Source organism: Mytilus trossulus, chromosome 7 (assembly GCF_036588685.1).
Source record: "Mytilus trossulus isolate FHL-02 chromosome 7, PNRI_Mtr1.1.1.hap1, whole genome shotgun sequence".
In the NCBI taxonomy this organism is placed as follows: Eukaryota; Metazoa; Mollusca; class Bivalvia; order Mytilida; family Mytilidae; genus Mytilus; species Mytilus trossulus.
Genome location: NC_086379.1, coordinates 74,519,803 through 75,096,518, shown reverse-complemented (window position 1 = coordinate 75,096,518; position 576,716 = coordinate 74,519,803). Strand labels below are relative to the sequence as shown.

At 32.4% G+C, this 576,716-nt stretch overlaps 12 protein-coding genes and 4 long non-coding RNA genes across 25 annotated transcripts in view; 12 read left to right on the top strand and 4 right to left on the bottom strand.

Moving 5' to 3' along the window:
- LOC134725815 (uncharacterized) overlaps window positions 1–16,415 on the top strand; it is a 17,236-nt gene extending 821 nt beyond the window's left edge. For 3 of the 5 annotated variants that reach the window (XM_063589984.1, XM_063589985.1, XM_063589986.1), the window contains exons 2-7: window positions 3,530–3,581; window positions 4,197–4,706; window positions 5,049–5,196; window positions 12,855–13,068; window positions 14,102–14,163; window positions 14,946–16,415. In XM_063589984.1, the coding sequence (XP_063446054.1) occupies window positions 4,223–4,706; window positions 5,049–5,196; window positions 12,855–13,068; window positions 14,102–14,161 (906 nt within the window). In that variant the 5' untranslated portion in view covers window positions 3,530–3,581; window positions 4,197–4,222 and the 3' untranslated portion in view covers window positions 14,162–14,163; window positions 14,946–16,415. Of the gene's footprint in view, window positions 1–3,049; window positions 3,072–3,131; window positions 3,242–3,529; window positions 3,582–4,196; window positions 4,707–5,048; window positions 5,197–12,854; window positions 13,069–14,101; window positions 14,164–14,945 lie in introns of those variants that run through there. The other 2 variants (XM_063589987.1, XM_063589988.1) reach the window with 2 other exon arrangements.
- Window positions 16,416–27,448: 11,033 nt separating this feature from the next.
- Window positions 27,449–70,500, top strand: LOC134725814 (small G protein signaling modulator 3 homolog). Of its 4 annotated transcripts, none has more exons than XM_063589980.1 (21): window positions 27,449–27,650; window positions 28,703–28,875; window positions 29,154–29,220; window positions 29,663–29,793; window positions 34,511–34,705; window positions 35,319–35,453; window positions 36,054–36,170; window positions 36,595–36,673; window positions 37,403–37,548; window positions 42,779–42,874; window positions 45,205–45,333; window positions 47,193–47,381; window positions 49,146–49,301; window positions 49,694–49,857; window positions 50,333–50,426; window positions 60,455–60,469; window positions 60,535–60,590; window positions 60,985–61,033; window positions 61,415–61,500; window positions 62,098–62,220; window positions 69,145–70,500. In XM_063589980.1, the coding sequence occupies exons 1-21, from the start codon at window positions 27,584–27,586 to the stop codon at window positions 69,278–69,280; spliced, it is 2,403 nt and encodes an 800-aa protein (XP_063446050.1). In that variant the 5' UTR covers window positions 27,449–27,583; the 3' UTR covers window positions 69,281–70,500. The 4 variants fall into 4 exon arrangements, with proteins under 4 accessions (XP_063446050.1, XP_063446051.1, XP_063446049.1 ...); XM_063589981.1 differs by having other exon boundaries at window positions 67,176–69,307; XM_063589979.1 differs by lacking the exon at window positions 60,455–60,469 and having other exon boundaries at window positions 60,520–60,590.
- Window positions 38,859–41,462, top strand: LOC134725813 (uncharacterized). Its single transcript, XR_010108605.1, has 3 exons — window positions 38,859–39,406; window positions 40,161–40,229; window positions 40,993–41,462. It is a non-coding gene; the product is annotated as an uncharacterized LOC134725813 (long non-coding RNA).
- A 9,309-nt stretch (window positions 70,501–79,809) lies between the features above and the next one.
- LOC134725812 (uncharacterized) lies at window positions 79,810–82,189 on the top strand. Its single transcript, XM_063589978.1, has 2 exons — window positions 79,810–79,998; window positions 81,479–82,189. Exons 1-2 carry the CDS (start codon window positions 79,947–79,949, stop codon window positions 81,886–81,888), a joined length of 462 nt encoding a protein of 153 aa, XP_063446048.1. The 5' UTR covers window positions 79,810–79,946; the 3' UTR covers window positions 81,889–82,189.
- A 14,499-nt stretch (window positions 82,190–96,688) lies between these two features.
- LOC134725811 (5-phosphohydroxy-L-lysine phospho-lyase-like) lies at window positions 96,689–117,175 on the bottom strand. Its single transcript, XM_063589977.1, has 11 exons — window positions 117,031–117,175; window positions 111,965–112,083; window positions 110,015–110,174; window positions 109,066–109,140; window positions 108,216–108,315; window positions 107,586–107,794; window positions 104,296–104,390; window positions 102,947–103,071; window positions 101,428–101,582; window positions 100,409–100,498; window positions 96,689–99,409 (listed from the first exon to the last, which is right to left on the bottom strand). The coding sequence occupies exons 1-11, from the start codon at window positions 117,081–117,083 to the stop codon at window positions 99,091–99,093; spliced, it is 1,500 nt and encodes a 499-aa protein (XP_063446047.1). The 5' UTR covers window positions 117,084–117,175; the 3' UTR covers window positions 96,689–99,090.
- Window positions 117,176–123,029: 5,854 nt separating this feature from the next.
- Window positions 123,030–127,775, bottom strand: LOC134727260 (uncharacterized). Its single transcript, XM_063591638.1, has 3 exons — window positions 127,629–127,775; window positions 124,894–125,278; window positions 123,030–123,775 (listed from the first exon to the last, which is right to left on the bottom strand). The coding sequence occupies exons 1-3, from the start codon at window positions 127,761–127,763 to the stop codon at window positions 123,447–123,449; spliced, it is 849 nt and encodes a 282-aa protein (XP_063447708.1). The 5' UTR covers window positions 127,764–127,775; the 3' UTR covers window positions 123,030–123,446.
- Window positions 127,776–131,664: 3,889 nt separating this feature from the next.
- On the top strand, window positions 131,665–146,132 carry LOC134725810 (D-beta-hydroxybutyrate dehydrogenase, mitochondrial-like). The gene is made up of 6 exons (XM_063589976.1): window positions 131,665–131,975; window positions 133,179–133,385; window positions 134,724–134,876; window positions 140,599–140,792; window positions 141,034–141,273; window positions 145,884–146,132. Exons 1-6 carry the CDS (start codon window positions 131,765–131,767, stop codon window positions 145,965–145,967), a joined length of 1,089 nt encoding a protein of 362 aa, XP_063446046.1. The 5' UTR covers window positions 131,665–131,764; the 3' UTR covers window positions 145,968–146,132.
- A 3,719-nt stretch (window positions 146,133–149,851) lies between these two features.
- On the top strand, window positions 149,852–238,493 carry LOC134725806 (uncharacterized). 2 transcript variants are annotated; one of them, XM_063589973.1, is made up of 76 exons: window positions 149,852–150,186; window positions 154,814–154,841; window positions 158,867–158,960; window positions 161,308–161,408; window positions 162,054–162,284; window positions 162,724–162,735; window positions 166,011–166,106; window positions 167,123–167,256; window positions 167,629–167,836; window positions 168,136–168,299; window positions 169,076–169,316; window positions 169,787–169,965; window positions 170,321–170,495; window positions 170,865–171,053; window positions 171,392–171,565; window positions 171,876–172,058; window positions 172,349–172,519; window positions 173,194–173,310; window positions 173,904–174,098; window positions 174,723–174,905; window positions 175,764–175,973; window positions 178,650–178,847; window positions 179,117–179,308; window positions 180,169–180,408; window positions 181,437–181,697; window positions 183,502–183,708; window positions 184,493–184,710; window positions 185,091–185,334; window positions 188,919–189,080; window positions 189,818–189,976; window positions 191,173–191,343; window positions 191,838–191,924; window positions 192,818–192,931; window positions 196,320–196,452; window positions 198,623–198,756; window positions 199,175–199,378; window positions 199,885–200,127; window positions 200,851–200,933; window positions 201,961–202,156; window positions 203,619–203,861; window positions 204,410–204,543; window positions 206,424–206,620; window positions 207,463–207,587; window positions 208,506–208,628; window positions 209,586–209,726; window positions 210,405–210,570; window positions 211,384–211,623; window positions 211,989–212,263; window positions 212,767–212,898; window positions 213,344–213,439; window positions 214,316–214,522; window positions 214,996–215,260; window positions 215,474–215,561; window positions 216,425–216,521; window positions 216,780–216,941; window positions 217,367–217,528; window positions 217,831–217,992; window positions 219,715–219,876; window positions 220,176–220,340; window positions 221,085–221,246; window positions 222,116–222,283; window positions 222,761–222,922; window positions 223,804–223,971; window positions 225,249–225,404; window positions 226,267–226,425; window positions 227,017–227,175; window positions 227,800–228,000; window positions 228,529–228,693; window positions 229,315–229,476; window positions 229,918–230,079; window positions 230,665–230,787; window positions 231,607–231,711; window positions 233,045–233,153; window positions 233,693–233,937; window positions 234,614–234,655; window positions 236,765–238,493. In XM_063589973.1, the coding sequence occupies exons 1-76, from the start codon at window positions 150,124–150,126 to the stop codon at window positions 236,797–236,799; spliced, it is 12,219 nt and encodes a 4,072-aa protein (XP_063446043.1). In that variant the 5' UTR covers window positions 149,852–150,123; the 3' UTR covers window positions 236,800–238,493. The 2 variants fall into 2 exon arrangements, with proteins under 2 accessions (XP_063446043.1, XP_063446044.1); XM_063589974.1 differs by lacking the exon at window positions 234,614–234,655 and having other exon boundaries at window positions 149,853–150,186.
- Window positions 238,494–259,620: 21,127 nt separating this feature from the next.
- LOC134725804 (uncharacterized) lies at window positions 259,621–404,962 on the top strand. Of its 2 annotated transcripts, XM_063589972.1 has the most exons (76): window positions 259,623–259,862; window positions 264,001–264,028; window positions 267,017–267,104; window positions 269,196–269,296; window positions 274,254–274,484; window positions 274,824–274,919; window positions 276,011–276,144; window positions 276,726–276,933; window positions 277,325–277,467; window positions 278,344–278,584; window positions 279,231–279,409; window positions 286,161–286,347; window positions 287,137–287,322; window positions 287,650–287,823; window positions 288,188–288,370; window positions 289,192–289,362; window positions 292,782–292,901; window positions 296,767–296,964; window positions 297,322–297,504; window positions 298,380–298,528; window positions 300,139–300,292; window positions 301,068–301,274; window positions 301,734–301,934; window positions 316,278–316,487; window positions 317,244–317,489; window positions 318,659–318,910; window positions 324,842–325,057; window positions 326,608–326,822; window positions 327,366–327,603; window positions 329,301–329,459; window positions 329,774–329,932; window positions 340,216–340,386; window positions 341,503–341,586; window positions 347,971–348,084; window positions 348,645–348,777; window positions 349,265–349,398; window positions 349,908–350,111; window positions 351,195–351,449; window positions 352,394–352,479; window positions 352,837–353,032; window positions 353,376–353,618; window positions 356,392–356,519; window positions 357,020–357,216; window positions 357,812–357,936; window positions 358,493–358,615; window positions 359,196–359,336; window positions 362,572–362,737; window positions 364,227–364,463; window positions 367,250–367,521; window positions 368,092–368,229; window positions 368,793–368,888; window positions 369,728–369,934; window positions 370,711–370,975; window positions 371,422–371,518; window positions 372,323–372,419; window positions 373,061–373,222; window positions 373,477–373,638; window positions 374,811–374,966; window positions 375,214–375,375; window positions 380,662–380,826; window positions 381,187–381,348; window positions 381,576–381,743; window positions 382,134–382,295; window positions 383,227–383,394; window positions 384,183–384,338; window positions 388,953–389,111; window positions 390,130–390,312; window positions 390,776–390,949; window positions 391,493–391,657; window positions 392,622–392,783; window positions 395,015–395,176; window positions 395,873–395,995; window positions 397,603–397,707; window positions 398,038–398,143; window positions 401,149–401,453; window positions 403,950–404,962. In XM_063589972.1, exons 1-76 carry the CDS (start codon window positions 259,806–259,808, stop codon window positions 404,000–404,002), a joined length of 12,543 nt encoding a protein of 4,180 aa, XP_063446042.1. In that variant the 5' UTR covers window positions 259,623–259,805; the 3' UTR covers window positions 404,003–404,962. The 2 variants fall into 2 exon arrangements, 1 of the variants encoding a protein (XP_063446042.1); XR_010108602.1 differs by lacking the exons at window positions 395,015–395,176; window positions 395,873–395,995; window positions 397,603–397,707; ... (1 more) ...; window positions 401,149–401,453; window positions 403,950–404,962 and having other exon boundaries at window positions 259,621–259,862; window positions 391,493–391,889.
- On the bottom strand, window positions 302,681–305,748 carry LOC134725808 (uncharacterized). Its single transcript, XR_010108604.1, has 3 exons — window positions 305,670–305,748; window positions 304,000–304,127; window positions 302,681–303,254 (listed from the first exon to the last, which is right to left on the bottom strand). It is a non-coding gene; the product is annotated as an uncharacterized LOC134725808 (long non-coding RNA).
- LOC134725807 (uncharacterized) lies at window positions 305,904–314,664 on the top strand. The gene is made up of 4 exons (XR_010108603.1): window positions 305,904–306,103; window positions 309,102–309,237; window positions 313,447–313,517; window positions 314,449–314,664. It is a non-coding gene; the product is annotated as an uncharacterized LOC134725807 (long non-coding RNA).
- Window positions 404,963–425,656: 20,694 nt separating the features above from the next.
- LOC134725803 (zinc finger protein Noc-like) lies at window positions 425,657–427,921 on the top strand. Its single transcript, XM_063589971.1, has 2 exons — window positions 425,657–425,902; window positions 426,280–427,921. The coding sequence occupies exons 1-2, from the start codon at window positions 425,822–425,824 to the stop codon at window positions 427,714–427,716; spliced, it is 1,518 nt and encodes a 505-aa protein (XP_063446041.1). The 5' UTR covers window positions 425,657–425,821; the 3' UTR covers window positions 427,717–427,921.
- A 1,886-nt stretch (window positions 427,922–429,807) lies between these two features.
- Window positions 429,808–441,600, top strand: LOC134727259 (uncharacterized). Its single transcript, XR_010108744.1, has 3 exons — window positions 429,808–429,890; window positions 436,116–436,178; window positions 441,371–441,600. It is a non-coding gene; the product is annotated as an uncharacterized LOC134727259 (long non-coding RNA).
- Window positions 441,601–459,644: 18,044 nt separating this feature from the next.
- LOC134726670 (uncharacterized) lies at window positions 459,645–469,417 on the top strand. The gene is made up of 11 exons (XM_063591082.1): window positions 459,645–459,750; window positions 460,593–460,754; window positions 461,046–461,152; window positions 462,274–462,604; window positions 463,244–463,407; window positions 463,696–463,847; window positions 464,615–464,701; window positions 465,715–466,082; window positions 466,827–466,945; window positions 467,337–467,511; window positions 469,109–469,417. Exons 1-11 carry the CDS (start codon window positions 459,645–459,647, stop codon window positions 469,348–469,350), a joined length of 2,013 nt encoding a protein of 670 aa, XP_063447152.1. The 3' UTR covers window positions 469,351–469,417.
- Window positions 469,418–472,919: 3,502 nt separating this feature from the next.
- LOC134727258 (uncharacterized) lies at window positions 472,920–484,327 on the bottom strand. Its single transcript, XM_063591636.1, has 11 exons — window positions 483,957–484,327; window positions 483,157–483,246; window positions 482,055–482,151; window positions 480,584–480,666; window positions 479,351–479,473; window positions 478,230–478,280; window positions 476,361–476,458; window positions 475,520–475,659; window positions 474,454–474,566; window positions 473,960–474,111; window positions 472,920–473,142 (listed from the first exon to the last, which is right to left on the bottom strand). The coding sequence occupies exons 2-11, from the start codon at window positions 483,243–483,245 to the stop codon at window positions 472,934–472,936; spliced, it is 1,155 nt and encodes a 384-aa protein (XP_063447706.1). The 5' UTR covers window position 483,246; window positions 483,957–484,327; the 3' UTR covers window positions 472,920–472,933.
- Window positions 484,328–551,214: 66,887 nt separating this feature from the next.
- On the top strand, window positions 551,215–553,843 carry LOC134725802 (zinc finger protein Noc-like). Its single transcript, XM_063589970.1, has 2 exons — window positions 551,215–551,602; window positions 551,852–553,843. Exons 1-2 carry the CDS (start codon window positions 551,537–551,539, stop codon window positions 553,319–553,321), a joined length of 1,536 nt encoding a protein of 511 aa, XP_063446040.1. The 5' UTR covers window positions 551,215–551,536; the 3' UTR covers window positions 553,322–553,843.
- The last annotated feature ends 22,873 nt before the right edge of the window (window positions 553,844–576,716 follow it).

The window sequence follows — 576,716 nt, the reverse complement described above, 5'->3', positions numbered from 1 at the left end:
GGTCCACAAATATTCACCTTGTGGTTAAAGTTTTTGAAATTTTAATAACTTTCTTAAACTATACTGGATTTCTACCAAACTTGGACAGAAGCTTGTACAATTTGTAAGTATAAAATGCCATATTTTCCGTATTTTACTTATAAATGACTTAGGTTGTTTTTTTGTTTTTTTTTTGGGGGGGGGAAACATTACATTCACTCTGTGGTTAAAGTTTTTAGAATTTTAATGACTTTCTTAAACTACATGTATCCTTGGTTTGTACCAAACTTGGCCGGAAGCTTGTTTATGATCATAAGATAGTATCCAAAAGTAAATTTTGTAAAAAAATAAATCCATTTTTTCCGTATTTTACTATTTAATGGACTTAGATTGTCTTCCAGTTAACATTACATACAGTCTGCTGTTAAAGTTTTCAAAACATTTATTAGATTCATTAACTATCCTAGATTTTTTACCAAACTTGGACAGAAGCTTCTTACAATCAAAAGATAGTATCAAGAGGAATATTTTTATTGATTTTTTTCCTCATTTTTGTTGAGCCTGCGATTTGCAGCAAAAGTAGGCGAGACACTGTGTTCTGGGGAACCCTTACAAATTTTTTGTAAAACAATTATAATCAAATGATTTGTAATTGCATGACCTGCACATCATTAACAACATTTTAACATTTTTAGCTGCCTGGTCTTATGCATATCTACTACTGAAAATGGGACTTGGTTATAATTGCAATAATTTAAACTCACATTTTGAAATTTGTTATTGGAATTAATCAGATGTTGGCTCTGGGCTCTTTTCTGCTCTTTGGTCGTTTGTTGTCTCCCTTTGACACATTCACAATTTCCATTCTCAATTTTACTTTCAGCAATCTTGACTTTACATGTATGATGGTGGCCAGTACTTATTGCGGGATGTTAGAAAACCATAATATTTGTTTGTGGTTTTTTTTTCATTTTTTTATAGGGTTATTTTAGATTGCAATGGGAAGGGGATTTACTTGTATAGTCTGATCATGCTGATTGAATGTTTTATTCAATTAAATTAAGTCATTGTAAGTGTGGTATCGTAAAATGTTTAATATGTGTTGTAAGCTTATATAACTTGTCAAAATGTGCTTAATTGTATGGATAATGTTATCTTATTATTGACAGGAATAATAAGTATCAACAGTGAATTTGCATTAGGGATGGGTTGCATAATAAATTTAGTATTCTTTCAAGCATCAATTTAAATACATTGTAGAATAGACTTTTAAACTTACCTGAAGCTTAAAATTGATGCTTTAAAATTCATTTAGAATAATTATGAAGTGTAAATTTTCATACGCTTTCCATGATGAAAGGATTTAAAAACCTTTTTTATTTTTTATTTTTTTTAATGATTAGTGAAAAATATAAATATAAGCAGGGATCTCCATGGATGAAAAGTGAAAGATGGAGGAACTTTGTCCATGACAAAATCCCGCGTCTACGGCATGGCGTGATCAAAACATTTTATACCTTCATTTCCATGTAAGGAATGGTGAGCAGGCTGATATATATTGCTTATTCTATTTATTTCAACATAAATTAAAAAATATTTTCATTTATTGTCAATTATAACAATTATAATGCCAAGCCTGCATTGGTCTCCTTAAGTCTAGAATGATGTGCTATCCTTGGGTTTCCCAAGTTGTTTTCTTGCTATTTTTGTAATTGATTAGTGCTTAAAAATCAGTTCAATATTATTTTTTTTTCACTGTCAAAGTCAGAACCGGAATCCTCGATTTGCAACATCAAATACCAGAAGTTTTGTACTCGTTTTGTAATATGCTGAAGAAAATATTTTATGGGTAAATGTTTTCAACTTATTTTAATGCCCCACCTACGATAGTAGAGTAGTCTGTGGGTCTGTTCTTTCGACCATCCATCCGTTCGTCCCGCTTTAGGTTAAAGTTTTTGGTCACAGTAATTTTTGATGAAGCTAAATTCCAATCAATTTGAAACTTGGTACACTTGTTGCTTATGATATGATCTTTCTTATTTTAATGCCAAATTATATTTTTCACAGTCCATTGAAGATGCATAATGATAGTGCGAGCGGGGCATCCGTGTACTTTGGACACATTCTTGTTTTTTAATGACTAGATAGCTTATTTCATAGTACATAAACATGTACTATGCAACATTCATCTTTCAATTCTGAATGTAAACGGGAAAACTATCAATTTGATTCATTTTGAATTACGGAATGAATTCAGAATTATGATACGAAATTTCTTCAGATATTATCAAGTTGCAGTTAATAATTGTTTATTTACTTTAATGTTAACTCTTTCCTCCACAATGACGCCTTTTGATGCCACCCCCTTTACTCCATAATGACGCATTAGTATTTAGTTTATTAACTATAAGCAACATTTTAAAAAAAACTGATTGACGTTTTATTTTGTTTGCATTTTATTAAACAAACAATTAATTTATTAATTTTAATTTTATCAAACAATAAATTTATTTATTAATTGATATTTTATAATTATTTATTTTGGTTTTGTTTATTTGCTTTATAGTCATATGTTTCAAGGAAGTAACTTTTGCACATTGAAGGTATCACAGTCAGATCTTGTACATTCAATAAAATGTTGATATTGATATTGTTTTTCTAATTATTAGCCTGCAAATTGATGTTTTTTACATTATTTAATAATTTGCCGATGAATCAGTTATATGGTAAGTAACATCTGTTTTGCCTGCTGAGGAACATAGCTATGGTACATCGCTGTAACATTGAAGGTGATTATATAGATTAATATCATTGAGACAAACTGATCTCAAACGAGAAAGTGAGTCACTTTGATAACAGAGTATTTTATCGGTAACAAGTTTTTTTTCTGGAAATATGAAAATCAATGTAATTACTACATTCAGGTAAGTGGGTCTTAATGTCCAGGTGATTATAGGTGAACTTAAGTAACAGGTGTAAAATGTTGTTGTGTCTGATGTCCTGCAGGGCCAGATAATATCAGGTTAATTAATAACAATTGTTAGGGTAACAAATAAGTGTTGATACTATAGTGCATGTCAGGTAGTTTGAGGGTAAGATAGAGTATATTTTGGCTGTGTTTCATCTTTCTATGTTTTGTCTGGTCAATTGTGATGTTATTTCTCTATGAATTATAATACACAAACAAGCTGTTGTATGTGAAGTGAGGAAAACTGCTGATGTTGACTAAATCAATCAAAACAAAGTGTACAATAGTATGAAGGTGTGTTAGATGTACTTTTATTGCTTCGTCCTGTAGTTATGGAATTTGACACCAGAGACACTGATACCTGCTAATACAGGTATATGGCAGTGTTATTCTATTCTAAGTGTTTAATTCATTATTTATAGATAGATACAAGTATATCAATATAGATAGGGTTACAACTGTTTAAGTTTCTATAATCACCAGTAATTGTTTCCATTTAGAATATTTCACTGAGTAATATTAATCAGTCCAGTAGAGAATGACCATTCCCTGGGATAACATTGAAGAATTTATCTTTTTCAGGATCAGTTTAGAAACAGCTGCACAAATCCACTAATTGTTTACCTGATAACAAGTAAGTAGATCCTACAACAAAACTGCCAGTCATTCATAGTGATTTACTGCTTTGTTGGAAATATTGAAAAGTTTCTCTTAAAAGGTTTGCTATATGCATCTTCTTCAGAATTTTTTGTAATGTTTATGGATTTTTATTATTTCTATGATCATGATGATGAAGTTTTGAAACAATTTTGAATGAATTCAGATCATGCAGATACCATAATTACACAATCTTTGGTAAAGTAAATATTGTCTAGGAAAATAAAAGTTGAACATCATTATATTTTATCAGGTTGATTGTCTATCAGTTAAACTTGAGCTACATGTATCTTCCAGACATTATCATTATACGTTGTTTGTTTGGAAAATGATGGGTAACAAAATTAACATTTCATGTTTCTGTCTATTTTATAGAATGCAACTGCTTTGTGATGTGGATAAAGTCTATAAAATAATCATTAAATGTTCAAATCTTATGACCGTACAATGTGTTCTTGCACAAAATTCTGTTATCTAGTTCATTTTTAAATCATATCTTTTCTGTAAACCAAACCTATAAACATTTATATATTACAGATTCTCTACAAATCAGTTCTAAAGAAATGCAGAATTATGTTCTTATATTTTTCAGAGCAACAAATGTAGATTAAAAAACAGATGGGTGCATGCTATTCTAAAAGTGGCCATGAAGCTTCACTCTCACCAAAACAGAAGTCACCACATAAAAAACAGAACAATGGGTTGGCAATAAAAATAGAATATTCACCGGTCAAACCACACGAAGATGACAGACTATCGGCAAATGTTGACAATAACTTTAACCATGACAACAAGTCAACTGATGGTCAGTTGACCATAACCGAAGAAGAAAATGAAAAAGACATTGATTTTAATGAAATAGTAAAGAATATTCCACTTATAGACAAAGACATTGATGATCTTAAACATGGACTAGGTGTTGCTACTTCTGACAGTGGGATAGAGAGCCTCTCTCCCAATGAAGTAGAGTCACATGTAGAAGCAACATCAAGTCAACCATTAAATACAAGTCATTCACACAAAAAGAAAGTTGATCATATTTTGGAGGACAAAGAAAGCTCAAATTGTACTTGTGGTGCACAAAATAGGTCATTTAATTATGGTGAGTTTAAAAGTTCTAAAAGAAATTCTGATTTATTTAATTTAAAACCAAGTTTAAAGAAAATTGGACACAAGTCAGATAAGAAATTTCGACTGTCATGGAAGTCTTCAGGCAGTTTATTTTGGACTAGTTCATTTGGTAGTAGCTTGGACCGTTGTCATAGTGAGGCTTCAGATCTCTTTATGTTCGATGAACTAAGCATTCGTGCACCATTAGCAACTTTTGATTCTGTTGATTTTCTTGGAAGTACTACCAAATTACGTCGTGATAACAGTAAAACTAACAGTTACATAAGTTATGATTCTGAAACTTTTACTTTTAAATTTGATTTTTCCGCATTAGACGCACAGAGGGTAAAATGTGAGACAGCACCAACAACTCCGGATAAGGATGAGAAAAAAGTGATTAGACGACAGGATAGTCGCACCAGTACTGTTAGTTGTGAAAATGTTTTACTGGATATGTCAAAACGATCTTCTCGTGAAATCAGGTAAGACAGGATACAGGTAAAACAAGGCTTCAAATCCCTGCTTCTTTCATGATCAGGATATAATGGCAGGTTCTGAAATATTAAAGCACAAATATATACAAGAATAGGATATAAATCATTGTTACTCTAGTCTTACAAAATGTATTAACTCAATAACTTTTCTTGAAAACAATTAACTTGGATTAAATCATTAGATACTTTTAAAACTTTCTATCTATTGGGCGTATTTTAGCATCCTACACAGGAACATGATCTTGAATGTCTGACGGACAGAATACCTTGTAAAAATAGCTACAGATAAATGATAGATTATGTGTAGTAGGCATTTACTACAAAGAGACATTAACATATATATAGGATACTGCTAACCTAGTGCACAGAATTCTTAACATTGCATGCATTGCATGGAAGTCTTTCATCACAAACTAATTGTATCTTGTAATTAATCTTCTGTAGACAGACTATTAATTCCTATACAGTGTCCTTGGGACATGGTCTTCGTTATTATAGGTCTAAAGTATTATTATTAATTTTCCATTTTGTTACCGCTATTGATTTAATAAGTCTATTGACCAATAAGTCATTAATATATATTCCCTGACCATGATAAGCTGATATCGATAAACTGAATAATATAAATTAAACATAAGCTGAAGGCGTTCTTCTTGTTTTTCTTGTCAAAAATCCACTTTGGAAACTTAATGTCTCTGTCTTTAATACTGATCCTTTTGGGTTGACATGGTTGTGTAAGTTCTACCACAAAGACACTGGGAAATAGTGCACATGATTCTTGATCTTAAAAATTGTTGACTGACTCGAATTTAGGTGTTCATGGATCCATCAGAATTATTTTACAAATCTCTTATTAATGTTAATTAGACAACACAATAATACATGTATATGTACTAAAGCACATACATGTGCATCTATTATAGGTGTTTTGTTGAATAAACACCATGTCTGATATAAAAGAAGCAAACTCTATTATAATGAAAGGTTCAGGAGCAAAGAGAATTCCAATATGCAAACCCAATTTACAAAAAAAGATTTAGGTCGACATGACCCAATTTTTTTAAACTCTGATTGAAGTTTGAAGGGTTAGCATTATATTTTTTTTTTCCAATTATTCAACATAATGTAGGTCAATTTGACCCTTTTAAACAAAAAAAGTGATCAAAACTTAATCTTGTGAGTAGTTTTTGTGCTATAATTTTCAGAATTCCTTCATTATAACCTTATCAACATTTTGTTGTGTGGTAACAGCATGAGTGTTATTGTCATTTTGTGTGTTGCATTATTTGTGTATTGATTTCAGATATTATTCTAGGAATGTTATATAAAGTCAGGATAAAATGTTAAATATGAAAATTAAAATAATTACTTACTCATGTATGATGTATAAATGTTTAGAAATTACATTATAGCTGGAATGTTGAATAATCTCATCAATGTATTCAATGGAAATTTGATGCAGTATTTTTTTATAGCTGAAAAATTTGTATTTTACATGACAAACTATTTTTCTATAATGAATGACACCATTACTGGCATAAGTGAACTTTTTTAGCAGGTTCATTACCCGTTGTGTAAAGAACTTTTGTATCTGATAGTTATCAGGCTTTAAAGTAAAGTTTTATCGGTGAATGCAAAATTATCTTTAATACTTGTGTGTAGTGTAAAGGGTGAACAGTTTTCAGATATAAACATTTGTAAACCAAAAGTGTAAATTTGAATCATTGAAATAATTTTGTTTTAGTCTTTTTGGAAAGATGATTATTATATTTTTGGAAAAATATTACACCAACATGGAAACGCAACACCGTAAAAAATATCATCACTCCATTTGGAAAAATGCAGTGTTCTTTTGACTGCGTTTTATGGTCCAATTATTGTGAACAACCATTCTGACTTAATTATACAGCTTTAATATGATAGTTGTACACCACCAACAGTGCTAATACAGAAACTAATCTATTTATTCCATTTCAAAGGAAACAACCTATGGTTTCCATTATAAACATGATTATTTAACATTCAAATTCTCTGCTAGATGTCTTCTAACTGTAACCTGGATTCTGCATATGTTATGATTTAATCTGCAAGGTTATGAATGCTTGACACAATTATGCTTACCTATTGCATGTTTGAGGGCAACCATTAAGACAGGAATGTTTTGTAGCTTTTCATGTTGTACAAATGTAGCTTGATTTGTTTTAAATGCATTGATAGAATTATTTACTTGTGGTTAAAGTTGCTTAGGCAGTATGCAACAGTTGCTTTTGGCACTTTCTCGAAGAGTTAGTGCAAGCAGTTATCAAAGCCTTTTAACATGATTTTATTCCTTGCCTCAGTATGATGTTTGTGTTTCGTAGGCTAGGCCATAGTATATTATTACAAATGTTCTTCAATCTAGTCTGTGTTTCGTAGGCTAGTAGGCCATAGTATATTATTACAAATGTTCTTCAATCTAGTCTGTGTGTTTCGTAGGCTAGTAGGCCATAGTATATTATTACAAATGTTCTTCAATCTAGTCTGTGTTTCGTAGGCTAGGCCATAGTATATTATTACAAATGTTCTTCAATCTAGTCTGTGTTTCGTAGGCTAGTAGGCCATAGTATATTATTACAAATGTTCTTCAATCTAGTCTGTGTGTTTCGTAGGCTAGTAGGCCATAGTATATTATTACAAATGTTCTTCAATCTAGTCTGTGTTTCGTAGGCTAGGCCATAGTATATTATTACAAATGTTCTTCAATCTAGTCTGTGTTTCGTAGGCTAGTAGGCCATAGTATATTATTACAAATGTTCTTCAATCTAGTCTGTGTGTTTCGTAGGCTAGGCCATGTTCATCAATCAAGTCTGTTTAATCAATTTCTTAGGATCTTTGATGGTGTATAAATCATATCGCATACTATTTCTATCCTTTCTACACAGAATAATACTGTTTAACAAAATTTTATTCTAGTAAGAATTACATTTTAAAATTTGTATGTTCCTTCCTTCCATATTATATAGAGTCAGAAGATACCACAGGGATAATCAAAGTTCATAGGTCAAAGAAAACAACAATACATGTGGCAAAAAATGAAAATTATATATCTCTGCCTACAATACACTACATACAAATTAAAAAATTAAGTACTTGAACTTGACCAAAAGTCCAGGCTGACCCTGGTTTTACTGTGATGTTTCTATGCAATGAACAACTTCAAACATTATATCTTGATTTTGTGTCAAACTGTATATTAAATGTATTGCATTTGAGTACTCAGATGTTAAGATTAATATATAACCAGCAGACAAAGATTATATCAATTGACATATTTTAAAAATTGTAAAACAGCAGTAACTGATTCAAAAGTATACTGTGGATAGTAATTATTGGTTGGATAACAATATTTTCCTTGATTTGGTGAGTTCAAGTGAACCATGAATTAAAATGTTCTGCTAATTACAAATTGTTCATAGGATTATATGCAGACTTTGGCATAACCATGAAATTTACAAGTTTGCATCAATCCACAAAAATTGGTACCCACGAATGTCTTCTGATAGGCTTACGTTGTTTTGTTTATCAGATCATAGACATAATTGTGTCATGTGACGTAATCAACATTTTTTCATGGTTTACTCCGGTTTAAAATAGAATTTAGAAATGAATCAACAGTATATAATTTTCAATCTTAAAAAACTGATTAAATGAAACAAAACTTTTTGTTGGCAAAATGCTAAATATATTTAAACACTGTATGACTAAAGTCTCAATCTATATTGCATGCTCATAAATATGTTAGTGAATATTTTAGAAGAAATGGTATGATATTTCACTATAAATTTTTGAAAACGTAAAGTTCTATTAGAACAATATCCTGTCCTGAATAAAAGTTGAATACATCTGCATGATGTATAGATTAATTAATAAAAAAAAACCTGATCTGTACTGTTAAGGCAGTAACCTGAATAGTATATTGATTTCATGTTTAAACACTGTTTGCTGTGTCTTACATCAAGGATCGAATGACCGATAATGTTAAACATTATATCAACCTATTAGGACATCTTTCATCGGGACAATATGCACATTGAGAATGAAGTATAAAACTCATCAGCTTCCTTTTTATATTCCCTCTGCCATACAGAGAGTCTAGCAATGTTGTAATACTATTACATCTAGCTATGTACAGTTTGAGTGTAGCATTAGATAATTAGTTGATAAGGATTTATAGTTGATTAAATATAATGGATGTTTGTTTCATGTTTCACTATAATAATTAAGCCATGTAGAAACAAGATTAATTTATTGTCCAATTATGGGTCCAAGAAAGTCATAAACAAAAATTGATGTATTTGTAATTATTTGCCAACATCTTCATCATTTAATAGTGTTAATTTTTGATAATTACATTTCTAAAGATTTTTTTTATAATTCTCTTTGCTGTATCACTTTTTCTTACTGTTCATGCTGGCAGTTCAAAATTTGAATGAAAACTGCAATTTGTTCCTATATCACATTCAAAGATGTTTAATCATAGTGCAACCTATTTTATGAGTCATATCTGATTTGATCAAATTGAAGTGCAGCAATTTAAGCCTCATTACATTTACTATCATGACAGATGTATTAAAAGGATGCTGTAATTATTCTCCTATCACAAACATGATCAGCACTTGGGTTTAAAGTTTGACCTTGATTTTAGTTTGATTACTATATGACCTTGCTTTCAGTTTCAGGAGATTAACTATGTAAGTAAAGACATGCTGGTTTGGAGCCTGGTTCCTTGTTATTATGAGAATGTAGTTAAGACTTGTTTTTCATATAATGAATGTTTCATGTAGCAAATGCTGGTTCCATTAAACAAATTAACATGTACCCTGTTAGATCAATTATTTAAATAGTACGAAACCTGCTTGTTTTAAATGTTGTTAGGTGTATGAGTTTTATTTCCCATTAGAATATGCCAATAGGATATGTAGGAATTAATACATTGTACATTAAAATGATAGGAGGATTTTCCAAAGAATTGACTGCTATTATATCCAACAATTATACCTGTATTTTTGTATATCTGGGTTATCAAGTTGTATTGTATGATTATGAATAAGATGAGACCCTTGATATCTATCGATCAACCAGACAGCAACCCAATTACAAAAAAAAATTAAAAATAAAGTTATTGTTTGGGTCATTGTATGGTCACCAACAAAAACAATGACATGTAACAAGTAACCATTATCAAACTCATTAATGGACAAAAAGTACTAAGATATAAATATCTAGTAGAGTTTTCTGATTAGGGACAGGCAAAACATGTGGCACAGATAAAAGTTCCTTACACCAATTCCATCATGCATTAATGTTTGCACCTACTATATCTGTGCTAATTATTTTCTTCCACAAATTTATTGAATACCCTTGATGATTTGGATAAGACTTCTGAGATGATATACATAAATAAACTTTATTTATGCATCTTTTAGTTCCTTGATAATTTTACAAAGTGTTCATAGAGAGAAAACCAAATAACCTATATTTTATACATCTGTTTGGATCATTTATATAGATAATATGCAACAAATAGAAAAGCATGTCTATTTCAACGCATGAAAGATTCCCCATACTCTTTTTTTTATCATTGGTAATATCTATTTCTGTGAATCCAACAATGTGTTTTTAAAAAATTTTGAAGGATTGTAGTTGGTTAGAAAATTGAATTGATCCTGTTTGTTGAGTGAAGTTTAGTATGTATTGCATCAAAATAGAAGGAACAATTTGCTACATTTTCTATTTGTATTGTTTCATGATAAAAGGGAAAAAAATGAAATATTTTCTATTGATATGCTACAATGTATAAGGAAAATGAATGTATAAAAACTAAATCAATATTATAGAAAACTATTCATGCACTTTTTTATGATTTTTTTTCTTTTTCCTGTTTATTTATGCTTTTTTAAGGAAGTTACATTATACTTCTACTTTTAATCATTATGATTAAAATGAGATAATGGGAATATACTGACAGAGACTTTGAAAATAAGTCAAACATCAATTTTGTAATACAAGACAACCTTGATTTAATATTATTTTAGTTAAAAACATATTTGTGAAGGTTAAATTCTGTAAAGAGCAAGTAAATTCATTGTGAATTCAAAATAATAAGTTTATTATTTCTTGATAAATTAACTATACGATTGGTCTCCCAACAAAATAATAGCACTCGAACTTGGATAATTTTGCAGTTAATGCAGTAGAAAAATGGTAGAAGCCATTCCATTTGTTTCTCAATTACACACATAGGCTCTCATAAGTCTCTAGGAATTTTTAAAAATCAATTGTCCATTACTGTGGGCCAGATGATGGTTATAAATTAATATCTTAACTTTTTCCTAAGGTTAAATTGTCTTGAAATTCTGGACTTAACCTTCTATAAACAGATATAAGAAGATGTGGTATGTGTGCCAAAGAGAACCTTCCATCCAAGGCTAAATTTCTTGAAAGTAAACCATTATACGTCAAAGTACAGCCTTAATACAGAGTCTTGGTTCGCACCAAACAGAAAGCTATAAAGGGCACTATTCTATTATCATAGTATGGAGTAGAATTTCATAATTATATTTTATGTTTAATGTAACTAATAATGCCAACTTTGCAAAAAAATAGACCATAGATGAAACAAAACCAATATTGATCTTGGTTTGAATAAACTAACTTAGTTGACCCCTTAGAAATTTAGTCAAAGGACCATGCATGTGCTCCTAATAATGCTAAATAGCCACTACCATTACTGTGCACTGAAAATTATAGCTGTTGCTGTGACAATAAAGCTTAAATAAAATCAAGACAGCAGCAAGTTTTTAGATTGATAGAAGTCATACTCTGTATAAAATGATAAGCTTCAATATACTTTATTTTTCATAGGTCCCAATATTTGTAGATTGAGGAAATGAAAAAAATAGAAGATTTGGTATGATTGACAATAGGACATTTTTCCCAGATATGAAATGACGTAAAAGTTAACAACTATTGGTCACTGTACAGCATTCAACAATGAGCAAAGCCCATACTGTATAACTCCTCAATTGATTGTATTTTGATGGATAATTGATTTAAAGGTTTTGTTAAAATTTTCATGTGAGACTAAAGCAAGTTATACTTTTTTATGCCCCATTTTATGGGCATTATGTTTTCTGGTCTGTGCGTCCGTCCGTCTGTCCCGCTTCATGTTGAAGTTCTTGGTTAAAGTTTTTGGTAAAGGTAGTTTTTTATGAAGTAATACCTTGAAACTTAGTAAACATGTTCCCTATGATATGATCTTTCTAATTTTAATGCCAAATTAGAGATTTTATTCCATTTTCATGGTCCACTGAACATAGATAATGATTTGCAGATGGGGCATCCATGTACTTGGGACACATTCTTGTTTAACACTAAAATTAGTATTTCAGCCTATTACCAACAAAATCTTCAAAAATTTGTACCCCATGAATAATAATCAATTTTAGGTTTATATGTGATGAACTGATGGCAGTCTTTATACCAATATCTAAAGGGAAAAAATCGAATCTAAATAGTAGTATACTAATAGACTTTTTGGAAAGTGATTGGCCATCAAGCATAACATCAGTAATCATATATATTTAAACAATCTTTGACTATTGTAGACATTTTGATTCTGAGGCTAGTTTAGACCTACCTTCAGCTTTCCAAAGTTTGCAGGATGTTAAGACAATGCAGATGGATGGCAAGGAAGTGGTTGTAATAGATGCTGAACTTTACTCACAAGTATTAGAGGAACTGGCAACATTAAAATATAAATTAAGTCAGCTGACTGACCTTATACAGTTACAGTCCATCAGTGGAGACGATCAGTCAGAGGTAAGATACAAAAAAACAAAACTAAAGCTCGGCATAGGGTAAGAGGTCAGGTGACAGCATGAACAAAAGCTTAATATTTTAGAAGGTGGAAGACTTGAATGCTTCATATTTTGTATATAGAAGCCTTGCTTATGAAGTTTATGTTCTGTCATATCACTTGTATGTCCATTGTCCTTGACATCATAGTTCAGTGACTTAGTGACTTGTTGAAAACAAAAATTAAGATGTTTTGTACTTTTAATTTCTCTCTTATTATGTGTAATAAGATAATTACATTTAGTATATGCTTACCTTGCAAGATAAGACAGTTTTTATCTGATCTAGAACTCATTTCAAGGATCAGTGAACAAGGTTAAGTTTTTGTGGTCTAGTTCATATCTCAGATATAAAAAGCAATGGGTCTACTATATTTGGTGTATGCAATGATTGTAAGTTGTATATGTCTGCCTGGTAGGTATCAGCTAACCTTGACCTCATTTCCATGCTCATTGGTCAACGTAAGGTTTTCATGGTTTTAGTTTGTTGCTTAGATACTATAAGGAATATGTAAACTGACATAATACATCTGACCTTGACCTCATTTTCATAGTTCATTGGGAATTAATCAATGTTAAGTTTTCCTGCTTTAAGTTTATTTATAAAAAACATAAACAAAAATTCAACTATATTTGGTGTATGGAATGAGTATAAAATGTACATGTATGACTTAAAAACCTAGTTATTTTAAATCTCTAGGCCCCGTTCATATACTGCATGTTTCTATGGAAATATATTATGTAATGTAAATCATTTTGTCATTATAACTTACAATCTGTGCTGGTCTCAAAAGTCGCATGTGCACAAAATAAGATGTTTACTTATGTTTCTTTTTAAATGTGGCTAATACACATCATCAATATAAAAAAAAAAAGTTGTATGAATGCCAATGAGGCTTCTATCCAATTACAGCAACCAGAGGAAAAGGATATGAACACTTACGGGTCGATACTGTAGTTGAGATGTATGTACAATAATAACTAATCTTTAATTTCAGTTTAATGAGTCGCTGAATTCACCAAGAGTAAGAACATCATTGAACTTCAGTAAATCCTGACGGTAAGATAACATAAGTTGATATTGACAAAGGTTTTTTTAATGTTTTTTTATATATTTATATGACTAAATACACTGTTATTTAATTCCAAGAAATTATACATTTTAATTTGTTTGTTTGATAATCAAACTTTATTCCAATGAAAATGAAAATTCCTGAATTCATGTATATTCGAATCTTAACGAAGACACATATTCATTCTGAGAAGTCTGTTTCCCAACATTTTCTTCACTGAAACTTTTTACCCTTTCTGCTAATGATCATTTGGAAACCATTTTAAAATAAAATATAGCTCATCATTTGGCATACTTGTTGCTGAAATGCCAAATAAGTTCCCTTCATCTAAAGAAAAATATCTTTCAAATAAATTGTTGACAATTTTTTTTATTTTCATCAATAAGAATTGGTTTTACATCTCTATCACATAAGATATAACAGTTTGTTATTCTTCATAGTTGAATTTTAAACCATTTAAAAGGAAACTTTGTGTTGTAAATTTAAAATTATGATAAGTAGGATAATGACATATCATATTGAAATGAGTGGTAAAATATGTTAACCGCAAAGTTTGACTTAAAATGATATAAAGAGTGTAAGACAGATATGGTGATATCATAGTAGTTACGCATGACTAAATGAAAATATTAGCGTAATTGACAATGAAAAGAGTAGTCTTTGAAGTGTAAATATCATATTACGTAAAATCTTCAACACATTTTATGGACCTTTTTTCTACTGAAATTATTTTGTGGTATTTATCATTACAAAACTGTTATCTTTTCAGAAAATTTTCCAGAGTAAAATGAAATCATTCCAGGAGAGAATTGTTTCATAAAGATCACTGTACATAGACCATGATATACAGACTCCATCCAGATTACATATGTCTCATTGTATATACGGCATTGTATAATCTATTTTGTGTAATTTATTTGTAGTTAGAACAAGAGAGTGATACAGTTTGTATTTTATTCAAGTTCATTTTATTTATATTGAGTAATTTTATACTCATGGAAGTTTTTGTGATTTGTAATGATCTCTTATAGGGATAAAGATAGGATTGATTCCAGGGGGAAATATATTTTTATCATAGAAAAACAAAACATTCAGAGCTTTTAGAAATGAAAACATTTGATTGATGTGTACTTCTTTACAACTACTTATGTTCACATGTTATGTATATGAAAAGATTATTTTTGTACTTGAATTTGTATCAGTTTAATAATTGTGACTCACTGTACTCTTGAATAATTGTTTATAAAAACAATATCTTTTTGTGAACAAGTACACAAACAGCATTGTTTACATTCAGCGCACATTTTAGGACAGTACAATTATTCAATAATTGATCATGTGGTAAGGGGAGAGTAGTATTCATAAAGTGTTCGTTTTTACAACGACACAACTATAATGAATCTCTGGTTTTAGCCTGGTATAATTTTTTTAACAAATCATGTATATGTACTGATTTCCTTCTTACAGTACAAGTCTATGTATGTTCTTTTTAAAGCACCACTTGTCATTCTTATAGGAAAAGAAAAGATGTAAATTTTGTTGTTTTATGGATTCTAATGCAAGCAGCTACTGAAAAAGTGTTTTTTTTAGTTTTCAAATTTAATTTATGCATAATTTCTAAATGTTATTGTAAAAAGATACAGTTTGGTTTAATATTTAATACTTTATTTTATCAGCTTAAGAATCAGTGGGACATGTTAGTAATAGAACATTGGTTTTTTTTCGTTATTTAGTTATAGGTAATTATTCCTTCTGCATATATCATTTAAGGAGCACATTAAAAGCTTTATCTTATATTTATTTGAACTTTTTGGATTTTCATATAAGTAAATATAACGGACAAACTGTTTCCCTGTCTATACAGAGCAAGGGATTCAAGAATATTTACATCACATAATTATGGCATAAGGGTGGTTATAGAATGAAAAATTCTAAACAGCTTACATGTATCTAAACTTGCCATTAAGTTTGCATTGACAGGGAACACAAACACAATCTGTTTTATTTTAGAATTGCTTCCCTTTGCCAAATATTCCTGTAATTTGAAAAATTAGCTAGTGCATTAATTGAAGTATATCTGCAAGATCATGGCAATGTGAACTTGACAAAAAGTGTAAGAATGAACTAGGTGTAAGAAATTTGGTGCACATCTTGTATAACTACTGCAATTTATTTTTGTTGATTGTTGATCATTCTACCTCTTTTGTTTGTCTAGGTGCTTGTTTTTAGTTGCTTTAAATTTACTTTTTTTCCATTACATAATAAATATTGCCAACATACCAGCAGAAAGAGCATCATAATTATATGCTTTTGTCTATTCTAGTGAGTTTTCTTAAACAAATCTCAACCCTCTTATAAAATCTATTTCAAGACTTATTATGAAGGTTAAAGTTCTTGATACATTTCTTGTTATCTGGAATTTCTTTGAAAAGCTTTCAATCCCATGAAAAAATACAAAAAGGGTACATATATTATTGCAGATTTTGTTTTTTATAGAGGTAGGCCAACATTTGAAACTCATTTTTATCTTGTCTGTGACAAACATTGGTATGGCTTGACATCAATTGGCGTACCAGTAGTCAACATTTAGTTTCAGTATGGGTTAATGTTTTTATCTTGTCTGTGACAAACATTGCTATGGCTTGACATCTATTGGCGTACCAGTAGTCAACATTTAGTTTCAGTATGGGTTAAAGTTTTTATAAGACATCAATAACTGTGTCAAACAGTACTGGAATTTTACAAAACTAAGACAAAAAATTAAAATTATTAAATACCTTTGATAACAAGAATTTAAAACAAAATTTAAGACGTTTTGAATTTAAACGTAGTAGGTGAATATAGTTTCTTTTTAATTTTGGTTGTCTTTTAACAGAAAGTGTAAATATCTTTGATTTTAATCATTATCACCTAACATTAAACAGTATTAATCAATATGTTCATAAAAGAATGGGACCATTTAATAAACACAATAAATTTCTGATATTTATTCTGCAGTGCAGTTTTTAAACAATTAATGATTTTCATAAAACATTTTGATACATTGAAAATATACAGCTGCACAATTTATAAACATTTTATTTGTTAACTTTTTATTCTGTTTTAGATGGCATCTACAAATCTCATTTATCTTTAGCAGCACATTTTAAGAGATTTTAGCATACTTTTTTTACCATTATTTTCTTTTACATTTTCAAACCACTTTAAACAAATTTAGACTTTTTCCAACTTAGGAATACATAAGGGTATTTGTTTTGGTTGTGTTTAGATTTTGAGCAATTCATAACTTAGTATTATTGTTGTGTGTTTATTTGCTCATTTATTTATTTTGAAAAATGTATACCATTATTAGTTCATATGCCTGAATATCCCGGTATTTCATTTGTGTACATTAATAAAATGAATGCATATTTTGTAAGAATGGGAGTGACTGCATATTTTGGCATGATGCATTGAAACTGTTCTTACTTTACTATAGAATGAAGTTAATTGACAGTTTTGTACCCCATTCTAGATCTGGTGCTTTCTTATAACTTACAAATGACAAATTGTGCATTCGTTCATATCATATATACAGAAAAATGAGGTAAAAAGGCATTTAATAAGTTTGATACGTAAGAAATTATTGAATGTCATAGATGATGTATTATTTTTAAAATTATGGGGAATTTCACTGCTGGGATTTTGTATTTTTCTAAGAATATTCTTTTACTGTTTATATTATGTTTTTAGTTATACTTGTATGTTCAATGTTTGTTGTCTTGATGTGCTTTCGTCCTGGTTTCGTGCTTACAAAATGTTTATGCATGGATAGATGTTGTAACCAATAAGTTAAGAAAAAGCTAAATCAAAATCAAACTGAAAATGTTAAAGTAATCAGTTATAGCATTACATAAAACATATCATTTGAATTATACTTCCTTGTTCAGAAATGTTTATTTCAATACAATCCAAATGTGTACACATTGTGTAAAACATTTATATACCTTATCTACATTTTGGGTCAAAGATTGCATTAGATGCAATTGAAACCCTTATGTCACAGGCTTGATGGACATATTTCTACGCCTCACCTCTTAAAGATAGACTGCAAACAACTTATTTCAGTGAGGTAAACATTCTTTAGAACATATCTATGCCCATGCCAATCAATTTATGACTGATATAAACACAGGTATTCAAGTGTATTTGTCAAGGAAACTGCTGTACTGAAAATACAGAATTTGTGCATGATGTACAGATTTGTGTGTTCTAAAAATAGGTTCAACAACAATTTTGGAAAAGAAAGTTAGCTGTTATTAAAAAAAAAAATCCCTCCATTGCTTAAAACAATACAATGTTTTTATTTTAAGTAAAACAATCATTAGCCTTTTTAGGAGTTCAATAACTTTTTATTTTATTCTATAATTTATAAAAATATATAGATAAATTATGATTTGGATTTATTTTTGGTTTAGTAAGTGATTTCTTCTTATGATTTGTAATCTTCAATTTTTAGCCAGCCACAGCCTATTATTCAGAATTGCTAGTTTCATGAGGCATAAATCACAACCTTCAGAGTTAAAGTCACTTTTTGACTGCCACAATCTTTTTTACGGAAAGTAGATTGCAACCTTAGAATAATTGAAATGATTTTAATATGTGTTCAGGCTACACAATGCTGTTGCATCAAGATCAAACATTGAATATATTTGTATAGATAGTGAAATTTTACTCACAAACCCCAATACAGTTATAGTAATGATTCAAAAGTGTCAAATAAATAGAAGTGTTTTCAGATATCAATATCGAAGTGCACTGGTCTCTGGGGAAAATATTGTTTATCTTTTATGTTAGTGCTAGTTTAAAGGATCTTAAAGACAGTCTTAAATAAATGTCTTCTTTCTTCAAGATGTTGCGAAATAGACTTGAGAATATTTCTTATGTTAATTTATAGAACCTAAGTCTTCCAAAGTTTACAGTTTGAATTTTCTTTTGTTAAGAAGTTTGTTTAGCAAACAAATCTGTATTGGGGTTTGGCAAATTATGATGCATATGATGCAATTTATTTAGACTACAAAATATCTTATGTGCTGCTCAGTCTTATTCTGTCAAACAAGGGAAGGAATTTCCTACTTTTTATTAACATAAGATTGTATTGTCTTTCACACAGAATCATAAGATTTTATCAAAGAGTTTATTGTCATTCATCCATAATCACATCATTTTAATCATGATTTTATTGTTTCACAAGCACATTCACCTCATTTAAACATGATCATGATTTATTGTTATACATGCAGAATCATATAATATAATCATGATTTTATTGTGAACAAGGTGGACAGTGTAATGCTTCAGATGTCAAGTATTTTTAAAGAAATAAAACGTTTTGAATAATAATGGTTTATCTGTTGCTGTTTAAAATGCCTTTCAATATACTAGAATACCATATAGTAAACTAAAATTGTCCTTGACCATACAAAATTTTTAAACAATTCAAACCAGAAAAAAACAGTCTTATTTAGGATTTAACAAAAAAGGAAACAACAAATATAAAAAGACAGCAATAAAGAATTGTTGCAGGTGTTAACATGTAAGAGTGCTCAAATCTCTCTCGACTCTCTTAAAATAATTTGGAAATGGCATGAATCATTGGAATGGCATGAATCATTGGAATGGCACAAAGATAAATGAACAACTAAATGAAAGACAAACAAAGTACTAAGAAAAACACATGGGACATCAAATGTATGGTGACACTGATTACACAAACATGACAAAAGCAGTAATCCTATTTTATAAGAAAGCATGAATATGGTTAAAAATTATGAGATTTCTTATATCCCAAACTAAATTGATATTATAATACTAGTAAGTGTGTAATAAGTACACAGCTATGTCTGGTCAGGGTGATATTAAAGCTTGTGTATTGTGTAGGGAGAGTTTCATGCTCTCAAATTTTTAAGGGGTCAATAGGTCAGGCTGAGACAAAATACTGTCTATTTCCAACATACCCTGATTTTCCAGTGTCAATAAAAATCTTTTTCGTTATTTAGTTTGCACTGTTTTTTTCGTCCATATTTACTGGTTGTAGTTGGATGTCCTTCAGCCATTTGATGATTCCCATATGAGCAAGGAGCCTGTGGAATGTGACCTGTTATCCGTCTTTGTTGAAATCTCTGTATTTAAGGCTTCATTTAGAACTTCTGTTTTTGGTTCAATTGACATCATTCATATTTCATGATACCACCTGAGACTAGACTCTGTGTCAACGAATCAAGTGATAATATCTCCTTATGTTCTGATTTGGCATCTTGTATTCTTAAATCTTTAAATGCATTTTCGGTTATGTTGACGCTTGAATCAAAATGCTGTATCGTGTGACCAAATGAACTATAAGTCTGATCTTACAGTCTTAACCTAGGTCCCCCTCGAACTATATCAGATTCACCGACGGTAACCACAGCATTGTCTTCTGAAAGTATGGCAACCAATTCATGTGATTGGTTATCGTTCATATTCACCTTGAGAGGTACTGATTCCAAAACATATAGGTGGTTAAAAGTTTGTCATGGTGTAAAATGTTTGTTGTCTTTCGAACATCGATTTCCTATAAAACTACACAAAGACGTTTGTTTTCCACATTAAGTCTCTTCCATTGAGGTTGGAGATTTGGGCTTTCCTACTCTCTTTGCCGTGTCCATATGATAATCGTACACAAGGTTTCTTGTTTCAAACGTATGTTCATGTTTTCTTAGATCATGTAGTCCTTTCTGGTGTTCTGATGATTTTTTAAGTACTTTCTGACAAATTTGGGACACTTTTGTATAGAAATAGAAAATCTGTCAAAGTAGTATTTGGTTTCTCTTGCACTAACATAATGTCAAAGAAACAGAACTTTGTTTTAAAACTATTACAGCTTAGTACATGTGATGGGTATGAGTCTGAGACCATGATCTCTAAGTCTTTGAAATATCGAGTAAGGTGGCTTATATGAATTTCAAAATCTCGACTGGATAGTATTTCATAGTCAAGATAGATAAGGACCAATTCCTACTGAAGACCTCGCAGGACTTTTTATATAACCAGTTAATAAAATGTTCGTAATGCTCCATATAGCTCAAACGGCATGCGAGTGTATTCAAACAGTCCGTAACTAGTTGTGAAAGCCTATTTGATGATGCACACTTACTCCTGCTAAGGTGTCCAACTATTCTTCGTAAAGGATACAAGTCTTTGATTATTACTGCATTGATTTTCCTATAGTCAATACACCTCCGTCCAGAGACAAAGATGAAATATTGATTAAGGTGGCTTATATGAATTTCAAAATCTCGACTGGGTAGTATTTCATAGTCAAGGTAGATAAGAACCAATTTCTACTGAAGACCTCGCAGGACTTTTTATATAACCAGTTAATAAAATGTTCTTGATGCTCCATGTAGCTCAAACGGCATGCGAGTGTATTCAAACAGTCCGTAACTAGTTGTGAAAGCTTATTTGATGATGCACACTTACTCCTGCTAAGGTGTCCAACTATTCTTCGTAAAGGATACAAGTCTTTGATTGTTACTGCATTGATTTTCCTAACGTCAATACACATCCGCCCAGAGACAAAGAGGCCATGAAATATCTATCAACTCTTCCTGATAAGTATGTTGTTGTTCCTGCGGACAAAGCTTCAAATAATATTGTCTGTGTATGTAAATCGTATTACTACGAATGTCTTGTAAAAGAATTGGGTATAAAGGAGCACTCAGGTAATCCCACACACAAAGACATATCATTTTGACAAGGAGAAGATTTGAGCAAAGCATAAGTCCTCTATGGCTTCTATAAACACTACATTGCACACCAAATCGGAGGACTTACCTTGTTTGTATTGAATACCAAAGCTTCATAAAATTCCGTACAAACAACTGTACATTGCTGGCTCATCTTCATGTTCCAATAAAGAATTGTCCATTAGATTGACTAAAATTCTGTCCGCAGTGAAAGAGGGTCTTCAGAAATACTGTGAAACTGTTTACTCGCGCAGTGAAAGAGGGTCTTCGGAAATACTGTGAAACTGTTTACTCGCGTAGTGGTATTAACCATATGTGGTTTCTTAAAAATTCTAAAGAACTTCTAGACAATTTTAAATCTCGGTCTTTTTCTGAAATTTGTTCCATCAAAACTTTTGATTTTTCAACCCTGTATACCACCATTCCCCATGTGAAATTGAAAAATCGCCTAAAAGAAATAATCCACAATGCCTTTCAACATAAAAATGGTAGCATACGCTATAAATTTATTACTTTGGGATTTCATAAGGTATATTTCGTTAATAGTGACAAACAAAAAGTTAAAAAATGCTACACAGAAAAAAAAGTGGTCAGTATGCTGGAGTTTCTTATCGACAACATACTTGTTGAGTTTGGAGGTAGACTTTTTCAACAAAATGTCGACATTCCTATGGGAACAAACTGTGCGCCTCTTCTTGCCGACCTCTTCTTACTTTCATATGAATCGGAGTTCCTCCAGAAACTTGTAAAACACAAGAGAATCAAAGAAGCCAGATTATTTAATTTCACTTTCAGATATACTGATGATGTTCTTTCCATAAACAATCCGAACTTTTCCGATTGGGTTCCATTAATATATCCCCCAGAACTAGAGATTAAAGAAACAATAGACACGGCTTCCTCCGTCTCATTTTTAGACTTATATCTCGAATTTGACTTACACAGTCATCTCAGTACTAGAATCTATGACAAACGAGACGATTTTAATTTTGAAATTATAAATTTTCCCCACCTGAGTAGTAATATACCAACTTCTATTTATTGTGTCTGTTTATTTAACGCATCAATGTAAATATAACGGAATTTTATGAGACTGTCATTAAAGTGAGAGGATTAGTGCTATTGAACCAGGTTTAATCCACCATTTTCTACATTTGAAAATGCCTGTACCAAGTCAGGAATATGACAGTTTTTGTCCATTCGTTTTTGATTCGTTTTGTTATTTGATTTCGTCATGTGATTATGGACTTTCCGAATTGATTTTCCTCTAAGTTCAGTATTTTTGTGATTTTACTTTTTCCTTACAATAACAACTTAAGCTGGCGATTCAGAGTGAGACGGTACAAGTATTTCACCTGGAGCAGTTTATTATTAAGTGCGCTTTTTTTTTTGCTTTGAAATCCTAGCAGAGAACTTTCAAGTGACTGACAAAATTGCTTAGTTTCGCCAGTCTTTATTTGATGCTGGATACCAAAAAAACCCAACAAAAATCTTAATCATTCTTAGCAAAGTTGTGTTTTATTTCCTTTAAACGTCTTGCAACCTCCTGTTTCTGGTGAGATGTAAGAATAAATCCATAGAAGGTTCTTAATATTCTGGCAAACATTCTATATAATCGCATCGTATCAATTGGTGGATATTCTCCGTCTGCATGCGATACTGGAATGGTGCTACATAGAAATCGAACGTTCACAATTGGGAAATTGAAATCATCATTTAGTGTCGCATTTTTTTTCAACCGATGTCAATTTATAGATTTAAGTCAAGATATGAGGCAGACATAACTGTATCAGTAGTATCCTTTATCTCTAGTTCGATAGGGATAGATGAATTCATCATAGTTACAAAATTTTGAATTATTTAGTGAGAGAACATCATATTCACAGCGGAAAATAAAGTTAAACGATATTGCTAACTTCTTTTCTTCTTTTCTTTCTTCCTACGAAGTTTTTGGGTGGATTCAGCCTCATAAGAATAAAGGAAAAGGTCGGCAAGAAAAGGAACACATACATTGTCTCATTGGCAATCATACCACATCTTCTTTTTTATACAGTAAGTTCCTATGCATATACGATCATATACAAATTCACCGGACGGTTTGTTGAAAAACACGTCAACCAAACGTAACAAATATGTTGTCAATCAGAAATCAATATCTTGATAATATCAGTTTCAGAGAAATTTGTGTTTGAATCAAAGTGAGTTTTTTTTTACAAAGTAGGATGTTACCCTCCCTTACCCTACGATGGTCATTCTTTTTTTTTTATGAAACAAAGCAATACCAACTATTTCAGTTTTCAGTTTTTGGAATGAGGAATACTTTTGTAAAGTGTAGAATAGTTAACTATTTTAAGACTATTGCAAGACGAAAAAGTCCTAGATTGTATATACACTAAAAGATCTTTGGAATGCTTTAGCATCCACATCTGATTCACGTCACCTCTAGATTTGGCAGTTTCACACTAACTTTGAAGCCCGGCTTTGATTGCTGATAAAACTGATGTTTATAATTGAGAAAGAGATTGCGTGAAGTACTTGTAAGACCCAGCAATATGCTGTTGTTTGTAAGGGCACTTATGTAGTTTATGTATCCAATACAGTGATGGACGACCCAGTTCTTCGTCTTTGCTTAAAAGTCAACGGAACATATAACAGACGCATGTGTATCAAAAAATTCCTCTTTAGAAAGTATCGTTGAGTATATGTTGAGTTTCCAAGTGAATTGTCCATACCTATTACAGTTATATCAAGCAGTTTCTTTTTAAGGTTATTTATAAACAAAACGATGTTGTTTGGACTTTTTCTGCGAAACAATAACATACAATTATGTGTCATGAAGATGGGACAAATTTGGCTCTTTAAAGATTGGCGTATAATAGGTATTGATAGACCCATCCCGTTTCTTAATTGTGATTTGTATCAACTACCTGATAGTCTTAATCCATTCGGAAAGATCGAGTATCTATATCTCTTCTTTTTCGCGTTTAACCCATTGCCCGGAATAATCCACTTCTTTATTAAACAGCTAGAGCATTACCAACTCTTTCAATTTGTCATTTAGTTTGAAATATCTACCTTTTTTATGAGACAACGCAATACAAACCCTTTAAAGGTTTCTTTTAGTTTGGAATGGGGAATATCTATGTTGACCATTCTTTTTTATGAACCAAGGATTTGTATTGTTAGCTATACAAATCTTTAGCAAAACCAACTCTTTCAACATATTTGTTACGTTCGGAGGACGTGTTTTTTTCAAAAACTGTCGGCATTCCAATGGGCACAAATTGTGCCCCTCTTCCTGCCGACCTTGTTTCTTTATTATTAAGAGGTTGATTTCATACAGGAACATCTTAGGACGAAAGATAAGAAAATAGCAAAATCCTTTAACTCTACTTCCCGCTATATAGATGCTGTTCTTTCACTAAATAATTCAAAACTTGATGACTATGTTGAACGCATCTATCCTATCGAACTAGAGATAAAGGATACTACAGATACAGTTAAGTCGGCCCAATATCTTGACTTACAACTAGAAATTGACAATGAGGGTCGGTTGAAAACGAAACTTTACGACAAAAGAGATGATTTCAGCTTTCCAATTGTGATATTTCCATTTCTATAAGTAGCATCATTCCAGCAGCACCTTCTTCATACGGGGTATAAATCGCCCAATTGATACGATATACCCGTGCTTACATTTCCTATCGATTTTTTTAATAAAGGGTTGCTGCTCAAAAGGAAGCTATTCAGTAAACCAAGAGTTCCAACTGGTGAGGTTGAAATCAAACCTTCGTAAATTTTACGGACTCCATCACGTTTTGGTTTGACCATTATTGAATAACCGTTTCACAAATGATATCGGATATGTTTTTTTATGTCGTAACTTCAATCCCCTTCCCTTTCATGAATGTGACCTACCGAATTAGGTTTACCGGATTTATCACATAAGCAGTACGACGGGTGCCAACTGAGTCAGTGGAGCATCTGCTTATCCTTTCCGGAGCACCTGATATCACCCCTAGTTTTTGATGGGGTTCGAGTTGCTTGTTCTTCAGTTTTCTGAATTGTGTCACGTTTACTATTGTTTGTCTCTTTGTCTTTTTCATTTTTAGCCATGGAGTTGTCAGTTTATTTCCGATTTATGAGTTTCAGTGAGTGTCCCTCTGGTATCTTTCGTCCCTCTTTTCAAAATTTATTTTAGTTTGGAATGGGAATAATGCAATACCGACAACTCTTTCAAGTTGTCTTTTGGTTTGGAATCACAGTCACTTAATTTGTCTCAGAAAAAAAAATCAATAAGGTATATATGGGTCATATATATATATATACAGATCTAACATTGTTGGGTTGATGTTTAGACGAGTTGTATATACATTATGTACACAGCCATGTATCACCATCATTGATGGCGATCCGATGGATACATCTGTTGTAGGGTTGTCACTGACTCAGACGTACTTATGAATATAATTATTTTCTGTGACTGTATCTTACATTAATTTGTAGGATCCTTTACTATAGATAATTTAGCTGATCTGTAACAATAACATCTTCATGCCTTATATATCATGTACTGTAGTACGCCGCTAGATTAAAACTGACGTGGAAAGGTAACATATGGCCACCGAAAGCTCTTTTTTTGAGAGCCCAGGTGGTCGTGTGGTCTAGCGGGACGGCTGCAGTGCAGGCGATTTGGTGTCACGATATCACAGTAGCATGGGTTCGAATCCCGGCGAGGGAAGAACCAAAAATTTGCGAAAGCAAGTTTACAGATCTAACATTGTTGGGTTGATGTTTAGACGAGTTGTATATATAGTTTTAAAAGCAGCATTGTCTAGCGCTTTCATCCATCTTGGGACTTTTCAATATATATATATAGGATATTTTTGTTCTGACTGACAAGTGCCTGTGTTTGGAATGGCGGGAATAAAGCAATACCGTAACTCTTTCACTACTCTATTCATATTTTATTTTGGAATTTGGAATAAAGCAATACCAACTCTTTCAATTTGTCTTTTAGTTTGGAAAGGCAGAACATAGAAAAACAAGTACCAACCCCTTTAATTTGTCTATGTTTAGTACCACAGAATGATGAGTTCTAGATGACAGCCTAAATTTCTGTTGTGTTGCCCAGAAATATAATTCAGATAGGTATGTTTGCTTTCATTTCCACCTGATTGACAACCCAGATCCCATAAAATGAATTGTAATACGTGTCTTCTTTAATTACAAGGGGGTCGACATTACTGGTAATGGTGGGTTGTAGTCAATATGTCTCTAAAACATTGGTGCTCCTATTAGTTGGAGTTCTATTGTGGCTAAGAGGAGAAAAGGGAAGCGGTAAATTGTTAGGAATCTAGTTCTTTCATAAAGATATATATTTAAACTAACAATCGGTTTTTTTCTTCTTGTAAGGATAAAATAAATCTTTGTAGAATTTTATAAGGTGCTTGAAGTTCAAGGAAGTACATCATTTTGAAAGATTTTGGTTTCCGTTCCATATCAATTTCACTTCCGGTTTTAGATTAGTCCGCATGTAAACAAAACAACTGTGCACGTCAGAACCTCAGATAATCAATAATAATGAATGAAAATGTAGATTAACATCCCACACGTCGTGTCAGAAAAGCAAAACATCAGTATGGAATATGCAAAATCTGTTTTTGGTGGTTGGAATCAGGACGGATACAGTAGTAAAGCCACTGAAGGTAAAAAGAAATGGCAAAAAAGGTTAAAAAATGCAGTAGTCTAGGCATGGTCTTATCATGTCTATCACCTTTTGATTCTTTTCTACGCGTCTAACTCTCAATAAAATAACAAACAAACTGCGCTTTATTTATGTATGAACTGATATATGAAAAAATGTATTCGCCATGTTTACACACAAGTAACTTGCATGAAAGAAAACCCTGATACATGTGTGTTATGTAGCTATAGGAGTAAAATATATTCAGCATTGCTTACAATAACTTGGCTATATTCTTCTTCTTCTTTCAATAAAGAATCAGACTCTTCTTGAGTGTAAAATGACTCTTGCTCGTAAAATCATGAGGCTTTCAAAACAGGACAAAACCAGCAGTAACTATTTACAGTAATTATTGTTTACAAATTAAAACTATATACGTCTGGGATGTACAGAGTTCTAGGTGTGAGAAGCTCCTGTCAAGGTCTCTGGCAGGATGGTAAGTCTGGCCTTGAACTCTTCTAATGTAGCTGCTGTTTTGGCTTTTTCTCGTAGTGTGTTCCATTCTCTGGATGATTTTGAATCAGGGTCCATTCGCGCCCAATCATGTTCACGCCCACTCACATTCGCCCCCTTTAGCATTTGCACCCTACACGTTTGCACCCAAAGTCTGTTGGCACTCTACACGTTCACGCCCAAATATACTATGAATTATACAAATCGTACATTGTACCTACAGTGTACATATCTTTTTTTTGTAAAAAATAAAAATGATCGAGTCTAAGTTTTATTGGTTGTGTGTTTTATACTTTGTAAACGAGTCAGTGTTCTGAGAGTCATAGTTTAAAAAACAAGATAGCTAATAAGGCTAAAAATAAAACATAGGGTTAGAATGCAAGTTTTGTCTATTATCTTGAAAACAACTTATAAAAAGAGAAAAATTGACAAGGGCAGAATGTGTGTAATGTAATCACAGTGACTGTGTTTAACTCCAAGACCACAAGAGTTTAATTTTTACAATATCGTCTTGTGTATACAAAACCTTGCACAAATAATATTAACATGATTTTATTATAGTTGAAACCTTGTCAGAAGATGAAGATGATATTGCACAACAATCTGGACATATTGGCATGTCACTAAGTCACACAACTAGTCCCCAGGGATTTGTACCTACACCTGGAGGACCTTTCTCAGCACTTACCCCATCCATGTGGCCAGAAGATATACTTACAAAACTTAGTAATCAGGTATGATGACATCCCTTAGAGACTAACATAGCACCCCTTAACATTTTGTATACTACACTTTCTTAGGATTTCTACATGTAAATTTAATCCATATTGTATACCCTGTATTACTCCTACATTGTATTTTTTTTTCAATTTACATTTTGAAAACAGTCTTGGTCTAATATTTATTTAAAACATCAATCACTTTGCTTAACCTTTATTATTTCTATGGAATTTGTAAATTCTTTAAAATCAAGAAATATCATCTAAAGATAAGTTTTAATTTATTTTTGCAGCCAGAAGACCCGAATGGAGAATTGGACTATAGATATGATGAGTTTGGGTTTAAAGTAGAAGAAGAAGGTATGAATAAATTGTTTAACAGTTATGCATGTTGTATTTGATAAGAATACACAGGGGTAAAATAATTTTTGCTAAAACAACATGTATAAAAAGAATTAAAAAAAAATGGCATTTTAAAATTCACTTTGCAGTCTGTCTTATTTCAAGCATTTGAGTAGGTGCTTACATGTAAAATAAGTGATTAGTTGTTTCCATTTGTTAAAAAAATAAATCTGTCAGTGATTGTTTAATTTCTGAAAATGGTCTCAGCACCATTGGCTATTTCCTGGTGTTTACTTTTTCATAGTGGAGTACACCATTGATCCTTAGATATCTAAGAATTTAATTTGTTTAGATGGGACTTTATCTTTGATATTTTTTTTTATTAAGAATGAAGATCTGTTTAAAATACAGTAAATCAGACGGTGTATCTAAAGTGTTGTGTATCTTTGAACTTTTTCAGATGGACCAGAAGAAAATTCCAGTAAATTATTGAGTACTCCATTTGTTGAAGACCCCCAACACAGATTAAAATGGACAGCTTACTTAGAATTTACACATAATAATGAAGTGGGAGACTTGACATGGGACAAGGTATTATTCTATTGCCATCAGGGAATTCCTTTCCAAATAAATTTTTATACGACCGCAAATTTTGAAAAAATTTTTGTCGTATATTGCTATCACGTTGTCGTCGTCGTCGTCCGAATACTTTTAGTTTTCGCACTCTAACTTTAGTAAAAGTGAATAGAAATCTATGAAATTTTACCACAAGGTTTATGACCATAAAAGGAAGGCTGGTATTGATTTTGGGAGTTTTGGTCCCAACATTTTAGGAATAAGGGGCCAAAAAGGGCCCAAATAAGCATTTTCTTGGTTTTCGCACTATAACTTTAGTTTAAGTTAATAGAAATCTATGAAATTTTGACACAAGGTTTATGACCACAAAAGAAAGGTTGGGATTGATTTTGGGAGTTTTGGTTTTAACAGTTTAGGAATTAGGGGCCAAAAAAGGGCCCAAATAAGCATTATTCTTGTTTTTTATACGACCGCAAATTTTGAAAAAAATTTCGTCGTATATTGCTATCACGTTGGCGTCGTCGTCGTCGTCGTCGTCGTCGTCGTCCGAATACTTTTAGTTTTCGCACTCTAACTTAAGTAAAAGTGAATAGAAATCTATGAAATTTTAACACAAGGTTTATGACCATAAAAGGAAGGCTGGTATTGATTTTGGGAGTTTTGGTCCCAACATTTTAGGAATTAGGGGCCAAAAAGGGCCCAAATAAGCATTTTCTTGGTTTTCGCACTATAACTTTAGTTTAAGTTAATAGAAATCTATGAAATTTTGACACAAGCTTTATGACCACAAAAGAAAGGTTGGGATTGATTTTGGGAGTTTTGGTTTCAACAGTTTAGGAATTAGGGGCCAAAAAAGGGCCCAAATAAGCATTATTCTTGGTTTTCGCACTACAACTTTAGTTAAAGTAAATAGAAATCAATGAAATTTAAACACAATGTTTATGACCACAAAAGGAAGGTTGGTATTGATTTTGAGAGTTTTGGTCCCAACAGTTAAGGAAAAAGGGGCCCAAAGGGTCCAAAATTAAACTTTGTTTGATTTCATCAAAATTGAATAGTTGGGGTTCTTTAATATGCCGAATCTAACTGTGTATGTAGGTTCTTAATTTTCGGTCCCGTTTTCAAATTGGTCTACATTAAGGTCCAAAGGGTCCAAAATTAAACTTAGTTTGATTTTAACAAAAATTGAAACCTTGGGGTTCTTTGATATGCTGAATCTAAAAATGTACTTAGATTTTTGATTATTGGCCCAGTTTATTAAGTTGGCCCAAATCGGGGTCCAAAATTAAACATTGTTTGATTTCATCAAAAATTGAATAATTGGGGTTCTTTGATATGCCAAATCTAACTGTGTATGTAGATTCTTAATTTTTGGTCCAGTTTTAAAATTGGTCTAAATTAAAGTGCAAAGGGTCCAAAATTAAACTAAGTTTGATTTTAACAAAAATTAAATTCTTGTGCCTCTTTGATATGCTGAATCTAAACATGTACTTAGATTTTTGATTATGGGCCCAGTTTTCAAGTTGGTCCAAATCAGGATCTAAAATTATTATATTAAGTATTGTGCAATAGCAAGTCTTTTCAATTGCACAGTATTGTGCAATGGCAAGAAATATCTAATTTCACAATATTGTGAAATAGCAAATTTTTTTTTAATTAAGAGTTATCTTTCTTTGTCCAGTATAGTAAGCAAGAAATATCTGCAAGAATTTTTTTTAATTGGAGTTATCTTTCTTTGTCCAGAATCAACTTAAATCTTTGTTATATACAATATACAATGTATATTCACTTTTTACTACCAACTGATAAATTTAAATAATCTTTACCATTCAGTGATAACAAGCAGTCTTTTTACATCTTAATATTTTATGATGTATTTAAATGAGTAGTAATTGTTGCAAACTTCATTAGAATATTTTAATTGAAATTAGTTTTGGAATAAGGGAAAGGGGGATGTGATTAAAAAATTGGGTTCAATTTTTATACGACCGCAAATTTTGAAAAAATTTTCGTCGTATATTGCTATCACGTTGGCGTCGTCGTCGTCGTCGTCGTCCGAATACTTTTAGTTTTCGCACTCTAACTTTAGTAAAAGTGAATAGAAATCTATGAAATTTTAACACAAGGTTTATGACCATAAAAGGAAGGTTGGTATTGATTTTGGGAGTTTTGGTCCCAACATTTTAGGAATAAGGGGCCAAAAAGGGCCCAAATAAGCATTTTCTTGGTTTTCGCACTATAACTTTAGTTTAAGTTAATAGAAATCTATGAAATTTTGACACAAGGTTGATGACCACAAAAGAAAGGTTGGGATTGATTTTGGGAGTTTTGGTTTTAACAGTTTAGGAATTAGGGGCCAAAAAAGGGCCCAAATAAGCATTTTTCTTGGTTTTCGCACCATAACGTTAGTATAAGTAAATAGAAATCAATGAAATTTAAACACAAGGTTAATGACCATAAAAGGAAAGTTGGTATTGATTTTGGGAGTTTTGGTCCCAATAGTTTAGGAAAAAGGGGCCCAAAGGGTTTAAAATTAAACTTTGTTTGATTTCATCAAAATTGAATAATTGGGGTTCTTTGATATGCCGAATCTAACTGTGTATGTAGATTCTTAACTTGTGGTCCCATTTTCAAATTGGTCTACATTAAGGTCCAAAGGGTCCAAAATTAAACTTAGTTTGATTTTAACAAAAATTGAATCCTTTGAGTTCTTTGATATGCTGAATCTAAAAATGAACTTAGATTTTTTATTATTGGCCCAGTTTTCAAGTTGGCCCAAATCGGGGTCCAAATTAAACTTTTTTGATTTCATCTAAAATTGAATAAATAGGGTTCTTTGATATGCCAAATCTAACTGTGTATGTAGATTCTTCATTTTTGGTCCCGTTTTCAAATTGGCCTACATTAAGGTCCAAAGAGTCCAAAATTAAACTAAGTTTGATTTTAACAAAAATTAAATATTTGGGCCTCTTTGATATGCTGAATCTAAACATGTACTTAGATTTTTGATTATGGGCCCAGTTTTCAAGTTGGTCCAAATCAGGATCTAAAATTATTATATTAAGTATTGTGGAATAGCAAGTCTTTTCAATTGCACAGTATTGTGCAATGGCAAGAAATATCTAATTTCACAATATTGTGAAATAGCAAATTTTTTTTTAATTAGAGTTATCTTTCTTTGTCCATAATAGTAAGCAAGAAATATCTTATTGCAAGAAATTTTTTTAATTGGAGTTATCTTTCTTTGTCCAGAATCAACTTAAATCTTTGTTATATACAATATACAATGTATATTCACTTTTTACTACCAACTGATAAATTTAAATAATCTTTACCATTCAGTGATAACAAGCAGTTTTTTTACATTTTATTTACAGTTTATTTTATGATGTATTTAAATGAGTAGTTATTGTTGCAAACTCCATTAGAATATTTTAATTGAGATTAGTTTTGGAATAAGGGAAAGGGGGATGTGATTAAAAAATTGGGTTCAATTTTTCTCATTTGAAATTTCATAAATAAAAAGAAAATTTCTTCAAACATTATTTTGAGAGGATTAATATTGAACAGCATAGTGAATTGCTCTAAGAGAAAACAAAAATTTTAAGTTCATTAGAACACATTCATTCTGTGTCAGAAACCTATGCTGTGTCAACTATTTAATCACAATCCAAATTAAGAGCTGAATCCAGCTTGAATGTTGTGTCCATACTTGCCCCAACCGTTCAGGGTTCAACCTCTGCGGTCGTATAAAGCTACGCCCTGCGAAGCATCTGGTTCTCATTTGAAATTTCATAAATAAAAAGAAAATTTCTTCAAACATTTTTTTGAGAGGATTAATATTCAACAGCAAAGTGAATTGCTCTAAGAGAAAACAAAAAAATTAAGTTCATTTGAATACATTCATTCTGTGTCAGAAACCTATCCTGTGTCAACTATTTAATCACAATCCAAATTTAGAGCGGAATCCAGCTTGAATGTTGTGTCCATACTTGCCCCAACCGTTCAGGGTTCAACCTCTGCGGTCGTATAAAGCTACGCCCTGCGGAGCATCTGGTTAAGTGCTAGTCTAGTTTCTTGAAACATTTTTCTGAGCATGCTTTTGTATCCATGATAACATTAAAACAAACGCAAAAGCTTGATATAAATCTAAATTATATCGTTGTAAAAATGTATTGTGTATATCATAAGAATGTGAAAAAAGAGTTGAAGATTTCTTTTTAAATTTTTTATGGTTTTAAAAGCTTTGATGTTGTGCACATTTTTAGTATGAAGCACTTCTGGGCTTCATACAATTTTATGTCCAGATAAAATTCTTTATCTAAAAAGAATTAAATGTTTGATTGAAATAAAAAAAAAACATGCCAGTAGCAGGTTTTACGATATTGTCTGGAAATGTTTTTGGATGCCCTTAGAAAATGCTGAAAACTGACCATATACATTGTTCAAAGATATTTCAGTGGCTGATCTAGAAATTTTATATGTGGGGGGAAGCTGGCTGCCTAAGAGCGGGCCCAATCCCATCACGCTTTAGTGATTCCCTATATAAATTTTTCTCTAAAAAGGGGGGGGGGGGGGTTTGGCCCCATAAATCCGCCTCTGTATTTTTTATTTGCACCAGAACACTATTTGTTTAAAATTAAACACTTTGTAATTATGAAATTAAACCAACTGAATCATCAAGTAATTACTAATTTTATCCATAAGTAAGTGTTGATTGTTTTTAACACAGGTTGAATCAAGATTACCAAGATCGGATAAACTGAAGAGCATGGTTAGGTTGGGTATCCCCCACTCATTACGACCACAGATTTGGATGAGACTTTCTGGAGCCCAGGAGAAGAAAGAAAAATCAGATCTTTCATATAAAGATATTGTCAAAGCTAGTTCTAATGACCATTTGATGACATCAAAACAAATTGAAAAGGTATAATACAAATCACAGCCATGTCTTTATTTTTACAAGGACGCTTTTAGAATACAATATTGTTTATTATTGTGTATTTCCCAGCTATCAAAGAATTAAGTGTTTTTTTTCTGTACTGAAATAGAAATGAGAAGTATTATTGCCAATGAGACGATGCACAAATGAAATCTTTATATTTATATATAAGCTGCATCAGATTAAAAATGACTTTATGCAAATGAATACCAATACATCATTTAACTCATTTTTGATTGAAAAAAAAAATCTTATTTAAAATCTGTGATTTTTTTAAATCTAAGTTTTTATAAGAACCCTACAACAGTTACGAACAGTAACAACACAGAATAACATTCATCTTCTATTTCGTATTTGAATGTTTCAAAATCAATCAAAGTCTTACACATGTACAAAATGTATATGTGCACTTGCATTAGATCATTTCTATCCAAGGCAGCTCATACATTGCCATATTTAGAAAAATACCGAGCAACATCAGATCATCAATGGTTGTGTTTATTTATTCAATATTTTTGTCATTAAGGGATTATGAAATGTGTGGTAGATCCTGATAATCTCTATTTAATTAATAATGAATGTTACATTTGATTTTCAGGACTTGCTGAGAACAATGCCCAGTAATGCCTGTTTCTGTAACATACATGGTACAGGGATACCTAGGTTAAGAAGAGTGTTGCGTGGACTAGCATGGTTATACCCAGATATTGGGTACTGTCAAGGGACTGGAGTGGTAAGTTGTAACACCCTGTTCAAAAAGAGGGAATTTATTATGTTTTTCTCTCTTTCTATTTGTAAAAAGTACTTTTTACTCATCAACTTAAATTAAAGGATTCTTCATATGAGCTTTATCTAGTTTTTCAAAAAAATCTGTTACATTTTCATTTCTTCTGATGTTTTATGTCCTATTTGCAGAAAATCATTAAGCATAGGTATAGTAAGCAAAAAACAGCTTACAGTACATTTTTTTTATGCTAGCATAGATATATATTCAGGCATTGGATACTTTGGAGAAACTGAAGTATTTTGTTGACTTGAATTATTCTGTTTCTAATTGTAAAGAATATTATCATTGCCCTCTTATATAGAGATATATAGGTATTACTATCTGGCCTTGGGCACCATAAACTATTTGTATAAAGCTTTTATTTTTCAGAAGGTGAAAGACCTATATGCTTCATACCGTTTATGAAAATACCTTATGTTACAAAGTTTCTGTCTGTTGTAGCCTTGTAGGTACATTGTCCTTGATCTCATTTTCATGGTTCTTTCTTTTATAGTGAACCAAAATCTAACGTTATTACTACATTAATCAATATGCTTTGTTTTGTAGATTGCAGCCTCTCTGTTACTGTTTATGGAAGAAGAGGATGCATTTTGGATGATGTGTTCAATCATAGAAGATTTGTTACCTGCATCATATTATTCACATACCTTGATTGGTATACAGGTATGTATAATATAACATTCCATTATTGATATATGGATAAGCATCTGTTTATCTGAGCATTGGTAATCCATGGAACGTCAATTGGTTAGTCAATGTCATTCATCATAAAATGACAAATCTTTATTACAAACTTATGGAATTGAATTTTGAATTTAAGTACATTGCATATATGCATTTAAATGGAGTGTTACAGCAACCAATATGATGATGGCATGCCTTGTACGATTGCATTTTCAATGATTCTTAATGAATCTAAAGTCACAAGTTTCATTCTTATTCTAATAAGAAGTATGGCCAAGAATGAGAAGCTTGGTGTATTTATAAGAGGATCTTGTATTGTAAATTTGTGACTTCCTTTTATTGCCTGAATGTTTGTTATCACTATAAAGCTAACCATTAATTGCTAACGATACTTTATTTTCAGGCTGATCAGAAAGTTTTGAGGCAGATACTTATAAACTACTTACCCGATTTAGACTTAGTCCTCAAAGAACATGACATTGGTAAATATAATCATCAACTGAAAGGATTTAATAAGACTCCATGCTAATTCGAATTATTTTTGAGACAGCTGGTTATTGTAGATCTATACTTCATTTTGAAGTACTAATCAGACCATTTCTTCATTTCCTTAAATATTTAATCTTCCCTTTATTTTTTACTTCGTTTCTAGGTATTTTCCTGCTTCAGTAATTATGTATTGTCTACTATCTATGCAATTGTAATTTTGATTACAATATTTCAAGTACTGAATGTTCATTGTGCATGTGCTAGATTTAGATATAATCAAACCTTGATAAATCTAAGCGACATAACATAACTATTTGCCATATATGATAACAGTCATTGTGTGTTTTTCAGTGAAAATATTTGTATGTTTAATGTTCAAAATTGGGTACTTGAATATATGCCAGTATTTCAAAACTAAAAACACAGTTATTCCTAATGCTCCCTTACTTTGAAGTTCAACAAATTTAGGGTTTTATTATTTTCCAATTTTTATCGAGCACTTAAAATTTACTTAAAGTTAATACCTTTTTTTACCAAGTTTGACTCATCTGAGTAAAAAATTGATTTTACAAATGAGAGATTTTATCAGGAGTTTATACCTTGACTTAACCTAGTTTTTAACACAACCAAGTTCCACCCTAAATAAGTTGGTTTGAATGTATTTAGGAAATAACAATTGCTTGCAGTGTATGATGTATACTAACCAGCATGTTACATTTCAGAGTTATCATTAATCAGTTTGCATTGGTTTCTAACCCTGTTTGCCAGTGTGGTACATATGAAAGTTTTACTCAGGATCTGGGATATGTTCTTTAATGAAGGATCTACAATTGTCTTTCAAATGACAATGGGCATGTTGAAAATGAAGGTAATAATAGCATGTAAGAATAAAGTATCTCTGCATGGTCTACTGGTAGCATTTTAGCTTCCAAGTTTGGAAGGTTGTGTTATCAAAAATATGCAAGGTTTTACCAGCTCTTTAAAGTGGGGTTTTTCCTGCATCTCTGCAAAACACATCACACTTGGGAGTAAGTCTTTTTGGTATTGTAGAGTCATTATATTACCATAGGTGGTATGTCTTCCCTCAGACTTACCCTGTGAACTAATACATTTAAAATATGATGGATGGCTGTTTCATGTCCAATGTTAGATTTAATGTACTCTCAGGAAAAGAACTTGTCAATGTCGTATGAATATGAACCCAGAACACAACAGAATTATTAACATGCTAGTTCACAAGGTAACAGGAAAACATGATACACTAACTTAACATTCTAACTCTTATTTCTTTATTCTGCATGCTAAATGCAGATGCAGCAAATGCCAATTTTAACTGCTGGTTTGACCTCGGTGTCGGTTTGATGCTACAACCTCCCACATTTAAGGCCTGGGCTACTTGGTTTGATCCTACAATGTACGACCACCCACATTTGAGGCCTGGGCTACTCAGTTTATCCTACGACCACCCACATTTGAGGCCTGGGCTACTTGGTTTGATCCTACGACCATCCACATTTGAGGCCTGGGCTACTTGGTTTGATCTTACGACCACCCTCATTTGAGGCCTGGGCTACTCGGTTTGATCTTACGACCACCCTCATTTGAGGCCTGGGCTACTCGGTTTGATCCTACGACCATCCACATTTGAGGCCTGGGCTACTTGGTTTGATCCTACAACCGCCCACATTTGAGGCCTGGGCTACTCAGTTTATCCTACGACCACCCACATTTGAGGCCTGAACTACTTGGTTTGATCCTATGACCACCCTATTTGAGGCCTGGGCTACTTGGTTTGATCCTACAACCACCCTATTTGAGGCCTGGGCTACTTGGTTTGATCCTACGTCCACCCACATTTAAGGCATGGCTACTCGGTTGGATCCTATGTCCACCCACATTTGAGGCCTGGGCTACTCGGTTTGATCCTACGATCACCCACATTTGAGGCCTGGGCTACTCGGTTTGATCCTACGACCACCCACATTTAAGGCCTGGGCTACTTGGTTTGATCCTACGACCACCCTCATTTGAGGCCTGGGCTACTGGGTTTGATCCTGCGACCACCCACATTTGAGGCCTTGGCTACTTGGTTTGATCCTACGACCACCCACATTTGAGGCCTGGGCTACTTGGTTTGATCCTACGACCACCCACATTTGAGGCCTGGGCTACTCGGTTTGATACTTGGGACAACATCCCTAATGCGCCTTGAAATGAGGAACTCAAAAGTCACGTGTAAAGAAAAAATCTCTGTGTAGTGATATTGGACATGTTTCTATTTTTAACAAATGACTGAACTTAATTATTTGTGGTGATTAAGAAAGTAGAGGAACATAGAATAAATGTGTAAAAACTATGGAGCTATTGAATGTGTTCAAAGTATTAAATTTTCAAAGAACTTATTGTGTTAAAAAGGGGATATTTTACCACAAGGAGCCGCATCACAAAAGGATGTTCGGGGTTTGCTAATTTACGGAAAAAGTAATCTCACTTCGTACCCCGAAAATTTAACCACATATGTGAAAATGTCACAGCTTCGAAACGAGCTATCATACATATCCAAGTTTACGATATGGACTGAGCTACAGGAAAAAACGTTACCATTATCGCCTATGGAAAAACAATTAAAGATATTGAGCCAATTTACAAAAAGATAAATCAGAAGTTTCCAGAGTGATCTATGGATGATTTCACCTTGTACCCCCGGGAAAATTGTGAAAATGATGGTAAGTATTTTTTTATTTATACCTAGATATGCCAGATGATTTCAGATAACCATTATAGATAAATACCAGCAGATACTCAATGAATTTTTCGCTTTTAGAAAGCATTGCAGGCACGGGGCTGAACACTTTTTTTAGGCACAATTCTAACTTTGTTTACACCCCCGAGAGATCCGAAAGGAATTTGTTTATGAATTGAAAAAGGCATGAACTAACATAATAGTTTTATCTGTAAGTAAACATGACACAATACAGTCTTTGTTATGTAATTATCACTCCGGTTTACAGGAATAACTGATAATCAAGGGAGATAACACACTCCATACGAGTAAAGTGAAATACATCATCATCATGTGCTTTTATCCAATAATTTGACCCATGGTCAGTCAGTAGATATCATATGCAGTTAATAAACAGACAAACATGTACATGTATTAAAGAAATCATGAATTATTATTTGTAATGCACACTAGCAAATCACAAGATATTGTCTTTTCTCAGTGAAAAAGGGGGAGGGTCAACAAACCTTTCGAAAACAATATTGCTGCACCTTTTCAACTATTAAGCTAGTTAGCTACCACTCGTTGCTTCTAATATAAAAGATTTAAATGAAGGTTGATAAGCAAAAAGGGAGAAGCATTTTTCTTTCTTTGCGATAAAACGTTCAAGAATTTGATTTTTGCTCTCTCAATAATACTTAATATGTATTTAAACCAAATAATAACACAGCCTGAGTAATTTTTTTGTCTTATTTCAGTTCCAGACATATCATTACTTTTTAACCTGAGATGACAAACTAGAGGTTTTTAAAGGTCCTGAATAACTGGTAAGCATTTTGTTTTATTTGGCAAGCTCTAAATTGTTTATTTATGGTATTTATGCAATTCAAATTACAGTCGGTATGTTAAAAATATACTGATATGAAAACTGTTGCTATGGTCTTGGCATTAAATGAAAATGCTTGGTTACTGATCTTTTCGACTCCATATTTTAAGTTAAACCTTGCGGCAACTGTTCCTCATGTAACACTGCAAACTATAATTAGCATTATTTTGATATGTCGTTATTTAATGACGCCATATTACGTGTGATGTCACAACGTTTCCTTTAAAACCTCATGCCGATATCTCACTGATAAAAGATTTTCACTGAAATACATGTAAAAAACATTTTTTCTCAAATACAATTATGTGAAAGAACAAGTTTTGAAAATTTGCACTTCATTGCACTCTAATTATATGATTCAAATGACTTTTACAGTAGTTTATAGTGGTTTCTACAGTATAAAATACCAGGTTTCCACTGGCTGGAATAATTAAGTATTTTGGTGTTTTTTTTATGAAATCTTCATTTTTGCATAATTTCTCTGTCAAAATGCACTTTTAGGCACCAGAAAATTTTATTGAATGCTTTAACAGGGTCTGTGTGTTGTAATTTAAGGTTACATTCAGATGTTTTGTCCTTCTTTTGACTAGTGAAGGTATACTGTAAGAAATTAATTATGCATACACTTTGTATTCAAAATAAATAAATATAGCGATAAAAGTGTCATTGCCTTATAGTGCTGAAACAACTTTATTTTTTTTCAGAAATGGACAAAAATACACAGATTTATTCAGAATGTCATACCGATGAAGATCACATAAAAATATTTGGAAAAATCAGAACTATGGATTGCAATATGGGACAACATCCCTAATGCGCCTTGAAATGAGGAACTCAAAAGTCACGTGTAAAGAAAAAATCTCTGTGTAGTGATATTGGACATGTTTCTATTTTTAACAAATGACTGAACTTAATTATTTGTGGTGATTAAGAAAGTAGAGGAACATAGAATAAATGTGTAAAAACTATGGAGCTATTGAATGTGTTCAAAGTATTAAATTTTCAAAGAACTTATTGTGTTAAAAAGGGGATATTTTACCACAAGGAGCCGCATCACAAAAGGATGTTCGGGGTTTGCTAATTTACGGAAAAAGTAATCTCACTTCGTACCCCGAAAATTTAACCACATATGTGAAAATGTCACAGCTTCGAAACGAGCTATCATACTTATCCAAGTTTACGATATGGACTGAGCTACAGGAAAAAACGTTACCATTATCGCCTATGGAAAAACAATTAAAGATATTGAGCCACTTGGACCATCCACATTTGAGGCCTGGGCTACTCGGTTTGATCCTACGACCACCCACATTTGAGGCCTGGGCTACTCGGTTTGATCCTACAACCACCCACATTTGAGGCCTGGGCTACTCGGTTTGATCCTACGACCACCCACATTTGAGGCCTGGGCTACTCGGTTTGATCCTACGACCACCCACATTTGAGGTCTGGGCTACTGGGTTTGATCCTATGACCACCCACATTTGAGGCCTGGGCTACTCGGTTTGATACTTGGACCATCCACATTTGAGGCCTGGGCTACTCAGTTTGATCCTACGACCACCCACATTTGAGGCCTGGGCTACTCGGTTTGATCCTACGACCACCCACATTTGAGGCCTGGGCTACTCGGTTTGATCCTATGACCACCCACATTTGAGGCCTGGGCTACTCGGTTTGATCCTACGACCACCCACATTTGAGGCCTGGGCTACTCGGTTTGATCCTACGACCACCCTCATTTGAGGCCTGGGCTACTCCGTTTGATCCTATGACCACCCACATTTGAGGTCTGGGCTACTGGGTTTGATCCTACGACCACCCACATTTGAGGCCTGGGCTACTTGGTTTGATCCTATGACCACCCACATTTGAGGCCTGGGCTACTTGGTTTGATCCTATGACCACCCACATTTGAGGCCTGGGCTACTTGGTTTGATCCTATGACCACCCACTTTTGAGGCCTGGGCTACTTGGTTTGATCCTATGACCACCCACATTTGAGGCCTGGGCTACTTGGTTTGATCCTATGACCACCCACATTTGAGGCATATTTAAAGTATAATGATATTAATTTTGATGTTCTGAACTTTTTTGATGCTGTATTTTAAGAAGTCATCAATTAACCAATCTCTTCATAATAAATCAATTAACATTGAATATGAATCAACTTAAAAATACCTAAAGTCTATAAGTAAGTAGCTTGTATATCCCAAAGTTGAATCAGTAAATAGCATCTATAATATCCCAACAGTGAGACAGATAGCATCATGAATAATATACCCTTAGTGAATCAGTAAACAGCATGTATGAAATTCCCACTGTTGGTCAGTTAACATGTGTCATTTTCAATAATTATAAACAGCATGAATAGTATCCTATCAGTGAATCAGGTAACATCATGTATAATATACCCTCAGTGAATCAGTAAACAATATGTCTAATATATCCACTATTTTTTACCTAATGGTTGTTTTTTTTTCTGTCCAGGAAACAGAATTGAAGTCTTTAGATAACTCAGCCCAGATATTTAATTCTCTGTCAGATGTACCTGGTGATGTCCAAGATGTGGATGAACTAATAGAGGTATGTAACCAAAATGTTTATAAGATAGAAGGTCATTGTGTGTTTTATCATTAACCCACTAGTGATATTTTTGTTTTTTTGGTGCAATTTAAGTTGCTGTTTTTAGCTCACCTGTCCCGAAGGGACAAGTGAGCTTATGCCATCACTTGGCGTCCGTCGTCTGTCGTCGTAAACTATTTCAAGAATCTTCTCCTCTGAAACTACTGGGCCAAATACTTTCAAACTTTAACTGAATGTTCCTTAGGGTATCTAATTTATAAATTGTATCCGAAGTTTTGATCTATCAACAAACATGGTCGCTATTGCTAAAAATAGAACATAGGGGTCAAATGCAGTTTTTGGCTTATAACTCAAAAACCAAAGCATTTAGAGCAAATCTGACATTGGGTAATATTGTTTATCAGGTCAAGATCTATCTGCCCTGAAATTTTCAGATGAATCAGACAACCTGTTGTTGGGTTGCTGCCCCTGAATTGGTAATTTTAAGGAAATTTTGCTGTTTTTGGTTATTATCTTGAATATTATTATAGATAGAGATAAACTGTAAACAGGAATAATGTTCAGCAAAGTAAGAGTTACAAATAAGTCAACATGACGGAAATGGTCAGTTGACCCCTTTAGGAGTTATTGCCCTTTATAGTCAATTTTTAACCATTTTTCGTAAATCTTAGTAATCTTTTACAAAAATCTTCTCCTCTGAAACTACTGGGCAAAATACTTCCAAACTTTAACTGAATGTTCCTTAGGGTATCTAGTTTGTAAATTGTATCCGAAGTTATGATCTATCAACAAACATGGTCGCCATTGCTAAAAATAGAACATAGGGGTCAAATGCAGTTTTTGGCTTATAACTCAAAAACCAAAGCATTTAGAGCAAATCTGACCAGGAGTTATATTGTTTATCAGGTCAAGATCTATCTGCCCTGAAATTTTCAGATGAATCAGACAACCTGTTGTTGGGTTGCTGCCCCTGAATTGGTAATTTTAAGGAAATTTTGCTGTTTTTGGTTATTATCTTGAATATTATTATAGATACAGATAAACTGTAAACAGCAATAATGTTCAGCAAAGTAAGATTTACAAATAAGTCAACATGACGGAAATGGTCAGTTGACCCCTTTAGGAGTTATTGCCCTTTATAAACAATTTTTAACCATTTTTGGTAAATCTTAGAAATCTTTTACAAAATTCTTCTCCTATGAAACTACTGGGCCAAATACTTCCAAACTTAAACTGAATGTTCCTTAGGGTATCTAGTTTGTAAATTGTATCTGAAGTTATAATCTATCTACAAACATGGTTGCCATTGCTAAAAATAGAACATATGGTTCAAATGCAGTCTTCAAAGCATTTAGAGCAAATCTGACATTGGGTAATATTGTTTATCAGGTCAAGATCTATCTGCCCTGAAATTTTCAGATGAATCAGACAACCTGTTGTTGGGTTGCTGCCCCTGAATTGATAATTTTAAGGAAATTTTGCTGTTTTTGTTTATTATCTTGAATATAATTATAGATAGAAATAAACTGTAAACAGCAATAATGTTCAGCAAAGTAAGATCTTCAATTAAGTCAATTTGACCAAAATTGTCAATTGACCCCTTAAGGAGTTATTGCCCTTTAAAGACTTTTTTTCACAATTTGTTCATCATGTTGACTTACTTTAAAAAATCTTCTCCTTTGAAACTGCTGTATCAATTTCTAGCCATACTTAGGCTAAATGAGTTTCAGAGTATCTAGTATAAATTTTATATTTTATTTCCTTGTATGTCAAGAAACATAGCTACTATGGCTAAAATAGAACATAGGAGAAAATGATTATTTTTTTTGGCTTTTGAAGAAAATAGGACGATCCAAAAAACATTTTAATAAATTGATAAGCCAAAATAATCATTGATGAGAGATTTAACCAAAAGAATTAAGGTGAGCGATTCAGGCTCTTGAGAGCCTCTTGTTTTATTTTCCCTTTGATATCTTCTGTGTTTCTGTTATCAAGAGTTGATAGAAATCCAAAATTGATCAAGATAAAACGAAAACAAAAAATTTAAAATCATATAAATGTCGTTTCAATATTTAAGTACCTGTATTTTTATGCCCCTGCCATAGCTGAGGGGGCATTAAGTTTTACCATTGTACCTCCATACGTCCCAGAGTGGGTTTCTGTTCTCTAACTTTAAATTGCCTCAACAAAATGTTATGAAACTTATACACAACACTTATTACCACTTATTACAGATCAAGTTTGAATTTGGACACATTCCTTGTTTATTATAATTTAATTTGCATTATTCATATTAGTAAGAAATATTTCATTTGATTGTAATTTTACAGATTGCCTTCAGAATCAGTGGGTCTTTGACAGATGTTGTGATAGAATCTCATAGAAGAAAACATTTAGCTTACTTAATGGCTGACCAAGGTGCTATTGTTAGCCCCCAATCAAATAATTTACCAAAACAGGTGAGGTTTTAATTTGATTTTGATTGGTCACTTATTGAACAGTGCTAATTATTCTCTATCTGTTGCATTGTATTTAAGATTGTTTGTTCACATATAAGGTTGTATTAGAAGTAGATGAGATATCTGTATAAATTTTACCAGAATGTATATACATTTATGATCTCACAAAATTGTACATGTATAACAAAAAGATATATGACCATGTAATTATGCTTCAGCGATGGTTTGAGCAAATATTTGATTCCTATTTTACGAAAATTTCTTTTGATCTTACTGACTAATAATTTCCTTTCTCAGCATAATACAGTGATACGAAAGATTATCGCAAAAAACTAATGGAGCATGTGTTGTCATAGGAAAAATAGTGATAAATATAGCAAGCATTTGAAATGTGGCAGACCTTTGGATATCAGAAATATTTGAATAGATATGGTAAAATGAGTTTTTATCAAATTGCATTTTGAAATTTATTCTATAAATAGATCCTTACTATTTACAGGCTGAATTATTTGTCTGTTTTAAAAGCTGTCAGACTGTAAGTGGCAGAGTCCATAGGATAATAACCTGCAGTATTTTTTTGGGGTCTCACCAATGATTATTCTTTGGTTTATTTTTTTGCGGTCTCACCAATGATTATTCTTTGGTTTATTTTTTTGTGGTCTCACCAACGATTATTCTTTGGTTTTTATACGACCGCAAAATTTGAAAAAAATTTCGTCGTATATTGCTATCACGTTGTTTTTTTTGTGGTCTCACCAATGATTATTCTTTGGTTTATTTTTTTGCGGTCTCACCAATGATTATTCTTTGGTTTATTTTTTTGCGGTCTCACCAATGATTATTCTTTGGTTTATTTTTTTGCGGTCTCACCAATGACCATTCTTTGGGTTATTTGTTGGCAGTCTCACCAATGACTATTCTTTGGTTTATTTGTTGGCAGTCTCACCAATGATTATTCTTTGGTTTATTTTTTTGCGGTCTCACCAATGATTATTCTTTGTTTTATTTTTTTGCGATCTCACCAACGATTATTCTTTGGTTTATTTTTTTGCGGTCTCACCAATGATTTTTCTTTGGTTTTTTGTTGGCAGGTGCCTTATAAAGTGGGTTTTTATAATCCAAGCTTGCAATTTTGTCTGTTAAACCTGTAATATAATTATATAAATTTCACTGATCTATTTGTATGCCCCACCTACGATAACAACCTACGATAGTAGAGGAGCATGATGTTTCCTGGTCTGTGCGTCTGTCTGTCTGTCCCGCTTCAGGTTGAAGTTTTTGGTCAAGATAGTTTTTGATGAAGTTGAAGTCCAATCGACTTGAAACTTAGTATGATATGATCTTTCTAATTTTAATGCCAAATTAGAGTTTTTACCCAAATTTCAAGGTCCACTTAACATAGAAAATGATTGTGCGAGTGGGACATCAGGGTACTATGGACACATTATTCTTTTCATCTAAATTTCAGTAACCCATGTTAAATTATATACTTATGTTATGTGATCGTTATGTTTGAAAAATAGTCTTGTGTAAGTTTTGAAGAGAAATGAGTTGCAAGGTAATAGGGCAAGTTTTTTTCTAGATAAAAAGTAGTCCTTGTCCAAATGAAAAAAAAATATTGTCTGTGTTTCTGTTTTCATTTGGACATTTAGGCCACACGTTTTTCCTATTATTTGTTTAATATGTATAATCAAGAAAACTTGATAATTTTTATTTATTTATACATTGGTAAATGATTTGTGTTTTATAAATTTTTAACCCGTTTCCTAAGGTTTAATTGAGGAAAAGACATATTTGTCTATATTTGATATTTTATGAATAATATTGAAACGACATACTAATTTTTCTCATTTTTACAGCAATTGAATAAAAGGCATTTGAGGAGATCACGGTCTTTAGTGTCAACATTACTTTGGGGTGATCAAGAAGATGATGATTTTGGAAAAGCCAAGAATATAAAACAGACAGAGTTACTTGTAGATCTTAGAGAAGCTATACTGCAAATAGCAAGACACTTCCAGTCACTGGATCCCAAAAACAATAAAGTGGTAAGTAACCAAAGAGAAGCTTTGGGACAAAAAGAGAGACTTTTCCCGCTTCTTGATCAATAATAAAATTTTAAGTTACTGAAGAGTAGCTATATAACAAAATATGGAGACTTTCAGTCCTTTATTCCTAAAAATAATAAAAAAGTAAGTTACCAAAAAAATAGGTGTATATAAAAAATAGCAAAAAATATTTTTTTTTTCAAATTTATGTTGTCTCCTTTGACCGTATTCAAGGATGCTCCTCTTAGACAAACTTAAGATGACTTAAAATGTTATCAATGTCGCTTAGGTTCTATATAACTCAGGGGCGGATTCAGGATTTCTAGTAATAGGGGGGGGGCAAATTTTTCTAAATCGCCGAATGGAGCGAGGCTAAAAAAATTTGGAGGGTTTTTTAGGTAAAAATATTGAAATATTCTTCTAAAGGGGTGAAATGTAGATATCTCGAAGTATAATGTGGTAAAATTAGTGAAAAAATTCAAGTTTCAAGCTGAAACCGCCATAGTCCGCACATGACAACATTCTACAGATAGACCGGTGGACAGACGGACGTAAAGCGAGACGCGACAGATCACAATTGCTCACCTGACCAAAATATTTTTCAAACCAAAATTTCTACTTTTACCAGCAATTTTTAATTGTCCTTTCATACTATCTGTTTTTCACTTTTTTGACTATCCGAGGTCGTGCCACAAACATCTAACATCAGAATAAGATGCATTTATATTTATTTTCTTGGGATCTCAAGCATAAAGTAATGCGGTACATAATTAGGCTAAACATTTAGGTTGCAAGTGAGAAATAAATATAGACACAGAGAAACAAATTAATACACTAACCTTTCACTTGAAACAGTTTTTCTATCTTTGATTACAGATAGTATAAAAGAATCTCATCTGCCGACTGTTTTCTTGACCGTGTCATGATGAAATTGTGAAAGTGTGTAAGGGATGTTTTGGAACTTCGATTATCAAACAAATTGATTATAAAAACTGCAAATACATTTGTTTTTACTTTGACTGCTTAAAACCTATTATATGTGTCATCAAACGAAGCTCCGCGTTTGACACCTTCCTTTGAAATTATTTATAGAACTGTAACCGGAGAGCACTAATTTCATTACAAAATAGCTTGTCTCCACCGGGACTCGAACCCTGGACCTCTGTGTTACAAGGCAGCGCTCTAACCGACTGAGCTAAAGAAGTACTTCCTTAGCTCAACCACTTACGGCTGACTAAGTATCTACTAAGTTTTCTAAGGGAAGCAATCCCGCCACAGATCTTTAAATAAGCGTAGACGGTCAGTTGATTAGTAATCACGTTGATTTTGTTAAACTGACTGTTTTATATACTCATGATACTTTGAACATTAAAAAGATTGAATGGTCTTTTCTGAATCTTAAATGTGTTGAATTCAACCCAAGCTTTGCAAATTTAAGGGGGGCGCACGCCCGCCACGCCCCCGCCTAAATCTGCCCCTGTAACTAGTAGATTGTAGTCCATTTTAAGAGCAATAAAATACAATAACAATAACAAGACATTTCCAGTCTTTAATGCTGAAAAGAAAAAGAGGAATAATTTTCTCCAGAGATTTTATATTACAAATAACTAGAAATCTATTTCAAAATTGAGAAATAAGAAATATAGTTTTAATAGATGTATTCACAGCAAAATCAAGTAAAGTCAAAGAACAAAACATATTTTGGTATAATGATTAGGTTTATTAAGATCACTGACTTTTTATGAAACATTGTTATTTTGTTAGAACCTGATAGCTGACTATACAATGGAGAGTCATGCCAAGGATCTGGAGAATTATGTAAATGTGGCAAGAAACAAACGAAGAAGAGCTAAAGCATTGTTAGACTTTGAAAGACATGATGATGATGAGTTAGGTTTCAGAAAGAATGATATAATTACAGTAAGTTTCATTTGTAATGGTGTTTAAATTCACATGGTAATATATAATGTATTATTATTGCAAAACTTTTTAGAAAAGATTTAATAGAAGTGCAAAAATATTTCCTTATTTTTTTTAAGTTTCAAAACAAATATATTGCAAGACAAATGTTAATAGTTCAGAAACGTTAATTTGCAAGGGATAGCTGAGAACAAAATAAACTTTCCAATATATTGATTCAAATTCTGAAAAAGAGATAGATTCCTGATTACAGATATAGTTAAAGTAACAAGAACTTCCTCAAACAGTCTAACCTCTGTATTAGTGTAAATAGTAGTGATTAGTCAATTTGGATACAGTTGTTCATGTGTGTCATTGGTTGAAATGATAATGTAATTGATATTTCATTATAGATAATCTCTCAGAAAGATGAACATTGTTGGGTAGGGGAACTAAACGGTCTCCGTGGATGGTTCCCTGCCAAGTTTGTAGAAGTTTTAGATGAGAGAAGTAAACATTATTCCTCAGCAGGGGACGACAGTGTAACAGAAACTATAACTGATCTTGTCAGAGGAAGGTAAGTGTATAGTATTAATAAAATAGTTTTCATACTAAGTAAACTATCAAATCTCACATCCTAGATAACATAGATATTGTATACTGGTACCCAAAACTGGTTTTTGAATAAAGGACCAAAAAAAATGACTATAAAAATTGTATGAACATGTAGAATATTATTTTAGTTCAACAAATAGAATAACTATACATTTATAACAAATTGATGCTTACATTACCAGGACTTTTATTATTTCTTTCAAAGAAGGGAGATAACTCTGTTGTGCTTAAAATTATTTGAGCTTATCTGTAGTTACTCACCACTATCATAACAGTTTAAAATGTCAACTCACTAAACTTTATTCAAATTTCAAAAAGGGCTTTATTGGAAACATGAATCTTGAAGTTAGAATTAAAGAGTAAACTTGTTTTCATAGGTCTATTGCAAGAGATAGATAAATTTGCAACTTGTAATCATGTTATGAATATTTTTGTAGTTTGTGTCCAGCACTAAAGCAAGTATTTGACCATGGATTAAAGAGATCCAACTTGCTTGGTTCTACATGTCATCCATGGCTCTTCTTAGAGGAGGTGAGTATTTATATGGAAAACAAAGTAATTTATATTGTGAATTTGTTTTGGAGGGACCAAGTGTTGACTTTAATATTCAATATTAGTTAACCCATGCAAGTGTACATCTGTTTAAAAGTGAGGGATGTATAACAATGTAGTCAAATTTGGTCGGAAGGGAGAGATTGAGTTCTTTGCCTTCTTTAGTGATACATTGTAGTGCCATGCTTCTTTTCATGATTTAGAAATCGTGTCAACAACTGTTTAATAGGTTCATAGGTGGCCTGTTGCAAGGTTAACTTTCTGCCCATTTCCAAATACCTTTTTTTCAAGATCAACTTTGCAGACCTTTCTTTTTTTGATTTATTGTTATTTGTTCATGGCTTGCATATGAATTATGTGCATTGTTGATTATTTGTTATACTGAAAAAGAAAAGTATTGAAATTACTTGTCAATTTCTCAAGAGTTATCTGCCTTGGTACATGTATACTGTAAAAATAATTTCTCTATATTTTTTTATGAAATTAAACTTTACACTATTGCTTTAATCCAAAAGCATCTTTGAAACTGGCAATGTTTAGTCACAGTGGATCTGAGGGCATGAAAGTAGTCTTTTATTTTAAGACTGATGTTTGTCATTTTTGCCTGTTTTAATTTTTTGAATGTGTTGTCATCAATACTTATTGAAATATCAAGACAATAGCAGTTAATAGATGTCAGCATTTTCTTATATTGAACAAGATTGCAAAGAAGTGATATTAAACAATTGTGCAATGTGAAACATCAATTTGAGTTTTTAATCTGATCTATTTTTATGGTCCGCATACAAAACAGGGAGATCAGTTTCTGCTTGGTTTGCCATACTTAAACATAGACTCAGCCAGTTTATACCAGTTTGTTAATTTACAAAGCCCTAAAACTTTACAGAATTGATCAAGTTTGCATAGATTTCTCTTCAAGGCATGAAGTTGTGCATCAGCTATTTTGAATTTATGATTCAAGTGATTTTCCATACAAACCTGGACTTACTAATTTCTATGTAAATCATTTTGTTAATGCACGTAGTACAAGTTCTTGAAAATTTTGAGACTGAGTTCAATCTATTTTGCACAGATTTTACTACATAATTTGATGACTACAAATTTTATTAAACCTGAATTTACAAAGTTATTGATTTGGAGATGTACAGCTGGTAGGCTGCACCAAATAGTGTCTTCATTAACTCATGAACCAATCAGAACCATTCAACCAAAGCTTTTCAAATGTTAATATGTTGTTAGTGATGACAAAATGGAGGTCAAGTTCAATATTGACTATTTTCACTGTTATTGTTCAGCAGTTATGGTTCTTGAGAGATTGAAAAATGATGTTTCTTTTCGTGTCCATTTTTTAACTTGTGAAATGTTCCACCAAAGCTTTCCAAATTATAGTTTGCTATTACGTCATGATGACAAAATGGAGGTCAAGTTCAATATTGTAAGTTTGATATGAGTGACTTTAGGATTACCTTACCAAAACATGAACATAGCCTTAGTGCTCATTGCCTACTATTTTGGAGAAGACAAACAACACATACGCATCTGAGATGGAAGGCAAGCACAATTTCATAAAGTCAACAAAAAAGGCTTACATGTTTGGTTTAATTGTATTTACCTAGCTATCAGGAATTTTAGTTTTTGTCTTTGGAGTTTTGGTGAAAGTTAATATTGGAGATAATCATAAAACTGCAGATTCTGAATTCCTATAGAGTAAATGATAATTAAAAAGTTTCCAAAAATTTTGGAAAGAAAGAAAGAAATGAAAATATTTCTCATGATCTTGTGTGTATTATCCCTGTTTGGATTTTAATTGAATTTTTATTGGAAGATATGTCGAAGATATGGCTAAAACCTTACAACAATTTGCCTAATTAGTACTAACTAGAACACACCCGTGATATCGCGGGTCCGTGACTGAATTAAAGTATATAACTATGCGCAAGACTTATTTTTGTATTAGTATTGTCATCTGATAAAGTCATGCCGATTATAAGATAGTTATCACAGTTTTCTCTGCTTTCAAATCTTTCTGTTTGAACCCGTCTAACTGGAACTTATCAATTATTGGTAATATTAATTATTTGAAAAACAAAAGGTCCTGAGATGGAGTTTTTTTTTAATCAACCGCATTGTCCTATATTACTTTAGTTATAAATAAAGTTGAATTCTTTGATTCGCTGTTTTACGTCATGCCCGCTAACAAATTGAAAACTGTACCTATACGCCTTATTTTTAGTATTCGTATTGTTATCTTATAAAGTCTTACTGATTAAAATACTACAATAGGTAACAATTTAACAATTTAGTAGTGTCAACCCTGTGATTATGACCCGTGTATATAGCATATCCTGAATACACTGTTTGGTGGAGCGCCTGTCAAATGCGGAGCGTACAGATAAGGTAATAGGTAACAGATGAATATACTATTGGTATCGGTATCGGACTCGACCCGGAACTTCTTAATTATTGGCAATATTAATTACGTGGAAAACAAAAGGGCCTTGAGTGGTGTAATTTTTAATCTACACCTTTGTACTATATTAGTTATATATAAAGTTGAATTCTTTGAATCGTCGTTTTTACGTGATGACGGCTGACAAATTGGACCTCGTAATTTTAGTATTATAGATGTTTTGATAAGGTACCAGTAATGATCTTCTAAGGGTTTTGCTACTGGTCTCATCAGTTTATTCAAACAAAATCTTTAGAATTCTAAATAGGTCAAACTATCCTATTTTCATAACAAAGTTGACTTTCTCACTAAGATACATTTTAAAAAAATTCTATCTTGGAATGATAGATTATCATTTGACATGTAATAACTTAAATAAGCTATATCATGATTATGCCACACCTGATAATTATTATCATTATCTGTGCTTACATAACGGATCATCTGAGAGAGAGAGAGAGAGAGAGTTTTAGATCATCAGTCCACATGTAATAAGGTATAAGATAATACCACACCATATGCATTATTATCATTATCTGTGCTTACATAACGGATCATCTGATAAATGACATGCTAAAAGTAGTAGAAATTGTTTGTAATGACCTGATACTGTATCAACATGTGACAATAGCATTATTTATTCCCAGATAAATGTAAAATATTTTACAAATAATTAAGTGATAAACACCAGATTTAGATCAGGGTCATATATAGGTTTAAATGTCAAAACAGGGGTATTTCAAAATAATTGTTATTGTCAACAAAGGGTCAACTGACCACAAAAATAAGTAAACACCTCTTGAATACCATTTTATAATTAATTCACATTTTACTACAGTAATAATGATATAATCTAGATAGTGGACTGCAGTACTATAGATTTAAGTATTGTTTACTACTAAGATAACTCAGTATGTGGACCTGGGATTCCCCTAGTTAATTTCGAGGTATCTTTTTTAATGCCAGATTTATGGACATTACGTTTTCTGGTCTGTTCGTTATTCTGTCCCACTTCAGGTTAAAAATTTTGGTCAATTTAGTTTTTGGTGAAGTTGAGGTCCAATCAATTTGAAACTTAGTACACATGTTTCTTATGATATGATATTTCTAATTTTAATGCCAAATTAGAAACTTTCCCCCATTTTCATGGTCCACTGAACATAGAAGATGATAGTGCGGATGGGGAATCCATGCACTGGGGACATATTCTTGTTTGTAAATTTTTACCTCCACCTCAAAAGAAGGAAGATCCAGGATCTGCTTCTGCTGGAATAGTTTTTTTCACATCTAAAATGGTGTAATTAGTTGAGCTACTGCTACATTTGGGTTTTAAGTTGGAATTGCAGGTTTGCTTGACTCCAATCTTAATTGGCTAGGATTTTCAGTTTTCTTGCACCGAACTTAAGTGATTCTTTCCAGGCACCTATTCAAACTGACAACCACAAAAAAGCACAATAGTGCCAATCAATTAATCAATCATACCTAAAAGTAAACTACCTGGTATGTCAACAGGTCACACAATAACCTTACCCCTTATATGTTGAGGGTATAGGAGCCTTCTTACACGAGGTTCTTACAATGTATAATATGACTACATTTTACAATGAATGAGATCTAGATCTTGTTTCTATTTTTCAAACCCAATTTTTACTAAAATTGTTAATTTTGAATGATTATTTAAAATAGATGCAACTGCAGTGCCAATGTCCTATTCTAGCTTTTAGATTGATAAAGCAAAGTTGACCTTAGACTAAATGTGTTTCAAGTTTTATTAGGTCCTAGGCTTTTGTTCATGTTAAACATTTTATATCGTCCAACACTAAGTTTCTCAGTAATATATTTCTGGAAATTATAATCTGTACTGTAAGTTTATATTACAAAAGTACAATTCATATTTATAGTACAAGTATTAAAGGTTTAATAGGTTATCGTTCTCAATGTAAGCACACATATTAATAGATTATAATGCCATTATAATTAATAAATCAGTGAATGACCTCAACATTTGATTAAACACCAGGGTCACATTCACTGTATAATTAGTGTAAAATTAAAATATTAATTTCTGTTTAAGTGGTGGATCAGAAAGGGGGAGGGGGGTGGGGGTCAGCCCAAAAGGGAGGTTCCAAATATATGTCCCCATTCTATGCATTAATTGTCCAAAAGGGGGATTCTTATCTATTTCTTTTATTTATATTTTGTTAAAGTATATGTATATTGTGCTGTATAAGTCAAACTTTAAATACTTTCAATACATTACACATTGACATTGTGCAAATGTTGAGAGATTAAATATGAATGCATGTGCTATGCAGCGCTTTTACTTCTGAAAGTTTCAATCAGAGTTCTGCCTATATCTATAAAGAAGATTTCTGCCAATTTCTATAAAGAAGATTTCTGCCAATTTCTATAAAACAGATTCCTTGCAATTTCTGTAAAACAGGTTCCTGCCAATTTCTTTAAAACAGATTCCTGCCAATTTCTACAAGAACGTGATTATTTTAAATACTTTCATTCACAATTTACAGTACAATCCAATAAATATATTCTCAGTAGATCAAAATTGATCATTAGTAAAATCTGCTTCCATCTTGGTATAAAATTGTGCGCCAGAATTCAAAGTATATGGATAATTTTCAATTACTATATTGAACATTCTCTATGAATCTTGTCATAATTTGACATTTACATTAAATAAATTTGTTTGCATTACTTTACCCTCAAAGGTTGAATAAAGAAATTTGAATGTTTTTAAAATGTGTTTTCCTTTCTAGATGTTAGCTTATAAATGTTTTTGTCGAGCCTGCAACTTTTGTTGCAGAAAGCTCGACATAGGGATAGTGATCCGGCGGCGGCGGTGTTAGCTGACTTCTTAAAAGCTTTATATTTTAGTAGGTAGAAGACCTGGATGCTTCATACTGTGTATATAGATGCCTCATGTTACGAACTTTCCGTCAGTCACATGTCCAATGTCCTTGACCTCATTTTCATGGTTCAGTGACTACTTGAAAAAAAAGTTAAGATTTTTTGTAATGTTAAATTCTCTCTTATTATATGTAATTGGATAACTATATTTGGTATGTGCGTACCTTGCAAGGTCCTTATGCCTGTCAGACAGTTTTCACTTGACCTCGACCTCATTTCATGGATCAGTGAACAAGGTTAAGTTTTCGTGGTCAAGTCCATATTTCAGATACTATAAGCAATAGGTCTAGTATATTCGGTGTATGGAAGGACTGTAAGGTGTACATGTCCAACTGGCAGGTGTCATCTGACCTTGACCTCATTTTCATGGTTCAGTGGTTATAGTAAAGTTTTTGTGTTTTGGTATGTTTTTCTTATACTATATGCAATAGGTCTACTATAATTGGTGTATGGAATGATTGTAAGGTGTACATGTCTAGCTGACAGGTGTCATCTGACCTTGACCTCATTTTCATGGTTCAGTGGTCAAAGTTAAGTTTTTTAGTTTTGGTCTATTTTTCTAATACTTTATGCATAAGGTCAACTATATTTGGTGTATGCAAATATTTTATGATCTATATGTAGGTTACGCAGGTTTTATTTGACCTTGACCTCATTTTCACGGTCCATTGCTAAGTTTTAAGTGTTTGTGTTTTGGTCTGTTTTTCTTTATTTATAAGCAATAAGTCAACTATATTTGTTGTATTGAAGAATTGTTAGCTGTACATGTCTGCCTGGCATGGTTCTTCTGACCTTGACCTCATTTTCATGGTTCATTGATCAATGTTTCATTTTCTTGGTTAATGTTGAGTTTATGTGGCTTTATATTTAGGTCTATAAAGATAGTATCAAGGATTAGTAAAGAAGGCGAGACATTTCAGTGTGTGCACTCTTGTTTACTGGATTGCACCCATATTCAATATGTTGTCACATATTAGTAGAATTTTGAGAAAAGTGGTTGGAGGCTTAAGCAAATACTACATAAGACATTGCAACCTTTCTTTGCTAAATGGTCACTTTGTTATAAAGGGAAAACTCCTCTTGATTATGAGGTCACTAAATCCAAGGGGGAGGTCAAAATTGCCAATAAAAGACTGAAATTTGTGCACAAAAATGTCTTTCCAGATACTAATCAAATAGGATTGCTACCTTATTTTGATATATGGTCCCATGCAATGATAAAGAAATTTCTATTGGTTATTAAGTCAACCAATTATGAAATTGAAGGATAGAAGATAAAATATATTGAAAGTTGTCTTAAAGACATGTGGAAAAATTAAAAAAGAACCAATATTACTTCCTCAAATCGTAACCACAAAGATTAATATCCTTAAGTTTACAGAAGAAAATGATGTCATTATGAGCTTTTGCCTTCCATGTAGGGTATGGGGTATGTGAGTGCATTTATTCATACCGTGTTTTTTTTGGTCTATATAAACTGGAATACTAAAGGCAATTTCATCAACATTTTCTGAATGTTTGCAAAATCTTTAGTAGTTCTACAAGATTAACAAAATCTTTAATTGCCCTAAGTATAATGAAATTTTGTCAATATCAGTTATAATGACAAGTAGTCCTTTTACAATTCTTACTTGCCACAGACATTGCCATTCATGGTGTAGCTTAACATGTATTTTTTTTAATTCTATTTTAAAAACTTTACTACAAGTATTCTCTGTTTATACTCAGCCTATTTGTCAGTTTTGATATGTTTCATTAGGTATTTGAATGAAAATCTATAAAAAGTTGTGAGGAAAAAATTACTAGTGGTTTAAAATGAAATCAACTAAAATACTTGTTTCACCTTAAGAACAATGTTATTTTGTTATTCAGATAAAAAAATGTTCATCTTTTTTAAGAACAAACATCAAAAGACTTTTTTAAATGAACAAGAAATAGTTTTCAAGACAAGGTGAGGGATAACCCAGTGTATACTGGCTCATTGTTGAAAATGGGTCACCCTTTTGTTTTACTGGGTTATTCAATTTTGGAGCATGAAATATCAGTGCCACCATAATACCTGATTTAATTCTGTTTTCTATACCAAATAATGCTGATGGTAAACTATAAATTGACGATCAATAAAACTTGGTCAAGTTTCAACCCAAATTATCGACTTCCTGCTACAAATTAAAAAAACTAGCTGACTCAGTATTTTTTTTATTCAGTTTGATAGATTAAATCTGTTTGGATTATCTTATGATAGGACAGTGCAGTATAATTCTGTTAAGATATAATTCTGTCAGCGACCTTGAATTTGATAAGATTATAAACAATTAGTTTCCTAAAATACAATATACATTGTCCTTGATGTTCCTTGACCTTATGGTTAAATCCCTGGCTGAACAGGTGAAAAATACATTTAACCAAGGTTAAATACCATTTAATGATTAAAGGCATTAACTGCAATTTTACATGCCAAGTTTTAACCTATAGTTATATACATGTTTTAGAAGATGTTAAATGACTGTTCTTGTCATGGTTTTGTACCTACCTCTATATGATCAATATTGTGGAGTACATTTCGTAATACATATTTTAATACATGCTTGAGGAATTATTTTATATTCAGAGCCTATGTAGCTATATAGATATAAGAAGATGTGCCAATGAGACATATCTCGTCCAAGTCACAATTTGTAAAAGTAAACCAACTTGTTTACTTGTTTAATAAAATGTCAGTCCAGAGGAAGCATCCATACATGTAAATGTTAACTGGCTTTAACACAGTTTGAACCATGAATGGAGCCACAAAATACCAAAGTTATCTTAATGTATAATTACTGCTCAGTATGTAAGTGAAATTCAAGTTATACTTGATAAAGCAGTTACAATATTAGGCATCCAAAGATTTATATTGCTTCCTTTTTTCATCTTTTTTTTTTAAAAAGTGTACAGAAATTGGAAGCTGAGAGTAGCTTTTTCCTGCATACACATGACCATTTCTACTTATCCTTGGTTAAAAACATGCATTTTTTCAATGGGATATCTACATGAACTGATGAAAAGAAACCTTAACTTAAGGTTACATCAATTAAATATCGGTGAAATTAATGAAGTGACCTCAATATAATAGATGATTGGCCACACAATTTGGATATGAACAAACCAGATGATGGATATACAAGAATGAGACAGCAACCCTACAAAACACAACTGAAACAAGGAAACAAACATATTACATTTCAAGATCAAAGTTCTAGGTTATACTCAGTATGCAGTTTAAACATGAGTTGTTTTCAGATTATGTATAAGTCTTTCTTACTGAAAGCTGATATAGTTACAGTTAAAAGACATGACCAATTAAATATTGTATGTTAAAGAAGCCAATGGAATTCATTAATATGAAAATATGAATGGCATAAACCTATAATAAAATGGATATTAAATGGTTTTAATGTTGTTTTCACATTGGTACCAATTAACCCAGATAACAAAGACATTGAATGAACAAAATAAGGTTAATAAAAGTAAGATGGTATTTCTAATTAGTTACAGGTTGGTTCTAGAGGTTGGTTTGCCATAGAATAATTTTTCTGATCATTTCTGCAAACAGTTTCTCCATAGGATAACTACCTATGGTGGCCTTGATAATATAAAAAACACTTATGATTTGTATGGGTACCTGGTAATTAAAAGTAGATATATAAACATACTACCAGTTTGATTATTTTATATTGATGTACTGATACTTTATCAATTTAATGGTACACAAGAATGCTTTAATGATATATTTCAGGTGCACATGTACTTTTTTTTTATCTAATTTCAAACAGGATATATATTTATATAAAAGAATTGTAATTTGGCAAACTTGTTTAACATGAAATAAAATTTGGCAGCTCAAGGATGTTTTATCTTGTTATTTGAACCTATAAATTGGACAGAGGTAACAGGAATGTTGCTATAAATGGTCCATGCTTTCCTAGTAAGCTGTTTGAAAACTTAACTTTTCAAATATTACTTGATTTTTAATATAAAATTAATTAGAAAGATGTCCTTATTTTAATCTGGAAATAAACTGAATACACCAAGGTCTTCGTTTAGTCAGAAATTTAACTTGAAAATTTTATATTTGAAGTGATCCTTATTTCATTATATCAAATGCTGATATTCCTACCCAAAAAGTTAGACCAAAAATTTGCTTGGGTCAAAATCAGAAAAAAGTGCAAGTCCATAGCCAGGTTGTTGAGATTATTAAGGGTCATGATGCTCTAACTTAATTAACAAAACATTGACCTAAAACAACTGTTTAAGATAGTTTGAAATAATAATATATTTTGTTGAAAAGGGCACATTCTTAATAAATAGAACCCCTCTTTTGGCTTTAGGGTGTGATGTGTCCATGTAGGAATAACTAGGATTACATATATTTGCAGTCTATGACTGTATATATAGCTATCCTAGGAACTTCTTTATATGTAGGGGTTTAGCTCATGTCTTATTTCCATGAAGATATTTTGGCCCTGCACCTTTAGTTAGAAGTTAACATATTAAAAGTTTTTCCATTTCAACATGCATATGCATTACACTACGGTATCTAAATTTCATACAGGTAAGAAATAACTCTGTACATGGACTATCATATTTCCAGGCTGCAACAAGAGAGGTTGAGAAAGATTTCCCTCTGATCTATAATGATTTTATTTCTTTTTCCAGGCTGCAACGAGAGAGGTTGAGAAAGATTTCCAGTCAGTTTACTCCAGATTAGTACTATGTAAAACATACAGGTAAATGGATATTCTGAATAAAATTATAGTTGCTCTTTGAGACCTTGTGTATTTTCTTAAAAATTAAAACATTTGCATTTCCTAGTATTTTAGAGGAGATTTTTATTCTTTCTGAATTAGCTTACATAATTATATTAGGTTGATTCTTGATTTTATTTTTTTATTAATTTACTTTGAGTAAAGCATTTACCTTTTAAGGTATCTCCCCAATACTGCTAAAAAAAGTTACTCGCAAAACTCAATAGGCATATTGAGCAAGTTGGATCTGGTAATAATGAAAATGCCTTATTCCTTAAAGACAATATGAATTTATTTTATTAATTAACCATTGATTACCTAAAACAAGTGATAAATCAGATGACATATTTGTAAAACTTGAGCTTTTACATTACAGATTGGATGCTGACGGAAAAGTCTTAACACCAGAAGAGATTTTGTACAGAGTAAGTATTTCACCCATTGTATTGGATTATTTAGGAAAACAGTAAACTGTCAGTAATACTTAACCCCCAAGAAACACACAATTGCTGATATTAAAAATCTTTTAGAAAACCTCCTTTTTAAAGCTCAATGTTTCATATCTACACTGACTTCAAGATGAAGAACAGCAACTTGTACCATTTTCTCTATTTTGAGCACAAATAATTTCTAAAATTAAATATCTGTGTCACACCTTTTTCATACAAAAGTTATAATATACTTGATCATAGTCTAATGACCATAATACATTGAATACATGGACACAGAAAAAAAAGTTGTAGAATTTAAGTAAAGTTTGCGGTACTATTGAGACAGGACATATTTTCACCATTGTATGATTTCAGGCTGTACAAGCAGTGAATGTATCTCATGATGCTTGTCATGCACAGATGGACGTCAAATTTAGGTCACTGGTTTGTTGTGGACTAAAGTAAGTTTAGCTAAAAATTAGGACCAGGAATATATTGGCCATAACATATGCATTTTGGTCAACTTTGAAAACTTTTGCATCAAATTTTGTTTACCAAGATAAAATTTGGAAGTAAAACAATCAAACAAAAATGAAATAGTTTTAATATTTATTGTTAGATAAAGATTAATTATGTTAATGGAACCAAACAGTCTAAAATCAGAAAAATGTGCTCAAACAATAGCCTTAATAGGGCATATTCCAGATTGCCTATATTAATTGCCCATTAAATTCAGTTTCATAGTTTCATCTTGCATCCTTCTAAAAAAAAAAATAAAAAAAAATAAAAAAATTAACCTCATTCATTTTATACATTATCATTCAGAAATTTATATACACAGAAGATATTGAAATAGACTTTTGTATATTCATTAATTTTCATTTTATACTCATTTTAGTAGAATTTGTGGGTAAAGTCACTATATAAAGCAATCTACTACATGTAAATTTCCTTCACACAGCCTAATTAGTTGAAAGAACAGAATTAAAAAATGAAATTTAAGTTTTGCTTCAAACACACATGTAAAAAGTCTAGCAATATTTCCAATTTATTTCCAGTGAACAGGTCCTACACCTTTGGTTAGAAACATTGTGTTCCTGTGTTGATATCGTTGAAAAGTGGTATCATCCTTGGTCATTTATGAGAAGTCCAGGATGGGTCCAGATCAAGTGTGAATTAAGGTAAGTCTGGTTTCCTGTCGATTAAACTGGTTCCATGTTCCTGCATGGTTGTTAGATGTTGTAGTTGATGTTGTTTGCCTGTTTGGTTTTAGGTGCATGTAACAAAACAGAAAAAAAAAATCTTTATTTTTTTTAACATAAGTAAAATTATTTGCAGTAATTTAAAAGAAAAAAACATTATGAAAAACGTAAATAATTAATAAGGTTTTATCATGTAATTTGATTATCTTTGCTTTGTTTTACAGTGTTTTTGATAAGTAATTAATAAAAGAGACATAAGTGAAGACAGTTATGATGTAGAATAATCGTGACATAATTACTGTGTTGTAATGTTATTCTGACATCATTTTGGCTTCAGCAAGCATCACGAGGTAGCATCATGAGAACAGATCACGTGCCATGTATCATGCTGTGACACACTTATGAATTATTATAACTAGAAGGCATATTTCTGGTGATCTTAATGAATTCAGCTGCTGTTGATTGTTAGTTTTTGTATTATTTTTATTTACCTATACAATACTTTTCATTTGAAATTTTTGATGACAGTCCAAATTAAATAACCAAATTCCTTTGAAATGCTATGATCATTTGATGAAATCATATCTGCTCTTCGAGTTTATCAAACAATATATAATATTCAAATTGTATTACTAACCCAATTTGTTTTACTTTCTGGATGTCTTTTCAAGTCAATTAATGCACAGTATCATCAATTTTTTGTTCATGATAAGTTATTACAATTTTGGTATGTTGCATTTGGTTAAGATGTAAGGTCAGCTAAATTGGGTCATCTTTTCTGTCTTTAGGTAAAAATTGTAGGTCCCATTTCATTGCAAAAAATATTTTGCAACTTAAGGGGAGAAAAGTTGCTTGGTTTACTTGTGGTGATGGTTTTTATATGCCTGTTTATGGGACGTATTATGGTATACTGTTGTTTTATTTTGTGAAAAGAATACTTTTTTCACTGGAATTCACTGTAATACTGGACAGAAGTTAACTTCATTCTTGCCAAGTATTTCTTTACTTGAAACAAAGATAAATTCTGCAAATTTCTTATTTAACAAGTAATAGTTAGGGGAGGGGATGGTGATATTCCCCCTCTTCAGGCAGTGTTAATTATTAACCTAATACTATTTTAGTGTGGTTATTTTATATATTGCCTTGAAACAAGAGCTCTTGATGCTTTAACCATTCCCTCAACATATCTAACAAAAACATTTCACATTTAGTTCCTAGACTTCAGACTAATTGTTCTTTATATTCTATAAGACAAACTAAGATATTGAATTTGACTCACTGCAACAGATGTATTGTTAAGTGAGTAGGAGTTATAATATAAAGAGTACACATGGTTTGTATTGTAGGCTTCTGTCACAGTTTGCATTTAATTTATCAAGAAACTGGGAACTTGGAATAAAAAAGAAAGCCAAGAAAGATGTTTCTGATTCAGTGCAGGATATACTGATAAAGCATCATCTCTTCAGCTGGGAAATTTAATTGTTTAATATGTATGATTTGTACTGTAGAATATGGAACAGTCCTCACTTTGCAGGCCATTCTATAGTTAAGCAACAATGCTCATTATTGCCAGAAATACAGTTTGTTGATGTTCAATGAATAGGTTTCTGTGTAAAAATAATAACTTTTGAAAAGAAAATAGCAAGGTTTTAAAAAACAATGGATCCGGCCTCTGAAAAATTATACTTAAGTTTGTTTTATCAGATAAACTTTGACAGTAGTTCTGTTGGCCTTAACACTAATAGAGATTATTTATAGTTTTTATACGACCGCAAATTTTGAAAAAATTTTCGTCGTATATTGCTATCACGTTGGCGTCGTCGTCGTCGTCGTCGTCCGAATACTTCTAGTTTTCGCACTCTAACTTTAGTAAAAGTGAATAGAAATCTATGAAATTTTAACACAAGGTTTATGACCATAAAAGAAAGGTTAGTATTGAATTTGGGAGTTTTGGTCCCAACATTTTAGGAATTAGGGGCCAAAAAGGGCCCAAATAAGCATTTTCTTGGTTTTCGCACTATAACTTTAGTTTAAGTTAATAGAAATCTATGAAAGGAGTAGGTCCGGTAAGAGCCCTTTTTGGCCCCAAAATATAGCAGTTTTACAAAATTGTTAAAATGTAAACTTTTAGTTATCTATTGGATAGTAGAATGGTTCTGCTACATAAATATTGACTGTTTTTTGGCAATACAATGCACATATATTGAGTACTAGCACCATTAAGTCATGCTAAATTACTGAAATCATCAAAATTCAAGCATTTTAGTTAAATATTCGACGGTTTCCGTGTAAAACGAAAGTGGCCGCATTCGTGTTCATCCAAAATATTAAAATGGAAGTTGTATTTAATGATAATACATGACATATATAAAGATTGAGGATGAACACGGATGCGGCCACTTTCATTTTTGACAAAACACCTCTGAAAAGTGACGTTTTTTTGCATATTTGGTAGATTTTTCTTATTTTAGCTTGAATCGGATCGTTTTTTAAGACTTAATGAGTTAAAATCTTTAACAAAAAATAACTGAAACAAATGAAATAGACACTTAAGTGTTTAAAAAGTGGTCAAAATCTTTCGTCAGATGAAACTGAAATTTGAGGCCAAAATCGGTCCTTACCGGACCTACTCCTTTTGACACAAGGTTGATGACCACAAAAGAAAGGTTGGGATTGATTTTGGGAGTTTTGGGTTCAACAGTTTAGGTATTAGGGGCCAAAAAAGGGCCCAAATAAGCATTATTCTTGGTTTTCGCACAATAACTTTAGTTTAAGTAAATAGAAATCAATGAAATTTAAACATAATGTTTATGACCACAAAAGGAAGATTGGTATTGATTTTGGGAGTTTAGGTCCCAACAGTTTAGGAATTAGGGGCCAAAAAGGGACCCAAATAAGCATTTTTCTTGGTTTTCGCACCATAACGTTAGTATAAGTAAATAGAAATCTATGAAATTTAAACACAAGGTTAATGACCATAAAAGGAAGGTTGGTATTGATTTTGGGAGTTTTGGTCCCATCAGTTTAGGAAAAAGGGGCCCAAAGGGTCCAAAATTAAACTTTGTTTGATTTCATCAAAATTGAATAATTCGGGTTCTTTGATATGCCGAATCTAACTGTGTATGTAGATTCTTAACTTTTGTTCATGTTTTCAAATTGGTCTACATTAAGGTCTAAAGGGTCCAAAATTAAACTTAGTTTGATTTTGACAAAAAATGAATCAGTTGGGTTTTTTGATATGTTGAATCTAAAAATGTACTTAGATTCTTGATTATTGGCCCAGTTTTCAATTTGGTCCAAATCTGGGTCCAAAATTAAACTTTTTTGATTTCATCAAAAATTGAATAAATGGGTTCTTTGATATGCCAAATCTAACTGTGTATGTAGATTCTTCATTTTTGGTCCCGTTTTCAAATTGGCCTACATTCAGGTCCAAAGGGTCCAAAATTAAACTAAGTTTGATTTTAACAAAAATTAAATTCTTGGGCCTCTTTGATATGCTGAATCTAAACATGTACTTAGATTTTTGATTATGGGCCCAGTTTTCAAGTTGGTCCAAATCAGGATCTATAATTATTATATTAAGTATTGTGCAATAGCAAGTCTTTTCAATTGCACAGTATTGTGCAATGGCAAGAAATATCTAATTTCACAATATTGTGAAATAGCAAATTTTTTTTTAATTAGAGTTATCTTTCTTTGTCCAAAATAGTTTTTTTTACATCTTAATATTTTATGATGTATTTAAATGAGTAGTTATTGTTGCAAACTCCATTAGAATATTTTAATTGAGATTAGTTTTGGAATAAGGGAAAGGGGGATGTGATTAAAAAATTGCGTTAAATTTTTCTCATTTGAAATTTCATAAATAAAAAGAAAATTTCTTCAAACATTTTTTTGAGAGGATTAATATTGAACAGCATAGTGAATTGCTCTAAGAGAAAACAAAAATTTTAAGTTCATTAGAACACATTCATTCTGTGTCAGAAACCTATGCTGTGTCAACTATTTAATCACAATCCAAATTTAGAGCTGGATCCAGCTTGAATGTTGTGTCCATACTTGCCCCAACCGTTCAGGGTTCAACCTCTGCGGTCGTATAAAGCTACGCCCTGTGAAGCATCTGGTTTTAAATCATATGATGGCCCCCTGAAGCCAAATCTACTTGACATATAAATTAAAAGTGCATTGTCTAATTATACCAAGTTAGATTGATTTTGCTGCCAAATAATATTCACAGCACAATTTGTATGAAGAGGTAATTGTTTTTTCTGTTTTGTTTATTTATCCTTGGTTTATGTTGTTATGTTATATATGTTGTATTTATTTTCTTTTTTATGTTTTGAGACGTGCAAAAAGGTTATAGGTATTAATTTAGAAAAAACCTGAATGTTGTAATATGTTTATCCATCCACAACCGCATGCAATAGTATATGTGTTTATATATATATATTTTTTTTAAATGTTATAGAATTTAAATGGTACTTCACATGTAATTCTAATTATTACATATCTTAAAAGATTTGTTGTATGAATCACATAGTAGTTTTTTGCATGAAGATTGAATTCATTTCAACATTTATTAAAGCCACTTTGTAAGTTCCTGAAAAACCTTACTTTAAGCTCAATGCAAACAAGGGAATATAGTTCCATTTTCTTTATGAAATGTTTATTTACATAATTTGTATACTGAATTTTACTGTGAATAGATTTGTTATTGTATCAGAACCCATAAAGTAATTGTGAGAATTGTTTGGTAAGAGCAAAAGTTTGTTAAAAAAAAGTCACACATTGACATATATTTCATTACGTATTTACTTGAACTTTTATGAGTTCTCAGTCAGTATAACTTCATTTGTATCTTCTTTTTAAACATTTGTATATATAAACTCCTGCTCAATTGTTGTTGTGAGTAACATGTGTTTTTGTTACAGACTGTTGTCACAGTTACCATTCAGCCTCAGTTTGGAGAAAGAAATCCCACAATTCTCTACTCCACATGTCAAACAACTCAGATCAGGAGTTAGGGATATGCTAATAAAACATCATTTGTTCAGTTGGGATTTATAGAAATGGAATTTAAGGGGGGTGGACATAGTATTGTAGCTTTAATTGACATTATGAAGAAATTGTTAAATGTAAAGCTTTATACTGTGAGACGGTTAATTCCAGTTTTCTTGTATTAATGTTTTACCAAATTATATTTACGCCTAAAACTGGTCTTTTTTATATTATTGAATTAAACACTTATTTTCAAAGGAATTAAGCGCTTACAGCAATTGATATTTTCACTGTTAAGTTAAAATCTGTTTAAGGCCCCACACTCCCAAGTGTTGAGGGCATATAGTATTACCCATACCCATCTTTTGTCATTCCGGTGATCTGAAATCAAAAAGTTGTCCAAAGGTGTTTTTTTTTCCATTAAGTATTGGTTCTTGTATAATGATTGCAGATCCAGTTCACTGGATGTTTGTGGAATTACTGCTCTTAGATTTATAAAATTGGACTTGTCAGGACTTTTTTTGTAAAGCCTTCAAATCAGGAGCAGTTTTTAATGTACATTAGTATATATTGATGTCTTACAGGTTGAGAAACATTTGGTCAGGTTGACAGACTTTTTCAGGAAAATTTTATTTTGAATTTTATATGTGATCATCATTTTCTGTTCCAGTTTTGTCTCAACTAAAACATAATAAAGTTCTCAGTTTCTCAGTTCTCAGCATATAAGCCACCCTATAAATCCTTGAATGTATTATTGTCAGTTTATGTCCCTGGATTATGTAACTTTTCATATGAAATTCTAAAAATGCTCATTTAACAGTTAGGTTTCAGGCAGGGGCATTCTTCTTGTATCAACATATCTAGTTTCTACATTTATGTATTGTTGAATGAAATCCATGTTGTCAGTGTAGCTTTACTGTATTAAAGTATATTGTGCTTTGAATGAAGATGGTAGAGTCTGTTTCTATGCATTGCAGGTAGCTTCGGTATTTACATGGAAATAACTTTGTTAAAGGTTTTATTGTGTGTATTATTTTCTTTTTTTGTTCGGGATTATTTTACTCAAGGTTGTGAGGTTGTATGTTATCTCCCTTATTCAATATGATGGATAACAATGTTATGCCTTTTTGTCTATAGTTGTTATGTTTGCAACCTTAGTTAAATTGTTTATTTAGTGTAAAATAAAAGAAATTAACATGTTTTACAAACTTGGAATATTTGTGGAGTCCAAAGTTGTTGTTTTTTAATTCACTACATGTAAGGAAATGAGGCAGTAATATGATAAAGTTTTGTGATGGCTTTAAGTGTTGTTTATTTGTTCCCTATATATTGTACAATTGTATCATACTTTGCATAATAATTCAGATCCAATCTGATTAAAATACAATTCTGTGTCCAAGGATCTGACAACACTGTGTTCTACTTTCTGTTCTGATATTTATTGCATCAACCAATGAAATTTCTCCTTACAAAATTTTGAAGGATAAAAATAGAGAATTCCAAAACCGAAAGTAGAACAGAGCCAAGTCCTTGTGATCAAACCCAGAATGTATTTTAATCACATGAGATCTACATATTTATAGTACATAGGTACTAAGGTGGTGTAACTACATACCTACTTAATCATAGTATTTTGTAAGAACTCAGTATATATTATGTAAACTATGCACTACTACATGGAATAGTATCAACATTATGATTGGAATAACAGCTATTTTGTATTTTGGCAAAAATAATAATTTAGAACAGAATTTCCAACAGTTTTAGTAATTGGAATAATTTATTTATACTTGTGATATATAATGTAGTTAAAGCCAAATTGTATTGACCAAATAGAAAACAAATGTCCAAAATGAACATCAGCATGTTATTGTAATATTTATCCTATTTTATATTTTCCAGGTTATTATCCCAGTTTTCCTTCAATCTATCAATGGACTGGGAAATCCCCAAACAAACAATTACAACTTTCAAACCTTTCAAGGATGGTGTAAAAGATATGTTAGTTAAACATCACTTGTTTAGTTGGGATTTATAGATTACTAGATACAATCATTACATTATCCTAGTTGTCAAATTCATTAAAACATTTTTCTTTTCTCTCTTTCATAACAAAAATTCATAGTTAACTATACTTTAATGGTAGAAGTTGATTGTTAAAGACGTGTGGAAAGTAACTCATCAGAATGTTGTTTGACTTGTTAGCCAAAATGTTGTAAATGGCAGCATTAATTTAAATTCACAATGAAATACTCCTACATGTACTGTCTCTTCTATATTATAAGTAGTCAGATTATTCTTCAATGTGTTTATATGACTTAAAATTATACATTGTACCTAAGATTATCTGTACCCTCCCTGATCTAGAGCCTCTAAGCTTAAAACATGCTGTCATTTTTGTCCTTGAGGATGTTCTAAAAGTGTTACCAAAGTTCCTTATCATTAGTATGCATGGTAATTTATTGATCTGTGATAAAAGAGAGCTCTTCATTCCTCCTCCCCCTTAATAGTTACTTATCACACATTCCATGGTATATAAACTGCTTCCCAAAACATTCCATTCATTCATTTTTAGCTCACCTGGCCCGAAGGGCCAAGTGAGCTTTTCTCATCACTTGGCGTCCGTCGTCCGTCGTCGTCCGTCGTCGTCCGTCGTCGTCGTCGTCGTCCGTCGTCGTTAACTTTTACAAAAATCTTCTCCTCTGAAACTACTGGGCCAAATCAAACCAAACTTGGCCACAATCATCATTGGGGTATCTAGTTTAAAAAATGTGTGGCGTGACCCGGTCAACCAACCAAGATGGCCGCCACGGCTAAAAATAGAACATAGGGGTAAAATGCAGTTTTTGGCTTATAACTCAAAAACCAAAGCATTTAGAGCAAATCTGACATGGGGTAAAAATGTTTATCAGGTCAAGATCTATCTGCCCTGAAATTTTCAGATGAATCGGTCAATCGATTGTTGGGTTGCTGCCCCTGAATTGGTAATTTTGAAGAAATTTTGCTGTTTTTGGTTATTATCTTGAATATTATTATAGTTAGAGATAAACTGTAAACAGCAATAATGTTCAGCAAAGTAAGATCTACAAATAAGTCAACATGACCAAAATGGTCAGTTGACCCGTTTAGGAGTTATTGCCCTTTATAGTCAATTTTTAACCATTTTTCGTTAATTAAAGTAATCTTTTGCAAAAATCTTCTCCTCTGAAACTACTTGGTTAAATTAATCCAAACTTGGCCACAATCATCTTTGGGGTATCTAGTTTAAAAAATGTGTGGCGTGACCTGGTCAACCAACCAAGATGGCCGCCACGGCAAAAATAGACCAAAGGGGTAAAATGCAGTTTTTGGCTTATAACTCAAAAACCAAAGCATTTTGAGGAAATCTGACATGGGATAAAAATGTTTATCAGGTCAAGATCTATCTGCTCTAAAATTTTCAGATGAATCGGTCAATCGGTTGTTGGGTTGCTGCCCCTGAATTGGTAATTTTGAGGAAATTTTGCTGTTTTTGGTTATTATCTTGAATATTATTATAGATAGAGATAAACTGTAAACAGCAATAATGTTCAGTAATGTAAGATCTACAAATAAGTCAACATGACCAAAATGGTCAGTTGACCCGTTTAGGAGTTATTGCCCTTTATAGTCAATTTTTAACCATTTTTGGTAAATTAAAGTAATCTTTTACAAAAATCTTCTCCTCTGAAACTACTTGGCCAAATTAATCCAAACTTGGCCACAATCATCTTTGGGGTATCTAGTTTAAAAAATGTGTGGCGTGACCTGGTCAACCAACCAAGATGGCCGCCACCCCTAAAAATAGAACATAGGGGTAAAATGCAGTTTTTGGCTTATAACTCAAAAACCAAAGCATTTTGAGGAAATCTGACATGGGATAAAAATGTTTATCAGGTCAAGAACTATCTGCCCTGAAATTTTCAGATGAATCGGTCAATCGGTTGTTGGGTTGCTGCCCCTGAATTGGTAATTTTGAGGAAATTTTGCTGTTTTTGGTTATTATCTTGAATATTATTATAGATAGAGATAAACTGTAAACAGCAATAATGTTCAGTAAAGTAAGATCTACAAATAAGTCAACATGACCAAAATGGTCAGTTGACCCGTTTAGGAGTTATTGCCCTTTATAGTCAATTTTTAACCATTTTTGGTAAATTAAAGTAATCTTTTACAAAAATCTTCTCCTCTGAAACTACTTGGCCAAATTAATCCAAACTTGGCCACAATCATCTTTGGGGTATCTAGTTTAAAAAATGTGTGGCGTGACCTGGTCAACCAACCAAGATGGCCGCCACCCCTAAAAATAGAACATAGGGGTAAAATGCAGTTTTTGGCTTATAACTCAAAAACCAAAGCATTTTGAGGAAATCGGACATGGGATAAAAATGTTTATCAGGTCAAGAACTATCTGCCCTGAAATTTTCAGATGAATCGGTCAATCGGTTGTTGGGTTGCTGCCTCTGAATTGGTAATTTTGAGGAAATTTTGCTGTTTTTGGTTATTATCTTGAATATTATTATAGATAGAGATAAATTGTAAATAGCAATAATGTTCAGCAAAGTAAGATCTACAAATAAGGCAACATGACCAAAAATGGTCAGTTGACCCCTTTAGGAGTTATTGCCCTTTATAGTCAATCTTTAACCATTTTTCATAAATCTAAGTAATCTTTTACAAAATCTCCACTGAAACTATAGCTACTAGGCCACAATCATCTTTGGGGTATCTAGTTTGAAAAATGTGTCCGATGACCTGGCCATTCAACCAAGATGGCCGCCACGGCTAAAAATAGAACATAGGGGTAAAATGCAGTTTTTTGCTTATAACTATGAAACCAAAGCATCTAGAGCAAATCTGACAAGAAGTTAAATTGTTAATCAAGTCAATATCTATCTGCCCTGAATTTTTCAGATGAATTGGACAACTGGTTGTTGGGTTGCTGCCCTCCAATTGGTAATTTTTAAAGAAATTTTGCCGTTTTTGGTTATCTTGAATACTTTTATAGATAGCGATAAACTGTAAACAGCAATAATGTTCAGCAAAGTAAGATCTACAAATGAGTCAACATGACCTAAATGGTCAATTGACCCCTTAAGGAGTTATTGCCCTTTATAGTCAATTTTTAACAATTTTCATTATGTTGGTAAATTTATGTAAATTTTTACCAAATATAGTTCTCTGTTACTAATGGGCAAAGTTCATGATAGATATAATTGTAAGAAGCAAAATCGTTCAGTAAAGTAAGAACTTCAAACACATCACCATCACCAAAATACAATTTTGTCATGAATCCATTTGTGTCCTTTGTTTAATATGCACATAGACCAAGGTGAGCGACACAGGCTCTTTAGAGCCTCTAGTTTTTATCTCATATTGTATTATTAGTGACATCCTCAATACAATAAAAAATTGTCAATAATGAAATGTTGGTTGACCTTGGTCATTTGATAATCATTGGTTAAAGTTATTTTGGGGAAAAAATCTCTTTTGCTGTAGAAAATGAATCCATCAGTGTAAAGATATTTTAATGATTTAACACCATTTGAAAATAGTAAAATCATTTGACCTACATTTCATGATTAAGTGATCATAGCTAAAAATTACCTATATTTGCATGATTGCTTGATCTTTATCTAATTGTAAGTTATCCGAATAGTCAGTCATGTAGTAAGAGGGCTAAATCGTTGTGGTTTATTTAACAGCTTTTTTATTTAATAGTGCATTTATCTACACACAGTACATATTCACTGTATATAAACGTAAAGGATGCACAATGCACACACTAATTATAGTAGATTAAGTTATTTCTATACAATAGGTAATACACTTGTACTAAGATTATGGTAGTTTCTTTTCAATATAATTATACAAACATATAATGATAGAAAGTGAAAGCAAAACTGGATTATAGACTTATGGCTGTCTTTTCTGTGAGCAAAATTTATAAGTGTTAAGACAAAAAAAGTGTTTTACTAGATGGTTTTCTCATTACTCTCTTATTTTTTTAATTCAAGCCCTGGTTTAATTTCCTAGATTTGACACATATTGTTTATAGCAAACAAGAGACTTTCAATATTTTTTGTAGTAATGATGTATAAAAAAAATAACTTGGCACTCTATCATACTACAAAATGCTATGTATTATAATTGGCTTTTAATGTTATTTTGTGGGACATAAATCATTTATTTTAAACTGGTACACTTAATATTATTTTGTGTTTATGAAATCTGTAAGACTGTGATATATGTAAACATTTGAAATTTGATTTCTTTTCTGTTTTATTTGGTTATGATTTAAACTAGAGTAGTTGTAATGGAGATTAATGTGTCCAATGTTTTACAAAATGAACATGTTTCCTTATTATGTCTGTTTTTGGATAAGGGGTGTGGACAGCTAAACTAAAAAGGGGACTCTCCAGTGGTTTTTTTTCCATAGTTTATGGAGTGAAGATTGGGGATAATATTACTCTTCCCCCTTAACTGAAAGGTGCTATAATTGCAATATTTTCCATTGTTTTAGGGGATTGGGTTATGGACTCGAATTGTTTCAATCATTTCTGAGATTGGAATATTTTAACACTTTCATCTGGACTGATAGGTCCTCTAATGGCATTATTTTCCATTGTCTTTGAAGTGGGGGGTTTGAATATTATAACACTTGCTACTGCACTGATGGGTACTCTAAAGGCATTATTTGACAAAGTTTTTTTCTCCTAATTTATTGTTTATTGATTCCAAGTTTTCATTTAGTTTAGATTATTACTATTGGAAATACTTGAGTAGCCATGATGTCACAAAACCATATAGTTATACAAACAATGTATTGTTATACAATGAAACTTAAAGGAAAGAAAATAATAATCAACCATGAAATTTGGTTGATTTTCAAAAATAAAAACCAAGTGCTGGTTGAAAATACACCACATCAACTATATGTATGAAATGTTCCTCTCTTATAAATATGTATGTGGTTTCTAAATATCCTCAGCGTTTCTTTATGTAAAATTGCACAGACTCTTTGTAAATGTATTGGCATTATAGGGTAAATAGTCCTAACATTTTTTTTGTGCAATATAGTTATTATATTTACAATACAACCTGATATATTCTAAGAAATCCTGTAACTAGTGCAATATTGCTGAAAAGTTGTCAAGAAATCCAGATAGTTGTTAAAATGTTTCTTATTTTATTGATATTTATTGTAAAAAGCAAGAAATTTATGAAATGTTGTAAAAACTGTTATCATGATAACAACAGTATTACAGCCTATTAGATCTTTGTTGTAATCATGATCAGTGCAATTTCATTGTTATTAATAAATATATTTACATTTATTCTGAGTTAGATATTTATCATGCCACAGTTAAAAACATTAGGATAAAACCTGAATGTTGAATATAAATCACATCTTCAATGAGAAGACACAAGAACAAAAACAAAACAAAGGTATGAGAACAAAAGCATTTAGAGGTTCTTAAGAGCATTGCATCACTCACCTGATTCTACTTGGCTTTTTGAAATCCTGCAAAATAAGATTAAAATCATAACAGAATCTTATAAATATTGAGGTCAAATTTGGTTTGATATTGTAATCAAAAGCAGAAGACTTTTGCCAAGTTTACAGAAATTACCAATAAATTCATTGAAATTGTAGAAAATGGCTTTATAGGGACAATAACTCCAATAAGATCTCAATTGGCAATTATGGTCATGTTGACTTATAATTGTGAAGATCCTCTTTCCTTGATATTTTTGCAGTTTACAGTTTCTAAATCTGTAAAGATACACGTATTGTAATCAACACCTCATAAGGAACATTTATGTCATGTTTGGTTTAATTACATTCAGTGCTCCTCTAGAAGAAGCATTTGTATGGATTTCCAGTAGGGTCTAATGTTAAACTAAGTCCCCTGCTGGTGGCCATCTTTGATGAGTTTTCGGTTTCAAAGTTACAACACTAGGTCAACACCTCATTAGGAACATTCATTCTATGTTTGGTTCATTCTATAAAGCGGTTCTCTAGCAGAAAACATATGCATGTATTGTCCATAGGGTTCGTTGTTGAACTAAGTTCCCAGCTGGCAGGCATCTTGAATGATTGTTTGGCAACAAAGTCACAACACTTGGCAAGCACCTCATTCAGAACATTCAAGCCATGGTGTGTTTCATTCCATTCAGTGGTTTTCTAAGAGAAAACATTTGTATGTAAACTAAATCCCAACTGGCTGCCATTTTGAATGATGGATCGGCTTCAAAGTAACAACACTTGGTCAGCATTCAGTGGTTCTCAAAAAGAAGACATTTGTATGTATTGTCTATAGAGTCCTATGTTAAATGAAAACCACCGCTGGTGGTTATCTTGAAAGATGGATTAGCTACAAAGTAACATCACTTGATCAGCACCTCAGAATGAAAATTTGTCATGTTTGGTTTCATTTCATTGAGTGTTTTTCCCTCAACCCTGATGAATATTTTATTTTGGATCAGACTCCAAAAAACTGGTGTTTTATATGGAACAAATTTTAAAACAAAGACTTAAAAGTTGAATCTCTTATGCATATTGTTTAAATTCCTGTCAAATGATGTTACTAATTATGTTTTGCAATTTACGTCTTCAATCATGTTTAAATACCATATAGATTTTTTTTTGTTCACGTCTAAAATATGCACTGTCTTTATGATAGGAACATAGAAAGTATTTCATTTGTAACTGAATAATCTGCAGGACCGGTGCTCTCATGTTGCTAGAAATTTTTTTAGCTAGCTAGGGTCCCTATCCAAAGATTTCCATTAAATCCATTACCAGTGACATATGGGAACTTCGTTGACACATTACAGCAGTCTGGTTCAGTAAAAGCCTAGCCAGATGATATCAGAGTCCTTCTGGAATTACTCATTGAACAAGATTAGCATTGGCAGAGTCTTGGCAGATTTTCCCATTTGTTTGGCAACTATAATGCTTTTGTATGGGGACACAAGGCTGGAAACCCCCGCTTTATTAAATTAGTTGCATGTGTAATTGGAACTCCCATCCCCCACCCTGTTTAAAGATGGCTGAATCCGCGCCTGATTCGAAGTCCTAACTTAAAAAAACAACATTTAGATCTTCAAAATGGATTTTAAGTTCACATGACTTTGAATATGTAAACAGCTAACGGTAAAGTTTATTACGTGCCTGACATGTCCCTGAACCAAACATTCTTACCAATTTCAAATCGATTTACCTTGGGCGTAACCTATTATATCATATTTTCTGCAGTTTAGCGTTTCACGTCTTACGTAAATAAAATGTAACAAAGAAAACAATTTAAACTGTGTTGTGTGATTAAATGATTCTCCTAAATGTTATTATACTTAAAGTCAGGTTAATCTTTTATAATTAATTCTCTGACGCAAGTCCTGTACATGCAAAGTTTCATTTCATCACGTAAATCCACATTTTAGCCAGAAATAACAGCATTTGAAAGTCATGTTCTTGGATACTCATCAGCTATCCTATTCGTGATATCGATATAAAATATAAGGTCTTAGCCTAAAACTTTGTCTTGTTTTTCTTGTTATGCACTCATCGGGTGTTGCTGGAGGGAAATATGAACTTATAGACAAATGTATTGCTAGCCAATTATCAATTAAGAAAGAATGCAAGCCACAATGACGATACCTCAATGACGATATAGCAACCTAATACAATTACCAAAATCAAAAAGCATGGAAATCTAACTTCCAAAATTCACGATTTTGGATAAGTAACAACACATTAGATGATATTATGCTGTTAAAAGAGAATGACAGTTGTTTACTAACTTCCTTCAAAGGAGGTAGTAGACATTAAAGGGATAATAAAAAAAAAACGATGCAACAATGCCATGGCAAAAAACAGCCATTTTTCACACTTAAAAAGCAACGAAAAGTCAAACAACAGTCTACAGAACACTACATATATAGGAACCCAAAGATCGAGCAAAACAAACTTCACAATACACCGGGGGTGATCTTCGGTGCTCCATAATGGAAAGAAAAATCTGTAGCTTCCGCTAAAATGGCAAGCAAAATTTCAGAGAAAAAGAATGGATTGTGGCAGCGACAGACTTTTAAAATACGCCTGGTTAGAGTGACACATTTTCTTATGAACTAGTACGTTTAAAATCTGACCTCAGCGTGTCAGTCTGGTACTACATACGTGACAGGATGGACTATCATATAACATCAGCATGAACTGTGGCATTCTAGTATGCATGCAAATAGCATGAAACTTTTACACCAACCCACCTACCCATTCATTAATTTCGATAGAAATCAAATTACATTACAAGATCAAACTTTGGCATGGGCGGATCAAGCCCCCCCCCCCTTTTCGTATGAAACAATTGGTTGGTTATATAGGGAACGGTGACCAACCACTAGACTTGAGCGCCCCACCCCCACTTAAAGACAGTCAGCGCCCCCGTTTATGAAAAGTTCTGTATCCACCACTGTTTGGTTGTTATAACATACTTAGCCGAATTTTCTTCGTATCAACATGACTTGTTTACAAACATTATATTAACCGACTTGTTGAAGCTATCCGGGGTCGTTATCTTCCTTTGTGACAGTTTCTATTTTCGGGTTATAAATGCACTTTTATTATGTCATAAATAAACTAACCCGTAAAAATAGTCAGTTAACGTATAGTTTAAATGTATTAGGTTAAAGCCTCAAAACAATGCATGTATACCTATATTTTACTGTCGATGAGTCAGTGACTGAACAAATTATTTTGATTTTCAAACTAAATAATGTATTGTTGTTTGTATATCACGTTCAGTGGCAAATATCTCCTGTATATTGGCACGAAATTGTCTACCTGTTATACCATCAATCGATTCACATCAGTGATGGTACACATAATTTTCTATAAGGGGGCGGGGGGGGGGGGGTATCTGATTGCTAAGAAGGGGTTTACTCAGGGGCGGATCCAGCCATTTCAAAGGGGGAGTTCCAGACCCAGGACAAAAGGGGGGTTCCAACTATATGTCCCCATTCAATGTATTGATCGTCCAAAAATAAAGGCGGGTTCCCTCCCCTGGATCCGCCACTGCCACTCCATCCATGCATCAGTGATTCCCTATATAATCCGCCTCTATCATCTTCCCATTATTTTACCACTACATTTTCAGAATAAGATTAACAAAACTATTATGATACACACACATAGAAGACAAGTATTACAATCCCAAAAATGAAGAAAAAAAATGCAAGTGTCATCGTCGTAGAATATAGTTCGTTTGCATAGATATAGCATTGTGCACATACCATCATTGCAGAGAAACATGGTAACTAGTATTCTCGTACCTACTCTTGTTTTTATGCCAATTAATGGTTGAAAATCAGAATTATAAACATTTCAACATACAATGTAGTATTTATAGAATGCAGTTATTATATGCCAGCATAGTAGAGTTCACATTGACATGACATCATAGTAGAAGACATTTATGTTCATTACTAACGTAGTTGAAGACGGTTATTTACAAACCAAAATACTGCTGAGTAACACAGCTGTTCAAACGACAAGTCGGGAGAAAGACGGTTATTCTAATATATACCAGTATACATGTATTTTAAAGGAACTAGTTTTTGCTACCGAGCCATTGATGAACCACTTATTTTTTCTTCTTTATGTTTAAAGAAAACAGTACTCAAAGAATATTATACCGTCTGAAAACTCCCAATAGATTTCTTTGAGCCTAACAACAGGGTCGGATCCAGCCATTTTCAAAAGGGTGAGGTCCCAAACAAGGATACAAGGGGGGTTTCAACCATATATGTCACCATTTTATAGCCAGTCAAGGTAGTTAAAACCCTCCATATTTATATCTATATGTCACCATTCCAATGCATTAATCATTTAAGAAAAAGGGGGTTCTAACACCCGGAACCCACCTCTGGATCCGCCACTGCAACACGTTATAAAAAAGATTATTCGATTAATCTTGGACTTGGTTAACAGGTATCTGTATACTGTTTTCTCCAAAGTGGCATCGAAATACTGCAGTCTTCTTGTGGATCAGTTGGAATTATAAATAAATGTGTTTTTGTTTGGGCATTTAGATTTTGATACTATTTAACCCTTATCTAGTGAATATCTGCCTTTCCCAACATACGCTTGGTGCATTGACATTGGCATTTTAATTTTTAATTTTTTTTCCGGAGGGGGGGGGGGGGGTTATGAAAATATCAAGAGTTTCAATTGAAATCTAGTTATCACTTACTTAATGGACTTTAATCCTCTTGGATATCTATTATGTTTGATATATCGTGTGGATAAGAGAAAGAACACATTTCATAAGAGAAATTTCTAATATAAAATAAAAAGGGGGTCCTTGCATCAAGCGCATGTGTTGTAATACACCATAACAATAGTATGGTATGCGGATATTTACCCTGGGGTATTTATTTCCTGTTTATGAATTTAAATTAACGTAAGTTTCGTGATAAGGTTATATCGTCCTATACATGGGGTGATATTGATGAACAGTACATACAAAAACATAACACCCGGCCATTTGATTGGCAGATGACGTGTGGAACACGGCCCATTAACAAGTAGTATAAATAACTTTGTAATCTATTTAAGACAACATTTACGGACGATTAGAAGTTCTTTACACACCTGTCTTAAATCAGCTGATTCTATAGTAAAAATGAATCTGTTCTACAGTGGAGTTATATATACCTGTATCTTAGCTATTTCAGGTAAGAATAATATACTATCCAGTTTTTGGGGGGTTGCGACGCCTTATCAAATGATCTAAGATGTTTTAAACTTTTAATGCCTTATGACGCTCACTTAATTAAATATGTCAAATATATCGTGCTTGACGTTTAAATTATTATTTTTTTTTAATTTCGGAATGATAATAATTATGAGACAACCTGATAACAAAACAGCAAGTTGCTATTAACTAGAAACACAATCATAACTTAAGATTTGAAGCAGCTTCGATTATGAAAGAATAACACTAGAACTTAAATATATAAATTTTGCACTTCTGCAACTCCGAAATAACGCTCACTAAAAACAAGTCTGACACTGACCAGGGGCGGATCGAGTCATCTTCAAAAAGGGGATGGGTATTCAAATCATATGCATTGATCGTCTCAAAAAAGAAGGGTTCCTACCCGGACCCACTCCCCCTTGACCACCACTGCTGTAAAGTCGCAAGGGTTCTTAATGAATATGTTTCTTGGTAGGAAATAGTGTGCCATTGAATGGTATGCTTTATTGATGCAGAGCTGTCATATATCAGCGCATGCAAGTTGATATATATACGTATTCTAATGGTAAACTGCATTAAAAAAAAAACGGAAAATATTATGTCTCCTGACAATTTTTACTGGTATTTGGTCATGTCAACGAAAATTTATATAACAGCCTTTTTTGTAAGTATGGACTATCTATCAGACTAAACACCAAGTGCTTACAAGTGAAATATTTGTCCAGAAGGATGAAATTAGTAATTAAAAAATAGGACATGAACTAGGGTGGTCATTAATAGTGTGATCTATCTCATTACCAGTGAGTGCAACAAGGGTACATATATCATTACTGATCTTCTTATAACAATTGACTTTTTGAAAGTACGAACATGCCAATATATTGTGTTTTAAAGCTATATACGAATATTTATTGTTTTTTTTAATTCTTTTTGGGTTACTTTCATTCTTCAAACGATGTAAAATAATGATTAGTTTGAATTAATGGTATTCCATGACCTACTCTGTGACCCGTTTTAATACTAGAATTAAATAGCTTTTAAATAGGTATATCAGACACCTCGCACAATAGGTATTCTGTTATTATGTCCTTGTAAGTTACTATTTTAGAGTTTAACATGACTCATCACATTATTCGCCTCTTATAGCTTGTATTTTTAACTTTAATGGGAAATTCGTGCATATATCATCTTATTTAAATACAATTAAATAGTTTATTCTATTAACTTGACTCATGACCTGCGGTAACAGTTTCGTCATGCAAAGAAATACGAGTGCCGCTAACATAAAGATTTGTAACGAAGTGTTAAGCGTCACTCAAAAAATCCGTACGAAAAAAAGAGTGGGTCACAATTGATCAAGATCTTCCATTATTCCTTTAACGATGTTTTAGAATGAAATTGATTCTGTGAGTTTGAAAAGTCATCATTTATTCATGTTTTGTTTTATATATTTTCAGTACAAGCCGTCGTTCCACGCCACTTACTCATGCGTGCAAGAATGAGCAGGACTCAGAGTCCACAAACGTCTATAAAGTCACGTGTAGATAGGGCACTTGCTTTGTTCAAGCCATCAGGAGTCGGATGTTGTAAGCTTGGGGAGAAAACAGCAAAGAAGAAGCTTTCTTGTCACATTCATGACCCGTCTAGAAAGAAGAATATGATACAAAGGATTAACTCTGCGTATACGAGTTCTAGATTGCTTGTCGGGAAGGCAGAGAAATGTGGGGATAGATACGGTAAACCATTTGAAAAGTGTTGTAACTATAGGGAAGACTTTTACAGAGATATGCATAGATGTAAAATAAACTTCTCTGATAGAGATGATCGCCGAAAATGCAAAACCTTAGTCAGAGACAAGTACACTTGATTTATATAAGGAGCTTCTTAGCGAGAATCTGATATGGAACACTTCGGCCAATAGTCAGCTACGAGGACATGATTTCCGAATGAGGCTGCTACTGCCAAACAGGACAAACCTTGATCATGCTGCCTTCCGGTCTCCAAAGAGACAGAAGAGACGATCACAAACGGTTATGAACGAACATTCCAAAATGAACAATTGTTATAGATTTACTTAGAAGTAACATTTGTCATGGATGATATATAATGTATTGTTAACATTTTTGTTTGAGTTATGTAAAATTTGGAAGATTAAAAGATGTTTAAGATTTTTTATAACTTGCTTGATTTGTTTATATCACAGTACTTCCAACTTTTCGTCGTCTTTTACGAATTAAGAGATGACTTTGATTTTCCCAGACAAATTTTCAACTTCTGTAGCAAAGTTCCAGCATTTTTGTAAATTAGAAAAACAAGTGTGAATGGAAATGGGAAATGTGTCAAAGAGACAACAACCCGACCGTAGAAAAAAACAACAGCAGAAGGTCACCAACAGGTCTTCAATGTAGCGAGAAATTCCCGCACCCGGAGGCATCCTTCAGCTGGCCCCTAAACAAATATATACTAGTTCCGTATTCTTCTTCACATCTTGCATCTGATGCATCATTCCAGGCTGAGTTTTCCTAACGGGGTTTATCTTGGTTTCATTTTTCAAAACTACAGTCCTGTAATTCCTTGTTTGTTCATGACTATCACCGGAAGTGTCTTATCTGTTTTTTTAGTCCACTACCGTCAAAGTCTGTCCTGTCCGTCTGTCTGTCTATCTGTCTGTCAGTCCGACAAATCAGTTTTCAAGCTTTTTTTTCATTCTTGAAGATACTGATTTGAAATTTGGTGTATTAATTGTTTTATCAAGACAAGTTACTGGCGATGTTGAATTTTCACGATTTTACCTTTTTTTTCTTGTTCAGTTAAAGAATCAAATTTCAAATTTTTGATGAAATACTTTATAATTACTAGATTTCTGTTCAAAGAGAAATAACTAATTTTTGATAAAGATTTTTTTTGTTTTTATGATAAATGGCATTTTTCTGTGGTAAATTGTTTGAAGAAATTAGTGATAGGTGTGTTTGTTATTTTATTTAGTTACACCATGCCAAATTAGAATAGATCATGTTAGAATTTCGTTCCATGCATGATTACAATGAATTTTTAACCTGTATGGTACTATGTATTACCATACAATACTCATAGAAAACTTGTTGTAATGCGAATATTACCGGAATGCGAGACAAACGATTATCTGGCCGCAACGTCGGTAGTTCTTTGCATAAGCTTTATATGTCTGAAGGTAGATGGAAAATGTGAACTTCTTATCGTGTACACAAATACATAATGACATATGTCCATTGTCCTTGACCTCATGTTCAGTAACTGCTAAAAAAGTATTAAACTCGTCAGGTTTTTTTTTTCAATAATGAGTACTATGTTAAATATAGTTGGTATACAGAATTATACCAAGGTATACATATTCACCGGACAGGATTCACTTGACCTTGACCTCATTTCATAGATCAGTGACCAACGTTGATGTTTTGTGATGTAAGTTTCTGAGCTACTTTATGCAATTGGGCATATGTATGGATACATATGTATTTGATGTATGGAATGATTGTTAGGTACTATGTATGTCCAAGTAATAAGATTCATCGGACATTGACCTCGATGTTATGGTTCATTGGTCAATTGTGTTTGTAACTTTTTCTGTTTCTATGATAGTCATAGTTATGATCAGTAGGTTAATTCGGTGCATGCAACTAGCGTAATGCCCGTTTAGCAGGGTTTGTGTGACCTTTAACTCGTTTTCATGGTTCGATGTCATATGTCAACTTTGTTTGATGTTTCATGGAATGATTTTTAAGGTGTACATGTATACATAAAATGAAGATGTGGAATATCCTTCTAGGGTTTATCTGACATTGTCTTCGTATGCATGATTCATTGATCAAGGTTATTATGTTTTTTGGTAACATCCGTTTTCTATAAACATTAGATCAACCGATATTTGGTGAGTGTACATGTATTCTGGTCGGGTATTCCTATGACTTTATGGATCATGTAAGCTTTTTAATAGCCTCGGACTAGCGTTAGTATCGAACCCTGCGCGACTTGGCCTCATTTTTATTGACCTTGATCATGTTAAGTTCATGTAATATCCGCATTAAAACCTTGACCTTGTAGACATTCAATATAAAATTCGATCACTCTGATTTCTCTTTGGAACACTTTAATTCACTCCGTTCTTTATGGTTCGTGTTGCTCAATTGTTTGGTTTTTCAACTCAGAAATTGATCGAAACCTAATTTTGATATTTATAACTAGCATACGTAGTTATTGCAGTTGGTTTATTTTGGGAAAATCTGTATCAGGTAATCGTGACGGCTTATGTTTGGAAATCTAAATATATAAAAACAATTTAAAAAAAAGCCATAAAGCGACCAAAATCAGTATTGCTTGAGGTAGTTTTAACCTAAGTTTCAAGCAATTTCATAAATATTTTTTACTATGGGCGTTCGGAGTTGAAGGATCGTATTTTGACAGAAAATTGCATGTAATTGTAACTATAATTACATCTTTCAAGGACGCGACAGGTATAAAGTAAGAGATTTAAGAACAGCAAAAAATCAAACACATATAAACGATGCATAATACAGTAACAGTAATTAATTGTACATTGTTTGATACAAAAAGATGGATTTTCCAGAAACAAACACACTTTGTAATGCTAATATACATTATTATGATTGCTAGTTATGGAGCTTTTGCAAATAGTCTTCTCAAATATTTGTTAAATCGGCAAAATGTATGAACACACCAACAACAGAAATGTTACCGGTAGTCAGTCTATATTCTGACCCGTCCAGTTTGAATGCGGACATTTGATCCTATTCTAGTGACATGCTCTCTGCATCTTAAGAACCCTTGCAACGGGTAATTTGCATGGAAACAATGCATTTTTAATTATTTTTACTAGTTATTTCTCCTCTTCCTGAATATGCAGGAGATACTGGTCACTGGACATTAAGCAAGCAACAATCAGTAAACATTTATGCTGACAATAGGTAAAAAGTTTTAAAAAAAAACATTCCAACAAATATAATGACTTGATATCAATTACTATTGTATACAGGGATGGACAATAGTAAACTTTACTATCATTTACAGGGATGGACAATAGTAAACTTTACTATCATTTACAGGGATGGACAATAGTAAACACAAAGTCCAAACTATAACTCTCCTCTATAGTTAAGAAAACAATTGTCAAGAGTTGTGATAATGATAATGACCACAGGTGTGTTATCATGTTAAATCGAGGTTAAAGTTATGATAACTAATAAATAATCGCATATTTCAATAATGACTTCAGCTGAAATCTAAATCTGGTATGTAAAAAAAAATATTTAGATAAGCCATGATATAGATCAATCTTTAAAATAGTTATACTATATACATATTGCTAGTTCAAATATATGCGGCAAACTTTACATGTCTATGTAATTTAAGTCAAAGCACATTTGGATGAAAAAAGGGTTTTTCTTAACAAAAAGGCTTGACTTCTGAATTAATCTTAATTTCAATTTGAAATTGTTTTTTCTTTTCATTGTTTAAGGTAAACATCTCTAAAGGAATAGGGCTAATTTCCCCTGTATTGATTCACTCAAATGATAAAAATTTTATAGTGGTCAAATATTCACTATAAATTGAATTTTACAGTCTATATACTTGAAACAGTATTACCGAATTTTTCATATTACCATAAAATCGGAAAGTAACTCAGTGCTATACATGTTGATGTTAAGATAGTCATTTTGAAACAAAATTGCTAATTTTACATGTTTTGTCAAATTTGGCATCGATGGAAATTGCAAATAAGTAACAGTGGCGGATCCAGCTATTTGAAAAAGGGGGGGTCCAACTACATGTCCCCATTCAAATGCATTGATCGTTCAAAAAAGAGGGGTTCCAACCCCCGGACCCCCCTCCCCTGGATCCGCCACTGAGAAATGTGTATCCGAAAGACAATATATCAAAGTTTTATTTCCAACTTAATTTTGGTGTGGGTCAAGGGTGCTCTTGGATAGAGTATTGAAATTAATACTCAAAATTTGACAAGTCTCTCAAAACTTCGGTTTTGGGGATTCTTCATGCGTTCTTTATTTGATATACTGTTTACACTATTAAGTATACATATTTGGCTGTTAAATGGCTATTAAAAATAATTGAGATAATTTTGGAATGAACCCTCTTGTTGCATTAGTATGCGTTGTGATGGACACATGCTACTTGTAGTACTTACTGGAGAATCACCCAAATGTGTAAAATAATTTAAACTTATTACTATTTAACAGGGATGGACAATCTTCCTTAAGAAAATAGTTGTCAAGTGATATGATAATGATGATTGTTAAAAAACTGTACAATCATTCTAGCGCGTCTATTTGATCCCAGAATGATTGGAACGATATAGATTTTAACCTTTAAACGAATTCTTTTGACACACCTCCACACAGTTACAAAATAACAACTTTTATAGTCCACATTCTAAACTATATTTTTGTACGTTTACAATGCATGTTTAACATAATTTCCTGCGATTTGCATACTCGTTATAATTATGGTTTATTTGATTATGAGTAAAACCGATTAATTTAACCAAAGTGTATGTAGCAGATAACTAATTTATTTCCAACATATATTTCCGTATTGGCGTAGAGTATTCAAAATATTAATGATATTGAAATAAGTAAAAAAACTTATCATATACTTGTATAAAATATTACTAAAATTTTACAGTTCAATAACATTTGAAAATATCAAAAGGCTATGAAAGGATTACTTGGTTTATTGACCAGATTCCTAAGAATTGCCATAGCGGGCTGATAAAGGTACCTTTATTGACTGCTTCCGGAATGTTATCACATGCCTTTCCGTTAATTTCCGTGACGTTTATCACATGCAACTTCGTGCATTTCCGGAAATTTGATTGAAAACGACAACAGAACGAGGAAAACGGCAAGTGATAAAATAGTTGAGGAGCAAAAATAAGTTGACATGTTTTGAAAGACATATTAAATGAGGTGACAATATGATTGAAGAACATGATAATTGTTGTGACAAAACAAATAAAATGCTTGTTATATCAATAAAAAAATTAAAGTAAAGAATTTGTTTTGGTTGTCTGTAAATATTTTCTGAAATTGCAAAGACAAACAAAATTAAATTTTAATAGTTCTTGTCTGTATATCTTCTGCTGAAGTATATGATAAAAAGATAATTACATGTCATTTTTCATATCAGACCCTTTATCGGCCCTCGTTCGTGATATCAGCCCTCGAGCCTGCGGCTCTTGGGCTGATATCACAACCTTTGGCCGATAAAGGGTTTGATATGAAAAATGCCATGTAATAATCTATACTTATAATACAATGAGAAAAAAAAATCCAAAACATCCACTATTAAAATTACCTAGAAATATTTGAGGTAATATGCGTAAAAAGTTGTCTTATGTTGTGCTGTCGTGACTATGTTCCAGGTTGAGGTCTCGCACCTTTTTTACAGGTTCAATTCCCCCTCCCACATCTTACATTTTCAAGTGCCGGTACCAAGTCAGCAGCATGTAGTTCAGGCAGTGGATGTGGTTGTTTTGTTCCTATAGCTGTCATATTTTTCTTTCGTTTATTGTTTTAGCATAAAATATGAGTTTTGCTCATTGTTGAAGTTCCTACGTTGACATGTAGTTGCTTGTAACCACGTCCCTTGGTCTCTAATGGACCTATCTCCTTGTGCTTTTTAATGCAACTGATTTTGTTGGATTGTATGGTTATATTGTCCATTTTTTACAATGCTTCGGCATATAGTAGCAAGATAATTTATTTTTTCTCAATATTGGCCTCATCATGTTGTTCGTATTTAGTTGTGATTTGTTTGTAAAGAAATCTGACATTCTAAACACACATTTCATTATGAAAGTTTCATTTTTTCGAGTAAATTAAATCATAACGAAAGAATAATAACATGTTTTCATTGATGTCCCTTGTCACAGTATTATCAATATCAATTTTGACTAAGCTTATTAAAAGCATTATTTTAAAATAACAATTTAACTGAAAAAATATAATAACTGTTAAACTTAATCCAATGTATTTCGTCATTATTTAGAGTTAAATCCTACAACATAGCAACCCTAAGGTGCGTCGTCTCTCTATTGCATTGCTATTAGCTGTGGTTAATGTAGTATAAAGGAATGAAAGGATCGGAACATGTATGGCGTAGACAGCTCCCGTCTGGTGATTGGGTGTACACATCGTTCGATAATATCCCTTTTTTATTACAAATATATTCTCCTTTTATAGCAAATTAAACACCATTTTACAGTCTAAGAACGATAACTATACCGGTAATAGACCTTCAAAATAGTAAGCGAACAATTTTACAACTGACAAAAATGAATATAATATATTTTCTTATATCCTTTCTTTGGTTTTCTATGGATACAGTAGTTGGCAATAGACAGCATGAAACGAAGAGAAAGTTTCCAAGTAAGTAATATCACAAATAATAAACTAAAATGGGGAAAATCGGTTTAAAATATGACGAACCAAAAATCACGAACACATAATGTTATATTTTATGTACAGCAAAATCGTCTTCCTATTTTACCACATTTTGACACCTGTTCGTATATTGAACTTGCTATTTTGTCATAAAATCATCTGAAAAACTGTTTGCATGATTTTCAATCATAGAAGGTTTTCCGTCATGGAAAAAACGCATGAAGTAGTAAAATAGTTGATTACGTTTTTTTAATCAAAAGTCATTGTTTCTTTGCTTATTATTTTTTTTTGGGGGGGGGGGGGGCGTCCGCTGGGTATGTTCCGTCAGCTGATGAAACTAGGAAATTGCTGTTTAACGTCATGTGACAAATATTACAAGAAATAAACATGTTTGTGTCTCGATATTCACGATGATGCAACCCCATAAAGATGAAATGTGACATGCCGACTGCTATTTCACAAAATAGAATTGATCAAAAGGAAAAGTCACCCTACCCGGGCACGTTATTTATTATTCTCTTTGTCTTTGATTTTATTCCTTTATCTCCCGTGTTAAGTGGAAGGTGGGACAAAGATATGGACTTTGCTCTGCATGCACCATGCGGGATTATAAATGAAATTGAGAATGGAAATGGGGAATCCCAAATTTGTTTCAATCAAAGTCCAATCATACGGCCAACCGGAATTTCATTTGATTACCAAAAATAATTATTATAAGCACTTTTGCGCCTGCCCCAAGTCAGGAGCCTCTGGCCTGTGTTAGTCTTGTATTATTTTAATTTTAATTTCTTGTGTACAATTTGGAAATTAGTATGGCATTCATTATCACTGAACTAGTATATATTTGTGTAGGGGTCAGCTGAAGGATGCCTCTGGCTGCGGGAATTTCTCGCTACATTATAGACCTGTTGGTGACCTTCTGCTGTTGTTTTTTTCTATGGTCGGGTTGTTGTCTCTTTGACACATTCCCCATTTCCATTCTCAATTTTATTTTTATGTAAATAAATTATTATTACATTATCTAATCATTATATTTAGATGCGTAAGAGTTTTCAATAATACAAGCAAATATAGAAGCTTAAGATCATTGAACACTCTTAGAATATTATGGAAAAAACATCTCAAACTAAGTATAGTTTCTTATTATCTTCATTTGTAACTATTGTAGATAACAGATTGTCAAGATATCTATCCAAAGGGGGAGGACGTCTTCGTGTAAATCATCATCAGCTCCCAAAACATATGATCGACGAAGACTTGCTGGAGTACAAACCTGGTAGCAGAACTGATGACAAACAAGGAGATGGAACACCACCCGGGAACATAATGGACAATTCAGGTATAAATTGGATCTCTTATTCGAACTTTTTTTATATATACATCGATTACACCCTTTCAGTAAGCACTTCAACGGCAGAGATTTATAAGTAAAGCCAAAAACATGCAAATAGCTTTAAAACAAAACAAAAACATATTAAAAGAACCCAACAGTATAATGTCAATTTTGTTCATGGAATTACAACCTTCATTATAGCACAGTTGTATGGTTTAAATTTTGAATAAACTTGATACCAACATATAATAACTTTGAAAAAAATCATTTCAATTTTTAAAACATTTATTAAATTCATAAACAATCCTGGATTTTTACCAAACTTGGACAGAAGCTTCTTCCAATCAAAATATAGTTTCGAGAGGAATATGTTTATTGTTTTCCCCTCATTTTTGTTGAGCCTTCGATTAACAGTAAACGAAGGAGAGACACATGGTTCCGCCGAATTCTTACGAATTTTGATATAGGTATCCGTGACCAATCCATGGGTGTTGCAGTGCTGCACTTAGCTGATAAGTGAAGTCAGATTTGATTATTTTCATTTGAATACTTAGAAATAATTTGCTAGTATAACTCAGCATCATGCTACTGTCGACAGTAAATTTAATTTTCAACAATGTTGATCATAATGTCTTTTACCCATCATTTCTATTGTAATCAGAATAGTTTACTTTGTTTACGACCACTTCTATCTTGGATCATTATAAACATTTTCAAAATATATATTTTATCGTTTCAGATAGCAACATTCAGAGAGAAATATGCTGTACTCTAGGAAGAGCAAGTTCTACCAGACGAAGCAGTTGCAGCTCAAGGGTGTATGTTCGTCTTGTCAAACAAAATCTACGTCTCAAACTGAAATCAGAACAATTAGGTCTGCAACAACAGACAGCAGAGCTCGATCAGTATAAATGTGTACTTAAACATAAAAGTAGTTTTGAAAGATGTTGTCTTGCTTCAAAGAATAGTCAGAACAATAAACGAACAAGACAGCAACAAAGGACAACAAACAGGAGACGACATCTACAACATAGAAACTCTTGATGCTAATGCATAGAAAATATAGGAACTCATGTCTCCGATGCCATTAATGTGTTCAGAAATCCCGATCTGTACAAACGACTTCATCTGTGCATAATATTTCATCTACGCATAATATTTTATCTGTAAATAATATTTCATCGTTGAATAGTCATTGCAGTGTAATTTAATTTATTTGTGTATTTATATACTTATTTGTTTTAATAATATATGTAACTTATTGTTTGCTTGGTTTTATTAAGCAGTCTCTCTTTAAGATATCATAAATACACATACGTTGTGAATCTTTGTTAAGACTTTTAATGTGCAGCTATTAGATCCAACGTAAAACTTGGTTAATAAAAGGCTGCGATGACATCAGGCCAAAACATCACACTAACTCTTGACAAGAAGACGTGAGGAAGACATGTATATTTGGTCAGGCAAAACTATAGTTGATACCAGGCCAGTAGACAAAAAACATCAACACACATTGTTAAGAACCAAAACATGCAGGCAGACTTTGAATATGGGTTGTGATTCAGATCCTTTCTAGAGTTATGCCCCGTCGGTTTGACTACGAAAATTGCAAAGCTTGAGGGGTTATCGTCTCCTCAGACTGATTCTTCTTTTGTCATAAGAATGATTCTTATGAATGCACAAACCTTTCTTCTACACGTTTTGGTGTTATTTTGAAGTACAACACGTTGACTTTTGGGTCTGCACTACCTTGATTGTAAATACTGCTTGCTAAACCACCGACCATTTATTGATAGTTGACAGGGATGATTGTAAAGAAAAAACAAGTATTGTAAATAAAAGAACCTTTAAACCCACGCTCATATATATAAAATAGAAATATTTATAGTGACCCAAGAACGTATTTTATGTGATGGTCCATTCATATAAGACATTAGAAGTGTCTTCCACAATCTGTTTGAGTAACTGTAACCTTGGCCTACAACCCAATGACTTGAAAATTTAAAGGAATCTGCCCTTATGACATATGACCACATACCAATATCCTAGTTAGGTTGCAGTACCATATGCAGTATTTGATTGATCATCCTGAAACAAAATTTTGGCACAAATTAAGGGACAATTTTAAATAACTAACTTTGACCTTAGACAAAGTGACCGCAAAATTAATTGAGTTTCAGATTTCCCTCTCATTAGATGTGACAAATACCCAAGTAAGGTAAAGTATTATTTAGGAAATAGAAACCACTTCTTCAACTTTTAATGAAAAAAAAGCAAATCCTATATTAAAAAAAAATTAAGTTTCTTTTTGTTACAATATGTTTGTAACATTTTTTTAGCTAACGGCTGTACAAATTTCAGAAACTTTGACCTTGACTGCAGACATATCAATCTCTACATTAATAGGGATCATCCTCCCATCATATGTGACCATACACCACAGAAAAGTTGTTTTCACACAAATGCTAATTGATTTAGCATCCAGAAACCAATTTATTTAAAGCTATTAACCTTAAAGTCTATATCTTTCTCATATGTCATGTTATTATGAGACCAACTATTTTATTTGTATTTGATATAGCATCAAATACATCTTTTATGCACAAAATTCAATTTATTTTTAGTAACACACCTTTAACCCTTTTCCTGGTACCATTCAATTTAATAGGATCCTTCTCTCAAAATATGTGAACATATTTAAGTAAGGATGCATTTAGATTTAAAGCAAAACTAAATAGCCTCGCGCAGATGGAGCTCGTCAACCTTGAAGGGTGGCCCATCTAGGGCAAGGCAAACTCTGACTAGCAACCTTCGCTTCCTTGTGGCCATACCCTTATGTCAGGGAAAGGCTTCATGAGACAACCTCCAGGAAAATTTCGAGTAGGAATCTGCAACATCCTTCATGTACTTCCAGGATCAGAACATTTGTTCCGAAGTTAAGGGTGATGTTACACGACAGAAAACCTGGAGTGCTGAAGACGGCGGTGTTGGGCTATATAGTACACCCTTAACAGACCACAACACCACGCACAAACAGCCATTATGACACTTGAAATCATAACCAATCTATATGGTGCTACCCTGTGAGGAGCACAAGGCAGGTGCAGTGCCGGGTTGCCCGTCTCGAAGTAGCACATAAAATGCTACTGAAGGTACCTTTGTTTCATCTTGTGGAGTCGGGGGACGAACAAGGAGAGCTACTGACCGAAAAAACACCAAGCCAAAGTGGAAACAACAACCAGTCATTGACATCTTGCACTGGAATGCAGAAGGAGTATCTAACAAAAAAGATTAGCTACAGCATTTCCTACATAAAACAATTTTAACATCTGCTAGGAAACACACTTGAAAGAATGCAAACCTTTTAAAATCAGAGAAGTTTTCAGGAGGGACAGAAAAGAGAGTAAGAAATGAGGTGTAATGACCCTAGTAAGTACAACATAAACGCCAGGGATATCAAAACATATATGGAGGAAGTAGAATATCTTAAAGTCAAAGTCACCATTAGACAAAGCTCTTATAACATTGTCTCTGTATACTGCCCAAATGACAAGAAACTCTCCCGAGATACCATAGATATCAGAAAGTAACTTTCTCATGGTAGGAAATTCTAACACGTAAACTCATAGTTGGGGATACAACACAAAATGTAAAATAGGAGAAACCATCTTATTCTTGTCAATGACCCAACTGATACACCAACCTTCTATTCTTACCGCTACACTAGAGCTGGCTTTATGTACTGAGGATATACACCAGAATATCAGTAGAAAGGTTTGTGACTAACTAGAGGGCAGTGACCATCGCTAAGTCATACTATCCATCAGAGAAACAAAAACACCTGATAATGCTCAATTATCAAGATGGAAGTACAAGAAGGCAAACTGGGGGAAATTTGAAACTAGGGCAAATGAACTTACAAAGGACATAGTTACTGAAGGAACAATGTTGTCAAAATATTTAATGCAAATATAGTAAGAGCTCTAAAAGATAGTATACCAAGAGGTGTGAGAAAGGACTACAAGCCATACTTGTCCAATGAAACTCAGGAAACACACAATGCACTAACAAGAGCAAGAGAAGAGACTGAATCAAACCCCAGCTAGGAGAATAACATCAAAGTCCAGCAAAGCAAGGCAAAACACCTCAAAACAAAGCTTAAGTGCCAGAGAAGAGGATGGAGAGAAAAGCATCATATCTGAATATGGAGGAGGATAGTAACATACAACAAAGCTGTATTACTCGACAAAAGCACTTATGAGGAGGGAAGTAAAGGGCAAAATATTACTCTAGGAAAAGCTGATGCAAATGCATTTGCAAAAGGTAATGAAGAAGAAAGTAATAACAGCAGCACATGATATTATGCCGACTGACATAACAATTTCTGAGATGAAACAATCTATTAGAAAGCTAAAGAAGAAAAGTCTCCAGGTCCAGATTACATCACAAATGAGATGCTTCAACACTTAGGGAACTTATCACTAAATCCTTTGCTAGACATATTCAATCTTAGCTGGAGACAAGGTCAAGTCCCACAATGCTGGAAGGAAGCAATAATGATGCTTAAACTGAAGAAAGGAAAGAACAAGTCATAAGCCTCATATTATCGTTTTATACGCCTAAGAAGCAGCTGCTGTAAATTGATGAAACGCTTAATAAATAAGCGCATGTACATGTACTTAGAGTTCGAGAACATCATTGGACATGAACAAGCTAGTTTTAGACAATATAAAAGCACATATACCAGACTACACATCTATCACAGGTAGTAGAAGATGCCTTCCAAACCAAGAAAGAAACGTTGGCTGTCTTCGTAGATCTACAAAGAGCACTTGATAAGGTATGGTCGGACACTCCAAAAGAGTGACTTCTTGCAAGAATGCTTAGATATGACACAAGTGGAAGATTGTAGAAATTGACCAAATCGTACTTGTACAATAGAAGAGTCAGAGTGCAGGTTGATGGGCAATGTGGACAGAAAGTCCTCTTAAGCGGGCCCACAGGGAGAAGTATTACCACCAACTCTATTCACACTCTTGATGATGATCTAGTACTAGAGCTACCAAAAGAGGCATAATCAGCATTTTATGCAGACGATCTTTTTCTTGGGTGCTCAGGAGAGTATGCAACTACAGTTAAACACAGAATACAGACAGCTTTAGAAACGATAGTCATATGGGCTAAGGGGGACGTGTTACCATAAACAGGGAGAGAGATAAACGAACCATTCTTCACACGCTCTCTCCCAAAACAATCTGTTGAACTGACTGTGGATTATGCTCCACTTGAAATGGAAGCCATGATACAGGCCTTTGAATATCAGTGTTCTCAAGACCACCGAATGAATACCAGACTGAAACAACTCTCCTCAGGCAGACTTTACATTAGAGACAAGAGCCTTACAAAGAAAACACCAAGAAGCTCTACCGAATTACATAGAACCCATAGCTTTCACAATGAATAACCGATGTGAAGATCAAGTTGGAAATGTCACCATCCAGAACTCATGTCTGATTATTACCATCAAAGATGGACAGACTAGCATAGTTAAGAAAACACTGACAATGAGTATACTTGTAGAGGAATATCCTTCAGAAACCTGGGTAAGAGTATATACAGATGGGTCTGCCACAACTGCCACAACAAAAAGAGGGACCGGCATATACATTAAGTACCCCAATGAAAATCAACAATCAGAGGCAATACCAACAGGTCTACTTTGTTCAAACTAAAGCTGAAGAAGCCCTTACTCATGCTGCACACTCCATCAAAGCTTCATCAACTCCAACAAGCTTTATACAATATCAAAAGTCTGACAACAGTTCTACAATGAATCCTTTCACACTGTGGAGTTTGGGTAATACACAAGCCGATAAATTAGCAAAGTGTGTTGTTGAACAACACCAGGAAGAAAATCCAGTCTGCTTCACAGAAATGAAGACTATCATCAAGTCTCTGTTCAACACTCCTCAGCAACAAGACAGTTTACCCCACCTAACAAGATCTGAACAAACCACCACCTTTAGACTGAGGTCAGGACACAACAGACTCAACCAACATCTACACAAAGTCATGAAAGTTGTTCCATCTCCAATATGTCCTTGTGGAGAAGCAGAGCAGATTGAGTCACACCTCTAACAGTCGTGCAAGATCCATCAGGCATTGAGAGATAATATATGGCACTCAGAAACACCACCAAAGAGAAGCTATATGGACCAGTGAATGCACTACAGTAGACCACCAGTTCTGTTGAGGGGACTGGTATTCAAGTGCATGGCGAACATTAAGAAGATTAGATTGAATTCTTTGGTCAGTAGTCTATTCAAAGAGACTTTGTTGCTTCTGGGGCTCAATTGTTGTTTAACAATGTTGTTTTGTATCTATATTTCAACTTGAATGTCCACTCTCACAAGCAGTTGTATATAAGGAAATTCCAACCAATATATTACTACATTTGTAGACTCTTTCAACTAGAGAAATGCCGTTTAAGTGGTAAAGATGACAATTCTTCTATGAATTCATGCACTTTTCTATAACACAATGCTAATGTCATTAATCCATAGTAAGCACCAATTGTATAATGACATCAATTATGTCGATTGACCTTGACCTTGTGTCTGGTGTAATCCATTCATAAAAACAACTTGAGATTAGTTCTTTTGTGTACTTCAAAGGCCTTTTTACTTCAGTTCCACCATATTCATTATCAAATTTGAAGGTAACTCATTATTGTTAATTCTTGTAGATGCCAGGTGAGCTATAAATGCTTATGGGACATGGTAATTGGTGTATAGTCAGTCAAGATTAAAAGAAAAGATCCAATAAAATAATTTTTCAGAAAAAAAAATCTCAATTATTTTGCAGAAAACAACTTTGTAAAAAAAATCCATTTATTAATAGGCATTTTATCACAATAATAGCAGGTTATAGTTCCTAGAAGAATATAACACATCATTTACTTGCATAAACGAATTTGTTAAACCATATTAAATACCTATTGCGACAAGTAAAATTAAGATAAGACAATTTCAAACAATTTAAATGCAGATTCTCAGATTCACATGTTGTGTAATATAAGCTACTCAAAATGTATTCTATTCATTTTTTTCTCTCTAAAATTTGGGTCAACAGAGGCGAAAATTCTCGATTTAAATTATTATTAAAAAAATAATGAAATTTTATGATATAAAGATACAATATGTCAAAATTTAATTTATTTCAAACAAACCTGTTATGCACTAAACAAAAACTTTACAATTTTTAAAATAAATATAAACAAACATGGATGATAAATGAAACAAACCTGCTACATTTCAATATTCTTACATCTTATTTCTAGAAATTTTTTTCTTGTGTTTTAAAAGATCTTTCAATTCCAATAAATGTTGAAAAAATATTTTATTTGAATAAGCAAAGCTTTGCCTGAATTTTAGTTTTCAAATTATTCAAATATTATAAATGATAAAAAACAACAAATATTAACAACCACTTAGTCTTCTGTCCATAGGACATAAATAACATGTCATAGTCAATATAAAAATACTGGAACATGCATAATACAGCATTAAAGAATTTAGAAAAAATGATTGATTGGGGATTGCTTTAGTCAAAATGAAATGCAATCAATATATCAACAGAATATTTCCAATAAAATGGCTAAGAGACACTAGTATCTCAGGGGCGGATCCAGCCATTTTAAAAAGGGGGGTCACAACCCAGAAAGAGGGGGGGGGTACAGCTTTAGTCCCCATTCAAATGCATTGATGGGCCAATAAAAAGGGGGGTTCTGTCATCAGTTCAGTCTCTGTTTAAAGTTAATTGTAATAATAAAGAAAATTTCAAGAGTTTTAACTTCTTGGTTATCAAGTTATTGACAAAACAAATAAATAGATAAACCAAAGTAAAAATTGACTATGACAGACACATAAAAAAATGCTAAATATAAAACTATCACAATTCTTTATATGACATTCACCACAAATCAGAATACTATATTCTCTTATATAATGAAAACAATCATTTCATTCAAAGATAACATTTTTTACATTTTACTATTCCATAAATCATCCTAATACTGTTCCTACAAGATCATTGGAAGAATTAATTAATAACTTAAGGTACTGTGTTGATCCATGAAATACATGTATAACCCTAATACTGTTCCTACAAGATCTTTGGAGTGTGCTGATCCATGAAATACATGTATAACCCTAATACTGTTCCTAGAAGATCTTTGGAGTGTGCTGATCCATGAAATACATGTATAACCCTAATACTGTTTCTAGAAGATCTTTGGAGTGTGCTGATCCATGAAATACATGTATAACCCTAATACTGTTCCTAGAAGATCTTTGGAGTGTGCTGATCCATGAAATACATGTATAACCCTAATACTGTTCCTAGAAGATCTTTGGAAGAATTAATGAATAACTAAAGATATTATGCTACATGTATAAGACTAATAAATTTTCATGTATAACCCTAATACTGTACCTAAATGATCATGGGACGAATTGATGAAAAACTAAAGATTATGTGAGAAAAGCTAACAAAAAATACCCCCATCCCAACATAAAAAAGTGTAAATGTTTTCAATATATTTTTTTCTTCAGAAAATGAAATAAAACTTCAGTGAAATTACATAATGAAATAATTGTACAAAATAAAAAGCAAAAATTATTTCTTTTGAAATTTTGAATATATATAAAAATGTCTAAATGCATTATAGTTCTGTCAATACTTGACTTTACATATATATAATGGAGTGATTGATGATAAGGTTTTGTCTATACCTGAGATGATGCACCTGAACTTGAAAGGTCAGGAATTTAATGAAATATACTATCGATAACATATGATTTCTTATAAATGATGCACTATTGTACAGCTAGGGGACTTAACTTCCTACAACTTAAAAATAAAAACAGACTAGTTACGACTTGAATAAAAACAGACTAGTATAATTACATGTATCATCAACAAAAATTTGCATGGTCAGTATGACAAGTTGCCCTAAGATTATAAATATAAATTATCTCTGTAATACATTTAATAGGCAGTAATGAGCTAATATAGATCACCTGATTATGAAAAGTAAACTTATCTTTTATAACCAGAAATAATAAAAAACATAGTTAAAATAGATCATAACATATACAGGTTAAAAAAAAAGTAACAAAATGCTTGTAGAAATGACAAAACAATGCATCATATTCCAGGAACTACATAGTTAAATGATTTCCAGGAACAAAAAAGTTAAATTATTTTGGCATTAATCTAATTATGAAACAACAGGGACAGAATCATTGTCTCCAGTATGGACAGCCACATATTCCTGTCCATTGACAAAACCATGATGTCCGTTCACAGATACACCACTATCATCACTATCAGAAAGTGTCTCCTTTTTACCACTGATCACAGATTTATTCACATTTGCATTACTATTTATATTTTTGCCTTCAATTTCTTTAAGAACCATGACAAGTTTCTGACAGACATGATCTACATTTTCCTTCGTAAAGCACATTGGCGGTTTCATCTTTATAATGTTACAATACGGACCATCTGTACTTAGAATAATGAAATTTTCCTTCATCCTGTAAACATATGAATTAAGACATTTAAAGTAAGCTTACTAGTACATGGATGCATTGAGTTACAATGGATTCATTATTATTCATATCATACCTATTTTTTAGTGGATATTTTGGGTAAAGCACAAATTTGAATGTTAAACAAAGTCCACAATTTCTTTTTGGTAGACTTTGACAAAATCACAAAATCTAAAGTTTACCAAATACAATTTTTCCTCAATAAAGAAAACTAAATGAATCCACAGTACTGGTATGTAAAATCTTAAGAAGTTGTGTGGTTGAGTGCTGTTTAATCATGGTATAAAAATCTAATATTCAAATGTCATTTGACATGAAACTTAAAAGAAATCATAGAAAAGTCTGCTTATTTTAAACCCTAAAAAAATTGTATCTAGTATTTCTGTGTTTTTTTTTTACGTGTGATGCATTAGGGACAACTAGTAAATCTGTCATTAGCGCTCAGATATTGTGACTGACATATTTTCTAAATCAGTAAAAATGTCTTGTAATTTTTATTTTTAATTAACCACACAGAACTTAGTTAAGTATCTACCTTCTATATAGGTGAATGTAAAATGGGAGATAATTACTATTATGGCAAATAATTCACACAACTTTTTCATCAATAAGGATTTCATTTTTAAATTTCCATGTAGTAATATATCCTGTTTTTTCAATATGTTGGTGTCTAAATGGATGTTCAAGTACTGTGGATTCATTTATTTTTGTGGGTACCAATTTTCATGGATTGTGGAAAACTTGCATATTTGTGGATATTTAATTTCCTGGTTTTGGCAAAATCTACAATCATTCCTTTAGAAAATATGTTATTCGTTGAATATTTGAATTCGTGGTTGTCTTGTTCCCATGAAATTAGGTATCAAACGAATAATAATGAATCCACAGTAAATCTTTACACAAGAGTAATTAACTTTGATACCAATATGTTATGTTTCTGTTTTATGTTATAAAGAATGTATGTTATTTCTATTATTAATTTACCTTGCAATGACATTCTTAGCTTCAGCAGAGGCTGGTTCTCTGGTTTCTCTGTCCTTGACAAGGTCTATACCTATAAACATTCCTAGTCCCCTACAAATATTAAATGTAAACTGAACTCTGATACAAAATCTATTTCAATGATCAGCCCTAGTCCCATACAAATATAAATTGTAAAATAAACTTGTGACTAAATCTATTCCAATGAACAGTCCTGGCCCCATACAAATATCAAATTTATACTGAACTCTATTCAAAATGTTACAAATCTGATGCTACCATATTCCATGTGTCACTGGTTCAAGTGATTCTGTTGAATAAAATTTATTTTTGTTTGATTTTATTTAAATTCTTTCAATGTTTTTAATTCAGTTTCAAATGACTTTAAAACTCTGAACTCCCTCTAACTTGAAAACCATAGTTCCTCACGGACCTCAGACAATATGCAATATTTTGATAAATATTCTTCACAAAAAGTTTTTAGGACAAAACAATGTTGAGAGTTGAAGTGTTATATGTACTTCTTTCCATGAAAAAAATGTGCTTTTAAGATCATGGCATTTAGTATTTAATTCTGAAAAAACACCTATTGCACTGTTACACCACTGTCCCAGTTTAGAGGGTTAGGATCCTGCTAACATGTTTAACCCAGCCACATTCTGTATGTATGTGCCTACCCTAAGTCAGGAGCCTGTAATTCAGTGGTTGTCATTTGTTGCTGTGTTACAGATTTGTTTTTCGTTTAGGTTTTTGTTCATAAATTAGGCTGTTAGTTATTTGAGTTTAATGTTTTACATTTGTCACTTGAAGGCCTTTTATAGCTGACTATACAGTATGGGCTCTGCTCATTGTGAAAGGCTGTACGTTGACCTATAATTTTTGTATCAATTAATGTCTTGTAAAGAGTTGTCTCATTGGCAATCATAGCACACCTTCTGTTTTATATAAAAACTAAAAGATAAGATGGGAACCAATTTCAAGGAATCAAAATGTTCTTGTATCTTAAATTCCTAATGACTAACCTAACATCTCCAATTATAGGGAACTGTTTCTTTATTTCATTGAGCTGTGACACCCAGTATTTCCCTGTGACCAAGGCATTCTCTTGTAGCTTCTCTTCTTCTATAACATCCATCACAGCTAAAGCTATAGCACAGGATACTGGATTACCTCCATACTGGTAAAAAAAAAATAACAACATATTTGAAAATTTCATATAATAACAATTAAACAAGATGTGGGATTTACCTCAATGAGACAGACACCCATACATAAAAAATAATCATAAAACAAATAGACACATTAGAATATCACACTGCCAAGATCTTCAAACTATGCCAACCTTAAACCAGACACAGTAAAACATCACACTGCCAAGATCTTCAAACTATGCCAACCTTAAACAAGACACAGTAAAACATCACACTGCCAAGATCTTCAAACTATGCCAACCTTAAACCAGACACAGTAAAACATCACACTGCCAAGATCTTCAAACTATGCCAACCTTAAACCAGACACAGTAAAACATCACACTGCCAAGATCTTCAAACTATGCCAACCTTAAACCAGACACAGTAAAACATCACACTGCCAAGATCTTCAAACTATGCCAACCTTAAACTAGACACAGTAAAACATCACACTGCCAAGATCTTCAAACTATGCCAACCTTAAACTAGACACAGTAAAACATCACACTGCCAAGATCTTCAAACTATGCCAACCTTAAACTAGACACAGTAAAACATCACACTGCCAAGATCTTCAAACTATGCCAACCTTAAACTAGACACAGTAAAACATCACACTGCCAAGATCTTCAAACTATGCCAACCTTAAACTAGACACAGTAAAACATCACACTGCCAAGATCTTCAAACTATGCCAACCTTAAACTAGACACAGTAAAACATCACACTGCCAAGATCTTCAAACTATGGCATCCTTAAACTAGACACAGTAAAACATCACACTGCCAAGATCTTCAAACTATGCCAACCTTAAAACAGACACAGTAAAACATCACACTGCCAAGATCTTCAAACTATGCCAACCTTAAACTAGACACAGTAAAACATCACACTGCCAAGATCTTCAAACTATGCCAACCTTAAACCAGACTATTGAGAAATTTATACCAAAACGATCCAAACAATAAAATTTGCTTTGAACATCACTTTCAATGTGAACAAGTCAGATAATGTTAGAAACTTACATTAAACAAAACTTGGGTGTGAGGTCTTGATTTTATGTAAAAAATAAATAAATTCAAATCAGACAACAAATGGTAGATAAGCACAGGGTTCAGCTTTCCAATCTAAAGCTTTTATAGAGTATCAAACACAGACTTGCAGTTGCTAAGAATATGATATGGACTGACAGACTTATAAATAGTTCACGTACAACAGTGATTATAGGCAAACTTTTCTTACTACAATATTAAAATGAAAATCCTGTTTGTTAAAAAGGAAAATAACTTGTCTCGATAAAACAGTATGATGAGTTTGACTATAGGGTAAAGTTTCTTCATTTACTTACAGTATTAAAATATTCCATGCCAGAATTTTTAAAACTCATTGATATATCTTTTGTTGTGATTACAGCGGCAACAGGATGTCCATTTCCCATAGGTTTACCAATAGTTACTATGTCGGGTATTACACCTGAAATAAAACACAGTATAGGTACATAGCATTCTTTACAAGGGCCTGAATATCAAATAGTTGAACTGTACAGAACTTACACACTTTACCTAGTTTTTTTTATGAAAACCATTTTATTTTGAAACAAATATCTTGTACAATATATCACCTATTGCACTGTTATTTTCAATATTTTGTCATTTAGTTCTGTTTACAGTATATAAATGACAACAACAACAGTCTCACAAAAGTCATAATAACTTTTTTTTAACCAAAATTTTGTATAACCATTTCTAAGTTATTTTTCATCTCCAAATGTTTATCTTAAATTTTTTTTTTCCCTAAGATGAACAAAACTTTTATAAAGTTAGACTGAAAAGGGAATTAACTCTAAAATATTTTATATTAAAAAAAAATTGGTCAAGATTGCCTCCCCTGCAATATGATACTTGATTTATGTGAAACTATATCTGTTAGATTTTGAAATGAGCTATAGAAAATTATAGGTTTTTAAGATCCCAAACTGCATCATGAATGTTATATAAGAAGGTCAATAAACTGAAAAGAATTACAATACAGTCAACCTTTATTATTTAACAATTTAACTGTTTATCATAACATCATTGTCATATAGACTTTCAATGCTTCTTTATCATGTTTATTATACATGTTTCATTTACATTCATAATAATATCTTATGATTTACATGTATACCAGTCAATGTTCTCATGACATGTTTCATATTTTTCAAAACAATTTCAATGTATACATTCATTAATGACCCTTGTGGGCCCTTGGATCATCTACTAGTATATCTATCTAATGCTATGTGACAAAAATACTAAATACTGAAATAAAAGTTTTTCAACATATGTAGTATACATGTAACATTTTTAGCAAGTTTATGATACAGGGTATACATTATTTTTATCAATGAGTTTTGATTAAAATGCATTCAGAAAATCAAAGGAAAGTCATTATATTTTAATATAGTTAAATTAAGATTCTGTATTCCAGATTTCTTTACCTATACCTGTTCACAGTGTTTTATTTTTTCTTTATTCTGGTCCCATTCCTTAAAGATCAAATCTATACTGGGCGAGGGTTTCATCTTAACTGTAAATTTAGCAAAAGTACCCCCTCCCTTCCCCAATAACACCTACTTTATAGTACCTTAGATATATGTAAAAATTCTTCATCCTGTGATTAAAACAGTGAATTAAATAAAGTAAATGATGCGACTACCTTGTGTTTGGAATGTCCAGAAATGTGAGCCAGCCCTTCCAAAGCCCACCTGGACCTCATCAGCTATACATATTCCTCCAGCATCATGGACATGCCTGTTAAAGAGTCATACTAAACATATAAAGCAGTGTGATAATGGCGGTGTCTAATTATATATAATCTACATGTATTTTATACTGTGAGCACTCAAGATATAATTTGTCTCATTCCATTCATAAATCGTGAAAAGAAAAACCACTACTGACCTACCTTTTAAGTGATCGCACTGTAATAATCCTGACCTTCACATTTTCCAGAATGTTTTCCATTGTAATTCCCCCATCTTCGTTTCTATGAAAATCATTTGTTTACATGTGAAATTCGTCACTTACGCAGTTTCCTGAAATGTTCTTTTCATTGATGTGATACGGTTTCCCGCGCTTTATTCAAATGGTATGAAATTGAACTCCCCGGAAAAAACAATGGCGGATTCCACCATTCAAAATAGGCTTGGAAAATGTGAAGGTCAGGATTGTAACAGTGCGATCACTTAAAAGGTAGGTCAGTAGTGGTTTTTCTTTTCGCGATTTATGAATGGAATAAGAAAAACTATATCTCAAGAGAACGCAGTTGATAGTTAAGATTATTTTTACCGCTATGAATTTCAGCTGACGGCGACTATAGAGGCTAGATCTTTGTTTGATTTTTTTTTAATCTCATTAAAATTAGTTAAATTGTAAATTCTTGAATAACTTTTAAAAAAATATAACCTTTGTATAACTTTTTAAAGAATAAACCATAAAAATCAAAATTTTAAAGAAACCCTATAAAAGTAAAATCACACAAATACTGAACTCTGAGTAAAATTCAAAACGGAAAGTCCCTAATCAAATGGCAAAATCAAAAGCTCAAACACATCAAACGAATGGATAATATTCTATCCTTTAAGAATACCAGTAACTTAAATATAAAGAATGAATTAGAGTCAAGTTAATCAGAACATTGAATCAATTACTCTGTAAATAATACGTATTCAGTTACGTGTTCTCAACCTATGTTATCTTTTGAAAAAATCCATAAGGTATTCAACTTAAGCCAACAAATAAAATACGGTTTATTCCCGATTGTCCCACTTTTAAAAATTTTAGAGTTCTGATTGTCCCACATAAAAAGTTCTGATTGTCCCACATTATTTTATGTAGTAAAATGTTCTAAGATAAACAAGGCAACTGTTGTTTGTTTTGCTAAATAAACAAGAATTAATTATTGCACATTTAATATAAATCTTATAAAAGTATAAACAAAAAAATGTTTTTAAACATTCGATTGATACACTTTTGATTAAAAAAATAATTTCTGATTTATGAAATACATCTTTTAAGGTCTTGAATTAACTTTTTTTCTTAACCTGATTTTTGTGTTATATATGACTCTAGAAAAAAACTGATTTTTGTGTTATATATGACTCTAGAAAAATAAATGGTGATTTTCCCAGTTTAGTTCATTAATTTTTATCCATTTTTGGGCTATTATCATGAAAAAAATCAGTTTCACAATTAAATTTTTTTCTCCATACTTTCAATAAAGATAGAGTGGACCAATCTGAATAGACCTTACTTTTTGAAAAAAAAGTAGGTGTTAATATAAGAAAGTTTTATAAAATTTTATTGCTTTTTGTGTCAAATTGACCATTCTGTCAATTTTGAAATTTTCTCTTTTTTAAAAACACAAATCTTATTATAGGTCACCATACGGCCTTCAACAATGAGCAAATCCCATACCACTTAGTTACAAAAGGCCCCAAAATTAATGTAAAACAATTCAAACGAAAAAAACTTATGGCATAATTTATGTACAAAATAATGAATGAAAAACAAATATGTTACACGGCAACAAACGACAACCACTGACTTACAGGCTCCTGGCTTGGGACATCACCACAACAAAGACACTAGGTATAGATCTGAGAGTACTCGCAGTACTGACCGCTTGTTTAAAGTCAATAAAAATAATTTTAAAAAACCCATCTTAGACTAATTTTTTTTAAATTTTTGAAAAGAATCCATATTATATTATATGATACTTCAATTGTACCTTCTATGAGCAAAACAAAATATGTAAATATTATTATTTGTACTTATTTTGTTCATATTTTATAAGTTACATAGATTAGTAACCTTTGATCATGTTGATTAACTGCATCAAGCTATAAAAACAAATTAATCACTAAAAAAACAGTTCCCAATTGTCCCACATTTAACCTTCCCAATTGTCCCACAAACATATTCCCGATTGTCCCACAAAATTTCTTTACCTTTTTACCTGTAATTTCAAAAAGTGGGACAATCGGGAAGACACCTAAAATACAATCAATGTTTGCCTGGGCGTTTGTATAACAATTAAACTTATATAACAGGTAAACACAGTCAGTATATTTAGCCACTTCAAAATATCTTTTATAAAATTAAAATATCATGCTTATGGTATAAAGCATTTACATTCAAAATGGGATGTACTAAATAGGAAATTAAAACTGAAGTATTAAAACTGACAAAAGACAAATTAAAATTTAGACAAGTTGTAATCTAAACAATCTGAAAAATAAGTGTAAAAATTTGGAGGGAAAAGGGGGGGATAAGAGTCACATTTGTATAAATAAATTCTGAAATATTTCTGGCATAGTTTATATGAACCTCCAGTTTTCATTGCATCAGAACTATGAAAAAAGTATATAATTTTGCATTTGATTTAGGATTGTAATCTTGTTTAAAGCACAACTTTTAATGGAAGTAGGTGCATTGAAAGCTGTTAACAACCTACAAACTAATCCCTAAGGGATCTACTTTAAAAGTGGCAATATAATGCCTGTCCGTAAAAACAACATAAACCTCAAATCAAGAAAAATGTTTAATGTTACAAATAATGTAATAAACTAAACTTTCATTGACACTTTTTGTACAACTGAATATATTCTGTATAACACTATTTGTAATGGTAAACTGTCAAATCATGGAATAAATATAAAACCTTAAAACTTGTATGGACTTAAATTAAGTATGGTCTTTAGTGAGACTAAAATGGTTAGAGTGGCACTAAACAGAAATGGTAGCATCTTGTAGAAAGGGCGGCAATTTACAGGAAGTTTGGCACCTCACAGGACTGTTCGTATCTTACAGGAAAGGATGTACCTTACAAGAAGGGTGGCACTTTAAAGGAAGGATGGAAATTTGTAGGAAGGATAGGACCTTATGGTTTTTCTTTGATGAGGTCTTGTCAAACCGGATTTAATGACAAATGAAAAAGCAACCTACTTGTACACTTTCTGTAGATATCCTTCTGGAAATATCACCTGGCCTGCACAGCTCTGCATTGATTCTGCTATGAACAATGAAACCTGTTTCTTTTCTTTCTTGAGTTTATCAATCACAGTTTTGACCTCATTAGCATACAAGTGTGCCATATTATCTTCAGGGTAATCACAGTCTCTAAACTTCCCTCTGTAGGTATCTGGGCAGGGAACCTACAATAAACAGTAGAATAATACCCGTCACCTATATGTTAGAATAAAGATGTGCTACATTAAATTGTCTTTAGGGTGGTCAAATTCTGTAAACATATAATCTGCAATTAAAATGCATAATTCTGTAAACATATAATCTGCAATTAAAATGCATACATCAGCAGACCGAAAGATGAGTATGCAGGTTGACTGACAGCTAAGTGTGCAAGGTGGTCACACAGATACAGGTGGATATATTATATATATTTGTACCTATACAGACATCTGTAGCATTTGCTTTAACATACATATCATATAAAAAGAAGATGTGGTATATCACATTGTTTTCAAGATAGTTACAGTCACAATTTTTCCTACCACTTCCATACCAATATTTGTAAATCTATGCTATAGACCTTGGTATACAGATCAGGTGACTTACTATGTGGACATTGTCTGAGTGTGTATGAATACCATCTGTACATGTTCCTAGTTTGTATGGTGATAAATCTAATGCTGAAATCACATGTCCATGGTATGCACTAAAAACAAAAAAAAGTCATTACTGTACATGCTTAAACATGTGGGTGCCATGTTATTTTGGTTGTTGTGCCTCTTACACTTATGCTTTGTTTTTATTTCATGTTTTCTATATATCTGTAATATTCTCAATGTGTTCTTCCTCTCAAACCCATCCATCTCACTAAATTTAATGTGTCTATTTCATTTTGGCATTTTATTAGGCACTTTCCATTTTGAATTTTTCTCTGAGTTCAGTACTTTTGTGATATTACTTTTGACTTCAATAGATGCCAAAAACTTGTCCTTTTTAAAAAAAATTGTATGACACAAAAACTTGTTAATCTTTTCCTAACCATACCAACTATTACCAAGCAAGCATTGTTTCACACCAAAACATGTCCTTTAAATGTTGCTATATACTAAAACCTTTATAGCGAGATACTTTCTTTTCATTTTTATGGGCATTATGCTTTCTTGTCTGTGCATCCATTTGTTGTACGTCCGTTCTTTCGTTCGTTCCACTTCAGGTTAAAGTTTTTGGTTAAAGTTTTTGGTCAAGGTAGTTTTTGATGAAATTGAAGTCCAATCAACTTGAAACTTAGTACACATGTTCCTTATGATATGATCTTTTTAATTTTATTGCCAAATTAGAGAATTATTCCATTCGTACAGTCCACTGAACATAGAAAATGATAATGGGGGCGGGGCATCCGTGAACTTAGAACACATTATTGTTTACTGAGAGAATTTATATTATTGAGACAACTTACTGGTCTAGTGTTATCTGTTCTGTACCATGTGTGTGATGATTGGCAAGTCTTATGGCAAGGTCTGTGGCTTCTGATCTGAAATCATAAATAGTACAATAATATGAGAGTTCATACTACACTTGTTCTCATTAAACTACACTGACAGTTAATATAATAACAAGGAGATATGGTATAATTTTTCAATGAGACAAATACCAATCAGTAACCAAAGGAAAGAACAAGAATGAGAAATATGTTAAACATGTGAATAATTGCTTGTCAATGTAAGGGGTTCAACAACAAGTAAAACCTATATTATAGAGTTTTTCTATATAGATTAGACCGTTGGTTTTCCCGTTTAAATGACACTAGTAATTTTGGGGCCCTTAATAGCTTGTTGTTCAGTGTGAGCCAAGGCTCCTTGTTGAAGGCCGTACATTGACCTATAATGGTTTACTTTTTAAAATTGTTATTTGGATGGAGAGTTGTCTCATTGGTACTCACACCACATCTTTCTATATCATGTAGATATAAAAAGTAAAATCACAAAAATACTGAACTTAGAGTCCATAATCACATGGCAAAATCAAATAACAAAACGCATAAAAAATGAATGGACAAGAACTGTCATATTCCTGACTAGGTACAGGCATTTTTAAATGTAGAAGATGGTGGATTAAACCTGGTTCTATAGAGCTAACCCTCTAATTCTAAGCTGAAGTCTTATGCTGAGTTTGTAAAATACGCATTATATAAGCCTTCTGGTAGTGTTGAAGTAAGGCTTACCCTGAATTTGTAAATTACACAACATTTAAGCCTTCTGGCAGTGAACGCAGGACTTACCTGGAGTCTGTATAATACACAACATTAAGCCTTATCCTGACAGTGTCCATATAGATGCAAGTCTTACCCTGACTTTGTAAAATACACAACATAAAGACTTCTTCTTGTAGTGTGATGTAAGTCTTACCCTGAGTTTGTAAAATACACAGTATTTAAACCTTCTGGCAGTGTGGAAATAAGTCTTTCTGCTAGCATTACCATATTATCATGAAGAAATCTGGAGTTGGTATTCAATGTCTTCATTTGTTCATATCCAGCTTCTACCACATGTGGATGGCAATGGCCAACTGAAATCAAATAAATACATGTACTTTGCTTCAACAAAACAGGGTAATTTTCATACGATATGAGCAATTGATTACTCTATACAAGAAATGGTCATTCTTTCAGTGAAAGTCTATATAGAACCATGGAAGTATTATATTGACAGGAACTACTACGACCCGACTTCAAACGTTTCATCTGCCCTGCCGCGTCCAATTTAATGACATGTTAATTAGCTTGAAACATGGCACGTTATTTACATACCAGCGTGTGATGCCCTACAATATTGTCAGTCTCGGTTTGCTTTCGGGATTACGGAAATAAATGAAGAAATCGAAAGTTGTGATAAATTCTTTGGAAACAGCAATCGGCAAACCTCGGCAGATTCCGTTACTTAACTGTGCCGATTGAGTGATTGATGAATTAATACGAGTCATCATTAATTCTATAGAAAAACACATTGACGATGGAAATTTGTATCAAATTTATTGAATAAATGTCCCATGTTTATTGATTTATTTTCGGTAGACATTGCACTAAATGTAAATATATACATTGCAAGTTGATATTATAAATAACTATACTGTTTACTCCATTTTGTGGCACTCATTTCCTGTATATTTAAGACGATTGTAAAGATGATCGTTCTGATAAAATCAAAAGATCAAAGAAATTTCAAATAAATGTAGGAATTATTAAGCTTCGCTCTAAATCCAGGGTAAGATCATTGGTTGGTATATAAGAATGTTCAGCTGAACCCCGATGTGTTGAAATATTTTTTTATTACTGCGACTCAGGGATTTTTATAGTGACATTATACAAATTCTTGTGCGACTGTTCAATAATATTTACCAGTATCATTTGGTCGGATAGTCATTACATATTTTAGAGGACAGAAATGTATTATCTAAATATTTATTTAACGTAGTTAGATCTCTGTTTACTTTTGCTGTATTTTGTTGATTGGTACTTGCTCGATTAATTTTCGTTTTGTAAACTGGAAATTTCTACTTTCCAGGATAATCCAGTAACTTAGCCATATATATAACTCTTAACTTCACAGTTTAAATATTTATCAAATATATTTATTGTTTACCGGCGGCAACCGGAACACACCTTAATCGCGATTTAAACTTCACCCACAAACTAATAAAATAATGTCACTCACTATTTCAAAACGTTGTAGAATAATTAATTCTGGGCCGATTTTCATTTTTTATGCATCAGTCGAATTGTTTAAATAAGTTGTTCACGAATAAAGGTCTACCGACGCGATTGAAATAAGTAAAGGTGTTTTCCGACAGGTACTACTGTTAAGCTGTCTCGATCAAAACCAAGTGATTGATAAGAAGTATCTCTGGTCAATTTATGACGGCGGCATCGCACATGGTCACAAAGGCCTCTTAACGATGACATACTAATTAGTCAGTTTCCATATCTTTTCTACAGAGCTCACCGGGTTATAAATAAGTGCTAATTAGTCGTTGTAGTTCCTGTCAATATAATACTTCCATGATAGAACCTACATGTAATTTTTAACCTTACAAGCATTTCATGACTTATTTAATACAATAGGCAAGTACATGTAAGTTAAGAAATAATATTGTTTTCGGAACTGTCATTATTGCTTGATATTTTTTAATGTTAATATTAGATTCTCTTCTTGAACTTAAGATATAGAACAACATAGGTCCTTGACAGCACCCCCCCCCCCTTTAAATGTAAAAAAACTTGGAATTTTTAAGAAATCCCCTGCCCCCCCCCCCCCAGGATACCCTATAAACATATTCCATGAACTTTCTAAGATACATACCATGACAGACATTATTTATACAGTCCAAATACACATTATCTTTCTCATCATACATATACTGTTTGGAAGCCTTCGTGATCTTCAACGGATCATGTTTGAAAAACAGTGTACACGCATCTCTGAAAACAAAATAACAAAAAAATATTAAATATTAATCATTTGGGGATAAAAAATACAGAAATTGTAGAAATTAGGAATCATTACCATCAGTCCAATTAAAAGAAAAAAATCATTGAATAATAATAATTCAATGGAAAATTGTAAGAATCCATTTTGGCTGTGAAAGGATTTTCAGGTAGTTCTACCAGGAAACATATTCATATGTCAATGCATATATCAGTGACTGGAATGCTTTTGTCACTAAAAAAGATTTCAGAATTGTTCATGACTACATACTGTTAATTCAGAATTAATGCAAAGTTTTCTTTAATGCGAATAATGCAATGAAGTGAGGATCATATTAGCTAAAACTTGCATTCTGATGCATTACTGGTACATATGTAATGATATATGTGTATGCAGATTTATCTATATCAAATGGCAATAATTTATCTGACAAGTTTGTTGGTTCTTCCAAAGTTGCAATAATAAATGCATGCAATAATTTTGGAATTTACAACCATGATTTTTCTTTACAAGATTCTGTGTAACAAACTGCATCAGTGATAATATTAAAGTTACTCAGCAGAAAATGATGCTTATTACTATTTTGTGCTGTAATGTTGGAGAAAGCAACTTTTATATTGGTGGATTCAGACAGTTGACCAGGCTTACAAGTACAGAAATTGTTGGCTTGTGGGATTCTGAAATCTAGGCTTCAGACTTTGACACTACAAACCAAGGAAAATAAAACTTACTGTTTTCATAAAACATTAAATATTTTGAAATACATGAATCAATGTTATAGTGACATAATTAATGAGATGTGATATGTGGGCCAATAAGACAACTCTCCATCTAAGTAACATTGAAAAGGCAAGCCATAAAGGGCTCCAAAATGATTAGTATGATAACTATAGTAATCCTGTATTTATATTCCATCAAAAGTTTAAAAGTGTGCATCTATAAGGTAGCAAAAGATTTGGTTTAAAAGTTTACAATAAAGGAATATAACAATACCTATACCTATACCTATACAGGTTTCAAGAGTTAGGGGATCTACATGTAGTTCAAATATTAATGGTCATTTATATTGGAGGAGCTAAAATCTGGACATATTGATTTACATATATAGAATAGTGCTTAAGCTTAATGTCAATTTTTTTGACTGACAATTATAAGACCCTCCTTTTCAAATATGTTGTCATGATTTACACATATAGGAAAATAATTCAGTCAGGTTTCCAAATGTAGATAAACCATGAATGTTTACATGTCTCACAAAGAGTACAGTACTTAAAGGTCAATACCATTTACATCTACTTAGTGTAAGTACTACAAATTTATATTTGTTTTAACAAGCTTAACAATTCATACAAAGTGTACATACCATAATTATATTAACCCACATATAATATATATATATATATATATATATATAGCAACCTAGAAAATGTTAGGCCTGCAGGGTTCTAACTGTCAAATTTGCATCCTGACATTTTTTTTTTGGTACAGAAAGGTAACAGAAACTATGTTTCGAAGAGCAACAGTTCATAATAAGGTCATTACATGATTTCTCGTAAAAACTATCTAATCTTATTTGACCATATATATATATATATTGTTGAAGGTTGTACAGTGACCTGTACTTGTTTACATTGTATCTTTAAAATGGTCTTTTGTCACATTATCCATCTCTTACTATTTTTATACTAGTAAATTCATTTTCTAGTGCATGTACCAAGTGTGTAAGGCTATGATAAGGTGTATAAATGACAGCTTGACAGTCTTTCTGTTTTACTCTACAAATCAACCTATGGAAAGGTAACAAGACAGAAGTGTGCTTGTCGTCAGTCAACTGTTCTTATATCATGACTTTATACTGTATTTTATTTCCCTTAAATCAAAACAAATGTGCAATATGGTGTAATTCAATGAGACCGGATCATCTAGATGTTATACACTATCAACTGATCTTTTAGAAAACCTATCAATTTGTTTTTTTTTATGAAACTAGAGACTCTGTGTAGCTCACCTGAATCTATTTGCATCATCAACAACAAACACTCTTTAACATTGTTACCTAGAGTATAATTTGTGACTAAATTCTTTTTGTATCATTATTACTGTTAACAGTTTCTCTCTATTTTCTACATTTGGCCAAAAATTGAAAAAAGTGTAAAAATAATTGTTTAAGGGCTCAGTCATCAGTTCATCTTATTAGTCAGGATGTTTTATTCTATCCAATTATGTTTAGCACTGATCAATAAGAAAATCAGCAAACATCAAAACAGTATCCATACATCTAGCACATTTACATCACATTTTACTTATTATTTTTTTTTTGCTGAAACAAAAAAAAATCTCATTCTTAAATAACTTAGGTAACAATAGTTCTTTTATCACAACTATAATATCATCTTATATCTATATATAGTATTTCACCTTTGAGAACTAGTCAAGATGTTTTAATTTATTAACTAGTGTTTTAACTTATCTGTTATTCTATTTTACTATCTAAAGATCAGTCTAATGTAGGACAGTCTAATGATATATATGTTTTTCTTGACAAAATACTACCTTGGTGGTTGTGAACTTATTTACTACGCAGAAGGTCTTGTATCCATGACCTTAACAACCCAAATGGCATTAGTTGATTATGGGCTCATCTTAGTGAAAACCGTGATAAAATGAGAATTGTAAAGAAACAGGTACAATGTAATTAGTTCACACAGGACACTAGAGTTGGTTTGCAGTAAAGATAAAAAGATAACTTTGTTAAATCATTATTTACTGGTGTATTTAAATGAAGTGTGCTGAGAGAATTGTATTGGCAGCTATGTTAAATAGTTACATAGGTATTCACTCGACCTACAATGTACATGTGCCTAGTTTGTTTTGATTATTGGAATCAAAATATCTTCATATGGCCAAATCCAGTTTGTTGAAATTTATTTATGGAAAATTTACAAATAAAGTTATAGTATTCAAAAGTAAAATCACAAAGTTACTGAACTCCGAAGAAAATTCAAAAAGGAAAGTCTTCAATCAAATGGCAAAATCAAAAGCTCAAACACATCAAACAAATGGATAACAACTGTCATATTCCTGACTTACATTTAGTACAGGCATTTTCTTATGTAGAAAATGGTGGATTTAACCTGGTTTTACAGCTAGCTAAACCTCTTGTTTGACAGTCGCGTCAAATTCCATAATATTATCAACGATGTGTGAACAAAACAAACAGACACACTTGGTAAAAATGTAAAAAATAGGGGTACATGTATATCAGTCTACATTGTATTATCATCTTAATCACTGTAAAACAACAAATGGAACGAAGAAGCACACAAAGGCATTTATATACCTCAAATTTAACATCCTCATTTTGCTTATATTATACAATTTTATTTATCTATGTAAAATCCACCCATATACAGATTACAATGCATTAATTTAAAGAACCAATCAAGGGTCAGACAACTACATGCCATATACTTATCAATACTAACATAATTTGACTTTTTATATTACTATTATATATATATATTCATATTTTAATAAAGATTCAATATTGTTAAGGTCTCTGTGCAAAGACTATCACAAACACATTCACACAAGACAACATTAAAAGTTTGAAACTTGCACTATAGAATATCTTATAAAGATACATGTAGGATTGCTCAGAAAAGGATGTATCAGAAACTTATTCTCATCTATGATATATGTCCCTAGGGAATCGCTGAAGCATTACCGGAATTGCCCCCTCATAGGTAGTCAGTGGGCCCCTAAATTTCTAGGGAATGGTCACTGCATACACTATTTACATGCACTGGAGGCATGGATCAAGCACGATAATATGCATTGTATATATATTCTTTCCTGTCTAAGGATCATTCATGAAGAGATTTCTTCTAAATACATTTAGTTTTTTGGCATTTCTAACATGCATTTGACCCAAATTGCTCAATATCAAGACCATTAAAAGTCATCATAACCTGATAACATATATTTCATGTAATGCTCATGCTTTGTATCCAGACCAAACAAATTCCAGCAAATCAAATGTAGTACTCAATATACAGACCAAACAGTCTTCATAATATTATACATGTATTTTCAATTCAAAATGGCAAAAGAGTTTTTTGCTTTGGCAGATAAAGTTTCAAATAAAAAAAATAATCTTGTTAGTCTGCACCATTTAGGCATTTATAGCCACTAGTCCAAAGTCCCAAATTTTATTAAATCATTTGATAGAGATCCAACTTCCAAGTAAATGTTTACAACCATAATTTAAACTGCACAGATTTTAATTTTCATGCAGGTTAATCATGTAAATGCCATAATAAATTCATTAAAATGAACCATAGGTTCAGATTGAGTCATTATACACATACATGTACATGTATATTTGTATTCAAGTTTCAAAGACGTTTTTAGAGAGGCATATTTAAATGATTAAATGTCATTACAAGATTTAAAGAGATTAGTCCAGCACTTATAACCAAAAGCTGGCTATATATAATAAAAAACGATTTTGTGTCATCAGTATTTCTTTAATAATCACTATGTCTGACTCAAGGACGTATAACTAACATAATCTAATATACGTCCTTGGTCTGACTGTTTCAAAAAAATGGGGGTTACAAGTACATTCATCTGAAAAGATTTTCTGCAACCTTGTAATTGGCTTTAAACATGCGTTAAATCAGGGGATCTGCACAAAATTTTGGATCTTTAATTCAAATCTACTTTTAATATGATTCTACAGTGTATGGCCCGTTTTACACTGAAAATAGCTATTCAAAATTCGACTATCTTTAAAGGTGATTAGTGCAAACAAAAATGTCCTTCAGAAAGCTGCAACAGCTGATGGAAATCGATATTACTAGACGATATGATATCAAATCAATGTTTTACAATTTTTGATATGATGCCTCTAAAGTAACGTAGTATAATGCACTTACCCAATGTGTTTATTTCTTTTTTCTAAGGTAATTTCCTTCGAAAACCTTTCCATTCTGGTTGGGAGAGTTGCAGCAGCTGACAGAAAAAAAACCAAAATGTACACTGACCGAAACAATGTCGCGTTTGCGCTTTCTTATACGATAAAAGAAGTGGGCGTGTTTATTAAAGGAAAACAAGGCGGGGCGTGACCAATAATTTACGTACAACTTTACCGATGTTTTAATTGCATCCCCCTTTTTTGCATCGTTTTTTTTTTCTCCAAAAGTTACAAATTACTAATGCATTTGATGAAGATCACTAAGAAATTCGGTTTGAATATTATTAAAGCTCAGCTGACTGTCCGGGTTTCTTTATAAAATAGACAAGTTAAATGATCTTAAAAATGCACGTCAACTCATTTATGCTAACGGTGAAACCGGATTTCATGTTTCTTAATAAATAATCATTCAGTTATATGTGTCGTAGAAAAAAAATTACTTCATTATTCTTGTCTTAATCATCTTTGCTTGTATAGATCATATTTAACGCGGCACGCGGATTTCAAAGTCCTTCAAATAGATCTGAATCACAGTAAATCAAGTAACAAGTGACACTATATTTATAATGATATATTTTATATGTGTTTCATTAAAATGAATAAATTATAAGTTGATGCACAGAAACGGTTACAGGAATTGTACTCGACCTTGCCAAGCTAAAATCTCAGCAGCTAACAAGAGGTTGGATAAAAAATATATTCTTTTTTTTTAAATAACTTGAATTCTTATAACTGTGACAACATTCGAATACCTCAGAACTATCCTATAGTGACTATAGTCCTACGACAAACACAATAAACCAACAACTCCACCTATTAAAGGTCAACTATGAAAAAATGAGATTTAAGATTAAACTAGCAACTCAGCCGAAAACGACAACATGCAAAACTCTGGATTGACAGACTATAGAACAAAGGCGGATGACCGTTAGACTAACATGAATGACAGACTATAGAACAAATTCGTTAGACTAACATGAATGGTCTATAAACCTCGGAGTTCGGTATTTTTGTGTTTTTACTTCTTTTTTTCTATAAAGCAACACATTAAACTGAAGAAGAGTAAGACAACATAATAATGGCAGAGATCAGTATCTACATATGCACAGATACCAACAAATAATTATAGCTTTATATCATGCATAATCATTGACTGGATCAGCCTGTCTTCCAATCTAACTGGGTCTGTGTGAGTCAAAACTCCGTACTTTGACTTATAATTATTCACTTTTTACACATTGTGAAGTTGAATGGAGACTGAACTCATTGGCACTCATATCACATCTCCTTACTGATTTTAGTGTAAACAATAAAAAAAAAGTGTTTGAATGGAGTGACCCTAACTTTTATTTTAGCATTTTCTTATGCATCACTAAAAAGATACCACCTGAAAATATACTCAAATGCGACTTTCAAAGGATTAAAACTGCATACTATTGTAAACACCAAAACAGTAATCAATGAACACTTATTTTCAATCATTTTTTATAATTTTGTAATGATAGAAACTTTATTCTAATCTTATCGCACTAAGCACGTCTTTAAAGTTTTAAGCCATTTTTTTCAAAGGATAAAATGATTTGATAATCCCTATAATTTACACACACAGAGTATCGCTTTCAAGGATAGTTAACCCGGGATTTTCGTTTGTTCGTAATAAATCACTGATAAAATATTGAAGCCATGATTTTGTTTAGATAGAAACAACAAGAGCGTGTTTTGCTCACCAGGTTTCATGTTCAACACCTCATTCTGATATTTATTTTGCTTTTATTGCAATAAGATTATTTCATTGTTCTTGTGGCATTTGTGTAGATGATCTTATATCGTTGATCTTTTTGTTTTCGAAATATTAAGCACAATCATAGAAATTAGTACAAATAAATTGCAATTGAAAGGCAATAAGTCATTTAAGGAGTCTGACGATTTGGTTATGTTGCCGCAACTTGGCTTACTTGTAGATATTAGATTGCGGATTTTTTTTTATTGTAACCTTTTCGTTCTACTTTCTATATAGATTTCAACAAATTGCACTGAACAAACATTAAATAAAGGAAATTAACTCCTTTGGCTATGTAGATATATTTGAAAAAATATTGTGCTGAACTTTTTCTGGCCTACTCACACTCTCAAAGTTCCTCTATATCTATTATTGTTTCTGTAAAATTCACAAAATTTGTAAAAATCATCTTCCAAAGGGCAATATCTTTTGTAAAGGGTCGATTGATGATTTTGGACGTGTTTACCTATCTATTTTTGCCGATCATTTTTGCTATACATTTCCGTTGAACTGGTTACTACTATTTGATATCATGTTGTGCTGTTGTACACTTTGAAAATTATTGTTTCCGTATATTATATGACATTGCTTGGTCCCTCAAAAATGATTCGATTGGGCACGCAGAAAGAGAAAGCATCCGTGTCATATGACATTGCTTATAAACTACCTCATGCAAAGTCATTTGGTCTCTGGTGGAGAGTCATTGGCCACATCTTATTTTTATAAATTTGAGAAGAAATGTATGAGTGGCACATTTATGTCATCGCTGAGGCAAACTACAAATGAATGTGTTACACAGGTACTTGACTCGCAATCCCCTATATATCAAAAATAAAAACAGTAAACAGTAGTTTAGTTACGGTCGGTTCAGTCTGAATTATTCGTCGGTTTACCTTATTAAAAATGTATTTCCCTATTCTGACTATACTTTGTCCAGCGAAAAGTAAAATCACAAAAATACTGAACTCCGAGGAAAATTGAAAAACGGAAAGTCCCTAATCATATGGCAAAATCAAAGGATAAAACACATCAAACGAATGGACAACAAATGTCATATTCCTGACTTGGTACAGGTATTTTCAAATGTAGAACATGGTGGATAAACCTGGTTTTATAGCGCTAAACCTCTCACTTTTATGACAGTCGCATTAAATTCCGTTATTTTTACGACAATGCGTGAACAAAACAAACATAATCGGTAACATAGTCAAAACATGGTTACAATAGATATAGGAAGAGTGGCGTGAGTGCCAATGAGACAACTCTCCATCCAAATAACAATTTTAAAAAAAAGTAAACCATTATAGGTTACTTAACGGTCTTCAACACGGAGCCTTGGCTCACACCGAACAACAAGCTATAAAGGGTCCCAAAATTACTAGTGTAAAACCATTCAAACGGGAAAAACCAACGGTCTAATCTATATAAAAAGTAACGAGAAACGAGAAACACGTATAAATTACACAAACAAACGACAACTACTGTACTTCAGATTCCTGACTTAGGACAGGTCAAACATTTGCAGCGGGATTTAACGTTTTAATTGATCCAAACCTTCTCCCTTTTTCTTAAACAATAGCAATACATCTCAACATAGTAAAACACACGATAAAATATCAATTGGCAGACTAACTTCATCAAAAAACGTAAATTAATACACAATGAACGAATAAATTTGATCTGCGATATCTGAATGCAAATGCACAGTTAATAAAATATTAGAGACAAACATTCAAGGCCAAAAAGCAAACAAACAAGTCCAAACAAAGCCATGGCAAGACACCACTGAGAAATATTTAACCTTTTGAAAATATTGATGAATATTCACTTTAGAAAAAAAAAGTTTAAAAAAAATACAGGTAAATCTTGAAGTTTTTACAAATGTAAGTGAAAATTTAAAGATATTCCAAATAATCAAAGCTGGTATATAGACAAGATCCATATAAGTATAAGATAACAAAAAAACATTATAAACAGTATCAACAGGTCGAATTAACAAGAAAATACGATTTGAGAGTACTCGCAGTTACTGACGGTCTTACTGACAGCTAGTTAAAAGCCAAAACCAATATCAAAATAATAAAAAAAAATCATGCATCAGAGACTAAAATCAACTAAAACACATCACAGGGATTTAGTATTTGGTATTTTAACGTAATTAACAGTCAGAGAAGACATGACTTGTGCAATGCCAAAAATGAATGTATCGGCAGGTAGTAGGATAGTGAGGAGCGACTTCTATAGAGATAACAATTAACGTGTCTGTGTCTCTATACATCTCAAAAGAAGATACAATTTAGTTATGTTTTAATTTGCTAATGACAAACTCGATATTAGTGCCAATATAAACTATATTCAGAGATCTAATTACAATATTGGTACGACAACCCTTACTTATAAGTTTGTTTAAAGGTTCGACGAGTTTACACGGACCACATAGTTATTTCCTCGCTTTAAGTACACTATTACCATAAAATTTAGGATGTGAAATACCATTTTAATAAGTTTTCTACAGGTATAGCCAAATTTACTAATCAAATCTTTGTATCTATGAAAGAATTTAGTAAAAGTTTTAAATAATTAATGGTATCAAAATCCCTGACACAACAATTTCCCAGTGATGCATTGATTACGTTCGTTAAAATCTATGACATCAGAACACACACAGGCTGAGATATATAAACACCGTGATGATGGAGCCAAAGGCACATAGCCGTCTAAAAAAGGAAAATTAACAATAGGAAATGAAAAATCGTCTCTTTTGTCGTAAATTTTAGTATGAAGTTTCCCGTTCGAAATTGAAATGTTTAAATCTAGAAAAGGACAACTGCTGTTGTTTATGTTAGATTTAGTTAAAGTAAGTTCTTTTGGCTAAATTTCTGAAGTATATTTAGAGAACTCTGGATTATTCAACGAAAAAATATCATCCAGATAACGGTAGGTATTTTTGAATGTATCAACCAAATATAACAATAATGGGTCTTCACTGAGTTTGGTAACAAACTGAGATTCATAGCAATATAGAAATAAATCTGCTATTAAAGGGGCACAGTTGGTGCCCATATGAATACCTACTACCTGACGATACACTTTATCTCCGAAACGTACATAAATGTTATCTAGCAGAAAATTTAAAGCTTCAATCATATCCTCACATTTCCAGTAAGCGTATCTAGCATACTTTCCTTTTTCGTTACAGAAAAGGCTTTAAACGAGTTACAGCAAATAAAATTACAATGAGATTTTTCGAAAGACCATTTTATCAAATACAAAAACTTTTTCTTTATAAGATTGTGTGGAAGTGTTGTTTAGAGAGTAGAAAAATCATATAACTATCAATAGAATTGTAAGGACCATAGAAAGCATGTATTTTATCTAAAACCTCTAAAGAATTTTTAACACTCCAAAAATACTAATAATTAATACCATTCTTTTCATAAGCTTTATTACAAAAGTTAATAACCAGTTCTTTGATAGTAGTTAGAGAGGTAGTTAGAAGCACTGATAGATTAGTAGTAGAACATTTGCTCGAAGAGAAGATGAAACGGAATTTAAATGGTTTTTTTTTTTGTGTAATTTCGGTAACCAGTACATAATAGGGACTTTCAAATTTTCGGAAGATGCTTTAAGCTGTGTAGTGGCAGTGGTATGCTTGTTAACGATTTGACCTTCTGTGATGCGCACTGACCTGAATGTAGAGGAATTGATAATTGCGTTTTGAAGAACTTCCGTAATAGTCATCACTGTGTTACAATCTTAAGACAAATAAATATATGCAAAAAAAAATTAAAAAGCATCTATCAAATTAAAAAACACATTACTAGCCCAATTAAGAATATCGTATACTTTGCAATTGCCATCGAACAATACACATCAGAAAATTTAAAATAACAAGCTTCCACGTATAATTGTTTGGATTATTTAACCGAATTTTAGTCACTGAAGATGTTATTTTCTCATTTTCGCTCATTTTTATATCCATGACCTTAGACACAAAGATTTATGTGGTTTCTTTTGATAATGTATGGTATACTATCGAGACCGCACTGTGACTATACGCGTCAACGGTCTACAATCCACAACATTTTGTTTCTAGTGGATGGTCATCACTTCACTGTATCCTGAAAATGCAAGTATTTATTGACCCTTTATTATATCATAGACATTAAGAAAAATTAAAATCCAGAAAAAAATATTTTATTAGTAGAGTTGTCTTTTTCATATGACATTTTAAGATGATTCAGTAGAGAATTCATCTAACATAAGTGACAAGAGTGTCCAATTTGTTGTAATATATAATAAGCGGGAAAAATAAGAGAAAGTGCTTGGGGGAAAAACTAAGACATGCAAACACTTCACTGCAGAACTAAATTAAAAAACCAAACAAAACAGAAAATAAGAGACTAACTCTGTGAATATAAAGGGACAAATATGAATTAGTGATCGTCAAACACATTACAAATGAGTAGGGAAAGTCAGGAATGTATTTGATCAATCTGTGAAACGTTTTCCTGGAGATATAATTATAAGATATATGGTTCTAACAGAAATTGATATAGTCTAATTATTGTTCTGTTGTCTCTTGCAATAATTCAATTCTACATGCAAACACAGTGGGATGTTGGACACAACGGTGTTTCGGAGCACATTTTCTGACACCAAAGAGCCTCATCTTGTAGACTGGGATCTTTTGATGTACATTGTTTGCCGTTTACTGGTCGGGGTGCCACCGTTCCTTGACATCCACCTGCTACATCACCAACATTATTTGCGTTAGTGGCTTTGGTTGTGGCAGCTGGTCGGGCGGTTGGTGCAGGTTGTCCATTACTAACAATTTCTATGTCAGCACAGTTAACGAAACATTCCTGTTTTTCTGCACATCCCTTACAGCCTATACCAGTCACAGGATCTCTACCCCAGTTATTTCCTGAAAAGATAGCAAACCAATTAAAATCCCATATTTAACGTAACACTCGTTATTCAGTTAAACAGCACTCAAACCTTCTTACGTTTTTTTTTATTCAAGATGTACATGTACAATTGCTTTCAGTGTCAAAGTTAAACTTGTTTATTTCATAAAAAGACCCTAAGTTAAAAAAAAAAAAAAAAAAAAAAATGTGTGACCTCAGTACCCCCACTTCGTGTTCACAGATAGCTGGATATATCATTGGGTACAGCAATATAAGTTTTGCTACCGCATATGCATCAAATAGGTGCCGATGAACGGTAAGCAAAAAATGTGAATACAAATTTGGAACGATAGCAATAGTGTGTTAACTGTTATTTAGTGTGATGTCCATGACCTATTGACTGTTTTTTTTTAAAAGGCATGTGTGATATTCATTATCTATGTATACTGATAACACATGTTATCAAGGATAACTGTTAATTTGACAGACATGTAAAGCTCTGATTCCTTTCACGGATTTGGCTATACTTTTTGGACCTTTTGGATTATAGCTCTTCATCTTTTATATAAGCCTTTGATTTGAAATATTTTGGCCACGAGCACCACTGAAGAGACATGTATTGTCGAAATGCGCATCTGGTGCAAAAAATTGGTACCGTTAATTTTATTACTACCACTGGGTCGATGCCTCTGCTGGTGGACTATTAGTCCCCGAGGGTATCACCACCCCAGTAGCCAGTACTTCGGTACTGGCATGAAAATACGGATTTTTTGTGTAATTAAAATTTGCTGTTACTAAATATTAAAAATTATTATAAATTAAGGAATGTATCTCCCTCAAGCAAAGCTCTGATTTCTTTCACGGAATTGGCTATACTTTTTGGACCTTTTGGATTATAGCTCTTCATCTTTTATATAATCTTTGGATTTCAAATAGTTTGGCTAAAGCATCACTGAAGAGACATGTATTGTCGAAATGCGCATCTGGTGCAAGAAAATTGGTACCGTTAATTTTATTATATCCATGATCTCTTTGTAACTGATCATACGTGTCATCGCATCTTCGCTAGCCAATGGTTACGATCCCTTGGCTAACGAAGATGGTGTCATCGAGGATAACTGTTATTTGTAAATACCTCCTTTCCAGTACCATCTAAGTACACATTGTGTACAGTGCACATCGGCTGGTAGATGTAGTTTGAGAGTTTTTAGAGTGACGCCACTAGGGAGGTCCCATTCTAATCCAGTGAACCCATTGTCTGGGTCTGTGATGGTAAGTGGATGTTTTGACAGACATTCTTCTGTTATTTTCTCGGTGAAGTCGTTGTTGACACACAGACTAAAGTTGAAAAATCCTAAATGGTTCGCAGTGATTTTGACTGTGACATCGATAGTCTGACCTTGATTGTAAGTTGCCGTGACAGCACCAGTAGCAAATTTACCACCAGCCATGTTATTTTGAACTCCACCATAAGCATCGCCACAGACACCACATACACCTCCACTTCGATCCCATTGGTGCTAAATAAACAAAAGTTTAAGGTTATCATTTATTTCGAAGAAAAATAAATAAATCATCTCTTTTTGATAAGATTAGGTTAACAAGAACATATGATTTATCTGTATAAGGTGTAACCAACACTACGTAAACATATCTCGGAAAATGCAGGATATCGGGTAGAGGGGTAGATACCTATCATTGTTTCAGATAAGGGTGAAGGTTTGGTATCATTAAAACGTTAAAAACCCGTTGCAATTATTTGCACCAGTCCTAAGTTAGAAATCTGATGTCTGTAGTTGTCGTTTATTGATTTAGTTCATAAGTGTTTCTCTTTACTCGTTTTTTTATATAGATTAGACCGTTGGTTTTCCTGTGTGTATGGTTTTACACTCGTAATTTTGGGGGCCGTTTATAGCTTGCTGTTCGGTGTGAGTCAATGATCCGTGTAAAAGACCGAACTTTGACCTATAATGGTTTACTTTTATAAATTGTGACTTGGACGAAGAGGTGTCTCGTTGGCACTCATATCACATCTTTTTATATATCTAAGTTCAAAACCAGAACTTCCTGTTTTGGACAAACTGTCCATGGATAATACTTTCCATGAATACTTTCCATGAAACAAAGTATTAAGGACGATGAATATGAGGGGTCATGATAGGTTAATTAGCAATGCTTACGGCTAAAAAAAAATACAAATACGGCTAAAAAATACCATCTGTTGATGGAATTGATCAACCAGTAAACGATATACACATACTTGTAAACTGCACAAAGATAGGAAATTTAAGTGATTTTTGACATTTACTTATAATTATGTATAAAAGATGCGTTAGACTGACCAGTACTGTCCCCTGACTTAATTGGTACCTATGCTCAAGGGACAGAAAAGACTAAAAGCCAATATCGATCAGAATAGATACATATTCATCAGTCTAATAGCGTATTCATGAATAAGCAAAAAAAAACGCAATTTGATTGTTAATTTCCTTTCTGAAGCATTTTGCCTAAGCCTCATCTTAACTGCGGAATTGTATACGGAGACTTGAAAAAAAATATTGTTTCATCCAGCTCAAAGTCAGAAATTTTGAAATTTAAATTTTGAAATTTGGACTTTTAACACAATATTTTACCTTTTCAAATACTAAAATTTAGATTTTAAATATCTCGATATTTTAACGTTTAGAATATCGCTGAAAGTTTCAACCTTTAAATTAAAAATTTCACCTAATAAATATAGAAAATTGAAGAATTTGTTTAGTGTTAGGGAAGAAAAAAAGCACTTTGAAATTGATGCAATCTTATGATAAATGTGTTTGGTCGGGTTGTTGTCTCTTTGACACATTCCCCATTTCCATTCTCAATTTTATTACAATATATAGGTAAAAGATTTGTAAGCACAAAGAGCGACTACTGTTCCCAAAAAAAATTAAAAATGCCTTTAACGGACGAGAAGATATACATGTTAGTTTAAGTGACCTGTTAGATTTTCTCGGTGTAGTTTCTTTAGTTAATCGAATTCGTAGTATGAAGTTGAGGAATTTATTCGATCATTGAAAAAAATGGTTGGTAGAAGCCAGTGATATTGGTGTGGTACTTCATGAATTCACAAATTTTGGCAGTGATGCACTTGTTGATTCACTTATAGAATTTTATCATTGTTACTGTAAAGAGAATCATCAAACCCGTTCTCGTTTGTATATAGATTTATAGACATTTGAATTCCTGTTTGAATGGTTTTACACAAGCGATTTTCGGACCCTTTTTAGCTTGCTGTTCGGTAATGCCAAGGCATGGTTTACTTCTACAAATCATGACTTGGATGGAGAGCTGTCTCATTGGCACTCATACCACATCTTCTTATATCAAAAGAATATGTGTCTTCAGTATTCAAAACTTACAGTTGGACCAAATTTAAATCTAAAGCATAGAAAGTGTTTCCCAACATATTAAAAGAATTCGTATACCTCTCAGAAGAAAGATGTGTTAAGACGAGGTCCTAAATGAAATAACGGCATCGATGCCAGGTTAGTGTTGGAAACTGTTTAAAATCACAGTAATGAAATACACCAAATTCAGCACTGCTGAGAAAAGGTGAAAACAGATTCTTTGACCTAAGACATGATGTGTACAAAGTCTCCGGCCCTTTTTCACTCTTCTCATGAATGACCTCAGCAGTATGCTTAAAACTAAACCCACAGCTGACAGCGTAAGTATGAAAAAAAAACCGAGTTGACGGTTAAATATAGTTTCTTTTGCATAACCAAAACAAATCCAATGTAAAAATAGACAACACTATTATGAAAAGTGTATAACCCATGCATATGTGAATTTCTTTTTCGCATAACGAATAAATAAAAAAAACCTCACCGATATCCCTCCACAGTTCATTCCTTGGGGTGTGGAGTATCCAGCTGCATAAGCCCTGTAAGGAGGGTCCATTAGAAAAGCATGTCCATGTATGGACACAACCTTTACAACCAGAAAAAATAATACAGCTTTCATCTCGGTTTAAAAAATAACTCTGAACTAAACTTTTTAAATTTGCAATTTCATGGTATCCTGGTGATAATATTCCCAATTTGGTGGGTGTTTTGCGTGTTTTGTAGTACTATACAATGCTTTATTATTCTATTAAAGTGAAATGCAATATCCCTTTGTTGGATAAAATCGTTTTTTTATCAAAAATTCTTTAATATATATATAGTATATCGTTGTAATATTATATTTAAACAAATTTCACACTTTTAACTATCGGACACGAATTGGGGTTCAAATTATTTCACCCATGGAAAAAGAGAAACTATATAAAGTCGTGAAACTGGACAATGTTTGAAAAGTCTTAGTCATTAACTATCCAATTTCGGTTAAATAAATCTTAAATAGCCGAACATCATGCAACATCATACAAACCTTTTGTGAAAAATACGTCATGTACAGTTGACGTAATTTAAAACACAAAATGTACAATCGGATTGATCGTTTATGATGCCAACCATGCAAGATTCCAAAATAAAATCTAAAATGTTTGCAAAGTTCTTAAACTAGAGCAATTGGCTCTATACCTACCTACCTACCTATCATTTTCGATCCTGGTGGAGCATGAGGTCGCCACAAGATTTCGCCAATCAGTTCTGTCTTTAACCTTTGTTTCGGCTTCTCCCCATGTCATATCAAGTTCCTTCATTTCTTCTTCGGTCGTTTTAGGTCTTCCTCTTGGTCTCTTCCCCTATAGGGTGTTTATTCAAGAGCTATTTAGGTTATATTGGATACAGGCATCCTGAGAACATGTCCAAGCCATCTGAAGCGTAACTGTTGAATTTCTTTCAGGACAAATGTGGACAATATGTCAGTTCAAGGAGATGTTCATTTGTAAAATAGCTTGCTCATAAGATTGTGCATATTCGCCTCACACTTCGTTCATTGTCTATGTCGTCCCCTTTCCTTTTTACATCGTTGTCATCTCCGACACCATAATGTTGACAACATCGTGACGATATCCTCTACATTATCCCCCTTTCCTGTCTACATCGTTGACATCACCGACATCGTGATGTTGACAACATCGGGACGACATCGTCTACATCGTTTTTCTTGCTGTCCACATCGTTGGCATCGCCGGTATCGTAATATTGACAACATCGTGACGACATCGTCTACGTCCTTGACATCTCCGACATCCTGATGTTGATATAATTATAATAATAATAAATTCTTTATTTAAAGAGGGTAACTCAATTAGAAATAGTCTAATTTTCATTGAGGCCCTAAAACAAAATACATGCATACAGTTAACATTGATACATTAAATTACAATATATATTACTAGTATATACAACAATTCAATCATTGAAATATACAAAGGGTAATAAATGACAATATTTGATATAGTTTTGTTAGAGAAAAAACAAATTATTTGACTTGCATATAATTTTCAAGAAAATGATTATAACTATGTTTCTTGGATAATTCCACATTAGGACATTTTTTTTATTTCGAGTGGTAAATCATTCCATACTTTGGTTGCAGAGTAATGAAAAGATTTTTATTAAAAATTTGTATTTGGTCTTGGAACAAAAAGATCATTATTAGAGACAGATCGTAAGTTGTGGCGTTGCACATAATCAATATTTAGAATTGCTAAGTAATCAGGTGTTAGCCCATTTACAATTTTATACATAAAAATTGATTGTTTGTATTTTATTCTTTTGGTAAAAGATAGCCATTTTAAAGAAGAAAACATGAAATTAGATGGAATAGAAATAGATTTTCAGACAAATCAATCTATTTTTAGCCATGGCGGCCATCTTGATTGGCGAGCAGGGTCATTAGAAACATTATTTTAAAACTATATAACCTAATGATGATTGTGGCCAATATAAAAAAAAAATCTGACAAATCAGGCAACCCGTTGTTGGGTTGCTGCCCTTGAATTGGTAATTTTAAGAAAATTTGGCAGCTTTTGGTTATTATCTTGAATATTATTATAGATAGAGATAAACTGTAAACAGCAATAATGTACAGCAAAGTAAGACCTACAAATAAGTCAATATGATCAAAATGGTCAATTGACCCCTTAAGGAGTTATTGCCCTTTATAGTCAATATTTAACAATTTTCATAAATTTTGTAAATTTTTAAAAATGTTTACGAAATATTTTCACTGTAACTACTGCGCCGAGTTCATTATACTTACTTACTTAATCCTCTTCGTGCTTTGATGCACATAAGGCCTATAGATTCATTATAGATAGAGATAATTATAAGCAGCAAGAATGTTCAGTAAAATAAGATCTAAAAACATATCACCATCACCAAACACAATTTAGTCATTAATTCATCTGTGTCCTTTGTTTTATATGCACAATGACCAAAGTGAGCGACACAGGCTCTTTAGAGCCTCTAGTTAGTATTTGCAAATATCTATCCTCCTCCTCCTCCTCCTCCTCCTCCCAAACATCATCATCATCTTTCTGTGTATGTTCCGTTTCGGTGTTGTGTCGTAGTTCTCTTTTATTTGATAAGTTTCCCTCAGTTTTAGTTTGTATCCGGATTGCAGGGTCATCATCAACATTTTTTTTTATTAAACTATATAACCTAATGATGATTGTGGCCTATATAAACTAGAGGCTCTCAAGAGCCTGTATCGCTCACCTGATTCTACTTGGGTTTTTGAAATGATATAAAAAAAATATAAAATTTGGCTAAAAGTGACAACACAGCCTCATAAGGAAAGGAACATTCAGACTCTGTTTAATTTCATTTGAAAGTCCCCCACTGGCGGCCATCTTGGATAATGGATCGGCTACAAAGTAACAACACTTGGTCAGCACCACATTAGGAACATTCATGCCATATTTGATTTCATTCCGTTCAGTGGTTCTCTAAAAGAAGTCATTTGTATGCATTTCCCATAGGGTCCTATGTTAAACTAATTCCCCCGCTGGCGGCCATCTTGGATGATGGATCGGCTACAAAGTAACAACACTTGGTCAGCACCTCATTAGGAACATTCATGCCATGTTTGGTTTCATTCCATTCAGTGGTTCTCTAGAAGAAGTTCAAAATGTAAAAAGTTAAAGACGACGACGACGATGACGGACGACGACGGACGCCAAGTGGTGAGAAAAGAAAAGAAAATGTGGTATGATTGCCAATGAGACAACTGTCCACAAGAGACCAAAATGACACAGACATTAATAACAATAGCTATGTCACCGTACGGCCTTCAACAATTAGCAATTAAAGCCCATACCGCATAGTCAGCTATAAAAGGCCGGAATATGACAATGTAAAACAATTCAAATGAGAAAACTAACGACCTTATTTATTTTTATAAAGTAATGATCGAAAAACAAATATGTAACACATACTAAACACAACTTGGTTAAAGACCGGGTCTAGAAGTTTCAGAGGAGAAGATTTTTGTACAATTTAACCACGACGACGGACGATGGACGCCAAGTAATGAGAACAGCCCAAGGTGTTAAAAATGAAATAAAAATGAAACAATAAACAGTGAGTTATAATTTGGAGTTACATGAATTAAAACCGGGACTCGATCACTATCACCCTTCAAAACAATGCATGCGATAAAAAAAATCGTATTTTTTTCGACTATTAAGTATCATTCTACATACGAAATGTATGACAGATACAGTAAAAATAGTATTTCAGACTCTACACGTTGTATACACTTTTGACACTCAATATCTGTATAACAACAATTTTATTTCTGCTTGGTTGAGTAATCCGTAACAGTTACAAATGAAATCCAGGTGTTTTGTTTAATTATAGACTTAGTATCCTGAAAAAGGGAATTTAAAATCCAAAATGTATTTTTTTCTCCAAAGCACACAATGCACACAACTTTTCATATATAACGCACACTTAACACTGTGTATTGTACTTATCAGCAATTCATTTTCGTTTCCTCGACTTTGACGACTTATCATAGTTTTAATCACACACACGCTGGCACCCTATTACACATCAATCTAACAAAACATGGCCGCATTGCCAATAGGTTTGACATATTGGGATGTAGGACGGTTGGTGACAATTGTGTGTCTGCCGCTGTTACTTTCGTGTTGTTACGTAACAACTTTTCTCGTCTGTCTGTCTGTTATTTATGTTGCATTCTACCTGTACAGAAAATCTACAATAAAACGGATACCTGTATCTGGTCAAGGAGTCCTTATTACTGGATGTGATACCGGTAAGTATATATAGTCGTTTTGATCGTTTTCATTTTGTGTACATCCTTCCATATAAAAATAAGAAGATGTGGTATGATGATTGTAAATGAGACAACTATCCACGGGACCAATGTTGAAAACAATGTAGTGAATGTTAGCAATAATAAGCAACCGTACGGCCCTCGCGGTCTACATTTAGCTAGTAGGCCAGCCATACTAGTCCAAAATACCTTTAAACATATATTCAAATAAGATGATGCGGTAGACAACTATCCACAACAAAAAAATGATAAACGTTGAGACTTTAATTAGGTAATCCTCATCAACTAGCACAATTAAAATCATAATTGCAAATTCGTTTTTTGCTATTTTGGGTAGGTGCACTCGATTTCAGTTATGCTGCTGTCCAACAAAGGATTTTCCTGACGAAATATCTGACTGACATCACCAACATCTATATTTATGTTTATGTCGAGTTATGTGAACGTCGGCAGTCTTCGGAAGTCACCTCGATGGTTAATTAGATGGCGCATAAAGACTTATGTACACACTGAATGCTGATACATATTTTTGATCGCCAACGGTGCACTTTAAAGCTCCTACGGTTACAATGGACTAATATCTCACGTGCTAATCTTTAACTCCACAACGCTAGAATTTACATCTCCAGCGCTTGACTTTAAAAAAATCCACAACTCTTTTATCTATATGAGACCATCAGTGCTCCTTACAATTGGTAAAATAAGCGTACGTTAAAAAAAAACTTGTGTAGCGGTGCTTTCCGTGACCTCACAGATTATGAAAGTTTCAATTGTTCGCTATGTGAGTACTTCTTTTACTTGGAGTTCATATTGGTAAAACGGTGGCCAGCTGTTCCAGGAGTTAGTTCTATAATATAAGACCAACTGTTAAAAAAACCCACTGCAAAGACAAGATGAAAAACAAATCATAGAAAAAGTTTTATGTTGTATTCTGCAGTGTTATCGCATTGTTATACCTAGCTTACGTGTCAAGTCGTCCTTTATGCTTATAGGCTTCGACAATTCATCTTTTGTATTGGAAGGGCAATTTTTATTCAAATAATTTGTTTCATTCATAATTTCCTGGAATGAAATCATTAATGTTAAACATAATGTTCAGAAAAATTGTTAGACGAGTACTATAGCGAAAGTTTAGAGGCAAATGATAATATGTTGTATTTGATAATTTGTTGCGTTCTCTAGGATTCGGACACGAATTTGCCACAAGATTGGACAGCTTGGGATTTACAGTTTTCGCAGGTTGTTTATCAGCAGAAAGTGATGGAGCTAAGAACCTAAAAAAAAGTAAAACAGGCCGACTACACGTCCTTGGTCTCAATATAACGAAGGATGACGAGGTGCTTAAAGCAGTAACATACGTAACTAAAGTCAACGAAAAAACAGGATGTGGTAAGTCTATGTGTCTTATAATGTTTTGTTTAATACTCCAAACTGTATGAGGGATGTGTATGATATTGTCCATGATAAAATTGGGAATGGAAATGGTGAATCTGTCAAAGAGACAACAACATGACCAAAGAGCAGATAGCAGGCGAAGTTTACCAATGCATGTGTATTCAACACAGAGAGAAACTCTCGGTTCCCTTGTTCAGTGAAAATAGACGTCAGTAAACCCAAAACATATAAATGAACTGAAATTAAAAACATACAAGACTAACAAAGTCCAGAGGCTCCTGACTTGGGATAGGTGCAAACATGCAGCGGGGGCTAAACATGTTTTGGGAGATCTCAACCCTCCCCCTAAAACTCTAGCCAATGTAGAATAAACAAACACACAGCAATACGCACAGTTAATGTCATTTTTAAATAATTTGCTTATTGTATTGCTGTTATTCCTCGTAATATTTTTTCCAATTCATTTTGACATTTTGACATTCTGGCATAAGATGGCGTCCCTCGAACCGTTATTTCTATAGTCTTTAGCTAATCATGATGCTTTCCTCGAACCTCTATTTTTGCAATCATTACGGTTTTATTTCTTCTTAATATTTGTGTAAATAAATAGAGATCAAATACTATGAATTAAATTCTCAAAGAGAAGAAAGGGTGAATCTTCAAATTAAAACATGGATCGGCCAATTTTGTTAAATTATAGTGTATGTTTTAATTTGTTTACCGTTTTTCAAATATCATTGTTATCAATATAACCCTTGTTGTTTATAGATAGCATCTTTATGATCGAAAAGATATCTTATTTTTATGGTAAAGTTCAATGTCAAATTTTCTGATCGATCTTATAAACAACTTTTAAATACAATGAGTTCATTTTTGTGTTCCCTCAAAAAAATAAAGCGGTTATGCGTGAGGTGTTGTTATTCAAAAGTAAACACTCATAGGGTTTCAAATAACGGTCCTTGATTTACACTGAAATAATGCTCCTAATTTGATGTCGAACTTTTTAAAATTGAAATATGAATTTGTGCTAATAAGCCTTTATATTTTATAAATTGAAATGTAGACAAGACTATCGATAAATTAGAAGATGTGGTATGGCATCCAATGAGACCACTCTCAACCAGAGTTCTTTTCCCCAGCCTATTGCTCATGTTATACAGCATAGATGCGGGTCCAGGATTATGAAAAAAGAGGCTCCAAAATTAGTCACTGTTGGGAGTTAAACATGAAAAGGACTCTGCATTGACCATATACGTAAAGTACCCTAACGGGCACCTTGTCCCACTCTTCTCAATTTGCCTCTACCTTACTCCTGTAAAACTTTATTTGTAGGTTTATGGGCGTTGGTGAATAATGCTGGATTAAACATGCTAGGTGATATAGAGCTGTTTACCATGGAAATGTTTTACAAAATCTCGGAGGTAAACATGTATGGAATGGTCAGAGTGACCAAAGCGTTTCTACCATTGATCCGCAAAAGTAAAGGTAACACCATAAATCATTTATATAGAAGTAATTCAGAAACTCTAATGTTAACTGTGTATATATTTTGTTAAAATATATCTTTCCATATTTTTTTTTGTGGAAAATGTTGTTTGTGCTGTATGTTTCGACCCCCTAACTAGAAATTGGTTTTGCGTGCACACGTATAAAATTTGCGGTTTTTATCCAACCCAATCATAGGTTTGAACGTTGTTTCCAATTAAGGGAAGGATAAACAAAACAAAAAGGATTTGTTAAAAAAAAAGTTATCTGATATTAGCTTTCTCGATGAAAAATGTGTTACGTTTGGTTGATGTGTTTTTCAAACAATCGGTAGTCGATCCATGTGAACACACTGCTTCTCGTCTTGCCGACTTGTTTTTTTTTCTTTTTCTGAAGAAGACACCACACAGGAGCTACTAATAGCATGAATAAACAGAAGCTAGCATCATCCTTTAAATTAAAGTTTCGCTGTATAGAATATGTCCTATCACTAAAACAATTCAAGGTAACGTGACTATGTTGGACGCAAATATCCTATCGAATTTGAGACAAAGGATACAACAGATACAAATATGTCGGTCTCATATCTTGACTTACCTCTAGAAAGTGACAATCCCGGAGGGTCGTTTGAGAACAAAACATTACCACATAAGAGATAATGTCAACTCCCCAACTGTCAACTTTCCATTTATACGTAGCAACATTCTATGATATCAGTGCCCGCATATGGAGTATTTATCTTTTAGTTGATACGATATTTCAGAGCTTGCATTTGCTTTCATGTTTTCTTTGACAGAGGGTTGTTGCGTAAAGGAATCTTTTAAACCAAGAGTTCCAAATGGGGAAGTTGATACCACGTCATCACACGGACGCCATCACGAGTTATTTGACCGTTCTTGAATATGTGTTTTACAGATGACGACGGATATAATTCAATTGTCATACCTACAATCCCGTCTTTATTTCCTTGAATGTGACCTACCGAATTATACTTATCACTGTGATTGTACTTCCATGCGCAACACGGCGGGCGTCTCATGTGGAGCAGGATCTGCTTATCCTTTCGAAGCACCTGTATCAGCCATAATTTTTGCCTAAAGGGGTTTATGTTGCTTTTGCTTAACTTAGGTTGTTCTTTGAGATTATTTTTTTTAATTTTTAGTTTGTTAATACCGGCCTCAGTCTCGTTTATCCTTTGTCGTGATAAAAAACATGTTTCTGTTTAAAATCTTAATTAATTTGGTGAGTCTTATTTTTGGATAGGACTGCTGTATCCCTATACTTGACATTTTTAGCTCACCTGACCCGAAGGGCCAAGTGAGCTTATGCCATCACTTCTGTCGTCGTCTGTCGTCGTCTGTCGTCGTAAACTATTTCAAGAATCTTCTCCTCTGAAACTACTAGGCCAAATACTTCCAAACTTTAATTGAATGTTCCTTAGGGTATCTAGTTTATTAATTGTATCTGAAGTTTTGATCTATCAACAATCATGGTCACCATTGCTAAAAATAGAACATAGGGGTCAAATGCAGTTGTTTGCTTATATCTCAAAAACAAAAGCATTTAGAGCAAACCGGACATGGGATAAAAATTTTCATTAGGTCAAGATCTATCAGCCCTGAAATTTTCAGATGAATCAAACAACCCATTGTTGGGTTGCTGCCACTGAATTGATAATTTTAAGGAAATTTTGCAGTTTTTGGTCATTATCTTGAATAGTATTATAGATAAAGATAACTTTAAACAGCAAAATTGATCAGCAAAGTAAGATCTACAAATAAGTTTTTTTTTTTTTTGAACACTTGAATATAAATTTATTGCACTAAAGCTGTTAACAATGACCTTACCGCTACAGCTTTAACTGTAAGGTACCCTGAAATAGTTAGTATCTATAAGAACAGGGTTTCATATAGATAAGTATTTTTTTCTTAAATTTTATATTAGTATATTACAATTAAATACAATGTTCAATAATAATGTAATACAATTCAGTACCCTGATCTGAAATAAATGATATATTTTCCTTCTATACATGTAATCAAATTAAATAACGCCCATTTAATACTCTTATCCGAAATTGAATGTTTGGTGTCAATTATCTCGCTTAAAAATTACATGATTTAAGAGTGTGTGACAAGATCTACAAATAAGTTAATATGACAAAAATTGTCAATTGACCCCTTAAGGGTTTTTTGTCCTTTAATGACAATTTTTCACAATTTGTTCATCATATATGCTAACTTTAAAAAATCTTCTCCTCTTAAACTACTCAACCAAATTCAACCAAACTTCAACTGAATGATCAGTAGGGTGTATAAAATAAAGTCTGTGTTTTATTTTCTATTTCGTCAACAAACATGGCCGTCATGTCTAAAAATAGATCACAGGGTAAAATGCAGTTTTTGGCTTATATCTCAAAAACTTCAGCATTTAGAGCAAATAAGACAAGAAGTTAAAGTATTTATTAGGTCAAGGTCTACCTGTCCTGAAATTTTCAGCCGAATTGGGTTACTGGTTTTTCAGGTATAAAGCCCCTGAATTGATGATTTTAAAGAAATTTTGCAGTGTTTGGTTATTATCTTGAATATTATTATAGATACAGATAAACTGTTTAAAGCAAAAATGTTAAGCAAAGTAAGATCTACAAATAAGTCAATTTGACCAAAATGTCAATTGACCCCTTAAGGAGTTATTGCCCTTTAAAGACTTTTTTCACAATTTGTTCCATCATGTTGACTTACTTTTAAAAATCTTCTCCTTTGAAACTGCTGTATCAATTTCAGCCAAACTTAGGCTAAATGAGTTTCAGAGTATCTAGTATAAATTTTATGTTTTATTTCCTTGTATGGCAAGAAGCATAGCTCCTATGTCTAAAATAGAACATAGGAGAACATGATTTTTTTTTTGGCTTTTGAAGAAAATAGGACGATTCAAAGAACATTTAAATAAATTGAAAAGTCAAAATAATCATGATGAGAGATTTAACCAAAAAAAATTAAGGTGAGCGATTCAGGCTCTTGAGAGGCTCTTGTTACTTGTTATGTCTGTTTTATGTTTATTTGACACATCGTTGTCCTTGATATGATGAAATTTCATACGACTGTCATACAAGTGAGAGCCCGGTTTGGCTAGCTTTAAAACCAGGTTTAATTCACCATTTTCCTAATTTCAATTTATTTCATTTCAATTGGACTGAATCGTTTCCTAGTTATACAGTAGTCTTTCAAAGAATTTCGAATTCACAAAACATATTTCAAAGTTTAAAGAGTTGAGCCGCACAATCTTCTTGCTAAAAGAGAAAGAATATCAAAAGAGCATTAAAAACAAATACAACACCATGGCCAAGAATTAAAAAAAGAAAAAAAAGAAAGACAAACAACAGTGACAAAAAGCTTCATAGAAAACTGAAACTGGACACTGAACACAGATTCAACCAAAACTCGGCGGTAAACTCAGGTCGGAAGGGAGAATGAGATACTCTGTTTGAGTAGGAGGGCACCAATATCTACTGCAGACAATCGAGACGTGTGCTACTTCAATTGTCTACACAGATATAATAGGATCTATCACAAAAACATATCAAAATAGAACTTGTAAGAAAAGTTTCAGTCTGCATCGGTATTGTCGGCGTATATGACGATGATGCTCGAAAAGTAATATACCCGTGACAGAAGCCAGAATAAACTCCTAAAGGTTTGATCTATGGACCTTGCTGCATACGATACAGGGGTTTCTATTGATTAAATGTTTGCCATTAAAGTCGTTCAAACTATCAACACCGACATATAACCTTTTTTTGTTTTCTAAATTGTCAGAGACTACATCGTGTGCCAAGAGCGAGACAAATGAAACCAAAGAGATATTCAAATTTAAAAGCTGCGAAAATAAACTGCCAACAAATGCAATGGCAAAAAAACAAACGACGACTTACAAACAGAATTGTATAAAACAACTAAAGACTGAACAACACGAACCCTATCAAAAACCAGTTTTGATGTAGGTGCTCCATCAAGATTAAGCTGATCCTGCTCCAAATGATGAACCCGTCGTGTAACTTCTTAAAATCAGTTTTATTAAGGGATTATGCATCACACAATAGAGGATAGACGATTGACTGTTTATTCTATTTTTGGTGATATATTTTTATGGCGTGACTCGGTACTTATACATCCTGCCGTTGTGTTATAATACTATGTTCATTTTTTGTATTCTTGTCTTTCGGTTTTGCTATAAGCTTTGCCTAAGCCATTTTTTAACATATTTTTGATGTTTTATAGTGATTATGATTATAGCGCAATGTTAATTAAAGGTTGATAATTTACAAATACAAATAAAAGAACACTATAACACGTAACCAGGATGATGAATAACGTCAGTGTCTAGAATCTATACGAAGTTGCTGTGCAAAGAGAGATAACAAGCATTTTCCCTATAAGTTGGGAACTTCTTTAAATTTTATCTCACTCACTTTAATTCTTTGTGGAATCTGTTGTGCAGCAGGTAAAACATTTGTTTTCGGAAAGTTAGCTGTTCCTTTTTCTTCTTGACAACATACGATTGATTTTTAATTCTCTCCTGAAAGATCTTTTATTGGCTGTTTTGGGAAAGTTAATTTTAATACACACATCCCAACATTTACAATTTCATTTTTTTTCGAAAGTTTTCGGTCGTCACCACGAGTTGTTTGGAATATCTGTGTGACAGCTGATGACGACGAATATGTTCTAATTCTCGTTTCAATCCCATTCTCTTTTCTCGATTGTTATGCTCCTGAATGAGACTTATTGCCGTATGTGTTGTTATCACAAAACACAGATTAAGTTCGAATTTGGATGGCATTCGCGCGTTTTCCCCTTTATAAAGTTATATTCAAGCGGTATGCATCATCTGTGTCCCATGGACCCCTCCTCCATTTTTTGTGTTTGCTATGCATAGTGCTGTAAATTTCTCTCGACTTCTGTGTTTTGAATGTCGCCATGGAATCATCATCTCTTCTTTTTACAAATCCATAATATATCATAACACCATAAGAGTAGATATATACACGATGTCAGGTTCCTGTCTCATTTTTTGATTCGAGCGTTACTGATGAGTCTTTTGTAGACGAAACGCGCGTCTGGTGTATATACTAAATTTAGTCCTGGTATCTATGATGAGTTTATTTACAACCACTGGGTCGAGGCCACTGCTTGTGGAAATTTATTTCCCCGAGGGTATCACAAGCCCAGTAGTCAGCTGACATGAATTGTCATTGATATGGTTATATTTATAAATTTACTGTTTACAAATTATTTGAAATACAAAGGCTTTTTTACCTCAGGCATAGATTATCCTAGCTGTATTTGGCAAAACTTTTAGGAATTTTTGTCCTCAATGCTCTACAACTTCGTACTTTATTTGGTCTTTTTAACTTTTTTGGATTCGAGCGTCACTGATGAGTCTTTTGTAGACGAAACGCGCGTCTGGCGTATATACTTAATTTAGTCCTGGTATCTATGATGAGTTTATATACCACGTACTTCACTTTATCCATTTGTAATTTAAAACTATTTAGAAAATGCTGTAAGATAAAGATTCCCAAAGTCTTTAGTTTTAATCAACATAACGCATTCAGTGATTTTAGGCACCCGGAGAAGTAAAGTTCAAAGTCTTAAGACTGTGATACAGTTTCTTAGTAAATTGTGGAAAAGTTGATGATGTTATTCTTTAATATTTGTTGCAGGTCGCATTCTTAACACAACTAGTGTAAAGGGTAGACTTTGCTTGCCAAAAAATGCTGCCTATGTTATTACTAAATTTGGTGGAGAAGCATTTTCAGACGTTCTACGCTTGGAAATGCTCAAGTTTGGAGTACGGGTTATTGTTATAGAACCTGGAAATTTTGGCGGAGCAACAGGAATGTTAAACGAACAATCTGTAAGTTTATCTGTGTATATCTATAACTAATTTTCAAGTCTGACTTGTTTTTAATTGCCCATTTTTTTCTTGTCATACAGATTTATGACATATTTCCTACTGGTCGCAAGAATCAGTCTTAAAATCAATCAATCAACCAACATCGCTGCAATCACTATAAATAAAATGCGGGTAAAATGAGAAATTGGTTTGATGGCCAAGTTGAAATTGTTTTTATATGTGTTGTATTTTATTATTGCAGCTTAAAGCTATTAAAAGAGATTTCGACGCCATGGCTGAACAAGTTTCTCCAGAGGTACAAGATGCTTACAATGCTAAACAATATTTGGAAGATTTGTACAAGGCCGTATGTGGTAGCAGTAACAGTACGTATCCTGGACTGAAACCAGTGGTTGATGCTATGGAGGATGCTGTTGTCAGTACTCATCCTAAATATAGATATCTTATTGATGGAAGCAACTCCTTCTATGATGTGTACTGCGTATGTATTTTTTTTAATTTCAAGATACACCTGCAATGAGTCATAAAAATTACAATACGTCTATGAGCGTCAGTAAGCATGGTAGTTATTTTTTTCGAATTCTATCAATATTTTATTCCCGAATTGTCCAGCTTACCCCTTTGTTATGCTATATAAATGTTTATGACAGCTTAAAGACCAAAAAGTTCTTAATGTACTATGCCTATAATGTTGCTGTATGAAATATACTTGGCATTGCACAAGATCATGTTTTTCTCTGACTGCTTATGACGTCTATACACTAAATCCATTTGAAGTTGGGTGTGTACTGGTTGATAGTTTAGTTTAAGATGCATGACTTTTATATGTGTTGTCAGTGGCTTTGAACTAGCTGTCAGTTACTGTGAGTACTCTCAGATCTGTACTTAGTGTCTTTTTAGGATATACAAGTACCCCGCCACGTCATCTCTGTGTAGTATTTCTATTTGTATCCATTTGATGAGTGAAGCCTTTTTATACGACCGCAAAATTTGAAAAAAATTTCGTCGTATATTGCTATCACGTTGGCGTCGTCGTCGTCGTCCTCCGAATACTTTCGCACTCTAACTTTAGTAAAAGTGAATAGAAATCTATGAAATTTTAACACAAGGTTTATGACCACAAAAGGAAGGTTGGTATTGATTTTTGGGAGTTTTGGTCCCAACATTTTAGGAATTAGGGGCCAAAAAGGGCCCAAATAAGCATTTTCTTGGTTTTCGCACTATAACTTTAGTTTAAGTTTATAGAAATCTATGAAATTTTGACACAGGGTTTATGACCACAAAAGAAAGGTTGGGATTGATTTTGGGAGTTTTGGTTTCAACAGTTTATGAATTAGGGGCCAAAAAAGGGCCCAAATAAGCATTATTCTTGGTTTCGCACAATAACTTCAGTTTAAGTAAATAGAAATCAATGAAATTTAAACACAATGTTTATGACCACAAAAGGAAGGTTGGTATTGATTTTGGGAGTTTAGGTCCCAACAGTTTAGGAATTAGGGGCCAAAAAGGGACCCAAATAAGCATTTTTCTTGGTTTTCGCACCATAACGTTAGTATAAGTAAATATAAATCTATGAAATTTAAACACAAGGTTTATGATTATAAAAGGAAGGTTGGTATTGATTTTGGGAGTTTTGGTCCCAACAGTTTAGGAATAAGGGGCCCAAAGGGTCCAAAATTAAACTTTGTTTGATTTCATCAAAATTGAATAATTGGAGTTCTTTGATATGCTGAATCTAACTGTGTATGTAGATTCTTAACTTTTGGTCCCGTTTTCAAATTGTCTACATTAAGGTCCAAAGGGTCCAAAATAAACTTTGTTTGATTTCATCTAAAATGGAATAAATGGGGTTCTTTGATATGCCAAATCTAACTGTGTATGTAGATTCTTCATTTTTGGTCCTGTTTTCAAATTGGTCTACATTAAAGTCCAAAGGGTCCAAAATTAAACTTAGTTTGATTTTAACAAAAATTGAAATCTTGGGGTTCTTTGATATGCCGAGTCCAAACATGTACTTAGATTTTTGATTATGGGCCCAGTTTTCAAGTTGGTCCAAATCAGGATCTAAAATTATTATATTAAGTATTGTGCAATAGCAAGAAATATCTAATTGCACAATATTGTGAAATAGCATTTTTTTTTTTAATTAGAGTTATCTTTCTTTGTCCTGAATAGTAAGCAAGAAATATCTAATTGCACAATATTGTGCAATAGCAAGATTTTTTTTAATTGGAGTTATCTTTCTTTGTCCAGAATCAACTTAAATCTTTGTTATACACAATATGCAATGTATATTCACTTTTTACTACCAACTGATAAATTAAAATAATCTTTACCATTCAGTGATAACAAGCATTTTTTTTTACATCTAAATATTTCATGATGTATTTAAATGAGTAGTTATTGTTGCAAACTCCATTAGAAATTTTAATTGAGATTGTTTTTGAATAAGGGAAAGGGGGATGTGATTAAAAAAATTGGGTTCAATTTTTCTCATTTGAAATTTCATAAATAAAAAGAAAATTTCTTCAAACATTTTTTTGAGAGGATTAATATTCAACGGCATAGTGAATTGCTCTAAGAGAAAACAAAAATTTTAAGTTCATTAGAACACACTCATTCTGTGTCAGAAACCTATGCTGTGTCAACTATTGAATCACAATCCAAATTTAGAGCTGAATCCAGCTTGAATGTTGTGTCCATACTTGCCCCAACCGTTCAGGGTTCAACCTCTGCGGTCGTATAAAGCTACGCCCTGCGGAGCAACTGGTTCAACTGATTGTTATAGTTAGTTCTTATGTTGTACTGCTTCAACACTGTCCCTGGTTAGGGGATCCCGCTTACATGTTTAACTCTGCCACATTCTGTATCAGGAACCTGCAATTCAGTGGTTGTTTGTTTATGTATTACATATTTCTTTTTCGTTCATTTTTGTACTAAAATAGGCCGTTAGTTTTCTCGTTTGCTTTGTTTTACATTGTCATTTCGGGGCCTTTTATAGCTGACTATGCGATATGGTCTTTGCTCATTGTTGAAGGCCGTAGGGTGACTTACAGCTATTAATTTCTTTGTCATTTTGGTCTCTTGTGGAGAGTTGTCTCATTGGCAATCATACCACATCTTCTGTTTCATATATATTCCAGTACAGTCACTGATATTATAGTAAGTAGGTAGGTATAATTTTAAATCGGCAGATGAAAACAAATGGATGTTATTCAAAGTCGAATAGAGACCGACACTTGAAAATCGTAACGAAAACAATGAAAGACCAAAAACAAACAATTGTCCACAAAACACTACATGCAAAAACTAAAGATGTAGCAACATAAACGATCATAAACCCAATCGAAAATCGGGGGTAAAGTGGGGGATCTTAAGTTTCCTGTAAAGGTAAGCATGCAGAGGTTGCTCCTTATGTTGCATCCCTTGTGCTTGCTTTCAGGAACTATAATCATTTGTTTCTGGTCCGATTTTTTCAATGCACATCCAGCTTGTCGAGAAAAAAATGCATGAGCAAAAGGCAAGTTATACAGTTTACACATAGCTACTAGTATATTTAACTGGCCGAGTCGTGATTTTGTAGTGGTTGGTTTCTTTAGATGTGTGTTTTAACTTTTTACCTAAAAATAATTTGGTGGTGAGTGTATATCTGTGATAGTTTGTTTCACTTATTACTGACAATTTTTGTGTTTTGTGTGATAAATAACCTGGCATCATTAGGTCGTATTGATCTACGTTTACATCTCATCGGCACAATACAGGTTAACGGAATTTCTTCCAAATTCAGTTCTCATAAACCCAAACTTTCGGTTAAAAATAACTTGATGTGTATAATATCACAACTTTCAAACATAAAACTTGGTGTAGTGATACATCTCAACACTAATATAACTGTCTCATGCCAAAGGTATGTGATCCGGCTATTCATTTCATGTTTCTCTGATCCTGTTGTGTTATTTTGTTACTACAATCCCGTCCCCTTTTCACGAATTATACTTATCACTGGGTTTTTACTAAAATAAGCCACACGACGGGTGTCACGTGTCGAGCAGGATCTGCTCATCCTTCCGGAGCACCTGAAATCGCCCAGTTTTTGGTTGGATTCGTGTCGCTAATTTTTTAGTTTCTATGTTGTGTGTTGTGTGTTGTGTACTATTGTTTGTCCGTTTGTCTTTTTTTCTTTTTAAGCACCATCGTTTTCAGTTTATTTTCTACTTATGAGTTTGAATGTCCCTCTGCCTGGTATCTTTCTCCTTTCTCTCATACATTTCTTCTTGGTTGTATTTTGTTTATTAAGTTGCATTGGGCACAGGCTTGTTAACATTTTCATAAACGGCAAACTTGTAATATGATATTTGGGCACATGCTTGTTAACTTTTTGATCCAATGTAAACTTTAAATAAAGCTAATACTAACAATTACCGCTGCCCTTTCCTCGATCTTGATATCTATATCATTAACTGGAAGCTTAATACAAAAATTTATGATAACAGAGATAATTTTTCCTTTCCTATCGCTAATTATCCATTTTTAGGTGGTGACGTTCCCTTGTCACCATCTTATGTTGTTTATATATCTCAACTTGTACTATTCGCTCGGGTGTGTAACAACGTTTTAGATTTTAGCGAGAGAAATTTATGAATTGCTGAAAAATTATTACACCAGGGTTTTCGATATCACAAAATAGTCAAACATTAACTTAATTTTATCATCGGTACAAGGACATCATTCGTCTACTTATATAACTCAACATGCAGACATCTGATACGTTCAGGTTTTTCACATTCAAGCTTTTATGGTAATATTCTTTACAAAGCACTGAAATGTCAGTATTCACTTCAAAAGCTAACTAAACCTTTAAATAGACTTATTTAGAAGAAATATAGTTACGATGCTGTTAGGTCATTAAAGATTGTATATTTTGGCTAGACCCATTGGTGGCCCTTGGCTGTTGTATGCTCTAGTGTCAGGTTGCTGTCTCTTTGACACATTCCTAATTTCCATTCTCAAATTTATTGTAATAGGATATTTAAGCACAGGCTTAAGACTTAGTGAATGGACCACATAACTTTCTTTTGTTTTTATTTTCAGAATCTTGCACGATTAACACCATACTTACCTGAATCTTGGATGGACTATTTGGTTGACAGAACATTTGCCAGCGGAAAACAGTAGAGCGCAAGAACGTTTAAGAACTCAACATAGGGCCTTGCAATACCAAGTGGACACATTTCTTTTCTTTTAGAACTGTTTATGTTGAGAGTGCAGCTCTTATAAAATATACATGTGTATCTAAAATGTTCACAAAACATGAATCTAGAAGATAATTTTACTCGGTTACTTGTTATTATACATCAAACAAATAATTGTCACGAATGATTCCAAGTCCCGCGTCTACCAAAGCCGGGACTATAATATCAAAGGTTTGTAAATATGTCGGGAAGTAAAATGTCCAGTAATGTCCCCAAAAGGTTCATGGCCAGTAATTGTTTGAATGAATGAAATAATTCATTTATCAATTGATCAGAGCACAGTTAAGAGTTGCGTATCTTTTATTCCAAATTTGAGAGTGGAATCTTGTAAGAAGAAAACTAACATTGCTGCCTCTTAGTCGGAGCTGAACAGCCGGCCTGAAAATATTTCGAAACACCGAGTCATTGTTGTAGATAACTTCAGTATATACAATGCATTTGTATATAAAAAAATCAATCCTTAGGACATGTATTTCTTAAATAGTTGTCCTGAGTATTCCCAAGTGTGCACCATCGACTTTTCAAAACAATCTGTTTCTCTGGGCACTCCGGCTTCCTCCACCAATAAAAATTGGCCGCCACGAAATAGCCCAAAAGCTGTGCCTAAAACACCAGAAATCAAACTTACACAGTACCATTGCAAATAATCAGTTTACAAAGTAAACCCTTGTAGGTCATAGTATACTTGGCACAGGAATATAAAATATTTGCCAAAAAAACAAATAAGACTTAATTAGCACAACACACGAGTGATGTAACTTGGAGTTTGCTGCTGTGGAAGGGTACGCCTTAAACAGAGTAGATTTAGACAATTAAGCACGTTTTTGCGTCAATACCGTGAAATGCGACAGAGCAATTTGATTAAGAAATCTAGATAGGTCAGCTTTATGAAATTTAAATTTAGATTAGGCAGGTATTACTGTTTCCAAAAATAAAAATAAATGTTCTTTAACTTTTCATCATAGTTTCAAATAATAATACAAATATTGCCAAAACGTCAAAAATGTGCGTGTCAGACGTAACAAATTATTCACAAAAAAAACTTTTGCGGGAATTTTTGTGGTCTAAGAAAGAGTTTATAATCAGCAAAAATTCGCATAAATGATAAACGTCATATATAATTTATGACTTCATTGCTGTTTTTTGTTGATGGAACGGTCAAAACTGATTTAAAAAAAATGAATAATCCTCGCCATGGTCAGGTTTTGGGAAATGGTAAGTTATCAAAAGTTATCGCTTTTTAAAATATGAGATGATATAAAAATTTATTTTCATAAATTATTTCTACAAAAGTGCTGAGATAGATCTAGACCATTTCAAATCCGGAATTTTACAGCACTCGCACCACAAATAAAAACGCATTATCTTCCGGAAAATGTCTTGCAAGATTGTCCAATGTCGAATTTCGTCGCTTTTTGCCAAATCACTGTCAGTTTCAACGTTATTATATTAAATATTCAATTTGTAGCATACAAAATAGTGCTATTGCGTAATTGTGCTTTCACCCCACAATACGATAACAGACTTTTTGATAAGCTGTTAAGCCGAAATGACTTCGTTTTTTTTTAACAAATCAAATGTCTTGCAAGTTTATCCACTGAACAATTTTCTTACGTTTTGAACGTTTTCGATTCGGGACGCTAAATACATATATATATGCGTTTTAAAATTGTTTCTAAAAGTTTGTTCTTTGTTTTGGTGTTAAACACCACTACATGTATACGCGACATTGTTGTATTTTATTTACCTGTCATCATAGGTAGGAGAAGTCGGATATCAGGCAACCTTTAGTTAAAATATTTGCGATAACTGTCGATTAGGATCGGAGTCGAACAACGTCGTTGGTTAGTTTAAGTAAACAAGGACATCATACACACTGTTTTTTTTGTCAGAGTAGGGCTACTTTATGACAATAAGAATAATTAGTATATCTTTAAACGAGATGCACAATCCACCAGGAATTCTTCTGTCGGTAAAGTAGTTCATTTCTTTTTATTTGGGTCAACTTGACAGCCATTTATTTGCCAAGTTAGCATTATTTTTGAAGAGCAATGTTAACCACGTATTGAAGACCTAATTAATCAAAGGAACATCACGAACGTTTGATGCATGTTATCGGTAATGTCATTGATATAGATCAAGAAAATAAGAGGGCCTATGATAGATCCTTAATGCAACCAATGTGTCTTTGCTTTAACCTTTCATTTAAAGAAAGTTGTATTGTAACTAGTTGCTGTCTTTACGATGCATAGATGTGTGTTCACGATTTAGGAGATTACCATAAATTCCATATTTTTCAAGTTTTAATAAAAATAGCCTTTCTCAAAGGGATTCATGAATCATCAACCATTTAACGTTATTCTCTCTTGATTTTAAATCTATGGAACTTAATTTACACTTCTACGAGCGTCATGATTATTTTGACAATATGATATAAGATCATATAAGCTCTTATTTGATCAATAATAATGTTGCTCATTAGGTGTAATGATATTACCAATAGTTATTTAATACGACATATATTTTATTTAAAGTGTTTGTAAATAAAGGAAACTATTCATAATTTTGTCGGATTAGCATTCCCATTGAAAGCAATAATTGGAATGAAGATTATGTCAAATTTACATGGTCCACACGAAGCATTTTAAGGTTTAAATGGCATTTTCCTTAAACAACGACTTCCAAAAGGATACCGTTTGTCTAATATTGAAGTCCGATTTTAATGAAATTTTAAATATGAACCCTTTTTAATGATAATTAGCGTGTAAATTCTAAAAAATCTTTATCTATAAACAATAATATATGTTTTCAACTCATACTTTCAAGATTGTATACGTCCTTAGTGTTATATAGATATATTTAAGAAGATGTGGTATGAGTGCCAATGTGACATTTCTCTATCCATATATATTTTGCCATACCTAAATATATATATATGTTCTGACCAGAAATTCAAGTTTGCCTTTAAATTAAATCTAATCTTTGAAAATATGATTCAAACAAATTTTTCATACTTTTCCGAGAAACTGCAAATATTTCCTTATTATATATCTATAGTGTCAATTTCATTCAAATCGGACAGAGATAAAACAAAAATTAATGTGTGTTTTTATGATTTATGTAACTTTCTACCTATTTTAAAAACAGTTTTGACCTCTGACGGTACATGTTGTGTAACCTGATATTCAGGCTCCCTTTTCTCTCACATCTTTCTAAGTATTATCTCAACGAGGCTAGAATTGACTCAATTTGTACGATGAATCCTCGAATAGACAGTGAGGATCATCATCTTTTTCAGACAAAATTGACTTTTCAATATAGACTTCATCACGTTAGTAGTATATAGATTTTCATGAAACAGCTGATAAAACATATAGCAGTCAATATTGTCAATATTGCATATACATAGATCCGGTTTGTCATCAGATCATTTATATGGTCACTTGGAACAAATATAAAGTGGCCAAATAAATTTTCTGTTATATTTCTTTCATGTTTGAAATCTTTCAGTGATACAAATATTAATCCTAATAATTTAATGACAAACGTCTTGTATTTAGTTACTGACTTTATTTACTTTATTTACTATTTAGTAATTTTTTCGACACGATTTAAATTTTAATTGTACATGTGACTATTAATCTAGTGTGTATAGTATATTATGAAAGTTTTGATGAATGAATTACGGTACACCTAATTTCATGCACCGATAAATCTACACAATACCAATATGTCTCAACCAATGAATAGCCACGGCTAGACTGGGTAGATCAATTTCTATAAAAAGAACATTTATAAAGGGTATTGTCATTCCATTTCTGGCTTAAAAATTGTGTCTGTCTACTCTTGCATGACATTGTTTCACGTGGGTGCGGTCGCAAGTGATACCATTCTTACCAAGTTTTCGAGTTTTAATTGAAACTACTAAGAACTTTGCATCTGTGCAGTTGCAGAGCTCTTGGACTAGTGTGAAATAACCGGTTTTCGTTTTGATAGTTTTTGTTTGGAGTTTAAATAATGGAAATTACGTGTTGATTTTAAATTGATTAGGTTTTTTATTTAAATTTCATACACAAACAATGACAAATATAATGTCTTGGATCTCATTACTGTGTGTATCTGTTGTTCTAGTCAACTGTCAGGTAAGTTTCTCTAAAACATCATTTCATTTCCTTGTTAAAGGTCAACTCATTCATTAATTATACAAAGATTTTTATTGATCATAGACATATTATGTTTGCGTTGTTTACAATAACTGCAAGGAAAAAGAGTTTGCACTACTGGCAGCAGGTGGCAGGTCCAATGCTCTCCTCCTGATCAGACTGACATTGAAACTTCGATGATCTTAACAATACCTTTCACATTCTGGCTTGCACCCATCTGTAATTTCCAAATGCAAACATTCCGCTGAACGCTCAGATAAGGAATATTTGTCTCGATATGTGTATATTGCAAAACACACGTTTGTAAAAAGTTAATTTAAACAAAAAGGTAGCCCGATTATCAGTCACCGTACTGGCATTAATTTACCCCATAAAAAAGTTATAGGGCCTACCTGTTGATTAAGGCTTGTGATTTCGTCCACTTGCGGTTTCGGACGTATTAAATGAATACCGGACTTAGTACGACGACTGGCACATATATTTTTTTAATCCTATCCTATAATTAAATGGGCATTACGGTATGAAACATTTCAGGCTAGACCAGTACTTTCAGCAGGTGTAATAACATAATTAACCAAAAGAAACAAATTGCATTGAGGTTTAAAAGCATTGTAGACTATGTATAAATTATGTCAAATAATGACAGTGATGAAATATATGCCTTTGCATTCATTAAAATTTGTCATTTTAATTATGACCTGTATATCACCTGAACATTAAAGAACATATTTAAATGTGTGTGATACACATAAGGATAACGAGCTGCTGTTTCAATTAATGCTGGGGTTCATTGTGACAGTATATAACACTCTGTGAAGAAACAACATATAGCTTGGTTCGATCCACGTAATGCAAAAAGGTGGTCTGTATTTACCCTAAAAAGTGTCGGGGCTGCTTTTGCCTAGGCTTTTGTAGCCCATGACTATTCCCAACCTTGCCAAGTTATTTTGGTGTGGACGTCATGCGACTACAGTCTGAATAATGTTATCTTTTCATCAAACTTACTTTTTTCATATTAGCCGAGTATAACCTATATTCTTCCAGTTAAATTATCAGTTTATTTAATTGTATATAAGTACTCAAACGCGGTCCCTTGTCAAATGTTTCAATACCACCACCTCAGTGGTACTGTATGAGCGTTCTCTCTTCAGAATCAACCTTGCTCATAGGTTTGATTCTCGTCCTGGTTAAACACGTCCTGGTTAAACAAAAGTCTATATTTTTCTGCTTAGCACCATGTGTTCAGTAGGTATGATAGTAAGAGCAAATAGTTTTGTCTCCAAGTCAGAAAACCGCATAGTTTGGGTGCCTCTGATCTTGAGTATGTTTCATATTGCACGTTGTATGGTATTGGACACATTCTGTGTTGCTTAGATATCATTTTAACAAATCAGCCCAATATTTGTTATAATATACACAACCATCGCTGGGTGTGACTCTAAAGCGCAACAGGATGCATTTGAATATTTTTCAATTTCAAACTAAAAAATAAAGATTTGTATTAGTCATCATCGTAAATTGTGTGACATTTCTGATATCAGAGACATTTGTACTGACATCTAATGTTTTATTTACGTTTTCATTGAAAATAATTGCAACACAGTAGTAACATGATACTTTATTACCGTCTTGATATACCACATTTAATTTCGTCAATATCTTCGAATTTTAAGTATGAAATCATGCATGGACATGGTAAAGAGACATAATTATCATTCCACGTGAGCCGACACCCGTATCTTTAAATGACAGTGAATATTTACATACTTTTAAGGATAACATGAAGTATACTGCACCATTTAAAAAAATCACGTTGATTATAGGTCACACCTTCATCTTAAAATCTGGATTCCTTTTTTTTTAGTACAGATTTTTTTTTATAGCAAATTTGAATTGAATACATTTGGGACATATTATTGATGTACATGCTGTATTATTTGCAAGAATTATTTAAAACCATCCCGTCTTTGAAGACAATGTAAAGTAACACTCTTTGGGTTTTATTTTCTTTAAATGGTCATAATTATATATCCTCTAGACCTACTTTAACATTGATGTTACACTGGATATTTTAATGTTTAAAGGCGTGGATAATTGAGAAATAAAGTGACATCGCGACAAATTTGACCATTGTCTACAGGGCCATAGAACATTGATTAAATTTTAGATAAGGTTTGAAATAGAATTTTCTTTAAAATAAAATGTTTAAATAGCTTTGGCACGTATACTGGCATAGGACTCGTTACATCACATATTTTCATGTCAGTAACCTGTAATGTTGATTTTGTATTATTTAATATAGTCCGTTAAACCACCACAGCTTCAAGTAAAATCAAATGTTTACAGTAACTATATAATTTATGTTATATTTCTTAACCCGTCTATACGTCTTTAGACATGTAAACGGTTTCATTTTAAGCTTACGACAACTGTGACTGACTGTGGTGCCCGGTATAGTTTACATCAGTGTAAGCACTGTTTTGTCTTTCCAAAGCTGAAACCAATAGTTATTCATGCTGTAATACTGTATTAGTCACAGCCACACCAGTCTTTAAATGAATGCCAAGTTGTCACAGCAGCCTCATATTGGTGCCATATACTGGCAAATATCTTTGGACGAAGTGGCGGATCCAGAAAATTTGCATAAAGGAGGGGGGAGCTATTTTGACTGCCATAAGAGGGGTCACCTGTGGTTCCTTAAACTGATGATAACCCACCAAATTAATACCACAAAAGTGGGGGGTCCCTGCCCCTAACCCTGGCCTAAATCCCCCTCTGGGTCTTACAGTTCCCGTTGAAACCACAATTTGCCCATTACCGAAAAAAAAAAGATTTACACATAAAAATAAGAGATAATGATAGGTCTATACTAACACGACATAAACATTTAAAAAAGAGATCAGGACTGCCATTTCACTGTCACATATGTGATTTTTTTAAGCTGAGACAGAGACATCATTTATGTCTCTGGCTGAGACTGCTATGAAAATAGTCTCAGAGCTAAACAAAATGATCAGATCAATTTTCAATCTTTTCAGATCCGCAGAACAGCAAACACTATTATGTTTTACATGTTTCTGTCAGAGACAGTCCCATATATTGTAGATCATTCAATCATTGTACAGTCGTGTCCAGTGTAGTTATACCAACCATTAGGAGTTAGTTACTCTCCCCTTCCAAAATAGACTCTAAGTATCAGATTACACAGAATAGGGCTTCAGAAACTTTCACACTGTCGTTTTACAACTAATTTAAATTAATAATAACTTATAGCACACATATATATACATGTATATGCTATTGTATTTATCCTGGAGCATTTGGAAGTGTGCCTTGTCTGGCAAACAATCGATAGATAGAAGCAGAGACATATAATACATTGTATTATATGTCTCTGATAGAAGCAATAGCACGTTTTAGCTGAGACTACTATAACACATAGTAGTCTCAGGTTTTAGTAAAAATTTGTTGAAAAATTTGGGAATTCTTACTAATAAACCGTATTCTTAAAAGAAGAAAAGAGGGGTGGAAACCATACCTGCCTATAGTGCTTTAGTGGTGGTGGTTTATAGGTGGTAGGGGGTAGGATCAGAGGGGTCCTGATCCCAAAATCCCAGACTTAAAAACATGAAATCCTGAAGTCATGTATTTTAAGAAATTTAAACCTTGACATCCCGAAATAAAAAAAAAAAGAGTTCCTGAATCCCGAAATCCCAAGCTTGAAAACACCAGAAACTGACGTCCCATAAAAGGTTCTGTCCCCTCTGTAGTTCATAATGAGATCCTTATTGAACATATTTTGTAGAAGGTCCAAAGTCGGGGAAATGTCTAAATTTTTAGCATCCATTAAGGCAATTATGAGACAGGCAAATGTTTCACCAGGGTTTTATCCAATAACTCATTTATAAATTTGAATATTTTTATTATTCCAATCAGGGTCCCACAGGGGGCATTTACAATTAACAAATATGATCATATAAGCATGTAACAAACATGAGACATTGTGCAGTATATAATGTGACACATATTATAATAGACAAACGAAAAAATTATTAACAACAAAAATACATTAAAAGTACTCTGGAGTATTTTAATTCCTTCCTTCCTGCATTATTACTCTGTATTATCATTTTTATGTCTACCAAATGATGTAGAAGGTTTAACATCAATAATGAGCAAAACCAATACTGTATAGAAAGCTATAAAAGACATGGAAATAATAAATATTAAACAATTCAACAAGAAATAAAGTTGAGAATGGAAATGGGGAATGTGTCAAAGCGACAACAACCCGACCATAGAGCAGACACCAGCCGAAGTCCACCAATGGGTCTAAGAGTCAATCTAGCCAGAAACTCCCACACCCCGAGGCGTCCTTTGGAGAAAACATATATTTTATAAGATAGTCATTCTTTAATTTCACCTTACAGAACTACACACAGCTGTCTTTGCATCTTGTACAGATTTTTTCCCCTGCAAAATCATAAATTCATAAATTATTTTATCGTCGCACTCAAAACATCCAGTCCTAAGTATACAAATGACTTACATGACTTATATGGATATTAAAATGTTTTTTTAATTGTTTTTTCTATTTTACTTTCAGGACCCAATAACATATACCTGTCCACAAGGTTAGTAATCATATCTTCTTATTTGTTTTTAGTAAAAATATAGTATTCTAATACATTTTAATGGTAGTGATTAATTTCATAACAATTGCATTTTTGTCTTATAGATGTTTTGTTTTTAGATGTTCATTGGTAGTACTCAAAGTACTTTGAATAACAAAAATATGGGATTGAAGTCTTTCAGACAGCAAGCTTACAACTTAAAGTACAACCAATGAACATCAAGAAGTGACTTTTATGTTCATTTTGGAGGAGCTCACTGAAGTAAATTACATGTTATTGATCATGCCAACATGAAAATAGAACAAATTGACGACAATTGCAAAGAAACAGAAATGATTTGATGTTAAATACATTAAAAGAATTTTTAGTCATAGGTCAAATTTTTACACAAGCAGTTATTTTTCTTCAATCTTTTATATATGTGTATTTTAGTAAGTTAAAAAATATCCTCCATAGAATATAAGTAAAATTGTACTTAGATATACATAGTCTAAGGAAAGAGTTAGTACATGTACTTTTAATAACAAAGTAAATATATGTTTATTTAGGTGTGGCCATTGTAACTAACTTTATATTCCAATAACATTTTACCATTTTAAACTCTTCTTTTTTTTTACATTTGAGGTTGACGCCTATTGCATAAACAAAGTTGTTGAAGATGCAACTGTATTTATGTTTAAAGATTTGATGGAATTTAAAACGATGAATTTCAGATTTAAGTAGATATTTCACGGTTTACAATTTTTATGATCAGAGGTAACCCATAATTTGTGTTTAAAAAAGCATTTATGTTTTCTTCAATACTTTGTCAGTGCACACTAATCATTCGCCTGAATTGAAATGAATTGGTTAAAGAAATTGCTTTCATAGTTTTTATCTTCATATTTCATCAAGTTAAAAAGTTCAGTGAACAGATTTTACTAATAATTAAGCCCGGTCAAATATGGTCATTTAAATTGAGGTCTCATATTTTCGACAACATAATATGACAGTATTAAAAAATGTAATCTCATTGTATTTAAGGTGGGATAATCCACTCCTGTAGAGAAGTTGTCTAATTATTGGAATTCTTTATGAAGTTTTTTATTGTTGTCAAATTGGTTAAATTCTTTGTGGTATTTTCAAACAGGAAGAAATAATTATCATTAAATAGAATACATGTAATATAAACTTTTTTGGCATTTTCAAATCTAAGGTGTTACATGTATTGAATAGGATTTGTGATAAATTAAAACTGGGTGTTCGAACAAAATGACTAAATTGAAAATGCAAATTTGTCTACTATTTGTCTATATTAACCTCCCATCCTTTGTAAGAAGCCTTCTTTAATCTCTGTCAGAATCATGGGCTCATTGTACTTACACCACATAAGATTTGTTTGACGCTCGTGAACTTACACGAACAACAAACAAATCTAACAGGGCAAAGTGAAATACCTGATTTTGGTCTGATTGTGTCTTTAAATGACACTTTGAATGACCTTTGGTCAACTCAGTACATCCTTTTCACATTTTGAAAAGATGTCTTATTGATGTTAAAATAAGCCTTTACCTGCATATTTAATAAAAGAAGGAAGTGATTTTAACATATTTTTTATGGAAAGAAAGAATATGGGATATCAGTAAATGGGATGATAAACATTTTCACTGCCTTTAGTGCCTCTAAAAAAGCCATAAAACCCCAAAAAGTATTAAAATTGTGACCAGTCAAGTATGAAGTCAATAGTTTTCTTCATATGTAAGTTGCCAACAATAAATGATGCAAGACTACAAGGCCCTCATTTTGAAAGGAGAAAGTATGTTTTATCTGACATGTATAAAACTCTGAAAAATTGTTAAATAAAATTTAAGTAGCCTAATGTAACATTTCAATAGTCAATTAAAAATCTAAAAGTATTTAAATTAAAAAAGCATATTTGACCGATTTGTTTGTAATAAGGTTTCATTTACACTAGAGGTGTAAGGGATGATAATTCTAAATTTAAAGTTTTGTTGCTGTCAGTTGGAAATTGCATACCTGAGGAAGCCAATACAGTTTAACTGATGATGCAGACCAGAGCCAGTAACATTGATATTTGTGCATGTCAAATTCACAACTCTTTAATATGATTTTCTTGCTGTGTTGAAGACCCATTGGTGGCCTTCGGCTGTTGACTGCTCTTTGGTCGGGTTGTCGTCTTTTTGACATATTTCCCATTTACATTCTCAATTTTAACTAAGGGTAAAAAAATTCTTTTGGCACATAAATTTTGTGACAAAACACGGCTATTATACCAGTTGTATATAGACACTTTGATATTGAGTTTTATTTTGTTACTTATCTTTTTCAAATGCATCCTGTCCCATCACAGGAATAAAGACAATAATAATTTGTATATGTTATTAATGGATTTAAAAGCTATCACTGGTACAAAGGAGATGGTACATTTTATACTCATTTGATTATTTCTTAAAATATCATTATCATTTCTTTTACAGATAAACCAGGTATTATGTGTTAAATTTTGTGCTTCTAGAGCTTTTGTGTTTATTCTAGCAAGACAACATGATCATATGCTTATATGGCTCATTGCTTTGTGCTTGTGGGTTATCTCCCTTCAAGGGAAGAGAAATTGCTTATTTAAAACAAATTCATTTTTTTTGCACATACATTATTTACACAAAATTATTTGGGTAACTACCTTTTAAAAGCTTAAAAGTTTGAATGTGCATCTTTCTATTGCAATTTATCACTGAGATTTCTATATGTGTTATAGTAGTCTCAGTTTTTTTCAATGATTTATTAGCCCAATTTTGCCAACTTCTGCATTGGCAAGGTTGCTCAGTCATCATTTTTTGAAGAAAAAGAGAAAATTGGATGAAAATTTTGAAATATATCATTTATTACAATAACTCTTTCCTCCATTCATCTGCAAAACAAATCTGAATAGTAGAACTTATCTCATCCTTAAAATAAAACTATCTTTCACTAAAATGATTTTGTGAAAAAGTGTTGGTATGTGTTACCTATCTGTAATGCAGTCAGCAAGGTACAGTGGTCTTAAATACAAAAGAAGATTCGAAAAAATGTAAGAAATGGAATAGATAGTTATTCATGTAGTAAATTTATATATGACACTAGATATAACCAGATTGTATAAAACATGTTATTTAACCAGCTTATGAAACCTGTTTACAATTTCTGCCTGATTTAAACTTTCATTGACTCAATATTGTGTAATTCCTCTTGTTATAACATGATTTTATGGATGAAGTATTCTATAAGATATACTTACATAAGTACACACCATTTAAATATATAAGGATTTCTAAACTTATTTAAAATCCTGTCGTGACATTTTTTCATGTGATTTATTTATTTATATTTAATACTATTGTTTTGTAATACAAAAAGTTATTGACAAGTGTTAGATTATTAAGAATTATGAAGTCTGAACTCACGCTTTGCCTCCAGGAAAACACATACTTGCCGTTCTACATTATATTTAGATTTAATAGGATGCAAGACATATAAGGCTGGAATAGTTTCATAGATCTGTTGATGCCAACCTGTTTATTGAAAATTAACTATTTAATAACCTTCCTTTGGCAGGATAAACAAATTCTTTTTTGACCAACTCATAGCATATAGTTTCATCTTGTGAATATAAAATCTTTAAACATTTACATTGTTGGGTATCATATTAAATGAGTCACAAAGTCTTGATAGTATAGGATTGTGTCCCTCTCAAATTCATCAATTTAAGTTTTAAAATTGTCTAAATGATTGTATGATACAGTATCAGTTTTACCTGGCAATTCTGATCATATTTCATGAAGATTTGTTACATAAGCATATTATTTTAGATCTAGATTTTTATACTGTTGTACTATCTATACAAGTTTGATACAGATGCATTACGTACAAAGTATCACTTCTTTATATACATTGTGTGTGTTTAAGGCATTAATGAGTGCAGTAGTAAAACTACAAAAGATTGAACGTACTAGTATTTTGAATAAATTTGGTATTATATTTCTCAACAGGTTGGAATGTGAAGGGTATATCATGTTACAAATTGTTTGGCGTGGCCGATACGGAAAGACAAACTTGGGAGAATGCATTACGGATTTGTCAAGGGTGAGTGAATGATCAGACCTCTCAGCTGTTTTAAAACTATACTTAATTTTAAAAAGACCATGGAAGACTGTCAGTTTAAAACAAGAATATTACATTTTCTTTGGTTTATTGTGAGTTGATAGAAGAAAATCGAAAACAAAGTGTTCAACCTATTAAATTTTTTTACATGAAGCAGATTAATTATTTATAAATGATCTATTACCCATCATATCTTTCCTGCCTTTTTAAGAGAGAAACTAGCAATTATCCTTTCAGTTTTATAATAAGCTTTTGGCCATTTGGTAAGGTTAGTGGCAAGCTACTGACCACACTACAAAAAAACCTGTTTCTATTCTTGGGTAAAACTATAAATTATCTGTAAGATATATGTACTTAGGTGTACTAAAGTATAGTGATAATATACCCTGAAGGATTTGACTTTTTAAAAGAATAAGACCTTACATTAAAGTTAAGTACTTCTACAATGAAAACATTTTTAAATGTAGACATTATTGATCATGCTAAATGGATGGCAACAAGAATGTAAGGACATGAATGTTTTTTTACCTGTTTATGATAGAAGACTTTATTTAATGTTTTCTAAATTGTCAGATTTTTTGTGTGTATTTATCCATCATTGCCTTTGAAGTTACTGTGCTTCCTCGTTAAATTTAAGTTAATCATATATTTTTTTCTCTTGTGTGTACTTTTGTACATTCTTTAGATTAAATCCTAATATGTATTTCAACAAAATAATGGTTTATGTTTATATAAGAAAATTCCAAGTTTATGTACATTATACTACATTTTGCACTGTGTTTATAAACCAGCTTATAAATTTGTATTCAGTAATTTAATTAAAAAGTAGTTATGTTTGTCTTTAGTATTAATCTACCCAACTCAGTCAGTCAGTTGAAGGTAAAAAAAAGCCATAGCACTGTGAAAATGCAATAACAGACAGAGATTATCTTCTAGAAGAGGGAACTCGGATATTGTTAGAAATATCAATTAATAATGTAACACAAATCATGGGAGATTTGAAAAAAATGCTGCTGAGAAAATCAATTAGTTAGGACGCCAACAAATATATGAAGATGCTTTATTTCCATAAAATGGGCTCACAAGTAGCATAATATAATATCATTATAATATTATTCTTTTACAAATATAATAAACAATACAGTATACATAGTTACAAACACAAATAAGAAACAACAAATATAAAATCAAGTCAAACTTATATATTTTTAATGTGTAGGTAAAAATCTGTGTGATTGAAAAAAAGAATAAGAAAACTTAGTTAGTGTATCTTCCTGGTAAAGTTTCCCTTTAACTGAATATTTATAAAGTCATGAATATACACCTAAACTTGACAGTGTTTCCCACGGCATCCATTGCAGATAAGGAAATTGCAGCAAACCATTTACTTGAATAAGCTTTTAACATCATTATAACTACTGAACAGATAAAATGAAAGTTGTCAATTTTGAACTTGACCCCCATTTTGTCACCACTTACACCAGTAATTTTTTTATTGTATTTTAAAAAGCTTTGATTGAAGGGTTCATAATTTATTGCAAGGCAAAAACTGCAGCAGTATGAAAACACTTAAACTCCTAGTCAAATACCAGGTTTTTTTCAAAACCTTGGTTTAAACCCAGTTTGCTGACATTTTAACTGCATCCTGCACATGTCTTATATTCTTTATTATGGTACACGTAGAGCAAATACAATTTGTTTGAATTTTATGCAAAAGTCTGTTAAAGTATCTGGTAATACAAATAAGAGCAATCAACAGTGGCTGATCCAGAAATTTTCATAAGCAGGGCCTGATAACTTCTTAAGAGGGGCCATCCTGCTCCAGTACTGCTTCAGTGATTCCATATGTAATCAACCAAATTTTTTCCCACAAAAGGGACCCCCTTTAGATCTGCCTCTTATTATCATGTATGATTATGCATCAGTTGTCAGTGAGAATTCCCATAATCTTTCACAGTTCTAAAGGTAGTATCAATAACCCATATCATCAAGTCATGTGAGAAAGCATCTGTTTTATGCTTATTATAAAGTTTAAATGGTATGGCACTTTTCATATGATTACATTCTGTATCTACCCTCAACCAGTTCAGTCCATTTAGAACAAAGGCCTGCAATGCATTATTGATATTTTCTAAACAGTATCAGCACCTGATTGCTTTTTGTATTTGGTTACCTGCTACTGTGTAACTTTTTCATAGTAAATGTAAATGAAGAAATATATGTATCATTGAATCTGTAGTTCAATTTGAAAGTTGACCACTTTCAGACAACTGTTTGTTATATACTTTTATCTTTAAAAATGTGAAAACAAAAATGTTTTTGTTTTCAGGGAAGGTTCACATTTAGTGACCATCAAAGATTTTTATGACAATGAAGAAGTTGGACAATTTGTATCACAACAGGCTTCTGGTACTTCTGCAGTATGGCTAGGTATGTACGGCAAACTATTATAATAGACTTCTGTTATAATCAGAACAAGGCTAGTATTGTATATCAAAACAGTTATTCAATAGTCTTCTGATAAAACTTTATTTCACAGCTAGATTTGAATCTAAAATTTATTTAGATTGCTTAAACGTGTTTAGTATCTTTGCAATTAGACAAGGTGTATATAACAGAATAAAATACTTTGGCACTGGCTGTATTACGATTGTGTAAACCGAAAATGTTACTTGATTTGACCATACGTCTGGTACCCCATTTTAACAACAAATAGTGAAGAACATGTTCAACTTATATGAATGGATCAAGAGAATTAGGAAAATCCAGGTAATGAATCACTACTGATCTTGCAAGAAAGAGCTAGAAGAGCAAATCAAAGTTTTCACTAAAATAAGTTATAAAACACAAAACTGTAAGCAAATATAAGTTGCTAATAGAGTATTTATGCTTCTTTTACCAAGCTATCTCATGTTTTCAGATTATAGCCCTGTTTTAAGAGAAAAGAGGATTTGTTTCACTTATAAACATGAAAGCAGTTTGTTTCTTATCCCCCAATAATTTTGAATAAAATGCCAAAAAAAAATAGCTGATTTAATTTTAAGAAGGAATATATTTATAAAATTATATTTACAGGAATGAACCGTATTGGTATCTCAGACACAAATGATGTTTCTGTGAGATGGAATTCTGTGACAGGACCAATCTCTGGCTCAAAGTATGAAGGAAGATGGGCTGACCAAAGTCCAGATGTTACAAATGGAGACTGTGCCTATTTGACCATAAGTAATGGACAATACAAATGGCAGTTTGGACGATGTGAACAGAAATTAGCTTTTGTATGTGAACGAAGCTCATGTCCTGCAGGTAAGGGATACTTGTTTGATTTAAAAAAAAAAGAATGTTTTTCATCTGAAGAAGGGGGACAGAACCTTCTATGGGATGTCAAGAATATAATAGAATAGACCTTTATTTTGGTGGAAATTCAGAGTTTACACTTATCCTGACTTTGAACTTATTGATTTAAGAAAATAATTTTTTAGGATATAGTAAAGAAAGTTTTTTTTTCAGAAATTGGGATGACGCCCACTCCTGTTGGTCATTCTAAAAGCTATACTTCTTTGTGGCATCCGTTATTTTGATGTAAAACAAGTTTAAATTTATTTAACTGCAGTATATTTTGGAAAGTAATTGGGCAGGCTAATGTATCTTAACATTTTATATCTTTACTTTCTTCAAAAAAACTTGTCTATTGGTGAAACTGATATATAAATATCCTTTTTTAAACACAAATATCTTCTTTCAGGTGGTCAAGCCGGTAAGAATGTGGCACTATTCTAAGTTTTATTTGTTTTGCGATTTCCCTTTGCCGTCACATGACTGCTACCCGGTATATTCACACCAATCCCCTTACTAGCACATCCTTACCATTCCTTTACCAGAAAAGTAACAAAATCTTAGCAAATAGGGCAACTGTTTACTGACTTTTACTTGGTTTGGTGTCTGGTAATTGTTGTCACTTTTGCAGTCATATCAAATCTTCTTATTTTATATATCTATGTTATAAGATTATACTTAGCTGTTAGATATACAGTGTTATTCCTAGAGGGTGTATTTAGGGATGTGCCACCATACACTAATTCAAACCTTTTTTCTTTAAATTTTGAAATTCACATTACCATATTAATAAACTTCTTTCCTTCAAATAATGAAATTCATCCTATTAGTCAATTAATTTAAAAATTTGGAAGGGAAAACACTGAATTATTTTTCAGCCATTGCAGTACATACTGGTCAATGCAGCACAAACTAGTCAAATTAAATGATTTTCCTGCACAACACATGGTCTCAGCATTTTTGGTTTCAATTTAAACGATTTAAATTTTGTTTTTTCAAAATATTTTCTTAGAAAATTTACAGTTTTTCTTCAGTATGGTTATGAAAGCAATAAAATAAAATAAAGTTTTTCAACCACCTTTTGAAAATATATAAAATAAGAAGATGTGGTACATTAAAATTAAATGGATCAGTGACCGTGTGGATATTAACAATGTGGTTACGGTTGTTTGCATGTGTTTAATGTAAGAGCAGCATGTTGAAGCATATTAATTGATAAGTGGTTGATTTTAAATTCTTGTTTAATGATCAAAGTGAAAATTTTAAACTATTGTTAATAACCCATATCAAAATCTAACCATAAGCTCATATTTAGATAAATAAAGGCAACAGTAGTATACTGCTGTTCAAAAGTCATAAATTGATTGAGAGAAAACAAATCTGGTTTACAATTTTAAACCGTGGGAAATATATCAACTATAAGATGAAAATAACAAAACAACAGAAACACTGAAGTGAACAAAAAACAAACGACAATTAAACACACACAGAGAAATGAACTAGAAGATAACAAATGCCATTTTCCTGACTTGGTACAGGGGTAAAACAAAGAAAAGACACTTAATATTTTGTGCTGATGATTGCATGATGATTCATACTGTAAACCAACTTATTTTCACTGATCTCAACTTTGTTTTGATGTAGTTAAATTAGAAAAGATTCAAATTTTACATATTCACAACTGTATATTCACAATATTTTTCTACTCGCAAAAGTTGCTAAAATAAATTGCTCACTAAAATTAGTTGGTTTACAGACAGTGAATCTAAAGATATGTCTTATTCTATGACTGTCAGATTATGTATAATTCTATGACTGTCAGATTATGTCTAATTATATGACTGTCAGATTATGTCTAATTCTATGACTGTCAGATTATGTCTTATTCTATGACTGTCAGATATTGTATAATTATAGACATGATTGAGTACAAGTTTGTTTGATATTTAAGGATAACAGGGTTAACATGACATCAGTTAAGTATCAATATTCAAGGACAACTCTATTAACATTCAAGGTCAACTCTATCAATATTCCAGGTCATCTCTATCAATATTCAAGGACAACATCTTTATAAAAGGATGTACACTTGAATTGTTGCTCAATTTCCATCTAACTTTTTATGGTTTTCTAATTGAAGTTCTGTGGAGTCAAACCAATAATCCAATTAACTGATTATGCTCTTATGTACAAACTTTTCCAACATTTATTCAAATTGTGCTGCAAAGAAAAGTTGTTTGTCAAAAATTTTGTAATACATTGTAGAATAATTTAATTTGAACTTGTAAACAGTTTTAGTGTTTACATTTTAATTTTCCAACATGTATGTTTCATGATCGAAAAAATTGTAAGCAGTTAAGTCTTGAATTAATGCTTTATGACTCTATACCATTAGAACTTTATTAAATTATCATTTTTTTTGGTTTTAAAAGATGAATATAAAGGAAGAAGAAATTATCTAAGAAAAAAAATCAGTCATATAAATGAATATGAAGAGATTTTTTTATAAACAATGTTTTAAAAATCATTATGCACCTTTTACTAAAAGATTATTTTGATGATTGATAGCAAAACATTTGATTTTCTGTTTTTATTTTATGATTCTTTTATGCATTACTGAACTACAAAATAATTAATTAGGGGGAAGTTTTTTATGTAAAAAGTTAAAGTCATATTTACTTGATGAATTATAATTTCATGTGAGATTGACATGCACTAGTTATTTGATGAAAGGGGAATAAGAACATTAAATCAAGTAGTTAAATGTAGTAATTTACAAACATACAAATATTTGTTAAATGTAATTTAATTTTTAAAACTTTACAAATCATTTGGGGGACTATAATTTGTCACTTTTAATTTTGTTAAAATATTAATGAATAACAATTTCAAAATTATGAGGTTTTCCCATACAGTGGACCATTTTAGAGTTTGTCCTTCAATAGGAAAAAACTTGTCAATGATGTGTGCGTTTATGACATCATTTACCAGATAGAGGGGATGGCCTGTATTCTTGCACTATTAACGTTCACCAAGCATCTTACTAGTGATCGTCATTGTGCAGGATAAACTAGAAGTAATGTTTGTTCCGTAGGTACTTAATCACTATTCCCAACTGATAGCAGTGTAGATTGTCAATTATGAGAATTCAATTTGCCAAATAATTTGTGCAATATAGCATCATAGTTTTCCAACCACTTGCTCAACATGGGAACGGAAGTGACGATGCCCCTTAACGCAGGAATGATGTTCACTAAAACCAAAGTTTTTGACGGAAATGCATCTAACTCAAAGCTGTCCATTGGGGGGAACTGAAGACAACTAAGACAAAGCACACATATTGGATTTACATTACGTCTTATTATGACCTTCTGCTGATGATTTTTTTTTTGGTTGGGTTGTCTCTTTGACACATTCCCCATTTCCATTCTCAATTTTATTATTCTATTTTAACAAAAAATTGATATTGAAATCTTGCATAGTTTTTCTTTTTTTTTCTTCAAAATAACCCTCACTACTATATTTGTTACAGTAACTAGTAGGTACAGAACATTTCAAACAGAAACCATCAACTTAGATTTAAATCATTTGAAAATATAACCACTCCCTTCAAATCCAAATCTTAATTCAACATATTTGACATGTTCGTATATTCTGTTTTTCAAGATGGAAAATGATATTTTTTTTTAATTATAGGCAACTTTTTCTGTAACAACGGTAAATGTATTAGTAACAGATGGAAATGTGACGGGGAGGATGATTGTGGAGATTATTCTGATGAAATAGATTGTGGTAAGTAGGTCACTATGACCAACATATTGTCTTGTTAAAGCATTATAAAAAAGTCGATTTAAGATGGAAATGAGATTCAGAGGATGATTGTGGAGATCATTCTGATGAAATAGATTGTGGTAAGTAGGTCACTATGACCAACATATTGTCTTGTTATAGCATTATAAAAAAGTCAATTTAAGATGGAAATGAGATTCAGAGGATGATTGTGGAGATCATTCTGATGAAATAAGATTGTGGTAAGTAGGTCACTATGACCAACACTTATATTGTTATAGCAATAAAAAAAGTGTTAGTAACAGATGGAAATGTAATTTGGAGGATGACTGAGGAAATTATTCTGATGAAAGAGACTGTGAAGTAAGTGGCTCACTATGACCAAATCTAAGATACTTAACGTATAGGAAACTTTTGAATTGCATCAATAAAAAACACAACTTTACCTTTATATACATCTCAGTCAAAATTGTTCATTTACAATTCCTGTCGACACTGATATTGTGAATGTTTTGCTGCTGAAGGTTGGTGCTTCTCTCCAGACACTCTGGAAACCTCCATAAAAACTGACCACTAGATAAAAGCCAAAAGCGCTAAAAGTGCTGTTTGTCAACGTATATTTGTTCCGCCTAACAGAAGTTCCAATGGAAATTTTGTTATAAACAGTGTCATGATATCTATTCCTTTTGGTACAAATATTCTATACCATTTATTCTGTTAGGTACATAATTACTGTAATATTTATTCCTGTGGAAATAATATTCCAGAATATATTTTCCTTTTGGAACTTATATTATGAAGGAACTTCTATTCCGTGACATGTTAACCGTCAAAGTAGTATATAAAATCACTGACATTTCTCCAAATAATGTAAGTTTAGCTTCACCATTGTTGCATCCAGTGATAAAACAGCAGAACAAAGAATTGGTCCTATAAGGCCATGTAAGTTTTGTATACATAGTTACAGTTGCAGTTCTTTTAGAAATTTCATCCATTTACACATACTGTTTATTTTATAGGCAATAAGTGTCATACAGTTTTGACAGTACCATCAGGAACCATAAGATCAAGTAACTATCCTAATCCATATACATCTTCATCGGTCTGTCTGTGGACCATCATGGGAAGAGAAGGAACCAATATTCTGCTGGAGGTAATTAAAACTTAGTTATGTATTTTACATACATGTACATTTGTACTAATAAAAAAAAATCATTTGAAAAACAAAATCTTTATGCTTTTGTCCAACACAGTATCTAGTTAGTAGAACTATTTGTATGATTTCTATTCCATATTATATTTTTTTAATGAATTAATCTATGAAATAAATATAAACAAACAATAAGACAACTTAAATATCAAGCAATTGATTTTCTCCTAACCACAGGATGAAGTTACAGAAAGATAGAAAAGACAACTATAATGTATACTGAAATATCAATTCATGCTAATTTAAAAACAAAAAAGTCTTTCTGTACCAATATTATTTGATGAATAAAGAAAATTATATTTGGAATGTTTTCAGGTTGAGGTTTTCAATACAGAGAAGAATGCTGATGTAGTGGACATCTTGGTAGGTGGCAAAACAGAAGCCACTGCCACAGCCATAGCTAGACTATCTGGAAGTTTGACAGGAACTCATCGCTACCGTAGTTACAATAATTATCTGATAGTTAGGTTCATCACTGATTCAAGCAGTGAGAAGACAGGATTTTCCCTTAAGTTTCAAAGCCGTAAGTATTGATGACTTTTTTTTAGACATTAATATTAGGGTTTAAACAATATAGTCTGAAGATTGTTTGTTAAAAATGACAAAAAGTACAAAAACATTTGAGTTTCAACATAGTGTGTATGTATTGTTTACCTCTACATGATTTTGATCTTCTGGGAATTGTCAAATTTGCAACCATATCTCCTTATTTTTATGAAACTTTATTTTCACATTAGCTTTGTTTAGAACAAATTTATTAAGTTCACACAGGTTATTTTCCTGAATAGATAAAACAACAAATAAACGTTCTTTTCATTTTAGTTGATGATGGTACTGCTTCTTCATTGCCAATAACCGCAATGGACACTGTCTCTACATTAACTCCACCTTTGTTTCCGGCCGCTATTGCAACAGCATATTTAGGAAGCCAGGACTATGTGTGGATAATAACAGCTCAGAATACCAAAAAAATAGTCACCATTGAGGTTTGTTTTTAATAATTACCCTTTCTTCTGAAGCAGTATCATAAATGATCATTCTGTCTGTAAGTCCATTCTTTGTTTGTTTGGTCATCCCATTCCCCCTAACATTTTATATATATTATTTATAAACGAGAACTGGATTTCAACAAAATTTCACCGGGAAATTCTTGCAAGATGTTTATAGCATAAACTTAATATTATGATTTTGTTTTAAAGAACAAAAAAAATTTATTTTATACAAAATGTGGAACATAACACCACACAATCTATTTACTAGATTATTTTTTCCAAGAGAAATATATTTTTGATCATAATTTTTTAAAATACTGATTTACTATAATGTTGTTTGAACTGGATTTGTTATGATAATTTTATTTTCTTCATTTAGAGATTATCAATTGACTTGTATATGGGTGATTTTATCAACATACTTGATGTTTTACTTTGTTTAGAGACTATCAATTGAATTGTATATGGGTGATTTTACCAACATACTTGATGCTTTATTTTGTTTAGAGATTATCAATTGACTTGTATATGGGTGATTTTACCAACATAATTGATGTTTTACTTTGCTTAGAGACTCAGATCTATCAATTGAATTGTATATGGGTGATTTTATCAACATACTTGATGTTTTACATTGTTTAGAGACTATCAATTGACTTGTATATGGGTGATTTTATCAACATACTTGATGTTTTATTTTGTTTAGAGACTATCAATTGAATTGTATATGGGTGATATTATCAACATACTTGATGCTTTATTTTGTTTAGAGACTATCAATTGAATTGTATATGGGTGATTTTATCAACATCCATGATGGAGATTCAGCCACAGACCCAATGTTAGCTTCATACACCTCAAGTAATAATGACAATACTCCTATGGATCCTAGTGCTAATGAACCTCAGACAGGGCCTCGGATAATATCATCAACTGGTAGACATATGTATATTATATTGAGAACACACATGAGTACAGCAGGGATTGGATTCCGTTTTAGTTACTGGCAAGGTAAAATATATTCATACATAAGTTACTTCTTTTTGGAGAAGATAGGGATGTCCACAAAGACTAAATTATCAAACCAATGGAATAGTGAGTGAAAAAATAACTGTCGTATTTCTGACTTGGTACAACTGATGGGTTAAACCTGGTTTTATACACTTGCTCTTTACAGAGACTGGTCAGTAATGTGCCTAAATACACCTCAAAGTAAAATGTTCATAGACCTACATGTTTCGTATAGGCTTGTATTCAGACATTGGTATCCTTAAAACATAAAAATATCAACCCAAACACATACTTTTTTTTCTATCCACAAGAATAAATGAATCCACACCCAGGAAAACACCACTGATGTGTGTCTTAACTTTTTGAAACTATAAGTAAAGGATTTTTTTAAATGCAAAACTTCCAAGGTGATATAAGGTTCATCTCCTGTGTTTTCAAATTGAGTTCATGCTTTGATCTTTATTTTCCAGGCTGTGAGGTTACCTTGACTACAGAGACAGGTGAAATTTACTCACCTGGATACAAGAAATCAATTAATTATGCTAATTATCAGACATGTTCCTGGAAACTAGAGATACCGAGTGGTAAAGGTGTTACATTATTTTTCTCAACTGGTGCAGTGTTAGAAGATAATAAAGATTATTTACAGGTAATTGATTAAAAGTATGAACAATTTGTAAATATGTATTGATTTGAATAGAAAATTGAAATGAGCAATTTGTAAAACAGACAGCAACCTGACCAAAGAGCAAAAAACAACACAATGGTGTGACACCATTGGGTTTTGGATGCTACTTAAAACTTTGAAATATGAAAATGAACCAAAATTTAAAAAAAACATGTTGAAGATTAACAGTTTAACGCTAATTTTGGACAGGTTATATTAGGCCCTAAAGAAATACGTCATATCCTTTAAGTTTTCCAAGTGATTTCTGCACTTTGTTTAAAAATGGGCCAGAATATTAAGTATTCAGTAAAACAAGGTATATTTGTTTCTGTTTTAGGTGTACACTGAAAGTACTGATAGCACAGGGACCGCTGTCCACAGTGGAAGTGGTTTTAATACTGCTTCATTTAATTCCAACCCAATTATTTACTCATCTAATGGAAAAATGTACTTCAAGCTTACTACAGACTCTGTAGTCAACAAGAAAGGGTTCTATGGTGTTTATAGTGTCGGTTAGTATTAATTATTTATGATTGTGGAATTCACCAACCTTGAGATACTTTGTTAAACTAAATTTTTTATTTGTCTATTTCAAAGATGTATACAGGAATATTGGTACATTGTAATTTAAAACAACTATAATAGTCGAATCCACAGTATAATATTGATTTATCATTATTTGAAAGGCTACATAAAAATAGAAATAGACATATCCTGTCCAACCACATTAAAAAAATATTCGGGAATGAAAATACACTAAATATTTAATTTGAATTCATCATAAAACTATATATTATGATGAATAGAATACTATTAGAAATATTCTTCGAAATCTCCGACCTGCTTCCATAGTAAATGCAATATTATTTGTTTATTTTCAGATTGTCCAGATCCTATGTTTAATAACGACACCACTGTGATTGGTCCAATGAACTGGAGATATCGTGATAGTATAACTGTGTCATGTAAACAAGGATATTCATTTGCAGCGGATATGTTTACACAAAGTTCGGTTCAGTTAACATGTCAGTATGGTGGTACCTGGAGTCGAACCATCCCCAGGTGTCAACGTAAGCATTTTATATAAGACTTATGACTATTTACAATACAGTAGACTCAGGCCAATCGGATACCCAAAAATGTAAGCTAAAAGTATCCAATTGTCTGATATATTCAATTAGCAGACGGACATATATTCCTCCAAGATTGTTTTTTTTTTAAATAGACAAAAAAAACCAAAAAAAAACACAAACGCAACTGCACAGCATTGTAAAAATTAACTAAACTCCATTAAAATGATTTCCAATGCATATTGAGCCATGAATATAATTTTTACTGGTATCCTAATTTTCATGTCTTGTCTCCTACCCAAATTATAATTTTAATTATTTTTTTGACATTATTTTAGCTGTATATTGTGGACTACCACCCGCTGTTACCAATGGATATTACTTTAACTCTACTGGAGTAGTGTATGAAGAAGAGGTCCAATATGAATGTTTTCCAGGATTTAATATGATATCTAATTCAGTAGTAAAATGTCAATCATCTAAGCAGTGGACAAACCAACCTTCATGTCAAGGTTAGAATTTATTTAATCTTATTTATATTGCATTTATTTGTTTGTCAAATTAAATCTGTCAGGTCTGTCAAAATGTTTGACAAATATTTAAATTCAGGAACAAAACTGAAAATAAAACAAGGTTGGTATAAGATATTGTGACAATAAACTGTACAGCATAATGATTACTATAAATTCTGAAATATTGAGATGTTTATATTATTTCGAGAAATGTGACAGAGTTATTATTAAAATATATGATAAACACATTCAATGTTCACTTTGAAATCAAGAAATGAAATAAGTTTTTCTGTTTATTCTGTTTTTTTAGGAGCAGTGTGTCCTACAGCAACTCAAGTACTGAATGCTCAGAGAACAATTGTGTCTGGTGACCTTACATCATATGCTTCTATCATAAGATATGACTGTAATGATGGATATGAATTAGTTGGTGAACCCATTTTATTTTGTCAATCAGACAACCAGTGGTCAGCTAGTTTACCATCATGTATAAGTAAGTATGTTTTATTCAATCAGGCCATTAGTCTTTGAGTCTTTGAGTCAATATATAGTTTTTCTAATCATCAGGACAAACATTCAAATCTTACATTTATTCTGCATAATAATTCAAGAATAGTTGTGAGAGTTTAATGTCTTAAAAAAAATCATAATGCCTGTGAAAATTAAAATTAATTGCCACCTTCAATTTAAAGCATCTCTAGTATGCTTATTGTTTTCGGAGGTTACATATTGAAGAAATTTATGTATGATGTGTGATTTAGAATATTAATCTATTATTTACAGAACTACGCTGTCCTTTGCCAAAAATCATGAATGGTCAACTTTCGCAATCTACATTCCCACAGTACGAGGAGCCGATTTCTGTTACATGTGATCAGGGATACAGTATAAATGGAACAGCTAATCTCGTTTGTAATGAAAACCAGACGTTTGGAGATTTACCAACATGTGACAGTAAGTGACCTTTGACTGTAATTGATTTGATTGATTTGATAACACTTTGTCCATGAAGGAATTATAAATGGTTTATCAAAACAACCTATAGATAAAAGAAATTATATAGATATGAATTATAACCATGACGATAGTCAATATTTAAGTTCACATATTATATTGATATCATGGATTTTTGAAGTTTAAGTTTTTATACATCCATTTTCAGGAATTATTTTGATAAACTGTTATCTGTCCATCCATCTTTTTGTCTGTGCACCTGTCTTTACTTCCATCCATTGTCAACACCTTTTAAAATAACTTGAAAATATTTTTTTCAAATTTTAGGATTTTTTTCATTGAGCAGTTTTCATAGAACTTTGTTGGCTTGTCTATGGAAATAATTTTATTTTTGTTTTTTCATGAGTTTCTGGTTTTACATTGCAGAGTTATGGAACTGTCAAGCTAAAAGGGTGTTACTGTGTATCATGCGCTCATAGCACAGCTCTTAATTTAAAAAAAAAATCATTTATTAGTTTCCTCTGAAAAAAATGAGACAACCTTTTAAAATGCCCTTGGTGTCCATTTCTTTTTGCAAATTAAGGTGCATTTTTAAATACATTTCTCAGAAAATGAAGTGAAAATATAGTGTTAATTCATTCAAATAATATGCGACTGTTTATTTTGCTCTACAGATATTGATGAGTGTACTGGATCACCATGTGCTCAGAATTGCCATGACAACATCGGTAGTTTTATATGCTCCTGTAATTCCGGGTATTTCCTGAATCCAGATAAAAGAACTTGCGGCGGTAAGTTTTATTGATACTTAGGATTTTTTTTTTTATAAATAGTAAACAATTATTATCTACAGTTTGTCAAAGAGCTTAGTTAAGGTGGTACTTTACACTACAGGGAGATAACTCTGTAAAGTCAGCTAAACGTTTTAATTTCGTTGTGTTGTAAAGGGAATATTAAGCTTCTCAATGGTCAAAATAGGTGTTTGTCAAACTGCTATATAACCAGTGTAATTTTTTCTGACAAAATGGTTGGTTCATAATTTTTTTAAATTCTTATATTTTTGTTAAAGGGTCAAAGTAAATACTTAGTCAAAATTTTATGAAAATTACACGAGCCAAATTAATTTTAGGGAAAGTGTTGGATACCACCTTATAAGAATGAAAAAAAGACTATGAAACCTTTAGAATTTTATTGTAAGGGAGTGAACTATCTTTTCATTATTTTAGTGGAAGAAAATTACAGAAAATGTAATAAGATTATTCTAGAATAAAAGAGTTCTTAATGCATTTATTTCCTTTGATACTATTCAAAAGTTTGATTAACCAATCAAGTTGTTGTATGAATGTCATTGGATTTCATGATGTTTGACATGATCTATTTTTAGATGTATTGGAATGTGACATGGCAAACCGTGGAGGATGTGATCATACATGTACTGACGTACCAGGAGGATACCAGTGTAGCTGTAATACAGGCTATGAACTCTTTACCAAAGATGGCACTGCAAACTTCACCCTTCATATCCCTGAGAATGGTGAACTAGAGGGGGATGTAAAATACCTCAATCATACATGTGTCCGTAGGTTGATTAAAGTGTTGTCTGCTCAAAGTTAACTGTTAATTTTAAATTCCAAGAGAACATAATTTATCTAAGTGTAGTCATTAATGTCTTTTGAAATATATCATTTGTATGCTTTAGTAAAGTCAAAAGATATAAGTTCAAGTTTTGCGCAATGTTTCTTATAAGTAAGTTATTAGGAAGTTTTTAAAAACTGCCTTTACTGTTTCAATAATGTGACAGTTAATTTCTTCTTTTGATATTTTATTGATCTTCAAAAGGTCAGCAGTGTATTTGAACCTTTTTTTTTATTCTGTAAATGTATTAATCAGGCTAATAGCAAAATTTTCCAAAATCTGTTACAGAGCCAATTTACTGTACCTTGACCATAAATCTGTTACAGAGCCAATTTACTGTACCTTGACCATAAATCTGTTACAGAGCCAATTTACTGTACCTTGACCATAAATCTGTTACAGAGCCAATTTACTGTACCTTGACCATAAATCTGTCTGTGTCTGTAATCAATACTAGATGTAATGTATTTTTTTCTGCTCAGTTTTAATTGGTGTGATTAGCAATAAACAATTATTCTTTTATATTCTCATGTATAAGACAAAGATAGATTGTATCATTTTTTTTCAGGTCGACTTTGTCCAGATCCACAATCCATAGACAATGGCATCCTTCTGACACATCGACAAGATCATCACTTTGGTGATACTGTAGAATATTCCTGTAACCTTGGTTACACAACATCCAATGCTAAATTGTTTACATGTGACAGTAATGGACAGTGGTCACCGTCAGTTTTTCCAACATGTCAAGGTCAGTTATCCCTTAGTTTACCTTATTTTCAGTATGATATACAGAATTTACTTGAATCTTTTAAGGTATTTTTTTCTATTTAGTAGTTCTTAGACATGCTGCAAATATCTGTTAGACAGTTCTCTTGTGACAGTGAACTCATAATTAAGGTCTTACCTAACACTACAGGGAGATAACTCTGTACAATCAGCTCAAAGTTTTAATCATGTTGCATTGTTAACACAATATTTAACTTCTCAATGATCAAAATTAGTGTTTGTCAAACTACTATATAACCAATGAAAATTTTCTGAAAAAAGTGTTTGGTTCTTATTTATTGGCCAAAGGGTCAAAGTAAATATTTTGTAAAAAAATTTTGAAAATAAATTAGCCAAATTAATTTTAGTCAAGATGTTAGGAACCACCTTAAGACATGATTATCAAACTTTGTTATAGTTTAAGAAATAGTATAATTTAATGCTTTTCATATGGTAGGTTTAAGTATTACTATTTCTATTTTAGCAGAGGGCAATCTAATAAATTGACACTTCTAATGTTATCATATGTTCAGAAAAATCCAGAAGAAAGTTTATAGGGCAAAATATTAAGGATCCAAACATCATCAGAGAAAGGGGAGGGTAGAGGAATCCTGGGTACCCTGAGAGAACTTCAACCTTTGACAGGAAAACAAAAATCCTAGTCATTTAAGATAAGATCAAAAGCACCTGCCACATGCATGGTTTAAAAATGACAACCTCAGTGTTATCAGGCTAAATATACATTAGATGAACTATTTAGAACACTCATCCACTAAGGTCCCTGTGATTATATGAGAAAAATGTAAGAGTAACCTCATCTATTGTATAAATTATTTTGTAGCTGTTGTTTGCCCCGTGGACAACTATAATTCTCTCAGCTTGACCAATGGTCCAAATTCTGTTAGTCCTACAACTAATGTTCCATTTGGAGACATGCTGACCATTAACTGTGAAGTAAATGGTAAAACAGACTTTACCAAGGAAAGGAAATGTATCTACAACATGACATCAAATTCTTACTATCTATATGGCAATGATTATGAATGTGGAGGTTAGTATAACACAGACAAGGGGGGAATAACTAAGGTAAATGGTAAAACAGGCAAGGGGGGTAACTGTATGGTAAATGGTAAAACAGACAAAATGAAAAACTAAGATAAAGGGGCAACTGTCAGGTAAATGGTAAAAAGTAAAAACACAAAAATACTGAACTTCGAGGAAAATTCAAAAAGGAAAATCAAAAATCAAAAGGCAAAATCAAGAGTCCAAACACATCAAACGAATGGATAAAAATAGACAAGGGGGATAATTATTAGGTAAATGGTAAAACACATCAAAGCCATTTTAAATCCTTTTTAGCTCAAGTGAGCTTTTCTCATCACTTGGCGTCCGTTGTCCTTCACCATCATTGTCATTGTCGTCGTCCATCATCGTTGTCATTAACTTTTTCAAAAATCTTCTCCTCTGAAACTAATGGGCCAAATTAAACCAAACTTGACCACAATTGTCATTTGAGTATTTTGTTTTAAAAATGTGTCCGGTGACCTGGTCAACCAACCAAGATGGCTGTAATGGCTAAAAATAGAATATATGGGTAAAATGTAGAAACCAAAGCATTTAGAGCAATTCTGAATTGCTGCCCCTGAATTGGTAATTTAAAGGAAATTTTGCCATTTTTGATTACTATCTTGGATACTATTATAGATAGAGATAAACAGTAAACAACAATGTTAAGCAAAGTAAGATCTACAAATAAGTCAACATAACCAAAATGGTCAGTTGACCCCTTAAAGAGAAATTGCTCTTTATAGTCATTTTTTGCCAATTTTTCTTAAATCATGTAAATTTTTGTAAACTTTAACAAAAATCTTCTCCTCTGAAACTAATGAGCCAAATTTAACAAAACTAAGCCACACTCATTATTAGGGTATCTTGTTTAAAAAATGTGTACAGTGACCCAGCCAACCAACCAAGGTGGCCGCTATGGTTTAAAATAGAACATAGGGGTAAAATGTAGATTTTGGCTTATAACTCTGAAACTGAAGCATTTAGAGCAAATCTGACAAGCAGTTAAATTGTTTATCAAGTTAATAGCTATCTGCCCTGAAATGTTCAGACAAATTGAACAACGGGTTGTTTGGTTGCTATGTCTTTTGTTTAATACATGTATGCACATAGACCAAGGTGAGCTACACAGGCTCTTAAGAGCCTTTAGTTTTATTTACCTGAACTATTTTTATTTTTATGCCCCACCTACAATAGTAGAAGGGCATTATGTTTTCTGGTCTGTGGCTCTGTTCGTTCGTTTGTTCGTTCGTTCGTCCGTCTGTTCGTTCGTTCGTCCACAGGTTAAAGATTTTGGTCAAGGTAGTTTTTGATGAAGATGAAGTCCAATCAACTTGAAACTTATTACACTTGTTGCTTATGATATGATCTTTCTAATTTTAAAGCCAAATTAGACTTTTGACCCCAATTTCACAGTCAACATAACATATAAAATGAAAGTGGGATTTTCAGGTTAAAGTTTTTGGTCAAGGTAGTTTTTGATGAAGCTGAAGTCCAATCAACTTGAAACTTAGTACACTTGATGCTTATGATATGATATTTCTAATTTTAAAGTCAAATTAGACTTTTGACCCCAATGTCACGGTCCATGGAACATAGAATATGATAGTGCCAGTGGGGCATCCAGGTACTTTGGACACATTCTTGTTGAATTATATTTTATCATATTGCATATATAAAGATATCAGCTTTTGGGGTTGAGTTATTATAAAAATTGATAATCCAATAAGTTGAGTGGTCTGAATATAAAAGGTGGTACATACCTGAACAGATAAGAACAGAACAAGAGGGATAATTGTAATGGTTAAGGGTCAAACAGACAAGGTGAATAACTGTAAAGTAAATGATAAAACGGGCAAGGAGGACAACTGTAAGGTAAATGATAAAACAGACAAGGGGGATAACTGTAAAGTAAATTGTAAAACAGACAAGGGGGATAACTGTAATGTAAATGGTAAAACAGACTAGTGAGATAACTGTAAGGTAAATAGTAAAACAGACAAGAGGGATAACTGTAAAGTAAATTGTAAAACAGACAAGGGGGATAACTAAGGTAAATGATAAAACAGACAAGGGGGATAACTGTAAAGTAAATTGTAAAACAGACAGGTGGGATAACTGTAAAGTAAATGGTAAAACAGACAAGGGGGATAACTGTAATGTAAATGATAAAACAGGCAAGGAGGATAACTGTAAAGTAAATTGTAAAACAGACAAGGGGGATAACTAAGGTAAATGATAAAACAGACAAGGGGGATAACTGTAAAGTAAATTGTAAAACAGACAATGGGGATCACTGTAAAGTAAATGGTAAAACAGACAAGGAGAATAACTGTAAAGTAAATGATAAAACAGGCAAGGAGGATAACTGTAAAGTAAATGGTAAAACAGACAAGGGGGATAACTGTAATGTAAATGAGAAAAAGGACAAGGGGGATAACTGTAAAGTAATTTGTAAAAGAGGAAAGGGGGATAACTGTAATGTAAATGGTAAAACAGACAAGGTAGATAACTGTAAGGTAAATGGTAAAACATCAAGGAAAGGAATATCCTTGAACAAACTTGAGTACAAGGTACACATTCAATTAAATATGCTGTTACAATTCTTGCAAGATTAGTTCAATTTATAAATGTATTTTAATGAACACTATCTATTTTGTAGTTATTGATTGTGGAAGTCCTGGAACCGTTCTTGGAGCCAATTTCCTAACACCTGCAAATACAAGATATGGGGGAAAATTCACATTCTCATGTTCCACTTTGTACAGTGTTAGAGGTAAAAGTACAAATGGAGCAACAGACACAGAGGTCAACTGTGAAGCAGACGGTCACTGGGATCTAGGAAGTTTACAGTGTGTAGGTGGGTGGAAATGTTTGACCTTAAAGAAATCAGTATCAGACTTAATCAATTTTGTATCAAATTAAAAAAAAATACACTAATGGATGGAATAATTTTTTCACATTGCTTTATTATTTTATAACTGATTATTATTGGTTTCATAATTATTTTCCAGAAACTTGTTTCATATGACTTAAATAAAAAAATGCATGACAAGTGATACAGTTCTTCTGATGATTTAAACATTGATATTCTATCAATCACTAATTGTAAAATTTGTTTAATTTAAGGAACAAAGTGTGAAGACCCAGGATATCCTGCAGGTGGCTCTTTAACCATTAATGGCTTTGATCAAAATGGTTATGTGACATTTAACTGTGGTAGACCTGGTTATGAGCCAAACAGAGATTCTGGTATTGAATGCCAGTTGAACCAGTTTAATAATGCACTAAAATGGAATGATACAGTACCTGATTGTATTGGTTAGTTATTATACATTTACAATAACTTTAGATTCTTCCTCAGGGTATATGAATTTTCCAAACTAGTGTAAAATTCTGTACACCCCTGATTATACCAAGATAAGTTATATTATGATGTTAATCTATGTATATAAACTGGATATATTTAGCCAGCTGCAAGACTTGCCTTCAAATGTTAATTCTTTGTTGAAATTGAACAATGGGTTCCTTGTGTTAAACATAAACTGTATGCTTATTTCAGTATAGCATACTAGTTAAACATTATTTAGTGTGCATTTTTCATCACTTGGCCTCTGTTGTATCTCATTCTCATCACCCTGCATTTCAACCAAAATGGTCAACATGTCTAAATATAGAAAACAAATTGTGGCTGTAGTCCTCATTGACTCCTTATTGAAGTATTTGCCCTCAAAGACAATTAATACATTTTGTTTGTTTGTATTTAATGGCATATTTTCTTTAAAAAACTATTATAGATATAAAGACACTTTAAAAGTTGCAAAAATGATCCACAAGACATATAAGTCAACATATTAAATATAGCCAGTTGACTTATTGTCCTTTATTGACGATATTTAACAATTTTTTGCCTATTATCTGGAAAAGTATAGAGAGTTAGATATAAACTTTCAATTTCATAAATGATCAGCATCACAAGATTTGAAAATAGCCAACTTGGCCTGAAATCATCACCTTACTCTTACTTTGGTAGTAGTTGCAGATTGAGTGTTTCTAGATGAAAGATTAGGTGAGCTGAGGAAATCATTTCTTATATAAAAAAAGGAAATGATACCAATATACCTATGAATGTTTTTTCATGCAGCCTAATTTATGAAAAACTTTTTTCTTTTTTTTTTCAGATGTAACTAAACCTGCGTTTTTAAACTGTCCACAAGATATGATTGTTAATGCTTACACTAATCCTTCGTTTTTGAATCCATCCGTTTCTGATAACTCTGGTGGAATCAAGGAATTTACAGTGGTACCGGAGAATGCCAATACAACAATGACAATAGAAAGAGCAGAACAGACAGTAACTTACAGGGTCATTGACCATGCTGATAATGAAGAGACTTGTAGCTTTAAAATAACTGTCAAAGGTATGCTCTATTTATATTCACTGTTTTTGCTATCGCTAGTATAAGTTATACTGTTTTACCTTTTACAAATCTCTGGGGGGTTTAGCCTCGTCCCCTATGGTTTTACTAACCCTTAATTGATCCATAGGGGGTCAGTATTGAAATGTACAATGAAATACAATAACTTTAATAGATGACGTCATCATTAATAGTAGATGTCATATAATGATTGCCCAATGAATGACTGCTACAGATCTGTAGGGGATAACTATGTGATGGCTTTAAACCAATCACAATGTTCTCCTGAGATGCGATAATGATATTTATTGATTTAGTTTTAAACTATTTTATTGTATATTTATAGAAGGTGGTCGTTGGAATTCTTTTATGTTTCCTGAATAGCATAGTTGACACATAAAGTTGCGTGTTGAAAATATTGAAAAATTGAAAAATTGAGTAAACCAAGGCAATGTTATAATTGATGCTTTAACCATATACAGCCAATAGGTATAGGCAGATGTGGCATGAGTGCCACTGAGACAAAGCCCCAAAATTTATAAAAGTAAACCATTATAGGTCAAGGTACGGCCTTCAACATGGAGCCTTGGCTCAAACCGAACAACAAGCTATAAAGGGCCCCAAAATTACAAGTGTAAAACCATTCAAACAGGAAAACCAACTGTCTAATCTATATAAAAAAATGAGAAACGAGAAACATGTATAAACTACATAAACAAACAACAACTACTGTACATCCTATTACTGATTTAGGACAGGTGCAAAACCTGCTTAAGAGACAAACAGCATAAAGCAAAAACCTGTGTTAAAAGACCACCAATTTTTGATCCATCTGTAGTACATTTCATACAAATTGAACCTGTATTAATAGACCTTATTTGAGATCTTGAGAAAACTCTAACAGATAGATAAATACTTTGAATAACAAGAATGATCAAACATATTTTTCACACTTTATATAATTTGAGATATATTTGCCAATAAACAGTTATATTTTTTATGCTTAAGGTTGTTTTTTTTAAACTTTGTAGATGAGGAACCTCCAAGAATCACCAATTGTCCTTCCAGCAGGATGGAATATGTTTCAGCCCCAGGAGAAACAAGGACAATCACAACAGTAGATCCTGCTTCAATAAGTGCTCAAGATAATGATGGTGGGGCTATTGTGCCCTCTGTGTTTCCTCCCACCTTCACAGTTAATGCTAACCAACTTGGACATCAGGAGGTAACTGTGACAGCATCTGATCAAGCTGGCAATTCTGATGTTTGTACTTTTGATATTGATGTACAAGGTGAGACAACGTATGTAATGGAAAATCATACTCTATGCCAGTGGCGGATCCAGGGAGGGGGTGTACTTTTTATGGATGTGCAATGCATTGGAATGGGGACATATAGTTGAAACACCTCCTTTATCCTGGGTTGGGCACCCCCAATTTAAAAAATGGCTGGATCTTCCCCTGCTCTATACAACTTGTTTATGAAATTGATACTTTTAACAGACCATTGACATACCTGCTAACTTTTCAAATTCATTATAGAGGAGTTTAAGCTCTAGAGAACCTAATGTGTACCTGTACATGTCATTATTGTATACTTATTGACTGGGTATGACTGGAATAGTATGTTTATTATCCCCAAGGTGAAACCATTACTCTAAGGCGTAGCCAAGGGCAATAGTTGTATCCGGGGGGACAAGAAACTTACTATTCCAGGGATTTCAGTTAATAAGTGTTTTATTATATTACAGCAGACAATAAATGGCGGTGATAAATCAACTATCGTAATATATAGAGCAGAAACCCAACCATAACGTTTAATTCATAAATTTTCTGAAATCCTGAGGCTATGTCTGGCATTACCATCAACCCAAGGTAAAAAGTGACATTGTAACTCCCGCGGTATTTTCAAAATCCTCCAATTTCGTAGCTGTATTGGAAATTCCCTGAAAGTTTGCAGTCAAATAGTTTCATTGAGGTCCAATGGTTAGAAACTATTGACAGGTCCAATAGTTCAAAGTTTGCAATTTGAAAAAAATAGTCAAAATATTGTGTACTTATTTTATATAGAAATTGAGAACTGAGGTACATGTATAATAAACTTATTTAGAACATCTATGGTTTAAATGAGTATACAGGTGTCTTAGTATACTTTTTATTTCTCACAATGCCTTTTTAAAATTATTTATTTTAAATAAATGAATTTGTGTCAATACCGCTCATGTAGATATTCCTTCCAAAAAAGAGGGAAATTTGGCAGATCTGCATTGAGCAATTATAGTGATATTGCAAAACATTCTTATTGCAAATGTGTTGGTTATTTTTTTATATTTGAGCCATTTTCATAAAGACAACTGCAAGAATTTAGAATGGAAGAGATGTTTAAATTTATGTTTATGAAATGCAGTAGTCCCCTTTTATAAGACCCCCTCACAAACACGTAGAAAACTTATTTATCAAGGATAAAATTACTTCTCCGATGATCAACCAATTCGAAATGCCACTGACAACCAATAGTTATAGGAACTGATTAAGTATTAAGTAAACTGCACTTTACCCATTTGCTCCCATCCATGCCTATATGCTTGCAGGGAGTTTAATTCTTCAATTCATGGCCCATAAACTCTTTTCAGGTCTGTTATAATGAAAATATGACAACCTTTATGGCCTTTAGTGGAGAATAAAAATATAAAAACTATTAAAAGTAGCTAAAATCAGGTTGTGGTATGAGTTATTTGGTGAACTTATTGGGTCTAATAGGAGGTAAATTTAAAATGCAAACAACAATCAAAAGGCAAAATCAAAAGCACAAACACATCAAACAAATTGATAACAAATGTCATATTCCTGACTTGTTACACATAGTTTCTTATGTAGAAAATGGTGGATTGAACCTGATTTTATAGCCAGCTTAACCTCTAACTTGTATGACAATCAAATTCCAAACAGCCTTCAACAATGAGCAAAACCCAAACAGTGTAGTAAGCTTTAAAAGGCCGGGATTCAAAGCAGAAAAACAACTAACAAAACTTTAACTTTATAATGATATCTGTAATCTTTCTGTGTTATCTATAAATGTTAAAAATGTTCATTTCAGCATCAACATGTTCTCCATACAATATTCCAACCCCACAGCATGGTAGTAAATCTTGTATTCCAAAGACTGGAGACACCGGCTATGAATGCAATATAACATGTAGTTCAGGGTATTATATGTATGACTACCCCGACCAGAGTCTAGTTTCCATGGAATGTGATAATGGTGGTGGCTGGAATCGACCAATCATATCTGCTTGTACTCAAGGTAGGTTATTTAATATAGTTTTATTTCAGGGTTACCTTTGCATCTATATAATGATTATAAAATAATAATCTCATCTGCTTTTCCATAATATTGAAAAAGAATTACTGAAATAAAAAATAAAATACCTACTGGTGCATTATGTTTGTGTACAGCTTTTAATTACCTTTGCACACATTTGTTCAACAGGTAACACAACCCATTATATATATGATTTTAATATGACACTTTATACATAGTTTATACTCTTTCTATTAATCTTTTTCCCACCACTTCCAACAATGGGGAGAGTGAATTTAAGTTTTGAGCAAGATAAGTCTGTTTTATTATGCAAAGGTATAACAAGCACTTATTCCTTGTTGTGTCTAATAGGAGCATTTATATTTTTATATTGCGTTTTGAATCTTTGTGTTAGGCTTTCAAACTTCTTGCATTACATGCAAAATTGTAAATTTGTAACTAAGAACTGTATTTATTTAGGTTTAAAACACATTCTGTCAAAAGTTATAATTGTCCATGCATTTGGCTAATCAATATTGTTCAGAGTAAAAATCATCAAGAGGTTTGTAAAGATTGATCTAAACTATCATCTATCAAATACACATATTTAGTTCTGATTTACACTTCTTGAATACATTACTAAAAATACATATCTATTTTATAAACTTAAAGGAATTCCGTATATTTAGGATTATATGTTGATTGGGCAATGTTTATAAGATCAGACGAACCTTGCTTTGTTTGTTATATGTAACAAAAAACATTAAGATATGTTTTTTATTTTCAGCAAATGTCAGAGCACAGTATTCTGAAATCTATACAGTACAATACAATGCCCCTAGTAATATACCAAGTAGCTGTAAAGATCAATACCGTGGCAAGATTGCAGGACAGATTACAGCATCACAAGCCAAGTTACTATCGCTGTGCACCGCAGCTGTTGACACAAACATGATAGTTGGCTTGACTGTGGATGAAACATCAATTAACATTAACAGCAATGTGGTAAATATTTCACCTTGGCTAGTTAGCATTCACTTTGTCCTTCGGTCCTTTAGTTTGTCTAGTTGTCCAACAAATCCACTGTAGGACAACATTTTTGTTTTGAAGATTTATTATAATGTTTAGGTAGATATAAGAAGATGTGGTATAAGTGCCAATGAGACAAATGATTGTTTTTATAAAATGACCATAAACCCACTTATTCATGGTATGACATCAATATCTCTGACCTGACACTACAAACATTGCTACATGTCTATATGATGGTCTATCTGACCTTGACCAAAATATGAAGAATAATTAAACCTCTTTGAAATTTTTAATCTCAATTCCACCAGCATCATTTAATATATTCAAATCTTTTATTTGAATTTGAATTTCAGATGGATGTTACTTTTATTGTAACCATGGGACCTAATACATTTACAGTTGCACAGTTCAAAGAATGTTCTGGCTACAATAAAGCTACCTTTCAAATTGTAAGCTTCCCGATCCTCCAAAATATAGTTAGTGTGTCAGGATGTCCAGATCTAGTTGGAACATGGAATCCACCTCCAAACTTCAGTGGAAGTTTTCAGTGTACTAATCAAAGAAAATTGGTAGAATTAAGTGGAGTAACGTACTGTTGTAAGTATGCTGATAAATGTGTAGTTCAAAATTTTAAATTAACAATTTTAGGATAACTCAGTACTGTAAATTAGGAAATTAATGCAAGGTTTTTATTATTGCGAAAAATGTGACAGAGTTGTAAACGCAATAATTTAAACTCGCATTGTGAAATATTTTAAATGAATTAAACAAGATTTTTTCTCAAAATGTAAAAATTAAAATCGCATTTCAGTCTTAAATGACAAAATGGCAAACATAAATCCGCACAATAATTTCTGAATTTACAGTACCTTTTTTTGTCGAACCTGCAACTTTTGTTGCAGAAAGCTCGACATAGGAATAGTGATCCGGCGGTGGCTACGGCGGTGGTGGTGGCGTTAGCTAATTTCTTAAAAGCTTTATATTTTAGAAGGTAGAAGACCTGGATGCTTCATACTTTGTATATAGATGCCTCATGTTACGAAGTTTCCATCAATCACATGTCAAATGTCCTTGACCTCATTTTCTTGGTTCAGTGACCACTTGAAAAAAAGTTCAGATTTTTTGTAATGTTGAATTCTCTCTTATTATAAGTAATAGGATAATTATATTTGGTGTGTGCGTACCTTGCAAGGTCCTCATACCCGTCAGACAGTTTTTACTTGACCTTGACCTCATTTCATGGATCAGTGAACAAGGTTAAGTTTTGGTGGTCAAGTCCATATCTCAGATACTATAAGCAATAGGGCTAGTATATTAGGTGTATGGAAGGACTGTAAGGTGTACATGTCCAACTGGCAGGTGTCATCTGACCTTGACCTCATTTTCATGGTTCAGTTGTTATAGTTAAGTTTTTGTGTTTTGGTCTGTTTTTCTCATACTTTATGCAATAGATCTACTATAAACAAGGAATTATTTGAATCTGGAATAATTTTGAATTCTGGAAAATTGATTAGAAATGTATGATGAAATCTAACCCAACTAAATAGGGTTAGCCATGCATGCATGGCTAAGGTTAATTTTATGCTCACTATCATTTCAGTACAAACTAACTAACCCCCCTGAGCCATGCACGCATGGCTAACCCTATTTAGTTTGGTAAGTTTTCACCATAAATTTCTTATTAATTTTCCAGAATTCACAATTATTCCAGATTCAAATAATTCCTTGTTTATATTTGTTGTATGGAATGATTGTTAGGTGTACATGTCTAGCGTGCACATGTCATCTGACCTAGACCTCATTTTCATGGTTGAGTGGTCAAAGTTAAGTTTTTGAGTTTTTGTCTTTTTATCTAATACTATATGCCATAGGTCAACTAAATTTGGTGTATGGAAATATTTTATGATCTATATGTCAGTCGTGCAGGTTTTATTAGCTCACCTGGCCCGAAGGGCCAAGTGAGCTTTTCTCATCACTTGGCGTCCGTCGTCCGTCGTCGTCGTCCGTCGTCGTCGTCGTCCTGCGTCCGGCGTTAACTTTTACAAAAATCTTCTCCTCTGAAACTACTAGGCCAAATTTAACCAAACTTGGCCACAATCATCATTGGGGTATCTAGTTTATAAATTGTGTCCGGTGACCCCGCCAACTAACCAAGATGGCCGCCATGGCTATAAATAGAACATAGGGGTAAAATGCAGTTTTTGGCTTATAACTCAAAAACCAAAGCATTTAGGGCAAATCTGACATGGGGGTAATATTGTTAATCAGGTTAAGATCTATCTGCCCTGAAATTTTCAGATGAATCTGACATTCCGTTGTTAGGTTGCTGCACCTGAATTGGTAATTTTAAGGAAATTTTGTTGTTTTTGGTTATTATCTTGAATATTATTTTAGATAGAGATAAACTGTAAAAAGCAATAATGTTCAGCAAAGTAAGATCTACAAAAAAGTCAACATGACCAAAATGATCAGTTGACCACTTTAGGAGTTATTGCCCTTTATAGTCAATTTTTAACCATTTTTCGTAAAATCTTAGTAATCTTTTAGAAAAATCTTCTCCCCTGAAACTGCTGGGCCAAATTATTTGAAACTTGGCCACAATCATCATTGGGGTATCTAGTTTAAAAATTGTGTCCGATGACCTGGCCATCAAACCAAGATGGCCCCCACGGCTAAAAATAGAACATAGGGGTAAAATGCAGTTTTTGGCTTATAACTCAAAAACCAAATAATTTAGAGAAAATCTGACATGAAGTAAAATTGTTAATCAGGTCAAGATCTATCTGCCCTGAAATTTTCAGATGAATTGGACAACCTGTTTTTGGGTTGCGGCCCCTGAATTGGTAATTTTAAGGAAATTTTGCTGTTTTATATTGAATATTATTATAGATATAGGTAAACTGTAAACAGCAATAATGTTCAGCAAAGTAAGATCTACAAATAAGTCAACATGAACGAAATGGTCAATTGACCCCTGTAGGAGTTATTGACCTTTGTAGTCAATTTTCAATCTGCTTCATTTGTTTAATATTCACATAGACCAAGGTGAGCGACACAGGCTCTTTAGAGCCTCTAGTTTGACCTCAACCTCATTTTCACGGTTCATTGCTCAGTGTTAAGTTAATGTGTTTTGGTCTGTTTTTCTTAAACTATAAGTAATAGGTCAACTATATTTGTTGAATGGAAGCATTGCTAGCTGTTCATGTCTGCCTGGCATGGTTCATCTGACCTTGACCTCATTTTCATGGTTTATTGGTCTTTGTTTAGTTATCTTTGTTAAAGTAAAATTTATGTGACAGTTTTTAATAAAGCTTTATACTTTGGACTTTCAACATAATATCAATGATAAGTAAAGAAGGCGAGACATTTCAGCGTGTGCACTCTTGTATACATAACTTACCAATATTCCTGAAAAAATCTACCTCAAGTACAAACTCATTGAAAAAATATTTAAAAAAAAATTGCATGTTGAAACATCAATCTGTGTAATTTCATACCCAGACAGGTAATAATTTTTCACATACTTGCTTCAACTTGAAATATTGTTGAGGTTATTTGAATGATGCCAATAGTATATGAATTCATTAAGGTGGTACCTAACACTACAGGGAGATAACTCTGTAATATCAGCTTAACGTTTTAATAACGTTGTGTTGTGAAGGCAATATAAAGCTTCTCAATGATCAAAATAAGTGTTTGTCAAACTGCTATATAACCAGTCTAATTTTTCTGACAAAACGCTTGGTTCAAATTTTTTGATTTTTTTATATTTTTGTAAAAGGGTCAAAGTAAATACTTTGTCAAAATTTTATGAAAATGAAACGAGCCAAATTAATTTTAGTGAAAGTGTTGGGTACCACCTTAAATTTACTTATTTTGAAAACTGTATATTTAATATCAATTTGATTTTACAGAGAAACAAAATTGAACAGAAAATTTGTGATAGCTAGATTTATGGGTGCTTTAATTCCCATTTTGCCTACATAGACCATATTTTTTAAAACTGAAACTTAGAAAAAAAAAACCCCGGAAAACATAGCTACCAGCAGAACGACTACTTAATTGAATAAAGAAATACAAAATTGGAATTTCATTTGATCATGTACATTTCTCTGCATTGATTAAAAGGAAATTAAACTGCTATGCAAATAGGTAATAATTTAAATGTAAACTTTTTGCAGTGGCTTGCCCTGAGGGAACATACACTACAGGTCCAGGAACATGTGACTTGTGTCAAGAGGGAACCTATAACCTAGCAGTGGGTGCTACGCAATGTACAGACTGTACAGTTGGCTCAACTACATATGGAAAAGGAAATATTTATGCTTCTTCCTGTCAGAGAGGTAAATTATTTAAGGCTCTGATTTTCTTAAAGGATATATTTCATCGGTTAAAGGAGATTGATTTGTAAAGATATCAATACAATATTACAAACCCTGTAAACAAGGAAAAAAGGATAGATATTTTAGGACTTCAATAACCATATCTCAGTCAAGACTTCAATTAGAAATCATATGTTAGTTCAAACTTCAGTAAATATATCTATGTCTAATCTTCAGTAGCTGTAGTTAAAGGTATAAAAGTAAAAAGATGTTCTTTGTAGTAGAATCGCTAATGAGACATCTATTCACCAAAAACTGAAGAAAAAGTAAGTATAAAATTAAAGGTTGTTTTTAAAGCCTTCAGCAATTAGCCAAACTCATAGAATTAAGTAAGTTAAATAAAAAATATTTGCAAGACTAATTTAGATTGGATTCAAAAGGAGGGTAAAAAAAACACAAAAAAAACAACAATATTGGCGGTCAGCATCCAACAACTACAACCTCTGTATTTTGGACTGGCACATAAAGAATGCGGTTGGAGAAAATGCTTTTGAGAGTGCTCACCCCTCTCTCTAACCTTCATCTGATGTTGGATTAGCTTGTAAAAGTTATTGTACCAGGTTATAGGTTTACCAAGTCCAAACATTAATAGCTATAATTCAAGTAGTCAGTACATTTATAAGTCAGTGTTCATCATTTAGTGTCTTTTTCAGTGATTTATTTTATTTAATACATTGTCACTGTATATTTTCTTGTAGCTAAATGTCGTGCAGGCTTTTACTCATCAACAGGATTTTCACCTTGCACCCAGTGTCCAAGAGATACATACTCTGTAAATAATAGCACTCATTGTACAGGCTGCCCAACTGATACCATCACATACAGAACAGGTTCAGTTAAGCTAGCTGATTGTCATGGTAATTATTTGTGTAAAAAAACATTAATTAATCTCCAGCTTAAAAAAAAGACTAAACATACCAAAGCCTCCTCATGTTTTTTCTTTATTATTTGTGAGAAAAAATTAGGAGAGGAATTCATATTTGTCATAATGTCCACTTATAATAAGGTTCATCAATTATATTTCTGCATAAAAGCAAAGTCAACATGAATGTAATAGAAAAAAATGTTAAAGAACAACAAAAAACACACAAAAAGCAAAGGAACAGCACTTGTATTGCTGTTCTTCATCATAAAGTCTCAGTGAGATATGAGCAACTGTTTGTATTCTGTCTTCATTCATCTTTATTTGATTAGTTTCGAAGTAGGGATAGCTGTTTTACAGGCAAATATGATTGAATAACTATCTAGGCCAAAATACATACTTTTGATAACATATATATTAGATTTGGGCTTTGTCAAAGTTTGCCAACAAACCAATAGACAATTTGTAAAAAAAAATCCTTACATTTTAAATGTATTGTTTATAATTTAATGTCATTTTTATGTTTTTTGTATAATTTTTTATTGTTCACATTTAATGTTATAATTTTTCTTTGTTTAAGACTGAACTAAATTTTGTTATTTACATTAAGAGTCCCTATAATTATACCCCGCTTCAAAAAAAAAAGGGGGGGTATACTGCTTTACCTCTGTCTGTCTGTCCATCAGTCAGTCAGTCCATCAGTCAGTCTATCAGTCAGTCTGTCTGTACCATTAATATTTTTCGTCACATTTTTCTCAAGAACTACAATACAAGGATTTCTGAAATTTGGTTTCAGGGTTTATCTAAGTCAGCTATACCCTGTGATGCGTTTTCAGATTGATCACTTGACAACTTCCTGTTTACCGAACACTTGTATGATTTTACATATGATAGCCAAGTTGAAAATTTTCATCACATTTTTCTCAGGAACTACAGTACAATGATTTCTGAAATTTGGTTACAGGATTTATATAAGTCAGCTATACCGTGTGATGCGCTTTCAGATTCATGACTCGACAATTTCCTGTTTACCAAACACTTGCATATTTTTACACTATTAATGTTATCCACTTGCGGCTGGGTATCATCAGTGAGCAGTAGCTCGCAGTTTCACTTGTTACTTATTGATTTTAGCTTAATGCCTGAAGTTCATATTTACAATAAAATGTCTTAATTTCTTATTTTTTGTAGCTAAATGTCCTGTAGGCCAGTTCAGTTATAATGGTTATGCACCAAACTGTCGGCCATGTCCTCAGAATTACTACCAGTCGAGTACTGGTTCAACCCTCTGTACTCGTTGTAATGTGGATAAGATCACACTGAGTACTGGTTCAGATGATGTAACTGATTGTGTTGATGCAGGTAAGTTATCAAGTACCACTTCTGTCATTAATAATAACAGTGTAACCTGCCTAATCAGACGCCTGAGTATTTCAACATCTTGCTTAACCGACACATTTTCTTGATCCCAAAATATGTTTACCATTACAGAAAACAAAGTATTATGTCACCCTGCTGAATTCTTTTTACTGATTCAAAATAAAAGACTGTTATGAATTGATTGTTCATGAGTAAAGGAATAAAAAGCAGAAAAAAATGAAGGGTCCATGACTCCATTCACTTGTTTTTTCAAGATACTAGGATGCAACAAGTCTTCTTCATTTTGATTTTAAAATTTGTGATATCACCAAAATTAAATGCATGTTGCTTTTCTGTTGATTATTGCTTTCTTAAAGTCCAGTGGCAAATACTTCATGAATACTCAGGACCAGTTACAGGAATGTTTTGTGTATAGTGTGTTGTTTGTCGATAATTTTTTTTTACATATAGATGTATAATATAAAATATGCTTGCAGCAACCCAACTATGTACTGCTAATAGATGTTTCAATGGAGGCACCTGTTTGATAAGAAATAATGGATTTTATTGCCAATGTACTGCAGGTGAGTAAAAGTATTTTCTTTATATTTTTCTAGTTTCAATGGGAAATTAGAGTTTTGTCCCCATTTTCACAGTCCACTGAACAAGAAAATGATAGTGTGAGTGGAGCATCAGTGTACTATGGACAGATTCTTATTAATTATGAATTTAAACTGAGTTAGACTTGAGACTTTGTTTGAACTACATTGAATAAGAAGTTCTATTGAAGGATGGTTAAAAGAGGCAGTTTGAGCTTATTATAATATGAAACAAGAATGTGTCCATAGTACAGGGATGCCCCACTTGCACTATCATTTTCAATGTTCAGTGGACCGTGGTATTGGGATCAAAAGACTTTAATTTGGCATTTAGATTAGAAAGATCATATCATTGGGAACATGTGTACTAAGTTTCAAGTTGATTGGACTTTAACTTCATCAAAAACTACCTTGACCAAAAACTTAAACCTGAAGTGGGGCGAATGGACAAAAGTACAAACATACGTACAGACCATAAAACATAATGCCCCTCTACTATCATAGGTTGAGCATGAAAATGGTCAAAACATTTATTTTGATCTAAAAGAAGAACCAAAGATTTTTTTAAGACAGTGTTAGAGAATTATGAATGAATGAAATGATCATTTTGAAATAAAAGTTTTAAAATAAGTTTAAGTTATACATTTATTAAAATACTGCAAAATCAAAACTAATTGTTGGATAATTGGCAAAAATGCAAGTTCCTTAATTATTGCAATATCTGGAAAATACTGTAGATAACATATGACTATTAAAATTATGATGCAAGATTTTATTTATAAAAACCTATAATGTCACAATATAAAGACAACTAAAAAATCTTAATTTCTATTGTAAAAATTTTAATTGAGAGTTATCTTGACTTTGAACTATTTTAGGATATTATGGACAAACATGTGGAGCTGTAGTTAACCACTGTTCCTCAACACCTTGTTACAATAATGGTGCTTGTTCCAGTTCTCCAACAGGATATAGTTGTACATGTCCTCCTGGTAAGTGTTAACCACTGTTCCTCAACACCTTGTTACAATAATGGTGCTTGTACCAGTACTTAAACAGGATATAGTTGTACATGTCCACCTGGTAAGTGTTAACCACTGTTCCTCAACACCTTGTTACAATAATGGTGCTTGTACCAGTACTTAAACAGGATATACTTGTACATGTCCACCTGGAAAGTGTTAACCACTGTTCCTCAACACCTTGTTACAATAATGGTGCTTGTACCAGTACTCAAACAGGATATAGTTGTACATGTCCTCCTGGTAAGTGTTAACCACTGTTCCTCAACACCTTGTTACAATAATGGTGCTTGTTCCAGTTCTCCAACAGGATATAGTTGTACATGTCCTCCTGGTAAGTGTTAACCACAGTTCCTCAACACCTTGTTACAATAATGGTGCTTGTTCCAGTTCTCCAACAGGATATACTTGTACATGTCCAACTGGTAAGTGTTCACCACTGTTCCTCAACACCTTGTTACAATAATGGTGCTTGTACCAGTACTCCAACAGGATATACTTGTACATGTCCACCTGGTAAGTGTTAACCACTGTTCCTCAACACCTTGTTACAATAATGGTGCTTGTACCAGTACTCCAACAGGATATACTTGTACATGTCCTCCTGGTAAGTGTTAACCACTGTTCCTCAACTTTTTGTTACAATAATGGTGCTTGTTCCAGTACTCAAACAGGATATACTTGTACATGTCCTCCTGGTAAGTGTTAACCACTGTTCCTCAACACCTTGTTACAATAATGGTGCTTGTTCCAGTACTCAAACAGGATATACTTGTACATGTCCACCTGGTAAGTGTTCATCAATGTTCCTCAACACCTTGTTACAATAATGGTGCTTGTACCAGTACTCAAACAGGATATAGTTGTACATGTCCTCCTGGTAAGTGTTCACCACTGTTCCTTAACACCGTGTTACAATAATGGTGCTTGTTCCAGTACTCAAACAGGATATACTGATACATGTCCTCCTGGTAAGTGTTAACCACTGTTCCTCGACACCTTGTTACAATAATGGTGCTTGTACCAGTACTCAAACAGGATATATGTGTACATGTCCTCCTGGTAAGTGTTCACCACTGTTCCTCAACACCTTGTTACAATAATGGTGCTTGTTCCAGTTCTCCAACAGGATATACTTGTACATGTCCACCTGGTAAGTGTTAACCACTGTTCCTCAACACCTTGTTACAATAATGGTGCTTGTACCAGTACTCAAACAGGATATATGTGTACATGTCCTCCTGGTAAGTGTTAACCACTGTTCCTCAACACCTTGTTACAATAATGGTGCTTGTACCAGTACTCAAACAGGATATAGTTGTACATGTCCTCCTGGTAAGTGTTAACCACTGTTCCTCAACACCTTGTTACAATAATGGTGCTTGTTCCAGTACTCAAACAGGATATACTTGTACATGTCCACCTGGTAAGTGTTAATGTAAAGCAAAATTATATCCGGGTGAAATTTGATCCGGAGGAAAAAATGTCACAGTAATTGTTGTTATTTTTTTATCCGGAGGAAAATATTTCCCTGGGATATTTCTTCCTTTGCCGTGAAATTCTATCTGGGTGGTTAACTTATTGAATAGTCATTAGAAAAAAACTTATCCTTTACAAATAATATGAAATAATAAAAGTGTATTTGAATTAAACCTATTTTGTGAAAAAAAAAGAGTATTTTAATGGCAATTATTTCACAAATAATCATTGAAAACATTTCCTGAAAAAATTCAAGTAAATATCATTCTTTTAAAAAGAAAATTATCATAAAAACCAAGGACTTATATACGTCCCTGATTAAACATAAGAAAGAAAACCAGAAATAATTTCAAAGATCGTAATTGTGAAATAATATCATGATTACATATAAAGGTAAGTGAAATACATGTAAAAGTGAGTTGTTTTCAGATCTCAGTACAAATATAAATTAAAACGTAAAGGTAGAAATATAGTTGCATTACTACTGTTAACATTAATGGAAGAATTTGATTATGATAATATTTTTAACTATATCAATAGTCTGGGATAAAGATGTTGTTGTTGATTATATGGAATTCAGATAAATTATAGCATAACAATATATTGGCACAAAAGCAATTTTAACAGCTGGATAATATTTACCTGTGAAATAATATCTGTCTTATTAAAAACTTATATGGTGTAAGTCATCTTGTTATATAAATGAATATATAAAAAATAAGATTCAAAGAAAAAATTCACTATGAAATAGATTCAGAAATATATTATATTGAATATCTTTAAAAATATAAATTGCTCATAATTACCTCCCTTTGATAAATTATGCAAATTTGTTCTACCTTTGTGAAACATTTTATAATTAAAGTCAGGTATATATTGATTGCGAGTAACTTATATACTAGTTATTGGGAGTATATTTCACAAGGTTCTGTGAAAAATGATACGGCAAATATATACCGGTACATACTATCCGCATAACACAGATAGATTTTCACTCCTCCGGAAAAATTCTACCTGTGAAATACCATGCCTGGAAAAAAATTACCGTGATAAATTATCCTCAGGATAAAATATCACAGAGGAAGAAATAAACCGTTACATTAACCACTGTTCCTCAACACCTTGTTACAATAATGGTGCTTGTACCAGTACTCCAACAGGATATACTTGTACATGTCCACCTGGTAAGTGTTCATTATTGTTGAATATGTGAGTGTCTAAAAGGAGTTTACAGAATAGAGAATGATGGGCAAAAAATACAGAAAGAAGGACAAACATTTTAAGAATAGAGAATATAGGCAGCATAAAAAAGAATAGATAATATTGGTGTGTAAAATTATAAAGGATAAAGAACACTGTGATGCTAAAATATTAAGAAAAGAGAATAATAAAGAAAATATTTTTTTTTTAGAGAAAATGGTTGTTCATTTAAAAAATCGGATAACATTATAATGGATTTGCAAATTATTGCTGATTAATATTGTCTAGACAGTTTCAAACTTTTTAGACAGTCAAGATGTGCAATTGTTTATAAGAGCTAAAATTGTGTAGTTTATGTCTAAATGGTTAAATTTGGCAAGTATAAAGGTCTGTTATTGTTATAACGTTATAGGACACCTTATCTTTATTTATCAAAAAGCAAACTGATAACATATTGTCAAACACATCATACAACAATGTTTCTCTAATAAAAGATCTCAGTGGATGACACTAAGAATTCTAAATAAAAAGATTTTCAAAAAAATAAATTTCAAGTTGAAAATTCTAAATATTTCAAATGGGAGAAAATAATGTATATGGTAGATCAGTCTCTTGTAATTAAAAAAAAGAACAGAACAACCACCCACATATCACTGAATTTAATGTTTATATTACACAGGCACAACAGGAGCTAGATGTGAGACTGACATCGATACTGAATGTCAGACAAATCCTTGTCAAAATGGTGGAGTCTGCTTAAATAGAATCCAGGACTATCTCTGTGTTTGTCCTGTGACATTTACAGGAAAAAAGTAAGTAGCAATACATTAATATGCTTTAATGAGTGTCTGGATAGGGGGTTTCAGAATTTAAGATAATGTTAAAAAAATCAAAAATAAAGGGCAATTGAAAGTAAGACAAGCGAAAAAATGGCAAAACAGATAAAGAATATAAAGAAAAATGGTTATGAAAAATTAATAAAAATATTGACCGATTATCCAGACAAGGGGTACTTGTAAAAGTAATCAATATTAATAATTGTCGGTGGAATAGCACTTTCATTTCTGTTCAGATCCCGTTTAAATTTTTATGTAGAGTTCCTTTCATCAAAACCTTGGATCAATTTGATTATCAGAAAAATCTGAAATTTGGTACAAGTTTTCCAGGGGTTGAAATTTTCCAATATTAACTATGAATTAACTATGTCGTATGGGGGTATGAGCTCAGATTCTTTCATTATTATTTGAAGGTTTTAAGCTGTTGTTATCTAAATTCTAATAATTTAATTGGATGTAACACATCTTCTGATTGGCTAAAAATTTATTGTCTATCAGTACATAGACATAATCTTGTCACGTGATAGCAACATCATCAGCATTTTTGCATTATTTAATCCCTACTATAAATAGAATTCAGAATAAAATATAAGGAATGTCTATTTTTTGTTGTTGTTTTTTTTGTCTATTCAAAATAACCTCAAAAAAGTTGTGCACACGTTTAAATAGTATATTCAGTGTACAATTTTTATGTTATTTTTCATAGACAGAAAAATATTACATTCATTTCTTGATGAAATCTGAACAAGAAATTATTTGAATAAGGATTCATTTTGAATTCTGGAAAATTGATAAGTAAGTATGATGAAACTAACCAAACTAAATAAGTTAGCCTTGTGCACATGACTAAGGGGGGGGTAGTTTAGTTCATACTGAAATATCAGTGAAAGTAAAATGAACCTTAGTCATGCATGCCTGACTAATCCATGTAGTTGGGTTAGTTTATAACATACTTTCAGAATTCAAAATTATTCCAGATTCAAACAATTTCTTGTTTTTTTAATCTTTTCTTATACTGGTGATCAAACATTCTATCTATTTCAATTCATTTTAGTGAGTATAGTCGATTATTTACAAATTTTTGATAATGCATGTTTTTTCTATGAAGGAAGTGGGAGAATTAATTTATCAGAAAATGTGCATGTATTATACATAATATCCAAGACATTATTCATTAAGGGAAAGGTAACTAGCTTTGAGGTCAGTTAATCTGTAAAGGTTAGGGCATCTGGCTGCAGGGGTCGAGCATTAACTATAACCAATTTTTCCAATAGCTCATTTAAGAATAGGTAAATGTTACAAGTCTGAAATATGTATAAGTGGTGTAGGCTTTTTATAAATAGATATAGGAAGATGTGGTGTGAGTGCCAATGAGACAGCTCTCCATCCAAATAACATGTTAAAAAAAAGTAAACCATTATAGGTCAATGTACAGCTAGTATGGAATTTTTTTTAAAGAAAAGTATGGATGAAAACTGTTTTTATCATGTAGATGTTACATAATAAAGTCTTTCTCTTTTCCATGGACATTTTTTATTTTTTTTGTTCTTATCAAATCAATATTTTTTTATGGTGAAATGACCTTCAATTGTTCTTTGAACAATTTTATTTTAATTTTTATAGTGTTTCAATTGTCAAATCAGTAGCAGCTACAGTGTATTAAAGTTCAAATATCATAATAAAATTGAGAAAGGAAATGGTGAATATGTCAAAGCGACAACCACCCGACCATAGAGCAAACAACAGCCGAAGGCAACCAATGGGTCTTCAATGTAGCGAGAATTCCCGCACCCGTAGGTGTCCTTCAGCTGGCCCCTAAAATATGCATAATAGTACAGTGATAATGGACGTCATACTAAACTCCGAATTATACACAAGAAACTAAAATTTAAAATAAATCTATTAAGAAGATGCAAATTAATGTGAAAAGAAAAAAATAAGAGAGACACATAAACTCCAAAGGATAAAGGCCGGGTACACTCTTAGGGTAGGTATTTCCTATGCATGCAGCATCCCTGCCATGTGATTCCACACAAAAAAAAAAGAAATGAAGACTAGGTGATTTATGTGTTGTTCATTAGATGGTACCTTTAGCTAGTATTTATGTCATATTTGTTGTTTTTAATGTTGTATTTGTTTTTGTTAGTTGCATTGGACAGTCCAATATATGCCTGGATAAGCCATGTCTTAATAATGGTGCATGTACAAGCTATGATAATGTCCGCAGGAAGTGTACCTGCAATGCTGGTTATACTGGGGACGATTGTAGTGTAAATATTCGTAAGTAGTTATAATTTTTTAAATATAAAACTTATAAGACATGAATCTTCTAAACATATTTATAGTGAAGATATGTAGGAATTTAGATACAAAATTATAATATTTTTTTTAAATTCTAAAATTAGAAAATGTACAATAGAAATAAGATTATTCATTTTTCATATAAAGTCCATGTAACCATTTTCTGATTTCAAATGAGTTGTATTTAGTCCATGTTAGATAAATATCATCTTCTAATTTTCAGATTTCAGAGAAGTTTGATGTATTCCATTTTATAGTTTTCAGATTTCAGAGTAGTTTGATATATATAGTTCCATGTTATCATTTTCTCAATTCAGATTTGATGTAGTCAAATGTGCAGTTGTCATTTCAGATTTTAGAGGATTTTTAAATCAATGATTTGATTTTATGTTTTCAGAGGAATGTGATTCTAATCCATGTTATAATGATGCAACATGTGAGGACAGAGTAAATGGATATTTCTGTCAATGTAAGAATGGTTATTCTGGTACCCGATGTGAAGTTCGTACCAGTCCATGTGTCAATTGTAATGGTGGAACATGTGTAGATGATTATAGAACAGACTCCTATAGATGTGTCTGTAACGAAGGGCTTTCTAATGGTTAGTATAAAGTGATATATATGTATATGATGATAAGACTGATTTCTACATTCATGTCTGTATCTAACACTTATATCACAACTGTATCTAACTCTTATATCACGACTGAATAATACCTTATCGCTATTTGTCCACAGAAAATAACAACTATAGGTTGCGGTATGGCCTTCAACAATGAGCTAAGCCCATACGGCATAGTCAGCTATAAAAGGCCCCGAAATGATAATGTAAAACAAGAAAACAAGAAAACTAACGGCCTTATTTATATAAATTTTTTTTTAGAAAAAAAAATATGTAACACACAAACAAACGACAACCACTGAATTACAGGCCCCTGACTTGGGATAGGCACATACATACATAATGTGGTGGGGTTAAACATGTTAGCAGAATCCCAACCCTCCCCTAACCTGGGACAGTGGTATAACAGTAGAACATTAGAACGAATGCATTACATATTTAATATTCGGATGTCAGTGTTTAATAATTTAAACATTTATTTGTAGGAGATTTATGCCATTATGAACTCCATGTGAATACTGTTCCATCACTGAGTAATTCACAACAGCAAACAAAAGATACTATTGACGATTGTATGGCTGTATGTGGTACAAACAAGGATGCATGTCGTGGTGTTGTTTACAAGTCCAGTGAGAAATTATGTCACATCTTCTTTAACTCACTCCCAACAGACAGAACTATTGATACTAACTACAATTTATATGTAAAGACTTGCATCAGACCAACAGGCAAGTTGCTATTATAGATTAATTTATGGCAGTTTATTTTCTACTGAATCTGATTTGTTGATAGCGAATACTGTAAATTCAGAATTTATTGTGTGCATTTATTATTACAATTTTGTCATTTTACACTAAAATGGGATTTAAATCTTTGCGTCATTGAGATTAATCTGTTTAATTCTTATAAATTATTTCAAAATGCTAGTTTTAATTATAATGATTATAACCCTGTCACATTTTTCGCAATAATGAAATATCACAATAATTTCGAAATTTACAGTATATGATTGACTTAAGTTGCTGCTCATTATCACAAGGCTATTATTGAGGGGGGTTAGGAGGGGTCCTGATCCCGAAATCCCAGGCTTAAAAAAACAAAATCTGGAGGTCCCTAATATTAAAATAATAAATTCTGACATTCTGAAGTTAAAAAAGAAGAATTCCCTCATCACGAAAGTGACAATCTGGAAATCCTGAACTTAAAACACCCGTTCCCGGATTCCCAATAAAAGTCCTATCCCCCTCATTATTGATACTAGATGAAAGAAGTTAAGAAGATCAACCATTTGATGAGTTCTTTATCATCTTTGTATTTTTGTATTGACAATCCCTTTAGATTTGAATTCCACTTCAATTAGATTTAGTTTAGATTATTGAGTTTATGAAACAGCATTAAGAAATTTACATAAAGGTATGCAGTATATTAACAGTGAAGATATAATTTTGTAGATGATTTTTACACCCCCTGGTTTAACATTGACAGTCCAGATACAGGAAATGGTGACAATGAAAGACGAACATCATTAACAACAGTAAGTAATGGTATCTATATGAAAAAACAATAGTTAATCTTATGTCTATTATTATTGGGGCATTTTGTTTGTCCATCTATTAATTTTCTGTCCTGTATTTGGCTTCAGATTTAATTTAATTTACTTTTCTACTTCTTTAGTAGTCAAACCACCAAATCACTACCTGTAATTAAGAGAGTATGTCAAATAAGCCTTACTCCGACACAAAATAATACTTTAGATGTCATTGTTTACTTAAATTAACCAACAAATTTTCAGAAATGAAACTTTGGGTGAAAAATTATGTATATTTGAATCATATGCCAAATGAGGGTTTTTGACCCTAATCTGTAGTGCACTACACAGGAAATGTGATTTTGTGTTAGCTGGAGATGGTGTCCTATGGATAAATATATTTATGTTTTATATTTGTTTTAAGCATGTGTTTTAAAAATAATATTAAACAGATAAAGTTAATTAGTTGCCTAAGCATTTGGTCATCTCATTTCTTTGGAGATATGACCCATCCCTCAATCATTGAACTTGAATCATTTGCATAGTTGGCATGTTTAAAGTTTGTGGTTAGGTCAGTTTAAGATGAAACACTAATGACAAGTCAATGATATTTGGTATGCAGTTGTTTCACCATCGATACCCTTATTTTTTGGCACCAAGTTGTTAAACAAAATATTTTTGTGATAATTAATTATTTAAATTTGTATTTTTTCTTGGTTAATCAAGTGATCAATGTACTAGAGAATTCATTCCATTAAGTACAAGTTCCACTTTGAACATTTTGAAATTAAACATTGTTATTTATAATTTTGATACACATTTATATAAAATCTGAAGATATTCAATATGGCGTCCTTCTAACAGGTTATCTACATAAGTATATTCATTACAATCCTCAAATAGCGTCTTCCACATTAATTTGGCTTTAAACAATAATCATTTGAAATGCAGTTGTCAAAAGTAAAATTTGTATTTGTTTACATACAATTTTGTTTCAATTATCATAATAACTATTGTAAATTTTGTATTTTAGTATGGTGTTAATCTATGCAGTGGTACAGAACCTGTAGGAGCCGAATGTCGTGTATTTAACAAAACATTGACTTTCGATTACCAAACTGGAGATACTTTATCATTATCATGTAGTACTAATGGTTTAGAATGTACCAATAGTGGCAATAATGGCTGTGAAGATTATGAAGTGCGCTATAGATGTAGTGCAAATGAAGGTAAATTGGCAAGTTCTCTGTTATATTTTGTCCATTTTTACATGCAAAGCTCTGATTCTTTGACCAGATTTGTCTATAATTTTTGGTCCTTTTTTGTTAATATCTCTTCATATTTTAAACAAGCTTTAGATTTACAATTCTAATGCAATTTGGATGTAACAATTTTTTTCATTGGCTAAAAGTTGCCGTCAAATCCACAGTTGACCTGGCGTAACTAAGGAGGGACCCGCCATTTTAAATTGATGAATCAACAAATGTTCGAATACTACTATATAATCGAAAATAAAAAAACACCTACCTCGAATTCACCGTTTTAATTTAATTTTATCTGAATTTGAAGCGTACAGGTACTGTAATAACGTCCAGTTTGTAAGTTTTCATTTGTATGACGTCACATTTAGCCATGACGTCTTTGTGCCAAAATCATTCATGAAGTTTCGCGGATTTTTTTTTTATTTGACATATTTAGACATTTTTCCAAGTTTTATCGGATTTTTTCATTTTGTAATGCATTAGAATCGGAATAACAGTACTGTAGTTGAAGAGTTGCCACCGTCAATTTTGATTTGACGGTCGCAAATCTCCGTTTTACTGTCTCCGCTACGTGTCGCCAGTAAAACTGCATTTGCGACCGTCAAATCTACAATTGACGGTGGCAACTCTTCAACTACAGTACTGTAATTCCTTAAATATTTGGTCTTGTCAGAGCATCAATTAAGAATATTGATGTCAAATGCCCATCAAGTGCAGAAAAGTGGAACAGTTCATGTTATTACAACAAAGAAACTAAGGTTGCAGTATTCTCAATTTAAGCTGACATTAGATGAATCAGTCTATTCTTTTTAGGTTTTAGATTAGTTTTGGTCATTTAGCTTCTAATGTGTACAGATATTTAAACATTTGCATTTAAATTCTGGTTCCTGAAGAAAGCATTTCACGGAAGTCATTTGGACACACAGAATTTATAAAGTGATAAATTATTTCACAGATCATTTATGCCTAGCAAAACAATAATGGAAGTTTACAAAATTTAACAGGTGATCATGAATTTCCTGCCTGTATTTGATTCCAAAGGTCAATTATTCCCACGTTTTTTTTAATTTCAAAGGTCAATTATTCACTAGTCTGTAATTGATACCAAAGGTCAATATTTACCCTTCTGAATGTGTTACCAATGGTCAATTATTTACCCAAGGAATTAATGAACTACTATGGTATATGTAACAGGGTTTTTCAGATACCTCAAATCAATGAATGCCCCACTGAACCCTATAATATATCTAGGAATTCATGCTCTATTAGTTTTTATGTGATAGAACTTATTCGAAGTCTGATCACACAATCACAGCTGACTAGATTTTTTCAAAATTGTTTATTCTGCTTTTGCGCATGACTATATTGTGTATTTTGGGGTATTTACATGATAAGTATTCCTTACATGTTTTGATCAATTTTATTTCAGTCTTTAAAGGAAGACAGTGCACCAACCAGAATTACTGTAACAATTACCCTAACCCATGTCAGAATAGTGGAAACTGTGTCAATATACTGGGTGGGTTCAGATGTAACTGTCCAAACGGCTATACTGGTTCCCTGTGTCAACATAACATTGATAACTGTCCAACCAATAACCCTTGTCAGAATGGAGGTACATGCAGGGATTTATTGAACAGCTATCAGTGTGACTGTCCTGATGGATTTGATGGTAAGTTAAACATTAAGTCGTCTTTCTGCTTAATATGAATAGTTTTATGTTCATGTCTCTTCTTGAATGTTTGAGACAAGACACGAAAATCTATGATCTCTGATAATAATCATCAACCAGACAACATTTTCAATCTTGTTTATATAAGGGAAGTGTTTAACTTCATGTGAGCAAGCTCAGGGTTATTGTATTATGTGCATCAGTGTTGAAAACTAGGATTTGTAGTAACACAGGTAGATCCAGCAATCTATAAATGAAGTTAGACACCTACTATTATAGAATTTTGTCTCCTTCAGAAGTTATCAAACAAAATCTACAAGACTTCACAGAAAACTCCTGTTGAACTTGTGCATTTTCTATTATGTAATTGTTTAAAGATTTTTTCACATTTTTCTAGACTTGAGAACATTTTATAGAAAATTTACAAAACTTGGTACCAAAAGTTTTATGATGAACTCCTATACTTGTTAGTCTGGATCTCTCAAACATCCTTATAACACACTATAATTATACTTCACATGTAATCTGTCCATTTGTTGTTTTTCTAGGTTCCATTTGTCAGGACAACATCCAGGATTGTCTTTCTAGTCCATGTACTTTCCCAGGAACAAATAGATGTGTGGATGGTGTAAATGACTTCATGTGTGAATGTCGAGCTGGTTACACAGGCAGAAACTGTTCAGTAAGTGTATACACCTAAAATCTATATACTCGACTTACACATCACTTGTAACTTTATTGCATAATTTTCTCTTGCATAAAACCATTTCCTACATACCTAATGTAAATAAATATGGTCTTTTACATAGCCTGGCAAGTGGACTTTCAGAACGTTCTTTTTTAGCTCACCTGGCTTAAAGTGAAAATAGAACATAGGGGTAAATGCAGTTTTTGGCTTATAACTCAAAAACCAAAGCATTTAGAACAAATCTGACATGGGGTCAAATTGTTTATCAGGTCAAATTCTATCTGCCCTGAAATTTTCAGATGTTGGGTTGCTGCCCCTGAATTGGTAATTTTAGAGAAATTTTGCTGTTTTTGGTAATTATCTTGAAAATTATTATAGATAGAGATAAACTGTAAACAACAATAATGTTCAGCAAAGTAAGATCTACAAATAAGTTTACAATAATTAAAATAGTCAGATGACCCCTTTAGGAGTTATTGCCCTTTCTAGTAAATTTTTAACCTTTTTTCGTAAATCTTAGTAATCTTTTACAAAAATCTTCTCCTCTGAAACTACCAGACCAAATTAACCAAACTTGGCCACAATTATCGTTGGAGTATCTAGTTTAAAAAATGTGTGGCGTGACCTGGCCAACCAACCCGCTGTTAGGTTGCTGCCCTGAATTGGTCATTTTATGGAAATTTTGCTGTTTTTTGTTATTATCTTGAATATTATTATAGATAGAGATAAATTGTAAACAGCAAAAATGTTCAGCCAAATAAAATCTACAAATAAGTCAACATGACCAAAATGATCAATTGACCCTCTAAGAAGTTATTGCATTTTATAGTCAATTTTTTACCATTTTTCGTAAATCTTAATAATCTTTTAGAGAAATCTTCTCCTCTGGAACTACTGGGAAAAATTAAACCAAACTTGGCCACAATCATCATTGGGTATTTTATTTAAAAATTGTGTCTGGGGACCAGGCATACCATCTAAGATGGCCACCACAGCTAAATATAGAACATAGGGGTAAAATGTAGTTTTGGGCTTATAACTCAAAAACCAAAGCATTTAGAGCAAATCTGACAGGTGTTAAATTGTTAATCAGGTCAAGATCTATAAATTTTCGGATGAATTAGACAACCTGTTGTTAGGTTACTACCCCTGAATTGGTAATTTTAAGGAGACTTTGCTGTTTTTGGTTATTATCTTGAATATTACTATAGATAGAGATAAATTGTAAACAGCTATATTGTACAGCAAAGTAAGACCTAAAAATAAGTTAACATGACCAAAATGGTCAATTGACCTCATAGGGAGTTATTGCCCTTTTTAGTCAATTTTTAACCTTTTTCATAAAATTTGTAAATTTTCACTAACATTTTCTGCTGAATCTACGGGGACAAGTTCATTATAGATAGAGATAATGTTTTAAAAGCAGCAAGAATGTTTAGAAAAGTAAGATCTACAAACACATCCCCATCACCCAAAACCCAATTTGGCATACCGTAAATCCATCTGTGTCCTTTGTTTAATATTCACATAGACCAAGGTGAGCGACACAGGCTCTTTGGAGCCTCTAGTTTTGTTTTTAATTTCAGTTTAAAGGGAACCATTTATGATAAGTCAATGGTATTTTGCATGCACTTTTATAGGCATTGGCATTTTTCATTCATATAAATATTTTACATGTTGCTGTTATACCACTTTGACACCTGTAGAGTTCTGATCTTAAAAAGCACAATAACACATGCAATAAAATTTGCAAACAGTTTGTGAAATTAACCTTCTAGGATCTGTTTAAATAAGTGTACTTGATTTAACTTACTTTACTTAACATGAATTAACTTCTACAAGATTGCTAAAAGTTGATTTTTTTCTCATGATAGATTGACATAGATGAATGTGCTAGTAACCCTTGTCTCCATGGAGGTACATGTCAGAATGGCGTAGCCAGTTTCATGTGCACATGTCTAGATGGTTGGTCAGGTGACAGATGTCAAGATATTGTAGACAAATGTTATTTGTCCAGTCCTTGTCCAGCATCATCTAACTGTTCTTTCCTGTTTAATGATTACTATTGCAAGTAAGTATTCTAAAATCAGAACTGTGTTATCCTTGATTTTGTTATAAACATGCAATTAGCATGCAGTAATTGAAAAGGTAACTTTTTATTAAGATAAGTGTATTGGGATTGCCTAATAAGATCGTTCTTCCGGATACACATGGGTCCGTGTATAGAGCATATTTTTGCAAAGAGTTGGGAACTATAACAATGAAACTTCAATATTTTGTCAGAATGGACTATTGTGCTTATTTTATTTCAAGGTTCTTCTGAAGTGTACAAATCTATAACTATATTTCATTGAAACATTTGAATTTGTTGTTAATTTTTTACCCATTGGTGTCTATTGAATGAAAATTAATCCACAGTATTCAAATTAGTACAAGTATTAAAAAAGAATCAAACATTTTCAATATGCACAGTAGAATTTATATTCCACCAAGTTTATACCAATTTGTTAACAAGTTTTAAGACGTCTCAGCTGAATATCAGATAGAGATGACAGCACACTCCTCTATGATTTATGTTAATGTCTGACTTTAAATTGCAAACTTTTATTTAATATCAAAATAAAACTAGATCTGCTAAACATACAAAAATGGCCCTAGGTTGAAGGAGCCTGGCTATTTTAAATTTCATGTAATATCACACAATTTACTAATTACCTCTTCAAGTATGGAATACAATTGGAGTCCCCCTCCCAATAAAAGCAGATTTGGGGCATAGGATGTAACATGACACCACCTGCATACTAAAGGTTAATTATAGTGGAATATTTCTAAAGTAGAGATGTTAGTTACAGGCAATTTTTCAAGGTAATGTTTAGTGAACTAAGAATAAACTAAGAATATATTCTGTTTCAGCTGTCCTATGAACACTTACGGAAAGCATTGTGAGAATGCTCCAGATATATGTCGGGATGTTAATCCTTGTCGTAACAGTGGACAGTGTGTTACAGGAGCACCCCCAACCTGTAACTGTAATGGCAGTAAGTATTAATCCTTGTCGTAACAGTGGACAGTGTGTTACAGGAGCACCCCCAACCTGTAACTGTAATGGCAGTAAGTATTAATCCTTGTCGTACCAGTGGACAGTGTGTTACAGGAGCACCCCCAACCTGTAACTGTAATGGCAGTAAGTATAAAAAAAAGTACAGAAGCTCAATTTTCAATTTTCTCTTAGTATATGTATGGAAAGCTAGTTTGGTAATGAAGCTCAATGCTTTATTCTTAAAATTAGAGAAATTAAATGACTGTTATCATATAACAATTTTAATTTTGCCATTTTGTTATGTTTAATAATGGGTTTATCTCATTGTTGAAGGTGGTACGGTACGTTGCCTATAATTTCTTTCATTGATTTCATTTGAACTTTGGTGGATAGTTGTCCTATTGGCAAACATACCCCATCTTCTGATTATTTTTATTAATAGCACAGAAAATTGTAATAGATCTTTTTTCATTAAATTATCATATACGCTAGCAAATGGTTATGATCCAAGAGAAGGGGAGTTAATCGTAACCCTTGGCTAGCCAAGATGTTGATTATGGGAGTTGAATTTTTTGCTCCATGTCCAAAGGTCGGTCCATGACCTTGTAATGACTTTAAAAGAATTATCAGATTTAAGATATTGTCTCATTAATATGGGTTTGTATGCTATTGAGAATTCATGCTGAGGTCATAATTTCAATTGAAAAAGCATGCATACAAATTCATATGTCATACAAAAACATTTAATCTGATGAAACATGTATATAAACCAGAAATATTTAAAGATTAAAATAGTTAAAAAAGTAGCAGTGTTTAGATTTATTAAATTTAAACACTGCTACTTTGGTGACTTTGAACATAGATAACTAGAATCATACAAGTTTGTTATTGAATTTTTTTTATTTATTTTTTTCAGATTTCAAGGGAACTGGGTGTGAGACATTAATAGATCACTGTGCTATTTCTAACCAATGTCAAAATGGTGGCACATGTCAAACATTAACCAATGGAATTGGGTTCCAATGTCAGTGTCCTCCGGGTAAGATATTATTTTATGGATCTTAATACTTAAAATTGAGAATGGAAATGGGGAATGTGTCAAAGAGACAACAACCCGACCATAGAAAAAAACAACAGCAGAAGGTCACCAACAGGTCTTCAATGTAGCAATAAATTCCCACACCCGAAGGTGTCCTTCAGCTGGCCCCTAAATATTGTATTTATAGTAAGAAAGTGAGTAATCCACATGCAATAAAATAAGATAAAGCACTAGCAGAAACAGAAGCACATGAATGTAAGCAAGTAAAGCACAGTTTAAACATAAACAAAATAATACAGCCTACTAGTTATACCTAAAGACATTAAAACGTATGTCTTTATGAATTAAAAAAAAGAACAACAACAAAATTGATTTAAAAGCATGAAAAGTTTTGAAAATATATTTCTATAAATTTAAACTAATGAATACTTAACTTGACCATATGTTTGAGGTTTGGTAGCTTACACAGATGGTAAAATCTAGATTCTAATGCGATTATTTTGTAACAATTGTTCTGATTGGATGACAGCGTAAAATTCCCTATCTCCTTGTCTGTAACTAAGGAAGCCGACATTTTGAATTTCGGAATGTATTGTCATGTTATTTCTACAATAATAAACAAAAAACTCACTTGTTGCGCTTAAAAATCTTCTTTTTATCAAACTTTATTACATTCTGAAGCGGCACAGAAGCCAGAAAAAGCCCAGTGTTTATGTTTGATGCCAGTAGCATACCTATGACGTCACCTAGTGTAGAGACCAAAGAAGATAACATCTTTTCGCGGAATTTTCTTTCTTCTCCGCGTTGCCAGGTAAACTAAATTTGCGACAGTGAAACTACCGATGGACGTCCTTAAAGCTTCAAATACAATACAGCTATCTCTGAAATGTCATATAAAAAATCAAATTACTTAGAGTTTAGTGGTAACATTTGTGTACACATTTTTTTCCCTTACAGGATATGATGGAAGTAACTGTGAGAACAATATCAATAACTGTGCAGGGATCACATGTCCATCAGCCTCCACATGTGTGGACGTTGTCAATGGTTACCACTGTAGATGTAACCTTGGTCTAACTGGTGAAGGTTGTTCTAGAGGTAAGTTTCATTCTGATATGATTCTCAGGTGAAAGTTTTCCTAGAAGTTTGTGCATAAAAGAGGAACAGAAGGACCCTTTCAGGAATTCAGAATTGAGTGGTGCAATTCATAGGAATGTGGAAATAACCAGTCATTTTGTTTTTATAGGTTTGACGTATTCTTAAGGTGGTACCCAACACCTTGACTCAAATTAATTTGGCTCTTTTAAATTTCACAAAATTTTGACAAACTATTTACTTTGACCCTTTTGATAATTGAAAAGCTTAATATTTCCTTGATTATACAATGTTATTAAAATGTTTAGCTGATTTTACAGAGTTATCTCCCTGTAGTGTAAGGTACCACCTTAAATAAATCATTTTATACATGAAGAGAAAAAATTGATAGATTTAAAGTAGAAATTTATAATTTGTAATATTTGAATCAAATATTCAGCCTAAATATATTTTCTAAGCAGTCACTGAAGTGGTTTAAATAGTTTTTTGTTCATCAGAGAATGACAAGAAATGTTCTTATTTGAATTATGTATAGGAATTTTAATATTGAATTTATGAATTTTATGTATATATTTAAGAGATTTTTTGAATCACTGTTAATTATGCATTTTGTATAGATTGTATTTTGATTGTAGCAATAATAACTTGTGCATTTCATATGGAAACTCTCTTCTATTGTAGCATTAGACACCAACTATGATATGTTCTTCTACCTACCAACACGTAATGGTTACTCTGCTCTGCCATACCCGATTAATCTTGCTGCAACCAGTTTTTCTATCAGTATGTGGGTTCGGTTCTATGAGAGCGGTAAAGACGAGACATATTTCACTCTTTATTCTGTGGAGTAAGTACTGAGTTACAAAAACAGGTTTTAAGTCACGTATGAGAAGAATCGAAAGTGTCCACTTAAAAGATGATTACCATTTCAATAGGGTCTAAAAAAAAATCTTATCTGATATTGCATGTGGCTGAGAATTAAGAGGATGATAGTTTTCAATAGAAACTGAAAAGAGCAGAACATGAGATGTTCACATCCTATTGTACAATCTTGGTTACAGACAGGTTCCAAGATTGATTTTTACCTCGATACTGGACACATAATTTTTTGTCCTGACTATATTTTGGTTGTTAAAAGCCTGAAAATCGTATTATTGACCTTTGTTGAAATGATGATTTCATGTATAAATTAGGTGACAGGTGACTGCTGAAATTAGTCAAACTATAATATATGATATACAAATTCAATTATTGTTCAGGATCACACAGATTTTGTTAAAGGAAGACAATGGATACTAAAGAGATAGTCAAATTCAAGATAGAAAAAAAACGATAACGCCATGGCATAAATTAAAAACAGCCAAGAGACAAACAACTTAAAAAAACAATTGAAAGTGTAAGACCTAAGCATTCTAAACCTCACCAAATTCAGGTTTGATTTCAAGTTTATAATACCTTTTGGCATTAATCTCTCCATTTTTCTTGAATGTTTGCCTCTTTGCATCTATCACAATGTTATTTTAAAAGCAAGTGATTCCTCTACCCCCACAGGTGTATGAAATTATAAGCAATGAAACATTTTCCTAGTTTTTTTGGGGGGTAAATAGCATGAGGTTTTATAATGTATATAATGCACAATTTCAATTATTTATATTTGCAGTTCCATGGATAGTTTAGATAATCCCAAGCCGATTGTAGAATTTGACAGTAATGGTGTCAATGTTTATACACTTGCTGGAGTTAAATCTACAATTACACAGTCGAACCAGCAGGTAGACGATGGAGACTGGCATAATGTAGTATTTTCATGGACCAATGAAACAGGTGGAAATTATTACATAGACAGTATTGGACAAGGAAGTGATACTTCTATGTACAGTGGATTTACATTTGATCATAAGTTAGTATAAACTAATGTTATTTTTGGATTTTACTATTATCATATTAACTTTTGAAATTTAAAATTTTTAAAACTTGAATTTTTGATTTTCAAATCAATTTTGAATTTTAAATAGTTCTGGCAATATACTATTTACATCTAATTGGTCTGGCATTACAAGCTCTTTTTTTTGAGGAAATAAATATACTTCTATTCCATGGGAAATTATTGGTTGAATTATTTCTTTTTAACAAAAAATATATAGCCATATTGAATACATAATACTTTTAATTTTTTTCAAAGTAGATGCCAAATTAATATTTGATACTAAACTAGTACTTGAAGGTATTATTATAATACTTTAAATTGTAAACTGTTTGTTTCAGTGTTTGGATAGTCCTTGGTGGTAAACTGGATACTACAACAAAAATGCCACTTGATAACCAGGGTTTCAGAGGATACGTTAGTCAGTTGAATATTTATAACCGAGCTTTAGATTTCAACTCTGAAATCCCTGATACTTTAACATCCCCTAGAGTTGCTTACTCTGGCACCATACTTCGCTGGAATGAGTTTGTGTATTACAAGGGAGTACAGCCTGTTTATCCATCCCGTGCCTCTACAGATGGATGTGCTGTGGGTACTAGCTGTGTTAAACATGGTATGATATTATACACCTATAACTTCTAATTTAAATGATAATTCTCTAAATGGACATTTAATTAATGAATGTTTTGTTAATGAATAATTATTTTTATACCCCATTTGTGGGCATTATGTTTTCTGGTCTGTCAGTCCTGCTTCAGGTTTAAGTTTTTGGTCGAGGTATTTTTTTATGAAGTTGAAGTCCAATCAAGTTGAAACTTAGTACACATGTTCCCTATAATATGATCTTACTAATTTTAATGCCAAATTAGAGATTTTCCCTCATATTTACTGTCCGCTGAACATAAAAAAGGATGGTGTGGATGGGGCATCCGTGTACTGAGGACACATTCTTATTTACACTTATTTATTTAGATTACAAATTTTAAAGAATTGATTTTTAAATTTATAACATGCTGCAAAAATTAATTGATTTATAAATTTATAACATGCTGCAAAAATTTCAGAGTTTTTTAGTCTTTAAAATACTATTTTATAAATTTGTATTTTTCTTAACAGACAAAACCCCACCATCTATTTCTAATTGTCCATCAGACTTGTACGAATACAGTCAAGATAGATTTACCACAGTCTCCTGGACAGAACCTACATTCCAAGGAGCCAGTACTATCAAGAGGAAATATATACCAGGTAAATTATCTCTATTTGTAAAATAGTAATCTTCCCTTACAAAATGAACAAGTAGATCATCTGGATTTAGTAAAGAAATGTCTGGTTGTAAATCATTGGATCTTCCTATATAATAATAAGGAGATGTGGTATGATTGCCAATGAGACAACTTTCCACCTAAGTTCAAATGATGTGGTTGTAAGCAATAGTATTCTCTGTTTATGATTGAAGCATTAGTGATTGCAGTACAATGTATTTGAATTTATTGATTGTAACTGATAATGATACGCCAAATGGAGCATGGGCACTCATTTTTTATGCCAAAAATTTACATTTTTTTTTATGTATTGTTTAGACAAGATGAGTTAGCTCAATCTTAAGGTAAAAAAATGAATCTATTCATTATATATTGAGGAGAGACATTAAATACCAGATGCTGTATTCATTTATTTACTTTATTTTCAGGAGTTACATTCCTGTGGGGTAAATACCAGATGACATATGAAGCCATTGATGATGAGTCTAATTCACAGTTCTGTAACTTTAACATCTATGTTCAATGTAAGTACACTTTTAAGAATTGAGAATAAGAGGGCGTATTTGAGCTCCTAAGCAAAAGGAATGAGACAAAATAAAGCAGAAAAAAGCCATAATAGTTAATGATAGGGAAAATGTAAAATAATTCAAATATAAAAAATAGATGTGGTAAAATGTAAAACAATTCAAATATAAAAAAAAGATGTGGTATGATTGCCAATGAGACAACTTTCCACAAGAGACCAAATGACACAGAAATTAACATTTATAGGTCACTGTATGGCCTTCAACAATTAGCAAAGCCCATACCTCAGTCAGCTGTAAAAGGCCCCGAAATGACAATGTAAAACAATTCAAATGAAAAACTAATGGCCTTTTTTATATTAAGAAATGAACAAAAAACAAATATGTAACACATAAACCTATATGTTGACCAATCAATATTAAGTGTTACTCATTATGGTCATGCCATCAAAGTTTTGAGTATTAAGGAATCTTTTTGTTTGTCTGTCCAGGTGCCTTGGAAGGGTAACTCTTATGTTTATAAACAGATATTGATGAAACTTTATATGCACAGTTGTAGAACACTAAGTATGTGTATTAAAGAATATAATTTTGGTCCTGTAAACTATTTTTTGAGTATGCAGAAAACAGCAATATGTAGATAGTTTTGTCTACTGAGGTGATGGGAGGCTAAGCAAGAACAGGAAACAAATATTTGTTAGTTTATACTTCTAACAGGGACCTAATCAGGAGAAAACCTATAAGGATACTGATTTAATTAAAAAAAATCAATGGCATATTGAAAACTTTTCGAGTCTGAAACTTATATTCTTATATTACAATCTTCCAACAAGACTCATTGAATGATCTGATAAAAAAAATGATCTCTTATTACAGCTCACCAATGTCCTGAACCTGAGGATCCATGGGGAGGTGATCAGTCTTGCAACAGTAATTATAATCCATATACAGGCTGTTCCATTTCCTGCAATTCTAACAGCGAAAAGATATCTCGCCTCCATCCAAATCTGTACACATGTGGACCATCCGGTAGCATAAACCCAACAACAAGATTTATTCCATTCAGATATCCACCATGTGGTCGTAAGTATTATATTTTAATATAGATTATTGATGGATTTTTTCAACAATCAAATCTGTTAATTTCACTCCTTAGACACCATACAACAATGCCATTATTGGTTTTGTCAATTAAGACATTAAAAGCCATTTAGAGTGTGTAGATGAAAAATATAGTTACTTGTGTTTTCTATAATATTTCCATAAAAAAAATCATTGTTAATGTAATAAAATGAATTTCTGATCCAAAAACTCAAATATTGAAGGAAAAAATCAACTCATGACTTAACACAACTGATAATTAACTCATGCGTTATGCCCATGCATGAACTTTTGTGTTGCTCTGTCACTTTTCAAGATTTAAATTCATGTATTATTTATTCTAAAATTCTTACTGACAGACTCCTCTTGTACTGTTTTGAATAAAAAGAGATGAGAATGTATTAATGAATAATCATATGTCCAGTTTGTTTAATGACAATAATTTATTTTTTCAGCTGTAACAGGACAAGCTAAGAGAATGCTCGTAATCGTGATTTCCTATCCACAAGTATCAACAACAAACTGTGATGGTGTGAAGACCTCAGTAACATCTGGTGTGTTGGCTGCTATCATTAACATTCATAATACATGGGGAAGTAAACTGTGTTCTACCAGTGACTGTTCTAATATCACAATTGTTGTCAACTGTGGGGTGAATGTAGGCAGACGAAGGAGAGCCATTAGTGCTACTAATGTTCAGATTACAATACCACAATCAGAGTGAGTAGTTCATATTACTGTACCAAAAGCAGAGTGAGTTGTGCATTAGAAATATCAAAATAAATTAAGAAAATATTTGATTGCATTCTTTGGTAATGTTGAGAAAATGATTGAATTAGTAGTACTAGACTGCAGACATATTTTAGACTTGCCCTTGTTAGTAATGAGATACAATCTTTTATCCAATACAACAATCTTGACTTTTATTTACAGTAAAGATCTAACATCAGGCACAGAAACATTACCAGCTGAAGATGTCATTACCAGAGCAGTTTTGGAAAGTCCAGCTTTTGACTTCTCAGTAAGTTTTATTTTGTATATCAGTTTCCGTGGGTCACACATGAATTTTTAGGTTGTATGTGTCAATCCTTTTTATGCCATAGTGGAGGAGTCATTAGGTTTTACCCTTGTCTGTCTGTCCGTCTTAAAGTTGGTTTCTGTTCTGTTTCTTTAGTTTGCCTCAACCAAATACTATGAAAAAATACTATTTACTTACTCAATCAATGTTATGAAACTTATACAAAATACTTATTACCACAAAACTTAGACCAAGTATACATGTTGGTGGCACCACTCTTGCCGTTCTTCAGTTATGTCCCTTTATAACTTTATATGATATGCAAGTGGGCATCACCTGTGTCCCATGTTTTTTTTGTGTATTAGTATTTTTAATTTACTTTTCATCAAACTTAAAACAAGTGATTTATTCAGTATCAATATGCTGCTTTTAGTTTTATTTCATAATATGATTAAGGAAATAATAAAAACCTAATAGCAATAGTAAGGACTTTAAATTAGGTAGATGACCCATTTATGATATATTAGAATTTTGATTGGTGTCACCATTAAATGTAAAAAGAAGGCCTCAATAAATTGAATTTGAACCCATACTATTCTATTACTATTAAAGTTTTAGTAAATGGCACAATTATGATATACTGTGAATTCATTTATTTTAGTGGGTACCAATTTTCGTGGATTAAGGAAAACTTACTATTTGTCGTTTTGCAGAAGTCTGCATACAAGCCTATAGGAAATTTGATCATTCTTTGAACATTTAATTTTGTGGCTCACATGTACGAAAATTGATATTTAACATATGATAATGAATTTACACTATAAGAACTATAATCCATGTATGATTTATATTATATGTATTTACAGAGTATGATTCCCAAAGGAACTTTAGATCCTAATGGATTTGTTGTAACATCTACTGAATCTTGTGCTGATACAGAGACCGTTATAGACGGGACTTGTGGTAAGTAAAGGAAATTGTATGTCCTGTATAATCTTGATTCTGATATATATACATATTCTTATATGAGGAAAAGTGGTCAAAGACCTACTATCTAGCTTCACTTTCTTCTATCATAATCATAAAATAGTATTGAAAATAAATTGTTGTTTTTATGTTTGCCATGGCATGGCAGTTTGCTTTTGACTTGTAAAGTATATGCCTTTTTGTATCTTCTGATTTGTATCTAAAAGACAGTTCTAAATTTTGTTTGTGTTTCAGTCAAATGTGGTCCTGGAACATACTGGGTGGCTGCAACAAAGATTTGTATGGACTGTCCAATTGGTCAGTATACAGATCTGGATGGACAAAGAGAATGTTTGTCATGTGACCCTGGATTTACAACACAGACCACAGGAACATATACTAAAACCAAGTGTTATAGTAAGTCTTACTGAATCTATTCCTTTGTTCAATGAAGATTTTTAAGCCTATTACCTTCTTTTCAATTTCTTTTTAGTACAACATATGCACAAATACAATAAGCCTAGTTGTATTTCCCAAAAACGGATGAGTTAGTTGGCTTATAAAATACCATTTAACTTGTAAAATCTACACATCAAATCAAAAGTTGAGTTATTTAACACTTACTCATGAGTAGGTAGAACTTACAATTTTATATTTTACTTCCAAAATATATTTTGACATTCTTTAAAGAAATTTTAAATTCATTTTATGTGAAATATAAAGCGAAAATTATAAACTTATTCACTTATGATATGTGTAATCATTAAATTATATTACTTTTATGATCTGCTTAAAATGTAATACAAAAACTAGTTCCTAAAAATTATAAAATCTATTTTTAGACTCCTGTCCAGCTGGTCAGTATTTCAATATGACAAATTCACAGTGCTCAGACTGTCCAGTAGGTTATTACCAACAAAGTACAGGGCAGTTTTATTGTGATTGGTGTGGATTAGGACAAACCACCAGAGACCCTGCCTCATTGTCATCAGCTTCATGTTATGGTGAGTAGAATGGACTTACTGGTAAAAACATTGTATTTATCAGGATTTGTTTTCTGAAGCAATTTCAATATACTCCCAACAAAGGAAAGCACAAAAATCAAGACAGGACAGAATAAAACTTTCAGCTCCAATTTATCTTTGTGGTTTATTTACCTCATTGGTGTGTGTAAAAGACCCAATTTGACCTTTTCAAGACAATTTGTTAATTTTTCTTCTCTAAATATAAGAGCACTTTCAAAGATAATTGGTTTGCAATATATGTCACCATGAGTACACAGTCAGTATGAATTGTTTATTTCTAGATGAATGTCCATCTGGCAAAGAATTATCTCAGAATGGCAACTGTGTGGACTGTGCTGTAGGTACTTACAGAACATCAGGTGTACATTCCAGCTGTATATCTTGTCAACTTGGATTTACTACACTGAGTACAGGTTCTACTGTACAAGGAGAATGTAATATCAGTAAGTACGATTTACTACCCTTAGTACAGGTTCTACTGTACAAGGAGAATGTAATATCAGTAAGTACAGATTTACTACCCTTAGTACAGGTTCTACTGTACAAGGAGAATGTAATATCAGTAAGTACAGATTTACTACCCTTAGTACAGGTTATACTGTACAAGGAGAATGTAATATCAGTAAGTACAGATTTACTACCCTTAGTACAGGTTCTACTGTACAAGGAGAATGTATTATCAGTAAGTACAGATTTACTACCCTTAGTACAGGTTCTACTGTACAAGGAGAATGTAATATCAGTAAGTACAGATTTACTACCCTTAGTACAGGTTCTACTGTACAAGGAGAATGTAATATCAGTAAGTGTGATTTACTACCCTTAGTATAGGTTCTACTGTACAAGGAGAATGTAATATCAGTAAGTACAGATTTACTACCCTTAGTACAGGTTCTACTGTACAAGGAGAATGTAATATCAGTTAGTACAGATTTACTACCCTTAGTACAGGTTCTACTGTACAAGGAGAATGTAATATCAGTAAGTACAGATTTACTACCCTTAGTACAGGTTCTACTGTACAAGGAGAATGTAATATCAATAAATACAGATTTACATTTGGCTAGTTATCTCCCTTGATTGACAATTATATAGTTTAAATGAAAGAGCAGATATTGACACCATAGTGGTTGATTTAATGGTTTAAGACGGTGGTGAAGTTGTTATACATATCCTGTATCAAAGGGAATAACAATTTAGCAAAAAACAAATATGATAAACATAAACTTATGATAACTATGACAATAACAGGTTCCTGACTTGGAATTTTAAAACAACAATGCAGCATATGAAACATATTTAAACAAATATTTATTAGTGATTGCTATTTATATTCTCAGAGGGACATTCTTAAGAAAATCTATTTTATGAAAAGAAGGGGCAATTTTCTAACATTTTCTTGTTCAATATCTGGTGCTACCTAGTGATAATTGAATACTTGTTGTCAGATGATAGATTTTTGTACGTCATAGGATTTGGTACTATGCATGTTTTTACAATGGAAATTGTGACATCACAGTGCATTATTTACAGCACAAAAACCCATGAGACTATGTTAAATGCTCTTCGACACCCCTACATACAACATAATGAAAAGATTCAATTTCAATTTATTTTTTACAAAAATTTGACAATATTGGTATTATTTCCCTTGCTTTCACAAGCATTTGTCATTTTTCAATGATTATGTGCTGAATGCTTCATTAAAAGTTTATTTGAAATATGTGACATAAATATGTTCCAATCATTTGATATTGATATGAAATGTATATCATTAATCCACATTACTAGTCCCCCCAATCCTCCTTATATATTGCTCCTTATTCTATTCTGGAACTATGTTGCGAATACTTATATGCTTTCCCTTTTTGGGGCCCGAACCAAACGCTGAAAAGATACAGTGCAAATGAAGTATCTGTTTTACCCTAATCAGAGATCAGTAAGGGGCCAAAGATATGTTAACCAGTTCTTAGTTAGAAGTATAAACTGAACAAACACAGGTTTGGGACAAAGAACCACAGTTTAATATTTTCTTTGCATATCAATAAAGCAATACATGTAAACATAATTACAAACAAAGCAAATTCCAGTTGAAAATCTGTGGTACTCGAAAGTAAAACCCCAAACCTCATTATATGGTATGTATCATTTCTTTATCTTGACAGAGGCTTGTGAAGCTGGATACAAACGTGTTGGTACCAGTACATGTGAGAAATGTCCAATTGGTGAATACCAGCCACAGAAATGGCAGACGTCATGTTTGTCATGTGGTGGAGCTCGTTACAGAACTGACCAGGAGGCTTCTACATCCCAAGATGAATGCAAATGTGAGTAGTAAATCAGAATTTAAATTAAAAATGTCTAAAAAGTTTTGCTAAAGAAAAATACTTGGACACATTAAAGTCCATTTGCCGATTACTGAATACCACCAATGTAGTACAACTTTACCCATGTTTATTCAAAGCAAATGAAACAATTGTGTTAAATATCATGAGATCTGAACAATTTTTTTCATTTTTTTTAACTTAAAGGTCATGTCAGTCTTGTAATTGTTGCAGTACGAGAAACTTTGTGTATATAAATGGTTAAGATTATTTTTAACACATTTTATAATGTTCTGTTACAGTTTTCTGTGAGTCTGGATACCAGAACAACTCTATGACTTGTGAGCCCTGTGAGATTGGATACTACAAGGACAACAGTGTAAACATTTATGCACAATGTATACAGTGTCCTCAAAATAAAAAGACGCCATCAACAGGATCAACCTCGGCCACCGATTGTTCTATCTGTAAGTTTTAGTCATATTTGTTTAGGCTTCTTTTTACTGTAAATTCAAAAGTTATTGCGTGCATTTATTATTGTATTTTTATTATATCAGACTTAAATACTATTTTAATTTTTACGATTGTGAGAAAAACCTGTTTAATTCATATAGAATATTTCAAAATGCGAGTTTAGATTATTGCATTTACAACTCTGTCACATTTTTTGCAATAATAAAAACCTGGCAATGATATGATACTTTGCACCAATATTAAGCTGTTTTTAATTTAATGAATGAGTTACACCCAGTAGACCATGGGTCAATTACATGCAAGTGCATGAATTGTAAAGTCTTCGAGTCAGGCCTGTTGCCACGATATCTCAGAGGGGAGATATTTGGGGTTATGATCTCTGACTTTACTAGTCACATTTGAATCTGACTCTCGAACTAAATTGTCTTTAATTTATTGATTGTTTGGGTGTGTTCATCAATGTCTCTGCATCATGAATGTTCAGAAATTAGGTTGATTTATATGTTATGTTACAAACCCAAATGATCAAGACAAGGTATTGATTTGTTACTGCTGTCTGTACAATGATTGGAATCCAGTTAAACATTGGGGTCTCTTAACCAAACCTGGTCGCACCAGACAGCTCTCTAAATCAATGTCTTTTCATACCTTCATAAATGTACTTTGAAACCAAACAAATTTGTTTTATTTTAACTTTTATAAAATTATTAACATTGTGTTTGTTTACTTTTTAACAGTTAGTTGTGCTGCTGGATATAAATCAAACCAAGGCGGTTCACAGTGTGATAAATGTGCTACAGGGCAATACCAACCACTTCCAGACCAGACTACCTGTATTAATTGTAATGCTGGAACATGGACAGAAGATGATGCCTCAACCTCAGTTACACAGTGCATAAGTATGTCAGAATTTATAGATATAAAAACATAGAAGATCTTATACCTTGTTTTTTTAAAGTTAATGCGAACTTAAATGATAAAAGCTTAAAGACTGAAGATATATATTAGGCCATCATGTTTTTGATATTGCAATATTTATTTGTAGTTGTCAATATATTTTTTTTTCAAACTGCAAACATGAGAAAAAAATTGATTATTCAAAAATGTTTTGAATTTGAGTGTTTGAGATGTAGTTAAGTCCTGAAAAATGGTTATGATGCATCTCCTCTTATTCACAGACAAACTGATGTTAGCAGTCACTTTTTTTGGAATTCAAATATATTAATGGAGTGAAATTTTATGGAGGTACATGGAATGTATCAATGGTTAGCAATTTATATCTCAATGGGTCATAAATGTTCATCTTTTGTTTGTAAAAACTGTGTTCTGATTTTTTTCATCTAGTGTTATGATCTTATGACACATGTGCTTACAGTATAAATAAGATGTTATGATAGCTCGGCAATATATGTAAATTGGTTGTGATTTACTGATCAAATTTATTGGAAAGGTATTTTACATAAATCTATATATGAATGAGGTGTGTTTATTTAATTCCAATAATATTTTTGTACCTAAATTTGTATTTTGTATGATATCCCCCCTATGTTGATGTATATACATGTTGATCAGAGGCGGATTTAGGGGGGGGGGGGCAGGGGGGCTGGGCCCCCCCTTTTTGGGAAAAAAATTGGTTGCTTATATAGGGAATCACTGAAGCGTGACTGGAGCGGGCCCCCTCTTAGGTCAGTCAGTGGGCCCCCACTTATGAAAATTTCTAGATCCGCCACTGTTGATTTTTAGTATGTTGTTTTATTTTTATTCTTAGATTATTGTCCTGAGGGACAGGAAAGGATGGACAATGGAAATTGTGTTGATTGTGAGATTGGCTTCTATAAACATAATACCAACGATCGCTTTATGAATTGCACTGCTTGTCCATCTGATTATGTAACTCCAGGGAAGAAATCAACAAGTTCACAACAATGTACAGTTAGTAAGTATCAGTGTTAGGATGCAAGGATTTAACCTGAGGATATAATTTAGGGGCACCAAGAATTTATCCTTTGTTTAGAATTCACAGAGATCTTTGGTATTCACCTTGCTTGGATATACTAAAACACAAAAGGACAACTGTACAAATGCAGGCCCTTGTTTTATTATAATTACTCCTGCTTTCTTTAACCATGCAAACTTTTTCAAAAGCCCAGTTCCTCTTTCAGTTGACGTATGGTCTCGAGAAAAAGTCAAAAAAGGCTCTCTTAAATTGACCACATAAATACAGTCACAATAACACATTTCATAAATTGACCATATAATATGGTCACAAATTACACATTTCTTTAATTGACCACCAAACATGGTCACAAATTACATGTTTCTTAAATTGACCTATATAACTAATTGGCTTGACTCCAGGAACCTATCAGATAGTTATGATTTTATCTAAAACCATATATATTGTGTATTGTAGGGAATTGTCAAGCTGGATCTAGTAGAAACAGTGGTGACACTGGATGTGACACATGTGTTCGAGGAACTTATCAGGACCTTCACTACCAGACTTCATGTAAAGATTGTCCAACTAACACATATACCAGACAGACTGGATCAATCAGCCAAACACAGTGTGAAAGTAAGTATCAGTCTACCAGACTATGTGGACTTCATTTAATCACTAGAAGTCACATAGCAACTGATTCACTTAATCACTAATAGTTACCTTGTTTCACTTTGATTCACTTAATCACTAGAAGTCACCTGGTTTCAATTGATTCACTTACTCATTATAAGTCACCTGGTTTCACTTGATAAACTTTCTCACTAAAGTCACCTGGTTTCAATTGATTCACTTACTCACTGATAGTCACCTGGTTTCACTTGATACACTTAATCACTAATAGTCACCTGGTTTCACTTGATACAGTTTTACTCACTTGTCATCCATCTGTGTCCTTTGTTTTATAGTATGCACTTAGACCAAGGTGAGCGACACAGGCTCTTAAGAGCCTCTAGTTTCAAGTTGTCGATATCATATAGCATTCATAGCATCAACCAACTTATAATGACTGTCTCATCATATTTACATGGTGAACTTTCTTTCCATTTTTCTAAAAACATTCAAGAACAGTCTATTGAAGGCAACCAATTAAAATTGAAATGATTTGAATGACTCAAGATGGTTAATTTCTCAACAGTAATATTTCATTAGATTTTGATTTTGAAGGAGAAATTGAAAACATTGAACAATGTCCATTCCAAGTGTTTTGTTTATTAAAAACTGTATTTTATGTAAAAAAAAATATACTAATCTGGCTTCAAATCTTCAAAATTCTTTTAAAAAAATTGTTTCCTTACTTCAAATTTCAGTACAATCCTTAAATTTCATTTGATTTTGCCATTTTTACACTTTCATCCAGGCATTAAACAAAGAAAAATAACTTGTTTTTTGCAATGTTACATTATATCCAATCTGTTTATTTGTATTTGATTGTCACCTTTGATGTTTTCTTCTAGCTTATTGTACCGCTGGTGAAGAAAAAGATAGCCAGGGTAACTGTGTAAAATGTGATAGAGGCTACTTCAAGGACAATAACATAGATTTATTCTCTGAGTGTACATTGTGTCCATTAGACCGTATCACTCCATCGATTGGAACTCCATCACAATCACAGTGTACTGTGGGTATGTATTAATAAATTATAATATTGAGATTAGATGTTATTGTTGCCTAAGTGTACAACTGTATATAAGATAAAGTTTACTGTTGTTTTGTTAATTTGGGGTATTGGTACAACTGAATATAAGACAAAGTTTACTGTTGTTTTGTTAATTTGGGGTATTGGTACAACTGAATATAAGACAAAGTTTACTGTTGTTTTGTTAATTTGGGGTATTGGTACAACTGAATATAAATCAGAGTTTACTGTTGTTTTGGTCATTTGGGGTATTAATACAGCTGGATAAAAGACAGAGTTTATTGTTGTTTTGTTAATTTTGTATAACTGTTCAGTTGAATATAACACTGTTTAATATTGTTTAATTAATTTTAAGTAAATGTACAGCTGGCTATAACATTGTGTTTAGTATTGTTTTGTTAATTTTAGGTAACTGTACAGCTGGCTATAACACTGTGTTTAGTATTGTTTTGTTAATTTTAGGTAACTGTACAGATGGCTATAACACTGGGTTTAATATTGTTTTGTTAATTTTAGGTAACTGTACAGATGGCTATAACACTGTGTTTAATATTGTTTTGTTGATTTTAGGTAACTGTACAGCTGGCTATAACAATGTGTTTAATATTGTTTTGTTAATTTTAGGTAACTGTACAGATGGCTATAACACTGTGTTTAATATTGTTTTGTTGATTTTAGGTAACTGTACAGCTGGCTATAACACTGTGTTTAATATTGTTTTGTTAATTTTAGGTAACTGTACAGATGGCTATAACACTGTGTTTAATATTGTTTTGTTGATTTTAGGTAACTGTACAGATGGCTATAACACTGTGTTTAATATTGTTTTGTTGATTTTAGGTAACTGTACAGCTGGCTATAACACTGTGTTTAATATTGTTTTGTTAATTTTAGGTAACTGTACAGCTGGCTATAACACTGTGTTTAGTATTGATTTGTTAATTTTAGGTAACTGTACAGATGGCTATAACACTGGGTTTAATATTGTTTTGTTAATTTTAGGTAACTGTACAGATGGCTATAACACTGTGTTTAATATTGTTTTGTTGATTTTAGGTAACTGTACAGCTGGCTATAACACTGTGTTTAATATTGTTTTGTTAATTTGTACAGCTGGCTATAACACTGTGTTTAATATTGTTTTGTTGATTTTAGGTAACTGTACAGCTGGCTATAACACTGTGTTTAATATTGTTTTGTTAATTTTAGGTAACTGTACAGCTGGCTATAACACTGTGTTTAGTATTGATTTGTTAATTTTAGGTAACTGTACAGCTGGATACAAGATAGTTGGTACTGGATGTGAGATTTGTCCTGCTGGTACATACCAGAGTAATAAATGGGAGACTGATTGTGATAGCTGTCCTTCACAGAAAACTACCACTCTTCCTGGGGCTACATCATCTAATGATTGTATATGTAAGTATTATAATAATTTTAATCCATTGTTTTTTTGTTATGCGCCATTTATGGGCATTATGTTTTTATACCCCCGCTTTAGCTTTAAAAAAGGGGGGGTATACTGTTTTACCTCTGTCTGTCCTTCTGTCAGTCTGTCAGTCAGTCTGTCCGTCCCATGAATATTTTTCGTCGCATTTGCTCAGGAACTACAATACAAGGATTTCTGAAATTTGGTTTTAGGATTTATATAAGTCAGCTATACTGTGTGATGTGTTTTCAGATTCATCACTCGACAACTTCCTGTTTACCGAACACTTGCATATTTTTACACTATTAATATTATCCACTTGCGGCAGGGGTATCATCAGTGAGCAGTAGCTCGCAGTTTCACTTGTTCAGTCTGTGCTTCCATTCTTATGTATGTCATCTGTCTGTCTTGCTTCAAGTTTTATTTTTTTTGTCTTTGAGGTTAAAGTTTTTGGTCAAGGTAGTTTTTGATGAAGTTGAAGTTCAATCAACTTGAAACTTAAAACACATATTCCTTATGATGTGATCTTTCTAATTTTAATGCCAAATTAGAGTTTTGACCCAAGTTATAGCTTTGTCCACTAAACATAAAAAAAAAATGATAGTGTGAGTGGGGCATCTATTTACTGTGAACACATTCTTGTTTGGTGCCATTTCATTGGGATGCAGAGAATTTTATAGAAGTTTGAATACTTTAAAAGTGATGTTTATGATTTCAGTGATTTCGGTGATTACTGATCTAATGATTAGTGGGTTTTTTTATGATTGCACTAAGTAGTGATTTATTGACTTGTATTTTTTGCGATTGCATTAAATAGATATCAAATAATTTGTGTTTTTTTTATGATTTTAGTGAGTTGTGATCCAGGATATGAAGATGTAAATGGTCAGTGTGTCAAATGTCAGATTGGGTATTATAAAATTGAGAAGAAAGCCAGTAGTTGTACAAAATGCCCAACTGGATTCATTACTGCTAGTACTGGATCTACCAATCAGAATGCATGTAATGTTCGTAAGTATAACATAGATATATCTTGTAATAAGATCTAATAATTCCATGTTTTTTTCTAATTTTAAGAATCTCCCACTTTATTCATAAATGACTCAATAGTTTCAACTTTATTATGTAATGATTGCACTGTAAATTCCGTAGAGCAGATCAAAGACCACTGGAAAACACAAAAAATTGAAAAGCATGATATATTTATTCTTTTTGGTAATTAAAAGGGGGCACCACTGTTTATGATAATGAGCTTCTATTACTTTAAGAGCAACTATACTCCATAGTTAGAGCTAAATTTAGTTCAGCAAAGCCTTATATGGTTGACTAGGGGTTGCACCCCCTACCTTAATTGATTGCAATTCCACTATCAATTCTCTTTGAAAGCATTTTAACAATGATTGTTTAACCTCATGCACAAAGTTCATTAATTTTTTACCAAAAAATTTATTTTGAATGTGACCCAATTTCGTTTCAATGGGGGATCTAGAACTTTTTATAAGGGGGTCCCACTCCAGTCAGGCTTCAACGAAACTTCAAATGTCCTATGGTATTCTATATAAAATACTGAATCATCAATAAATGTATATTGTTGTTCTGTAGCTGACTGTCAAGCTGGATACAAACTTGTCAACAATCAGTGTGAAGTGTGTGGATACGACCATTACCAACCACAGAAGCAGCAGACAACCTGTATATCTTGTTTGAATGGATATACAACATTCACTCTTCAAACAGCCACACAAATATCAGATTGTAAAGGTAAACATTGTAATAATAATGAAAACTGATTGGCTGATTACAATTCCCAGACATCACAAATTTTAAATTCTAGGCAATCTGATTGGTTGCTAAGATAAACAGACCCAACAAATCTTAAACTAGGTGCAAGAGTTCAGCAATATTCTAAATACACCATGCAATACATTTAGATTAATAATATATTTACAATAAAATAATCCCTACAACATTCACTGTTCAAACAGCCTCACTACAATCAGATTGTAAAGGTAGTTACTGTGATAATAGAAAGAAAGAAAACAAACAATAGATATATGAAGATGTGGTATGAGTGCCAATGACACAACTCTCCATCCAAGTCACAATTTGTAAAAGTAAAACAATTAAAGGTCAAAGTACTTTCTTCAACACAGAGCCTTGGTCTTGGCTAATCTAAAGACTAGGTATAAACTTTAGTTGATACTCTTCAAAAATCCAGCTCAGTGAGTCAGTATAGCACAAAACAGGATCTATATGTTCATATAAAATTGTCTTGTTCTCATTGGTCACTGGATGTTTAACAGTCAGTCATTCACCACAGCAAACAATCATTACTTCAGTCTATCTGAAATGTTTAATTCTAACTTTGTGATTTGTTTTTGACAGTTAATTGTGGAAGTGGAACTGAGATCAATCCTAACTATACTCCAGGAGGCTCTAATACTGGTATCCAGTCATGTCAGAGCTGTTTGAGAGGATATTACAGAGATAGTACCAATCGGGCAACCATGGAATGTCAAATGTGTCCAATTGATTTCATTACACCTCTTAATCAACCTGGTACTTCCTCCTCAGACTGCACTGTCAGTAAGTGGATTTTCTTTAAAAGTCAGACTATAGATATAAGAAGATATGGTATGAGTGCCAATGAGACAACTCTCCATTCAATTTGTAAAAGTAAACCATTAAAGGTCAAATTAGGCTCTTCAACATGAGTCTTGGCTCACATCAGGCAGCAAGCTATAATATAGGATTTATAATATATGACAGTTTTATTTTGATAGAGCAAGATATGAAACAATTTGTGTTGAAAGTTGATACCAACATTTATTCAAGAAGAATCTTCTGACTGTAGCCACTAAATTAATCTCAGATAATTCTTATCATTAAATTTTCATAAGATCATCTTTGTTACACTTTTATTTGTATAAAGTTTTAAAGTTTAGGCAGTAGAATACTGGGTTATACATATACTGGGGTAACTTATTTTCTAAACTTATCTAGGTCATATTTCTTTTGAACTTGTTGGCCTCATTGTTATGGTTCAGTGGATGCCTAAAACTTAATAAAGACGAATTCTTTTTTTGTTATATAACTATTCCTTTTTTTCTTCAGGGAATTGCACTACACCAGGCCAGTATAGGAACACAGCGAACAACATTTGTACACCTTGTCCTATAGGGCAATATAATAGTGATAAATGGCAAGACAGTTGTACAGACTGTACTCAAGGTTATACTACTCAATCTCCAGGGGCAACAGACTCAAGTAGTTGTATACGTAAGTATCATGTTACATGTATCACTTTACCCTAGAATAGATTATGAGATGATATTTTCTTTAAAACCACTCTAGATAGAGAAAATTGACAGGAACAGATATGTACATAAGGTTGAGAACTACTTTCTTTTTAAGTTCAACAAAACTATCTGACAACTAATGTTCAATAGATATTGACCTACATAATGAATTTTACCAATTTTTGTTTTCATTTTTTACTTTTTTCTTGAAAACTATCATAGATTGAGAGAAACTGCAAACATGGTCAGGTAGACATGACCTGTTAATAAGTCAACTTGGTTGATATTGTCAGCAACTTTTTATTGGAGTTATTGCCCTTTAATGATGATTATTACTGATGTATATGTTATGGCTATTATGTTAAAAACTATAATAGATAGATAGGACGTTTTAAAAGCAAAAATAAATAGCAAATAAAGATTTACAAATACATTATGTCAACATAGCTGAAATTGTTAACTTTTTTGTAGAGGTATAGCTCTTTAATGTATTATTTTTACAAAAAAGTGGCTAAGAAGTAAGGTTGTAAAAAAAATTCCAAACAAAGCAAATATTTCTATTTTGGAACAAGTATTTTACATTGTGATTTTATAACTGCAGGTGACTGTGCTTCTGGTCAAGAAGGTATAGGAGCTCAGTGTGTTGCCTGTCCTAAGGGCAAGTATCGTAACAAAGCTACCGATGGCTTATTATGTGTGGCTTGTCCATCTGGATATACAACTCCTGGTGTCGGCTCAATATCAAACGCAGCATGCAGTCAGTGTAAGTATTTTTTAATTAGCCTTTTTAGAATCTAAAGGACTATGGGTAGTCTCATTGTTTGTACACCAAAATGAAAATAACATTATGTCATTGGCTCAATTTCCATTGTTTATATTGTTTTAAACCAATCAAAATGTTCTTACTAAGACTGTGCTTGGTAGGAAATGTGAATAACGTGAATTATTCAAATGACCTCTTAACAATTGCAAAAGATATTCAACCTGAAAAAGAAATATAACTTTAAATTTTCATAGATTTTTTGGGAGTTATATGAACCATGAATTTATGGCTGTAATTTGTAACCACAATAATAAAATCTAACATGTAAAAGTTGTAAAAAAAGACTTTTTTTTTAGGTGGGTTCCATTTTTATCTGATACTTGTTAATTTTAATGTAATACCAAATTGCAAAATAAATTGCAGTGTTATGATTATTTACAGCCCCTTGTCTAGTTGGACAAAGACTGAATACTGCCACTGGTAACTGTGACCTATGTCCTTTGAATTACTATCAGGATTTGACAGGTCAGTTCTCCTGTAAGGTATGCCCTGATGGCAAGTACACAGACCAGCCTGCATCTACAAGATTGGCAGATTGTAAGAGTAAGTATCTACCATACCAACATAACTTTATTTCTTAGATTTCTTTTGGATTCTGTTTTCCTTAGAATCTAATTTGCTCAAATATTAAGAATCCATGAATAAAACTCATTTGTATTATATATTACAAAAATTTCTTAAGCTAATAAACCTGTCAGTAATTCTTTCGAAAAATTACGGACATATGAACACTGTTTTATAAATTAATTAAAATATAACCTGTGTGGTATGAGGATATACCTCTGCTAGAAAAGAGAGCACCTTGTATTTGTGAACAGATTTCTCAAGGTGATGAAACATGCCTTAATTTTGGCTGGCCAGATAATTGGCAGCTTTAAAAGAGGGACGAAAGATACCAAATGGACAGTCAAACTCATAAATCTAAAAACTGGCAACGCCATGGCTAGAAATGAAAAAGACAACAGACAAACAATAGTACACATGACACAACATAGAAAACTAAAGAATAAACAACACAAATCCCACCAAAAACTAGGGGTGATCTCAGTCAGGGGTTTAAGATAGGTGAGCATCAGTACAGTTTATGTGATTGTGTTAGACTTTACTCAATCATTTTTCTCCCTGCAGGTTATTGTGATACTCCTAGTAAAAACAATTGCACTGCAAATTCTCTGTGTCAAGATGACGTCAACGATGGATTCAAATGTTCATGTCTGGCTAACTACCAGGAACAGAATAATGTCTGCACACGTAAGTACAAGTTATATTTAGACTTGGTTTTTTTAAGCAACATTAACTATTTCTTTACTAGACTATAACTTTCCTATATAATATGACTATTGTTTTTGTGTTTATCCCTTTGTGGTAATTGTCAAATGAACCAGGGATAAATAGACAAATTTGTGTAGTCTTTGTTTGAGGTATATACATTTGCTTTAATAATTTTTACAGTTTTTTATTTATTTTTATTTATAGACTATACTCATGGTACTTTCTATTAGATTTATTTTGAATTTAACCATTTGTTAAAAAATCTAAAGTTCACTGCAATAGAAAGAGTATTTGGCACAGAAATCTACCAAAAAACTAAAAAAATCTTTAGGAGTTAAAAATTTCAAACTTAAAAGCTAAACACTTTGTACATGTATAAGATTGTAAAATATTTTATGAAAGAAAAAAGCATGACAAATGAACGTCGTAGAAAGCAATGATATTTTGTTGTTTCAATGTTTTAATAATTCTTCTAATGAAGAAAACCATAATGTCTGAAATAATGGGAACTTGTGTTATAGTTTTTATTAAACAATCAATCAGGGCTAGCTTTTATGCTTATACAGATACTATATTATTATATGATTGTACATACCAGATAAAATACACATACATTCACTTTGCATAAAACTGTTAGCATATATGCTTATTCATATAAACTGATAAGTTTTTAGTATATATATAAATAGATATAATTTAAGGTTTGTAAACTGTTTATATTTACTTTATCCGAAAAAGAAGCATACTATGAAGAACTGGATTTATAAACTTTTAATAAGAATGTATTTTGTTTTTCAGACAAGTGTGATGCTAGCTATTGTGTGAGAGGTACATGTAACAGAAATCCAGTATCCTGCTCCTGTCCAGAGGACTACACTGGAGCAAGATGTGAAACTCGCAAATGTAAGTTATGTCACAATACACCTTATCGCTATTTGTCCGCCATTACTGGAAATCACACAGGTTCCCTTTAAATTTTGACGTCATAAAACAAAATATCTAACGCCACAATGGAAAAGTGATTGTTGTGTGCGTCATAAGTTCAAGCGACCGGGTCAGCCGGGATTAGCCATAAGGTGTATAGTATTGGAGCAGTTTCCCCATAGTTGAAATTCTATGACAATGTGAAATCGTTCATTTAAAAATGTAATCATTGCTTCTTTTCCTCTGAAAAACTTCCAATTTAAGGGGGTTCGCGGGTCTAAATAATTTATATAGGATTTCTCTATATTTTTCTATGAATGAACTTTATCTTATAGTTAATAGAAAAAAAAGAAAAAAAAAAGTGGGGTCACCGTTCATTTGCGCTCACAATCTGCCTTCGAAAGAAGCATACATTTTTGTAAAAGTGTTTTTTTTCTGTTGAAGTAGTAGGAGAAATAAAGTTAATATCGAAATAAAAAGAGAAATTTATTACAGAAATCGCTCAAATTTTACAATAATTTAGTTTAAGTACAGCTTATATGGAAATTATATTAAAAAATATAGGTCACCGATGAGTTGAAAAAGATATTTCAATTTTAAAGCAAAAAAATGGCATTTTTCCACCAAAGGGAGATAATTTGGAACTTTTTCAATGATAAATACATGGTAAAAGTCATCTGGGGCCAACACGAATTGATTATTTTGAATGATTTTTGTACCATATGATAAAGTAACAACTACAAAAGGTAACAAATAAAATTTGTAATGAAAAACAAATGTTTGATTTTTTTCTGATTTTTTTGTACCCTCGAGCCTCCTTAAGAATGTTTAGCTACTCTAAACTGTTACATTTAACATTTGCATGTTTGGCTTATTTGGATAATTATAACTTGATTTATATTTATGACAACTACAGTATTGATAATATGTGTATGACAACTACAGTATTGATAATATGTGTATGAACAAAATTGCTTTGGAAAATAGTTACTGGAACAACTATAAAAAAGTGTCTCAATTGGTACTGATAGTCTATTCATCAAGTATATGATTTATGTTCACATGGTAGGCAGTTTTTAATGTCTAATTCTATGAATTTTAACAAAAAATCAAACTAAATTGAAATATATGAGTGCGACAAGGGTGCAAAAAGTATATTTATTTGGCCTCTCACTTTTTTTATTCACATTAAACTTCATTTCCCAGTTTAATAATACTCATTTTATAGTAATACACAGCCATTATTTTATCAGTTATAATATCCTGCCTAGTTATAGCATTATATCATTTATATATTCTGCTTGTTTTCCAGCCACAACAGGATTGAGTCAGACAGAGAAGATTATAGCTGGATCTGTTGCTGGGGGTGTGGCACTACTTATCATCATAGTTGTTATTGTATGCTGCTGTTCATTAGTAGCGTAAGTCAATATGTTTTAAGATAAAGTTTGATTTTTTGGGGGGGATTAAAAATTCCTTCATTTTATCAGTGTAGTTGACAACATCCATGTTAAGGTCCAGTTTTTGGTTTAAAGTTTTTTTTAGATATCAATAACTTTGTCAAATCTTCATTGAATTAATGAAGTTTTGACAGAGGCTTTTGAAAAAAAGTTCTTTATTTTTCTGTATTTTACTGATGAAACAACTGAGTTATCAATTTCAGACAGTTTGGAAATAAATTTCTTTAAAATGGTTAATTTATAAAGCTTCATAGATTGTTATGAAACTAGGACAAAAGCTTGCCATCAGGATTTTAAAAAAAATACTGTACTTACTGATAAATGGACTTCATTTTTAGTCAATTTTTATTTTTATCCACTTCAAATATTTAAGACATAAATCAGCAGTAGCAGGCACATTTACAAATTCTTTCCATAGTAATGGTAACAAAATTCCCTGTGTTTTTCACTTATGTATAATGTCAGATATAACTTTAAATAAATTGTGTTTATATTTGTAGAAGAAAAGGATCTTCTTCAAGGAGATCAGTTTACAAAGAACCAGAGAGGTACCATGACTATGACAAAGCTAGTTTGTATACTTCTAATAATACTCCACGACAGCCGATTCTGTACGATACAGGATCAAGGTATAATACTGGACCTAGGATGTTAATGTATAGAGATCCATCACCGTCCCCTTACTATGGACAACATGGTATGCAGCAGTTACCAGAGATAACATACGATAACAGAGGATTTGAAGGTGAGTTAGTTCCCTTTTCAATATAACATTGTCAGAATGATTATTTTCTCTAACAGTTTTACTTTTGACTTAATGTGTGTTGTGGATTTTTATTTCCTGCTAACTTTTGGTATTTGAGTTAACCATCAAGTTTAAGTTTAGTTCCACTCCACTGATTTTTTGCCGAAATTACAGGTTTAAGACTTAGAAAATAGTTAAAAATCACAGTAAAACAGACTTTTTTCCTATACACCTTCAGATTTAGAGCTGATTTTTGATATGTGAAACTACCCTGATAATTTTTGTGTCCACATATGTTGTTGAAATAGCAGATTTTTCTACATTTGAGAAGGGGCAATTCATATCGTTTCTACACATCTACTTTCAACAATATATCATGATTAAAATGTTTAGCAGATTTTACAACAGAGTTATCTCCCTGTAGTTTTATGTACTACCTTAAGATATACAACCAACTACTGTCTTTTTTTTTTAAATCAAACTTTTCCTTAATAAATCATGTCTTTGACTTTTTATTACAAATCTGAATCTGAAATACAGTTGCAAACGTAAAAATCAATTCCTGAGGTATTAAACTGACACCAAGGTAGTTAATAATGTCTTTGCAACTACTGTCTAAAAAGATACGAGTAAGCTTTATATTGAAATAAGATGATAGAATATTTTTACAAAACAGGATTAATGTGGCAACCAGATGGTAGAATGATATTAGACGCAGGTTTGACTTTATATATTTGCCAAATTGCATTGTGTTGATTTTTATATTTAAGCCAAGTTGTGATGCATTGAACTAAGATAACACTGCATGAAATTGGTATTATTACTTGAGGAAATTACTTCATTTAGTCATGGTAATAGATAATCCTCATGTTCGTGAGGGAACTATTTAACTACAATGTACAAATTCTTTACTAAATTTGGTCTTATCACTTTAGGGAAATTTTTATCTACCTAAAACCATGGTATAAGTACACTCAAACAGTATAGTACAATTGTCTGACATAATCTTTATGCATGTGTTGGAAACTATCTTAACTTCAATCTACAACTTCTTTACTAGGGTTGTTGGATCACAACTTGGCTATAAAATGCACCTCTGATCAGCGCTTATGAAATTACTTGTTATGTTGCTTCTGACAGTTAATTAATCATATATCAATGAGCTGTAAAAAAGGACCACATTTTTAGATGGTCTTAACCAAGATAAAATAGCCTATTATTCTATCAAGAAAATGCATTTATTTAATCTGCATATTGAAGCCATTGCTCATGTCTAATACAGTAATAAATTGTTACAACCAGTGAAGAGTATATCATAACATTGATGCTTGCGATCTTTTTTTTTTTTTTTTTTTTTTTTTTTATAATTGCAATTGTATGTGGCAAAAACTAAATGAAATAAATTAAAGCTTTCACAATTAATAATTCCATTAATGCTTTATACTTGAATGTCTTCACCTATAAAATCTGTGAAAATTTTACCAGAGATTAATATAGTATGAAAGTTGTTTGTCATTCTAAACACATACTCTAAATATTTCTATCTTTTCTAAAAAAATAATCTGTAAAAATTTATTGAAAAAAAAGTCTCAATCCATACTTCCTAGTATATGTATCTTAATTCTCAAACAACCAATGCATAAAGTCTGTACAGAGATATAATATCATTAAAAAAATAACACACACACAATTTACAATAAACAAACTAAACATAGGAATCAAACTAACAATTGTAAATAGAAAAAATAAAGTATATGATTTCAAGCCAGGAGGACAAACTAAACTGATTAATTATAAAAGGTTATGTTATAAATCAAATCATTCCTGTTACATTCCATGGATTTCAAGGTTAATAGCTGTTTTATTTCATATCTAAACTTACTTAGATTATTGTGTGATTTGATAGCTTGCTTTTAATGAAAATTAACATATATATCTCTTATGAAATTGTTGAATTGTGTGATATAGTTGTATGATCAAATTATTAAATTGTGTTTATTGTTTTAGTCAACCATAAAGAGTAATTTTTATTAGATGTGTAATACACAATTTGATTTGCAATGGGACATAATTGGATATTGCACAAGTTTGTAAATTTGGTCTCACTTAAAAAATCAGAGTATATTTAGGAGGGAACATTGGGAAGTTAAAAGGTATCCATACTTAAACCATATTGTAATAGAAATAATAAAATGATAGATATGGTGAAAATACTGATACAGTGTTTATTTTAAGTTTACACATATTCTCTTAGAACATGGTATATATTAACAAAACATAAAATGATAAAATAGTCCTACCTACAGTTTTGAGTGATTAAGAAAAAACATGGGACTTTTTTTTTATATATGCATTTATATTGAAGAGCATGAACACTATGTTCTCATAAGTTCAAAGTTTCCTGGGTTTCCATTTTTGATATATTTTTTTCTTAGTTCTTTGATTTCAATTCGCCCCTAATTTTTAGCTGTTTTTGATACACACAATGTCAAACACCTCAGGCATAATAGCACAGTTTTTAATTGGGATGCTTTTAATACCATCTCCAGCCAAACTTATCCGAAAGTGTCTTCTATTTAACAAGAAAGACCTAATTTTCAATCTAACTGATTCATTATCCTTCGAATCTCTATTTTTTTTCTAAAGAATCAAAATTCTTGTATCATATTTATAATCAAACACACACGTACCTTGTTTGATGATGGTTGAAATACAGACAATTAAGCATGCATTTATATCTAATATAAAAAAAAGATGTATATGTTTAAATTAGGCCGATGGCCATGAATAATAAAAAAAAAATATTCAAATATATTTTCTTTTTTAGGAGGTGATCCAGCAGTATACAAATCCAAGGCATAAAAGAAAAGGAAATATTTAGTATGAAAGAAGAATAAAAGATATTATAGTGTCAAAAACATTGTGTCATTCTACAGAACATTCCAGTCTGAAGTTTATTAATAGATATATTGAAGCTTATTTGTTATAGATGGACATATTCTACCTCTGTTTTATATAAAGTATGAACATTGTAGATTGGATGTAATCAGCTTTAAGATATAACTGTGACATCAGAAGTATTTTCTGTATAGATTTTCTAATTAATTAAACCCTTTTAAACTTGACCACAAGTAAATTTCTCTGTGCTTTTATCTCTTACACTATAGAATTTTACTCAAAAGCAGAAAATTTGATGTTAAGGAATCACTCTAGGTCTTTTGATGATTTGAATTCGGCATTCATATTTGATAAAACTAACTCGATATTCAAAACTCAGATAAAGTGTAATGCTAACAATCAGATCAACATTTTACCTCATATATACTATGCAGAGAAAAATAACTGATATATTTTTTAAAGCCATTACATTTTCTATCATTTTTCATCAGCTTCATGCATGTACAAGTAAATTGTATGAGATGGATGAAAAAGTAGTTCTAGTAATTTATGTAAAATAAAAGTAGTTCTGGTTTTGATCAGCTGATTTTCATACTTATCATATTAACAGATATATTGAATATATCCTTCATTTTCATGTCAGAATGATATATATTTGCTAATGTTATGTTTATTTTGTATAATTGCTTAGTATATAGAAATAAAATATATGTTAATTATTTGAGAGTTGCAATTTCTCGAATTTGTATATTAATTTTAAATGTTCATTTTGAAGCATAATATCATCATAAAAGCATAATATTTTAACATTATTTTTGTTACACATCTAGGAAGGATATATGTTGAAATTTGAAATTTTATATTTGTTGGCCTGTTTGAAATTGTAATTGAATGTAATTACTACAGAATAACAAAACAACTCTCTTCATAGTTTTGGAATTGTTACAAATCACATTTGAAAAAGAAAAAAGTTTTTTTCTTAGTTCAATCATTTTTGTGAAATTAGAAAATTGATTATTTTGACAATTTATGTCAGAAAAAATATGTCCAGAAGTGTGTTTTTTTATTGAATGATTGAACATTTTGTTATGCTCATTGTTGAAGACCCAAAGTTGCCCTATAGTTCCTTAAATCCACATCATTTGGGTGAAAGTGGTCTCATTGGCAATCATACCACATCTTCTTATTTCATATTAATTAAAAAGTTCAAAAATTGGTTGCACCTGTGTCCTGCATTACTAATGTGAAAATAATTAATTTTATTTAAATGTATGAGTTGGTTTTAATTTCATTTTTAATTTTTGTATTTTATTTCAAAAAAGGTAAAAATCCAAGAAAAATCTTTATAATTTTAAGTGAATAAATTTTAATTAATGAAATGGTTACTGTTTTGCTTTTTAAATTAGTTACTTTTGAAAGTTAAATTTTATTTTATTTTAATTTTATTTTAATGAAATGAAATGAGATCATGATGGACAGAAGTATTTATGGAAGATGTGATTGTGAGTACATTATGTTTGTTTTCTATTAATGCATTGTATTTTGTTATAGTATAATGAACTAAATACTCCTCAGCAATAATCAAATGCCATATACATATTGTTTATATACAGATATTTACATTTATACTAATCATTAAAATAAATATCAATATTTAATGTTGTTGAAATGTTAATGAAGGCACATGGTGTTTTAATTCATGACACAAAATTCCTTCTTGCACTTGACATAACTCATGCAAAAAAGCATAACAAAAATACAGAACTCAAAGTTAGTTTCAAAAAGGAAAAGTCTATAAAAACAAATGCTGTATTCCTGACCATATACAGGCATTTTCTATGAAAATTGTGGGTTAAACCTGATTTTATAGCTAGCTAAAACTCCCACTTGTATCACCATTGTTTAAAGAACAGTCCATTTAAATCTGTTCACCTAGAATGCCACTTGTAGGCCTTTACTTTAGACTCACATTTCTCTGCAGGCTAAAGACTATAAACTCTAGCACTGGTGAGAGGTCTAACTTCCTTTGTCTGATATCAGTAATACCACACATTGAATCACAGATATGTGGAATAATATCAACAAATTACAAACCAAATTTGGCAAGGATATCTTGACTTCATAATTTTCTCTGCAATCTCACTGGGAAATACTTATGTTGAAAAAAACATTTTAGATTACCATGGGGCACACCAAGTTCTTACTTTATTGGAAAGAAGTATTGTATAAAAAGGATAAATCATTTGGATGGACTGCATAACTATTTTTAACTCACCTAGCCCATAGGTGCATTCAAGCTATGGTACTTTTCTGTCAATCCTTCATTTGTTATTAATATTTTCATCTTATTCTCTGAAACAACTGGTCTATTATAATCCAAAATTGACAGAAATGTTGATGGTCCAATATAAAAATTCAACGATTTGTTATTTTATAACAAACAATGGATGACTTGCCAGGAGAGAGATAAGGCCTCCTGGAGCATGAAAACATACATACTAGTATATTAATTTCACCAAGGAAAAATCTATAGCTTTGGATGGTAAGTTTAAGTGGATTAAAAAAAGAGGGACGAAAGATACCAAAGGGACAGTCAAACTCATCAATCTAAAACAACCTGACAACGCCATGGCTAAAAATGAAAAAGACAAACAGAAAAACAAAAGTACACAACATAGAAAACTAAAGAATAAACAACACGAACCCCACCAAAAACTAGGGGTGATCTCAGGTGCTCCGGAAAGGTAAGCAAATCCTGCTCCACATGTTGCACCCGTCGTGTTGCTTATGTGATTACAAATCCGGTAAATAGTCTAATTCGGTAGGTCACATTCATGAAAGGGAAGGGGATTGTTGTTACGACGTAAGGAACATATCCGATAAGATTTGTGAAACGGTTATTCCATAACGGTCAACCAACTCGTGATGGCGTCCGTAAAATTTACGATGGGATGATTTCAACTTCACCATTTGGAACTCTTGGTTTAATAGCTTTCTTGTGAGCAGCAACCCTCTATCAAGAAAATCATGATAGGAAATACAAGCACGGGAATATCGTATCAATTGGAAGATATATACACCGTATGCAGGTGCTGCTGGAATGTTGCTACTTAGAAATGGAAAGTTCACAATTGGAAAGCTGAAATCATCTCTTTAATCGTAAACTTTTGTTTTCAACCGACCCTCATTGTCAATTTCTTTGACTTGAACAATATTTTCGGAAACACGATGTTGACTTACTTTGACTTAATCCACTTCGTCCCATGGGGGACATAGGGCGACTACAGTAGCTTTCCATCTTTTCCTGTCCTTGGCTAGTTTCTTTGCTTCAACCCATGTTTTCCCAATTACCTGGAGATCAGATATTAGATCTCTGCGCCAGGTGGATTTTCGTCGGCCTCTTTTGCGATGGCCTTGGGGATTCCAATCTAGTGCCTGTCTTGTAACATTTGTGTTGCTTTTACGTAAAGTGTGTCCAATCCATTTCCATCTTCTTATTGTTATCGTTCTTTCTATTGGTTCTTGTCTTGTCCTTTTCCATAACTCTTTGTTGCTGATTGTGTTTGGCCACTTGATTCCAATGATGTTTCTTAGGCACCTGTTCATGAAAACTTGTAATGTTTTTGTTGATGCAGCTGTCATTCTCCAAGTTTCTGACCCATAGAGAAGAATAGATTTTACGTTTGAGTTGAAGATCCTGATTTTGGTGTTCGTTCTGAGTGCTTTGCTCCTCCAGACTGGTTTTAGGATAGCAAAGGCTTGTTGAGCTTTCTTTTTCTTGATTGGATGTCTTCATCTGTCCCACCTGATGTATTGATTACACTTCCATGTATGTAAATACACGGACATCTTCAATTTCAGCATCTCTCACTTTGGTTTGTGTTTACCCTCATGGATTTTGTCTTTTTTGCATTTATGTATAGTCCTACTTGTTTTGCAGTTGTTTCAAGGTTGGCTGCTTGCTTTTGTGAATCTTCATGGCGATGGGAAAGCTGACAGATATCTTCTGCAAAGTCCATGTCTTCAAAGGAGTATTGTATGATTTCCGACTCACCCAATCTATCACTATCAGAAAAAGGAGAGGGAAAAGTAAACATCCTTGTCTGACACCGGTTGATACAGGAAATGGATCTGTCAGAGTCTCTGCATGGCTCACTTGACATGTAAAACTATCATAGAGCTGTTGGATGACGGATATGATTTTTTGGGGTATTCCATAATGTCTAAGGATGTTCCATAGTACTTGATGGTCTATAATATCAAAGGCCCTATCGAAATCTTCAAATGTTAAGTATAGGAATGTCTGCCATTCAATGGTTTGCTAAATGATGATTCTTAATGTGGCAATTTGGTCAATGCATGATCTCTCTTGTCTGAAACCGGCCTGTTCGTCTCTTAGTCACTTATGAACTTCTTTCTTTAACCTCTATGACATAGGACTTAGCAAGGAATGGAAAGCAAAATAATTCCTCTCTAATTGCTACAGATTGATTTGTCGCCTTTCTTTGATACTTTAATGAGGATTCCTTTACGCCAGTCATCAGGTATATGTTCATCATTCCATATTTTGTTAAGTAGTTGGTGAAGTTTATCAATACAGATGTTATCCATTGCCTTTATAGCTTCAGGGGGTATGTTGTCGATCCCTCCTGCTTTTCCATTCTTTAGTTGTTTTATTGCAGCGTTGACCTCTGTTTTAGTTATATCTCCTGTCTTGATATTCAGGACCTGTCTCCCTTCAATGGTAGATGGGTCTGTTGGAGAGGGTCTGATCAGCACTTCTTCAAAATGATCTTTCCATCGTTTCAATTGATCTTCAATTTTTGTTAACACATTGCCATTTTTATCTTTGACTGTAGCACTTGAGTTGGATCGTCTTCCACTTAGTTGTTTTGTTGTGTTGTAGAGAGATTTTATGTCTCCTTTGCTACATGCAATTTCTGCTTCTTGTGTTAGTTGTTCAACATAGTCTCTTTTATCCTGTTTACAGTTCTTCTTAACTTCTTTGTCTTTCTCTCTATAAAGGTCTTCTGTTTGTCTTTTTGTTGTCTTGTGATGACATTTAAGACTTTTTCTTTGGCTTTTCTCCGTTCTTCAACCTTAACCCATGTATTATCTGACAACCAGTTTTTCCGTGTATACTGCATGTATCCTAATGTTTCCTCGCATGTTTCTAGTATTACACGTTTCGTCTGCTCCCATGTGTTGTTAATACCATTCTCCTCTATATCCAGGTCTCTTATAGCTGAGAATCTATATTGAAGAGATATTTGAAATTCTCCTCTTATGTTTGGTAGTTTCAGCTTCCCAACGTTGAAATGTCTTCTTTTGACAACTGATTTTTTTTTTGGCTAAAAGTTTCATCTTTATTGACCCTATAACTAGGTGATGGTCTGATGCTGCATCTGCTCCTCTTTTTGCCCTTACATCTTGCAGTGAAGACCTCCATCTTTGAGAAATAGATATGTGGTCTATTTGGTTTTCTGCATTTCCTGCTGGTTACACCCAGGTTATCTTGTGGCAGTTCTTGTGTTTGAAGAGTGTTCCTCCTATGACAAGGTTGTTAGTGCAAACAGTTCACCATTTTCATTCATATTTTCTATCCCATGAGGACCAATTTCGCTCTCCCATCCCTTTCTTTCTGATCCAACCTTAGCATTTAGGTCACCCAAAAGTACCAATAGGTCTCTTTTTGGCACTTTTTCTATAGTTGTTTGTAATGAGTGGTAGAAGTCTTTCTTTTCACAGTCATCTGCGACATTGGTTTGGGCGTATACTTGTATCAGGGAGTTTTTTTTGAAAACGTGAGTTAAAGCTTGCTGTGATAATTCTTGGTGAGATGGGATTCCACTCCAGGAAAGCTGATTTAGATCTTTTTGATATTAGAAATCCAACTCCCTTTTCATGTGGGTCATTTTGATTGATGTTTCCGGAATATATGATTGTGTGACCTGTATTTAAATTTGTCATGCCTGATGTGTTCCATCTAACTTCACTTAGTCCTAGAATTTCGATCTTGTATCGCCTGTATCTATCCATCTCTTTTGCTACTTGTGCACATTTACCACTTTGGTACAGTGTTCTTACATTCCATGTGCCTATTCTGGTGGTGAGTTTGTTTGAAAACAGCTCCATCGGCCTTCGCGTCATCTGCCGTTTTCAGTTAAAAACATGTTCTTCCTCAAGTCTGTGACGAGAAAGAGTAGTGGTTATTGTAGTCGTTTCTGTAATCAATATTTTTTTCCAAGGCAGGGTGATTAACCCTACGCTTAACCCCCTGTGCCCGGAGGACCGGCAGCTTTTCTGTAGGGGTTTTCAAACTTTTCATCCCTTAGACGATTGTCGTTGCTATCGAGTTCCATCTACCCGGATTTTCTGTCTGGATTTACTTCCATAGCCTTTGATTCAAAAATCCAATCACAAGGCAGTGATACTATTTGACCCATAGCTGGGACAAGGCTGATGGGTGCTAGGGCGTATCCACACGCCGGTGGGCCTACACACTGCATCTCTAGGGCCCTTGCTGCTCCGAGATCTTCTACAGATGACGCCTAGGATAAGGAAACCTAGTTATCGTGTTCTGTCGCGAGGAGGCACTGTAGAAGTCTTGGATAGTGTAGAGGCTTTGTACTGGCAGGAAAGATTTACACACTCGACTTTCTTTTCACCCCACAAGTGAGTTAGCCAGTGGCAGTGACAGAGTATTGACTCCATCACTGCACTAGACGCATACACAACCCCTGTGGTAAAACCACCAGCACACGAAACAAGATGTGTATCCCAACAATTTGGACAACATGACACATTTTTGGCTTTAGATGAATTTGGCTATTTATTTTAGGTATTTTTTTACATACAGCTCTTCAACGGTTTCGGTACTTATACATCTTCGGATTTCAATGTTTGGCTTTGAGCGTTCCTGATGAAGGTAAATCCAGAAAAGCGCTTCGGACGCAAGAAATTAATAACGTGTTGTTTTCAATATTTTACATCACTGGGTCGATACCTCTGCTGGTGGACTATCAGTCCCCGAGGGTATCATCAGCTCGGTAGTCAGTATTTCGGTACTGACATGATTTAACAAACTTTACTAAAATTGTCCGTTTATAAATTTATAAATTATTAAGAAACTAAGGTTTCAACTCCCTCAGGCAAAGTTGGCTTTTGATGAATTTGGCTATTTATTTGAGGTATTTTTTTACATACAGCTCTTCAACGGTTTCGGTACTTATACATCTTCGGATTTCAAATGTTTGGCTTTGAGCGTTCCTGATGAAGGTAAATCCAGAAAGGCGCTTCGGACGCAAGAAATTAATAACGTGTTGTTTTCAATATTTTACATCACTGGGTCGATACCTCTGCTGGTGGACTATCAGTCCCCGAGGGTATCATCAGCTCGGTAGTCAGTATTTCGGTACTGACATGATTTAACAAACTTTACTAAAATTGTCCGTTTATAAATTTATAAATTATTAAGAAACTAAGGTTTCAACTCCCTCAGGCAAAGTTGGCTTTAGATGAATTTGGCTATTTATTTTAGGTATTTTTTTACATACAGCTCTTCAACGGTTTCGGTACTTATACATCTTTGGATTTCAAATGTTTGGCTTTGAGCGTTCCTGATGAAGGTAAATCCAGAAAAGCGCTTCGGACGCAAGAAATTAATAACGTGTTGTTTTCAATATTTTACATCACTGGGTCGATACCTCTGCTGGTGGACTATCAGTCCCCGAGGGTATCATCAGCTCGGTAGTCAGTATTTCGGTACTGACATGATTTGACAAACTTTACTAAAATTGTCCGTTTATAAATTTATAAATTATTAAGAAACTAAGGTTTCAACTCCCTCAGGCAAAGTTGGCTTTAGATGAATTTGGCTATTTATTTTAGGTATTTTTTTACATACAGCTTTTCAACGGTTTCGGTACTTATACATCTTCGGATTTCAAATGTTTGGCTTTGAGCGTTCCTGATGAAGGTAAATCCAGAAAAGCGCTTCGGACGCAAGAAATTAATAACGTGTTGTTTTCAATATTTTAAGACATACAGTTTTTTTAAGAACACGTTTTATAGAGGAAATACAAACTTTATACCAGAAATAGATGGAACCTTTGACGACACAATATATACAATAGAGTAGACCTCAAATTGTATTTCATAAAGAAGACCACTGACAACACAATATTTTAGTAGAGTAGACTTTATTTTGTACACAAAATATCAGTCATATACGTTTGATGAATTAGACTTTATACTGTATTCAATAGAGGAAGCCATTGAAAACACTCTGCATTCAATAGAGTAGACTTGACATATATTTCATAGAGATGACCACTGACAACACACTATTTCAATAAAGTAGACTTTACATTGTACTTCAAAGAGGAGATCACGGACAACACACAATATACAATATATTAGACTTTACATTGTACTTCAGAGATGAGACCACGGACAACACACAATATACAATATATTAGACTTTACACTGTACTTCATAGAGGAGACCACGGACAACACACAATATACAATATAGTAGACTTTACACTGTACTTCATAGAGGAGACCACGGACAACACACAATATACAATATATTAGACTTTACACTGTATTTCATAGAGGAGACCACCGACAACACACACTATACAATATATTAGACTTTACACTGTATTTCATAGAGGAGACCACCGACAACACACACTATACAATATATTAGACTTTACACTGTATGTCATAGATGAGACCACGGACAACACACAATATACAATATATTAGACTTTACACTGTATTTCATAGAGGAGACCACCGACAACACACACTATACAATATAGTAGACTTTACACTGTATGTCATAGAGGAGACCACGGACAACACACTATATACAATATATTAGACTTTACACTGTACTTCATAGAGGAGACCACGGACAACACACTATAATATAAAGACACAAGAGATCGGAAAAGCAATAGAATGGACCAGAACATGGAGTTAACATCAGCATCGAAAAGACATAAGTGTGCATGTTCACCAAAAAGAAAATCAGTAAAGAGGATAAAACCATCAAATTAAATGGGAAAGACCTAAATTATAACCCAAACCAAAAGTTACACGGAGTAATACTGGACAAGAAAATGACGTTTGGGAAACACATAGAAACACTAGAAAAAAAAGCAAGTAGAAATCTGACCATACCACGAGAAGTAAGACAAATCAGTTAGATGAGTACCCAGAAACTGTTACAATTGTACTTTTGTCTAACAAGATCTGTTGTGGAATATAGCTGCCCAGCATGGCAAGTTGCTGAACAAAAAGACCTCCAAAAATTTAATTGGTTACAGAGGAAAGCGCTCGATCTGTGCCTAGATATGTCATCAACATCAGGCAGAAAAGCTTTAAATTCAAAGAGATTTCTATAAAAGAAATTGCAAAAATCCAACAAAGTCCGTAAAATAACCTATTAAACAACAACTTATAAATTATCAAGAAGAAATAGGCCATGACATCCATATAACACCAATCGGCAAAGCGCTATGTCAATTAGTTGAAATGGAGAGAAAAACCGGGCATTAACATTAATTTAATAGAGCCGGAATTTACTTATAGATTCGGAGAAACATCAAGGACAAAAACAACACCATCATACTGGAACAGACTCGGAAGCTCGAAACCAAGAACATCAGAACAAAAGAAACTATGCATAACAGTCATGACAAAATTAATATGTAACACAGCAAACAACCAAGCAACTGCATACACTGATGGATCATGCATGGGAAACCATGTGGAGCTGGTGCAATCATATACAACACAGAAGACTCAAGACCAGCCATACGACTTCACAGACCTATCACTCAAAGAGTATCCATCTTGCTAGCAGAGCATGTAGCAATTGTAATGGTACTGGAATTTTGTTTACTGGAAAGACTACATAACACCATCACCACACTTAAGATCTTTTCTGACAGTCGAAGTGCAGTAAGACTCCTCACACTAAATTGGGCACCAAAATCCTATATTGGTGTGATTCGAGACATCAGAGAAATTTGCATCATATGGAAACCAGGACGCGCAAATATCCAAGGGAACGATGAAGCGGACTTATTGGCAAAGCAAGCAGCAGAAGAATCAACACAACTCCTGCCTAAAACAACACAAGTACCCTTCAAGACGTAAAACAAGGTGTACACAAGAGTGTCATGCTGAAGTGGCAAAGACTATGGGAATTACGCAACAAGAGACCTTTTTGAGATAATACCAGACATTAAACACATTTCAATCTTTTGCTATCCAACCAAAAAATTCTTCCGCATCTTTATACAACTTAGAACTGGCTATACAACCTTTAAATATTATAAACAACACACAGGGCAAAAACGCATCGACTTATGCAGCTGTGGAACTAAGGAAACACAACAACACTACCTCACAGAGTGCCCCAACTACGAGAGTTATAGAAAAGAAATGTACCATCAAATTACAAAGGAAATTTGAATCCGCAAAATCAACACAGGCACTAGATCAATAAAACACAGAAGAATATAAACGGAAGTTAGAAATCATTTCTGCCTTTATTTAAAAAAACGGGACGTTTCGACTTACCCGAACATTCGCAACCTCAATCGTAACAGCAAAAACAAAATTGAAGTACATGGAGGAAAATGCACGGAGGTAGATACACATAGGGCGTAATATGCACCAATGAGAAAAGGCCATACGATTGAGGATTGAGGATATAAAGTAAACTTTACGATGTATTTCATAGAGGAGACCACTGACAACACACTATATATATATATAATTTAATTATTTTCTGTGACTGTATCTTACATTAATTTGTAGGATCCTTTACTATAGATAATTTAGATCTGTAACAATAACATCTTCATGCCTTATATATCATGTACTGTAGTACGCAGCTAGATTAAAACTGACGTAGAAAGGTAACACATGGCCAGCGAAAGCTCTATTATTGTAGAGCCCAGGTTGTCGTGTGGTCTAGCGGGACGGCTGCAGTGCAGGCGATTTGGTGTCACGATATCACAGTAGCATGGGTTCAAATCCCGGCGAGGGAAGAACCAAAAATTTGCGAAAGCAAATTTACAGATCTAACATTGTTGGGTTGATGTTTAGACGAGTTGTATATATATATAAATATACACTAGAATAGACTTTACATTGTTTTTCATAGAGAAGGCCTTTGAGAAAATACTGTTTTCGATACTGAAGAGTTTGCACTGTATTTCATAGAGGAAATCACCGACAACACACTATATACAATAGAGAAGACTTAATTTACGCTGTATTTCATAGAGGAGAAAAATCTAACATCAAAATCAACGGGAAGATCAGACTCGTAAGCAAAGGAAGGCATCTATCTATTGGAAGGAAAACCATAAACAAATAACCCTGGTCCACCAGGTTGGAGGTTGAAAACAAACCCAAGTGTTAAGAGAAATGAAGGAAAACAAGCTGAACATACTAGGTATTAGTGAATGTAGATGGACTAGGTTTGGCAAAAAAGATAACAAACACCAGGGGATAGTTGTCATCATCCTCAACAGATCAGCATATAAATCACTCATTGCGTACAATCCAGCCAATAAACGAATAATAACAGCAAGACAAAATACAAAACCTATAAAGACATCAATCATCCAAGTTTATTATCCAACAAATGAAGCTGATAAAGAAAGTAAGATAGAATTTCATGCAGATGATCTGGCCTTATTGTCGCATCTAGAAAAACACATGCAAGACAGAACCACTAATTACAAAAAAATGCAAGTATGATTGGATTGAATATTAACATCAAGAAATCAGAAGTCATGCCTCTTAACACCTCAAAGCCTCCTGTAATAGATTTAAATGGGGCACCCCTAGATTGCACCTTTCACTTAATTGGGCAGCATAGTAACATCTGAAGGAAGAGCAGACACAGATATAAGAGCCAGAATAGGAAAAACAAGAACTGCATTTTTAAAACTAAGACACATTTTTAAAACTAAGACACATTTGGAAAACAAGCAACACCAGTAAGAACACCAACATTAGATTATATAACAGTTGTGTACTAGCAGTGCTACTATGCTGGAGAATGACAAAAATATATTGACAAGCTCTCCAGTTTTCACAACGGTTACCTAAGAAAGATCTTAAGGATATTCTTGCCGCGTAAGATCACCAACATAGACCTCCATGAAACAACAGGATCCAACAACATGGAGACTTTATTGGAGCAGAAAAGAAGGAGATGGATTGGCCATGTTCGTAGAAAACAGCAGAGGACTTGACCAGAGTAGCCATAAGATGGACGCCTGAGGGGAAAAGAAAGAGAGGGCGCCTCAAAACAACTTGGCCGTACGGTGACCTATAATTGTTAATGTTTGTGTCATTTTGGTCTTTTGTGGATAGTTGTCTCATTAGCAAGTTTCACTTTCTATAACTACCGAAGGATGCTGCCAACCAATCTGAACATATTTGTCAGTAAATAGTCTCTTTACAGTGGTCCATGAAAGATCCGGGCTAAGACCGTTAAACCAAGTGAGGGCGGGTCCCTCTAAATGAAGATGAAAAGCAGCAACTGTCTTTTCATTTAAAATGTCTAGTTCGTGAAGCTTACAGAATGACTCAAATTCTCGTAGAAATTTTGTTCCATTGTCTTTAGGATAACCCGCAAATTTTCGGCATGTACCCAATTTTTCCATTACTGCAATGCTCCTGTATTTTGAACTTGAATTTATGATTGAGGGGGTACTTGTGCTAAATGTTACTTTCTTCAAATTTTCGGAATTGTATTTTATATTTTGTCTAGCGGAAACTAATTGTTCATCAATATCAGCAGGTGTTAATACAGTTTTTGTGAAGTATGGCTGAATTGGGTCTATTTCAGGTGTTTCGGGAGTTTGTACCATTAAATATTTTTCAGCAAAACTAGAGTCAGAATCAGACCTTGAAATTGGTGTATATGTTTTGCCCAAACAATTTTTGCTAAGGAAAGTGTCACTTAAAACGGATTTGTCTGAAATGTTATTAAATGACAGAAATGTTGGGTTGAGGTAAAAATTTTCATCGTCACTGCCACCTTGATTCATGAGTGTTCGAGGGAAATGCAATCCAACATAGTAAGTTCAGAATAAAACGCTCGACAGTAAGTTCATAATAAAACGCAAAGACATAAACAAATTGTTTTTCTTGTTTATCGTGGCCAAGTGCGAAAACGAGGTGCCATGTGGCGATGATGTGCTGATGCTGAGTGTCAAATTTTCAATGTTTATGTAGGAAAATCTTACTTTGTGTTCATACACTATTATAACGATGATGTATTAAAGTTATTACGAAATTCGGGTACCTCCACCATCTAGGGAAGCTAGCTCACATTTTCTGGGTAGGCTGAGGCACATATAAAAACAAACGTTTCTCATCAACATTCTATTCTAATCTCTAAATTCTAATTACAAAACAATATACGGACCATAATATTGAAGAAACTATACAAAGAACGATAACTCTATGAAAACTAACTGACCATGGCAATCTACATTCTAACACCACATCTTCTTTTTTATATTTGGAGAAGAACAGTTGAAGCTAAAATGAAAGAACACGGAATCAGCTGGGGTGCAATAGAAAAAAAGCACAGTACAGAGATGAGTGGAAAGATCTAGTCCTTGCCCTATGTGCCTCCGGGCATAATAAGAACTAGGTAGGTAGGTAGGTAGGTATACGGTATGTACTTTGCTCCTTGTTGAAGGCCGTACGATGACCTATAGTTGTTAATTTCTGTTTCATTTTGGTCTCTTGTTGAGAGTTGTCTCTACATTGTATTTCATAGAGAAGACCACCGATAACACACTATTAGTATATACAATGCAAAGTATATTAAACATTGTGTATCATAGAGGAGACCACTGGCAACACACTTTATGCAATAGAGTAGACTTTGCATTATATTTCATAGAGAAGACCACTAATAACACACTCTTTCAATAGAGTAAACTTTACAATGTAATTCACGAAGAGACCTTTGAATTTGTATTTTTTTGGCTATGTCGTTGTCAGTTTATTTTAGATCTATGAGTTTGATTGTCCCTCTGGTATCTTTCGCCCCTCTTTTGAAAACACACTACTAGTATGTTCAATTGGGTAGACTTTACCCTGTGTGTTTCAGAGAGGAGACCACCGAAAACACACTTTTACAATAGATTATATATAGAATGTAAATCATGTTTCATAGAGAAGACCACTGACAACATGTACTCTTACAATAAAGAAGAATTTACAGTGTATAATTCATAGAGGAGACCTTAGAGTACACTTTACACTGTGTCTTTTTCTTCTTTACTTTAGCCTTGGCGTTGTCAGTTTATTTTCGATTTACGAGTTTGAATGTCACCCATCCTGTAAATTAAACTCATAGTGTGACTGTCTAACATCTCAGACACACTACTGGTATTGTTTTGTCTGTTATATACACGAAACATTTAATAAATCCAAGCAAAGGTTATACATTTTCCCTGCTCGTTAATCTTTGAGGTGTTGATGGTTTTTTTTTCCCGTAGACATACTCTACAAGAAACAAGCACTGTAATGGGTATACTGTTTTTGACCCGTCCGTCTGTCTGTTCGTCCGTCAGTTTGTCAGTCCTGTTCTTGTCATAGCAACTCCTCTGAAACCACTAAACAGAATGTCATGAATGTTTGTAGGTAATAAGGACATACTATGTAAATGTGCATATCGACAGGAAATTATGATTCATTTTCTTTCTTTCTATGACTTATATATATGCCCCTTTGAACTAAAATTTGGCCCTAAAAATCTACTGTAACAGTTTGTAACTTCTCTGAAACCACAAACAGAATTTCAGGAAACTTTGTAGTTAATGAGGACACAATATCTTAATGTGCATATCCATAAGAAAATTGTGATCAGTTGACTTTTGTAGAGCTATGAGTTCTTGTATTTATGACATCTTCACTGATGAGTTTTGGAGATGGACTTGTTTGTCATTCAGCAAATATTAAAATCAATAATATCATAGAAAACTCATATACTAATTTAATATTTGATATAATATTAAGCTACGGTTAAAGACGTTATTTATCCTATTTGAGCTATGACAATTTTGCTCGAGTCTTTTGAGGTCAGCAAGAACTTGTTACTGTCTTTTAAAAATCTAATAATCCATGGTGATGTTAATCCGAGTGTTTTCGTGGGAATTATTCTGATTAACTTTCAACCTTTATTGAGTTGATGAATATTGTTTGACTCACATCCACAAATATAAATGTTTCTTTGAGAATCTAAGTCTATTCCGGCTGGTCTTGACAAATCAATGCTACTATATTTGAAGACATTTTTACCTTTTTTCAAGCAAACAACATAATTTCCAGTTCCATAAATGTAGACATCCGTGCGAGCGTAATAACAGAACCACGTATCATATGTTAATATTTGCTTAATTGTGGATCCAGACATGGAGTCTAGCCTACTGATAAAACAGTCTTGAGCGACAACAAATGTATCGTCCTGAAATGTTATACTATGAGCATAACAATCTATTTTAAGTTTAGTATGCACTTCGAGTGATTGTATGTTTGCCACCATTATAACCTTTTCTTCAAAAATTGTCACAGCAACATTTTCTGCATCAATGACAGTTATATCACACGGCAATCCAGTCAACAATATTTCGTGGATTTTCATTCCATCTGAATCAAATATTACGATCCTCTTGTTAATTCTGTCGGAAAGTATTATTTTATTTCCCATAAGAACACCGCTTATGCATCTATGAGGAGTTTTCTTAGTATCTAACACAATCGTCAAAAGGTGTTTGATTTCTCCTGAAAAATTAATTGACCGCCAAAAAAAGTCGTGTTTGTGAATACTGCCAAATTTTTGTTGAGACATAAGTTGTTGAATACATAGATCCCTTTTGAATTTAATCTTTACATTTCTCATTTCTTAAAGACGGTCTGACAAAGATCTGTGTAATTCAAACTTTTGGGATAGGATTTTGTTAATCTCTAGAGAGCATTGTATTTCTGAACCTTGAGTGGAACTTGTCTCTATTAGACTAATCCAATTTTCGATCGTACTTTTTATACTGGACAGATGAGTCTGATCGTCGTTTATTTGAAGATTTACTTCTGTCTTGACAGCATTCAATTCTGACTGAATGTTTGTCTGAACATTATCTAGGTGATTTTCAATGTCAGATCGGAATTTCTTAATTTCTGTCAGTATGGTCTCGACTTGATTTTCGAACACAGACCTAAATTTCTTCCTATGTAAAATTGCGTTATCAACTGCTTTTCTTTCTTCTGATAGTTCTTTCAACAAATCGTTGGTCGTTGACTTTATTCCCTGTGCAGCTGTTTCAATCGGAATGACACTATCACATTTTCGGTGATAAACGGCGGCACACACAGTTCAACAAGGTTTAAGATGATCCATGCAAAATATCTCTTCGGGTTTATCGGTATGAAGATCACAATATATAGTCTTTCTATACTTAAAATCTTTTGGATTACGTAGGATGTCACGTATTAAAACAATGTTATGCTTTGAAGAAACCTTAAATGATTGTATGGTAGTTCCTGACACAAGCTTTTAGGTGATGTTTCTTTTGACGGCTTTTTCACAAAGTACCTACATATTGGACATAAAAACCCACCTTTTGAACAATCCTTTTCAAATGTAGACACAATATAAGTATAAATACATCCTCCACAAAATGTATGAAGACACGGTAAACATTTTGGATCCTTAAAAGTCTCTAAACAAATAGTACATGTTAACTTCTGAAGTCGTCATGTATATCATGTTTTACTTCCGGATGAAAGTTTATCAATACAACCACAAATAGATTAGTTTCGTGAACAATATGAATTATGATTACGTCACATATACACTGGTATTAAAGAGATAATAGTAACTGCAATTATTATTATCCCAATATGGCGACGGTAGATATAGGTAAAATCTTTACATTCATTTTTCTTAAATGTAGCATGTTTTTGTCAATAGTTACTCAGCTGCAAGGTTTATCTATACCATTACATCATATTTGAATCGTAAAGGTGCACTGGATTTGTCTAAGCGCTTTGAAAATTGCCGTCGAAAAATTCGGGATGATAATCGTAACTCGGAAAAAAAGATAATCGTAATTATGGTATTTAAAAATGGAAAGATAATCGTAACTGGAAAGTGTTTTATTGATATTGACACTAAAAACATATATCTGATAGCATATAATGAAGTTATGTCGATGAATTATTTACGAAACGTTCCAACATCTTATGACATTTCTTTTTATGCATATATTATTAACAGGTTCTTAGGAAAACAGCTAAATATGTGTATTAATTTATGTTTTTTGATTGAGTTAAGTCTGCCAATTGATATTTTAACGTGTGTTTTTCTATGTTGTGATGTTATGCTATTGTTTTTTTACACTAGTAATTTTGGGGCCCTTTATAGCTTGTTGTTCTGTGTGAGCCAAGGCTCCGTGTTGAAGGCCGTACATTGACCTATAAAGGTTTACCTTTTTATAAATTGTTATTTGGATGGAGAGTTGCATGTCTCATTGACACTCACACCACATCTTCCTATATCTACATACTAGTATATCATAAAATTTAGTTTTTTAATAAATAATGCCGTTAGTTTTCTCGTCTAAAGTGTTTTAAATTGTCATTTCGGAGCCTTTTATAGCTGTCTATGCGGTATTGGCTTTGTTCATTGTTGAAGGCCGTACGGTGACCTATTTTTGTTAATATCTGAGTCATGTTGGTCTCTTGTGGAAAGTTGTCTCGTTGTTAGTCATACCATATTTTTTTTGGCATTTTAGCTGCTTCATGACTGTCACTGAAATTTCGATATCTCAGAAAATAACTATAAACAACACAAATTTATTTTTGAATTATAACAATATGACATCCTTTAAACATTTAATGCTATATAAGAATAGAGAAAGGTTGGGATTTTTTGTGTATTATGAAATTAAGTAACGTGGAGTTCTTTGACAAACATGGATTTGTTTTCTCTTATAGTTTGGCCAAAAGCCCGAAAATGAAGAAATGAAGTTGATGTGGCTTTAAATTGTCTTACAAGAAATACTTATTCAAAGAATGACTGCAAAGTGGAGAATAAAATAACGCATATTCCGCAATATTAGAAACAAACTAATTCAAAAATTCATAAATACTCGGTATATGAAAAGTATGATGCATACATATACATGGAAGATATTGTAGAGACAAATATTGAAGGTACTAAACAAGGAACATTTTTGTATTTGCATACTTGCCATATAATAAGTTATTTTCTATTAAATGAAAACAAAAATTAGCCTAACCTAATTGTCATGCATTTTTCTGAAGCACAAAATATTTGTTGAAAAATCTATAAAAATATTTGTAATTAAACAAGTTCCGACTGTGATGGTGTACATGTTATGCCTTCTGATGTAATTTATCAATATACATATTTGTGTGTGTTTTTTTTCAGTCCGTCAAGTGCTTCGTATTAAGACTATAGGTAAGGCTAAAAAAAAAAAAAAAAAAAAGTAACTATAAACAAAAGTAACCATAAATAAAAGTAACAATTAACAATAGTAACAATAAACTGTAACTATTTTAGATCCTTTACCATCCACACTGTTTAAAGAAACGTCCTAAAATACATGGGTATTTGATCAAAACATTTGAATTAAATTTTTAAAATCATATAAAAATAGAAAAAAGGGAATCAAAGGGAAAAAAATGGACGGCTATATTTATTGAATTATAAGGAAAAGGGAAATATGAACACTCATATCTACCGATAAAAGTAACCACAACTATTAAATCCGATAATGCAGTTATAAAGTTATTGACGGAAACTTTTGTTCATTTCGCGCAGAATTTTAATATATACGTGATATTGGAGGCACAACATATATATGACATATGAAAATGTGGTATACGTGACTTTCATTTTGAGCAATGAATTGAAAGGATTGCACTTTTGGGATATGGTATATAGCTAATCTATCCCTCCCCTCCCCCCTAAAAAAAACCAAACAAAAACGGACTTAAACGCGCACACAACATTGAAACTTTGAAAAAAATCAAAATATCTACTTACCACAATAGCTGACTCGACAGCTGCTTCATTTTCCGTATCTTTAACAGGTACATGTATATATCAAAAGGTTCACCAGCTAATAGAAATTTATTATAGGATATGCATGTCACTTGATGATCGCTGTATAACATCTCTTATATTATGTGATACCTCGAAAGCTTTTGAAAGGGTATGGCATAGTGGCCTCTTAATAAAACTAAAAGCGTATGGTATTGATGGAAATCTGTATAAATGGTTTGAAAGTTATATTTTAAATAGAAAACAAAGCGTTTTTGTTTCAAATGCCTATTCGCCTTTTGATAATACTAATGCAGGAGTTCCGCAAGGCTCTGTATTAGGTCCCCTACTATTTCTTATTTATGTAAATGACATAGCCGATAATTTAACAAGTCTAACTCAATTGTTTGCTGATGATACATCTCTTTCTTATTCCAGCAATAACCCTTACACTATAGAGGATGTCTTAAGCAGCGATTTAGAACAAATTTCAGTATGGTCTAAAGATTGGCTTATTAACTTTAACCCTAATAAGACAAAGGCTATGATATTCTCCTGCCATACTTCCCCAGAGGGAGGTTAGTAACTGGGTTGCCCGTGTTTGCTATTCGGGAAGCTTTATATTTTGAAACTGGCTGGCAATTGCTTGTGGACAGAAGAAAATCCAGAAAGCTCAATATGTTCTATTCTTTACATAATGGGACTGCCCCTGATTATCTCTGTGATTAAGTGCCCCCTCTTGTTGGTCAAGTATCTAACTATGATTTGCGAAACAGTAATAATTATGTAGTACCCGGTTATAGACTAGACATAACTAGAAAATCCTTTTTTTTCCCCATCCACTACTTTTGAATGGAATAGCCTCCCCCCCCCCCCCCCCCCGATATACGTACGTCCAAAACATAAATATTTTTAAACAAAAGATGAAGTCCAAATTGATACAACCACCTTCCTATTTTAGTTGTGGGGATAGAAAACTTAATATCATTCATACACGTTTGAGAAATATGTGCAGTTCTTTAAATTCAGATTTGCATCGTGTTAATATTAAACCCAGTCCCGCATGCAGCTTTGGCCATCCTGTTGAGGATAGTATACACTATTTTTTAGAGTGCGCTCTTCACAACGAAGCCAGAGAAATACTGTTTCCAAAATTAGAAAGTTATGCTATATCCATTGAGCTTCTATTAGCTGGTGACGTTGACCTTTCTTTTCAGCAAAACAAAGACATTTTTGAGTCCGTACAATCTTGTATCAGAATAACACAAAGATTTAAAACAATCAATTAACATTCTAAATTTCTACTTTACAACCTTTCACTTCAGTCTAGTTGTTTCATTATTATTCCTTATTATATTGTATTTTTTTTCTTTTTTCTTTTTATTTCTAATTTTTGTTTGAAGTATGTATTACATGCATTACTACTATGTTGTGGTTTTTTTTTTCGCCATTATCTAATTTACTTTGTGTTTATATTTATATTGGGAGAGGACGTCTCTAATGTTGTTATAACTTGTGTCCAATCCCTTTTGCTACTTTTGCAAATAAAATATGTTTAAACTAAAAGGTTATGCATATTGTTGTCAGTTATAAATAGATATACAAGTTGAAATGATAGGACTTTTTTTTACTGGGAACTCACTTTTGTCCCATGACTGTATATATATAGGTAAATTTGTCCTAGATATTAATCTGTAAGTTTCTTCATTTATTTTTATATGCGTTTATGTCATCGTTAAACTTGACATTTGCATTTTCAACAAACAAAATACCATTGAAATGCCCAAAGACACATTTATTATGTTTCAGTTACTATTATCCGATAAAGAAAATTACGATTATCAAAGAAGAAAAATACCATAGAGTTACGATTATCATACCGAATTTTTCAACGGCAATTTTCAAAGCGCTCAGACGATTCCAGTGTACCGTTACGATTCAAATATGATGTAATGGTATAGATAAACCTTGCAGCTGAGTAACTATTGACAAAAGCATGCTACATTTAAGAAAAATGAGTGTAAAGATTTTACCTATATCTACCGTCGCCATATTGGGATAATCGTAATTGCAGTTACTATTATCTCTTTAATACCAGTGATATAGCACATTGCAAGAAACTTGCTGGTTTGCAATCGGAAAATCGGTGGTTAGATAAAAAGTTGCAAGGTTCGTAAAAAGAATTGCAAAAACACAATTAATTTAGCAATGCTTATTACGAACAAGCTGATCAGGCAAGATCATGATGAATCTTATTTTTTTTTCACGCAATTTCACTGACGCATAAGTTGAGATCACTTTAAAAGCACTTGAATAAATATGGTTTTAATATTAATTTTCTCAGAGAACTAAGTATTGGAACATTAACCTGAACATAGAAGTTGGTCGTTTTAACAATATGAAACTCGTATTTGTACATGTTGTTATGTGAATTGTATAGAAAACGAGTATCAATTTGTATCCTGCTTAAAGAGCATTGAGTCTAGTTGTCCATGGCCAACCAATAAAAAAACCTCAGTTGTGTTTCCTTTTGCGAGCTAGCTCAAAGACTTTAGTTGTAAAATTGTGTAAAACTTCAAATGCTAGCCTGCATGGAGGCCAAGATCACAAATTAAATCTTCGTCCGTTACTTATTTTTGTGTTTGCTATATACACGTATACTTGGTTATCATATTTTCCTGTTGATTTGCACATCTACATAGTATGTTCTTGTTTCTACAGTTTCATGAAATTATGTTGTGCCGGTTCAGAGGAGTTGCAATGATATGAACAGGACTGACAATCTGACAGAAGGACGGGACAAAATCCGGCATATTATGCCCGACGCAATAAATTACGTAGGGTATTGAATTAGTGCTGGTTTCTTGTTGGCTTTGTTAGTGTGTGTGTGGTATAGAAAAAAACCACCTCACCCTCACCTCAGATGAACGAGAAAGGAAAATTAGATGCCTAGATTTATCAAATGCTTTATGGATAACACTACCACTTATTAAGTTAAGTATGAGATTTAGTTTAACGTCTTCCAACATGACAAAAAAATGTATATATATAACTTTTTTGAAATATACAATAGTTCCAAAGTGTGCCCAAATTTTATGTACAGGTACTGGTTTAAAACATCATCTATCTTTTGTTTATGTAGGTAAGCCACTATAGAGGAGATTGGTGAGTTTGGTCTTGAATTCCTCACGGTCTGGAAGTTTGTTCAAGTCTCTGATGGTCCAAGGTAAAAGTCACACTAATAATTGGCAAATATTACACAATGCCATGGGTGAAAGATACCGGAGGGACACTGATTTAAGCTCATAAATCGAAATTCAAAATAACCGAAATGCATGGATGAAGAATAAAAAAGGCAAACAGACAAACAAAAGTACAAAACCATGTAAACAATGAGAAAGAATGGAAGATTCTGCGGCCAATGATACATTAGAGGTCCGTTTTTTAAAATATGTTCACAATTGTTTGTAAACCAACAAGTCGAACGAAACAGATGCCATTTATTAACAATTTAAATATAACATGTTTATTTCATCGTTTATAGTTTACAACCATTTCCAGTGATCTCGTCCAGTCGGTTTATTTTTCATTTTGACTGATCATAACCCTTGGAATGTAGTTGGAATCATGCCGCAAATCATTAATTTTGAGCACTGCTCACCGAGAGGTCACGTGAAGAAATATTGAAAGAACAGTTGTAATAAGAAATCAGTGCAAACAGTTACTGTCCACTATCATCTTCTCCTAGATTATACATTTTGGCTGAGCATGGAATATTGGACTCAATATTGAAAAAAAACAAACACTGCTTTTTAAAAACATCTGTTTCATTGTGTCCACTATGATTTGGACCCGCCTGTTCTGTTTGTTAATAGTTTTAAATCCCATAAGTTTGCAGGTAAGTCAGTACATTATTTTTGTATTTCATGCAAATTATCACGAATTATATCTTGAAATGATTAAAAATATAGTAAATAAGTATTTGGAATATAGGTGTACTCGAATCGTAATCAGTCACAGCGTAGATCTACACAACAAATCCTGTGACAAGTGACATAATATCGATGCTCTACAAGGACCTTTTTGGGTTTCAATTTGAGTAGTCGCTTTTTGAAGGCAAATAGTTATAGTATCTGCATTTAAAGTTTTTACAATTCTATAAACTTTGAAGCCTTTGAAGCACATACAAAAATCAACTTATCTCCCCTTCCTGTTGATTTTACGTTACGATCATGTTGCATCTGGGAAGAGGATAACTTACACGAGTTAATGTTCTGTGTGTCAGGTTACATTGCAGATCAAATGAGTATTTAAATCGAAATTTTGACCGATCGAACGAAAGTTAAAACATTACTAATCACTGCAAGAAAAAAGGGGCCGATAAGTCTACAGGTGTCTTTTCACAAGAAGTACAGTATACCACAATGTTAAATTAGGTTTGATGTAAACAATTGACAAAAATGGGCTGTGTTTGCACCTAAAAAAATAGAGACATAGGGTGGTGGATCAAGGGGGTTTGGGTTTCGGGGTTGGAACAACCTTTTTTGGATGATAATGGCATTTGAATGGGGGTCTCTAAAAACACCGCAAAGGACCTCCTTTGTGCACAAAGGAGCACAAAGGAGCACTAAGGACCCCAAAGAAGTTTGATAAGAGCACAAAGGACCTGAAATTCGCTTTAAAGCATAAAATTATTATAATTCCTGAAGAAAAATGTGAGAAAAAAAAATTAATTTCAATAAAAATTGCGATTTTTATAATGTACGATATGGTGTTGTCACCGGTATCGGTTTGGAACCGAATTTATATCCGGGCTATGTGACAGCTCGTGTATGTGAATTTTTAAATAGTTATAATATGATATAACTGATAAAAACCTCAATTATTTTGTTGTTATAAATTTTTTTTAGACAAGAGACTTTACCAAAACTACGAAAATCATGTAAGGATACCGATGCTTTGCTGTTTTTTTTCTCAGCTGGTCTCATATTTCATCATCAGCTTGTGTTTTTTTTTTTATGTATGATAATATTTATTGCTATGACGAAAACTTATCTAAAGGAACAAAGAAAACGGTATGACCATTATTCTAAAGGTAGGTAATTAATTTGGATTTGTCAATTCGTTTTTCATGAAATTCAATACACACTTTGTTTTTTAACAATTTATTCTACACAAAAACAAAGTATGTACCGAAATGTTCTTACTTGGTGAGTCTCAAATTACTTTAAAGAAAACGTTTCTAAGCCACAAAGGGGACAGTAGGAAAATTGGGTTGATTTTTTCAATTCGTATTTTTTTCAGAAATTTCAATACACACTCTGTTTTATCAAATTTTATTCTGTACAAAACACTTACGGACAGAAAGTAACAGAAAAAAGTCATATACTCTCTGTTTATATAATATTATAACTGGTTTAAAAATTTCACATACATGAGCTATCGCATAGCCCGGATATGATGTCGGTTGCAAACCGATACCGGTGACAACACCAAATCGTACATTATAAAAATCGCAATTTTTATTGAAATTAATTTTTTTTTTTAACATTTTTCTTCAGGAATTATAATAATTTTATGCTTTAAAGCGAATTTCAGGTCCTTTGTGCTCTTATCAAACTTCTTTGGGGTCCTTAGTGCTCCTTTGTGCTCCTTTGTGCACAAAGGAGGTCCTTTGCGGTGTTTTTAGAGACCGTTTGAATGGAGACACACGGTTTGACCCCCTTTTTTCTAGGTTGGGACCCCCTTTTTTGTTTGAAAATTGCCTGATCCTCCCCTGCTCATATGCAGTTTGGGATCTTTATTATTTTGGACTACTATAAGAGAGGGTCTTACATTGTAGTTGAGGTACCATCTGCAGGGGCGTAGCTACATAAGGCTCGACTAGGCACGTACCTATACATAAATTTGCTGATTTATACCCCCTTAGGATTTTTTTTTTTTTTTTAAATTTTAGGACTAGGACTGTAACTCTGACGATAGAGTATAGAATCATCTAATACTGAAGTTTCTCCAACAAGTAATACATCGTACACAACATCATCCCCCTTACCCAGATATATATATATATATTTATATCGGCTCTTTACAACACCAACAAACAATACCTGTCTGACAACAAGAAGATTGCTTCCTTAACACAAAAATGGACGGAGATTCAAAGCTTTAAATTTCCCACACAGTAAAGTACTGTATATTCATCAATACTGTTAGCAGAGTATGCTGAATGTCTGAATTAAGAAAAGATTTTTTTCGCGGAGTTTTGTATTTGATCAGAAAGCGGTCTTGATCATGCAGGTTTGATCATATCAGGTCCGTCCTGCGTCCATGACATCGTAAACTTGTTGCCTAATTACTTGAGGATACCTGTATTATCTAGGGAAGCAGTATATTGATTTAGAGTTTTTAGACCTTACTTACATTCAGCGGGTGCCATCAAGTATTAAATCACTATATGTCCGTCTCTCCGACCGTCAATATCTGTTCGTCAGTCCGTCCACACTAAATATCGTAAGGTAGTTTGATTTGACGAATTAAATATTTATCAAAATAAAACTTACAAAATAACATTTGTTACCACTCTAATGCGCTCCCTTTCGATTTTGAGCGATTTTCAAGGGCGATTATTTGTTTGTTTTGGGACTTCGGCTATGCATGTCGCTGTGAGTTTTCTAAAAAAAAATAAAAAGTTAAGTGATGTTTGTCAACGAAAAATATATACTTCGCACTGTCTTTGGATGCAAACACATCTGTTATTTTCGTAACCTGTACATTTCAGTTTACAATGGGAGACGAGCGTCTTTCAAATCTATCTCTTGTTCATATCCACCAACACCTCAATGTTGATGCTGATGCGAGTTCAGTATAACTGATTTTATCAGCATTAAAAGCCGTCGACTTGACTTTGAGTAAATGTATCATTGTCTTTGTGTATGAAACTGGATCTGAAAGTTATTCATGAAAGTTCAGAAATATAAGATTTGTGTAACCAATTTTGCACAAATTTGAGTTAAAAGATTCGTTCAAAAAAGTGGAAAATCTTTAATTTCCTTCAACCCTCTGTGGGCCTTAATCTAAAACTAGTCACTGATCTACACTCAGTGGGCATATTGTAATAGTTTTTTTTCAGATTTTTTATTGTACACTACTACGTTAATTCAGGGGTTGATGAAAAATTATTCATAATTCTTCGAACTTTTCTTCATGAATATAATCATGATAAAAACCATTAAATATGATATTTTTGTATACAAAATTATGCAACTAAAATGCTGAAAACCTTTTTCAATCGGGGGGCTTAAACCCCCTACCAGGGCTCTGCCCTGGACCTACTGGGGGCCTTTAGGGGCCCCCAGACCCCCTGCCGATTTGTGCCTACAGTTGATTTGATACCTAGCTACGCCCCTGATCTGCATGAATATAAACAAATGGCCCCTACCCAGAACCTATATCCCCTCACCCACCCCCTAGACACATATTAAAAAGGAATGATTTTTTTGTCATGATGACTTGTTTTCAGAAAGAAAAAAAATATCTTAATTTTTTCCATCACTGCAGAAGATGGTAAAATAAACCAGAAATAAACAAACACCAGAAGTTACATATATTATAGGAGATTTTTAAAAGTCATCTATTGTGTAGATAGCAAGTTCTTCTTATTTAATCACACTGACACAGTGTTGCTGTTTGACCTTGACAATGACAGCCATTTGGAAACTTCCAAAGACAGGTGCACAAATAACCACACCTAGATTAATGTGATACAAAGGCTCCATCAAGATTTCAATATTTTTTCTCAACTATTCTGTCGTGTTGAATATTCTTAGCAGCATATTTCATTCTCTTTTTTAATGTGTCTTTATGATCCTTATTTATATTTTTATCCTACATGCATATCTCACTTATTACCCATCCTTTGTCCCTGTCTCTGAGCCCCACATGATGTCTTTTGGTTGATTTTGTTGTTATATATATCTGTGTCCTTACTTATTATCTTCATCTTCCTTTGGAAATAAATGTTTTCTTTTTTATTTTAGGATGATATCCAATTTACATGCCCAGAAGGTGAGTTATCAAGAGGGGGTTTCATTAGGGTGTTCTGATTCAAGATCCACCTACTGTTTTGTCAGATCCCTGTATCCCCCTTACACTTGGAAGTAAGCAATTCTCATTTTTTTGTAATTTCCCATTTTCACATCACTAAAATTTGTATTTCATGCATCACGCTTAAAGATATCAGCAATCCCACTTCATGCTTAGACCCCAATTAATGAGATCAACTAGAGAGATGGATTTTTATATAGAAATATTTCAAATAAGTCCCGGGTTCTCAAAATTTTCTTTGGTGATCCTTGAAGAAAATCTGCTGGTCCTCACTGAGGACTCCTCACTATTGATTATATTACGTAATACTGAAATTGTGTCCATTTTTGAAGATGCACTAAAACCTAGATAAGCAACACAGGCTTTTTAAGAGCATCAAGTTCTTACAATTACAGTTTTGGGACTTTTTATGAAATTTTTACTTGCTGGGAATTATTTTGTAATTCCTGCAGATCTGGAGTGGTTTTTTTTATTACATAATTATATTATCATTTCTTAGTTTTTTTTACTGAAACTAGCTAATATTATTTATTCCTTATCATCAACATTTGTTGTCCCGTTGACTGACTTAATTTCTTATTAAAAAAAAAGAGTTGTAGCAAATTTTACAGATTTCACCATCTTGGCCACGATAACATTTTACACGCATTTACAGATTGCATTAATTTATGCCCCAGGTTAAGGATTTATTCCTCCTTGTTCCTATCAGTATTTATTCTATCACCATAATTTAAATAGCATAGGATCAGATTCCCCTATGTTACACGTCATCTAATGAGATGCAGATTTTATAGCTATTCTTATCTCTGAAAACCCGGAAGTTGCGGACAAACACTCAGCATGATTGTAATTACTTTAACTTATAACATGTACAGGTGGCACGGTAGTATTTGCTTTCCAGAATTTAGGTTGCTCTTTTGTGTACCCTACTTAGGTAAATGTATCTAAACAGTGTGATTGGACAAAAAATACAGTATCAACTGAACATACTTTCCCAAACTGAGTGATGAATCAGGTTTAGAAAAATATGAAATAATTTTATATACAGATGAAAATGAATTTTTGAGAATTTTTTTAAATTTTGCATTCACTGCACCATAAAAGACCTAAAAGTACTAGTGGCCTTAGGATTTTAAAAATAGCAAAAAAAGTAAACGGTCATGGTACATATCCAAATTCATTTCTGAATGGTAAAATGAAAGTACTTCAGTTAACTGTGAATGTAGAATTTTTTGCAGTGTTAGAAAGTGGTGAAAATTCTAAAAAGGCTATCATTATCCCTTATGGCCAGGAAATACTACCGTGCCACCTACAGCAGTAATGCATATCAATTTGTAAAATTGGAAAGTAAACATTTACATTGTGTTTAAATATATTAATATATTATAATAACAAATAAATTAACAAAAAATCTTACAAAATTTTAAGTTTAATAGATTTTCAGTGTTTTAAGCGTACTAAATAATGTCAATCTTTACAAATGTTTCCTTATTCTAATTTTCCTCTTTAGAGAACAGATTTTACTTTATTTTTCATTGTTGTATTTTTACCTGCTGGAAATGTAAACAATTATACAGTCCATACAATTATTATGAATAAGTTTCACAATAATCCTAATAAAAAGTATTCTCTGATTATTATAATAATCACTAGCAGATTCAATTTTGAAGTAAATTATGTGACTCAATAAAACATAATTTTTGCATTCTATTTTTGTGTAGATTTTCGCAGGGAAAGAAATTTTTTACTGAAAATGAATTAATTCTAATCTGAAACACAATATAAGAATTAATATTCCAAATATATAATTTTGGTCTAGGTTAAGAGGGTCTTTGAAATATATATATATATACATGTATATGTATTTGATGGAATAAATTCCCTGCATTTGATTGTATCGCAGGGTCAAACATTAAAGTTGTCAAAGCCTACTTAAATTCGAATATTATAAAGTCTATATAATATACTTGAAATATTTGTCAACAATTTTTGAACTTTGGTATGTTGAAACAAAATTCTAGCGCTATTAGGTGCCGTTGAAGCCATTTTGATATGAAATTGCATGCGAATTTAACATGTTTTTTATACAATATTTCATCAATCATGTTAATAGATATCTCAAACCAAAATGAAAAATTAATTTCTATCCAGAAAAAAAAATAAAAACTTGTTGTTTATCAAAAACATGATAAATGTTCCTGTAAAACTTTGAATTTGAGTAAAAACAATAAAAAAAAAACTATTTGAGAAGGACTCTTGTGTGAAATAGATTCAGAGTAAATTGATTCTGCGTACTTTCATAATGAGTCTTATTGATAAAATTGTATACACATATATGTCATTTTCTATAAAATGCTGTTCTTTTTGGGCTCTAAAACTATAAATATTCTTCCATGGTAAGTTAAAATAGACCGTCTTATAGAAAGATTTTAAAGAGAGTTTGTAGAAAATTTTGTTGCAAAGGGTACTTTTTTCTTTCTTTTTATATATATAGGGAATAATGTAAGAGGACTTTGTGTGGGTTTCTTTTCAAAGAGTAAACATTCCATTACTATTTTAAACTAATATTTCAACCAAAAAAGAATATTCTTCGATACTTATTTTTTCTATATATTAGACAACAAGGAATGACCTTTAAGTGTATATATTTGTTATATAAACATTCAGAAATATTACTTATTATAACAGAATGTTAAATCAGTCTTTACTAAATCATATTTAATTGAAATTATAGAAGAAAAAATTACTATTCCATATTAATTTCCTATAGTAATTGTTTGTTTAATACAGTAACACTACTAGTAGGGGATAAGTTTGTCCGCAAGTGAGACTGATTAATCAGTGAGTAGATAAGGTTAACTATAAATAGAACAATCAGATAATCTGAACCTATGCTATTAAGAAATATTTGTGTCATAGATTATAAGTGATATTTTCATATGTTGACAGGATGGGATGTTCCTGTTACATCATGCTATCATTTATTCCCGGACACAGAGAAACAGACTTGGGAGAGTGCATTACGTATTTGTCAAGGGTGAGTTAAGTAACAGTTTATTTCACTGACTTAGTACAGGTCGCAGGCTTCATAGCATTTTTTTTGTTATAAATGAAGGAGTTGGTTTATGAATGATATCACATGTACTATCCAAAAGGAGAATGCATTACAAGGCAAAATTCATGCTTTTCAAAGTGGTTAGCAAATACTTTTTAAGACAACTTCCTTTAGATGTTTTAACATTGGTTAAACTTTTCCTTTCCTTAAGAATTTCCAACTTCTAGAAATTTGAAATTAACAGTGATATTGCCAAATACTTTTTTTTTATATAATGAATTTTCTTTATTGTAACAAATAGACTAGCACAACATGTATGAACAAAGGTGTACAGAATGGCATTTTCACACAAAAGAAGTATTGTATAATAAAACAACAATTGAATATATATGATGGTGCAATAGTAGGTTGAAAATAAATAAATATCTTATAACATTGAAGTCTTAATTCTTCTTGCAATATACATAAGTGGTGTTTCGATCAAATTTTTAAAAGTGAATAGAAACAAATAAAATAACAATTTTCTTCTCAAATACGAGCGTTTTATTGTAAAAAAACAACCATTTGCATAAGTTGTTAATTTATCTATTACATACTTAAGCAGAACAGTTAGATATCAAGTCGACGAAATGGTTATCTATGATATCAAGTTGGATGAAGAAAAAACTTCCCTTTAATACGGACGGAGAACATATCAATCTATAAGTTTACTTATTTCCGTGTCTGTTCTTCCATTACGTGACTCAAGAAAAAAATCCAAAAATTGGTAACAATTGTATCAAAAAGAGAAAATCAAGCGAACCTTCTTATGTTAGGGTGTGTTTGAGATGAATAATTTGTCTAAAAAACGCACAAAGGAAGAACATTTGATACATCATCTCGCTTCAGATTCTATCATTTTTATATAGCAAAGCTACAGGTTGACTTTATAACATAAAAAGATCACATTACTAAAAGATGAAATATATGGGTCAAATGAAATACCTATGTAATGAATCACTAAATCAGAGTAGGTGTGTTGGAATAGTTATTTTGCTTTTCTAAAAGTACTTGACGACAGTCTTTTCAGTTGGATGATGAAAATGCATATCTTCGAGAAAAAACAAACACATTTTTTTGGCTTCCATTTCTACGATTGCGCTTTATATTTGTAATCCTGTTTTTATAAAATTTAGTGTCCTTAACTTCAAACATAACCGTCCAATAAAATTTAAGTATGATGTATACAATCTGAAGCTCCGCCTATCTTAATTGCCATGCTTGAGCAAACATTGATACAAGCAAAGCAAGCAAGTCAAACAAAGATTTGTCTTGCTAGCATTAATGTATTAACTGTAATCATTCTATCTAGGTCGACTGAAAACATAATTCCAAGTAGTTTAAATGTACTGGAGCCCCATTTCAATCCCCACTTTACACAAATTTGATCCTGACTATGTTTTTTGCTATCTATCCAAATAACACTTGTTTTTTCTATATTTATCTTAAGTCCTGAGATTTCAGCATACAATTGGAGAACACGAAGAGATGCATTGAGCGATTCCGGCGAGCCATCTAATATCAAGGATGTATCATCTGCATATTAAGAAAGTACAAACTCTGTATCATCTATAGTAATACCCTTTATCTCCTTACTATTTCTCACCAAAATGCCTAATATTTCTGCACAAAGCAAGAAAATATAAGGAGAAAAAGGATCTCCCTGTCTACAGCCTCTCTCTATAGTAAAGAATTCTGACAGACAGCAGTTTTGTGTCACCGCAGCTGTTATATTGTTATAGAAGGTTTTAACCCAGGATATAACAGATTCACCAAAATTAAAATATCTAAATGTATCATAAAGAAATGACCATGATATGGAATTGAATGCCTTCTCAAAATCAATCAGCAGGAGAATTCCTGGAATATTATTTTCGTCAGTAAAATGTAGAATATCATATATTAATCGACAATTTTCACCTATATATCTACCTGGAACAAAACCAGTTTGATCCGAACTTATTAATTTTGACAAAACAGATTTTGCAAAATACTGTCTTGCATTCTAAACAAATTTGTGTTTTCTATTGACAGGACTGGTTCACATTTAGTAACAGTTAAAGACTATTATGATGGCAAGGAAGTCATGCAATTTGTGAAAAAGCAGAATTCTAAAATCACATCAGTTTGGACAGGTTTATATAACTTAATTATTTGTTTCACTTAGTAGTAAAACCTTTAAACTGTGTTTGAATAAGTTAATGAACTTTAAACAAAATTTATAACAGAAATAGAAATAAGATTTTGAATTTTTGTTTTGTGTTTTAACCCTTTCAAGGCGAACAATGCGTTGAGGCATCCCCGTAGCCAGGCCGAACAATGTGTTGAGGCATCCCCGTAGCCAGGCCGAACAATGCTTTCAGGCATATCCAATCACGTGATAATCATATTTTTTTTGTCTTTTAACTCATTTCCCCCCGTAAAGCTACGTTTAACCAATACATATTTAGGTTTTCAGGAAGCTTGTATATCACAGTTAAAGAATATGAATTCTGACTGAATTTGATACCTTATATATATTTCAATACAATGAAAGATCGGTAGCGTCAACAAACAAAATAAGCCGCCGCCATTTTGTACAAACATGTGATGCGAACATGTGACCTTTTTCGTCGAAAAAAGGTTATTTGGAAGGAAAGTTGAATTTAATTTCATGAATATTTTGATTAACATTATGATACAAATTACGAAAAACGATTTTAACAATTGCACGGAGAATAAAATCAATTAATAATCCGACTTCCGTCGGCGCGGTAATTGGATTTTTCCCACGAGTGTAAAAGGTCGCACTCCTTTTATGGAAGTTCTAAATAAAACAATCCAATCACATTCCTCTCTCACTTGCCGATGTCAAGGACGCAAAATTATAGTAAATATTAGTAAAATGTGGTTTCATGGTCTGTATCGTGTCTGTAACATTCTGAGACACAAAAATGTCCGATAGTTCTGAGAACGAGTTTGAGGGATTTTCGGTGGGAGAAGTAGATCTTCTTGGTCAACGGTATGAAATGCATTGACCTCAAAATGACATCGGTGATGATTTCATGATCACTCCTGAAGTGATGTTGAAAGAGAAGGGGTCAGCGAACTTTCAGACGAAAATAATGACAGCTGGCAGATGTAAATATGTCCCCCAACAATGACTGATGGCACCAAGAATTTTATATATTGAAATTTGAAAGAGGTTTTCCCCATTTAGCCCAGAAGTTAAAGGTCCACAAAACATATGAGACCCAAAGAATGATATTTTTTCCAGATGTCTATTTTTCACAACCAAATAATTGATAGTTATAATTAGATAAGATAAGACATTTTTATTCCATATATAGGATATTTTGATTACAGAGATAAGATATTTTTATTCTAATTAAAGGGCCCATGAAGAGCAAAGTAATATTGCAATGATTTGATAATTAACATGAAACCGGTAATGTTTTAATAAATAAAATATAAATGTATTTCAATTCTAAGATGTTAAACCGCAGCCAGATCAGAGCCACACACATATATTAAAGTAAAAAAGCCAGAACAATTATATTTTTATATTAACAGGCAATTATTCTCATATTCAATATATATGTACATTGATGGAAAATAAAATATAATTGTATGAGCTTTAGAATTTAGGACAAAAATGTTATATTTTCTGACAATGTACATAGATTGTTTTTATCCTGAAATTTATTAATCCCAATACTTGAAGGTTTTATCATGTTTATAGTTATTAAAAATATAAGTCATGGTCTCTAATTTTTCAAAGAAATGGACGAAATTATGCAGATAATAAGGTATCTTCACTTCACTGATACACACCAGTGAGGTGAGCAAAGATGGGAGGCTAATAATGATGTATCTTACAAACTCAGAAATTAAAGACTCCCTTAACAGACAAAAATGAAGAACCAACATGTCCCCAAACGATAGGTGACGATTCATGATACCTTACAAAGGGAGGGATGCATTCAAGCAATTCATGCCTCCTAAAACAAAGAAATGGGCCATCAAACTTTGGGTTTTGGTAGCGTCAGACACTCTGTATGTTATATTGTGAAATCTACCACGTCAAGACAGATCAAACACATGTAGGTTAACTCTGTTTGCCAGTAGACTTTGGGAAACAAGATAAGGTGTCACATATGCTGGGCTAGGGTAAATATTAAAGGTACACAGGAAAAAAGGTTTCAAAATATGGTTGTGTTAAATGTAGAAAACCCCAGTTGCCTACCCCATTGCTTCACTGTCTCCAACTCAGTCAAAAATTAAACTTTTTAAATTAACAGTTACTTTGTTACAATTTTTAAGTTGAAATGATATTATATACATAATTTGTTGAAAAGGTTTTCACAGATAAGTTGTTGAAAGGATATTCATAATTTATATTTGTTGTTACAGTTGACATTTTCATTTATTAATTTTTGTCATTTTTTTTAATAAGGAACATTAAATTATCTTCATCATTGAACGATACAAAACCAAAGACAGTGGAAATTCTAGCATCCCATGGAGTCAGGACACTTATGATAAATAATTTTAAAAATAAATCATACACTTTTTCAAAGTAATTTTATTTTTAAAAGTTCATGATTGTCTTTCAACATTTAATTATGTCTCACTTATTTTATCAACACATTATTAAAGTGTTAAATGTACATGAATAAGTGTGTCAGGTCATCTTACATTTAATTAATATTTCCATGCAGTCAGTGGTTTGATACAAAAAAAAAACAGAAAAAATATTTGCACATTAAAAAAAAAAGCACATATTAATCTCAAAAGTTTTGATTTTACCAGAAAAAAATATCATTAGATATCTCCATTAAAATATAAAAAAATTCACAAAAGATCCCAATAGTCAATTTATATCTATATTCATGCAAAAATTCAAAGAAAACATCGGACTAAGAAAGACAACTCCAACTTATCCGGGGACACAACTTCCTATCTGGTGATTGCATTGTACAGGTATCTGTATCTGTCTGTATCTGTATAGTACTGGAAATGAACTCAAAATACTGAGTAAAACTTATCCAGGAAATGTGTGTGCGCCACTGATGTCTAGTCGCGCGATATAACTGCCTTAAAACTTTCCACAGTTTTACAGTTCACGGCAGCATTTGGTAGTAAGTTCCAATCAATTATAGTTTGTGGAAAAAAAGAATGTTTGTAAATGTCAGTATTTGCTGATAAAAAGTTTTATTTGTTTGACGTTAGAAGTTCTGGATGGTCTAGTATTAAATTCTATGTGATGTTCAGTGAAAAAAAGGTAAAAAAATGGCCGCCGCGGAATTTGACAAACCATTTTCATTCGTATTTATTCTGACTAATAAGCTAGAATTTTGACTCTGGAGTTATTTTTTCTATAAAACTTCGATAAAGGAACACTCGAAATTGTTAATTACCGTTTGTATTGTAAATTTAGAAGATGGGAGGCAAAAATGTAAATGGTCACAAAAAAAAATAGATCTCGCAAATCAAACGTCATTTTCTTTCCACAAAAGGTTAAAAAAAATCAAAAGTAGGTATTGTCATGTAAATTTATTTATATTGCAACACTCCTTTCATACTTAAGTGTAACAATATCGAGTTTGAAACCGATTTGATGAGAAACAACAAAGATATACACGTTTTTTCTAAAACGTCATTTTTTTCCCCATTCACACGTCAAATTAATTCAGGCCAGGCAAACTGCGCGCGGAAATTTGATCAGGTCACACAACGTCGCGGAAAAAAACAATTCAGTAAGGAAAGTGTTAATTAACAGCACTTTTAATCACCCTTTTTGGGAAATTTTTGTGGCGGCCAGTTTTTATTGGTGGAGGAAACCTGAGAGTGCACGCAGAAAACCACAGATCTTTGATAGGAAAACTGAAAATCCTAGTTAATCTAGTTTGGAGTCAAGTGCACCAGAACAAGCGGAGTTCGAACTCACAACTTCAGCAGTGGCGGATCCAGAACTTTTCCTAAGGGGGGGGTGTCACTTCTGTCATGCTTCAATGATTCCCTATATAATCCACCAAATTTTCCCCACAGGAGGAGGGGGCTGGGCCCCTCAGGGCCCCACCTGGATCCACCTATGCTCAGTGTTGACTAGAAATAAGATGTGTGATATAAGTGCCAATATGACTTACAATGTGTTCAAAGTGAACAAAGATCTTTTTAAGTTAAAACATTAACCGTATTTTTTTTTTTATTAATTTTGATATTTGAATGAATGCAGATATGTTGCATACAAACTAATGATCGCGGACATCATCTGAAAAATGCAAAACAAAATTTACCAGGTGAACAGACAGTATCAATGCCCAGTTTCCATGTTCAAGTTGCAACTTGTCTTTAAAGATTGCAAGGCAAACCTTTGATCAACTTGCTTGCTAGGTGTGTAAACAATAGGTAGGTATAGTCTGTTTCAGTCTGTTTACTATATACTGGAATTTGATAAGACAATAAATATTAAGTTCATTTCAAGGTTAAGCTCCTCATTGTATGTCAATATTTGTTGTCCAATTAAATCCCAGTATATGTTAAACAGACTGAAACCCCGCCTACCTAATGTTTGCAACCATAGCAAGCAAGTCGATCATGCATGCTTTTATAAAAAAAGCTCATCTACATCTACATAATACTTCTTAACTTCAATATGTTGAAGATTACAAGAAGGCACATGCTAGGGAAACAAATTAAAACTAAACATATTTACAATAATTTCAAGAAAAAACATTTTTTTTTTAATTTTAAGCTGTAAAATATGAAAGCCATTGTCATATTTTAATATGTCTACACTTCCAGCCACCCAGAATGGTCATTATAATTTATGTCCGTTACATATTTCATTTCATATAAGATTATTTAGATCACAGCATTGTGAAATAAACGGATAAGGGGTTAATTACATCAAGGGAACAGTAATCCTATAAGGCAAATAACAAACAAACAAAACTTTTTCAAGTTCATCTTTATAGCAATTTTTTCTAGAGGGCAATTCTTAAATATGGAATGCTATTAGCTGGCACGACCCTGAAAACTTTTCCTTTTGTGTCAGATTAGAATCAAATTCTTGTTCCATTGAACTTCATTTTAACAATATTTTTTCAGGATTTAATCGTATTAATATTGATGACACTGATGCCAACTCTGCAAGATGGAATTCTGTAACAGGACCTTTTACTGCCTCCAGATATGAAGGGTACTGGGCTGATAATAGTCCCAACATTGCCAATGGAGACTGTGTGTTTCTTATCTTTGATAATGAACAGCACAAATGGCAGCTTGGTCCATGTGAACAGAAATTACCATTTATATGTGAACGCAACTCATGTCCTTCAGGTAAGGTTATGTTAAACACTGACAATTTATTATTATATGACTTGGTCTATTTATCATCTGATGTGAATTGTTGGTCAGCTGTTATTTGATAAAACAGCCACTCCTGTACGGCTGTATCAAAATAAGATACATTTAAAAACAACAAGGAATTGCCTGAAATTGGAAGAAACCTTGGCTGGTTACACATGAATGTATGAAGATTGATCTATTTATCTCTGAGATTTGATTCATGTTTATATTAACAAAGCTTTCAAAATACTAACATCAATGAAATTTGCTTGTTTTTGATAGAATTAAGCATAGAAAATGTTGAATATTAATTCTTCATTTAATTTTAAGGAAGTCTTTTCTGTAACAATGGTAAATGTATTAGTAACAGATGGAAATGTGACGGAGAGGATGATTGTGGAGATTATTCTGATGAAATAGATTGTGGTAAGTAGGTCACTATGACCAACATATTGTCCCAAATTTAGCCAAAATCTCTATTAAAAACATGACCTTGACCTCATTTTCATTTTGATGGACCCTTGAACTCGAATCAAGACCATAAATTCCTAGCACTTAGGGTGTGAGTCACTCAGACTTTTAACTTTATATCAAATACAGAAGGGGAAATAACTCATATGGAGTATCCAGATTAATTTGGACAATCTGAGGATGTATCAAGCAATTTGCTCAAATTATTTTGTTTCTTTTATCAACTGTGAAATTTATCAATGAAATATATGCTAAGATATTCAATTTACAAAATGATGTTATACTTGTCAAGAAAATTACATAACTTTTCAAGGTGCAGAAATCTTAAATATCTGTTATTAAATTATCAGTGATGTCATTATTGAAGTGATCTAAAACAATTGAAGATATAAAATTGAGAATGGAAATGGGGAATGTGTCAAAGAGACAACAACCTGACCATAAAGAAAACACAACAGCAGAAGGTCACCAACAGGTCTTCAATGTAGCGAGAAATTCCCGCACCCGGAGGCGTCCTTCAGCTGGCCCCTAAAAATATATACTAGTTCAGTGATAATGAACGCCATACTTATTTCCAAATTGTACACAAGAAACTAAAATTAGAATAATACAAGACTACCAAAGGCCAGAGGCTCCTGACTTGGGACAGGCGAAAAATGAGGCGGTGTTAAACATGTTTATGAGATCTCAACCCTCCCCCTATACCTCTAGCCAATGTAGAAAAGTAAATGCATTACAATACGTACATCTTCCTTTGTCCAGAATTTTAGTTGATTCAACTACAACCAGTGATTTATACAATGCAATATTTCTCTACTGTACTACATATTCACTAGGTGTTGGTTTACTATGGTTTTAAAAGAAATGTTTAGCTTTACTTCCTACTAAAAAAATAAGGCAATCTTTACCCTTGCTTACACTTCATTTTATTGAATTGGTCCCCAATCTTTCAGCCTTTGGAACAAAACTCCTTTGAAATAGTGTCATAACTTTTATCAGTTATCCAGCTTGAAAAGTTACATAAGTTGGTATGACTTTATTTATAGAAAAAGACTGCCGTATAGTATATACAGCTCCATCTGGTATTATACAATCTATTAACTACCCAGATCCATACCCAGCTTCAACCGACTGTCTGTGGACTATAGTTGGAAAGGAAGGCACAAATTTAATGATTGAGGTAACTTTTATTTATATCACACATGTGAATTTTGGGATGAAACATTTTATTTTTATATTAGAATGAAACTGAAATTATCAAGGAATATTGAATTTGTATTATGAAAGGACAACATAAGTTTAGTACTAGTTACTGTCAGTTACTGCGATACATGTCTCAGTATCAACATCTTATTAAAAGAAGTAACTTCAAAGCATTCAGTTTCTCTATACATTGATATATGAAGATGTGATATGTGAATGCCTATGAAACAACTCTCTGTCCAAGTCACAATTGTAAAAGTAAACTATTATAGGTCATAGTACTGCCTTCAATACAGAGCCTTGGCTGACACCAAACAGCAAGCTATAAAGGGCATATAAAAATGACTGTAAGACCATTCAAACAGGAAAACCAATGGTCAAAGCTATATAGAAATGAGAAACACTTATGAAGCACATCAATATGCATTCTTGAAGTTACTTCTTTTAATAACCTGTTGACATATGTTACTTATCTACTCTCTGGTCAGGTTGTTGTCTCTTTGACACATTCCACATTTCTGTTCTCATTATACATTATCTATATTTTTTGTTGACTAGATTGATAAGTTTGACACGGAGAAGAATTCTGACGTTGTGGATATCCTTGTGGGTGGTAAAACAGAGGCCACATCTACACTACTAGACAAACTGTCGGGATATTTACCAGCAAAGAAAACTTATCGTAGCTATAATAATTACCTTATTATCAGATTTGTTACAGATTCAGCATCGCAAAGAAATGGATTTCTAATTAAATACTCCACTGGTTAGTCTATAAACAATAATGCATGCACCTTTTGTTATATCACACCTTTTTCACTGAATGAATTTGTAATCTGTTCTGGCCTTGTGGTCATAAAACTTTCGAGCAAGATTTCTTACTCAATAATCAACCAATCAAAATACTGGATGTTGTGTTTCGAGCATGATTTTTGTGCTCTAAGCACTGAGCAAAGTTTTATGACTTCAACCCCTGAAGAATAACCTGAGTTGAAAAATTGAACACTTAAAGACAGCAACAACAAAAAATCACCACGAAAAACAACAAGGCAAAAAATAAAGAACCCACAGAGATTGAAAATTGAAAATCTATGAAATACAATGTAACTTTTGAAAACTTTTGGTTCTTAGACCTGGATTTACATTTTGTTTTTCAGTTGAAGCAGATACATCTATTGCCATACCATTGACTGCTGAAAACAAACCTTCTACATTGACTGCTGGCAAAGAATACCTTGGAAACAGAGATTATACCTGGGTCATTAAAGCAAAGAATGCACAGAAAATTGTAACAATAGAGGTACTATTTGAAAACATCTTCATGAGAAAATTATTGGAAAAAAAACAAATTATGTTTTTGGCCAGAGACTTTTCTGATAAGAATCATGTTTTTCAGCTACACATAAACTAATTAAAGATGTGTATATAGGCAGAATTTTGACTTTCTCTAAATTTCCCCCAATGACAGATTGCTGAACTTTATTTTATCGCTTTAAATGGAATCAGAAATGAAAGGTACAGGGTTTGTCCACTTTAACATTTAAGCTATCTTCCTCAGTATTCTATTTGAGTCAGCTTAATATGAGTCATAACTTGTATTGAAGTATATTTTTAAGAGATTATTTATTTTCAGAGAGTATCCCTTTCCCTGTTTAAAGGTGATTACATATTTATTTTTCAGAGAGTATCGCTTTCCCTGTTTAAAGGTGATTACATATTTATTTTCAGAGAGTATCCCTTTCCCTGTTTAAAGGTGATTACATATTTATTTTTCAGAGAGTATCCCTTTCCCTGTTTAAAGGTGATTACATATTTATTTTTCAGAGAGTATCGCTTTCCCTGTTTAAAGGTGATTACATATTTATTTTCAGAGAGTATCGCTTTCCCTGTTTAAAGGTGATTACATATTTATTTTCAGAGAGTATCCCTTTCCCTGTTTAAAATCCCTTTCCCTGTTTAAAGGTGATTACATATTTATTTTTCAGAGAGTATCGCTTTCCCTATTTAAAGGTGATTACATATTTATTTTTCAGAGAGTATCGCTTTCCCTGTTTAAAGGTGATTGCATATTTATTTTTAAGAGAGTATCGCTTTCCCTGTTTAAAGGTGATTACATATTTATTTTCAGAGAGTATCCCTTTCCCTGTTTAAAGGTGATTACATATTTATTTTTCAGAGAGTATCCCTTTCCCTGTTTAAAGGTGATTACATTGCCATACATGATGGAGATTCTCCCTCCTACCCACTACTAGCCACTTACACTGCAGACAATAATGATAATCTGATGAGAGATCCCAAGTCTCACATAGAACCAGCATGGCCACAGATTGTATCATCTACTGGTAACCAGATGTATATTATTCTAAGAACACTACATACTACATCAGGATTAGGATTAACTCTTAGATACTGGCAAGGTAAAGCATGTAAACATACTTATTGTCTTCTAGAACTACTTGAACATTGATATACTGTGGATTCCTTAAAAATACCAATTTTTCATGGATTTTGTGTGTATAGGGGAACCACAAATTTAAAAATGCAATGAATTCAAATTTCCTAAGGAGTGTATGCAGACTTTGTCAGAACTATGAAATTAAATATTCATGAATATTCAAGTTTTCCTCAAACCATGAAAATTGTCTTGACAAGAGACCAAATGACACAGAAATTTTTAGAAGTGGGCACACATTGACTGCCTAAGAGGGGGCCTGCTCCGGTCATGCTTCAGTGATTCCCTATATAAGCAACCAAATTTTTCCCAGAAAAGGGGGCTCAGGCCCCCTTGGTCTCCCCCTAACCCCCCTCTGTATAGGTCACCATATGGCCTTCAAAAATGAGTAAAACCCATACTGCATAGTCAGCTATAAATTATATGATACTTGTATAAAACATTTCAATATAAATACAATCATAATCAGTAAATTTGGCAAGATATTTCATCATGTGCACTCTTAGAGAATCTAGTTTTACTGAAACTAACAATATTAATTCCAACTGTTTACTTAATTTGTTGTAAAGTAGAACTTTTCAAATTAGGGTTAATAATTTATTTATTTTCAGGCTGTGAGGTAAACCTGACATCAGATACAGGTGAAATTTACTCGCCTGGATACAAGAAATCAATTAATTATGCTAATTATCAGAAATGTTCCTGGAAAGTAAAAGTACCCAGTGGTAAAGGTGTTACTTTGTTTTTCAACAAAGATGCTGATTTTGAAGATGAAAAGGATTTTTTACAGGTATGATTAAGTTATATCTACTCTTAAAATGATTTGAGGCTAGATTAAATGAGTAAAAATAGTATCTGTATTTTATGCCCCACCTACGATAGTGGAGGGGCATTATTATACCCCCGCTTTAAAAAAGGGGGGGTATACTGTTTTACCTCTGTCTGTCCGTCGTACCGTCCCGTCAGTCCTTCAGTCCGTCCGTCAGTCAGTCCGTCTCATGAAACTTTCGTCACATTTTTCTCAGGAACTACAATACAAGGATTTCTGAAATTTGGTTTCATGGTTTATCTAAGTCAGCTATACCGTGTGATGCGTTTTCAGATTGATCACTTGACAACTTCCTGTTTACCGAACACTTGTATGATTTTACACATGATAGCCAAGTTGAATATTTTCGTCACATTTTTCTCAGGAACTACAATACAAGGATTTCTGAAATTTGGTTTCAGGGTTTATCTAAGTCAGCTATACCATGTGATGCGTTTTCAGATTGATCACTTGACTACTTCCTGTTTTCCGAACACTTGTATGATTTTACACATGATAGCCAAGTTGAAAATTTTCGTCACATTTTTCTCAAGAACTACAATACAAGGATTTCTGAAATTTTGTTTCAGGGTTTATCTAAGTCAGCTATACGGTGTGATGAGTTTTCAGATTGATCACTTGACAACTTCCTGTTTACCGAACACTTGTACGATTTTACACATGATAGCCAAGTTGAAAATTTTCGTCACATTTTTCTCAGGAACTACAATACAAGGATTTCTGAAATTTTGTTTCAGGATTTATATAAGTCAGCTATACCGTGTGATGCGTTTTCAGATTGATCACTTGACAACTTCCTGTTTACCGAACACTTGCATATTTTTACACTATTAATATTATCCACTTGCGGCGGGGGTATCATCAGTGAGCAGTAGCTCGCAGTTTACTTGTGTTTTCTGGTCTGTGCATCTGTTCATTTGTCTGTCTGTCCCACTTCAGGGGTAAGTTTTTGGTCAAGGTAGTTTTCGATGAAGCTGAAGTCCAATCAACTTGAAACTTAGTACACTGTCCATCCGTTTGTTTGTCTGTCCGTCTGTCACGCTTCAGGTTTAAGTTTTTGGTCGCGGTAGTTTTTGATGAAGCTGAAGTCCAATCAACTTGAAACTTAGTACACATGTTCATTATGATATGATCTTTCTTCTAAAGCCAAAATAGACTTTTGATCCCAATTTCACGGTCCACAAAATGAAAGTGTGAGTTTCAGGTTAAAGTTTTTGGTCAAGGTAGTTTTTGATGAAGTTGAAGTCCAATCAACTAGAAACTTAGTACACATGTTCCCTATAGTATGATCTTTCTAATTTTAATGCCAAAATAGATTTTTTTCCCAGTTTAATGTCCAATGAACATGGAAAATGATAGTGCAAAAAAAAACACTTTTAAAGGTTATTAAATTAAATGGCTGGTAATTTCCTGTCAATTTGATAAACAAAAAGAATCCCAGAATGACCTATATGTTAGTTTTGTCATATAACGTCTGGTTTTAATTCTTCTCAGTTGAAAGTAACCTTAGCGATTTCTGAGAAATTTATCATTTTGAGTCATTGAGAAAAGATTTCTGATTCCTTGGTCTGCAAGAGAGGTTACCCAGCAGACATTTGACGTTGTATTAACATCAGTTTGACGTCAGACCCTAACGTCGCAACTACGTTAGATTTTGGTTGTATATGAAATTTTTTAGATGTCGAAACTTGACGTCTACCCAACGTCAAAAACATACGTCTGTACAACGTCAGTACAACATCCGACCAACTAACAGGATAAACCTAAATAAAGATGTTCAACTTATGTACAACGTCTGATCAACGTCATAACAACCACATTAAACCTTATTGAATATCTTGAGATGTCTGTACAACGTCTAATCAACGTCCTAACAACCACATTAAACCTGTTTAAACATCTCCTAATGCCTGTACAACGTCTAAACAACGTCCTAACAACCAACAGTAACCCTCTTCAAATATCCTCAGATGTCTGTACAACGACTAATCAACTTTACAACAACCAACATTAAACCTCTCAAAATATCTGTAGGTGTCTTTAGAGCTGATTAAAGACGAAAGTAAATCATTATTAACGTTCTTGAATTTGACAACAAATAAAGGTAACGTCCTGAACAAGTGCTTCAACATCTTGAACACATCTTCTTTTGACTTGATGTGCTGAGTCTGAAGTGGAAATACATCATGATGTATAAGATTTTATCCAGTAGGAGAACCAAACAAATATCAATGAGCTAGTAGCTAAAAAGGAGAACTATGATCTTTGATCACTTGAAATTGTGTTGAAACAAAACAATAAATAATTGAATGAATCTACATATTTTATTGTGGTATTTTTAAAAACATCAATGTCAATTTTCTGCTCTATTTCTATTGATTTCTTTTGCTCCATCGGTTGATTTCGCGGCTTTTTTCTTCCGACTTATTCTCCTTATCTGTCCGGTAGATACTTCTGGTAAGCTGTCTTCATGTTCCGTTTCTAAAATGAAAAAAATATGTAATTTTATATGTGAAAACCAAACAGTTAAGAGACAACGTGTTAAACCCCTGAATTCAAAGCCTTAGAAATTGTTCTAGGCTTATATAAAATATTCTTTCTATTTGTTTAAAAAAAAGCAGGTATCATACATTGAAAATACAGATCAGTGATCGAAAATAAGAAGTATTTTTATTAAAATTATCTTGAAATATCCCAGAGATCTTGACAGTCATTCACTGAACTAGAGAAATAATAATTAATGCACCGCGAGCATCGGGATATTTACAGTCACACATCTTGGGGAAACAATAAATTACTGCACACACTAGATTTTGACAGCCACTTATCTTTAGAAACAATAATGCCCCCCTCCCCCAAAACAAAATCATCAATATCTTGCAAGTCACTCATCTTGGGAAACAATAATGCATCAGAAGCACCGAGATCCTGAAAGTCACTCATCTTGGGGAACATAATGCACCACAAGCACCGAGATCTTGACAGTCACTCAACCTGAGATACAATAACGCACCACAAGCACCACAAGCACCGAGATATTCACAGGCACTCTTCTTGAGAAGCAATAATGATCCACAAGCACCGATATCTTTGCATTCACTCATCTTTGGAAACAATATATTTATGCACTGCAAATACCAAGCTCTTTACAGGCACTATAAAATGCACCACCAGCACCGACATCTTGACAAACACTCATTTTTCAAAATAAATAACCCTTAAACAAAAATATGCCCATAGTACATGGATGCCCCAATCCCACTATCATTTGTTATGTTCGGACCGTGAAATTGGGTTCAAAACATTTTTTGGCATTGAATTTAGAAAGATCACATCATACGAATCATGTGTACTTCAAGTTTCAAGTTGATAGGACTTCAACTTCATCAACAACTAACTTGACCAAACATTTTAACCCATAGCGGGACAGATAGACGAACGAACGGACGGATGCAGAGACCAGAAAACACATTGCCGTTAAATGGGAAATAAAAATGTATCCTTCATTGCCAGATAGACCCCTATAATTTTGATATAATTCATAGTAAATATTACTCATGTATAATTGATTATATTGATATATTTTATCATATTTAAATTCTTTATCAAAAGATCATTTTTGCATGTTTGCTATAAGCAAGAAGTAGACACAATGACACTTTTTTTTCTTCGAACTGTAATAAAATCCCAGTCTTTTGTGATACTTGTTTAGTCTATGTTTATATATCAAAACTATAGGAACATTTGCTTTTCCCTTGAGTTTTTAGTGCTACCGTATAATAATTAAGTATGGTCAATAGATAAAGCATCCGTTACCATATAAACCACTTTGAAATTGGGCAGATTGTGTGTTAATTTGCTTTGGTCACACGTTTTCCTTATCTGCACATTACTTCACCGAAAACATGTTGTAATACATGCTGTGAGCGACAGCTAGTGTAGAAAAGAATTGTTTGTTCTAAATGTATTTCAAGCTAAGGAATTTCATGCGTTGTAAATCTTTTGACTTTTAATTACATCAAAATGTAAGAACAAATTTGTATCGTCCGATAATATATGAGACAATATCTGAAAAAGTCGATTTTTTGGCAATAAGAAAAAACAAAACAAAATATCTTTAGACCCGGTATTTTAATAGCACAAATCGAAGAACACACATTGTGGATCTAGGAACTGTTGTCTGTAATTCAAACAATTGTTTAATAAGGAAGCAATGGCTATTTTAAAAATGGTACAAAAAAATCCAGTTCTTTCCTGTTACCAAAGTGAACCAATTTTAAAAAGTTTCTAATGGGAATAAGAAATAAGTTTAAGACACTATTTGTGGTTTACTAGTATATCCTGCAATAGTTTATCAAATGCCAATTATTGATTTTAGCATTTGCAATACAAAAGGTTTAGAAATATACTTAAATATAGTCAGATATGTCGGTAACATGAAAGAATCTTGAGTAACAGGACAACGGTAACAGGACAGAGTTGGTAACAGAAAGGATTTTTCTGCTTTATTTAAAAGTTTAAGAAAAATACATCATTTTAGATTGGTCACAATTGGAAAATAACAGCAAACAATGTCATTTATCCTTTGAAACTGTATTTGCAAGATGAAAAATCTGCCTAGGTAATGAAAAATTCTAAAATAAATTCCTTGCTGTTACTATCTACTATGCTAGAATTGCACAATGTTCTCTGCTGTTATCAAAGGGAAAAACTCTATATTTTTATTCAATATACTGTGTATTATTTTGAAATTTATTGCATAAGGTGGTGATAACATAAATAAAATGAAATGGTTGGCATATAGTAGATAAACTTTTCGATTCTTTAGTGAAATTGTCTTTAGCATCCTTCCTGTTACTGATGATGGTTATGCTGTTACTTTTTATCAGGTAACATGACAGAACGTAACAGAAAGGAATTACTCGATAGTTTTTGTCCTTTTTATCACATTAAATGTAAGTGTATTTCCTGTGACATATTACATTTAAAAAGATGATATAAAAACACACCTAATGTTGTGGTGCACACATAAAATTATTCTCAGAAAGTGTAAGAAAAGGCTATAACAGGATAGAACACCATAAAGTATTTTTCTATAAATTCGTACCTTGGATGGGCTTGAATTTTCAAACCTGACCGCCTTTCCATCTATTTCTTTGTACTAATGCATTCAGGAAATGATGCTTTTCAAAATACATAATGGGAAAATAACTCTTGGTCTTGTAAACGTTTCCACAGGTAAAAAAACCTGATTTTAGGGGGGGGTTGAACATTTAAATTACAATATTTTATTGGAAGAAATACAAGAATGAGTATTTAATTGGCAGGAGTTGGTGCATTATATAATTTAGTTTATACTGAAACTTAAAATTTTCAAAAAAGATGGTTGAATATAAAAATAATTGCTGGTGAAGTGGGGGACATGGAAAGTAGACTTTGGCAGATATTGTCTCATATATAGGTGAACTTTAGTAAGGTGTTATAAATAATTACTTACCAGACAAGTACATTTTTCTATTTCATCCCGATCCGATGTTCCATGATAATTTATGAATCAATCCTCCCTGTATCTGCAATGATGGAATTTTTTAGAAGGCGTAACAATTTAGTTGCTAAACTTGTGTCTTATTGTATTCATTTTGAAATTTTGAAAGTTGAATAATGATAGAATTATATACAATTGGCAAACGCCTATGTAATCAATTATTATCAAATCAATGTTCATATTTTTTGATAAGATAATGAGCTCTTTTACCTATTACATGTTTTTTCATTGATAAGTAAAATATATCTCAAGGTTAACATAGTACTCCCATGGACAAACCTTTCTTCATGAATATGACAGACTACGCGTATTTGATCTGAGATCTGATCTACACAAATCCATACAAATCACTTAACTCAAACTTGCGGGGACAGCGAATAATTACAGCTTCAATACTGTATACACTAAATTAATATATTATTAAAGCAAACAATAAATGAAAATTACTATGGACGTTTAATAGCTATGAACATCAAACACGCCTCTTGGAGGTTGTTTTTGCAATCAAATTGGCGCACAAAAATTCGAAATGTCGGACTCGTTCGCATGCGCAAATTGAAATCAAATCTGTATGTGTAATTGAAATATTTTAGTATTAAAAATCGTGTCAACTTGGTCAATTAGTAGATTTATTTATAAAAGTTATTATTGAGTTAATTTATAAAAAATATCAGTAAATCAATATAAATAAAAAGTTGTGTGCTTGCAGAGAATGTGTGTCCGTGTACGTGTGATTTCGATATTTTAGATTGATTAACACGTTTAACCGACATTTGGCATCCGACGTTGTGTTGTCAAGACCAAAAACCAAGGTTATATAGACGTCGTTCTATAACGTCGGACAGACGTTTGCTAGTTGACGTTGAGCCGACGTTGAATTTTGGTCGCCGACGTTGCGACCTATTTTCAACCAAATATCGACGTCTGTACAACATCGGGTGCCTGCTGGGTAACATTAATAAAGATATCACTCTCAGATTAACCAAAATATGGCATTTAAATATGGAGTGAAAGAAAGCAGATATTGTCCACAAGAAAACATTGTCAACAGAGGCAAAGGGAAACAAAATGGCAATAATCAATAATGTTATCTGATTCATGATTTTTGGAGCATAGAAAGTTTACAAATTGTATTGTATTTATAACCTGACATATTTGTTTAAATAGGTATTAACAGAAAGTGCTGATGGAAAGAGAACTGCTGTCCACAAAGGAAAAGGGTTCGATACTGCTTCATTTCTCCAGCTGGCAGAGAAAGGTATAGGGATAAATTCACCTGATGGGAAGATATATGCAACGTTTACCACCGATTCCGTTCTCAATAGAAGGGGCTTCTATGGAGTTTATTCTATTGGTAAGTTTAAGAGCAAGTGTAAATTTATGTTCTTTAACATTGAATACTTAGGTACTTGTAAATAACACTTGAGGAGTTTCCAAATCATTTATAAAACTTACTCATTGAAATAGTTACGCTTGATCCTTCGTAAAGTACTCCACCATTTCACATATATATGAAAATCAACAATTTCCATTCTAAAATATGCACAAAAAAAGACAAGATTAAAAGAGGTAAATTTTGGTCAGTCGTGTTTTCCATGATTACCAAATATTGCTTGAGGACATTTAAGATGTGCTAGCTTTAGATATTATGGTCGATTATTTAGCTTACATAAATGTGATTCTTCCAGCAGGAGTCAAAATCTCCCACTTTTCAGACCTACTGTCCCTCCAGTTAAATTTGAAATCTTCCACTTTTTGAAAATGTTAACCTCGTAAAATTTTCAGTGAACATTTTTGTTTTTAAAAAAGATAGGGACAGTGAAAAAGTCAGAGAAACTTGAAATTGATATAAGAAAAGTCGAAGAAAAATGGAAGTTTCCTTTTATTGATTTTGTGTCAAAAAGTAAATGGAAAAAATTATTCTGAGGTGTTTAGGATGAAACTGTGTATACAACAATAAATTGAAGATGGCTGGAGGACGTTTAAGATGTGCTAGCTTTAGATATTATGGTCAATTATTTAGCTTACCTGATTTAACCCTGAAGAAAATCTAATGAAGAAAGTGTGTTTTAACTTTGTCTTGTCAAATAGTTAAAATGCATGAGAAGTTTAAAAAAAAATATATATTTACTTTGTATTGCAGATTGTCCTCATCCAGGTTTCAATGAATACACAAATGTTCCGGTTATCAAAAACTATCATTATAGAGACATTATAACTGTGAAATGTAAACCTGGCTACTCCTTCAACTCTGATTCTATCAAGGAACCTGTCACTATGACCTGTCAGTTTGGTGGAACATGGGATATGGTCATTCCTAAATGTCAACGTACGTTTTATATTGATTAGAAAGTTGAAAAATAAAAAAAAACATTAATACAACTCAAAACACAATTGTAGATGAGGGACAAAAAAATTAGTTTGATCAACATTGTAGGACCTACTCAGTTTAAAAAAAAATTATGTAATTGTTCTCGTCGGCAATTAATTTTATATTAACTGGATGTTAAGCAAGCAATAGTTGATTAATCAAAATACATTATTGATGATGTTGAAGGATGATGAAAGACTCTACACATGATAACAAATACCAAAAGTTTTTGTTTTGATTTTGATTACAAATTCCAAGATTCATTTTTTCTTTCTTTTTTTGTAGCTTTGTATTGTGGTCTACCTCCTAACATAACTGATGGTTTTTATCACAATTCTACTGGTGTCATTTATGAAAGTGAAGTTCGTTACAAGTGTTTCCCAGGATTTTATATAAGTTCAAGTGATGCCATCTCTTGTGATAATTCTGGTAGTTGGAGTAAATCACCATCTTGTATAGGTTTGTCATTAATTTTTATGGTAAATTCAAAACTGTTGCTGAGTTTTTACTATTGCAAAAATTGTTTATAAATTTATGCACACAAATTATAGTATGGTGCTTAACGATCTGAATTTAAAAAAAAAAGAAAAATACAAAAACAGGAATATAATAAAATACATATTTAGAAATTTAATTGCCTTCTCAGATAGATGCATTCAGTCACATACTTAATCCTCTTTCAAAAAGTTAACTAGTAAAACAGTGCCTGACCCTATTTTAATCAATATAATAAATTGTCATGTTTGTATTTTATTTCCCGTTGTGGATGCTTATAAAAATCAAATTGTATTATGATATCATTATGTATGTTACTTTTTTTTAGCCGCCACTTGTAAAACTGCTCCAGATGTTGTTAATGCTATAAGAACTGTTGTTACTGGAGATCTTACATCTTATGCCTCTATCGTCCAATATGACTGTAATGATGGCTTTCAATTGTTTGGGGAACCCATTTTGTTTTGCCGCTCAGACAATACCTGGTCAGCAACTCCACCATCATGCAAAAGTAAGAATACACCTTATTGCTATTTGTCTACCATTACTGGACATCACAAATTAGTTTCTGTAAAAATTTGACGTCAAAATAGAAAATATCTAATACCGCAATGGAAAAGTGATTGTTTTATGACGTCAAAAGATCAAGCGGAGCAGATTTCAAAATAGTGATAAGGTTTATAGAAACATATCATTAAGCTTCCTTTTTGTTAAAGTTAAGTTTTATGCCTGCCAGACAGACATGTTCACCTAATAATCATTCCATACAACAAATATAGTTGACTTATTGCTTTTCGTACTTGAAAAACAGACCAAAATACAAAACTTAACATTGATTTATAAACCATCTGACCTTGACCTCATTTTCATGGTTCAATGGTCAATGTACAGGTATTTTCTATATGAACAATATATAGTTTGGATAACTTTGTATACTGATGAGGAGCTGAAACAATTACAATAAGTAACATGCCTTCAATGAGATGTGCATCACATACCTAGATATTTCTTGACTTAATTTAGGCTTTGCTTTTCATATGTGTTACTAGAATATATAATTTTTTGATTGGAAAAAAATACATTTGTTTATTAAAAACACTAATTGTTATGATATTTTTAGGCTTAAGGTAGTTTAATTGGATAAATATTGTATTGAACAGGCACAAGTGGTAAAATTTGTTTCTCTTATAATAGAATTGGTATGATTAGTTTAGTGCAATATTTTGAATGGATATGGGCAGAAATAACAGGAGAGAAATTCAAACACCTCGTGGTTTATTAAAATTTATCAAAACAACAATTTGAAATTGGAGAATATATTTTATATTACAGAGCTCAAATGTTTGTTACCAGAAATTAAGAATGGGAAACTTTCAAAAAGTACCTTCCCTGAATTTAAGGAAGAGATTACAGTAACATGTGATGTTGGATTTAGATTAAATGGTACAAAGACACTGACTTGTAATGAAAACCAGACTTACGAGGATTTGCCCACATGTGACAGTAAGTAGAAATAAGTCTTACTGTGAAGACAAAAAAAAAAATTCTGATACTGAAGACATACTTTATACAAAGATATCCAAACTTCATGAAAATCTGCAGACCTACAAGTCTTGACTGCAAAAAAATTTACCAGGACTGCCTGTGTTATGTTTGTTTTTAGTGGAAGAAGACGTCAAGTCTTCTGAAGACTTAAGGGGCCGACCCTTGTCTTTGAGTCTCTGTATTCCGCATTCATTTCGTGTATTACAATTTCAAAACAACTTAGATTCCTTATACCGATTTTTACACATGATTAGGCATCTGAATCATTTAATTTGTAAATCATGATTGTAAAACAATCACTATCGTAAATATGAATCTTTTATTTATGTAAATGATTAGATTTCATCTCATCCTCCCTCCCACATGAACGTTATTTGTTTACTTGTAACAGGATGTTTTAACTGTAGATATCTGTATTACGCATGCGTGAATTTGGTATTGGGACAACTCGCCCTGTTTACAAGTTCGCCCTTGAAGTTACGAAATTGCAATCCTGCAGACAAGAAGATTTTGTTTTTATATAAATAAAAAGGATATATAAAGTGTTGTCTTTATTCATGGTTTTCCTTGTCATGTGAATTAGATGCCCTTCGTAACACTCCCGTGTATGAAATATTTCATGAATGAAAATTTTTAGACGCCATATTTGATCATTTCTTATTACTACTGTACGGTTGAATTGACACCTGTGTTAAATTTTACCTGAACATCAAAGAAGATGTATAATTATATGGCTTCACTTGACAGCTTGGGTGTCAAACATACTGGTAATCAACGATGTTTACCTCCGGCTAACAGCCGTTGTGTTATCAAAACGATGTGTATTGGGAATATTGAAATACTTTTTTGTTACTTCCCTTTGTTTTAGCCTGTTTTCAGTTATTTTGCTTTTAAAAGTGTAAATTGTAAAAAGACTATAAATGATTAATATTTTAATCAAATAATCATAAAATGATGTTGATTAAATGAATTTAAATGATTTTGGACAAATAAAAAAATTAAAATTTATAAATTATTTTAGCAATCTAGACCTCCTTTCAAGGATTACATTGAAGTTTATATTTTAAATTTGTTTCTTATTATTATGTACAACTAGACTAATAAAAGGTCTATAATAAAGATAAAAAAAAATTACTAATAAAAGGTCTAGTAGTCAGATTAATAGACTAATTCCTAGTAAAATCTTGAAATTTAAATTTGTAAATGATAGTATATATTAGATTTTATTGTGTAAGCTAAGAAATAGCAAGATACTTTACATTGTTTTTAAGTCTTTTTAAGCTTTCTACAAATATGACTTTCATAATGCTTAAAATCCATGCAGTACTAGTGTTAGTGTGTGTTATTTTTTTAATTAATTTACGATGTTGCAAATATACATGTGGAGCTTATTTCTTTCTTACTTGTCTAAACATTTATAAATGATAAGGAGATGGAGACAAAAATATATACAGATAAGATATATAAATATAATGATTTATTTGCAAGCAGTGAACAATCATTTGTCAAAAACAAAACAAAACATGAAACAGATTCTTCTTATTATTTTATTTTATTCAAATAGAGAGTCAATAAGGGAACTATAAACATTACAATTTGATGGAAATTTGAAGAAAAAACACAATTTCTACATTATTTGGTCACATTTACGACAAAATTTATGTCGATAAAAAACGTGATGTTTTGACCATTCAGTACTTAATAGATGCATAGTTCTTGGGGAAAAGTTTCATCAAATAATATGAATATAAATGACTTTTTTTGTGCTCATTTTTTACAGTGGGTTGTGATGATCTTCCAGTTCGGTTACCCTCATTTGGAGTGTTGTTCCCAACCTGTTAAAGGTTCATCATTGTTGAGCACAGTCTCTTTGACACATTCCCCATTTCCATTCTCAATTTTATTATTCAAAATTGGAAATTTCAACAAGCATCTAATATTCTTAATCTGGAAAATAAACCCTGGTCTCCTAGCTTCATGTATATTTTTTCTACCGATTTAATATATAAGTAGAATCATGCAAACAGACTTAAGGAAAAGGCATGTAAGTTCATCATACAAATATGACACTTTTTCTAGACAATCCAGATCTTGCAAAATACGTCGCTAAAAATGGTAACCTTTAAAAACCCATATGGGAACTTTCAAAAGTTGGCGGGTATGTAACAAGTCTTACTATTTTTATGCTCCATTTATGGGCAATATGTTTTCTAGTCTGTCCGTCCGTCCTGCTTCTGGTTATAAAGTTTATGGTCGAGGTAGTTTTTGATGAAGTTGAAATCCAATCCACTTGAAACTTAGTACACATGTGTTCTTCTTGATATGATCTTCTTAATTTTACTGCCAAATTAAAGTTTTTACCTAATTTTCATAGTCAACTGAACATAGAAAATGATTGTACGGATGGGAAATCCATGTACTTATGACCTTTTCTTGTTTGAAGAAAAAAATACATTTTAACAATAATGGAACAAAGCAGCCTGGGTAAGTGGGGCTGCTTTTATGGTAATTCAAGTTACTTTTTATTCACCTTCTTCCACTTCAGAGCTATCAGCTCTTTGATTTCTAAAAGACAATTTTGTGGTCTATTTCTTGTTTGTTCCACTGATGTTTTGGTTAGTTTGGCAAAGGCTGACAGCTGAAGGAGGCCTATGGGTGTGGGAGTTTCTTGCTACATTGAAGACCAACTGATGGTCTTTGGCTGTTGTCTGCTCTATGGTCGGGTTGTTGTTGCTTTGACACATTCCCGATTTCCTTTCTCAATTTTATAAGTTTTTCTTGTTTTCCCTGTGATAATTTGGATAAAAAATAGTACCTAATTCTGACTTGTATAGTGAGGTTTTTTTCTTACCCCAAAAATAAAATTATCTACTATCTGCTGTTGTATCACTATAAGAAACCATGTGTCATTCTGCCACCTCATACACTTCTGTGACATCAAATTGTTTTGCAATATTTAAAACACATTTTTTTTATTTAGTTTGTTCATGAAAAAATATTTATGATCAGTGTCTGATTTGTAGTATAAAAGTTGAGTTATGTCCCCTTTGCTTTAAATTTTGACCATGTTAAAATGTTAAGTTTTCTAATTAAGAGAGTTTATGTTATGTCATCAATGGTGTGTATCTATATATTGTCTTCAATGCACAATTCTGTCTTTGAGAGAATATGAGACTCCTGGCCTTGCGGTCATAAAACTTTCGAGCAAGATTTTTGTACTCAGACTCGAGAATGAACCAATCAAAATGCTGGATTTCATGTTTCGAGCATGATTGTTGTGCTCTGAGCACTGAGCAAAGTTTTATGACTTCAACCCCTGTTCTCAATTGTGTGCTGAAAACCTCTTTACTAATCTATGATTTCAATCTGTATTTCAGATATTGATGAATGTATTGAAGGTACATCTAACTGTGATCAAAAATGTGTTGACAACATCGGTAGTTACACATGTCATTGTAACCTTGGATACAGTCCTGATGTTAAGCAGAAATGTATAGGTAAGTTGTCATGACAACATTGGTAGTTAAGACATTATTTTTTTCCTGGATACAGTCCCAGGCACCAATTCAGAGGGAGTGGGGGAGGGGTTTTGGGGTTTGACAATTTTTTTTGGACAATCAATATATTAGAGTTTGGACATGTAATTGGAACCTCCCCTTTGTCCTGGGTTAGGACCCCCCCCCCCCCCCCCCCCCATTTTTAAAATGGCTGGATCCACCCCTGAGTTCTGATATTAACAAGACTGTACAGTGTCATATAGTGGTTAATTTCTGTGTATTTTAGTTTTTTGTGGAGAGTTGTCTCAATGGCAATCATACCACATCTTATTTTTATGACTCACTTAAGGTCAATATGTTTTTCAGGCTGTTTTATTAATTCAACCATCCATTTGTGTGTTTGTCTGTCCCTTTCGTTTGTTTGGCAGTCTGTGGACCTGCTTCAGGTTACATTTTTAGCTCACCTGGCCCGAAGGGCCAAGTGAGCTTTACTCATCACTTGGCGTCCGTCGTCCGTCGTCGTCCGTTGTCCATCGTCGTCCGTCGTCGTTAACTTTTACAAAAATCTTCTCCTCTGAAACTACTGGCCGAAATCAAACCACACTTGGCCACAATCATCATTAGGGTATCTAGTTTAAAAAATATGTGGCATGACCCGGTCAACCAACCAAGATGGCCGCCACGGCTAAAAATAGAACATAGGGGTAAAATGCAGTTTTTGGCTTATAACTCAAAAACCAAAGCATTTAGAGCAAATCTGACATGGGGTAAAAATGTTTATCAGGTCAAGATCTATCTGCCCTGAAATTTTCAGATGAATCGGTCAATTGGTTGTTGGGTTGCTGCCCCTGAATTGGTAATTTTGAGGAAATTTTGCTGTTTTTGGTTATTATCTTGAATATTATTATAGTTAGAGATAAACTGTAAACAGCAATAATGTTCAGCAAAGTAAGATCTACAAATAAGTCAACATGACCAAAATGGTCAGTTGACCCGTTTAGGAGTTATTGCCCTTTATAGTCAATTTTTAACCATTTTTCGTAAATTAAAGTAATCTTTTACAAAAATCTTCTCCTCTGAAACTACTGGGCCAAATTAATCCAAACTTGGCCACAATCATCTTTGATGTATTTAGTTTAAAAATGTGTGGCGTGACCTGGTCAACCAACCAAGATGGCCGCCACCGCTAAAAATAGAACATAGGGGTAAAATGCAGTTTTTGACTTATAACTCAAAAACCAAAGCATTTTGAGGAAATCTGACATGGGATAAAAATGTTTATCAGGTCAAGATCTATCTGCCCTGAAATTTTCAGCTGAATCGGTCAATCGGTTGTTGGGTTGCTGCCCCTGAATTGGTAATTTTGAGGAAATTTTGCTGTTTTTGGTTATTATCTTGAATATTATTATAGATAGAGATAAATTGTAAACAGCAATAATGTTCAGCAAAGTGAGATCTACAAATAAGTCAGCATGACCAAAATGGTCAGTTGACCCCTTTAGGAGTTATTGCCCTTTATAGTCAATCTTTAACCATTTTTCATAAATCTAAGTAATCTTTTACAAAATCTCCACTGAAACTACTAGGCCACAATCATCTTTGGGGTATCTAGTTTGAAAAATGTGTCCGATGACCTGGCCATTCAACCAAGATGGCCGCCACGGCTAAAAATAGAACATAGGTGTAAAATGCAGTTTTTTGCTTATAACTATGAAACCAAAGCATCTAGAGCAAATCTGACAAGAAGTTAAATTGTTAATCAAGTCAATATCTATCTGCCCTGAATTTTTCAGATGAATTTGACAACTGGTTGTTGGGTTGCTGCCCTCCAATTGGTAATTTTTAAAGAAATTTTGCCGTTTTTGGTTATCTTGAATACTATTATAGATAGCGATAAACTGTAAACAGCAATAATGTTCAGCAAAGTAAGATCTACAAATAAGTCAACATGACCTAAATGGTCAATTGATCCCTTAAGGAGTTATTGCCCTTTATAGTCAATTTTTAACAATTTTCATTAATTTGGTAAATTTATGTAAATTTTTACCAAATATAGTTCTCTGTTACTAATGGGCAAAGTTCATGATAGATATAATTGTAAGAAGCAAAATCGTTCAGTAAAGTAAGAACTTCAAACACATCACCATCACCAAAATACAATTTTGTCATGAATCCATTTGTGTCCTTTGTTTAATATGCACATAGACCAAGGTGAGCGACACAGGCTCTTTAGAGCCTCTAGTTTGGTTAAAGCTTAAGGTCAAGGTAGTTTTTAATGAAGTTTACGTCCAATCAACTTGAAACTAAGTACACATGTTCTGTATGGTATGCTCTTTGTAATTTTAATGCCAAATTACAGTTTAAATCTCAATTTCAGGGTCCACTGAATGAAGAACATGATAGTGTGAGTGAGGCATCACTGTGTACTATGGACACATTTCTGTTATATATTGAAGTTATATATTTTGTCTGATGCTGGTAGTAACACAAGTCATTGTGACCAGAAATTGTGATATAGTCCTGATGTTAACTAATTAGATGTTGGTTGTCATGACTGACATTGTTATGACATTTATAAGTTGGTCACCATGAAGATATAAGTAATTTATATCATTGGAACATTAGATATGTTCCGGACCATAGACCATATGAGTATTTGGACCATAGGCGTAGATGGGTATATACTCATATGGTCCGACCGTACGCGTATGGTGTGGGTTATTAACTCTCTGTTACAGTTTACTTTTAATACTTCTAAACTCGTTCATTAAAAAGACAGTATCATATATTTATTAGGTAATTTTATTATAATATTATAATAAAACGATTAGCTAAATAAAAATTAGAAGTTTCACACAGTTAATTTTTCTTACTTGTCAAAACTATAATAAACACATTTTATACCGATGGTCATTTCTGGTTTGTTATTACGAGTGAATAGCAATATGTCGACTTAATAAAATAAATTCCAAAAATTTCTTAATGAACTGTTACACAAGAAGTCACTGGAAAGTAACATAGTTTATTTCAGTTGTCTTGTGAGTATGGTGTATTGCAGTCGTGCTACAATATTTGAGGTCTAGAGCTTCTTAAAAAAAAACGTAGACATATTGGAATGGCCCAAGACCTCTGTATCAATGTACACAGCTATAAAAAGGTTAGCTTTTCACTTGCAAACAAAAGGTGTAAATGAAAAGGATCGTGCACAACCAAGACTTGCAAATGCAAAAAAGCTATGATACCGTGTGGAAGTAAATGTCACCCAAGCCTACATGCAAGAATGTAATTAGCGATGAAAACTAACTATGGTATCAATATTTAATTTTTACGTAGTATTTAAATTAAAAAAAAAATACATTGTCATCTAAACATCATTGTTTTTTTTAGACAAATTTTTGTATTATTGAAACTTTAATAATGTAATTTAAAAAAAAATACCTATGTGGTCCCAATACTCATATGGTCCGGCCCGTTAATAACCAAACGAGTATTATACTCATATGGTCCAACCATATGAGTATAAGCATATGGTCCAAATACTCGTATGGTTCGGAACATACACATATGGTCCAAATACTCATATGGTCTGGGGCAGATACATCCCTAATGTTCAGATCTAGGTTGTCATGAATAATTGGTAGTCTGATAAATAGTTGAAACCCTAGATACAGTGACTGTCATGAGAGTTTCAGTAAATATACATCATTGACGCACTTTATTCAGTCCTGATGTGAGCTAAAAATATAGAACCATGTTTCAAGGACAGCTTTTGGCAGTCACACATGGTTACATTAATGTGTGGCACTTAACTAATTTGTAAATGATTTTAATCCCACCATTGACAAGAAATGTATTTATGCTACAGATATACCTGAATGTGACAGGGATGACAGAGCTGGCTGTGACCACACGTGTAACGATGTACCAGGAGGGTACCAGTGTGACTGTAAGAAAACAGGGTATCAGTTATTTACCAAAGATTTTGCAGCCAATTTCACTGTACCATTAGTTATGGAGAATGGAAATCTGGGAAAAGTTTACAAATTGGACCATACTTGTGTTCGTAAGTTGCATTCACGGTAAAAATAACCATCATGAGTAACACACTTTGATGTCTGTCAGAAAAGAATATTTGGCAATTTTAATACGATTTTCTTGTATAAGTAGGCAATATATTTGGTTGTATCTTATAGAAATTCATTATAAACATGGTTATTAAACAAATTGCATTAAAATTTTAATTATATCTCTCATATCTCTCAAATTTCCAGCTGCTTTATGGAGTAATGACTTAACAATAAGGACTATCCATTGGCATAAATTGAAGATCTGTGTGACATTGTTAGTTGTTCAATAATTACAATATTAAATGCACACTATTGTTTTTTTAAATATACAGTATACAATTAATTTTTTTTAGGCAAACTTTGTCCGACCCCACCCTCAATAGATAATGGTATGTTGATGACCCATCGAACTGTTCATCAGTATGGAGATACTATACAATATTTCTGTGACATTGGTTATGTTATGAATGGCAAAAAATTGTTCACCTGTGACAGCACTGGACAGTGGTCACCAAGGAAATTTCCAAAATGTCAAGGTTAGTGCAATGTTTTGGAAAATGGAAACATGTTTGTTGAATTGATGCAAGAATGATCACCAAGTCTTTTTCTTATATGTCAAGGTAAATGTAGTTATGAGTTTTATCGTTAAAAAAAGGATACCCTGAGGACTAGAAGAATTATCCCTTGGGCATTCCAGGACTTTGAACTGATTTGGGACATTTTTTAAAAATAGACCAGTATTATATATTTATTGCAATGCCAGTTTTTGAATATCAATTTCTCAGTACAGGGGGATATATTGTACATTGCTTATGCAGAGACTATCAATTAGGGAAACAAGGAGAGGGTTTGATATAGTGATCTATATCACCTGTCATGGATGACTGTATGAAGCCATTAAAGTTTTTATGCCTCATTTATGGGCATTTTGTTTTGTTTTCTTTTCCGTTTGTTCAGCCTTTTGTTCATCCGTTTGCCCCGCTTCATGTTAAAGTTTTTGGTCAAGGTAGTTTTTGATGAAGTTGAAGTCCAATCAACTTGAAACTTAGTACACATGTTCCCTATGATATGATCTTTCTAATTTTTGAAAAAGGCCAAAATTAGAGATTTTAACCCATTTGCACGGTCCACTGAACATAGAAATTGATAGTGTGGATGGGGCATTTGTGTATTTGGGACACATTCTTTTTTATTCATTGATTAGGAAAAGTGTACTCACAGAACATAATTACTATATATAAGGCCTTTTTATTCAAGTCTTAAAAATATGAAATTGATGGCAATTCATGAAGACTATATAAGACAGTCAAACTGTTACAGTCCATGTATAGCCTGTCAAGGTTGTTAAAAACTTCCATTTGTTGTCAGTCCATGAGACAGCAAGATTTTCAATACATTTCTATCTTTTCAGCATACAGCTACACATATGTTGGCTGTTATCATGACGACACTGATCCAATGTTGGAGGAAATGCATGAAAAGAAAACTTTGTCAGCAGAAATCTGTTTCACACAATGCACATTTTCAGGATGGAATTCAGATCAGTATTTTGCAACACAGGTAAACATAATGAACATTCATTTGATGTAATCTTTTAGAAATATAAGATCTAAAACATATACACATGTAACAACAAATCCACAGACAATGTTATTATGTCTTGCATTCAATGTTGATTTCTAACTACCATGGAGGGAATTGTATTGTTCATGTACATTTCATAGTGTGCTTTATTGGAAAGATGACATAGAAAACCTTTTTGAAAAATTAACTTTTCATACTGATAGGAATAAAATTTAGTTTAAGGGGTTCAATTATCCAACAGAGTCCAAATGGTATGTGTTTAATCAACTAAATAAAGATCACCATATAGCCTGATATATATAAGACAAAACAATAAAAGTAAAACAATTATGAGCGCCAGCATCTAAAGACAACCAATGAATGAAACGCTCCTGACTTAACAAGGAACACATTGAATGAAGCTTTGTTGTCGAGCCTTCGACTTTAGTCAAAAAAGCGAGACTAAGCGATCCTACATTCCGTCGGCGTCGGCGTCGTCCACAAATATTCACTCTGTGGTTAAAGTTTTTGAAATTTTAATAACTTTCTTAAACTATGCTGTATTTCTACCAAACTTGGACAGAAGCTTGTTTATGATCATGAGATAGTATCCAGAAGGAAATTTTGTAAAAATAAAATTCCATTTTTTCCGTATTTTACTTATAAATGGACTTAGTTTTTTCTGCAGGGAAACATAACATTCACTCTGTGGTTAAAGTTTTTAGAATTTTAATAACTTTCTTAGACTATCCTGGGTTTGTACCATACTTGGACAGAAGCTTGTTTATGATCATAAGATAGTATCCAGAAGTAAATTTTGTAAAAAAATAAATCCATTTTTTCCGTATTTTACTTTTAAATGGACTTAGTTTTTCTGCGGGATAACATTACATTCACTCTGTGGTTAAAGTTTTTAAAATTTTAATAACTTTCTTAAACTATCCTGGGTTTGTACCAAACTTGGACAGAAGCTTGTTTATGATTATAAGATAGTATCCAGAAGTAAATTTTGTAAAAAAATATATCCATTTTTTCCGTATTTTACTTTTAAATGGACTTAGTTTTTCTGCGGGGTAACATTACATTCACTCTGTGGTTAAAGTTTTTTAAATTTTAATAACTTTCTTAAACTATCCTGGATTTGTACCAATCTTTGACAGAAGCTTATTTATAATCATTAGATAGTATCCAGAAGTAAATTTTGTAAAAACATAACTCCATTTTTTCTGTATTTTACTTTTAAATGGACTTCTATTTTCTTCCAGTTAACATTACATACAGTCTGCAGTTAAAGTTTTCAAAACATTTAATTTATTCATTTAACTATCATAGATTTTTACCAAACTTGGACAGAAGCTTCTTACAATCATAAGATAGTATCAAGAGGAATATTTTTATTGATTTTTTCCTCATTTTTGTTAAGCCTGCGATTTACAGCAAAAGTAGGCGAGACACTGGGTTCCGGGGAACCCTTACAAATTTTTCAAATAGTTTGCTGGAAATCGATTGACTCTCGACATTATCAAAGGGATCTCAATTTATCTCCTTTTATCTCAAACAATAATTATAATGTGAATAATAGATTTATGTAAATATGTTTTGTACAGGCAGGAAATAAGTGTTATTGTGGTAATGGTACACAACTGGGTAGCACTAAGTACACTAAGAGAACTGAGAAGGAATGTAACATGGCCTGTGTAGGGAACACACAGGAAATATGTGGGGGAATTTGGAGGTCATCTGTGTATAGAATTACTACAGGTTAGTATAGAAGATTCTCTTAGAGTTCTCATGTATCAGCAATACTAGAGCATAGTTGAAATTCTATACCTTTTTATCAAAGATATTAACCCTTTCCTCAATGTTATACTTTTTTTTTTTTGCATACTTGATTCGCATAGGATTTTTTCAATAAAATGCTGAAAATATGCTTTAAAGTATTAATGCATTGTGAAAAACAAATATTTCATCAAATAAATTTAAGTCAGACTTTCTAATGAATATCCTGTTCATATTGGATACAAATTTTATTTAGTCTGATGCAGACATTTAGTAGTCAAAGCATTTCAACTAAGGTACTACACAGGCGGCAAAAGGCGTCACTATGGAGTATTAAAGGGGAGTGGCATTAAAAGGTGTCAGTATGGAGTAAAATGAAAGTTTAAAACTAATATATTAATTGGCATAGAATGATTAATTAATTCTTAATTCTTGGATTTATAATACTTTCTGCACACAGTGGAAGCTAAGTTCTCTTGAGGTGAAAAAATAACAGTAATGCAAAAATAATGCCAATGTGAACTTGAAAGTATATGAACCGTGAAACAATTTTTCAATGAAATTTTATAAGGAATTCTGTCAAATTGTTTCATCAAAAACATAAATTGATTCTTTGCATGTTTTTGACTTAATTCTTATAGATGTTTCTTACATGTGATTACATTTCATAATTTAAAAAATATGATACATGTTTAAAATTTAATGTTCTGTGCAACATGTGTTAACTTAATTTAGTTATTTCAATATATGTACATAGGTGTGTGTTTAGTGGACCCCTACAAGACACACAGTTTGATACGTCAGCCTTCATCAGTCAGCCATGAGGTATCTGTGCAGTTTGGCAACACCTTAAACATGAACTGTACTGTACCAGGAAAGGAGGAGTTTACCAAGGAAAGGAAATGTATCTACAACATGACAACAGACTCTTACTATCTGTATGGCAATGATTATGAATGTGGAGGTTAGTATAACACAGCAAGGGAGGTAACTGTAAGGTTAATGGTAAAACAGACAAGGGGAATAACTGCATATACTCTTCAAATTAAGAAGCTTAGGGCCTTTTTCAGCAAAAAAAACCCCAACATTTGCATGTCAAGTGGAACAGTGTTTCAAATATGTATGTATGAGTGTTTATATGCTAATATGTCAATTAGACTTTGATTTTCTATTAGATGGTCTGGTATTTTCATTTAAGATATTATGTATATTATTTGTGATGAGCTTTTGGCTTTTTGAAGGATATATAACATGTTTGCTTCTATAGAATTGTCTTATTCTAAAATTAAGCTCCAATTAGGTCTGATTTAAAAAAATAATCCTGCTTTGTTTCCCTATTATTTTAGTATATGACATGTATGCCCCACTAGCTCTAATGCAAAATTTTAAAATCCTATTTCTAATTCTCTATTTTATATTGTAGAAATTGACTGCGGGAATCCTCCTTCTAATATAACTGGAGCAAATTTCACTTATCCTTCAAACTTGAAATATGGATCCATGTTTGAATTTTCATGTTCCAGTTTATTTTATGTTGACGGAAAGAGCATTAATGGATCTACTAATATAGAGGTGAAATGTGAGGCAGACGGTCAATGGGATTTAGGAAGTTTACAGTGTTTAGGTTGGTATCAGTGAATTATAAAAATAATGTCGCATATCTTTTATTGAACATACTAACTTAGAATAAGAACATACACTTGTTGCAGACAATTTCAGATATGAATATGTATGAAAGACCTTCATAAGTAATAAACACATAAGAAAAAGTATACAACAGAATAACCTTTACTTTTGGCCATTAGTTGAGAATAACTTCATCAATAGATTTATCAATCCGTTAGAAGATCTAAAGATCAACTTGAAATCTGACAAATGTTAGAAATTTTAATCATAACCTTCAGTACTGAATAGAAAGGTAAGGCATGACCTTGACAATTAAAAAGTCATGATGAAATTTTTAGAATTTTTATACACCTGTCGTCTTTTAGATGGGACGTATTATGGTATACTGTTGTCCGTCTGTCCGTCCGTCGTCCACACTTCGGACAATAAATCAAAAACACTTTCACCAATTACCATGAAACTTAAGTGAATTGTTTATATCTATTGACTACACAGCAAAAAGTGCCACGCATGTTTCACGCATGTTAAAGAAAACGTGTGTAAAACGTATGTTTTTTGTGCGTTTAATGCATGTTTTTTACAACATGCATATAACAGGCGTGCAAAAACATATATTAAATATGCGTTACAAAACATATGAAATACTTCACATGTGTAAAACGCGTGTTAATACAAACTCATGTAAAATACATGTTTTACATGCGTTTTACATGAATTTCAAAATTATAAATTTTTTTATGACTGATTTTTTTATCTTTGGCTTATATGTTTTATTTTTATTGTGGAAATTAACAATTTAAAAATGAAAGACACGATTAGAATCCCTCCTTTATCCTTGGTTGGAAAACCCCTTTGAAAAATGGGCTTTTGGCTGGATCCGCCACTGAAGAATGTAATAACTTGAAAGTTTGAAAAATAAATGAAAAAATACGAAAACATGTCTGCCTAAAATATTCAATATCTTAATTTTAAAGCATTTGGTTAAGTTTGAATAGACAAAATTCACACATGGTTAAAATGAAATGCTGTAAAGTATGTAGTTGAAACAATGTATTAACTGACTTAATATACATTGTGATATTTGATATGCTGTCATTTATTGTCTTTTCCTTTACTTCTTTCTCATCATTGATGTCCTTCAATAGCATCATAAGAGTATATCATCTGACACAAATTTGTTAAATTCTATATTTTGATTCAATTCATATTAAAGTTCTATTCATCACAGTCCTGTTGCTGCAAATGACTGGAACTGCTTCCTGGCACAGTTACTTCTTCTTTTTAATCTGCCCAAGACATTTCCATGTGACAATTTCTTCTGTAAACATAAAAAAGATGATTAAGTAAAAAGACATTTGTGATGTTTATATAAGAGATGTCAAATTTCACAAGAACTGAATGTAACTGAAAGTTAAAAGTTCATGAAAGGCAAAAATATAATGAACATTCTTATGAAAAAAATGTGCAAAATCAACAGGTATATATTCTTGAAATAAGTAACAAATGCAGTTTTCTAAAGCTAGGCTTGAGAGAGCTCACAATAGTATTTTTCATATCATTTATATTTCCAAGTGGCAACATGTGTACTAACTACTATTATTTAACTTCACCAAAACATTGTATGGGAAAAAGAATGTGTAAACATGTAAAAACATGGATAAAATGAAAACTTGATGCATTTACTTTATCCCTGCAATGTGTTGTTTTGCAAGACAAAATTTTAAAAAGATGAAAAAGTACTAACCTAACTAGTTATGCAAATGCAGTGAAAAATTTGCAGCTAGCATATATATATAGACATAATAAAGGACAGATTTTTTTTCTGTAAAATTCCTGTTGCATATATGTATATTCATACCTTCTTCAGATGAAGGATAATTTATAGCATGGCACATTTGGTATTAATTTTGTCTGATTCAGTAAGCAAAATATTTACCACTTGATATCTCTTCTGATTTATTGTTTGTTGGGATGCTGTCCCACTAAAATATACTTTACATATTCTTTTATTCAAAAACAGATAAACTATTAAACAAAAGTCATTGCAGAATAAAACTTCTTACCTGAAGAGTCCATTTTTCTCCAGTGTTGATTACAAGTACATTTTCTTTTCTTTTCTTTGATCACGTTTTTTAAACATTGTCTTGTCCCAAATTTTTTTTGTTATTGCATGTATTGACTTGCTTGGAAACTTTAATAAAAAATATATCAGTTTATTAGATAATTAAAAATGTTAAACAAAAATTGTAAAACAAATTGCTCTGATAATTACATCTATACATATATATATATGTTTATGTGTATGGGAAAAAATGGTTTATATATTAATGTTTGAGTTTTTATTAGCTTTTAATGAGCTTTCAATACTAGTAACTGAAAGTACTATTAAGTTTTGATTGTTTGTCTTCATGTTAGATGTTTTTTTTAGCTTTGTTCCAATTCAATGAATCAAAACAATTTCTAAACGATTTCACCACTTTGTTCCTCTTTTGTGCTGTTACACAACAGTCCCAGTACATGTACATTCTATTTATGCCTGTTCTAAGTCCAGATGAAATTTAGTTGTTGTGGGATGCAGTCTGCCATTTTTGATTTACCTTGGCAAATCATTTAACATTGTGTCATGTCATTAAGCCTTGATGGCCTGTTATACATTTTTTTGTAGCTGACAGTATGAGCTTTGTTCATTGTTAAAGGTATTAAGGTGTCCTATATAGATGCTTAAATCCAGTTCGTATGGACATAAGTAGATAGTAATCTCATAGGCAATCATACTACATTGATCTCCTTATTTTCAATATCATCATTCAAAACTGTATAATTTTTAGCACATGTATAATTAGTTACAAGAAATATAACTCAAGTTACAATCTAATGTAGCTTCAAAGCTGCCAGTGTAGTGTGCATTTCAACAAAAAATTGTATATATATCTTAATTTTTTTAACACTGTGTCTGAATTCTGGTCATTTTGCCATGTTTGGCACCTGGTCAAATGGGCACCTTTGATAGTCAATATGGCATAAAAAGTCAAATCCACCCCTTTTTAATTCGGGTAACCCACAGTGGTTACGTCCACACCCAAAATTACTATTATGTTTTGCAAGTGAACTATTGAAGACTCCCATAATTGTTTTATAAACTATCTAATATAATTGAACTGATCCTTAAACCTCCTTTGAAAAAGAAACCATATTTTTACATGTAGAATCTAGGTGCTCTATTTATATACAGTGCTGGATCTCCATCTACCATTATACATTTACCCCTCCCCCCTTTTGTGGGGAAAATTTTGTTGATTATATAGGGAATCATTGGAGCATGACTGGAGCGGGCCCCCGTTAGGTCAGTCAGAAAAAGTTATGGATCTGCCACTGAAAAGATCAGGAAAATCAGGAAAGGCAGATTATTTTAAAAAAAAATCTGTGATAAAATTTAAGTGTTTTCTCTTCTTTTTTTCCTCGTCTGTATTACCTTATACAGCAGTAGAGAAAAGTACCAAAAACTTCTTTCATATAAAAGATGAAAACCGTTTTTAATATAAGGTGGCAGTTAAAAAATCAATTGCAGAAATTTCCTGAAAAAAGGTGCCGATTTGACTTAAATGGGCTTAAATAAGGTGACGAATTGACCAGGTGCCCGTGTGTTTAATATCATTATGTGTCCAGTAAAATTAATTAGAAATTACAGAGTTTTTTTTTCATGTTAATTGATTCACAGTATCGATATACTTACACTGATTGAGACTTTGCAAAATTGTAGTTATACCGTATTTTATTGTACAAAAATAACCGCGGGAAATACCATTACACTGACATAGAGACTCCGAGGAAATTACGGAATCCACATTCATATAGTTTTTTAAGGTCCAATCGGTTACATACAATTATTAATCATGTTTACTTGTTTTAATGACTTATGAATCTTCGGATAGATTTCAATCATTTAATGCCGTTTAAATGGAATCTTAAATGTTTCGTCTTTGGTTTAATATTAGCCCGTACGGTTCACCCGGAAACGAGCGTTCAGACAGACGACACTGATATTGACATCATGATTCGTGAACGCAAATTTTATGGAAGAAATGAGATGCAGCAACTACACAAACCCTTGGATGCAGCTAGGACAATGTAGGATATCTTCAATCTAGGACACTAAAGACAAGATGTGTAAGAATTCAACTTTAATATTTTATTTGATTAACATTTCATAAAGGATATTTTGCCATTTCCAAAACTGATTTATTTATCCACAGGACTATCCTATAGGAGTTTGAAATCCTATCAAAAATAACGGCAAATATACCTCACTTGAATTAGTCCGAGATTACTCTGACGTCCAACGGCTGTTTTGCCAGACAAGCTGGGTGTGTTCCACCGGCCCCAGCTTGTCTGGCATAACAGCCGTTGGACGTCAGAGTAATCTCGGACTAACTTGAATATGATTATCACAGTAGAGCTTCACCCGAATCAATCTTCTGTGATTCATCCAGTTTTAGTAATTGAATTATAAAGACATGCACGAACTTAGGCAGCAACCATTTGATTTTCGTGGGGGGGGGGGGGGGGGGGGGGGGGGGCTATGTTGTTTTTTTCTGTGCAAACTTTTTTTTTCGCCTTCGGCAGAGACATATAATACGTCTCTGCCTTTCGGCGAAGAACAATTTTTTAGCGACAAACCGAAAACATTTTTTTTCTTTCAATTTTAGCATTACATATAGTGGCAGCTGAGGGTGAAACAAACATTTTTTTTTCTCAGGGTCCAAAACAAATATTTTCAAAACCTGGAAACAAACTTTTTTCCAAAAAAACCATAGCCCCCCCTCCCCCCCGAAAATCAAATGGTTGCTGACTTAAGTTAAGACCTAGTTCAAATAATTATGACGTCTTGAAAGACTATTATATTTTTTTTCTTTGACGCCTTACTTTTTCAGGCGTCAAAGAAAAAAATTATAATAGCCTTTCAAGACGTCATAATTTTGTAAACAAGTTAAGACCGTAAAGTAGAACCAGATGACCATTTATGCTTACACTTCCCGAGCACCCCTTGTTTTTGGAGGGGTTCGTGTTGTTTATTCTTTAGTTTCCTATGTTGTGTCGTGTGAACTATTGGTTTGTCCTTTTCATTTTTAGTCATGAAGTTGTCAGTTTATTTTTCGATTTATGACTCTGGTATCTTTCGTCCCTCTTTTATCTGTTTATAACCATTGAAATGTATAATCAGAGTTTGCGAAAAGTGTCAGTCCTCAGGATTTAACCACCAAGATGTTTTAATAGACTTGATAGTGAGGACCAGTAGATTTTCTCAAGGACCACCAAGAAAAAAAGAATTGGCAATAACGACACAATAGCATTATACATGTACCACACAAAATATATCGTATAAAAAGAGATTAATGAAGCAGTTAAACCCTCACAGGTGGGTCAGACAAGCTTTTACTGTCAATGGCATTCGTTATCCTATATAAAAAAACAATATATACATTTACAAAAAATGTAGGTTAGCGATCGCTATTGACAGTAAAAGCTGGTCTGGCCTACTAAACAAGCCCCTGTCAACCACTAAAAACAATAAATCAAGCAGCTTCGACTCCATAATAAATGAGATGTTCAAACGCAGCCAATCATATCTGCTTAAATGTTTTGTCATTGGCAATCATATCACATCTCCTATTTTTATAGGACAACTGCAAGTTCAAAATGGATGATCATAGAAAAATATCATAACATACATGTATATATGATAGAGAAAAAAAATTCTCGGATAAGTATTTGTGGATAATCAATAAATGCCAGAGATTTTAACCTCACTGCAATAATATATAATATTGTAGCACTTGATACAATCAGTTTTTATCATTATACTAAGGTTTGTTTTAATATATAAAATATTTATACACCTGTTCAAAATATGTATGAAAAAGAAGATGTGGTATGATTACAATTATCCACAAAAGACCAAAATGACACAAACATTAACAATTATAGGTCACTGTACTGCCATCAACATATTCCCTCAACCAATATAGTGAGTTCAGTATAAAATGCACTTCTTAGTTTAATTATTTGATTGACATGAATTGTTTATACTGATATCTGAAATATTTGCCCCTGAGACTTTATGCAGACTGCCTTATGTAGGCATTCAGAATTTAAGGCACTGTTGGTCCATCTTTCAGGATTACATTGGATGATGATCAATTTTTGTTTCCTTGTGTTAAATTTAGTTTACAATTGCCACTATTGTTTCAGATAAGGGTACAAGTTTGGTACCATTTAAACGTTTAAAACCCCTGCAGTTGTGTGTCACCTGTCCTTAGTCAGGAATCTGATGTTTAGTAGTTTTTGTTTGTTTTTGTTTGTTGATGTAGTTACTAAGTTACTAAGTTTTTCTTGTTTCTTCTTTTTATACGCCCATTTATAGGAGTACATACATGTATGTATTATGGTATACCGTTGTCTGTCTGTCCATGGTCAACATGTTGGACATGAATTCATAAATGCTTTAATATAACCATTTTGCATAAAACTTCATGAACTTTGGTGAATTTGACATGAGCTCCCTTTCAATTTTTATAAATTTTATATTTTAAGTTTCTGAGTAGCAGGGTTGTTCATCAAAAAAGGATGATTCTTCAGTTTTTAGTCAATAACTCAAAAATGTTTTCTCCTACTTGCAAGAAATTTTGGTGATTTTTTTTTAATATCTGTTGACATGAACTCCTTTTCAATTTTTATAAATTTTACATTTTACGTTTCTGAGTTACTAGGTTTTATATCCATAAAAAAGGTTGATTTTCCAGTTTTCGATCAATAACTCAAGAATGTTTTCATTTTCTTGCAAAAAATTTGGTGAATTGTTTATTTCTTCTGACATGAGATCCCTTACAATTTTTATAATTGTAGATATTGGGTTTTTGAGTTACCAGATTTTATAAATTTATAAAAAGCTCTATGTTGAAGACTGTACTTTGACCTTTAATGGTTTACTTTTACTTGTTTTATAAATTGTGACTTGGATGAAGAGTAATCTCATTGGCACTCATACCACATCTTCTTATATCTATGAACTTCATTTTGGCTTTCACATGAACACTGTAATTGTAAATTAATATGAAAATAGTTTCTGTTAAGATTTTTATGAAATGGATTTCTTTTTATCCTTTAGGCCAGTTATCAAATTTGACCTCCCCTATATCATGCAGGAAGGTACATGTACATGGATGTTTAAAAAATTCCACAAATGGTGAAGAAAATGACATGGGAAGACGCCTGATAAATGTTTCAAGTAAAATTCAGCAATTGTAAGTATATTTTTTGTATGGTGCAAATTTTTAGCTTACCTGGCACGAAGGGCCAAGTGAGCTTTTCCCATCACTTTGCATCCGTCATCGTTAACTTTTACAAAAATCTTCTCTGAAACTACTGAGCCAAATTAAACCTAACTTGGCCACAATCATCATTGGGGTATCTAGTTTAAAAATGTGTCCGGTGACCTGGCCAATTAACCAAGATGGCTGCCATGGCTAAAAATAGAACATAGGGGTAAAATGCAGTTCTTGGCTTATAACTCAAAAACCAAAGCATTTAGAGCAAATCTGACATGGGGTAAAATTGTAACCAGGTTAAGATCTGTTTGTCCTGAAATTTCCAGATGAATAGTTGTTATGTTGCTGCCCCTGAATTGGTAATTTTAAGGAAATTTTGCTGTTTTTGGTTATTATCTTGAATATTATTACAGATAGAGATAAACTGTAAGAAGCAATAATGTTCAGCAAGGTAAGGTTCACAATTAAGTCAACATGACCTAAATGGTCAGTTGACCTCTTTAGGAGTTTTTGCCCTTCTTAGTCAATTTTTAACCATTTTTTGTAAATCTGAGTTTATATCTTTTACAAAAATCTTCTCTTCTGAAACTACTTGGCAAAATTAATCCAAATTTGGCCACAATCATCATTGGGGTATCTAGTTTAAAAATGTGTCCCTTGACCTGGCCAACTAACCAAGATGGCCGCCATGGCTAAGAATAGAACATAGGGGTAAAATGCAGTTTTTGGCTTATAACTCAAAAACCAAAGCATTTAGAGCAAATCTGACATGGGGTGAAATTGTTTCAAAAACAATATGTGGCCTTTCGTTTTTTTATACGACCGCAAATTTTGAAAAAAATTTCGTCGTATATTGCTATCACGTTGGCGTCGTCGTCGTCGTCGTCGTCGTCGTCGTCGTCGTCGTCGTCGTCGTCGTCGTCGTCGTCGTCCGAATACTTTTAGTTTTCGCACTCTAACTTTAGTAAAAGTCAATAGAAATCTATGAAATTTTAACACAAGGTTTATGACCATAAAAGGAAGGTTGGTATTGATTTTGGGAGTTTTGGTCCCAACATTTTAGGAATTAGGGGCCAAAAAGGGCCCAAATAAGCATTTTCTTGGTTTTCGCACTATAACTTTAATTTAAGTTAATAGAAATCTATGAAATTTTGACACAAGGTTGATGACCACAAAAGAAAGTTTGGGATTGATTTTGGGAGTTTTGGTTTCAACAGTTTAGGAATTAGGGGCCAAAAAAGGGCCCAAATAAGCATTATTCTTGGTTTTCGCACAATAACTTTAGTTTAAGTAAATAGAAATCAATGAAATTTAAACATAATGTTTATGACCACAAAAGGAAGATTGGTATTGATTTTGGGAGTTTAGGTTCCAACAGTTTAGGAATTAGGGGCCAAAAAGGGACCCAAATAAGCATTTTTCTTGGTTTTCGCACCATAACATTAGTATAAGTAAATAGAAATCTATGAAATTTAAACACAAGGGTAATGACCATAAAAGGAAAGTTAGTATTGATTTTGGGAGTTTTGGTCCCAACAGTTTAGGAAAAAGGGGTCCAAAGGGTCCAAAATTAAACTTTGTTTGATTTCATCAAAATAGAATAATTGGGGTTCTTTGATATGCCCAATCTAACTGTGTATGTAGATTCTTAACTTTTGGTCCCGTTTTCAAATTGGTCTACATTAAGGTCCAAAGGGTCCAAAATTAAACTTAGTTTGATTTTAACAAAAATTGAATCCTTGGGGTTCTTTGATATGCTGAATCTAAAAATGAACTTAGATTTTTTATTATTGGCCCAGTTTTCAAGTTGGCCCAAATCGGGGTCCAAAATTAAACTTTTTTGATTTCATCAAAAATTGAATAAATGGGGTTCTTTGATATGCCAAATCTAACTCTGTATGTAGATTCTTCATTTTTGGTCCCGTTTTCAAATTGGCCTACATTAAGGTCCAAAGAGTCCAAAATTAAACTAAGTTTGATTTTAACAAAAATTAAATTCTTGGGCCTCTTTGATATGCTGAATCTAAACATGTACTTAGATTTTTGATTATGGGCCCAGTTTTCAAGTTGGTCCAAATCAGGATCTAAAATTATTATATTAAGTATTGTGGAATAGCAAGTCTTTTCAATTGCACAGTATTGTGCAATGGCAAGAAATATCTAATTTCACAATATTGTGAAATAGCAAATTTTTTTTTAATTAGAGTTATCTTTCTTTGTCCAAAATTGTAAGCAAGAAATATCTTATTGCAAGATTTTTTTTAATTGGAGTTATCTTTCTTTGTCCAGAATCAACTTAAATCTTTGTTATATACAATATACAATGTATATTCACTTTTTACTACCAACTGATAAATTTAGATAATCTTTACCATTCAGTGATAACAAGCAGTTTTTTTTACATCTTAATATTTTATGATGTATTTAAATGAGTAGTTATTGTTGCAAACTCCATTAGAATATTTTAATTGAGATTAGTTTTGGAATAAGGGAAAGGGGGATGTGATTAAAAAATTGGGTTCAATTTTTCTCATTTGAAATTTCATGAATAAAAAGAAAATTTCTTCAAACATTTTTTTGAGAGGATTAATATTGAACAGCATAGTGAATTGCTCTAAGAGAAAACAAAAATTTTAAGTTCATTAGAACACATTCATTCTGTGTCAGAAACCTATGCTGTGTCAACTATTTAATCACAATCCAAATTTAGAGCTGAATCCAGCTTGAATGTTGTGTCCATACTTGCCCCAACCGTTCAGGGTTCAACCTCTGCGGTCGTATAAAGCTACGCCCTGCGAAGCATCTGGTTGCTCTTTGCGAGACTTACTGTATTGAATATGAACTTTGTAAGACAACTTGCTTTCAATACATTATTTATGCTGAAACTTATTACTATATATATATTAAGGTTACTTTGCTGTTACAATCAGCTGACAGTCTGTGCCAAACTGTTTAAGTGTTTGTCTGACCAAACAGAAATTTGAACTTTTCTACTAAACATTCAACTAAAACCTCTTGAAAGTTCTTTCTTTCTGAACTGCTTTTTATCTGAGATTTGTTAGTGAGACAGAGTTTGGGATTCACTGCTGTTACAAATAGTAAGGAGAATTTATAAAAAAGGATAAAATGCAGTAGAGAAACAACTGATAAATTATAAGGGGTATATATCAATGAATCAACATTAGTAAATACACAGCAAAAAAAAAACAACTCGTACAATTGCAAGATGGCCCATATATGGTATTTTGAACCTTATGGAAAATTGACCATTAGGTCAAAATACAGCTATTGTAATTTAACCCGCCTTGTATGGAAAATTGAACATTGGGGTAAAATATAGATTTTGGCTTACAAAAAAAGTATATCTCTGAAAACAAAGCATTTAGAGCACATGCAAGAGGGGGCTTCATCTGTGTCCCATGGAGACATTCCCCACTAATTTTCTTTAAACTCTTGTGAAATTAATTAAGCATATTTAATTTAAAAAACAAAATAATGAAAATGGACTAACTGACATTTTGATAAACCAACTATTTATAGTGAATCAGTGTTTTATTTAGAGATGTCTAACAGGAAGGAACATGATGAACGGCATATAAAAAAGATGTGGTATGATTGCCAATGAAACAACTATCCACAAAAGACAAAAATAACTCAGACATTAACAACTATAGGTAACTGTACGGCCTTCAACAATGATCAAAGCCCATACTGCATAGTCAGCTAGAAAAGGCCAAACACTGATAAGACAATGTAAAACAATTCAAACGAGAAAATGGCATGTATTACAGCTGATTTCCTTCTGCTTGCAAAGTAAAACTTTGGTTGGCTTGCTTGCTTATTTTGTTAGTATAATTGTTTATACAAGCTTTGTGAATAAGATTGACATCTTTAAACAAATTATGTATAGGCATATTTTAACCTGTATACATGGTATATATTATATTTGAATTCAATTGGGTGTTATCCTAATATGTTTGCACAATATACAAACAAAGCAAGCAAGCTAACCAACATTTTGCACTTCATGCATTAGGAAATTAGCTGTAACCCTTTATTGAAAAACACTGTCATTGAGAGTGAATTGAAACTATTTGTACCTTTACCATGTTCATAATTAATACAAAATGACATCTTATAAAGAATGTATCCAAAACTTCATTTTATTTCATATTTATGTTACAGGAGTTTCTGGAAAGCCAAGCATACATAACCAAAGGATATTTTCATAGAATGGACTTCTGTAGGCCAAAAAAGTAGGTTTGTGTTTAAATATATATTTATAATTATGTAATATTTGGAGAGAGATTTAAAAAAAAAATGTTTTAATCCATGCAATCCTTGCCTTTCCTAACACATTGCAGTTGTTAAAAGTTTCACGCAAAGTGGAAAGGGATTAATAGAAGTTGCAAAACTTGTTTCCCAATCCACTATAAACAAATATGTTTAAACTAAAAGTTTCATGGGTATTTAATACCTATAAATAAATGAACGAAAAGTTCCAACTAACATCTTATGGTAATAACACTTTAAAAACTGTTCGATTTTGTAAGTAAAAAGATCAGTTGTGGTTACGTTTTGTATTGCAATAGATTGTTTTTATTACAAATATTCATTGTGCCCAATTTTTAGCTACAATTTTTTAATATAAAAATAAGAAGATGTGGTATGATTGCATACTGCCAATGAGTCATTACTCTCCACCAGCATTACCAGAGACCATTGAAGAAGAATTTAAAATAAGCAAAACTCATGCCAAATGTAAAACCAAAAATCATGTGTCTGAGACTTAAATATCAATCAGTACACATCTAATGGATTTAGTGAATATACCGCCATTAGTCATAGGATAAGAACATGATCTTGTACAATGCCAAAATATAGGTATCAACAGTTTGTAAAACTGGTAAACATACATATGTGTATAACAATAATATTTAGTTTGGTTTTAATTTACTGATAGCAAAACAAATATTTATATTTATCAAATACTTTCCAGTTTTATTCAAATATGTTATATCAAAAGGAGAAAAATATAAAAAAAAGTAGATGTGGTATTACTGCCAATGAGACAACTCTCCACAAGAGACAAAAATGAGACAGAAAAGCATGTTTTAAGTCACTGAGGTTATTTCATTACAATTAAGTTTAAATGTATGATTATGAATATTATTGTTTTCTTTTCAGATACAGACAACATCAAGAAGAGTGACATTTAGAAGAAAGAACATTCAATTGATAATGTTATTATGTCAACAACAAAAACATAAAAAGTTGATTGTAACGTTTTGAGAATGCTGTAAATAAAAGTAGAGTGAAATCAAAATCCAAGTTTTTTTCAAATTTATATTCTGCAACAAATAGACAACAGAGAGAAAAAATATAAATATATTCTTAAGCAGATTTATTGACTTTTTCATTTAATATGTTTAAAAACAATTATACAATCTCAGATCATTTAACATGCAAGGGAAACAACTTCAAAATTGTATTTAAATTGATGCCATTAATACACTTTTTGGGTTTTCCTTTTCATATTACATGTAGCCAACAAATGTGTACGCTTTAGTTTAACCATGAGTAACATTTTAACAAAAATTGTCAAATACATGTACAACATTCCACAAAATTTATTTAAGATAATTTTGACCTCTGTATAAAAGAGTTGTGGTATTACTGCCAATGAAACTACAGAGACCAAAGATTGTAGGTTTTTATTCCATCAAATATTTCATATCATTGTCTTTTCAAACATCTTAGTGTCAAATGTACTTGATAAAGGTTTTAGAAACATGAAAATCGTGTTACAGACATTTCTTTTGTTTATTGGTGTTTTCAAACAGAGCTAATGAAAAGTGAAGTCTTGTCTGTAATATGATACTGATGTTGCTTGTTGAAAGGAGATTTGTGGTCAAAATAACATACAAAGATGTTGTATGTCTGCCAATTGGACAACTACCCAACAGAGTCCAAATTAAACCGATTATGTCTAGGGAACAGCCTTCAAAAGTAAACAGAAGTCGTCTTGGTTTTGTGGAACATATGGAATGTGAACTAGCTAACTTGACAAAGGTTTTATGGATGATTTGAAATATATGCATTATACGCATGTTTGTTTCACACATGTTATACGCATCATTTAAAACGCATATTATACACATGTTTCTTACAACACATGCTTAACGCATGGTTTTGAAACATGCGTTTAACATTACATATATTTTTCATGTGTAAAACGCACGAATAACACATGTTTTTAACATGTGTTTTACATAACATGTATTATTCATGCGTAAAACGCATGTTTTTAACATGTGTTTTACATAACATGTATTATTCATGCCTAAAACGCATGAATAGCGCATGTTTAAAACATGCGTTTTACATGTGTGGTAGGAAAAAGATGTTTCCCATGCGTTACCAAACACATGTTTTACATTTGAAAATATACGTAAAACATGCGTGACACTTTTCCCTGTGTAAAGCTCCCTTTCATTTTTTTTTAATTTCAGATTTTAAGTTTTGGATTTATGGGGCTTTATTCATAAAAAAGGGTGGATTTTCAACACTTCGGACAATAACTCAAAAAGGCTTTCACCAATGTCCATGAAACTTTGGTGAATTGTTTATATCTATTGATGTAAGCTCCCTTTCAATTTTTATAAATTTCAGATTTTACATTTCCGTGTAATGAATTTTTATGCTTAAAAAAGGGGGGATTTTCCAATTTTTGGACAATAACTAACACTTTCACAAAATTTTATGCAACTTTGATAAATTGTTTATATCTATTGACCTTAATAGTGCCAATTTTTTTGTGCATTTTTATTTATTATTTTTTGGGGGGGGGGTATTTGAAAGGGCTCACACTATTTCTAGTTGATCATATAAATTCATTTAAAGCATACAAGGCAAGTTAAAAGGGCAACTGGCCTATCACGCGCTAAAGGGCAGCCCTTTATTTAAGAATAATCTTATTTTTGTCTTATTTTTTTTCAAACATTTTTTTTTTGTAGGAGAAACCTGTAGTGACCCAGGCTATCCAGCTGGGGGCCTAGCTAACTTGATGATGAACAACACATTTCAAAATTTTCAGAAGAATGGATATATAAGTTTCTCTTGTGATAGAGCTGGCTTTGTCCCTGATACTTTAACCAAGATTTCCTGTAACGAAAACATTTCTAGCACTTCATTAAACTGGGATAATCAAGTACCAAGTTGTGTTGGTGAGTTAATTGATATCAAATATATTGATATTTGTTGTAATAAACAATTTTAAACATTTAAAAATTCAATGAAGGAATGACTGTAATATTTTTTCTGTCTATGAAGAAATAACATAAAAAATTTTGTGCACACTGAATAACGCGCTACAAGCGTTATTTCACAGTGTGCACCACATTTTTTTATGTTATTTCGAAGAGACAGAAAAAATATTATAGTCATTTCTTATAATTAAATTCTAAATTCCATTTTAAACCGTAGAAAACCATGAAAAAACGTTCGTCACGGTCATATGACTAAATTATGTCTATGGGCTCATAACAAAATAACGTCAGCCTATCAGAAGACGTGTTACATCCAAAATTAAATTATTACATAAATGATTCAAAATGGAAAAATAGAACAAAAAAGAACCACATATACTTTCATTGGGCATATAATTTTCCTCCAATAACTTCATCTTTCTTACTATGAAAATTCATTCTTATTTAAAGATACTTGATAAAAAATTCTGTAAAACGAAACCACCAGTATTAAGCAGAAATAATTATGGCTACATTGAGTAATTTTACAATATTTCGGCAATATGCACATAAATGACAAGGAATCTAGAATAGTTTTAATTTTTACAGAAATAAATGATTCCGCAGACATTAAAATCTAAGCTTTTTGTGCTTCAAATCTCAAAAATAGAATTTTTATAAATATAAAGCTCAAAACTAGAAATGATTCACAAAGATTATTATTATGATTTTCAGATGTCACGAAACCAGTATTCTCTGGTTGCCCAGACAACATTACAGTGAGGGCATACAGTAAACTATCATTACATTTTACACAGCCAAACTTGTCAGATAATTCTGGTAGCATTAAAGAGTTAACCATTGAACCAGTGAATGCAAACAGTACTTTAACAGTGGACAGAAAACCATTTACTGTGAAGTACACTGCCAAGGATCATGCAGATAATGAAGAGATCTGTAGCTTTGAAGTATTCATTGAAGGCAAGTTATTTAGACAAGATATAGCACCAAGGATGGTAGAAATAATGGTCAGAGTTTCAAGATTGAACCGCCGGATTAACTCAACTGCCAGTTAAATCTGAACTGCTGGTTAACTAAACTGCCGGTTCACTCAACCGCCTGTTACCATATCTATATAAATAGGGTGCAAACATTAATCCACCATTCTGCCTCTGATGAAGGTTCTTTTTGGACCGAAACCGGTCAGGCTATAAAACATCACCATCACTGTTAATTATGTGTATTGGTATATATACTATATTTTATGCTTTTACATTTTTCTCACTGATACACATAGTTAATATGGCTTCTACTAACGAAAGCTCCATTAGGAGCTAATTTGTTTAGAGACTACTAATGTCAGTACACCTTTCCTATATTGCCTTTCAAGATTGGCTAATCGATAAGTTATTAGTTCACTACCTGCAAAAGCAGACAGGGTTTACAGGTTTTCCCTCTATCCATCACTCACTCAATGTACCTTTAATTGTTTCTTGTCAGTTTCCACAATTTTTATGTCCATTCATTCGTCCTTCTATGGTCGTCTGTTCATCAGTCTCTTTATCTGTTCACTCATCTGTGTCTCTTTATCTGTTCACTCATCTGTCCCTCTTCAGGTTAAAGTTCTTAGTCAAGGTAGTTGAAGTCCAATTGGGGGGTAGGAGGGGTCCTGATCTGAAATCCCAGGCGTAAAAACATGAAAACCAGAGTTCCTGTGTTTAAATAAATTTAAATCCAGACATCCCGAAATTAAAAAAAAAGAGTTTCCGGAACCCCGAAAGGGTCAATCCCGAAATCCTGAGCTTAAAAACACCTGATCCAGGAGTCCTGATAAAGGTCCTATCCCCCTTCATATTTGGTTTGAGCATTTGCAAGTTTCATAATAACAAATAGGCATGACATTTCTATATGTAAGCAGTTTATTTTTCCTGTGATTAAATTCTGTTTCTCATAAACAAAACATGGTAGAAGTTAAATATTGAGATAATTTATGTTGAATATGAAAGTAATATGGATTATAAGACCTTTATGTAATTCATAAAGTACTTGTTTTATCTAGCAATGTCCAGATATTTATTTCATTTATTTTTAGATTTTCAGATTTTTATTTAAGAACTAAATTTCAACTGTGTTTGTTTATCTCATTACAGATGAGAAACCTCCTAACATACAAAATTGTCCGTTGAGTAGGATAGAATATGTCGAAAGTACAAGTCACAATATCCCCTCAGTAGTAGGTAATAAGATAGTGGTGACTGACAATATAGACAATGTAGATGCAGTAGTCACACCTGAGACATTTATAGCCGATGCCAGCAATCCCACAAGGCAGATGGTCAATGTCAAAGCAACAGACAAAGCAGGCAATACTGATCAATGCTACTTTGAAATCTATGTTAGAGGTACGATATTTGTTAAATTTGTGTTGAAGATTTATTTTTTTGTAGTAGGCCATTTTGGTTTTTGATTTGATTTTGGTTGAACTATCCAATTTAAGGTGGTACCCAACACTTTAACTAAAACTAATTTGGCTCGTTTAATTTTCTTTAAATTTTGACAAAGTATTTACTTTGACTCCTTTGACAAAAATATACTGAGTGCCAATGAAAACGCAACACTTGGTTTTAACAAAATAAAATTTATATTAGAAATGATAATCTTTCAAAATAAATTGATCTTGAAAATTAACAATTCTAACAGTAGATCGATATCAAACAAAAATGTTTCATTGTCATCTTTCAGACGCTCTAGGTAAACGAAACATCCAATGTCGAATCATCAACTCACAGTCCTAACAAAACATGTTACAACCCCATTGTGCAGCGCAATCTCGACAGCGCCGTGGAATTAATCATCCCAGACGTTTAATGTGATCTCGAGGAATGTTGTTCCACTTGTCCCGCATATCAAACTCAAGCTGACTTTATGATATTGGTGGTAGTTTTCATCGTCTAAACCATGTCCAATCTGATGCAAAACTTGCTCGATCGGACCAAAATCGGGCGAAACACATGACTTTTGGCCAAGATGGGTGCCAAATGTCTATGTAACCACTACTGACGGTTTTTGGTACAAAACGAATGATTTTTGGTCTACAGAATTCGATATTTACGCCTTACAGCCGTTTAGATGTCACTTAGGAAAGACTTTGGTGCTGTTAAACAATTTCTGTGCAAATGGTGCTTTACTGAAATTGCTCCAAAGGATCTACCGTGACCATCATTGAACTCTTGTGACCTTTGTACACCTATCAGAGTCAATATCGAATATGTTAAAGACCAAATGTATCGGTCTGGCTGAGCGTATCTTGCTTTTTGTACCCCGGTATGTCGTTTATCATTAAATGATTCATTTTGGTTGAATTTGTGGATGATTTGGATTATTGTAGAGGCTACAAAATCAGTCTTCTCGTAATTGTATGGCAGTGAAAGGCTTCCTTGGATCATGCCCAAAACTGCATGTGGCTGGTCGTCAGAAAGTCCTGGCATTTACTCAGATGTTTATTGCAGTTTCCGTACAATAAGGGCGGGAAAATTCATGACAATAGCCAAGCTTTAAATGACAAAATCGTGAAAATGGTGCGTATGTTGAAAAGCGGTGAACTCGGTTTATGTTCGTTCAAAATAACCCTTACTTCGCATTTGTTCCAAAAATCAATCAACCGTAAAGTTGTTGTCAATTGTCTTAAAAGTCATTTTAAACCAACTATACAAAGTTCTAATATAAGTAAAATAAAAATTATAAGATTTTTTTGAAAAACAAAAGTGTTGCGTTTTCATTGGCACTCAGTATATAAAAAATTCAAAAAAATTGAACCAACTGTTTTATCAGAAAAATTACACTGGTTAAATAGCAGTTTGACAAACACATATTCTGATCTTTGAGAAGCTTACTATTTCCTTCACAACACAATGGAATTAAAACGTTTAGCTGAATTTACAGAGTTATCTCCCTGTAGTGTTAGGTATCACCTTTAATTAAAGCAGAGACATATAATACAAGAGATTGGCAACTCGGCGAAATCCCGTGATTTCACTCGGCCAGATTTAAATCTCGCGAGATTTCTGTGGTTAATAGAGTCTTTATCAAAGTATTAAAGGTGCTCGAAGAAATGGTGAAGTTGAAGCATGAATTAACTGTTTCAGTGTAAATTTAACATAATTAATTGAATAATTTTAGTTCCGACATACGTTATTATGTATTTCAATGTCATTTTAATTTTGATTATTTGTATTATTGAAAAAGAGACATTATTTGATATTGTATTGAAAATACGATATTAAATAATTAATACGTAATAAATTTTATGTCTTGGATCAGAGTTAATTTTATTTGATTGTTTCATAATGGGTTTCTATTAAATATACACCTGTCTCGGAGACATAATGTCACAGTGTGACATGTATATTCGGCTTGAATTATCCGATGGTCAGGTAAATCACAACCTGTTAAAATGAGTTTTATTTGACACCTGGTACACACGAAGTAGTTACACCACAGGTGTACACACTCCTTCCGAAAATATTATTTACAAATTATAAAATTAAATAATGTGTAGCAAAAAAAACTTAATTTGTTTGATAAATATCGTTTATCATGATATACTTTGTCTTATATTTATAATTTGTATAGATCATTAAAAAATGATTACTTCCTTGGTTCATTATTAATTTGGCTTGTATTGGGTTGATTTTTTTATAATTGTCTGTAAATTGTTTTCTAATTGTGTTTTTCGAAATATTATGAGCTTGCATTCAGTTGTTTTTATGATTGTCGGTAAATTTATGGTTTCTCCTTTTCACGGATTGTGTATTTTGTTAGGACTTACATTTGATGATCATTTAATAGAAAATTGCAATATAAGTCTCACTTTTGACCTCGAATATAAAGGGATTAACCATATTGTAAGCGTAATGCACATGTTTCCCTTCTTTTTTTTTACTTTTAGACTAGTTAAAATCTCCTTTTAATTTTGAAACACACATGGACATGTGTGAATATTTAAACATCATTTTGACTTGATTGCCCCTTTTTGTTTACTTTATACAAACTGCACGAAAATGTGTCTTCCTTTGTTGTTGGTCAGGCTGATTTAATTGATGCTTGCTTAACGTCCAGTGGCAAATATTTCATTTTTTTTTGTTGTTGATCAGGTTGATTTAATTGATGTTTGCTTAACGTCAAGTGGCAAATATTTAATTTTTTTTTTAACATATTGATGTGCGAGTGTATGCCATTCATTTTTTTTGTACAGTATATGCAATATAATGTCTAACTCTCCACACGAAACCAAATGATACAGACATCAACATTTTAAGGTGACCAAAAGGCTCTAAGCAATGTGCAAAATTCATATTGCACTGTCAACTATACAAGGTCTATTTAAGAAAAAGGTTTAACACATCAAACAAGAAAACTCACTGTCTTATTTATGAACAAAATAATAAGAAAAAATTCCAAATATGATATATACAGCAACACACCCGTGAATTACAGTCAGACTGAGAATCAGAACATGGACGTGTATTTATGTATACAATATATCTAGAATATCACTACACATTATTCCATCCTTTTTCAATAACTAAACCAAAATGTGAGAGAACAAAAACAATTCCAGGTATAAATAATATTTTTATTATCAAACATTTATTCATAATGTTACTGTCAATGATAACTGAGAGTTTTATGATCATTTCCCTGCAACTGATCAGGTACAGTTTAACTATGCAAATTTCGGTATCTGTACGGCTAAGGATATATACATGTATCAGCGATGGTAACTTGTAATAAATTGCATACAGTGAAAGGGAGATGGCAAGATTCTTCATCTTTATTGTGTGTCTCATTGACTGCAAATATCTCATTTTCTTGTGCAATCAGTTGCTCTGTGCCTCTCACTGGTGCTAGAAAAAAGAAACAGCATGACAATCAAATTTAAGCGTTCATATTTTTTCATTCTCTTTCCATCTTCAGTGTGGATTGAAACTGGAACAGATGTCTCCTCCATACTGGTACCAACAGCTGTTCATGGTCGAGGATTACTCTCTTTTTAACTCCATTTGTTAATTTCTACATCTTTTCCTCTTTGGCATTCTAAATTAAAAAAAAGATAGAGTTGAATAGACTATTTGTCTTACTTGTAAACTTTACTTCCTACATGTATGTCATACAACATTCTGCCGGTTTTTATTATGCTAAATCAGAGAAAATTAGTAGAATAAAAAATCACAAGACAAAAAAAAATCCGAAATAATCTTTTGATAATTGTTTGTATATATGAGAGTATTCTGTTCCATATTCAATTTTATTACATAATTCATATTTATCCGGAACAAATTGAACTGGACCGATTTCTTAAATCACCGTATTTATCGACTACCTATAATTTATGTGACACCGTCCGCTTCAATATTTTCAACACATGGAAATGGACGACATTTTAACTTTCTGAGGAAATCGAGACATACCACTGTCAAGTACGTTTGATTCAATCATAAACTGTGAAAATTAATCTGTTTAACTCCGTTATATTTGGATAAGTAATTTATAAATACATACGAACTGTAAGTTATTTAATTCCGAGAAATGAACTGTAAATTCTACTTTCGTTTTTGACTCGATTAATAATCTTGTATTTAACTTTCATATTTAATTCGTACACATTGTAAAATATTGTATTTTTATTTCTTTCAGTTTACCAATCTACTGACTACTTGTAACCTTTCTGGTGGAATATATTAATTACAATTTATCAAAACAAGTTGTGTTCGTTATATATTCATCGAGATTGCGATTGCAGTCACCTGGTTAAGCTAGTTGAGTCCGGCTCAGCATAGAGAGAAATATCTTTAAAACATATATTCATATTAAAGTTACGAAATGTGTTATTATATTTGAAAAATGAAGATTTATTAAATTTTGATAATACATGTACAAAAGAAAGACTTATTGGCACCATGAAGCCATTTAAGTGCCAAACCAGTTTGACATTTTGTTTTTTGTAACAATTATTTGATCATCTTTGATATGTTGTGATAATTTTTGTATACAAATTTGGTTTGTATACAAAAGTTCAAGAATAGAAATAAGTATTTTTTGTTCAAGGAAAATAATCAGAAAAAATGAATTGTGACTTTTTGTCCTGTGACTTTCTGGCACTGTCCTTCATTCATACAAAAGAGTATCGGAATAACGGCATATTTGAAATCAGAGAAGTAAGGACAAGAGGAAACATCTTATCAAAATATCAAGATTGGAGAATGATGGGGTGCTAAAATAAATAAAGTATAGAGAATGATGGGGAAAATTTACAAAGAAAAGAGAAATAAATTGGGAATGTCTACATGTCCATGGTAATAAAATATATGCCCCGCTGATCTTATTTTAACAAGAAAACATTTGGAATAAATACAGGCTCATTAAAATGCATATTTATTCTATAATTTCTAAGTTTTATGAAAAAAGGTAAGTCCCGCATAGCCGGGTTTGGGTCTCAATGTGAACAAAATAAATCACCTTTGATGGTATTTTATGAAAACACTATTTAATCAAAGTATACGAAAATAGTATCATTTTAACAAGATATCAATCAGGAAAAGAATAACACTATGGAATTGCATTTATAATCGTAAGTTTCTAAGTTTTATGAAAAAAAGGTAGTTCTCGCATAGCTGGATTTGAGTATTAATGTGAAAAATAAATAAATCACCTTTGATGGTATTTTATGAAAACACTATTTGATCAAATAAACGAAAATAGTATCATTTTAACGGGATAAGAATCGGGAGTAGAATAACACTATAACATTGCATATATTATCGTAAGTTTCTAAGTTTTATGAAAATAAAATGGTGGGCCACACCGGTTCTACAGCATTGAAAGAGGGGAAGCTGAATGGACCGAATTTAAATAGGTCTGCATTGGATTATTATCATCATCTAAGCACATTATAGTATAAACAAATCGGTGGAACTAGTTAGATGTATCTTTTGAATATACTTACATGCTTTAGTTGTGAAAGCAATTGACATAAACGAGAAAACAAATCTGTAAGGGTATCGTCTCTCTTTACAACAATGGCGGAATTTTCTCATCTCGATCCTCCTTCATCCCAGGTCACATCATAATCCCAAGCACTTCCGGTGGCCAAGTGATTTCATTGGCCGTTATATAGACTCTACTACGAGTTGCCAATCTCTTGTATTATATGTCTCTGATTAAAGGTCCAAAGATTGTGTGATTTTGATTCATTGTTAAATTTTAGCTTCAGTTTTAGGTAGTTTTATGTGATTATATTAATGCAAACGTATTGTTTTTTTTATTATTTGTAGTATCAACTTGTTCACCATATTACCTACCAACCCCACAGCATGGTAGTAAAACTTGTACTCCAAAGAAAGGATTGATAGGAAACACTGGCTATGTCTGTACCATAACATGTGACTCAGGGTATTATGTGTATGACTGCCCCGACAAGAGTGTAGTTTCCATGGAATGTGATAAGGGTGGTGACTGGAATCGTCCAATCATATCTGCTTGTACACAAGGTAAGGATAATATACAACTGATATACTTGAGTGACAGGGTTATTCTTTACTATTATTACATCTTGATTTCCTATATAGTGAAAAAATAAATAAATGATATTACATTTTAAATACATTCAATATTCTCATTCCTCTGATGTTATAAAACAATTGGCAATTATTTTTTTTTTAGCTCACCTGGCCCAAAGGGCCAAGTGAGCTTTTCCCATCACTTTGCGTCCGTCGTCCGTCGTCTGTCGTCCGTCGTCGTTGTTAACTTTTACAAAAATCGTCTCCTCTGAAACTACTGTGCCAAATTAAACCAAACTTGGCCACATTCATCATTGGGGTATCTAGTTTGAAAAATGTGTCCAGTGACCCAGCCAACCAACCAAGATGGCCGCCATGGCTAAAAATAGAACATAGGGGTAAAATGCAGTTTTTGGCTTATAACTCAAAAACCAAAGCATTTAGAGCAAATCTGACAGAGTTTAAACTGTTTATCAGGTCAAGATCTATCTGACCTGAAATTTTCAGATGAATCGGACATTCCGTTGTTGGGTTGCTGCCCCTGAATTGGTAATTTTAAGGAAATTTTGCTGTATTTGGTTATTATCTTGAATATTATTATAGATAGAGATAAACTGTAAACAGCAATAATGTTCAGCAAAGTAAGATTTACAAATAAGTCAAATGAAGGAAATGGTCAATTGACCCCCTAAGGAGTTATTGTCCTTTATAGTAAATTTTTAACAATTTTCATAACATTTGTAAATTTTTAGTAACATTTTCCACTGAAACTACTGGGCCAAGTTCATTATAGATAGAGATAATTGTAAGCAGCAAGACTGTTTAGTAAAGTAAGATATACAAACACATCACCATCACCAAAACACAATTTTGTCATGAATCCATCTGCTTCCTTTGTTAAATATTCACATAGACCAAGGTGAGCGACACAGGCTCTTTAGAGCCTCTAGTTAGATGTTATCAGTGACATTGAATCAAAACAAATTAAGAATGCATAAAAAAATATCTAATTTTTTTCACCCTTTTATATTTACCAAAAAGTTGATGTATTTAAAAGGAAAACTAATAAGAGAATTTAAAAATCTAAAATATTAAACTTGTGCTTGACATAATGAAATTGTTTTTAAAAATAGTTGGTCAAAGTCTTTGTTTATTGAGTCCTTAAGTTTTTGTCCCATCTTTAAAGCAAGACATAGGCATTCTATTTCTAGTGTTGGCTGATGCAACAATGTAATGATTTCTAATAAGATCAGTTTAGGAACCAGGAGAGGTTGGTCAATAATATTTGGTATGCAGTTGTATTAGCCTTGGTACATCTCATTTCTGTGCAGATTATTTGGCCCTGACCCCTGTGCTTCAGTTATGGTTCATTAACTTTGAATATTTTGCATTTTAGTTTATTGTTATTTGAATTTATACATTTGCATTTTATTATCAATATAACAAAAAGGTGAGACTCTGTTTTAGGGTGGATAAGTATTAGAGATTTAGAAAGGCAAGTCTTAAATTTAGAGATCATACAAACATATTTTCTGTTTTAGGTTATATTCAGGCAAACTTCATTCAGACTTTTGATATGACCTACAATGCAGTTTCCAATATAACAGACAATTGTACATCTGATTACCAGAATGCAATTGAGGCTTTAATTCCTTCACCTCTGGGTGATATCCAGAATGCATGTACTGCATCATTTCCAACTATGGTGGTGGAATTATCTATAGCTTCCTCATCCGTAAACATAACTAGTGATGAGGTATGTTACTATCAGTCCTGAGGTAGTGTAGGTACTAACATTATTTATACCATGGGGAGTAAACATGAACTAGACAGCATCCAAATAAATGAAGAGGTCAACATACGACCTTCAAGAATTTGATTAATTGTCAACATGGTATAATTGCCAGGTTACTCGTGTTGAAACTTATACACAATGCTTATTACTACCAAACACAGGTCAAGTAGGAATAAGGGGGCTTTACAAGTCTTCAATTTTGTTCCATTAATTATTTTGTTCCTTTATTGATGGAAAATTTGGCATATTGACAAATTTTCTGTTCCTGTATTCTATTATTTGCAACAACCAACTTATACACAATGCTTAATACCACCAAACATGTGATTTGGGTGGATAAACTTTCATCATTTTTATGTCATGCACCTTGATTAATGTAAAATTGTCCCTTATTAGAAGTGACTTTTATTTCATGTTTAATTCATAATTTACTATGATTTTAGTAAGATTGAGTGAAGTAATCTGAAGAAATTGCCCAATATGAATTTGCAAGATACATTTCAGTTGATGGTCAAGTTTACTATGACCATAGGACCTGCAGGTTTCACAACAGAGCAATATAAGATGTGTGCAAACCTTACTGAGGTTCACTTAGTGAATTCTTCTATTGGTACCATTACCGATTTGGCAGGATGTCCAAATATCAGCGCTGAAAGCAATTGGAGTTCACTAAGTTTCACTCAAGTATCTACTTGTAATGGCAGTAGAAAGTATGGCGATATTGGCGGAAAGGACTTTTGCTGTAAGTTTGTCAATATAAAATGCCAATACAGAGAAATCATATGTTAATGGGGCACTAGCTACGAGGGTTATAAAACATCTAAAATAGGATATTTTTTGTTCAATCATTACTGAAAGTGAAATAGTGAAATAATTATTTGTTTTTAGCAACAAGTATGGTTCACTTTTGACAAAATAAGCTAAGAAATATTGAAGATTAATTATTCACTTGCAAGTAAATAATTCAACCGCATTGAATCCATAATCATGTGAACTTCAATTTGAACTCTTAGCTAGAAATAGATAACGCATGAATCAGTCATTTAAAGGAAAAGAATGTTAACATTGAAAGTGAAACAAAGGTAAATAATTAAGACTTTTAATAATTTGCATAAATGTTTACGTTGTTATAACAGACATGTGACAGGGTTGTCATGTCACAACTGGAGATTTGGGAATTTTCAGCTGGAGTTTGGGCCTCATAACTGGAGTTTTTTTATCGACATTTTTATCAACGTACGCAATGGTTTTTTGGTGTTTAAACTGAATATTTTCCTTTTTTGTTAATGATTCTATGACTCCACAGCCATTTTTACTTGATAGAAATAGTAGATAAGGGGTTTTTAAATATTTATTTATCATATATATAGTTCAAGAAAAAGTGATCAGCCATCATATATAATTGGTAAAAAGTATCTCTGCTTATGCTTCATTGTCAATTTTGGTACCACTAACTGAACTGTGGTGTAGAATTGATAGAGTTGTGAGCTTTCTGGTGGGTTTTCTGTCTCCATATGTTTGGTCAAGTCATAAGGGTCACCATAGTCAGCTTTGCAACAAGTGTAGTAGGCATACATATCATATTTGAGTTCATTAAGATATTTGTCTTGAGGTTAAGTAATATAACTCTTCAATGTTTTTAACAGCATCACAAAAAAAGTCGTTGTTTATACAACTTTAATTAATCCATTGTCAGAATTTCACTTTTAATCATCCAGGCATGTATCTTAAACTTGCTAGTTGATCACCAGGTAATTGCCAATACTCTTTTATTGCTGTATATACCGTCTAATCCTTTAATAGATAACTCGAGGCTATTTACCTTTTGACATCAAAACAGGTAAAGGAAACTTCCGTTTTTCTCGGACTTTTCCGATATCAATTTCGAGTTTCTCGGACTTTTTCCCTCACAGTATCAATTTGGTAAACAAAAATTTCTACTGAAAATTTTTCGAGGTTGACATTTAAAAACAGCGGAAGATTTCAAATTTTAACGGGAGGGACAGAAGAGGGTCTTAAAAACGGGAGATTTTGACTCCCGCCGGTAGAATCACATGTATGTTATAATTCAAATATGAGTATATTGGTCAAAACTGTGAACATGAAATTGACAGCTAGTGCCCCTTTAACAGGACAAAGTTATATATTTTTTAAAGGAAAAATTATAAGGTATCCCTAAAACATTAAAAATATTATTTTAAATTCATTGTATAAATTTGATATGCTTATTTTATGCTGTTTCTGAATCTTGAACATTTTTATAGGTATATTGTCAGGCTCCCTAAAAATCTCTTCTTTATAGCAAATACTGAATATTTGTTAATTTTGATAAAAATTTATAATGGTATTGTAACTGTTTGAAATAGGTAATATATAGAAAATCAGTAGAATAAGGAGATGAGACATTTGTATGTTTTTTGTGTCCACTCTTGTTTTCAGTGGCCTGTCCAGAAGGAACTTACATAACAGACCAAGACACTTGTGATTTGTGCCCAGTGGGAACCTATAATAGTTGGACTGAAGTTCCTACATGTATTAGCTGTCCTACTGGTACTACTTCATATACTAAAGGAAATGTTTTTCCTGCATCTTGTACAGGTATTGCCTTTACATATGTTTTTACTGTCTTGAAAGCTAATATTTTCTTAATGAGTTGGTTAACAGATTATTAATGATTCAATATGTTAAATAGTTTTACTCAAATTTGAATGTGAAAAAAGCTTCTGAAACTCATGACTTGCATTTAACCAAAATTTAACAACTTAGATTGATTGTTAGCCATGAACAATCCAGTATACTTGCCAACAGTTTTAGTTGAAATAGGTTTATTGTGAAAGACAGGCCATTTCTTTGTTAAGATATATTTTAAATGACTCAAGAAGACTAATTATTATCTGATTATTTCTTTCCAGTTTTATCCTGTAGTTCAGGACACTATTCCTCGAGTGGATTTCCCCCATGTAAACCATGTCCATTAGACACATATTTTGTCAACAGTACAACTTGTGAAAAATGTCCAGTTAATACAGAAACAGAGATACGTGGTGCTGTCAACCAAACACAGTGTAAAAGTATGTTTATTTTAAATCAAATTGACCATTTTAAGTGCAGTGCTTTATAACAGCAATGACAGCTATTGTTGTTACGATTCAAGGAACAAGGTCAAAGCTTTTTTTATCATGGTCTAAAGCAAGGGTCTAGAAATTTTTCATGCAGTTTTAGTCTTTTCAAAAGTTTGATATTCAAATCTGATCTTCAAGCAAACTAGATTTCATTTCATGGTCCATTCAACATGTTTATTGATCGGTTGGACCTCATGAAACAGAAAACAATCCAGTTCCAACCATTCTTCAAAATTGTCAATGGTAAACCAAATTTTGAAATAAGAATCAGAAATCCAGTAAACAAAACACTAATGGAATAAGTAATTGCAAGGTGAGAAAAGATGTACATGTGTATGATCATAAAAAACTGAAGGCTAAAACTATTGAGATATTTGGCACTACTATGATCATAAAACACTGAAGGCTAAAACTATTGAGATATTTGACACTGCTATAATCATAAAACACTGAAGGCTAAAAATATTGAGATATTTGACACTGCTATGATCATAAAACACTGAAGGCTAAAACTTGAGATATTTGACACTGCTGTGATCATAAAACACTGAAGGCTAAAACTATTGAGATATTTGACACTGCTATGATCATAAAACACTGAAGGCTAAAACTATTGACATATTTGCCACTGCTATAATCATAAAACACTGAAGGCTAAAACTATTGAGATATTTGGCACTGCTATGATCATAAAACACTGAAGGCTAAAACTATTGAGATAATTGACACTGCTATGATCATTAAACACTGAAGGCTAAAACTATTGAGATATTTTCCACTGCTATAATCATAAAACACTGAAGGCTAAAAATATTGAGATATTTGACACTGCTATGATCATAAAACACTGAAGGCTAAAACTTGAGATATTTGACACTGCTGTGATCATAAAACACTGAAGGCTAAAACTATTGAGATATTTGACACTGCTATGATCATAAAACACTGAAGGCTAAAACTATTGACATATTTGACACTGCTGTGATCATAAAACACTGAAGGCTAAAACTATTGAGATAATTGGCACTGCTATGATCATAAAACACTGAAGGCTAAAACTATTGAGATATTTGCCACTGCTATAATCATAAAACACTGAAGGCTAAAACTATTGAGATATTTGACACTGCTATGATCATAAAACACTGAAGGCTAAAACTATTGAGATATTTGACACTGCTGTTATCATAAAACACTGAAGGCTAAAACTATTGACATATTTGCCACTGCTAAAATCATAAAACACTGAAGGCTAAAACTATTGAGATATTTGGCACTGCTATGATCATAAAACACTGAAGGCTAAAACTATTGAGATAATTGACACTGCTATGATCATAAAACACTGAAGGCTAAAACTATTGAGATATTTTCCACTGCTATAATCATAAAACACTGAAGGCTAAAACTATTGACATATTTGCCACTGCTATAATCATAAAACACTGAAGGCTAAAACTATTGAGATATTTGGCACTGCTATGATCATAAAACACTGAAGGCTAAAACTATTGAGATATTTGGCACTGCTATGATCATAAAACACTGAAGGCTAAAACTATTGACATATTTGCCACTGCTATAATCATAAAACACTGAAGGCTAAAACTATTGAGATATTTGGCACTGCTATGATCATAAAACACTGAAGGCTAAAACTATTGAGATATTTGGCACTGCTATGATCATAAAACACTGAAGGCTAAAACTATTGAGATAATTGACACTGCTATGATCATAAAACACTGAAGGCTAAAACTATTGAGATATTTGCCACTGCTATAATCATAAAACACTGAAGGCTTAAACTATTGAGATATTTGACATGGCTATAATCATAAAACACTGAAGGCTAAAACTGTTGACATATTTGACACTGCTGTGATCATAAAACACTGAAGGCTAAAACTATTGAGATATTTGGCACTGCTATGATCATAAAACACCGAAGGCTAAAACTGTTGACATATTTGACACTGCTATGATCATAAAACACTGAAGGCTAAAACTATTGAGATACTTGACACTGCTGTGATAATAAAACACTGAAGGCTAAAACTATTGAGATATTTGGCACTGCTATGATCATAAAACACTGAAGGCTAAAACTATTGAGATATTTGACACTGCTATGATCATAAAACACTGAAGGCTAAAACTATTGAGATATTTGACACGGCTATGATCATAAAACACTGAAGGCTAAAACTATTGAGATATTTGACACGGCTATGATCATAAAACACTGAAGGCTAAAACTATTGAGATATTTGACACTGCTGTGATCATAAAACACTGAAGGCTAAAACTATTGACATATTTGCCACTGCTATAATCATAAAACACTGAAGGCTAAAACTATTGAGATATTTGGCACTGCTATGATCATAAAACACTGAAGGCTAAAACTATTGAGATAATTGACACTGCTATGATCATAAAACACTGAAGGCTAAAACTATTGAGATATTTGCCACTGCTATAATCATAAAACACTGAAGGCTAAAACTATTGAGATATTTGACATGGCTATAATCATAAAACACTGAAGGCTAAAACTATTGAGATAATTGACACTGCTATGATCATAAAACACTGAAGGCTAAAACTATTGAGATATTTGACACTGCTATAATCATAAAACACTGAAGGCTAAAACTATTGAGATACTTGACACTGCTGTTATCATAAAACACTGAAGGCTAAAACTATTGAGATATTTGACACTGCTATGATCATAAAACACTGAAGGCTAAAACTATTCACATAGTTGACACTGTGCTTTGATCATAAAACACTGAAGGCTAAAACTATTGAGATATTTGGCACTGTGCTTTGATCATAAAACACTGAAGGCTAAAACTATTGAGACATTTGACACTGCTGTGATCATAAAAACACTGAAGGCTAAAACTATTGACATATTTGACACTGCTATGATCTTAAAACACTGAAGGCTAAAACTATTGAGATATTTGACACTGCTATGATCATAAAACACTGAAGGCTAAAACTATTGAGATATTTGACACTGCTGTTATCATAAAACACTGAAGGCTAAAACTATTGACATATTTGCCACTGCTATAATCATAAAACACTGAAGGCTAAAACTATTGAGATATTTGGCACTGCTATGATCATAAAACACTGAAGGCTAAAACTATTGAGATAATTGACACTGCTATGATCATAAAACACTGAAGGCTAAAACTATTGAGATATTTTCCACTGCTATAATCATAAAACACTGAAGGCTAAAAATATTGAGATATTTGACACTGCTATGATCATAAAACACTGAAGGCTAAAACTTGAGATATTTGACACTGCTGTGATCATAAAACACTGAAGGCTAAAACTATTGAGATATTTGACACTGCTATGATCATAAAACACTGAAGGCTAAAACTATTGACATATTTGACACTGCTGTGATCATAAAACACTGAAGGCTAAAACTATTGAGATAATTGGCACTGCTATGATCATAAAACACTGAAGGCTAAAACTATTGAGATATTTGCCACTGCTATAATCATAAAACACTGAAGGCTAAAACTATTGAGATATTTGACACTGCTATGATCATAAAACACTGAAGGCTAAAACTATTGAGATATTTGACACTGCTGTTATCATAAAACACTGAAGGCTAAAACTATTGACATATTTGCCACTGCTATAATCATAAAACACTGAAGGCTAAAACTATTGAGATATTTGGCACTGCTATGATCATAAAACACTGAAGGCTAAAACTATTGAGATAATTGACACTGCTATGATCATAAAACACTGAAGGCTAAAACTATTGAGATATTTTCCACTGCTATAATCATAAAACACTGAAGGCTAAAAATATTGAGATATTTGACACTGCTATGATCATAAAACACTGAAGGCTAAAACTTGAGATATTTGACACTGCTGTGATCATAAAACACTGAAGGCTAAAACTATTGAGATATTTGACACTGCTATGATCATAAAACACTGAAGGCTAAAACTATTGACATATTTGCCACTGCTATAATCATAAAACACTGAAGGCTAAAACTATTGAGATATTTGGCACTGCTATGATCATAAAACACTGAAGGCTAAAACTATTGAGATAATTGACACTGCTATGATCATAAAACACTGAAGGCTAAAACTATTGAGATATTTTCCACTGCTATAATCATAAAACACTGAAGGCTAAAAATATTGAGATATTTGACACTGCTATGATCATAAAACACTGAAGGCTAAAACTTGAGATATTTGACACTGCTGTGATCATAAAACACTGAAGGCTAAAACTATTGAGATATTTGACACTGCTATGATCATAAAACACTGAAGGCTAAAACTATTGACATATTTGACACTGCTGTGATCATAAAACACTGAAGGCTAAAACTATTGAGATAATTGGCACTGCTATGATCATAAAACACTGAAGGCTAAAACTATTGAGATATTTGCCACTGCTATAATCATAAAACACTGAAGGCTAAAACTATTGAGATATTTGACACTGCTATGATCATAAAACACTGAAGGCTAAAACTATTGAGATATTTGACACTGCTGTTATCATAAAACACTGAAGGCTAAAACTATTGACATATTTGCCACTGCTAAAATCATAAAACACTGAAGGCTAAAACTATTGAGATATTTGGCACTGCTATGATCATAAAACACTGAAGGCTAAAACTATTGAGATAATTGACACTGCTATGATCATAAAACACTGAAGGCTAAAACTATTGAGATATTTTCCACTGCTATAATCATAAAACACTGAAGGCTAAAAATATTGAGATATTTGACACTGCTATGATCATAAAACACTGAAGGCTAAAACTTGAGATATTTGACACTGCTGTGATCATAAAACACTGAAGGCTAAAACTATTGAGATATTTGACACTGCTATGATCATAAAACACTGAAGGCTAAAACTATTGACATATTTGACACTGCTGTGATCATAAAACACTGAAGGCTAAAACTATTGAGATAATTGGCACTGCTATGATCATAAAACACTGAAGGCTAAAACTATTGAGATATTTGCCACTGCTATAATCATAAAACACTGAAGGCTAAAACTATTGAGATATTTGACACGGCTATGATCATAAAACACTGAAGGCTAAAACTATTGAGATATTTGACACTGCTATAATCATAAAACACTGAAGGCTAAAAATATTGAGATATTTGACACTGCTATGATCATAAAACACTGAAGGCTAAAACTTGAGATATTTGACACTGCTGTGATCATAAAACACTGAAGGCTAAAACTATTGAGATATTTGACACTGCTATGATCATAAAACACTGAAGGCTAAAACTATTGACATATTTGCCACTGCTATAATCATAAAACACTGAAGGCTAAAACTATTGAGATATTTGGCACTGCTATGATCATAAAACACTGAAGGCTAAAACTATTGAGATAATTGACACTGCTATGATCATTAAACACTGAAGGCTAAAACTATTGAGATATTTTCCACTGCTATAATCATAAAACACTGAAGGCTAAAAATATTGAGATATTTGACACTGCTATGATCATAAAACACTGAAGGCTAAAACTTGAGATATTTGACACTGCTGTGATCATAAAACACTGAAGGCTAAAACTATTGAGATATTTGACACTGCTATGATCATAAAACACTGAAGGCTAAAACTATTGAGATATTTGACACGGCTATGATCATAAAACACTGAAGGCTAAAACTATTGAGATATTTTCCACTGCTATAATCATAAAACACTGAAGGCTAAAAATATTGAGATATTTGACACTGCTATGATCATAAAACACTGAAGGCTAAAACTTGAGATATTTGACACTGCTGTGATCATAAAACACTGAAGGCTAAAACTATTGAGATATTTGACACTGCTATGATCATAAAACACTGAAGGCTAAAACTATTGACATATTTGACACTGCTGTGATCATAAAACACTGAAGGCTAAAACTATTGAGATAATTGGCACTGCTATGATCATAAAACACTGAAGGCTAAAACTATTGAGATATTTGCCACTGCTATAATCATAAAACACTGAAGGCTAAAACTATTGAGATATTTGACACGGCTATGATCATAAAACACTGAAGGCTAAAACTATTGAGATATTTGACACTGCTGTGATCATAAAACACTGAAGGCTAAAACTATTGAGATATTTGGCACTGCTATGATCATAAAACACTGAAGGCTAAAACTGTTGACATATTTGACACTGCTGTGATCATAAAACACCGAAGGCTAAAACTATTGAGATTTTTGACACTGCTATGATCATAAAACACTGAAGGCTAAAACTGTTGACATATTTGACACTGCTATGATCATAAAACACTGAAGGCTAAAACTATTGAGATACTTGACACTGCTGTGATAATAAAACACTGAAGGCTAAAACTATTGACATATTTGCCACTGCTATAATCATAAAACACTGAAGGCTAAAACTATTGAGATATTTGGCACTGCTATGATCATAAAACACTGAAGGCTAAAACTATTGAGATAATTGACACTGCTATGATCATAAAACACTGAAGGCTAAAACTATTGAGATATTTGCCACTGCTATAATCATAAAACACTGAAGGCTAAAACTATTGAGATATTTGACATGGCTATAATCATAAAACACTGAAGGCTAAAACTATTGAGATATTTGACATGGCTATAATCATAAAACACTGAAGGCTAAAACTATTGAGATATTTGGCACTGCTATGATCATAAAACACTGAAGGCTAAAACTATTGAGATAATTGACACTGCTATGATCATAAAACACTGAAGGCTAAAACTATTGAGATATTTGCCACTGCTATAATCATAAAACACTGAAGGCTTAAACTATTGAGATATTTGACATGGCTATAATCATAAAACACTGAAGGCTAAAACTGTTGACATATTTGACACTGCTGTGATCATAAAACACTGAAGGCTAAAACTATTGAGATATTTGGCACTGCTATGATCATAAAACACCGAAGGCTAAAACTGTTGACATATTTGACACTGCTATGATCATAAAACACTGAAGGCTAAAACTATTGAGATACTTGACACTGCTGTGATAATAAAACACTGAAGGCTAAAACTATTGAGATATTTGGCACTGCTATGATCATAAAACACTGAAGGCTAAAACTATTGAGATATTTGACACTGCTATGATCATAAAACACTGAAGGCTAAAACTATTGAGATATTTGACACGGCTATGATCATAAAACACTGAAGGCTAAAACTATTGAGATATTTGACACGGCTATGATCATAAAACACTGAAGGCTAAAACTATTGAGATATTTGACACTGCTGTGATCATAAAACACTGAAGGCTAAAACTATTGACATATTTGCCACTGCTATAATCATAAAACACTGAAGGCTAAAACTATTGAGATATTTGGCACTGCTATGATCATAAAACACTGAAGGCTAAAACTATTGAGATAATTGACACTGCTATGATCATAAAACACTGAAGGCTAAAACTATTGAGATATTTGCCACTGCTATAATCATAAAACACTGAAGGCTAAAACTATTGAGATATTTGACATGGCTATAATCATAAAACACTGAAGGCTAAAACTATTGAGATAATTGACACTGCTATGATCATAAAACACTGAAGGCTAAAACTATTGAGATATTTGACACTGCTATAATCATAAAACACTGAAGGCTAAAACTATTGAGATACTTGACTCTGCTGTTATCATAAAACACTGAAGGCTAAAACTATTGAGATATTTGACACTGCTATAATCATAAAACACTGAAGGCTAAAACTATTGAGATACTTGACACTGCTGTTATCATAAAACACTGAAGGCTAAAACTATTGAGATATTTGACACTGCTATGATCATAAAACACTGAAGGCTAAAACTATTGAGATATTTGACACTGCTATGATCATAAAACACTGAAGGCTAAAACTATTGAGATATTTGACACTGCTGTGATCATAAAACACTGAAAGCTAAAACTATTGAGATAATTGATACTGCTATGATCATAAAACACTGAAGGCTAAAACTGTTGAGATATTTGCCACTGCTATAATCATAAAACACTGAAGGCTAAAACTATTGAGATATTTGACACGGCTATGATCATAAAACACTGAAGGCTAAAATTATTGAGATATTTGACACTGCTGTGATCATAAAACACTGAAGGCTAAAACTATTGAGATATTTGACACGGCTATGATCATAAAACACTGAAGGCTAAAACTATTGACATATTTGCCACTGCTATAAACATAAAACACTGAAGGCTAAAACTATTGAGATATTTGACACTGCTGTGATCATAAAACACTGAAGGCTAAACTATTGACATATTTGCCACTGCTATAATCATAAAAGACTGAAGGCTAAAACTATTGAGATATTTGGCACTGCTATGATCATAAAACACTGAAGGCTAAAACTATTGAGATAATTGACACTGCTATGATCATAAAACACTGAAGGCTAAAACTATTGAGATAATTGACACTGCTATGATCATAAAACACTGAAGGCTAAAACTATTGAGATATTTTTGCCACTGCTATAATCATAAAACACTGAAGGCTAAAACTATTGAGATATTTGACATGGCTATAATCATAAAACACTGAAGGCTAAAACTATTGAGATATTTGACACTGCTGTGATCATAAAACACTGAAGGCTAAAACTATTGAGATATTTGACACTGCTATGATCATAAAACACTGAAGGCTAAAACTATTGAGATATTTGACACTGCTGTGATCATAAAACACTGAAAGCTAAAACTATTGAGATATTTGACACTGCTATGATCATAAAACACTGAAGGCTAAAACTGTTGAGATATTTGCCACTGCTATAATCATAAAACACTGAAGGCTAAAACTATTGAGATATTTGACATGGCTATGATCATAAAACACTGAAGGGTAAAATTATTGAGATATTTGACACTGCTGTGATCATAAAACACTGAAGGCTAAAACTATTGAGATATTTGACACTGCTGTGATCATAAAACACTGAAGGCTAAAACTATTGACATATTTGCCACTGCTATAAGCATAAAACACTGAAGGCTAAAACTATTGAGATATTTGACATGGCTATGATCATAAAACACTGAAGGCTAAAACTATTGAGATATTTGACACTGCTATGATCATAAAACACTGAAGGCTAAAACTATTGAGATATTTGCCACTGCTATAATCATAAAACACTGAAGGCTAAAACTATTGACATATTTGCCACTGCTATAAACATAAAACACTGAAGGCTAAAACTATTGAGATATTTGCCACTGCTATAATCATAAAACACTGAAGGCTAAAACTATTGAGATATTTGACATGGCTATGATCATAAAACACTGAAGGCTAAAACTATTGAGATATTTGACACTGCTATGATCATAAAACACTGAAGGCTAAAACTATTGAGATATTTGACACTGCTGTGATCATAAAACACAGAAGGCTAAAACTATTGAGATTTTTGACATGGCTATGATCATAAAACACTGAAGGCTAAAACTATTGAGATATTTGACACTGCTATGATCATAAAACACTGAAGGCTAAAACTATTGAGATATTTGCCACTGCTATAATCATAAAACACTGAAGGCTAAAACTATTGAGATATTTGACACGGCTATGATCATAAAACACTGAAGGCTAAAACTATTGAGATATTTGACACTGCTGTGATCATAAAACACTGAAGGCTAAAACTATTGACATATTTGACACTGCTATGATCATAAAACACTGAAGGCTAAAACTATTGAGATATTTGCCACTGCTATAATCATAAAACACTGAAGGCTAAAACTATTGAGATATTTGACACTGCTATGATCATAAAACACTGAAGGCTAAAACTGTTGACATATTTGACACTGCTATGATCATAAAACACCGAAGGCTAAAACTATTGAGATAGTTGGCACTGCTTTGATCATAAAACACTGAAGGCTAAAACTATTGAGATATTTGACACTGCTTCTTCAGTCTTTGTTCTTCTATTCAAATACCAACTAGCTTTGGACCTTAAATGCTTCTTTCAGTATTTATCAACTAAAGTTTAACAAGCAACCATCACATGAACAGAGAAAAAAAGGAAAATTGACACCCTCACTTTTATTCATTGGCTTTTATTTCAGGTAAATGTCCAGCTGGACAGTACAATATCTTTGGTCATGAACCAAATTGTCGACTTTGTCCATTACATTACTACCAACCAAAAGAGGGTGCTATTGATTGTATAGAGTGTGACAATGATAAGATAACTCTAAGAAATGGTACAGACAATTCCTCTGATTGTCTTGATGCAGGTAAGGTTAATATTCAGAATGTACTAGAATGTTTTCAAACTATGAAATTGTATTCACCATTATTTCAAGTATGACGTATATCTATATATGATAGCATATGAAATGATAAGGTGCAATAATGTGGCTGTTTATAAGTTTCAAATTCCAAAAAAAATCTGGAGCCACAGAGAATTTATCTCAGCACAAAATGTTTTTATAGCAATTTCAATAACTTTAACAAAATATTCAGTTTTTGCCATACTAAAGTCAGGATTAAAGGTTTAGGAAGAATGCCTTATAGATATTCAAGATGTTAAGGATCATATATTTTTTAGTTACAATGTACACTTTAAAAAAAAAAAAAAAATGGGAATAATGGCAAAGCTTTTTAAGGAATGACTAATATTTTTTCTGTCTATGTAGAAATAACATAAAAAATTTGGTTCACACTGAATAACGTGCGTAGTGTGCACCACATTTTTTATGTTATTTCGAATAGAAAGAAAAAAAATTACAGTCATTCCTTATAATTTAATTCTAAATTCCATTTTAAACCGTAGAAAACCATGAAAAAACGTTGATGACGTCATGGTCACATGACCAAATTATGTCTACGGGCTCAAAACAAAATAACGTAAGCCAATCAGAAGAGGTGTTGCATCCAAAATTAAATTATATTTGTATAAAATCCAAAAAACAGTACCCTAAATTTGAAAAAAGACAAACTACTTTACAAGAAAAGGATAGTATGAATCACTGAGCAAATTTCCTGTAATAAAACGAGCCTTTAATGAGTAAAAAATAAGGAGACGTAGTATGATTGCCAACTATCTACCAGATACCAAATGATGAAGATCTAAGCAACTATATAACACTGCACAGTCTTCAACACTAAACAAAACTGGCAGTGCATAGCAAGCTACATCAGGCCCTAATTGGACAAAATGTTATACAATTCAGCCAATGTCCAGCACAAAACAACAAATAAATAACACATAATACACAGTGCCTTGATAAAATAGAAATTTAAATCAACCGAATTATATACTGCAGTAGCTTTGAATAGAACTTCACTTATTTATTCACATCTTTTTAATCAATGGAAGTAATTGATTTCTTCATATTTTATATTTACAGAACCAATACTTTGTAAACCAGATGTATGTAAGAGAGGAAATTGTTCCATAAGATATCATGACTTCTTTTGTCAGTGTCCCGAAGGTAGGAAAATTTTTATGCCATTGCTTTAATGGTGGGGGCATCAATTTGTACCCTTGTCCGTCTGTACCAATAAAATAAGATACCAAAGGGGTGAAGTAAAAATGTACATCATCAAAGTAAATTGCTGGGCTTCTACAATGTTGTATGACTTTTTAGCTCACCTGGCCTAAAAGGCCAAGTGAGCTTTTCTCATCACTTGGCGTCCGTCGTCCGTCGTCGTCGTCCGTAGTTTTACAAAAATCTTCTCCTCTGAAACAACTGGGCCAAATTAAACCAAACTTGGCCACAATTATCATTGGGGTATCTAGTTTAAAAAATGTGTGGCGTGACCCCGCCAACCAACCAAGATGGCCGCCATGGCTAAAAATAGAACATAGGGGTAAAATGCAGTTTTTGGCTTATAACTCAAAAACCAAAGCATTTAGAGAAAATCTGTTATGGGGTGAAATTGTTTATCAGGTGCAGATCTATCTGCTCTGAAGTTTTCAGATGAATCCGACAACCCACTGTTGGGTTGCTGCCCCTGAATTGGTAATTTTAGGGAAATTTTGCTGTTTTTGGTTATTATCTTGAATATTATTATAGATAGAGAAAAACTGTAAACAGCAATAATGTTCGGCAAAGTAAGATATACAAATAAGTCAACATGACCAAAATGGTCAGTTGACCCCTTTAGGAGTTATTGCCCTTTATAGTCAATTTTTAACCATTTTTCGTAAATCTTAGTAATCTTTTACAAAAATCTTCTCCTCTGAAACAACTGGGCCAAATTAATCCAAACTTGGCCACAATCATCTCTAGGGTATCTAGTTTAAAAAATGTGTGGGGTGAACCGGGCAACTAATCAAGATGGACGCCATGGCTAAAAATAGAACATAGGGGTAAAATGCAGTTTTTGGCTTATAACTCAAAAACCAAAGCATTTAGAACAAATCTGACCTGGTATAAAATTGTTTTATCAGGTCAAGATCTATCTGCCCTGGAATTTTCAGATGAATTAGAGAACCCATTGTTGGGTTGCTGTCCCTGAATTGGTAATTTTAAGGAAATTTTGCTGTTTTTGATTATTATCTTGAATATTATTATGGATAGAAATAAACTGTAAACAGCAATAAGGTTCAGCAAAGTAAGATTTACACATAAGTCAACATGACCAAAATTTGTAAATTTTTACTACCGGTAACATTTTCCACAGAAACTACTGGGCCAAGTTCATTATAGATAGTGATAATTGTAAGCAGCAAGAATGTTCAGTAAAGTAAGATGTACAAACATAACACCATCACGAATCATGAATCCATCTGCTTCCTTTGTTTAACACTTTCCTTACCGGATTGAACTGGTCTATGAGTTTCTATGACATTATCAAATACTGCATGAGACCGTCACCGGCCCGAATTAATTCCCAGATAAGTGCGCGTTTTCGCTTATGTTTAGTATATGGGGAATAAGGGCAGTTGTAGCCGTCAAAAGACAGGAAACGGAATGAAAACGGTAGATTAACATGTCAAACCATTGCTCAGAAACTAAATTACAGAAAACTAAAGTTGTTTACGTACATTTAACCATACGAGTAAAACGAAACAACAAGTTTTACGAACAAGCGTTCGCTAAAAAGTTTTAAATACTTATGAATCTTTTAAATTGCCGACGAATTGTTCATATTATTGTTTTCCCTATTAAATAACCACATCTGAAAAGACCATCCTCGACCAAGAGAACGATTACTCAATATAAATCGAGATATTCTTTTATTATCGATCCATCTTTTTTTTATGTTCAGCGTTCAGCCATTGATTTGTGTAATGTTGTCATTGCCTCGTTTTAATTCGGAAACTTCCGAGATATTTATAGACGAAAGGGTCAATACACAAAAATGTGTACTCTGATTTGCACATGTAACGGTAAATGGTTCAGCATGCTGACAACGGAATTTAAAAGTAAATGGAATACATGCAACTACAAGTCAATTAACAAGCCAACTTTTAAGAACAGGTGAAACAATTACTTACTTTTAACAAGAAAAAAGTCCCAGAAAACATGAAAGTTTTTTTATCATCAGATAACCACAAATACATGTAACCACTGGCACTGGTTGAAATCTGTTTTCCTTTATAATTCATTCAGTTTTTCAGTTCAAATAATTTTTTCCAACAGTAATTTAAGTCTCCATGATTTAAAGAATAAAGTCAAACGATTTCCAACAAAGTAACAAACGATTTAAAGAATAACTAGTTAATTAACAGTATTTTGATTTTGTGTGGTAGGCTGTAAAGCACTCTGGTAGGCAGAAGTGTTTACCACATTCAATACAACCATACATGGTTTGTCTTCTCTTCTCCTGCTTACCAGCGGCAACCTTTGCCCAACACACATGGCACCATGATTTGTTTCCAACAATGTTAGGCATATGTCTCTCTGTGAGACGTGATGGTACTGGGGCTGCAGCTTGACGACCTTTGTTACTAATGCCACAGTAACCATCTATAAGGCTACTGGTAATTTGTCGGGAAAATTGTAGAAATGTCATTGCAGGTGAGTTGCCGACTGTTTGATGGTTTGGACTCAACAGAAACAGCCTGTATGCATTATACTTTAAGATTTCCAGAAATTTGAAAAACACCCGTTTATACCACTTCTGTGTTTTGTGGTTAAAGCAGTAGTACTGTATGTACTGATCAGCTCTGTCGACTCCTCCCATGTACTTAGTGTAGTCGACTATGATTTTTGGGCATGGTATGTCTGCTTTGTTAAATTGACCATCTACTTGAACCAAACGCTGTACTTCAGACATAGAATGATCATGAATTGTTGAAATTGCAGTTACAATTTTTTTGTCTTTCCATAAGACACCAGAAATAGCCTTCCTTTGAAAAAACTGCACGTCCCCCCTAGTTTTGATACCAACAGGCAGTTTTAACATGAAATCAGCTGGTAAACCACTTCTGTTTTTGCGGACTGTTCCACATGCTGCAGTTTGATAGTTATCAAACAGGGTTTGGAATAGTTTTGGTGATGAAAAGAAGTTGTCAACATATACATGGTATCCCTGCCCACCAATATCAGCCCCCTCTATACATTTTTTCACAACATGTTCACCCAACTGTCCCTGTGGTCTATCAGTTTTTCCTGTATAAACATCTGTATAGCAGATGTATCCTGTATTTGAATCTGCAAGTGCCCATATCTTGATTCCCCATTTAGTTGGTTTGGCTGGCATATATTGTTTGAATTTGACCCTTCCTTTGAAGGGTATCATACATTCGTCTATAGAGACCTGGCGTGAAGGGACGAATTCTCTTTTCATGGATGTGTTGAACATATTCAAGATATTTCTAATTTTATAAAGTACATCATATGATGGATGACCTGGTTGTTGTGCATTATGATTGTTACTAAAATGAAGATACCTCATGATTTGCATAAATCTATTCCTGGGCATTGTTTTTCCGAATATTGGAGATTCCATGCAGGGATCAGTTGACCAGTATAGTTTGGTTTCTGGTTTAACATCAATTCCCATCAGAAAGCAAAGACCAATGAAAGCTTTTATTTCTGTTAGACTTGGTTTTGACCAGGCAGATTTATTACCATCTGGGTTTTCAGTGATTTGTTGATTGGCATATCTTTCAGTTTCATTAATTATATGTTCAAATAATATGTCATTCAAAAACAATTTGAAGAAATCAATTGGACCCTTATCGGCAGCTAAAATAGTAGCTGGGCCGGTTGCCCTTCCATCTGGACCTCTAGGTTGAAATAAATGAGGTAAACCCCTTTCATATATATCAAAATTGTTATGCCAGTTGTTTCCAACATTGTCTATATCTGGGACTACTTGGTCATTGATATTATAAATAGGAATGGTATCATCGATAGGTTCTGTTTCCGAGTCCTCGGACTCGTTCCCTGAAGAATAGAATTCAAAATCATCACCTATTCCTTGATCTATTAATAATTGCTCGTACCGTTGAGCAGCCTGCTGAATTTCATCGGCTTCAAAACCGAAGAATTCCTCGTCTGAAGAATCGGACATTTCAATTTTATTATTTGTTTACAGACGACATATTAGAATCACATGATATATCACATGTATTAAGAAGGGAACCCCGAGTTTTAATTGGATGATATAAGGTCAGAGTTAAAAATAAAATGAAATGCGAATACACATTCCAACGTTCAATGCAAGTAATTGCGAAAACAGTTGTTGAGTATTTATTTATTAGAAAATTTTGAAGAACAACAAATCTTCTATGTGACACATACTCGGTTTGCCTCTTTTTATAACACATACGCGTGTTATTATCTATCATTTGTGAAAATATAAAATCGTAATAATATGCAAATGAGTTCCAAGAATCCTCGACCACCAGGAAAACACGTGTTAGATGGAACATCGACACATGTTTTTAATTTGGACTCTGATTAACCTTCAAGACAGGATGTTTTTTTCACACTTTATTTTACGTTTCAAACGATTTATTAAAAAAATAAAATCGTATATATATATAATTATATAAATGAGTTCATAGCTTCGAAAAATACACATTATTTTTACCGCAAGCACATGACATCTCACATGACATTACGACAGTAAGAAACGGAATCCCCGTTTTTATTGGTCAACTGAAGGCCAACTTTAAAGGTCAATATATTTATATAATAGAATTGAAAAACAAAACAAAAATGGAGACTTGCATGCGGTCTCATTTTTGGACTAAATAAATGTGTCATGGCCATTTACAGAAATAAATAAAGAAGTAACGAAGCAGCAATAAGGTTAGCGCAACCGAATCTGAAAACGACAACTTTCAACAAAATGTTGGATTATATCACCCCTGCATATCCGCATTGATATGCAAATGATCGCAAATGAGGTCACGGAATTGACATTTACAATTTTCACCGAGAAGGCCTTTTTCAAAACGTAAAACATTGAAATAAACAGCTGTTGAACACATGTTGCACCACGGAGGACGCCATTAATTTCTTCCCTTTAAGAATGACGTTTCAACAGTATTTTTCTTATTTTAAACAGTACGATTACACTGAACAAAGCATAAAAACAAATTTCAAAATACGTTCAATGACTACGTCCATTTTCCCTTGCATGCGCCCCGCCATTTCGTTATGAAACTGATTTAAAAAAATACCGAGAAATTATGCCTCAAAGCATCGTTGGGCCAACGTCAGGCGATGCGTTGAAGCAACGTCGGGCCAACGTCAGGCGATGCCTCAAAGCAACGTCGGGGATGAAAGGGTTAATATTCACAAAGACCAAGGTGAGCGACACAGGCTCTTTAGAGCCTCTAGTTTGGCTGAAAATATTTTTTGACACCAATGGTATTGGCGGGAGGAAATCTTTGGTATTACAAAATAGCATGCAGTTAGACCAATCAAAATGTGTGAAATAAGACATATTACAAAATTGCCAATGTCAGTTGTTTGTTAAGTTTGCTTCCAAAATGTTGTATGAAAACTTGAAAATCGTTGTAGAATGGCTTTGGGAAAAAATAATTGTACATTTCTTTATTTCTTTGAAAATAATTTAAGTTCTTGGATAATCCAGAAATGTCAAAATTTTTATTTCACTGCCATTTACAAAAATGTTCAAGTTCACATACGACATTTTGGAAGCATGCATTTTGCAAAAATTTTCAAAGCCTGTTTGTGAGATATTTTTTTCTTGACAACATTTTTGAAGCCCAGCGACGAAATACAACATGGTTGCAATACATATAGATATGAATAATAACTAGTACTCCAAACATTTCACAGGAGACTAATTTATGAGCAACACAAATAACATGCTTAACCTATTTCTGAACCGGACTCCTGCTAATTTAAATTTTTAGTTATCCATTATAAGCAATTCGAAGAAAAGTCCAAATGATTATTATAAGTACTGTTCTCAGTACCGCTACTGTCGTACGGGTGGAGATGTATCGATCACTTTTCGTTTTAGAAATACATAACTTGTTACAAATCTATTAAATATATTGTTTATATTTCACCAATGAAGCTTACATATTAAACCTCCACCTTTCTAAGCTGAATGTTGGAATAAAATTGTGTCCAATACATATTTTGCAAGTCAATGAGTTAGAGTTACCCTTCTTTGGATAGTTTGAAAGTGTCAAAACTTGAACACAACAGATTTTTTACAAACAGTCTATTTATTTTGATCTGGCGATAAATACAATCAAGCAGCGGGTTTGGGTTGATGCTAATGTGTCTTTAGAACCTAGGCTTAAAGTTAATTTTAAATAACCTTGCATTTATAATTAAACCCCTACTACTGGAGAGGTGGTAGTCTTTTTTTTATGAATTTATGAAAATTCCAATGAAATAAAACTAAAAGCTATACCTCTAATATTTTTACAGGATACTATGGGAGACACTGTGAGATAGAAGTTAATCACTGTTTATCAGAGCCATGTTACAATAATGGCACATGTACAAGTACACCCACTAATTATACTTGTGATTGTCTTAATGGTGAGTAAACAAATGTACAAGTCTTTGTTTTAGTTGTTTTTAAACTTGTATATCTTTTTCCAAATGGTGAGTTAATCTAATGTACATGTTATTGCCCTCTTGGTGAGTGAACTAATATTCATGTTTTCCTAATGGTGACTTAACAAAAAAAAACATGTCTTTGTCCTTGTGTCGAGTAAACCAAAAAAGGTATCACGCTATTAGTGGATTTTACACATGTATTTGATAATGAGGTTCTTATTTATTGTTATTTTAATTGATATTTAAACATTTGACTTTTTCAAATAAAGATTTACAATTTATATCAACTCTATTAATGAGGTTATTCAAAATTGAAACAAGAAGTTTTTCTGTATGGACACTAACTCTCATGCTAATATTTATTTGTAAATTGCATGTGTTTGATAATACCCACATACTAATGCCCCCCTTCTTCCTTCACTAATTTGTGTCTCACTTGTACATTTGATTTTGATTTTGTTCTGTTGAATCATTTTAAATATTTTTATAGATGTGAAAATATCTACTACTTTATGTTTGTTTTTGTTTTATTTAAACAGGAACCTCTGGAGAAAGATGTGAAATAGATGATAATACTGAATGTATGAATAGTACATGTATAAATGGGGGAGTTTGTATAAACCAGGTCAACTCTTTTACCTGTATATGTCCTGTTAAATACAAAGGACCAAAGTAAGATATTAGCAGATTTCAGACTTGTGTAAATTCAGAAATTATTACTTGTATTTATTAGTGTGACTTTTTTTTATTAAAAGAACAACAATCTGAGGTTAATTGATATGAAATTATTTAAGAAAGGACAAAAATATGAGGTTATTTATTGCGATTTCAGGAAAATCTGTATTAAGATACATGTATGTGATATTAGCATGTGAACTCTTATTATTGTGATACTCACCTAGATGCATAAATAACCTTTTTGTTTTAAATACATTACTTATGAAATTACTTTAATGACATGAATTTCAGTCGAATGTTAACTTTGTATGCAAGACTTGAAAATTCAAATGTTGACCTTCCAAAAAGCTGATGAAAATAAGTCTGCATTTATCATTATAAATGAACAAATGGTCAAAATATTATAATTGTTTTACTACCATGGCTGTGGTTTTTTTTTTAGAAAATCTGTACATATTGCATTTAACTTTGTACATTTCAGCTGTGAAATGCAAACAGATATATGTGAAGTAAAACCATGCCTCAATAAGGCTAAGTGTGAAAATTACAACAATGTTCGGAGGAAATGTGTCTGTCTGCCTGGTTTTACTGGGGTTGATTGTGAAACTGATATCGGTAAGTACTATACTATTTGAAATGAGACACATGGTCCTCGATATAATGATGTAACTCCTATTTTGTTTAAATGTTTGGAAATTGAAATAAAGTTTAAAAGCCCAATATAATAAATATTCAACCCACATATATATAGAAAGTTATGTAGGAATAGAATTTATGAACTTTGAAGAGCATCTCGTTGTTCGTTTGAATAACTTGAATAAACAAGCAATTTGAGGTTAATCATGAAGACTGTCCAATTCCTGTATCCTCATTATCATATATTCAAATTTGGATTTGATAGAGCAGTTTACTATGGGAGTAAAATTGTTTGCATTTATTTCTGTAATCTTTCTCAGACATGAGAGACTATAAAATTATCTGTATATATTCTAGTGTTAATTGTAAAAATGGGACATTATTTCTTATATTTGGGTGAAAATGAGAATTGCTTTTATAGAATGGCATTATATTCTTTGGCAATGATCCATATTAAGTTTACTTTATACATGTTATTTTTTTTCCAGAGGAATGTGATTCTAATCCATGTTATAATGATGCAACATGTGATGACAGAGTAAATGGATATTTCTGTCAATGTAAGAATGGTTATTCTGGTACCCGATGTGAAGTTCGTACCAGTCCATGTGTTGACTGTAAGGGTGGAACATGTGTAGATGATTATAGAACAGACTCCTACAGATGTGTCTGCAACGAAGGTGTGTCTTATGGTGAGTATTAGTGTGCAATGGTAGATGTGTTGTCTAAATAACAGTCACCTATACATGTTTGAAATGCAGGGCTATCTTGTGACAGTAATTATGAAGGCATTCTAATGGTTAGTATCATTGATGTATATAGATGGTTAGAGGACTGAACCCTACAGCTTGTCCATTGTGAAGGTCTATGTTATTTTTGGAGTTTAGTTTATAGACATTTAATTTTGGATGTAACATGTCTTTTGATTGGCTGACGTTATTTTGTTATCTGCCCATAGACATAATTTAGTCATGTCGTCAACGTTTTTCATAGTTTTCTACGGTTTAAAATGGAATTTAGAATTAAATTATAAGAAATTACTGTAATATTTTTCTGTCTATTCAAAATAACATAAAAAATGTGGTGCACACTGTTAAATAATCCGCTACATGCGTTATTCAGTGTGCACCAAATTTGTTATGTTATTTTTTCATAGACAGAAAATATATTACAGTCATTCCTTAATTAGGCTGTATTTGTGCTTTATTATAAAAAATAAATGTGGTAAGATTGCCAATGAGACTTAATATTTATATAGAACAAATAAGGTGTAAACAACAATTCTTGTGAAGTTAAAGTCCATTCAACTTGAAACTTAGTATACATGTTTCCTTTGATCTTTCTAATGTTAATGCCAAATTAGAGTTTTTACCCCCAGCTTCACAGTCCACTCAACATAGAAAATAATAGTGTGGATTGGGCATCTGTGTACTTTGGACACATTCTTGTTTTCCAAATATGGTTTATATAACATTTGTGTCAGCAGTTTCCTAAATAGACTTGTATATATGTATTGAATGCTTGTAAACATAAAATATGTGAAAGCTTAGTAAGAATCACTTAATGAATTTGTTCTTCAATTTTGGAAATAAGCCTGAACTTTGTATAGAACTAATTGTATTATTGGGCATCATTAGTATAAAATACCTGAGGGATAGATATAAAAAAATGTTTACACATCAAATATGAATGCCTTAACGATAAACATGCAAACTGTTTGGTCAATTTTCCATTTTTTTTTCAACATATAATTTTACTTATGATTTTTTTTACAGGTGAATTTTGTGACTTCAAACTACATGTGAATACTCTTCCATCAGTGTCACTAGAAGGGGCAGATTCGACTAATGAAAATTACACAGCCAGTGAATGCAGATCTACATGTGATAATGCATCAAGTAGTTGTCAGGGGTTTGTTTACCAACCAACTGATAAAATTTGCTACATATTTAACAGCTCTTTGATTGGTGTAGGGATGTCTTCAAACTCAAGCTATGACTTTTATGTTCATCGTTGTATCAGACCTGTAGGTATGTATATGTAAAAATTCTAAAATGTGTACTGATACTTTATTTTAAATATATATGTGTGAAAATACAAATAATAAATCATGGAATATCTCATTGAGACATTTTTCTAGGCACAATTACTGTGTGTGGGATAACTATCAGGTTCACTTGAAAATGAATTTGGAAGCAAAAAGTATGAAACTGAGAGGATTTAAATCAAGAGGTCCTTTAGAGTTCTTCCAAAATGTCCACCATAGAACAACAAAAATGCCCTTTAGAGAAACCCAAATGTCTTTCCAAGAACTTTCAAAGTGTTTTTCAGAGAACTTTCAATATGTCCTTCAGAAAACTTCCAAAATGTCCTTCAGAGAAAAACCAAATGTCTTTCCCAGAACTTTCAAAATGACCTTCAGAAAAAAAACAAATGTCTTTCAGAAACTTTCAAAGTTTTCTTCAGAGAACTTTTAATATGTCCTTCAGAGAACTCCCAAAATGTCCTTCAGAGAAAAAACAAATGTCTGTCAGAGAACTTCCAAAACTTAGTTCAGAGAACTTTCAGAATGTTGTACAGAGAACTTCAAAATGTCCTTCAAAGAACTTCATAATGTCCTTTATGAGAACTTCATAATGTCCTTTATGAGAACTTCATAATGTCATTTATGAGAACTTCCAAATTGTCCTCCAGAGAATTTTCAAAATGTTTTTCAAAGAATTTCCAAAATGTCCCTCACCTAAGCTGCTTCAGAGAGTTTTCAAAATGTTTTTCAGAGAACTTCCAAAATGTCCTCCAGAGAATTTTCAAAATGTTTTTCAAAGAATTTCCAAAAAGACCTTCAGAGAAATATCAAAAATTTCTTTAAGGAAACTTGTAAAATGTCTTTAAGAGATCAATCAAAATGTTTTTCAGAGATGAATTAAAATGTCCCTCAGATAACTTCCATATTCACTTTGCATATTAATTACAGATGATTTCTACACTCCATGGTTTAACACTGACAGTCCAGGTAAAGACAAGGGTGATAAAGAGAGAATAAAAACACTTACAGGAAAGGTATAATGTACTTGATTTAACAAAGCAACCATACATAAAACTGTGCAAATGTTCATATAGACAATTCATGATTATAATACCCTTTTGAAGCTTTGAATTCAGGGGGAAAAAATCCATTGTCTATCGTAGTTATATAGATTTGAATTTAACTTTACCAAGGTAACTTATGTGGATGTAGCAGAGTAAAAAATCAAACCTGAGAAACAATCCTTTCAAAATCAAATTCTTTATTCCATAGATACTATAATCTCCCTTAAAAACGTTTTTGCATGTGTATTTAACACTTCTTTATTAAGGAGACATTATTTATAACCATTAATCAGTAAAAATGTGGATTGTAATTTTTGTTTTGTTTAGTATGGTATGGCTATATGTGGAGGAACAAAGCCTGTTGGAGCAGAGTGTCGTGTGTTTAATAAGACTCTGACATATCACTATGAGACAGGAGATACGTTTTCATTGACTTGTGGTATAGAGGGTTTGAAATGTGAGAGTAATCCCAAGAATCCATGTGAGGATTATGAAGTACGGTACAGATGTAGTGCTAATAAAGGTAAGTTAATACTCATGTGACATATCACATGATCAGTGTAAAAATCAAACTCTTTCTGTTGTAAATAATACGCAGTTTAAAAGATTTATCATATGTCAGTCGACATTAAAGAAAAAGAGTAAAGTATTATGGTAATTTATATCTGAATTGTTATTTATTTTTTTATTATATTTATTGTCTTCTAAGACTTTATATTTTGAATGTTTTCCTATTCACTTCTTTTAAATTGATTGAACTTGTTTGAGAAACTTGAAATGTATATATTATAATAAGATGGTAAATGCATAAACCTTGGCTAATTATGTCTTCAGACACATGATTCATTATAAATTTCTGTTTGCAGTTTTCAAGGGAAGACTATGTACAGACCTTTTATACTGTGATTATAATGATAGTCCATGTCAGAATGGAGCTACATGCTTTAATCAAGCTGGTGGATTCCGCTGTAACTGTAAACCTGGTTATACTGGTTCCCTGTGTGAACATAACATTGATGACTGTCCATCTGTTAACCAATGTCTGAATGGAGGAAACTGCAGAGATATACTGAATGGCCATGAATGTGACTGTCCAGAGGGATACACAGGTATGTAGGAAATCAATCAAAACAGATTTCACTTCAAGGTATTTTATTTGCTCTTATTTATTTTAAAGTGTATATAAAAGGGTAGTAATAGGGTACCTCGCTTGACAAATGACAATAATGTATTTGTTAAAAATTTACTCTAAAGGTAGGTACAAAACGAGATGTCAGGTGCTTGACAATACAAGACATTTCTGCCCTCATAATTATAACTACTGACATGTACATGAAATTAATTACATTAGATGTATGTTTCACTATAATACATTATTATGATTGGCTAACTGCAAATCACATGTTATTCCTTAAGCAATTGCATTACTCAATAAAACTTTTCATTTATGATAACAGGAGGTCCCACAATAAAGTGCACATGTGAATCAAATAAAAAATTAATATAAAATTCGTGTTTTCATGATCCTAGCTAAAAAAATGTAATTATAAGTATTTAATGCTTCTTTTTGTAACGTCATAGGGTTGTAAAAGCGTTGACCATGATTTTTAGAATGAAGCACTTCACACTTCATACAAAATGTACTTCTGTCAACGCTTTTACACCCCAATGAAGTTACAAAAAGAAGCATTCAAGTCTTAAATAACAGGGATCTCCATGGATGAAAATTGAACCATGGAGGAACTCTCACCATTACAAACCGTGTCTACGCTGTACAGTGTAGCGCGATCGGAAGTATTTTATCCCTCCATACAAGGAATGGTGAACATGCTAATTCATTGCTTATTTAAATTATATTTATTTGAATTTTCATTATAGAATTAGAAGTATCAATATTTTCATTTATTGCTGTTTTTAACCATTCAAAAGCCAAGTCTTCATGGTCCCCCCTTAGTCGAGAATGACCAAAAGCTGTCATGAAGGTCCCCGTGTAGATTTCTTGTATTTTTAGTAATTTTCATGGCGGTTAAAAATCATATGATGTGCCATCATGTGGAACTTATTTTTCATGGACACTGTCAAATTCAGAACCCATTACCGGTATGGCTGATTTGCAGCACCAACAAAACGATTCGTACGGGTTATGTAAAAGGTTAAAGAGATATGTAAAGCAAACGTTGACAAACGAAGAGGTTTTTAATGACTTTATCTGGCAAATTGATGCTGTGCAACATGCATCTTTCGAGTCTGAATAGAAACCGGAAACGCGGATGTATCAATTTGATTGTAATATACGAAATGAATTCGGAATTACGATACGATATTTCTTTACAGGAAATATTTAATTAAGTTTTTCCTTTTAAACTTTTAAAGTAATTTTAAATTATCGTTACAGCAGTACTCGAGTTATTTGCGATGAAATAATATTTACTGTTTTGCGTCTTATTTTGTACTTCTTAAAAAGGGGGATGCTGATTGCGTAAGTCAAAATAAAGCACGTGTTCGACTTGTTAAACTATTTTCTTTGTCACTGGATTATTAATTAATTTATTTAATCTAAATTATCATAATCATTTGCTGAAACTAAGTTGATTAATTCGACAATTGGTCGTCTATCCTCAGATAGTATTCTCCTGTCTGGGGCCAAAATAAAAAATAGGTTTGTTTGCCCAAACGCTACCTACCCAGAAAAAAGCTGCCTATTCAAATTCTTTTATTGTCCTGATTTGAAGAAGTTTTTTTTTAATCAAATAGACATGAAGACTAATAAACATCTGATACTTAAATTTCTTTTTTTGAAAAAAAAAAAGAAAATGCCTACCTACCTACCCACTGTCTCAACCTTGGGTAGGGTTTGGGCAATCTACCTGTACAAGCTCAGGTACAAGTGATTAGCGATCCTAATCCGGATATCCCTCAGGCGTTAGAACTGTATTGGATTATAACATAAAAAGCCTAAGGGTTATGCAATTACATGCATTTGATTATAATTGATAAAAAAAATGGCGTCGGGCTACAAAAAACGATGAAGTTTTGAACGATGGCGGAAGACAGTTTAATGATGGCGCAAGCCAATTTAACGATGGCGCGAGTCATTTGACGATGGCGCAATACATTTGAACGATGGCGGGGCGCCATCGTTAAACAGGCCATGGAGATCCCTGAATAAATACCCTGCAAAAATAAGTAGTCAAACCTGACTAAACCCAACCCTGAATAAACCCATTCCTGTCCATTCTGGCTGAAATGAAAGTCTCATTTTTTCCATTCAAAGACTTTGTTAAATACCCTTTGTACCCTGTGTATTCTGAATTCCAGTCTAATTGTGAAGTCTTTTATTACATTAATTATTACCTGTCAAAACTGGTTTGTCTAATTAATTTCAATGATCGATATGCAATCAAAACATATTTGTTTATACAATATGGCTTTTCAGGATAATCAATTAGTCAGGTGTTAAACTGTGAACTTACAATCGTACAGTAGTGAGCTGTATTATTTATTTAAACATTATAAATGTGTTAATTAAACAAATACAACGAATATATCTCGGATTGAACTTACGTTGTAACTTGGATAAACAAATTTAAATCTCAAAGTAAATCAAAACTCTTGTCTCACAACCCAAACAACGCCAGCATTATGATGCAAATTCAAACAATGAAAAACAAAGTGAAAGTATTTTAATATATCAGATATAATTTACAATCAGAGAGTACTTTTACATGCAAAATATTGGACATCACAAGGTCATTTACTTCATCTCAAAACAGAAACCTGAATAAACCAGCTCACTGTCCAAACGGGCCCTTTTTCGTAGTCCCGTAGCCGGTGGGTTTATACAGGTTTTGCTGTATATATAATGATGGTTTTTGTTTACAGGTAGCATCTGTCAGAACAATAAACCTGACTGTTACTCTGGAGCCTGCTCTAATAGAGGAACCTGTATTGATGGGGTCAACACGTACTCCTGCCAATGCTTTGATGGGTTCACAGGAAGTAATTGTTCTGTACGTTCCCTCAAAATATAGTAAAATGAAGTATATATTGCACATTAAGTGCATTTCTATAATTGGATTAGAAGAAAAAGAAAATTTTTCTGATGCCTTTTTTCTTTTTCCAAGGCTATAAAACTCTCAAATTGTCTTCATTTCTGTGTGAAACTGATATAGTTTTATGTTCATTTATTCACTAATAGAGAAATACTGTATGACATGGATTCCATGTCATTGTAACAGAAACAAAAGAAAATAGCTGCAAACTTTGTGAGAGGAACCAGTCTACATATATTGATGATTAAAAAATTATCATCTTGGGAAGAAAAATTTAAATCTGGCATAAAACATTTGAGAAAATAGTTTTCTTATAAGTCAACCATATTTTGAAATACAAATGAAGAACATTTTTTTATTTTTCAGTTAGAATATTACTGTTAGGAATAATAGATAATGTTGAAGTAGAGACCTAATAAAGCTGGTTGTTGACATAAATTCATTTTTTTTATTTATAGATAAACATAGACGATTGTGCCATAAATCCCTGTTTACATGGTGGCACGTGTCAAGACGGACAGAATGATTTTCTTTGTTCTTGCCCAACAGGATGGACAGGCAACAGATGTGAAAATATTATTGACCTCTGTGAGAGGAAAAATCCATGCCCGTTATCAGCTAATTGTTCAAATCTGTTCAATGATTTCTATTGTAGGTAAGTTAAACATTTGATTTTTATGCCCCCGCCTCAAGTTTTAACCTTGTATGTCTGTACATCTACAGCTGACAAAGTTGGTTTCCATTCTCTAACTTTTGTTTGCCTCAACCAAATGTTATGAATCTTATACACAATGCTTATTACCACAAAATACCAATCAAATTTGAATTGTTGGGATGTCACTTATATTGTTCTAGAGTTATGCCCCTTTACAGATGGAAAAATTGCTGAATTTTTTGTTTCAATTCTCAAGCTTTAGTTTGCCTCAACCAAATTTTAAGAAACTTATAGGCAATTATTAATTCCAAAAACTCATATCAAGTACAAATTTTGGTAGTGCCACTTAAACATTTCTTCAGTTCTGTCACTTTATAACGTTATATGATTTTCAATCGAGCATCATCTGTGTCCAATGGACACATTCACCATTTAATTACATTTATTGCACATTTTGTAAATCTTTTTAATGTCTCTTTTAAAATATCATTTGTAACTATTACAAAAGCATACATTCATAACCTATATTTTGAAGTCTGTTCTTTTATTTATGAAACATCAGTCCTATGATGATGTATTCTGTTTCTGATTACAGATGTCCAGAGAAAACATACGGGAAACTTTGTGATAATTCGTTAGATACGTGTCGTGATGTTAATTCCTGTATAAATGAAGGGAAGTGTGACAATGCTGCTTTACCAAACTGTAATTGTAATGTTGGTCAGTATAAAATGGTTGTAACTACTAAGAAGTTATCCTAATTTTGAGAATAGAAATGAAGTGGATAATTAATTAATTTAGATGTAAGGTTTCCACTCATTTAATCAATGAGATGTAAGGTGTTTATGGCTGTATGAATTGTTGATGCTCATCAAAAACTGAGGAAACATGTTGTGTAATCACTATCATTTGTATGATCCAATTTTTAAATGAATTTCTTTGACATAAATGAACCATTATTTCATTTTTTGAAATTTTCGGAATTACAATTTTTAAATTATTAGCTTGTATGCATACTTTAACAACAAGCATAAATACTTGTTAAATGGGGGACAGACATATAATGCGCTCATTGCACAGCTTTTTATTAGTATTTGTGGTTCAAATGATTAGTAATGATTTTTTTTATGTGTGAGTTTGTTTAATTATTATTTTTTTGGGTAAATTGATGCTTATTTTCCAATATTGATTTTAAATTGGCTTCAACGGCTTTTAAGATTGATAAAAAAACTGGCTACTGAGGTTTTTAGAAGATTTTATTTGTTTATATTGATAGATTACACAGGCAAAGGTTGTCAGACATTGGTCAATCACTGTGCTGATATAGACACATGTAAGAATGGTGGCACCTGTCAAACATCAGCTGATGGTGTTGGTTTCAAATGTAATTGTAAATCAGGTTAGTATTATTGGAAAATAGTTTTGACCATGTCCCAACTATATCTGAATGTCGTCCTGAACATGCATGAAATATTTGCCACTGGATGTAAAGCAACCAACAATTAATCAATCAATCTTATCTGAATGTAATGTTGTACTTTGTTCAATTATTCTTTTATGTCTAGAGAGTTACACTGAAACCTATTCAGGTAATAACAAAAATAAGTACTACTGATATGATAAATTCTCTAGATTTGATATGAAACTGTTTCAAAAAGAATCAAGTGTTGAAACCATAAATTGTTCATTTTAAAATCAGGTAATCATAGTTTAATCAGGAGAAAAATATAGGTTGTTCACAGTGTGCGTGTCAATACAGATCCTCCAGGTCCATCAACAGCCACTGTTTGATCCTCAAAACTGTTACCTTCAGATATTGGATAGGGTTAAATTTAGTCTTTGGTCTCAAAACAGCTGTTACCCCAAACCTAGTCAATAATTGTACTACTGACATATTTGGATTTTGGTTTCAGATTCATTTAGTTACCTCTGAGAACAACATTGGTGTTAGTACTAACATGTTTAGGTAATGATTTCAGGGTTTTCTGGAGGTAAATGTGAGACCAACATTGATAACTGTAAATCAGCGATATGTCCTGTGACTTCAGTATGTAGAGACATGGTGAATGATTATTACTGTAGATGTAATCTGGGTTTCACTGGTGAATACTGTACAAGAGGTAAGTCTATATATAGACATGATGTAAGTACTTCTAGATGTAGAGACATGGTGAATGATTATTACTGTAGATGTAAACTTGGTTTCACTGGTGAATACTGTACAAGAGGTTAGTCTATATATAGATATGATGTAAGCACTTCTGTATGTAGAGACATGGTGAATGATTGTTACTGCAGATGTAATCTGGGTTTCACTGGTGAATACTGTACAAGAGGTAAGTCTATATATAGATATGATGTAAGTACTTCTGTATGTAGAGACATGGTGAATGATTATTACTGTAGATGTAATCTGGGTTTCACTGGTGAATACTGTACAATAGGTAAGTCTATATATAGACATGATGTAAGTACTTCTGTATGTAGAGACATGGTGAATGATTATTACTGTAAATGTAATCTGTGTTTCACTGGTGAATACTGTACAAGAGGTTAGTCTATATATAGATATGATGTAAGTACTTCTGTATGTAGAGACATGGTGAATGATTATTACTGCAGATGTAATCTGGGTTTCACTGGTGAATAATGTACAAGAGGTTAGTCTATATATAGATATGATGTAAGTACTTCTGTATGTAGAGACATGGTGAATGATTATTACTGTAGATGTAATCTGTGTTTCACTGGTGAATACTGTACAAGAGGTAAGTCTATATATATACATGATGTAAGTACTTCTGTATGTAGAGACATGGTGAATGATTATTACTGCAGATGTAATCTGGGTTTCACTGGTGAATACTGTACAAGAGGTTAGTCTATATATAGATATGATGTAAGTACTTCTGTATGTAGAGACATGGTGAATGATTATTACTGTAGATGTAATCTGTGTTTCACTGGTGAATACTGTACAAGAGGTATGTCTATATATAGACATGATGTAAGTACTTCTGTATGTAGAGACATGGTGAATGATTATTACTGTAAATGTAATCTTGGTTTCACTGATGAATACTGTACAAGAGGTTAGTCTATATATAGATATGATGTAAGTACTTCTGTATGTAGAGACATGGTGAATGATTATTACTGTAGATGTAATCTGTGTTTCACTGGTGAATACTGTACAAGAGGTAAGTCTATATATAGACATGATGTAAGTACTTCTGTATGTAGAGACATGGTGAATGATTATTACTGCAGATGTAATCTGGGTTTCACTGGTGAATACTGTACAAGAGGTAAGTCTATATATAGATATGATGTAAGTACTTCTATATGTAGAGACATGGTGAATGATTATTACTGTAAATATAATCTGGGTTTCACTGGTGAATACTGTACAAGAAGTAAGTCTATATATAGATATGATGTAAGTACTTCTGTATGTAGAGACATGGTGAATGATTATTACTGTAGATGTAATCTGGGTTTCACTGGTGAATACTGTACAAGAGGTAAGTCTATATATAGATATGATGTAAGTACTTCTGTATGTAGAGACATGGTGAATGATTATTACTGTAAATGTAATCTGGGTTTCACTGGTGAATACTGTAAAAGGTTAGTCTGTATATAGATATGATGTAAGTACTTCTGTATGTAGAGACATGGTGAATGATTATTACTGTAAATGTAATCTGTGTTTCACTGGTGAATACTGTACAAGAGGTAAGTCTATATATAGATATGATGTAAGTACTTCTGTATGTAGAGACATGGTGAATGATTATTACTGTAAATGTAATCTGGGTTTCACTGGTGAATACTGTACAAGAGGTAAGTCTATATATAGATATGATGTAAGTACTTCTGTATGTAGAGACATGGTGAATGATTATTACTGTAGATGTAATCTGGGTTTCACTGGTGAATACTGTAAAAGAGGTTAGTCTATGTATAGATATGATGTACTGTGGATTCATTTATTTTCGTGGGTACTGATTTTCATGGATTGATAAAAACTTGCATATTCGTGGATATGTGAATTCGTTGTTTTGGCAAATTCTGCATACATTTCTTTAGAAAATCTGTATTTCGTTGAACATTTAAATTTGTGGTTCTCCTGCCCCATGAAATCCACGAAAATTGGTATCCAACGAATATTAATGAATCCACAGTAAGTGAAGTTTTTTATGCCCCACCTTACGATATGTTTTCTGGTCTGTGGTTCTATTCATTCGTCCTTCTGTCTTGATTCAGGTGAAAGTTTTTAGTCGAGGGAGTTTTTGTGGTAATTGAAGTCCAACCAACTTGAAACTTTATGTTACTTAATACACATATTCCCTTTGATATGATCATTCTAAGTGTAATTCCAAATCAGAGTTTTGTAAATTTTTATTTATGTGATGCCAGTAACTATGTTTAATCAAAACAAATAAATATGAGCAAGTTTGTGTCACAGTGCCTCTCCTAAGACATGAACCTTGTCAGTGGTGGTCTTTACATATATATTTTACTGATTGTATATCCCACTCCATTGATTTAGTCACAGACAACACCAACACATCAAACTCCTGTAAAAAAACACACATACAAACATGAAGTCAAAAACTTAAACTAACATTTTATGGTTCCAAAGCGCCTGACTTGATATATGCCAAAAATGGAATGGGGTTAATGCAAAACCTTCCCAATAGCCCATCTTATCCATATATAGGTAAAAAGGAAATATTACGAAGAATGGAATTCCACACATTTAATTTGTTACCATGATTGTGATATTTATACACCAAGTATGTCTAAATTTTGCTTATATTATTTAACACTAGTACTTGTTTCAAAAGTTTTTGCCCAAAGGTGAAGTTTATTTGCCTATGATATAATTGCTGAATAAATAGATAAATGAGTTTCATGGTTGTGTAATTGCTTCAGAAATTATTTTTTATTTTGATGACAAATTTCAAAAGTGAGTTGTCTGAAACAAAATGATGGTTTCATGATTAAAATCTCACAACTTACATTCACTGATTGTCGAGCCTTCGAATGTTGTCAAAAAAGCAAGACATAGCAATCCTTCATTCCATCATCAGGTCTGCAGCAGTGGCAGTGGCCACAAATATTTACTCTGTGGTTAAAGTTTTAGTCATTTTAATAACTTTTTTAAACTATCCTGGATTTTTACCAAACTTGGGATAGAAGCTTGTTAATGATCAAAAGCTAGTATCTAGAAGGAAATTTTGTAAAAATGTATTTCCAGAAAGCAGGAGAGACAGAAGAACCCTTACAATTTTTTTATACAAATAATATGAGTATTCTTTTTAATATGAAATTTGTATGTTTTTGTAGAATTAGACACAAACTATGATTTGTTGTTCTATTTACCTGCCCGTGATGGCTATGCTGCCTTGCCTTACCCCATACAGCTGACTGGTAGTGGCATAACAATCAGTATGTGGGTTAAGTTCCAGGTCAATGGTTTCAAACAGATATACTTTACCTTGTATAGTGTTAGGTAAGTATACTTTAGATTGGATGTTTAAATTTGTTTATCTGCAGCTGGTTTAAAAAAAATACTAATTGGAACACCTCTAGTATTTTCTGTCCATGGTTGAAATTTGATGTATCAATGAGGTTGATTTGCTATAGTTTTTGCCATGTATTATTTTCTATATTGTGCCATATGTTAGCATCAGGAAAACTTTAACCATTTGAAAAGGTGGGTCTCATTGTGGTCTAAGTGTGCTGTGGGATTGGTTAAGTTTTTGTGAGGGTCACACAGGATGGTCAAATTATTGAGCATGAAAACGGTAAACCAATGAGGGATAGACAAGTGAAATTACAAGTGTTATCATTACAATGATAAGGGAGATACACGAATTTGAAAAAATAAACAATAAGCGAGATCTGTGATCAGAACAGGGCTTCCAAAATTTTTCTGAGCCAGCCAGACATTTTATATCTGATCTGAATTTTAATTCCTAAGACAAAGTCACAAAAGGCAATTAGGGTAATCAGATGGCCATCCCAATGATTGACATTAAATTAAAATTGATATTAAACTTTACTTTGATATGAATTTGATGTTCTGACATAAACTGTTAAAATTGGCATTGCATCATTCAAAGTGTGCACATCAGCGTGCTCATATCTGCATTAGACTCTTTATTTGTGCAAAATGATGTTGTCTAGAACTTTATTTTCGTTTTTAAAGTCACATTTTTCAAAACCGGATGTTGACTTGACAATGGTAAAACATGGACCATAAACGGATTCGTAAAATCCATGTTCGTTAACATAGAACTACTGAGCGAAGAAGCTCTTTCCACGTTATTTCTTCAACAAAATACTTGAAATGAACGTTAGATACAGGTATCAATGATACTTTTAGCATTTTTGAAGAAATGTAGGATGCATAATTGAATTTCCTACCTGTGCACATGCGCACACGTGTTCTTGTTCATACAACGTAGTGCTGACGATTTTTCATTTAAAACCTTTTTAAATGATTTATCAAATCATGTTTATAAATGTATTTATTATATATTTTAAATCAATTAGATACAAGCTGCTGAAATGTACGAAAATAATTGGGAATGGACCGATTAATTTATACGATGTCCGGTACTGAAAAGAGTTTACCTGTCACCTGAACAGGTAGTTTTCAGCTGTCCAACAACTAATTAGCCTTGATTAAAATTAGAAAGTATTGAAGTAGGGGTTGTTTTGATAGTAATTAATCATCATGTCATTTTTATGACCGGAAATGTATGGCTGTTAAATGCAAAATGTTGGGTCAAAAAGATCGTGAATTTATATGTAAAAATGACAGAAAAAGCCGGACATTATACAAATGACCGACATATATGACCGTTTTGAAAGCCTTGGATCAGAATCACAAGAAGTAGCACTATGCTAACCAACAATAAAGTTAATAAGAGTGTACAGATACAACCAGTGAATTTGTCACATGATTCACCATATTTTGACATTTATTTTTACAGTGCTATGAACAGTATAGAGGATCGAGAAGAAATGATAATGTTTCATAATACGGGAGTAGATATTACTGATCATAATGGAAAGAAGACAATTACACAGAACTACTTTACCATAGATAATGGGGAATGGCACAATGTGGTGTTTACATGGGATGACAAATCTGGTGGAAATTATATTATTAATAGTATAAGTCAAGGAACAAATAATGCAATCACTTTTAAAAACAACTTTAACCATAAGTAAGTCTGATAATTATCTACATTTGTTATTATGCTACACAGAAATATTTCATGTTATAAATTCATTGCTTTGTCCTTTATCTTTGATTTTTGTCGAGCCTGCGACTTTTGTCGCAGAAAGCTCGACATAGGGATAGTGATCCGTCGGCGGCGGCTACGGCGGCGGAGGCTGTGTTAGCTCACTTCTTAAAAGCTTTATATTTTAGAAGGTGGGAGACCTGGATGCTTCATACTGTGTATACGGATGCCTCATGTTAAGAAGTTTCCGTCAGTCACATGTCCAATGTCCTTGACCTCATTTCCATGGTTCAGTGACTACTTGAAAAAAAAGTTAAGATTTTTTGTAATGTTAAATTCTCTCTTATTATAAATAATAGGATAACTATATTTGGTATGTGCGTACCTTGCAAGGTCCTCTTGCCCGTCAGACAGTTTTCACTTGACCTCGACCTCATTTCATGGATCAGTGAACAAGGTTAAGTTTTGGTGGTCAAGTCCATATCTGAGATACTATAAGCAATAGGTCTAGTATATTCGGTGTATGGAAGCACTGTAAGGTGTACATGTCCAACTGGCAGGTGTCATCTGACCTTGACCTCATTTTCATGGTTCAGTGGTTATAGTTTAGTTTTTGTGTTTTGGTCTGTTTTTCTTATACTGTATGCAATAGGTCTTTTATATTTTGTGTATGGAATTGTTATAAGGTGTACAGGTCTACCTGGCAGGTGTCATATGACCTTGACCTCATTTTCATGGTTCAGTGGTCAAAGTTAAGTTTTTGAGTTTTGGAATTTTTTTCTGATACTATATGCAATAGGTCAACTATATTTGGTGTATGGAAATATTTCATGATCTACATGTCAGTCGCACAGGTTTTATTTGACCTTGACCTCATTTTTTACGATTCATTGCTCAGTGTTAAGCTTCTATGTTTTGGTCTGTTTTTCTTAAATTATAAGCAATAAGTCATTTTTATTTGTTGTATGGAAGAATTGTTAGCTGTACATGCCTACCTGGCATGGTTCATCTGACCTTGACCTCATTTTCATGGTTCAAAGGTCAATGTTTAGTTTTCTTGGTTTATGTTAAGTTTATGTGACAGTTGTAATAAAGCTTTATTATTAGGACTATCAACATACTATCAATGATTAGTAAAGAAGGCGAGACATTTCAGTGTGTGCACTCTTGTTGAAGAAGGGACAAATTTGCTAGAATAATAATTGCAATTTCAAAATGATCTGAAATCAGATATATGTATCAGATATTTGAATACTGGTCCTTAGTATTGTGATACACAACCAGTTGCATTATTTAGCGTAACCTCACAATAATTTCTCACTTTACAGTGCACAATATTTCACACCCCAGATACCTGCCATCTGCACTTATTGTAACCTGAACAGTATCTAGAATTTATACTTTTGATCTCTTGTGAATAGTTGTCTAATTGGCAATAAATGTGGATTCATTTAATTTTCGTGTGAACCAATTTTTGCGGATGAAGAAAAAGGGTATTTTTGTGACTATTTGATTTTTGTCGAGCCTTCGACTTTAGTTGAAAAAGCGAGACTAAGTGATCCTACATTCCATCATCGTCGGTGTCGTCAGCGTCGTCAACAAATATTCACTCTGTGGTTAAAGTTTTTGAAATTTTAATAACTTTCTTAAACTATACTGGATTTCTACCAAACTTGGACAGAAGCTTGTTTAAGATCATAAGATAGTATCCAGAAGTACATTTTGTAAAAATAAAATTCCATTTTTTCCGTAATTTACTTATAAATAGACTTAGTTTTTTCTGCGGGGAAACATAACATTCACTCTGTGGTTAAAGTTTTTTAGAATTTTAATAACTTTCTTAAACTATCCTGGGTGTGTACCAAACTTGGACAGAAGCTTATTTATGATCATAAAATAGTATCCAGAAGTAAATTTTGTAAAAAGATAAATTCATTTTTTCTGTATTTTATTTTTAAATGGACTTAGATTTTCTTTAAGTTAACATTACATACAGTTTGCAGTTAAAGTTTTCAAAACATTCATTAGATTAATTAACTATCCTAGATTTTTACCAAACTTAGACAGAAGCTTCTTACAATCATAAGATGGTATCAAGAGGAAAATTTTTTCCTCATTTTTGTGGAGCCCGCAATTTACAGCAAAAGTAGGCGAGACACTGGGTTCCGCGAAACCCTTACAAATTTTTTAAATTTGCCATTTAAAGTCTACAAACAAACCTGCAAATAATTTGTACAATGTACTTTGTTGAACCCTTATATTATTTGTTCACCTGTACCACAAAACCCATGAAAAAATTATTATTCCATGAATAATGATAGACCACACTTCTTATTATATTGTACATATATAACTAATAAAATACGGCATGATTGACAGCAATGCTTTAGTGAACTGCAAGTTTATTATGCCGACTAGTTTCACCGATTAGCAATATCGGAAAGGTGTACTGTCGACATAAGTAGTCTCTAAACACATTAACTCCAAATGGAGCTTTTGTTAGTAGAAGCCATATTAACTCTGTGTATCAGTGATAAAAATGTAAAAGCATAAAAATATCGTATATATACTAATACACATAATTAATAGCGCCTGGTGATGTTTCATAGCATAGCCTCTATGAAACATCACCTGAGGCGCTGTTAATTATGTGTATTGGTATATATACTATATTTTTTATAGTTTCACCGATTAGATTGGCGTCTTCAGCAGCTTCTTATAATATTTAACTAATGTATAGAACTTTGTATTAGCTAAATGTATTTCAGTATTTGGATAGTTATTGGTGACAACTTAGGACCAAACACAAAACAGTCAACCAATGAAGGCTTCAAAGGGTATATCAGTCAGTTGAATATTTACAACCGAGCTTTAGACTTTGAATCAGAAATAGCTGTCATCCATTCCAAGCCTAGAGTGGTTTTTATAGGAGCTATACTTAGATGGAATGAGTTTATCTTACACAAAGGTGTGCGACCTGTTTACCCATCACATGCATCAAGAGAAGGCTGTGTTTTAGGCAAAAGCTGTATCACACAAGGTAGGATTTATTAAAATTAGGCAAAAGCTGTATCACACAAGGTAGGATTTATTAAAATTAGGCAAAAGCTGTATCACACAAGGTAGGATTTATTAGAATTAAACTTGTTACTTGATTCCAAATACTGATGATAAGATAGAAAAGAGGGGTGAAAGATACCAGAGGGACAGTCAAACTCATATATAAAAAAAACTGACAATGCCATGGCAAAGAATTAAGTTGACATTGGAATGGAATAGATATGTTGAGCCATTGTTTTGTTCCATAATGCATCTCAAAATGAGGAGCAACTATAAACAGACAAAAAAATCAACCCTGAATTCTATGATATTGGACATGAAATTTTGAGTAAATGACTGAGCTTTACCATTTGTGTTTTTTTAAAGAGCAGAAGAAAGTAAAATAAATCAATGTTCATAACAGAAATATAAATACTTATCCATACTTGGTGCAAGATTTTCTCACTGTGTTTGAGACCAATAGGTGGCCTTCGGCTATTTTTTGCTCTTTGCAGGTGGAGATGTTGTCTCTTTGACACACTTCCTGTTTCCGTTTTCAATTTTCTTATAGGCATTAAAAAGACACCCCCATCAATTGTCAACTGTCCATCAAATATACATATATATAGCAAAGAGAGATTGATAACAGTTTCCTGGACAGAACCAACTATAAAAGGAGCTAGTACTATTAACAGAAGGTATAGGTCTGGTAAGTATCCCAATCTTATTAAAATCCAATGTTGTTAAAGGCTACATTCCTGTTATGTGGAGAGTATCTTAGCATAAATTTACAGCTTATTTCAATGAGATTGGTATGTGTCCCTTTCTAAAATTTATATTTAAGATGCTTGTACTTAAGATAGAACATAAAGACCTTTCACTGTTCTGTCATACAACTTTCATTAGAAAAATGCTTTACAAATTTTTTATAGTTGCACTTCAAAGAAGAATCCATATTGTATTATCTTAAATAGTACAGGGGGACACAACAATATATAATAGTGTCAAAACAAACCTGTAAAGTATTCAAGGCAGAAAAATTATGAAGATTTTCTTACTTAACCCTGTAAAGGTGCTTGTTTCCTAGGTGTATAAATGAATGAACTGATTTTTATTAAAATAAAAATAAGGCCATGAATAAACAACACCAGTGTGATTATAAAAGGCAGATTAAAAGAATTCTTCGCAATGTAAGAATTGTAAGACGACAACTTTGATACCTCTTAGTCTATTTTCACATTGATATTATTTGCCATGATATTTTTTTTCCAGGAGATACCTTCCTGTGGGGTAAATACAAGATGATATATGAAGCCATCGATGATGAGTCTAATTCACAGTTCTGTAGTTTCAACATTTATGTTCAATGTAAGTTTTACATTGAAATTTAAGTACAAAATATACATAAAAGTTTGAAAATTTCTCAAATAGCATAATATGATTAGAAGTATTACCCATAGTTCAATTTTGTGACACTAAGGAACTTTCTTATTTCAATAGCCAAAGCTCAAATTTAAGCCATATGACATATTGCCGTAACTTGGTGCATGTCAAAGTCAAAACTTGATCTTTCATGAAATATCACAATCAACCATATGGTCCAAGTACACAGTTATCGTCCTTTGATTTTCGTTGTCCACGAATATAGTCCTTAGTGTGGACAGTGTGTTACTTGTCAATTTTTGTTAAACCCCTTCCAAATTTATTTCTCCATGTTTTATGCCTCATATAGCAAGATGGGGGATGAAATGACACTGTAAAAAAATTTGGGTCATAAATATTAATGTAAAGTAGTGATAAGGTTCAGCTGAAAAAGGTAAAAAATTAGCACTTCGGAAGCTGTCAAAAGATTTCAAGACCCCCTTAACATAAAATTGTCCATATTTTGAGTTAGAGCTGATGACGTTTTCTATAATTTTGATATAATTTGTCCCAAAAGTAGTACAGCACACTGTAAAAATATTATTGAGAAAGCGCAGGTGGGATTTTTTTAATTTTCATTTATTGTCTAAAAGAAATGCACTACGAAATAACTATGTACTCGGACCATATGATGTTTAAGATGGACATGTTTAAAGAATAAGAGCATTTTATGTTACCTAAATTTATGGGATATATTTATTTTACATGCCAGTTATCTCCTTTTCTTAAAATATGAGATCTGCAAGATTGTATATTTTAGATTTAAAGGAATATTTTGATTACAGCTGAAGTTTGTAATAAGATACCTGATCCTTGGGGAGGTGAACAGATGTGTGAAAAAGGCGAAGCAAATGAAGGGTGTACAATTAGATGTAAAAATTCCAAGACAGAAAGAATCTCTCGTTATCACCCAATACTGTATACATGTGGACCATCAGGGAGTTGGAATCCAGCAATGCCATCTCATCCATTGACTTATCCACCATGTGGACGTAAGTTTGTTTTAAAAAAATACTTTCTTGTTACTTGCTTTATTTTTTGGGTGGCCAGTTTTACCTCAGTAAACCTGAATAACATACATTTATATTCTACCACTGCCTCCATTGTTATACGATATTTATCCACTCTCGACAGTTAAATTTTCAAATTTAAAACGTGAGGGTCGCCTAGCATTTAAAATATTAAAAATTTAACTGTCTAGAGTGGATAAATATCATATTTCATGAGATTTGGTGGTGAAATCTGTTTCTCTAATGATTTTCAAACAATACACAGGCAAACATATTCTTTCTTTGCTACTGATCTGTAAAAAGATGTGTTCTTTCTATGTGACGTCATCAAGCATGGTCGCCTTATTTCATGCCGTCACAATAGGAAATTCAGTGGAAAACAAGAAAATTCAACGTCATAATAGGATTTTAAGCAATGAAGAACTGAGATCAAACGAACAACACGTTGATTGAATTCTTTTATACAATGGGTGCAGAATGGGATAAATTGACGAAGGATAAGAGAAATGAAATATATACATTTACGCTGGCACCACTTATTATCTTTTATCTGTTATTCATTTACCATATTTATTAAATGGTTAAACAAATCGGTTAGAATTTACCTTAGTCTGTCTTGAAACATTTTCAGTGTGAACGGAATCATTATCGATACTATGTTTTTTTAACAAGGGTAAATTTAAGAGGTGGGTGATGGATGAGTTTTACTAATACATTTATTAATCAAAAATGTTGTATTCATGCTTTTATATTTTTAGCAATAAATGGATTTCCAAAAAAGAGGCTTGATATAGTTTTATCCTATCCTAACATAACAACAGCTAACTGTCTTGGTATAAAAGAAGCTCTGGAAATTGATGTTAAGAAGTCAGTTCAAAAGATTAATGCCTACTGGGACTCTAAACTATGTACTAAGGCAGATTGTTCTGATATAACTGTGGTTGTTGATTGTGGAACTCTTTCTGATAGACGGAAAAGATCCATCAGTATAACCAACGTTCAGATTACCATACCTAAGTCTCTGTAAGTTAAGTTATCTTTTCTCTCTCTTATTAATTGTATTGCTTCATTTCTAATCACTACTTTTGATGGCAAACCAGCCAAACTAGTGTTAACCACAATATCCATGCACATCACTTTTATTCAAATGATATAAATAAAATAAAGGTCCTCTTTTATGACCTCATTGTTAAGGTTCATTGATTCACATTGAGTTTAAAAATTATATCTTTACTTTGTAAATGTTTCAAGGGGGCAATGTTAAAGATCATGCTTGTAGTTGGATCTCTTTATTTGCAACATAACAATAATACAGTATCAATTAGTGAAGCATATCGGCATTTTTATATAATGATTTTATATAAAACTATGGAAAACACAAAGATGGCCAATTTATGATTCCAAATTTCAGTTAGAAATGATCTACAGTGATTTAGTTCCTGAATAATTATTATTTTTTTGTATTAAAGGAAAAATTTGAAAGATTTGACCATTAATCAAGAAGTTCTGTCAGCTGAGGATGTTATTAGACGGGAAGTCTTAGATTCTGATAAATTTGATTTTTCTGTAAGTATTTTACTCATAAGATGAAGATAAAAATGGAAAAAAATCAATAGTAGTTGTTTCCACATTCTAAATTGATTTTGCTTAAAATAAATGTTATAAAACTTAAAACACAATGCTTCTTACCACAGAGGATTTTTAAATTTGATTAAAGTAAAGTAAAGTAAAGTAATCTTTATTTAAAGTCGGGTTGCATATATATACAAAATAACAATGAACATGAGCTCTTAAGAGCTCTTTAACCGACTGATATTAATAAACAAAACATACATGTAATAACATCAGACACACATACAACACAAACATGCAAACAGACAGCACATATATATATTAATACATATATAGCACATGCAGAATAAAAGCTAAGCAAGATAGATTAAAACAAATGTCTAATATCAGCACATATACAGTAGCACATAGTATTTATATAACAGTAGCACATGCAAACTTAAACACTTTAAGCACAAACAAAAGACTGCATGCAGCTATAGCAAAGGTAATGCATAAGCAAAAGAAATAAATGGCTAAATAAAAAATAATGGCATTACTTTCACTGTTCTGAAGTTATGTCCCTTTATAAATGAAAAAAATGCTGAATTTGAGATATATTTAGAAGTAGAAAGGATACATTTTTCTTAAATTTTGGGATTTAAACATGTTATGTATTTATACACATCTATTGAAATTAATTAACACAGAACTATTTCAATAACAACAAAAAAAACGAGAATAATGTGGTTCCTAATTAATTTTCAATTATTGACATTACAAAAACTGACTTCCTCATCTTCACTGTTCTTATTTCAGAGTCCAATACCAGGTGGAGAGTTAGATACTAGTGGCTTTCAATTGACATCTACTGAAGTATGTGGTGATACTGAAACTGTCATTGATGGATATTGTGGTAAGTAGGGTAGATAACTGCTTTTACTTCTTGTTTAACATCAATTTAAAGTCTAAAATCACCTGAAATCTATGATAAAACTGTTTATACTGCCATCTATAATAGCTGTCCCACATCCACTAAGCTTTGACTTTTGTTAAGAATTAAAGCACTGCAGCAAAAACTGATGCTGGCATTGAAGAATATTGTGGTAAATAGGGGAGTTAACTCTTCTTGAAAGTTTTTGTGTTTTGGTCTGTTTTTCTTATACTATATGCAATAGGTCTACTATGTTTGGTGTATAGAATGATTGTAAGGTGTACATGTCTGCCTGGCATGGTTCATCTGACCTTGACCTCATTTTCATGGTTGATTGATCAATGTTTAATTAAATGTTGAGTTTATGTGACAGTTGTAATAAAGCTTTATATTTAGGACTATCAACATAATATCAATGATTAGTAAAGAAGACGAGACATTTCAGCCTGTGCACTCTTGTTGTCAAGTCTTAGTTAGTTGGTAGCAAAGAATAATGCCTGGGTTTTTTCTTGACATTCACAGGCATTGCTGTTCACTTTATAGACTCATTATTAGCTAATGTTGTGAGACATATAAAGAATTCTATTCAAATGTAGAATATTTATAATGGTATATTTTTTTAGTTAAGTGTGGACCAGGAACCTTCTTAAATACTACGACAAAGATCTGTGAGAGTTGTCCTATAGGCACATACACAACCAGTGATGGACAAACCCAGTGTCTAAAGTGTCCTGATGGATCAACTACAGAGACTGAAGGATTAAACAACCCTTCATTTTGTTACTGTAAGTTTACAAACTAAAACTGATATAATATTTGGAAAGCAAATATTGATATAATCTTCTAAACATCAAATATTTGAATGTAAACTGGTTATAAGCAAAATAGAATAGGAACATGATGATTGATTATTCTGGTTATTCAATTATGATTTTCAGGTAGATTTCCAACACTGGTGACAGATCTTAATTCATCTATTGTCGTAATCTAAATAGTACTCTTAATTAGAAAGAAGAAAAATACATTATTATAATTTCAGCTATATGTCCAGCTGGTCAGAGATATGATAGAGAGGATTCCAAGTGTGAAGATTGTGGTCTAGGCTACTACCAGGAGGAGGAAGGACAGTTTGTCTGTGATTGGTGTGGGCTGGGGAAAACCACAAAGGAAACAAATACAACATCAGTCAGCTTTTGTTATGGTAAGTAAGATGTGAAAGTCCTTTGTATGAAATGTGTTAAGGGCATACGATACAGTTACATGGGAGGTAATGACGTTGCTAACGTAAAATGTTATTTTTGCGACGTCAAACTGTGACATATTGGGAAAAGATGTATTTTTCAACTGATTTTTATCATTCAAACTATTCTAATTTGAAAACGAGTTCATGGACCCCTATTTTTCAAAACAGCAATTTGTTTCATTTTGCAGGGAGATTATGTGACCCAAATTTTATAAAACAGTAAATAGAGGATTTTTTTTAATTTTGATAACCATGCAGCAAAAAATGACGTATTTTCTTCAATTCATGAACATTTGATAAATATGAGTTATTTCTGAATAAAAAATGCTAATTTTTTAGAATACTTATAAAATGCAGAAACTACCGATTATTTAACAAAAAACAATTTGTGTTTATCTTTTATAACAAAAAAGTTATGTCTTTCTTTCGAAAAAGAAATTACCGCCACAAATCTGAATTTTGAGCAAATATACAAAATTTCGGACTCATTTTACTCAAAAAGTAGCACATAAAGGTATATTTTTTATTACATATTTGATTTAATCAGGTAAAATATAGCCTATATCCAAATGTTCACGAACTTGTAAATACAGGATCAAAACTGTATCGTATGCCCTTAAGAAAAAACACAAGAGGAACAAATACAGCCAGCTCTTGTTATGTTTAGGAAGATAATAATGAGATATAGTGGTATAGTCCTGTAAATGGTGTGCTTTGGGAAACACAGTAAGGGAAAGTCCTGTCAATTATGTGGTTTAGAGATAAACAGAAAAATAGTTTATATCTAGATAAATATTTACATGGATCATTGATAATAATGAGTTTATGTGAGATTTTTTGTAAAACCTTAGATCCTTAGATTTTTAACCAAAAATCTTCATGATCAATAAAGCTTGTGAAACGTTTTAGTATGTGCACTCTTATTGTAAATGATGCAAGTAGAGAAAGACTTAAACACTATTCCATTAAGTTATGTTAGTTCAGATACTACTGGTACACTTTTATTCTAGATAATTTATGATAGGTTAAACAATACCTTCTCAATATGGTTATGGTAAAATATGCAAACCATATATACAGTACTCGTACTTATAATGTAAAAATTTGCAATATTTTTTTTTCCATTTTAGATGTATGTCTACCTGGGAAACAATTATCCGCTAGTGGTGACTGTGTAGACTGTCCAGAGGGAACTTACAAGAATGTGGGATCTAAGTGTATTGCTTGTCCACCAGGAACCACCACCTTAGCTACAGGAGCAACACTACAGACAGATTGTAACATAAGTAAGTTCCATTTCAGGCTCAAAGATATACCAATGTCAGAGTAAAAGACCAATAGATTTTATTTATTCCCAAACAAAAATGAAAAGAACATATAAAAATACATTTCAAAATTTTTATTATGACCCGCTACAAAATCTTTTGCAGTTGAGCATGCCTGTCTTTTTTTTTACTGTAAAGCTAGATCCAAATTCTCTTTCATCCATAAAGTGTAAAATTGTTCATACTTCACCATGTCTTATCTTTATAGAGGCTTGTGAGGCTGGATACAAACGTCTTGGTACCGATACATGTGAGAAATGTCCGCTTGGTACATACCAGCCACAGAAATGGCAGACGTCATGTTTATCATGTGGTGGAGATCGTTATACAACTGACCAGGAGGCATCTACATCCAAAGATGATTGCAAATGTGAGTAAAGACTCTACGATAAGCTCTAGTATTTCACATTGGTTTAGACATTTACTTTATATTACATGAAAAATAATGTTTATGAGGAAAACTTTACTTTAAATCGTGATTTCTTTTAAAGGGATAATTCTCGATTTTTCACTTTTCATTTTATTATGTTCATAATACCATAAAAAACATATTCACCAAGTTTTATTTTGAAATGAAATCTAATAAAGGAGAAAATTAAGAATTATTAATTTTATTTCTTCAAACTTCCTGACTTATGTGACGTAGTTTAAGTCTTTAAGCATGCCGGGAGTGAAAATAATCTCATTTTAAATCTTAATCGTTAATCATCTTATAACTCTATTTAAAGCGCATCGACGACGTTTGGTGTAGCTATTAACCAACTAATAATAAAGATGGAACAGCGCTCATCTTGAAATTAGAATGTACGATTTATAGTTTAATATTTTCTGTAATGATTATAGTGATACAAGTAAATCGTATAAAATATTTTTTTATGAATTTTTTTTCTGACGAATATTTTGAACTAACATATATAACTGAAAGTGTTTTAAAAATGCATGTTTGTACTTTTTACCTTTTACGTCAGTCTAGTAAATATGTGCTGCTAGTACATTTACATAGTGTGCAAATACGGCCCGCAAATACAATGTGTATTGTACTTTGACACATACATAAAGTTACTACCTGTTGAATGCGTGGTTAAATTCAAGTTAATTAAAAGATTAACATTTTGTATCTTTTGATCTTTACTCGGTGAATTTAAGCCGTCACGTTTCACTTTTCTAGGTTTGAACAACATTTCGTATGAATGATAAACGGGGGAATCTTAATATTTTCCATGAGCTCAATTTAATTAAATATATTATTAACGCTGAATATTTCTGGTTAAAAAAATAAGAAATACTTAATTAATTTAATTGAATAAAGTTATAAATAATGATGTCCTTATAAACACGAGTAAATGAATTAAAAAAAAAAAAATAAGAATCGGTGACCTTCAATTTTTGAAATAGATAGTAATTACCAAATGCAGTTATATAATTGGGTCGTTCAAAGCAAAATATTCAGGAAGAAACGTCCTTATCAAAATAATTAAATTCTCACCACGTACTAATTCTTCAGCTATTTGAACGAGAATATCAAAAATGTTGACAGAAAATTGAAAGGCCAACTTTGTCTTATTTGAACGGAATTGAATAAGAACGATTTTTTTTTAATTCTTTGTGATTAAATTTTGCAATGAGCTTTCTATTTTATTTCAATCATTGTATGGTTTCAACCCCGAGGCCTTCAAAATCTAACATGAATACCCAGAGATTTGTTTGGATAACCTGGAATTCAAATAATGGAATCACCATTGTTATAAATACACACAAGCTAATCTAACTTTTAACTTCTACCTAAAATTTAGCCAAGATCAAAAGACGTCGAATTAACTTAATCAATTAACTTTTTCTCAATTCCTTGTTTTCTAATGATTGGAGCGTGGTTGTTTTTGTAAAAAGAAAAAAGTTTGATATATAAGCCTTTTTAATAAATCTATACTATAAGCTAAAATGTCTAGTTCAGAGAGTGAAAGTTCTGATGTATCCAGCTCCTAAGGTGAGACAAATTTTGACAAGTGTGGTCAATTTGGGTACATATTAGAACCGGAGTACACTGAAGAAGAACTCCAACAAATTGAAGCTGAAGAAACTTCTAGACAACAGGATATTATAAATAATCCTCGCAAGTTTGACACCAATTTGTGTTCATGTAAAAACTGTATAGTCATGCCATTGCCGGCGGAGTGTTTCTGCTGCCACGAATTTACGCTATTTGAAGAAAAAATGAATTTGGGTGAATGTGTCACTGAAAATACAGATTTTAGAATAGTTAGTCTAAACCCCGTTGTTCTTGAAAACAAGCTACATAAGTTTCCTGAGATACAAGCGCCATAGAGGGAGAGCTCCAGACGTACTTACTAACAGACAAAGCAGGCTTATGGCTTATCGTCAGTTTGTGTGTTGGGTCAGGAAAGGTCAACCACTTGGCAAGAAACACAGAATAACCCTACCGGCTTGTGTAGTTAATGTCATTAGAAAAGAGTTTCCATCGTTGGATGGGGTATACGAAGGATTCAAAGAATGTGAAAGTGACACTTCAGACTCTGAATAGTTCTAAAAACATTTTCACGATTAACCAATACAATTTTTCACAGAATGTTTCAGATTCATTTCATTATTTGTGTATTAATAAACCTATTTATGAACTATTTAATTTTGAGGTCTAATTTTATAGAGTTGCTTGTTGTATATATAAACATGAAGGTTTGGTATACCACAGTACCACGGAGCGTTGATATCATTTGACATGAGGTCCTCCCGAGATGTTTGTGGGGTTCTATTGGGCAACCTAAACCAGTTTTTCGATGATCTGTTTGTTTTTTTGTCTTTTGATCGTTTATTGGTTATGTTTTGTTATGACGTTGTCAGTGTGTTTTTTAATACTAAATATGACTTCCCGTTTTGGTACCTTCTGCCTTTTAACAAACAAGACCTTGAAACTGAACATTGGAAATGTATCATTCTACTACACAATGCAACAAGTTTGTAAGAGAACATGCCACTCTGTCTTTTTTTTGTTCATTGGTTAGGCCGTTATTTTTTTGTTGGATTTTTTTATTCTTCATATTTGTGATTTCTTGGTCTTTTTCAGCTGACTAGGCATCTCATTGTTGAAGGCCATACGGTGACCTGTAGCTACTAATTTCTGTGTTATTTGGTCTCTTGTGGAGAGTTATCTCATTGGCAATCATACCACATCTTCTTTTTTTATATCTAAATGTTTGTAATTATATCGTTTATGGTTGCTATACTGCTTACACGTTTTGGATAGACAACAGAGTTTGAAGTACTTCATACAGGTTTATTTTTTTTGACACAATCTTTTTTCAATAAATCATCCTACAACAGCTTAAAAACTGGAAATGCCCACCGATTTCGCGGGTGTGTTTTAGTGTTGCGAAAATCTTATATTGAAAAAATGACAACTCATTTGAATTATTGAATGTACATGTACAGAGAGACAAACGAATACCGTATCTAGAGACAACCACAAACTAAGTATCATCTTAGTGTCATAATTGCGCATGCTTGTCTCTTCACATACAAGTAAACGCAAATTTCCTAAGTGCAAAATATTTCGTAAATGCGCCCGCTTATATCGGAAATAGGACAAGAAAGTATAAGATCGTCATCCATAATTCTCGGTTAAATTCTCTAGGATTTACTCCAAACAATGTTGTAAAATGATTAAGTTTTCTTTTTCTTAAATTATTCATTACAACTCAAGACCATAACTTTAACTAAACATTTGATAACCAAATAAAACAATCTGACAAAAAAACAAATAAAACAATGCATTTGAAGTGAGACATGTAGTTGGAACCCTCCTTTTTAATGTGACTGGATCCATCCCGAAAAGTAAATCTCTTGTACAATTGAAAATTCAAAAAGAAATCATTTTACATGGTACGTGTACAGTACTAGATAATCTTCTACACATTAATTTTGAAGCCGAAGTCAAAATTATTAATTTACGGTGTTATTGTTTCTGTCTTTGCACATGTCAGAATTATTCAGCCTGTGGATATAAATTTTAACTCTTAACTTCATATTTGGACGGATTTGTGTATTTCAATCATATTAGGGGCATACATTGTTAACAGGATGTATAATACACCTGACTATACTTTTGATGGCACTTTTACCTGTGCACACCTGGGTAAAACAGCTGGGTCCGGAATTGTGTAATGTCACCAGTATATTAGCCTGCAGGAAATATCTAGAATACCTGAATGTGACACTATTACACAACCTCTGGCAATAATTCAAAAGATCGTCAGTTTTCATATTAGAGTAAAGTACCCGAAATGAATAAAATATATTACAGAAAAAAGACTATTTTTGCATAGTATTTTCGAAAAAAATCATAAGAATAATTATATGCTTTAACAACTTCCAAATTAATGCCCACCCACTAGATGTATTCCTATCATAAATATAGTAAGAAAAATTACTCCTACCATTGACAATAAATCATTACAAATTTCGTTAGCCTAGCTGTCGACATTTTATATCCCGAAACTGCTTAGCCTTAACTTGTAGGACCACGCAACTGGGTTGACCTAGTAGACAAATAAAAAGCATAACAAGGGGGTGGTAAGATCTATTAAGTTTCCGTTTCCACACGAATCGGGGAAGACATACGCTCCCATATACCCATCACCCTTTCAACCTTTTCTATGGGGCAATATGGAAACTGCGGGAAAGGGGGGAGGGGTTAAACAGCATCTGTAATTATACTACATGTAAATAAAGTCTTATTTTTAAACCTTTATTATTTTAAGCAAATGAACCTTTAAATTATTTACGTAATTTTTATTTTTTTATGTATACATACGTTTTTTTTGCACCTAATAAAAAATTATACTTCATTGAACTTGTGAATTTACGACAGAAAGTCACAAAACAAAACGCCATATATAATTCAGTTTCGAGTTTATTTTTCTTAAAACGAGTAAACGCATAAATTAATTAATTCTTAATGCTTCAAAATGGTCTGCACACACTTTCTTGAACTTGTTGTGAGTGAAGGTGGTTGGTGTTAGGTTTAGGTTAATCATCCACGTCTGGTACAAATCTTTTTTTTGCAGGATCTGGGAAAGTGTGTAAGCTTATGCCATGGGAACTCCGAGTTGAACATCTGTACGCTTGACAAGTCATTTTGATACTGAATATACGATATGCCATGCTTGTTTTTTCGCTTTGTGGTATTCAGATATTTTATTCAAATATACTCACCACGTGACAATTTGTATCGGAGATGCCGTCAAAATGGCGATAAGTCGAGAAGTGATAGTGGGATTTTGATTTTGATTTTAATCACTCATCTAGAAGAATTGAACAATAATTTCAACAAATCTATGATTATTTATATCAAATAAACATAATATAAAATTTTCATTTTTTTGCGAAGTTTCCCTTTAATGCTTCACTGGTAAAAATAAGTGAGATGTTGCCACTATACTTATGTTTCGCTGTCAAAAATCTTTGTTCCAGAAAACAATTTTACCTTGATTTGCCTTGCTAAAAAACATTTTAAAGCTGCTTTTGACATGCAGAGAGATAGAGTGACTTTTATAAAACTGTTCAGAAACTTCACCAATTGTTGTGTTGTACTTATAAATGAAGCATTTGTATTACAAGTATGTCTGTTTATTTTGTACTTTAGATTTTTGTCCTTCTGGCTACGAAGCTGTTGTATCATCATGTGTGCCTTGCTTGGAAGGATTCTTTAAAGACAATACTGACAGTATATATGGGAAATGTAAACAATGTCCGTATCAAACAACAACTGTTAATATTGCCTCTAAGTCATTGAAAGATTGCTCTGTATGTAAGTTATTTGTTGTTTTGATTTTTGAAATTTTTCCAGATCAAAAACTATTATTTGATATTTTCACAATGTATTACTTGAAAGTGATGTGAAAGCTATTCTGTATTTGTGAAAAAAACGGAAATAATTGTTTTCATTTTCATAAACAAATCAGGTCAAAATTTTGATAATAATGTAAATATTGTAAATGATGTTTCACAGTAAATATTAAATGATTTAATGAAGTGATCATTTGCTATTATAACTTTACAAATAAGGATACTAAATATACAATATGTATCTAGTGAACATTTTGAAATAGAATTTATTTATTTACACTTATTTATCAGTAGTTCTCATGGATTTACTCTATATTTATAGTTAATTGTCCTCCTGGATACAGTTCGGACACATTGGGTACCAGATGTGAAATATGTCCGTTAGGAACCTATCAACCCCACCATAATGAGACTACCTGCTACCCATGCAGTACTCCACTAAGTACAGCACAAACTGGATCAACTGATATTCAACAGTGTTTAAGTATGGCTTTTTATTTCATTATAAACAGTTTTCATGATAAACAAAAGCTTTTGACACAATTTGAATTCTACTTTTAATAAAAGTTAGTTCTCTCTATAGCTTTGAAAATTTCCAGACCAGTTATAACAGGGTTATGTTGTCTCTCTCTCAGAATATTTTTGGTACACTCTCTCACTCTCTTAATATTTGTTTGGCGCTCTTTTTTTCAAATATATTTTATTTTTCAGATTACTGTCCCCCTGGACAAGAGAGACATCCAGATGCTTTATGTTATGACTGTGGTATTGGTTTCTATAAACATAATAATGATAATTACTTCATGCCTTGTACAGCTTGTCCTGATGACTACACAACATTTGGGGCAAAATCTACTTCTATATCACAATGTACTATGAGTAAGTAGTTACTTTTAATTCAGAAACTATTACAAGGTTTTAATTATTGCGAATAATTCAACAGACTAACTGAGTATCCCAGTGATAAGAACTCACATTTAGAAATCTTAAACATATATTTAAATTTAACTTTCCCTGTCATCGTTATAATAATTCTCAAATTTTGTTGATCATAACTGCCAACCTTTGAAACCTCTTAAGAAGGCAATCTCCCTCTCAGCTGTCATAACTGTGTGTATATAGTATTAGTAATTTAACATAACCTATGTTTATTTATAATTGTTTTTAACATTCAAATTAATACTTTTGTGATAGGAATGTTTGCATTACAAAAAGGACAGGATAATCACAATTGCAACATTGTATTTTAAAATACTCAGTATTTTACAGGAAAGTGTATGCCTGGTTCTAAGAGAAAAGACGACAACACAGGTTGTATTCCTTGTCCTGCAGGAACTTACCAGGACTTACCATACCAGACAACATGTAAACAATGTCCAGAATATAGCTACTCAAGGAGAGAAGGAGCTTTTAGTATAACACAATGTGAAAGTAGGTTTCTATGATTAAAGAAAAAAGGCTGTATTTGCTTAGAACAGAAGTTATGTTAGATTGGATTAAGATAATAAATATGTATAATTTATCCTCAGATATTTGAGGGGACTGGGTGGCTGTGTGGTTTTAACTACAGTAATTACAAATCTCAGTGGCTGTGTGGCAGAGTGATTAAGTAGTTTATTCCAACAGTAATGATAAGCCTTTCAACACTAAGGTTGTGAATTCAAACGGTGTGTTGTACTTTGATCTTGACTTGGATTGTCCTCTAGGTGAATTCTGGCTCCCTCCTGCAGAAACAAGGAGCCATGTAGTTGTTAAAAAATGCTGGAAGTACCAGGATTATAATTTAGTACGCCAGATGCGCGTTTCATCTACATAAGACTCATCAGTGACACTCGTATTAAAATAGTTATAAAGCCAAACAAGTACAAAGTTGAAGAGCATTGAGGATCCAAAATTTCGAAAAGTTGTGCCAAATAGGGCCAAGGTAATCTAGAACCAACCAGTCTTAAGTTTTTGATGGAATTAGTCATAGCCTATGATCATTCTGTTCATGTATAATTTTTGGCCTGGCCTAACTGACATGTCAGAATAGTTATATAATGGTGATTATTTCCAATTTTATGACAGCTACATGTCCTTCTCTTTAACAAAGTTCTGTTACTGACATACTTTCATTTTAATACCCCCTCATTTTAAATAACAGATGAGTGGTAATTTTAGTAGATAGGACCGTTTTCCATAAATGTTAGGTATGAAGGCGGCAAATATGAATACCTTGGACAAGTTTTCTTGTCAAATTGTAAGATGACACCTTATTGGAGCTTTTAAATCATGTTTCACATAGTTTTATAGAATAAGCATTTATCCAATAAGATCTAGTTTATCAAAAAGGGGATATTATTTGTTTCATAAATGTTTGTAGGTTACTGTGATCCAGGTTATGAGAAGGACATTAATAATCAATGCTCTCCATGTGGAATAGGATACTACAAAAACAATGATTTTGACAAGTTTTTGAAATGTACACCATGCCCAGTGGACCGTATTACACCATCAATTGGATCTATATCTATTGACCAGTGCACCAGAGGTTTGTATGGAAAACAAAGCTGAGCACACATAATAATTAGATTCTTGACCATTATTATGGGGGTCTCATTGGGGGGGGGGTTCCAATCCCGGATCAAGCTTATAGTTTTGTCCGTTTTCCGTATCCAGCTTACACTATGTAAGTAAGCAATTCTCATTTCTTGTTTTCACGACACAATAATATGTCTTTCACGTGTAACGCTTACAAAAAATGGGCAATCCCGTGTCACGCTTAGACCCCAATGAGACCCACTATGATACATGTATTATGAATAGGATGAATACAGACCATCAAAGCTTATCTCCTTACATCAATATTTTAGCCAATAGAAGTTGTCTTATATTCAAAAATCAGAATAACCAGAAAAGTTTGCATACAAGCACATCCAGATATATGTACTTGTATGTTGATGCATATTTTTATTAATGCCTTATACTGCATGTGTTAATTACATTCAAAGTTTTAGATAAAGTTTATAACTTTCATTACACTGTTTTTGTTGAGACTTTCATTCTGCAAAAATATAATAAAGGGGACATTACTGGAATGCTACTGTAATACAGTAAATTCAGAAATTTTTGCAATCATTTATTATTGCGATTTTGTCATTTTAGCCTTAAATGCAATTTTGATTTTTTCCATTTTGAGAAAAATCCTGTTTAGTTCATATAAATAAAAACCTCGCAATGTTTTCCAAATTTACAGTTATCTATAAGTATTAGTTGTTGCATTAGAACAGCAATTGTTGTGTCATTTCCATTAGAGTCATTGTAATTTTTGTTACACAGGTAACTGTTTACCTGGATATAGGATAGAGAGAAGTGGATGTCAAATCTGTCCGATAGGTTCTTACCAAAGTCTTCAATGGCAAAATGAATGTATCCCTTGTCCTCTACATAAATCTACAATGTTTGCTGGATCTACAGACTTCAATGATTGTATTTGTAAGTAGAAATATATAGAGATTACAGCAAAATACCTGGAGTGTGTAGGTAAAGGTTATATATCTTTGGTCATCTTGCTTGCTAGTGTATTTGTAAGTAGAAATATATAGAGATTACAGCAAAATGTCTGGAGTGTGTAGGTAAAGGTTATATCATTTGACATTCCTCAGAGTTCAGTATTTTTGTGTTTTTACTTTTGATTGTATTTGTAAGTAGAAATATATAGTGATTAGAGCAAAATGTCTGGAGTGTGTAGGCAAAGGTTATATCTTTGGTTAGCCTGCTTGCTTGCTAGCTGAACCTTGTAGTCATTATAAGTTTAGCCATACTACCCTCTGTTAAGAGAAGACTAGTCCAACAGATTACCAATGTCTCTGTCTGTAGGAATACACTACTCAGAAAGGATGATACAATACCTTTCCTGATAATGATTTCACAGTTAATCAAGCAAGCAAGTTAACCTTTACCTACACACTCTGGACATTTTGCTGTAATATCAACTGTCTGGTTATTCTGTTTAATTGACATAGGTTATTTAAGAAATAATTCATGGGGGCTTGAATATATCATTATTTTACCACGGGTTGGCCCTTTATGACAAATATTTTACCCTGAGCGATAGCGAGGGGTAAAATATCGGCATAAAGGGACAACCCGTGGTAAAATCTAGATATATTCAAGCCCCCATGAATTATTTCGATTCTAATAGGACAAATACGGCAATTGTTTTGGATCGAAGCGCTCTAGGTGGAGGCCATTATTTGCCGTTCTCACAAATTAACTCACTTTTAGATTGGCGTAAAAGAACAGAGCAAACAGAAAAAGTGACATGCTCAAACTATTCACAAAACTTATTTAGATAGATTTGGATGGATTTAAATGATAATTAACTTATATGTCTTCTGTGTATAAAAAAAATGGGCGTATACCACATTTTAGCATCGTTTGTTGACGTTTCCTTGTTGTGATGATTTTCGTTATCAGAAGCGTGTATTTTCCCGTAAAATGCTAAAATTATAAAGTCATCATTCTATGACGTCGGGTACTTCATTCATAAAAAAACATATGACGTGGGAATACGATCGGAACAGCCAATGCAATATATTCATATTTTACCACGGATGTGTACTCAAAGCGTTTGAAGGACGTCATGTTAGAATAGATATTATAGTTCTCCTTTGTAATTTATATGAAGATTAACTGATTCCGTAATTTACCAAATCAGTTAAAACAAAATATAAAGACCAATGCTCTTTTGGTGACTTGAGAAACACCGGTATCACTCAGATTACATTTCTACCTTGACAGGCAAGTTTGTATTTAGCCTATAAAGTACTTATTTATCCTTGAGAATTGAAAGGTCGGTTTATCCCATTCATACAATAGTTGATAAATTTGGCTTCATGTCATTTACCTTGTCCAAAATTAAGGTCACTTTATTGTTATTGTGATATTGTTTAAGTACAAAAGAACCCTATATTCATATTCTGACCAATACTTAAACTTTGTGCATCTTGATTTACTTGTTTAAAATATGTTTAGTTAAAAAGATAAATTTCAGGGTTATTTAGGCCTTTTAATTGCTTATTTTTTTTTACATGCTTGATTTTATAGAAATAGACTATGCTTGCAGGTTATCTATTACACTGTCTTGTATTTTGTGAACACCAAATCTGACAGATTATTATTTAGTTGCAAAATATTTTAAATGAGAAATGATTTTTTTTCTTTCTTTAAATGTGCATTGAAGGTTAGAATAATCTTAATCAGTCGGAAACCAGGTTGAAATAGAACAAAAGAATTGAAGCTCTTTGTTAGAGAAGGCGATAAATGTTTACTGTATTGTTTACTATAGTGACCATTTTTTTTAAAAGTTAATTGAAACAAACAAAATTGCAATTGTCTTCTCAATTACGAGCTGTTTTATTTTAAAAACACCATTTGCATAAGTTTTCAATTTATCTAGTAGAGTTGGGTGCTCATTTTCGCCACTTCTTTCCATGTTTTCTACAGTTTATGTTCAGGTCTAAATGTTTTTGAAGTATACTGATATTTCTATATGAAGATAACTTCAAATGCAAAATATACTTAAGCTTGAAAACCGGTTTGTTTTAAGAAAATCATCTGAAAAGTTAGATTAAAGGGTGTTTGTAATTTCCGGATGTTTTGTCAATTGGGGACACATATTCGCCGTTTTTACACATCTATTTAAAACCAAATAACCGCAGCTTTTAACAATTTTTATCAAATCAATTGCATTATAGATGAATAGCAGACATTTCAAAGGTATACAGAATTCAAAATTAGGGCATTCAGTCAAATATTTACTTAGAAATACTTCTTTGAAATCGTGTTTTTTATTCAGGAAATTGTCCGAAAATCGTTGTCCGTTTTTCGGTCATTTTCGGTAGGAGCCGCAATTTTGTCTCAGTTTAAAAAAATATTATATTTGTTATAAAAATATAATTTACGGGTACATTTCTTCCATTTCAGCCATCCTTTGAAGTTTTTACACCTCAAAATCCTTAAACGGCGAAATTGTGTCCCCGGCGAAAATGAGCACCCCACTCTACATAGTTAAACAGACCAATTAGATTTCAGGTCGACGACATGGGTATCTTTCAAGTTGGATGAAGAAAATGCATAACCTCCGATTTTTTTGAAAAAATTACCATGGACGGAAAACATATCAATCTATTAGTTCAGTAATTTTCGTGTCTGCCCTTCCATTATGTGACTGAAGAAAAAATTCCAAAAAAATGGGTAACAATTGTATTGAAAAGAGAAAATCGAGTACACCTTTTTATGTTAGGACGTGTTTGAGTTGAGTATTTTGTCTTGATATCGAACAAAGTAAGAATATTTCATACATCGTCTTGCTTCAGATTCTATCATTCTTATATATTAAAGCTACAGGTTGACTTTATAACACAAAAAAATCACAGTACTAAAAGATGAAATATATGGGTCAAGTGAAATACTTATCTAATGAGTCACAAAAACAGAGAAGGTGTGTTCGAATAGCTATTTTTTTACTGAAAGTACTTGACGACAGTCTTACAAGTTGGATAATGAAAATGCATATCTTCGAAAAATTCTTACTTTTTGTGTGTGATAATTAGGGTTTATAGTCTGCATACACTAAAAAAATCTAGTCTGCCCTTCCACGAAATATTTAATTAGAATTTTTTTAAATGTTTATGAATTTTCGAAAATTCCACCTGACAACTGATTAGACAATAGTTTTAAGTTGAATCAATGCAGAAAAGATCATTAACTGATGCTCATTAGCTAGTTGATACGTTTGTCTTTTAAAATATGACTGACATATAAGGATCGCAATGGTGCAATGTGGATAAATTTATGGTTTCCAAGAGCAAAGTTGGTAGCGCGTCATCCCTACAAAGGCTTCTATTTCTACTATTTTTAAAATGACCTGGCGTTATGGGGAGATAATTTTGACGAAGTAGAATCCTGACTGTAATGTGAACAAGAATAAAATCTTGGTCTCCCCAAAAAAAACCATCAACCAGGATATAAAATTCCAAATATTAATTTATTATACTAATATCAGTTCATATAGAATAGATTATATTGATTTCTATAAACTGGAAATCTCAAGCCACTGTTTTGCATTTTTACAATGTAGGTCATGTCCCAACAGAAAATCAATTAATATGACAGTATGATGTACTCTTAGCACAAACACTTAAGGTCACTGTGAAATAGACATCTAGGATGAGAAACAGTCAGTTATACCAAACCAGTTTGACTAGATGTCTAGTTTAAAACCAGTTTGACTAGTATCTAGTTTTAAGTCTTGGAATAACAATGATGTGTCCTATATTTTAACAATGTAAATAGAACGAGGACCTGCATGGGTTTTTATTAATATCTGTATTCTTTAAATTTTTAGGGCATTTTTTTTTAAATAACTCATTCTGTAAAATTCTCATGAAAATCTACTATTTAGTTTTTCTGTTACAAGATTATTGATCAATTATGTACATTGATCATTATATTATCAGTTTTACATTACAGTTACCCAAGTTACCTTTTCAAGATATTTTGCACAGTTATTCTTTATACTTTTGCACCACATTATTCTCTTTTCTTTATTTTGTTGTTCATTTTCTCTATTCTCTATTTTTGTTGTTGCTTTTACATGTATTCTTTATTCTGTTTACCCCATTCTGATCCTCATAGGTAAACTTCTATTGTATGAATGGGATAAACTGACCTTTCAATTCTCAAGGCTAAATAAGTATTTTATAGGCTAAATACAAACTTATCTGTCAAGGTAAAATTGTAATCTGAGTGATACCGGTGTTTCTCAAGTCACCATAACACAAGTGATAAACAAGTGAAATACGAAAATTAAAAAAATCCTGATATAGGAAGGAACAGGGTAAACAAATTTAGCACATAAATACATATTTTCATTGTTTTGTGATGGGATAATTTTAAAATAAATTCAAAATTAGGATATGATCCAGATTTGATGGTTTATTGAATATGGAAACGCGAAGAGTGGGGCATGATAAAAAAAGTTGTTGTTTTAATACTTTTTTGTAGATGCTTCTTTAAATGTTTGATTTGAATTTTCAATTGTAGTTACTTGTGATCCTGGATATGAAGATTCATTTGGTGGCTGTGTCAAATGTCAGATAGGATATTTTAAATCGGAGAAGAGAGCCACTAGTTGTACAAAGTGTCCTAATGGAATGATTACATCAGACTTTGCGTCCACCAGTTTCATGGACTGTAATATACGTAGGTTTAATATTACTATATTTTCAATACCTTGCTATATCAGTAGTTTTTATAGCTCGCAACGAAGATGTCAGTGCCATATAGTTTTACCCTTGTTCGAAATTCTGTAATTCTGAAATTCCGTAATTAGGTCATTCCGTCATTTAGCAACAAACCATTACAGTTTTTTTCTAAACGCCTTCAGATAATGGGCTGATTTATGGTATGTGAGTGAACCATGATGAGTTACAGATCAAGTTTACGCTTTGTTCTGCTCTGGTAATTTTTTCTGGGTATTTATAAACGATCACAAACCATTCTTAGGTAAATTATACAATTCGATGTTATTTAAGAAGTTTATTTGTATTTTGATGAGTTACAGATCAAGTTTACGCTCTGTTCTGCTCTGGTAATTTTTTCGTGAAAATATAGGCTTTGGACTTTAATAAATTGTTGAAAATCACAATTATACTGACCTTTTTTCTAAATGCTTTCAGATACTGGGTTGATATTTGATATGTTAGCTAACCATGATGAGTTACAGATCAAGTTTAATTTTCATTCCCTTCCGCTAATTTTTGACAAAAAAAATTGTTGAAAATCACAGTTATACAGACTTTTTTTCTATATGCCTCCACATTTTGAGCTTAATTTTAAGTCTACCATCATATTTCTGTCCACATGTGTCATTGAAATTGCAGATTTTTTAACGTTTGAGACGGGGCCATTTGTGTCGCTTTGACACATCTAGTCAGTACAATGAATTCTACTGAGCAATATTTGGATCATTTTGATGTTGTTTTTCCTATATATGTTTTTTATTTGACAAATGTTACAAAGCTAATAAGAATACTGTTAACCAATCAATTTCACATATACTTTATTTCATTTGTTAAACTCTTTTAGCCTACTTTGAGGAAATTTAACTTCCTGATTTGTAAGATTTCTCATAAGGAAAGATCCAAATTTATAAAAGTTGTGAAAATAGATGAATCCTGAAAATTAATTAGTTCACAGTATCTTTTTGTTTTGCTTTTAGCTGACTGTCCTGCAGGATATAAGATTGTAAATAGATGTACGAATACCAACTGTGCTAGACAGTGTGAAGTATGTGGATACGATTATTACCAACCATCCACCAGACAACATGATTGTATACCTTGTGGCATTGGATATACTACATTTGAACTACAAAATGCACAGACTAGATTACACTGTAAACGTATGTGTTTGGGTTAAATGGTAGTATGGAGCTTGTATGAATTATAGAAAGACATGTATATATTTTAAACTGTTTACTATACTGATTAGAGACGTTATCCATATAAAAGATTACACTTATGGAGGGTCAGGGCTGGCTCAAACCTTGAAATTTAAATTTACTTTTATAATATAAGGTAACTACAGAATGTTAAAGAATATTATAAAAATAATAGATACAAAATCAACAAATTTTAGTAAATTTTACAAGTGTGGATGCCATTATGACGTTTTAATAATATACTTTACAAAAAAAAATCTTAATTTTGCCTGTTTTAGAGAATAGAGTTGATAATCAGCTGTAGATCATTTTATCTGTCATTGATATTTTTTAAAATGATCATCAGTCAGCAATAGATAGTTCATCTTGTTAATGAAAACTGGTGTGCACATATTACATGTATAATATATTTATCTGTTTCAAGTTGATTGTGCTAGTGGGAGTGAGATACATCCATTGGACCCCCTGTCATGTCGTACATGTGCCATTGGTTACTATAGAGATAGTTCAGACAGAAGGATAGAATCGTGTCAGTTATGTCCCTTGGATTTCATCACGTCTGAATTAGGAGGCACTAATATAAATGCCTGTACAGTCAGTAAGTTTGATCAAACTTAGATATTATATGATATGGTTCATTAATGTATCTTAGTCTTATGTGTTTGTCATACTAAGGTGTATTATTTTAGGCAGTTTTTTCAAAGCTGCTGAGTCTGAGATTAAAATCTGAAAGTATGAGTAATACATTTTTTGAGATTCATTTTGAAAATGATTCCATTACAACTTCATTACGGTTTTTGACAACATGACATACTATCATCAAATCAAGGGTCTTAACCAAGGCTTTGTTAGAGACTTTTACCTATACTGATTAACCTTTACAAAAAAAACCTCAGAATAACCTTTAGATTTATGTGAGAAAGGCAGATTATAATGGACAATCTGATTTACATGATATTTCAAGAAAAATCATTTGAGTTCAATGTTATTTTCAAATATTTAGAATGTCTGAATGAGCACTTAAATGAAGCCAAGAACTGAATAATATGGGGATTTGCAATATAAGTAAGAAATAAATATATTCAGTAAATATTGGTATCACAATTTTGAATAAAATATAGACAATTCTTTATATTTTTAGGAAACTGTCAACAGCCTGGGACGTACAGAAACTCTATCAATAACAGATGTACAGCCTGCCCAGTAGGAACATATAACCACCTTAAATGGCAAGACTCTTGTACACAATGCCCTGATGGGTATACAACAACCAGCACTGGGTCAGATAATGTCAATAGTTGTATCCGTAAGTATGCCCTCTGTGAACATATAACCACCTTAAATGGCAAGACTCTTGTACACAATGCCCTGATGGATATACAACAACTAGCACTGGGTCAGATAATGTCAATAGCTGTATTCGTAAGTATGCCCAGTAGGAACATATAACCACCTTAAATGGCAAGACTCTTGTACACAATGCCCTGATGGGTATACAACAACCAGCACGGGGTCAGATAATGTCAATAGCTGTATCCGTAAGTATGCCCTCTGTGGACATATAACCACAATAAATGGCAAGACCCTTTAACAGCATGCCCATAAGGTATACATCACCACTAGGTCTTAACCTTTACTCCATGATGACACCTTTTGATGCCAGTGTAGTACCTCAGTTGAAACACTTTGACTACGAAATGTCTGTGTCAGGTCTAATAAGAATTTATCCAATATGAAAAGGATATTCATATGAATATCTGACTTTAATTTATTTGATGAAATATCTGTTTTTTGCAATGCATAATAAAATACTTTAAAGCATATTTTTAGCATTTTATTGAAATATCCTATGGGTATCAAGTATGTAAAAAAAGAAATTCCATTGAAGAAAGGGTTAAAAGGGTATTGGCAGTCTAAAAAGGTTCATTGATTTGACCTGAATTCTCATTTTTGATTTATTACATAATACAACTAATACCCAACTACAAAAAGTCCAAAGTAACAATTAACCATGCATATATAAGCTATAATATATCCTAATATTGTGTGTGTTGTAGACTGGACTAACAATCCATTGAGATGCATGACCTGACAGAGGTAATTTAATCTGTTATCAACATCAATAAAGATGAATAAAACATTGTGCACAACATATTAAAATGGCTAAATGGCTAAATTAGGATAGTTGCCAATGTCTTAGGCAACCCTTGTAAAGTGGTTAATATGAATCAATATTTATGTGTCATAATATGTATGACATAAATTTTCAGGTGATTGTCCATCTGGTTATGAACATGATGGTTCATTCTGCCGTCCTTGTCCTGCAGGGAAGTACAGAGAAAAAGGCACAAGTGGATTTCTTTGTCAAAGCTGTCTTAATGGATACACCACTGCTAAGACTGCATCTATATCATCATCCATGTGTAACCAATGTAAGTATATAGTGGATAGCTTTCTTGCACAATTAAGTCCCTCCTATTGTGTATCTACACTTAACCAAATGTTTGAAATTTGGTAACTGAAACTGGTCTACCATAGCCAGAACTTATAAAAGTACAATGGTTTAAGAAACAAAGGTAAAAACACTTCATTTGTCTGAAGATACCTGAGTGATACGACTAATATGATTCAAAGTTACCAATATGAGAATAAGGAGGTTTTTGGTATGTTTGCCATGGTAAGATTAGAGCAATTATAGTCAACAGTATAGCCTTCAACAATAAAAAGAACTCATAACATATAGTCAGCTATTAAAGACATGAAAAATGTAAAACAATTCAATTGTGAAAACTAAAGACAGTAGAAGTAGTTACACTACATTGTATGTTCTTGCAATACCAAAGTGATTTCACAAGTATGTCTGAAGATACCTACTATAGTCTAAACATCTCAAAGTGATTGAACTAGTATGTTCTAAAGACACCATAGTAATAAGACTTTAGTGGAAAGATATAATAGTGGTAAAGCCAGTATGATCTTATTATATCAAAGTGATTTCACGATCATTGTATAAACATACCTAAGTGATTTCACTATCATTGTATAAAGATACCTAAGTGATTTCACTATCATTGAATAAAGATACCTAAGGGATTTCACGATCATTGTATAAACATACCTAAGTGATTTCACTATCATTGTATAAAGATACCTAAGTGATTTCACGATCATTGTATAAAGATACCTAAGTGATTTCACTATCATTGAATAAAGATACCTAAGTGATTTCACGATCATTGTACAAAGATACCTAAGTGATTCCACTATCATTGTATAAAGATACCTAAGTGATTTCACGATCATTGTATTAAGATACCTAAGTGATTTCACTATCATTGTACAAAGATACCTAAGTGATTCCACTATCATTGTATAAAGATACCTAAGTGATTTCACGATCATTGTATAAAGATACCTAAGTGATTTCACTATCATTGAATAAAGATACCTAAGTGATTACACTATCATTGTATAAAGATACCTAAGTGATTTCACGATCATTGTATAAAGATACCTAAGTGATTTCACGATCATTGTATTAAGATACCTAAGTGATTTCACTATCATTGTACAAAGATACCTAAGTGATTACACTATCATTGTATTAAGATACCTAAGTGATTACACTATCATTGTATAAAGATACCTAAGTGATTTCACGATCATTGTATAAAGGTACATAAGTGATAACACTATCATTGTATTAAGATACCTAAGTGATTTCACGATCATTGTATTAAGATACCTAAGTGATTTCACTATCATTGTATAAAGATACCTAAGTGATTTCACGATCATTGTACAAAGGTACATAAGTGATAACACTATCATTGTATAAAGATAACTTAGTGATTTCACGATCATTGTATAAAGATACCTAAGTGATTTCACAATCATTGTATAAAGATATCTAAGTGATTTCACTATCATTGTAAAAAGATACCTAAGTGATTTCACGATCATTGTATAAAGATACCTAAGTGATTTCACGATCATTGTATAAACATACCTAAGTGATTTCACTTTCATTGTATAAAGATAGTGATTTCACGATCATTGTATAAAGATACCTAAGTGATTTCACGATCATTGTATAAAGATATCTAAGTGATTTCACTATCATTGTATAAAGATACCTAAGTGATTTCACGATCATTGTATAAAGATACCTAAGTGATTTCACGATCATTGTATAAACATACCTAAGTGATTTCACTATCATTGTATAAAGATACCTAAGTGATTTCACAATCATTGTATAAAGAAAGATACCTAAGTGATTTCACTATCATTGTTTAAAGATACCTAAGTGATTTCACGATCATTGTATAAAGATACCTAAGTGATTTCACATCATTATATAAAGGTTCATAAGTGATAACACTATCAATGGTCTACAGATACTAAAGTGATTTTATTCTGTGTTCTTAAGATACCAAAGTAACTACACTTCTGTAATCGAAAGATACCAAAGTAACTACAGTTGTGTAATCTAAAGATACCAAAGTAACTACACTTCTGTAGTCTAAAGATACCAAAGAAACTGCACTTGTGTAATATAAAGATACCAAAGTAACACTGATATGGTCTAAAGTTATTAGCAGCTGATGATCAGCTCTTCATTATTTTTGATTAATCATTGAATAAAACAATGTTGTTTCAGCCCCTTGCAACTTAGGAGAATATCTGAACACAGGAACAAATCAATGTGAAAAATGTGCATTGGATTATTACCAAGACCAGAATGGAGGATTTAATTGTAAGCTGTGTCCTAATGGCAAATATACAGAACAGATAGGAAGTGTTAACCTAGGTGCTTGTAGGAGTAAGTAATTCATACATTTATTACCCTTCTGGAGCACCTGAGATCACCCCTAGTTTTTGGTGGGGTTCGTGTTGTTTATTCTTTAGTTTTCTATGTTGTGTCATGTGTACTATTGTTTTTCTGTTTGTCTTTTTCATTTTTAGCCATGGCGTTGTCAGTTTGTTTTAGATTTACGAGTTTGACTGTCCCTTTGGTATCTTTCGTCCCTCTTTTAGAAGTGTTGGGTGATGAACACTAAAATAATTAGAAATGCTTTGAGTTGTTTTATACATTGCCACAAATATGGCTGGATCCTTCAGATTAAAATTTGTACTGCGTTCAAGTATAATGTGTGAAACTATATTTCCACAATATTCCTACCACCAAAAACAAAGGAGTCAGACATAATTTTGATATTTTGCAATAGAAATTATAGTGACCTGACCTGCAGATTTTCTTCAAGACATGCAGGGATATAAAGATTCCAAGAACTCTGCCAAAAATGCAAGATGCAATAATTGAATAACAACAATATAAGTTTGAATGCCCTTGATATATTATACATCCTCCAGAAGTGGGAAAAAATGAAAAATAATTGAAAGGGTCTGTTGTTAAAATAAATAAATTTAGTTATCTTTTCAATTAATAGGCACATATTTATCATTGGTTTTAATTATCTTGATAGACTGTTATGCTCACTATATTTTGATAATTTAGGTTACTGTGATGACGGAAACAAGAATAACTGTACTGCCAACTCTATTTGTCAAGACAATGTAGTTAATGGATTTATCTGTGTGTGTATTGCTGACTATGTAATACACAAGGGTGTGTGTAAACGTAAGTTATCATTTTCATGCCCAACTTAGGGGCAATATGTTTTTGGTCTGTGTGTCAGTTCATTCGTGCATATGTTCGTTCATTAGTCCATCTGTCCCCCTTAAGGATACAATTTTTGGTTAAGGTTGTTTTTGATGAAGTTAAAGTCCGAACAACTTGAAACTTAGTACACATGTTCTCTATGATATGATCTTTTCAATTTAAATGCCAAATTAGAGTTTTTACTTAAATTTCACGTCCACTGAACATAGAAAATGGTAGTGTGAGCGAGGCATCCCTTGTACAAAAGTCTATGGACATATTTTTGTATTTATATCTTACAACCCTGTCAACAAATGTGAAATAGAAACAACTGCTTCTTTAACATTCTCCTCCTTAAATATGCTGAAAAGCACTTCAGATGCAGGAAATTTTAGGTGTTATTTTCTGTTCGCATGTAGAAATTCTATTCTTACAACTTACAATCTTACAATGCACAGGTTGAGTTCTTGCAATAAATGACCTCACGACAAGATTTAAAATAGCTAAACCAATTTTGAGACATATACAAAAGGAAATAATTAGATATTTGTATCAAGGAAATGGATAGGTCACTTTATGGAAAAACATCTAACAAAATGAACTATTTAAATTCACAAGCTATGCATAAACAATAAATATTTTAGAAATAAGTACACCCTCAAACTTGGTTGCAATTCCAAATGTTTTGACATAAGAAAAATGTGTATCTCTATGGTCTGCAAAATGTAATAAAAATGTCACATAGACCTTAGAGCTATGGTCCCCCAGCTAGTTGGAAATCTTACTTAATCAGCTAAAATAATTAAAGTGTTTTAGTATGTGAACTGTAGATTAAATTACGATTCAAATACTTTTAGAGATTGTGATTGCTTTTCTTTTTTGTTGTTGTATATTACCTGAGCTCCTTTGGTTATCTCCCTTACTCCAAAACATCTGATTTCTTCATCTCAGTAACAATGTTACAAAATATACTCTTTTCAGGTGTGAATAGTTGTAAAATCTCTGAGTGTAAAATATGTCCTTTATTTTTGATATTTTTTTCAGATATCCAATTTATATTTGCAAGTGCTCCTCCCTCACATCCATATCATATATTATTGAAACTTATGAATCATTACACTAAATTGGTACTCAGTGCCAATCTTACTTATTTTTTTTTTATCTTAATTTTGTAACATGTATTGGTTAATTGATAACTGCCAAGGGGTCAATCAACAGATTGATGCATAAATATATAATGTGAGAATATAATGGGAATTAAATTTACTTCAAAATGTAACGTACTGGCTTACTTTGGTTTTATCATTGTAACAAGGCTTTGTAGCAAAAGTTTATGTATACATGTTTATCCAAAATGGTGGCTTATGCCTTTCTAAGTTTAAGAAGTCTCAAATATTGAAATACTGCTCACTGGAATAAATGATATTTAGTTAATTCAGTTTTAATTAATTAATTCAGATATATAACATATTTGAAAATTCCTTATTTATAGTCCTTTAGATTTGGTTACTGTGATAAAGAGCTTTTGAGTAATTTCTATATTTTGTGCAAATATATTGTTAATAATATTTTTTTTCAATTTTCAGATAAGTGTGATACTGGTTACTGTTCACATGGAACCTGCAACAGAAATCCACTATCCTGCTTATGTCCTGAGGAATATATTGGCACAACATGTAATACTCGTAGATGTAAGTAAACTAACTTCTTTAATATTCTGATTAGTAGGAAATGTGAAGCATATATGTCAAATCTTTTTTGAATCAACCAAGGAACTTATTTTATCCAAAGGAAACATTTTAAATTAAACTTTGTCGAAGTAGGTTTGCAAGTCCACATCCATATCCATATTTGTTAGTTAAAGGGATTTAAGTTCAATTTGGTTACAGATGTAGGCGACACATTTCAGCATGTGAAAAATAAAAATAATAAAATTAAATAAATTAAGATAACAGATTAAATCAAGTTGAGTCTTCACGTTTTCATGCATTTTAGTTGCTATTTTTTTATGTGATTTGTAGCTTCATCAGGTTGGACTAGAACAGAGAAGATCATCGCTGGGACTGTTGCTGGCGGAGTAGGACTCCTCATTATAATTATATTTATTGTTTGCTGTTTCACCATGCCGTAAGTTTTATACATGTACCAAAGTAAAGTGGTATCATTTGGAAGGAAACATTTTCAGGAGCATAAAAGCTAGAGTCTATCTTATTAATCTCAAACATATATAACTTAAGGGTGCTGGTGATTTAGAGACAGTTTAACTTGCGTCAAATATGAATTCTTCTTTTAACACCATTTTCATTTATGTATTGTATCATCACTATATCTTTGGTTAACGTTATTCTATTGTTATATAATACCTTATTATATTGAGTTGAGATTACACAATCAAAAGAAACAGACATTGTGTACTGCCTGTCCAGACCTTTAGTTAACCCATCAGTCACAAAAGGAGACAGGAGTATATGTCAATGAAACAGCCATCCAACAACAACAATAAAAAAGTGCAAAATACAGACTTCAAGTCTGTCAGCCAAGGCTCTGTGTTGAAGGCCGTACATTGACCTATAATGGTTTACTTTCTTAAATTGTTATTTGGATGGAGAGTGGTCTCATTGGCACCCATACCACATCTTCTTGTTTCTATTCAACAATAGACAGATTCGCAAATTTATGATAGATTTGACAACTTGTGTCAGTTTTAGAAGAGAACTTTTAATAGAATATTAATATGATTACCAACATTGCTTTAAGACCAAATTAAATTAATTGATACTTTGTTTCACAAAATAAATTGATAATCATGAAGATCTGCAACCCGAAGTAGTTGTTTCCTCAGCATATTTTAATAATAAATGTTAAAGAAATGTGTAGTTATGTAGTTATTTGCCAGTGGGTTTATTTTTTGGTGTTTTAAGGCTTCAGTTCTGGGTGTCCAGGGAGGGCAGATGCTGACAGGAAACACACCCCTCCAGATTTTAATTTTTATACGCCTGTCAAAATTTTGACGGGACGTATTATGGAATACAAATGTCCGGTGTCCGTCTGTCTGTCCGGCGTAAACATGTCGCACCGTAACTTGAGAACCACTTATCCAAATTTCATGAAACTTAACATAGTTGTTTCTTATGATGGTCAAATGATCTGTATACTTTTTTGTGAAAATAAGATTAAAACTTTTTGAGTTACAGCACTTTGTAACTAAAACAGGGGTGTGTTTTTTTCACGTAGCACCGTATCTCAAAAACGATTCTTAATTATGGCTTAAAACTTTAAATACGTCTTAGTTATATTAATCTTAATATCTGTATACTTTTTGGTGATGATTCAAAATTTAATTTTTGAGTTATTGAGTATTTTGTAAAAAAGGGGGGGGGGGGGTTACATGTTGTGCCATATCTCAAAAAAAAATTATGATTATTGCTTAAAACTTTACACACTTCTTTGTTATATTAATCTAAAGATCTGTATACTTTTTGGTGATGTATTATGTAAAAAAGGGGGAGGTTTTTTTTTTACATGTCGCACCATATCTCAAAAACGATTTATGATTATTGCTTAAAACTTTACACATGTCTTTGTTATATTAATCTAAAGATCTGTATACTTTTTGGTGATGATTCAAAAATTAATTTTTGAGTTATTGAGTATTTTATAAAAAAGGGGGGGGGTTACATGTTGTGCCGTATCTCAAAAACAATTTATGATTATTGCTTAAAACTTTACACACTTCTTTGTTATATTAATCTAAAGATCTGTATACTTCGGTACTTTTCATTTGCGCCAATTGGCATTTCATTTGCGCCACAAACCATACAAGTTATGCTAAAACCTCGATAAAATCATACAAGTAATGCTAAAATCATACAAGTAATGTTAAAACCTGAATAAAACCTTGGTAAAATCATGAAAGTAATGTTAAAACCTTGATAAAAACTGAAAAGAAAGCACTATACACTGAAGTACATTATTGAGACATTTGTTAGCAATATAGTAAATTTACAAGTCTGCTCTGGCACAAAATTTATAAGCAACAGTCTTGATGTAGTCATGCCTTGAAATTTCCCCTCTTAGGTGCATGCCATGTTTCTCCATAAGATAGTCAGTTTTCTCTTTCTCCCATTGTCGAACTGCAGCCGGTGTGTCCATAGATCTCAGTTTGATGTATGTTGTAGCCTGAATCTTCTTTACAACGTCAACATAAATAAACATTTTTGGATGTTTTGAATAAAATTGTTCATTAAAATGGTCATGTGAACACTATATATATAATTATAACCTTAGTGACTCTCAGTTTTGTATTAGAAATGAGTATGAACCCACACATATATCCAGGGGGAGTTATGTACAAACAAAAAAACAATTAAATCGTAAATGATATTTAACTTTCCTGTTATATTACCTGTCATACCTGTAAAATAACGCAAATGAAGGTTTTTTTGTTGGCGCAAATGATATATAACCTTGTGGCGCAAATGAAAGGTTTGATTTTTAAAAAATTGGCGCAAATGAAATGCACCCGTATACTTTTTGGTGATGTATTAAAACTTTATTTTGGAGTTATTGAGTATTTTGTTAAACAGGGGAGGTTTTTTTTACATGTCGCGCCGTATCTCAAAAATAATTTATGATTATTGCTTAAAACTTTACACACTTCTTTGTTATATTAATCTAAAGATCTGTATACTTTTTGGTTTTGATTCAAAATTTTATTTTAGTGATATTTATTTTTTTGTAAAAAAAAAACAGGGTTGGGGGTTTCACATGTCCTGCCGTGTCTCAAAAATAATATATGGTTATTGCTTAAAAAAACTTTCTCAGAAACTATTTATGATTATTGCAACTTTCTCAGAAACTATTTATGATTATTGCATAAAACTTCCACACAAGACATCGGGCGTATCATGCGCTCATGGCGCAGCTGTTTTTGAAGTTAAACCTGAACCATATATTTATAGAACATGCATCATTTTTTTAAATACACATCATGCAGTTGACCTCTTAATGTGGAGAACCATTGCAGCCAATAAAAAGCAGTGTTTGTGTAGAAGCCGTAATATTACATCCCCTGCAAGGCAGAGTTTAAAAATTGAAAAAATGAACTTTTATATATTTCCTTCTTTTGATAGATGGAGAAATGATCGTATACCTTCCCCACATGTCCAGAAGGGTGATATTGATGACAATGTTAATCCATACAGTATGCCAATTGTTCATCAACCATTGCTCTACCATGACCGGGATGTAGATAGAGTAAGCTTGTTTAACATAGTACCAGTTCATCAACCTACCTATTACGATAACTACTTTGGTGGTACTGGACAGAGGGGACAACTACATTTCCGAGATCCCTTGCCAGAATACATGAAACAAGAGAAACTACAACTACCAGATGTACCAGTAATCTATCATGATAATGCTACATATTCTACAGGTATTTCTTAATTTGATGAAATATCATTGATGTTACACAATTTGATCAGTTATGACATCCGTATTCTTAGTCACTAGCTATTACCTATCTGACTGAAACTGATAGATACCATATGGTACATCCTCACCTATCAGAACGGGAATAAGAAAACATTCTGAAGGTTTGATATTAACCAATGCAATTGAAGGTATAAAGAGGTAATAGCTGTCAAATTCAAGTTCACTGATTGGACTCAAAATCTCATATTTTTTTATAACATACTAAAACATCAATCTGAATTAAAATTCAAAAAGAGACGTTTTACAATGAATAGACTCATTATTTTTGTTGAGCCTGTGACTTTTGTCACAGAAATCTTGACATAAGGAAAGTGATCTGGGGGAAGTTTTAGCAAACTTTTAAAACTTTATATTTGAAAAGGTGGAAGACCTGGATGCTTCATACTTTTTATATAGTTGCCTTATGTTATGAAGTGTCTGTCTGTCATATGCCCATTGCCTTGACATCATTTTCATGGTTTTCAGTGACTACTTAAAAAAATGATAATGATAATTTCTTTCTTATTATGAGTGATAGGATAACTTAATTGAGTATGTGCAAGGTCCTAGCCCATGAGACAGTTTTCATCAGTACCTTGACCTCAATTCATGGATCAGCGAAGAAGGTTAAGTTTGGTAGTCAAGTCCATATAACAGACATTATAAGCATTATGTCTTCTATATTTGGTGTATTGAGCAATTGTAAGGTGTACATGTCCAACTGGCAGGTGTCATTTGACCTTGACTTCATTTTCATGATTCAATGGTCAAAGTTAAGTTTTTGAGTTTTGATCTTTTTATGCCCCACATATGATAGTAGAGGGGCATTATGCTTTCTGGTCTGTGCATCCGCCTGTTTGTTTGTTCGTCCTTTCGTCTGTCTGTTCGTCCTGCTCAAGGCTAAAGTTTTTGGTCAAGGTAGATTTTGATGAAGTTGAAGTCCCACCAACTTGAAACTTAGTAAACATGTTCCCCATGATATGATTTTTCTAATTTTAATGCCAAACTTAAGTTTTGAACCCATTTTCACGATCCAATGAACATAGAAAACAATAGTGTGAAGTTCAGGTTAAAGTTTTGGTTAAAGGTTTTGGTCGAGGTAGTTTTTAATAAAGTTGAAGTCACATCATCTTGAAACTTGGTACACATGCTGCCTATGATATTATCTTTCTAATTTTAATTAAAGTTTTTACCCGAATTTCAAGGTCCACTGAACATGGAAAATGATAGTGCAAGTGGTTCATCCATGTACTATGGACACATTCTTGTTTTCTAATACTACTGGTATGCAATAGTTCAACCATATTTGGCGAATGGAAATATTTTATGATGTATCAGTACATGCCAGTCTCCCAGGTTTTATTTGACCTTGACATCTTTTTCACAGTTCATTGATGAATGTTATGTTTTTTTCTTAGATACTATAAGCAATAGGTTAACTATAGTTATGCATAGAATGATTCTTAGGTGTGCTTGTCTGTCTGGCATGGTCCATCTGACCTTGACCTCATAAATCCTGGATTTTTACCAAACTTGACCAGAAGATTTTCACAATCAAAAGATTATAAATAAAGTAGGTGAGACACTGGGTTAACCCTTAACAATTTTTGAATAATTACTGTGAAAGTACTTTAATTCGTGGGTATCAATTTTCGTGGTTTGAGGAAAATTTACATGTTCGTGGGTTTTTAAATTCGTGGATTTTAGGTTTCTAAAAAAAATAAAAATAAAGCCAGGTTACAAATAGTCTGGATTGAGGAAATTGTAAAGTAAACATTGATCCGTGTAAATCGTAGTGATAACACTAATTAACTCATGATAAAGTGATCAACAGATTGAAGACCATTGAAGGTGTTAATTAGGCCATAAACATGTCACATTAAGAAAACAGTAACATAAACAAATGCTATAAACGTATCTTGAATTGTCAAATAATTCTTATCAAATTCAATCTCAGCATGAAATTATTATTTCCCTTATGTACGAGAACTACGAGGATATACAATGAACACTTTATCATACTAGCATTTCAACACTGGAAATCTGACTTGCATCGATCAAAAATATTTTTGAGAGAAGTAGAAGATCAAAAGTTGTACAGTTAAGGTATTAAAGACTAAATCGGTAAAATTATGCATGCGGTTTTAGTTCTATGATTGCTATTAAAGAATTCATAGATTTGGCGTTATTCAATATATTCTCTAAATCATATCAGTAATCAAACCTTCCGATGGGGATCTTCCCATGTCTTGATTTGCTCAATGGTTGTTTTATTTCGTTGGACACTTAAATTCGTGGATAAAGTCATCCACGAAAACCACGAAAATTGGTACCCCACGAATAAAAGTACTTTCACAGTATTTCAACAGAAGACACATTATACTTTCTCTTCCTATTTCATATACAGTATGTGTGTTTTACTGATTACTTAACCAAATCTTTTGTATTATATTTTCAGCTCAACCTGCAGTTTATATACCTAAGCCAGCACTGAAAGATGGTAAAAAATGAGAAAATCTTCAAATCTATCCTGTATTTTGTTCTAACAACTTTTCATCTTATGACCAGATGTGTTTCGGAGAAGTTCATTAGTTAGTCCGTAATGTTTCCAGATTGATTACCAAGTTTATAGCATTGCTACCATATTTATTATTTTCACAGATATATTAAATATATCATCATTCATTTTGATGTCAGAGTGATTCATATTTATTTGTTATTTGTGTAATTATGATGAAGTGTTGAGGGGAAATCTGTGAAATTTTAATGTGATGAGGCAGTGAATATCAAATATCATAAACTAGGAAAAAATTAAACAAAAATTAATCATTGTCAGAAAGTAAGTTCATATTTTTTTCTTAAAAACTAAATAATGACAACATAATAAGTTTATGACCATGAAGTAAGTTATGAATCTTAATCAATAATTAGTGCTATTTTATAATTTTGTTTTTTTTGCAGTTGTTTAAGATTTTGCATTTGCTTCTGTCTAACCTGTTAAAAATGCATGTTATTGATATAAATGATTTACCATTAATTGATTTACATTTTACAAAAAGTGCTATGGAATTTACATTGTGTATTTTTGTCATGCAATATGGTAACTTGGTCCCTTAATTCTTAATTACTGGTATCTTCATACTTACTAATGCAAGTTAGGAAAATTGACAAATGTAAAATGTCTAACTTGTAGACAACAGTATTCACACAGAATTACCTATATAGATTTATGTTGAAAATTTACCCTGTATTTTGTGACTCATATCTTTAAAAACAATCATCAAGACAATGTTTATTTTGTTTTCTTGAAGAAAACTTTAATTACAGACCCAATTTATTTTACTATTATTTTCATTTGTTTAGAGAATTGATGTAGCTTGTTGGAATAATTGTGCAATTTTTTCCTTAGTAAATATTTTCTGGTAATTTAAAATAAATATCTACATACCAATAGAAAATTTGTAAAAACATATTTGTATTTATATACAATAAAAAAAATGAAAAAATGAGAGGAAGTTGTTATATTATGGGTGTATATTATAAGCTGAACTGGGTAAAAAATTACTACTGAGCAGGTGACAGGGTTCTTCTTACCATGACTCCATTATGATTGAGCATGGACAATAGTTAGCTTTTGTGATACCTGTAAGAAAAGCTTGATCACAAACACTTTAAAGAAATTAAATTCAGTAATATTTGTTAGGCAGGCAAGATTTCTCAGTGCACTCGTCTTGGAATAACCCTTTTAAATCCCCTTATATGTACACACTTGCACTAGAGAGACACACAAGTTGTCTATGTTCTAAAGTTGCTCTATCTAAAAAGATAGCTTTTTGCAATAGATTGCTATCACAGAGACTAGTTTCCTTATTTTATTTTAGAAAGAACCAATCAAGGTTTTTTAAACTCTGGTTCAAACAAAAGGGTTTTTTAAACTGGTTTCATTTAAAGATGGGCGAAACGCCAAAGGGATGTGCAAACTAATCAAAGACAAACTAACAATGTCATGGCAAAAACTGAAATAATAAAATAAATTCTACAAAACATCATACAAAACCAAATACACAAGCAACACGAACCCTACCAAAATCCAGAGTTGATTTATAATGCTCTAAAAGAAAAAGCGCATCCTGTGGAAATGTTAGTACATGTTTGGTGATTGTCCTATTCAGGGAGGCACATTGGATTGTGATTTAATTCGTTACTACATTCAACATGTGATGATGTTCATAATTTTTTAAGGGAAAAGAAACACAAGCTCTATAATAGTGTATCAACTAGAATGCACAGCTATATGAGAATGAAAAGTTTAAAAAAAATCATCTAATCACCTTGTGTTATAAAGTTTGTTTTCAACCAACACCCATTGTCAATCTATTAGATGCAAGTTGAGATATGAAATAGACTTACCTGTATCTTTGGTATTCTTTATTTAAAGTTTGATGGATAGATGCATTCAACAGTCACCAAGCTTTGAAGGATAAGTGAGAGGACATTATCTATAATGGGGAAGGGGAATTTAAAGAATAATGCTGGCTTCTTAAAATAAACTTTATGACAAGGATGAATTGAATATCAGTTCCTTGCAACGTCCAAATGTAGGTCAGACAGGATTCACCTGGCCATGACCTTATTTTATTGACAAGTGATCAAGGTTAGTTTCTTCACTAATTGGGCTCCATTTTTCAAATACTATAAGTAGTAGGTCAACTATATTTAGTGTAAGGAATTACTTAATTGGGTAGATGTCAGTCTGGCATGTGGTTTCATCTTACCTTGACCTCATTTTCATGGTTTATTGGTCATTAAAGGTTTGTGTTTTGGTCTGTATTTCATTGAGTACTATAAGCAATAGGTAAACTATATTTGGTGAATGATTGTAAGGTGTACAAAGAAAGTCATGTATGTCTGGCAGTTATCATCTGACCATGACCTCATTTTCATGGTTCATTGGTCAATGTTTAGTTTTTGTGGTTTTGTATCTGACAGTGTCAGAACGTATCTGTAAATTGTGTGGTACTGAGGTTGAGGATGAAATTCATTTTCTTCTTCAGTGCCACAAACTTTCAAATATTGGTTTCAATTTTTTAAATGAAATAAAACAACGGTTTAAAAATTTTAGTGGTTTAGATATTAAATCACAATTTATTTGGCTAATGTCCTCTGAAGATACTTTCATACTCCAGAAACTCGGAGAATTATTGCAAAATTTATCCTCATTTAGGAAAGTTTCCTTAAATAATATATAGATATAGAAATGCCCAGTGCCCCCCCCCCCCCCCCCCCCCCCTTATATTGTTAAACACTGTGCTTGTTGTATTCTTGTATTTGTGTTGATAAATATTTTTTTTTTTTTTTTTTGGTTTATTTTTCTTTTATAACATTGTGTCTTAATCATATTGAATCACTTGTAATCATTTGTATGTAATTATCGTCGTGTCATATGTTTTCGTATGTCATATGTTTTCGTATCAACCACATTTCGTCGGTTTCGGCTGCATACGCATACATTGTGGCGTGTTTTTCGGTTTCTATATTTAGAACAACAACACCACTACAACTTGACATATTTAAAACATATTCAACGTCGCTTTTTAAAGACGTTAGAACAAATTAAATAAAACTGACCTATTTAGCCATTTTTATTTAATGTCAAAAATATGCATCACTAGAATAGTTGTGGAAAAAAAATCTGAAGGGTTAAAATAAAGTCCAGATATGTTTTTTGCAAGTCAGATACTGGATCTTCAAGACATATGACTGTCATGTGTTTTTTGGGTCGTTTTAATTACAAACCAGCGAGTTAAAATTAGCAGGGTTCTTATATAAAATGGTTGTTCAAAATCTAATTATTCAATATTTCATTGATATTTTTTTTTATACATCCTTGATTCATGAAGATGAAAACAGTCTTGACTTTTTATATTTAATCCTAAATTTTGAAAACTGCATTTTATTTTAGAAACAATAATGTATTTTGTACAAACCAGGTGCCAATCTGATATTAATCAAAATCTTAAAATTTCAGCACACAATTCACCAACCTAAAACTATTTTCTAGTAATTTTTAGTACTGAAAAGTATTTAATAACTTTTTTTATGATTCAAGCGATCATTAGAACCACGACTTTAGAAAATATTAATTTCCGGATTTTGTAGTCATTTCCTGTCCGTGTACTGATCCAATTTTTATTTCATACGAAAACATATGACGCCGTTTTTTTGACATACAAAAATCGCAAAGTAATCGGAAACAGTAAAAAATCGTAGTAAGCATTGACAAAAAATCTAGATACCTAAAATCAATCTACAGGACATGCTTTTTAAATTTGAGTAAACACCGGATTAAAAACTCAACAGTGAAAACTGTAAGCAGTGAAAATTGTTATTAGTACGAAAACACATTACACGATGATAATGTTGATTGTTCTGCTCCTTGTGGGCGCTTTGATTAGCAATAAAACATATTTGAATTTGAATTTGTATGCTTTTCAAATACTTTATGGGTTAGGGTTAGGGTCAACTGTATGTAGTATATGGTATGGTTATCTGTCCTACAGATATCCTTTGACCTTGACCTCATTTTCATGGTTCATTGGTCAATGCTGAGTTTTTATGGTTTGGTATGTTTTTCAAATACTGTATGCAATATGTCAACTGTATGTAGTGTATGGTATGGTTGTCTGTCCTGCAGATATCATCTGACCTTGACCTCATTTTCATGGTTCATTGGTCAATGTTGAGTTTTTGTGGTTTGATATGTTTTACAAATACTATAAGCAATAATGACATATAATATGCCAACTGCATGTGGTGTATGGTATGGTTGTCTGTCCTGCAGGTATCCTCTGACCTTGACCTCATGTTCATGGTTCATTGGTCAATGCTGAGTTTTTATGGTTTGGTATGTTTTTCAAATACTATATGCAATATGTCAACTGTATGTAGGGTATGGTATGGTTGTCTGTCCTGCAGATATCATCTGAACTTGACCTCATTTTCATGGTTCATTGGTCAATGTTGAGTTTTTGTGGTTTGGTATGTTTTACAAATACTATAAGCAATAATGACATATAATATGCCAACTGCATGTGGTGTATGGTATGGTTGTCTGTCCTGCAGGTATCCTCTGACCTTGACCTCATTTTCATGGTTCATTGGTCAATGCTGAGTTTTTATGGTTTGGTATGTTTTTCAAATACTATATGTAATATGTCAACTGTATGTAGTGTGTGGTATGGTTGTCTGTTCTACAGATATCATCTGACCTTGACCTCATTTTTATGGTTCATTGGTCAATGTTGAGTTTTTGTGGTTAGGTATGTTTTACAAATACTATAAGCAATATGTCACCTGTATGTGGTGTTTTGTATGGTTGTCTGTCCTGCAGGTATCATCTGACCATGACCTCATTTTCATGGTACATTGGTCAATGTTGAGTTTTTGTGGTTAGGTATGTTTTACAAATACTATAAGCAATATGTCAATTGTATGTGGTGTATGGTATGGTTGTCTTTTTAACAGATATCATCTGACCTTGACCTCATTTTCATGGTTCATTGGTCAGTGTTGAGTTTTTGTGGTTTGGTATGTTTTACAAATACTATAAGCAATATGTCAACTGTATGTGGTGTATGGTATGGTTGTCTGTCCTGCAGGTATCCTCTGACCTTGACCTCATTTTCATGGTTCATTGGTCAATGCTGAGTTTTTAGGGTTTGGTATGTTTTTCAAATACTATATGAAATATGTCAACTGTATGTAGTGTGTGGTGTTATATATCTGTATGTTGAATCCGTACTTTCCGGAAACGTTGTATTGTCTTAACCATGATTGTTGTGATGATTAGATGTATCAGCCTCTTTTGGCGTTTGAATCCAAAGTAAAGGATGATAATTTGAAAGTTCTTCTTTTTATTTGCAATATATATACTTCGTCTTTAGTCCCCCAAACCTAAGTCAGGTATATCACAGTGGTATGGTTGTCTGTTCTGCAGGTATCATCTGACCTTGACCTCATTTTCATGGTTCATTGGTCAATGTTGAGTTTTTGTGGTTAGGCATGTTTTACAAATACTATAAGCAATATGTCACCTGTATGTGGTGTTTTGTATGGTTGTCTGTCCTGCAGGTATCATCTGACCTTTAACTCATTTTCATGGTTCATTGGTCAATGTTGAGTTTTTGTGGTTAGGCATGTTTTACAAATACTATATGCAATATGTCACCTGTATGTGGTGTTTTGTATGGTTGTCTGTCCTGCAGATATCATCTGACCTTTAACTCATTTTCATGGTTCATTGGTCAATGTTGAGTTTTTGTGGTTAGGCATGTTTTACAAATACTATAAGCAATATGTCACCTGTATGTGGTGTTTTGTATGGTTGTCTGTCCTGCAGGTATCATCTGACCTTTAACTCATTTTCATGGTTCATTGGTCAATGTTGAGTTTTTGTGGTTAGGCATGTTTTACAAATACTATAAGCAATATGTCAACTGTATGTGGTGTATGATATGGTTGTCTGTCCTGCAGGTATCATCTGACCATGACCTCATTTTCATGGTTCATTGGTCAATGTTGAGTTTTTGTGGTTTGGTATGTTTAACAAATACTATAAGCAATATGTCAACTGTATGTGGTGTATGATATGGTTGTCTGTCCTGCAGGTATCATCTGACCATGACCTTATGTTCATGGTTCATTGGTCAATGTTGAGATTTGATGTTTGGTATATGTAATACAAATACTATAAGCAATATGTCACCTGTATGGTGTTTTGTATGGTTGTCTGTTCTGCAGATATCATCTGACCTTGACCTCATTTTCATGGTTCATTGGTCAATGTTTGAGATTAGGTATGTGTAATACAAATATTATAATCAATATGTAATCTGTATATGATGTATGGAATGGTTGTCTGTACTGCAGGTATCATCTGACCATGACCTCATGTTCATGGTTCATTGGTGAAGGATATGTATTTGTGTAACTGTTTTGATCTTTTTTTATATTATCATAAGCAATAGTTCAATCTTATTTTTTGTGTATTAAAAAATGAAAGGTCTAAAGTTTGTCTGACAGCATTTATCTGACCTGAATTTCTGTGAGGTTTTTAGTTTTAAAGACTTTTAACATAAAATCAATGGTGAGTAACACATAAGAGACATTTCAGCGTGTGCCCTCCTCTAGCTATATGGATTCTCCATCTCAAAGCTACAAACATATGAACAAAATATCGATGCTCATACCTCATTGCATTTCAAGACGGTCTCTGGTTTGAACATGTCAATCATGCTTAATATATGTATTTAAATGTATGTGGACCATATTACAATATAATTAAACATGCATAAAAGAGAAAATGAATAAATATTGTAAAAGTATGAGAGGACACACTTCAAGCAAACTATTAAAATAAAATAAAAATCCAACATTTGTCGAGATCTGGGACCATATATATATTCATGTTGAGATGAGAAAACAGCAAAAAAACGTTCCCGGTGCTTTGGTTATGACATTGTTCCTGTATTGAAATTTACCACATAATCTTGTTTGACGAATAGTGTTTTCAATATTTGTAACAACTACCTATAATGCTTAAAACATATGCCAAATAATTTGGAAGAATTAAGCGAATCATCAAATAGACAGAGAAATAGAGCAAGATCTATATTAGTAGGTATATCTTTATTCCCTCTATGAAAGGGTATCATGATCATATTTTTTTTTTATAATTTATTAAAAGAATTTAAACTCCCTCTTAGATTTAATTAGAATTTATAAGAAAAAAAATCATAATATTGGACGAAAAAATAAAGGAAAACACAAATCTTTATTTTTTAATTTTTTTTTTTCAATTAAAATTGGTTAATTCATATAATATAAATAACATAGACAATGCAAAACAAAAATAACATAAAATAAAATATACACTATCACATAAAATCAGCCTTGAAAATACAGCAAATTACCATTTCTTTTTTAACAAAATCATATTTTATTCATAAAAAATGTGGTTGTTACTTTGTTAAGACTTGAAGCTTCTCTTGATGTATTTTATAATAATAAGGTTTATCTCTCTTATAAGATCTACTGATTATCCAAGTATGCAACATTTTGAAATGTTTTGACGCAAGTAACGGATTTGGTTTGATTGTTTTGTTTTCGTTTAATCTTTTCGTGTACGGGTCAAGAGTACACACAAAAGAATACTATTTCCTTCTGGTTTTTAAAACAAATTGTCTCCCCCTTTGACTATAAAACATAATTTATCGTCAAGAATTATCTCCCCTTTGACCGTTGCTATTTCCAAATAACCAACATTTGAGTACAGCTAATTTCACTGCGTGAATGGGGATGAAAATAAAATTATTATAAACACATTGAATTTGTTGAACATGATAATAAATCAAGTAGAATAATACCACCACTGAGGAATAAACATTTCCCATCTATATAAAACATTATTATAGCTATAAAGGAGATTAATCTATCGTTAACATTCACTTCTTTCATTTATTCTCTATTTGATAGGAATATAAAAGTAATTTATGTTTTACCATACCGTCCCCTTCTTTCAACATCTGGTTGTAGTTTAGATTTAATCAAAGGCTCCAAACGATCTTTTCCATGTTTTTTATAATAAACATCGACTTTAGAAGACATACAATTAGACGTAAATGGTACTTTATGAAGCTCATGTGGTAGAACCTCGTCAGCTTTGCCAATTGTGTGATTTTTAAATTATTTGCATAACATGTGCTCAATTTCATGTTCAAAGTAAAGTTAGATGTTTATATTGATGGAAGTTTACATTAACTTTTCTTTTACTTTTGATGATAAAAATTCCAATATTAAACTATTATTGCATAAAAAGATCTGCAAACTACTAAAAATTGACTTATTAGATGTTGAGAAGCATTTTATGTGCACATTATATTGCATTGCTCTTTTATTTGAAGAAATTAAGATCGAAGTACTTGATAAGGGCCATAGACTGCCATCAAAACTATTTATATACTAATTGACTGAGAATTGGGAATGTAAAAAAAAACAGAAGAATCAAAATGGCGATCAAAAATGAAAACTTTGCGAAAAACACGAAATCATTGTCAAAAACGAAAAAATTTCGTCGAGTTTTTATTACACAGAGCACAGACACAGAGGAACAATACAGTTAACTTCCCAAAACTTGGAATAAGTAAGAGTAATGTCCGTGTACATGCATACTTTCTGTTTTACAAATAAATCCGTGATAGGGTATAACTTTGTTAGAACGGCTAGTAAATCGATCTAAAGGACTGTACATTGAGTAAATACACCAGCTCGAATTTCCCTGTTTCTCGATTAGTTAGTAACTTATAGTTATTTTTTTTAATTTTGTTGTGCAGGGCAAGATTGTACTGTTCCTAAAAAAAGTTCCTAAATCAAATTTGCTTTAGAAATAGAAGGGATGGTCCAGATTAATTTGCATTCGGTCACCATTTCAAATCATAAACAGCAGCATTTTTCAAAAAAATATTAAAAATAAGAAATTCTGCTTTCGTGCATTTAGCTATCATTCATGGCATGGAATATGGATTATAAAGTTATAGTCGACAGAAACTTATCAACAACACTAACTGCATCTCCTCTGTAATTGAAAGAGCCTATTTTAACCCAAAAAAATGTCAGCTAATGTTGGGCCTTGTTACAGGATCTTACAGACTCTAGGCACTTCTGTCCCCGCGTCGTACTCTTGTCGGGATGAAATGGATGTGTTTAGGATAAAACAAAATACAGTAAGAAATTTCTTCACGGATACCATGTCTCATTTGATTCCTTTTACATGAGAATATTCGTAATCACATCATTGTTCGTTGATAAATAAATGATAGCTTTAGTACATAAACAAAACTTTCACTTTAAAACAATGATTTTGCAGTCTCGAGTCAATAGTGCACACAAAACGTTGCCAGATGGGCAATGAAGTATTGACACGTTTTCTTTCTTATTTCATTTACGTTAACAAATTTTTAAATTCATTATTCACACCTCAGAATTCATTATTCACACCTCAGAATTCATTATTCACACCTCAGAATGACAATTGAGCTCATCTTATACTCAACCGCCATTTATTTTCATGACCTCTATTTATTTCCGTGACCTCTATACTCGGGTGCCATACATCTTCGTTCCAAAGAATTCTATATAATTATACTAACACGTTATAACTTGTTTGATTTTTTATTTCACTTAATAAAAGGCACGTTGTATATCTAGAGTGTGAAATTTACCATATTATTAACACTATGGAGGTGTAAAAAAATTCTTAAGGTCTGTCACCATAACGGCGAGTTACTTTATTCTAGGACCGCAGGGATTAAAACTGGACAAGAGGTGTTAATTCTTGCGGAATTATAGATCACTGAGAAAATGATTTTCTTTATAATGTGATAGAATTACTGCTTAAGAGGTGAAATATACGCAATAAAATGCAGTCGACTTGAAAAGTAACAACACCTTCGTGTGTCATTGATTCGTCTATTGAATGTATAATTCATGATATTAACACATTACTAGTCCGTCACATCTGACTTTTACAACATTAAAAGGTGTTTTAGATTTTATAAACAACTTTAGATGGGGACGTCGTGACTCTAGAGTACAACAGGTCATAGCTTCGGTCATGTGCAATTAGTTTGAAGCACATTTCCTGTGCAGGTTTTCTCATTAAAACAAAAAAGACAGACAAACGCTATAAAGAAAAGTTTAAATACATTAAGATATAATGTATGTTATTCTTAATCGGCTACCGACGGCCGCGAAATGCACGTATACTTCCAAAGATTGAAAATAAAAGGTTGGCAACACCTGACTGAATTATTGTGCTATTTTACCAGTAGATGTATCAGCATATATATACAGTTACGATAAAATGGAGAGAACATAGAGAGTTTACAAAATTAACTTTAAATTTATTCTGCCGGCAGAATCTTGATTTACTATTGTTTATGAAGTCTAGTGTTATAACTCTTTACAGTCTTCGACGAAAGTCGCATAAGACTTGGTATAAACCTTCAGTAGCCCACTTTCACATATGGAGTAAACGAAATTTGAGTGGACGGTGATCCCCTGTCAAAATGTGTAACCTTATCTTTAACTCAATTTTACACACTTTAGCGCTATAGTAATCATGAATGAGTATACTAAACCAGATTGAATCTGTTCAGCAGATTTCGTGATAGAAATATCTATATATTGGTATGAAAAATAACATTTGAGACTAAATGTTCCCTTGGAACTTATCAGATATATCGTAGAAGTCCCATTTTAGGCTGTGTAGAGCCTGGTAAGGTTACGTCTTCTATCCTCAGTAATCCGATACATGCCACGTCATTTATACTGCCCTTTCCTCGATCTTGATATCTATATCACTAACGGAAAGCTGAATACTAAAATTTATGATAAAAGGGATGATTTTTCATTTCCTATCGTTGATTATCCGTTTTTAGATGGTGACGTTCCCTTGTCACCATCTTACGGTGTTTATATATCTCAACTTGTACGATTCGCTCGTGTATGTAACAATGTTTTAGATTTTAACGAGAGAAATTTATGTATTACTGAAAAATTATTACACCAGGGTTTTCGATATCACAAACTAGTCAAAACATTTACTAAATTTTATCATCGGTATAAAGACAGCATTCGTAAATATAGCTCAACTTGCAGACTTTTTATACGTTCAGGTATTTCACATCCAATTTTTTATGGAAATATTCTTTATAATGCTCAAAGGTGTCAGTATTCACCTCAGAAACTTACAAAACCTTTGAATAGACTTATTAAGAAGGGATATAATTACGATACTGTTGTCAAGTCATTAAAGATTGCATATTTTGGCGTTAATATTGAGTCACTGATAAGGTCTTTGCGTCGGCACTAAACACATTTATTCTAAAAACAGTTGTTGGCATGACACGGGTTATGTTCTTCTCATATATGTTATGATGGTATGATACTAAACCCCTAACGGGAAGGATTGTGCCTGATGTTCATATGATGAAATCATAATCTTTCAGTCAGTTTAATTGAAGTCTGGAGCTGGCATGTCAGTTAACTGCTAGTAGTCTGTTGTTATTTGTGTATTATTGTCATTTTGTTTATTTTCTTTGGTTACATCTTCTGACATCAGACTCGGACTTCTCTTGAACTGAATTTTAATGTGCGTATTGTTATGCGTTTACTTTTCTACATTGGTTAGAGGTATAGGGGGAGGGTTGAGATCTCAGAAACATGTTTAACCCCGTCGCATTTTTGCGCCTGTCCCAAGTCAGGAGCCTCTGGCCTTTGTTAGTCTTGTATTATTTTAATTTTAGTTTCTTGTGTACAATTTGGAAATTAGTATGGCGTTCATTATCACTGAACTAGTATATATTTGTTTAGGGGTCAGCTGAAGGACGCCTCCGGGTGCGGGAATTTCTCGCTACATTGAAGACCTGTTGGTGACCTTCTGCTGTTGTTTTTTTTATTTGGTCGGGTTGTTGTCTCTTTGACACATTCCCCATTTCCATTCTCAATTTTATACATGTGAATTGTAAAACCTTATTTTGTTGTGAGTACCATATAACCGCCCGACTAGGATGACTTTATTATCCGTTAAGCACGCGTCATTTAGGAGTAAGAGCAAACAATGCCTAGGTACGCAAGTTTGTACAGGTATAGGGTTATATCTATTCCTTGTGAGCTAGAACGTTACAAATTGAGTCAGATTGTCGGTCTAGTAAAAAACTTTCTGTATATTCATATTGCATTGTCCTGTCAAATGTACAGACAGAATGACTTCATATTAACTCCGCAACTTGGTGCAACTTGACTGAGAAAATATTCTATAATGTTGATGATTTGTAATATCTGACGCCTCAAAGGGATCTGTACTGGGACCAGGGTACTTTAATGTTCGTAATATATATTAACGACATACCAGCAAAAGTCGAGTCATTACCCAGCTTATTAGTATGCCATCTATTCTTTACAAACCTATCGAAAGGAACAAAAATATTCGAACATAATGCATATTACTTGATGTAAACTGAGCTCCAGGAAGCCTTCAAACAGAAACCAATCAATTTAGAAATTCACCTTTGGAATCTTATATTCAAAATGTTGCACAACTATAAAGTTTACATCGGATCAAAAACGATCCATTCTGCATAGCTATATTTAAAATTGCAAACACGAGTAACGTTATAACCAATGATGTATATGCAAGTTGAATTCTTATTCTAATTCCATTATAAATTTTTTTTATAGTACATTCATTCAAGATTGCACCGAGTTGTACCTTTTCAACCTTTACTTATAACGATATAATTTGTATGCTTTATGTTCCATAATAAGATGATATTTCGCGATAACGAACATTAAACTTTACTGTTAATAAACATAAAAATATTGTGTGACGTAAACACATTTTTCATAATAGAAAAACTGGATAATTCCGTAAGTATGATCTGTTTTGTTTCTCGCGAACACTTCCCCAATTTATACTTGTTAATGGTAAGAAGAGATATGAGAGAAACTCAGAGATTATAGAAAATAAATAAATTTGAATGTCAAAGAAAAATTTATGATCAAAAAATTAAAACAACAAGTTACATAGTTCATGCGTCCGAAGCGCTTTTCTTGATTTACAGTCATCAGTAACGCTTTCCCATTGAATTAGCTTTACAAGTAGCTGGTTCATGACTGGACTTTTGATGGAGTCTCATTTATAGTGTAGACTGTGAACAATAAGATTGGGCTTCTAACAATTATCATATACAGTTCATTAAAAGTGAATAAATCGGCGACAACCATACAGATATTTCTTGTTTGTGTCAAAAACCTATCTAATTTTAAGACTTTTTGTTTCGGTTTACCACATTTACTCATTAATGTAGACAAGAAGTTGTCATTTAGACAATGACAAATTTCTTATTATTTGTAACAAGGAAAAACAGTTCTAAACACCCCTAATACAAAATGTCGGGGGTGTTGTATAGCCAACAACACGGTGTCCGCCATTAATTTGACAGGTGAATAAAAGAAAGAGTATTTACATGTAGTTAGCGTGCTAATGATAGATGTTAACCATCATCGTTCATCATCTTCCCGTCAAATCCTGTCACTTAAGTAGTAAAGTGAATCAAATAAATAATAAATTACCATCATGTGGGATATGTATGATGTGTCTGTAATCTAGACAACAAGGAAGATATGCATTACTCTTATTACTTATAATTCCAGACACTCGCAAGTTAAATCACCATTTTTCATTCTTCACAATCATAAAAGATTGTGAGGACCAATGTTTTGGCGAACTTGAATGTGTTGCCTCTTGAGCTTTAAATAATTGGTTGGTTTGTTTGGTTAACCAATTCGCCAAATTATTTCTTTATTCTTTTTTTAATTGTTTCAGTGTTTTTGTTTTTTGTGGGGTGAATTTAGCATACTAGTTGTGGTACGAGTGCCAATGTGACCATGAACTCTCCAATTCACAATGCATAAAAAGTTAACAATTTTAAGTCAAAGTACGGCCTTCAACACGAAGCCTTGGTTAACACCAAACAGCAAGCTATATAAGCCCCCGAACTGATAAGGCTAGCGTAAAACAATTCAAACAGGAAAAACAACGGTCAATACTCTATATAAAAAAAACGTGAAACTAGAAAACAAATATTAACCAAACTAAAAAACGAAAAGCACTTAACAACAGGCCGTCCTGGCTTAGAATATGTGCATAAAAACCAGGGTTATTTCTGTACCTTTCATTCCTTAAACGTTTCTTCTATCTGTAAAAAAGATGTTACTATTAATAATGAGTAATGAATATATGTGCAGATGAACCGCATTTCAAAAGAAATTCGTCAGTACTTGAATATGGCTCAATAGAACAAGACCAGGGTAACATGTAAGTTTCAGTTAGGTTATTACAGGAAAGTTAACTTGCGTGTAGGAAAACGTATAACATATCTAGTGGTTTTGAAAGTAAAAAGCTTTCTTTTCGTAATCTGTAAAATCCTTGATCTACAGATAGATTTTTCTTTGACAGATATGCTGAAGGGTACAGCACTCACAAACTGGATGTCCAATTTGAAATATAAGTCTGAATAAAAATTACTTTCAATTGTACGCAATAAGTGTGTGTGTCGAGAAGCAGGGATATATAGCTTGATACATATATTTTATTGTGTGTGTATTGCATATGTTATTGTTTATAATAATATTGTCTGTATAATATGCCCTCCTGGGGCCCTAATTTGGTAAATAAAAATATTCTATTCTATTCTATTCTATAGCTCTCATGTTTTATGAGTAAAGATATATAGAGGTATTGAAAGTCCACCTTATAATCCTGCAACTGCTTTCTACATCATGAATGGAATGTTTTTTCTTGCTGTTGTAGTTATTATTAATGGTCATAAAGTATGTGTTTCTGTAATTTTTCATTTTTAACAGAGCGAACATTTGTTAAAACAGATAAGATTTGATATGCACTGTGTGAAGTTGAAATAGGAATTGAACAGGAGTTATTGTGATAAATCGCTCCATGATAGATGTATTTGATTGTATACGTGGTTATTAATATTAGTGGAGAAGCAATCGCTTTCATGTGACATGTTTTTAATCTGTTTCAAGAAATAAATTCAATACAACGACTACATTTCCATAACAAGCAAGGATATGGCGCCTTTTAATTATACTAACCGTCTATAATTGAGGATTTTTCCCTCATTATTCCAAAAAATATACACAAAATGACATGTTTATGATAGCGCTGTTGTTACCAAGCTAATCTGGCGGGAAACCGTGAATAAACTTTTCCATTAGTTTCTCTGTAATTAATATATCTCTGAAATGTAATGTTTTGCTTTGTTTTTGGCCTCAAATACTAATTTTGTCACCTTTTTATCGTTAGTAACTTTGATCTATACCAACTGTTACTATTTACATACTAATGGTGCTAGGAGCTCAGACACTTGTTACTATTGGTACCAAGACACGCAGTTGTCGTTTTAGATTCCTTGGAATTTGGCGGGAGGTTGATTGAGGCTGTCTACGTTTTCAAATTAACTGGGGATGTTATGGTTGACATTGGGGTAAATGACGAATTAAGTAATCAAACACGTTGTGATGCAGCTTAACAATCTTATTTAAATGATAAAACATTGTTCCGTGAACTCGTCAAGTTTAAACAAAGCAAAACACGGTTTAAATAAATGAATAGATTTGAATCTAGTACGCGGTAACCATTATAAACCAAATATAAAACTTATTGACATTGTCAATATTGTCATGTAATTTTCACCTGATTGGTAATATAACATAGGGATTTTATCGACAAGAATATTACAACCATGTAAAGAGTAAACATTATAAAGTAGAAAATCAATCAAATACTACAACCTGCAGCTAAATAAGATTACCTGTCAATCATCGCACCTGAAAGGTAAATTTGATTGACACATACCTGAATTCTTTTGATCACAGCATGTGTGCTAGTCTAAACAGCTTAAAGGCCGAACGTCGTACAATGGAGGCGGAGAGGTCGAGCTGTGACTTAATACCCTCTTCAAAATGGGCGTCAAATCGTGAGATCCCTTCTCCTTTATAATTACTTCTAATGTTTAGGATCAATTAAAGCCGACGTGTAATTCTGTTCATCAGTCGGGTACTTGTCAAATTTCACAAAGAAAATCAAACGAGGTTTTAATACTATTTTGAATTAAATCTGTCAAACCCAAATTCTTAACGCAATACTTCAGACGGAGAATTGTATACCAGGTTTATTTTGAGAAGTTTGTAAAGAAACTATCTTTGTTGGAAATGTGTCACTCGAGGGGGTATTTTACACCTAACCAATAGGGAAAAAATATCTGTGAAAACAGTATATACGAGTGCATGTGACCCAGCCTCTCGAGGGGTATTTTACATCGAACTAAGAGGGGAAAGTTTCTATGAAAGCAGTATATACGAGTGCATGTAAAACATACTCTGGAGGGGGTATTTGACACCTAACCAACAGGGGAAATTTTCCGTGGAAACAGTATATACGAGTGCATACAACCCAGCCTATTACACATAAACTTAAGTTATTGCACCCATTAACAAACTGTTTTATTGTAACGGTATCTTTGAATTGCAATACTTCCTTTACTTTTGATCTTAATACTTCCAGCCTTGTTTGTACTTGATGGCACGGTGTTGTCGCCATGCGATCATTTCAGTCTCAAACGGGCACAGGACGTTTGCGCTTTTTTACCTGTAAAACGATAGGACATTTGCGCTTCAAATACTATGGACATTTGCGCTTTCAATTTTGATTCACCTGTATTAAATTGACCGGACATTTGCGCTTTTTACCTAAAGTGGTCTACCTGTAATCTTAATGAGAAGTAATCATTAAGTTAAAAAAAATAACTTATATTTGTCATTATAGTTAGTTCACATTTACACAGTCTTGAACATGGAGTTTAAAGTTATAGAGACTAGTAAATGAAAAAAATGTTTATGATTAGGTACATTAATGAACAGGCTCCCCAAACAAGAATTGAGAAGTAGAAACTCGATCATTTATTTAAGTACCAATCAGGACAGATAACAAGAGCAAGATTTGTTCACTCATTGGGCTTCGAATATCAAGCTATAACTGACCTGTAATTGTGATGACAGTACATGCATGGTTTTATTTCATAAGAATGTGTACTTTTAGCTGTACATAAACTTTTAATCAAATATCAACAATATGACATGTTTGTGCTATGAAATGATTTTTAAACTTTTAACCAGAAAGAATGACTTTAACTCTGCCCGGTCAAACCTGCCGGTCCCAAGCCCGGATAAAAGAAAAGGGAAGTCATAGATATATATATAAAAAAAGCGCAAATGTCCTATGTGAAAAGCGCAAATGTCCATTTTTAAAAAGCGCAAATGTCCTATGTTTTGAAGCGCAAGTGTCCACAAAAAAAAGCGCAAATGTCCTATGAAAAAGCGCAAATGTCCCGTGCCGTCTCAAACACCGTTAAATTGTAATAATGACTAAACCGTGGTACTGTTAATTCTGTTTGTCGGCTTATTGGATAGAGTTTTTGTTTGATGGTATTTTTATAATGTCTATTTTGGAGATTTGTTCTAAAATTTGAAGCTGTGCAAAACTATACATGTATAATGAAGATGAAAGTTGGTATTACTATTTATATAAAATATGAAAATGATAGAGTTTTGTTGTTTTATTGGTTCGTCTAGAACATGCATGAAATGTTTGCCACTGGACGTTAAGCAACCAACAAGCAACCAATGTTGTTTTATTTCATTTCCATTGTTCATTCAAAATATTTTGCAAAACTAATGTGCGTCATTTCGGAAATGTTAGTCTTCAAATTTCTCACTAACAAAATTTTTAAAACAACTTTAGAACAATTGGAAAAGATGATAAAATGAGAATGGAAACGGGGAATGTGTCAATGTACATGCATATATATGTAAACAAATATTGTCATGTCATATTTCAAAAACAAGACGATTTTCAGGTTAAATTACTTTTTTTTTTACATAAACATGAGTGCATGTCGCTTAATATTTGTTTATTCATATTTTGTACCCGGGAGAATTTTGTATGATGTATTATGATTTTATCTATCATAAATATTATAAAGAATGATGAATCTGTCGATCAACTATAATAAAATGACAGATTAAAATTCACATCTCCCAGGCAATTCACACACAAGAATAAATTTGCATGTTGTTTTTGTGTAAATCAGATTAATATTGTTGATTTATTGTTTGTAACATTGTACGTAATGTTTTATTTATCATAGTTAGTGGTGAATCATTTTAAATTATATTTTTCTTTGTCTAGTAAAAGTTCTAAGAATTTTATGATTAATTATTTTGTTGTCTAACTATGAAATAAATAATAAAAACCAAATAAAAAAAGAACTTTTTTTCCTCCTTTTAGACAAAAATATATATTTGTTTTTATTTATTGTTAATTGTTGTCGGTTAACTTCTTCCATTAATTGGTAAACTGCGGTTATTTTGTTTTTGTCTAGAATTTTGTTTATCCTCTAATATAAAGTTCATAGTTATATTTTATATTAAACCTTAGTCGATTTGCTTCTTGTTTTATTTTGTAATTATTCAGTTGAAGTAAACAAAAATTTAATGTTAAAATTTTTGAATTATTTCTTTTTTTCTCGCCCAAAAAACAGGGAAGAGATTGGACCAAATATTCGGCATTTAGAACAAACAGCTATAGTTATGAAGGTCAGTTAATAGTTCTGCTTTTATACATCTGTCCAAAGCTATTTTTATGATTACAAATATTCTTTCGGATTGAAAATATCTTAAAATGGGCCGCTTAAAATGTAGCGTGACTTGTTACAAGGACAACCCCCATGCTGTAATCACTTAAACAGGACATTACATATCTACATATCGCAAATGAATTATCGAAATGTACTGATAAATTTTGATTTTAAATGTAGAACATTAGGAAGTAATTGTTTTGTCCTAAGGATCCGACTTTTATCTTATGGACATTTATTTTATTGTGACAAAAAGCCGTCAGTTTTGTCTTGTGGGCATTGATCCTATCGTCCGATTCAATCTGGTATATGTACATTTCACTATAACATTTGTCATTTTTACAGCTTCAATCAGCAATAATTTGATCGAATCTGTTGATAATTTGTAATAAAATTTTTATCATTATTTCCAAGTATTTTACGGTTTTGTTCATGACGAATCTAAAATTACCTTATAGCTTTGATCTTCTCCCGACATTTTTTTATAACATTGAACAATTTAATGTTTTCTTTTTTTTGAGTTTTTAAGCATTTTTTAAATGTCCCATACCTGAATGATAAATTTTTCATCAAACTTTTCACAAAGAAAAACATTATAAAAGCTTCATTCTATATGGGAATAATATTCATGAATTGCAAAACGTTCAACACACACAAGTTAGTAAATATAATCGGTTTTATTTATTTTGTCTTAGTTATTATTAGTTTTGGTTACTTGTGATGTATTATTTATTTTGTCTTATATCTATATTGTCTGTGTTTGTTGTATGTTTTGGTTGAAATCTATATTTCCTGTGTGAACCGGCAAATATAAATTTGATAATACACTTGATAAAATGTAAATAATTTTTATACATTTTGACAAATTTCAAATAAAAAATAATATTTGTATTGATTGGTACATGGCTTTTCATTTCCGAATAACTTTCGCTATTCTTTGAATTCACAAATAGGGTTAAACTACAGAAAATACAGACGAATAGTTTTATTATGTGAAAATTGTTCTCATAAAAATAATTAAAGATGTATATAGTGCATGGAAGATTCAGTCTGCCTCCCGTTTCATCAACAGGATAGTATTTTTTTGCCTCAAATAGTCACCACTTTTCCCTCGTAACAAAAAAGCCCTGTATTTTATTTTATTTATTTTTGTAAGCTCCGGTGGAGTATATTCATATAGAGGGGTGAGTATAAAAACTGGAGATGAAGTACATGTGCATATCCTACCCAGCGAGAAAAATAATATTTTATACAAGGCGGAAATTTATGAATTATTAGATGTCTCATAAACAATACACTCAAAACATTGCCCATCAATTAGTTATTAATAAATATAAGCTATTTCAACCGGTACAGCATGTCTAAAAGTCCATCAATCCTGACAGGTGTCGCTTTAGTTGACAACTTCCATGATCATATAACATTTTTCGTTGTCAGTTTGATCGACATTATTTCACTTGCCGCCATTTATACGACAGATTTGTCAGTTTATGATGTGACCATGAGCAAATCATACATAAACATTTACATTCAATAATAATAACATGCTACTATTTTCTGATTACATGTCAACTTTTAAAACATTTATCCGCATTCCATTAAAATATACAATTCATTCTTTGATGAGTCATAATTATTAATTTCAGTAAAAATAATTTATATTCAGAATGGTAAAGGTGGGAGACACGATTGCACCTGTAGACTAGTAAAATAATTTACACAACATACAAACAAAGCAGCGGTCAGCTGTATTCAGACTAGCCTGGATTCCGGGCTCACTGCACGACAGTATTTATAACAGGCTATGTACAGAGTTAATATTGAAACACAAACGTGAAACACAAACGTGACGGACGCCACGGATGCAGGGGAGACGCACGTGATACTCTCTCCATCCTTAACCTCCTTGGTAAGGCTTCTTAGTAAACCTGCTTAGTAAAAAGAAGAAGGTGCGCACCATAGATGTTTAGACCGGATGTTGGACCACCAAATGGGCCCACAAATACACATCTATCATTTATCAACTCTAATCCAGGACATAATCAAACCCAACAATAATGATTTTTATTGGAGTAGAAAATTGGCGCCCCTAGAACCTTATGTTTGACAAAGCAGAGATTTCACTTGTCTCTCAAACACTCACTTAGAAGGAATGTTCATTGTGTAAGATTAGTATCTATATCATTTTCTTTTGAAGTAACTCGTAAACAGTATAAATTGTCATTTCAGAGATAGCCAGTCTTTCAACACGCCAATTTCAATCTGTTAAGAAACACCCTACTTGTAAAAGATTGATTGATAACACAGTGAATATATGGCTCTTGGCTTTGATCTGCGCCGCAAGGTCGTTCAAAATCATTAATGTCACACAAAATACCATTCTTTCCAAACCTCAGAAAATTTTAAACTGCGATATTTAACTAAAGCTTTTTAAAGGTAAAGTATGAAAAGGCCCGGATACAACTCTGGTGAATTATCTTAAGAAGAATTGTGTTAAAGCAAACACCAGTATTGTAATTTAAGTACTACTACTTGAGTTATTTATTTGTCGCCTAGTTATTTCTCCGGGATGTTATATGTATTAACAGGCCGGAATGATATAAATCACTCAAATTTGACAGTTAAACCATCAACTTGATTGATAAGCCGTCATAATGGTTCCCCTCGGCTTCTTCGACAAGAATTAATAAACTTGACGTTGATTGGCCGAGGGGATTCAGAACCATTAATCATCGTATTATCTTATCACGCATGACGTCATGTAGAGTAATTCAACCAATCACAGTGGGTTATCGGTGATAATTTATTATTTCATTGGAAGGCGGTAAAGTTCTTTCATCTCCGATTAATTTACAAACAAGAGCTGTCAGACATTTTGTTGTTGCGTTGGGCGGTATGTGAAGTCGAGGTAACGCTATAGAACATTCATACTGTGATTGGCAGGCGTAGTGAAAAGAACAAAATTTTGAAATTTTATATGGAATAGAAAACTTTTATGTATTTATTTACCGAAAATATGTTGACCTCGTCGTCTCAGTACCTTCATCCGGAGTACCTACAACCACTTCCAACAACGGTAAGAATTTTAGATAAATAGTAATCTTTTAGCTATATTAATATGTCTGAAATACCATGAAAAGTACCAAAGAAAATACAAATGTTGTACGTGACATGACATACATAAAAAAAACTCTTGTCAAAAATTCATACAATAATTTTTATATCTTGTTTTCTTCCTGACTCTCATGAAGAACAGATTTATATGAAATTTGCATTTTTAATAAATTTTTACATCAATGAAAAAATAAGAAAGGAATGAAATTAATTGTTTCCTTTTCAATACAATGCATCAATTTATTTCAATAGTTATAAAATTGCATAAATATCGAATGACATGTGATTTAATTTAAATTAAAGCAAGGAGATATAATAGATTTTTATTTTTTATTGCAGTTGGATGCCAAGAAAAGTCCTCTTGCTCTACTAGCTCAGACATGTAGCAGTATTGGAAAAGATGTCTCACCGTCTAAAAGTATTATCCCATCCATCAGTAAGAAGGACACAGAAAAAGATAAATCATCAAGTCCGGAAGTAAAAAGACCAGGTTCAAACAATAATGGGAGCAGTCGTGTTGTGAAATCTCCAGTTATTGATACCTCAGATAAGCCTGGATTTAGAACAGTTTCAAATAAAGTAGACATTCCAGCGTTGATTCCCTCTTCGCCAGGACAGTCAAGTGAAAAATCAAAAACACCATCAATTTCATCTCCTGTTCGTTCATCTGAGTCTACAACCAGCAACTCCACCATCTCTCATTCCATCACATCTCTATCAGTGTCTTCTACGTCACCAAACAATCTCAAATCAAAACGATGTTCGAGCAGGGACGGAGATTCAAAATCGGATTTAAACCACAGAACAATGTCTCGTCTATCACCAGAACTGTCTACATCATGCACAACAAGTTTGAAACCACAAATGAATCCATCAATATCAAGTTTTCATGGACTTAATACTTACCCTTCATCATATCCGGGATTTCCTTTCTTGCCTCCTGGAAGTGCTCTGGATCAAGCCGCATTGCATGGATATTCTGCATCCTTAGCTGCTCATGCTGGTTTAGGATTAGGATCTGCTAGTGCTGCAGCAATGGTAGCTGCACAGAACTCTGCTTTGAAACAACAACAAGCTGCAGCAGCAGCTTGCTTGTCTCCATATGTCTCTTATACTCGCGTGAGAACGCCATCCGGCGCTACAACTTTAGTTCCTGTATGCAGGGACCCGTACTGTAATAATTGCCAATTAACTGTACAAAATTCACACTTGTCGTCAACGTGTAACGCCCCTGGTTGTGCTCAATGTGCTCATGAAAAATCTCTTCAAAATCTTACTTCATTAGGATTTCCAGGAATGATGCCTTCATCTTTACCTCCAGGATTCCATTCCTCCTTTGGACAAGCTGCTGCTTTGTCATCACTCTATCCACATAGTGCCCTCAGCGCCCACCAAGGACTTCCTATTGTTTGTAACTGGGTGTCTGCAGGGAATGAATTCTGTGGAAAACGTTTTACAACATCAGAGGAACTATTACAACATTTAAGAACACATACAACATCTGCTGATGCTGTTGCTAATAATTTTGGACTAGGACTAAATAGTGCATATCATTTACAAGCTTTAAATGCAAGTGGTGGACTAAGTCCAAATTCTTTGAGACGATCATACCCAACAAGTGCAAGTCCTGGACTATTGAGTGCTAATCGTTACCATCCATATAAAACCTCGCTAACCTCTCCATCATATCCTTCTGGACAACCTCTTCCTCTAGGAGCATATTACCCTCCATATGCATTATATAGCCAACGACTTGGAGCAGCCTCGGTTCCGTAAATTTGTTTATTATTAACTGACTCTTGAAATGTAGTTGAAATCCCTGGGTTTAAAACCTGTAGGTTTTATATAGTGCTGTAAAACTTTAAATTATGTGCCAATATAATTGGGAAAATTATGAGTGAATTATTATTGTTAGAATGAATGGATTTATAATTTATAATATGTCATAAATATTTTGACATTAAAATTTATGAAAAATTAGCATATTTTGTCTCTATCTTAAAATATAGACCGTAGATCACACTTAAATGCTGTACTGAATATTTCAACAGAACATCATGTCTTACTACATTGTTTCTTTTATTTAACACAAAACTTTGCACAAGAACAACACTGCTTCGTTTGGTTTTACATTTGGCATCAACAAGATTGGCAAGAACTAGACAAAATTAAATATTAGACATCACTGTCGAAATGAATAAAAAATAATCATGATTTGGCAACTTTTTCAACTGCTAGATAATATTTTCTAGAAATTTAAAATTTGTTATAAAAACTAAGAAAAATAAAGGAGGTTCACATTCTTAAAATATATATATTTATATATATATATATATTATATTACATTCTACATTACCAGAAAAATTGCTACTGTATTATGAATATTAATGAGCCAGACAGAAAATTTATATAAAATTCAAACAAAAATAAGAATCAAAAACTTAAAAAACGCAGAGTGAGAAAACAAGGATTTGTATAGTTAGTATACAAATCCTTGGAGAAATTATGTAACTATTGTTCTTCCCACAAAATAAGAACACATGTAATATGTGCTATATTATATTATCAAAGAGAAAAAAAAACAAGACAAAATGAACACAATACAAAATAAAATATCTGAACAAATATACAAGAAATACTTCCATAGTATTTATTTGGAAGGAGTTTATTGAAGCATGGTATATTCTTTCCTCCTGTATATTTACATATTTGACCACACAACAAGATACATCTGTTTTACATCTTAGATAATCCAGATATATTTGCATTTTTATTAAAACCAAACTGTTACACCTATGTAAACGAATTTTGTGATCTAAAATATCTCATCATACAATTTAAAAACAAAAAATCAGCATATTTACTTATGAAAAAGAAAAAAAGAAACACTGCAGTCTCTGGTATAGAGTTGTCACACACATATTTATTTTTTTATAATGCAGAAGAATTTTTATTGATAATTTTCTAATTCTAAAAGAATAAAAACAATAAACACATGAATGTTTTCCATAAATTATCCCATTTTTTGAAATAATTATATATATTTATATTGCATTATAAAAAAGAAATATTTATTTTTACTAAATTTAAAATTGTCCAAACAATTTCTTCATGTATTATTTAGCAGTTATATTTATTTCCATTCAATAGATGTGAGATGTTTGGATTATTTATTATTCTACTCTACTTTACTTTGTTTCAAATATTCTGCTTGAAATATTAACGAAAATAAATGATTAAAAGGAGATGATGTGCGTACCTGAAAAAAGAAAAGCTTAAAAACAACAATTAAGCATAAACAAGGCATAAATATGTACATACAATGGCTGAGAATTTCTTAATAAGCTATAATTGAAGGAGTGTAGGTTTTTAGTGTTTCATGTATCGAAAATTCCTCTTCTATTCCATTTTCAAATACATGAAAAAACTTCTTGTACAAAGTAAATTTATGATGTTTTCTTTAAATACAAAAATATTCACAACTTCTCACATAACTGAGCTAAACATTAAAAAATAATCGTCAAAATTGGACCTCAAGTTAGTATTTGAAAAAGTTTTTGAGGGTTTTTTTCCCATATAAAATATAGACATGATGGAGGAATTTCAGATATGCGTACGTTAAAAAAATCTATACCCGAATAATAAAGGGTGCATTTTTATCTGGCACAAATGATTCATTCTAGTACTCTAAATATGAAAATGTAATATAAACATTTAGCTAGAGTGTTGGATGATCCAAAACCTTCAATAAAATGGCGATACAAAAACATAAAGGCTATTTGGTACATGCACAACCAGTAAATTTTAACTGTTTGGAGTATCTTCAGGCATAAGACACCGGACATGATGCAATTTATTTAACATATTATATTATGTCTAGGAGCCTCTAGATCATATGATAAACCTATGGAAAAGTCCTTTGTGGAAAAAAGATCACAGGTTTTAATTCGGTGAGATAAGTAACTTTATTGTTATTTTTTACGGTTGCGTTCATGCACAAAATTGAATCAATTTAGTTATGAGATTTAAGACCTCTCTTCAATTTCATCACGGTTTTTATTTTCTTGATTTACATTTATTTGTATATAGATGGGATACCGATAATTACATACAAGTTGCTCAGAACACGCAACGTTTACAGCTACTGTATAAGCTCATCTAACTAACTAGTAACATAAGAGCGCAGAGTCCGTTTTCAAATTTGTACTGCGAATAGAATATTCAGCTTCAACAGTCGTCCATGTAAGATATTTATTTTTATAATATGTCAGGGTAAACTATGTTTGATCTCATTGCAATGTTGCAAAATTTCATTTTAATCAGTATAATTTGGTTGTTTGAGAAACTGAGAAACAAAAAAAAGGAAAGGAAGCATCTGTCCCGTTCCATATGAGTTTACATATTCAATTGTCATATTTTTCAATCCGAGCATGGCAAAAAAACGAAACATTGAAAATAAATCTACAATGTATATATATGAAGCGTTAAAAATAACTTTAGATAGTAGTATATGTATTGTGAATCCATGCTTTTTTCACTCCGGACTTAACTGAACGAAATGAACTAAATATTGGAAAATATAACGCCAAATAAATTCTAGATTTTAATTTCAAAAAATGTGTTTAGCATCCCAGACAAAAGTCTGTATTTTGCACGTATTTCATACATTTAAACGTAAATAATAAAACGGAAACAATACTTCCGTCTGTAGTAAGTTATAATTGAGAATTTATACTTTGTTTGCAAGATACTTTCACAATATTTCTCTCCTTAAATTTTGTTTCTACTCTGTCCTCAAGAGTTTAAAATAAACTGATTTGTGCCCATCATAAATCGCATGACATTAAATTTATTTCTATTTACATGCACAAACATCATCGTTTACCACTGCATGCTCGGCAATAGATACGCCCAGAACAGATACGACCGCATGGAATCGCACTCAAACTTTCGTAGCAAATATTTGGAAAAGGCTACCCTGAAATGAGTGCCAATGAGACAACTCTCCAAGTAACCATTATAGGTTAAAGTACGGCCTTGAACATGGAGTCTTGTCTAAAACCAAAGAAATTGAAAGACACACTATAAAATATCAATTGAAATGGCTCAACCCAGTAAAATTGCATATTAACAAAAAGAAGTGAACATACACTGAAATAATAAATTAGGTATAAGACACAATGTAAATATAATATTATTAAAACAAGGGGTTAGATGTAAAACAATATTAGAACGACAATCGTCACCTTGGACAAAATGCTGTCAAATATGATAACGTACACCGGTAATCAACCAAAACACATCCCAGGGATTTAGTGTTTTAACGTCATGGACAGTCAAAGAAGACATAAATTGTGCAATGCCATGCCAAATTGAAAGTATCGATAGTTAGTAAGATATTAAGGAGTTAACTTTTTAATAAATATGTATAATGTTCTATATATCTACATACTTTTCGATCCCTAACATCACTGGTGAGACATTAATTGTCGAAATCCGGATATGATGTAAAAAAAAATATAGCATCTCATGTTGTGGTTTACCATCTTTGCCGCAAGTTTATTGTTTTCTACTTGTTATTAAATTAATTAAGAGATCATTTCGTTACACCTTGTGATCAATTTATTTGGCTATCGTCAATGGCAGTCATCAGGATTTAAGAACATTAGAATTGTTCGACCTGTTATAGTCAAATGCGTTTTGTTAAAATATCTTTTTGACTCTTTTGGTCTTTTGTAAAATGTTGTTTGTGCTGTATTTAGACCCCCGTACATCGAAATTTGTTACATGCACGCGTATAAAAATTGCGTGTTTTTAGCCAACGCAATCTTTAAACGTTGTTTTCAATTGATACTTGTTTATAGATATATAGATAGATTAATATCTGTATATTAAATGAACGTGGATGTGTATACTTCCCCAAAACTTAAAAAAAAAAAAATCAAAATTAAAAATAATAATGTTTTAATTGGTTGATGACAACATTGATAGTTGTGCCGATGTAAACAACATTCAAAGGTCTAATTATGTAGAACATGGTGGATTAAACCTGGTTTTGAAGCTAGCTAAACCTCTCACTTGTATCATCTGTGTATGATAGTCGCACAAAAACCATTATATTGACAACAATGTGTGAACAAAACAAAACAGACATTATAGGTAAAATTGTCAAAAATAGGGGAACAGCAGTTGACATTGTGTTCACTATAAAACAAAACAGTTTGTAACAAAGAAACACAAAAAGACATAAAGACAAAAACATAAGAGACAAGAATACAAAATTTACCATAGCACAATAACACATTCAAGGGATGTATATAAGTACAGGGCCACGTCATATGCAACAAAGAAACACAAACAGGCATATAGACAAAACACATTAGCAAAAAATGAAAAACAAGAATACCAAAATTAACTATAGCACAATAACGGGATGTATAAGTGTAAAGATATTCAAATTCAACTTTAATGGACTTTAATAAGTTTTAAATAATGTCTTGCTCTAGATTCTTGCATTCAAGTGAAGCGTCTATATATACATGTACACATGTCTTGTCCATGGAACCGATTTTAACCATCAACTAATTTGCATATTTTCCACTCAACATACACTTCTGTTCTGATTACAAAAAATATTGCATTTAATAGTGTCTGGTTTCTATGGAAATTGAACGTATACAATTTAGCATGTGTCACATTAATTGTATACTTTTATATTTATTACATACCTCACATATATATAGGTCTATCATCATAAAGCGTTTCAAGATGATTTAGATTTATAAGCACTCACAATGATCGTTTGAAAGCCCATTCGTGGCAAAATCTAAACAAAACAGTACAGACTGCGATAATTTATGGTGTAATTATTTCTCTCCAAAAGTCTTAAGAGATCGCTGTCATTGTATTACTAGGCTCACAAACACTCCATCTCCCTTTATCGAGAGGGCTTAATCCATGATTTAGGACTTTGGAACAAACAGGTAGAACGACTTTATTACATACATTAAACATTTTTCATGAGTATCACTATATATTTTATCTGCCAAGATAACCACGTCGCTTCAAAGAGTCTCGGTTTCACTCGAAAAAACAAAAGCCTCCTGACTGCTTAGAAAATAGAATTTTCTTTCTATCCAACGAATTCAAATAAGTGTCAGTATGCAGAGTATGTTCCTATTGTTACGTGTGCATGTATATATATGTGTGTGTGTGTGTTTATATTTGCTTGCTTGTTTTCATAATGCAGAATATCAATCAAGTTGATCAATTTTTGCATGCTAATTGATAGATTGGTTATTGGTTACTTAACGTCCAGTGGTAAATATTTCATGCATTTTTCTATACGAGAAAAAATTATCAATAAATACAATAGGTATAGTTATAAATATGTACTGTAATAGAGACAGTCATTGATGAAGGTCGGGAAATTTGGACTTCCACTGGAATTGTATGCTAAAATATGAATCATTATTAATATGTTATGGTGCTGTAAGGGCCTTTCACGATTCTAGTTGCAATAGTCAAGGAGAAAAGAACATACAAGAAAAAATATCAAGTATCTTGATAACTTGTAAGAACAAAAAACGCATGTATTGTCCTTCAAAGACACAGTAGGTGCGATATTAATATTGTTACACAAATAGTTAATATGAAGAAAATATCACGTAAAAAACTTCAAATATTCGTTTGAAGTTTTTAATATATCATAACATATGTGTCATATAATTTCAACAATTACGAAATAAATTGAATGTAAAAAATAAAATATCTCAAAGTAGCTCTGATTGTCGATATAGTTTGTTAAACAATTCTGATCAAAAGCCTTGGAAAAAATTACTGTTGTCATAAATCATCGTAAATGTTTTTAAAACCGTCTTTATACGATATGACCGGAAAATTAATTTGACCTTTAACAAATACTGAACACCCAGAATAAGTGATATCGCTACTTTCTCCATTACACCAACGATAGACTTGAGGACAGACGAGGAGGGACCAAATTACCACCTAACACCCCCAATTTTGTCTTTTCTTGGCGTCTTTAAAAGAAAGTAACTGACTCATGGCGATTCAATGGTAATGGATGTTGTACAGAAAACTTATTTTTGACAAAAGGTGTTTGATCTTGACAAGATTTAATCAGATAATTCTGTTAATCCAGTAAGTAAGTTATTTACAGTATACCAGAATGATTTATAAGCTTACAGAAAACCTCACTGTTGTTAACAAGCTCCAGACGACAGGATACACATTTGATATACTACTGTGCAGTGCAATTTTCTTTCACGTGGCCAATTCTCATAATTATAATCTCAATACTTAAATTATCATTGCTTACTTTATAATAAAAAAAAAAACATATTACGATACCCTTTATCATAACTGTTTACCTAGAAATATTCTTTATTAAAAAAAAAATTTAAAAAAATTCAATCCTTAAAACTATAAAACCATGATAACTTTTCTTATTTTTATAACTACTATATGGTATAATAAGTGTGCAGAAAAGTCTACTTGTTTTAATGTGATTACTTTATTTCAAATTCTTATGTCATATTTGATAGATTTTTAGAATATATGCGTTTTAAGTTAATGAATAAAATTGAAGCTCATAAAACAATTGGAGAATTGAGAAAATAAGGAATACAGAAAAACAGGACAAAATTTGCGATTAGGATAACAGAAATATTCCACTTTGCGATTTTCTGTTTTTATAAAGGGAAAGTTATTAGACAAATCATTCATGCCATCTCCTTAAAACGACATACGGTGATAAAGTAAAGGTTTTATAACATAAATTCGCGTTTTTTGGCTAACTTATATTTGTTCAACTTTCCAAATCTAAATTGTAATGGATGTCATGGAAGAGCATGTTTTTTGTTATTAACGTCGTTGTTATATACCTTTCAAGTCTCGTTGGTATTCAGAACACTGTAGATAATAAATTAGTTTTTCTCGTTTTTACCAATAAACATTTTACACTTTCCATATAGATTGGTTTTAATTTATACGGACACTAATTACCTTCAGATAACAAATCACATAGAAAACGTATTGCCTGTTTTGTTTGAAGAGCTTTTTTGTGACACTTTTATTGAGATAAAATGAAAATGTACGTTGAGATTTATACTCCATTACAAGATTGAAGGGGCAAAGGTGATATTTATGTTACAATCAAAATTATCAATCACTTTTACTATTAATAATAAGGATACAAGACCTGATATGAAAATCGTCCTTCAGTCGCCAACAGCGACAGAAGAGCAATTTAGAAAATGAAACAAAATGACAGTCCGAACCAAAACCATTTTATCCATACGTAGTCATTATGACACAGTAATATTTTTCTGTGTTGGAATGACAGCTCTTTGTAACTAGTAATTGTTGTGAATGAACGATTGTTCCAAGAAAAAGACAAGAATGACAATCTAGTTAGAAGTTCCTTCAAATGCAGACAATCCCGTTGATTTTATTCTTTGACAACAAATTGACTACTCTGACAAAAGGCCAAATGTATACACTACAATTTGACAAGACAATTTATCAAGTAAAGAGTTCATAAATAAAATCCAAATGGATTTGATATATGTAATTTTATATTTTGACATTTCAATATCGCACAAAGTTCAAAGTGGTCTGTTAGAATCTGTTTATACAAAGACTATTTTATTTCTAAATGTCAAAACAAAGAAATATTATGATCTTTTCTTATACTTTCCTTTATACTGATTTATGAAACAGAGATATTCTATTATGGGTAAGAAAGCAGACACCAACTGTGCAACACAATTTTGCAATTCGTAATTATACAGGAAGCAACCTAACAAATCGTTCACACTACAGTATTAGAACTGTACAAACATTGCTAATTCCTAAACTGTCAAATCCTTAATATTTGTTTGAAGAAAATCAAACATGGGTTCGGAACCGTTTAATGTTATTAGAATAATCCAACGTAACAGCACAGTTGCATGTAAATAAGTACTATCGAATACATTTGTGTTTTTACGGCCATGATATAATCGTTTTTTCTTCAACTTCAGGTGAATTGATAGAGTTTTAATGTAAAGGTTAGTCAAAGATTGAACAACAAGGAATAACGAAGTTATGTAGAATTTCCTGTTGAATACTAATCATTTCAAAATGCTATTATCTGTTTCTATACTTTATAGGATGACGAGATTGGCAACAGCATTAACTTAAGTCGTAATGACTTTCACTGGCACAACACAACTGTATGTACTAAATAATCAACACTAACTCTACAAAGTTATTTTATTTTTTAAAAACTTTAACATTACTAATTGTTTTAGACTATTGTAAGTAGCTATATAGTACCTAACAAATGTTTTGCATGTTCTCCTAAGTTTCTACTATATTTAAAGCATATTGATATTAGCATAATTATGCAAGTCTTAGTTTAAAAGTTTGGCAACTCAACTGAAATCAAATTTTAAAGGGGCTAAACTTAAATTGGGCAGTCTTTATTTTTACAGACTACAGAAAATTATCACCATCATCAATGTACTTTTCAAACTGAAGACCAATCTATTGTACTTTTTCACCATGGTTTTATAAACTTGTGACCGTTGGCAGGAAAATTGACTGTTAATGATGAACTATGCTGAACAATTCATTACTTGCATGCATGTAAATAATATGTTGAAATAGTTGTTGTTGATACTAAAATGTACGTTGGTTATGACAAAAAGACCAAGTTTATAACTTGAACTTTCAAATGATGATGGGTTCATAACCATTAATGCAAAACTTTAGATGATTTATTAACAAATAAGTTTTCCAACTGTTGTTCTTTGACGATTTTTATTATTTATTAAGATTTGAGGGAACGTTGCTCTTTAACATGAATTTACACATGTTCTAGTAAAGTATTATGTATATACAGGTTATAGGCATTAGATAACTGACAAACATGGATGTAGGCGCCCTATGTCCTGTAGTCGCCCTATGTCCCCCATGGGACGAAATGGATTAAGTCAAGTAAGTCATACATGGATGATATAAAAAGGTCTAATCCGACATGTTTAAGCAAAGCCAAGGAATATTAGTTGAGCTATGATATACAAAGGGTATTGGGGGGGGGGGGGGGGGGTAATCCATACATGATACCAAATTAGCAAAACAGTTCATGATGAGTAAAAGGCAAAGGGAAAGCTCTGTCACCGTTCTAAAAATAATGAGCAAACCCATTCTGCATAGTTAGTTATATATATATATATATATATAAAAATCCAGAACGGTAATCTCAAACTATGAAACAATCCAAATAATTAAGATAATAGCTTAATTTCTGCGAAAATCCCAAGTCCTGTTTGCAAAATACTTGTATTGGTGTCTTGCTTTCGTCCTGTGTAGTATTTTTGAAAATTCCAAACTAATGACCTTATTTCACTAAAAAGTTTTAACCAAAAATGCATATGAAATTTGTGCATTTTTCGCATTATTACTAAATGACTTTTATTTTATTTATTAAATGCATCAACACTGAATTATGACTGAATCTTTGTCATTGCCCTCTGATGGATCTTAATGGGAATAGACACATATTGTATAGATATCGAAATTCGTCTATATATTTATAGTTTATTTCTTTTTAATTCCATTACATGATGTATTTCTAATTTGAATAAGGAAGGTTGTTTAGTATAGATTGTGCAGGTAGAGCATTATAAATGCCTTTATTATCAATGATGTATTGGTATATATAAGTATATTTTTTTTGAGAACTTACTGTGAGAAGGAAATGCCATATTTTATTTTCTCTTGTCATCAACTTAACATATTGTCATTTATTGTAAAGTAATGAAATAAACCGGCATATAAAGTCCATCAGTTTCATTTCAAGATCTTTATCGAATTATACTGAAGATAGAAGAATGGCTAGACCACCATCGAGTTTATGTGTTTAGTTTATTATTCCTGATGAAAATGGCATATTTTACTGACCTAATCTTTCTTAATAAAAATTAAAGTAAATCTTTTGATGTTCTTTATCTGTGGAACATGAAAATTGCTATTAAAATCCGTTATTTTTTTATTTGCTTTTGAACTGTCAATAAAAATCAGTTTCAAACATTAGGTATGTTATAATGTAAGTCTGCTATAGCTTGGTAGCATCGCATGTTATAATGTAAGTCTGCTATAGCTTGGTAGCATCGCATGTTATAATGTAAGTCTGCTATAGCTTGGTAGCATCGCATGTTATAATGTAAGTCTGCTATAGCTTGGTAGCATCGCATGTTATAATGTAAGTCTGCTATAGCTTGGTAGCATCGCATGTTATAATGTAAGTCTGCTATAGCTTGGTAGCATCGCATGTTATAATGTAAGTCTGCTATAGCTTGGTAGCATCGCATGTTATAATGTAAGTCTGCTATAGCTTGGTAGCATCGCATGTTATAATGTAAGTCTGCTATAGCTTGGTAGCATCGCAGTATTTCTTGTTTATCAAGAATGTCGATAATGTACCGAAACACCCATAGCTAAAATCATCCAAATGGAGGATGCGTACAAATTAATTGTTGATTTTCAGTTTAATCGGTATACAGCTGTTGTGCGTTTAGTTTCATTAAAAAGATCTTGTCGCACATATGAAACCAGCAAAGATCCCAAGGAGGGACCAAGACTACTGAAAATCTTGTAAATAAAGTTTGAAAAATGAAAACAACAGCACAACGCTACGAATTATTAAACAATATTACTAAAACCAAACAGGACTCTAAGAATGAAAGTTATGTACTATTGGCCTAGTTCATATTTCAAAGCAATGCTAGAAATAAATGTTCTTTGATGTCAAAAGCAATTAGGAAACGTAACAGACAAGAGGTTTTATTGGAAATGAAACGACAAGGCTGCCTTTTTTAACTTAGATTTTTATTATAGACTTTAAACATAAAGAAGGTTTTGACTGACGTGTTATGCACTGTGGGTTTCAATAAGAAGCACAGCGAATCGTGATAGTTTATGAGGAAATAAACATCATCTTACATACAAGATCTGGCATTTAAACGCTTGTCTGTCTCAGATCAACATTAAACGTCACATCAAATTAATTTTCATTCTTGCCAATATTAGGAGAGTATTCAGTCTTATTGGAGATCATTGGAGGCACGAAACGTAAAGTCTACATTGAAACATCCGAAAGTGTCAGATAGAGAGAATATAGATTTATTCGTATAGGAACCAATTTATCGTCAAGAGGGATTGGGATTTAATGTTGAAATATAATTATTTCAGGCGACAAGGAAAATATTTTATTTTACACATTTACATCGTTTGCAATCCTGCATGGTATCTATGATGAGTTTATTTACAACCACTGGGACGATGCCACTGCTGGTTGAGTTTTTATTTCTCGAGGGTATCAACGGCCCAGTACTCAGAAAAATATAAACTAAGCTGTATTTGGCAACAAATTTGGTCCTCAATGCTCTTCAAATTTGTACTTCGTTTGGCCTTTTATTTGCATTGGATTCGAGTGTCACTGATGAGTCTTTTGTAGACGAAACGTGCGTTTGGCGTAAATACAAAATTTAATCCTGGTATCTATGATGAGTTTATTTGAATGATTATTTTTGCAGGTTTTCGGTTTAGTTATATTGTGTGGATGGGTTTACTTTTCTGTGCCATTGGCAATTTGATTTTAATGAAATACCATATTTGTATTAAAAATCACTTTCAGCCAACAGTGAACAGACACCATATTTGTTACGTTTGAGGTACGTTTTTTAACACACAGTCTACATACATTTCTACGAGAGGCAGAGGTTATACTTTTCCCTACCTTTTATCGTTAATCGGACAGATTGGCCTACTTTACTTACAACAACAACAAAAAAGGGAAAGAAGCTTATTATCTCATGACTTTTCGTTCACTATGTAGCCAATGGTAGCTCTTATAGTGAAAAACTCACATGTTGGTAACTACTCTGATTACATCAAGCATATTGATCTTGATCTAAAAGATAATAAAAGTGCAGTAGGATCTTCTTTATTCCCTGACTTAAATCTAGAAAGTTTGCACTTGAGAATTGATTGAAGAATATAATTCAATTTTTCTTTTATGAAATTTTTAAGCATTTCAATAACAACTGCATATGGAGTATATATTTCCAAGTTGACACCTTATTCAAGCACTTGCGTTTCATTTCAAAATGTCCTTGACAACCGCTCACAAGGAATATATTGAAATAAGGGTTTATAATTGTGAAGTTGACTGTCCCTTCGGTATCTTTCGTCCCTTTTTGAATTAGTCTTACATTCCGAAATTATCAATAACAGCCGATTCAAAACAAAACTTTCCGATAAATAAGCTTCCCAATTGTGAACTTTCCATTTCTACATGTATGAAGTAGCATTCCTGCAGTGTTACACGTAATTATGGATATATGCAAATTGTCGTGACCACGATCTTGATATCTCGTTTTTTCTATAGATCACTGATCGAAAACTCATTTGAAAGTGCAACATACACGATGATTGCCGCTTGTGGACAACACATTAGTTATCATCGATCATGATGCTCAATTATTCTGTGAAGTGTTTTGTTGTCTTTTCCTTTGACCATCTTGTCTGTCTTTGTTCACATTTAAAGCTGATCTAAACAAAACCTCATCAAATATACCAATCTTTTAATTTGTTAACGCATGTACACATTAGACACATTAGTCACTTTCGAGTCAAATCAATTTGAATGCAATTTACAGTAATAAAAATTTGAGGATCATTGATAACCGAAAACAAACACGAAAAAGTTGAGCCAAAAAACAACCAAGACCATCAGTGTATGGTCATAAATATTCAAAAACGTAAATATCTTGTTGAAACAGAATTGCTGTCTACTAGTCTGGTGATACCCTCGGGGACAAAACCTCCACCGACAGTGGCATCGTTTGCAAAAATATCAATAAAAAAGGCAACAATAGTATACCGCTGTTCGAAATTCATAAATCGATTGACAAGAAACAAATCCGGGTTACAAACTAAAACTGAGGGAAACACATAAAATATAAGAGGAAATATATTACAGAAACCCGACACAATAGAAACACTAATAAAAGATACCAAATTCAAATTCAAATTCAAATTTTTATGGACATCTACAATTTAAACAATAAGTTTGTGACAAATTATTATACACGTGTGTTTCGTGAATATGAACTCATTTACACAAAATACCTAGCAATTTCCAATCGTAAAAAGAAACAAATACCAGATTCTGCAACCACTCCCTCACCCCCAAAATCAGAGACAATGTATTATATGTATCTGCCTAAACGTATGTAGGTTTTTAAATTATTTCTTTTAATATTTTTGGCTCTTCAATTTTTTGGTCTTGTTCATACCTGATAAAGTTATTTCAGAAACTCATATTGTACGCACGGTTATCATATTTTATCTTTTTCAGATTTCAAAACTGATCTTTCATGAAGAATGGTGGGCAGTCAAAAGAGTTGATAGTTAGAATGGTACAAAAGTATTGTCAAATTTGTTCATGACTTAATTTTACTTATTACTCAATGTGGCATGTTAGTTCTTTACCTCATATCCTACTTATAAGTCAATATACCTGTAATAAGTACTATAAGGTTAAATGGTAATTAAGACACTTTATAAAATTTATACCATAACAATGTTCTTCAACCTTTGGCTTTTTTAACATATTAATCACTTCAAGGCTGTATTAAATTAATATAAATCAGGATATTTTTATTCAACAAAATCAATTTCAAACTGACGGAGAAAGAGATGTATCTATTATTGTCCTACAGAAATTTCTACTAATATAAATATAGACAATTGTAATTGACAGCATATCATTGAAATTGATGCTATTAACGACATTTGATTTACTTGTACACTGTCATTTTTCTATTAGTGTGACAGATGAGATTTGAAACACATGTTTACGGTTGCTCAACACACAAAATAGCATGTTCCACTACCGTTTATGGACAGATTATAAATCAGATCGGCGCCGACTTGGTATTGGAAGATGTAATGGCAGCTCCGAACTGCTGATAACATTTCTTTGGCTCCTGCTATCTCTATTATTTGTTAAATTACCTATGTATTTTGTCTATAATACAAACAAGCAGCCGATGGGTGTCATAAATAACAGGCTTTTAAAATAAATTTACACCCAGTTTTAAGTTAAAAGTATTTTAACGACTGTCTAAACAATGTTTTTTAATTCCTAAAAGACCAATAATTTAGTCTATCAATTGTCGGTTATTTGTCTGCCATATAAAGACTATAATTAACGAGTTTAATATCATATCTAAAGCGAAATAATGTGACCTCATCATGTGAGGCAAAAAGTATTATATCATAATTATTCATTTAATCATGTGCCCATATTTTATGTCTAATAATGATTCTTCATACATTTGTTTATGAAAAATGATACCCTTATACTTTTGATAGGTATAACGTGACGATGAACTTTTTCAAGGCACACATTTTCACTGTCTAGCATACATGTCGATTAAAACATTTGCATTTTTTCTATTTTTTAAGCTGTAATAAGACAGTGTTATCTAGCTAAACAGGTAAGCTGACCTGTTCCATCTATATAGCTTCGCATCCGAAAAATAAAGGCAACCGTAGTATACCGCTGTTCAAAACTCATAAATCCATGGACAAAAAACAAACTCTGGGTAACAAACAAAAAATTGAGGGAAACGCATTAAATATAAGAGGAAAACAACGACAGAACATTAAAATGTTACACACACAGAAACGGACTTATTTGGCACATTTTTTTGGAATTTAGGATCCTCAATGCTCTTCAACTTTGTATTTGTTTGGTTAATAACTATTTCGGTATGAGCGTCACTGATGAGTCTTATGTAGACGAAACGCGCGTCTGGCGTACTAAATTATAATCCTGTACCTTTGATAACTTTTTACACCACTGGGTCGATGCCTCTGCTGGTGGACGTTTCGTCCCCGAGGGTATCACCAGCCCAGTAGTCAGCACTTCGGTGTTGACATGAATATCAATTATATGGTAATTTTTATAAATTTCCCGTTTACAAAACTTTGAATTTTTCGAAAAACTAAGGATTTTCTTATTCCAGGGATAGATTACCTTAGCCGTATTTGGCACAACTTTTTGGAATTTTGGATCCTCAATGCTCTTCAACTTTGTATTTGTTTGGTTAATAACTATTTCGGTATGAGCGTCACTGATGAGTCTTATGTAGACGAAACGCGCGTCTGGCGTACTAAATTATAATCCTGGTACCTTTGATAACTTTTTACACCACTGGGTCGATGCCTCTGCTGGTGGACGTTTCGTCCCCGAGGGTATCACCAGCCCAGTAGTCAGCACTTCGGTGTTGACATGAATATCAATCATATGGTCATTTTTATAAATTTCCCGTTTACAAAACTTTAATTTTTCGAAAAACTAAGGATTTTCTTATTCCAGGGATAGATTACCTTAGCCGTATTTGGCACAACTTTTTGGAATTTTGGATCCTCAATGCTCTTCAACTTTGTATTTGTTTGGTTAATAACTATTTCGGTATGAGCGTCACTGATGAGTCTTATGTAGACGAAACGCGCGTCTGGCGTACTAAATTATAATCCTGGTACCTTTGATAACTTTTTAAGCATTAGACAAAACGATCGAGCTGCTTTCGGAATTTACGCCATTCCCTTCGATTTATTTTAATGACTTTTTGTATTAACGAGTGTTTTTTTTTAAACGTTAAACATAAAAGAAAGCAGATACCAAATATCATGTCCCAGTTTTTGGTGGAGTTCGTGTTGCTTAGTCTTTAGTTTTCGATGCCGTGTCTTGTGTAATTTTATTTGTCTGTTTGTCTTGTTAATTTCTTAGCCATGACGTTGTCAGTTTTATCTATGAGTTCAACCGGTCATCTGTTATCTTTCTCCCCTCTTCTCCAATAAAAGCTGACAATACCTTAGCCACAAATAAAACGACAAAAAAGACGATCAACAATAGCAAAACATCACATAGAAAGCTAAAGCTAAACCAACCAAAACGGGGGCTTTTATTCTACTGGCTCTTATTTATCACAAAACAAATAAAAAATAAGTAGATCCTTATAAGCTTTGCCCAGACATTTCAGTAAAGCCTGGTATTCCAATACGTGTTTACTATTTTGGCTTTGAATTTTGTTTACCATTCCAGGTAACCTGACAAGGATAATTTATTTCTAATGCACATATATGTATTTGCTCCAAGAAATTGTTAACAAGGACCTGATATACAGAAAATATGAACAAATTTTGATAGGTCAATTCAAATAATCGGACGTCTGAAGGTGTTATAAACAAAATAGGTCTGCAAATATTTCAATTCAATATTATTCTTTTCATTGAAATTTGATACATTATTTGAAAAAGCATGGCTGATTTAACACGTTGTCTCAAAAAGCCAGTTTATGAGTTTCAGGACCAAAATGAACCTAACTCCTTTTTTCAAGTGGAATAAACAAATTCTACAATAAAATGAACTTGATTCCTCTGTAAGGCAAATTTACAGATATATTGCGCGAACCTTGAAGTACAGACAAAGAGATTCGATGACTTTGATTTTGGAAATTGGTCATAGATAATGAAAAATTATCTTTATGTTAAAATTTAATGCAGGCTTTCTTTGAAACGATCTTCAAATAATCTCATTTTCCTACTTTCCAAATAATATGTGGAAGTAGAGTAGTTATGCTAAGTTGAACTCCTCCGCATTAACAATGACACATGGAGAAATGAAATATAAAGGAACATATAAATTAATTAAAAGTAAGTAAGTTGTTTTTGTGTTTAGACAATGAGGACGTTGTTTCATGCATGTTAGCTTTATAAATTGTATTAAAATGTTTATGCTTACACCTATAGATAATTCAAGAATTATAAATGCACTTCATCTTCAGATTTCGTGCTTTGCATCGTTATAATTCACGAATAAAAACTATGAATAAGAATTATGTGCCTGCGGTTCGCATATGATGAATACATTATTATAATTATATTTTTTTAAAGCTTTTTGTCTACAGGAAGACATTTTTTATAAATAAACAATTCAATTGTTGCATTGGGTTATTCAAATATCGGTAACCTTTCTCCCCTTTTATTGTATATCATTTTATATAATATTATTTTATTTTATTTCTTTGTGTTTGTTTGTTTGTATGTTTTTTCCCTCTCTGGATTATTTGGAAATTGTTTTGGTTTAAATGTCTAACTTATTACGTCAAAATTAGGTTACTTGCGTTGGTGTTCAATAAAAACATTATTGTAACGAAACAAATGTAAACAATGAAAAACCTATACTATTCACTGAATCACATGGGAGTTGACATTTGTAAGGAAGTCAAAACATCCAATTAAATAAAGCTATAACAGAGTTCCCATGACAGGTTTAATTATAGTGTGACAGATAAATTCATCTCTATGTATAATAAGGTGTCTTCAGTCGTTTAACTGTCACCATATAAAGCTTCTCACCTGAAAAAAATAACAACATCACTCATCTGTTATGATGTGATGATAGAATGGATAAGTTCGTCAGAAACACATTTCTAAGTATAAAACAATGAATTATTAGTACATTTTGACCTCAAAAAGGTGTGTGTCAGGGAAATCCATTATTTCCTACTTTGTATCTTTTTCTGAATTTATATATGAATTAGGTGTACATGCAACTTTCATAAATCTTATGCTTTTTTACTTATTATTAATGGCTCTTAATGATATATGTTTAACGCACGTACTATCCTTAAATCAAAGAAAACGTATATTTTGGTTAAATTTATTAATATATAGTTGAGAAAGTGCACGTAGGTAAAATCGATTGCTCGGAAGATGGAGGTATTATAGTAAGCCCCCCTGAATTATATGACTCTTGGTATGAAGAGCCGATTAAAGCAAAAATGAGCAAATAAATAACCAAATATTTATAAGGAATAAGAGCCTTAAAAACTTCTGAATTATAAAGGATTTCCTAAGTTTTATTGCAACTAATTTCAATTAAACAATATCCATTTTTTGCATTCCAACCTAATGGTTAGAAGCTAGTATAATCAAGTCATGATAGCACAATCCTGTGCAACTTATATTGATATTTAAATTTTACATAATAGTAGTGTACAAATGTAATCATGTTACAAAGTCATGGCGCACAAAGTTCTGTAGGCAATTCCGAAAGTTATTACATCAATTCATAAAAATCATATATAGTGTCAAATTTAAACAACAGTTATATTTGTCAATGACTTGTTCTGCATAAAAGACAAGTATATTATCTTTGAAAGGTACACACTATAAAGTTAATAGAATAGTAGATTCGGCTTATATGACAAGCGGTTAACCAAACTTTTTCAGTTTTATACATGTATGGTTAATGTGTTTTATTGGTATAGTTCAGGCACCTCATTTTTTTAAAAAGAAAATAAGACTTGACGTCAGTTTGAGTGGATTGTTTGTGGAAAACCCGTTAAAGGATGGGTAGTTCAAGCCTCTTTTCTTGTTAAATATTTTCTGTAAATATATATTGTAAACAATTTAACTTCATACGTGACACTGTATTTATACATAAGTCTTTGTGTTATTGTGCTTTTACATACATTTTTGTATTTTTGTCTTTAGGTTTTGCTAATGCGCCTTTTCTATATGCCCTTTGTGCTTCTGTGTTACATATTTATTTGTTTTTACAGTGAATAAGATTATAACACATTGTTGAATGCTGTTCCCCTATTTTTGACACTTTTACCTATTATATCTGTGTGTTTTGTTCACACATCGCTGTCAATATAATGGAATTTGTATTGAAAACTGTCATACAAGCGATATGTTCAGCTAGGTTTAATTCATCATTTTCTACATAAGAAAATACCTGTACCAATTCAGGAATGAGACAGTTGTTATCCATTCGTTTGATATGTTTGAGCTTTGAAGTTGTCACTTTGATAAGGGACTTTCTGTTTTGAATTTTCCTCGAAATAAGAATTAAGTGCCTGCGGTTCGCATATGATGAATTCATTATTATAATTATATTTCATCAATTTTCGTACTTTATTAGGCCTTTCATGTTTTTTATTCAAGCGTCACTGATGCATATGAAAGTCTTTTGTAGACGAAATGCGCGTCTAGTATCTTTGATGAGTTTTGAAGTAAGCAAAAACCTCTTTCAATGAGATCTTAATAGGAAACACAAGTCTGGAATGTCGCATCAACAGGATAAATAAATTCTATATGAATACTACATAAAACAGAAAGTCCACAAAAGGAAAATTGATATCATCAATCGTAGAGATTAGTTTTAATTTTAGTCTCATTCAAATGGGAGGTTCAGTTAACTAACACAACAGGGTTCATCCATAGTTTTCTACATATAGAAATGCATTTGCAAAGCCCCTTTGAGTTCTATTTTTGTTTTACCATTTTCTAAGCTGAATAATATGTATCGTTATAAAAGTGTTAAAAAGTACGCTCCTAAGCATCAGTCACACCTTATTGTTACTTATATATACCCGAAAATAACCGTTAAAAGATATAAAGACGATAGTTAATGCTAGACTTAGTTGACAAAATCAAAGTCATGTCCTCAACCAAAATGCCTTTGAAATTGAATATGAAAGGAATCCTTCATACCCACGAGGAAAAGTATGGTAGTTAAAATGAAACGCTTATACAATCTATGATATATGATTCATTGATATCGACCATGGTTCTTTAAAACAAATAAAAGTATGGCATTAACATGCTATATTTAGCAAATATATAAAGTTACTACAACAAGCCCATAAATCCATGGACAGTGTCTTTAGATGGGAAATTAACATTCCACTAATGTAGTTATAGCCATTTTCGTGTGAGGTTCCAGCACGTTTCGATGACATTATGTCTGACAATACCATTAGTTATTCTGTCATTCCAATACATAATCTTCATCAGTCTGAGGCATTTATTCACACCTTGTCAGTCGTCAGGTGACAACACTGTCATCCGTTGTCACAAAAAGAGATTCATTTGTTTGACCTCTAGAAAAGGAATCAAGTATATGTTCAACGAAACTTATATACATGTATATACAAAGTAACAATGTGATGTTAGTTGATGCCATCTTGCGAAACCCGTGACAATCGCAGGTGGTGCTTTAAAATAGATATAGGAAGATGTGGTGTGAGTACCAATGAGACAACTCTCCATCCAAATAACAATTTATAAAAGTAAAGTTTATTTATAGTTAAGTCTCCAACATACATGTTTTCAACTTCCTCAATTATCTAGCATTCTTTTTATTCTATTTTGTGAACGAACTTTCCCATTGTAAATATAAATTTGCACATCGCGGTGTGTTCAATGTACGAAATGAGTTTATCATCATTATTCGGTCCACAAGTAGTCTTTTTGTTAGTTTCTTAATTCTAAATATATTTATATCTATCTATGTAATATTTTTCGTTATGACTATTTATTTTGGATTTGTTTTTATGACATCCGTACGTTTATTTATCACGATGAGTGCTTAACTCTCACTTAAGTTTCTCGTTTCTTTGTTTTTAGCGTGCGCGTTTGTCCTATATTTGCAGGGTCTTTTTTGGGAATTGGCTATGCATCAAACAATTTCCAAAAACAAAATTATAATAGGTTAATGCTTTGGATCTAATAATGAAGACATATGGTTGAGTCAGTCCTAATTACTACTCATAGAGGAAACACAAACGCATCGAATTAATTCTAATTTCAAACATCTCATGCACATTTTCCATGAAAATTATAGCTACGTAGTTTAAACGTATATTTTGCATCAAACTATAATGCATGGTGTTAAATAGATACCTGAAATATTATATAGTTAATTTATTCCATACCTTAAAATATGTACTGATTCTTTGAACTAGGGACGAATATGTTTTGAAATTGTAAAGCATTGTTAGACTCGAAAAAAGCAAATCACAAACATACTGACCTCTGATGAAAAATCAAAAACAGAAAATCCCTAATCAATTGACAAAATCAAAAGCCCAAACACATCAAATGAATAGAAAACAACTTGAAATACTTATGTTTTGTATTTAAATCTTATACTTTTCTTTGAAATGAAATACACATAATTTGATAACGGTACGTATACTATACTACATCAGGTAGTTATCCAAGTTTTGTTGACCGCATCTATTTCATTGATTTTAAAGTAAATAAAATAACATATATAGACTAGTTATTCAACATTTCAAAGTTTTCAATTACACCACTCATTACATACTCAATTCCGTTGATAACTGAACTTCTATACGAAAGAGATAAGTTCAATTTTCCTATTGTCAATTTTTCATTTTTAACAAGCAACAATCCAGTTTTAACATTCAAGCGTCTCTTTCCATCGAAGCATCTGAAATAACAATTGATTTTTGTTTGTGAAACTCAAAGGTTTGTTTTATATTTTTTTGAACTGTAGTTTGTCGTTTCGTCTAATATATTGTAGGCATTAGTTATCAAAGTTATTAGGATTATAATTAAGACTCTACATAAGACTCATCAGTGACGTTCATGTCAAATTATTTATGAAGCCAAACAAATACAAAGTTGAAGAGCATTGAGGATCTAAAATTCCAAAAAAATTTGCCAAATACGGCAAAGATAATCTATGCCTGGGATAAGAAAATCCTTTGTATTTTGAAAGATTCTACGTTTTGTAAACAGGAAATTTATAAAAACTACAACATTATTGATTTTTATGTCAACACCGAAGTGTTGACTACTGGGCTGGTGATACCCTCGGGGACGAAACGTCCAACAGCAGTGGCATAGTAAAATGGTTCAAGTTTATATGAAATTGAAGATGTATTCAAACCTTAAACATTTGTTTTGCCATTTGGGGTTTCTATTTTAACGGGAAATTTCATTGAGAATCTCTTTTTTTTATATAAGTTATTGTCCAGTTGATATAGTCTAATAGGTACACACACAGAAAAAGTAATACAGGTTTCATTGGAATTATATTTTGAATCAATCTGTAGATTTGATAAATTATCATTGACTTTGTTAGAATTCTACAGGAAATCGTTCTGCATTATAATTTATTGTGAAACTACCTATTCTAGAGGTGGCGTGAATCAGATATGGATACTAATATATACAAAAGATCTTTAATGTATCTTAACCTCTTTCATCTTGCAATGTTATAAAACATTTAGGTGTTCTACAATTTACACAAGTATTTCCTATTCCGAATCTAAAATTCATTTTAAAAGAGTTGGTCTTGCTTTGTTTCAAAAAAAAAGAATGACCAATGTAAATACACGTATCTTATCTTAGGGAGGAATAAACTTTCCATTTTTTTAATAACCACTCTGAGTCAAACAAAAGATTCTCCATAAAGTAATATTGTCAAGATTCTTGATTTCTGTAACGTTTTAAAGACCTTTTTTTGTTTAAAATAACCAATCAAATCGGTATTCCCATGGGAACACCATGTGGCCATCTTCTTTTCGACTTGTTCCTTTATTCATGTCAGGCTGACTTCATACAGGAACTTCTTATAAAAGAAATAAAAGAAGGTAGCAGTATCCTTTAACTTTACTTTCTGCTATACATAGGTGATGTTTTCTCACTAAATAATTCAAAATTTGATGATAAGTTTGAACGTATTTTTCTCATCGAAGTTGTGACAAAGAATAGAACAGACTAGACAACAGATACAGTTAAGTATCCCTATTTCTCGACTAACATCTTTAAATTGACAATATGGGTCGATTTAAAAAAAGTAATCTTTTTCGATTGAAAGATGATTTCAGTTTCCCAATTATGAACTTTTAATTTTAATTTTAATGTAGCAACAGTTCCAGTAGCACCTGAAAACGGAGTATATATCTTCCAATTGATACGATATTCAGGGCTTGTATATTCTATCTTAATTTCCTTGATAGAGGGTTTCTGCTCACAGAGAAGCTATTTAACCAAGACTTCCAAGTGGTAAAGTTGAAAGCATCCCTTGTAAGATGTACGGACACCATCACGAGTCGGTTAACAGTTTAAGAAATCCGTTTCACAGATGATAGGGGATTATGTTCCAAATGTCGTAACTACAATCCTGTCTCCTTTTCCCAGAATGTGACCTACTGAATTGGGCCTATAACCGGGTAATAGCAAAATATATACGAGGGGAGCCACATGTAGAGCAGATTCTGCTCACCCTTCCGAAGAATCCATGAACAACCCAGGTTTTTTTTGCGGTTCGTGTTAATCTATTCTATATTGTGTTTTGTGTACTATTGTTTGTCTGTTGATCTTTTTCTATTAGCCATAGCCTTGTCAGTTAATTTATGAATTTGAATGTTCCCCTGTTATCTTTTGACCTTTATTCTAAATCAAAACCAAACATCTTTAATGACTTAGTTTATAAGTAGCTTGAGAAAAATCCTGTGCTTTTAGAATTTTTCCTTTTTATTTTGCAAAACAAAATGGTAGAAAGGACAAAAAACTCTTGATATTGCTCGTTTCAGAGGCATTTTCAAGCAATGTTAAATCAAAATTTGGAAGGATTTCCCAAAGCTTCATGGATAAACACACTTCCCATCAACTGACGTACACCTGAATGCTTTCACACATCCTTACTTCAAATGCACTACATTAAACGTTGCACAATATTTATGTTGACTATACACATCAATCAAATTTAATTTTGTTAAAAACTCTTTGTGTTCAAAATGATTTAAAACCCTCATCAAGATCTTAAAATTTTTTAAGCATCCCACAAAACATCGAGTGCAATAATTCTGTCATCGTGGGCTTCCAGTAGAAGATTTATGTCAGAAGACGTTTTAGACGACAATGAACTTGAGTTAAATTGCTTTGCTATCAACGTCGCCACCATAAAATTTTCTTTTCAATGAGATATGAATATTTAGCACCCATAAATGTCTAAACTGATTTATAGTGCAAATTAAATGGAAATATTATGGTACTTTTATATGTGAAAAAAGTAAAGAATCATCAAGAAAAAATATGGATACTTCAAAACTTCAAAGGGCATCACTAAGATATAAACTGTTGATTTATGTTAAAATTTACAGCTTTTTATTTTATGACCGGCAATTGAAAAGATTATGATGTGTTGTTAAAACGTATTCGCCTCCATTCTGGCAAATTAACATCAATATTGTAACAGAGGGTGGCCCCGTGTTTCATCATTTAGTATTAGGTGATTACCTCTGTGATAGTAACAAGTACTCCATCAAACGAGTGTACAGTTGTTCCTATAACTCATCGAGAAAATGTACCATAAAACGTTTCTAATAATTCTCTTTCAAGTGCAATATATATACATAAGAAAATATCAAAGCAATTGCTGCTAGTGATACTGGTGCATTGTGGTTAACCCATATGTGTTCTGTTTTCGTAAAAAGTGAAGTTTTGCAGAACTGTATAGAAGATATAACAGCAACACAGTCATTTCCCTTTATTTTTCTCCTGGTTGTTTTCTTTTATTTGAATATGTGTCGGGTATTTGTTACAATATATATCTTAACAGCATATTAAGGCCTGTAAATTGTGTTTCGTATACAGAGTTATTTGAAGGATATAATATTATTTCTGTAAAAACACAATTCAGTGTATAAGTCTTAAATAATTTGTATATTATATTTATTGAGTATCTATATTTTCTCAAAAAATAAAAGTTCAAATATGCGTACATTACCAAGTCAGGAATATGACAGTTGTTATCTATTCGATTGATGTGTTTAAAAAGCTCTTTGATTTTGCCATTTGATTACAGATTTTCCCTTTTGAATTTTTCTTCGGAGTTCAGTATTTTTGTGTTTTTTTTTTTATATACTATGCCATAAGCTGAGAGATGTTAGGAAGTGCAATACCATTGGAACTGACAAAGTTATCAGCAACTTTGTTCATATTACACATCAAAGCAATGCTTTCATTTCGTAGGCAGTAACTATGCAATATAAAACGCAATGTTAACTCGAGCACAAGTTTTCACGGAGATCAAGTATCAAAAAAGATGCAGCGTTGTGAATGATTTGTGTGTGCTGCAGAATTAACATTTAATGGATAATGTCTACATGACGTGGTTACGGAGAACCCATTTTACTTTGAAGAGTTTAACCGATATCTACCTCCGACCGTTTCACTCACTGCAACAACAGGTTTTCTCATTTAACACTGACAGGAGCTGATATAAATGAGGAAAACAAATTCATTTCAGTGAAAGTTATGCCAGGAAGCCATTTTGTTTTTTTTCAGATAATGTATTATGTAGCGAATGACATATTATCAACATGTATGTGTTTGGTAAACGAGATCAGTGAAACATTTGCTGCTTCCTTAGATATAGAATGTCTGAAGCAATAACAATAAAAAAAAAATATAGTGTGTATATAGTTGAATATTTTTTTAAATAGCAAATACTTTCATTTTGTTCGATAGTTACTGTGTAGTACGATGGCCGAAGTAAGCCGACAAAAATACTATTTAAACTTTATATAGTACTGTACAGAAAGTTTGTACATAGTACTTTCTTGTTGTTTTACTTCCTGGTTAAAAGATAGTACTATGTACAGAAAGTTGGGTACAAAGTACTATCTTGTTGTTTTACTTCCTTATTAAAAGATAGTACTCTGTACAGAAAGTTGGTACATCGTACTATCTTGTTGTTTTACTTCCGGGTAAAAAGATAGTACTCTGTACAGAAAGTTGGTACAGTGTACTATCTCGTGTTTTACTTCCGGGTAAAAAGATAGTACTCTGTACAGACAAGTTTGTACAGTGTACTATCTTTTTATGGACCCAGGAAGTACATTACCACCATTTTCACATTAGTTGAACTTTCTTTTAAAAATGTCTTGAACTGTACAGAATGTTTGTGTTCCTAGTTATCATTGGGTTTTTTTATGAATGAAACCCAAAGCATTTGATTTATTATTAAATACAAAAAGAAATGATATGTGTAATTGGACAAAATATGTATAAATTGAAAAAAGTCAATGTTTTTTCTCCGAAAAGTGACAAATAACATTTATACATATGCTATTTGTTTCTGGATAAGCTGCATAAAACAGAAAAACCTCTGATAAAAAGTGTTATACATTTTGTAAACACCACAATTAAAAAAGGTCACCAGCGTACGCGATCGGTCAAGTTAGTTTACAGACACAAAACAGGAATTGAAATGACAAGTTTATGGATCTGCCACCAAAGTAGTTAAAAATGTTATCATAGATTCCGTGTTCTATATAGAAGCGCCGAGCCAATGTTGATAACATTATGCATCCAGAATTTATAGCAGCTAGACGAACATGTAAGTACTATGTTTTATTTAAATGTCCTCCTGGTTTTTTTACGATTAAACTAATGGTATGAAAAATTACTAATTGGGAATAAGATCTCACTCGTTCAATTTAAAGATTTGTTATATAAATGGTTAAAAAAGGGATATTTGGTATCGATCCGTGACTCAAAATGAACGGTGAACAAAAATTCCAAAAGCAATACAATGTATTCTGTTCTTCATTTTCAAATTACAGGGAGGTCTTCGTTGCGGATCAAATTTCTCTCTCTCAACAATACAACTGACTGCATTTACCATTTTCAACTTAACCTATGTTGAAATCGATGAAAGGCTCTGCTATTTTATTATTTAGATCTTTCATTTTGCACTGACCACACAATCTTTACCTAATCGTGATAAAATGTAAAAGAAGTTTGAAGGACAGTTTATCTGCATAGTATATTATTAAATGTCTGCTACATTTCAAATTGCACTTAATGATACATGTTCATGTATGTTTATCCATAGTTTTGGTATTTGCGAAGATTTGACTTCTAAGGGTCACTGAAACATTTTGATTTTGATTGATTTTTAGAAAAATAATCAATTATCCAGTAAAATGTTTATAACTGGATAGACATTCTGAATCGAAACTAACATTGTTTTAACAGCGATTATTTAAAATAAAAGCTTTCCAAATAAAATCTTGTCTGACTTATGCATCTAATTATGAAGCAATCTAAAAGTGTGTTGTTTGATGATAAAAGCGTATAAATGCAAAAATTGAAAATTTCGCGTCTGAAAAGCCTTATCTGTGTGTCAGATTTCTTGAGTGTCCTGAATGTTTATTCGGTTCTACTGGAGGGCATGGACATCCCTGTTGATGCCTCCTTAGTGTGGGTTTTTAATGGTATCAGATTATGTATTTAGTTTGACTTTTAAATCATGGTGTGGCGGTGTTATTGGCTTTTTCTCTGACAATATTTTCCTCTTCCTTTTTCACATTACCCTTTAGTGCAATTTTTGAAGAATAAACTAAAACCAGAAACATGGAAACTTTTTGTCACGTTTATGTGATTAACATGTATTATTATTGCCGCCTTTGATTTTCCGACTAGCTTGTTCAATCCATTTAATCCGGCACGTTTTCGTTGGGTGCACGTTTTATGCGGTACTCGTCCGTTGAATGTACGCTCAAAATCCGTTCTGTCGGTACGTTTCCGTTTCATGTACGTTCGATTCATTGAATGTTTTCCTTTTTGTCATATCAAGAACTGTTTAAATTTAATATTTTCGTACGGGAAACAAGGAACATTATTCTCATACAAAAAATTAAGAAAATTCTGAATATATGTATTCATAAAAATATGGAATTCATTACAAAGGATAATCATAAGATATACTTGAATTGTCCTGGACCTCACTTCTATGATGGGTATATGCTAGTGGAATCCTTCTCTGAATATGGGACAAACATTTTAGTAGTGGTAAACCCCATAATGGCCAATGATCTTCAATTTATACCGAATATTGACTGTCAAAAAAAAATTCTTACATTCCAATTTTCAATGACAGTTCACAGCAAATACATTATCACAATGACAGATAACAAAAAAAACAAAAATCCCAATAACAGCTAACAAAGAATAAGACAATAACAGCTAACAGCAAATATATTTTCAAAATAACAGATAACAAAGAATTAAATAGCCCCATAACAGCATAAAAGTTAAACCCCTTGCCCCCCCCCCCACCCCCTTGGACGTCCGTCCAAAGTTTTTCACATCCGGTCATCATCCGTTTTATCCGCTACTTGTCCGTTATATACATCCGTTGGAGGTCTGATAGACCAATATACCAACGGACTTTTACCGGATGTTTACGGACGTATAACGGATATGGTAGCAATAAACAGTTATGAAAAAATATTAAAATTTGCTCTTATAAATTTTACCATCCCTTTTTCATTGCTTTCTTGCAATGTCAACTTGCCTTACTGTTTGTATCATATATGGGCATATACATGTATGTAATCAGAATCTTCCATAGATTTTAGATCCAGTATATAGAATGGTAAAATATCATTTCTTTCGGATGTATCCATGGCATTAATCTCAATTTATTTGTTCTAAAATATTGCAAAAAGGGGGGAAAAGATGTCACATATTTCCCCTAAATTTGGATAAAAGTAGAATTTCAATCGCTTGAAGTAATACCTTTTCTGAACCTGTGTACAAATATCGTTCGGCAAATCCAATGAAAATCGTATGTCTTTCATCTCATTTTTTGGTAAAATTGCGTCAAAAACTTCGTGTAGAAAAAAAGTGTTTGTAAACATTACATTAATTTCTGGACCGATGGCCGGTCTAGCTATGAAAATACGGATTGTCAAACAGAAAACAGCCCACAAAACATGTGAACAATAATCTTGATGCGCTAATAAACCATCTTTGAAGACTAAATGAGCACTCAGCTGTCTAAAAATGAATTTTATTACACAATAACTTTCCTATTTGAAAAATTTACAGGGGCCAAAATGCGAAACTTAACTCCTAACTGTGTATTGCTACCTAAGGTAGCACTCCACAGTTAGAAAATAAAATTAAAAATGAGCCCCAAAATGTTTTATCATCTCCTATTCCTGGATTTCTAATACATAAACCTAACTGTTTGTGTTGTACATGTGCATATGAATGTAATCAGTATCTTCCATAGATTCAATTTTCAAAAGTTAAAAGGGTGAAAATTAATTCCTTTTATGTGTATCCATGGCAACATGCTGCATTTTTTTTATCATAAAATAATGCAAAAAGGGGGATGAACATGTCATATATCCCCCCCCCCCCCCCCCCCAAATTTGGATCAAACTAGAATTTCAATGCCTTTGAGTGATACCTTTTTAGAAATTGTTTTCTTAAATCTTCCTAATGATCAAATAAAAAATGGGTGCCTCTCGTCTCATTTTTTCGTAAAATTTAATCACAAAGTTCGTGCGAAAAAAAGTTGGAAAAAAAACATTAAAATAATTGCCGGACCAATGTATGGTATGGACATGCAAATACGGACTGTCATACAGAAAACAGACTATATTACATACATTACATAACCTTGACTTTCATATAAACCCAATACAAAGGCTATTTTAATACTCAGCTATCTAAAAATGAATTTTATTGCACACTAGCTCTCATATTTAAAAAATCCACAGGGGTCAAAATGCGAAACTACACACCTAACTGTGGAGTGCTACCTAAAATGGATGATGACCGGATGTGAAACGGACATGAACGGAGGATTACGCATAAAACGGATACGTACTGAATGTAGGAACGAATAAATGTCAATTGAAATTGAAAATTATTAGTATGTCAGATTTCTTGAATGTTATTAATGTTTATCATTCATGATGGATTGTAGTTTAAGAGCACGTCTTCACTATCAAGCAGCTTTCATGTAGCCAAGACTGAGTTTAAATGTTGAACATATAAACCCTCTAGACTTTTAACTAAAACGAGTTACACGGACATTTTTTATTTATTTTAAAGTCACGTTTATGTGATTTACATGTATCAATATTGCCACCTATAATTTTCTGCTTGTCTTGTTCATCCGTTTTATCCGGTTCGCGTTCGTAAGATGACAATTTTATGCGGTACTTGTCCGTTGGCAAACTCCCCAGCAGTTTCAGCCCCGATCCGCATACTACTCTTTATACAGTAGTGAAATAAAGGAAAAAAGTTCAGGATCGGAAACGATCACTGTACCGAGTTTGTTCCGTTGGATGTACGTTCGACATCAGTTCTGTCCGGTACGTTTCCGTTTCTTGTACGTTACATATCACGTGTGTGTCTGTTTGTCATTCATTACGTGTTCGTTTTATACGGTACACCAACGGACTGGACTCCCAACGGATAAAAATTTTGTCAACGGTAAACTTTCTATTCATCCGTTCTGCGTCCGTTCAAGCTATCCGCTAAGGTGTGACCGCATACATATAAAAAGAGTGATTTTAAAACTATTAAAATGTATTGTTTACAATTAGATGTCAGGTGCTTATGAAGTGTATCTCTTTTCTACCTAGCTCACCTGGACCAAAGGGCCAGGTGAGCTTTTCTCATCACTTGGCGTCCGTCGTCCGTCGTCAAATATGCTTTTAGCTTTTCATGAAACTTTGGTGAATTGTATATATCTATTGATGTAAACTCCCTTTTTGATGTTTAGAAATTTCAGATTTAACTTTTCCGAGTTATGGGTTTTTATTCATAAAAAAGGGGGGATTTCCAGTTCTCGGACAATACCTTTAAGTGTTTTGCGCAGTTTTCATTAAGCTTTGGTGCCTGGTTTATATCAATTAAGATAACATCCCTTTAGTTTTTCATAAATTTCTAATATGATATTGAGAAGTTATTAAGCTTTATTCTTAGAAATCATGCTCATGGCGCAGCTGATTATTATTGATAGGGTTATCTTTTACACCATTCATTACTAAACCCTTTGTTTTGATTAAGCTACAAGTATTATAGGTATGATATTAAAACTTGCAATTTGGAGACGTAGAACAGTAGTTATCGTCAAAGTATTTGACTATCGGCAATAAATTTTAATACCCAAATGCACGACAAATACATGTAATGTTTCTTTAAGACCGACAAGTTAGGCTGAAAGGCGATACACATTTATACTATTTCCGTTGTGTCATAATTACATGTAATACCAAAAACAGATGGAAGGAGATAATTTACTACACCTGAAACAGATGGAAGGAGATAATTTACTACACCTGCAGGCGGGATTCAGCTTACAAAAATGTGTCCTAGTTCAAGGAAAATGGACGTCAGACGAAACTAAAAAACGTAATAAATGAACCCAATTAAAAATGGATACAAAACTAACAATGAATCTGCGAATAACTTGGGACAGGCGCAAAACTACGGCGGGATAAACCATGTTCAGTTACATCTTAACCCTCCCCTATACTTCTAGCTAATGTTTATCCCGCTGCAAATGTTTGCACCTGTCCTAAGTCAGGAATCTGATGTACAGTAGTTGTCGTTTGTTTATGTAATATATAACTGTTTCTCGTTTTGTTTATATAGATTAGACCGTTGGTGTTCCCGTTTGAATGGTTTTACACTAGTAATTTTGGGGCCCTTTATAGCTTGTTGTTCGGTGTGAGCCAAGGCTCCGTGTTGAAGGCCGTACTTTAACCTATAATGGTTTACTTTTTAAATTGTTATTTGGATGGATAGTTGTCTCATTGGCACTCACACCACATCTTCCTATATCAATGTAGAAAAAAAGAAACACACAGCAACATACCCAGTAAAACTTAGTTTAAAAGGAGTTGAACTTACATATGACATAAAACCATCTGTTTAATATTTATTTTTAAGCAATTCGCAGATTTGTATAAAGAAAAATGCCAATATCTTTCTACAGGCCCACTATAACCATATCTACATCTGCCGAGGAAGAAGGAATCCTTTTTCCCATTGTTGGTGAGGCATTCACATTATCAGATTTAAGTGAGTATTCTTTTTTTTCTGAGACAATTGTTTGCCTGATCTGAGGCATAAATACACGATAAAATCATGTTTAGATGCTATATACATAGAAGACTGGCGTGTTCCCATTCTAAACATGTGAGGAATTACACATGTAATGCCCTGCATGTTAAGAACCTTTAACCAATTCATACACATGAAATGTGTTTAGAAAAGTGTTAAGACCCCCAATTCTAACAATGATTATGTAAATCAATATAGTGCATCATCCGTTCTCTAACTTAAGTTTGCCTCAACCAAATATTATTAAACTTATACACAATGATAATAACATCAAAACACAGATAACGTTAGACTTTTTTGTACTCTTGGTCTTGTTAAGATTGTTTAAAGAAATTTTTACATTAGTCAAATGTATCATCATACAGTGATAACTTCTGTTAAATTTAGAATCCTATTAAAGAGGAACGAAAGGTACCAGAGGGACATTCAAACTCATAGATCGAACATAAACTTACAACGCCAGGCTAAAAAGGAAAAAGACAAACAGAAAATAATAGTACAGAAGTCACAACATAGAAAACTAAAGACTTAGCAATACGAACCCCACCAAAAACTGGGGATGATCTCGGGTGCTCCGGAAGGGTATGCAGATCCTGTTTCACATGAGGCACCCGTCGTGTTGCTCATATTTTTACAAACCCGGTAATAGCGTCATTAGGTAGGTCACATTCGTGAATAGGAACGGGATTGTAATTACGACATAAGAAACATATCTGATTTCATCTGTGAAACGGATATTTCATAATGGTTTACCAAGAAGCGAATTAATTATTAATCTTTTTTTTTTTATCAAATTAAAGGGACTGCTTTTCCTAAAGCAACGTCTTTACGATATAAAGACGAAACAGTACAACTGTTTCAACATGTCTTATGTAGAGAGAGCACATTCATCAAACCAGATGGAGGATGGTTCAAAGAAAACAGACAGTACATTGTTGTACAAGACACAATTGCTGAGTCAGGTATGCAAAACGTAAACCTCTCGTATCTGAGGGGTTCAATTGAACCTATATACAATAATAATAGACGAATATTATCTAAATATTTTGTAAAATATGCTGCATGCATGTCTAATTTTGTTAAATTAAACTTTTTTTATTACTGTTTAATACCTTTTCATGTTTGCTTCCCTATTTTTTGAATGTATGGTCATCGAATTTTTGCTTATGCATATGTGTACAATTAACATCAATTGTATTTAGTGAATATATTAACTGTCGTTATTGTTTTATTGTCTTATTTTGTTGTTGTAGCTAATGCAAAGTTTGAAACCTTTGAACAATACAGAAAACAACTTGCTTCATCCTCTTCTGGTTTCTCAAACTCTAGACGTCGAACAGTAGAGACATCGTCTGTAAATGTAAGTACACGTATAAGTCGCACCTTGAGGATGTTAGCCCGAGTATGTGTATCTACATTTTGTTATTTACAAACAAAGATTTTGTTTATGCTCCAGGTGTATGGGTTGGTAGTTTTCATTCTCTTTAGTTTGCCTCAACCGTGACACTTACACACAATGCGTATTTCCACCAAACACAGATAAAGTTAGAATTTTGGTGGTGTCATTTTTATCGTTCTAGAGTTAAGCCCCTCTTACAAATTGAAAACATACTGAACTTGTCTTTTACGTTCTTCAACTTAAGCTTGCCTCAAACAAATATATATGAAACTTGTACACAATACAGATTGCTACAAAACTCTGATCAAATACAAATGGTATTATCGCTTTTACCGTTCTTCTAACAGGTATGTCCCTTTATAACTTCATATTGTGCAAGCGGGGGCATCATCTGTGTCCCATGGACACATTCCCCATTTGTATGTAAAACGATAGATTTCATAAATTAAGGAGGGGTTATTATCCACATTTGTATGTAAAACGATAGATTTCATTAATTAATGATGGGTTCTTTCAGCAATTTTGCCTTATTTCATGGGAAAGCATGAAGAATGTAGGGTATTCAATTACAGTAAACAACATTCTGCAAGAATTTTTATCAATTCACACAAGAATTTCAAACCCTTAAAGATTTATAATATTTGTGTTGCAGTTTGTCCTTTATCAAATTAAGCATAGGTAGCTTTCATTATCGTTTGAAATATATGCAGCTTTCATTATTCATCAAGCTTTAATATTGTGTCCATACTTGTATTACTGTTCAGGACTCGACCCCTGCGGGCGTATTGAAAATTACCATGTGAAGCGTTTTCATCATACTCTTCTAAACTTTTCCAGGAATCTATTCGGTTAATGTACCTCTACTGTCGCCCTTACCCTCCACCCAAACACGTGTTTATGCCGTATTGGAGGAGGCATGAAGTGTTATCCTTATCTATCTTTACGAACAGAAATTAATTTACAAAAAAGAAAAACGTAAAACGAAAATAAAAAAAAAAGTGAACTGTATAAAAGTATACTTTTGACGTTTGTATACTGTTTTAAAGAAAACATATCATTTAACTTGTTTGCGACATTTCCAGATAACTGTTGGACATGGTCACTTTGAAAAAAGAACTTTCAAAAAATATTGGGGAAGCAGTCCTGTAGGAGGTACCGTATCAGTTGGTCCATTCACGAGTGATACAGACACTAGATTAGATATAAAAATTAAAGCTGTCGAGAAATTTTGTGACGTTAACAGAGCATTTAAAGAAAAATTCAAACACAGAAAGTTTGTGCTGCTCTATAAAGATGGATCAGAGGTTGAAAGAGAACTTCCAAACGGTGAAAAGTTCTCCCTAAAAACTTACAGAGACTTTCTCAACCCTCAGATGAGGTTTGATAGAATGAGGTTTTATCTCTGTGAAAGAGGTAATCATTTGTAAATTTTTTTTTTATATTTGTTACTGCAATCTAGTCTTGCCTTCAAATTTACCGACCTACAAATTCAATTTGATTATTCATGTTATTGCAATATTTAATACTGCTTGGAAACAACAGGGACTCGATTATCAGATTAAAATTGTGTTTATCAATGTTTTTTAAATAATTTTTCGTTTTTCCAGTCTTTAACGTTGGCATCAATATGTCTTTGATTTCTAGCAAGGTAGAGTTTAATATCCATATCCGTATACTGAAAAGTTTTCAGTCTGATGGACAGTTTCAAAGACATACCTAACTTCATGTATAAATTATCAAAACTTTTAGAAACGTTCGAGAACCTTGCTACCGTGGATAGATCTAGCCCAACTCAACGATTTAAAGACGTGACCCCCGCAGGTTCACGCAAACTGAAAAAAATATCAAAGGAGGGATCAACTTCACATGCAACTGTACCATGCCGGTCAATTTGATGAAATTTGTTGATAGCGATTGATTGCGGCTTGTGAAAGCTATAATTTACACCAAGAATCATAATTTATGAATAATCGATCTATATAATTCTGAAGGAGAAATGGAAATGATTATATGTGTACAATAAACTCCAATATGCACTATTTTTATCTACAGATAACTTTTTGCTGAATACAACTTCAATAGAGATAGACAGCGACTCTGATTTCGAGTTGATGGACCCTAAGCTGGACGATACAGTCCCACTTGTTATCAATATAACATTTTTAGTCGCAACTGAGGAAGTGATTGCCTCGTTTCCCAATAACACTTCAGTTATTGTAAGTTTTTTTATATTAAAGCGGTTAGCATTTAAAGGTGTAAATTTGTTTATTGTTATAAAATAGTTAAAATAACAAAAAAAACCATCGGAGTTTTAAAGGCGACCATGCCTCTAGAACGATATTTCACCACTCTAGACAGAAACATTTTGCATGAGAAATTGCTCGGCAAGTCTCGTTTTTAAATTTAAAAATTCTAACTTTCCAGAGTGGAGCAACAATAGAGATGGCTATTTGATTTGCTTTTGCTTATTTCAATTCATCCTTAATGTAGTGTTTTTCCTTCAGGGTTTGAAGACCTTTCTAAAAGACCACAGTAATTTACTGAACATACAGCTGATATACAATGATAGAATTATAAATGATGATGAAAAGTTGCAAGATCTATCAGTGGAAAACAATGACAATGAGATCACAATAACTGTCAGAATTATTGAAAGGTAAAACGATTTATCGCTAATATCTGTATTTTTTCTTTAATCATTTTTTGGGATAATTTTCTTATCACTCGAGTAGAACTTAAGAAGTACATAGAACATCATAGTGCATTGACTTGACATATCAACGATATAAGGATGAGGCTTAGAAACGTGAAAATGCGAGGCTCTGTCGAGCTTTTTCCCCGTTTCGGGCCGAACTCTTATATCGTTGATATGTCAAGTCAATGCACCATTATTGTCTTTATACTGCAATCTAAAAAAACATTTTCTATTATTGTTTAATGTGTTAACTTCATTTGATTTAAATATTGGGAAACTTCCCCCGACCTTTACTGAAAAAAAAGCCTCATATCATGCTAGCGGAGAAATGTACAACACGACGAAATGTACATTACCTGTTGAAATCAGCAATCAATAATGAACTCATTTGTTTAGGAATGAACAAAAATATCAAAATAAGCAAACAACATAAAGATTTATAGTTTGCATGCAGGCCAAAAATATTAACAAGTGAAATATGATTTCTTTTAAATTGCAAAAGAAATAAGTTTGAGTCGTTGTATAAACTGAAAACAAGAACAGGTTGAATAGGTCGTATGAATAATTTTTTGTAATTTCGGCAATTTCTATTTAAATATTCATGAGGAAAAGTGATAGAATGTCAGTGACTGTATATGACATAGAAATATACGGTCAACCCAGTTTGACTGCTCAAATAGAACGAATGCAGTATAAAATCTTTTATTATAATATGATATTGCTTTCAGTACAACTGAGATATCAAAACCAATTGCTTCTCATTTCCATGATGAATCCACTCCTGATGCCATTTTGAGAGTAGCCCTGAAAGAATTGTGAGTAACATTTTCATGCACAAATTTAACAAAGGCCCTTGGGCTGATATTGATGTCTCGGGATGATACGACATGTAGTACGGATTTTGCCATGTATTATTCCCTATACATACATCTCCATGCCTTATATATTATGTACTGTAGTACGACGCTAGATTCAAAACTGACTTGGAAAGGTAACACCCGGCCTCCGAAAGCTTCATTTTTATGAAGCCCAGGTGGTCGTGCGGACTAGCCGGACGGCTACAGTGCAGGCGATTTGTTGTCACGATATCTCAGTAGCATGGGTTCGAATCCCGGCGAGGGAAGAACAAAAAATTTGCGAAAGCAAATTTACAGATCTAACATTGTTGGGTTGATGTTTAGACGAGTTGTATATACATAATGTACACAGCCATGTTTCACCATCACTGCATGCTGGTGATCTGATGGATAAATCTATAATTGTAGAGTTGTCACCTGCTCAGACGTACTTATATAGATTAAAAGTGACGAGGAAAGGTAACACACGGCCAGCAAAAGCTCTATTTTTGTAGAGCCCAGGTGGTCGTGTGGTCTAGTGGGACGGCTTCAGTGCAGGCGATATGGTGTCACGATATCACAGTAGCATGGGTTCGAATCCTGCATGGCAAGGGAAGAACCAAAAATTTGCGAAAGTCTATAATATATATATACAACTCGTCTAAACATCAAACCAACAATGTTAGATCTGTCGCGCTAGACCACAAGACCACCTAGGGCTTCATTATGTAAGGTCTCTTCGTAATGCTTGGCGGTGTTTTATACTCTAAACGAATAAGTTTGATCCATGACACAATACAAATACAACATTCAAATACTGGTGCCTATTTAACAAAGACATTACAGGTGGTGATAAAAAAAGGACAAAGCAAGGAAGTTATAGTCTATTTTAAAATCCAAAATCCCTCCCGAATTTGGGATTTATTTTACGCATCAAAAATGGTTAACTTCTGGTATAATTAGCACTACTTTCGGAATAATTTTGATTTCAGGGAAGGTGTTCAAGAACCTACAACTATATTAAAAACCTACAGCCGACATTTCCTTATGGGTCGTCAACTTGATATAACTGATGAATCACAAGAGAGTTTAGGTAAAACTTCGGAGGTGTTTGTTGGTCGATCGTCTCTCTTCAAAGATGCGTTGTCAGAGATGATCCAGTTAGACAACATAAGATATCCAATTAAAGTGGGATTCTATAACGAAGAGGTTGAAGATTTAGGGGGACCGAGAAGGGAACTATTTGCAAATTTAATGAGAGAAATACAACAGATGATGATCAACGAAGACACTAAAGAAATAGTAAAAAAATCAAATTACATAGCAGAAAAATACTACTATGCTGCTGGATTAGCTATTGGTATGTTTTTTTAGTATTCTTATATTTTTGATGTATCAAAATGTCGCTGAATGCAATTATTATAGATAGTCATTTGTCATTCTTTACCATATTTATTTTAACAAAAGGATTTGTTGAAAGACAAACTCTTATAGATTATTAAAATCAACAAATAAACATTAACCGTAATTTTGTTGGAAACTAAATTAAATCGAATTGGAAAAACTTCAACACGACTTTATCTAATACAAAATAAGAACTTCTGGTTAAAATATCGCCTTCAACAGTGAGCAAGCCTATTCCACATAGGAAGTTTTTTAACCTTCTGCTGTTGTCTGTTCCATGGTCGGGTTGTTGTCTCTTTGACACGTTCCCCATTTCCAATCTTAATTTTATTTAAAGGTCATAAATGAAAAGTGTAAAAAAATAAAGAACGGTAAAACAAAAATGATGCATAGGGACAAAAGTGACAAACACTGAATTAATAGAGCTCATTGCATTTTTATGGGAAAAGGGGGAAGGACATAATATCAAATGTTATTATGTTTGGTTGAATTTCTCTTTTTCGAATTTTATGATAACTATTTAACAAAATTTGAAGAAATATTATTGGTAACAAGTCTATGCACACAATTAACATACGATATGTCGCCCTTGCGCGAAATGTTCAATAGCAAGGAATCCAAATTACATCTTACAACATTCAGCAATTTCGAAATCAAATCAAATAGAGGTTCTCTTTATTATTCTTTATTCTCTCTGTAGGTCTCAGCGTTTTAGAGGGTGGAGAGTGTCCCAAATACCTGAATATAATGCTTGCGGAAAAGGAGGCTGAGGAATACCAGCAGTTCCGAAGGGGTCTCTCTAAAACTGGCATTTTACAGGTTTATTATTTGACATTCACACACGATATATATGAGACGTAGTTAATACCAAGTCTTACAAATGAAGTTAAGCCTTCGAATCGTCAATAGTACATCATCTTTTATACGCCCGTTTACGGGACGTATTATGGTATACATTTGTTCATGTCGGCGTTAACTCAAAAACGCTTTAATCAATTTCCATAAAACTTTGGTGAATTATTTATATCTATTGACGTGAGCTTCCTTTTGGTTTTTTTTTTATTAATTTTTTGATTAAAGTTTCCTATTTATCTTAAGGGCGTACTTTGATATATAATGGTTTTACTTTAAACAAATTATAACTTTATTCGCTTCTTCCATAGACTGATAATGAAATACCATATGCAGTGTTTTATTCTTATTATTTTAGCTTTTGAAGGAGAAACCAACACTCGGGTATCTGTTTCAACAGAATTCGGGGAGACTAACAGTTGGGAAATTAATACACATTTTGAAACCAGAATTTGCTGAAGCAGGGACAAACAAAAGAACAGCCGAAGAACGACTGTACAGTTCATTTGTTAAATACATTAGAAAATCAGCAGGTATGTTTCTATAAATTATAAATTATAAGTCCCACTAGTCCACGATCGCACTACGATCTGTGAAAAAAATGTTGCAAATTTTGACAATTGTAGTGCGATCGTAATTTTTATTTACCGTTAATACGGTCGTGGTGAGGTCTTCAAGATCGTGATGAGCGTGGCCAACTTTGATCATGTTTAAAACAATCGTGACGAAATCATGTCGTAGTAGAAGCGTATACGTAGTGAGAGTGCAGTAAGGTCGTGGTAAGATCGCAAAGGTCGCTGTACCATCGTAGCGAGACTGCATAGCGTAAGCGTGATTCTATTCGGAGACACTGTGCTGCGATCTGACAACGACCATCACGTTCTCACTGCGACTCATCTACGCTTCCACTACGACTATACCACGTTTAAACCACGCTGTTTAAGATCATAATAAGATTCTAGCACGCCCATGCCGTCCTCTTCACGCTCTTCTTACGACCTGACTACGTTCATACTAAGACCATCATGCTCATTGTCATTTTCACATGAATTATGTAAAAGCTTTTGTTTGTCCGTATGCATTTTGGACCTCTTGTCCCTTTTCTCCAACGACTCAATCATGCTTGACACATCTGTGTCACCCCTGCTATCGTTCACTAAAACTTCGTCATTTGTGGTTGATGGACCAGCAATAGGTTGTGATTTAGGTTGCATTGTTCGGTCCGACATCTCTGCTAGATGAGGATTTGTTACTATCAGAGCACCTTTTGCCTCTATATCTACTCATACCACCACGCCCACGTTTCTGGTAGATTGTGGGGCATGACTGTGTTGTTTCCGAGAAAATCTACGTTTTACTCAGAAATTTAAGAAATGTGACAGTATTTATATGGAACACGATATTGACGTTATTGGTGAGAACGTAGTAAGATCGTGGTATGAAAGTAGTATAATGGTGGTAAGAACGTGCTATAATCGCAGTAGAAACGTGGTTAGATCGTGTTGCAATCGTATAACTCGTGGTATGGTCGTAGTGAGAACTTGTTGAGCGTAGTAATGTCAGTGTAGCGATAAGTGAACACAACAGGGGTCCAGTTTAAGTAAGACCATGATTATCGTAGAAAAGGCGTTGTGAGAACGTGGTATAATCGTAGCGGAATCGTTTTAGAAGCGCAATGAGGACGTAGTAGCATCGTGAAAGTAACGAGAATTTATATTTCCATGCCACTCATACCGCGACTTCATCACGATCTGAATTTAGTTTAGATCAGTTTAGATCGCGGTGAGCGTGGTGCGATCGTGGTCTAATATATAGGACTGGGGCTTTAAGCTTTAAGTACTGGTTAATGTATGTCATTATTTAATTTACACATGCACTGTACATAATAGTGTTGTACTTCAAGTATAATAATTATTGTCTCTATAACTAGATCGTTAGATTATGGTCGTTCTTTCATTATTTCTTTCCTTCATTCATTCACAAAATTTACATTACAAGCCGTGAAGGTCGATTAGAGTAACGAAATTTTCTTGAAGAAAATTGTTTTTTCTTCTTTTGATTTTCTTTAAAAATGAATAGGCGAATAACTCATTTATTATTTATTTTATCTGGTTATTTTTTTTTTTGCAGCAGGACAACGTGGTCAAGTTACCCTAGAAAAGATTCTTCAGTTTTCTACTGGATCTCCAGAGGAACCGGTCTTAGGATTTTCTATTGCACCTAGGGTTAATTTTGCAGCAATCAATGGAGATTTTCCTACCGCCTCCACATGTATTAACCAGTTAACACTACCAGTAACACTTAAGAATGAAGATGAACTTTTTGAGAAGTTTGATATGGCATTTATGAACAATTATTTTGGACTAAGATAGATATCGCTTTTGGTAAATGTAGAAATGTTCTTTAAGCTGAACGCACACCTATGCGTAATTGATTCACGTTTATAAGTACAAAATGTATCAATTTATGAAGAACCAAAAAAGGGTAATGAATAAAACAAAATTACTTTTATTTTATTTCTTGTAATTATAGTTACTATGAATAATCAAACACAGAATGTATTTTTTTGTGTTCTCTATTCAAACAACTGTGCATTAAAATAGTACAACTTACTAATTTACAGGCTTATCCTGTAATTATAACCTAGAAAGGCAATATTACCGATGACTGCGCAAAAAAACATTAAAAAAACATTTTTAACAGTTTACGAGTTTCTTAACATTTATATATACAACTCGTCTAAACATCAACCCAACAATGTAAAGTCTCTGAATGATTGTATAATAAAAACTATAACACAAATTCCCATACGTTTATTCCAATGAAGAAGGCCGTAATGGCCGAAACATATGGGAATTTGAATTTTATTCCAATGAAGATGGCCGTAATGGCCGAAATGTATGGGAATTTGTGTTATAGTTTTTATTATATATATACAACTCGTCTAAACATCCACCCAACAATGTTAAATCTGTAAATTTGATTTCGCAAATGTTTAGACGAGTTGTATATTATACATTATGTACACAGCCATGTGTCACCATCATTGATGGCGATCCGAGGGATAAATCTGTTGTAGAGTTGTCACTGACTCAGACGTACTTATGTATATATAGATAGATACAGACATAACAAAATCAAAATCGTATCTGATCCTGTGTCACTGCATATAATTGTTCAAAAAATATTCTTAAAAGTTTATATTACTCCCTTTTATGAAACCCTTGACATTTAACAAAGATTTTACGCCCACTTAGGAGCATTATTTGTTTCTGTCTGTGCGTCCGTTCGTCTGTCCGTCCGGTTAAAGTTTTGGGTCAATGTGGTTTTTGGCATCCGTGTACTATGGGCTCCGACATTTTACCACAAACTTCCATACCACATTGACTAAGAAGGCTGGGATTGAGTTGAAGGGGTAATTGCCCAAAAAATGCCGGTATAAGAGGCAAACAAGGGGACAAAAATAAGCATTTGTATACGACTGCAAATAATTTTTGTGGTCGTATATTGGTATGACGTCGTCGTCGTTGTCGCCGTCGTCCGAAGACACATTAGTTTTCGCACTATAACTTTAGTTTAAGTATAATGGATCTCCATGAAATTTTACCATAAGGTTCAATACCACAAAAGGAAGGTTGGGATTGATTGTTGGGGGTTATGGTACCAACAGTTAAGGAATTAGGGGCCAAAACATAAGCAACAAATCTTCAATTGCACAGTATTGCTCAATAGTAAGAAATATTCAAAAGCACAGTATTGTCCCATTTTCAAATTGGTCTACATTAAGGTCTAATGGGTCCAAAATTAAATTTAGTTTGATTTTAACAAAAATTTAATTCTTGGGGTTCTTTGATATTCTGAATCTAAACATGTATTAAGATTTTTATACGACCGCAAAAATTGAAAAAAAATTGGTCGTATATTGGTATCGCGTTGGCGTCGTCGTCGTCGTCCGAATACTTTTAGTTTTCGCACTCTGACTTTGTAAAAGTGAATAGAAATCTATGATATTTTAACACAAGGTTTATGACTACAAAAGGAAGGTTGGGATTGGTTTTAGTCCCAACATTTTAGGAATTAGGGGCCAAAAAGGGCCCAAATAAGTATTTTCTTGGTTTTCGCACTATAACTTTAGTTTAAGTGAATAGGAATCTATTAAATTTTGACACAAGGTTTATGACCACAAAAGGAAGGTTGGGATTGACTTTGAGAATTTTGGTTCCAACAGTTTAGGAAAAAGGGGCCAAAAAAGGGCCCAAATAAGCATTATTCTTGGTTTTCGCATAATAACTTTAGTATAAGTAAATAGATATCTATGAAATTTAATTCAAGGTTTATGACCATAAAAGGAAGGTTGCGATTGATTTTGGGAGGTGTGGTCCCAACAGTTCATGATTAAGGGGCCCAAAGGGTAAACAATTTAACTTAATTTTAATTTCATCAAAAATTGAATAATTGGGGTTCTTTGATATGCCGAATCCAACTGTGTATGTAGATTCTTAATTTTTGGTCCCGTTTCAAATTGGTCTTCATTAAGATCCAAAGGGTCCAAAATTAAACTTAGTTTGGTTTTAACAAAAATTGAATCTTTGGGGTTCTTTGATATGCTTCATCTAAAAATGTACTTAGATTTTTGTTTATTAGCCCAGTTTTCAAGTTTGTCCAAATTGGGGTTCAAAATTAAACTTTGTTTGATTTCATCAAAAATTGAATAATTGGGGTTCTTAATGCCGAATCTAACTGTACATGTAGATTTTTAATTTTTGGTCCCTTTTTCAAATTGGTCTACATGTAGGTCCAAAGGGTCCAAAATTCATATAAGTTTGATATTAACAAAAATTGAATTCTTGGGCTTCTTTGATATGCTGAATCTAAACATGTACTTAGATTTTTGATTGTAGGCCCAGTTTTCAAGTTGGTCCAAATTAAGATCCAAAATAATTATGTGCAATTGCAAGAAATTTTCAATTGCACAATATTGCGCAAAAGCAAGAAATATTTAATTGTAAATTATATAAATAGGACTGCACCATTTCATTTTCATAGCTGTATCAAGCTTGAATGTTGTGTTCATACTTGTCCCAACTGTTCAGGGTTCGACCTCTGCGGTCATATCAAGCTGCGCCCTGTGGAGCATTTTATTCTAGTTTCTAGACAATAACTGTATAAGTGTATGGATCTCTCTAAACTTGTACTACAATGTTCCATATCACATAGGGAATGATGGGCTTGACTTTGGGGGTTAAAGGGATTTTTTGCCATTTTCTCTTGGGCGGGGGGGGGGGGGGGGGGGGGGGGATATGGGGTCATATCTTTTTCTTCAAAAATTTTGAAAAGTTACAAGAAGAATTCTTCAGTGGCAAAGTATTGCGCAAAAGATTTTTAAGATCTTTGAACACATTTATTTTGTATAAGAACCTACATGTTGTATATATATACATATAAAATGTTTATCACAATCAATATTCAGACGGTATCAAACTTGAATAGGGTGTTCAAACTTTGTCCAACTGTTCAGGGTTCAACCTCTGCGGTCGTATCATACTGTGCTCAGCGAAACATTCATGAAACTTTTGACAAACAGGAAGCATGGTACGTATACAAGTTGCTTGCACATTACAACCAGAGACATATAATATACAATGTCTCTGTTACAACTCACAGTTAAGACAATTATAAAATCAATACTGTTCATATAAGCCAAGAACTCTTTGACAGGAGTTATAAACGCGAGTCGTTTGGAAAGACGGACGTAGTGGTGACGATGCTTTTGGTGACATGGGTTAAAAAAAACGACAAACTGTTTTACATATTATAGTGTAAGGTATTATATTAACCTCTTTTTAGCATTAAGTAAAAAATAAGGAGGTAGCCTTGGGTTACACCAGGTAAGAAGAAAAGAAAAACACCAAATATTTTAAACAGAAAAATAAACAGATAATTCAAACAAACAATTTAGGCATTTATTAACATTTTTTCTCTGAGATAAAAGTACTTTTTTAACGCATCTTCCCATCTCTCTGCTTCTTTCCATGCCAAATTTTGGTATAGGTCAGCTGCTCTTTGGTCGAATTCTAAAGATCCAGATATGGTTGATACTTTGCATAAGTGCAATGCAAAATCTATATCAATTTCTTCAACAGGCTGAAGACAGTCAGTTCCTCCTAAAACAGGGTAAATTATATAAATAGGACTGCACCAATTCATTTTGTTTGCGTTATTCACCTTTAAATGAAAAATCAATGAAAAGGGTTTAGAGGTTTACTTTCTTTAAATTATGGTTTAAGTGCCGATAAGCATTGGAAGCTTTTTTCCTTTCGATAAAAAATTAAAACTGTTTTAGTATAAATGTGCGCCCATTTGTGGAGATGATGATTTTATAGGATGAATCATTCATTTTCATTTTTTTGGCGAAATTTTTTTTCTCATTTTTTTCCTGTCATGGGTTCTTTTGTTTATTTTCAATCATTGTCAGTACATATTATGAGTCCTTTTTGGCGAAGCCGAATTGGACGTTAGGTTTGCACTCTCGTTTGTCTGTCCGTCTTTCCGTCCATCCGACAGTCCGGAAAATCAATTTTCCACAAGTTTTTATGTGGTTCGGGTTCGGGGTTGTATGAATTATGACATAATCACACTTCTTTTGTTTTTGTCCGCAATATAATCCCGAAAATCATTAAATATTTACTAAAACTTGGTTATCATAAGGAAATAATCAAAAACATATACAGTCTAAATAACCAGATAATCAAATAGTCCTTTAATACTTGATCAAGTAATCACATACTAGTAATCAGAATCCCCAAGAGGAGGACCAACAAACCGAATAGATACTCATGTGTAATGCCTTTCAGGTCTTTTACCGTAGAATGATTACAGTCAATGCATAACAAATTTAAATATCATCAAATAGAGCTTCCTTTGATTAATATGTTGTTAATATCTTGAATACAAAATAAACCAGTTGTCACTATCATTTACCCGAATCTTCTGGAGCAATATGAAGAGTGTTGGGTCTTCCATTTGGACATGCTGCATTTCTATTTGCCGAAATATGGTGGTTATTCCATCTTTCAACCAGAAGATTTAATTCTTGTTGCACAACTGGCATGAAGCAGTATCGTAAACACTGGCTATAAAGAACAGAAAAGAAGGAAGATTGATAAAGAAAAAATAACAAGAAAAAATTGAAATTGTCAAGGTTCTGCTAAAGATTATATTTCATGCAAAAACAAATAGTGACATGCGCATTGTATTGGCCGGACAAATAGCAAACTGATTTCAATCCCTTAACCTTACCTTAGTACATAATTAATATCGTAGTATCTTCGGTGTATGTCAGTTGGTTGTCATCATTAGAGAAACATGCCATCGCGAAAATAGTTGAGAGACACTATTGATTTTACTGAAATTGACTTTGACATTAAATACTTGAGGAAGAAAAGGTCATAGTTTTTGTTTTGTTACGTGCTTACATATCAACGACATTGTCTCGATTGAATTCTCCAAATGAAACTAGGTCCTTGAAAAAATTAATCCACCACTCGCTGGACTGTCTTCTAAACATGCTCCACCAAGCTTCAATTCTCTGCAAGCAAAATATTAACATTAGTTTAAAAAAAAAATCATTTACATATCTTTTTATACGCTCGTCTCCGTTTACGGAACGTATTTTGGATACTGTCCGTCCGTCGTCAACATGTCGGACATTAACTAAAAAACGCTCTAACAAATATGCATGTAACTTTGGTGAATTGTTAATAACTACTGACGTGAACTCCTTTTTTTTTTATATATATAAATTTCAGATCGGCTGTTTTCGAGTTTATTCATTTATTCATTAAGAAAGGGGGGATTTTCCAATTCTCGACAAAAACTCAAGAATGCTTTCTCGAACTTTCAAGCAATTTCGGGGAATTGTTCATATTTATCTATTGACATGAACTCCCTTTCGATTTTTATAAATTTTAGATTTTACGCTTCCGAGTTACAGGATTTTATTCATCAAAAAGGGGGATTTTCCATTTTTCAGACAATAACTAAAAAAAATGATTTCAGCAGTTCTCATGAAACTTTGGTGAATTGTTGCTATCTGTTGATGCAAGCTCCCTTTATAATTCTATAAATTGTATGGTTTACATTTCTCAGTTATTGGGTTTTATTCATTAAAAAGGGGGGTTTCATAAATTTCAAATAGAACATAGATAAGAAACTGAACTATATTTGTTTATAGTCTGACAACAGATAGTTGCGCAACAGCACCTTGTATAGCACAACAAGAAATCTTTAATTGAATATACATTCAATTCTTATAACCAATTTCAAGTGCTTTGACTACAGTTATTCAGAAACCTATATAATATGTCAAATATTTAATTACAATCCGAATTCAGACCTGTATCAAGCTTGAATAGTGTGTCCATTTTTGCGTAAATTAGATAAACATAATCTAACGCCCTCTTGGTTGTATCTTATACTTGAATATCACTTTAAAATGGTTATTTCAAATCGCTATATTAAAATCTAAGAAAGAAAAAATACCTGATTAAATTTAGACCTCACAACCCTGAAGCTCTTAATTCCTGCAAAGTAGTCATCTGCTTCATGACGTAAAGTGCACTGTAATGCTCCTATCAACACATTTTCTGTTCCAGGGTCTGACTGTAACACCAATGGTACGCCTGGTATCAAACAAAGGGTTCTGATCATGAATAAAATCACCATAACATCAATAAAACGGGTTGTAAACAAAAATGCACAACTGCGAAAACATATATGTACATGTTCTTTGCATCTGGATTGCTAAACCTCACTGTTATAATGTTTGAAACGTCAGTTTTTCACATAAATTATGTTATTTGCACATCTATTTATAAATGTATTATTGTCTTAGCAAAAGTTTTATAATGTAATTAATTTGCATGGCTATACTAGCTGCCTCAGTCACACTGTCACGTTTTAAGAACTACGTTTTACTACATTTTGAAAGTGTAGCGAAACGGGAATAAACGTTACAAGGCGTATCGAAACGTAGTAATCCTTTGTTTAAAACGGGACCTGACATGTATGTTTTGAAAATTCCCACAAAAAAGTAGCGAAAATGGAAATCTATAGTAAATACGTATCAAAGCTTACTACGCGGAACGTAACAAAACGTGCTTACTACGTATGGAAACGTATCAATGCGTGGTGGAAACGTGGGTCTACACGTACTACTAATACGTAGTAAAACGTGGTAAGAACTTAATATAAACCTAGTAAAACCTTCCTTTAAAATAATTTGACAAGTTTCTTCAAAAAACAGTTAAAATATAGCATTTTAAAACGTAGTAAAACGTGACAGTGTGACTGGGACTTAAATTATATACTATTTCAAACATACCATTATATTCCATTATACTCCTTACATAATAATAAGCTACAACTTTGGAGTCACTATTGGTAGGTCCAACTCTCAACCATATAATTTTACGAGAATATCTAAAAATAATGTAGAAATAATTTTCTGCTCGCTATGATACACAAGTGTTGGTAGTGAAATACAATGTTTTTTTGTTAGAATTGGGAAAAGCGACTTTCGTCACAATCTTTAATTACACTTACAGAAATCAAAGTACATATATATACATATAAGTATCTATCATGCAGTTGTTGAGTCCACCCTCCTCAGTGACCATGATTTTTTTAACAAATGGAGCCGCATATTAAGACTGTAACTTTAAAGAAAGTGCGTTTTAAATTCCATATATTGTCCGTGCATAAGACACAAAGTCGACTATCAACTCTGGTTTATATATCAGATAGATGATAAATCGATCAATTTTTATCTAACGGATTATATAACTAGCCAGTTCTCAAACAACCAATTGATTTGAGGAATAGCCAATTTTACCGTAGCATAATTTAAGAAGCCATTCTGACAATTCCCTTCAAAATTTATATATATGTAGGACTCAAATCTATGGCGGGTTCCAAATCTATGGCAGATTTCTAATCTATGGTAAATGTGACGTTACAAACGCCAAACAACTCAAATCTATGGCAGATTTTTGTTTACTCCGAATCTATGGTAGATCTTGAGGAAAGGGTATACAGTATAACGCCACAATTGAATATAACGCCATATTAGATCTTCGATGTCGCTAACGATGACGGAACCCATAGATTTGAACACCATTCAAGATGAAGATATTTCCCTGGAAATTTTTTTTGGTTGGTTTAAAGGAAGTTGTGACATATAATCCCGAAGATGGACCAAATGTGCTGTACTGGCCGAATCCCGCGATGAATTATGGCGTCGCTATCTTCAGTACCGCATATTTTCGAAAAAGGAGTTTTTGGGGCCCTTTATAGCTTGCTGTTTGGTGTGAGCCAAGGCTCCTTGTTGAAGGCCGTACCTTGACCTATAATGGTTTACTTTTATAAATAGTAATTTGGATGGAAAGTTGTCTCATTGGCACTCATTTCACATCTTCCCATATCTAGTTAGTATACTGCAGTTAACTGTCTACAGCTGGCAAAGTTTATAAAATAATAGATAAAATTACCGAATATACAAACTTGATTTAAATCGTCATCAAATAAAACAAGATGTATAAACGATATCGCTGAAATAAATATTATTTGAAAATTCAAACTCTATTTTTATTAATTTGTTACTTTTTTATATTTATTTTTTTATACAAAGCGGCCTTCGTGCTTGTTACATGTCTTATTAGTTGGTTTAATGAATTGGTTAAACAGGTACCATGCACAGATTAAAAATGTTTATTTTTTACAGAGCACATCATTTTGATCTTGAAGTCTGTATTAAGGCATATGCATTTATCATTTATGATTTTTTTTTGGTCGGCCATTATGGAATGTTTATTTCATAAATGTTTGTAGACATGCATGCTCCCGTTGTCGTATTTTTCAACTTGCTCAAGACAAGTTATTGATGGAAAATGTACTGCATCGTTTTCCATTTGCACAAAATTTGCGAAAGATTCGGAAACAACATAAATCCGCCATAGATTAGGAAATTACAAAACTTGCCACAGATTTGGGATGGCATTACGTCACATTTACCATATATAAGAATCTGCCATATATTTGGAACCCACCATAGATTTGAGTCCTACATATATACGGTAGTTTTCATAATTATAATACAAATGAAGATGCATAATTATGTGTAAAAATAATTTTAAAAACATGAAGATCAAATCCTAGCTGTGTGTGATAAAAAGAAATTATTGCACGTACTCACCCATCAATACAGCCATGTATTGAAAAACCGTAAGGTTTCAGTTTATCGTAGCTACAAAAAAATAAACTGTTATCACAGAGATATGTATCGTATTTTTAAAATTTCGATGATGGAAAAAGCAACATTTTAACATGTTAGTTTTGCAAATATTCAAAGTCAATGAACAAAATATGATTTGATATGGCAAATGAGCTTAATGATGATTTCAGAGGCAATAACCTATATGGGAACTTGCTAGGACTTATAGACTTTTCAAAAGAAGATTTTGCTTAGAAAATACCCTTTGCTGGAAAATTTTAAATAAAGAAATTACTTAACAACATTCCGTATCAGTGTTCACGATTTAGAGAATGAGATGGGAAGGTACAAAAATCTGACAGTGTCAGAACGTATCTGTAAATTTTGTGGTACTGAGGTTGAGGATGAAATTCATTTTCTTCTTCAGTGCCACAAACTTTCAAAATATTCGTCTTAACTTCTTAAATGAAATACAAAAAGGATTTTAAAAATTCCAGAAACTCGGACAATTATTGGAAAATATATCCTCACTTAGGAAAGTTTCCTTAAATGATATATAGATTTAGTAATGCACAGTGACCCCCCTTTTCTTAACCTAGCTATATTATTAAACACGGTGCTTGTTGTATTCTCCTGCTTGTCTTAATAAATATTTTTTTAAACACTGTGTCTTAATCATATTGAATCACTTGTAATCATTTGTTTGTTATAAATGTTTATTGTTCTGCTCCTTGTTGTCGATTTGATTAGCAATAACATATATTTGAATTAACATTTGGTGGCGCCAAACTAAAGTAATAGAATGGAAATAAAAAGTTCAACATTGTTCCATCTGTATAGGGGCATAACTCTAGAACGCTACAAGTGACGCCACCAAAATTCAAACTTGATCTGTGTTTTGTGGCATTGAGCATTGATTATATGTTTTATAACATTTAGTTGAGGCAAACTAATGTTAGAGAACGGAAATTAATTATGGGACGTACGAATGCACGTACAGACAGATAAAGGTAAAACTGGATGCCCCTTTGCTAGGAAGGGGGCATAGAATTATTCAAATTTGCATACGGATGACTGTCTTATATCTCATAAATTATATATACCCATCAATATGCCATGCATGATTCGGTCCCATTGATCTGTAAACTTTTCTGTTTATTCTTCTGCGTCGTCTGTTTTGAACGCCATAAGCATCTATTTCTCTCATCAATTCCATGACCATGTCCCTACATGTATAAGGACCAATTCAGATATCATTCATTGAAAAGAATTAGCCTCTTTTTTTTCTTTTTTTAAGTTTTCTAAAATATGCATTTTTGTTTATAATACATAAAGGTGTAATACCACCATTGATTTTCCCCTATTAGTCTTTGTTAAATTTGCACTTTTCAAAAAAATGTGCAGAATTTATCTTTGTTTTAAATAAAGAAAAACTTGGCACGAGTAAAGTTTTATCCTGTCCAGTTCTATAGAAAAATTTTCACATAACATTTCATTGCATATAAGAAAATAACCATCATTGCAAGTTAACCAATCAAATTTCTCCCCTTATTCTATCTGTGCACAAGGTTAAGTCACAAAAGGCATGTAACCTCAAGATTACAAAATTTTCTATAGAAATCACAAATAAAAAATAACGGTGTTTTGAAATACCCAAGACATATGTTTATGACACAGAAATAGTTTTACTGCAATAAAATGTAGAATTAATTACCTACAACGGTCAAATTCAAGATAATTTACCCTATTTATTAAAAAAGAAAAACGACAAATTGAGCATATCCAATCGCGTATGACAACATCATTGGGAAAAATCATATGTACACCAGAATAATTCTTATATGATTTGCATATTGACTGAGGCTCTTGGTTTGATATTAAACCTTGGGTTGATAATACATCGGATATGAAAAATGCCATGTAACAATCTCATATTATCACATACCACTTCTGATAGCAGAAACAGTACATGTATTGTTAGTCCTAGATTTTGGCATTAGTATAATAGCTAACTCTACGAGGGCAAATATTAACCAAGAGCCGATGATACATCAAAATTGTAAAAAAATAAAATGGGCAAGAAACGATCTTTTTATCAAAAATTCCAATTAGAAAAAAATGATCACCCCACATTAATATTTGTATTTCAAGAAATATCAACATAGCTTAATTCTAGACTCTTTGATAGCAAGTTTTTCTGTTTGCCTGAAATGAGTGTTGGAAAATAACATGTTCTTTATAATTTTCAGTTATAAACTTGAACACCCCGAATTTATCATTCAAAATGAAACCATGTAAAATTGACGAAAGAAAGACTCGGTCCTACAATCTCATACCTTCTGACATGAACACCTTTCTGTCTCAAAATACTAGTCATATTTCTATAACCGACTGTGTGCGGAAGATCCTTAATCAAAAGCTGCAATAAAAAGGGTTCTTCATTTTAAACATCGTACACATGAGGATTTCTCATATTACATTTCATCAAAATATAAGAATATGTATATAACATTAGGTTTTGTGTAGTTTTTATCTATTCCTAGACGGTTTGTGTAGCTTGAATATAAACAAAAAAGAAACACTATCCACCATCTTCCTCCTATCTCAACCAAATTTCAAGCAATCTATATAAATACAAATACAAATGCAAATAATTTTATTTTGCTATGAGCGCCCCAAAGGAGCAGAAATATAAAATCCAATACAAGCGCAAATTATATATACAAAACATAAAATTAAAAATGGATTGGTTCAATATCATAATTATCAATAAAACAGAATGTAGATAAATGTAATTGGATACCCTGCATTTATCTTGCATTGCCCCTTCTCAATTATAGAAATCTGTCATTTTACATTAATAATTATATCTTAGGCTTAGGGTGTATTTTTTTTTTTGGGGGGGGGGGGTGTAGAAAGATACCAAAGGAGCAATTAAACTAATCAAATAAACTGACAACGCCATAGCTAAAAAGGAATAAGACCGACAGACAAAGAATAGTACACAAAACGTTAACAGAACATAGAAAAAAATAAAGACTGAGCAACACCAACACTACCAGAAAACTTAGGGCTGACTACTTCGAGGAATATCTTTTACTTATTTCATAGATTAGCATTTAAGGGCATACGATACAGTTTTTATCCTGTATTTACAAGTTCATGAAAATTTGCATATAGGCTATTTTTTGCCTGATTAAATCAGATATGTAATAAAAAATATACCTTCATGTGCTACTTTTTGAGTAAAATGAGGTCGAAATTTTGAATATTTGCTCGAAATTCAGATTTGTGGCCGTAATTTCTTTTTCCAAAGAAAGACATAACTTTTTTGTTATAAAAGATAAACACAAATTGATTTTTGTTAAATAATCGGTAATTTCTGTATTTTATAAATACAATCGTTGGTTTTCTCAATGACGTTCAAGATATCATGGCCGTGTTTTCCTGATTCCATGCATTAGATTTTTGTCATTATCGAACACCGTAAGTCAGTTCTTAAGCGTTCACATTCTTTCTATAATAAGTTTTTCACTGACAAGCATTTTACATCTTATCATTTAATGAATGTGTAAGGCATTGCAATGTTAATATACCTCGGGTAAGAACCTTCGTGATGAAAACATTTCATAATTTACGGAACCAGTCTTTTTCAGACATGTTTTCGAATCTATAATCCAAGAAATATTGTCGTGTATTTTATTGTTACAAATGACAAAAGAATCAGACAAACATTTTCCTATTTATGAGCAGCTTCTGATTTCAAGTGGTGTCATAGAAACAAGATAACTTATAAGTTAACCTTACTCTCATTCCTGTTTTGATTTCCATCCTTGAATGTATCGTTGGCCCTTTACGTTTCGGAAATCCCTTTCTTCTCCATATTTTACTTATTGCGTTTGGGCTAAAATGCGTACTATATTCATTATTTCGATTTTATATAAAAAAAATATTTTTAAATCATAGTGATTGATATTTCATACCATCTGACTGTAACACCAATAGTACGCTTGATTAAACATAGGATTTTGATCGTGAAGTTTATTTCTGTTACAAGATACATTTAAGTGACAGCATAAAACCCAGTAGCTGTCATTTTTGTTTTTCGTTTTTTGTCTTCCGTATAAATTAAGCCGTTCAATTATTATCATTTCTATCTATTAACCATGTTTTATCTGTGCCTTTTATATATAAAAAGGATATGGGTAAGGCTTATTACGTTGACATATAAAGTGGATAACATACATATCTCAGTTGTAGTCTTCTTGGCAATCATACCATAGTATTTATTATTATATTGATAGACCACTTCGATAGGCAACGCAATACTAAATAGTATATAACATTGATACATTAGATTATCACAAGTAACTGAAATCGGAAGGTGCTGAACTGTTTGACGGTGGTCGCCTAGATGCTAAAATACAAAAAAAAAATAAACAAATTGTCAATCCAAACTAGCCTACTATGAAGCTATGCAAGCTCAAGATCAGTGAATTACAACAATAATGTATGCTTGACCATTTGAAGCTTATTTTATGCATTTAGCATCGGTCATCCTTTTATAATGACCCCTGTGGATCACATAGAGCGTTCCAAATTTGTAGATTTTTCGTGTCATAAATATTGTACAACAGTAAGCAAATGCATACTTTTGTTATATACATGTATATTCGATTGCATATATACACTGTGAATATAGTGTAAGCAAGTTCTGCTCCGCTTTTAGTGTGACTGTCGTATTACGTTACCATGCAGACAGGAAAATAAGACCGGGTGTCAATTCCGGATATATATTTGGAATATGAATAGAATTCTTATTTTTGATGTTTAGTCATATATATTTGAGAAGATAAAATCATCACAATAATCGTTATAAGTTAAACTATAGATTTCCCCCCCGAATTACCTTTTGTATATGTTATACTTCTTCCTTACAATTAAGGAAATATCTTTGAATGGTACATCTGTATAACGAAATTCTTCTAGAAAATCCATTCTACAATAAAAATGTTTTGAACTCTTTATGTGAATCTTTATTACCGAAGTCTATATGCTACTGAGATATTGTGACACCAATATACATGTATATATATAAGTACTTCTGAGTCAGTGACAACTCTACAACAAATTTATCCATCGGAGCACCAGCAATGATGGTGATACATGGCTGTGTACATTACTAGTATGTATATACAACTCGTCTAAACATCAACCAAACAATGTTAGATCTGTAAATTGTTCGAATCCCGGAGAGGGAAGAACAAAAAATTTGCGAAAGCAAATTTACAGATCTGACATTGTTGTGTTGATATATAGACTGAAGGTACACATTTGATTTACATCAACATCAATAACACATTCAATACATGTATACATACATAGAGTTGTCTCATTGGCACTCATACCACATGTACATCTTCCTAGTTTATCTATAAACACAAACTATGTGACAGAATAGCAGAAGTTGTTGTAGTAACACATACACATTATATGGTTCGATTTGATGTATCCAATCTACAAATTGATGGTGTACACAATTAAAGATTTCAATATTCTATCTTATAGATGTTCCATTCCATTTATACGAAATGACATCTAAGATAACGTTTATAAAGAAATAATTTTAGAATTTAATATAAAACATATTATTTTATAATATATTATATTACATTATTGAAAAAACGAGTGTGGAAATAATGTACTTACATGATTGTATAGTTTTTACAATATATCCATTCCTACTTCAAAATAATGCGTCCCAGCGTTTTCAAGCTAATAAACCTGCGTATATTATTAATGTTTGTTTCAAGTACATAAAAGTTATCAGTTTCATTTCTACGTGTGTGACTTTCAACACAAAACGCTGAAGAATTTGACATACTTTATTTGCAGACTGTTTTATATCTAACATTCCCTTTTAATTTATCATGAAAGTCAATGAACATGATAAAAAAAACAGATAAAAATACGTCGATAAATCAAATAGCTTGTCTCCACAAACTCTGCTCTTGTACTTTCTGATCCCATAAAAAGATAGTACACTGTACCAACTTTCTGTACAGAGTACTATCTTTTTACCCGGAAGTAAAACACGAGATAGTACTATGTACCAACTTTCTGTACAGAGTACTATCTTTTTACCCGGAAGTAAAACAACAAGATAGTACGATGTACAAACTTTCTGTACAGAGTACTATCTTTTAACCAGGAAGTAAAACAACAAGAAAGTACTATGTACCAACTTTCTGTACAGAGTACTATCTTTTAACCAGGAAGTAAAACAACAAGAAAGTACTATGTACAAACTTTCTGTACAGTACTATATAAAGTTTAAATTGTATTTTTGTCGGCTCACTTCGGCCATCGTAGTGTAGCAACTATGTAGGCAAAGTCTTCAAAACAATCCAGTTGACCTCAATTTGTTTTAATGAATTAAATAACGATAGATAACGAAACGAGGTTTTAAATATCCAGTTATTGTTCTCTTCAGTAACTGTCAGATTTGTGCACAGTTGTTTCCTGGTGTTGAAATCTCATAAATCGACTAAGAATACGACTTATCATTCCAGTAAAAATAAAACCAGCTCTGAATTACAATATCTGTGTCTGTGTTTTTCTGTAAGTGTCTCCTCAAACGAGTGTATCCCCGTTTCCGTCTCACCGAGATACATATACTTCGCACAAAAGATCTTTAAAATAACATTTCGCCATGTGCAAATTCATTCCAACAAAAGGGTCCGACACTTTATTATTATCTGCCGCAACATATCCACGTAGTAAACCAAAAGGTGCGGACGTTTTTGTGCTAGATGTGCAACCATGACGACAAAAACATTGGATGATCGGCATATTATAAGGTAAAAAGATGCTCACAGGTTCATGCTCCTTATCCCACTCCTTTTAAAATTCATCATACCTCCCATACTTTGTATACTAGTAAAGAGAAAGTAAACTGCATTCAAAAGATTTTTTGTTATAAACAACTAACATACTAGCTGTGTTACTTTCAAGGTGCATTTGTTTAGCTACACAACAGCTGCAAATAAATGTCAGTTGGTATAAATAGCTGCTTTTTATAAAGTCATGCAGAAAATTCCAGCTGAGTATAAAACACTTATCTCGGCAATCAGAACAAATTATTACTGAATTTTTTGGTTGATCAGAGCAACAACCTAGCTTAGCTTTCATAGGAACAGTTCAAATTTGAGAACTTTCATAAATAAATATCGAAAAAGTTTGGAGTCGATATGTAAATTACATTCTGAGTGTTGAAACTTGTACTTTGAAAAGAAAATTTTAATTGCTTATTTAATTCAAATTTGACACATTCCATGTAGCCGCCAAAAAGGGGACTTATGTGAGTTGTTTCTGGCGTTGGGGACAACGAATCAACAGTTATTCAAGTTTGTGAAAAGAAACTGATTATGATTACTCAATGATATTAGGTTATAGTTATATAAGCACTGTACTGGGAAATCTTATTTCCATGGAGATTATTTGTTCCTGCCTCTTTAGTCATAATCCATTGACCTTGAATAAAATTTGACATTGGGATTTTTCTATTGAATTCGTACTTAGGTTAGCCATATACAAATGTCAGTTGCTAATCTTTTGTTTTCACATCGAGGTCATTTAACTTTCGTGATCGGCGCAATCTTCGGTAAAAATAGCTGATGAAACAAAATACAAGGGAAACCATCAAATAACCGCGTGACAATTGTGCACGTAAATGTACATAGTTATCTGACGTAAATATTCTAAATGTGTCTTCATCAATCGGCAGAAGAAATGGTGTAAGATGTCAATCTGTTACCACACGGAGAATCTTCTGTATGGTAAACACGTCTTGTGATGATGGATAGGAATCTACTTAGCTTATTAATCTAGTTATGTTTTGTAATAATTTAACAGATGAGTATAACAAACAGTTGGAGTGAAATATGGGAAATGTTCACTTCTTTAACATTAACAGATTAGATGCAATGAGAATTCATTACAAAAACCTTATCTCATGTTGAGTACATATTAAGCATGAAAACTGCACTGAATGGCTACATTCAACTTATACTTACATACCTACTTGAGGGTAAACTTTGAAAGAAACAATATCTTTATTTTTTAGGGAAGTCGAGTGATAGTGATATATGTGGTACTGTCAAATATGGGTTTCCTGTTATCAATTTATGCATTTTTTTATATTTAAAAAAAACATAAATTTGAACACTCCTCGAAAGTTGGTCTGCGTTGATTGATACATAATGGAACGAAACACATCGTTAGGTATGTCGTAATGGAAATGACAGAGTTGCATTTTGTTGATTTGAAGCATACGGTTTTGACGTGCTACGGAACATTTTAGAAGAGGAAAACATGTGGAGCAGAAACTGATTATAATGATGTATATATAGTTCACTCCTGTATATTGGGAATAAGTGTTATTTCACGTTATGTTTCTTTCACCGTGTTTTGTTTGAAATTAGTATGTTGTTCTGACTGACCCTTTTGTCTTTGTTTTTTAACAGTATGTATAATATTTATCGCAAAATCGTGCGAAATATTGTCTCGATGATGGGTACATTTTTTACAACATTCCTCAAAGTAAGCAGAGGAAATGCTGTTCCGTTAATTTGATGCATATATCTTCTATTACAAAATTATTCTGTTCACATAACAAAATATAAGTGCATGTTTTATCGTGTGTTTTTCTATGTTGTGATGTTTTGTTATTGTTTCAGAAAAAGGAAGAAGGTTTGGATCCATTAAAACGTTTAATCCCAGTGCAAATGTTTACACCTGTCCTAAGTCAGGAATCATATGTACAGTAGTTTGTTTGTTTATGTAATTTATACGTGTTTCTCGTTTCTCTTTTTTTTTTACATAGATTAGACCGTTGGTTTTCCCGTTTGAATGGTTTTACACTAGTTATTTTGGGACCCTTTATGGCTTGTTGTTTGGTGTGAGCCAACACTTCGTGTTGAAGGTCGTACATTGACCTATAATGGTTTACTTTTTTAAATTCTTATTCGGATGGAGGGTTGTCTCATTGGCACTCACACCACATCTTGCTATATCTATGTATTTCTATTTATACTATATTTATGAACTTCTTTTGTTTATCTTTATAAGATATCGGATATGTTCCTTACGTCGTAACTACAAACCCCTTCCCTTTCATGAATTTGACCTACCGAATTAGACTTTATACCGGATTTGTAATCACATAAGCAACACGACGGGTGCCGCATGTGGAGCAGGATCTGCTTACCCTTCCGGAGCACCTGAGATCACCCCTAGTTTTTGGTGGGGTTCGTGTTGTTTATTCTTTAGTTTTCTATGTTGTGTCATGTGTACTATTGTTTTTCTGTTTGTCTTTTTCATTTTTAGCCATGGCGTTGTCAGTTTGTTTTAGATTTACGAGTTTGACTGTCCCTTTGGTATCTTTCGTCCCTCTTTTATACAATGTAAAGCCTGGTACCTGCGATAACTATCAACATCACTAGGTCTTTGTCACTGGTGGTGCACGTTTTACCACCGAGGGTATCACCAACCCAGTAGTATAAGCCGTTCGGTGTTGACATGAATATCATTTGTATTGTAATTTTAAAGAATCTTCTGTTTACAAAGGTATGACTTTTTTCGAAATACTAATGATTTTCATATCTCAGGCATAGATTACTTTTGTCGTATTTGGCACAGTCTTTTGAAGTTTTGGGTCAGCACTGCTCTTTAAATTTGTACTTATTTGACTTAATAACTATTTTGATCTGAGCGTCAATGATGAGTCTTACGTAGACGAAACGTGCTTCTGGCGTATTAAATAGTACCACTGGTACCTTTGATTACTATTATGTAACACAAAACTTATGTTAATTTATATGTTTGCAATCCTAATAATTGTATGTTCTATTCACGTATATTCATGTAACAAATTGCTCCTGTTTATCTATACATCTGTAATGAAGTAGTTCGTGCAATTTCTGCATGTGCAAGTAAAAAAATGGTTGTGAATGTCACATTTTTTTTTAGAACGGAGTTTCTTCATGGCGTTAGTGTACTACCTGGTTGTAACATATATACGCTTTTCAGATCCGTCAGATGCTATTCCGTGTTTTCCGATACTAAGTACTTTGAAATTTGAGTAAGGCTTTGTCATGCCTGTATTCCTGTTTGTCTTGAGTTGATAGGTTTTGATTTTGTATGTATATTTTTTTGTGTACGTATTACTGTTATAGAAACTTCCGTGTGTATGTACTACTGTTATACAAGTCTTATTTCAACGAACTCCTGTAATACACTTTTATTTTGTTAGTAATCTGCAGTAGCTTTCATTTTTGTAATGGATGCCTTTAACTGACAAACTTGTGTAATGAACGATATGATGTGTGCCTCTTTTGAAACACATTTATTTTGTACGGATTCTTTTAACTTGTCAACTTATTCTGAGACAAACTAATGTAATAAACGGTCTGAAGTGCGATTTTTCCTAAAACAAACTTTCATTGTAAGGTAGACCTTTTTGCAAAATATGTAGAAAACAGTGGCTTGAACTTGGTTAATAAATCGAATCCCTTATAAATGCCTTTTGCGGGGATCTATCTAGTATAGTAATTTGGTAAAAAAATATGACAAATGGAAAAATCATAATAAATGGCAAAAATACTTTAACAAAGTAAGCTATGACAGCTATGAACCAAATACAAAAGAAATAACCGTATGCGTTGCCAACATCATAATAGAGAGACAAAAGATACCCAATTGTCCTAATTCAGAAACAAGATGGCAATATCACAGCAAAAGCCCATCAACGATATAAAAAACAAAAAACAAATCAGTACTCGAAATAAAACTTGTTAAACTAAAAGTTGAGCCATGCAATCACCACAACAACCGAAGATCATCTTAGGTGCTGTGAAAGGATAAATCAGTTCGTGTTTCACATTTGGCACCTGTCGTGTTGTTCATGCTATTAAAATTCAATTAATAGGTCTAATGCGGGTACGAAACATCTTTAATGTGGTCAGTAGTTGATTGAAGATTCAATATCTTAATCATATTTTACTGCTTTATATATTTTTTCAACCTGATTCGTTTGTTGATATAGTGTAACATTGATTTGTCGAACTGAAAGAAATGCCGCTTTTTGGCTTTTTTCATCTTAGAGTGTTAGTACCTAATTTCACCAGATGGAATAAAATAATGATAATCGCCCAAATGAAACGAAATTTCAGACATAATCTTTGTTGCTTTTGTACTTTGCCTCGATTTGATTACTGTCGACTATCTTGATTTTTTTTGTGTTATTTAGTTTGATTAAAGAAATTTTGAGACAGCTTTTTTTAAGTTTTGCTTTGTGATGAATTGCTTCCGTAACCTTATAACCTCTTTATTTTACAACTGAAAACGGAAATATTAATTTGTTTTTATTTGTGAAATGCACATTTATAGCCCTAGAGGTTGCCACCGAAGCTGATGATGTTTTAGAGTTCGTGCATTCAATCCGAATGCCCTCTAAATTATCTTGTTATAGAACCATCTTTACAACTATAAGGTATAAGTACTTAGATATGTATATCAATCAAAAACAGGTGATAAAAACATAAAGCTTCAAATAAATATATCAATACCTCACAGGCGCATGTCAAGCGGGAACGAGTTTGATTGACAGACGATCGTCTGCTGTTCTCATCTAAAACATCATCAGCTTCGGTGGCAAGTGTTGACAGTTAGTAATCTAAAAACAATAAATGGAGCCCGTCTGAAGACAGACATGGTGTAGTTGTTTGTTGTTGTTTCCAAATTAATGCACGATAGTTGATGAGCCATCACTCAACACTGTATATTTTCACATATGTTAATGTCGGAAAATTGATTACTTGTATGGCTAATTTGAAGGCTGCATTACTTTTTGTCAATATAGAAATATTTTCCCATGAAAAAAATTCGTTTTGATCGCATCGTGAAAAGACATTATTATTATTTCTGAAAACGTTTGTACATTTTTTCGTGATTATATGTTTTATGCTTTTAAATATATGTATGGAAGAAAAGGAAATATAGACCGTTAATTCAAATTGATGTACCTTAAAATTATCATGTTTTTTGCTTTACTCCAAACAGTAAAAAGACCTCAAAATTGATTTAATGTCATCGTATATTTAGCGTTATCAGTTTAACAAATCTTCAGCTGAATTTTATAATTATTTAATGATATTTTGAATTGGCACAAATTATTAAAAAGCTTAATTAAAATAACATTTCCTTCACACATATAAGAAATGTGTCCCATAAATTTACATTAATAGGAAGGTTCAATAAACGTATTTTGTTTCATAACGGCATATCTTGTTCATTATGTTTGAATGATACGTAATACTGTTTTTGTTCTTTATGATTTATGTTCCTACAGATAAAATAAGTCTTCGCGTTTCAACCATCTATACACGAATTGTTTTTATTCTATAGCGGTCGACGCGAAACTAATTTACGGAATAATTTATTAGTCAGGTGTTAACAATAGGTTTTAACGTTATACGTCAGGTAATCTTCCAAGTTCCTTGTGTTAATCAGATTGTATTGAACAGATAGAATTCGTCAAAAACTATTAAAAAGACGAAATTACATCCAGTCAAGACAAATATAGTTATTTCATCTTATCATCGTATTAATTTATCCAAGTCTTTTCTCATTGGCAGACCCATACATTTTGTTTATCGCTTTAAACAGTGACCTTTATTATTCATACGCAGTGTGTGAGAAAATCTACTATGACAGTTGTACTGTACATCAAAGAGATCGTAGATTGCGACATACTGCTAATAATACTAAAGTCCGACCTCAAATGTTAATGGTGGTTAAAATTATTTTACAATCAGTGGTCCTCGGGTAGGTTTCAATCTGATAAAAGGCCACCAGGAGTCGAAAGATACTCGATCAAATTGTACACTAATAGGACAGATTTATGAAATGTTAGGTTGTTAACCACTAACAAGGCGGGTAAGTGTACCTTTCGCAGTGACAATCCACCAAAACGTGTGCCTTAAAACCTAAAACTGGTCTTGTAAATGAAAGACAATCGTCTTTGCAACAACGAATATTTGAAATTCTTGCGAAAGATTAGTCTTTAAAGTAAAAAATAAAGCAATACAAATATCAGGTACTTTTTGGACAACTTTCTTGTAGTATGAAGTTAAATTTGAAAGAAGTAATTATCATCAAAACATTGCTATGATTGCCCAGTACAGTAAGGCCAATAGTTTTGTTTAGACAAGAAAAACATCAACATAAAAAAATCAATGCTATAATGATGTCTGACCGAGATGTTCAGTTCGCACTGGTCACCGGTTTGTGCTGGTTTGTAATGGCTGTGTGAGGCTGAGCCCGAGGCTTCAAATGGAACGGATTTCTGTTGTTAAAAAGAATCGTCTTTCATTCTTTACTGAAATCATACTTAATAGTATACCAAAAGTAAAATACTAATAGAAGGGGCATAATATTTTATTTACGGGTCTTCCTAAGAGCTCATTGAAAAGATACTTTTTTTTTAGTGAAAATCATGATAACTCTTTCTCAAAATAACAAGCCGACATGTTATCTGTCGTTTTAACATATAAAACACAAAAATAACCCGTGATCGGTAATAAGTTAAACCCGTGATCGGTAATAAGTTAAACCCGTGGCCTACTACTTTATTTGGTACTCGAACAAATCTACCACCAATCATCATAAATGATGTGTCTGGGTCAAAGTCTGTTGGCGTCTTTCGAAAAGACGATAAATATTCGAAATTCGCTTTGAATTGTAAAATTATAGAGCCTTTTTGTGTCAAGACCAAGTTTACATGTTATGAAATGACATAACTTAAATATAACAACCCAAAAAATAATAAGACTTTTGATGAGTACGATTGGATGCGCGTTTTGTCTACAGAAGACTCATGAATGGTTCTGGAATCAAGATCGTTCGAAAATATGTGTCAATTATGAATAAGGCAATCTATGCTGATGGTAGTAAACACTGGTTTCTTTGAATCTTAACAAAGTGAAGAAATAGAAAATGTACATACATCACCAAATAAATGATACTTTAAATCGGTACAGTGTGCCAAATACTTAGCTGGTGATGCATTCGGGGGGAACACGTCCACTAACAGTTGTATCGATCCAGTGGCTGTTAAATTCATCTGAGATACCAATTTTATATTTTTTTATTCTAGAAGTCCTCATAACCTTTATCAGTGACGCTAGAATAAAAAGCGCTGGAAATACAACCGAAAATAAATTTGGAGATCATTACAACTCAAAACTTACACAAAGTATGCCAGGGAAACCTTAGTTTTCAAACATTCTTCATGGCCACGAAAAGTGCTGACTATACTGGGCTTATCAAACTTTTGGTGACAAAACGTCCACCATCAATGAGGACGACATAGCAGTTATTAAAACTCGTCAGAGATCAAAATGTTATAATTCGTTCTGCAAGACAAGTGTATTGTCTTCAGAACGCTCATCAGTTGGGCTTATACAAAAAACAACTTTGGAAGGCATAATAAAATATTAATTTCAAAAACGTTTAAAACTAAAAGTCGGAATAGTAGTAGATATATGTCTTACACAATTTATTGGGTTCAAAAACCTGAATGTTTTGATTAATTCTCTATTTCATGAACAGAAAATGACAGGAAAAAAAACCCCATTTCAATAACATTTAAGTCACCACAATGTGTTGGGTACTTATTTGGTGTGAGAAACAGGGACGAAACGTCCACCATCGATTTCATTGATACATTGGTGGTATAAAAGCTTATCGAAGATACCAGGTTTATAATGTTTAACGCTATACGAGTGTTTGTCTACACACGAATCAGATTTGCTTAAATAAAAAAAAACGCTGGAAGGGCAAACAAATCCGAATTTGAAACAAATAGTAATCAAAGGCACCAGGATTATTTCAATACGTTGTCGTCTTCATAAGACTCATCAGTGACGAAGAAGTACACCTAGCAAAAAATTCGGAAGCTTTTTCTAAATATTGAAACAAGTTAGTACATTTCAAAGAAAGTTTAATGTATCCACAACAGACATATATCAGAGAGACACTTTATTGTGTAATGCCCTGTAAAAAATGTAATAAAATAATACAAAAAAAATTGCCACATTTAAAAAAAAACCTTCCTGATGTGTGCTTTTGACGAATCTTACCTAAATCTGAATTAAGGACCAAAATATTTTTATTTGCTGTGGCCTATGACTTTTTGATGACTACTAGTATCTAAAAATCTCATCAGAAAGATATCATGCTTGGATTGTCAGACGCGCGGTTCGTCTTAATATGACTTCATCACTGTCAATCGAATCAAAACAGTTTGTATATATGTAAGCAAAATCTTATTGTTAAAGATGATCCTTCAAACAAGAAAAAAATAGTCATCTATCTTTGAAGCTTACTTATTAAATATTTTCATATTAAAAATGAACACTCAGCTAGTTTTCTTCTTTGAAGGCGAGCATTATTTCGAAAAAAATATTCTTCAAGAAACTGCTGCCACAAGTTTTTTTTTCATGTTAATAGACTAGAGTAATTGGATTTTTGAAAGGTTGACAGAAAAATCTGCTTCTTTCAGTCTTAAGACACCCCATACATATAATTAATTGGAAGACAGTAAATCAACAATATGTTCCGAATCATTTTAAGTAGATTGGCTTCTGTCTTCGCTTGCATCTATTAACATGTCAGGAAAGTTGCAATCCTGATACAAAAACTAATGAATATTTGATAAATGGTAGCAATACACACCAATATGGCAGTTACAACGTCAATAAAAGCCATTCTTTTCATTTCAATACTGGCTGACTTTCAACTCCGATTATATTTACTGCCTATGTACCATTTCATTCCCGTTATCTTGACAACCGCGTAGGGATATATCGGGACTAATTTTAGATACGATGGTTTTCGATGCCAAAACCATAGATAACTTATTTGTAATTTGTTTAAAGCATCATGATTTATAATCCTTTGTAACGTGATTGTTTCGTGTTATAGCCTGGTACTTCAAATCTCAACCAATTGAACGTAGTGATTAAATTTGTCAGAGGTTGCAAGATGGATTTTCTCTCGTGCTTTTATCAAAAATCCGTTTTGTGAGGTAACGACCACTAATTGCAATAGTACGTCTCAAAGATCAACACTAGAAAGAATAAAATATAACCTTTGGCGCTTTGTCTGACAATATTATCTTCTTTGATTAGAAGTTCGTCTCAGTTTAGATTAACAAGGTCAGAATGTTGCTTTGAAATTCATGTGATACATTTGGAATCTAGTTTGGTTAGATATATGTGATCTTATGTAATGTCTTGCCATAACATATCAAAAACCTTTCCGCCTTTTGTGTTGCTTTTCTGTGCGTTATCATTTAATATATTATCCATAAAAAATATTTAGTAACGTTCAAATGTATAGTTTATCGTATACATAAATTAAGAATGTGTTAAGTGACTGTTCTTTATTCATTATGATCCTATTTATTTGAAAATAAACATATTCTCCTTCATCTTCTATAGTATTTAGAATAAACGTCAGATCTTTACAACGACTATGCTATTTTTGTTGTAGGTAATGTCAGGTCCCATTTTGCCTGGAGTGAATAATAATCAACGCAGGAGCAGGGACTTCTTCCAGAACATCAATCGAAAGAACGTATTACATGAGACCCAACTGATTGTTCTGTTGTCAAATATATCAGATCTGATTCAAATAGAATCTGTTTCGGTAAAGGTTGTGATATATTCACTTGCTACTGTTGAAACAAGATTTTATTCCTTATGTACAGTGGTAACAGAATTTATTTGGTATATTAACATGGACCAAACAGTTTATATAATAAGAGTCATTTCTCTAAATGAAGACATCTTAAACTTTAAGTATATACACGTCACAAATGCGATACTTTTTTTCTTCAAATTAAGATTTCTTTTTAGAAATTCATATATCGTAAAACAATTTTCGATTGAGGAGTGCCATATATAAAATCAGAATTTGATGATCCTAAACTAGAAAGAGACATGTATACAGCTTTGTTATAGAAAGAGAAATTTATCCACATAATAAAATGCCTGTACAAAGTCAGAAATATGACAGTTGTTATCCATTCGATTGATGTGTTTCAGCTTTTGATTTTGCCATTTTATATTTGACTTTCATTTTTGAATTTCCATCGGAGTTCAGTATTTGTTTTACTTTACTTATCCTTAATTGGGTTGAAGATGTACATAATGTTATTACTGTAGTTTTTCATCCAGTGTACACGAATGATAGGGAGATATGTTTCAAGGAAATATTAAAACAATATTTTACTTAAAACTTTTCAAATATATCAAATAAGACAACATTTGTTTGGTTATTCACTAATTAAAGTGTATCTATCCTAACGTATTTAGGGAAAATGTTATTAAATATCTAAATGTTAGAATAAACGTTTATTTATACGCAATAACGATGACTATTTTAAGGATTTTATAATACTGTTACTGCCTGGAATAGAGTGTACCTGATTTAGATAAAATGAAGTAATATATTGTACTTTCATATGAACATTTTAAAGTTCATATCAATGTAATAGTTAATTTTGAAGAGAAAAAATAAAATGTTACAAATCATAGAGATCGTTTCGTGAGTATAAACGTCATGGTACTAATCAAATAATGTGTTTGTTTTTGTCTTTTTCCTCTGGTTCTTATCGTTTTATTTTTCCTTATACTTGTATTCTCTATATGCCCCTTGTGAGTCCATAATTCCAAATAAAATATATCTTACCTATCTTATCGAAATCAAACCCATTAGAACAGTTTCCGATGCTATACATATATAGCTTTGCCCAAATACAAAATTGGAAAAATAAAATCAACTTAGAAGCTAAAACGTCTTTTGGTATATACGAGTATCAAACTTTATAAGAAACTCATAAAAGACATCAGGCTTCTTATTTGAAAAGTCGGATGTGCATTTCATTGGGAATTGGAAGACCAAATCATCTTCGAAGTTGGAGAGCATTTAAAACAAAAACAAATGCAAAAAGATGACGAATACGTCAAGTGCATTCTATTTTATTGAAGCCTGTTATAGTAGTGGAATTATTCATAATCTAAACTGGGTAAAAATGAACATAAAAATGATAAAACCAGTATTATTCTCATATTATTCTTGTATCACAGCTATAAAAAGAAATTGACGAGAAGCAATACCCAACTCTTATCCATCATCGTCGGAATGCCAATCATCTGATGAAAATTCCTTCGAAACAAATTCAATAATGGCAACAGTAGTATACCGCTGTTCAAAAGAGACGTATTCTCATACCATTACAAAATATATTTCTGATTACTTTATGTGTTTGAATCAGTGTTCTTAAAAAAAGATAAAAATGAAATCTTCGCTCGTGTTTTCAATTATTGACATTTTATATTGATGTGAATGTTGACTAGTATTAAAAACGAATATCACTGCAAAAAGGTTTTAAATGGTCAAATGGTATACCCACAATGCGATGTAACCATGCCCACCGTCAGAAGCCTAGATGGCGTGACAATTCTACATGGGTATTTGAATTTGATCAAAGGTAGACATATTGAATTACAGTGTTATCAATCAAGCGACTGTTAGTAAGGGGTGGTCAAAACAAATTGAATGCGACGTGTTGACAGATAGGTATTATTAAAATGACAACTATTCTGATTTAGCACCGACTTCAAAGCTCTACCGACGAATTCGATAATAAGAAAGGATAAAAATGGCGTGTTAACTGTCAAAATTGACTATCTGAGATACCAATACCTGTCATTATAATAATTGCATGTATTTATGCTAAAACTAACCATGAGCATTTACCTGTGTAAATGAGATGTAATAAGGGTATTTATGTAAAAAGAGAAAGATTACCTGTAATATGACACAAACCTTTAATTGAAATTCTGCATAGTTGAGCACAAAACTTGGGTTATTACATATTCATTATGATCTATTATGGAGACAAGCTTTAAATTGATATTGACATTGTACAAGGTAATATTTTTTAAAGAGTCGTGTTCTATCTAAATCACTTTGGTGGTTTTAATGAAGGGATTGATGACGATGCTTCCGTTTATAATAACATTGCTTTTGAATGACAGTTTTTGAAAAGGAAAGATTTGCTATTAGAATCTAAGTTTAAGTTTAATATTGTCTTACCACTTAAGTATTTTCTATTTGATACCATAAACATGTCGAAATAAACGTATTTGACCTAACTTTTCAATGTTAATGTAAGAATTAAATATGAGCAGTAGCCTACTCAAACATCACATATTTTTATGTGATACTATATATCAAAATATCATTTTGGACTAGATTATTTCTCTTATCAAGACGTTCTGTTCCAAATTGAACTCCCTTCCTCATATTATGAATATCATTGACACTATTTAACTGTGATGGTTCTCAATGTTGAGTTTGAAAAAGTCGTATGGAATGCATAGTCCTTTAATGATTACACCCAGTCATTCGTACACTGAGACACATTGAACATACTATGGATAAACAGATTTCCCTTAAACAAACGACACCTAATTTGATTGGTACCCCCTCGTTGCTTTTCTTATACCTGGGACATAATACAGTAAGGTAGTATGGTAAGTATAATAGTCCAAGCTTATACTCATTATGCGTTACTTTTTTATGCTATCCTGTCACTTATATCAGAGGAAAAATACTATTTCGAACTCCTTTTTTAGCAGTTTTTTTGGTTTCACCCTTTTTGGTAAAGCTTGAAGGTAAGTACAAATATGAAGATACTTCTATGATGTCCTTGTATCTGAGGGATATTACTAAAATAGATTTAGTACACTTTGATTGTGTTTTTTTGTTTTTTATAGTACATTAAGTATTATGCCACGAAACTGCTTACATTGCGTACGTGTTTCTTTTTTAATATTGATCATTTATGTTTGAAGTTTGAAAATACAAAACCAAAATAAAATAATAAACAAATAAAGACTGGGACAAATAAAAACTGAAAGAGGGACCCAAACAGAACAGTAAAACACATCCAAGATAAACTTTACCACAGGCAATTGTATTATCTTCGATTTGATGCACAAACCTATCAATGGTATAAATGTATATTGTAACACATAGAAAGACACGTTGACAATTTATAATAAGACAACGGTTAATGCCCCTTTAATGTACTAGTAATGTTGATGAATGCTGAAGGAGATAATATAAGTATGCATATAGTTACCCCGTCTTTTGCACATAGAAATTATTGTTCTTCTGATATAGTTTCTGTACGAAATTACATTTTTAAAATGACATTGCAAATCTTCTTGTTTTTTTAATACACATAATCTTTAGACGAAAACTTTTACAACAATTAAAATTCCTGTAGATTTAAATGGCTTTTTCAAACAAAGCTACACTCAGGAAAATAAATTAGCCTATTTTTGTTCTTTTTCTCTCTCAGTCAATCTAAATATTTCAGTTGAATAAATCGCCATGGAGAACCATATCAACTTTCCCAAAGTAAGATAGAATTTTAAGTGTTTAAACAAATTAAACATTTGCAGTCCTTCGTGAGTTGTCTAATAAATCAAATATTTAAGATAAATGATATCAAAATTGTCAATCCAGTTGTCACATCAAAGGATTTATAGTGTCGTTAAAGACTAAACAAGCCACATATACAGGGACAGAAGCTATGCTTACATTTAAACCACTCTTGACCTTCAGACAACATAAAACGTCATACTTACATCGGTAAAACTAAAACTAGTCCTTAACACATTTAACATATAAAATGCCTGTTGCATGGGTGTATCTGTAGGTACGTATAGTTTCTGTCATCATTTTCAAAGCTTAATTTGAATGCCTGTGAAAAGAATAAAATGGAAAATAATTCAAAAAAATATTTCAAATTTACATGTCTTTTTGTCTCTTCTCGTAAAATCCAAACAAAACTGTCACTTTGAAAAGGGTAAATAATGTGTCTTTATGGTGCCTTATATTTTATATATAGATGTCTGAAATGACCTCACATTTAGAATTGTCTGACTTTTTCTTGGTCTTGGGCCAAGATAAAAATAATGAGTGCGCAGCGACCATTTTGTTTGAAATATTCGAAACACTAAGAATTTACTTATCCCTGCCATAGCTTGCCGTAGCCATATTTGGCACAACTTTTTGCAATTTTTGGTTCACAATGCTCTTCAAATTTATACTTGTTTTGTTTTCTAAATATTTTGATCTAAGCGTCACCGATGAGTCTGTAGACGAAACTCGGTCTGGCATATCAAATTATAAGCCTGGTACTATTGCTAATTATTGTCGTTTATGTTTATCTTTATGTATTCAGAGTTTTACTACTATTACTTATTTCCAACCTTACTATCATTTCATTTTAACATCTACGAGAAAAGTTCCACATTTATTTCACGTGAAATTAGATATCGTCAAATGAAACTTATGGAAGCTACCGAGTTTTTGTTTAATCTTTTTAATTATAAAAGTCCATGAAGTTTCGAATGAAAAATACTGACATTTTAATGAATAATAAAAAATTCTTTGAAGAAATATAAAACGTTTATAACAAATTTATATTTTGTATCCATAAAAGAAATGACTCTCCACGGTATAAAAATCATCTAGCTATACAGAGAAATATTAAGATAAATGGCAATAATTTCAGTGAAGATCAGTGCACCTTTTCATCCCAGAAGACTATAAAATACAAGATAATAACTTCAGGTCATATTGGCTATGGAAATATCACTTCTGATATTCACATCAATCGCCTAATGATTGGGACCTCAAAAGAAACAAATTTATAATAAAAGCATTCTAGTGAACAATGTATTTGGGTCCTCATAAATCACTCACAACTAACAAATACAATTTTCTCTATGAAATGCTGAAATTATTTTCAAAATAGCCAATTCCTAATTTTTATACGGAGTAATCTTCTGTATGAGAAATGTAATCCAGAGAATTTGACGGATACATAAAAGAAATGAATGACAATGTCGATATACGTTTATATTTAAGCTTGAGGACGTATGAATTTTTGTTGACAAATAAATGGAGTCGGTGCAAATGAGCATACACAACTGTCGATATCGTATCAAAATGCTATAAATCATTTCCCACTTAAAACAGTTCATAACAGCATTTTGTATACAAGAGATTTATCAAAAGTGAAAATAAGATTTGCAATTTTGACAAGATTGAGTATTTTTTGCCACTAGTGTATTAGAATATTGGGTATAATCAATCATACATGGCTTATATGATCAATTTTGAATCATTTCACCAGTTTTTATTTCAAACCTCATAAAAATGTGACTCAGAACGTTATTTGCTAACATAAATGACCAGATCCTTATAAGTATCAACTTTCTCACCATTATAAGAGTTGCCTTCTTCCTGGAGGTTTTCATTTGTAGCTACCTGTGGAGACCACTTAAAGTTTAGGTTGAAATTAAAAAAAAAGAAGTTTTTACCAAGTCTAAAAGTAATTTACATGAAAAGTATACTTATTTATAACATTGAATACTACACGGAAAACAAAAGATGAACTTCACCAAAAACAAAAAAAATACTCACGTGGTTCGGAAGGATCCTAAGCAACGCCCAATAAGTGTCACCCGTCGCATTACTCGTTTAAAAAATCCTTCGATAAGTGGTCAATAATAGAGAATTCCTTTAACTAATTTACTAGTCCAGAACATACAATGAAATGGGTAAACACGTTCAAAATCACCGTAAAACATGAGTGATTATTAAAGTATCTCACAAGTTTCTCCAGAATTTAGAATATAAAACACCGTTACTGAAAAAAGTAAAATCACACAAATACTGAACTCCAATGAAAATCCAAAACGGAAAGTCCCTAATTAAGTTTCAGAATTAAAAGTTGGAACATATCAAACGAATGAATAGCAACTGTTATATATATGGCTGATATCTATTGAGAAAATGGTGGATAAAACATGGTTTTATAGCTAGCTAAAGCTTTCACTAGTATGACATTTGCATGAAATTCAATTATATTAACAACAATGTTTGAAAAAAAAAAATGGCATTATAGGTAAAAATGTTAAAATTCAGGTACCACAGTTAGCATTGTATTATAATCCTAATCACTATAAAAAAAAACCAGATATGTAACAAAGAAACCAAAAAATGCATATATGCAAAGCATAGAAGCAAAAATGGAAGACAAGAATACAAAATTTTACCATAACACAATGACCGAATGTATTAGTACCAAGTCACGTCAAATGAATATCAACAAACATAGTCATAAGGACAAGTAAAAGAAAACTACAACACGTAATTAAAATGATAAAAAACATCAGTACCGATAATCTATACTTCAAGCCCATCGTGTATTATTTGTGAAGTTATACGGAATGTATTACGTCTTGGTACCTTTCAATGAACTTTTTTTTTAGGAAAATAATATTCTTTGACATACCCCTGGTTCACAAAATCTTTGCTTAGACATTGGTGACGTTTTACAAAATATGAGTACAGCTGCAAACAACATTTGAATACCGAAATGTATATTCCATATGCAATTGAAGTTAGTATATTGATACTAAGTTAGGGGTATTTTCTAAATGCAACAAGAACATTTATATGTATGCATGGTATTGAAGAATAATTATACAATAATTCAAATTTGGCGTAAGTTCATTTAAGTTGATATTTTTAAACATAAAAAATGACATAAAAAGGACATAAACAAATTTTAAAAAAGGGACGGAAACAACCCTCCAAAACACTGAGGGAAAATAAAACGGCGAAAAGTCCACTAATTGAAAATGTATTACAATAATATATGTGATCATATATGTATACATGTATGTATGTATGTATGTATGTATGTATGTATCTTGATTTAATATTTTAATATTCTAATAACCCGAATAATCCAGTCGTTATATTCCGACTCACTATCGATCGCTACATTAACGAGAGGACACTGGCCGATAGAGGATGCTGAATTATTCGAGTTAATATTCTACGTATACTTTGTTACTTATTATTCAATGATTTCAGACTTCATCTTTAATTACACATTTATTATGCATTTACTTATTTTATTTTACACATTCCTGATTTTTCGTCAGATATATAACGGAATTTAGAATGGATGCCGTTACTCCGTTACTAAAAAACAGTGCTCACATATTTACGCCTTTTTCAGTAAATAAATAAAAAAACTAAATTTGTTTTTGAAATGTAAAATATTTTTTGTGTAGAAATTCAGATAGAAAAGCCATATTACTTTATTGTTGCAAATGAATATAACTTTGATGTTTATAATATTTTACCATAAGAATTAAAAGTAATTGTCAAATTTGAAAATACTACCTACACAGGTATAAAGAAAGTTAGAAATACCTATTCTGATATAGATAATATGGATAATGTGGATAAATTGGTTTTATGTCTTTCGTGTCCGTCAATTATGCAGTATACGGCTCCATTTGTTAAAAAGTCATGGTCACTGAGGAGAGTGGACTCAACAACTGCATGATAGATACTTATATGTATATAATGTTTGTTCTTTTGTTGTTATTTTTGTATGATGTATTGTGTTCATTTATATATGCCTTCAACCCCATTGGGGTATAAATGTGCATTTATTCAATAAACATATATATATTTTTTTTTTAAATTCGTTGGAAACACATTTACTTTCAACATTTGAAATTACTTCGAGGAATAAAATCAGACGGGTTTGTTCATCTAAGTATTTTCATATTTCACTCATGTATTAAGAATTGAACACATTATGGATCGATTACATATATGTATATTTGAATACCACAAACGCATAATTGAAATATTAATATTCATAAGGCTTCATGTGGACGTTTTGATGGGATTTACTATTATAAAGCCACACCATGTTAGCATTTATAATTTATTTTTGAAAATACATGATTGATGATAAACATCTAGCAAATGTGTGGTCTTCTCTTGACAGGGTAGACGAATAAATTTGATCTTCATCTTAATAGTATGACCACTTTAAATCCCTATTTTTTGTTCTGTATATAATAAACTACCCATAAAATGTCATCCGGGTTTGATTTATTCATTATTCATTACTTTGTGATACGTTGTGATGGTTGGAAGTTGAATATTTGATCGGGGTATCAGTCACAGATAGATAGACACATAGTACATAATCAAAAACCATACATACCGCATTTGATGCGCATAAGGCGTTAAGCCTGCATGGTAAATAGGAAATATTAACCATAACATAAGTTTTATTTAGCCTGTTTGATTAAGTCAAAAAAGGGGTTTCATTTCTTAAGTTGACCACGCATTTCTTAGATTATTTGGTGTTCTACAACCAATAAATTGTAAAAAGCTTTTATAAAATAAAAAATGGTGTTATTTTTGCATGGATATATGGATATATCAGTAAAAATACCAAAACATAAACCATAGCTAATTTCTTCGTCACAATAAAATGGATATAGCCTATGGTAAACTATGAAAGCAGGGCTTCATATTCGAGCACTATTATTTAAACTAAATTGACACTTCGGTAGAAACTTCTTTACAAAAAACAATTAAATCAGAGCTACTTCTTAGCATCTTTTAAACATTACTCGTGGTCAAATTGAAAATGTTTCTTAGTATAAATAAAGAATAACATACAACTCTTATCAAAGTGAAATTTTCTTTTACTGCATCATAAAATCAGTGTTATGTTTAAGAAAAACTGTTTACGCGATAAGCATACCCGGTGGTCGTGATGAGTTTAACACTTGAATCAAAAAGAATAGAATTAAAGCAAAAGGCGTTTTTCATTTCACATCAAAGGATCAAATCAGTTAATTTTGATATCATACATACAAACTGCTTGAAATGTATAAAACATTCGCTCCGCCTATTTAAAACCTCTTACGTGAAATATATAAACGCCTTCCGCATACAAAATGTTTCAAACTGTTGCTTAGTATGAAATAATGATAGGCCAGAATAAATGTATTCCAAAAGATAATTTATCAAAAGTTATTATTATATTACCAATTACAATCTTGTGAATTTAGAAAGTAACAGCAAACATATAATACTACTGGGCAGACAATGACGTCATTAAACGCTATCTTTCACACTTAATTAGGCAATTTATTTTGTTTCAGTTTATCACTGTGTACCCTTTCCTATCAAAGTTTAAAAGCCATTTCCTTTGAAGTTTGACATTAAAGATTTATAACCAATTCAGAGATAATATCTTTGTATCCTTGTTCAAAGATCCCTAATACCCAGGTTTGCTTATCGGGGGAAGTTATAAGGACACAATTTATCAAACCTCTACGTGGGTATACCAAAGTTCTCGTTTACTTAACACTTTCCCGTGATGCATATTGCTTTTTATCAGCTGCTTAAGTTAATGTTGTGTTTTCTTCAGATATTGGACCTATTTCCACAGATATTTAAATAAAGTCATGAAATTTGACACTGAATGGACTTAAGTTTAGATATTTTTGATTAATTTTATTACTTTTGAGATGATAAATAGTGTCTATTTATTTTCCATGCAAGGATCTTTTAAGGAAGAAAATAAACTTACCTAAATTCACTAAATAACATGTCTAGCATAGAAAGTAAGATGGAAGTATCTGACTTTATATTTAGGTTTTTGAAAATATGAAATGAATGAAGATATTTAGCCAGTGGTAATTGTTCATTTCCAATTTATCATACAGCAGTATTTCCCGAAACATTTTAATTTACAACAGTGGTGACACTCGGAATAATGAAACCGTTTGTCAACGTCATATTTGACGCAGTAGACAAACGAGGTGTTCGAAAAGGTCGGTAGGCTTTTGGTCACAGTAATCAATTGTCAAGAAAAAATCAAAGAATATTTCAATTTAGGTGATAGATTCGTTCATTACACATATTGGTTCATGGAAAAAGACATTGTAACATCAAAGATGGAGCAGAAATGGATGACCTCAGTCCTACAGACTCCATTTAGCAAACACAAAAATCTAATTACACGACTCGGATAGACCCGACATAATTTGACATGTCACTTACACTGTCAAATGTGCAATACAATTAATAATAACATCCTTTGTTTAAGACATTCGTCAAGCATGTTTATTCCTTAAATGTTTATTATATTCAAAAATTCAAATAATCATATTCCATGTCAAAATTGCTGATTTTGTTAAACTATTAAATCAAATATACGTTTTTAATCGTGTAATTGGTTCTCTTATGAAAATAACAAACGTTTATTTTTTTAATTTACATTCAAAAGTATTTGAATAAAAAAGGAGAGATGTTTGGTCATAAGTTAAGTATGAAGCAACCTATCAAACCAAATAACCAAATATATCTAAAGGCCAACGAACAGATATCAACAATGAACAGATAACTCCTCCGAGTATACAATATTTTTAACTTATTGTACAGGCCAAGAAGAAAAATTCTCTATCTACACAACATTCTCCAACTTACCAAAACATGTTATTTAGGATCAAGTATCACTAAAGGCCTAATGTGGTTCCTTCAGGATAGTGAAAACTATTTCCTGTTTATTAATCAAGGTGTATAAGGTATAGAACCACTATATCAGGGCCGGTCTAAAAGAACATACAAGAAAGTAGTACATACTTTAAACAAAATATCTGTATCTTTGTCAATAGTGGGAATATTTGGGTAGTTTGTATCCAATGAAAGCTTCGGGACTTGGGATCACTGCAGAACCCTTGTTGAAATTTTTAGTTGAATAATAAAGGAGTATGTGAAATTTTAATAAGAGGGCACATTTGGCCTGCTGTTCAGACCAGAATTTGCTGTTTTTGTACTATCAAACTTCGGGGAACCAGTATGCTCTAATATGCAATTAAAGGTATGTTGATTCTTCAGCACAAGTCAGGATAAGGTACAGTTTTGGCATGAAATAACTGCCATTTTATTTGAATTGAAGACAAAGTTGCCATGAATACTTGAAACTGCAGAATTTAACATAGAAAGCAACGGGACTATGCATTAGTGGTTTTATACCAAAAACAGGAGATGAAGGGTACACGTCAGCGAGACAGCAACCAAAAGACACACATATAAAACAAAAAAACTTCTGAAGCGCATGCAGCATACAATTATACAAAACGAAAACTTGTAAGACACAACAGTCGACAACTACGGTTGCCACATGTGGAGCAGAATCTGCTTGCCCTTACGGAGCACCTGAGATCAACCCTTGTTTTTGGTGGGGTTCGTTTTGCTTATTCTATACTTTTCTATGATGTGTCATGTGTACTATTGGTTGTCTGTTTGTCTTTTTCATTTTTACCCATGGCGTTGTCAGTTTATTTTCGATTTATGAGTTTGACTGTTCCTCTGGTATCTTTCGTCCCTCTTCAACTGCCGAGGATTCATTTTTTGACAGTTTTTGTCTCCTCATGAATATAACAGAGAAAAAGTTCGCAATTTACACGGGAGGAGAAACAGATATCACAGAAGAAAATATACAAAAGGTTTAGCACTTAGACAAATGTATTGCTATGACGATATGATACCATAAGCGTATTATTACCACAATTCCTTCATACAGCACATTCATAAGACCATGCATATATCACTGAACTAGTATATATTTGTTTAGGGGCCAGCTGAAGAACGCCTACGGGTGCGGGAGTTTCCCGCTGCATTGAAGACCTGTTGGTGACCTTCTGCTGTTGTTTTTTCTATGGTCGGGTTGTCGTCTCTTTGACACATTCCCCTTTTCCATTCTCAATTTTATAAACGCGTTATAAAATTGAGAAAGGAAATGTTATAGTTAGATTATTGTTACAATGAGACGCATTTCTACTATAAACATTTACCATTATATAAAACATCTGTATGACTTTAATAGTATGCAAATATATGCATAGAATATATACTTATGTTCACTATAATAATAATAAGAACCAACGAGATATGATGCATCTTTTGAAAGAGATAAAAATAGAGAAGATAGATAGTTCACAAGTAATTTTCATAAGTGCAAATCATTTAAAATGTTGAAGATGCATTTTCTATGATTCAATTGAGGTACACAGAAACATAAAAGATTTATCAAATAAAACATAAGTTCGCATTACTGTCTTGGAAATAGTATTTCAAAGACAATAATAAAAAGTGTAATACGATAATCTAGTGTTTTACTCTGAGGTATAGAGGACTTAGCTACATTTAGCGCCACTTTTTTTTTAGTTTGGGTTGTCAATGGTCTTCAGCTTTGTTGATAGTTTGGCCTTTTAACTGTTTCGTTTAACCAATGATGAGACTTGAATAGAGTGATTGCGTCTGGCTAACAAAAATATAAGCTTGCATTTTCATTGCTTAGCAGTTAAAGCAACTTTTACTAGATTGATGCTTTTACAGGTAAACGTTTCGTCTTTGAATGTAGCTCCAGCCATGTAGTCAGCACTTCTTTGTGTCATATATCTATGATATTTAATTTTCTGCTGGTTTACTCAAGTTCGGAATATGACAGTTGTTATCCATTTCGTTGATGTGTTTGAGGTTTTGAGTACCATCCACATGATAGTCATCGACATATTTGGCACAAGTCTTTTGGATTGGGGGTTTTCAAGTTAATAAATGATTTTCTGTTTCTATTATTTGGATTCTGAATGCTTGTCGAGTCTTTTGGAGAGAAAAAAACGCGCAACTTTCGTATGGTGTATTATAATTATTCCACACAATCACGAGTTGGTTAACCGTTATGGAATACAGTTTATTTTGTATTTAAAAATTTGAATGTTCTTTTTGTATCTTTTGCCTCTATCTTATCAGCAGTGATATCCTGGGTGAGTGTTAATTTGTACAATCTAGCTTAGATTACATTATTTTCATATCTAATATGAATTGTTGATTTCCGGTTTATCAAAACAGCTTTTACAATCAAACAAAATTAATCATCATTTGTGGTGACAAACGGAACTAAGATAAAATAACGTTTAAATTTAATAACTTTCGAAATATACATAAGTAGAATAAAATCAACATCTATATGGTTCAAAAGTATTCAGTGATGAAGATGACATGTGCACAAATTAAGAAAAAAACCCAGAAATATCCACGTGCTGCTATAACTTTTGTACTTTCAATTTTCAATTTTCACTTTTTATTTGTTTTTTTTTAACTGCATTATCAAAATCAAAGTTAACATAGTTGATTATCATACAGATGAAAACATACTACAAATAGATAAGTCGGACACCATTCACTGACATAATCCTGAAATTCTTATCTAGAGACAATTTTTCAAAACACTACATGGAGATTTATAGAAGTCTAAAGAAAAATCCCTCAAGTTTCTAACTATGAATCCCAAACTCAATATAATTACTTCATTCTAACCCTTATAAATCATGTAAGAATTAACGTGTCATAACTTTCATTGTTTACTTGCCAGAAATGATCAATTACGTTTTGTGTTGGAAGACAATTTTCCGGACCTTATGAAATTCTGTCCAATAGGACTGTGATGATTGATTTCTATAAATATTGTCCCTATAGCTGTAAAGAATGGAACTTGATTAAATTTTCATCAGATTGATGACGACTTTAAGTGCCTTGTCATTCATAATGTCACATTCTTCCATTAATAAACAGAATCCTACTAAATGCTTGTACCCATATCAGGCATTAAGCTATAATCTTCAGAGTATTTGTTCTTGCTTGAATCACTTGCATATTAAATCAACGTTTAGTTTCATATATTGTATATCTACTCATATTGGTATCATTATCATTGAATACACTGAAACATTGAACTGAGCGAAAAAGAAACTTAATTTGTGCCCTTTGTCCACTTTATTCAATAGCATGAAAAAAATAAGGTTCACAACTCACACGATTCATTTTTTTTTTTTTTTTAAAGTCTACATGTGTGTACTGAAAGAATTCCAATTTATTTTTAAAGCACTTGTTTTCATATTCTCTGAGGTACAAATACCAAAACATTATGATTCCTTTTGTAAAGTGGAAAGTACAAATTGGTATCAGCGTTATTCTCGATTAATTTTATTTTTTCGGATATCGCTTCTCCTCAGTCGTTAATAAAAAAAATCAAATATTAGGCGAATATCACATTTCATAAGTAATGTAAAATGCAAAAACCTCAAACTAAAAAAGGCGACAGTAGTATACCGGTGTTAAAAAGTCAAAAATAGATTGAGAGAAACAGGGTTTTTTGGTAAGAATCGTGTTCCTCAGTCTTTAGTTTCTTATAGTGTGTCAAATATACTGTGGTTTGTCTGTTTGTCGTTTTTTTCTTTTTTTTTGCCACGGGATGGTCGACTGTGTTATTATATGTCGAATTATGATTTCAAAAATCCCTTCTGGCTCTCTTTTAATGCTGATGAATTTGTAACATGTATATTAGCTAAACATGTTCACCACCTCAACATCTTTTGAAAAGTGCTTACAGTCTAGATATGCTTGTTCTTTAAGTGATTTGTTTAACAACATGTTTATGTTATACGTGTTTAGATTGTTAGCACGTTACTCACTGCATACCTTATTGATTCAAATGCATAATATAGCTTTTTGTTTTTGTCTCAAACACCATTATATTTTGTGCTTAGTATATTTGCCATTACACTTGAAAAAACCCTACATATTTTTGTATTTTATTGGCTAGTACATGTGCATTGTAGTTAGATCCAAACAAACAAAAATGTCTATATGTCATTTACGGGAAGTTATCGTTCTCATGATTTTACAGAAATTTCTATGCAACTTTTATGTTGTAATTAAAAAAAAATGACCACCCTAAGACAAAGTTAAAATAGAACGAAACATGTTGCTTCTAAAGTAAAATCCAAGTTATTGGACATAATCAGGCAATACACCAGATTAAAAGTTTATTAAAGAGGGTATGCCATTTTGTGAATCAAGTGAAAGGATCGTATTTTTCGATATTTGAACTTAAAAAAAAATATTTGAACTTGAAATAAAAAATGTTAACTTTAAACACAGACGTTACTGTAATATTTCTTTCTATTAACAAAATCTTACAAAATTTCTAAATTGTGTTTGAAAATCTTTACAAAGGTGGAGGACCTGGTGTGGAATTTCTTAACACTTAAATAAATCCTTAAGCAGCAAGTTTTAGGTTTTCACGTCTGCTAGGAACAGTGCTTTCTAAAGAAATCGTTAAAATATAAATGCTTCCATCAAAGATTAGGTTTAATCTACTACTCTCTCCGACCGTTATTAATTCATTTTCGTATAGTGTGCATTTGCAGGATGGACACATGAAAACAGTGCAATCAAGTGATATTTTGTTTAGTGTCGCAAAGGTCATTACATGTTAAGAATATAAGGGTTTGGGCATTACATGTTGTTATTTTTATATATAATTGGGTATATACTAGAATTGTATGTGCATTGCACGTAAAAAAAGGTCATAGACATGCTTTGATTTTAGAGTATATTTTCATTTAAAATGTAAACGGATGATATCATTTATTTAATTATATACAGTGTCAAAACTAAGGTCTGTAGTTAACACTTGATATATGTCCCAGGAAATAAATGAAATGATGTGTGTGTTGTGGTAAAACGAAATGAAATTACAATTTTGATGTATTTTCTACAATTCCTAAGCACCGTTCTGTAGAGAAAGATTGACACATGATGGTGTATGTTCTGATCAGAATGATTAAGTGCATCAGTCAATAATAAGTCTGGAAGAGTTAAACAAATGTGATCAGGCAGAAATCGAATGGTTTCGGCTATAGCTATACACATAAATCATTTTAATAAACTGGACACCAAATCGTGGAATCGACGTAAAAATTGACACGAATTTGCCCTAAAGATCAAAATTCCCATCTACAAAGTCAGAGACCGGACTGATTCAATTTAGATACTGGAAGAAATGTCCCTTGGAACTCCATTATCGGGATCAATCAGCTGTATTGTAGTATTCACTACGTTACATCAATTTAGCCTCGTTTTGATTGATTGACAGAAACGTAATTTTCTGTGGTAACAGCGGTTAATGTGAATCATAAACAACAACTAGTTTAATTTGATGTTTTAAATTAGTTTAATTTTTCAACTTTAAATTGAAATTTAATCAGATAAAACTGGTGTATTTGACAAGTTTTATACATTTATATTGTTAGGCTTTAAAATGAAAAGTGTTGTATTGTATAGACTTAGCAGCCACGTCTTTTTGTACTTTCGTTAAAAATATGAAGTTTCAGTCTGAAAATTTCAGTCATTTGCCGGTTGCACTTTTGAAAATATAGACAATGCAGTTTTCCATAGCAACTTCCTTTACGGCTAAAACTGTCTCACCTTTTTTTTGCTAAAAAAAATATATTCTAGAATGGAAAGTTAATATACACTTCTATCGTTTGTTACTATCATTTGTATTAATACTGTTAACATTTCCAAAGTTTCTCTATGTTTTGTATCTGGGAACCAGTATTTAACAAAAACAAAATGTCTGAATATTAAAAAAAAGGCGTGCTTTGTGAAACAACTTTATTTACAAATGGCAACCTATAACACAGGAACCGCATGACCTTAAATGTGATCAGGTGTGTCGACAGCTTTAAAACATCTTTTGCTATGCACAAATAATCAGCCATACAATTTCAACGTCACATGCAATAATATATGACAAGGTAAATAACAATACAAAACATAGAATTATGCGAGATGCCATGGACAGTAGAAGATTTATAGCATATATGGTAGTGTTAGGATGTCTCTATATGACTAAACTGACACACAGTAACGATCAAACATTTTTTTACGATAACCGCAGATTTTGTGAAATGCCAATATTAGTCGTTTTCACTCATGTCTTGTATAAGTATTTTTTTAGTTATAATATAATATTTATGATTTTAGGAATCACCATTCACAATAAGAAGAAACTCTGTATGACATTTGATAACATCTGTCATGTGGAAGCAAACTATGCCTTGTCAGTTCGGATTTGCTGTCATTAACAAATGGAAAGTTTACCGCAAGAAATCAAAAATGACCCGTCTGTCATAGAATATTCTGTCGAATTGTCGATAAGGGATATATTTGAAAAAAAAGCAACAGTAGTAAACCGCTGTTCAAAAGACATAATTTGATAAATAGAAAACAAATCCGGGTTACAAACTAAACCGAGAGAAACTTATCAACTATAAGGGGAAAGCAACGGAAAAAACAACACAATAGTGCAAAAAAACAACCCAACAACAATGCAACATTTGTAAAAACGCACTATTAGATAACAGCTATCATATTCCTGACTCGGTGTAGGACATTTAGGATATGGCGGGTTGAACCTGGTTTCAAGAAGGAACATTAAAATATTATGCAATCATTCTTGTCTCAAAAGAATCAGCAACTTTGGTCTTTATAATTAAATAATTAAACAGTTTTCATCGTCACTAGTTAGTCTTTTGCAACAAAAAACGTGACAGTCGTACACAATTATACGCTTGGTTTGTTTGGTGAGTTTTTATTTACATATCTCATCTTCACTTTTGTAAAGAACCAAATACAGGTCGTATATATTGAAATTTCAATGTTAAATCTAAATGCTAGTCGCAGTTCTTCCAAAAACGCAGTATTATCAGTCACAGTTGTTTTTAAATATACAAATACAAAAGATTATTATAAGATATAATTATTTCAGTACGAATATACTTTTAGACTTTTAGATATGTATACAGGATTCAACATTTCTGTTTACATTTTATTTATATCGTCTTGTTCTGCCTTGTTTCACTTCTTTTGAAATAAATTAGTTGGTGTCATGGTTCATAATTCACAAAATAATAAGAAAATTCGTATCTCGACAGTTGAACATTTATCAAAATGCAACAATAATTCATATTTGTAACAAAAACGTGTTAGGAATACAGAAAACAAAGAACTTAAGGTTGAACTTTTGAGTCATAATTATATTTTACTTGCAAATGGTTCAGAACATGAAAATGTTGTTGAAAATTAACAGCTTTCATGACAGTATAAGAATGGCAGCGTTTATCAACGTCATTTCCTGCGTCCTAAGACAGACGAGAATTTCCGTAAGGTCAGTAAAAGTTGCATAAATAAACATTATCTGTCAAATAAAATCGTTGGTAGTTTTATCTGCAGAGTTGATTTATGTAAAAGTTGCATGAGATTTACCAAATATAATAGCTAATCATCGAGGATTAATTGCAGCTCTTTATAATTGCGGCTGGTGCATGATGACAAACGCGGACGTTTTTCAATCTAAATTGTATAATCTAATACACCGCTTAACAGAAATTAATTAATTAATTTATCGTTGTTATATTGTAAATAAATATATTCAACCCGATTAATGTCCATTTTATAGTACATTTTTTTCTTCTCATACTTGTTTTAGATATCATCCATAAAATTGAATTTATCTGACTTTGGTCTTAAGACTTATATTTTGTTTGTCTAAAATTGAGTTTTTGGTTTATTTCCCAAATGATCTTTATTGTATGCATGGTACGACAACAACAATAGAAAACTGTGCATCTGAATTAAGTTTCTGGAAGAGGCTTTTGTATGTTTTACATTGTTTCTAGACAAGTTAATATGACAAAGAGGAATTATTTATGACTAGAATACTATTATCTGTATAGACTTAATAAAATGTAATGATTCCTTGTCATGATAGATATAATAAATTAAGTATCTGCTCCGGCCTGTCAAACTAAAGCTGAAATCAATGAGGAAAATTGACAGAACTGTCAATATAACAATATGGGGTGAGATCATCACCATGACTTTTACAATATAAAATGTGTTAAGTATATTTACTTATGGTTTTACCTGTCAAAGGTATTCCTTTGATGTGACTGATGAGTTATATTTCGGATAATATTTACAAAATGGTATATCAAACGACTTTTTGAAGTGAGGTCAGAGAACAACTCCTTTACCATACCCTGTTACTAAGTGACGCATTCATTTTGATGTAAAGTAAATCAAGCATCGACTATAAAACAATCTTATAATCACTTTAAAAGTCTAAAGATGTTTTTCTGAATGTCCTCTGGGTGATATTTTAGGACAAATCGGGATAAAATATTACAATCCCTATATTATAGTGATGGAAGGTTCGAAAATGGCAAGTCAGTATTTTGTTTCCACAATTATTTTTTTTAAAGGACTTTGTTTTCTTACACATACACATATAGTATTATAGTGTTTTACTTTTTCTATTTACGACTTCTTTGCTTTCGATAAGAACGATGTTCTTTTCAAATAATATCACTTTAATGATGGTAAGGCATAACGATCTGGATAGGGGTTGGTGGTTGATATAACCCAGAAGCTGCTTAACCCGCAAACAACATTGTATTTTTAAATATTGGAAGTTGTCATCTTAGATAAAAGAATATAGGTTCGCAATCGGTTATTGAAATCGACTGTTTCTTTTCAATTAAATCAATAATATAATGAGTATACGCATATGGTCCAAACCGGCCATACGCGTATGGTCCGACCGTACGCGTATGGTCCGACCATATGAGTATTATACTCGTTTGGTTATTAACGGGCCGGACCATATGAGTATTTGGAACATATAGGTATTTTTTCAAATATACAATAGAAGTCATAGAAATAATACGTATTAATTTTACATTTCAAAAGCTACATAAACATCAAATATTAATGGCACAGTCAGGTGATCTTAGTTTTCATCGCTAATTGTATTCGTGTATGCTGTTGTATACTTAGAATGACATTCACACGGTACCATACATGTAGCTTTTCTGCGCGGATTGCTTGTTTTGGCTGCGTGCAGTGATATCGACTCGGACAATTCCGATGTGTCTACGGTGTTTTTAAGAAACTCTAGATCGTGTAGAATTTCAATATTGTAAAATGAATATCACAGATCAAATTTAATAAAGGAAGTAGCTATTTCGTGGCTCTTAAATGCTATTTTACCGGTCTTATAATTAAGATTAAAATAGAAGTATAGAAATAAAGAATAGAAAAAAATAAGTAAACATAGTACGTACACTTTTAATATTTTACTTTTTAATAAATATCATGATCTTTAAAAAATATCATGATCCTTGCCGGTGATGTCACCTACTTTAAACAATAAAATTCATTTTTACAATATGTTCATTTGATTTTGACATCTTATAATTGTAATTACAAATAGTAAGTCATATTAACTGTGTGAAACTGGTTTTTTTTAATATATAATAAAATGACATTTTAGTAACAACCAGAAGGGTCACACCTAATGAAGAGTTTAAAAGTATACGTGTTGATTACCCCGACCATACGCGTATGGTCGGATCATATGAGTATATACCCATATGGTCATGACCATACGCGTATGGTCCACTACTCATATGGTCCGGAACATATATATATATATATATAACTAGGTTTTATGCCTGTACCAAATTCTGAATATAACAGATTTTGTCCATTTATTTGATGTGTTTGAGCTTTTGATTTCGCCATTTGATTAGGGATTTTCGGTTTTACATTTTCCTTGTAATTCAGTATTTGTGTGATTTTACCTTTTTTACCTCGATAAAACAAGAAAAAAAAGAAATGTGCTTGCATGAAAAACGATTACACAGACCTTCATAAGATAGGTATATAAAGGTACATAAGTTGTCGGCTGCTAGTTTCTAATTCCTCAAAACAGCTTATTAGATCTACTCTGTGTTTACGGTGCTTGGTTTATAGTTTGATGATAGGCTGCTTCTATTCGCGTATCTAAGGGTTTGAAGATGACTGTTATTTTGTATATAGACGTTATGGGATTTAAGAAAACTTTTTTAAAATAATAAGCTGGTTGCAACACTTTCTATTTTATTTTTCAGAACTGACGATCACGCACGGTTGTAAAGACAGAGTTCTGTGTTTAGATTAGCTGTAACATGTTAAGTCTGTGTGGGCTAAGTTAGAAAAATCTGTATGCATTTTACTTTTTTTATGATATGATATGACTGTACATCATTGGTTATAAACCTATGTCTTTGTGTGCCTTTTTTTAAGGAGCTTGGTGTTGGTAGTGTGTTGTACTATCTCCTATATTTTTGTAATACCTGTTACACAACAAACATATATATCTCATATATTCATGTATCCACCAAAACATCATAACTGTTGAAACGCATTGTTGTAGTAAGCATCCGTGTGTGATATTCACAAACAAATTTGAAAGTCGTCCGTCGTCGTTAACTTTTACCAAACTTAGCCACAATCATCATTGGGGTATCTAGTTTAAAAAATGTGTCCGATGACTCGGCCAACCAAACAAGATGGCCACCATGGCAGAAGATAGAACATTGGGATAAAATGTAGATTTTGGATTATATCTCTGAAACCAAAGCATTTAGAGCAAATCTGACATGGGATAAACTGTTCATCAGATCAAGATCAATCTGACCTGAAATTTTCAAATGGCCGCCATGGATAAAAAATAGAACATAGGGGTAAAATGTAGATTTTGGCTTATAACTCTGAAACAAAAGCATTTAGAGCAAATTGGGCAGTGGTTAAATTGTTTATCAAGTCAAGATCTATCTGCCCTGAAATTTTCAGATGAATCGGACAACTGTTTGTTGGATTGCTGACCCAGAATATTGGTATTTTTTAAGGAAATTAGCCATTTTTGGTTATTATCTTGAATATTATCATAGATAGAGATAAAATGTGAACGGCAATAATGTTCAGAAAAGTAAGATCTACAAATAAGTCAGAATTACCAAAATGGTCAGTTGATCCCTTAATGAGTTACTGCCCTTTATAGTCAATTTTTAACAATTTTCATAAATTTTGTAAATATTTGTAAATTTTAACAAAATATTTTCCTCTGTAACTAATGGGTCAAGTTCATTATAGATAGAAATAATTGTAAGTAGCAAGAATGTTTATAGTAAGATCTACAAACACATTACCTTCACCATGTGTCCTTTGTTTAATATGCACATAGACCAAGGTGAGCGGCACAGGCTCTTTAGCTAATCTACCTTGAAGTTACATTTTTTTGTTGTAATTTTTTATAACTCTATTGCTAAATTTTTCTTTGCATTAATTAAGGAAATTGCAAAAACAAAATCAAACTGTATGCCCTTTTATGGCGAATGATTTATTATACGTTATAAAACAGCTGCCAAAGAGAAATCAATGTTGTTGACCTATGAACCATTTATATCAATTATGCTAGCTTTCTAATAACGTAATGACAATTGTTAAATATTACACGGCTTTAACTTGTCAATTAGGCAACGTAAGAATATCAATATTATTTCTACCATCATTTGAAAAACAAAACAGTAGTCATTATCGGATCCTGTTCTCTGAGATTTATTGTGTTCTGAGACTACTTATGGATGGAAATTACTAACAAAAACAATAATACGCTATTTTCTGTATAATTTTTCCATATAGAATCCAATTTTGTATGACAAAATAGATGTTTGTTCAAAAGTCTGAGATCTATTGCATAGAAATTACCCATAAAAATGATGATTTAAGACTAGTTTCACTGATACTTACAGTAAAAGTGATTTATCAACTAAACTGGAGACACTGATATCAAATTCAAACTGATATAAGCTTTCTGGTCATGCGGTTATATATGACATATTCCTTTCATCCATTTTTAAGATGAAAATTAAAAGCTTTTATGCTTCGTCAATTAAAACGTAGTTTATGAAAACAAAGTTAGAAATTCACATGAAGTCTGGTAAAATGCTTATTAAGTTTTCGTGTGGTGTCATGTAGCAGAAAAACCTAACAAATTATCAGCGCAAAACTGCAAGTCAAAACATAAATAAAACATTTGATTTCACAAAAAACAGACATGTTCAGTTCACTTTAAAAATAAAAAAAAAAAGATGAGGATGGAGGTGAAAAAGAGGGACGAAAGATACCAGAGGGAGAGTCAAACTAATAGATAGAAAATAAACTGACAAAGCCATGGCTAAAAATAAACTGACAAAGCCATGGCTAAAAATAAACTGACAAAGCCATGGCTAAATATAAAAAGACAAACAGACAAATAATAGTATAGAAGACACAACATAGGTGAGTGAGGAAGGTGGAATCTTATGAGGTACATTTTACGCAAACAAACTTGACCCAAAAGTATTTTATTGACATCATAAATTTTGAGAGAAACTAGAATATTACGCATACCTGATTCCAAGGAAAATAATATTAATAATGATCAAAAAGTATTCAAATCTATATATCTATAAAAACTTTGCCTTCATGTTTTAGGTTTGAGAAATCCGGCTGCCATTTATACGAATTTTTTTCTCTCGAAGTTTCATGTTAATCATAGTTATTATCATGATATTTTAAAGAGGTGTGTCATTGAAATAAGGTAATAAAAATATACTGAACTCCAAGGTCATTTCAAAACGGAATGTCCGAAATGGCAAAATCATAAGTGATAGTTATAGTTAGTAAAACCTCTTACTTGTATTAGATGCAGTCGCATAAAGTTTCATTATATAAACAACAATGTAATAGGTATGAATTGTCAACTGGGGTACAGCAGTGTTATAATCTAAATCATTATAATAAGCCACAACTATATCAACAAATTAGAGTCAAATGACATATATATATATAGACACCTTACACTATATATAGACAAAGCACAAAAGCAATAATGAAAGACAAGAATAAAAACATGACCATAGCACAATAACACAATGAGTGTATATAAATACCGAGCAACGTCAAAAGGATATTTCCAAAAGGGAACTTAACTGCAAAGGTTAAAAATGTACAAAAATAATAAAAAGAACACTTTACAATACCTAATTAGGATGATAAACAACGTCAGTACCTAGAATATATGCTTCAAGACCATCATTTATTATTTGTGAAGTTGATATGGAATAAATATCAGCAAGGTCATCGACCTTTAGTTGATAATTTATGTTTCATTTGGTTTCTTGTGAAGATTTGTCTTATTGCATGGCAATCATACTACATTTTCTTTTTTATACCTAGTATCTTTTATGAAATTTTAAAGTGAAATGGCTAGAATTTTTTAATAATCCTGCTTCATCAACTTTCTGGTCAGACACTGCCACTGGTGACGTATTACAATGTCTGAGTAGACGCTGTAAGCTCTATTATACCAATGAGTTGGAAAATGTATATCCCATATACAGGTGGACAACGATCGAATCGATGCCACTGCTGGAGGACGATGCTATCACGAGCATGTTACTCGGTACTTTTTGGGTTACATGGATTGCTATAATATTTTTTTGCAAAATTACCATTTTTAAATGATGAATGATTTGAAACAACTAAATTTGTCTCTTTCAGACATAAATACTTATATCCGTGCGTTACGCACAATTTTCCTGATTTTTCGGTACTTTAAGATTTTAACTTCATATTTGATGTACCTACAATGCAATGTAATGTATATTAATATGTTTTTCTATATACCTTTGTTCACATTAGGTAATACCAGCATAAAATGATATACAACACAGTGAATGTTTAGATCAGGGCGCCTCTTGTGAGTCTGGTGTAGTTGAAACTTTCGTCTGGCGCACAAATTAAAAATCTAAATTCTATAATTTGTCCAAATTTAGAAGAATACTTTTTTTAATTGCTTGCTTTCAGTCGACATATTTTTCTTATGCAGCGTGACCCTTTCTCGAAAAAATCTGGTGATTGCAATACGCATGTGTGAATTGAAAACCAAACGTAAATATCGCTCCGTCATCAAGATATTTAAACTATATCTCATTGTTCCTGTTATACACGTGCTTACCTGAATATCCATGATTCTTTGTTAATTGTTTGCAACGGGTGACAATCTTTAAACACAAAACACGACCATTTATTAGCTGCCATCTTTTCACTACAACAATGACAATTGACAATTATACAAAATTTATTAATTTTATAATATATGTATGCATTACTCCGGGTGCGGAAATTTCTCGCTACATTGAAGACCTGTTGGTGACCTTCTGTTGGTTTTTTTTTGGGTCGGGTTGTTGTCTCTTTGAAACATTCCCCATTTCCATTCTCAATTTTATTGGTTCAAGAATTTGATTAACATTATTTTCCACTGGTCACTCGTTTCATATGACTTTGATATCAAAAGTTGCCGAGGTATACGACACAATTATAGCTGAATTTTAAGTTCAGAAGAACTATTATTTTGGATATCTGATAAACAATGCGGTTCCTCCTTTTTAAAAGCAAAAGCATTATAGTAGAGTCTGTTTCTAGCACGGACACTAGATTTTCTTCATGGAATCAGTCTCTTTTGAAATGACACGTACCGCTATTAAATAGTAACCAGAAACAAACGGGATTGTTATTGTTATTATTTTCGATTTATGAGTTTGACTGTCCCTCTGGTTTCTTTCGTCCCTCTTTTATATATCTACCTACTACAGCTTCTACTTTCTCTGTCTGAATGGAAACTTGAATAAACCTTTAGTCCGAAGCTTGAGAGGGAAAATACCTTGGACTAGACCAAAACTTCTTTAAACAAATAGTAAGCTGAGACACCAGAAGGGTAGCCAACTTAATTTTGTTTAAACTGCAGGCTCCATTGATTTTAAATATTCATCTCGTCAAATATGGTTATTTCCGATACCACCCCTTACATGTAACTAGCCGTAAATAGTTTTCAATGATAGAAATTGACAAACATTTCTTTTCACTTTCATTTTCTACAAACTGAAAGGAAAAGATTTACGATTTTAAAATGTTAATAATTTTTATATAAACTGGAAAATCATGATAAACATATAGATATTCAACATCTACTTAATAAATATTTGCGATTTTGTCGTTAATTTCTTTGACGAACCATTAAAGGGAGGAAGCGTTATCAACAGTTGAGGAAAACCTATTTCTATCCATATGAACATTTATTGTAAAAATACATTTATCATACTGAAAGTAATAAATTTTGATAAATGTAATATCTGTATATAAAAATTGATCGAAACCCATTTAATAAACGAAACCGATCTATCATAAATTTCTAGTGTAGGATTTCAAAGCGGGTATGGTATAAATATAAACTTAATTAAAACTGAAATAATAAGCGAGGAAAACTGATAAATATGTGATAAATCACAGCGTTAGACAATTACAAGGATTGTACAATACCGGATCATGTCGAAATGATTTATTTCTGTGTTTTTACGACGATGACAAGGCTATAATTTCATTCTAGTCCTTAAAAGAAAATGTCTCCAGTGATAAAGATGGTACATTAGGGAAAATGCCCTGTTATTATCACTCGAAGCCATTAGGACTGGTTATATTTATGAATTTTCCTAATTAAATTCAGAAAGCCATACACAATCGAGTCTGTTCTATTGTGCCATATGCTTTATAATGACAGTTTCCTGGAATTAAATCAATTGTCCACAATAACCACGTGTATTTGTTCTTTATAAATCTTCTGTCATTTCCATCTTCAAGTAATCTCATATTTCTCTCATTATATACTCATAATGTATCAGTACATGGCCAGTATCTGGTAATCAGTTGCATTTTGTTTTTTACAAAATTTTGGTTCTTATTGGCATCATTTGTTAATCAGAACGGTTGTATGCTTTTTATTACTAATTCTTTTATAAAATAAAATCATCTTATTCATATAGAAGAAGAAATTAAATATGACATTTTAATCATACAAGATTTTTTGACGACCTGGTATTTTTTTCTTATATTTGTTTAGAGGAGGGGATTCATGCACAATATTTATCGTTGTGAAAGCCACATTTTAGCCACATCAAAGAGTTTATATTAAGCTTATATAACTTCCCTGGTCATATAAAATTTCAAAGCCATTTTTTGATGTACGTTATTGGTTTGTTTTGTTTTTATTTCCAATATAACATCAGAGGATTGATGAAATCCAGATGTAGACGTTACTAGGAATGTTACTATGCAATGGTGCTGATACATCGTGAAAACATTTGTCATTGGACGGCTAGGGGTAATTGTATCTGCACATAAACATGATCATTTATCTTCATCATGGCGCGTTGTCTTATCACCTTAATAAAGATTGATGAGCTTGCACCATTAGTGTTAATGCGGAACAAATGACCAACATAATAGCCTCGGGAATGCATATCTTCAAATATGTCACGGTTAATCAATGTCCGGATGTAACGTTCAAGAATCGTCTGCTCACACCACACGCGACCTGCATTAGGATTTTGTTAAGTTCGAATTCAAGAGGTTGTAAGTGAGTCAGTTTACACTTCTAGCTTTGATATTTTAATATTAAATATTAAGACTCGTAAAAACATAACTTGTTTTGCATACTTAACCATATGCGTCGTACTGTTTGCATTAATGACAAATCATAAATGCGATCGATCGATAATAAATGACATATCAGCGTTCCTCGTGCAGAGTGTCGCCCCTCATCTGCATATGGGTCAAGCAAAACACAGTTCAATGACATATTTAAGAAGTACAACTCAATAATTTATGATAATACAGTTGTATTAAATAGAGAAAAAAAATAACCCTACTTGTATCTATTTTTCTTCAATATTTTATGGTAAATGTTATAATAACCGTATACATTTCTGAGTTTTGTCAAAAAACAAGAAACATCAAATTAGATCAAAAACAGTACTTAAAAACTGTGTGGTAGTACATACACATATTTTCTTCATTTAAAAATGCCTGTAAAAAGTCCGGAAATTTTATATGACAGTTGTTGTCCATTCATTTGATGTGTTTGTCATTTGATCTTGCCATGAGATTAGGGACTTTGCGAAAGAATTTTCCTTGAAGTTCAGTATTTTTTGTGATTTTACTTTTTACAATAGTATTTGGATTTTATGAATGTTAGTAAACCTTTTTTTAGCTCACCTGGCCCGAAGGGCCAAGTGAGCTTTTCCCATCACTTTGCGTCCGGCGTCCGTCGTCGTCCGTCGTCCGTCGTCGTTGTTAACTTTTACAAAAATCTTCTCCTCTGAAACTACTTGGCCAAATTGAACCAAACTTGGCCACAATCATCATTGGGGTATCTAGTTTAAAAAATGTGTGGCGTGACCCGGTCAACCAACCAAGATGGCCGCCACGGCTAAAAATAGAACATAGGGGTAAAATGCAGTTTTTGGCTTATAACTCAAAAACCAAAGCATTTAGAGGAAATCTGACATGGGATAAAAATGTTTATCAGGTCAAGATCTATCTGCCCTGAAATATTCAGACGAATCAGACAATCCGTTGTTGGGTTGCTGCCCCTGAATTTGTAATTTTGAGGAAATTTTGCTGTTTTTGGTTATTATCTTGAATATTATTATAGATAGAGATAAACTGTAAACAGCAATTATGTTCAGCAAAGTAAGATTTACAAATAAGTCAACATGACCGAAATGGTCAGTTGACCCCTTTAGGAGTTATTGCCCTTTACAGTCAATTTTTAACCATTTTTCGTAAATCTTAGTTATCTTTTACAAAAATCTTCTCCTCTGAAACTACTTGGCCAAATTAATCCAATCTTGGCCACAATCATCTTTGGGGTATCTAGTTTAAAAAATGTGTGGCGTGACCCGGTCAACCAACCAAGATGGCCGCCACGGCTAAAAATAAAACATAGGGGTAAAATGCAATTTTTGGCTTATAACTCAAAAACCAAAGCATTTAGTGGAAATCTGACATGGGGTAAAAATGTTTATCAGGTCAAGATCTATCTGCCCTGAAATTTTCAGACGAATCGGACAACCCGTTGTTGGGTTGCTGCCCCTGAATTAGTAATTTTGAGGAAATTTTGCTGTTTTTGGTTATTATCTTGAATATTATTATAGATAGAGATAAACTGTAAACAGCAATTATGTTCAGCAAAGTAAGATTTACAAATAAGTCATCATTACCGAAATGGTCAGTTGACCCCTTTAGGAGTTATTGCCCTTTATAGTCAATTTTTAACCATTTTTCTTAGTTATCTTTTACAAAAATCTTCTCCCCTGAAACTACTTGGCCAAATAAATCCAAACTTGGCCACAATCATCTTTTGGGTATCTAGTTTAAAAAATGTGTGGCGTGACCTGGTCAACCAACCAAGATGGCCGCCACGGCTAAAAATAGAATATGGGGGTAAAATGCAGTTTTTGGCTTATAACTCAAAAAACAAAGCAATTAGAGCAAATCTGAAAATGGTCAATTGACCCACTAAGGAGTAATTGTCCTTTATAGTCAATTTTTAACAATTTTCATAAAATTTGTAAATTTTTATTAACATTTTCCACTGAAACTACTGGGCCAAGTTCATTATAGATAGAGATAATTGTAAGCAGCAAGACTGTTTAGTAAAGTAAGATTTACAAACACATCACCATCACCAAAACACAATTTTGTCATGAATCCATCTGCTTCCTTTGTTTAATATTCACATAGACCAAGGTGAGCGACACAGGCTCTTTAGAGCCTCTAGTTTTATTTACCAGCAAGACGGATAAAAATCGTTCTCCGCTAGTGTTAAAATTTTATTAAGTATATATATACAAGATTCAAGAATGAAGTAAGAATCAAAAGCTCTATGTTAGTAATGAATAAAATATTCGCTGAAGAGCTGAACATGTTGTTAGCGTGATGCAAGCACATACTTTTTGTAAACATCAAACATGCTCTAATTGCTGTAAAAAGAGGGAATGAATATGATGAAAATAAAATATTCTTTATGATTTAACGCCCTGTATATGTAAAATAATTAATCATTTCTTTGTGGTATAAACATGTTCATCATTATCAACAGAACATCAATAGGAAGTCCTGGTCGGAAACCTTTCACAGTAATGAAATACGCACTGCCGACATGTCAATCAAATCCGCCATCAAATAATTAGACGTGCGAGGTGGTCTAGATGATTGGCAGCTCATACACACCTTTATATCATGTTTGATGGTTTGTTGTAATGGACCAATAATCGCCATCGTTACAAATCTGTCAAATCAATTATAAACCTGTCAATCATTCAAACATTGAGGATGCGCCTGAAGTGGAAAACACACAAGGTGAAATATGTAGGTACTATCAAATAACAAAGGCTGACCACTTAACTGTCGTCGAAAACATTTAATGAAGTGTGTTCTCATGTCGTGGAATAAATCGCAAACTAGGAATCTGACAGAAAAATCTTGTAGAATTTTTTCTGTAAAAGAATTTGAGTTTTCCGAATCAGATTTCTGCCTATTGAAATTTAAAATACAAATAGAAACGAAACAAAGCTATGCATTTTAACAAAAAGAGGAAGAAATCTTTTTAAATAGATTAAAATAGATTAGCATAATCTGATATTGTCCTATTTATAAGTTGTAAAGCGTCCTGAACAGTAATGTTAAGGGAATGATGTCTGGAACTGTATGATTAACGAGCTAATCGATCTCCTCAGCCCTTAATATCGCCTTCACTGACATATCTAAGTACCTTAATCATTTTAAAGGATGAAAAATGACTTTTTAAAGTACCCACTTTGATTCATCTTGGATAGATTTAATCCAGATGAATATATATTGCGCATCCGGATCATTACGGCAACTTTCACAGCATTTATCTTCATTTTGCCATCGTTATTTATCATTCATTTATTTGATTACTGACGGAAAGCCATCTAAAAATCGCCGCCATCAAATTAAAACTACAAAGAAATGAAACATTGATTACCTAGATCAATTGTGCCCATCGATCAAACAATATGTAAACATTAATATTATATAAAGTGCGGCGTTCGCCACATGCTCAATTTTGTTTCAAGGCGATCAAACGTGCAACGTAATTGTAAATGGTTAATTTTTCTAAAGAAACTTTCACGGTAGTAATGATTTTAATAACTGTGCACCTGCTTTCGTCAAATAAAAGACGTGTTAAAAACGACTACTATAAGATATTTAATAACATTCATGAATATAAAACAAATCTGACAAAATTTATTTAATTAGGAGCACCTGTCTGTCAGAAATTCCACAATAAAAAATATGATAAAAGTGACCCAGTGCGACATAGGAGATAAATTAATCACACTATATGTAACAAACGGTAAGAAAATGTAAACTATAACATCTTACAACTCATCAACACAGTTTTTCAAAGCAGGGAGATTTGCCGCTGATTGAAGCATTCTGAAGATAATTGTTTTTGAAGTCTGATAAATGCACGCCATGATCGTTTGATGGGTTGGGAATTAACAGAACCTCATTAAACAGCAGGCAATACATAACATCAAAGCGATAAAGCTAGGCTGTCAACATGCCCAAATGATTGCAGGATTTGATATAAACCAAACCATCCTTGGAGCTCCCTGCACTCAGCCTCCTAGATGGAACTGATTTAATATGACAAGCTTAATACTATCATCAATTAGATTGTGTTGATTTCTGCCATTAAATGTCATTTTCAATTTCCTTACTAACACGTTGATGCAGAAAGTTAAAGTGCATAATGGGAATAATGACAAGATACATCAGTATGAAACGAGCGTTTTTTCACAATATGAAATGAAATGTCAAATTGAAGCAGAAACTACATATTTCTTCAAATTGAATTTTTCCAGATTTTCAATTTCATTAAGTATTAACGTGTCGAATGATTTTCATTTTGTAAAATTAATTCTCTTGCATTGTGTGATTCTAGCAAATTCTGACGAAACCTTTCATGGAAACTGTATTAGCTTCAAATTATTAAAGGTTTAAGTTTGTCCCTTAACGACTTTTAAAAAAGATAACATTTTGATATTTCTTTGTATTTCCGAAACGCTTTGTGCAATTTATTCTCTTTGACAGAAGCGATCACCATTAAACAGACGACAAAAGAGAAATCGCGTGAACAAAAGACATCAATAGAGTAGATGAGATAAATCTTTTTATACGGAACCGTCCCTTGACGACCAGAAATGTGTTCTATTTGACTAAATGACAGATTTCAACCTGCAAATGATTAATGATGCAATATGTGAAAATACAGTACGTTACAATTTTCTTCAATCTACTTTCCTATCAATCTTCTATCGTGTACAGAGTCACTGCAACATAATACCATACATCAACAATATAATTTGGGGTTCTCCAAAAAAATGGAATATGCCAGCAAACTTATTTGAATAAAATTTCAAATGAAAAAGGAAAAAAAGATCAAATAAAATGTATAAAATGTATAACTAATATTATATTTGAAAATTTTACTTAATCACAGACGTAATATTTTTAATACATTTATTTATTTTTTTAGTCTGAAGTATAATTTAGAATTGATGTACTACATCTGTTCCTATAATTCTTCACTGATTGATGAAATATTCTGTTAAAGAACCACTTTTGACTGAGATAGGGCGAAATTAATTACAACGAATAACTCTGCTGCTTACTGTTAGCTACAATTATATGTGACAAATGATATCATCAAATATTCCCAGATTTAATTACTCTTTCTTCTTAAAACGTTGTCTATTATCTGTTACGACAGTGCCTGTCAAGATAGACGACATTTACTGCACAACATCAGACACAACTCGAGAGGCTCCACTGGGAGTTTATCTATCAAAAACATTCCCTATATATAAAGTAGTCTCTTGTCGCATACTAGACAATCTCTGAAATCACTTCATAATGTATATTTTAATTTACCTTATTTTTTTCTAATCACGAAGACGAGTGAAGCTACTTCGAAAAACAGATAACACAATAACAATCATGACAAAACCAACAAGTTACTTTTCAGAAGAAAAAACAAAATTGGGCAAAACGGTCCTCATAAAAAAATCCTAGATTAAAGTGAGTAGAGTAAGCAGTTTCTGTCCTGCTAGTGTAACCCTTCTAGTTGCTCATTTCATGTACATATCCGTTGACAATTCACATACCGTGGTATTGCAAAAAAATGAAAATAAAACGATATTGCAGCTTATATAAGGAGCATTTACAAGACAGAACACAACGTATCTGTATCCCAGCTATTACATTTGTCACTATATAAAAATAAGGAGATGTGACGTTATTGCCAAGGAGACAAATATTCAATAAAGTTCAAATAAAAGTAAATAAGCAATTTGGGGCAATGGAAAACCCATACCGTATTTAGTCGGCCATAAAGGCCCCGACATGAACAATATGATACAAGTTTATTGAGAAAACGAAGAGCTGAATTTGTAATTAAACAATTTACGAACAAATATGACCAACATGAACCAACGACAACCACTGAACTGCAGTCTCCTTGCTTGGGTCAGGCACTGGCAGAATGAGGCGAGATTAAACATGTGTATTTCATCTTAAGTGGGAGAGTGGTGTTACAACAAACCAAAACAAAAGAACAAACTATAAAAACATAATTGAAAGGGCCTGTTTTACACTTATCATTACGGGACTTTTATAGCTTGCATTGCAGTATGGGTTTTACTTATTGCTGAAGGCCGTACAGTGACCTTAAATGGTAAATTTCTTGTAATTTGGTCTCTTCTGTTGAGTTGCCTTATCTTTATTTTTTTAATATTAACTCATCACATTGATACAAAGAACAAATCTGAGAGTAATCGCAGTTGCTGGCCAATGGCAACTAATTTAAACAATCATGTATCCATCATGATGACTAACCAACCAGAACAATCCAACATCTTATTATTGTGTACTAGACCCTGATTGTAGACCATATAGTAAATGTTTTAAATACTAAAATACGTCATTTGAATCTCCTGCTTTTCCTTTTTAAAATTCCTTATGACGGCTCTTTATTTAATTACAGAACAAGTACACGAAGGGCTCAAATTTGCCGTTATCCTTCGTCCATCCTTGGAAACACTCTTATCCTTAATTTTGCCATTATCCATCGTCCATCCTGGGAAGCACTCTTATCCTTACTTGTATACTAGTAAATAAAGTTAAAAGGTGTATACAGAAAATAATTATAACAACAATATTAAGATTATGTACTGCCCTAAAATATACTGGATATAAATCTTATAGTTTCTGAAAGGATGTTTACAAAATTCATATAAAAGATTTATATAACAAATAAAGATTTGGAAAGTCAGACACGGTTTATGATAACAGCATATAAATAAAGGCAACCTCTATTCAAAACTCATAAATCCATGGACAAAAAACAAAATCGGGGTAACAAACTAAAACCGAGGGAAACGCATTAAATATAAGAGGAGAACAACAACACAACACCGAAACGCAACACGCACCAAAACGGACCAAGCATCAGACAAAATACCACGAGAATAACAAATGTAACATCAAAACCAAATACATGAATTTGGGATACATAAATACCGTGCCACGTCTTATCTTAATATCTCAAAAATAAGAGAAAACAAACGACTCAACGATAAAATGCAACACATATTATTGGAGTGAAAAAACCATGATGACTGTCAATTGTCAAGGAATTTTGAAAATTTCTATTTAAAAAAAAAATGGTTTTGAAGTTTATAGATAATCATACAGTAACTCTAAACTTGGATAGATTTGTCTGATTGGAGTGTTTACCTCGAATCTACATTCACTAGAATTCTAAAGTTTTCGACACCATTGGAAAAATGTACAAGTAAAATAAATCACTCACATTTTTAACTTTTATGTCTTTATTTTGTTTACAAATCGTTGCCAATATAATGGAAATTTATGCGACTGTCATACAAGTGTGAGGGTAAGCTAGCTATAAACCAGGCAGTTTGATCCACCATTTTCTACATAAAAAATACCAGTACCAAGTCAGGAATATGAGTTGTTTTCCATTCGGTTGATGTGTTGAGCTTTTGATTTTGACATTTGATTAGGGACTATCCGTTTTTTTTTTTTTACTCGGAATTCAGTATTTCTTTGATTTGGTTTTTTTCAAACCTCCAAAGGTCATTTTTCAAATCTAACCTTTATATTTGTTGTTAAATAAAACAAATAAAAATAATTAAAAGTAAGAGAAATCACGACTATAATGCAAACTTTTTCGCCAAAGATATTTACGTATACATAGATGTTTTATGTCTTTTGGAAATAGATTAATATATGTCCATCGATGTAAATCGATCTTTAATTATGTTTGTTAAATCAAATGCGTTTTTGCGGAGACCATGTTTAAGTCCCCGGTTTTCGATTATTTTTTTATATTTTTTCAGTCAAAAATAAAATAAGTAAAAAATCCTACAGTCAAGCATTTGATCTCGGCCATTTGATTCAACAATTGCAATGCCTCTACGAATTAAAAAGAAAAACATTCTATAATGATTCACCAGATGGCGCCCCATTTCATCAAATTACCGTGCGTGTTTTAGTAGCAGACGATATGTTCCAATACTTGTGCTGTCTTGACATTTATGTAGGATATGTCCAAAGTAATTCTAATTTCTAGGAATACGACCATGTATCTCTAGTCGTAAATTTCACTCCTGGGTCATAAACGCGCAAGGATATCTGATAAAAGAATCCAATATGAATCAAAATAACAATAAACGTTACACGCAGTTAGACGGAAAATCCTTTGAAGTTAAGTATGTTGGTTACAGCAATTAAGTGACGTATATGAATTTATTGCATACTTAACGAAAAGATGCTTAATTTGCACGGGTGCCAACCGGAAGTCAGAGACCCATATTAGTATACATACCTAGGCTGTCTTATTTGTTCAAATAGTTAAAAACACTTTTATTCAAATTTTCAGTTACTAGTAAATATTGTTAGATTATATTTGAAACGTAATTTAAAATCATGTTGAAACAAAAAGATTTCTCTATATATTAAAGGGGCATAAGGTGTCAAATTCGTGTTTACCGATATTTAATTTATAACATACCAACACGTATATAGCAATTACCAAAAGTCTTAAATAGGCGATGAACAAGGCACGGACTCGTTTATATGTATCAACATTTATCATGTGTAATTTTTCTAAACGTGATCTAATCAACTGTCCTATAAGTATAACCCGATATCAACATAACTATAAATAAAACAAAAAGGGACCACGTGCAATTGAATTATTATTGGTCTGTTTGATTTAATATTGTATTTGATCGAATCAGTCCACCAAATGGTCCATCTTTCATTTTCTATGTTGACATTGTTTCCCTTTGAATCGATGAATACATGCATATATATTCCCTCTTTATATAAAAAAAGAAGATGTGGTATGATTGCCAATGAGACAACTATCCACAAAAGACCAAAATGACACATACATTAACAACTAAAGGTCACCGTACGGCCTTCAACAATGAGCAAACCCATACTGCATAGTCAGCTATAAAAGGCCCCAATAAGACAATGTAAAACAATTCAAACGAGAAAACTAACGGCCTTATTTATGTAAAAAAAATGAACGAAAAACAAATATGTTACACATAAACAAACGAAAAACAAATATGTTACACATAAACAAACGAAAAACAAATATGTTACACATAAACAAACGAAAAACAAATATGTTACACATAAACAAACGAAAAACAAATATGTTACACATAAACAAACGACAACCACTGAATTTAGAGGCTCCTGACTTGGGATTTAGTTGGAGGTCACATGAACACGGATTCAATGAGGTCGAATTGTTCACTTGCAAGTGAATAATTCACCATTTACTTTGACAACATTGAACCATATTCGTGGCTTAACATCTTCGTGAAGAGAACGGGAGTGGATCGTAACCCTTGGCTAGCGAAGATGTGGCTTAAAGGCTTAAGCTTATTATTATTTCACAATACGATCTCTTTTATTATAGTTCATTTAATCATATTTTAGTTTTTTCTTTATCTCGTAGCTTATGGTGGTACCCAACACCTTCACTAAAATTAATTTGGTTCGTTTAATTTTCATAAAATTTTGGCAAAGTATTTACTTTGACCCTTTGACAAAAATATAAAAAATTCAAAAAATTTGAACCAACCAATTTATCAGTAAAAATAAACTGGTTATATAGCAGTTTGACAAACACAAATTTTGATCATTGAGAAGCTTAATATTCCCTTAACAACGCAACGTAATTAAAACGTTTAGCTGATTTTACAGAGTTATATCCCTGTAGTGTTATGTACCACCTTATGTCCCTTTAAAGCACATTATTATAATAACATACTTAAACGTATGTCAAAATTATAAAAAGTCTAAAATAAACGATTAACAAGGCACTGACTCAAACATATGTATCAACACTCTTTGTCTGACTTTCAGATAGACTAACTTCCTGATATATACCAGTGTATATAAAGTGCGAATCCAGCTAGTTCATTTTTACTGTTATATGCGGGTATGTCTATTGTAGAATAAAGGATCATGGGAAAACTGTATTTGTTTACGTTTTGAAAATATCAAGTTAAAGGATTTTAAGTTAAGTTTTAACATATTTTCATTGTGATATGTCTTTATAATATACAAACATAGCATTAAAGTTCAAATAAGTGTTATAAAAGCATCATAATATAGCATATCGATTATTGAAAGCGATCCATTTTAACTATAGATGCGATGAATTATCACTGTTAGTGCAGTCATTATTAATGTAGAATTTTCAAAGATGCGAGGAATTTTCATTGTAGAATTATGTGATAAATGCACTTGCAACAAATGAAAAAAACCTTAGTTGATGACTTTAGGATTTATGAAACATGTTTTTCAAATTGAAATACAAACTCCTCATTCATTCTTCATCAAATATATAGCTTTTCAAACTTGTAACAAAAGCGATTCTCAAATTGTCATATTGTATTCTTCAGTTTACGTTTCTCCTTGATTTTAACTTATATAGGGAATCACTGGAAGGTGACAGCAGCGGGCCCTCTTAGGCAGTCAGTGGGCCCCTACTTATGAAAAATGGTAGATCCGCGAATGGATACTACCGCAGAGGTAAAACCATGCACATTTGGGTTATTGTACGCGAAATGCATGCTACAATTCATTTTTGTTGATTTTACACCCTTTGGAACTCTATGTGGGCTATTTCAGCAACTAGGCAAAAGAAATCCCCAAACTAGATACACGGTTAGATTCAGCATGTCAACGAATTCCAAATATCTATATTAAAGGACTTTTGTCTATAAATTTGGACCCCACAAAATTGAAAAAGGGACCAAAGATATAAAAAAAAAATGCATGCATCGGATACATTTGTTCTTCAAGGCATGACTGCAACAATAGGATGAATATACAAAAATATCTTCTTCTTGGGTCTCATTGGGGGGTTCTGATCCCGGATCCCGCTTACTGTTTTGTCAGATTCCCGTATTCAGCTTATTGTTTTGTCAGATTCCCGTATCCCGCTTATACTATGCAGTTCTAATTTTTATCCGTGTCCCGCTAGACTTCATTTCCCGTTTTTCACTACACAATCATTTGACTTTCACCTGTCACGCTTGCAAAAAATCGGCAATCCGGCGTGATGCTTATACCCAAATGCGACCCACTATTTTACTCTATTTTGACTCATATTAATCCCATTATAAATATATTAAAAAAGTAGCGTAGATTCTTTTATCCCTTTTTATCCCGTCTCGTTTCGTTTTTGAGCCATATATAGATGTCGTATGTGACAATGAGACAACTCTCCATCCGAGTCACAATTTATACAAGTAGACCATTATACGTCAAAATACGGTCTTCAACATGGAGTCTTGGCTCACACCGAACAGCAAGTTATAAAGGGCTCCAGTGTAAAACCTTTTAAACGGAAAAACAAAGGTGCAATCTATATCAAGATGTACGTAATTAGTGGTGAAATGTCATGGAAATGGATAAAAAAAATAAGGATAAAGATCCCTATACGCTTTATAAGAAACTAAATGGAATACATTTGAAATTAATGTTATTTCTATTGAATTTATTAGAGTGTTTTAAGACCAAACTTTCCTCCGTAAGTTAAATTTGATCAAATCTTTCTCTTACTTTATCTATTGTTTGAGCAAGTCGGCTAAATTAAGGCTTTACAGCTAATTTCCTAATGCATGTAAAGCAAAACTTTGGTTGGCTTGCTTTGTTTGTATAATTGTTTATACAAACTTTTTAAATAAGATTGACATTTTTAAACAATATGAATAGGCATAGTTTAACCTGTATTTTTAATATTTGAATTAAATTGGGTGTTATCATAATGATTATCAAATAAAAAAAAAGCAAGCAAATCAACTAAAGTCTTGCTCTACATGCCTAAAGAAATGATGTAATGGATAAAATAAAATAAAATTATACAGTGAAAATGCACCGCATATACAATAATAATGATTCGCTCCACAGTGAAAATGAAAGAATAGTATCATTATTCGACAGTAAACATGATTAGCATTACGAAATCATCATAGTGGAATTTAGTTAAATATGAAGAAACTGAATGACAAAACACATTCCACGTTATACAACTTTAATAATTGTATTAAAATGAATATTTTTTACTGCAACAACATCTAACCTGTTAGTTATAAAGCACCTGCACGATCTGTTCGTGAAATGTCCTAAATATTCACCTATTTTGGTATATATTTAACAACTGGATGGCTTTAGGCGCGATAAAACCCCGCTCGCATCTCTTACTTTGTTTTATTAGTATTATGTATTTCTGAACATATACATTTTAACTAATTTTCTTGATTTTCTTCAAAAATTAAAAAAAGTTCGTCTGTTTATTTATCATTCTACAGTAGACATTTATGGCATATACAGTAAAAATGATATTTTAGGATCCGCACTTTACATACACTGTATACTATCTTCTGTATCGATGGTATTTTTTTCTCTCCAGTGTTTTCCCAGGTGATAGATACTCACCAGCAACCCCAATACCGGAACTTTCAGAAATGTTTATATGTTGTTGACTGTTTAGTATTGGGTCATCTGTTCTTTTATATGTCTGACCCTCAGACAAGGCATTTTCTTTAGATTTGTCTGTCTGTTCAAATCCTCTTCAAAACTACTTATTGGTTCTTCGAAATCAAAATCAACATTTATCATGTGTATTTTGTCTAAACGTCATCTTTAACCATCAAGATGAAATACGAAGACTGCCGACTTATAAGTATAACCTGATGTGAACATAATTATTAATATAAGTAGCGACCACGTGGAATTGAATTTTTCTTGGGCTGTTTGATTTAGTATTTAAATTTATTATCGTGATTTTTTGTGGATTGAATCAGTAACAAATGGTCCATCCTTGTTTCATTTTCTATGTTGTCATTCTTTCCCTTACAGTATAGATGACTATATGCATGTATTCCCTCTTCGTATAAGGGGTTACATAGAAGGTCACATGAATACGGATTCAATGAGGTCGAATTGTTCACTTGCAAGTGAATAATTCATCATCAATGTTTCTTAATTTACTTTGACAATATCGAACCACATTGGTGGTTAAACACGTACTATTATTTCACTATAATATCACTTTCATTAGTTCATAAAATCATATTTTTAATGTTTTTTATCTCGTATATCTAGTGTCCCTTTAAAATTCAAGTTTCCAAGTTTACCTTATAAATGACATCATATATAAGTTGCATATATGATAGCATAACAGATGTGAATCTAATTGCGCAGAGAACTTCTATTTAGATCCCTCTTTTTTGTCTGGAATGTTGGGAACAAATATCAAGTATTTCAATAAAAGACATACAGATTAAGGACATAAGATAAGACAAGAATTCAGAATTTATCATAGAACAATTATATCACAATGACTCGGGATGTGTAAGTTCAGAGCCACGTCATATGTAGCCAAGAAACACAAAAGGCATACAGAAAAAGCGTGTTATCAAAAATGAAAGGCAAGAATACAAAATTTATAATAGAACAATAACACAATGAGGACAACATTATGACGGGATGTATAAGTACCGTGCCACGTCAAATGGATACCACCAAAAGAATAGACTAACAGTAAAAGTAATATTATGAAGGTATTCCGTTCTACGTTTAACTCATGCAGTGAGTTTAGAAATCAAAAATTGTGGATTAACATCAATCTATAGCAAGCAGATGCATCGGTGACCCGGTGGTCATATAGTCAAACTACTGTATCACTACCGTCAACACTGTTGTTGTAAGTTCGAATCCTGCACGGGGTAGGTGTTCCCGACTCCAATCTTAGAATTTTCAGTTTTCCTCTCGATGTACAGTATAGTTATCTCCGGGCACTCCGGCTTCTTCCATCAATAAAGGCTTATTGCCACGAAATAGCACGTGTTGAAAGTGCATGGCATTGAACATCAATTAATTAATCAAACTTTCTTTATAACTTCATAATTATATAATAGTTCTTGAAAAACTGGTCATTATCTTGATATATGGACTGCCCACAGGACGGTGGTATTGACTAAGATAGTGATAATGACTGAGCCGAAGGCGAGGTCATTATCGCTGTCGCAGTCAATACCACTGTCCTACGGGCAGTCCATGTATCACGATAATGACCAGTTTTTCAAGAACTATTATATTTATTTCATTGAGAAACATGTTTTGGAAAATTCTCAAAAATTCAAAACGCCTAAAGCGAACTCGAGTTGTTGTACGATTTCTATAGCAAAGAGTGAAGACCAGTCGTAGTAATACTGCCATTCATTTTAGTGCAACTTTTCAGTATATAAATTCTGAATTGAGTTCTCTTTAATTTTACCATTAACGAAAAAATGAAATAAACAATTCAACAACTTAAATGTAATATTAAAAACAGGAACATGTTTTATAAAAGGTACATCTTTCTAAACAGAGAAACCGCACCTCACCGGTCATTAACAGAGAAGCCACGCCCCAACAGTCATTATCAAACGGAAACCACGCCCTAACGGTCAATATCAGACGTAAACCACGCCCCACCGGTCCATATCATGTAAAAGTTCATTAACGACCGGTTTTCTGGTCCATATTGTTCTGTTAATGACCGATGGAATTTATTACTGAAGATTAATGAATTGCATGTGACCCCTTTTTATCCAATAAGAGAATCTTATTCTCAACCGATATGAAATAATAAATAATAATTACCCTTACAATATCAAAGGTCCTTTGAAGTCATGTGTATGGACCATACAAATTGAAGGACCTCTCTATGCATTGTTGTCAGAATGTATCTTTTTCCAAGTCGTAAAACATATATTAAAAAAGGTAACCCATAGAATAATGACACAATCATTTTACAGTTTATTCTATATATTGGCGGGAGTTTACATTTTTGATAGAACTTAATATGCATGATACATGTATATAGAATCTTGCTAATGGAAAATGGATGAGTCTTTGGTTTCCCGCTGTATACTCAAGCTTCAAAGCTCTAGCTGGTTGATCGAAATGATCAAACTTCTTGGCTGACATTTCTGATTGCAGCCGTAATGAAACCATACTAAGATAAACTGTTACTCCGTTGCTGATATCAAATAAAACTTAAAGAATACATGTTTGTATATATTTTCTTTGCTCTTTATGTGTCTATTCTAGCTCATGACATGTGCACTAATAGTGTTTCTGTGTCTGCAGCGAAGGCTTGTTTTGCTCTATGAGTATCCTCAATTTCCAATTTTTTAATCTAATTTGTTTTTAGATCTCTTGAAGACACTACTAGAATCCTATAACAGTTCTAGATTCTTGGCAATATAATACTGTTTTGTTAGATTAATTCCAACACACTCTGTCCAGTTTTCACAGGAAATTAAACAAGAGCCAAATCAACGAGAAAATGGATGAACGGACGAAAATTGAATGCGACATGTGTAATTCAATTTTAATTTAAACGTGTTGATGTGTGACAGTACTTGTCTAAGGCTATTTGTAAGCTGATAGTAACGAACGTGGCTGAATAATCAACTTCGATTAGGAATTAATGGGAAAGTAATTCTGTAGAAGATCAGGTCTGTCAGTTCAATTAATCTTTATATAATCTGTTTTGATTAGTAAACTTTTCAACTTACTTTCCTATTTAATATACTGACTGGTGAGTAAAACTGGCCTGGTCTATCTAAAGTTAATTGATGTGGATATGTGCTTGAATACTATAATGAACATTGTCTTAGTGTAGGATTTGAAATTTGATTGATTGTTGTATACCTAACGCACGCTTTCATATTGGGCTAGCTTGAGGGAGAACTTTTAAGTTCTTAAAAATTATATCTAATTAAACACGTGTATGTACTTGAGGAAGAAAAAAACACGATTTCATTGACTATAATTTTTTTGTCAATTATTTGAAACAGTAGGTGAACCCACACAAATGATAATCCACTTTTTTGGGGTTCCTCTAAAACAGGGTTATCTATCATAAATTATTTTTTCTGGTATGTGGTCGTTACAGACAAACGTTCACGTAAATTTTCCCAGTCAATGGATGAATTTAATCTGTCAATCAATAGCCACAGCCACACTGTTTTGAATTTCATTCCATAAGCAAATTATAAATGATACATTTTGGACCTTGAAATTTTACCTCAATATCTGAATACCAACTTTTCATACATGTTTGTGTCCACAACGAAACTGATCATTCTTTAAACTGAATAAAACAGTGGAGGCATGCTCCAAACCCTCGTATTATATATTGTTAAACGTTAACATTTCGACCATTTATTAATTTATATATTTTATTTGCCTTGACATGGTAATGCATCTTCAGTAAAAGAATGTGTTCGTTTATGCATTTTCTTTACTTGAATGACTTTTGTAGATAAAGATAATACTTAAACTTTTAGACCAATACCAGTTCTAAACTACCTAAATATAAGAAGATGTGGTATTAGTGCCAACTCTCCATCGAAGACATAAATTGTAAAAGTAAACCATTATAGGTCAACTTACGGCTTTCAAGACGGAGCATTGGCCCATACCGAACAACAAGCTATAAAGGAACCCAGAATAACAAGTGGAAATCCATTCAAACAGAAAAACCAACAGTCTAATTTATATTGTGACCCATACTTCGAAATATGGTCGTCTTTTGATGCTTTTGTGGACAGTTATCTCGTTGGCAATCATACCACATCTCCTTATTTTATATTCACAAGGCTTCTGATGTGCAATTATATTTTCTGTTTCTTGAACTTGTTAGAAGATTAATTATGATGTATGTTTTCCCAATCCTTCAACTTTTAGACATTTCAAGCTTCTCTTTTTCATCAAAGAGTTCATGTTATCTCTCAAACAGCGATATGATCGTTTGATGTCAGTTATAATGGACGCCATTAATGGACATTGGACCACCTGACTGCAGCAATTTCATCACCTAAATAAACGAACGTGACGGCGTTAATTGTGTTAACAATTCTCTCGTCGGAAATAAATGATGTAATGTCAACTCTAATCATTTGTATTTTACATTTATGTCACTTTCGTCTTCACCGTTTTTCCTTCATCTTCTTAAGACTGCCGAGTTAAAATTACTTCTTACATACCTGACTAAAGTGATGGATGCCATTTTTCGTTGTCTTACATTTCCCAAAACATTGTTCAGATATGCTGTTATCAAATCAAAAGAGTATGAAAGGTCAAAAATTTCATGTAGATAAATATAATCAGCCCTTCAACTGTTTCTATAACAGAGATAAATAGCTAAAGAATAACAATGTGTTTTTTTTAAATATATTTTTGTAACACAGAACAAGCCAGGGCATAAGGAGGGGTTGGATGGGATCTTCATTTCCGTATACTTTTACACATGTATGTTTGCCATTTCTCTGTATACTTTTATACATGTTTGTTGGCCATTTCTCTGTATACTTTTATACATGTATTTTGGCCATTTCTCTGTATACTTTTATAGATGTATGATGTTGGTCATTTCTCTGTATACTTTTATACATGTATGATGTTGGTCATTTCTATGTATACTTTTATACATGTATGTTGGCCATTTCTCTGTATACTTTTATACATGTATGTTGGCCATTTCTCTGTATACTTTTATACATGTATGTTGGCCATTTCTCTGTATACCTTTATACATGTATGTTGGCCATTTCTCTGTATACTTTTATACATGTATATATATATGTTTACCATTTCTGTGTATACTTTTTATACTTTTATATGTAAGAGGTTTAGCTAGCTATAAAACCAGGTTCAATCCACCATTTTCTACATTAGAAAATGCCTGTACCAAGTCAGGAATATGACAGTTGTTATCCATTCGTTTGATGTGTTTGGACTTTTGATTTTGCCTTTTGATTTTTGATTTTCCTTTTTGAATTTTCCTCGGAGTTCGGTATTTTTGTGTTTTTACTTTTTATACATGTATGTTTACCATTTCTGTGTATACTTTTATACATGTATGTTGCCGGCCATTTCTCTGTATACTTTTATTCATGTATGTTGGCCATTTCTCCGTATACTTTTTAATTCTACCCAATTCTCTTATATTAATGTTTTATCACAATTTTATTCTCAATTCTTTGAAATTTTACATTTTTTGTGCTCCTTATTTTCTTTTCTCTAAACGCCAATCAGGTCCTCACGATAGACACTCTAGAGTCATTCTATATTCGTAAACTGGGTCGAGGTAAAGCGATTGCACAATCACAGCACAAGGTACCACAAACTATGATTATTTGTTAATTGTCAGTAATAACTAAATAGTGATAACACGGGATACAAAAGTGTCTGTTTGGATGTGATTTCCAACCAAACATCGGGAAAAACCCAACTAACGACGTCCCTCGGATTCCAAAATTTTCTGTGTAGTTGGAGACCATTTGGTAAAAAAATGATTTTTGTAGTAATAGTAGATATTTGTGAAGTTAAAACTGACCATCTCTCCGCCACGCTGCTGCTACTGAATCGGTCTAATCACAATGTAGTTCTACAAGGTTAACGAGCCAATGATTAACAGGTGATGCAGACAAATTGTAGACAGATTAATGTAATTAATGTCAGGATCGACCTATTATCTGACGGTGTTATCTGACTTTGAACAGGATCAAATGGCTATGTCCATCACTGAGCCTTGTTGCAGATAATGTTTATGTTTGCTTATGGCGTGTTGATCACTCATTATCGGGACTACTGTACAAATTATTTGATATGATGAGATGAAGTTTCATCTATGATAACTCCTTGCCGATGATTGACACGTTTACATAGCAGATAACACACGTCTAGGGATTTCTATCATTTGTAAATCCTCAAATTAAACATTCTACCTATAACTTTTACAATGACGTGCACGTGAGATGCCTAGATGATTCAGAACACAAAAGTTGAATTGTTTTTCCCGTCAATTTAAATTAAAACTTTTATTTTATTGTTTTTATTTCAGTGAACAACTCCATTTCGGATAAAAATATTCTTTTGTCATGCAAACATTGAAGTAAAGAAACTTAAGCTTTTGTGACAAAAGCCGGTTTTCGATACTTCAAAGTTCTAAGTAAGACGCCATTTTTCTGCGCAAAAGAATTTATTGTGTTCATGGGAACAGTAACATTAGCGTGTTTACTAGAAGTTTGTCAGGGAAAATGATGAAGATTGTTGCTTTTAAAAGTCCACATATGACAAGTTTAATTAAGATTACTGCATTTACTACTTCTCATATTGTCAGATATGATGCTCCTTTCGTTTTATCTATCTGCTGGCTGTCCAAATCATTTTTGAAAGTATAACTTTTCTTAGACAGATAAATGAATGGACTGGCAGAACGGAGGCCATTAATGTCGCTTTTGTTCAACTCACCGCACGCCATCGGCGAAACATTAATTTCAACTACGAATGAAAAGTTAGTAAACTAACGATTTTTGACTGTAAAGAGAATGCTTGGAGTGAAGTCGATAAGGAGTATGTTATGAATCGGTAAACCCATCTGACTCAAAAGTCACACACACACAAACATACATATACAATACATTTTACACAATACTGACAAAATCACTATTAATTGCACTAGAAACACTAAACTATATGCTGATTTTATATGAAATACGATTGACTATTTAGTATATTATCAATACTCTGCAGAGGCAATACTTAAAAGACGTTTGTATCATGGGACGTATTGCATGTTTTAATATTTTATAGAAAATAATTGGAGTAGACAACAATATTGGCGTCGCTGTTGTTAAAAAAATATGATTCGTATTGTATGTGTCGCTAACGAGATTTGCTAGATTTTAAGAATCTTTATAAGGGTGCTATAAACAGTTTCGTATAAAAAACTAGGGGTTATTCCCCAACTAAAAATAGACTTGGAGGGAAGTCCCTTTTTATCAACATAATTGGTAAAAAAGTATCATGTTTTTTATATTTGATTGTAAAAATAAGTTAATTAGCTTCAATTAAAACAGGTTGTATGATTAAAATAATTTTTAAAAATTAGATTAAATACACATGTTTTAAGGGGAGACAAACTGTAAACATCCTGTTTTTTTGGCAGTGAAAAGTGCAAAACTTATTTGCACCCAATGTAGCTCTTTTCGGAGCAGGCGAACGTAGCCTGAAGCATAATTTTTTAGAAAGACCAGGTAAAAACATATGAAATTCATACAGTTTTGAATATGAAAAATGTGCATGTATCATGTCTGCATGGGTGTGCACATGGCCTGATTTCATGTTTTTTATGCATAGATTAGGCAATGTTTTTCCCATTTTCTCTGGATAAAACTTTTTGGTACTATTAAAAGTACAATTTATTTTTATTTCATCATAAACTAGAGAAAATTCTGATTCTAATGATATCTAGTTTTATACAAGTATCTTCATTAACATTAACACCACTAAGGGTCAATTATAGATGGTCCCTCAAAATATGACGTCATAGGAAAAAACTGTTGATTGCACCCTAAATAAAAAAAGACATACATAAAATGGAAATCTAATGGACAGACAAAAATGCAAACATGTACGCATCTATCTTCCTGTGGTATTTAACTTGCAGCATTACAGATTATTTGGTGCAGTACGCATTCCCTGCATTGCTCCCATGTGTTTTGAATCGACAATCATAAATCTGGATGACATGCAGCAATATATATACCTCAGAAGATAAATCTTCCAAACAAATCTCACTAATGATAGAAAAGATGGTATCGTGAGCTGCCAATTCCTTCTTGCTTATCAGCCGTCGTAATTATACAAGATACTGCATTATCCGAGTAATATAAACGAGCTTTTGTAACCTCATAAAAACAACTTTTCTAAAATGAAAGGATGTCGTAAATTCCGTGCCGGATGCACATCTAGAGAGTAAAGAAAAGATAACTCCTGTCATGGCAAGCGACAGAGCATTTATCATTGTGTATCAGGCAAAAGAAACCATTTGGAGTGATTTATGGGCTTTCAGGGTACTATAATGACAGAGTTGTGATACCTTTGAGGGCCCATTATCATGATTGATGCAGAAAGTGTCCACACTTCCATGAACGCATATGTTGTGTGTAATCATCATCTATAATTTATCATTTGACTTCATTAGTTTCCGTAATTCTGGCACTTCATCTATCAACCGGCATTGATTTTTCAATAACATACCATGCAAAATTGTTTCAGGAAGGACACGCTGTAAACGAGATGTTGACAGAACATAATTAATTATTTGACAAACGAAGATATAAAGTTTATCACTTGAAATAAAGATACATAAAGTTTGCATAAAATTGCTATTACCAGAAAAGATTTATGATGGCATCGGATTTTACTTTGGTTTGGCTTTAGACAAATACTTAATTTGGAAGCAAGTGATTACTTCAATCCAATAACTCATGCCTTGAGTGTTGGGTGATTAAAATCATTTTAGTATATTGCTCGTGTACAATAATTTGAAAGGTACAGATGCACAAATATATACTCCTTTATTTTGCAATCCATAGTTTTAATGCATATACCATCAAGTTTTTCATTGTTTTCTATGGCGCGGAATCAGGGTCATAAATATCAATTTTAGTATAGCCTAACATGATTTCAGTATAAACTAAATTACATTTTAGCATACCCTAAATTGATTTCAGGGTATCCTAAAATGATTTTAGTATATGCTAAAATCATGTTAGGGTATCCAAAAGTCAAATCACTATTTACTAAAATCATTATATATACTAAAAATCATTTTAGGCAGAGACATATATGTCTCTGTTTTAGGCTATACTAAAATCGATATTTATGACCCTGATTCCGCGCCATAGTTTTCCAATGTTTTACAACCCATTTTGTAGTTGACATTGCTGTAATGTTTATGACATATCGTGCATACGTATAAGTTGTTCAGTGATAAAGATTGTTCTTTTGGGAGATTTCTCTATCATTTGGATCACGCCGAACATGCAACATATACTTTAATTGTCTTCAAAGCTTATAATAAAAGTCGGAATATATTTTAAAACAAGAATTTCAAGATTTCAAATTTTTTAATATATCATTTTCTTTCAAATTAACCCAGAAAGAAAGTTTTAATTGTTCTTTTGCATTAATTTTTAGAAGCAAATTGAGATAGAACTTTTGGGATTCAGGATTTTTTCATGAAATCTTTGAGGTTGATATACTTTCCTTTTCATACAGTTTCTATGCAGATAAACAACCCAATTTTATAATGACAATGTTGAATACTATTTTTATTGAACACATTGAAACAAACGTAAAAGACATACACCTCTATTAATCATGACAAGAAAAATCGATTTACAATTCAGTGGAACATTCTGTAGTAGTTATGAGAGAAGAAAAAAGGGGGATGCGCTGGATTAACCAATTATGAAACAAATAAATAAATTAACATATACGTTGTTATCAATGGCACACACTCTCAAAGTTAAACACCCACTGGTGGCGGATATGAACTTAGTTTTCAAATGAGAACTATTGGTTCAAAGCCTTTTTATAATCAGTAAGCAACAAATCTTTACCTAGAACATCCTAAAAGGAACCGCACGCTCTGGAATACCTCTACACAAAAACATTTGTCCGATTTTTGTTTTTAAAAAATTGACGAATTTGAAATAATTAAATATTTAAGCAAAGAACAATTTTAAAGGAACCGCAGAACGAATCCAGTGCGTGTACAAGGAAACTTAAGATTTCAAACTTTGAAGCCACATAATGTATTTGCCTTATTATATTCGAATTTCAACCCCATAGAACATCTTTTGGACAACTTGATCGACCCGTCCGCCAACACTTTATCCTACCTAAATCACTAACCACCTCAGTCAAGCGTTGCAACATGACTGATGGCAAAGTTTCTTATACAGAGATTTGGTTCGATCCATGTAGAGGAGATGTAGAACAGTAGGGGACTGTTGTTCAGTGGTTTTCTTTGTTTATTGTTGTTCATATGTGTTTCTCGTTTCTTGGTTTTGTTTCTAATAGATTTTGAATTGTCTTGTGTACTATTATTTGTCTACTTGTCTTTTTCTTTTTTAGCCATGGTTTTGTCAGTTTATTTTCGATCTATGAATTTTAATGTCCCTTCGGTATCTTTAGCCACTCTTTTACACTAGTCATGTCTGTACCTTTATATGTTGTTGTGAGCCAAGGCTCCGTGGTGAAGGCCGTACTTTTACCTTTACTTGTCAACTTTTTATTCGTTGTTACTTGGATGGAGAGTTTGTCTCATTTGAACTTGTACCACATGTTTTTATTTCTAATAGATGCACATGGTGGTCACAACGGATACTGACTGTAACGTCAATGGAAGTTGACGTATGTCACTTATTTTCACTTCTTTATACAGCATATAAAAACAAAGCTGTAATCAAACGGTTTAAAGTACACAGAACAATTTTGAAGAAAAAAAATGTGTTTCTTTTTTTGGCAAGGTTTATAAATACATAAAACATATACGAACAGACAAGATATGATATTTGAAAGAAACAAAAATGCTGAGAAAAAATATAATTCAACGAGATTTTCAGTATAAAAAGTATTGAAAACTTGTTTAAAGGTTCTTAAAATAACAGCAACTGTTGATGATCTGTTTTCCTTCCATTAGTAATCCTGTGGTGCTGATAATATCTGTGTGGCATATTACCTGCTGGTCAGTACTGAGAACTTGTCAAAAACATTGACACACCTGCAGATGATGGGCGGGATTGTGTTAGGTTTGTGATAACCTCTGATACCCAACCTTCTAATCTAAATTCATATCTCAATATGATACGATATCATTTTGAAATTTGAAATGCAAATCATATTTATACGACACAGAGTTGAAGGCCTGTCATAAAACTCGTTACATTATATATCTTGATCGTCAGGTATAAAATCTGTTTGTACTTTTATGCAAAATCAAGTAAAATAAAAAAAAATAAAACATTTTTATAAAAAATGGAATTTTAATAAAAAATGATCATAATCGTATACTTTGTAAAGTGTTTATGCCATAGATTACTAAGGAACCGACAAGGTATCAGCAACGAAACTTCATATTTTTTATATTAAAAAGTAACCGATTGAAACGTTCATGCATATAATTGAATATACTTTCAGATACACATAATTAATGCATCTAGACCACATCAAAGTTCAAATTTAAGGGGAATAGTAAAAATAAAACAAACAAAAAAAAATTTGCAATAACAATTTGTTTTGTTTGTTTGCTGTGTGTGTAAAAACAAAAGACACCAATGTGGTTAAAAAAACATAAGCAGAAAACAGCCAAAAAAACATTACAAAAATAAAATCATATAAGTTACAAGCAGTATGAAGTCTACATAACACAGAAACTAAAGATTGAGCTACACGCCCCCTTTTTTCTTGGATTTGAACTGAGATGCTCCGGAAGGTTCAGTAGATTCTGTTCCCCATCGCATTAATCTTGTTCAAAATCCGTTGAGATGTTACATACGGTGATAAGGCAACACACGAACTCTTGTCTATCCCCAAGACATATCCAAATTGATAGTCGGTAAATGTAAAATCTTTAACCCTCATACATGACACAATATGAAAGTTGCAAAAGTCTTCTATGTTTTTCATGTATTTCATTGTTTGAATAAGATAACCTTCTCTGACAGAAGGCAAACACTGATTATATCAGCCCTGTACAAAAAACATTTTTCTTTTGAATTTAACAAGTGAATGACTTTATATTTTGTCATGATTTGTGCGTAGATAAATGAATATTTTCTTGTCAGGTGTTAGGATAAAATAACAACGGTCGACACATCAAAGCCAACGGGAACTAAAACTGTGTAAAACTGTACATGTAAATGTCTCAATATGTCATACAAGTCTTTCTAAGTTCGTGCCCCACGCAACACGCATGACTGTTACCTTGGAGAAGCTATATATCAGAAGATATCTAAACAGAATTTGATAAATCACTATGTTATTACATTTTATTTATAGATTGTTTTATTGGATACACATTTTCACAAAGTCTCATAAATCAATATAATGAAGTATGGAAATATGCCATCCATTTAACGTTAGATTTTGTTCTGAGTTTTAACAATAAAGTAATAGTGTACAATTTGTTAGCTTACTGTAATTGTCATTCAAATAATACTACAAATCCAGCATAGCTAGGCGAATAATTCATATTCCAGGGTTACAATTTCTATGTTCATGTATAACTGTAGAAAGTTTACAATTGTTTGATGCTTTATAAATTAAGCCATTAAATTATTTGTGAAATGTATAAAAAACACTATGAAAATACAAGGTTTTCATCTGTAAATGTTTTTAAATATTAGATATTAATGCTGTTATCAGATCAGGTGTATTATATGTTTCTGGTATTTTAAAAACGTATTTATGTTGTAATTGCCTGGGAGGATTACAAAAAATCCACCTGGTTAAGAGTAGTGTGCTTCATGTAAGGATAATATTTGAGGGTATAACCGTTTGCAGTTACTTCAATATACTAGTACTCGTTTTCGAGACGAAACTTGTCAGACATCTAGCTATCGTGTGTGGGGACTTAGTAGTCGGGACTTTAATTCTGATATACTTATCACGATATGACACTCGCACAACATACAAAACCTATTGAATTTCACAGCTTCCAAAATGACTTCATAACAGGTGCCCGTCAATCATAATTCGTTTCACACCGAGAAGCTGATAAATTGAAAAGAAAATTGATTAGCCGAGCCAACCGGATTAAATAGATACTTATAGGTTTCATAACGAGTGAGAATTAGATATCGCTTGATATCAACTCGAGTTATTTAATTTCAATATAATAATAAACGAGCCTGTGGCGAGTTTGTTATTACTATTTAAATTAAATAAAGAGAGTTGATATCAAACGATATCTAATTCTCCCGAGTTGTGAAACCGATTTCTCTTATGGTAAACATGCTCTTTGTGCTTAATAAAAAAAATCCGCGAAACGTCGACCCAGTCGCTTGAACATAACTGCATTGTGACGTCATATGTCCTGTTCGTCGTCAATCTTCAACATAAGACTTTTTTAAACATTTTGTACGCTTCAGAATGTAATAATATTTGAATAAGAATATATAATAAGGTGAAAAGTGTGCGTATTTTCTATATTATTGAAGAAATCGCTTATATCCGTTGCAATGGAGGAAATGTACATCATTGTGACCTTTAACTGACCTCAAGAATAGCCAATGAAAATGCCGCAATATCGTTTCAGGAGGTTTCGTTGGCCAATCAAATTAACGCATTTTTCGTATCACTTTTTCGTATCACACTCCGGACAGTGTGATACGAGAATTATCTATTCATGCGAGAAATAGATAACAGGCCCCAACCATAAGAGAAATTTAATTTGTATTTAATATTTTAAAATGATGTGCAAATAATTCCGTCATAAAATGGAAGAGGATTAGTTTCATTTGATTTATTTTAAAAAGTTTACTTTTGACATTTGACGGTTGGAATCCATCAACTGTCAAGCAGATAATGATGGTGTATGGTGGTGATAGATGATACATTTCCGACTTTACATAAAGAAAAAAATATGTACCGAAAGACACCAGGCTGCGATGAAAAATATAATAATTTTTAGATATTTGTATGCCGTCTCTTTAATACTGAAAGGTTAAAATGATGTTCTGGTTTTTCTTAGCAATTCTGTCAATTTCGTTTAGTTCAACTTTTTTAAACACAAAACCGTGTGCCATTATCAGTATAAGTTTTTGGCAACATAATCACTCTGATGACACACTTCAGTAAGATTCAATGCAGTTCCATTAGTGATGACAATGAAAAACTCTTTTCCTTCCAGAGGGGCAATATGAGTGATTTTATGATTAATGACAATATCATTTTTTTTCTTGAAGACAGTGCTCAAGATTATGATGATTTTTGACGAAACCAAACCACAAACTTTCTGTCAAAGTAAAAAAAAATCATGTTCATATTAAAAGGAAGCTTTGATTTTCTAATCAGATTTTAAAATCTTTAACAGTAACGTAAGCATTTGCAAATAAAGAAAAATGTAAAAAATCGCATTTTCGATATGAATATTTGTTTTCGAAGTCTTATCAATAAATACGAACAGATTTCATTATAGGGCATATTAATTTAAAAAAAGGAACATTAATGCTACATTATACATTTTACTGCAAATATATCTACTTTGTCCAGACCTGTACTGACCCTGTATGATATATCAACAGCAACAACAATAGTAATGGAAATATTCAATAAAACATTGAATTTCACTGGAAGTTAAAATGCACCAAGAAACTGAGGGTAAGCAGTATTCAAGCTATCTTGACAAGTTTATTGTACTGGTACAATGAGCATTCCTATGTATTTTGCATGATGTGTTGCATTAACGTTAACGGAGAACAATGGATGTCTCCAAAACTTGCAAGGTAATACAACAGATTGACAGATATATGCAAGTGCAAAGGTATATATTCTTTTTACAATTAGTGTGCAATGATTCTTGTTTTAAGATAGAAACGAAGACCATTAAATAAGAAAGGCATTGAGGCATGGGAAATCCATCTGTTAAACGTCATTATGTCAGTAAAATTAATGTTATATGTCATCACCTCACAACCTTCCCCTTTCCTGCCGTGAATTGTCTTCTCTTTACAAAGAAAACGGCATGAAAATTTAAATTGTACATCGTAAAGATAAATTACAGAAATAAAGTTGTTTTATAGGCTATCACTCACTTATCTTTTAAAAGAAGAAAGGCTAGATGCAAAGAATGTTTTCATGGACCATGTTATTAATGTTGCTTTGTCTATGCGTAAATATTTATCATTTATGCAAATCATTAGAGGTCAAGTTGTTTAAATGTCACTTTATGAAAATTAATGGTTTTCTTGTTTGTAAACCTTCAAAACATTAATTTTCTTTTCATAAAGCGACAATAAATGTTGACATTACAATGAATGTGTTACACCCTCGTTTTAAGTACCTACACATTAAAGACATCAATTTATATTTTTGTCGTGGCTTGTTTATTATATCCTTAGTAATGTTTGTGGTTAGTCCACCGATAATACAATGAAAAATAATCGCTATATTTAAGGAAATAATCGCTATATTTAGGGACTGAGGTAGTCGTATCCTCAGATAACACTTTGAACTAGAACCCCTTTAAATAAAAAAAAAAAAAAAACCATATTTTCAAATACATCTATGTTCCTATGCTTAAAATAAAATCTCAACACTGCCACAAACCAAGATCGACAAATATTGTACCTTGAAGTCTTTGATATTTGCCTTCTATTTGATTTGATTTTTAATACCGTTTCACAGAAAATTTGTTTTTCCTCTCCACTTTAATACTAGTGTTTTATATTATTTTTCAATCAATGTCGACCAATGACAGATTCTTCAGCCAATATTGATGAGGGTGGTCAAATAAACGATCCTCCATTATCATCTCAAACAGATTCTCTTTGAAGTGCAATTTGCTTATTTAATTTGTACAAAGTACATGAGCCTACAAATGGCGAATTGATTGACAGGCACACTATTAACATGATTGATTACAGAACATATTGCTTGTATACACTTCTACCGATAATCGTTTGTTAGCGCATTGCTGATTGGCCATAGAAAGACATTTATCACGCGTTGTTTGACGGGACTTGACAGATGGGTAATCCCACATGTTATGAATGACAAGAACTTTGTGTGATGTATGGAGCAACCGAAGGGCGGTGTAAACCCTTTATATAATGAGTCAGTCCTAAGGTGTTGAGAAGGATCTTGCTTGATGGGCGGTTATGTCAGCTTAGCTCGTCCATGTTAATGACAGAAACGTCATACTTGTCCACAAGACCATGGCTAGCCTCTGAAACAGTTGTGTTTTTTTTATATCTAAAAAGTGAAATACTTCTTTCTGGATTTATGATATATAGTATTTATTTATTATTTCTGTTACAACATTAGTTTGTTGACTTTATACTTTGACAATGTTGACTTCCTCCGTATCATCACAATTCATCCATCCGGATTATTTACAACCTCTTCCAACAACGGTAAGTTTTTTTAATTTGATTTTTATCCATTTATTTTTTCTTCTTTTGATTATTCCTAATGTTTACATACTTCACGTTAAAGATTGAACCTCTATCAGATTACTACTATAACACAGGAAGCCCTTTAAATATAAAATCGACTTGCTTTACTACAATTTATTAAATGTTTTTGTAAAGAAGCGAATGACTTTATGTTATTTTTATACATCACACAACTGAAATAGTAAACATTTCTACTTTGATTTTCAGTTGGATGCCAAGAAAAGTCCTCTTGCTCTCCTTGCACAGACATGTAGCAGTATTGGGAAAGACACGGCAACATCTTCAAAACCTATTATTCCGCCGTTAAAGAAGGAAACAAATACCGAAAAACATTCTGAAAAAGTGAATATGGATAAATCAAAACATAATGAGATCAAAGAAAAAGACATTGATAGTTTAGAGAAACCTGGGTTTCGTACGGTGTCTCATAAGGATATGCCTCCACTTATTCCTACTTCAAAACCAAAAGAAGAAAAACCGACCTCTCCTCTATCATTAAAAACTTTACCAAGATCAAAAGAACTTACTTCAACAGCGTCGAGTACTCTTTCCTCTCACGCAGATCACCATTTTTCAAGATCTAATGTATCAAGGAGTCCTGGTCAACACCACTCTCCTCATAACGAGGACGAAAAACGGCAAGTGTCATCAGCTTCACCTAGATACGAATCTCGTTCCAGTCGTGAACCAGATGAACATAAACCTTCTAGTTACCCAAGTTATTCTGCTTATCCTTCAATATCAAATTCATTTTTATCATATTCACATGCTTCTGGATTAACTCATGATAGTGTGTCTGGACTGACAGGATTTCCACTTCCACTTCCGGCACATAGTAGCATGTTTGGATCATCTTCTGCAGCAGCAGCGGCACTTGCAGCTCAATCTGCTGCGTACGCAGCACAATCGTCTGCTCTGAAATCCGCAGCAATGGCATCAAGTTTATCTCCTTTTGTATCTTATGCAAGGGTGCGTACTCCATCAGGTGCCACAACTCTAGTTCCGGTGTGCAGGGATCCTTATTGTAATCACTGCCAGCTGACTGTCCAGAACTCTCACTTATCCGCTACATGTACAGCGGTAGGATGTGCTCAGTGTGCGCATGAAAAGTCACTCCATAATCTTAGCTTAGGACTACAAGGATCTTCGTTTAATCCATATTCTTCATCAAGCTTATTAGCAGGACAATCAAACTTAAGTGGGTATCCTTTGTCATCACTGTACCTACCGGGTCATCTAACGTCACCTGCTCATTCAGGACTACCTTTAGTCTGTAATTGGGTGTCGTCTGGCAATGAACATTGTGGAAAGCGTTTTAGTTCTTCTGAAGAACTCCTACAACATTTAAGAACTCATACGACATCTTCCGACCCCATGTCGTTAGCAGCAGCTTATGAACGTTATGGCCTTCCTCCTCCAGGTCTCCATTCTTTATCTGGATTACACGGCCATTCTTTACAATCCGGCTCACTGAGTCCAAACTCTCTGAGAAGAAGTTATCCAACTAGTTTAAGTCCACTTAGTTCTTTGATGGGATCGGGTAGATATCACCCATACAAATCGCTCATGAATCCATCGGCGGCATTGCCTAGCAATCAGCCTCTTCCACAAGTAGGGCCATATTTGTCTCCGTACTCCTTATATGGACAGAGGATAGGCGCAGCTGCTGTGCCATAAAATAGACTTAAAGTCAAAAATATAAATATAGTGCTGTTCTTTTTTCAATGTGATAATTTTATTACGACTTGTAGTGTTGATATTTATATGTATAAACTGTCTATTCCGATAAAAACTGTTGACAATATTAGGATTTTATTATGAAATGTTCAAGAAATTTTAGATATGTATAAAATCAGATAAGAGAAATCTAAGATGTGTATAAAAACAGATCAGATAACTTATTTGAAAAAAATCCTTTTTCAATTTCGTTTGCTGTGTTAATGTTTTTTCCATGACACAAGTTGAATATTTAATGGATCAGATTGACATATTATTTACAATTTACAACACATCACCTCTTGTGTGTATTGGGAGGCTAAACAGAATACACATCCGATGACTAATGTAATTTATATTGTTGAATTAAACTATCAATCAAGTTCCTCAGTCCTTTTTATACTACCTATTGATGTAGACAGAAACGACTGATTATGACAGTGATATATAAGATGCCATAAATAAATAAAATATTAAATTATATGAGAGGTTTTGATATGAATTATAAATTGCAAAATAAAAAATGAAGGTATAATTGATGTCATTTTTGATTGAGTATATTTATTGTTTACTTCATGATATTTATGACCAAAAACAACACGTAGAGGAGGATTTAATTAAACAGTCAGGATGTATACAGACAAAATATTCGCTTTTACTACAACACACATTTAACCTAGTTTACCTTCAATTTCCAATTCAAATATTAATTTCATGTCTGAAAAGTGTAAGTAGATTGTGGATTTATTTATTTTTAAGTGGTTATAATACTTTTTATATCTATCTTCGTCAGCACAATTTTTCATTGCATAAAATCAAAACTGTTTATAATTTTTCCTTGTTTAAAAATATAAAGATTAAGATGTCTACTGCAATAAGCTCAATTATGCAGATATCACAAATAATTAAAATATTAAATTTATATATGAAAAAGTTACAAACTATTATGAATTAAGATTTTTTCTGATATCACTATAAATTAGTATCTGTGATAAGTTTATTAAAAGCGAACATATGTCTGGCATACACATCAAAAAAGATATCAGAGGTGAAGGAAGTTTTTACCGAGATACATGTACATTTTTACTTCCTCAATTTATCACTGCTGGCATTACCCATAAATCATAGCTTTCACGTGACAACCAAAACGATATGGACAGTATCTTGTCGGATTTTTATTTGTACACTCGCTGACCTAAACAAACTTAACATACAGAATAAAAATAAAGCCTACATTTTTACTGACACTTCATTAGACAGTACATAATTGATAACACTTGGAAATACAAATATAGATCAGCACATGGATACACATCATGAAATATTCAGATTATTCAGTTAGAAAAACAGTATAGCAACACTGTTGATTACACTCAACAGAACAGTGTAAAACAATATAACATCTTCATGTTTATGATATAACAAGATAATATAATACATGAGAAAATATCACATTAGAAATGTAAACTTATTTTTTCAGGAATATGTGTATTCTCAATTTTGTTTACATGGCTTCAAACTTCATTCAAAAGAACTACAACCAGATGAAAAATAACGCAAAATTCTAAGAGAAAGTTTTTTTCATTTGTGAAAACAGAACATTGTCAAAACATAAAACTGAAGGTTATTTGTGCAATCGAATGGTTTAGATCTACCAGGGATATATATAATTTTCAAATGAAAATAGAGAAAGCACATTTTTGAAATGTGCAAACCTTATATGTATAGTTGAACATATTTAATTTTGCTAACTTAAAGCAGAATGGATTAGACACAGGTAAATCATACTTAAAAAGTCTTCTCCAAAATATAATATAAAATATTACTACAATGAGCATGCATGTAAAGCAAACAGTTTGTAGGATATGATACGAGCTAAAGGTAAAAAAGAATAGAACAAAAAAAGATGGAATATTGAAAATTCTTACATGTACCATTCTGTTGACTTGGGTGTTGATGATAAAGATAACTGAACCAAATTAACTAGTTAATACTAGACTTGGGACATACAAATATTACTTGTAATTGTCATTGGATGTTTTAAGGAGCATTCCTAAGGCAATGAAAACTATTTATTAACATAGATTTATGCCATAGCAATATTGAGAGAAAAACAAAATATTAGGAAGACATGCCTCTGCTATACACTTACTAATAAAGTTATATTCAGAAGGACACAACTTACGAAACTATTAACAGATATAACGGCATGGTTTCATTATATTTCTCTAACAAATTAGATGATACCAAATCAGGAAAATGGCTAATTTGTTTCTTCATGTTTTGCATTGTCATTTGTTTTTTTGTTGCACTTTAGTGTTTTTGTTGTTTCGTTATTTTCTTCTTTTTATGTGTTTTCATTAGTTTTAGTTTGTAACCCGGATTTGTTTTTTTTTCAAAAAGATTTATGACTTTTGAACAGCGGTATACTAATATTGCCTTTATAAATAAATCAAAACCATTATGTTAGGATTATCATTTACAAAACATGGACAAATTATGATAAAAATAAAGAGAAAAATAATGAGACCATGCCGGTATATCTGTTAATATTTTCGTAAGTAAATGTATTCAGTATGTTTTATATTTAATATTGCCTTAAAAGCGGGAGGTTTGGCTAGCCATAACACCATTTTCTTAAAATGTCCTGTACCAAGTCTGGCTATTGTTATCTTATAGTTCGTTTCTTTGGGAGTTGCATTTTAGTATTTTGTTGTGTGGTTGTTCTAATATATTTGATGTGTTTCTCTCAGTTTTGGTTTGTATCCCGGATTTGTTTTTTCTCAATCGATATATGAACTTCGAACGACGGTATACTACTGCTGTCTTTATATACCATATCTTTATTTCATTCTAGTCTTTTGACATGTACTATTATTAAATTGTTGTCTTCATCAGAGAAAAAAAATGGTGGGTTGAACCTGGTTTTGTGTATAGCCAAACCTCCCGCTTTTAAGGCAATGTTTATTAAAACACTAAAATGACAACATTACATGACAGGACTACAAAACAAATAAATGGAAGAACATACAGGACAGAGAAATACACAAATAAAACAAAACAAAAGAACATTACGACAAGATAATAGTTATTGATATTATTGATGACCCAAATTCCAAAAAGTTGTTCCAAATACGGCTAATGTTATCTTCCTGGGATATGAAAATCCTTAGTATTTAGAATAACTCATGATTGTCCATACAGTAAATTTATAAAAATGACCATATAATTGATATACATACAACTACAGAATAAATTGGATGTATAAAATTAAGGAATTGTACACGTAAGCCTGTATGGCTTATGTACATTAATTGAGCGAGTTAACAGCTATCTATAGAGATGAATGCCTAGTTCAAAAATAGGAAAACCAATGGGAAACCTCAAATAATTTTGACCACAGCCATTAGTAGTTTACGCATTGCGATGCCGATAAGATGCTAACTCTCGTTTGACAAACGAACAGCCCATCATTCACAATATTTTTAATAATAAGTTAATAAATACAGCGTCTCGTAGAAAGTTAAGGTGGCTTACCCCAATAGTGACCCCCGGTAGATTTTTTTTATTTTCACATATTCTGTAGATTTTCATATGCTGAATCCAAAAATGCAAAGAAAAAAGGGGGTCACCAGGCTCGTTTTCCCCTCAAATTGAAGCGAAATGTGCGATTTTTACCCTATTTCCAAACATGTCCACCCTTTCAACAATGACGGTTACATCCAATTCAAAGACTTTTAAAACCATTAGAATTTAAAATGTAAACCTTTCCCTTGGTTGTTTTTGACTTAAAAATCCTGTTATTTTCAGATTTATGTCTAAATTTCACATCTTCTAATTTCAGTTTAAGGCAAAAAATATTGGTTTAATTTTTTCGTAAAATTTTTCCTTTAGATTTTTATTAAAAACAGATATGTCAAAGCTATGAAATTTTCGAGCATTTTAAGGTAAAATAAAAAGGGGGTCACCAGGCTTTTAAAAAAGTTACGAGCTTTTGTTTGACCCCTTTACCCCATGAGGTCTGATTTCAATGCACTCCATTAATTACTTAATTGTGATTTCTTTATTAATGGCTTTAATAGAATAATGTTTGTAATTATATCAATAAACGATAGCTGAATATAAATGTGGTTATCGTATTACTGTTTGTTATCAAAAAGCGATTTTTTTATTATTTTGGTGAAATACGGTAATTTTGTCTGGCGCGAGTTGTTTCCCTCTAATTTAGCGCCATTATCGGACCCGAGGAATTTCAAGGTCGAGCAGCATACTAAATTGATGAATACGACCATGTACATGCATAACAGACATTGTGGCGAATAAACAACGATGAAGGTAGATTTATTACATAAGAAAACATAGATTTCGATATATTAGGCAGCCAAGTGTTATCAGGATCACGAAAAATACAAACTTGGGGGTTGTCTCAAAATACTCGCTACTGTTGAAAATCACTGCGGTTGAAACCTTACACGGGCTCAATTTATGTTCCATGTTTAATCGTTATAGCTTGTATCTTATTTATGTGTTTAGTTTACCCTTTACTGACAAGTTATAAACATGTCTGGTCAGTTTTGAAAAAATATCCGTGTGCAAACGGCCGAAGAGGAGGGGATGACATCTGTGTTTATATTTGATTTTAAGGAACGTCATGATATCAAGTGTCAACATGCCGGCTGCCGAAGTCTTGCAAATATATATGGGTAGGTATGGCATGCGGACTTCTTTTTGGCTTGGGTCTATACTAAAGCAAACCCTTTCATTGCTTATGGAGAAGAACATATGAAGTACAGAAGCCCCATCACGCGTATCATCTGCTATATAAAGAAGTCTTTTTCAATATACTTCAAAATAAAAGAAATAAAATAGTTAAAGAAAATATATAACTATTCTACACATCCACATGAGTCGAATGAATTGACAAAGACTGAATGACAAGTTAATTTATAACTAATAAAGTGTACAAAATTCTATACAAATTGTAATTCTACAAAATAACAATTTAATACAACATACTAGTCATCTTCGCTAGCCAAGGGTTACGATCCACTCCCGCTCTCTTCACCCTTGGCGGATTGAGCCAACATTTGTGATAACAATGTTGCGCCATCTATCGGAAGATAAAAATCACGCCAATTCTGAATACATTAGTCTTGACCAATGGTAGCACTTGAACTCTTCAATTTGGAGGTAAAAACACGGTAGCGTCTAGATTCTACACACTTGGTAAAGCCGGAAATGGAAGCATACGTCAACATTCATGCATTTGTGCATGAAACATACACAGGAACTTCTATTTGTTGATTAAAAACATTCAAGTTTTCACTAAAAATAGTCGTATGTTTAGGGAAGTAAAGGCTTGTTGCACAAAAAACACGTGGCAATTGTTTACAAACATTTTCTACATTTACACGTGATCATGTTATAGGCGCATTTTGATTGGATGCAGCGAGTTTTGACTGCAACCAATAAAAATCCTTACCTTGTGTCTCCGAAATGTTATCTCAATCCGCCAAGGGTGAAGAGAGCGGGAGTGGATCGTAACCCTTGGCTAGCGAAGATGCATACTAGTATATTACTATCTATAATTGATAAATGAGGAGAGAACATAGACACAAAAAAGGTGATACAAGATCCAACTTAATTTTTTGCCAAAGTCAGACTTGAATGTACCAAATATGCAACCAGAAATAAAGATTACGGTAGTATACCGCTGTTCAATAGTCATGAATTCATAAAGTGAAAACAAATCCCGGTCTCAAACCAAATCCGATGATAACACATCAACTATAAGACCAAAAATATGGACAGAAACAATGAACTGCTATAAAAACAAACGCCAACATAGACTTCTAATATTTGATAACCACTGTAAAATGTGATATTGAAAGGGGAACAAACTGGATAAAATATCAATGAGTAAATTACTTAATATCCCAACAAGTGTGCTACTACATCCTTTTTCGGTCCATTCTATGAGTGTCTACGTATCATCACAGGTGTTTGTCACCATAAGCTGTTACAATTAAACGTGCAGAAAAAAAAATTGTAAAAGAAAACATTAACAGAAGTATTGCTTTTATCATCTGATTTAGTATATTTATGCTTGTTTTTTTTTATTGACAACATATTTGTTATGTTTGGAGGACGTGTTTTTCAACAGACTGTCGGCATTTCAATGGGAACAAACTGTGCCCCTCTATTTGCCGACTTATTTCTTTCTTACTATGAGGCTGACTTCATGCAGGAACTTCTTAGGAAGAAAGATAAGAAGTTAGCACCATCCTTTAACTCTACTTTCCGCTATATAGATATAGATGATGTTCTTTCACTAAATAATTCAAAATTTGGTGACTATGTGAAACACATCTATCCCATTGAACTAGAGATAAAGGATACTACAGATACAGTTAAGTCGGCTTCATATCTTGACTTACATCTAGAAATTGACAATGAGTGTCGGTTGAAATCAAAACTTTACGAAAAAAGAGATGATTTCAGTTTTCCAATTGTGAACTTTCCATTTCTAAGTATCAACATTCCAGCAGCACCTGCATACGTGGTATATATGTAACACTCAGAAACGTGTCCTTCCCCCCAAACGTGTCCGATTCCCCCAAACATGTCAAGTTGAAAACAACGCCAAAGCATGTCATTTGTATAAACGCCCAAACGTGTCCATTTCTCAACTAACCCCCAAACGTGACCAATTTCCAAAACGTGTCCATATCAAGCATTATTTGGTTATTGCTATTTCATTAACGTATACTAATTTTACCATTTCATTAAAAATATACATAAGGCACGTTAGTACTTTTTCAAACCGGAGAAATTAAACTGGGTTAAAGTGGGGGCGTCATTTCGACTATATCGTATGTAAATTGTAAGCAGACATGTTGAATTAAACTGTACAGTTAACGGGTCAAAGTGTCCCTTTCTCTGCGCGTCTAAACTTTAATGTTCTCTCTAATTATGCATGATTCGCAATCAACAGTCTAAAGTTAATTTATTCAGTAGAACTGAGAAAAAAAACATTCAGACTTGTATGTTTTTTTTCTTCTAATTTACATGAAATACTTGCAACTGGACAATACGCAACCAGCAGTCTAAAGTTTATCTTAACAATAGAACAGTAAAAACATTAAAGCATGTATGTTCAAATGTAAAAAAAAGAAAAACAGGTAGTCTATGTTCTCTCTAAATAGAACTGCAAAAACAATAAAACTTGTATGTGATTATGTTCTCTCTAAATATGCTTTTTGCATGAAATACTTGCAACAGGACAATACGCAACCAGCAGTCTAGAGTTTATCTTAACAAAAGAACAGTAAAAACATTAAAACATGTATGTTAGAATATAAAAAACAACAGGTAGCCTATGTTCTCTTTAAATATGCATGACAAACTTTCAACTTGACAATACGCGATCATCAGTTTAAAAGTTTAAAGTTAATGTGTACAGTACAACTGTAAAAACATTAAAACTTGCAAAACTAGTGTGCGCTCTAAATATGCATAAAATACTGAACAATACGTAATCAACAGTCTAAAGTTTATTTATACACTACAAAATAAATTTGCATTTAAAAAGCGGCGTTGATCACATAACAGTCACATTCATAAAAAAAATAATCTATAAAACTTATGCATGAAACATTCGGCACTGGACGTTTTTTTTCTTATCGTGTGTCTTTATTGATGGTAGAAACCTAAAATTTATTAAAAACCCGGATAACAAGTTTATAATTTGATGGGCTTTTGAAACACATAAACTATTGACAAAAGTGAGAAAAAAAAACCCGCCATGCAATATTCGGATAAATATAAAAGGCATCATCGGAGTTTATAAGTACAAAATAATTAACAAAGTTAACGATTAATTCAACTCCAGAACTATGTGTATGTTCGCTCTTAACGAATATGAATTACTTGCAACTGGACAATAAACAACTGCAGTCAAAGTTACTAAATAATAACAGATTAATTTTGCAATTATTATAATCATTAAAAACCTACATCGAACTAACTTAATCTGATAAATGAAAACTTCATCACGTGTGTCTCCCATCATAGAATTGCCGTAAACGTTATCAACAATTTTATTTAGGCGATACCTGTATTAGCGCTAAAAGAAGTGTAACGTTTTGGCGTTAAATATTGGACACGTTTTGGCGAATAACAATTATCGGACACGTTTGGGGGTTATGAAATCGGACACGTTTGGGGAATATTAAACATTTCGGACACGTTTAGGGAGAAAAGACACGTTTGGGGGAATCGGACACGTTTGGGGGGAAGGACACGTTTGGGAGTGTTACATATATCTCCCAATTGATACGATATTCCCGTGCTTGCATTTCCTGTCATGATTTTCTCGATAGAGGGTTGCTGCTCACAAGGAAGCTATTAAACCAGGAGTTTCAAATGGTGAAGTTGAAATCATCCCTTCGTAAATTTTACGGACGCCATCACGAGTTGGTTAACCGTTATGGAATAACCGTTTCACAAATGATATCGGATATGTTTCTTACGTCGTAACTACAATCCCCTTCCCTTTCATGAATGTGACCTACCGAATTAGACTATTACTGGATTTGATATCACATAAGCAACACGACGGGTGCCACATGTGGAGCAGGATCTGCTTACCCTTCCGGAGCACCTGAGATCACCCCTTGTTTTTGGTGGGGTTCGTGTTGTTTATTCTTTGGTTTTCTATGTTGTGTCATGTGTACTGTTGTTTGTCTGATTGTCCTATTCATTTTTAGCCATGGCGTTGTCAGTTTTTGATTTATGAGTTTGACTGTCCCTATGGTATCTTTCGTCACTCTTTTACTTTATATACATATTCTTATCCCAGGCATATATTACCTCAGCCGTATTCGGCACAACGTTTTGGAATTTTGGGTCCTCAATGTTCTTCAACTTTGTACTTGCTGGGCTTTATAACTATTTTGATCTGAGCGTCACTGATGAGTCTTATGTAGACGAAACGCGCGTCTGGCGTATTAGATTAGAGTCCTGGTACCTTTGATATCTTTTTACAACATTTGGTCGAGTGACTGCTGGTGGACGTTTCGTCCCAGATGGTATCACCAGCCCAGTAGTCAGCTTGATTTCACATTGGAAAAATGGAAATACCTAATTAAACATTAAGGCTGTGTAATTCACACCGAATCAAATAGAAGAATTTCTACCCCATGAATAGGTTTTTTTGTGTTATTAAAATTTGCTGTTACAAAATATTAGAAATTGTTATAAATTAAGGAATGTATCTCCCTCATGCAAAGCTCTGATTCCTTTCACGAATTTGGCTATACTTTTTGGACCTTTTGGATTATAGCTCTTCATCTTTTATATAAGCTTTGGATTTCAAATATTTTGGCCACGAGCATCACTGAAGAGACATGTATTGTCGAAATGCGCATCTGGTGCAACAAAATTGGTACCGTTGATTTTATTTTTATTACAATATCTGAGTTTGGCAAAACTGTGCGGACTATTTGTATCTTCAATGCTCTTTACCTTTGTATCTTATTTGGCCTTTAAACTTTTTTAATTCGAGCTTTACTGGTGAGTGCTTAAGTAGACGAACTGCACGTCTAGCTTACATAATTAAAGCCTGGTTTTAATAATGAGTTTATTATCACCACCACATCCAAACTCATATGCTCTAACCATATGAAGGTCCCTTAAGTGCTAAAACTATATAGATTACATAAAGAAATACATTAATACCGGCTGTAAGTAAGTTTTTTGTGCAATTCATTGTTCTCTTCTTTTACTTACTTTTGTTGCAACGATTACAAACGCTGAATGTGTTATAGAGACAACAACCCGACCAGAAAACTGTCCAATGTCACCAATAAGTCTTCGACACATCGAGAAAATCCCGCATCCGTAGTCGGGCTTCAGCTGGTAGTAGTATACCGCTGTTCGAAATGCATAAATCAATTGAGAGAAAAAAACAAATTCGGGTAACAAACTAAAACTGAGCGAAACACATCAAATATAAGAGAACAACGACACAACAGAAATATTAAAATGAAACACACACATAAACTAGCTATAATTTAACAATTGCCATGTTCCTGACTTAATACAGGACATTTTAAGAAAAAAGGTGGGTTGAACCTGGTTTTGTGGCTAGCCAATCCACCCGCTTTTATAGCAATGTAGAATATAACATTAAAATGACAACATTACATAACAGGACTAAGTAACACACAAATAATAGCTATCAAAAGGTACGCGCGTTTCGTCTTTACAAGACTCAGAAGTGACGCTCAGATAAAAGAAAAGTTCGATAGCTATATATATATGTAAAACAAGTACAACACAGAAAAGCACTGAGGACCAATAATGTTTACTAATTAAACGAAAATGGACTTCACACGTTACACGTAACTTCAAAACATATGAATAAACCTCAAAGTGAGCCTGTAATTCAGTGGTTGTCGTTTGTTTATGTGTTACATTTCGTTAATTTTTTTACATAAATAAGGCCGTTAGTTTTCTCGCTTGAATTGTTTTACATTGTCTTATCGGGGCCTTTTATAGCTGACTATATGCGGTATGGGCTTTGCTAATTGTTGAAGGCCGTACGGTGACCTATGATTGTTAATGTTTGTGTCATTTTGGTCTTTTGTGGATAGTTGTCTAATTGGCAATCATACCACATCTTTTTTTTTATATGTTGGTTGTACTTTCCATTCAGAAGACAATTATGACCTTACGACGCTAATCAATTTACTTCCACACAATTTTATCAAAGGGAAATTTTCTTATTTGATTAAATGGCGCTTTGAATAATCTCATTGTTTATCATTAATAGCCTATCTACTTTTATTTGAAAAAAAAAGAAATTTGCTAGATATACTTACATGTACTGTAACAGGTGGTTTTTTTTGTTGGTATTTGAACATAAGTTACGACCCTTTATTTAAAAACAGACTGAATACTTTAGTGTAATGAATCACAGGGTATGGCCAATACCCAGTAAAAATTCGTCTGATAACATTCTATATGATTAAAAGAATATAAACAGTTACCTACCCTTATCGACTTTATTATATAACTGGCTTTTTATGCTGTCGAAATTTACGCAAAACAACTGCCTCCGATTAAGTTTTAAAATTTATTGAAATTTTCTTTTCTGACGGTGTAATGGTCCTTTGTCTCATTCTTACCGATTGTAAATGTCCAAACTGTTTACTCTATTTATGTCTGCTGTGCTATTTTTGATTCCAATAAGCGTAAATGGTAAATTATAAAAACAGGGATCCAGTCGTAAATAAATTGTTTCGAATACACACAGTTTTGGTTTTGGGGTTTTGATGAATATTGGACAACCTTATTAAAAACGTGATTTCACATCTATTTTTTACCGATATTTAATTATATTGTCGTTTCCATGTTATATTTAACATTGCCATTAAAGTGCGAGGTTTGGCATGCCACAAAACCAGTTTCAACCCACCATTTTTATCCTTTTTAAAAATGTCCTGTACCAAGTCAGGAATATGGCCATTGTTATATTTTTGTTCGTTTCTGTGTGTGTTACATTTTAACGTTGCGTCGTTTATTTTCTATTATTTTTGAGTGTGAATTCACATTGCGATAAGACGTGTCACGGTACTTGTCTATCCTAAATTCATGTATTTGGTTTTGATGTTATATTTGTCATTCTCGTGGGATTTTGTCTGATGCTTGTTCCTTTTCTATGTGTGTTACAGTTTAGTGTTGTGTCGTTGTTCTCTTATATTTAATGCGTTTCCCTCGGTTTTAGTTTGTTATCCCGATATTGTTTTTTGTCCATGGATTTATGAGTTTGAACAGCGACTACTGTTGCCTTTATTTACAAATATTTCCTTTTTTATATCGATCAGTGGAATGACAAAATGTTTATAGATAAATGTAATACAAATCGGTACTATATATCACAAGTCAGTGAGTATAATGATGGTATAAAAGATGACAATGCAGGTACATGCATACTAAAAATCAAATGCTCGCATCAATGAAAGTAAGCGCAAGCTCAAGTTACTTAACTTGCTAACATAAAATAGTTGGATTTTTTTTTATCAAGAATACTATTCCTGATCCCAGCGGCCATTATAGGAATTTTTTTTACATCACTTCCAGTTAGTTGAAAAAAAACCGCATCCGCTTGGTACGCCGAATCAACAAATGGACATTGCCAATGAAACGAAGCGATATCATAAAAAGTCATTAATAACCAATCAAGTCGAATTCTGTTCAAATATGACTGTTTTGTTGAGGAAAAATGTTTAATGTATTTTACCAGTACGGTCTGATTTGTTAATGTGTGGTGACTATAAAATACAAGTTTATCCCAAAACCAATTATTAACGTACAAAAACATATGGGACATACCTTTGAATAAAAGTTGACCATTAATTATGGTCTGGTTATTAATTCTATACAGACATTTTTATTTGATTTCCAATGAATAAAAGTGCTTTTCTATGCACATTATTTTCTATCGTAGATGAAACCAACGCATGTATTAAAATCGTTTAATTCATAAAGATAACAAAAACATATAAATTGTAAAAAGCTAATACATCATAATGATGGACGACAGGGATGATTAAATTGCGTTACTTGTCGCCATCTTTTATCGACAATGATTAAGTTTCTCGTCCTTTATTTCATTTTACATATGAAAGATCGATGTGAAACACACCGCGATGGGCATAAACAAATTAACAATGTCAATTTAGCTCGTCTTTAATATCACTTTGGACTGGGGTCACGTGACTCGACGCTTTTATTTTTCACACTAATGTGCCTATATACGTTTTTTACATGCACAGTAAAAATTGATTTATGAGAATTAAGATATGTATCGGAAACCATTAAACCCCATCATTGTAAATTACAACTATTACTTCTTTGAAGCTTTAATCTACATGGTAATTGGAATATGATTTAGTAAAACATACATTATTTTTTTTAATATATCAACTACAATAACTGTCAGAATAGAAATTTAATAGTTTTTTATGTGATTGATCAAAGACGATGTCTTTTCATCCGGGTACAGTGCGATGCTATCGGCCATAACTGGTGTTATACGACAGGCTGATATCAAACGTCACGTGATTCAGTCATTAGATAAATTAGTTATAACGTGACCATTCAGCCAAACATCTGAATATGATCTACCGAGACAACATGTTTGTCTAATAATTATGAAAATCAATGCTATAAAATGATTTGAAAAAGAAACCATCAGCTAATGAGATTTGGATCAAGCATCGAATCAAAATGAAAGAGGTTCACTCCACCATTTTCTACTTTAGAAAGTGCCTGTACCAAGTCAAGAATATGACAGTTGTTGTCCATTCGTTTGCTATGTTTTGTCATTTGATTTTGCCATGAGCTTAGGGACTTTCCGATTGATTGTTTTTGTTATTAAATTTTTCCGTAATAATCAAAGAATATATCGAAACCTTGAGTACTGCTTTGTCCATTTTAAAGGAGTGGGAACATTTATTATTAATAACAACCTCCAATGACGGCGGAAAACATTCTTATATCCAGTTTACTCTGACCCCAAGCCAATCACACTCTACTCATAAATCTTACCCATTTCAAAATTTTAAGTTTTTAGCAGTGATTTGAGCAAAGTACCTACAACGACAGTACGCTTTAACGATACCGCACGTGTGATTGACGTTATCCATATTATTCTGCATAACAGAAGAGGAGTGGAAGGACGTTTTTTGAATTGTGCCTATATGTTCGTGGGAATCCGGGATTTACACCTATCGGTACTTGGATATAGGAAGATGTGGTGTGAGTGCCAATGAGACAACTCTCCATCCAAGTAACAATTTAAAAAGTAAACCGTTATATATTTGGGTATATATATATATTTTTTTTTTGGCGGGGCGGGGGGCAGAAAAGAATATTTAATTGTTCCGTAAACTCGGTTTGACAAACCGCCTTCAGATACTCACGTGTGTATAGATTTTCTTGAAACGTGTTCAATATACTAAGTATTTGCTTTTAAGTTTTAAAACTCTTGCTTGTAAAATGACGCCAAACTGTAAGTCTTGTCATATATAGATATAGGAAGATGTGGTGTGAGTGCCAATGAGACAACTCTCCATCCAAATAACAATTTAAAAAAAAGTAAACCGTTATAGGTCAATGTACGGTCTTCAACACGGAGCCTTGGTTCACACCGAACAACAAGCTATAAAGGACCCCAAAATTACTAGTGTAAAACCATTCAAACGGAAAAATCAACGGTCTAATCTATGTAAAAAAAACGATAAACGAAAAACACGTATATATTACATAAACAAACGATAACTACTGTACATAAGATTCCTGACTTAGGACAGGTGCAAACATTTGCAGTGGGATTAAACGTTTTAATGGATCCAAACCTTCTCCCTTTTTCCTGAAACAATAGCATAACATCACAACATAGAAAAACACACGATAAAATATCAATTGGCAGACTTAACTAACTCAAAAAATATATAAAGGCTGATCAAACTGTATATGGTGTTTCAAGATGTCTAATTGAAAGAGCGTAAAATTTGGTAAAACATATCTTGTACAAGGCCTTGATTCATATTTAATGTTGGCAAACACTTTAAGTTAATTGACACTTTCGTTGAGATGTGTTAATTTCAAATCATGCTTCTAAAGCTATTAGTGACATCACATCTAACATTTTTGTACTGAAGTATCCGGATTATATCATCATATGGACTACTCAACTTAACGAACATGATTTTGAGAGGATTCAAGAAGTAATTTTCTTGGCAAATTTAGTTCTCTTCTTATATTTGATGTGTTTCCCTCAGTTTAGTTTGATTCCCGGATTCGTTTTTTTTTCTCAATCGATTTATGAATTTTCGAACAGCGGTATACTACTGTTGCTTTTATTTAGTGGCAGCAAAATTGCTCCTATATGCCTCTCCTGATCAGAATCACGGGATCGATTTATATTTTGAAAAAGAACCATGCAGTTTCAGATTGACCTATAAATGAAGACAACAGTAGTAGTGGCTACGACAATTGGAAACGATCGGTAAATGAACAGATAACACGACTTAGCTGATATCTAAATATATAAGACCGTGAAAATATGTTATTTGTGATTTGGTAACACACACACATCGTATTGGTCACCAATTTGTGATACCGGATGACCAAAACAATGGTAATCTTGATTTCCCTTCAGGCAAGATTGACCGCAGCAGTATTTGAATATTGTTTTTGTTGTAAGGGCCATCAAATATTCAAATATTCATATAAATCATTGTCTTTTAACATTCTAGGATTTGGCGTTCCTGATGAAAGAGAATCCACATTAGCGCTGTTGATGCACTTTATCTTTTTCGTCGGCTTTCCTTAATGATATAAATCTCTTGAAAATCTCTTTGTAAAGAGCACATCCTTTACACTGAAATCCATGCAGTGCATGGGAATGTGCATAAACGTAACGTATTAATTGAGGCATGTTAAACGCTTAACGATAGATCAAGGGATTGTTACTTCTGGAAAATTTCAGGTTGATAATTGGAATTCTGAAAGTGTCATATTTGAAACAAATTCTGGTGCCTTTCTCTATCAATATGAAGAAACAGATCCACATACGAAGGAGGTCTTCTAATTCCGGTAATATTCTGAATGTCAAGTTATAGCTGAGAAATATGAGAAACAAGTAGTCACTGTATATTTGGTTATATTATACCAAATTTTATATGCATTATTCCTATCCAGTTCTCAATACTTATAATGGTCCTACGATGGAATATAGGTAATAGGGATAGGTCTCAAAGTTTCCGTTTGAATTTACTTTAGAGTTTGGTACTTTTGTTATTTTATTTTTTATCCAATCCTATCACCAATGAATTAAGATTAATTGACTGGGCATGACGTTTTAATACGAAATCCATTGAATGTTTGATCTGTACTAATTGATCTTAAACTGAGAAACATGATCTTTTTATTACTTGTTATTGGCTTTGAAATGGCTGTTAGTATTTTCAAATATGTACTGTGTGGTTTGTTTTAGTTGGTTGGTGCATAGTGTCGATCTGTTCTATGCGAAAGACATACCAGTGAGAAGTTTAGCTAGCTATAAATCGGGGAATCTCAAACATGTTCTACGTGAGGAAAATGTAAAATGAAAAAAATACTGAACTCCGAGGAAAATTCAAAAAGGAAAGTTCCTAATCAAATTGCAAAACCAAAAAGCTCAAACACATATAACGAATGGGTAACAACTGTTATATTCCTGACTTTGTACCGGCATTTCCAGGTTTTACAGGTAGCTAAACCTTTCACTTGTATGTCAGTCGAAATGCATGTATAAAGTCGGGAATTAAGATGACGGTTTCCATTCGTTTGTTGTGTTTCAGCGTTTGCCTTTGACATTTGATAAGGGACTTTCCGTTTTAGATTTTCCTGGACACCTTCTATGTTTTTGTTCCTAGTCAGGAGCCTGTAATTCGATGAGTTGCGTGTGCTACTTTATATATAATATTTGGTAATAAGAAATCTTTATAAAGTCATGTACATTTGATTTCTTGTTTGAACTGCTTTTGCATTTTTCATTATGGTACTTTTTATAGCTTACTGCTGTTTGTCTTTTTCTCATTGTTGAAGGTCGTACAATTATTTTTTTTAACTTCGTTATTTGGTCTCTGATTGAAAGTTTTCACTCTGGCAATTATACCATATCTTTATATCATCCTAGTCTTCAGAAATTTTCTACAATTGAACTGTTGTCTTCTTGTATTTCTAATTCGTCGAAAGCTAATCTGTATACAATGACCTTAACCTTGACATTTTTTGTTATAAATACTGCAACCCCACAGCCCAAATGCGACAGAGAAACTGAATGGAAAGAAAATGAATTAAAAAATAAATTTACATGGCTGTACCATCTCATTTATTACTTTACACGAAGTTAATGATTCTGGGAAATTTCCGGTGCAGAGCTCACATCCGTTCCGTACTTACTTCGTATTACTATACTAAATATGTCATTGTATTGTAGTGTACTAAGTATACGGAAAGGAAGCGAGTGCTGTTCGGAGATTGGATTCTGGGTTGTTTGTTTACAGATCTCACAATTGGTAATTCCTGAACCAAAGCCGAGCACAAGTTAACAAAACTCGAATCAAATATGCTAATCCATTTTACGTTATGAATTCGTAAAAGAAATGCAAAAAAGTGCACAGAGACCTTATTTTACTAAACATGCATTGGTTTCACAATTCCCTTTAAAACAAAATACTGAAACACTTTATGGATTTACCTATATTCGAAACGCTCAAAGCCAAAAGGTATCTGAAACTGATTGCCAAATGATGTAATGTCAACTTTACTTGAAGAAGTTGAAACCTGACCTTTTTTAGCTGGAGGTTTGGCTAGCCATAAAACCAAGTTCAATCCAACATTTTTTCTTAAAAAGTCCAGTACTAAGTCAGGAATATGGCAGTTGTTATCAATTAGTTCGTTTCTATGTTTTTTTGGCGAATGTTTGCACTGTAGTTTTTCTGTTACTAGTGTTCGGTTGTTATCCTCGTACTTGTATTCGGTTGTTAACCAATCATAAATGATGGGTTTCCCTCGGTATTAGTTTAACACCCGGCTTTGTTTTCTCTAAATCGATTTATAACTTTTGGATAGCAGTGAAATACAGGTTTCTGTATCTGTACCAAGTCAGCTTTTTATTTTGATAATTAATTAGGAACTATCCGTTTTGAATTTTCCTTGGAGTTCTGTGTTTTTGTTATTTTACTCTTCAGTCTCTTACTAGTCATAACTATTTAACATTTATAAGCGGACAGTTCAAGAAAGGTTTGTTATAGTCGTTTACATCATGTCATTGCATGATTTTATACATTATAATCACCAGACCTCGTTTCATATGACGTAAACAAAGTTTTGGACTTCAAAAATGATATCTTAAAGAAGCAATGTCAAATAGCAGTTAGACATATAATCTATCACTGCCACTCAATTTTCCTATTTGGAATGGTGAGTGATACAAATACAGTGGAAAAGTGACAACGTTATACTTCTTGATCATTTCGAGGCATATTCTTTATCCGATTGTAAGTTAAAGGCATTCCATACATTATTCCTGCAAGCATGGAACTACTAGGGAAAGTAAAGCACAGAAAAAGTGCAACGTTCTGACGGACGACAATCGGTAATAGCATAAATAAAGTCATGAGGACAGATTTCAGTAGATGATATAAATGTAACCTGTATGAAGATATAACCTAACATGTCAGAAGAAGTTATTTTAAAATGTATCATTAATTTATTACTAAATGAAAAATTACCTTAACTTCTCTCAAATCACAGCAACTACCTTAGTTATTTCATGCACCGCGTCTTCTGACGTCACACAGCAAGTCACCAGAGCACCAATCATTTATTCTCCATCATCAATGACATATTCCGTCATCTGTGAAACATACATTTTCATCATCACCGGTAGTATCTGTCAGTTGTAATTTTCATCGAGTTATCTGAGGCAAATGAAGAAAAATGTTCATTTAGAACAGAAATGATAGAAAGGAGCAGTTTGATCTGCTTCATCTGACAATTTTAAAGTGATTAATTATTTCATCGAAAGAAGTTTCCTTCCGCAATTTTCAGGAAGCTTAAATTGTTGAAATATTTTTTTTCCTTAAATGAGCCTTCATACTCGAACATGTTTCGTAGAGGTGGTCGTGATGAATACCAAGAGAAGTGCTTCGCTGTCAGAATCTGACAATTTGTATGTAAGTGATAGTCTTGTATCTCTTTTCTAAGCTTACAACAATCTATTCACCTGCTGTTATTTTAACAACAATTCCATCAATTTGGTATTATAAGTTGATGTTATTTCTATCAAATATGACATAAAGATATTTTGGAATGCATTTGGTTAACAGATGAGCGATGAACGCATTTAACAAGCAAGCCAAATATTGTCCGTTTTTCTACAATAACAGCAATATTTTCACAATTAAATGCCGAAATATTGCACCTGCTTTGAGTGGTAAATCATAGAAAGTTAGGGCTAGTACGAAATAGATCCTATTTAAATCGTTCCAACTTCATTGACTAGTTCTGATTCCATGTTAAGGTTTTGCTTGACCATTAAAAGGCTGTGGTGTTTAGTTAAAACAAAGTTCAAACAACTATGAGACTATATACATTTTTCTAGAACATAGAATATTCACTTGTTATCGATAATAAGGCACTATTTTTTGGTAATTTAGTTGTTATATTTTATGTTTAACTATAGATATACCAAAAAAGTCTGCAAAATAAATTTAATGTTATATTTGTTATTCTCGTGGTGTTTTCGGTGTTGTGTCGTTGTTCTCCTCTTTTATTTAATGCGTTTCCCTCGGTTTTAGTTTGTTACCCCGATTTTGTTTTTTGTCCATGGATTTATGAGTTTTGAACAGCGGTATACTACTGTTGCCTTTATTTAAGTGTGCAAATTGTTTAACAACGTATACAAAAGTGCCCAATTTAACTTTTTCTATATTGTAGAGAACCCCATGAAAGCAGGCTGGACATGTTGTAGCATATTTATAGACCCACCCTACAAAATGTGAAATAACAACAATACCAAACTCCAAGGAAAATTTAAAACGGAAAGTCCACTATCAAATGGCAAAATCCAAAGATCCAAAGATTCAAAGGCACTCTTGAATTTTGAAATGCAAAAGGGAACAATAACTTATCGAGGTTCCAAAATCATTATTCGATTTAGATATTCCATTTGGGAAGATACAATTCAGAGTAAAAATGAAAACTAAGGAGATCGCATACTCGATAAAAAGAGAAACTAGGTACGCCGAAAGGATAAGTGTCTCTTGCTATGAAGGCACCACAAGATATAAGAAAAAGTATAATGGAAAAAATACTGTAACCGCTCAGGAAAATTCAAAACCGAAAGTCCATAATCAAATCTACACCAAGTAAATTTGTTACAAACTAGAATAAAACAGACGCTGAAAAATTACTGATCACACGCCTTTATAAAGCAGACAAAAAGATGTCAGTGGGGTCATCTTAGTTTGTCGATTTCTTTATTTATCAGTCAAATCTTCAGTGGTACAAAATAGGATTTAACTGACCACTGAATTTCCGAAACAAATTCAACGAATCGAAAAAAGACAGTTTCGAGGAAAAATAATGTATTTAATTATGACATGAACCAAAAAGTTATACAAAAATACCAAACTGCAAGACATATTCAAAAAGGTGAAGTCAATAAAAGCTGGAAAAATCAAACGCCAACAAGCATCAGAACAGTTCATTTTCCTGGCATAGTACAGGCTTTTGTGTATAGACATACATTTACACGAATTATGCTTTTTTATTTTTTCTAACAGTTAATTCCTTGTCCTATGTATAAACTTGAGATCTTTTCGTCGTCAACAATCATTAGAGACCCTTCGTGTACATTTAATTCTCATCTTGAGTTTACAAACCGTTCTGTAGTTAATTTTCGTCAACCACAAATCAGGCCAAGTTCGAGCTGACACTGTCAAGGTGTATCAAGTACATGTATGGATGATATAATGTGCAAACTGTATACCAAATATCACTTTTCTATCATAAGTAGAAGATAATTTTGATATTGGCACGAAACGGTGTTTTCGATGGCGTTGGCGATGACGACACACCGCAAATATAACATCTGCTTCTCGCTTCGTGACGTTTGTGTTAGACGAGACAAAAACGGACGAGTAGGAATAAATCATTACCGATTTGTTATACTTTTCAAAATGAATGTACATCAAAGTACTGTTCTTTATATCAAATTGACGGCATACTTATCTTTTTAGATAACTACCATGAGTATGTTAAATAAGTGAATAAATCTGGTGTATATATTATGATATGCAACTCTGTATAAGATCTCTGGTCAATGCCAAATTGGAAATGCCATACAATAGCTTTGATTGATGGTTCCATTTAACATCAAGTTTAAGATTTTAATATTCATAAATTCAAGTTAACAGAGTGTATAAACATCAGGTGTGATAGTATCGAAATTTAATTTAGAGTTTAGATGAATAGACGATATCACGTGTTTGACAATAGATTTGCGGGTGGGTTTATAGTCTACCTGCTAAGTATTTCGTGATTTATGATGTTGATGGATATCATATAAATATACAATCTTCTAATGTAACCATTTACCGTGTTACAAGACGTAAATCATCCTCATACGGGTAGAATGTTGATTATAACACTAACACGATACAAATTATCCCCGGGACGTCTCGTAACACCTGACGGAGTTAAGTTATTACCACATGACAAGTTATATAGGTACAGAATACACCTAGTGAAAATCGAATGACAAAATATTTACCTATCACCGGTAGTGTATTGCTGTTGGGTTTTGATATACTGAGTAATACTGCCTTTATATGCTTCTGTAAAATTTGGCATTGCAGAAAAAGTGAAATTAACAAAGTACCGCACTCCTATGAAAATACTAAACATACATTCCTTAAAGTAAGTAAATGGCAAAATCAAAAAGTGAAGCACAACCAAGGAATTGGTAACAGTTGTCATATTCTTGACTTGATACAGGCATGTTCTTATGTAGAAAATAATTGATGATTTCAAAATTAAAATCGTCTCGTTTGTCATAGATTCTAGTGCTGAGATAACCGATTATGTCAAATGGGAGGTTTAATTCTAAAAATGATAGAAAAACTAAGAGATAAAAATGAAAGACATAGCGTATTTCGTGTTAATATATGTACTGGCTTTATTTGTGTTTTAAAAAAAATGTGTAATAGTTGTATAGACATTTATTTTCAAAATGCGCATCCGGTGCAAAGAAATTGGTATCGTTAATGTTATTGAAATATTAACTATGTATGACAGCATGCCACCGTTATTACATCTATTGGGTGAAACCTATTTCTTTCTAATTGAAGTAGGTCATTCTCCATCAATATGATCGTTAGCCATTATTTATAATAGTGCAGACACATTTTTTATCAATTAAACAAATCCTTGGTAAATTATTAACGAAAATTATTAAGCAATTTATGTTTTTTTTTATGTGTTATATCATAATAGATCATCATTTTAACGACGTTAATATACAGATCAAAGGCTTTATATGTCATAGCTTATTCGGCTGAATCGAAACATAATTTCGCCACTGAAACGTGTCTTTGTAATCTGTATTTTTGAAATAAACATTTGAAAACCTTGTGTGATTTATGATTGAAACACAAAACAGATGATTTCAAATATTTATAATTTTGACAGAATATACGTTTACAAACCGTGTGGTGTAATAGGATCTGGTTGGGTTTAACAAAACAGACAATAATGTGCCCAAAATAACGTAAAGAGACTTATAAATCGTGAAAATTAAATAATAAAGTGCATAAACAATAATCAATAGTACATAATGGACCAACGAACTAAAAATTCAAAAAAGATAAAAGACCAACCCCAATGAAGCAACACGTGTAAGAGTGGTATATTTATAAAAAAATTAAAGAACCAGTTGGTTTTTCCTAGCGTTTTGTAGAAATGCATTGAATGGTGCATCATCAGATACAATGAGTGCAAAAAAAATCATTAAAACAATTACATAAATTGAGAACTTCTAAATTCGAACTCAAACGTCCAAATTGTTTTTTACCTTTAACAACCAAGTTTTAAGCAAAATGTTGTATCACCAGTCCAGTAGTCAGCACTTCGGAGTTAACATGGATATGAATTATATTTTCATTTCTATAAATTTCTCGTTACAAAACTTTGAATATTTCATAAAACTAAGGATTTTCTAATCCCATGAATAGATTACCTTATACGTATTTGGCACAACTATTTGGAATTTTGGGTCCTAAATGCTCTTCAACTTTGTACTTTTTTGGTTTTATAACTATTTTGATCAGATCGTCACTGATGAGTCTTATGTAGACGGAACGCGCATCTGGCGTACTAAATTATAATCCTCGTACCTTTGATAAAAATAAGCCCCTTTCCTAATCTTGATCTGAATAAAATTGGATAATATGAGAGCGAGGATTGGAACATTACAGGTGTGACTCGACTGTTTGATAGGTTATATTTTGACTAAGAGGCTATGATTAAGATGTATAGTTGTTCCTATTCACAAGACGAGTACGAGTCACGATGCTCACAGTTTACATAGCTTTTCTTCCGAAACGATGTTTCTTTTGCACCTCAAAAAGTTATTCAATTTTCACTAGTTTCAAACAAATGTGCATTCATTTAAACTCTAGATTTAACGAAAAAGTACATATTTGTCTAAATTTGATAAAAAAAAAATATAAACGAA

Coding starts and splice junctions, on each gene's coding strand:
- LOC134725811 (XM_063589977.1), bottom strand. CDS start 117,083: ATGGAAAGGTTTTCGAAGGAAATTACCTTAGAAAAAAGAAATAAACAC. Junction 101,583..102,946: donor GCATGGAATATTTTAATACT/GTAAGTAAATGA, acceptor TTTTTTTACCAG/TATGGAGGTAATCCAGTATC. Junction 99,410..100,408: donor GCTAAGAATGTCATTGCAAG/GTAAATTAATAA, acceptor ATATGTTTACAG/GATGAAGGAAAATTTCATTA.
- LOC134726670 (XM_063591082.1), top strand. CDS start 459,645: ATGCCAATATCTTTCTACAGGCCCACTATAACCATATCTACATCTGCC. Junction 461,153..462,273: donor TAGAGACATCGTCTGTAAAT/GTAAGTACACGT, acceptor CGACATTTCCAG/ATAACTGTTGGACATGGTCA. Junction 466,946..467,336: donor CTAAAACTGGCATTTTACAG/GTTTATTATTTG, acceptor TTATTATTTTAG/CTTTTGAAGGAGAAACCAAC.
- LOC134725814 (XM_063589979.1), top strand. CDS start 27,584: ATGGAATATGCAAAATCTGTTTTTGGTGGTTGGAATCAGGACGGATAC. Junction 29,794..34,510: donor GAGACTTGACATGGGACAAG/GTATTATTCTAT, acceptor TTTTTAACACAG/GTTGAATCAAGATTACCAAG. Junction 47,382..49,145: donor ATCCCAAAAACAATAAAGTG/GTAAGTAACCAA, acceptor TTATTTTGTTAG/AACCTGATAGCTGACTATAC.
- LOC134725803 (XM_063589971.1), top strand. CDS start 425,822: ATGTATTTATTTACCGAAAATATGTTGACCTCGTCGTCTCAGTACCTT. Junction 425,903..426,279: donor TACAACCACTTCCAACAACG/GTAAGAATTTTA, acceptor TTTTTATTGCAG/TTGGATGCCAAGAAAAGTCC.
- LOC134725810 (XM_063589976.1), top strand. CDS start 131,765: ATGGCCGCATTGCCAATAGGTTTGACATATTGGGATGTAGGACGGTTG. Junction 133,386..134,723: donor CAACGAAAAAACAGGATGTG/GTAAGTCTATGT, acceptor CTTTATTTGTAG/GTTTATGGGCGTTGGTGAAT. Junction 140,793..141,033: donor GAATGTTAAACGAACAATCT/GTAAGTTTATCT, acceptor TTATTATTGCAG/CTTAAAGCTATTAAAAGAGA.
- LOC134727258 (XM_063591636.1), bottom strand. CDS start 483,245: ATGGATTTTCTAGAAGAATTTCGTTATACAGATGTACCATTCAAAGAT. Junction 475,660..476,360: donor GAGTATAATGGAATATAATG/GTATGTTTGAAA, acceptor GTTTGATACCAG/GCGTACCATTGGTGTTACAG. Junction 473,143..473,959: donor TATTGCTCCAGAAGATTCGG/GTAAATGATAGT, acceptor ACCCTGTTTTAG/GAGGAACTGACTGTCTTCAG.
- LOC134725802 (XM_063589970.1), top strand. CDS start 551,537: ATGTTGACTTCCTCCGTATCATCACAATTCATCCATCCGGATTATTTA. Junction 551,603..551,851: donor TACAACCTCTTCCAACAACG/GTAAGTTTTTTT, acceptor TTTGATTTTCAG/TTGGATGCCAAGAAAAGTCC.
- LOC134727260 (XM_063591638.1), bottom strand. CDS start 127,763: ATGAAAGCTGTATTATTTTTTCTGGTTGTAAAGGTTGTGTCCATACAT. Junction 125,279..127,628: donor TGAACTGTGGAGGGATATCG/GTGAGGTTTTTT, acceptor TTGTTTATTTAG/CACCAATGGGATCGAAGTGG. Junction 123,776..124,893: donor TAGATGGTACTGGAAAGGAG/GTATTTACAAAT, acceptor CTATCTTTTCAG/GAAATAACTGGGGTAGAGAT.
- LOC134725812 (XM_063589978.1), top strand. CDS start 79,947: ATGAATCTGTTCTACAGTGGAGTTATATATACCTGTATCTTAGCTATT. Junction 79,999..81,478: donor CTGTATCTTAGCTATTTCAG/GTAAGAATAATA, acceptor ATATATTTTCAG/TACAAGCCGTCGTTCCACGC.
- LOC134725806 (XM_063589973.1), top strand. CDS start 150,124: ATGACAAATATAATGTCTTGGATCTCATTACTGTGTGTATCTGTTGTT. Junction 213,440..214,315: donor CTTTAACATCTATGTTCAAT/GTAAGTACACTT, acceptor CTCTTATTACAG/CTCACCAATGTCCTGAACCT. Junction 225,405..226,266: donor ATCATCTAATGATTGTATAT/GTAAGTATTATA, acceptor TTATGATTTTAG/TGAGTTGTGATCCAGGATAT.
- LOC134725804 (XM_063589972.1), top strand. CDS start 259,806: ATGATTTGGACCCGCCTGTTCTGTTTGTTAATAGTTTTAAATCCCATA. Junction 274,920..276,010: donor TTCTGATGAAATAGATTGTG/GTAAGTAGGTCA, acceptor CTTTATTTATAG/AAAAAGACTGCCGTATAGTA. Junction 368,230..368,792: donor TAACAGAAGGTATAGGTCTG/GTAAGTATCCCA, acceptor TTTTTTTTCCAG/GAGATACCTTCCTGTGGGGT.